This window comes from Coturnix japonica, chromosome 2 (assembly GCF_054131305.1).
Source record: "Coturnix japonica strain WE chromosome 2, WE-NBRP24, whole genome shotgun sequence".
Lineage (NCBI taxonomy): Eukaryota > Metazoa > Chordata > Aves > Galliformes > Phasianidae > Coturnix > Coturnix japonica.
In genome coordinates, this window is record NC_140664.1 from 18,969,565 (window position 1) to 19,523,461 (window position 553,897).

At 38.3% G+C, this 553,897-nt stretch overlaps 4 protein-coding genes across 18 annotated transcripts; 2 read left to right on the plus strand and 2 right to left on the minus strand.

Annotated features, from left to right (window-relative positions):
* Nucleotides 1-4,100: 4,100 nt before the first annotated feature.
* RGS22 (regulator of G protein signaling 22) lies at nucleotides 4,101-64,573 on the plus strand. Of its 4 annotated transcripts, XR_014942477.1 has the most exons (28): nucleotides 4,101-4,294; nucleotides 4,925-4,953; nucleotides 7,328-7,390; nucleotides 14,293-14,514; nucleotides 19,147-19,232; nucleotides 20,975-21,140; nucleotides 21,476-21,635; nucleotides 22,910-23,549; nucleotides 24,062-24,223; nucleotides 25,113-25,293; nucleotides 26,256-26,332; nucleotides 26,791-26,902; nucleotides 27,605-27,730; nucleotides 29,244-29,345; nucleotides 35,429-35,623; nucleotides 38,916-39,008; nucleotides 39,529-39,695; nucleotides 42,647-42,809; nucleotides 43,440-43,598; nucleotides 45,358-45,417; nucleotides 47,363-47,524; nucleotides 50,413-50,592; nucleotides 51,900-52,061; nucleotides 55,393-55,524; nucleotides 57,121-57,223; nucleotides 57,837-57,946; nucleotides 59,579-59,627; nucleotides 64,149-64,573. XR_014942477.1 is itself a non-coding variant. In XM_032442814.2 (27 exons), the coding sequence occupies exons 1-26, from the start codon at nucleotides 4,237-4,239 to the stop codon at nucleotides 57,923-57,925; spliced, it is 3,849 nt and encodes a 1,282-aa protein (XP_032298705.2). In that variant the 5' UTR covers nucleotides 4,101-4,236; the 3' UTR covers nucleotides 57,926-57,946; nucleotides 64,149-64,287. The 4 variants fall into 4 exon arrangements, 3 of the variants coding, with proteins under 3 accessions (XP_032298705.2, XP_032298704.2, XP_032298706.2); XM_032442814.2 differs by lacking the exon at nucleotides 59,579-59,627 and having other exon boundaries at nucleotides 64,149-64,287; XM_032442813.2 differs by lacking the exon at nucleotides 64,149-64,573 and having other exon boundaries at nucleotides 59,579-59,779.
* A 7,509-nt stretch (nucleotides 64,574-72,082) lies between these two features.
* COX6C (cytochrome c oxidase subunit 6C) lies at nucleotides 72,083-77,078 on the plus strand. The gene is made up of 4 exons (XM_015856133.3): nucleotides 72,083-72,133; nucleotides 72,426-72,553; nucleotides 74,019-74,157; nucleotides 76,944-77,078. The coding sequence occupies exons 2-3, from the start codon at nucleotides 72,440-72,442 to the stop codon at nucleotides 74,142-74,144; spliced, it is 240 nt and encodes a 79-aa protein (XP_015711619.1). The 5' UTR covers nucleotides 72,083-72,133; nucleotides 72,426-72,439; the 3' UTR covers nucleotides 74,145-74,157; nucleotides 76,944-77,078.
* A 2,738-nt stretch (nucleotides 77,079-79,816) lies between these two features.
* Nucleotides 79,817-474,656, minus strand: VPS13B (vacuolar protein sorting 13 homolog B). Of its 11 annotated transcripts, XM_085537178.1 has the most exons (63): nucleotides 474,554-474,656; nucleotides 473,767-473,944; nucleotides 469,059-469,152; nucleotides 467,972-468,115; nucleotides 444,665-444,788; nucleotides 441,215-441,382; nucleotides 440,130-440,311; nucleotides 436,982-437,156; nucleotides 427,071-427,339; nucleotides 424,536-424,631; nucleotides 424,108-424,230; nucleotides 421,966-422,103; nucleotides 420,916-421,003; nucleotides 415,077-415,268; nucleotides 414,317-414,486; nucleotides 412,419-412,613; nucleotides 410,891-411,015; nucleotides 394,824-395,008; nucleotides 353,505-353,639; nucleotides 352,492-352,665; nucleotides 299,901-300,010; nucleotides 287,475-287,622; nucleotides 277,701-277,828; nucleotides 270,302-270,536; nucleotides 266,046-266,266; nucleotides 261,226-261,432; nucleotides 252,632-252,803; nucleotides 251,524-251,638; nucleotides 249,815-249,956; nucleotides 247,935-248,343; nucleotides 243,911-244,022; nucleotides 221,588-221,791; nucleotides 213,721-213,847; nucleotides 211,968-212,111; nucleotides 192,549-193,251; nucleotides 185,020-185,157; nucleotides 173,438-173,845; nucleotides 161,794-161,993; nucleotides 158,951-159,158; nucleotides 158,440-158,624; nucleotides 141,728-141,924; nucleotides 135,966-136,147; nucleotides 133,849-134,198; nucleotides 127,757-127,918; nucleotides 118,593-118,748; nucleotides 117,121-117,384; nucleotides 116,883-116,966; nucleotides 116,550-116,725; nucleotides 115,862-116,032; nucleotides 114,251-114,452; nucleotides 113,349-113,537; nucleotides 112,815-112,961; nucleotides 111,445-111,719; nucleotides 109,857-109,984; nucleotides 108,571-108,770; nucleotides 105,633-105,751; nucleotides 103,602-104,425; nucleotides 98,844-99,020; nucleotides 97,729-97,899; nucleotides 90,973-91,149; nucleotides 88,461-88,563; nucleotides 87,582-87,831; nucleotides 79,817-81,838 (listed from the first exon to the last, which is right to left on the minus strand). In XM_085537178.1, exons 2-63 carry the CDS (start codon nucleotides 473,778-473,780, stop codon nucleotides 81,593-81,595), a joined length of 12,057 nt encoding a protein of 4,018 aa, XP_085393304.1. In that variant the 5' UTR covers nucleotides 473,781-473,944; nucleotides 474,554-474,656; the 3' UTR covers nucleotides 79,817-81,592. The 11 variants fall into 11 exon arrangements, 10 of the variants coding, with proteins under 10 accessions (XP_085393304.1, XP_015711513.2, XP_015711516.2 ...); XM_015856027.3 differs by lacking the exon at nucleotides 469,059-469,152 and having other exon boundaries at nucleotides 444,665-444,785; XM_015856030.3 differs by lacking the exons at nucleotides 249,815-249,956; nucleotides 469,059-469,152 and adding an exon at nucleotides 250,490-250,556 and having other exon boundaries at nucleotides 444,665-444,785.
* Nucleotides 474,657-530,371: 55,715 nt separating this feature from the next.
* Nucleotides 530,372-535,058, minus strand: OSR2 (odd-skipped related transciption factor 2). Of its 2 annotated transcripts, none has more exons than XM_015856168.3 (4): nucleotides 534,826-535,058; nucleotides 532,096-532,792; nucleotides 531,361-531,460; nucleotides 530,372-531,039 (listed from the first exon to the last, which is right to left on the minus strand). In XM_015856168.3, the coding sequence occupies exons 2-4, from the start codon at nucleotides 532,749-532,751 to the stop codon at nucleotides 530,965-530,967; spliced, it is 831 nt and encodes a 276-aa protein (XP_015711654.2). In that variant the 5' UTR covers nucleotides 532,752-532,792; nucleotides 534,826-535,058; the 3' UTR covers nucleotides 530,372-530,964. The 2 variants fall into 2 exon arrangements, with proteins under 2 accessions (XP_015711654.2, XP_015711652.2); XM_015856166.3 differs by having other exon boundaries at nucleotides 530,372-531,121; nucleotides 534,826-534,966.
* Nucleotides 535,059-553,897: the final 18,839 nt, after the last annotated feature.

A 553,897-nucleotide genomic window follows, 5' to 3' on the forward strand; every position in this document is an offset into this window, starting at 1 on the left:
TATAACCCCATGCTTTTCTGAAACACTGAAATACTAAGGAGCTCATACTGGTTAAAAATTATTGTACCATACTTAATATCTATTTTGTTGGCACTGGTCTGTTCTGGAAGCTGATGTATATGAAAACTTTCTTCCTTCCTCCTGAATTTTTCCTAGCTAGAAGTCTCTCATTCTACTTCCTTACTGAAATGTACAAGATATACAATTCAGAAAGGTTTGGATAAGTCATCAGTGGGAGGTGTTGTTATGAACCCACAGGCTGGATGCATCAGCAACAATATCCCTTGTGGAGAATTCAGCCGTCACCTGGAGATCCTGGCTCTAGGGGCTGTTTTTGATATCTGTTTGCTTGCAAAAGCAAGACTCAACAGAATGCATTTCTTGTGTCTTGCTGGGTATATGCTACCTGTTGCCAGGCAATGATTTTACCGAAGGGTATGTTTGGCATTATTGGCATGTGTTGTCACTATCTAATGAAGTTGCTTCTTATGTCTTCTGTATAAAACCTGTAGGTGACTAGGCCACCTGCTGAGTCAGGATCAAGGAACTGATCCAACTTCAACCAAACTACAAAGAACACCAGGGGAAAAAATGTCAAGACAATTACTTGTATAACTGGAATTGAGAAGTGGTGATAAACTTATGGAGCTTTAACTAGCACTGCGAAAGCCCAGTACAAACCATGACTCCAGTTTGTCTATATGAAAAATAGAGAATAGACAGGAACAATGCAATCTTTCATCTGTGGTACATCCCCTTATGGTAAAACCATTGAGGGAAATAACTGCAATAGTAGTTTTATTTTTCTAATATTTCTATCTTATGTTTCCTTTGAAAACAAAGGTACTGTAGCAGGGCTGCTAGTTGTAAGCTCTGCTTTATATTTATTCAGCATACAATTTATATAATCTATGTAGTTTATTAGCAATGGGTCTAGTAGTTCTTTCCCGGTTTTCATTTTGCCCTCACAGAACAACTCATTTCTATACTCATCTTCAAATTTCAAGAGTCTTGCTGAATAGGTTTTTTCAATCATGTATTATTTCTCTATCCAAAAATTAGAAAAGTTATTGCAATATTCTCCTGAAGTCCTAGCAGTTCTCTGAAGATGTGAATGCAGATTTCTGAAGTGATCAGATGATTGTAGACACAAGGTGGGTAGTTGTTGTGTACAAGATAGCAGGGGTACAGTTGCATCACAAGTTGCCAGGTGGTTCTACTAAACTTCATATTAATTTCCAGGTATGCCTCTATCTTTAGGATTGTTTGACTTTTTTTTTCCCCTCTTCAGAATTCTGTCTGTTCATCTCCCTAGTAAGCGTTTCTTCCTGTGTCTACACTTCTTCTGTCGGAACTGCATTAAACTGCAGTATGAACTCATGTTATCAGAGTCAATGCACAAAAGCCAGGCCAGTGCAACAGCTGGCTTCTGCCACTGTCTTAATAGAATCATTCAAGGCATTTAAAGAACAGCTTTCTGACAGTGAATTCATGTTTTATCCTCAGGATTTAACTCCCATTTTGGCAGTCCTGCAGTCAATATTTAAACAGGTTTCCTAGCACCTGTTTTCCGAACATGAGGTCGCTGCTTTCACACATACAAAACCTAAAACGTATGCGGCAATAAGAAGAAAATAATAAATTTAAGTAAGACTGGATTTTAGTAAAGGTGATTAAATGTTAATGATAATACATGTTGAAGTGTCCAGGTGCATCTGAGTTGGGAAGTTTCCATTGAAGTCAATGAGAATTTGTTCATAGCTGCCATTGGAGATCCATCTGGGTGGCCTATCTGCATTTCTCTTAGCAGTACTGTTAGTTTTGTATGCCATTAATTGTGGAGATGTTCATGACTTCACTGTGCTCATTGGTAGGAATCATGCATTAGTATTAGAACACCGAAGCAGGCATTTGTTTCAGATAGTAAAAATAAGAGGAGAAGAGTAGAAAAAGAAAAATGTGGAAGATGAGATGAATCTTTAAATCCAAATTTCACCACCCGATGAGCGTCTAACTGGTTTACTAGCAACATAAAATGAGGAAGGGAAGGTTCTCTTTCTTCAGACACACACAGGTTGATTTAAATGTGTGTTGGTAAGTAAGAGAATATGATAATGGCTGCTGACAGGTTCTTCGTGAGAGAGTACAGTCTGTGTTTCCTGATGAGCATCATCCAAAATCAATCTCTGCAGTATCCTACAAAGACAACAAAGACCTGAGGGTTTTCTACTGAAATATACCAGATGACAAGAGAGAAAAAGGACTTTTGTTTTTTACTGAATTGTTTCCAAACTTCATTTCTATCTAAGCTGACTTGTGGTTTCCACTTTGTATTTAAAAAAAAAAAAAGCATTCTTCATGCATCTATTGTTGTTTGTTCTTATAAATACACAAGCAAGTTTAGAAGTTTAGGAGAACACTAAAAACTAAAGCCTATATCTAAGCATCCATCAGAAAGAAAAACAGGCAAGGGGAAAAGGAAATGTCCACTGAACATTAATGTTTTAAATCCTACCAAATAGTCTGGTTATAAGACCATGCAGTTTCATTTGCATTGCAAGTCTGCTACCTGTTGAAAGACTTCTTAGCTTTTTGTGTTGTCTTGTTATGTATGTTGGGCAAACTGGTTTGATTTATTGTATAATCACAACAAAATATGCCCTGCTATATGGCAGTAAGAAATCATGCATCTAGATGCATTTCACTGAGTATCAACTTGCTGCTTATCACCTCTTGTAGTGACTAAAATAATCCTTTTCCTCTTCCCCACACCTGCAGAGTATGTCCACATGTAAATTTCTACATATATGAAAGCAGACACAAGTGATAGAGTTTGCTGTGAGTAGAAAGGTTGTGGTCCATTTTGGAGACTTCTTGAGCACAGGTGATAGATTACACTTCTCAGAGGAGACCTTTATGCAACTTACATATATGCCATACTGCTCCCAATGGTGTTTACACCAAGCTACTGGAATCAGTACTGTTCTGGACAGTAAAAACTCTGAGGGAACTTCTATGCCAAATGAACCTGTAGGTGCCATAAGAGTTCAAGCAGTTCTAGGATCAGATACTAAGTAGGAAGTCTCCAGATCCCAGCTACAGAACACCTAAAATCCACTGAAATCTTCATGTAGGAGCTTGAATTCCTTCCTAATCATAGAACTATCAAGGTTGGAAAAGACCTTGAAGGTCATCCAGTCCAACCATCACCAATACTTCCCAGTTAAATCATATATCTCAACACAACATCCAAATGGTTCTTGAACACTCCCATGGTCGGTGACTCCACCACTTCCCTGAACAGTGCACTCCAGTGCCTGACCACCCTTTCTGAGAAGTAATATTTCCTAATGTCCAGCCTGAATCTCCGCTGGTGCAGCTTGAAACCAATCCCTCTAGACCTATCACTGATTAGATGAGAGAAGAGGCTGAATGCACAGTTGTATTTAAGCAAACTAGAAATACAATTTTTTTCTTTTATTGAATCCTCCTTGAGCCCGCTAATAGGGGAGTAGGCTCTGCTTGGTGTCCTCTTAACTGAGCAATGTTTGTGTTTCTGCTAAACTGGGGCCGTGGAAGCAGTGGGGAAGGCTGTTTCCAGGGCTGCAGCTGAGGTATCCAGCACATCACAATGAGATGCATGTCAGGAACAGCCCAGGTTTCAGCTCAGCATGAGGAATACCAAGCTTCTCTCTATTTTTTTATGTGGCTGAAGTGGAAGCCCCCTGCCATAGGTGCAACTTCGTTACCTGTGATCAAGCCTCGCAGTCCGCCTAAGGATACAGACTTACTTGTTTCATGCATTTCCTCATTAGTTGCACAGTTTGGGATTTTCTTTAGAGGTAAATTATGCCTGGCTAAAGGATTCTGCTAACACACTAAAAGGATGAATACCATTTTGAACTAAAAACTGCATATATGCTGCTTGAGATAAGTGTTTAATCTCTTCCTTCTAATAACCTCAAATTCCTACATCACAGACACCTCTTTTGTGGCTGTATGGTCATCATATCCATTACGTGAACCTGCTTCAGGGAGCTCCACATCAGCAGTAGCAGTTCCTGCACCAGCTGAACTCATCGCGTGTTGTTTGCAGTGCCATAGCAACCCAGGCCTGCTGAGAGAGACACAGCAGAGACCAGGAGTTTGCAGCCAGGCCCTGCAGTTCTGTAGCTTCCATTTCTGGTCTGCAGGGAAGGATTTCACCTTTGTAAACGAGGTTGCCATCCTGCAGGGATGTGTGACGGCCCTTTGGTGCATAGCTCCAGTATGCAGTCCAAGAAGCTTACAACTGGTATGTAATGCTTTCTGAGCAGGGTAATGGGCTGGATCAGGGTTCCACAGGGAGCCCAGCCTTCATGTGACTGCCTCAGGTGCAGAGGCACTGATATAAAGGAGAAAGGTTTTCACTGTTAAAATTAAGCTTGACTAGCAAAACTCACCAGTCTGGAGACAGCTGTGATCCCTTAAGAGACATCACAAAAGATTTTTGAGATTTTTCTGTTTAAGAACAAACCAAGTTCTTTTTTTCCTTTAAATTTAACTTTTAATTCCCACTATTTGCTGTTCAAGATACCCAGAGCCTCATGCAAGTCTGTATTTTCATTAAAATCAGTAAGATTCTACTAATCAATTTTGCGGAGAAAAGCAGATGAACAGATAACATATACGTGAGAAATAATTACATGAAATGGTACTTTCATTGTATTTTAATGATTCTTGCAATAGTTGATGGTTTTGTGAATCAGTCAACATTACTGTATCATCTTAATATGTATTTTCTTTTCTTGGGTTATATTATTTTAATTCAGAATGTCCAGAAAGATAGTCGTGCCTCAATCCTTCCTTCTGCTCAGTAACTGAACTTAAACAAGCTTGATAGTATTGCTTGTACAATAAGCAATATCTCATTTTTGTGTTTCAGAGCCTCCGTGTATAACAGAAGAAGTGTTTGTAAGTATGTTTTATAAGGTTTGGTCATTCATTTTTTTTGTGCAATTGTAGAGCAAAAGAAAAGAAGAAAAGTTTTTGGAAGCTGCTTTCTTTCTGATTTCTCACTTCTTTCATCTTCTAAGTACGGAGTGACATTTACAATTTTCCCAGACAAGGAAAAAATCACAGAACACTTAGTTTGAAAATAATTGGGAAAACAACATCAACAACAAAAGGGAGAAACAGGAAAATGTGGAGAATAAAGATGAAAATGGCAAGAAAAGTGAAATAGAATGAAACAAAGAAAAAATCAATGGGAGTTTCTACATCAGAGTTTCAACCAATTCTCTCTTTCTTTTACTTTTCCTGTCCTTTTCTCACAGCTCATTGTAGGATCTCTCTTGTGTTTGTCTTCCCATCTGAAAGGTAGACACACTTAACAGTTCATGAGAAGTGAAAATGTGTATCTCACAGCGTAGTTAACATATATCTCTTCTTTACTGAGGATGCCTCTGTAACTGCATAAGTATATTTCAAAGTACCAGTTGATTGCTATTCATTCTGGGAGACTCCAGATACTAGGAAGATTGGAATCAGTCTGAATCCCGGCAGAGAAAATCTATATATATGTAATGGATATTTAGCATATGTAAATACTTCCCCTCAGATTTTAAACAATATCTCTGTGTATCTGTGCTTTTTTTCATGATGGCAGTAATAGAGAGGGCTAATTGGGTTTGTTTCTATGAAATTACTAGGAGGCAGTTGCACACCTTTGCAAAAAATGGTTTTAAAATTCCTTTCAATGTTAAAAGACTGAGGGAGAGCAGGCCCAGGCCATGTTTGTACACCAACTGCACGAAGGCAAATCTGTCAATCAAAATTGCAGTCGTGGAACATTATTTAACACACCTTGCCCTCCAGTTGCAATTATAAAGCTGCTTTTTCTAGTAATAACTTTGGCTGTGCAATAGGAAAGATGGAATGGGTAGAAATTAAGCAAAACACTTCCTGACACCAAAAGTCAAAGTTATAGCACAGTATATACAATCCTATAACCTATAATATTCAAATATGAAAGTGCAATTATGCTTTTAGATGAAAATAAGGCTGACCACCAAAAATATATATATGTATATATATATATATATATATATATATATATATGTATATATATATATATATACACACACATACCTGACGAAAGTATATTGTGTTTGTAGATAGAGGCAATTAAGTAGCAAAGCTTTCATTAGTAACATCATAAACTTTTTATTGATTAGTGATTCAGTGTGTTTATATCTCTTGCTGTTATATGGGACTACAGAGGATTATATTCCTGGCAAATTAAAAACACGTGTTACCTGCATATTCTTTATCAGCTTGTGCTGTTAATAAACATTTTGTTTTGAATAAGCCCTTTAAAACAGTGAGCTACTTACAAAGTGTATTATCATATCTAGCAATCTTCAGTCTCCTCTTTATCAGTTTGACATCTAGTTGTGCATTCCCAAACCAACATGAGGCAGACTGCAATGTGTTTCTAATGATTTTCTTTGTTTGTTCGTTGCTGAATTGAGATTTCTGGATCTGATTGACTGCCTAGTGGCACTAGTGGGAAAATTTTCTGTTGAATTCATATTGCTTTGGTTTAGCTGGTTGGTAAATTATCCAGTATAATTGGTACCCTACCATATCTAAGCCCATGGTACTACAACTGCACTAGAGCATGGATCTGTGATCCAAATCAAGTGTTTTCTGTAAGGCAGAAAGCCTTGCTTCCAGTGTCATCTTCTACCATTTAAATTCAAGAAAGGAAACAAAAATGTGCAGATGCAGCCTTGATTCTGATGAAGTCAGTAGGAAGCTTCCCAGTTCTGTCACATTGCAATTATGGCAGATACTGCTTGCTTGGTGAGCCAAATTATAGATCAGTAAACTCCCTCTTATTCCCTAAAGCATCTCTGAGCAGCAGTGTGGAGTGGAAGCAGGCTCTGCTGAGTGTCTCTACTCCCCTCATTCCCCAGTGGGAGAGAGAAAGGTATAATGTGAGGCATTTTTAGACCATTAGCTTATACACATATTTTCAAAAGTAAACATGCGGATGTCCAGCTTTCAGAAGCTTCTGGGTTTATGAAGGCTTTATCTGTGAATTTCTTGGCAAGGCATTTCCTTCCACGTGTCTTTTAAATTGCTGAGGACCTCAGCGGTGTGCAATGGCTAGAATCTAACAATGATGTAATGATTATATTTTCAAAAGTGAGAAATGACATTTTACAAAAGTTTACATGTCATATCTAATGGAAAAAAACAACAACATTGAGGCAACAATGTGTTCAAAACGTGTTAGCACAGATGATTATAAGCCTTGTTTTCTGGTTCTGTGTCTCTGCAGGAAGACTACTTAGCCACAGATGCTATGCTTGTGGACTACTTTAATGAATTTCTGACTCTCCCGGTAAGCACCTTACAGAAATTGCTTGCAAAACACAAGAAACGTCTTACTAACAGTAAGTTAATCCAGTTTAGAACATTTTGTTACTGGGAAGCTAAAAGGCTTTCACAATATGTCTGTAGTCCAATAGTAGCAGTTCTTACTGTTCAACTTTACTATCAGTGTTATGGAAAATCACACAGTATCTGGATTTATGGGGATGGATTTTCTCTTGCAAATATCTGTATTTAACTCACAGTGCACCAAAATATTATGGATATGAAATGAAAAAGACATGTAAATACATAAAAAACATGAAGAATCCACTTTTATTGCAGTATCATAACACACCAATAAAACCAGGGCTTCTCCTCTTAAGTTCTTCTGGCAATGTACTCAGAGATTAATGAATATTTTAGCTCAAGAACCAACTCTATGTGTCTTCATGACTGTGTAAGTCTCAAAATATCTCCAGAGAAGGAGACTCCACAACCCCCCTGGGCAGCCTGTTTCAGGGCTCTGTCACCCTCACCGTAAAGAAGTTCTTGTACACATTCATGCAGAACTTCCTATGCTCCAGTTTCAGGTCGTTTCCCCTTGTCCTGTCTCCACACACTGCTGAAAAGAGTCTGGCCTCCTCACTTTGCCCTCCACACCTCAGATACTGATAGATCTGGATCAGGTCCCCTCTCAGTCTTCTCAAGGCTAAACAGACCCAGTTCACTTAGCCTTTCTTCACAGGGAAGATGCTCCAGGCCCTTCACCATCTCTGTGGCCCTCCGCTGGACTCTTTCCAAGAGTCCAGCCCTTATACCTTTCCACCTCATTGCAAGGCTCTTGAAACTAAATTTTAAAAAGAGATAAAGACACAGCTCGAAGAAAATGTGTGGTGATGGGGTTCATTTTTTTCTCTCTCTTTCATTTTTTTTTTTTTTTTTACTTTATCCATCTGCTATGGGGTAATTGCATAAATCCAAGCCTAACTACATAGCCTTTAAACTCCTTCCATGTGCCAGGTTTTTCTTAGCACAGGAACACCATCTTCCATGCTCATTTGGAAACTATGCTTCAGGTTTTCCTCAAATCACAGAAAATCCCTAGTGGGAAAGAAGTTCAGCCCTCTTAGTCTCTGGATCTCCTTGGATATGTACAGGTTTCAGGACATCTTTTAGTAGCCAACATTCTCTTCGGCCTCACAGGGCTCCTCAACCCAGAGTCCTGGCTCAGCTCAGCAGCTCTGAAATGCAGCAGTTTGTCCCAGCCCTTCCGACTGCTCTGAAGCCCACAGCAAAGGGTTCACAGACAGTCCTGAGTAAACACTGCTTTATTCTGGTAATCTTGGTAGGTTTCTGAGATGACACATGGTCTCTATTTATTTATTGACATATGTTCATGAAAACAGAGGATGTATTAGCTGTGTTTATTTGTAATGTTCTCATAATTGGTTTTATTTTCTCTTTGATCTTTTCTTGAGGATTTACCCTCCACAGGATTAAGTTCCATTAATACCTTGGGTTCTGCGGTTTGAATATTCTGTACTCTGAATTTCCCTCCTCTTCTCAAACACTTTGACTAAAACACCACATTGAAAATTCCATTGCTTTATTCTTGTTGTGCTTATCCTCTGTTGCCTAGAAACAGTATTACCCAGGTGTGTTAGTTGTCAGGCAACAAGTTAAACTGAAAATGTTGTGTGACCTGATACAAGAAATCAGTGGCAGCATACGCTTATTTTAAGAGACTGTCGCTATTTTGATTTATAAAGCAACTCTGGCATATAGAACATCATAATAACCTTTAAGAAATAATGAAGTTACAATAGTATCTGGTACAATTTGACATGAGTAGTGGTGTACCCCAAAGGTCTGCACGCTGTAAAGAAAGACAGTTTGTAAGGAAAATACTTCAGAAAGATAAAATAAAAATCCCACGAGGTCTCTTGCTGCCAGTACTTTTGTAGTAAATAATCAGAAATGAAAAATTTATGAGAAGCATTGGTATATCTACATTTCCACTTGGAGCTGTTGGCAGAATATGTCAGAGAATATGCTTATCCAGGAATGAAAAGCTGTAAGTCAGAAGTCTCCATCCAACTCCATGTTGGAGGCCTCATTAGTATCAACTTGCTTCTCCCACGCCCAACAGGAGCTACCTGCTTAATGAAGGAAAAACAATTAAAGGAATAAAGGAATAAAGTTTGTGCCTGTTGCTCTTTCTGAAAAGAAAAACAGAATCAGCCTGGAAAACCTGATGCTGTCAAGAATGACATCAGGCTGGACCTATGAGTAGCAGGTGACAGAAAGGGAAGAAGGAAATCCACACTACTGCATGTTTCAAGTCCTTCTCTGCTTTGAAGATAGCTGTGGATCATTCTGTGAGGCTACATTGCATGCTCATCAATTTCCTCTTGTGTTTTCCGTGTCTGCGGAGGGAGGCTGCTGATGCCATTAAAACCTCACTTAAAAAAGCTTTTAAATCAGTTACGCCTCACATGCATGTTATGTTGAGTCTTATCCAGGACTAAAACATCTTTGACATTCAAGGAAGCAGAATAATCTATCCTAACTTCCTACTGAAGGTGGCTTTACTCGTAATTTGCCTTTCTTCTCTCTTCAGTGATGGTGTGTGATCATAACTTGTTTTTTACTCATCAACAGAAGGGAAATGCTGCATTCACTAACGTCAGTGGGAGATGTGGCACTGACCACATGACCATATGCAGTTTGAATTTTCCAGGCATTTCCTAAGGCTGCTCAGATTCTTTTCTGGTCTGGATTCTCACTGACTTTTATTTATGATCCATATATACCCGTCTTAAAGATGTTTTGGCAAAACTCCTGGATGAGATTTTGGTTCATTCCCACCCTTTCAGGGCCTTAACCTAAGAGGAAGCCAAGCTGTGGTCATCCCGTTTCTCTTGGGATCAAACTACATTAATTAGGGTGGGATGTGGTGAGCATACTTATGCAATTTGTTAGCTGTATCTGAAGTGTATCTGAAAAGTGTTAAGGCAGAGAACAGCAAGATTTATATGTCTGATATCCTGGCAACACAGTGATGGATGCTGTTTTGGTTTTGTTTTGGGATGACTGAGGGAAATTTCCCTTCCCTTCATTTAAGCGTATAACTTTAGGTTTCATAATCATATATTCTATTTATTCTTCAGCTGAAACCATATTCAATGTACATACGACATCTAGGAAATCTCTGTCAAAAATGTGCAGACAATAGTTTAGATTTTTAAAGTATTGCGGTACCACAATGTGAAAACAGTTTGTGTTGTTTGCTTGAAGGTTTTTATTTGAAGCTGAAATAAATGCACTGAGTAATCTCAGTTATACTGGGGCCAAAGGGAAAATTGCCCATGGATTATAGTTAGTAAAGTCTGTAGACTTACTTGTCGGTATTCTCAAATCCTTGTTGATCCTATTTATTGTTCCAAATTGATAATGTATGAATCCCAAGTTTCAAGGCTCCTGCCAAAACTAATTTTTTTCCTTTTCTTAAAACATCTTGCAGTATAATTTGGCTTGGGAGCTTTTCCTCTTTATCTTCAAAGGATCAAAAACTGGCCCAAATTGAAAAAAGACTGCAGGGAAGAATGCATTGATACTTCTAGTCTTTGGTTATTGTATTTTTCTTGTCTCTAAATTGCCAAATTTGGGGTAAGAGAGGCATTTCTTACAGTATTATATTGGCACAAACATTTATTTCATAGCGTAGGCTATTATCCAATCCTTAACACAACGTAGTCATCTCCACAGAAGAGATTTCTTGTTATTATGATGACCTGGAGTATGGTGATGCCATAAACTTTTCCCATTATTGTCCTGTGAAACATTGCATTTTATGGCACTTGGCTTCTGTGGGAAAGGTTTTAGGTTTGCTATTTTCTGTGTGTGTGTGTGTGGCTTGTAATGTGTGGGAATGGCTAGAGTGTGTGTTTTGTTCTAAAGCTTTTCACATACCAAGAGCACTGACTGATTCTCTCTGTCCGGTTCTGTAGCTGGGAAAACGTTTCCTACAAAACATCAGCTTAGGTTTTTTTTTGGCTGGTGTTCCTATTTGATTTTATTATAACATTATCGTTTTTATTTTTGTTGTGGGGATGAATTAAGAAGGTTATGACTTACCTCTTCTTTCATTACGCCAATATAAACTTTCTATTTATCATCCTAGTTTTCTCAAGTGAGCTGGTCAGATACACTTCCCCAGAAAGGCTTAAAAAGTTCTAAAATGCTTTCATATGATGCTTCGATGAACAGTTTTCTGTATCTGGACGAAACTGGGTGTTGCACAGAATTGTAGATCTCTCCATGCTGGAAAGGGCCTCATGGAGGTCTGTAGTCTTGCCTCCTGCTCAAAGCAGGTTCATCTCCTTAGTGCTCAGACCAGGTTGAACACCACTTTCCTCATTTGGACTTTGGAACCTCCAGCAATAGATTCCATAGTCTCTTTGGACAGTCTGTTCCCACTCCTATCATCCTGTTATTTTTTTTTCCTACATCCAGTTGAAACCTCCCCTGTTTCAGTGTATAAGTCTCAACTCTTGTCCTGGCTCTGTCAATAATCTCCTTGTAAATACTGTCAGACTGCTGTTAGGTCCCCACTGCACTCTTTTCAACTACACAAGCCATGGTCCCTCCCTCCCTACTCACAGGGCTGGTGCTCCAGCTTGTCAGTCTTTTGCTGGGCTTACTGAAACTTATGAACATTCTTCTTGTACTGGGGAACCAAATCTGGATACAGTATTTCAGATATGGTCTTACTAGTGTCAGGTAAAGGAGAATAATTGCCCCTGGGGACAGGTAACTCATACCTTGGTCCAAACCTCGATGTTCTTGCCCAGAACCACCTGTTTCAGTCAAGTATGTAATATCTGAAGTCTTAATCCTGTTAACCCATCACTCATGAACATTCTTTTGTTCCATTACTATGTGTCTTATAAATGATTTCTAGTTGGACACCCAAAACAACAATACCCTCTACATCTTAAAACTGGTCACTGGCATCTGTCTTGCTACATTAAAGTTGCCATATGTTTTCTGTTCATTTAATTAGAGTGTGTACTGACAAACCTAGATCTAGAGAAAGTTACAAGAGATAAAATACAAGTAGATAAGTGATAAACTACGGCATCTTTGCTTCGTTTTTAATTGGAATATCATGTAACTAACACAATCTGTTCCTATCTAGTTGTGTAGTTCTAGGCTATGGAATTTGGATTTTGTTTCCTTTTTTCTTCTGCAAGAAAGTGCACTTCAGATCCTGAGAGACTGAAGCACCTTGCCTTCTAGTGTATTTTCTTCTGTTTCCTCCTCAAAAACACATGCAAGCAACAACAACTATGTATACATACATACATACATACATACATATATAAACACACACACACTATGTATATACATATATACACATATACACATATACACATATACACATATACACATATACACATATACACATATACACATATATATAGTTGGAGGTTATTAAGGTAGAACCACTTAGAAGTTGATAGCTGTCCAAATTAGCTTTGCAATTAAGTGAAATGTACACACAGCAAATGAGGAGATCTGAATGGAGTACAGAGAACACATAAAACAACACATAAAAGCCTCTCCTAAATGCTGTTCAGTGCTTCTGGAGAAAGGCACTAAATCTTGCAGAGTACCCTAGAGAAAATTAATGCCAAAAGAGGCATGAGGTGTCGGAGAACAAAAACAAGCCTTGATTTCAACTACGTAGGTAACTAAACAGACTGATGCAATTCAGTGCATGACTCTGGCCAGTGACTCTCCGTCATAGGCCCTAATCGTATTCTTAAAGCTCTCACATGATATGCTCTTTGCCAGGCTGAGCCTCAGCAGTGAGATGTTATGGGATAAGCAGGGAATGTTGTAACCACATGTTGCAGCCACATGGTTTTATTTTGGACATTCCTTTATATGACATTAATCAACACGGGGACTTCAAACAGGAGCAACAAAATAGCTGACACTGACATGGTAACTTTGGACTTCCATAGGTGTAAAAGAAGAATGAAATTGGTTTATAATATACTTCTATATTATATGTAGTACATATTCAATATATGTAATATGTACGTGAATTATGTCTCTGGGTGTAGATATATATGCTTCTGTATGCATACTGTGATATATAAAGTTCAAGGAAATGAGAAATACAGTACCTGAAGTAGTATAATAATCTTAATAAGAGCAAGGAAATGACAACTGTACAAACACCAGGTGGGAGCCTGTTTGGAATAGTGCCCAGAAGGGTCTTGGCACTGGATCTGGATACGGCCAGGATTTCACATTCTTGTTTTCTTCAGTTCTTGACCAGTCCTCCATCTGAGTACTGGGAAATGCTCATATGCTCTGGTCGTATAGATCCTCAGACTCATAAATGTCTTGGGTATTCCTCAAGGTTTCTGTAAAATCAACCAATGCAGTTGTGTATGACCACTAGCTACAGGTCATCTATTTTGGTAGATGTTTGGCCTCCAAGTAATAACATAGGGAAAAGCCTTTTCTACGAATGGAAGTCTTCAGATTCATCCTCCTCAAATGCTCTAACATTTTAGAAATCAGATTCATTGTTGTTCTTTTCAAGCTCTGACTGTTTGAGGTTATAAATGTGAGAATGACACTGGAGATGTAAACTTGGAGGTAAGTAGTATCCTCCAGAACAGTTACTGAAGTCACTGTAAACTATATATTCTAGGAATTTGTGTAGTGAATCTATAATTCGCGTATGAAAATGAATGGTCTGTTATCTAGAATGAGTCAAAATCAAGAGAAAGAAGCCTCGTAATACCATCTTGCATTCTGTAGGATGATTCTGTTCTATAAAAAGTAACTTCTAAAAATGAGTTATTTCCCCTATTGCAGTGTTATAAACTTTCCAAACTTCTTTTGTAGACTTTTGCTCAGCCAGTTAAGTTTAACTCAGACTTTGGGGTTTTTGAAGTAGTTAATGACATCCCACAACGCCTGGAACACCAGCTGAAAAAAATTCTACATGATCAGAAACCTCCAAATCCCATTTATGATGTTATAAGAAAAGCAAAGAATGATGGGCAGCATTCCAAAAAGATCACTGATTCTTCGGCGTTCAATATTGATCCAAATTACAACACTATGGTAAGCATCTTATAGCCACTGGATTTATATTTAGATCTTACTGTAGAGATACTGGCAGTAGTTATTGTTGTGTTTGGCTTGGTAGCTTGGGAAAAATGTTGATTTATGTTAGGAAAACAGAATGATGGGCCAAACTATGCCCTGCAATGCACATGTGTCTCCCAGACAAGTGAATGGAATTACACATATACATCCTGTAGCACAGAATTGTGAAGATTCTATTGGGCAGGATTCAGTTGTGTGGTCTGAATACTTTTTAATATTAAAAGAAAAAATATTATGATAACTGTTACTTTACTAGTGATCCCTGGAATGTGCAAATTGACTGAAACTAATGCATCTCAGTCCTTCCTTATTAATTAATTTCCTTGTGCGGCTATGAGCTCATCTGTGGTCTGGCAACACATAAGTCTCTCCTCCATCAATTCCCCAAAGATTTTGATGGTTAGCATCAATCGAAATGGCCAGAAAAAATAACCTTTAGCAACAAGAAATGTTGGATTTTAGAACAAATATGTTCAAGACTTGTTCAAACAACTGTCAATTACCTGCTTGCTTTCAGGACTATCTTCAGCACCAGATTAGGCATGTTAAAATCAAAATCTTAAGAACTATATGCACCTCAGAGAATGCAAGGCAGTATAATTAGTTGTGTGAGTTTACCTTTAAGCAATTGATTTGGAGGAGAAAAAAGATATATATTTCTCTGGGATACTTGGTTTGTTCCTTTCTTGCTTACTTTGCATTGGTGTGACTGATGTGACTTCAGTTCATTTCATTCAAGGCCAGTGTAAGGTCTTGCTACATTTTTAGAGGCGGCTGCTCTAAATTATGTCATAGCTGGAAAGCTGAGAGAAAATCAGGGAGTTAAAGCAGACTGCTGCTTTGCTCAGTGGAAGCTTGATGATTTTCAGAAAAGAAAACAGTGTCGAGAGAGGTCAAAAGGCAATGATGTTTAACAAAACGATAGTTAAGTGAGATTGCAATTATCTGCAATAGAAACTGGACAAATGCTATGACAGGAAAAGGCTCACAGACATCTCTACCATGTTAAACCATTATTTTCATGAATACGTTGCTTGGGAGCACAAAAGCAGAAGAGCTATTGTTGATATCTTATTTGGACTCAGGAATTGACTGAGAAAAAGTTTTGTGCTTGTAAAAGAATGGCTAATACTGTTCTCTGGGATAACCTCACACCATTGCAACTTTGGTCAGCCTTTTTTGACGAATTGAAAGCCATCACATTGTCTTCTCTATTACTTAAATCTCTCATGGATTGGAGCAACAGGCTTCCTCTATTATTTAAGGATATCTTCCTTTTTCCATGGAATTTTCCAAGGATGGGAAGCACAACTTCCTGAAGGGAGGTTGTGATGAGGAGGCATTTGGCCTGTTCTCCCAGGTAACAAACAGGACCTGAGGAAATGGCTGCAAGCTGTACCAAATGAGGTTTAGATTAGACATAAGGAAAACCTTTTTCTCTTAGAGAGTGGTCAAGCACTGGAATGGCTGCCCAGGGAGATGGTGAAGTTGCAGTCCCTGGCAGTGTTCAAGAGGTGTCTGGATGAAGAGCTACGAGATATGGTTTAGTGGCTTGTGTTAGCAATGGTAATGGGAGTATGGTTGGACAAGATGATCTTGTAGGTTTTCTAACCTTGTGATTCTATGATTCTGTGGTATTTTGAGGAATAATATGCTTTTGCACTTTTTTCACCTTTTTTATGGTGTTTCTTCTTGTCTGTCACTTTCCTGTTGGTTAACATTAGTAGGCAGCTAAGCTCCATGCTATCATTTGCTCACTTTTCCCCAGCAGAATGGAGAACTAGGAAGGTAAAAGAGAGAAAACTCATGGGTTGAGCTGAAGGCATATCAATAGGTAAAGCAAAACCTGCATGTGCAAAGAAAGGGTAATGAGGAATTCATTCACTACTTTGTAACAGTGGGTTGATATTCAGCCATTTGCAGGACAGCTGGGCTCAACGCACATTGCAGCTGCTTGATGAGACAAACACCAACACTCTGAACATTCTCCCTCACCCCTCTTCTTTTCTTCAGCTTCATTGCTGAGAATGACGCCATATGGAAAGGAGCACTATTTTGGTCTGATGGGGTCAGCTGTCTTGGCTATGTCCCCTCACAGCTTCTTGTACACCTCCAGCTTCCTTGTTGGCATGGTGTGAAAAGGCTTTGGCACAGATTAAGCCCTGTCTAGCAATAGCTCTCAATATTGTTTTGGTCACAGATTGAAAATAGTATCATATGAGATAATATGAAGAAAATGAACTATCCCAGCCTAAAAATGTACAACAGGCAACTTAAGTCCCTCATCCTATTCAGCTCTGGCAGAGCCTGAGATAAACTGCCAGAAATCAGTATTGCAACTACTTAAGATGGGAGAAGTCAGCTTCATTCACTGTACCACCCTATGACTGAACTAGAAGAAGTATCTCAACACCAAGTGGTTCACTTCAGATCAAATAGGATTTGATCTTTCAGGAATAGAGCTTTGCTGATCCTTCACTCTATCTGCTTGTGTCTTCAGTTGCTTCACACTGTAAAGAGATTTACAGTTGATTCCTATGAAAAGTCATCTTGAGCAGCCATCACTGTCACAAAAGTGACAGAAATTATCTGTGACTGGAAAAATTATGTAGACCTTTCAGGCATACTGAATTCAAATGCACATAAACTAATAAATACATCAGTGCTGTTTTTTTCTCCACCTCCATTTTACACTGTCACAAATTTATATATAAGTAAAAGATCTTTCTGTATGTGTGCCCTCATGCTTGGGAGTTACTGATATGGAGCTAAATGTCTTATCAGTGATTGAAATCAACTAAGCCTGAAACACATGAAGAAAAAAACCTGCAAATTGGGTAGACCCAGGCATCACTATGGAAAGAAACTGGCTGGCATCCCACATACCTTACTTCAGAGAAACCCCAGTTCAGCAAAGCACTTAAGTATGTGTTTAACTTTAATCAAATGAAGTTAAACACATGCTTAAACTTTAACACGTGCTAAAAGCTTTACTGGATTGGGTCCCAAACATGGCCTAAGGCTGACTGGGTAAGGAAGCTAACCAAGGTAACAACCCTATTAGATTAAATGCCACATCTGTCTTTGGGGAAGGGAAAAGAATAGAGATTCTTTCCTTCTGATAGTATATATAATTTTGTGTACCAGCCATGTACAGACATGAACATGTTATGAATCATTCAGATAAAAACCTGGGCTGTGACTCAGTTAATACATAAATATTAAACACAGATTGATTGGCCAAAACAAAGAGACAACCTTCTGTATTTCCAAAAGGCTTGTTAGTTACCAAAAGGAGGTATACTCTGTGTGGTTGGGAGTAATTAGTCTCCATCTCCACAAGTTAGATTGTGTGAGCCACTGCCAACATAAGCTTTCCATATTTTGAAATAGTTTCTTCTCTCTAAATGAAACCACCCACTTTCTGAGTAATTTATATTTTTAATCCCCTACAGATATATATGAAGGAGAAATAAACCTAGTCCCAAATGAAATATTAGCTCATGGAAAGAAAATTTAAAGTGTAATCTACATGAACTGATTATTTGATCTAGCAAGTAGCAAAAAAATTGGTACTTCCATCCTTGTCCAAAATTCACCTGTTTCTTTGGACAAGAGGAGTTACTGCATTTTCCCTAACCACTAAATTCATGAAAAATGCACCTCAGAAAAATAAAACAGGTCACCTACTAAGAGCGCATGAAGTACACTTTGGGGAAAGAAGAGGAAAGAAGATGAGAGGAGAGAAAGGAAAAAAGAAAAGAATAAAAAAAAAGATTGTGAATAGTATAAATTCTAAGAGAAATGGTTCGCTGTGGCCCACTCCCAGTGGACTTACTCTCTGTGTAAGACTCTTAGGCAAGTTTTTCAATTTGCTGGTTCTGAGTAACTCCTTGCTTAAAACCTCCACATCATTCTTTGGTGGCACCTATAGCTGTCTGCTTCTGCCATGCACTGAGACTTGGATGACCTGAGCTAAGATCTATTATGGGCCTGAATCTATTTGCACTTAGATACACATTAGAACTGTTGCTGTGTCAGCTGAGTTATGCAATGCTCCAACATAAAACATAGAAATGGGAAAGATGATAACTGCTAGGCATTAAGAATGTTTGATCTTGTTTTTAATATCCAGAGTTCTCCCATTTTGGGATTATAATTTAAGCTAGGGCTTCCTTATTCCTCAAATTATTGAGGGAAAATGTAATAGTCACTGCTTATAGATGGTGTTAAAGTCAGAGAAATAAGCAGTTTCCTACTTGCAGACCATTTTCGAGCATCTAATCTGCACTGGAACTGTATAATAAAAGCACAATTCATACATATATAATTTTTGAAGAAGCCATGGTTTGTTTAAAAAGTCGTACTCTTATAGAAGATATAGATTTAGACATAATTACCTGTTAGCAACAAACTGAAGAAACTCAGCTGTCCTAGCACAAAGGTTATGCTGGATAGCAAAGGTGGTGTTCATTGGATATTAGTTTTCCTTAATGCCTTAGGAGAGAGCGGAGAGAACCACCTACACAGAAAGCAAAACAAATAAGCCATGACTGCAGCAAATGTTTGGTATTTCTTTTTTAATAGTGCCTTGATCGAGAACAAGCAGTACAGTGGATTAAGAAGGAAAGGCTTCCAGCATTTCTAGAGAGTGACTGCTACTTTGAGTACAGGTATTGCAGTCTTTTGTGCTGTCTCTCAGTTTAAAATCTGTACATTTGTATTTTCTGTTTAACTAATCTTGAAGAAACGTTTTAATTCGGTTTTGTTCCACCTTTTTTTCTGTTTAATTTTCGTGTTTTATTACTGTGAAGAAATTAAAAACAGTCACTTTTTCTGCTGGTCATTCTGTAACTTCCCATGACCACAGATTACGTACTATGTTACTACAGAGGGAGTAGGAATGGTCTTCACTGTATTCCCTGTGAGGAGCTGCAGCCGCCATCAGGCCTCCCTTCAGCTCCTCTGCTCTGGGCACTCCTCATAACATCTTGCGCTCCAGATCTCTCCACCCTCTTGACATACATGTTCCCAGTTCCTGTAGATACCAGTGCTTTAAATTGCTTTCCTGAATTAGGATCAAGATAAACCGAGGAGATAAAAATGCATGTTTAAAGATGAACATGAACATACCCATGAGGTTTATGTTGTGAGGTTTTAATTGCAAGATTGGCCTCTGTGAACAGAGCCCATCACTGCCCCGTGTCAGATCAGAGCCAGTTCCAGCTGCTCCAAAAGGTTTCTGCTGCTGCCAAGGCTGAGCCATGAGTGGTGCTGGTTGTGCCTCTGTGAGTGCAGATTTAAGAAAGGAGATACCTGCTGTACAACAGCAGTTGGGAGAGATGAGTGAGATGTGAGAGAACAGCCCTGCAGGCACCTGGGACAGTGCAGCAGGAAGGCAGGAGGTGCTCCAGGTGCAGAGCAGAAGATTCTCACTTGGGTTGAGAAGGTAGAAGAGTGTGGGTGGGGGAGAAGGTGGTTTTAGGTTGCGTTTAGTTTTTACTGCTCTAGTTTGTTATTGATAAATTATATTAATCTGAATCTGTTTTGCTATTGATGATAATTGGTGAGTGATCTCCCTGTCCTCATTGCAGTGAGTCTTTGTATTTTCCCCTCCTGTTCTTTTAAGGAAGGGTAGTGAGAGTATGGTGTGGTGGAGCATATCTGCACATCAGTGTGAAACCACCACAAAATACGCCAACTCTAGAATGGAACTCCTTTGCCCTCAAGATGTAGAGACAAACAAAACTGAGCATTCAGCTCACGGTCACAAGCTTCTCTTCCCTTCACATGCACCTTGGTTGACTTCATACTGCTATCTAACTCACGTAAGCTCTGCCGCGATTCTTGATCCCAAAGCACCCTCTCTAGCCACGTGTTTCTAGGTTCTCATAGTCAGCAGTAATGGAATGCTTTTCAGTACTGTAAAGTACTCTTATAGTAACTGACGTTATAGTAGCTATCTTGCTATCATCTGAAAGCTTAATTAGTATGAGCACCATGAGCATTGCTGCTGGAAGATTACTTGTGTCAGGAGCAGGAAATGTAGTGTCTGTTACCAACACAGAGCTTCTGCAATCTGGGAAAATGGTTCTGTTTTAGTAAACAATCCGTTTGAGTGTTTCTTGATACATACAAGACCATCCTGGCAGAAATCAGTTTTGCTGGTAAAGATTTATACTGTAAAACAGACTATCAACTATAAAGCTGGTGGACTATGGAGTGGCAATGCTGGTGTTTACCTATGTGACAGCAGCCACAGGGTGAAATAATAAAGTAGAACATGAAGCTCACAGTGGCAATTTATTTTCACAATGATTGTGTTTTTTATTGTCTAATCTAGGGAAAAAAATAAATTGTATCTCTGACCCAAAGCTAGGATTAACTATTTTCTTGTCTGAACATCTGATTTCAGGCTAGCTAAATTGATATCACAGGTAGAATGGAGCCAGACTGGCATTAATTTCATTATAGATAGCAAATACTATCCCTGGATAAGGAAGAAAGATGCAAGTCGCCCCTCCCCTGAGGAGGATGACACTTCATTGACTATGAAGAGGTTCTATGTATCACTTGGCCAGGTAAAGTAAATATTTAGTGGGTGTAGAAATGAGCTTGACTGAATTGGAATTAATTGCTGTAACTGAAATCCCATCCTAAGCAGACAACTGATTCTCTGGCTATTCCTTCAAAGCTCTTTGTACTACAGAAGGTTGATGTGCTGTAACACAGCTTAAACAGAAGCACTGCTATGTCATGAGTGTGCTATGTGTCATACAGCTATTTTCTCTGAGAACTATTGTAATAGAAATGTATATGAATAGACAACAAAACTGACTGCAGACAATAAGCCCTCTGCTCTCAGAAACACTAAAGTTAATAAAATTGAATTATTCTATTAAATTTCTTTTTGTAGGCTACAGTTTCCCAAACAATGGATTGGTTTACATTGGCAAAAGAAAGCGAATCCGTGAAAACTACAGATTCGTTTACGCATCCTGTAGCTTCTGTTCAAACTCAAGATACTCAGCATTTGCCTGGTCTGCCTGAAAGAGAAGGTTCATTGAGTGAAAAAGGTAGCCTTCAAGTTAAGCAACAAGGGCTCAGCCATAGTTTCTCACTATCACATTATATCACAGGCTTCAAGCAGGAAAAAACTAATTTGTTTCTTTCCATAAACAAATAATTTTGTAATCTGTCATAAACTTTTATTTATGTATTTATCTATTTACTGAAATTACTTTAAAGCCCTTCTCAGTCTGATGTGATACATGTACTCAGAAGTTTTAGTATCCTCATTGTTGACTATGTGACCAAATCTACCCATGTGTTTGCCTTAGTGACAGAATAGACTATGAAGGCCTGAATCTTAGCTTTAGGAAAAGAAAGATCAAACTAATCCTATGGTTTAAATGTGGGATTGATGTGTCAATATTGAAAGGCCACAGATGAATTACATCTTTTGGTTGCTTTGATTCTGTCAGTGTTCAAAATATTTGTGGTTATTCTGCTCAGTTTTACAGAACTGACCTACACAGTGATAGCAGCAGTAACCTGGTTAAATAGTACATATATTCAAGGTCACCTATATTAACATACTCCAGAAGTACTTTATTTGTTTAAAGATTTTAAGAATCAGAAAAGATACCTGAGCAAGTCAAAGCTGAAAGGTCTTTTGTCTCACCAGTCTGGGCAAGATTAATAACAAGGGCACATAGAGGAGTGAGGTGGTGTTGACAAAAACAAACAAACAGGACTGGTCACTGTTCTGAACTTGCTAGTTATGAGACATCTTAAATAAAAAGAAGCCAGGTCTGAGTGGCAGACTGGGCTGCAGGTCTCTTAAATGTTTTCAAAGCCCTTGTTACAATATGCTTTGTCATCCCCCTGTGTGTGTCAAAACTTTACCCAACTAGCCAAGGCCAGTTAAGGAATCAATATAAGCAGACTAAGATTTCTAACTTACTAGCTTTCTCACACCCAAAGAGAAAAAAATCCTGCTACAGGTAGTGACTTTCATCACATCATAAGCAAATACTTAAAAAACCAGAGCTTGCAGCACAACAAGGTGGTTTAATAAGTGTTGAGGAGCTTGGATATTCCGCTGAGTAACCATGATAGCTGGCTGCGGAGGAAGCTGCTCTGAGCTCCGCTGTTCTGCTGGACTTCAACAGAGAAATGAATTTGTGAGTCATAGTGTTGAGTTTTTAGCCAGACAACAACAGCAGAAGCACCTCTGCTTGTTACCTGTACTGCAACACAACACCACAAATATGTTGCTTTGGAAAATGTGCAAAATGACAGTCCTGTTCCAAATGGGTGTTCAATAATCTTTTCTGATTTAATGCAGAAGCAGGTTCCCTACCTAAGAAATATGAGCGCTGCAGATTCCTTTCCTCTCCAAGTACAGCATTCATGGAAGACAGTATTTTTATGGGGGAATCAAGTGAATCTGAGGAAGGTTCTTCTACAGCCACTGCTGAACCTCCTTCCTACTCACAGCAAAGAGTTTATCCAGACCAGGATTTGGAGAATGCAGCAAAAGAAGGAAGTGGATGGGAAAATGCAACTCCTCAGCTACTGGAGGAATCAACTCCATCACATACTCCATTTGAAACAAAGGAATCAATTTCAGAACTCATGCAACAGCCTAAAATGTTTACACATGAGTTATCAAATAATGAATTTGCCTGTGGTACTGAAGAACCACTCTTATCCCAAAGTTCTTCTCCATTTGCTGTCTTGGAGTCCATGGGAGATATAAGGGAACGAGATGCTGAAGAAGTGAGCATAAGATCAAGCTCTGAAAGCAATGGGTCAGACAGTAGGGCTGCTTGGTGTATTAACCACAGAACTTATGACACTGGCAACAGAAATGAGTTTGAAAGATTCAAGAAATTCGTTAAAGGAACACTTGGTGAGAGGTATTGGTGGCTCTGGATGGATATTGAAAGACTAAAGGTTCTTAAGGACGCTACAAGGCAGCAAAGGTATTTCTAGTTATTTAGCACTTATTGTTTCTTATACTTGTAACACTGATCAATGGAAGTTTTGAGATTTCAGGATAAATAATGGCAGTGTTTGAATACAATAAACACAATTAATAATGGGTATCCTGACAGGTAAGTCAGGGATGACTCCTCTGAAGCTGATAAAGATAACATGTCAGAATCACCTCAGTGCTGAAGCTTTGTTAGAAAGTAATTTGAAGAATGGGAAGCAATAAATAGAAAGAAAATAGAAGAAATTAAAATCACAAGTGGGGCATTCTACGTGACAAAATATTTCAGTGAAAGACTACTAGATTCAGATTGTCTATTCCAAGGCACCGTACATTTTTTGTTATACACAACCTGTCTCTAATTTGTGGAAACATTGTTTTGACTTCTGACACTTGCAATTAGAGACATTGCATTACAGCAGTTTAACCAGTAGAATGAGCTGTACTTAGTTCTGCGTAGCATCTGATACATGCTTATGTGACTATTTTTGTTGACTCAAGGCAACTTGATAAAATGAAAAAACTCTATCTACTGAGCAGTGGAGACTATTTCCTCACTTCTGAAGTGTTACTCAGACTTGGTTTACTAGATGGAGAGCGGTGGAATACAAGGCATTTAAGAAAGATTCAGCCTGAAGTGGTGAAACCTCTTCTTCTTTACTGGTATGGAAAAAAGAACATGAACTAAGATTCTACTTTTTAACAAATTTTCTTTTCTTTTCTAAGTCCACTATTTTTATTTCATCTCATTTCTCCTATTGCAGTCATGAGAAGTAATGCCACATAAATAATAGCAGATGTGGTCTTTCAGTTTTAGTTGAGATTAAACTAAACTGCAGTCTGCCCAGAAGACAGGTAGATCTGCTTTACTGAGCCCTTGTTATATTACTGCCAGAGCATCTGAGCTACTTTTTGTATAGCTACCCTGGATACCATTCTAATAAACTTTTGGCTGCAGGGTAGGGAAATCTCCCAAGGCAGAGGAGGTTAATTCTGCCCTAACCTACTCCCCAAAATGACTTCCTCAAGTTTCTCAGGATGCTCTGTGTATATATCTATGTGGAATTTGACCTTGAGACTTTACTGTTTAATGTCTGTTATACAAAATGCCTTTACATACTGACAGCTTAAGCAAGGATACAAATTCTAGCCTGCTTTGAAAACAGTAGCTCAATGTTTGAAGGTCTTCTCTCCCCCTCGAGAGGTACCAACAAATTACAGGCAGAAACAAATAACTGCAGTAGTGTACTTTGCTGTGGAGCCTCATGGGAGTTGTGCTTTCTGTCCCATAACCCAAAATTCTCTTATTCTTTGCTGTGCAATGAATGTGGCACATCCTAATGTAGACTCATGTAAAAACAACTTTGTGATGGTGCAATATTTGCACATTTTTTAGGTGTAACTTGTTTTTAGATTTGGAGGAATGCAGTGTCTAATCATATCTTTGTTTTTTTAATTCTACGTACTTGTAGGACTGTATATTGATAAAGTAAACACCAGTAAGCCAAATATCTCAGTATTTCATTTATTCATATATTCATTTTTTTTTAAGGGGTCCCAGATTTTGTGTCACTCATTCAACAGCGATAGAAACTGCCAGTGCAAAGCTGAAGTTCTGGCATACATGCCAGGAGAGACCAAGGGTGGACACTGATCCTTTTCCACAAATGACATCATTGCTGCCATTGACAACTAAGTCTGGTATGCCTGGAATACTACCTTCCCTTCCTCAGGTGGGTAGTGTCATGACATTGAGACCAAAACCTCATCCCATCAAAAACAGTTATAAAACTGTTTGAATTGAACATGACAAAAATATCATACTTGCTTGTTAGGAAGTCAAGATTTAGCAAGCTTGTCTCCAGCAGATGATTATATTAAAAACTGTAGTATCATTTTACTGTATTTTATGCATCAGATCTCTGTAAATTGAGCCATATTTTTCAGTTATCCTGGCTATTTCATAAGTCTTTTAAATATGTCTCGACATTCTCAGACTTGCAAGTTTAAGGATCTAGCGGCCCAGATTGCATCCTTCAACCAGACTTATCTTGAGAGTAACTTCTACAACTTCACTGCAGTTACCCCAAATCTACCTTCAAATTTGTGAAAAGAGCAGATTTTTGCCCAGATCTCACAGTCACCACAGTCCTTCAATCAGTGGCTACACATGCAGGTGGCCAGCTCAGTTTTGACTCTGCTCTTTCTTGAGAGACTTAATCTGAGAGGTGCATTGGCCTGCAGGTTTTCAGTAACACTGTGTTAAGTCTCAGGGCAGAAGATATTTGGAGAGTGTGAATCTACACTGTGGCTCCACTAACAACTGGAGGATTTGTGACATATGTTGTTTTAACAAGCCTCTGTTACTTTAAAGTGGATAGTTTTAGATTACAATTATCTAAAAATCTGAAAAATCTTGGAAGATGTTCAGAAAATTATTTTGCAGTTTCCAGAGTAACATAGTATGATTGTTAAGGAACAATGACACTGAAAAGCCTTTTAATGATTTCAAGTAGTCAATAAGAACATGTTAAGAAAACTCTAGGGTGAAAAAAATAACCTGAATTGCCCTATTTTCTTCTATGTCTTTTATTTTATAATTACTTTTTTATTTCTATATACTTTTATAATAAAAAGTAAGACTAGCGCACCAACAGCTTTATTGAAACTAGACACACTGGATTTATCTTTGAAGGTCTCATCAAGATTATCATCTGCCTTGTCATCAAGACAAAGCCCCCAGAGGGAAGACTTTCTTAGCAGTAGAAATCGGTAAGCACAAAAGTTTTTGTTTGCCTTTCTTGACACCAATATACATGAAACAGTTATCAGAGGCTGTTAGATTCTACAGTTGTCATGAAATATGTTTAATACAATTCTCTGCTTGGTGATGCAGATGGAGATTTTCTTCCTGGCTGATTGTCCTTTTGTTTATTCCATAATAGGTTTAATTTTTCTGCATATGAGATTTTTATTCTCTCTCTACATATGATTATATTCTTTTAATACACCTTAGCCTCAAAGATGCACCGTAGGTACTGGTTTCCACAGGGTTATATACAAAAGGCGTTCCTCTGCATGCTTTACATTCATTACAAATTGGAACTCATCTACTTTACCTCTTCTATTTGCTGTCATTCTACCCATCTGATGTCCCTTCTGAGTTATTTAATTCTCAGAAAGTCCTAGTTTTTTGGTAAATAAATACTGACATTTGTATTTGTTCATAGATTTAGGCCAGAGTCAGTGAGCAGGGACACAGTCCATTGCTTAACTTTGGATGAAACTACCGAAACGAAACAGTTGGCTCATAGAAGATACACCTATGCTGAGTTGCTCCCAGTAAGTAGTAACAAAATTTAAGTTGTCTTAAATTGTGAGTTAAAATATTTTATTCTGTAGTATTAAAGGGGAAGTAGGCAATGATGGGGGGGAAAATTAGTTTGATTATGTGAATGTCAATGCCCTTTGCAGAGGTGTAATTAGAATGTTAGTGTTTTGTGTGTGGCATCCGTCACATAGTTGATAGGAGATCATGGCACATACAGCAGTTTATTTTCACTAGAAAGTGTTGATCTTTTCCATGGAGACCATGTGTTCAGTAGGCTACTATGGAAAACTCACTGGATAAATGCTTCAGTGGAATAATTGCCTAGGAAAGTATACCAGACTTTCAGTTCCCTGAATTCGGTGCTAAATAGGTCACAACAGAATTATGGCCTAGTTTCTTTTCCTGTTTCAGGGAACTATCTAAAGGATACTATGATCATTTTGCTACTCAGCACACCTTAAGAAATCAGATTTACTCCATGAGACATAAATGTTTTTGGGGAAAAATATATGGAGAGCTATGATACATTGCATATACAGTACAAAATGGAGTCTGATTTCTTGGGATGAAGGTAATAATTGAATGTACTGCACAGCCCTCAATTGTATGTACTGACATATGCAATGTACTGACATTTGAAATAATGCAAGTCTGTTATTTCTTGTTGTATAATTATATACTTTTTTTTTTTTTTTTTTTTTTTTTTTGTCCAGGGGAAAAGTGCTGCTGGCAGTGTTATCTTAAAGGGATCAAGAATGGAAAACATGCTGCAGTCTCTTTATCTGGAGAACAGAGCAGGTTACTACTTCACACACTTCTGTGAGAAGTCAGGGAATAAGGTACGAGAGTTTTCCTGCCCTGTGATAATTTAGCCTGCAATTGACTGAATGCCAAGTTATAGAGGGCAGCCAGACCGAAAAAAAACCTAGAGAACGAAAGATTGATGACTGGGTGAATTATTACTTGTGAGACTACAATCCCTCAACAACAATAAACTGTTCATGTGTATATTCAAACTAATGACAGGTCTTAACCAAGCTGTCAGATCCTAACTGTTTCAAACCTATTGGAAATCTCAATGTACCATCAGGGATAAAAATCATTTTTAAAAACCGGCCTTTAACTTGGCAGAAGAAATGAGGTCTTAACCCACAAAAACATTTTTTATTAAAATGGAAAATCCACTGTGCTATTAGTCATGATAATCTGCTTCCTTACTTGTTGAGTTAGTAATGTCCAAAATCTTCAACGTTTTAAATACGTTCTTCTGCTTCCATGAAGCTTCTTGAATTTCTGAGAAACACAACACTATTTCTTGCCTGCAGTCATCAGTCATCATTCACTGTAAATAGTGGATTGGTTAGAACAATTGGATAGAACAATTTATCATTTTGAGTCAGTGCTCGGTGGCTTTTGAGACACACTGAATGTTTAAGGGGGGACTTGAACACAGCTAAGATGGACATCTGCTTCACCACTGTCATGACCCAGAATGCAGTAGCAGTAGCTAGAAATGCTACCAGAAAGGAAAAGCCAATGTTTCCTCAGCTATATACCTTAAGCTAAAAATGTTGAAGGTGTCTAGGTAGAAATCTAGATAAAAATGACTTATTTTTCACAGGAGATAGGCACCCACACTCATTCTCCCTAGTATTTGCAGGTGGCATACTCATTTGAAAATTATTTCCTATTTCCTATTTCATTCATATGCCAGGTTTGGTGGGCTGCAGTCTGTGGAGCAGTTCTCTGCCACTGATTAATTGTTGCCCAGTGGGGATTTTAGGGTATTTTTCTGATTCAAACCCCATAAGCATATAATAAAAGGAGCAGACTTCAGGGAGTATCTAGACTCCTTTTGCTGAAAGATAACTTGACATTTGTTTGAATTTGTGAACTAGGGCCAAGATTCTCTGCCTCAGAAATTCATATAATTAAAGTGCAATGATCGTCACAGTAACATATGTCAAGTATACAACATTTAATTGTTTTGGTTATTGCAACAAAATGCTATTTAGCCATGGCACAAATTTTGCACGTCCATTATCAGCATTTCTTCTTAAGTGCTGGCTTTATGCCACTGAAATGTGGTTACTCTTCAAATGTTAACTACAATGTTAACAATTTTAATGGCATAAATAAATGCATAAAGGATACAATAAAAGACATAGTATCGTAGTGATGATGCTATTAAACATATTGTCCTTTTGCCAACAAGCAACAGAAGATTAAATCCATCTTAAATTGAGCTTGATTTATTATGAGTTAAATAATTACTTGCATTGGAAACTCAACCTTTTTACAAAGACCTGATATTCGAGTAGCAATAACTTACAGTTTTTTTTTCATCCCTAGCTGTGGAAGAACAGTGCGTACTTTTGGTCTGACCTACAGGCTTATCATCAGCTTTTCTACCAAGAAACTCTTCATCCCCTTAAAATATGCAGGCAAGCTCAAGTAAGTTGTAAATAATGTGTTTTTCCCTCACAAATACACTTGTTCAGTGTAAAGATTGGAAAGGATAGAAAATAGAAATGTTTCCAAATCTTGACAACTCACACCAAAGTATATCTGGGTTGTAGACAGTAAAAGAGGCTCTCTGGCTTGCTTCCACAGGATTACTTGATTTAAATGTTAAACACGCATAGTTGGATTTCTGGGCTCTGTTGTCTGTTCCCAGTTTTATCTTTTCTACTCAGTTTACCTAATCTCCCCTTTGCTACTCTGCGTTGTATTTGGAAACTGCCTGGTTAGTGTTAACATCTGTGATAACATTTTTTATGAATCATCTAATTGTGCTTTACCTTTCTTTCCATCTCCTGTGTGGGTTAGAATTGCAAGTCTCATAGACCAGACTTCATATATTGACCTTAAGTCATGAAAGTGGACCTTCAAATTGCCAGTCCTGTTTTACCTTTTCTGACTGTCAGGTTGTAATTATACTCTTTACATAGGTTTCCTCCACATTCATAATTTGATCTTTAGACACTTATTTACTGCAGTAGAAACAATGTTTCTTATAAACAAGAATTCTTAATTGAATATGCACTTTAAGTCATGGAATGAAGTAAAAACAAACCAGTTCACTGCGGGCCGTAGGTGCTGATAGCTCACACTGACTGCAGAATAGTCTGATACTGCCAGAGAAGGAGCCTGCAGCAGTGTGATATTTTTAGAAGGATTCTAAGCAAATTTTAACATTATTTTGTGAAGCTTCAGTCTATTTTTCCTCTGTAAACCTTGTGTAGGAGTCTACTCTATCTGCATATTTGAGTATATGCTGTAACAGAGCAAAACTACTTCAGATGTCATTGGAATAAATATCTGTAGGGAGCAGTGGAGAATAATCTCATTGTATGTCTTATGTTACTGAGCATCTTGAATTTGTCTTCTCTTCCTATTTCAAAGTTTCACTGGAGGAAATGACAGAAATTTGTATATTTGTCCGAATTTTCACTTGAGTTAGTATGGAAACTGGAGGCTGAGGCTTGTACTCCCTCTTTCCTGTAACAAACTTGACAACCTGAAGTGCTACCTTGTTTATTTTTTCCGCTCTAGTACAGATTAAACCTAAGTGCAGCTAATGGTGTCTCTAAGGCAGACCATCCAGATGGCCCGAGCCTATGGCAAGGGGCCTCATTCACAACAGGAATGTAAACGTTCCTGGAGTCCTTCTCCAGAAGTGTCACCAAAGAAAATGGACAAGCACATTGGACAGCACGGTCGTATTGTCCCTGTCCTTATATATCTTCATAACTGAGTCTCTGCTTGCTGCATGCTTAACTAGATCATCTTTTGGGAAACCTGATAGGGAATTAACAGGGAAGTGTCAGGATATGGGAGATTGGATGAGTCCCATTTTCCATTAGAAAAATTATACTGCCCCAAATTTACTGTGGAATCTGTGGGCACAGTTAGTTTTCTTAATCAGAGAGTCAGGTGCAAAGCAGTGTCACTCTGTTAAAAGCATGAGAAATGCCTTCCAGTTCTTCTTTTTCTTTCTTTTCTTTTTATGAGTCTATTTTCACCTGCTGCATTTAGGCTGAATCCTGATTTTCCTGTATGTTTTGTTGTTGTTGGTAGTGGTCTTTTATTTTAGGAGAAATCTTAACTTATGTCTTATATTTTTTAATTAGTTTTAATTTTGCACTCGCTTCCACTCTTTTTGCAAAGGTTGCATGGCTGAAAATTAAGGACCAGGTCTCTTTCCTTTTCCTTATCTTATTTCCAGTGCTGGCCTGGTGGTGACAGCAGAACATCGTGCAATCTGTGTTACTAGGTAATTGCAAAGAACTACATGCACATAGCCATTAAAGTAAATAAACCGAAATATGCGAAACTGTTCCATTAGCATAACTAACAGCTGAAATGTAACATAACAAATCAACACATGTGCTGCAACATTTGGTATCATTCTCAAGCTTGCCTTTTAAGGCTGCACAAAAATTATTCTTGTTTTCATTGGAACACTATTAAGAGTCAAGCTGCATCCAATCTACAGGATCTGCTTATGGAAAAGATGCTTTCCCAAATTCTGTGCTCACCTTTGGCACAATAAGATAGTCATTCCAAATACTCCTAAGAGAATGTGAATCAAATTCTACGAACACATCATCATATATATTTTACTATTTATTACAGAAAGAGACATGCAAAGTATTCCGTATACGTTCTGCCTGCTTCCTGTTAGGAACAAGAGCAAACCTGTATTACTGTGTGTCTGCTACTCATTGTTTCATTTGTTAGGTATTTTTATCTCATCTTTATGATAGAGTAAGGAAACACATTCCAGGGTGCATATTCATTCATTCGGGGGTAAGCGGAGGGGGGGAAGCTACAGCGAGGATGAAATGTGATGCAGAAGAAGAATGGTGGGTACCAGTAATCATCTAGGAAAGTATGTGGTTATTCACTATAAAAATGCACATAGCAGTGTAAAATAAATTGGGAAAGAAAAACAATAAAGAAACAGATGTTGTAGTTTTTGACCAACAAAAATAATAAAAAAATAGTAACTTAGAGATAGAAACTTTAATATTGTTATGGGAAATACAATATTTTAGCACTAGAATGAATTTAAATAAAGGGAGTTTTCATTACTGTGAAGTTTTAGTGTCAGAAACAGATTTATGTTGGTGGGAAGTGATGACGGGGGTTAAGGCAGTTTAACCATTCCATTTAAGACCAGTCAGTGCATTGTATATTTCCCTTCATGTGATTCTGTCAAACAGCTGCACAAGCCCCTCATTTAGATCAGAGAAATATCCACACCTTTGGGCAGCAATATGAAGCACTTGGACTTTAAATCTTTTCTGTGTTTCTTGTTTCACTCTAGTCATTGCCTACCAAAGCCTTCTCATCTGGAGTGAATTCACACCAAAACCCAAAGCCTGAACATTCCATAATTTGGAAATTAATAAATGATGCCAAAATCTTAATTTGAATTTCCGAAGCGTTTCATATCTTCAGATCTGTGCCATCATGAGTAATGTCGAGATGCAAACTTTGATCAAATTTCCAGATCAGGGTTTTGGGTTAGATCCATCACTTCTTCTAAAACACTCATAGGAAAATGTATAGCTGGCAGGTAGGAAAATTCCTTTTTGTTTCACAGAAGAAACAAAACATTGAGCAAATGAAGCATAATGTGCACTTGATTTCACATGCCTAAGATTCTTCTATGAAATTCATAATCTTTAAGTTATGTTATATAAGTTATATATGTATATATATATATATATATTTGTTGTTGATTCTTTTAGAACAGTGGCCAAAAACAGTTTCACTGTTGTGCTGTGAACTGAGAAAACAAAAATATTTCCATGATGTAGAAATCAAAAAAGGCTACGAATATTAATTTTAAAGGGATACATTGCTTTTTTTCCTCTCTCTTCTCTTGCTAATGTCATTGCTCAGTGTCGAAGGCTCTGAACACAGAATTTTTTACTCTTTCTGACTTGTCTAAAACTCTTAGCAGCTGGTCTCCCTGTTGTCCTTGCACTGAAATCAGTGCAGGTCTACAGATGGGCCTGAAACCTCAGCAAGGGGCATAGGGTGAAAGATTCCTCTTGATTCCACCCTCATCTGCAAGTGCATACACTTAGTCACTTTGTCATGCTACGTGTTCACTTGCTGGGTCAAATCCCATAGTAATGGATTCCGACAAGGTAGAAGTTGGAAAGGACCTCTGGAGATCATCCAGTCCAACCCTATGCTATAGTGGGTTCCCTAGAATAGGTTGCACAGGAAAACATACAGACAGGTTTTGAATTTTTCCAGAGAAGTAGACTCCACAGCCTCTTTGGGCAGCCTGTTCCAGTGCTGTTACTCTCAGAGTAAAGTGCTTTCTCATGTTTGTGTGGAACTTGTTGTGTTTTTGTACATTTGATACACTGTCCTGTTGCTGGGCCCCATCCACTTGACTCTCACGCTTTAGATATTTATAAGTATTGATGGGACCCTGTCTCAGCCTTCCTTGCTACAGGCTGAATGGCCCAAGGGCACTCAGTCTTTCCTCATACGGGAGGCGCTCCAGGTCCCTTATCATTATTATGGCCTTTCTTACCCTTTAGGCTGATATTTGTTTGGTCAGTTCTAAAGAATAATAGTAAATAAGTTAAGCCATTTCATACAAAATCACGTGGGAAAGAAGAGCTCTGTCCATTAAACTGTATTCCTTTCCTTTCCTATCTGTGATACTTTACTAAGAATGACTAACCATTTTAGGAAGGAGGTTAAATGTGTGTTCAAGTGTTAAGGACCTATTTCAGCTCCTTTCACCAATTTACAAGTCCCTTGTGCGGACCAATGAAGTCATGACAGGTGGACCAGTGAAGCCCCAGTGACTTCTTTAAAAAGTCCACTTCTAAAGATATCACATTTTAAAATCACTGGACTGTTCCTTTCTAATTTGTCTGATTTATGTGTTAAATGTTTTAGAACAGACTTGGACATGATGTAACTGAAACTTTTTATTTTCAGGGTTCTTCAAAAGGACTTGCAAGGTTTGAAAACACCACGAATCTAATTCATATTGCATCTGTTACATTTCAATTAATTTTAAGATTTACTGAGAAGAGAATAAGCCAGGATAAATGTGGTCTATATACTATGTGGCTAATACTATACTTGGCAATGTCTTTATTCTTTGGCCTTACCCTTACACTTTCAAGCCCCTATTGCACTGATGAAGTTGACTTTGTTTTTAGTGATTACATCTACACAGAAAGAGAGTGGAATCCTACAGGGGCAGTGAATATACTATTATAACAAGTTCTAATTGGAGTATGTCAGCCATTGTGTCTTGGTATTCCTCAATGGCCTTGTACCACGAGAAGCTAGAGGGTATGTTTCAAATTGTTAAGGTACAAAATAACGGAGATGTAGTTTGATGATACTGCTTTTATTTGAATAGAGGAGTTTAATAAATCAGAAGTTGATGTTAAAAGATAAGTCATTATTTAATGTACTCAAATATCCAGACACTGTGCTAAAAATCTAAACACAACAGTGCTTTATTTCTGCTTGAAAACAGAATAGATGTACTATTTTCTTCTTTATATTGTTTTCCTCATTAGACTTTGACAAGAAGAGAAAAAAACCAAACCTGTCTGAATTTTATTATGGGAGTATCTCTTTCTGCTTGGTCTACTACCTGGAGTCAGAGTCATGATGTTTTAGAAAGATATGCTGGGATATATTATTTTAAGATATTACTGCAAGAAAATGTTTTTATCTGGCTTTCAAAGCAATTTATGAAACATTTAAAAGGAAATAAGAATGTGATTTAGTCATCTATTTGAAAGAAGAAGCCAAGAAACCTTTGGGAGAAAAAAATGGCTCTGTGCTTCAAGAAGATGAAGTTAGAGAAAAGGAAATGTTTTCCAGGTTTAGCTTTTCTCTGCTTTTACACATTGAATGGCAAATTCTGTGTTTCATAAAAACACCTGTTGTGAAAGCACCTGTTATAATCCTTACTTTGGTAATGATTTAGGCACCAGTTCAGCATTGGTATCTCCTGATACAGATTCTGTATCACAAAGGAGCCCTAGGAATGTCAAAGAAATGCGCAAGAGGAACTCAGCATATAATGAAATCCTATCACTCTTCTCTCAACCCTACAATTATGATTTCCCATCTATTCCTAGTAAAAACAGAAGAAGAAATTCTCTTTCACAAAGTGGCCCAGCACATATTTTGCAAAAAACTCGGTGCACTCAATTATAGTATTATAGTGGAAAGAAACTTTATACTTCATGAAATATGCTGTTGCTGTAATTATTGTGGATATCTGAATCTAGCTAAGAATCAGTCAAACATCTTCAAAATTACAGGTTCAAGTGAAAATGACAGGGAGGCCAGTTATGGAATAACTGAATGTTGGACAAAATAATAGCACAGGTAAAATATAATACAAGATGAGTATAATCAGGTGCACGTTCAGAATATACAGCAGGCCAGCAGGGGACACATATGCATTAAGACTGTGACCATTGGAAAAGAAGATGTCTAAGAAACAGATTTCTTCTGTTTCTTTGTAGTTCCTGTATGCAACATACATTGCCCCATCTGCCAGCATGGACATTGGCCTTCATCAGAGTAAGAGAAACATGATTTACCATAAAATGGACCCAGCTTTTGAGGATCTTTTTGACATAGCAGAAGAACATATCCTCCTTCTTCTACTAGAACCATGGATGAAGATGGTGGAAGCAGACAAGTACACGTATGGAAAGGTAACTGACTTGTATGGCATTGTGAAGAATTTTTATGTAATAGAAGAAAATCCTAGGAGTCTTCATAGATATCCCTTTCTTAGTCCTGCATTCTGACCTATTGCATTCCTGACTTTAAAGTCAGGAAAAGTGAAGTATTACAGGATGTTTCAGTCACCCACTCCCTTCCACATGGAATAGGCTGAGCTTCCTGTGAAGAGCAGGATTCCCCTTCAAAAGGATGGTGCAGGCTTCATAGACCCCACGCTCTGTGGAGTGGGAAGGAATGCACTTCGCTATGGAAAAATTTCTCTTTGCACTCTGGCAGTGTTACATTTTTTTTGTACATTTCTGTTGTTGACCAAAGTAATTTTATAGTACAGTGTATTTATTTATTTATTTATTTAACTACTGTCATTCTTGCATGTATGGAGAAATAGTAGAACAGAGTTTGATACCCAAACACAAATTTGAGAAGAGACTTCTATATCAACTTAGGTGGTGGCCAGTGCTGATGTTTAAGAATAGCGTGTAAGAACAAAAAAAACATACAGCATTATGTCCAGCTTCAGCACTTAGCGATCTAGGAGACACATAGAGCAGAAGCCTTGTCTACCTTTTTTTGTGTTTAATAGTCTTTGATGAGCCTTTTGCCCCATGACTTCACATGAATGTGTCTTGGGTCCATAAATCATCAGCCTCACTGTAGCAATAGGTTCAATCATGCAATAGAAGAAACTCAACAGTCTGTGACTATTCAACATCTTCTTTTAGAGAAGCTGTTTCATACTTTTCTTACGCTTATATATTCCATCTATATCTGTCACTTTATATTCTTTTTGTGAGATACAAGCAATGCTTAAGATCTAGATGCTCTAAGGAGTATCCAGCAGCAGAATGATGTTTTCTGTTTTGTTCTTTGTTGCTTTCCTAACTGTTTCTATCATTCTAATTGCCTTTTGACTCCTAGTGAACTCTGAGTGCTTGTGCAAAATGTAAGCTAATAGCCATCTGTAATGATTCCAAGATCTCCTTACCAAGTAACAGCAGCTAATGTAAAGCCCTAATTTGGAGATAATTTGAATGACTTAATGTTTATTGTCATCAAATCCAGCTTCTCCTTATCACACAGATGCTAAATATCCTGAAGTCCCGTAGCTCTTCACAGTCAATTTCATTTTCTGTTCTGTGGTATTATTACACGAATATTGTTGTCTTCTCACTCACCTCCTTTTCCAGATAATTTCTGAATACATTTAAAACAACCTCAGCACAGATCCCTATGAGACTGAATATGAACCACACCCCATTATGAAAGCCATGTATTTCTTTATTTTTTATTTTCTACCTTCAAATTAATTCACAAAAGGACCATTTTATCTCATCCTGTCATAACTTAATTCCCCTAAGAAACATAAAATAGTTTGAATGTATTTCATCTAAAATTGTTAATGACCTGCAGAATGCTATGTAATCAATTGGTGCTTTCATTAATCTGAAATTTTGTTTACTTTCCATCAGATTATTATTAAATTGTACTTCTTTTATAAATGTATAGTTATGTATGTATTACCATTACTAGTTGTCTAGTATCTAGAGCCAGTTCCTTACCAAGACACGGCATCGGCTTATCAGAGTATGATAATATACCATTTGTGTACAGAAAGGACTCTGCTTTTGAGAACACTCTGAATACAGCATTTTCGCTGCTTCTAATGATGGAAGAATTTCTCCAAAGTAGTAACTGAAAACTCTTACTTTATGTTAATTTAATGCGTATGTCGGGTGTTCTTGAGTTAACTCAGGGAGAGCCCTTTTGATTTAGGTGATGTTCTGCTTTGCAAATGTTCAGTTATGTGCAGACTTCTTAGTAAATACCCTAATAACACAAACATCTTAAGCAGAGCACGGCAAAATAGAACCAAATCCTTCTGAGTGCATTTGTGAAGAATTATTGCACACAGACATAAAATGACCTGTTCTAGGAGGCACTAGAGTCTCTTTGTACTAGGCGCAGGCTGATGCATTAGGCACACTCCTGAACACAAAGAAAAGGTCTGCTTTGTATTTTGTTCAGTCCCTGGCTCTACTCTCCTCCTTTGTTCTCCCAGACAGCAGGATATATTTGGCCCATAATGAAACAAGATATTTTATCAAGAATTAGGTGAGTTCAAAATTGTTTATTTGCAACATGGTTAGTATGAATCTACCTTTTTATATTATAAAACAAAACAAAAAAGAAAGAGAACAGGAAAAAGAGTTCTTTTTTATTATTGACTCTCATACTGCCTCTATCTGTTCTCTGTTTTAAGTGAAAAATGTTCTGAATTATTTTCCTATTTTCTTTCAAACTACCTTTCTTTTAAGGAAAAGAATACCTAAAAGCACTTTAGAACAGTGGAATAGAGTTACACGGAGCCTGAAGGTATTTAGGTAATGCGGTGACTAGCGTGGTATTCCCATTTAGATAAAAGTGTAATGAATAATAATCTAAAAGCTTTTATCTCTCTTACACATAAATTCTTGTATAATAAGACCACAGCTTTTAAATCTTTGTGATGGGAATACTAATCAATTTAACTCGTTGCCTAAATTTTACTCAGTGTCCTAAAATTGCACTTGAGTGGTTTAGTCAGTGGAGAGGGTCACCAAACTATTCTTTGCACTGTTACTGGTTGTTTGCAAATAACGTGGAGAACTACTGTAGTTATATGTACAGTGCTTCTAGTTAATTTGAAAAAATGCCAGCACTTAATGTGTTCCAATCATGCACAATTTGTTGTTTTAAGGCAGTAGCTATTATCAAAATGAAGAGACTGAAACTCTGAAAGCTTTCACCTTAATTGTTCAGATATTATCATAAGATGTCATCTTTGTCTCTAATTTCCACTTCTGGAAACATGTGAGACTCTATCTTTTTGTCATTTACCACTGAGAGTGATTGTTTTAAAGCCTGTCTTTCTGCTTCTCAGTGACACTTTGAAATGCAGTTTACTAGTAGAAGCAATCACATAAGTCTGGCTTGCTTTACACAGGGCAATTCGGCATGTTCTTTAATTTGAAGTTCTTATCTTAAAGATACAACTGGGTTATTTTGTAGTATTCTGTAAAAATCTGCATAGATCTGAAAATGTTGTGCCATCATATATTTTCTTTGTCACAAGGATGTGACTTCTAGGTTCTCCTAAACATTTGTCTCATTATTGGCAAACATATTCTTTTCTATCCACTGTCACTGGCAAGTTGCCTGTCCGGTTCTCCATCTTTCTATAATGTGTACTGTAGGGATGACATAAGATATTATTTTTATTAGGTGGAGTTGGTGGAAGAAACTCGACAGCTGGACTCTGTGTACTTTAGAAAACTCCAGGCTTTGCATCAAGAAAGTGTTTCCAAGAAGAATGAGGTAAGACAAGTACCTACTAACAAAAACAAACTCATTTTCTATCACAGAGGGTTAACACTTGAAGTATCAGCAATGAAATATTCCCTACATGCCAGTTTGGAAAAGCAAGTAGTCTGATTTTTGCCATCCGTGTACTGGGAAATGAATGATAGCCACTGTGTTAATTACAAATTCAGTTCATCTGTTAGTTCCACCAATATCACACAATCTTATGATTGGACTCAATGGGGCAGTCTCCACTGGTGGAGTATATTTTGTGCCCTTGGGCTTGAATACGTCGATTTCAAGTAAATTACAGATATGTATTAGTTTATTTGATTATGGAACCTGCACACATTAATATGTTTAAAACAAACATAAGAATAAAGCTGCTTAGGAGCTGGACGCTTAACTCAATTTATTTTCTTAGTGATCTTAAAGCTGTTCTATGGAGATAGAAATTTTCTAATGCAGGATTATTAGACTGAGCAAAATATAGATGAAAAAGTAGTTATGTAAGTGAAATAATTTCTTTCCTCAGAGAACTGTTGCTGACACTGGTCTGCCATCCTTCCCTGACGTTCTCAAAGAAGCTCAGAACTTGCATCAAGACTCCAAACAACTGGCAGGTTCTAATTTGTATGACCTGTTCCAAGACAAACAGAAGTTAGAACAGTTCTGGATTTTTCTTAATGAGAATTCTGCTGGGTATGTTTCTGCATTATATAATTAATTTACTTATTTATAAGTCCAGAAGAAATCTTTGTTAAGGATCTTGACTATCTAAATATTCAAGGATTTCAATTATTTATTATTTATTTGTTTGTTTAATGTTTGCATATTTGTGAAATATACATGCACACTGTCTGACAACTGAATTGTCTTAACTTCTTTGGAGGTAAAAATCCTTCTATCATAGCACATTTGCAGTCTGGTTTTACTTTCAGTTTATGCTCTGGCAAAATCCTGAGTACAGCAATTAGCCAATAATGAGTAAAAACTGATCTTTTTTTGTACAGATTCTATTTAGCACATTTACAAAATAAGGCAGAATGTTACAAAAATATACAAGTAGAATGTGACCATGTCATTCTCATCGTGTGAAAGCAACTGCAGTTTTGTGTTTGCACTGATCCAAACAGAATTAAGTACCAGCTCCTGGTAGATAATTTTTATGGAAAGCTTTTGAAAAATAGCCCACTTGTTTAAGAATGAATATCTGAACAGAAGTTCTATCAGAATTATATGTGAGTCTGCTACTTTTTGTTTGTTTGTTTTTCACCAAGCCTCTTTAATTTCTATTCTGCTTTAGGAGAAGTCAAATGTACTTCTTAATTGCTAGCATGTCCCTTAATTTTCACTTCCCACTAGCTGATGCATTGCATATTGTCTATTACTTACAGATAAGTGCTACCACAATTTTAAATTGGATATTGGCCACCTTTTTCGACAGTATATAGAGATGTTCGTCTAACACAGGATTCCTCTGGCCAAGACACAGTCATCAGGGGTTCCTTCTGTAGTCAGAGAGACAAATACACATTTATGGAGACAATTCCTCTAGTTCTGAAGGGGACATCTAAAATTAATAACTCCCAAATATAGATATTTTTCTTCATTGACTACAACAATCTCAGAGAGATAGAATTTTTCATAGTGTAGGTGTGCACGTTCCATTAAGCATAGTGCCACTCTTTTTCTAAATTAGTTGTCTAGATCAGCAGCTTCCAGACATTTTTGATTATGCACTAATAGCAGTAAAAAAACATTGAGTATTCATACTCAATATACTCATATTTATCTTTTCATGAATTATATGCAACTGCTACTGACATTCTGATTTTTCATTTCTCCCTGTCTCATGTACCTCTGAGATGTGCAAAACTCCATTTTGGAGACGATGAGTATAGACTTCCTCTCTAACTGGGGAGATGGTAGAGATCACCAGTAAAATGGCTACAGTGGTGTCTTTGATGTACATGCTGAGTCACCTCGGGAAGTTCCTGTCTCTCTATTGATCATGGACAAGTGTTAAATGATAGAGCCAGAGAAATATTTTGTTTATGTACAAATTGTCTTCTGTAAAAATTCCTAATGAAGAAAAATATGAAAGGGTCTCAGAAAGCAGTTTCAGAGATAGCCCTAGACCTACTAACTTAACTCTGTCATGGCTCAATTGTAAGTGAAGTTTTGGAAAGAACAGATTGGTTACTGACCGCATGAGCACAAATTCTATTGAGAAACAAAATCATATTCCTTTAATTAATATTAATTAAACATACAGGATTCATTTGTGCAATTGCAGGCTAATTTGTCTCACTTACTTTGGCTTCATGGCTTATTATTTGTTAGTTTTGCCAGAGCAACTGACTATGCAAATACTCCTGATCTGTTGGAAGTATAAAGTAGAGCATGCTTAGATAAGCCATAATTGTAAGTAGTTTTAAGCTAATATACTTTAAGAGGATATATTTCTTTTAGTGAGATGGACATTTTTGGTGAGTTGGCATGGGTAGGTGACAAGCAATAATTTCGTAAACCACAGCAACTTGGATCACTAGCCTTTGAGTGAACTTATTTCCCTTCTGACAAACTAACAGATGAAAGAATATCAATCTTGATAAAACCTATAAGCCTGGAAGGGTATCAAAAGACTTCTGAAAAGGAGATATCTGTTCTTAAATCATTTGGATGCTTTTGAAAGTTTTACTCAAAGAGTAATGCTTCAAAAAGCCAGCTAATAAACAAATGGAAAAGTGAAACAGATTTGTCTGAATTCAATGTTTCACATTTCCTGCTGCAAATAATGAATGTCCTCATTGAAACGCTCACCAAACTTTGGATAGAAGATATTGTCAGAAAGCAGTCACATGAATTAACCTGAAATTGTTGATATGTCAGTTCTCATGTCCTCTAGTTTAAAGAATAAAACCAATACATGTTCCATTAAAACAAATTCAAATAGACAGTATACACTCAAATGATTATGAACAAAACAAAGACCAAGAACTGCATATGGAGGTTGTCATTTATAAGTAATTAAATAAGGAGCAAAATTGGTAATTTATGAAAAGGCAGCCCTCAAAAAGCCCTAGAAATGAAATTTACCATAAATTGTTTTTGTCTGCTTGATTTACGGACTGACTCACGAGCTCCAGCACTCACATGGTATAGGAAGGGAAATGATTCCTGGGCAGCCATTCCTAGCTGTCATCCCTGCTCCTCTGTCACAAAGCGCTATGAAGAGGCAGAATGGGGATGCCAACTCATCTCCTGGTGGCTCACAGCCTGCAGTATCCATTCAAATATTCATGTGTTTCTTTTTGCCTTCACTTCGTGAGCTCTGCTCTGTGTCTCTGGTTCACAGTCCCTGCTGGATTCAGCAGCATCAAACTGAGGAGTTTGCTCCTTGCTGCTGTACTTCAGAAGGACCCTATATGAGATCCCCAAGATACGTTTTGATCTGTCTGTTCAGCATGTGCTTTGGTCACACCAGATGACACAACCAAAGGAAAAATTGACATAAAATTTCAGTCCAATGTAACCTGGTATTTAGGACTTAGCACTCTGGTGGTTTGTGGTTGAACTAATAACTCTCTAGAATGCTGATGAAATTAACTCTATATTGAAATAAACATTCTGTTTAAATTTGTTCATAGAATGGATCTCATGTGCTGGATAGATATTGAACAGTTCAAAAACATGCCTCACAAGGATCAAGAAAAAAGGGAGGAAAAATCCAAGGAAATTAAAAACAAGTACCTGAACAAAAAATATTTCTTTGGACCCAACAGCCCAGCTACCAGAGAGCAACAAGAACAGGTACCAGTTACATAACCATTCATTGAGAGCACTAATTGGTGGGACCGAGATTAGAGTCTGTAATCAGCATTACTTCTGTTTTTCCCCAAGCTATCTCCTCAAATATTATCTTCATTTTTGGCTCGTACTTTGTATTTTTGGAACAGAACTAGTCTGGTTCTATTGTGCTTATAGAGGTTCCTTGCTTCCTGCTCAGACTTGTCCTCCCAGATCCTTATAGAACATCTCTCTTTAAATCCCCATTTGAAACCACAGCCAGGGCACACACAGCACAGCTCAAAAGAAAGTGTTAAAATGGTTTTCAGACTGAGTGGCTTGTTCCAGCTTTCTATTTTGGTATGTCAGTAAAGTCACAGATGGTAAGTCTGAGCTGTGGTACTCTGAAATATCTTGATAGTTATGAAATTTACTTGGTCAAGATGGGGTACTTTTTGCCAGAGTCTGTGTTCTATTATAGGTAGGGACAAATATAATCTGTTCCCTTTTATGAAAAGTACATGTGAGCCTTGGGTAAGCATGCTTTGCTTACAGTTAAGCTCATGCTTTGCTAAATCAAGGATGTAGAGAGACAAAGGACTTTTGGTATACACAAAAGTTTATGTCATATGTTATTGTATTTGGATTGCTTAGCTAATGCGTTCAGGTGGAGGATGGGGACAAATCCTTCATGATCGGCTTCCTCCAGCGGTACTGCTTGAAATTCAGCGCTGGGTCCAGAAGAGATTAGAAGAACAATGGCTGCCATTGTTCCTGGAAGATGAACAACAAGGGGCAGAAGGACAAGCAAAGGTAATTTTTTAACACATGCAGGCATTGTTGTTTTGTTTGGCTCATAATTTACCATTGGGATTAAAAGGTTCAGAGGAAAAGCAGCCTATAATTTACATTCAGATCACATTTAAAAATACCACCTAACATGTACAGGTGGATGTATTTCACCTGATAATTGTGAAGGCTTAGTCTGGTTCACATCAGTTAGACCCTAAACCTGTAGAAGCTGGTGTTGGCTCTGCAGCCAGACTACTGGGGGGGAATGCTCATCTTTGCTGCAGTGTTGCTCTCTCCATAAGCCTTCTGGCCCAAGCCATACACTTGCACATGGAAGAAATGCTGCTTTGTGAAGGCTTTACCCAAGAGGACAACAAAACAAAGGAGTGGGCTCCCCACGCTGTGTGCTCTCTCTCATACACTGCCTGTATTTTCTCATCTGGAGTTGCAGTACCTGTAGAAATTACTCCAGATTTTGTGAAATTCTGCTGAATCAAGGAGATTAACTACTACAAGTCTTGCTTCCCATTGGTTACTTTAAAAAGTTGCCAGAAAACAAGTAATGAGGAACCTTTCACTCCTACTGGCTCATTAGAAAGAGTGCGGAACGAGCAGAGCTAATATCTGGCTTTTATGGCTGGGATCAGTGCAGGAATATCATCCTGCAGGTGACAGTTGCAAAAAGACTTGTTTCCTCTGTGCTGCCACAAGAGCTCTGAAAAGTGACTGTCAGGGCAGAAGGAAACTTGACGGTTCCACCACGTGGACACATGCGCACACTGCACTGACTGATAAAATCCTCGATCATCTTCATATCAAGAGGTTTATTAGAAGTGTTGTCAGAATTATACTGGATCCTTTTTAATCGATCCAGAGCCCTAAGCAATCAGAAAGTAGAGGCTGTCATAAGACAAATAGTACTTTTAATAATGATTCTATTAAAGCAAAATTTCCTAATCTTCTGCCCTTTTAATCTGAATTCTGCTTTTCTGATGAGCACAAGACCATGGGATAAGGCTAAGCTGCTTGCCATTCTGGAAGCTTGTTCATACCTCTTCTTGCACCTGCTGCACTGTACTGGCAGGGAGAGTAGCCCTCGTAGTTTGGAAAATGCTGAATTAAACTCTAATAAACAGTTTACAGGAAATACATAGTTTTAATCTGCTTTTAGTCTGTCCCTAACTCCATTTAAGTCTCACTGCTCCTTTCTCTTTCTTACTGTAAATTCAGAGGATGAAAAGGTCCTTTGAAGAATGTATTTTAGAAGAAATGAAACCAGATGACATTCTCCACTTGGCTTCATATTTCACAGTGACCAAACGCTGTGGGCATGCTATGTAGTCCTTATTCAGGAAATCTGCCCTTGATTTGAGGTGTATGTTTTGCTGCAAAGAAGCTGCGGGATCAATTCTCTATTTCTGATATATCGTCTGTCCAAAAGAGCAAAAACATTTCATTTACAAAACACCCTAATATCAGAACCTGAAATACAACATGAGTGGCTCCCCAGTACATTATGGCTAAGACAAACCAGTGGAAGAGCACAATTTATCTGCTGTTGCCTCTTGACTTCTTAATGCGTCAGTCTTAATGACCGTATGCTTTTTTATAGCTTAACAGAGGATGGTGCTCTTGTTGTGGGTCTGCAATAAGTTTCAAGCATTAAGAGCCAAATGAAGATATTTCAACTATTCTTCCACTGCAGTTTCAATCATCAGATGGCTGATCATCAAACAAGACGATTTAAAAAATGCAATGACAATCTTTTGTTTAACCATAGGTAAGGGACAAAACCGAAGATCTCCTAAGACAAAAACAGAAGACAACAAGGACGTGGAAGGCAAGTTAAGTTTATTATGTCTCTTGTGTCTGCAGTTTCATTGTCTTTTCTGTTTGGACCTTGCACATGATTGTATTGGCTACAGGAGGGTAATTACACACATTAGTGATGAATTTAGCTCCTTGCTGGACGCTCATGGTAAATTTCGCTCCCTTCCTGTCTGGAGAGGTCATACTTGGAAAAAAAAAGTCCCTTGTTCTGCACTGTAGATCACTCTTAACCGCCCTTAAACTGGTATTGTAACTTTAATTCACATTTATCTGTATTTTGCATGCAGTGGACTTATTGGGACAAGCTGTTCATTCCAGCATCTGGTAGTTTATTTATTATTGCGAGTGGATTACGTGCAGACACAAAAGGGAATGTGAAGTATGCAGTGGAGTGGGCAGGTTTAATCATATCTCACAGTATCTGTTTCATTTAGAATTGTATTTTAATCTTAAAGCACTGAGATAATATCAATCTTAAACATCTTAAACCTTTGTAATAATACATTTCATCAGTTGTTTGCCAGTGTTTTCTCTTGAAGAGCAGTGAACTCTTGGTGATTGCCAACATACAAGTTGCGTACATTTATTCAGTTGAACTTTTATTGTGTGTTGAAATCAAACTGGAGACCCGGTCACCAATTATCCATGCAAACCATTAGCTCGGAAGAGATCCAAAGTGCATGTGGGTTCTGTTAACTAAGTTTTCTTTTTGTCTGTTTGTCAGGAAGATAGTTATTTTCTGTATTCTGCTTTAAGGTTGCTGACCCAAAAGCTAAGCAGTACTAATGTAAGTGTAGAATTGGGAGCAGCGTTATGTTCTTCTTTTTATGAACATGCCCCAAGAATGATTTTTCCCAAAAGCTGTCTCATACTGGTCACAGTGGATGGCACATGTGTGGAGATGTGGAGGAGATCTGAGAAGATGCCATCTGACACACTGAGCTGACCTTATTTTAATCAAGGAACCCTCTGGGCAATCACCACACATCCTCCTGCAGGGGTAGGTGCCCATCCCTGGTGCCTCTGCAGCAGAATATGGAGCATAACCCTTGATTTTAAGTATAAATGTAGAATGACTTTCAGCTTAGAATCAGGTTAGGTTTCTGAGATTGTTTACAACTAAAAATGTTTCTTTCCCATCCAGACCATTGAACAACACTCCATCCCTCCAGGACTTTGAGAGTTTTGTCCCACTGCTAGAAGATAGATAGTTTTCATTCATCCATCTGATAACAGAGGGTGACTGCTTGGCTTGCTTTTCAGTGACAGCACAAGAACTGTTTGTTCAGGAAGGCAGGCCAGCCTGAACTTCATTTCAAACAAAATGTCCCTGCATAGGCCACCTTTCTTTCTCCACCCCTTCCTGGCTGCCTACTTGCTCTCTGTTTTGCAGCAAGAGGATTTCCAAAATGTCTCGATGACTTTAAATTCTATTTTACCATTGGTAGCTTTATTCCACAGAGAGCAAACTCTCCAGCTTCTGTTGGTGATCATGGCAACACTTTTCAAAACTCATTTTGTTAGTGAGATCCCTGTCAGAAGCATTTAACAACTTCTAGCTATGTGGTTTGTCTGTTCCCTTTTCTTTGTTGTTTGTTTGCACAAAACTCAAACTGTTCTCTAGAAAAGTAGCCTGTTGCCATAATCAATAACAATAGCTGTTTCCATACTTTATAGTATGTAGTCATATGGTCTAAATCATTGTCAGTCATTTCCTCTCCCATCACGTTTTCCAAAAAATGTTGCCCAAACCAAACTGGAAAAAAAAGAAAAGAAACAAAAAGAAAGAAACGAAACCTTGCCAAATTCTATTGTATCCATGTCATAAGCTCATAAACTACTGAAAGTTAGGGTCAGTGCAAAGATAAGAATCAGACAGTTTAAGCTAACTAATGCCTTTGTTATTGCTTTTTGAAACAAAGTTTATTTGGTGCATTTATTTCTTCTCTTGACAGCATGTGGACAACAAGAGGGTTTCTTCATCCAGTGAAATAATTGCTTTCCGCAAAGCGCTGTTGGATCCTGTGACAGCAAATCAGTTTCAACGCTTTGTGTCACTGAAAGGAGACCTACTGGGGAATGGAGTGCTCTTTTGGCAGGAGGTACAGAAGTACAAGGTACGGTAGTAAAGCGGCACAAGGGGACTACCATTCACTTTGTAAGCAAATGTCATCTGTTACTGCAAATTAGGAAAACTGTAACGAGAATATCTCTAAGTATTTTCTTGTTCATAGGAAAGCCTCATTCACTGTTTAGCTGGTTTTCTTCCCTCAGAGTAATTGTTTTTTAATGACTTGAATATATTTTGCCTGTATTTCTTTTACTTGTTTAAACTCTAACGTTCTCTTGGATCCCTAAGGGATACTATTAACCAGCTAATGCCCTGATTCTGGTATACATCTTCTGAGAACCAGAAAATATGAAAGCATTAAAATGTTCATTCTGTCTTTAGAGATGAATATTGTTAAACAGAGAGATTGTTGCTGAGTTTGGTAGTTCCTTAACAACCAGAGAGAAATTTTAAATGCAAGCAAGTGTACAACTGTAAAGATAGTATAAACCCTAAAAACTTGCATGTAAAATGCAGCCACCAGCTGCCTTGCACTCCACGCAGCGCAGTTGCAACTGACTGCAGCTGAGGAGGTGGCTGAGGTCAGCAGTGATTTCCTCTCTCCCATATATATACACGCCTCCTTGTGCAATTTTGGTAGTGTGAGGCAACACACCATCAGAATTTTCTGGAGTGAAACTTTAAATTACACAGCAGCCTCCTCAGTAGCACCCTGGACTGAATTCAAGTACACTGTGGATCTTTCCCTCTTTCCTCTTTTCTTTTACCTTTGGGACAGTGCAGAGACTCTCCTAGGCTCATAAACAGGGTGGTCTGAGAGCATGAGGTTAGCTAACATGCTCAGAAATTAGGAGGTAAACACTGGTGATGCTGCATTGGCACTTGAGAATCTTGATGCAGGCACATGCTGCATTTTCACTGGTTAGTTCTGGCATTTGAATTTGGGGTCTATTTTAGAAGCCAAAGCTCCTCCGCTTCCAGAGGGCAATTGTCCTGTACTCACAAAGGCTCTGACCTCTGTAGGCTGAAATGCTCTCTGGAGGTGCTGCTACCTCGCTCTTGGTTACCAGGAGATTAGCTTAGACTAGGAGCTTGGCATTAAGGCACCTGAAGGTAGATGACATGAATTCTTCTCAGAGTATCCAGTGTTTTTTCAGATTTGTTCCCCTTCATTACTATACTGTGGAGAAAACAAACTTGCAGCAAATGTGGAATGTAGTTTAAACTAGTGGGATTTTATTGTGGCGTTTTTTTTTTTTTTTTTTTTTTTTTTTTTTTTTTTTGGTGGTGGTGGATCTACTTCCTGAAGAAAGCCTTCATTGTTTTATTCCCCCTCCCCTCTCCTTCTTTTTTGTTAATTTTATTTGTCTTCTTATCAAGAAAAAAGTACAATCTGACCATATTTCTACACGCATGCGATTTGTCATGGTTGGCAGTTGATGCTCTTTATAGAAACAAAGGGCTGGAGTAGTAGGAGTGTTGTGGGTCAGGCTGAACTGGAGGAATATTGCCAAAGATGTGGGCAGTGCTCTGCATAGTGCATGCTTGTGTTGTCTGAGCCCTATCATGCCATCAGTTTAGATAGAACTCCCTTGGGGAGCCGCTGTCTGCATTGCTCCTTGTAACCCATTCGGGCTGGCGGCAAATCTTGGGACAAACAAAAAATATATTTTTTTATATAACTCTGTGGATCATTTCCATCTGTTCCTGTATGTTCATGTCTCATTCCTCTTCATATCTTACGGCTTGTTTTAGTTCCCACTTACTACTGCGCTCTGCTTTTTCTTCTATGCTAGATGAGCAAAGAAAGCCATAATATATTCTTAGGATATATTGAATATGTTTTTGTATTGCTGTATTTTCTTTGTTGTAGCTGTTATCATTCTTTTTTCCTTTACAAAACTAAGAAGTATCCATAATAAAACAAACCAGCTCTTCCACACACCACATTTCTGGTTAAAAACCCTGGTTTTAATTTCTGCATAAAGTAAATAGCCAGCCTTCTCTACCAAAACTAAATGCATATTCTTCATTTAGAGATCTCTCTTCCTGAACATTCTCCAGAGTGTTCATTTTGCCTCTAGTAGATACATGAAATTGTTATAGAAATGTCTTGATAGATGGAAAGCATGAGTTTCAAAGGGTTTCTAGGAAGCTGAATGATTTTTCTCTCCTGTCAAAGAACAGCGGTAGCATCACCCGAGTGTGAAAACACAGTTAAATCTGCCTTTACCAGAATTATAGGACCATATTAAAATGGTAGAAAACCCCATTGCCCCTTTGAGATCTCACCTTTGTAGGTTCAGGTCTGTTTTGTATTCTGTTTATCCTGCCAGGAATTATTTCAGACCCTGATGTTTTGGGAATGGGGAAATGAGAAGATTTCAGTGAATGGCAGACTGTACTTGTAGCTGAAATTATCATTCCTTGCACCAGCATTCCTGGTTGTAACATCTTGTACCCCTCTAAATAATTCCTCCGTATTCTTGGAGTTCGTATAATGTTGGTATGTCTTTTTTTTTTTCCCCCCCAGTTATTGTTGCAATGCTACTCATAGCAAGCTCATTGTGAAAATCAGTGCATTTCACACTCAGAGGTGTGTTTTTCTTTTCAGCAATGCCTCCTCTTTGTCTGTAATATATTCAGACTGAGAGCAGGATAAAAAATACAGTGGCCATCAGAAGACGCAATCAGAGACTATCACCTAAAATCAATGACTGCTGTATATCTGCATTTGCAAACCAGAAGTCTCACTCGTGTTTTAACTATGACTGTGACCATGCACATTTGCTATAAGAATTTCATCCTACACACTGAAGGAATCTGTCTGTATAATTATTTTTGTATGACTGCTACTCTTTGATCAGTGGGCCCCTGCAAAGGGTCTTGCATCTCTCTCTGCATTGACTGAAAGTGCTGGTTTTTGTCTGTCAGGACTTGTGCCATTCTCACTGTGATGATGCCACAGTCCAGAATAAGATCACGACTATTATCGATTGCTTTATCAATTCCGCCGTACCCCCAGCTTTGCAGATTGACATCCCGATTGAACAAGCACAGAAGATTTTGGAGCACAGGAAAGAACTAGGACCTTACATTTTTAGAGAGGCACAGGTAAGAAGCTGGGAGAACCTTGTAGCAGATATGGCTAGAGTTTGTGTGGCTGATTTTAAGGACAGTCTTCATTGCTTCTGTGATGGTTTTGACTCTGTATTTAAGCCTGGACATGAGGTAGCACACTAGAGTCACCATTTTCAGTGAAGAAAGTCTGGTGAATACGACAGACGGGATTCAGTTATTTGCTGCTATGTAAGCAGACAATTTGTGTCAGCTGGCTGATCCTAGAAAAGTGGTATCCAGGTATGCGTAGTCGCTCTGTCAGTATGAATGAACTCTGTTCATTTTTTGTGCCATGTGTTCTTTATCGTTTAGTTAATGCCAGAGAAGCAATTTATAGTTAGAGCTATTTGTTCACAGAAATATGAAAAAAATGCAGATGTGAGTAGAGCACAAAGCTTAACGTACCGAATCTTCCCCTTTATTACCAAAAGTCTGCAGACAATTTTCTGATCCGTGTACTAACCAGACTGAGCAGCAAGCTACGAACCCCTAGTGCAGACTTATTATTTTCCTATTTCTTGCTTCTAACTTTGACGATGTATCTTCTAAAAACATTGAAAGCTCAAGTGTAAGTCCATCAAATGTTTTGACTGAACTACAGTTTGTCAGAGAACGGGATGAGGTGCTGAGCGTGCTCAGCTCCATAGAAGCCAACTTTCTGAATGAGAAATAAAGATCTAAATAAAATGAAAACTGTGAGTCTTAGTATGTGCAGCAACAGAATTCGCTGAGCCCCTCTGCTTGCTCTGTAAAAATTGTTTTTCTTATTCTAGTTCAAAAAAGACCCTGTGAGAGATTATATCATTTAAAAATTATCCAAGATTTGCTCATAGATCTGTAATGTGGTTTAAGAGTCTTTCCAGAGGCAAAAAAAGTATTTCCTTTCTCTTAAGGAGGAAAAAACCTCTCTCCCTAATGAACTGAATATTTGAAATACTTGAGCAGTACAGTGGTGCAAAAGAAATTCTACTGGTGTATATTTTATCAAGAATACTTGTTAAAAAAAAATGATGAATGTTTTCATTAATGCAAACAATTGTTTAGGGAAATATAAAAAAAGAAAGTGCCTTTTAACTGTGTTTTAGGAAGATTTCTCACCAGTAATAAACATGCTGATGAAAAGCATGTGCCGAGCAAAGCTGGGTTGCAATGTCAGGACATAGTATGTAGGAGGAACAAGGCTGTGTATTCAAAAAGAAGTAGTTATTTCATTCTCATGGTAAACTGTATTTTATTTTACAGGAAACCTGACTTCCCAACACAGTCGAGGTTGACTTTCTTTTTTGTTTTGCCCTGCACAGATGACTATTTTTGCCCTGCTGTTCAAATTTTGGCCAAAATTTTGTGAGTTTCGAAGCCGATTGTCCAGTGACAAAATTTTATCTGCCTTGGAGAGAAAAAAAAGAAAACAGATGCAGACAAAGGAAGTGAAAACATCAGAGGAAAAGCTCGCCAAGTTTCAGGTGAGAGCCGACGGACTGAATCAAATCTGTTTCAAGGGCAAACGGATAGAAATACAAATATCTGTTTCTTACCCCGAACCAAAGCTACTGAAATCTTTTTGTTAGAATTCAAGCTTTACATGCGATATAGTCTCAGGATGGTTAGTTTCCAGTCCTGCCAGTGCATGTATATACATATGTTTAACTTGAAGCATATGAGTCATTGAAATCCTACTTCCATTAAGTAGGGGAGAAAATGTATTTTAGTGATCTTTTGTGCCAAGAGAAGAGCAGAAAAGAGGGCTGACTTAAAAATACATGCATGTGTACGATGGGTGACTTCAAACCTGCTTACACTTCCATGTGTACTGTCCTTTTCTAGAGCTTACAATCCTGCTGAGTCACTACTGAAAAAAACAAGCAATTAAGCAAAACGATTTCATATTTACTGTTGAGAAAGAGCATTTGAAAAGTCTGCCTGTTATTATTTAAAATATGTGCTAGTTGCTTTGTGCACTCTTTGGCTTTTCTTATTTCTCAGCTTTGACAGTGAAATTACAAGACTGTTCACAGTGAGTTTGCACAGTGTTTAAAGCATTAATAGAACTGTGATCCCTCCAGAAATATCACTTGTAAATTTGTTTTTCTTTGAACATTATTATTGTTATCTATATATTTTGCTATTGATCGTAGGCTTTGCAACAGCTTATTTTTTAGAAAATTTAATTGCTTGGCCAGCGTGGAGGGGAGAATATCATTTCAAAGGCAGAGAAATGATTGAATGCAATTAATTAAATGCAAATGTCATAAATAGCATTAAAAGACATTTACATATTTTAAATGCCTTGTATATGTGTGTTGAGACATTACTCATGGTGATATCCACGTACTTGGACAGGCTGACACGTATGCCTGTAGGAACAGGTACACATTGTTATCTTCTTTTTAGACATATGAAGACTGAGAGCCAGGGAAGTGTTATGCAGAGCGGCACAGCAAATGTCAAGGAAAGTCTAAAATTCAAGAATTCATGTTGCTTTCTCCAAAGCCCGCTGCCTTCATTCAGATATGTCTGGCAAGGCCACTGGCAACGCTTATAGTGCAAGAATGCAATATTTCAATGTAATACACGTTTGTGTTTTCCCAGACTTATTTTTTCCATCTGTTTGTTGCCTGTCTATAAGATTTCTGATTAAGATCAAGGAAGTAAAGAGCAAATCTTGGCCAAGAGGATAAAAACCTAGCTTTTATGGGGAACAAATGGGAAAGGTGAATTACTCTTGTAAGCTGGTAAAAAGGGTAAGAAACTTTAGAAACTGACAGGCAGGGAATGCAGCTCAGCAAACAGTTACAGACTATTCACCAAAACAAAACAAATAAAAAAAGAAAGAAAAAAAAGATCACTAGTTACTTTCTCTTGAAAGAATAGGTGGAGCAGATAAGCCTTTGAAACCCTTTCCCCCTTTGTCTTTAAAAACTTTGCTATTCTAAGTTCTCTTATGTGAGATTTCTGTCCCCTTGGTGACAACATAACTATTCAGATGGCTGATCCCACATCTCTGGCAGAGCACAACAGGAAGCTCCTAAAGCCACTTAGGTTCAGAACAGACACCTTTTCCACCAGTCCAGTTCCTGCTCCTCCCCACCAAGCTCATGTTGAAGGAGTGGGCACCTCTGGCAAGCATTAGAAATTATATATTTTCTTATAGCATTTTTTCCCCCCCCAGATATAATTTGCCATTTTTGGTGTCCTGCCAAACTGAACAAGTGTCATCCTGGGGGTGGAACTGTACTTTCTCCTTTCTCAAAAATGTGTCCCTGAGGTGGCTTACTTATTGTGAGTTTGCATCTTAAGGCCTCCTGGCTGTGGTTTCAGTGCAGGGCCATGGCTGACATTTAGGAAAACCATTCTCTGTACAGCAGAGACAACTTGCAGTTTGTGTCTGGAAGGCAGGAACGAGTAGGTATGGTGCAAGGTAAGCTGCAATACTTGGCACAGTGTCTTTGCTTCAGTATAGAGCTGAAATAGTTGCTTTAAAATATACTGCTTTGGGAGAGATTGGTTTACTTCTCCCTTTTCATGTTTGTACTTAATGTGTCACAGCTATATAGGCTCATCTTTGGCCCTTATGTGGATTTGTTCCTCTGGTAACTTCACATGCCACATACTTAAAAAAAATGCAATTAGTCCCTTTTTGCAGACTGCCTTTGCCAGTATTTGTAATTCATTGCATGCACAATTGCCCTTTACCTTCAAAACAGATTTTTTAGATTTTAGATGTCAAGCATACAAAATAGTGTGAACTTACACTGTAAGTTCTCTGCTTTTAACAGAGAAAGGTTAAAGACATCTACATTTATCTCACTTCACCATATTTACTCCTATCTCTTTTAAAGCATTTTAGTAATAAATTTATTTGTTAGTAAGTGGTGTAACATCATGGACAACATTGCCATAACGCTGATTTATTATGGAAGGCATTACTAAAGAACTGTTTTAATTCACCACTTACACTTAGAAACACAGCAAATATAAGTGGTGGTATATTAGTATACACAGTATTCAGTACTGGCTTTGGCCTCCCTGTTCCAATGACAATAGGTGCAAGGAAGTAGGATTCTGGTCCTTCTGCAGATCTTTTGGGGACTTCCTGAGTGATTTGCCTCTTGGAGACATTGTGGAGTTAATTATGTGATGTTAAATATGAACACTGAGTAACATCCATAAAGAGTTTTGGGATCATCAGAGAGAATATGCAAAAGTGCAGCCTTAATAAAAAATGAAACAACACTAAGGTGACAAATCCTTATTCACTAGAACAGATTACTAAGGGTTGGAATGCCTTGTCCTTCACTGTGTTTCAAACAAGATTGTGCTTTCCTAACATGATTACTGTAGTTCATTCACAAATTCTTGACCAAGGTGGAATTAATCATGGGAAGTCCAATGTTCTGCATTTATACCTAAGGGGCTAAATTAGGGTATCGCTATGCTCTCGCTGTCCTTAAAGTAAGTTCTGTTGCAGGTGCTCCCTCTCACTGAGTAACAGCTCAATCTTGAGACTGAGTATTAAATCTGAACCAAAGGCAGTCTGCAGGAAGATACTGGTCAGGAATCTTTGAAGGCAAAGAAAACTATTAACAAAATAGTACCTCCTGATGTTTTTCAGTATGCACAAGGTGATGAATTTAAAACTGAGCATTACAAAACTGTCCACAACATATTCATAGTAAAAAATTATACTGCTTATAGTACTGTCGTATTTTGAATGACAAATTTTGCTTCCTCAGGTTTGCTTCTTACTTTAACCCAGTAGCTTTAGGTCTAATTGGGAGTTCTTATTATTGTCAGGGTAAAGAAGTAGCAAGCAGTGTTTTGGGACATCAGACTGATCAGGAGAGAAGGTCGACATCAATTTCAGATGGATATGGAAATGAATATGGAGGATATGGAGGATATGGAGGATATGGATATGGGCGGCAGGTGAATAGCAAGCAAGTTGCTATAGATATCATCATATAAGACAGATTAAATGATCTTGGGAGAATGAGAAGGTGGACTTGGTTTAGAATATTATCACATAGTTCTTCTACTATTAAGTTTGCTATTATCTCTCCCTCCCTCCCTCCCTTCCCCCCTTCCTCCCTTCCTTCCTTTCTCCCTTCCTCCCTTCCTCCCTCCCTCCCTTCCTCCCTTCCTACCTCCCTCCCTCCCTCCATCTCTCCATCCCTCCCTCCATCCCTCCCTCTCTCCCTCCCTTTCTTCCTCCCTTCCTCCCTTCCCTTTCCCTCTTTCTTACCCTCTTTCTTTTATTTTCTTCCTTTTCTTTCTTTCTTTCTTTCTTTCTTTCTTTCTTTCTTTCTTTCTTTCTTTCTTTCTTTCTTTCTTTCTTTCTTTCTTTCTTTCTTTCTTTCTTTCTTTCTTTCTTTCTTTCTTTCTTTCTTTCTTTCTTTCTTTCTTTCTTTCTTTCTTTCTTTCTTTCTTTCTTTCTTTCTTTCTTTCTTTCTTTCTTTCTTTTTCTCCTTTCCCTCTCCTCCTTCCTAAATTTCTGGCTTGCTGACTTAGTTTCTGAGTAGTAATATTACATAAAACTTATTAAGATCTTTAGGTAAGGGGATTTAAAAAGAATTGAAAAAGTTGAAGGAATGGAAGTTTGAGTCTGGAACAAGAAATTTTTCATTACTTGACAAATCCATAGCTTGAAAAAAATTGGTTTAGGTTTGAGTCCTTTTCTACTCATGCATCAAAATATGAAGATGAACTCATTTATGAAATACAGGTATTTATACAGAAAATGAGACAGAAAATAGCCATGTAGTACTTGTTGCAGAATGTATTTAATGATGCATCAAATCTGTAGTGAAAAGGTAGAAGTTGTTTTATTGCAGAAACGTGAAGAATATGCACTCCAACTTGGACATACGAAGTAATTGTTCATAGCTGCACTGACACTGATGTAATATAATGGGGGCATATGTGCTACAAGTTCCTGCTAAGACACAAAATAACAGATGGACCCCAAACTTCTCATGTTGTAAGGAAATCACAGTACAGTTCCCATTCTGATTTGGAAGAGTGACCTGAAGTTTGCATGGAACCTGAACTGCGCTTGTTTCAATGTTAAAAGCAACATTTCTTCAAGAAAGACACGTCTGGACAGTTCTTTTCTAGGGGTAACATCATTTTGCTGGAGGGGGCATGCAGAATGAATGGTCAGGCTGATGGGTTTTGAAATGTGATTTAAAAAATGGCACACTGGAAGGGTGTGTCAAGGAGATAAAATGAAGTCCTCAAAAGTACTGAAAGCTGCAGCTTTGAAAGGAGAAAAGTCTGCTGTATTTAGTTTCTGAAGAAGAAAGTCAGAGTTGGTTAAATTGCTGTTTTGAAATTTGCTCATTTGTAGAGAGATTATTTTTCACATGATTCCGGTACTGTAATGATAAAAGTTCTCTTTTCAATAACTGAGATTATTCAACAAATGGGACATAGCGTAAACAAGTTCTTTATCTCACTGTTGAAATGGACCATGAACTACCAGTGATGTGGTCAGGATGCTGATTTTTCTGATGATTCTTGCAGGCTTCCTGGTCCTATTCCAAGTACATAGAAGCCTTGGAGCAGGAGAGAGTACTCCTTAAAATGCAAGAAGATCTGGAGAAAAGCTCATCATCATTATTTACAGGTTATAATGCAAGGGGAAATAACCATAAAGTGGAGCATAGGAACTTCTGCTCCAATATGCAAAAGAATTTCTTGGTGAGGGTGAGGGTGATGGAGCACTGGAACAGGCTGCCCAGGGAGGTTGTGGAGTCTCCTTCTCTGGAGATATTCAAGATGTGCCTGGATGCCTACCTGTGCAGCCTGCTGTAGGGAGCCTGCTTGCAGGGAGGCTGAACTCGATTCCAACCCTGGTCCCTTCCAACCCCTACAGTTGAGTGATTCTGTAATTTGAGGACATGCTTAGCTGAAATTCTATCAGTATATGGGCTTTGCTTGCTTTTTCTTTGGTGTATCTGCCTCTCATACATTTGCTTTCTGCACCACACTAGGTGATAAGTTTTCTACAAAAGGGAAAGGGAAAGTTGTGTGGTACCCACATTGCCTTTACTGCAAAGAGGAATATTGGCCATTGCCAATATTCTGCAGAGAGGAATATTGGCCATTGCTTCATTCTCCACTGTGACACAGCAGTTCTGTTTAAGTCACATATAATTTTCACACTCCTGGTTTCTTGTACTTTGGTACCCTATATACAATAGATATTTAACTTGTCTTTTTTTTCTTTTTCTGTACAGGTACCTCTTCTATGTCCTTTTCAAAACCTAGAAACTCTGTAAAGCCTGCAATTTCTCGTAAGAATAGTATGGCTTTGAAGAAACACTAAGATCTTCCCAAAAAATAGAAAGTGAGTACCAGACATTTAACAAGTGTGCTTTGAAATTTGGATTCTTAAAAGCTAGCTGTCCTGCGCTGTGCTAACATTCATTAGTCATAAGCTATTCCACTCCAAATCTTGTTCAGCTGAAAGCTGAAGCTGCACAGTCTCAACATGAAGGCAATATTATTTTTACTCCAACCATGGCAAGTGATCCTAATGTTGGCCAGATAGATTTTTTTTTTTCCCCTTCGAAATGGCAGTCTCTGAAGTGTTGTTTTCTTGGCTTCTCAGTTAAAATATTTTAAATAGGAGCAAAAGGTGATGCAGGCTGGCAAAGACTTGACATAGAACTAGCAATAGATCATCTCTGCTGAAGCATATTAAACATCAGAATGGGAGAAAGAAGTATGATAGCAAAGAGATCTGTTAGAAAAAGATCAAAGTTTCCCCTGGAGAGTTTTTTAAGCCTTTGCTGAAATCAGATAGACTTTAGAAAAATAATAGAACTTGATTCTGTTGCTCCTGTTCCCTCTCTGTTCCTCTTTGTCTATTTATGCACTTCATTTTTAAGCCAATTGGAATCCAGCATTGTGGTACAGAAAATATGGTTTAGTGGGTAATATTGGTGATAGGTGGATGGTTGGACTGGATGATCTCAGAGGTCTTTTCCAACCTTGGTGATTCTGTGATTCTGTAATCATGGAGGGGCAGCCTGATGAGAACACACAATGGAGCAGAGGAGAAGAGTGAGAATGGTGAAGAGGCAGAGAAACTGCCATGTCCATACCACAGCCACAGCTTCCCTCTTGCACTGCCCATTGCCTCACCAAAGGGGCTGTGTGTGACCTGTAATGGTAACAAGCAGGGAAAGAGAGGGGCTTGGGAAAAGAGGAGGAAAAGAGCTTTCCCTAAATATAGAAATACAGAAATGTTTCTTTCTTCTTCTTCTTCTTCTTCTTCTTCTTCTTCTTCTTTTTTTCTTTTCTTTTCTTTTCTTTTCTTTTCTTTTCTTTTCTTTTCTTTTCTTTTCTTTTCTTTTCTTTTCTTTTCTTTTCTTTTCTTTTCTTTTCTTTTCTTTTCTTTTCTTTTTCTTTTTTCTTCCCTTCCCTTCCCTTCCCTTCCCTTCCCTTCCCTTCCCTTCCCTTCCCTTCCCTTCCCTTCCCTTCCCTTCCCTTCCCTTCCCTTCCCTTCCCTTCCCTTCCCTTCCCTTCCCTTCCCTTCCCTTCCCTCTTTTCTCTTTCTCTTTCTCTTTCTTTTTCTTTTTCTTCTTCTTTTTCTTCTTCTTTTTCTTCTTCTTCTTCTTCTTCTTTTTCTTTTTCTTTTTTTCTTTTTCTTTCCCACTATCCAAATCACTAATAAATTAGTGATTTAATTAATTTTCCTACTTTGAGGTTAATCTGACTGCAGCGATAAACGATTTGTAGTCTCCTTGTCTTTATCTTGACCCACAACTTTTCTCTCTCTTGTTCTTTCTATTTTCTCCCCTTGTTGTTCAAAGTAAGTGGGCACCGGGTGGGAGACTGTCTGCTCCCCAGGTCCAACCCACCACGCCTTGTTTGTCAGATGTTTTCCACCAATTTTTGATGCATTTGTTGAATAGTTATTCTGACTATTTCAGCTGTCTGCTACCCAGCAATCACACTCTGATACCTTTTGCAGGCAGGTTAAAATCCCCCTGAAGAAGGAAATGCAGAGACATTCACCGCAGGTGGGCAAGATATAAAACTAATGTGTGCGCAAGTTTTGTACTTCTGGAGCAAAACCAACAACTTGAATTATTATTAAGAACCGTGAGGGTAGTCAAGGGTAGAAAAGAAACATCTTCCACTGTATTCCTCATCAACATGGTTGTGATACTGACTCGTGTGTCTTTTATTTGCTTAGTACTACACCTTGAGGCTCAAATCAATAAGATTCCATGAAGTATGTGGAGTAAAAACAATGATGTAGTCATGGTACTAAAGATCTTGAAATCAAGCCAAGTTTTTCAGTACTTAATCTAATGAAAAAATAAAAGACTGCATTAATTGACAGCTCTGAAGCAGTGTGGCTCAGCACGCTATTGTCTCAGTACTGTGATTCATACAACTTATGTTCATCAAGAATAATCCATGAGGCATCTGAACCATCCTAAAATCAAACCCTATTGTAGTTTTCTCGCAGTCCAGTCTGATTCCCGGTCCAAAGCAAACTTCGGCCTCATTTCAGACTCCTCATCCACATGAAAGAAGCACATCAGGACGCTGATCTGACTGGTAACTGTTATAGTGTCATTCCTCCCATGGTATGATACACTGGAAGATTTCAGGAATTCATAGAACTTTGGTAGCTCTCCCTTATTTTAAGTCTTTAAGAGCTATAAAAACACCGGGGAAGAGTTGATGTTGGGGAGTTAGAGAAGGGCAGAGGCAGAATTCACTGCTAGGCAGGGACGGGACTGTTCAGACCTTTTTAAATATCATTCACCAGCCACAAAGCCATTTGCTCTAGACTTCTCTACATGTTTCTAATGCATGTAAGAAAAAGTTAGATCAGTGAGCTCCAGCTTGCTGAGTTGCCAACAGCTTATCCCTTGGTTAGGGATGGGATTGTCTTCTGCTCCCCTTCCAGCCTCTTGGACAAGAAGAGGGAACCTATGTGAGTTGTCAGAAATCAAAGGCCTTCACTTGGATCTCTTAGATCATCCTGCTAAGGGTAACTTATGAGTGTTTTCCTCTTCAGTGTGGAGTGACGGCGTAAGTCCACTGATGGCCTTTTTCACTCTTCAAGCACAATGATCTGGTATTGTATGGACTGCCATCAGAAGTTTCTTTACAGAGGCTGTCAGGGAAGGACCATGTGCACTTTTACAGCTGTAGCTCCCCTGCCCACACAGCCTCAAAGAAGGAATAAGGGATATCATCATTTCAGTTCTTACTTCCACACAGAAACAGAAACCATTTGCTTCATGCTTATCTCTGTTCCTTGTGTGTTTGTGTTGTTTGCTCACATGTGAGAGTGAGAGTGAGTGTGCCTTTCTCACCTGAGAAAGACACATTGGGTGGGAGCTACAAGAAGGGAGTAAAATGCAAAATTCCTACTCCTGTTTTTCAAATTATCCCAAATTTCACAGATGCACTGAACTTTAACGCTCAGTGCATCTGAGGAGAGTGGAATGCAGCATCTTGCAGTGAGCAAAGCACATGTGGTGCTGTGTGGGCTACCACTCATTAATGTGAAAGGCAAAGAATCATCATGAAATGCCACAAATGCAGTGATGTATGTCAGTCTGAAAAACATGTGGACAGCCACCTTCTGCTTCTGTGGTCAGTAGAGTGCATGCAACCAAATGCTGGAGCATGGCAGTCAGTTTCTGTTTTGTTGTAACCTTGCCAACACAGCATTTTGAGACAGTTAAATAACACGCAGAAAATGCTGGTAGATTTTATTTGAATCATACTTATAAAATTCAAAATATAATCTGCATTGCCGAATCTAATCTCATGCAAAGGCGGATACCCCATTACTGTTATTTAGTGATACATCTGAAACAGAACGGTGCTTTTAGGATCTTCTCCGGGAGTCAAGTAAGGAGTGCTGCCACTTGCAGCACAGAGCCTGGAAACAGACCAGGTGTAGGGACAAACTAGATGGCTTTGGTCTATGGAATCATTTCATGTCACATCAGAAAGCTTGCTTACACAACTCTTGCCTTTTGGTCTTATTCTTGAGATACACTCCCTGTCAGGCTGCTGATCCACCACCAAAGTGAGCTCGGCAGTTTTAAAGATCTAGAAGAGCTTCCCTCAGTAAATCTAGCACCTCTCCCTTTAGAAAAATAAAAATGTATTCCTTATTTAGTTTAAGTATCCATACTATGGAATTTTAGAAATCTACAGCACTGCAGGAGAATAGTTCTGCGTGGGACAGGCAATAAAAACAGCTATATTTTTAGAAAGCTGCAAATGTAGAATTTTTTCTGGATGGTTTTGGTTTTATGCTTTAGTGGACTTCAAAATACGGGGCCTAATAACATACAGAGTCTAATCAGACTTTTGTTGTTTACTCCCAAGAAATGCAGCATATTGGAACTATTTTGCCATTTTTTAAACCATCGTTTGGATTCATAAATATTTACACTGAGATGCTCTTACTGTGTATTTCACTTCTCTCTCATCAAACCTGGCATGTTTATTAAAATATTTTACAGTCTTTGCATGCCAGACACAGCTTAGCATAAAGGGTGCAGCCTTGAAACTGATGACTGAAATACTTCTGATCTCAGCGTAAGTTACAACTACCCACTTAAGGGCCTCGATATGTTTTGCTTTGACTTCTGTCCTGCTATAGCATGACACAAAGCATCAGACTGTGAGATGAATTCCTGAAGACACGGATGATGTTATTGACATGCATTCTTACCGTAGCTTTCAAGCATGGTGGCAGTGGTGGTGACCTGAGCATTTAGAAAGGAGCAGAATGCTTTCTCATTTGTGTCTGTACAATGGTGCTGTGTGAGTGCCTCCATAGCCCTCATCATCTTTTTCGTGACTGTTTCTTAGGGTTCTATCAATGGGAGCAGTCTTAGACACTGAGCTCTGTTTGTGCCTTCAGTCTCATACAGTACTACAGACCTGGGGACATTTTCTGTCTGCTTTCTATCACTTGCACACTGTGAGATGGCCAGCCTCAGCCTTCTACTACTCTAATCAAAACTTGAGCTTTTTTTTCATGTGTGTGTATGTAAAAATGATTGAAAACAGATCAGGTGCGTCAAAGTTCTGCCCCCAATTTAGAAAATATAATCTCTGTTATTTAAAATGTTTCTCACGTTAAATACTATGCCTAACTGATCACCGCATGGTGCTAAAATAGCTTCAGCAGTCCCGTCTTGAATTGGACCTTTTTAAACCGACCCATTACATTCAACTGATGATTTCTGCTTCTGCCTCTTTACAGAAATACTTTTAGTCAGTCATTGCGAATCACACCTGAACACAGCCGAGGCGGGGCTATACGTTTCTTTTCTAAGCTTATGGAACATTGGTTTAAACACATTGAAGCAGTGGTTGTAAAAACATTTGGGAAAGGCAGGTTTGAACAAAAATTTTAGCTGTGGATCTGTACTCACAGCTCGAGCCTACCTTTAATGGCCTGATTTAGAACATTCCCAGGATTTCAGAGTTATAATTCACATCTGTGTTTCTAAGTCCTTCATGCATGATTGTTTGAATGTGCACTTTTGGAACAGATCCATGTCTAATAGGCTAAATTGTAGTTCCCAAATCAGAAGCCACATGGTATTGCTATATAGTTGTTTTTTTTTTTTTTCTTTTTTTTTTTTCCTCTTATTATGTGGTCTTCAAACAAGGTTCTGTCAGTCCTGCATGCTGGATTAATAGAAAACACTGAAATCTACACTTTCTATCTATCTTCTAATGAACCCCTACATTTTGATTTCTACTGGTGATTGAATAAAGCATTTACACAACGGCCACAACGGATACTTCTCCACCAAGTAATAATTTCTCAGAGTGCAAGGGCAGATTGGAATTATGCAGCACCCATTAAGCTGTCATAATATGTTAAAGGTAGTCAAGGAAATTAATGAGATTCTCTCATTTTTAATATTCATTTAGTCAAGCTGACTTATATCTCAAGTGTAGGCTGCATTTACTTGGATTTTCCTGTACCTCTGTAACTAAACAAACATATTTAAGTTTCATAGTAACATATGTGAAAGTGTTGACAACAACACTGCTTATTCCACATGTTAATTATGCATTTGTTCAGTGTGTTGATGAACTATGTGCACCTCTCATGTTAACTTTTCAAGTCAAAAGCAAATGTAGTAAGTGGATTTGTGCTTTTCATTTGAGATATTTCTTTTCCCTCTAAAACGACCTCGTACACCATTCCTCTGTACCATATGAACTTAAAAACTTCTGTTGGCAAGAAGTTTAAAAAGAAAGTAACGCTCCCTTCTCAGAAAAGGGATTTTAACAAAGCAAAGCAATTGTGCCATTAATGAGAAAGTTAAATGAAACAAATGACAAGACAAGAAAAAACATGCAGCATCACACTCAAGGAATGCACAGGCACACAATAGCTTGTGCAATATTCCTCATCTGTCAAAGCCAGTAAATACAGAGATTTCACTGGAAATGTTCATTAAAATAGTCTGTGGTGCCCGTGGCTCAGTAAATGCAACCAACCAGCTTTCAGCATACTTTGTATTTTTCACCTGTAGGCGTGATTTCATCCCAGCCGTAGACCCAGGTGATCAGTGTTGGTTTTGTAAGCCTCCAACCCTGACTGGTTTGAGCTGCACTCATCCCTGACAGAGCTATTTTGGGAATAATATCAGTCACAGCTCTGGAGTAATGTTCACCTTTACCATTTTGGATACGTATGCATGTGTGTAGGTATGTATATGTATCTAAAAAATCTCTACTTCACTGATTCATGTGTTTGTATGCATGTATTTACACTAGATACATATATGCATAAAATTACCATGCTTCAGTAGATTATTTCACTGTCATAACAACATGGGACTGAAGCTTGATGTACATCATCTTTTTCCTAATGAAGTTTTCCACTGTGTTGCTTCTGTATAATTTTTTGAAAATGAATGTCTTTTGTTTCATTAAAATGATTCATTTTGTACTCGCATTTCAGAGGATGGAGTCCTTATGGTTTCTTTGTTGAGGCATGTGGCTCTTCGCAGAGGTCTGCACGGCTGCTGGGAAGAGAAAATAAGTGCATTTTTCGGGAGTTCTTTGGGCTCTAGAAAGCATATGAAAGAAAAAATTAACTTTTCCTGTTTTTTCTTCTTTCAAATGAGAAAGTCATAATTAACAGCACATGTTGGGCCACTCACTAAAGACTGTGATAAATGATTAGTATTTTCAAGCTAATGAGCTGGATACTTGATCTGAAAACCGCGAGTATATAAGCGTTCATCTTCCAGCCATATCCTCCAGTTCAGAGATCATCCGAACTCCTGGCTGCTTCATCCTGAAATCTGCTTAATATCTTGAAAAATACACTCCCACTTTGTGTCTCCAGAGGTGCTCGGCACCTGGCACTTGCAGGCCTTCAGAATGCTCTCCAAATGACAAAACCAAAAAACCCCTTTCTTTTCCCCCCCTGAAAAAAAAACAAGGAAACGGCCCTTTTTGTGTGCGTGTGTGTCACTGCAGCTCTACATGAAAGCGTGTTCTAAAACAACGTGGAACACGATAAAAACACCAAAATACACAGGCGTGGTTGGGTTTGCCTAAAGTAGTACTAATCACGGACTGTATGCTGAGACACCAGTTAAGCGTTGGAACAAACTACCCAGAGAGCTCTTGGTATCCTTATTGTCATCAAAGGGGTACTAAAAACAGATAAGGTATGCACATCTGCCAGGAACAACTAAGTATTTTCAGATACGCTGGGGCAGAGGAATGAGTAGATGAACTCTTGAGGGACTTATTTTCTCCAAATCCATACTCAGGTTGTTCTGAACACAAACCCTCAGCCTCTGCTAAGGAATCTTACGACAGTCAAGGGCCATGACACTTCATTTGCTCTGCACCCGAAACTCCCACTGAAGCCAATTATTCAATCTAATTTAACAAAGACCACAGCTTCTCTGGCAGTGCGATTGTTGGTAACCATCAACAAACTGATTCATCTACAATTGGGCCAAATGTTACAAAATCTGTTTCTGAGTTCTTGTTTGTACCCCCTTCATAAGATTACACCAAAATTAAAGCATGCAGTACTTGAACTAACTTCAAAGGCTGAGCTTGCACTTCTAGCTAGTTCAGCCTTTTTATTGGTTCATGTTTTCCATTTGGCTTCAACATCCTGTTCTTTACTGATGCCCTTCTAGAGTTTCATTTACAAATATTACGTCCTTGGTTAGTGAGCCATGCTAATTAATACTGTGGTGGAGGCTATGGATTATAGTAATCTCATGCCTCCTGCTTGGAAAAATGCTGCAGTTTTTCCACCCATTTACACGTAAAGCCGTATTGAATATGGCCAATTGGTCTTAGGAAAATTTATCGTGATCTTATTTAATCAGAATATATTTAACTAAGCTCGTTCATGCTGTTATCTACTGTCAGTTTTGTTAATAACGAAGCTCAGAAATTTCAATGCAGTAGAAACCTGAGATCTGTTATTTCCTAATTAGATTATTTCAAAACAAAACAGTAAAGCTGAAACAGGCTGTTTTCAGCATGGGTATTTTTAAGAATGTATGTCAATAACACGTTTGTTAAAAAAACACCAACAGATGATTCAGCCACTTTCTGGATACTGTACACTTCTAACTGAGCCTCACCTTTCAAACCTGGGACAACAACCTGACCTGGATTTTAGCTCCACTGGGGATTTTGTAGCCAGAGACTTTCTGACAGCTGCCCTTCTCAAGGATAGCCAAGGTTATGACTGTAAAAAAGATCTGTTTTATTTACAGTACCATCTGATATCACATAAAAGCTATAGAACCTTTACACAACTTAGCAATCAATAGTTGACAGGTTCTTCCAAAACAAGGATAATCAAACACAATGCCGTTTTTTAGGAAGAGGTGGGATCTTTTATTAGACCAGGTGATGTAAGTGGAAACAACAGACAAGCTCTGAGGCTCACAGTTAGTTCATCAGGTCATAAATAGGTCAACAAATACATCATCTTTGGGGTGCTTGTGATTTTATTTTTGTTTTCAGTCACATTCACAAACTTTCTTTTCATAAATAGATGGTATTTTCTTGATATGACTGCAGTGTGGTGATACCAGGCATGCCATGAGGTGGACAACAGAGACGCACCCTCCTCCTTCTAGATCATAGAATCATAGAATTGCTCAGGTTGGAAAAGACCTTAAAGATCATTGAGTCCAACCATGACCCAACCACACTACCCTAACAACCCTCCGCTAAATCATGTCCCTGAATACCACATCCAAATGGTTTTTAGACACCTCCAGGGATGGTGACTCAACCACCTCCCTAAGGAGCCTATTCCAGTACTTAACAGACCTTTCTGTAAAGACGTTTTTCCTGATACCCAACCTGAATTTACCCTTGCACAACTTGAGGCCATTTCCCCTCATCCTGTCACCTGTCACCAGTGAGAAGAGACCAATCCCGCTCTCACTGTAAGCACCTTTCAGATATTGGAACAGAGCAATCAGGTCTCCCCTCAGCCTCCTATTCCCCAGACTAAACAGCTCTGGTTCCTTCAGTCTCTCCTCATAGAGCATATTCTCCAAGCCCTTCACAAGCCTTGTTGCCCTTCTTTGGACCTGCTGCAGCACCTCAATGTCTTTTCTGTACTGAGGTGCCCAAAACTGAACACAGTACTCGAGGTGAGGCCTCACCAATGCCGAGTACAGGGGCAGGATTTCTTCCCTAGTCCTGCTCACCACACCATTCCTGATACAAGCCAGGATGCCATTGGCCTTCTTGGCCACCTGGGCACACTGCTGGCTCATATTCAGCAGACTGTCCATCAGTACACCAAGGTTCCTTTCTGTCAGGCAGGTCCTTTCCAGCCACCCCTCCCCAAGCCTGTAGGGTTGCCTGGGGCTGTTGTGACCAAAATGCAAGACCAGCACTTGGCCCTATTGAAACTCATACAGTTAGCCTTGGCCAATTGATCCAGTCTATCCAGGTCCCTCTGTATTGCCTTTCTTCTCACTACATGGGGATGGCCACTGCAGGCCCCAGAAGGAGAATCTGACAACATCCTGTAACATTTACCATGCCATTACCTTAACAAGACTTAGAACAGACTTTAATGAGAAGTTTATAAGCCTATGAGAAAAAGATTTAAAAACTTGCTACAGGAAATGACTGCAGAAGTAGCACTTGAAGCATGACCATGGCCGCATCTTCAAGTCTTTTTTTGGTAGAACGAGCACATTTTGCAGTGTCCCCCTCTCAGGGTGCAGTCCCTAATCTGTGCCAGGTCTCCCCGTGGAAGCTCGCTTCTCTGCTGGCACACAGAGCAACAGCTGGCTGGGGTGAGCTCATGGGAAGCAAAGGTAGCTCCTGGTGGAGAGCAGGTGGTCTATATGAAGGCGGCTTTCCTACTTCACAGTCACTACACTACACCTGTCAATTAGTTGGTCTGTAGTTGTCTGTCAGGATAAATTCCTCAAACAGAACAACAGCTTCTCAAACAGCAGTAACTGGCAACTTTCTGCTCTCCTAGAGGTCTGATGATTGCTGTTCAGGATAAGGGAAAATAAAAGTTAACCAATGGTCCAGTCAAGCCCTATCAAGGTGTGAAGCACACTAATTGTTTCAGTAGCTTTGTGCTACTGAAAGTTATCTATGCATCTTCTGCTTGGACTTACTGCACAACATCTATAATGAAGGAGGGGAGTACTGGCACATGCACCATATGCTTGCATGTATGCCCTCACTGGGATTGCTAGGCAGGCCATGCAAGCAATGCTTTAGTAATAATGCTTCCATATTGTAGGTGATGTTGTGAAACAAAACCACGTTACAGCACATCAACCGAATTGAGCTTTGGAAAGGAGCGTGACAAGCTAAGTTTGCTCTTTGTCCTTGTGCTGTGATCCTTGCTTTCATTTCCATAAGGAGGAACTCCTCTCCCGTACTGCACTTACCTGGGATGCTTTCTGGAGCTGAACCCAGGCTTGGGATGCTCATAGCCTCCACATGAGGGGCTGCCGTTTGCTGGGATGGGGCTGCAGAAACTGCAGCAATAACATGCTACGATTTCAAACCGTCTCTGGTTAAACGGGAGACTGAAAATTTGACCACTAAGGTGGTTTAACTCTACATGTTCCTGTCTGGGAAAAGAAGGATAAGGAAAAACGACACCTTGGAACAATACATCTCTCAGAAAATACAGAGTAAACAGAATAAAGAAACAGAATAAAAGCACTGGTTTTGATGACTTTGTTTCCACTGTAGACAAGCTAAATAACATTTAAAACCCCAAAGGAAAAAAACAACACTTGCATCATTCAGAGGGATTGGAGCAAGAAACAGGGATTGGAAAGAGCTGTCTCTGTGGACGTGGGTTTTTTTTTTAATCTTTCTTAAGAAAGCAAATTATCACATAGCATGTTTTTGGCGAGTTAGTTTGTCCGAACTAAGCTTTTAGGTAAGAATGATACAAGAAAAAGAAATAGGAAAAGAAAGTGGAAGAAAGAGAATAAAAAAAGGGTGAAGGAAAAAAAGAGAAGAACTGTCACGTGAATTAACATTAATGTCTGTGCTGAGGAGCGTGGTGTGTTTTCTAGTTTTCAGGTGCGAATGCAGATGTTAACTGTGACTTGACGGCAGGTTGGGAACTGGGAAACAGAGTCTCTTATTATAGGGTAGAACTTGTGATGGTACCAAGTGCCCTTTGTGTAATTGTCTCACCATGTATCTACATTAAATTTCCTGAAGCGTATCCCTTTATGGCTTGGACTAAGCTTAAGAAACTTCTTATTTGAGATTTTTCTACTTCAGAAGCATGCATAAAATCAACACAGGCTTATGAAATCCCTGTCTGCTCTATTTATTCTGATCTGAACTTCTTTTCTCCTTTGTTTATAATGCCCTTTTGGAAGCCTGAAAATATTTTTTTCCCCTGCTAATTTTGAATGTTTCCATTTAGGAATAATTGATTCATCCTTAATTTTTGTACAGCTGCCATTCCAATTTTATTAAATATCTTCTTGTGCCACAGTATCTCTGTTTGTTTCAATACTGCTACTGACTGATGTCCACTCCGCTGTAGCGAAAGAGTATTTAAAAAGTTCATTTCTGGCACAGGAATGGGAGGAGGAGCACAAATGTGTGTATTTTCATATGTGGCACATAGCTACTAACCAGCATTATTTAGGTTTTCTTCTTTCTTTCGGGATAGAGAGGTAGATATTATAATAAACTCTTTAGGAATGTGGCTGGCTCAGGGAATTGCTGATGTCCCATGTGATCTTTTTCCAGCAGATTTTTGGTTCTAATTTGATCCAGATTATGAGTATCTAAAGACTCTGTGGCATATGCAAAATCACTTGACAGTCACAGTCCTGTTCCTAGTCGGCTCCAGGCCACACCACAGAAAGCACAATCTGAAGTATCACAGCTGGCACTCTTTGTGGAAAAGACAAGGATTCACTGCCTAAATCTCCCCTCAGCGGTAAACTTTCTTTAAGATTTCAATGTGTCATAAGCAAGAAATGATTAGCAATATTGCCTGCTTTCTTCAACGATTATCTTCAAGGACACCATGAGGAAGCACATGAAGATGCTGAAGGTCCTACAATACAGAAGTCTTGGGAGGAAACAGGGTTGTAGACTCTGTTTTGGGAACTGCAGCACTTTGGAAACAAACAGTCCTAATACTTATGAACAAAAATCCACTGCAACAGGTGCCAGAAGCCCCACGGACTGGGTGGACTGGGAAGGAGATGACTGCTGACCTCTTGTGTGGTGTATGCCTGTTTTTATGAGATATATTTGCTTTAATGCAGTTGGATGCATGGAGTTAGCACAGGCCTGGAAAGACACTCAGCCTTATAAAACCCCAGAGACTAGAGTGACTGGGAGTAACTATTGAGTGCTGACTTAATGGAGCTGGTTACCTCTGTCCCTTGTCCGTGGCTCTTCCTCCAATCATCCTATACCCATATTTGCACAGTCCTGAGCTGCCCTTTATACAGAACAATTAGGAGTTGGCTCTATATTCCACACTAATGACGTCAAAGAGTAATAACAATTAGCACTTCATTTAGCATCTCAGCTCTAACACAAAGATGTCTAGCCAGCACTATCTCAGGCACATGGGGAAACTGGTCACACAGAAAAGAATTTAATGACCTGGCCAGCCATGAAGTAAGCTTTCGCAGAGAGTCATCAGATTTCCTTATATGCAGACCTAGGTCCATCTACCCAAACATTGTCTCACGAAGACTGTCATTTAGAGGAAAATTCCTCATATGTAATTTATAACCATAACAGCTACAAAGCCTGCTATGCTTTTGTTCCAATTAAAGTTTTATCCTCTTTCTGCATTGTGTAATGCTGGGGGAGGGAGGGTGGAACTATCTGAGCAGAGCTCTGCAGAGCCCCCAGCCAGCTCTCCTGCTCACGCTGAATGACGGCACCTGCTTGCTCAGCAGCAGCAGTGCCCTTCTGGACGAGAGTGTACAGAGAGAGATGGAGATATACGATCAGTTCGTGTCTCTATCTTGTCATTCTTCCTGCATTATGTCAGTAATATTTGGCTTTCTGAGAAAATCCTCGACAGCCATCCTTCATTTCAGCATCAATTCATTTCAGTCTCAACGATGGCAACAAACTTTAATTCACCTTGAGAAATGATGCCCAGTTCAGAAATGCTGTTGCAAAGACTGTTCCCCTCTCTTGTTGCTGATGCTGTGTGATTTCTCCACCAACATCCTCCTTTTTCATCTCATTAAACAAAACTCCCTTTTCCCTTAGTTTTAAGGGCCCTATTCTCTGTCATTAGCAGCCAGGATCCCCTGCCTTTGGCAGAGGTAAGGCTTGAGCAAATTCCTCACTGCACAAGGGAGGCTTTGGGCTTTCATAGCATCTACTGCACTTGGTGTAAATCCCATAGAGGCTCCCAGGAACCAAACATGAGGAAAAACTTTGCTGTGAGGGTGCCAGAGCCCCGGGACAGGCTGCACACAGATGTTGTGGGTCTCCTTCTCAGGCCCTGCCAGGCAGGGGGGTTGGAACTACATGATCCTTGAGGTCCTTTCCAACCCGGGTCATTCTGTGATTCTGTGGAGATACTCAAAACACACATGGACACTTTCCTGTGTAATCTACTCTCGGGATCTGCAGTAGCAGCAGTCGGACTGGATGACCTTCAGAGCTCCATGACCTTCACAGATCCCTTCCAACTCCGTCATTACAAACAGCTCCATTTGTTTCTAGGTGCGGCTATTCCTTCATAGCACACCCTGTAAATATCATTTCATCTATTCTGGTAGTACGGCCACTTCTCTGAGGGAAAGAGGAGTGGGAAGGTCCCTTTAGCATAGCAGTATGACTGCAGGCGTCCTTCAGAACCGCCCCACAGAACCACCCCCCCCACATCCCGCCTCATGCAACACGGCGTGCTCTGAGCCCAACCGCTCGCCGTAGCGAGGCCGTACCCGCGCATGCGCAGTGCTGGAGCCGCAGAGGGTGCGCGGCCGGAGGGGCGGAAGGACGTTGTAGGGCTGGCGCTGAGGTGAGGCCGTGCTCGTACCCCCCGCTCCTCGCTCCGCCGGGCTCCCCTCCATCCCGCAGCCCCTCCCGTGCTGTCCCTCAGGGCCGCCAGCCGCCCCTCCGCCGCCATGAGCAGCCCGTGACCTCTAAGCGTCCCCACGGGCCCTGCGCCGTGTGTGAGAGAGGCGGCGGTGTTAGGCAGCACAGAAGGCTGTGACCTTCCTCAAGCCAAGTGACAGAAGGTTATTGAAGTAGAACTTAAATCTCACCGTTCTTTTCCCGTTTTTTTTTTTTTTTTTTTTTTGCTCATGTAGGGAATACGGTCATCATGTCCTCCGCGCTGTTGCCTAAGCCGCAGATGCGCCGCCTTTTGGCCAGGCGGATGAAGTTTCACCTCTTTGGGGCATTTGTTGTGTCTCTTGGATGTGCGGCGTTGTACAAGGTGAGATCACCGCTCATTCTGTTTCTAAGTGGAGCGTTTTTCACCAGCGAGCTTTAGTAATGCACTTCTGTAAGCATTAGTCTGTGTAATCTTCGTGATCTGAGTAACCTGCTGCCAACTGCAGCTGGTGACAGTTTAACCTGCATTCTCCTTAAGCTGCTTGTGGTGATTCACAGAAACGATGCTCCTCATGTTAACACTGAGACAGGGAGGTTTAAGTTAGATATTAGGGGGAAGTTTTTCACACAGAGGGTGGTGATGCACTAGAACAGGTTGCCCAAGGAGGTTGTGGATGCCCCATCCATGGAGGTATTAAAAGCCAGGCTGGATGTGGCTCTGGGCAGCCTGGTCTGGTGGTTGGTGACCCTGCACATAGCAGGGGGTTGAAACTAGATGATCTTTGAGGTCCTTTTAAGACCAGGCCATTCTGTAACCCAAAATTAACAGAGCACCATCAAACTCTGGAGGCCAACAAACGCCTGTCAGAAACAATAAGTTCGCACAGTTAAAGCTCAGCATCCACTTAACACATCTGATGAGAGGTAGGCAGGCTTGTTTGAGATGAAATCTGTAATGTCCTTCAACAGCCTGTGGTTTTATACTCATGTGGCAGCCTTACATTAACACTCTAGGAAGGCAGTGGACCATGTTTAGAACAAATAACTGATGTCAGTAGTAATTTACTGTTACTTGTTCTCTGCTGCTGGACAAACCCACTTTGACCTTTCCTTCTTACGTTTTTTTGGCTTTTTGAGCATATCCTCGTGCCTCAATTGAATGAGTACCCAAGGAGCATTTTATCAGACTTTTGTAGTTTATCCTGCAGTGTAGCTGAACTGTAGTCAATTATTTTGGGGTTCCTTTTGACCTGGAGTTGTGTAGCTGTCCACAGGCATACTCAGAATTTGCCATAACAGTTTGTGTTATGTGTACAGCTATAGAATCATAGCTATTACCCAGGTTGGAAAAGACCTTGAAGATCATCAAGTCCAACCGCAGCCTAACTAGTACCCTAACTCTAACAACCCTACACTAAATCATATCCCTGAGCACCACATCCAAACGGCTCTTAAACACATCCAGGGATGGCGATTCAACCACCTCCCTGGGGAGCCTATTCCAGTACCTAACTACCCTTTCTGTCTTACTACTACTTAACTACCCTTTTCTATCATGAGGCTGGCTGTCAATATAGACAGAGTGTTTCTGGATCTCAAAAACGTCATGTGCTATCTCTTTAAGGTTTCACTGTAGACATTATTTTCCAGACCAACAGTCAGGAAGCCTGAACTGTGGATTTGAACAGGAACACAGCAACTTTTTACTAGCTTCTGTCATTGAACTTGAGGCTGTTTAGAATGATGTCCACTGCTAAAATCATAGCAAGAAAGCAAAGCCAACCAAGCAAACCCACTGCCACCTGTAAAGCTTTGCAAGCTTTAATTTTCTGTGTGTTACTTTCCAGTTTGGAGTTGCTGAACCCAGAAAAAGAGCTTATGCAGAGTTCTATAAAAACTATGATCCCATGAAGGACTTTGAAGCCATGAGAGCAGCTGGTGTGTTTGAGTCTGCACCTCCCAAATGTCCATAATCTGCATTTCCAGGTAATAAACTATTCTGTATTAGAAGGGAAGTTTGGATTATTTTAGTGAAACATTGTGCTTCCATTTACACTTCTTCCTTTTCTGTTAAAAGTGAGAGGTGCTCTCAGAGAAAACAAAATACAAATTGTTCCTCACGAGAGCTGTGGGTAATAAAATCATTAAGAAGCATAGGAACTGAGAAGGGGGAGTAAGGGCAGAATGGGAATCTCCTGAATATCTTTTGGGTGACTGATAAAAATGTGTGAGCTATAGCAGACGTGCAGAGTGGTGCCAGGCCTTTCCCTCCTCATTCAGCAGTGTTCCAAACAGTTCTGTCCTTGCATGGAGAGGAAGCAAAGCTTTTGTATAAGACTTTCCTGATATCGCTATTATACTGATGTGTTTGCATCTTGAATTGCTTAACTCTGGGCTATCAAAACGTATCACTTGTGGTGCTTGTGATACAGTGAGGGAGAAAATGGAAAGGCTGTTTCTCTCTCACTGCATGGATCTCTTAGGTGAGAAGTAGAGACAGCTTCCACACGTCCCTTTGTCTTTTGGGGCTGGTTAGAGGGGAAAGATAACTACTTCTGAGGGGAAATACACGTACATGAATTTATTAAATACATGCATTTACATACATGTAAATACATGTATTCTTAAAAATCAAAGTAGCATGCGGTGTCTTGGGTAATAAGATTCAGACTTTTGCCTTGCTGCATTCAGCTGGAATAGAACTTTGTTCGGCGTACTCTTCTCACAGTGCTTACTGTGCTGCCTTTTGTGTGAACACTGCCGAACTCTAGTTCTCGTTCCTTCTTATTGTAACGCCAGGAAGAACGGTCTTGATTTCAACCTTGTCGTAGTTATTAATAAGCACGCAGCCAACTGCGCAGGCTCGTGATGTGACAATGAAGAATTCCTCCCCCCTTTTTCATTGGGATTTCTGACGCTGAGTTCTCTGCTTCTCTTAAAATGACTTCAGACTAATCTGGGACGATAGCTTTTTCATTCTTTTGGAATGTCTTCATATTGTGATCATTACGTGATAATCTGTGGCTCTAATTATCCTGTCCAGCTGGATTTTCTCAGCCTGTTTGCTTGAAGCAGCAAAATTGAATAAAACGTTTGTACTTAACACTATTAGCAAGAGATTTTGTTGTGTGACAATCTAGAACTATCTGCGTAAAAGAAGCAGAGCTCTGGCTTTCAAAGCCATCCTGCAGATCTTTGTTTCTTCCTTTTCCCTTGAGGAAAGAGTGTCTGTCCTCTCGTGGTAACGACTTCAGAAAAGGTAAATAACAAAATGACACGTTTACTTGGTTTTAATCTCGGTAATTCTGCCTCTGGTTTGGTCCTTGCTAACAGATAAGGACTTTCTAACTTTCTTAGGCTCTGGATTGCATTCTTTAGTCAGGTGGCCTTCATCAGAGTGTTCGGAAAGGCCATCTGGTGGTAAAACCATTTGAAACAAACACTGTCAACAGTGATCCATGTTAAATATTTAATTGGAATCATGAGCGGGATTTTTTTTCTATGGAAGTAGAGCTCCACTCTACTTATGTTCCCATTTGGGGCTTAAAAAAATCAAGTTACACATTGTGTGCACCTGTTGAAATTAAATGTTTCCTAAACATTTCTTCCATTCCTTAATTACACCGGCTCAAAAGAAAATGTGAAGGATAAATCTTCATCTGTCATTTTGTTTGTTTTAATTGCTGGTGCTTTTTATTCCTTGCTCTACTTAAGTAAGAATTAGTATTTTTCTACAGAATAGTAGGAGAAAGGAGCAAACAATGCTGCTGTTTCAAGTAGTCTAAAAAGAGTGTGAGAAGGACAAGTACACAAAACAGATGGAAGGCATTTTCATTTCCCTCCGAAATTTAAATGTTATTTATGGAAGCTGGGTGGAGGTTGAATTTGATGGGGTTTTTTTTTGGTACAGTTACCTAAAGGGTACAGTGGTCATGCATATTCTACGTCTGCTCTCATTTTATTGGGATATATTCTGTACGGGGCAGTAAATACAATGCTGTAACTTCATTTAGTGCTCACTCTGGAATCAGTACCTGAAACTGAGGAGATGGTACGTGGGGAGAGGAATTTGTTGGTAAAGGTGCTGGTTTGGAGTGCTGCATTGAGTTTGTTCCTTCTGGGACATGAAGAACTTGGTGTTTGTACTTAAAGTTTGTGCTTAAACTTTGACATGCTCTAACTTAAAGTTTGGAACTTAAAGTTTCAGCTACTGGCACAGGCCGTGTGAAGGTAGTGATAAAGGGAACTAAGTATAGGTCTGGGGAGTGTCTCACCTCTAGAGTGTGCTCCGTAATATAATAAAGGGGCAAGCTAAGAATTTGGTGCTAACCACTTGCATGACTTGTCCTGGAACACAGCTGGTCTTGGATTGTGTTCAATATAATGTGGAGAAGCAATTTGAATTTGGTTTTCTTCCTTCCTTGGTAGGTTGCCTACACCACTTGTTTCCTCTCTGGCTTCTCTCTGAAAGTTGCATTCCTTTCTCTTTCAGGCCCTTAGCAAGATTGATTCAGTTATCAGTGCTGCATGTATAGTGAATCTGACGTGCTGTGCAGGATTGTTCCAGCTCTTGATTTGTTCCATGTTTCACTTCTGTTTGCCACATGAAGGGTGTGTGAATCTTAAACTGTCAGGAAATAACAGAGGGAATTCCTCTAGACTAAACTACCACATAAACATTTCTCTCTATTGCTTTGCTTTCCTACCTACTAATGTCTTTACTGGGAGTATGAAGTTTGTCCGGCATAACTTAATTTCTTTTTATCTTGCAGATCCACAGATCCCCTTCAGCCGAAGGAGACTTAATGACTGAACCTTACGTGTTCGCGGAGTTATAAAGTGTAATGCACTTCAGTGTATGACGTGCTCTAATGTATCTCAATAAATAAAATACATACATCAGCGAAGCTTAATTGTCTTCATTAATGGTCAGAATGCTTACAGCTTACATGAGTGATGGAAAGTCTTCATAAATACTGCTAGAGGCCTGAGGTTAGCTTTGTGTCCACTGGGAGTTATTGCATCTTCATTCTGGCCAAATTTGATAAAGTATGTTCTTAAACAATGATGGCTAGGTTGTCTTTGCTGCTGATGGGAATATACAAGAGGAAAGTTGTTAGGGGAAGGGAGAGGCTGGATTTCTGGAAGGGTTTCTGCCTTCAGAAGTGAACTAACATTGAGATGAGAAAAATTATTGGGAATCTTGGAAATGCATCAACCAGCTTTCATAGGTTTACTGCCATTGCTTTGCCTTCCTTACAGCAGCCAAGTGTTACATCAGGACTTAGAAAGTATGCAAACGACCACTCTTGTATGTGGTATGTAACTGCAATTGGGAAATTACCTTAAACTGCAAGTGTATTCACATGTATTTGATGTACAAAGGGCTGTAGTCCACAACCTGATGATCCATCTTCTGCTTTGTTATCGGTCTTAGGGAACATGCTGTGTGCACTGCTGTAGCTGAGGTTGAAATATATAACTGTGTGGCTGAAGCTCTTGATTGCTGAATGTGGGTACTATGAGAGGAGTCAAAGCTGATCACGTGAAAGAAGGGAAGGCTTTGTATGAAGAAGCATGACAAATTAAGCCATCTGTGTTGTATTTGAAGGTCTTCAGTTCAAATCCTGTTTGGAGTAACTCTTATTCTAAATGGATCATTAACTACTTAACTTAATAGGTAACTGTGAGCAGCTTTTGGACTAATGAAAGCAAGTAAATAATGTATTTGATCCAGAACGCTCATATGGAGCAACATGGGATTTTCTTTTAAACTTGCAGTGTTTCCCTTGACCATAGAAAGAATTTGACATTAGTGGTGGAAGGGGAAACCATCTAGTAATCAAAATACCCCTACTCCTACAAATGTAAACCGAACTTTAACAATTGCAAATGATACCAATTTATCTTCCAAATGTACAGTATAAACATGGTATGCCATTATAGACTGACTACCATTTTCTCAGCCGTGTCTGCAGGTTCAAATAGCCAGGGGTCTTCAGTCATAATGACAGCTCCAGAGGCAAGGCAACTTGCTACTGCCAGGTGCGCGAGTGGAAAGAACCCAACTTCCCTCCCAGCTGTAGCGCATGCAGTCTTCCCAGTTGTTAGGAATGAATTTACTTTGAAATTCTAAGTAAGTTGTTTATTCTGAGCTGTTAGCTGCCAACTAGAGTGGTGTTTTCGTTCTGCTACCGGCACTGATTGATTCAAAGAAAGGAGAAAGAAGAGCTTTTAGTCTGTGCAGCAGAACTCCTCAGAGCTGTTCCTGTCTAAATGTGTTCAACAAGAAGGAAAGGCCAGTTCTGCTCTCTTTGCACTTCAGGAACCATCAGTGTGTAAGTTAAGTAAATGTTTTTTTTTGTTTTTTTGTTTTTTTTTTTAAATAATGCTATTGTGTTTTCACAAAACAGTGCACTTCCTTTCAGCCTGCAATGCCAGCCAAGCTATTCATTTCCTCTTGACTGGGACAGGAGGGCAAAGCTGGGGCCCACTATTATGAGGTAGGCAGAAGGGCTCACCTGCTCTGCTATCAGCACCAAGCTGTCAGTTTTTCTTGTGGTTCTTCTCTAAAGTTGAGTTAAGTAAGTTGCATCTTTCATAACAAACAGTTGGGACCTACTGTGGTACAAAGGCCTGTGTGAGCAAGGTTCTACTAAGCTGCCCGTGACAGCTCGCTGTTCACAGGAGATGCACAGCTTGTCTGCCCTGAGGCTACCTCCAACCATCTGTGAAGGGTGGTTGGCTTTTTAAAAGAATTTTTTGCTATATTTTTATGTGAAACAATATATTAAAAGGGATTGTTTGACCCAAACTACTTTGGGAGGGGTCTTACCATCTATAAGTAAGTGACTGTGCCTCTGAGTTTTTGGCTGGCTTGCTTTATTCTTGAGTGTTTGAGGAATGATTGATTGCTCTGGATGCAAACTAAAAAGATAGATTTGGAGTTGTGAGCTCTCCAGGTCTAAGGAGCATTATGAAAGTAGGTATGCTTTAAGGGTACACATTGGAGTGCTTTAGCAGCTAAGTACAGGCAGCTGCTCTTTGGACAACTTTGTTTTCATAGTTCACACAGCTCGTATGTAGGAGAGGCTGATTTATATGCCATCTCAGCACATGTTTCCACACATGCGGTCAGAAGGGGGAGAAGGAACCTGCCTAATGCAGTAAAGATGCTCACTTAGTTCACTGAAGAAGTGCGTAATTTAAACATGTTTATTCCAAGAGAACAGAATTCTGGAGGAACACAGATACAGCGTAAACAATGGCTGCAACCTACAACGTTTTAGGAATTGAGCTGCTGCCGTCCCTCATCCTTCACAGGTGTGGTTGTGTCCTCTCGGCTGGTTTCCGTGCCACACGTAAGATGAACAGATTGCTCTAATTCAAATGGTGACTGCAGTGCTGTTTTGATTCAGCTAGTCACAAAACCGTAAAACTTTTCAGCACATGTTTTGGCAAGGTAACGAGCAGCTCTTTACTTCCAAAGCATTGTCAGGATCTATTTTGTTTTTTGGTATATGACAAAGGCCAGTGACCAACAGGAATCCAAACACGAAGCTTGCGTATCTTTACCACTATTGTTCTATACAGTGACTGTAGTTCACTTGTAACGGAATGGCCAAGTAACTCACAGAAACAGCTATTACAGGAATAGCTTTATTTATCTTTAAACAATCTCTATATTACAATTTACGCATCAATATGCAAAATTAGAAGTATTAAACTATCTCCATAAAATATTCAGGAATGAAGTGTGTGTATATACATTTATTTTTTAAATAACAATATTAAAACAAAGACTAAATTATTAAAGCACTGTATGAAATGTTGATAAGGAACGGGCCTATTTCACATTCAGGAAGGACAACTCAGGCTTCTGTCTTTCAGTACACAGGAGACACGGCTTTCAGAAATCACATTCAACAAAACAGACCTCATGAGAAAAATACTGCCAATACTCCACTCGTAGGTACTGTGCATTTGGTCATATCTGGTATGCATAGAAGGTATGAAATAACAAAGGCGTATCTATTTGTGCTAAACGTTAATCAGATTTAAGTCCAGTTCTTGCCTCTAACTCTGGCCTTCAGGAATCCCAAGACAAAATGAATGTCTGTGAGTACATAGAGGAGTTAGAAGCACACTTGAAAGCCAAGTAAGCTCTTTAAAAAGAAATAACAAAACAGCTGCTCCAGACAGATTTGGTGTATAAAGTAATCTAACTGTGCCCAGAATGATTCCTTCTCTGCTACAAACTGCAAAATAGCTGAAAATAAAACAGTGAGAAAGCTCATTGGTCTTGATGTGTTTAGAAGTGCACTGTAGTGGCACCATTAACTACTCATTACTGTAACTGGAACCTGTGGGTCCTTACTTCTGGACCAAAATGAAATAAAAATAAATAAATAATCTCATTTTCCTTAGCACAGATAATATAGGAAAGGTTGTTATTTTGAAGTATCCCAAATTTTATCACTTTAAAGATGATTAGTTTAAAATAGGGCTTAAGTAAGCTGGTACTGTGCGTAGTGGTGGCAGATCAGCAGTAAGGAAGACCCACCAAGGCTGCATTTAGCACCTGCACATCCACGTTATGAGCTCATAGATTTTTAGTCGATTTCAAGGAGGCTAAGCTCTGGTTCGTAAATTTTTGACCTGCGTGTTACTGGCTTCCAGCAAATGACCAGACAACGCAGTGTCATACATACATTCAAAGTTCTGAAAATCTGATGGTGGATGAAATAAAGTTTCTGTATACAGACGGTTTTAAAAATAAATTCATGTTGTAGTTCATGTTTTGTTCTCCAAACCACACAAAGGCACTAGTTTACATTAAGGACTAATGTCCTGCAAAACTTCAGTCAAATAAAGGAAGCTATTCTAAGGTTAAAGTGGTGCTAAAACCCAGCTGTCACTAAGTAACTTAAAACAGCCACGCTGGGTTTTTCAGATTTAGTGGGGGAAAATGTTTTGCCTCAGGATGTGTGTGCTGGGGGCAGTGCATGTGTGGGGGGAATGGCTCAGCCTTGAGCAAGTTTTTACAGCTGAGTTATAAACCTGGTTTACAACAGAAACTGGCAGACCCTAAAATATGATATAGTATGTATTGATACATATGTTTTGTGTGGCAAAAATATCTCTATGCATGCAGTTTTTCCTTAGTCCCTGATTTTTTGGTTAATGAACAAGAAAGGATTTTGATCAAACTATATAGTGTAAGGCTTTTCCGTTTCACTTTAGAACACCTTCCTTCCAGCACCAGCATCTTGGCTACGGAGTAGGAATGCTGTCATGATTAGAAAAGCTTGACTTGGTTATTATACCTCCTACTTCCTCAAAAATTATATGCATCTTTCATTGATACAGGTTACTGCGTAGGAAGCGTTATGTTAAAACAGTAAGGTATTACAATTATTTATTAATAGAATCCTTTCCTCAAGGCTTTATTTTTTACCATTACAAATTTGCTAATGAATACTTGGGCAAAGTTTGGATCAACCACATAGTTATATGTTTTCGTTACAGTTGGAAGGTGTTCGGCAGCCACAGCTTGCGGTGCTGGCCCTGTGGCGGTGCTGGGGGCGAGGTGGTGAGATGTCTTTGTGACGTATTCCACGAGGCGGTTGTACTGCTGTTCTGATAGTCTCTCTCTAACTCCATCAGCCTGAAATTAGACAACAAAAGGATTATTGAGTAATTGATGGTGACTGAACTTAGTGGTGAAGACGGTAACTTCCATATCATTTTCTCTAGTTAAAAACCTTCCTCCCTGGGATCTCCCTTATAATAGTTTCATGGATGTATTAATCAGCAGATTCCTCCTGTCACTGGATGATGAATAGCTCTTTGCTATTTTGATTTGTTCTTGCCTGTGAAGCTCCAGTTCCACCATAGGAAAGTCTAAGCAGAATCTTTGGAGATTTCCAGGGATGGACCCAACACAACTTGCTCAAGAGAAGATCTTTACAACATACCAGCTCTTTGCAGACAGGAAAAAATACCTAAAGCCCCATTAGAAAAACGCCAGTAGCTCCCAAGAGTGTTTATCAGATAGCAGTTCTGATTGATCAGCAAAACTTTCACATACATCCACCTGTTTCTGGTAACCACAAAACCATCCACAGAACTACAGAGTTTTTTAAAGAAGATTTTCACTAAAGATGGTTTGGGCCTGCTACTTATCTGCTTAAGAACTCATGCAAAGTGTCTTCTCCAATGTGAGATGGAGAGACTACTCTGAAAAAATCCCTTTTTGTAGGCTGAAATATGTTGTGGTTCAAGGTTCTAGTAAGAAGGCCGTAATGATGCACCCCTAGCTAAAGCCAAGGTTGCTAACAGAAAGGTGGCATCTACCATGTGGTTTCAGTCATTTTAGATGAAAAGCCATGGGCAAATCTGGCCCTGGAAGAATCTGCTGTGTACTTTTTTTTTTTTTTTCTCTGAAGAGAAAGAAATTGACTGCAACTAAACTGAGAAGGGAGAACATGTATGCAGGCATCAGCTATTTCAGAAACATCGCCATGGATGCCGCAGTGTTGTCAATATCAACCGGGTTCGAATCCCCCCTGTGGTGCAAGTGGTAGAAGTGCCGCTTGCTACACAGAGGCTCGAATCACGGGGGTTGGACTCGATGATCTCTAAGGTCACTTCCAACCCGCACAAGACTGTGATACTGTGTGAATTCAGAATCAAACTTATTTCCAAAGTGTGAAAATAAAAGAAAGGCAGACGCTATCCTAGGGATAGAATTGCATCATAGAATCACAGGGATAGGTTTTGATGCTTCCTTAGTTAGAGTTAGAGAACTGCTGACCATTTGCATTTCTGCAGGGTTTAAAATGTCTTCCTTTGTTGGATGTCACGCCGAGGATTCAAAGACTGCTGCCTTCAGCCTTTCTTTCAGGAAGTTTTACACATGCCTCAATGGTATTTTCAAGCAGTGCCATTGGATTCTGTTTAACAGCCAGGATCAATATCTTGTCACATCTTTGGACTGCAAGGCTCATTTAAAACAAACCATTGCCTATTTGAAGAAATAATTAATATGATTCATAGATAGTGACAGCTGTCACGTTCAAATCAAAACAGTCCCTTGCCTTTTTTTTTATATGTATAAAAAAAAACCAAACTATGCCTTTGGAGAAGAATTTACTGCTCATCAAGCAGAAACCCTCCTGTTTTCAATCATCACCACAAAAATGCTAAAGGAAGCAGGCTCTTGAACAAACTCAGAAGCTCAAAGTTGGAGCCTGTGCTCAGAAACAATGGAAATGAAGAAATGGGCAGAGGAAAGTGTTGTTTCCTCTACTCTCTCCTTAAAGGGAGGGGGAAAAAATTGCAAGGCAGACTGCTGCTGCAGCAGCTAGATACATGGCAATGGAGAATGGAGAATGTCTGAATGATGGCTTCAGTCTGCTGAAAATGCGGACTGCAGAAGCAGCACCTCAGCAGTCCATCTGTTCTACCAGTTGAAAGGAGATGCATATGCTGAAGTAGCACCTATGTAAACTACACTAACAGTTCTGACTTCACAGTGCCCAAAAGACAAAAGGTGTCAAAACACATGGAAATGGTGTTGGCATTGAAGTCTCCTAATTGGGTGAACCCATTATTCGTGGGACCCTCAATGAATGTCAGTGGGTGCCATTTTTCTGCACAAAGGAATTCAATTCCACACCTTTGCTCTACAGGCACTTCCATATCAGGTGCCATTTTGTCAGACCACCCCTGTGCTTCCATACTACCAATATCTGCCTTTGATGTCATGGGCGAATATACTAAAAAATTGGAGGCATTACTTTCAGAGCAAACCTCATAAAAGAGGGTAGATTTAAATGAGACGTAAGGAAGAAATTCTTCACAGTGAAGGTGCTGAGGTGCTGGTGCAGGCTGCCCAGAGAAGCTGTGGATGCCCCATCCCTGGAGGTGTTCTAGGCTGGGTTGGATGGGGCCCTGGGCAGCCTGGTCTGGTGAGAAGTATTTCTGTGCCCATGGGTGGGAAGTAGCTCCCTTCCAACCCAAATTAGTCTGTGATTCTTTGATTCATTCAGACCTAGGCCATATCCCACAAATAAAGCATAATTATTCAGGAGGAAATATTAACTGTACTTGGACAGTCTTCCAAAGTATCTGGGATCCTACCTGCTTCCAGATGACCTCATTTGTAACTGTCTGCTTCCCCAGCCAGTTACAGTTTAGCTTATATTGTCAAGACAACAAGAAAAACTTGGAATTGCTGCTATTCAACTTTTTTTTTCTCCCCTAAATGGGACCTAGCACTCTCACTAGGTTCCTTAACCAGCTATTTTGAGAATCTGCAATGTTGACAGCCAAACCATTCAATCAATCAAAAATTGAACAAGGGTTGCTTAGAGCACCTGCTAGATGAATCTTAAACAACACGTGGCCTTTAAGTCACGTTGTCTGGGTTAGGAACTTTAATTTTTTTTCTAAAATTCCTCCAACTATGATTTATAAAGAATAATCCTTCAGCAGTTCTAACTAAATCTACAGTAGCTACGGCATATTTGTTGTAGCAGTCCAGATGTGTGTGTAGCAATTATGGTCTTCTTTGTGCACACGGAGTGAGTAAAAAGGTCTGTTATTCTGGGGGCTCTTTCCTCCTCACAACTTCTTTAACAATCCACGGAGTGGCTTTCAGCTCCAAGTACGATACAGGTAGCATGTGTGAAAACCCTGTTGCAGAACATCACATAGAAATCCTGGAATATCTGAAATTCCAGCGCCCTTCAATTTTTGCTGCCTGCGATGAACTATATCAAGAGCAGTTGGAATAGGAGGCTCTTAGAGAGCTTGATGCCTGCCTGGAAGCACGCAGTGTCTCAATTACTTTGGAAGACAATCCAAGCACAATTAATGCTTCCCTTTCAATAACAATGTTGTCAGTGCCAAAGTTTTCAAGATTCCATCCAGGTTATTCCTAGCCAGATGGATTAAGTTATATCTTGTGGAGGAGAACAAGCCATCAGGCACACCGACTGCTGAAAGAGTCAAAATATGCTCTATAACATCTCTGGTGATTACAGCTGTAGAACAACTCATGTTTTGTTTCCTAATAGTTCCAAGAAGCTGAGGAGAGGCAAAGGGAGAAACTGTTTTGGGCAGAGCTGAAACAAAACTTCTGGCAATTATTTTGGGTGGACAAGAAGACACACACACACACACACACACAAAGTATTTTTATAATGCTGAAATGATTTGTTTCAATTTGTCTTTGACTCAAATAATCAGCAAAATAGATATAATTTACATTTGGCAATAATACCTCACCATAATATTTTGGCAGACCTATATGGGCATTTTTTCAGCAAAAAATGTTGGTCTTCACCAAGGTCACCATGTACAGCTACAGCAAGACAGCCTACCAGTAAGAGCCGGGAGTCATGTCTATTCAGGTGTAGCTCTGCAGCTCTGAAGCTGCTTACCTGTAAGCCATAGCTTGCTGCTCCTAAGTTTGCTTTTCCTTATCATATTCACAGAGCCTTTTTACACACTCTTGTTGAACAGCTGAAAGGGAGGCCTTGGCTCCCATAAATACTGGTGCTCTACAGAACTTTGCTCCACCCCTGGGGCACATGCACTCTTCATTGCTTTTATCATGCCACGCATTTTCACTGTATTTCACTGCACTCTCAGTATGTGTCAGCAGAAGACACTGTACGCAGAGACTGGATGCCTCAAGGCTTATAGCTCCTGGCATTGCTATGCCTCTGGAGTAGGGGGTCCCATATTTTTATCCACAGTTAAAGAAAGAAACATGTATTTAGTCCTGTACCTCTCCAAGGCAGGTCACTTAATGGTGTGTACATAGGAATGTTGGATTCTGTGCACGTCACTTAGAATGGAGCATTTACATGAGCCACTTGGCCTAGTAGTCCCATATTGCCAGCTGCAGCAGCTATGGGGACTGGAATTACTCCCCATCCCTTGCCTTTCCTCCTCCTAGGCAGACATCACCATCTTGCAGCAACCTTTGGGCAAGCATCCCCCCAACAGAGCAGCAGCCTACTCTTCACCCCATGGATATAAAGAGTCACCACAGCTACTACAACCCAATCAAATAAATACAGCCTGCTGCTAAAATTAGGGTTAAATTGAGTGCATCAGTCGAATCTCAGGGAGAAGAAATCAACTTCCCTCCAGGACAGTAGTTCTGAACTGAGCAGGATGGGCTACATTCAGTAGAATGGGTGCCTCCAGCAACCACACTGTTCAGGGACAGAAAAGCTGAGCTTTGGCCACTTGCATCAAATTTAAGTAATGCCTCATGGAAAACAGCGATGCAAAAGGGCAAGTTCAGTCAACATCACTCTGTGAGACTGACATTACTGGAAAGACAATAAATATAAACAGAGAATTCAGAAATTCAAATGCCTTCCGTAAAAATTCCAAGTATTGTCATGATACAGATGAAGTCCTTGTTCTGCTGGAATTGATGGCAAAATTCTTTGGTGACCAGCAAAGTTTGGTTTTTCTGAGAACGCTGAAGCCTCCCCTACTTTTGGCACACCTCATACTTTCTGTTACTTTGCATTTATTCTTTTTGCATATTTGAAACAGGAATTTGTGGCACGGCAGTGCATTGACTACCTGACATACATTCAGAAAAAACAGGAATTAGGACATACATGTTCGTTTTTGAAATCATAGGGCCATTGATTCCACTTGAGAATTTAATACAATAAACATTGTTTCCCAAAAGTGTAAAAATATACCATTCTTCTACCATTAAAAGATGATAATTCATCCAAAACCTCAGCATTCAAATGGCCTAGAGATCTTTCAATAGGAAGATGAAGGATTTATGCTCTTCCTGGCAAACAATTGGTGCCTCCAATCTCAGCAAGAAAACTGGTCTTTTTTAAAGATAGCATTTGCAAAAGAAGGAACATCTAAATAACTAAACAGCAGCCAAGAAAAAGCACTTCCCTGAAAGTAGGGTGATAAGAAACACCTGAAGGAAGGATGCATCAGCATTACTGAGTTGTTAGAACAGAATTCACAGGATGATGAAAGGAACTGTTCTCACTGTGACTTTGTAGGCACAGCTCTAACTGGCAGACAAGCACCTCACATACCTGCAGCTAGGCATGAGAACTTCTTCAGAAACAAGGTGGTGCTTGCCAAGAACCTACACTTCCTCTAATTTTTCCCTTGGAAAATTGCTGTCACAGATAAAAAAATTTCATGATCAGAAAGAGGACAGAAGCAAAGAGACGAGTTCCTTTTATCCAAAGGGCAACAGTCAACAATGAGTTTGTGAGAACAATGGGTGCCCTGGTTTGGTACTTAAACCTCCGGTCTCTCAACCCAAAGGTGAGTGTGCCCAGTGCTAAAAGCATCACCACCACTGTGATCTTTGACTGAAAACATCACTCAGCCCTTACCTCCAAATCGCAAGGCACTCTCTGTTGTTTCAGTTGCACCTTCAGCAGATCTTTTTGCTGATCATCCTCCAGACAATCGATTTCAGTCACGGGGAAGGCCTGCTGCTGCGTGTCTTCGCTGATACTGACCACAAAAAGCACCTCCGAGGTGAGCAGCAAGCAGCCGTCGTGCTGCTGGCCTGACCCACTGACAATCATGACATCTAAGGCCATATGGACCTCTGGCTTCCCTAAAGATTGCAGCATTTTCCTGTGTTATCAAAGAACAAAAAAAAGAAGTAGTTAGTGTTAGGCACTGGATCCTCAAGGACTTCTTTTGATCACTAATGCTCTTAAGCCTGTAGCTATCGTCTACAAATAGAAAATAAGCCATGGAATACATTCCAAATCTCCGTTACTGAACAATGTAAGACTCAAGATTTAGTGGATAAATGTGAAAATGTTATTTATCAAAACTCCCTAATCATTCAATGCAAAGTTGGCCTAATAACCATGCTAGGTCAGCCTATTTCCCATCCTAATAGAAAAATTACCCTGAGAAGCGGCTTACAAATTCAGCACAGAAAATAAAGCTATCTTCACTAACAGCTGTTTCTGGAGATGTGCAGTATTTTTCTTGGGCTCAGTGCAATGATAAATAAGAGCTCACTGAATGCCATTAAATAAAGATCAGCTCTGTAGTTCCAAAGCTGGAAGCAGATCAGCAGCCCATCATTTGCAGATTGGGTTTCTATGCACTACCTTCGTGTTTAATGTTCCTAAACAAACTGCCATAACTCAGCCTTTCCTAGGGAAGCAGCCTGTTAACTTGACCACAGGCCAGAGCCTATTAATAAACAACGTGGATGTAAAAATGAGCAAGTGTCTAAATAATTTTACCAGACGTATTTGACGTGGCTATTTGGAGCCTGCTCAACTTGTTGATCATTTGGATGAGAGCGCTGCTTGGGAAGCTGAGAAAGTCCAGCTCCATGCAAAATACCTGCGGTAAGAGAATTTAAGGTTTTTAGTAGTTGTTTTCTAAAAAACAGTTACACGTTGTAGTGATGTCATCTGTTAAAAGCAGTTCATAAAGCAGTGCAGATCCAAAGTGATGTCACATCTCTGGAGGCTGTAGTCAAGATAATTCATTAAATATTACAACGCAAGAGTTGTGCACTTAACCCTAGTGATCTTGCATTAGCAAGAATCAAAGAAAAAACAACAATCCAAAATGTTCTAAAAATCTGCCATACATTTGCAATTAAGAGAAACATAATGCTCCTGAGAGCCATCATTTCAGAGAAGGATCGGACATATCTCTTACGGTTTTTGTATAAAAAATAAAGACTGTTGTTAATTCTCGTCGTTAATATTAAAACACTTCCATTCATGTACCACAATTGGTACAGATTTGAAGGAAAGTTTGCCTAGGCCCTGTATGTTCAGTCACTTAATCTCAGTCTGTTAAGCACAGATCCATAGGCATTCATGAGATCTCCCAGGGCATCTGGTTTACCATGAACACTTCTTAATGCCCACAGAATGGAGACTAGAAGAAGCAGTATAACATCGTTCAAAACAGGCTATCCAGAGCTGAAGATGATACAGTATGTTTGCTTTCAGAGGGCTTGTGGTCTTTTAAAAATGAGGCACGGTCACCAAAAAGAGAATGAGAAGGTTGCCAAACATTCACAAATTAACTAGTTTTAGAAACATTAGTAAGAAAGACAGGAAGTAGGCTAAGCAGTTAGCAGTAGTGTCATAAGGTTTAGTGCAAAGTTACTCTTTGAGTAAACAAAGATGGGGGTTTTTTTTTGGACTAATTAAGCATTCTATTGAAGGAAAAGGCATTTTTTGCATAAGGGTGTCAATAACTTAGATTCCTTTTTGCACAATGGATAATAATTTAAACAAAACATCAGCACTGAGAAAACCCTTTAATTTTTAACACACATGTTGATGGTAATACTTAAAAGCAGCATCCCAGTTGTAACAGTTGGCTTACTGACGTTCTCAGCATTATGTGAGTGAAAATGTTATTTACAGATGGAGAAAGAGAGAACATGTGTTTATTTCTGTGTGGTCCCCCACCCCTTGGTCCCCCCCAAGAGGCACGGTCCCACTTCCAATCCAGTTGTGGGTAAGAGTTACTTGAACTCCTGTGTTTTCCTCTCACGCACTGTCAGCTATTATTGATACAGTTTTGATGTTTTTTCCTGGCTAACTCCTTCTGTCACATGCTCATGGAAAACATGATGTGTTGTGTACCATATCTGCAATGAAAAGTGTCCTTCTACTGTTACAAGTTTCTTGATAAAGACTGCTCTGAATCTAAAAAGAATAATCCCACAGTCAACAAAAAGTTCGCAGTGTGAGATGACAACAGACACAAGTTTTGATTTTACTGATATGGGCTCTACATATCGGATGCATATTTCAGGACAGTGGATATTATTAACACTCCTACAAACCACATGAAGTCAAGGCAATTATTTTAAAGAATTACAGAAATTTAATATTTAATTATTTCTTTCAATGGATTACTTCAAGAAATGAGCTTTAAATGTAATGGGAATTGTGGAAAGAATGTCCTAAACTTTAGCTCTACTAAAATGTAGTACTTAGAATGTACTATGCACATTTATCCCATGTAGTGAAACAAAATTAATGACACATTGTCCTTGTATCAACAGATCTCCCTGTCTTTCTTCCCCAGTTGCCTCCCACAATCCACCTCTGTTTAAACATCCAGACCAGCAGCTTTCATTTCATGACACTGGAAGCAAAGAAATCAGTGTGTTTTGGTGTTTTCTTCTTATCTTTGACAGTTCTTGGTGGTCCAGAAGCATTTATTTCAATGTGAAAGGATTCAACGTGCCTGTCACTAAGTCTTACCTGACAGCCCACCGCAGGTAGTTCAAAGGTTACCCATGTACCTACAGACAGGGCTGTCTTCTCACAGCTGTCCAAAATAAAGGGGATATTCTCCCAAGAACATAACTCTCTCTGTATAGAGATAACCTAACTCTCGCCTTGCTGTATCAAAGCATTCACAAAATAAAGCTGTAACTGGACAAAGTGTTGCTCGATTACATTTACGTAAATAACTCTTTTGTAAGCACATATGTTTCTGTAACTAATTCCAGTGTATTCCAACAATTACTTCATGCTTTCTGCATTCTGTGTTTCTGTGGCTGTACAAGAACTGATCAGCAACACAAGAGAGAAGCACAACTTGATTTTTGAAGAAAATGAGTACAACATTTGTAACTATACAAATGTGGCACTTACAGCTCCTTCTCTAAGCTTCCAAGCTGAGTAATTTGACATAGCCGGTTGTATTTGAAGAGCATTTTAAAGATCTGGTCATGAAAAATGAAACAGAGATGCTGGAAACTGAGAAACTCACCATATCCTGTTTGGGAGACAAGTTCAGCCGCACCTCCAATTGGCTTTGTAAAGACTCCCATAATGCCTTTTCCCACACCAGAGATAACACCTTTGGCTTTATGCCCTGCTGATGCTTGGCTCTCAGACACTCTCTGAAAATTCCGCATGGGTTGATCTACAATGCCAGCAATTGCACCTGGAAAAACAAGAGTCCCCAGAAGTTAGTGGAGATTAATATCCCAGAAGAAATCGTGTCACTGCAACTGAACGCTGTTTGGATTTCAGATGGTACTCCGCCCACCTTGCATAGCTATTTAGAATGCAACCAATTATCTGAAAAACACTTCAGCTTCAGTTTAAGTTAAACAGTCACTTAATTTTTTGAGGTATTTTACTTTTTTCAACATTCACTTAATGTGAAAGTACATTTTCACCATCCAACTGCTTTCTCTACAGGCATAAGCTGAATTGGTATAATTTAGCTCATTCTGTGTAGTAATTCTGAAAATGCTGGGCTTGGAGTAAAATCCACCAGTTTTTTGAAGAGTTTAGCTCTTATGGAAATGAGATTTTCACATAAGCCTGAGATAGACTTCATGAGAATAAAAACTGCCTGTATTCAATACATCATTTTTATATCCTCTTCCACTGCCAGAAATGTTCATAAGCTAATGCAACTTTTGATATATTACTAAGATTAGCAGAATTAGACTTTGAGACTTTTTGTTACTTTTTTGAGAAAACGATCATATTTTACTTTAATGTGCATGGGTCAAACTTTTACAAGTGACATAGTGACCTTCCCAGCTTTTAGTATCAACAGAGAACTCCGACCTAAATCTTCCTAAATGTAAACAGGTATGCGAGGTGGTACATTTCTTTGATCTTTAGTTTACTCGAGCCACTTAACCACAGACATGACTCTTGTTATTGTAATTTTGATAGATAAGCTATTTGGATATCGCTAAGAATACAATGATTGGACAAAGTGACACCAGTTGGAAGATGGTTTGCCTGATTCAATGCTTTTTGCTCAGCAAAAAGCAAGTTTGGGGGCTCCTTGGACAGCTCTTAGTATCAAGCCAAATATTAAAGGAAAGGATGGCACCTCACCTCGGGAACCGGGCATTTCTACCGTGACAAAGGCATCTCTGAGGATACTGCTTTGTATGTGGAAGCAAATGCAGGCATGATTCCACAGACTCTGACAAGCACAGCAGAGGTATTTGGCCCCATATGTTTACCAGCATGATACACGCTAGTCAGCTAGCCGCTAACCAGTGCTCAGATGGTTTCAGTTACTGTTACTGGATAAACGAAGAAATTGCTGACTTCGAACAACATGAACTAATATCGTCCTTGTACACTGGTGTTCTGCCCAAATAAAGACAAGAAGGAGAAGCAGCACACATTTTCCCAGATCCTTGCCCCTGGAGCACTGTCCACCGGCAATTCATGCAACTTGCATCCTCCATAAAAGCCTCCCTTTCTTCTTAGAGAAATCGCTTCCAACTTCTGTTATGTGCATAATTTGCTGAGAAATGTATAACATTTCCCCAGAAAATACCGCTCTACTTTTAATACAATACTCCATTTTTATTGAGATCAGCATTCAGCTGATTTACTCTTCTTCATTTACAAAGGTCACGAAACCTCCTTAATTTTATGTCATGGAAATGATACGATTTTCAGTTCATTTCTGTTTTACTAGTACTTACCAGCTGCTCCTGCTGTTTGGCTAAAATAATATCCAACACCGCATTACACAATTGGGATCATTTGTCCAGTCTTTTCTTTTGTACAATTGGGTTGCGTTGGAAGAGATGAAACAATACTTGGTGTTCTGCTAAGTTGCAGTATTGCATTACCCTGTGACCTCCTTCACCCCATCTATCGAGGTCACCCACAGCAACTGTGCTTTCAGAACAGAAGTTATTGCCTTATTAAACGTAATCCACCTAAGTCCTAGCACTAGTAAATTATTTACTGCAATACACTTGAGCAATGTTATAAGGTAATAATAAATAAGAGCCTACTCCAAAGGACCTGTGGTATGCTCCAGGCACTTCTCAGCTGGAATTAGGCCCAGAGGACAAGGAAGCAGAATGGAAACTGCTGTGACTGTGTTATATAAGATTACTTATACAGTACCCGAAATAATATATGGCTTAATTAGCCCACTGTTTAGTACTTCCACACCTTCTGTTATTCAGCCATTTACACACATTCTGAGCTTGTCTGTGGTGCCACTGCACTCAAACTCTTTTGCAAGTTTTGTCTTCCAACCTACAGCCAACGGTGCTCTCCTCCCTCTCTGCTCACCCTTTGTAGTCTCTTACCTCAAACCACAACACACTGGCAACTCATTCACGCGCTGTGGTCACTCCCACAAATCATGTAATAAACTATAACTGTACTTCTTTAATATAAAGAGTGGCCCGTCCCACCATTTGTGTGTGGGGAAGTCAGGTCTGTGCAGCATCTTTCCTGTACACATCATGTGTGAGAAAAGGAAAAATGTATATAAATTGAAGGCTAAACAACCTCAAACCCCAACAGCAGTGAGACAACAGTAACACACACGTGCCTTTCCTTGCACCAGAAATGGTGTGAAGCAGATGTTCTGTGGTATCCATGGGGCTTCTGTTTTTCTAACGTGAAGTCAGTGGAAGAAGCACCGTGCTGGACAGATTTACATCAGAATGTCTCTCCCCATTTGCTGCTTGTCGGGTGTGAGGCAGGCAGAGCATGAGGTACACGCCATGGTTCCTCCCTTCCCAGTCTCACCCTCACGGTCTGGATGCAGCTCTATTGTCTGTCCTCCTGCAGTCCCTGCCCTTTCTCCATAATGTTTCTTACCCATTCTTTCTTTCTTTTTTTTTTTTTTTCCCCAGTTCTTATTTTTATTTTTATCTTTTATGAAACAGTTCCCCATTCTTCTTCCCTTCCTTACCCTAGGCATTCAATTTTATATGCATGTCCACATATGTACACACACATTATGCCTGTATAAAGAAAACCTCAATAAAATTAAACACCAAAGCAACAAAACAAAAACATATTCTTCCATTACTGGACCAAAGAATTTCCAGCAGCACCGTAACATCTGCTAAGCATCAGCTGGGGTGCACTCTAGTTAATACATGTTGCTCAGTAAGCATAAAAAAGATACTTCGATAACTACAAAATTCAGATAGTTCAGAGTATATCACTGCACTACTTCAAACAGAATTTGATTACTGACAGTAACTGGTTCCTGCTCAGACTGACAAACAATATTCGCTGCATGTAGAAAAAGCATGGCTCACAGAATTTAGCAGAGCTCAGTTTGCTTGCAGCAAGCCTTCAGAGGAATAAATGGAAATATTCCAGTCCTTCACCAGGAGAAACTGGCCATGCCCTGCCACGAGGCTGGAAGCTACCAAAACTGAAAGTGTTTCTGTTCCCTTTTGCTATTGTCCTCCTGGGTTGCCACAAGTCTATTATACTGAAAATAACACTGCATGAAAAAACAGCTAAAATAAAGTGCACCTGTTGGCTCATATTCACGTATTTGTACAACTGGGATGTGGAATAGCAAGACCTGCAGGATTAGCACTGGATCTCACAATTTAGTTTGTAAGTAGTCAAAAGTCAAGCAGCCTCAATTCAGTGATCGAGGCCCTGTAAAAGCAACAACATCCCTTCATAATAGAAATCTGAATTTCTGCAGTTCAGGCTTTACCTTCTCCACAGCACAATTATTACACTGTCAGTCAGCACTGCTATCAATACACCTCCCTAAAAACAATAGCATTCAACAGCACTTTTGAAATTATGAATAATGATTTTTTTTTTTTTTCCTTTAATATTTATTACCTTTTCAGTTATTCAGAAATGACTGACTTTCTCATGGAGCTGCTTCACCACGTTACTTTCAGTAGGACCAGTAGCTGAAAATAAGGCCCATCGTTTCAATATTCTCTTTTACACTTGGCTTATTATTTTGAGCTTGACCCTGTCAAGCAAAATACAAAAGATAATTCCTCGGTGGGGAGTGCCTGTCATCTAAACATTTTATGTACTATTTCACTGTATTTTTGTCTGACCGTATAGTAGGAAAAAACCCAACACGTGTCATGAGCTTTTGCTTCTTTTCATGTTCAGATGTGACTAAAATGACCCAGCAGTCTCCCCCAAACTAGCGAAGAAGACAGCCAGCCAAAGATAACAATCAAATCAAACAACACCCTGACAGTGCTTGAGTCATTTAAAACGAGACAGGACAAAGCACTTAAGAATGTACCACTGGGAACAACTTGCACTGAGGAGGAGACAAGAGTACATAATTTTGGCCCTGATTCAGCAAAGCTCTTAAGCATGCGCTTAAGAGCTTTGCAGAATTGGGGTCACCACGAGCCAGACTTTTGGAAAAATCTAAAAAGCAGCTCTTCGTTGTGTGCACATACCACAACGTATCAGTGAGCCGAGCGCTCTTACGTGCCGATGCCTATGCATGAAATCTGCGTTTGCAGTTCTTTAAGCTGCTCGCCCTAGTCAGATGGTTTCTGCAAATGCGGCAGCACTCTGACTGTCCTATAAATCTTTTTTACACTTCTCCATGTTACAATTATAATGTCAGAGAAATTATGGTTTACGGGGACTTGCTCTCTGCCATCCTGTACTGATCTGAACTCTTCATGCATGTGAAGGAATATAATAGAGCAGCTCCGGTTTGTTTCCTTATGCATGAAGAACCTGGATGTCTTTTTGCAGTGAGCATTTACATGTTTACTCGGAACATGGTGAAAGGAAGCAGCATAGCAGCAGCTCCTTTTGCCTACAACTGTTTTTGCAGGGAAAGCACAACATTTGTTAAATGAAACGGTCAGAAACAGCTTTCTGATGCGTTCACAAAAACTGAAACGTAGGTTTAAGTGTAACTGAGGTCTTGATGTCATTTGGCGGAGTGCTGCTGTGTACAGAGAGAAAAGAGCCTTCTAAAAAATCAAGTTTAAATTACAAATTCATTCAAATATTTCTGACTCCTCCCTCAGCAACAGGTCCCATAATTGCCGTCCTGTACTTATGCAGTAACCCTCGTTATTTATTTGAATGCTTAGCTGCCTGCATTGCTAAGAGAAGATGTATTTAGCAGTGAGGACTCTAAATAGGAACAGTGGGAGTAGGAGCAGGGTCCCAGCTTGCAAAGGAGCTTTCTTTAAATGTTGATGTGCAGTTCTAAGTTTCTAATAAGAAGTCTGATTTCTTAGGAAAATTCGGGATGCTGGAATTGTGAATCTTGATTTCCTAAACTCAGACATCCTCCTGCAAACAACCAAAGCCTTGTGCACAGGGACGTGTTATACCAGAACAGCACATTTGTGAATGTGTTTCACAGCTTCCTGGCTTTCCTGAACAGCAGAAACTTTTAAATTAATCCAGCCAAACTTTTGGGTTGTGCTCTGCAGTTTGGGCTTACAATTTTAGCTCTGAAGGGCTCTGGTGTGTCGTTGAAGGAGACAGTCACCGCGTTATCTTCCTGCCTTATTAAAACTGCGCCAGGATCACCAAACCATTTCACCAGCTCACATACACCAGGCTGACACGGTGCTTCTAAAAGTATAATCTTTCATCCAGCTTCTCAACCTGACTGCCCTTAGCCCAGTAAAACAAGCAGGTAAAATAAAACCTCCCCTGAACCGCCCTTGATTTGCAACACCAGTAACAGCTTACTACTAACTAGCTACTAACATAGGAAATTTCTCCTTCATGCAGAGTTCTCCCAGGACACTCGCTTTCTAGTTTACAGGCATTATAAAATGACAGTGCTTCACATCATCTAACCTTATTGCTTAAAATAATTTCCAGTAACTTAACCCAAACTTGTAACATTTTTACCACTTCCTCTTTGGGGCTTTCAGGGTTGCGGTTGCAAATTTAGGAGTTGTGTACACTACTGAAGATTAGGAAAGAGGACAAATCCTTTCAAGCTTCAGCTCTTCTAACCTTTTGCACTGGACTGTTTTTGGTCACTTTGATCTCTAAGGGATTCGTACTCTTTAAGACGCACTAGGGAAGTCTGCCAAACAATACAACACTGCATTCCTCTGCTGTGTGACAAGTAGAAGGAACCTAGAAAATCCAGCCCGTTACTGCAAAACCTGTGTCAGAGATTTTTCAAATATGGGTTAGTCTTCAAATTCTTAGGCACTGTTTGGAAATGGCCAGGGCAATCTTCACTTCTACTCAAATCACTTGGCTGCTCGATTAACACAGTTACACCGAATTGGGATGATCTCGGTCTCTCCGTAAAAGCAGAATTCCTCATCAAAGCTTACTTCACATTGGTGCTCAGTTCAAGTGGTTTACAAACAAGACCATGAATTCCCGATATCTACAGCGCATCAAAAACAATCAGCTTCAGGAGGCATTCCTATAACTCGCTGAAAAGTAAACACCAGCCCGATGACGTCTTTGTGCTGACTTAGTTACAAGTCACCCTGCCCAAGGCAGAATATTCTTTTCTTCTGTGATTTACATCAGGTTCAGATGCAAATATTTCACAAAGAAAGTGTGTGCAAATTTTTTTGGTATCTGCAATTATTTTATCAGCAAAAATCACACACTGAAGTCACTAAACCTTGATAAAAACAAATGATATCTCGTACACATGCAGTGCGACTATTTCACAGGAAAATAACAGACATTGCAGTTTTACACACACGTAGAAAAGGCTGATGAGCAAATCAGAAAACAGCATTATCACTCAACTTGATATTTAATGGTACGTTACCTAGAAGGCTAATGCCTAAACGAGAGAGCCCTTGTCTCAGTCCTTCTCCCAGATTCTCTGGAAGCTGCCTCCTCCATTCTTCCTGTCTGTTGTAATGCTCCTCATCCAGCGACAGCCTATCCATATTCCGAGCAAGACTTGTTGCCAGATTGGTAATTGACGTCAGTGTACCTAAATACGTGGAGATATACATTTGGGTCTGGATCAAAATGCTTTAATTTAAAACACGAAGTTGTTCACCGCCTCGCTGAAATACTGCGCTTAGGAGCAGAACAGCAAAGTCAATTGAAAAGTTGCCCATGTGTAACATTCTTTACTATTTGTGAAGCATCACCACGCTGCTTCTACGGTCCACATCACGCCTTTTACATTAGCCTTCACCAGGTTTGCCCAGCCAGTGGGAAAAGCAACTCATCCGAACATCCCTCCCTAGGTCCCACACTTCTGTAAGTCTAACCTAAACGGAGTGGGAGTGATGGGAAGGCAAACAAATATGTACAGAATGAGCCCGCAAGGACGTCTCCTGAGCGAGCCTGACTCACCAGCAAGCAGCTGCAGCCACCTCTGCCGGCCGCCTGAAGCCACGCGATGGCACTGTTTAGACAGACTTTGCAAAACAAAAGCTGCTTGTGTTTTAAATCCAGCTCTGCCCTTCTGTCAAAACCCATCCGCATACTAACACAGTTATGACAACTGTATCTACTTCTTTTTTTCCTTTTTTTTTTCTTCTTCTTCTTTTTTTTTTTTTTTTTCTTTTAAAGAAATAATAAATACGATGAGGCAACACAGTGTAGGATTTCTGATGGTTAGCAGAAGTGCAGAACACCTTCGATATTTCTGAAGTTATCACATGAAATACTGGCTGAGCCAAGCTGGGTTTCCCAGTGGGAGGTTTAAAATTCTGAAGTTTCTGAAACATTCTTACACACCGTAGTTAAGCAGCGATCTGTTTAATACATAAGATGTTATATATGAGCTTTGCTACCCTCCCAGCATTTCGCTGCAGCCTAGCAAGCCAAATAAAGCTGCAAGCAATACTGTTTAAAATTTTAACACATTCTTTAACAGTGCACGACAACAAAGCAGCAGTAGGAGCGCCAGAGTGAAAGAATTACCTTTGGAAATGTGTTTTACAAATGATGTTGTTCCTCTGGAAACACCACTGACAAATGCTCCCGGGCCTCTGGTCAGCCCTTCGTATGGGAGCCTAAAGAAATCAGCTATGCCGTTCCCAATGCTTCTCACCAGACTAGCCGGGCTCCCAAGGATTTCCAGAGATCCAACAACCCAGCCTGTGTGGAGAAACAAGACAAATGTTACGCCTGCAAAAACTGCAGAAGCAGCAGTTGTGAAAAGGTTATTCCTTAATTCTCTTTTTCACACTAGAATTCATCGCATTATGAACTTCCTTTGAGCAAAACACGGGAAATAACTCATCCACTATGTATTCAGAAATGGCAATCTTTCATACTTCGTAAATCAAAGAAATCCTTTTGGCATACTCGCAAATAGCTTTAGAATGACTTCCTTCCAGGAGCTTCCCGTAGTTCTGCTAAAAGTGTGTTAGGGAGGTGGGCGCTGGATTCCCACAGCTATGGAGGGACGGCACTGAAAGTTCAGATTGCTCGGTCGGTTCCATACGCTGTTAAGGCAGTGTCGTGATTTCACATCCCCGTGCGATAGAGTTGTGACAGCGAGTTTACGCTGATACAGTGTACTGCGTTATGGGAGTGTGGAGGTCAATTGCTTGATGGAGTGTTAGGAAAGGGGATGCAGATTTTTGACAAGTGCTTAAGAAGTTATTTTAAATCCACCCCAACTTTTCTAAGCTGATCATTTTCTTTCAAAGCGTAGTGAAAGCCAGACAAATGTCTTTTTCTCAGTACAGTTGTGTAAACAGCAATGACATCTACATGCTGATTAGGTTACTCATAGGGGAGTATTCCCTACGCATATCCCAAGAGAGGAATCTGGGGATCTGGTTTCCTATATAAATGCAAGGTTGCCAGCAGCTTGCTGGATGGCCAAGCGCACAGCAATCTGTGTGAGCCTTGCTGGAAAGCTGCTTGCAGGTCTTGTCTTTCTCAGGCTGGCTGGCAGCTGATTTATTAGGGAAACAGTGCTGCAAAACTTGTATTTTTTTGGCAGTCCAGAGAGAGCGATTCAAAGACGGCAATAAACATGAAACGGGAACTGCCCGCTCTTGGAGCCACAGCATCAAGAATTTCAGCTCTCGCTATCAGAGCTGCACAAGGCACGACAGGGACAGACGGCTGACGGATGGACAGAATCGCCTCCTGCTCTCCCGCCGAGGGCCCTTGATCTGCACTGCCCTCCTCATTCCCATCCCGTCACCGCATACTCCTGCTATCCAGATGCTTTCCTTGTTTGCTAGTAACCCCTCCCAGTCACTCCTGTGGAAGGCTGAATCATGAAACTCAACAGAAGAGAAAATGTTACTCATATGAAATGAATTAATCTCATACTATCATTCTAAGCTCCCGGAAAATCTATTATTCTTGTTGAATCTGTCCCACATTTCAGCCCTGGCAGGTTGAGAGCTCCGGTACAAGCAGTATAAAAAGTGGGAATCGCGCTGGACATAAGGGAGTGGGTGGGATGCGCTATGAAAACAAGAAACACGCACTGCTGGCAGCTGGACGAGTGGAGCAGTCCTGAGCGCTCAGCCCTGCCGGCCCGGCAGTGTCCCGTCCCACTGGCAGCCCGCGCCGCTGGGGACGCAGAGGAAGCCAGTGCTGCAGGCCGGGCCTGCTACTCCCTCCGTGTCATATTTTTAACAAATTATGCTTGCCACTGTGTGAAGTGATGAAAAGCTGGAGGGGCGGGGAGGCATGTACGGATGGAAAAGATGCTCTTTCTGCTTTTTCTGATCAATAATGTTGCAATAATCCCTTACAACCAGATGCGTCTCATTATTTTTAAATGCTTTTGGCATTCCTGAAGCAGTTGCTTCATTCTCTGAGGTGCCACTGTCTCAGTGTGGTCCCTCTGTCTGAGGGATGAGGACAGCAGTGCCTGACTGCTCGCTTGTGTACCCAAAGCAGTGACGGAAGGGTGTGAGGTGATGGGAGGGAAATGCAGGACACAGTGAGGCAGTGCCCCACAACACCCAGGCCAGCTCTGCACACCTGCTTGGCCAGTCAGAATTCCAGGAAATAAAACCATAATGAAACCAGGAGAGAAACTGTTTGAATGCATTGCTGAGGGGCTGCCTGGTATTGTGGGGATGGGCTGTTATGACTGGCTCTGGCCTGCAGGCTGTCAGTTTTGGGAAGAACTGGAAGCAGTGAGCAGGGGGAGCCATGTGGTCTGTGGCAGCACTCTTTGATCACTGGTGAGAACAAAAGTCATGGCTACCCATTGTAAGCATGCACAACTCAACCCAAGAAAAAGGTGTGGAGTAAGTTGGCAACAAAAAAAATTACTAACTTGGCGTAATTGCTCAATTCACAAGTTCTGTGCTGCTCTGCAAACATACAGTGTCATGTTAGGCTACAAATTCCCAAAATATGCTTAGCAATTATATCCACTAATATGAAAGGATCATGACTGCACTAGGAAAAAGTCACCACATTTCCTTTGTAGGCAACTATAGGGCTAGATGTGGTTGACAGCAGTAATATTTTCAAACAGATTTTTAATAACTTTTAAATATAAGCTAACTTAATAAGAGTTCCATTGCAAGTTGCACTAATTTAAGACAAGCAGTGCTTGTCAGTGGGGCAGGCAGGTTGGAACTAAATGATTTTTGAGGTCACTTCCAACCTAAGCCATTCCATGATTCTATGATTCTAATCAGCGTGTTTGAGTAGAGCTCTTCAGCTCCATTTGTTGCCTACCAGACCCTGAGCCTGGCTGGTCCTTTGTAGCATACAGCCTGATGCAACCCCATTAAGAAGTCATGAGGCCAGTCCTGCCCCTCCACAGGGTGGCAATGGTCTTGCACACGAATGGAGGCAAAACAGGACCGCATCCCACAGGGAGTAGGCACACATCTTTGTGGGAATGCTGTTTGTGCAGATGCCGCAACAATTCATGCATGAGACAGTGGTAAGCAGACAGATGCCAAACATCCACTCATTTTGCAGAAGATTAACATGGTTTAAATGCAGCAGAGAAAGCCCTTTTCCACAAGAAACCAATCCAAGAGCTGTAACTCACCTGACAGTGAGGAAAGGATTCAGTCTGCAGACCATATAATGCTTTCTACTGGAATTTTTCCTTCTTTTTAACTTTGTTGACACAATCAGCCTCTTGACAACTGTGACAAACCCTTTGTAAGAAAGCAGTGGCTTTGTCTCCTCAGACAGACACTTACAGACAAAAGCCACCATTCTAATCATGGCAACTCCTTTCAAAATACACATTAGTTTTAATGCTGAGAGGGATTTAATTAACAACTAAATATAAGCTTATGTGCTTTCCTGAACAGACATTCCCCTGTAGCAAACCTTATTTCTTAATATTTAAATCTGCTTGATTTCAGGCTGTTATGAGCCCAAAGCAAGGGGTGGCCTGTGCACTGTTGCACTCTGCAAGAGTAGCACAGGAGGAAACACCAAGACCAGGCTCAGGAATCTGTAACTAGCACATGTGCCTCACCTGGGATGTTGCAGATGAAAAGTCAATATAACCCCAATTTCCTGCTGCAGTCTATCACCACTTGCAGCACCACTCCCATTCAGTTGTGGGGAGGCAAACTCACACTAGGGACCACAACTGGCCACAGTTTCACCCTTAATTAGCAAGAAACTAGATCTCCCCTTTTGTACTATGGGATTTGACTGTAAAACAAATCCAAACAAGTAGCAAAAAGCAAAACCTGCAAATTTTGCAAGCAACTACATATGGAAGCACTGAATCCATGCACAATGTATGGTGTGCAATTGTGCAAACAGCTGCCACAACCAGCTGCATGAATTGGGTACAAACACAGTGAAATACCAGATCTGTAGCTCACTGTAACTGTTTATAGACACCTGAAATGCACACATACATTTATGATAACAGTGCACAGAAATCAGGTCACAGTTACACCTGTAGTACAAACGTATGCATCAGATTTTCAGAAAATCAATGCACAGGAAAATAAACCCAGCATTTCAGCGTGTGACTTGTTTGTGATCGTGGAGGAGCCTCTTTGTCTTACAGGTACAAAAGCTGCTGCACACCAGGAGAATTTACACGCTAAATAACTTCATTATTTATAGATTTATGTTTATAAACTAATATTCACAGGAAAGTGAATGTACCTGCAAACCTCCCAGACTAATTGCTCACTATTGATCCTATCTGGGAAAATGTTAGTAACAGCAAACTTCATAGTTCTTGGATCAAAGGACAGCAAACATCTGTGTGCCAGTTTAGCATGAAGGCTGTATGAAGAAAGACAGATTCCTAATCATAAACTGCAGCCAAAAGGAGTTTTAACAACAAAACAACATTCAGGGCTATAATTTACTCCTGAATGCAGAGCAACATGCTGAATAATTTGATTAAATGTAGTTTTGGGGAGTTTATGTGAGGAATGTGAGTTGATTCTGTCTAGGACTGTAATATAAAATGACAAAACCTAAGCCAGCTAGAATACATTTTTTATGCTGTGTTCAGGGTTTAGTAAAGCCTTCAGGCGGCTGGCTAATGTTTAGCACAGCTTTACAAATCTTCACTGGTGTCTGCTCAGCCATTTTATTTCCCTTCTGTCACATGGTGGGACATGAAATGCGTCTCAAAATATTGTATCATTACCAAACAGTAATTGCATGGCTAACATCTAGATTACTCAGCCTGAGAGACAATTACAGAATTCTGGCACCTAATAAAAATATTACAGGTTATGAAAAAGTACTGACCTGCTCTGAAAAGTGCTCCAGCAGCATAATGCATGGCCAAGGCATGGACAAGCTGCCTGGCAGTGGTGAAGATGGGTCCTCGCTCAAACACGGAGAAGGAGAGAGGGGTGTGATCTGAAGCTATGTACAGTTTTAATGAAGCATGAATGCTGACAAGCAGATTAACAGGCTGTATTGTTAATTTTCTTAACTTCAGTGGCTTGACTAAAGCTCTTGCATGCTCTCTCACTTGTTTGGGTAGTATCTGGGCAGTATCAGAACTATTCACAGACTGCCAAGTGCCTTTGTTTTCTGGAAGGTATGTATCAAACAGAGTCTTAATGTAGTAAACAAAGGTGTCTTCCACATAGAGCCTAGCTGGTTTGAGTTCAAAGCTGAGGTCATTCACATGAAACATGAAATTCTCTTCTTCAGAAAAAGCAATGCAAAGCTTTATAAAGCAGTTTTCCTTATAGTTTTCCAAATCTTTGTTGGAAACAATGAGGTTGTTCGCTCTCGACCACTGTACAGTCTCATTTTTCTCTCCTTGGCACAGCAAGACTGCAAAATGGAAATTGGATTTGCCGTACAACTGATTGTCCAGTTGCAAGTCTTCACAGTACACCTGGAGACTATAAAATGGTGGGAGGCCTTCCCCAGTGTCCTGTCGGAGCTCTTGTGACAGGGATCTCAGGTAGCTGGTTGTTGGAGCCATGTGGAGGAAAACGTTGTCTGCTGTGAGCCGCAGGAGTTCAGATGACACTTTGTGATTGGTAATATCATCAAACACAGCGAGGCTTAGCTGACTGATAAACACTTTCAAGAACAGGCTCTGCTCTTGACTTCTAGATGGGAGGGGAAAAAAGTTTGTTACTTTATATATACATTGAGTTCAGCAAGCATCTTGTTTAAAAAAGCCATCAGGAGAGACCTGCACTTAATATCATGGGAAACTCCTCATGCAATTCTTGTTAACGTGATCTGACAGCTTTGATCACCACAGTGGGTATCACCCAGGATATCTCCTAAGAAGTGGAATATTAAAGATATATGTCACATTTCTCTTTCTTTCTTACCAATCAACAGAACAGATTGGACAGGAATTCCCTATATATGCAGTACTGCCCTATCAGATTTGCAATACAGCTGCATATGAAAGTAGACAAATAACATTTTCTAATAATTCAAATACAGCCTCAGCTGTTACAGAATTTTCTTGGAGTCACAACTGAAGGCTACTATTCTGTATAATCCATTTCACATTATTGAAGCAGAATGCCCTCCAACTAAATTGTGATGGCATTTTTATACTGATGGCACTGAGGGCTTCCCCCCCTCCAGTGTTAAGTTCTCTTTGCCAAGTTTAACTAGCAAGTGAACTGTTATGTACTGCTGATGACCAATTTCTGAGGGATTAATACTTAATTATAGCTCAAATAAAAACAGTACAAGACATTCCACTCTAATTGTAGCAGCATTGCTGGAGGCCAGGCGTGGCATATGTTAGAAATAGGTAGTGTTGTAATCACACTGAGCCTGAGCACTAGGCTGTGGTCTGTTATGGAAGTGAGCGAAGCCTTCTAAGAAAGAGCATTATAATCAGGTGCAGTCAATTACCGGGTGTAAAAGTATTTCTACAGCCCATTCACATCAAGCTTCCCATCAGTTTTAGCAGGAGCTCATATGATTAAGGATGACAGGATCTGGTTAAATGCATGTTAAATCTATGAATGCACTCAAAATTAATTATGATTGGAAATGCTATATATATATATATATGTATATTTTTTAAATTAACAGCTCTGGACTTCTTTTTGTATCAGCCATGTAGCATTTACCCTAAAGCAACTTGCCTTCTGATGTTAGACTGTCTTTTTTTAACTGTGATACACAAAACATAACGTGTGGTCTAAACATACGCTGCAGAGTATGCAGCAGAATTAAATAAAACAGTTAAGCATAAGTCTGTAAGTCAGTTAACACTTAGAAAGCTGACTGTCTTCTTGGGGCTATCTTGCTATGCTTTTACCATCTTTTATTCACTTTGTGTACCTGTTGAGGCTGATCTCGATAGGTCCTGCTCTTCCCTCTGGAGCCAACGTTATAATTATTGTTCCACACTGATGGACAATGTCCACATAAACATAGCCAAATCCAGTCAAGAACACAACCTAGTGGAGAGAGTTAAAACACAGACAGAATGCTACCATAATTCCTGTTTGTAATTGGTCACAATGACAATAAATGCCATTAATGTATTCTAATTGAGGTCTTTTCTCAAGTCATGATACTATTTAGGAAAAAAGAGAAAAGTTTTTCAGTAGTTCAAAAAATAACAGCTCTGATACTGTATTTCAACTATACAGCTAGACAGAATCTGCACCTTGTCCTTTAATTGAATAGAGTTAATTAAGAATGTTCTTCTATAGGAATAAGCAGGACATGCTTGCAGGGAGGAAATTATATTAATAAAGAACAGAAAATTTTAATTTGCGATTTTGGACCAATGATGAAGGTGTATTCCTGAAGATCCCCCAGATCCCACCTTCTCCTCCAGAAGACAAACATTAAGCTAACATTATCTTACTATGCTGTAGCACAGAGCTGGTAATATGAATGGTTGATAACATGATGCAAAAAACGTAACAGCAAAATTTTAAGAAGTAAAACTGAGAAAGTAATGTGGATTCATGCCAACTTGCTTAATAACTCAACACTAAGCTCATTTTTAAGCCATCCACACTGTTTTTTTGAGAAACCTTCACATGCAAAGCGCTGTCACAAAGAAATGGCAAAAGTATACTGGAAAATGTGAAAGGTCTAAAAAATCAGGAAAATGGGAACTTGACAACAGGTTTGTGTCTTGCTTAAGCATATGCCAGCTTCCATTCTGAACATGTTGTCCTTAGGAATAAATACTCTTTAAAAGGGTAGATAATGGCAGGACAAGGTTTTAAGTTGAAGGAGGGAAGATTTAGGTTGGATATCGGGGGGAAGTTCTTTAAGTTCTTTACTACGAGAGTGGTGGCTGCCCAGAGTTGTGGATGCCCCGTCCCTGGAGGTGTTCAAGGCCAGGTTGGATGGGGCCCTGGGCAGCCTGGTCTAGTATTAAATGTGGAGGCTGGTGGTCCTGTCTGTGGAGGGAGTGTTGGAGTTTGATGATCCTTGAGATCCCTTCCAACCCAAGACATTCTATGATTCTATGATAAATAGCCTAGTTTAAAAATAAACCTTATTTTTGGAGCTTAATTACGCAGTATTTACATGCAGGTTTTGTGTTTTTCCAGAATATAAGAAAGTCCCTTCAGGTTTGGAAAACTTGCAGCAGTCCTTGTGAACACATGCTGGCTTCTGTTTTATTCTAGTCTGCTATCAACACAGTTATTTACAAGACTGTAATGACAGGAGCTATCATTTAAAAGAATGCAAAGTCAGGGAACAGCACAAAGATAATGGACAAACAGAAATGAAATAAGCAGTTGTTTGTCTTGAACAAACTTTACTGTTGTTAACAAGTCACCATAACAAAAAGCTCTCGGAAGTTCCTTAGGATCATCAGGACTTACACTGAATCTACCTTTGCTATTTATGGTACAGGTAATTAAGTCTCATTCATCAAATTACAGCTGATTCTTCTGAGAATTAGATATAAAAGAATTTAATTTATATACATCAAGTTTAATGCTTCACTTATCTGAAAGTAATTCTCTATCTTGCACTGGTGGAAAAAAGGACATATAACTTGCTGTTTTATAAATCCTCATGGATCTTAAAGACTGGCTATTTTAATTCCAATTTCAGATAATTCTGATGATGATGGACAGCAGAGATATACACCTTAAGTTCTAGTAAATTAATGCTTTCTTTTTTTTTTCTTTCTATGGGGATCAAGAATAAGAAGTACCCATCTGAGATACAAATAGTACAAATTACTTAAGATCCTTTAAAGTTCCAGTTATTTCAGTCTTAACCACGTTGTATGTGAAGTCAAGTCTAAGGCTATTAGCAGATTCATTATTTATATATATTTACAGTTTTCTAAGGGAAAGACTGATTAAGAAATCCTGGGAGACTCCCTACATGCAAACCCTAAAACTTCAATAACAGAAAACTACAATTTTTATTTGGAGAGTTCTTCAAGTAGACAATGATCCCCAAATGTTGTCTTAGCATCTAATTCCTTCTAGGAGCCAGATACTTATAAAGAACCCTGGTCTGGCATAACATTAATGACTGAAATTTGAGACCTTGCATTGCTTGAGTGGCTTGCTGAATGAAACCGAACTACTTGGTATATAACATAACACTCAATAATCAAGAGCATTTTGTGATTGGTCCCCAGGGAAAACATCTGAAACCAGTATTTCTTTCAAAGAGCCAAGCAGTTTATGTTGATTCCATGTAAACTAATGACTTCAAAGATGGAAAAAATTCCCATCAAAAAGAATTACTTCAGTCAAGGAAGTTTTCATTTACCTCAAAACAGGAGAAAAAAAAACAGAAGGAAAGAATTTTGTTGTTGTTGTTTTTGTTTTATAAAGACATGGTTGGCTTCTGTGAAGACAGTGAGGGAGAAGAACAAGGATGACTCCTACACGATGTAATGAAGTTACCAAATGGAAGAATTTTCCTGGATCTTCTGGGATTCTTTACTTCCAGGGGCCAGAAATTTTCAGGACTTATTTTTCCAGAGAATGTCGCGGACTTGCCAGATTGATCAAAAGTAAATGAAAAAGTTCAGCATTACCAAGTTGGAATTTTTGATCTAACTATTTTTAAAATCAGTCACTGCCAAGTATGTATCTGTATTCTAAAAATTCCACAGGAAGAGGCTTAGGAAGGAGAGGTCTCAAGAGTTTAAAAGAAAAAAACAAAGCGAACAACAAAGCCAACAAAAAGGATATGCACATCACAGAGGAGCACTATAATATGTAGGTCAAGAAGACAGAGATTTATGCTGTGAATTAGGAAATACTTTATAGTGATTTACTTGTGTTCCTTGATTGTTGATGTCCACAAAATCACTCCATTCATTTACTAAATCATCAGATGACATCACTTTTAGAAGAATGCTGGGTAACAAATCCCTTGTTTTGCAGTCTGGGTAGTTGGAGACTTGATGGTAAAGTTCATGATGAATTGAACTTTCAGCTGGAATCGTTCTACAATAAACTTCAAACTTTGGTGTATCTGAAATATTTATGTATAAAATATATAAGATTAGGGCTTTCTGAAATCCACATTAAATGACAATAAACCTTTGCGTACACAAACTAAGAAGGTTCTAAAATACTCTGCCTGAAATATTAGTAAGACATAAAAATGTTACTTTCCTATTTGTTGAAATTGTCTGTGTCATTTTTTCTCTTTTCTTTCTCTTATTAAGATTTATATAAATAGTTTTGCACTGATTGTTACATTAACATATTGTAGCTGGTAGGTTTGTTTTTGTAGTTGCATTTGCCAATCTGAGGAAATGTAAGCGTTCCATGGGACTGAACTGATGTCATGGTTTTGTAATTTTGTAATTTTGCTATCAGTATTCCACATCATAACATCATGTAAAGCATGGATGATTTTGCTGAATGTGCAGTTCACAGAAGACTACATATCCCAGAGAACATCACGGTCAGGGATAAGTCACGGGACCAGGACACTATATAATCTTGCTCCCAGGTTGGAGTTCTCTCTCTCGAGCTGCTCGGGGAGTGGGAAGCGTTCCAGCCGTGTCGCCTAGAGTTCACAGTAGGCCTCTCGGTTTTCGGGGACTCTCTCTCTCTGTTTTGTTCGATTTATTAGCCTCAATTATATTATATTATATTGTGTTATCTTGTATTCCGATATCATATTTAGTAAATAAGATTTCCTCCTTAGATTGCTGCTGTTTTTATCCCATTCCCCCTTTTTCTCTTCCTTTCCGGGCCCGGGGGCCCTACGGGGTGGCTCCGCCCTGTCACGGGCATAGGTAAATCTAGGTAACCCATGACAACTGATGTCAACAAAATTTCACTGTCTCCTAGCTTCCTACAGCCAGTTCACCTTGGTAGCTGGAACCACAGAGACTCAAAAGCCTGCAGGCTCATCACCTCCTGGTTAATTTAATTAGCGTCCAGGCTTTGGTGTGCTCCAGAGTCACTAGATTTGAGATTCACTTTCATGTGGGCATGAAGTTCTTGTTTTAACCAAAACACATACTGAATTCAATTTTGTCCTGAAGATAACGTGAAATCATTTATACTACAACAGTACACTTTTTAATTTTTGTATACAACATACCTTTGAAGTTCTCTTTTACAAGCAATGAAATGGAGCACCTGTTGTGGATAATTATATGAGGACTTGGATCTTCTGTAAGTGTTAGGTATGTCACACCAAGATGCTCTTGGTAAGTCAGTGTTATAGCTCTAAAACGGAAGAAAACACATTTTAATGTAGAAGTTTTGGATGAAAATTGTATGTGTAATTACTCTGGACAAACAACTACATTCAAAACTACTAACTAGAATTTTCTTTATGATCAAGTTACAATTCCACCAATACTGACATATATAGGCAAGTACCTGTCTTCATAAAGCATTACATTGAAACAGAAGAGCATGTGGAAATACCATGAAACACAACATCCGAGAAAAATATCACTTCACAGAGACTACTCATGAGTTAAACTGTGCAAGATGAGAGCCCTAGCCAGCACAGAGTCATGTAAAATTAAAAACATGAGATTGTAAGTGCAAATTTTTAACATAAATCTTAAAATTTTTCCAGAGGAATTTGCACGCATACTTCTCTGACACACGTGAAAGATATTTTAAACAAGTACATAAATCTGTGACTGTTTGCTTCCCTGAAATGATCCACAGTGCTATTGCCCCCTTCAAATGTTGATGTTATGGATCATCGCTACATCGGTGTTCAAAATGAAAAATCAATTAACTTGTACTACCCATTAACTACTTATACATTAAATGATTTTTAGCAAATTCTTTTTACCATGTGCTCATTCAACTATTTCTAAAAAAAACCCCTCCACCTCATGGTAATTTTCAAAATTCAAATACCCTCGAAATTTGCTCCAGATCCTCTCTGGCTGTCTCAGAATTATCAGGAATTCTTTCTGTGTTCTTCACATTTTGGTGGGAAGGTTTAGTACCCATAATGACACCCAGCAGTTTAGGCAAGAGAAAGATCATACAGCTAATAATTTATACTGATGTAGCTTCTCTGTTTCTTTCAGCAGATTATTTCTTGTTTATATCAGCAAAAGAATGAATACATTTATATATCAGGACTGAGAATTAAATCTGGGCATCTGACAAGCCATTGGACTTTTATTTTTAGCTAACTGGATGCATTTGTTTGGAAGCAGAATGCACGTTTGAATATTTCAAGCTTTCAAAACTTGGAAGCCTTTTCTTGCTTATAGTCTTAAAATAGTTTCTCACTTGTATCACTTTTCCTGTTTCTCCCTAACTAAAATACATTTTTACCTCCCGTAAACAAAACCTATATTTTTGTATGGTATCACTCCACACTGTCCTTCAAATCTTGTTATAAAAAAATTAAAACGGGCCATAACCACAAACGAAAGCTTTTAATTCGCTTCTTTTGCATGCATGTATAAATAGAAGCCCATACCTTATAAAAATCGTACAACTTGTACAAGATCATAACATTAAACCATTTACAATAAAACCATCAAAACCATCAAAAGATAACAATTTTTAAATTGAAGTAAGGCTTGCCTTTACATATGGGGGGCATGTGTTTCTTTGCCTTTCACATTAATCTCTTGCAATTTGTTACTGGCTGAGGCTTTATAGCAACAAGGAACGTTCATCACTCATGACCGTTCAGCATTTAGTACCTGGTATAAAACCCGCTTTCCCTGCAGGCCCCAATGGGCACTGCCACGCTCTGTCTGGGAAACTCCTGTTTAATCATGGCTGGTAGGCTCCACAACTCAGAGCTGCCATCTGGACTGAAACTCAGCAGCACGCGTTTTTGAGTAGGAGGTGTTCCTGAAGTTACGGGGCCGCTGTCTGCCAGCAGGTCCCAACATGGCACAGATGTCAGTGTTTCAGTGCTCCTTGTCCTGGATGGTTCGACACTGAACACGGTGCTGTCTGCTGAGTGGAAGTCCTGGAGAGAAAGCAGAGGGTTGTAGGGGACAAGCTGGCTTATAAGAGGATTTTATTCATGCTCATCTTGCATAGAACAGCTTCAAGTAACTGCTGGGCCACAGCTAACTAAAAACTGCATTGAGTCTCATTCTGTCAGAGCTATTTGGCCAAATTCTGTCTTCAATTATGCTTAAGCAGTTTAACTGAGCACAGTTATCCATAGTCCACTCTCAGCTGCACAAAATAACTCCACCAAAAGCAACAGTTACATCGCTGTAAAACAACTGTTAGAAGAAAATCCATTGATAGATTTAAAAGTAGTAGTATACTCTAGACTCAGCATTCTTTCAGTTCCCTTTCAGTTCCTTTAAGACTGCCACAAAATGCACAATGCACAAGCATAGACACTGAGGTAAAGAAAAACAACGCATAAATAAAACAATTCCTAAATAAGGAACATAAACAAGGAACAGATCAATATGTTGATCTGCTGTCTCCTCTCCAGTTTGACTCTTTCCGTACATTTTACTACAAATATAATATTCAGTAAATTTATATAAATTGTTGACTGTGCATATGTTTTGGTTTCTTTTAGCTAGTTCTTAAATTTACTGAGCAATTATCAGAAAGCTGATATTCACAATTTGATGCAGTTTGCTGAAATACACGAACCTTGAGCAAGTCCCTAGTTCTGTAGCCCAGTTCAGATAACTGGAATCTTCCCAACAGGATAAAGAGAACTTTTCAGTCTGCCAAGCCAATATACCTCTTATACTTACAAAAAATTCAGTAAAAATTCACACAACAATTTCAACAGCTACTACGGATTATGCTGCTTATTTTACAGAAATGGCAATTAGTGTCTGAACAGATGGAGGACAGGCAGAACTAATTGTCTAACGTGCAAGAATCTCCAGCTTTGCATAAAGTTCGATCACAGTTAATTACTGCAGTTGTATTTGTCCAGGTTTGTCTATTTTAAACTGAAGTAATACACGATAATCTATCATTACTACAGCTAATGACTTCTGTTCAAGTTATGCTGTAAGCAGTTAAGACTATACAAATCTAAACATGTCTGTAAAGTAGGTGATAAACAAAAACAGCAGTTTACCTCTTCTCCTGAGAATGGCTTGGAAATACAGAGCTGCGGTCTGTAATAGATTTGATATGGTGTATCATTGATGATTGTTGTCTTATCTTCAATTTGTAGAATTTGTATACCTTGTCGAACCATAGAAGAAATGCAGAACTGACACAACTGTAAGGTAATAATGATGATGATGATGATGAAGTCATACACAAAAGCAGGAAACACTGAAATACAATGACTGAACTGTCATTTCCTGAACTGCAGAAACTCTTTCTACTTTGACGTACTTTTAAAATGGAGCCATATTACATACTTCTGTCAATGAATTTCAAACAAGAATGATAGTTAATTAATTCCAGGAAGTCATGTATAAGCTCGATGAGCTGGGCAAATAATTTCTTACTAAGGCTTCAAATTATACTTCTCACATTGTTTACATTCTCGTTATGTTTTACATGTATTAACATAATTGGGGACAAGCTTTAATTCTACATACATTTGATGATTTTTTAAATTAAATGACAAAGTTATAAATTGTAGAAATTTTCTCCTAACCTTCTGATGACCTGGAAAAGCACCGAGTTTTATTTCAGCTTCAACAAAACCTTCTTCATCCAAGTTTACCACTTCCCCGTTCTCAGCATCCTTCCATTTTGGGGAGGTCACGTCATGAACCAGTTTGATTGCCACTGATTTGTGCACAGTATTAGTGTTTGCCCAGTATATTCCAACCTGAAAAGCCTCCTGTAGGTGAAAAAAGACCAGCTATCACTTGTTGATAATTCCATGCATTTCTTTTACACTTAAACATTGTTTCCAGTATGCAGCCAGTGTCATTCCCTGCCTTTTTCCAATTCTCTCTAAGTGGTACAAGGATAGATGAAACCACAAGGCGGATATGAGACTGACCCACCCAGTGAAATCAAGACTCTAGGCTACACTGAGATGTGTTAATCACCAGGCCTTTTGTTTCTGAACAGACATTTATGGGGAAAGAAGGATGGCAAAATATGCAGGAAGTATCAAATTGTCCTTCTGGAACTGACAAATTGGTCTGTTGAATTATCTTAATTCTTTCAAAAATAAACAATATTAGGACTGTAGTAAAAAAAAACCAAAACACTTGAATGACAGAGCTAAGATGTGAGAAGATCCACTACATAAAGCCCTATATTCAGGAAGGAAGATGTTCTGAATAATTGTTCTCATTTGTCATTCACTCTGCCTTGTTATCAAACCTCTCTTGGTACTACATGAGCTATGAAACACCACCCATTGATGAAATGTTCCCTAAAGGCTGCCAGCTGTGCTACCATGGTCAACATCCCCCCCGAGCTAATAATACAGGATGCAGTTAGGCCTGCAGAGCAGTGCCCAAAGTCTTTACTTTTGCTTTGGAGAAATTTACTTAGGCTGGTACATGGAGAACTATGTCTCCTGACTCAAATGGCAGTTACCTCGAAGTTGGGGGGAATCATTACTTTCCCGGTAGGCACCTGAAGCACTATCTTCTCTCCTTCAAACAGCCAGAGGTCCCACTTGGACTGATTGATAAGCAAGGCCCATGGCAGGAGTTCTATCAGCAGAGTTTTAACACATGGTTTCCACACTGACAGCTTTACCCGCATTGGGCTGTCCCATTGGGAGAGCTGTTCACTGCTGTTTGGAAACAAACAAAACAATGAAGCCAAAGGAACAAAGAATGACTTTAAGATATGTGCTTATTTTCATTTCATTTTCAAAACCTTACCTTTTTGAAATAGAGGAAGAGTCTCCTCTTACCTAATCATTCTGGAACATACTGTTATGCTGCTAGAGTGAGCCTCTTGCAGGCGATAAAGACATACTTGTAGCGGCATAACCTCAACTTAAGTTTTGTCAATTAATTGAATGCCCTAGAAACAGAATTACTGCTATTCTCTAAGGGTAAACCTGTGACTTCTGCAGACATAAAATCAAAATCTTTATTTATTTTCCCCTCAACTCTTTTTCTGCCATTTCTGAGCTGAAACACAGATGCCAAATAAATAACCTCTGCAGCTTTTCAATGTAATCAAGGGCAGCCCCTATGCTTACTGAAAGTTTTTCCTGCCTGCAACCACTTCTGCAGCTTACAAATAGGAATTCTGTAATTACTGAAAACAGACTCTTAAAGTTGATTTCACAGGGCTGACTAAGCAAACAAGCACCATGCAAAGCTCTTGATAACAAAGAAAATGTTACATTTAAATAGCATTTCAGGGGGCATCTTTTGGATGGGGTGCTGGAAGCACAATAATAACTTTTCAAAACTGATACATTCTATAGCTAGTTCAGAAAATTCTGTTGCCTAAAAATGCATTCAGAATAATCTAATGAAGGATAAGATACAGTAAGCTTGAACTTTTAAGAAACTTACACTAGAGAGTAAAAAGCAAAATGTACAAGCTTTCACTAACTGTGCAATACATGGCTAGACCAGATCATACACATCACATTTTAGATCACTGAGATTATTTTAAATTAACGAGGAATCCAGGACAAGCTATGATATTTTCACAGCTGACTTAACTTTGACAGGACACAGCTCGATCTATTAATGTGAGTACAAAGTTCACTGAGGGTCTTGGTGATCCTTATTTTGATTAAGTAGTTGAGCTCTATGGAGTCTATTCTTGGTCAAGACACAAAACACTTACTGAGTTCCACTGTTAGGTCAATTGATTTAAATATCATTAACAAAGTTATATAGTAAAAAGAGATGAAGATAATAGCCTACTTAGATAAGATCAAAGATCCCCAGGCTAGTATTCTGACTCTTATACTGGTTAGTAACAGACGTCTACAAAACCCTGAAAAGACATCTGGCAGATACCAATGTACTGCCAGTACATTTTCCTGGCCTCCAACAACCTGTGAATTAGGTAGTTATTTAGTAGTAAGCGATACCTTTGTATTTAATGATATGGATGTAAAAATTTTAGTTAGCTTCCTAGATGCTTTATTCCAATTAACAATTTTATCTTGTAAAAGACCTCTATTTGAAAAGTCAACGTAATGACCACGAAGTACATTTAGCAAAAAACTACCTGTCTGAATCCTTCTTGTTATATGGCCATGCAGGCTGACGAGGATTAGCAGTGCCATAAAACTCGGACAGGATCTGGCTGACGTTGCCACCTGGGTGGGATTTAGTTGCTATATGTTTAATAAGCGTAGTTGAGATAGGGACTGCGCACTCTGACGGATCATCTTCCTCCCTGTCATTGAATACAGATCTGGTCATTCACGGAACAAGCTCAAGTATTAATAGCACTAACATTTTCTATAATGAAGATTAACAAGTGGGTTCTGCAAGAGAAACACTCTCAAAGTAATTGTGGATGAATTAAACAATGATGTCCACCAAGTTACCGAGCATATACAGATATGCATGAATTTGTTACGACACTTTAATAACATTTGTGTCTGAGACCCCAGGAACTGAAGAGTATTCTCAATCAATAGTCCAAGGGAATTCAAGATGGTTTTTGTTTTCTTTTGTTTACTAATACACAAAAATGTGGACAGTTTAAGCAAACAAATGACATCACATTCAGTTCAGTGATACTAAATGTATTATTTCCTATCCTATCACTCCAGGTAACACACACTTGTTCTCTTGTATCTCCTTCGCATACTCTGTACTCTTTGAAACACCGCACTAGAAGTTAAAGTGTAAATCATTTCTTCTTTTCAATACAAATGAATCATTTTCAAGGAAAGTGAATATTTTACCTGGCTTGAAATGTCAGGTGATGTATAAGATCAGGTTCTATATTTTGCAGTGCTTTCTCCTGTCCTTTCCCTGGAACCACTTGTGTTTCATTCAATCCTAGACTCCTTTTCTCTAAATGTATGATAATTGGGTCTGGAAGATGGCTCCTTACAATGAAAAGAGGGCTGAAAACAATCTACAAATGAAAAAAAAACACAACACTTTTATTCTCATTTTATTTCAGAATGACATCTGTTGAAACAAGCAATTAATAAGTCTTTCCAGTGGGTCATTCTGCCCTTAATTAATGACAAATAAATTGTCAACACTTAGGCTATAGAAGCATTACTTACTATTCGTTGCTGCACATGAGAGCTGGGCTCTAAGGTCAGAATGGTGCACCACACGTATGTAATCAAACTCTTTGAGGATGGCACCTGTATGCAGATAGATCAACAGCATTCTATTAAAATTATTCTAAGCTGATGATAATGAACATTTCATCATATCAAACAGAACTTTACATTTAAAGTTCTCAGTTCTCACAGACATTTTCAAACTTATATCTCAAGCATTTAATTCCAGACTTACCTGAATGACAGTGCTGTGTTCTGTATGGTTAGAACTCAGACATACATCTTGGGACCAGTCTTCATCTCCCACGGCCTTCACACTCAGTTCGGTGAGCTCGTTGTCTTCTAGGACAAATGAAGGCAGCTTTTGCTTGGCTGCGAGGCAGTTGATGTGCTCTTTAACCACTGCCTGTCCATCCTGACTAATGTAATGCTGAACCACCTTCAGTTCAATACTTTCCGAAAGGTAACTACAGACTGTCTGTCTTCCACAGATTAGGATCTAAAACACACAAAAATATTCAGCCCGTGTATAAACAATTGAAATTAAGAAAGGTCAGGATTGAATTACAGATAGAAAACGTGTACAGAAATAATCTCTATTTTAGCATTTTCATTCTGTTACATTTTCCTGAGCAATACTGAAGGTAGTAAATGGTAAATATTGTTTTTATTGCCCAAATGTATGTGCAATTTCATAGAAATCAGACATGAAGAATCTCAAATCAGCAGTATTGATCATGGCTGACATAATTCTGGCTTTGATTTTAAAAGCACCATGATGGTCTCTGAATGCTACATCCCTTCTAAATAGACACAGTGATATACTTCAGACATAACGCTTCCACTAATTCAGGACACTGGAACATGCAGAGATCCAGATTGTTAATGGTTGCTATTTTAAAGTTCATAATTCCACTAAATGGCTATGCCATTTAGTTGTTGCTGTTTATAACACACAAATTATTTCTCATAGAACATATACCTGTCTTTTTCTAAGCTGTACAAAGGAAAAGCATTCCATGTATATCTCCATTACAACTACCATTGTATGCTTTTCACTAATAAGGCTGTGCACCACAGCTACAACCAAACAAACTCTCAGCACAACTTTCAGTGAAGTCAGGAACTGCTCTTGACTGATCAGTTGTATTCCTGTTGTGCAACATGAGGCACTCTGACATACTCATGTTGTGCCCACCTCATGCTCTCTCTCCTGCCAGTGCAGACAAAATAACTGTAGCACTATTACAAATCTCTATACAAAGATATGATGTGAAAAGTTACTGTGCAACAACCCATTTTTAAAGGTTAATTTGGTTCTTACTTCATTCTATTTTAAGAAAAAGGCCTGAATTACATCCTAGAATACAAGTTTCTTAACAAAGTGAATTTCTTCGACTCGAGACCTTAACAAATCCAAGAAATTGTAGAAGTCACCAATGTCAGAATTTTCAAACCACACAAAAGTAAGTTTACTGAAACATGTGAAATATGTGGTGCTAACAGTTTTTACATGCTCAGATCCATACCATAATGGGTTCTTACAGAAGAGCTGTAAAAACTCCTTAAGTGTACCCAGAATACTGTTATACTTGCTTTTTTTTCAGGTCTTGTTAGGAAGGGAATAATAAGGTTTATTCATGAATAAACAATGGTTTAAGTTACTCAGATTAAGTTATTTTTTTCCAAACAGGATCAAATACTCACTTGTTTTTGTACTCCACTGAGCTGCTGAACCTTGATAATAAGTGAAGCTGTGCGGCCCTTGTACTGAATGGTACGGATAAAGGTCCCTGCGTTGTCCACACTGAATGGCTCAGACCACCGCCAGTTTCCCCAGCCTTCAATACAGATGTGCAACAGCTGGAAAGAGAACAATTACTACTTCAACACTAGCCAGCCTTGCAGTAAGATAGGAATTCCCATGACAGGGAAATATCCTTGTTTTAAAACTCAGCCATGCTAAGCGCACCAGTTCACTGAATCATTCACTCAATCTGTGATTTTAGATAGGAACAGAAGAATGGACAACACGCATTTCTGTAAATTACCTGTTTTAACTGTATGTTTATGGATGGAAAAAATCGAGCACACAACAGTTCAACATATGTTAGATAGACTAGAGAGTATAAAACAGGAAATAAGAGATTTTCTATACTGTATTTGAAATTATTCTAGAAATTCAATCTCCGCATTAGCAGCAAGGCAATATGGAGTGCAGGTCCATTTCTTTTGGCCTTTAGGGCAACAGAGAAGATTGCAAGCACCGCTGACCTCAGTAGAAGCATACAAATCTTTTTGTATGTATATGTGTCGAGCTCAGACCTACATACGTGTTAAACATATAAGAATGTAGCATATCACTGAGAGATGGGAAACATTTCATTTCTTATACAAATGTGGTGGCAAGTTCAAGCTTGACTGCATGAGAAGAAATTTTACTGCGTAATTATACTCCCTGTGTGATTTATTCCGGAAAAGGAGTGGCTTTTTTCCAGTTTAACTTAAATCACTTCCAGAGCAATATAGTCTTTCATCATTTGAAGAGCCTTTCATCTACTTACCCACCATACGCACTTACCTCTATCCCATGGAGATTCTTTAAGCCATAGTAGTGAAAATTGGTACTGTTCCATGTAGGTCAATGAAGTTACACAAATTTACGCCAGCTGAAGATCTGGCTATTTAGCTTTGCATAGATCTTTTGTGGCTGTGCAAACTTAAGAATGTGAGCTATATATATGGGATCAAAGCAATAGGAATTCTGGGTAAAATTTAGTCTTTGCAGAGGGCCAGCATAGAGTCTAAGCATCACTTAAGTCCTTCAGAACGGTTATATAAAGGCCTTGTGGGAGTTCTTTCTTGAGGGTTGAATTTCAGAGTGATTTTGCCCATCTGTCATTAATTAATGTAAGTAATTGGGAACAGGATCAGGCCCAGGTTTGATTATTTACACTAGCAAAAAATGAGACTTGTAAATATTATGTTCTCCCATGACTTGTTTCCAAAGACAGATAGCACTGTCCGTAGATCTGGCCAGTCGGACTTTGTGAATGTCTGGATGTTGTTTTTTTTCATTGTTTTAAGAAACAACCACAGCAACAACTTTCAGAGACATTACAACTCAGTAGCCTGTTTGCAATTTGCGGTATCCTCTGCACAAGTTACACACGGAACAAAAACATCCATTCAGTGGGTGGCTTTTGAATTTGTTAGAGTGATGACTGTTGCATTTAGATTCAAATTAGCTTTATGCTGGAAGCACAAAGGCTCGTGTGTGCCAGTGTGTGCATGGGCACGCGCTTGGGTACGCACATGCGTGGGCACTTACTTATATTCCAGAAGATGCTGAGGGAATTGTGCACTAGGGCACTCCAACTCGTAAACAAACACATTGCTTTGATACTTAAGTATTAGTTACAGAAAAGGAAAAACAAAAATAAAGAAGTTCAACTGCAGTGGCTGGAATCAGTTCAGTTTCTTACAGAGGCAGCTGGGAATAAATCTCATCACATCTGAACACTAAGAGAAACAAGGAAACTGTTTGCTTTGGAGAGACTGGTAGCTGGAAATGACAGCCAAGTAATGAGAAGAGGTACTAAGGCGGCACGCAAAATATAGCCTGCTCCAAAGATAGATGTCACACAAACGCCATAACTGATGCTTAGTTATTGCATGTAGCTCCAACATTAGGATGTCTCCCACCCTGCATAAACAGCTTTGCTCATGAGCTGCACGTTCCCAAAGAACATCCTGTCAGCTTTCACTGAGCACTCATTAGCTCGCAGACGACACATTTACTCATTTTTTTCATAGCACAACAATTAGCATACGTTTACATTCATGGTTCAGAAGGAAAAATAAAATAGAGATACTACTTTATGTTGAGAATCTCACATTTTCTAAGTATTGAATAGTAGCAAATACTACACACAACAGGGAACAACCTCCGTAAGCTATTTAATGACATAATAATATAAGAATTGCTTAAGTTTCCTATCGAGCAAAGAAACTGCATTCCATGAAAACACAAAGGAGATCTCCTGGTCAACCAGTTACTCGAATGAGAGATTTCTGGAAAGCACGGCTAGAAGTGATTAGCAAATGACACTAAGTGATCTAGAGATATATGGCAGGAAACAAAAATTGAAGTAATTTTAGAAAATTAAGTAATCAAGTGCGAACATTATGTTAGCAGACGTCATATTAGATGGTATTAGATGGTGTTCTAATGTTATAAACCTGACCTAATATACAGATTCAAGGTGATTGCCGTATAACCCCTTTCATTTATCAACCTTTAAATGCCAAGTATTTCTTAGAGGCTGTGCTTAAAAAGAAGTCCAACAACTAACACTAAGTATGGTATATACATTAGGAGGAAAGAGAACTCATTGCAAAAAGGTACAGAAAATATTCAGTGAACTTCAAGGACATTCTAACAAACATAATCCAGTGACAAATGACAATCTGGCATTTAGAGAGAATTTAAAGCAGACTACCTTTTTTACACATACTCATTTGCACCCCCATTTGCTGTTGGGAAACATATCAACAGATACTGCAGAGTTTTTTGCTTTGACTGGACTTCGGTGTTCTGGAGATTTCTTTTAAAATCCAAGCCATTATGGATTTCTGCCTTGCAAGGGAAAGAAATTGCATTCAGGAAGGCAGACTAAGATGAAGCTGTTCCTACTGGAGCAAATGGTTTTTTATCATTGTTCCTCACAGAACGTTTCTATGCACCTCTCAAAATCTGCTTAGGTTTTCAGCTAGATGTGTGGGTGAAGGATATGACCTGAGTAAATAAAGCTAAGTGTCATATGACAGGGCACGGAGGCTAAAATGGGGGATTAAAAATGAGACTAAGAATGGAGCCTGTCCAGAAAAGGCAGCATTTTCCAGCTGTATAAGTACTTTAAATCTTGTGCCCTCAAAATGCTTAGATACAAATTTATTTCTATTTTGCTTGTAACTTAGGTTCACTTCAGTTAAATGGTATCTTTTTTCCATGTGAAACTAGTAAATGCCTTCTGGGGAGAAAAAGAGACATTGCTGTAAACTCTGAGGGGCTTGAAGGAATCAGGTGAGGACCTGGTTAGTGGCATGGAAGCAAGGGGTTATTTTAAGAGATATGAGACAGTAAAATGGGATGATGCATGGGCAAGGAGGCAAATAGAGACCTAGAAATGGGAGCTGAATGGCACTTCAATTAGATTTGAAGTTAAAAAGTTGAAAAACTAATAGTGAAGGATGACTTGTATTTTTTGTTTTTCTTTAGGACACTTAGTGCAATGTGGCTCTTGACAAGAATTCACAATAGTAGTATCAAATAATATTTGGGAAAACAGCAAATGCAACCTTCATTCTTCTTACTGTCAACTGCAGCAGTCACCAAAAGGCTGAATATCATTTTGGCTTGATTTTCTCATGGGACCTGGGAGATCTGACCTTCTCTACTCCACCAGGCCTTGAAAGGCAAAAGGACAGAACAGGAGATGGAGGTCGCACTCAGTGGATAAACTGACCATCAGGGCTTCCTGTGAATCTCAGAAACCTGCAAAGAAGGCCTGAATCCCATAGGAACCAGCCAGCTCTAAACACTGTGGAATCGTCTTTTGGTTAAGGAACAGTAACCAAATTATGAGGATTCATGTGTCTCATAGACAACATCAATCTCTATCTGCCCCAGATATCATCTAGAAAGTAAGTTACACATAATATATTCTAGCAACTGATTTTGAATGCAAAATCCCAAAGGAAAGCAACAACACATTTCTCACTACTGAAATAGTGTAAAATAACATAAACTTCTTTTCTTTTTTTTTCTTTTTTTTTTCTTTTTCTTTTTTTTTTCTTTTGCCTGATGTTGTTCTTCAAATAACCTGGGGAGGATTATGTTAAGTACAAAAGGTTGTGCACAGCATCTGTAACATCCCTAAACAATAAAACAGGAAAAAATCCTCATAATAACCGATGTGTAAGTCACAGCTTCTAAGCTGAACCCACAGAGTACTGTATATCATCTTACACTTTACAGGATATAGCCCAATACCTGGAAGAATGGTCACATGGAAATAAATAACGATGAATTATTATCTTCCTGGAGATGCAACAAATGAAAATTTGACTTTTTTTTTCTTTTTTTTTTCTTCATAGGAGAAAGAGGAGGAGGATCTTAAAGCTATTTCCCAGTCTACAACTGCCCTTAAGACTGTTCATAACATTCCAGCAGAAGTCATGCTTTGCAGGCCAGCTATTTAAAACAATGGAAGAAATATTTTAAATGGATTCTAGTGCTCCAGTGAGGGCATTACTAATGTAGCAATTCTTAATACCTTTTCAAGAGTTTCTAGGTGTACCTTCAGAAGAATAGAAAAGCAAACTACAGAGATCTTTTCTCTTAAATTCCACCTGAGTGTCAATTAAAGTAGCACAGATTTCTTTTGGGGATACTTACCGAACCTTGATAAAAAAATGAATGTATGCAGTTTATAATCAATAACCTGATCACATTCTCACAGAAGCCATTGCTCAAATCAAAATACAAAGTGACTTTTACCCACAGCATCTGTTGCTTCAAATTAAGGACAGAGTATACGGAAAATGGGCTGTTGTTACAATGCCAGGTGTGAGAAAGTGAGCAACTGAGCAGAATCAGCGTGTTACAGACATTTTTGCTGTTTATTTGCAAGCAAACAACCTCTGTAGAATACATTTGGGGTACTCTCATAAGAACGGTTGGTTTTTACATTTGCTGTGATCCCTGGTGGGACTCTGGGACTGCCTACTGTCTTGCAAGACAGAATTCCTTCACCCTGAGTAAATTGCTAGGAAGATCTGATCTCTCTTAACTTCAGAGTTTCACCCTATGTATCATGTGCTCCAGTTCTAAAAAACACAGCTGTCTTGGAGACAAACATGACTTTTGACACAACTGGGGCCCATCCCACAAAGCAACGTGAAGATCAAGATAAGGAGCACAGACTGGATCCAATAATAACGGAGAGGCCAGCGGTGTCTGTGGAGCACTGGAGTGATGTAGCTTCTCTTCCTTTTTAATGATATCTCACAGACCTCTAACTTTCATTAAAATCTGCAACAGGAACTCACGAGGTCTGGCAACTTTTGCTGGAACTGCTTAAAGCTTCAAATATCATCAGTTTTGGACTTACCCCAGCTCTGAAAAGGGCTATATACTGGGGGTGTCTTCTCCCCAAGGAGGGTCAAAAACTCATGAAATCTGAGGAAAACATGGGAGATAGAACAGAGCAAAAGGAAGAGCACCGGCCCTCAGACTTATTACTGAAATATTAGCCAAACTAGTGAGACTTGCAGGAATTGGAGCAAAAGTTAAAAGGGAAGGGTTAGGTTTGCTGAAATTCAGACAAACCGGGCTGGGAAAAACCAAATGGAAGAAGGAGCCTAAGCTTAAGCCAGACAACGAGAGGGACAGCACCAATAATTGATCAAGCCAAATCCTTGCTGTGCTATAACTGTTTTCTGGACATTAGAAAATGGAATGATTTTAAATTGTAGCCTACTGTAACTTCAATAATACTGATTTCAAATACAAGTGAAGCACTATAAAACTATCAGCTACTAGAAAAATAATGTATTGTAGGTAACACGTAATTATGTTAAATAATTCAAATGGGTAATTACTGCATCTCTCACTATGCTTAATTAGCAAAAGAAAAATTGAGAATTTTATTGATGTGAATGTAAAAGAAATACAATCCTTTTAAAACTATTTATTTTCATCTAACTGAACTGCCTTGCCATACTAAAAAAACATTTTGCAGAGGTTAAATAAAGTATTTCATGGCAACCGCTGCTTCTTAGTGCCTGTGTAACAAGAAACATGAGCCAGCCAAAGTTGTGCAAGTTGGTTTTCTTTCCCAGTAAGAGAATGTGGTATCTAAGACCTTGTCCTAACTCATTTTATCCCCAAGTGTAAGTCAAGTAAGTCAAGTATGAACTAATGCCTGGAGGGAAGTCCCTGACTCCAGAAGTATGGATTATTTCACATTTATCTTACAATCTGCTCTCAGAGTTCTTAAAATTCACTAACTTGGCAAGTTGGGAATTATCATGAGAAATGAAACAATTTCATAACTATGAAGTCATCTAGCATTCCATGAATATGACACTGGTAGGGTCTGTCCATGCTTGGGCATTATTCTGACCTTTGGGTAATAACACTGCTAGATGGAAACAATTAGAAAAGTGCCACAGCATAATGGGTACAATCTGATGTCTTAATTGAGGAGTTGTTTTCATTTCAAGGATTTGTATTAATCATTAAGAAATTTACACATGACAACATTTGTAATAATCTTTAAACAAACCTATTTCTTATGACCTAAAATGATTGTGCTGTTTAGGCTGTTTAGATGAACTGCCCCTTGGAAGCGTGCTATATTTACAGCAATTCACATTTAACATTAACCAAATGAACAAAGCTTACAGATGGATGCCAAGATTCTCTAACCTTTGTAAAGAAAATTTGCTCCTATCTCACAGTGTGTGGAAAGCATATGCTTCCATATATTTTCAGCGGGATTACCTCAGTGCTATTTTTTAGTCTCTAAATTTCCCAGCAAGTGATGGCTGTTGAAAAATGTGAAAAGAGCAGTAATACTCTTGAAACTATTCCAAGGGCTGGGACAAGCGGGGCAGAGCCCCCCTACTGGAAGAGTGTGCTGGCCAGCCACGAGGTTAAGTCAGGAATAGGCTGATAGCCTCAGCATCTCCTGGGACATGGGAATCCAACATGACATTCATGATTGTTTATCAGCCCAGTTCTTCAGAAAATCTGAATCTGACCAGAGCAAAATGGAATGGGAAAGCCCTATGGCAGTACTGTGTTCCAGATGAAAGAGTGAATATCTGAAAAATGAATCTTAGGTTCTTACTGTCACTTCATCCAGGCCCTAATGTATGACTTGGTTTTCTTCTAGACTTTTTACCTTTCATTTTATTTGATATAAACCTTTCATAGTACTCATGAAGACTCAGTGTTTTGCACAGTTCAAGCCTGTGCCCAAAATGATAAGCTGAACATCAGTATTTTATTGGCTGGCTAATAAAACATGTAGTGCTGTGGTCGTTGGCAGCTGGGCTGCAAGTGACATAAAGCATTAGTCACATGCTACAGTTTTACTCTCCCAATTTTCACTTTCCAAAAGTCTCCAAGTTGCACCATTATAACGAAGTACATCATTACTAGAATCCACTATCATCAGATGCACACAACTAGTGGAATGATTATCAAAGCCAGATTCCCCCAGGCTGAACAATCTTAATCAGAAAATGGATAAGAAAAAATAACTGGGAAGTCTTACTGAGTTCCGTTTTTATTTATAATTGCTTTAAGCATCTTCTTCTCTTTCCATGTGTTTATTAAAAGTTTAACTTTTTTTTTTTCTTTTCTTTTTTTTTTTTCTTCTAAAAAAGCAAGTGATTATTGGTTATGAAAAATGGGTCACATTTTGCTGGCTTTCTACGACAAGCCCTGCTGTTCTCCTTCACATGACTGGAAGCAGTTCTGTCAGTTGTAACCCAAATGCCAGTAAGTACTGTCAGCTGGTGGAGGGGGATCCTGCCTATCCCTCTGACCCAGGACTGAGAACAGTCACCCATCTGAGTTGACAAGAGATGTGCAGAGCTCCAGTGTCTCTGCAAATCTCTGAAGGCACATAGAGTTTATAGGAAATCCCCTGATGGTGGGGTTAAGATGGCCCATTATTAGCCTGCCTTCAGTTCCATGTCTGCCTTAAGTGTTAACTGCAACTGTTTACTCTGGCTGCGTTTCCTTTGCGCAGATTACAGCATTCATGTAAAATTCAGTAGTTCTGCATATCCACTGACATACGAACAAAAACCACAGTAAGTTTGTCATCTCTGTTTCCCAGTGAAACTTGAAACTCGTCGACAGTAGGAGTGGGCACAACTCCTGTTTAGAATTACCATCCAAGCTGCACCTTCTTTTTCATGTGTTAGGGCTGCTATTTCCCAAGGCTCTACAGGAGCTGGGAACCCACAGCCACTACACTTCTCCTAGATTCTGCAAAAGGATCAGCAACTCTTCAGTGCAGCACTGCTGCTCATCAGGAAGAAGTGGCACAGGTCTTCTGTGTGCCATTCAGCAGTAGACAAGAAAAGTATAAAGAGAGAAGAAATGGTTTTGCTGCCCCATGAGTATCTTCTTTCAGATTTGATTTCTTGCCCTAGCCTGAATCAAGAAGAAAGGTCCACCCTTCAACAACACTTAAGGAAACCAACAAGTCAGTTTCATAAAAATACTGATAATTTAAAATTATCTTGTTTTAGTTTCAGTGTTTATCCTTTAAAAAAAGAAAAAAAGAAAAAAGCAGATACTGCTTTATTTAAACTATTCTGGTGATTTCAAATCTTTTCTAATGCAAACACATGCTGAGCTGGGAGATCTGTCCAGTTTGACCCTGTTCTGCAAACAATTTCAGTGAACAGATGCTTCTGGTAAAAACAATTCATTAAAAAAATTCCCCAAATCTCTAATGTACATCACAGAAAACAGACACTGATCACTTAGTTATAAAAACCTGGCAAGCAATCTTCTTTTGCTTTTTTTCAGAAGCTCCAGCTTCCACAAGCGCTCAGTACTGCAGAAGGCTGTTGTGCACATGCAGATCCACCTCTGAATAACTTCTAAATACTTCTGTCTTTCCTCAGACTTTGTTTACCTTTTCCTTCTGATGCAGCCACAGTGTGTGGCTCCTGGAGGAACTGGAGCATTACGGGTAGTGCAGACCATGCAGAAAATCAATGCCTAAAGCCAGCATTCAGCTTTAGCAATCACTGCATTTGCAGGGCTGTTCATGACATACCTGTGGGGACTTGTGAGAGCGCCAGCTGTACTGGTGACTGTGGAGACTAGCCAACAAAATATTTTCATCAGTATCCACCTGGCCAAATCGCAGAGTCTCCTGTGTGTCATTACAGATCACAAAATGGCTGAAGACCAACTCCTCTGCCTCGGGGCATTGATTCTGAAAGGAAAAGAATTTGAAAGCCAATAAGCATCAGATTAATTGCAAGACATTTGGCAGCTGTCTGCCCAGCGGTGACTGCTACAACACAGAAATACTTCACGATCTCTTGCCGTTAGCTTCGGTCCCACAGTACTCTACCCTCAGCAAATTCAGTGCTCGGTTTGAAAAAATATATGGAAGAACACATTTAACTTCATTTGTCTGTAATGCAAATCTTTAACATTTAAAAATAACATTTCCTAACATGAATAAGATTTCTACAAAATTAATCTTGATGGCAAGTGGTGTGTCACAAAGCGCAGAGAGACACTACAGGTTAATGTGGAGACTATTGATAGATATGAAGAGGTTTCTCTATGTTTGGCAGTTCCTCCATCAGGCCAGGAGCTGCACTGCCTCTTCCCTAGCTGCTGTCTTTCCTTGAAATGTTGCTGTGGGTCTGAAGACTCTCCCTCCAAACATGGCAATGCTTAGAAAAATAAATAAATAGCAGGACCTATGGGGAGAGTATTTGCACAGCTCCACAAGGTTAGTTTGAAGATACACTCATAGTCCGAAATATTCAATAGTCCAATATGAAAAATCAAAATGTTTCACAAGTTTTAAAAGTATCTTAGGTTTTACAATAATGTTTCTCCCATCTACCGCATCCTTCCATTCCTCCCTTTCCGTTTTTCATCTGGATGCTTGTCAATCTGTTGAGGCAATCCATGTGGTAGTCATAAAAATTACCAGAGCTACAGGTCTCCAATCCCTGAAGGCACAAAATATAATCCCCTGTACAGGGAAGGTCAAAGTGTGCTGACAATTTGATTTGGAGATCATCTCTCATGTACTTCTGTCCTGGTCACTACTGTGCTGGCATGTCGCACTTACAAGCAACTATAAAGCAACCATAACAACTGCTGTAAGAAAGCAATATTCGGACAGTCTTCATGCAGTCTAATGGATGTAATATAAAAAATTCATCTTCTTGTGCTTTTCATTACCTCTCTTTGACTCATCTCTCCTAGCACACACTTTTGACAATGCTTTATTATTGGTTGGTTCCCTTCTCCCCACAATACAGCCCAGCTGTTCTTTCTCATCCTTACTTCCTGTGACGTTTACCCAAACTTATGGGATCTCTGTGGTCAATGAGAGCTGATTCTATTTCCCCCCTTGCCCTCTCAGTGGACCTTTTAAAAAGACATAATGAAGCTAGCACCTCCTCTGTCTACGATCATATGGGTCTCCAGTTCTTTGATAACAATGTGGCTGAAAGCCTGCAGAAATTCAGAGATCAAAATAGAAAGAGAAAAATATTTCCTGATAGGTCCCTGTGGATCCATAGTTATTCATGAAAAACAGTTTGGTACGTTGAAGAGTTTTTCCAAAACGTGAACGTGTAAAGGATGTCTAATTTAACATCCTTGAATGCACACTCAGTGCTGTTACTAGTGTCAGAAGAACCTAATGTGCACATCTATGGACAGGTAGCGATTCCTTTTGTGACCAAATATCCAAACAGTCAGCTGTGGGCATCTGCATGGAAAAATATTCACTCTGGAGTATCTGATCATGAGAATATTCAGATTAAAGCTTTTCTCCAAACCTCAAGAATTCTGCATAAGATCAGGTAACTCCCGTGGAAAAAAATATTAGCAGAGCATATCCCAATTTTTCAAAGCAGTAAAACTCATTACAGGGTTTACGTCCGTATCACATGCAGTAGCAGACTGGAGAATGCTAAAGGCTGACATTTACAGTGCCACTTCAGAACACACAGTTTATTTTGGCATTTTCTAGTGGTGGATCTATGTCTTTTTACTGTCAAGCTGCCATACCCACATACCCATAAGTCTACCACAAATATATTTTCCTGTTACAGCTTTGCAAAATGTTCATTTAAAACGGGAGGATTTACCATCCATTGGGCTCAGCATGTTGTTATAGTCAAACCTAGATGCAAACCCCAGGGAATTTAAGAAAATTGCTTTACTCTAATGGATTTTTCTCACTGATTATGCAAAGAAAAAAAAAAATAAGATGACAACATTTCTTTTACCTGAATGTAACTGTGAAACCAGGTTAACACACACAGTAGGTTCTGGTATTTTTTAAAGTGAATAGGGAATATGTAGTAAGCTTAATGTTCTGTCTTGAGCTTTTGGCACACATAGAACTCCTCACTTGTACTGGGGGCATGTGGTCACACCAGGAATTATTAGTGGATTTGTGTACTTGTTGGTGCTGATGAATGACTGCATCATTATCCTTAAATGTGACACTTGCTACTGGAATCCAGGGTTTTTAACAGCAACACGTCTCAGAATCAGCAACAGAGATATTTTAAGCTCCATTTTGTAACAATCCCAGAGTTTTAACCAAGGAAACAGCAAGATTTGCAGAACAGGGAGCTGCTCTGTGCTAGAAGGCTTAAGAGGCAGCTGATGATGCTTCAAGTCTTGATAGTAACAGCTGACTAAAGGATTAGCAAGGAAACTTGGGGATCCTTTAGCTCAGTGCAACAGCAATTTGTTATGCAGGCTGGGCTCTAGGTAACTCTTATTTTCCTTGCAGTAAATAAGCGAGATTTTCCTCTGGTAGAGTACCACCCATGCTTTTCAGTCCCTATTGCATCCGTCATAGGAAACTGCACCCCAAATTTGCTGCTGAAATCTGGCAGTAGAAACTTCTGGGGTGGGCAGAAAAGGACAAGCAAAATAAAAATCAGAAGAAGAATGGAGTGAAGGAATACTGACTGATAAAAGGGAATGTAAAGAAACCAGACGTAATAAAAATAAACAGAACCGAGCCATTCTCGTGGCAGTGATGGTGAAGGGTGGAATGACGACTCCAGAAGCTGAAAACACCTAAGTCTGAATGAAGGGGAAAAAAAAAGTAAGAAAAAGCCCTCCCTGAATTAAAACTGCAAATCAAAAGAATCAGCTAAAGATCTCCAGCCTGAATCAGAGATTAGAGTCAGTTCCTAGGGGATAATTTCCTGCCCCTCTTTAGATCATTTTTCAGCTGTTCTTTGCTCTCTGAGAGGCCTGGAAAGCGTCTCTCATTTATTGGGCTTTCAAATATTTTGTGAATTCTATTTGGTGAGAGGAAAAACACCCCCCATAATACGAGTCACCAGGCTTTGCCTGTCTCGGGGCTTTCTGCTCACGTCTCAGCTCACAGCTATTTCAAAGCATTTCTGGATCTGGAAACAAACCATAAAAGCGTAGGCCTCTTTATGTGCACCAAGTTATTTTCTCTATGTGCTTCACAAGCTACCGAAGACTTGCACAAGCACACAAGGTCTCTCTCTGCTGTATTTTCTAGTGTTTTTTAAGGGACACAAGGCCTCCAGCAATTTGTTTTTATCTCAGAGTTCCTCTAAGAGAAAGAACATTCTTCTTCCTGTTGTTTAAACTTTAGCACAACTTCATTCTAATCTACAACTGTACTCTGAAACTACATGCAAATTTTTCTGTACCGGTTTCCTTTGCTCTTTGTGCTTGTGGTGGAAAGACAGGGAAACTCCTGTGATCACAGGTGTCATTTTGATGGATCCCAGCTTGTTAAGAAAACTTATGCAACTGCTAACAGAAAGGTTAAGGACCAAGCAGACCTCAAGGAAAAGAAGTCCTAGTGGTTGAAAGCAGCAGGTTTAAAACAGGAGCTTTTACAACTTCGGAGGGGTTTAGGAAAACATTTACACTGGGAGACCACAAAGGAATAGTTTTTCCTCAGGAATACTCGCTTCAAGCCGTACCTGGGGAGCTGTTTTCTCAGCTGACCCCACAGAGATATCAAAAAGCACTAACACCATAAAACCATTTGTGAAGGCTTAAAGTCCCAAACAAGGGGAGTGAATAAAAAAAAAACCCAAACAAACCCCGCACTGTACGTTGACAGAGAGAAGCATTTTCTATTTCACTTGGTTATTTAAATAATAAAGCCAATCAATAACAATCCTCAATTTCTCCACACAATTGCTTGATTGATAAAACTTGGCTATTGCTTTTGGCATGCATTAGCCTGGTAAGGCTTGTATTTAAACAGAGATTCCATATTAGACAGTGAAGTATATCAAAAGGGGAAATCATTTTTAAAAAGTGCTAATCCTCTCAGATTTTCAGCATGTGACTTAGAAGTATAAGTGAGTTTAATGCCTGGTGTTTTTTAGGCTTAATCTACTTTCAAAATATTCATTACTTAAAGAAAAATTAGTCCATATCTACTAAAAAAGACACGGACAGAGGCTTCTGTTAATCTCGAGCTATTGACCTAGAGGTGCAGGGCCAAATTGTTTCATACTTCATCTGCCTGTCCACTGACTACAGCATCACTTGTTTCTGATATTAATCCAGTAAAAAAAATATGCGGAGAATTCAAATAACCCTTCCTGCTGATTAAAATCCTGTTTCTAGTTGGCAGCATTTGTATCGTATTTTGTGCGAACAGCAGACATGAAACTATGCTTATCGTTGCAAAATTCCTTCCTTCCCCGTGCAGTGCTCCCCTCTGCACCGACCTGGAGGCTGAGCTGTATACAAAACATCTTGGTAACAATTAATTTAATAAGCTATTTTGAACCCACTTGTGTGTTAACTGTTCCCTAATTTCAAAGCGGTGCGAGTTTTCAATCTCAAATACTCAGGGCTCAATACCCACCACATCAGAACATGGTGGCAAGTACCCTTGACATGAGAGGAAACGAGAAAATTACAGCAACAATTACAGAAGTATATCCTCCTGTGGCTCATGTTAACATTGCCAAATCCGTGTATAAATCAGTACCAACTATTCATAGAATGTACCTGTCAGCAATATACTATGCGACATATGGCTCTACTTAATCAAATATACAATTCCATTTTTTCAACTCTGAATATTCCTTCAAGGCACAGAGTAGTCAGTCACTCATTCACACTGTGATGTGGTTTAAAACATTTAAATATTTATGCACCATATTTTATTTATATGTATAACTATGTCTCAGAGACCCTTTTTTTCCCCATCCAAAGAGGAAACTGACCTTTCTGAAGGCCATTTTGCAGTAGTTGCCACACATGTCTTAGATGAGGGACTAGTTCTAAGTCAGATATATTTTGGCTTTAAATAGCCTACCAAGGACTCTTTTCTACTTTCTATGTTTGTTTTTTATTAAAAGCATTGTTCAAAATATGACAAAAAACAGAAATTGGAGCTACAAAGATTTTTGTTCACATTGATATTTGAGCCAGCTGTAAAGATTTAAATCACACTAGATCTTGTTTTATGAATGTCCTTTTGCAACAAGAAAACCATGGAATGCCCTTAAAAAGAATTTTTTGATATAAAACAGATGTTTTATCCTTTTTTGGAGGCTTTGTTATTGTAGTGCCATGATAGGTAATTAATTCCCAGGCTCCACATAGGTCTTCAAGCAGATGAAGAGAATGATTTGATTTCAAGGCTATAGTGAAATAAGGGAATTACAGGCCTTCGAGGGGTCATTGCAGAAGCAAGGTTCTTTACGCTGCGACTGGCTTCAGCCATTAATGCTGTTTGTAGAGAATGTAACGTGAAACTAGTGCTGAACTTCAGTATGGATAGAAGTAGTAGCTGGAAACAATATGCTCTACAACTTAAAGTGAGCTGTGCTTACATATCATGCACCACTCACCTTTTCATACATTAACAGAAGGTTACACATTTCAAGACCAAGATTCTGTTTAGTTTGATACAAATCCATGTAATTTCACCAAAACTCAAGCTGTCCAGGCTACATTTAGCAATCAGCGCCGACTAATTTTCACTGCTACCATGAAACACTTTGAGTATAAACTAAAGATTTTATATCTCGGACTTCTTCAAATGAATTTAATTGGTTTCCCCATTTGCAATTAAATCAATCACCTTTGCTAATATACATCTCTACATATTTTTGCGCTATTGGATTTGCATACCTGCTGCCAAGCTTGAATTGCTGTATTTAGAGAGTGAATTGCATATTGGCCAAAAAGGATTAAAATGGGGTCCACCATTATTGTGCAGTCCAACAGCCTTCCTCCTGTGCCACCGGAAATAGCAATCTGCCCCCAGATTTTGAAAGGCTTCACAACACTCTGCATAGTCACATTTCGGCACTCCAGAAGTTTACAGTCAGCTTGCGTGGAAAACTGGAGCTCCTGGAACACTGACTCATCACTCCACTGACGAAGATAAACATGGGGCTCATCAAAGGAAATTATCATGTATTCTAGTTCAGATGGCATATTCTTATCAGATAAAAACGGCTGAAGAAACTTTGGTGGTGCTGAAAGGCAAAAGAACAAACAAGACTTTAGTAGAACATCAGTACTGCCATATCATGTATGGTTTTGCAAATTATTTTTAACGGCGTGTACTTATGATGAAAACAAGTGAAGAGTGCAAGCATTTCTGAAATCTGAAACTAATCCTGTTCACACCATTTATTAGACTTTAAATAGTACTACAACAAATCGTAGCTGTGAAAAATGGAATTGTAAATTAAAATTGTCTCATGCAAGAGATCCGCCAGCCAAACTCTTTTACCTGCAAACCACACAATACACTGATTTGCACCTATTCGGAGCAAAGATAACATTAGCTATGGCAGATGCACATGAAGTTCCACATATAGCTCATTATAAATACAATAAAAATCGGCAATATAATATTTGTTGCAATGTGATTGTGCAGGCTAACAGGCTCCACAGTGAAAAATGTCTTCACAGCAGTAATAGAGTAATTCGGAGCACAAACATATTGAGATGCAGCATATTAACTCATAATACTGAAAGTTAAACAAAAGTGCCCTGAGACCAAAGTATGAGAAATATATCATTAGAAAGATTTCATTGTGTTCACTGAAGTCTCAGTCCGGCAAAGTGCTGAGCGTTGTGGCAGCAGACACTGCAAAGCACGTACAGTGCTTTGTAACATTAAGTGTGCAAGTATTTCCATTGATGCTATTATTTATATTGCTAGAACAACTCATATGCTTAAAATTAGCATATGCTCAAACGCTCTACAGATTTGGAACCAAAACACTCATCACTTTCCAGGATCAAGCCCAATTATACTATAAAAGTGTAATGGATACAATAAGTGTTGTGCTCCCTTCGTGTATAACACAGCATAGCAGAGCCTCAAATCTCAAGGTCTTTAGGTGCTATAACAGCAACAGCAGCATCAGCATAAATTCAGTTGCTGTTGAAAAAAAAAAAAAAAAAAGAAAAAAGAAGAAGAAACAGCTGGGTTTGATTTTAATCCGATTTTTTTGCTTTTTCCAGCATATGCAATTTTAAAGATTGGACATCTGGAAACAGAGTGTAACAGTGAGGAAGATTATGTACTGATAGAGGTAGCTGATAGACAAGTAATTACTTGCTAGATGTTGAGTGTCAGGCTTGGTATGATTTGATAATGGTTCTTGCAAAAAACCAAAAATTATTCCCGCACAAAGCTGGTCCTGTCAAAATTATCTAAGATATTTGCTCATCTTCCACGGAAAGCATTCCTGGCATTTGAAAATCGGACAATAATCTAAAGAGCTCTTGGAATGTATCTGCCATTAATGCAATGACAGAGAGCACTGAACAAAAACAGATGCAGCTCCAAAAGTGATCGTAATTGAAATAACAGTTAAATCTGCAGTTCTCAGAGCTCTTCCAAGGAATTCTTACTAAGGGGGTTGCAAAGTCTTCGGTTATTTTAATAGTACTGTTAATATACTGGAAAATTTAGAAGATCAAATTCATCCACTAAGATGGCTCAAAAATGAAGTGGCACCTGCTGCTACTAATCAGACTAAGAAAACTGGACTGCTTCTACAGTTACCCATTCCTGAGGGAGGAAGGGGGCTGACCAGCCAGCCGCACTGCTTATGACATGTATTTGCTCAGTGCACAGAACAGAAATTAAGAGTTCTACCCTGAAGTCCGGTAGCCGTTGGTGACTTATTTCAAGAATGGGAAATGGGGCAACAGAGAGCAAACTGACAATTAAGCAGTAAATATGAACTATATGCTTTAATTATTCTGCATGAAGGAGTACATACCTGTGCCTAGTTGATCAAGATGATGGCAGAGGTGGACTTCCAAGAAAGAAAACTGGACCAACACACTAAGTGATGGCACAAACCAAGGAGTAAAACAGGAGTCAACTCTGGTACAGGCAGCTAATGCTGTAGGAGTTACAAGCTGATCGCATGCACTTTGTGAGCCAGATTCACTTTCCGAGCTGTGGAAGGCAGATAACAAAGAGGTATTTCAGCAGATGCAGGATTTGATCACTTTACAGTAGGACTTGCACATGTGCCATGCTGGTTTTCTGACATAGCCTATGTCATCATTCTGTTTCATAATTAACTGCTACTGTCAGTATATGTATTTATTTTTCCCTAGCAGATCATGGTAAGCAAGACCGCAATCCAACAGCACTTCCTACATCACAGCAAACTTCCAATTTACTGGCTTAAAACATGGATCACTGAAATGAAGCATATTTATAGAAAAGAGAAATAAAATAAGTTTAACAAAGTATAATACCATTATTAGTGCTATGAAAATGATCTTAAAGTTGATCTGGCCAAGATAACAATTTTTTACATTTGATTTTAAGGAAACCTACTCACAGCCTCATAGCAATCTTTATGTTTAAGCCCTTTCCCTGTAAACTTTCTTCCCATTATCCTTCTACAGTCATCATTTAAAAAGAATCTCTGACTGTTATATGCTCATCCCAGAGCCTTTTACTAACACCTATTACAACATATTTACTATACATTTAAATGCCATCTTATTGATTTTTTTTTCCTTGTAGTGTTCCTGACCCCATGAATATTTCCAAGCATTATCTTTCAGCCCCTTGAGGAACTAAAACTACATTACAATTCTACAGGTTGCTAAGACACCACTGAAGTACAAATAAACTTTCTAATTTAAGCCAAATCCATCCTTAATGTTTCTCATTCCCATTCCCTATGCAGTTTAGCATTGGAGTTTTCATTTAAAAGCACAGAATTGATTTAAGATCTGAAAATAAAATAAATTGAACAAAGGATTAACTAAGGCCTGTTTATTATTTTTTTTCAGAAAATAATTAGCTTTTATAATGCACCATGAATAGATTACCATTAACATATTAAAGATATTATAAATTCAGAGGGCAGTTTTCAAATCAACACGTTTTATGGTTTTAGGACCAAATTATTCATAATTCCTTTGTGTCTGCAATATCATTCATAAATATGTGGGGACTCAAAACGCTCATCTGTAAATGGGTGGAAATCCATGGGTAAGTTGGTCAGTACTTATTTTGTGTTACAATAATTAGCTTGTATGGTTTTTAACATCATAAATGAGATTCAACACAGCATTATATTTGTGTACATAACACATATAGCAGTAAACTCAAATAAAGATCAGCTATTTATCAAAGCATCATGACAGGACATAAATTATGGCCAAAGTCGCAGAATGCTTTGTGTTGGAAGAGACGTAAAAGACCATCTCACACCAACTCTCCTGCCCAAAGCCCCATCCAGCCTAATGTTGAGGAGTTCTGGAGATGGGGCACCTGCAGCTTCTCTGGTGTGGGTGAACTATGGTAGAAGCACTAATATTGTAAAGGCAGATCTGATCATGCAGCCAAAATACATGCCTCAAATGATATAACAACAAAGACAATCTCACATTCTCATGGCTGTTGTAGAGCTACAAAATGCACTGTGGACAGTCCATCATTTTTCAGTTGGGAAAAAAAGATGTGTTGCATTTGGCACAGCATGCTGTAGGAGGGGTGCACTAAAGTAGAGGAAATTCTAAATAAAACGGACCTGGCTTTAATAACATCATTTTATTTTTATTATCCTTAAGCATCACAATTTAAAAAATGGAAAATAGCTGTGTTTAAAGTCATGAGATATTATAAAGTATGGTAATTTTACATCACGCAAAGCAGTTCAAGCTAACTCTATGGCAACTGGGAACAATGACTTAACAGTGACTTGCTATATTCTTGCTGTTTTAAGAGTACAGTTTTTAAACCAAAACTGTCATTTGTGATGAAACCACAACATGGGAAAATATCCACTGTGAAGAAGAAGGGAAGGAGATTATACAAATGTATAGAACATTTTGTAACATAACCCACTTACACAAAGAATGATAAACTATTCTCAGCCAAACTGGGAAGTGGCTTTAGCATCTCAACAACCAAACAGAGCCTTAAATATAAGCCATTATGATTATAACTTGCTAGCTCTGCAAAATGGCAACACAATCTATAAAAACAATTTATTCCATGATAATTTCCTTTTAATTCTCTATTTTAAGGATTTCCATGAATCATCATTTATGCCATAATTGATTCTTTCCATAGACACTACACTAAATCCCAAGGGGGATGGTAGATTATTTCACTTATGTTTTCAAATGTATTCAGTCACTGAATAAGCATTCATGAATGTTCATTTAACTCTTTTTCATTCATTGAATAATGAATGGTCACCATATTCTTAAAAATAAACAACATATACATATATATTACATCCTTAGCCACATAGCTCCTTGATTTTTATACTTCTAATTACTTCCTGATCAATCTGAGAAAGAGCTTGCATACCACAGCGTTTGCATCATGACATTGTTGCACATTCCCATATTCATTGTGGTTGATATTTCTTAGGCTGTCAGCTACTATTCAACATATCAGTTGGATTCACATCTTCTCACAAACCTTATTTTCCTGTCACGCAAGCCACATAAATTTCATATTTTATGACTGATGTTAGGAACCAGCAATGAAGTACTTAAAACACAACGCTCTGCTCTCGAGTAGTAATAATTAGCATATCATAAAGGTTAAAACAAAAAAATCCTGCAGAATTTGAGGGAAAAATATTGTCATTGTGCAGCAGCTGTGTGCATATGGCAGATGTTAGGGTCTGACCCAAAATTGAGGATCAAACTAACAAAATAAACTTCAACAACAACTAAGCATTTTTATACTTCATTAATAGCAATTAAATTTGCTAATCAGTCATACAGCTGTAGCATGTAATTAACATCAAATCATCATGAGTACACAGGCAAGCTGAGATTCAACTTCTATACAGACTTTGCTTCTTGCTCGCAGTTGCAGACCTCCCTGCCCTGAAGCTTCCTGGTCTAACAGTTGGCACTTTGTGGCTGTTCTCACAAGTATATAAGATCTCATATTAAACATACTTGCTTGCTTTAGGAAGAAGCCTAACACTGGATGTATACTGTGGCACGGGGCAGTCTCTCTCAAAAAGAAAAAGGTTAGGGATTTTTTTGTGAAGTTGAATAAATTGATAATTTGATAAATTGATAAATTTTAGGATTCTTGATCACAAGAAAATATTCATCCTAGTAACAGTATGTTCATATAATGAAGACAGAGCCATAGCTTCAGCAGAGCTGCTGCCAACATGGACTTCTTATCCTTCTAGGGGTCTAGAAAGACTGGCAAATCTGTGATATATAAATTATCTCACAACCCATATTTCTCTTCACTGGACTTGGTTCTTTGAGGCTTAACTCTTCCATAAATTTATTCCTTTGTTTAGCTGTAACTTCATGTATTTCAGTGGTTGTGAATGGTCTCGAAACATCCAGGTCAGTGATGTGAAACTGGAGTTATTGACTCTAATGTGCCTCTAACACCATGGGTCAAAATCTCATCTCTGAGAAACAATTGCTCTTTTCCTCACTCGTTAAGTTACTCTGAGAAGGCTCATTTAGATTTATCAGGATTACTTCTTACATCAGTCCATCCTTAAGGAAGCCTGCAGTGCAGCCCTGTTTGAAGTTCATATATTGAGAGATTGAATTTCTATCCAAAACTGCTGCTGAAGCTGTGCATACAACCTTTTCACTTTTTCTGACTGAAACTTGCTTCATGCTTGCTTCATGCATCCCTCAGGTTCCTGGCTTCCAAAAGCAGTTCATCTGATCCATATGAATCCTTAGATTCCTAGTCTACTGTTAGTATATTTAGCTGTTAGCATGTTTATAATCATCAGATGACTATAAATTCATCAGGCCACCAAAAATGTCCAAGCTAGTGACCGCTGTGTCTGTACATGTGCCTAAGGAGCTGGTATTTGAAGGCACCTTCCCACAAATTCCCTCTTTCTCTTCTGCTTATTGACATTCAAATGCTCCAGTGGTGTGCCTAATGCTTTTTTCAGCCTTCTTACCTTCCTGCTTTCCCTATTCAGTGAGCTGCTTTTGCTTCAGTTTAAATCCTGTTCTGTCAAATGTGGTTTATGCTTAAGTTCTTTGTGCACACACAGAGTCTGGAGCACATAGAGCTTCTAGTGTCACTGCTGTGGAAAGAGAAATTGTCCCCCTGGGAGCCCTGGTACTTCAAGGTCATTCAGTATTTTTACTCAATTTTATTGCGAAACTCAGATAGCACTGAGGATGTTCACTATTCTGCAGCAGGCCTGCAGCCTCCCCATTGAAAACTCCCTTCTGAGTTTAGGCCTTCTGGGCAGGTGAGTTCATATTGTGCTCTAAAATGTTACTGATGTTAATCACAGTCTAAACTGCTGTTGTAATTTTTTAATATATATATATATGTATTTATGTATTTCATTTGAACCCAATAACCTTTCTTAATAATTACTACTTATTAGCTTATCAGAGCTCCCTGAATAGAACATCACACAGGTAATAGGGTGACGAACCCTATTTGGGCAGAAAACAATAAGCATGATTACAGTGTCAAATGCCCCGGTGAAAAAAAATCTTCTAAATTTCACTACTTAATTTTCAGTTCCCACTGAGTTCAAGTTTCTGTGGTGTTAAGCTGACCAGGAAGGCAATTTTGCCAAGGTCCCACATTCAGAGGAATTAACCTTGTCTAAAACACTTAACTTCTCAATGATGAAAATGCATTCTTTCACAATTAACATCAAGAAATCATTTCAAACCTGATACTATTAACAGAAACCAGATGTTTAATTTTCTTCATCGATTTTGTTAGCAATATTAGTATTTCTTGATTTCTCTGCATTCTCTAGCTTCACATACATGTATATGAACACAACACATGCACTCAAGCACGTGTCCATACACAGACAACAGCAGCTGGCAAATACCAATGATTCAAAAAGGTCAGTCTGGGATTTCCACTCTGACTACCCATGTTAAGAAGGTCTTTAACAGCAATTCCACTGCTTTTATGAAGGACCTTGTACTCATTTATTCTAACTTTACTTATTAATCAAAAAAGAATGAATGCAAATAGTGAATTGCTGTCACTGTATGCTCCCAAAACCTCCAGCTGTAAATATAATGAAATATCAATCCCCAGAGTTTTAAAACTCTGATTATTTTCTTTTTCTGTTAGCACAGTCAGCAAGCTGCATAAATAAACATGTAAGTAAAAATGTACTCTTGAAGTACTACGATTTTGTTTCAAAAATATATGTAATAGAAACGTGACTTGTCTTAGTCATTGGCTTGCACTGAGGACATTAAAGTTTACACATGGAAGTGTGTACAGACGATGATCATTACTATGTTACATACTGGATTGTGGCTCAGTCTCCCTCTGTTAATTACCTGAAATGATAATGCTTTTAGACTGTTTATAAATCTAAGAGAGAGCTCTTTTAATATGTACTCCCTGCCACGTGTGAAGGCAAACTATGGTTTGAAGCTCTTTTAAGAGTCGCTCAAATATGTAAGCATATATGCTTCTCTCCCAAACCCCTTTATGAAGATCTCCTCAGAATGCAGTGTTAGATTTCTGTTTTTCTTTTAAATTTGCCTCCTTAAAAATTACCTTTGGTCATCAGCCACATTCTGATTGCTGTTCAGGACGATCCTCCAAAGATCGGAGGCTATGAGCTCCTTCTGGTCATTCACAAGGCTGACGTTGGGCAGCTGCAGTTCACAGACCTTGCTTTCCGATAGACTGAATTCCCGGAATGCAATGAATGATTTCTGAAGCTCATCCCAGTACTCCAAGCTGCAGGGAATCTGCAATAAAAAGGAGATGTGGTAATTTCCTTGTACTTCATCACAAATATAATAAAGGGATTTACTATTCACACCACAAATGAAAAGCTAACTAAAATAAATAGGAATTGCCACATGGAAAACCACAACTGTAGCTGTTACTCAGATTCAGTGTTGTCTTGAATAAAAATGGTTTTCAAATTTTACTGTAGCGTAATAGTTCAATCTTTCTCTTACAGAAACAGCTATTTGCTCCATAGTATCCAAGCACAACAAAGCCAGTGCAGTAAATCATTACTTGTATTATGCAATCACAAAATCAATCAGGTGTCATTACAGTGCACTAACCGAGCTCACTTTAATTCTTGTTAAAGATCATTTTATTTTAATTCTCACTTTTGTTTTATTAAAAATATTAACTTGCTAATTACTCATTTAATCAGATATAATAAAATAATCAAAGATGCAGAGGAACAATAACGATGGGCAGCATGATGCCATGTGAAAGGTCAGCACATGAATAAAAACCTTGTGACAAATCACAGTGTTATTTGTAATCCCATCATCTTCTCTGTCACTAGAATATGGAATTTAGATGACTTTTGAAAACTCAGGCCCAGCAAATACAAAGCAGATTTAGTTTAATCACATTTTTTATTTTAAGTCTGTAAATAATCCAAACTCAATTACTCCTGGATGCTTCACTGTAAAGGAGGGAATGTCACTAGGGACATTTTTAAGCAAAACAGAAAAAAAAAAACCAACGTAGATTTTAAAGGTGTCTTATACATTTTTCCCCTTCTTTTTGATAATATAATGAAAATGAATGAGAATATGAATTTAAAATAAGAGTGAATTCAATACAACAGGAAGACTTCGCAATTAAGATACAAAAATCCACAATTACAAATGAGAAATAAAAGTCAAGTTGTCTGAAAACAAATAGTAAAAAAAAGTCTGTGTTCTTATATTTTCTTTTCATATCTTAGTATGTGTGCTTATAGACACACAAAAAGAACCAGGGAAAAAGTAGGAATGTGTCAGAGATTGCAGTAAATCTAAACACAGTCACAAAATAAGCCTCCATGAGTGCTTTCCCTGTTACTTAGTAAGGACTATAATGCATACAGAGGTGACAGCAGGCTGATAAATTAATGGGAATGAAGGTTAAGGAGGAAAATTCAGGGAGCTCAGTGGTTTAAGCTGGAGAGGGCAAAGGAACATAAATAATCTCCTCCAAAGAACCTTACAAGAATTAATGTGTGGAACCACAAAGCTTGAAACACAGATTTGTACTGCATCTGTCAAGTCACAGTGATACCTGATGACAGGAAAAAAGCAACCGTGGACACTGGTGGTTTTTTTAGGTCAAGATAAAAAGAAATAAACCTGATAACTGCTACAAAGCTCTGATGACACTATGTAAAATAGGGCAGTGTAGGGCAGTCCATTAGGAATGCTGACATCATTTCAAAGACTAGAGACTGAGAAAAGGGGATTGATACAATGGCAACATATCCTTTATAAGCTGCATCTCCAGCAGAAAATGGTGGATACCTGTAAGAGACAGTGGGAAATTATGAGACAACCAGACGATGCCTGGAAAAAGCAAACACCATCCTAAGAAATAACAGGTGAGATATTTCCAAAAGAGTGGGACAAATTTTAACTGACTTGTATATGACACCTGTGTGGTCTCATCTGGACTAGGGAATGCATTCCAAACTATCCATGCTAAAAGTGCTCCATCCATGCTCACACTGGAACCTGTGCAGAATCAACAATCAAGTCAAATGGGAGTCACCATCCCCAGAGGTGTTCAAGAAATGTGTAGGTGTGGCACTGAGGGGCATGGCTGAGTGGGCATGGTGGGGGTAGGCTGGCAGTTGGAATAGATGATCTTAGTTGTTTTTTCCAACCTTTATGATTCTGAGAAATACCATTGCTCTCCAGACACTACAGGAGCTAAACGCTTAATAGAGGAACAAGTCTAAAGAAACTGGGGGTCAAAACTGAGTTGCACTACCAATAAAGAATATGACTAGGAATGGAACATAAGAGAAAAAGAAAGAGGTCTGAGGACAGCCTTTGTGTTCATCTCAGTTGCTTTTAAGTTCTATTAACTCTATTAATATTCTATTATATAATTATATAATAATTATTATAATAAAATATAATAATTCTATCATATATAATTCTATTATGTATTCTAACATTCTATTAATTACAATATTTCTTTCTTTAGATTTCATCTCACAACAAAGTATTTTTTCCAGCAAGGAAAATAATCTCTCTCTAATAACAGCCTCACAAAACTGGAACAGAATGGCAGGTAGCAGGCATTTTAAAAGAGGCTAAGCAAGGCGATAAATTCTGCTCCCACTACAATTAATGAGCTGGAAAAAGTTGTTAAAAAGCACAATAAAGGAATTTCACAAGTTGCACTACAGTATGAAAACTATCAGTAGGGTGAGAGGAAAGTAAAATAGAAATTGAGAGCAAAGGCAGAATGAAAGCTGGAGAAAAGCCCAACCAAACAGATTTCATATATAATGTTTTAAAAAAAATGCTATTACTCAGTAGGTGGTGGAAATAGAGAACCTTATCTTGAGGAAAAGATGGCAGAGTAAAATGATGAAAATAACTATTAAGGCATAAAGTAACAAACTCATTTTCAGGCTCCAGCATAAGCTCACACAGCATTCTTTTTCAGGAACTTCATGGTAACCACCTAAGTGAATTCTTAAGAATTTGGAAAGGCAAATTAATCAGCATGGGACTCATCCGTATGAGCAGCCAGATAGAACAATGTATCACCTACCAATTCAAGCAGGCTGGTAGGCGTGAAGAAAAGATTACTCACATTTACTTTTGCACAGGAAGATGTTCATAACTGTTGCAACACGTCAAGAAATCTATCAGAACAAGATGCCGTGCATTTCTAGATATTATCAATATATTAGAAGTAAAAAGTTAACGGAGATTTTAAGTGATTACCTATACAAAATATGGCTCATGCTTTGGCACTATCCAAATTGTAAGCTTTCTAGTTTGAAGCTTTCAAAAGACATTGTTGACTCAGAATCTCTGATTCCTACATATCTAGCTTTAATTGTTCTAGGGGGTTTATTGCTTTTGCCTGGTCTGGATAAATTTAAGGAAAGATGGTAGCTCTGGGCAATATCAGTTGCCAAAAATAATAGTTGTGAAAGCCTGGAAATGGGCTACAACTCCAGAACTGAGTCATAGGCAGTGGGAATAAATGAATTAGCTACAACAAAAAATCCCACATGTAGAATTGAATACCATACTTCTATCTTCAGTATTTGAATAAAACCTAAGCTATAATTTGGATAATTGTTACCTCTTACCAAATTTGACCACTTGTGCTGCCTCTCCAAAACGAAACACTGAAGAAGTGCATCCAACTGCAAAAGCTTTTTGTTTCTTTCCTAGCTCTCAATTTTTTTTTCCTTATAGTGAAAATTCCTATCTACAATGACTCCATTCCCATGTAAAATGTAAAAAGAGCAACTACTGTACAGCATATATGACCGATATGTGTATAGAACTATCTAACTCTAGTCTTGGATTTAACCAGGAATCTCCAAGATGTATTTTGAAAGAAAAACTACTGCACACTCATTCAGACTCCATAGCAGTGGAGGGTACAACATCAGTTAAATGTTTTTTTTCAGTAGCAGTAACAACAGAGAACAGAAGCAGAAGTGAAAAGGTACATGATGTCAGCCTCAACTCCACAGCTGAAAGAAATTTTAAACAAATCAGTTAGAAAATTTGAATGTTTCCCCTTTTTCTTGTTACCTGTGGACTACAAACATGGGAGACTGTGGGACACAGTCTGGATTAAGAATGAAAATGGTGTATTAATAATTGTAATAGAAAGGAATGCAGCTGTGTTTGAATGACAGTTCCAGTTCTGTCCAATGCAAGGAAAGAAAACAAAGAAACAGTTTTGCTGAAATAGCTGCCTTGGAGCAGAAATCTTTAGATTTAACATCATTTCCTATTCTCTGTGAATCTCTCATTTCAATCTACTTTAAGAAAAAATCATCATGCTTATTACCCCAGCACAGACATTACTAAAATCACCTCTGTGAACACCTACCAGTTCTCTACTTGATTTGAATCATTCACACTTTGCAAAAAAAAAATCCCAAACACAACAGAAAAAGCAACCTCACCCCAAATCCCCCTTGCAAAAACAACCACCAAAATAGAACCAACAGAAAAACCCAAACAAAACAAAGAACAAGAAAACACCAAAAAAACCAATCAAACAAGAAAAAGAAACTTGAAAGCCCCTCTTAAAACTCTCATCATTCAACTCATTTCCTGAATGCTTGTTAATCAATCAGCAAGACAGTATTGATAACCAACATAAATATTCCTACTTATGCACTACAATGTGACAGACCATGTTTTTTCTTTTTCATCATACATTATGTCACACATTATGTGTTCCCGGATAATTTAATTCCTACCTTGAAAGTGAAGGTTGGAAACTGCTATAGAATCTGTTAACACTATGTCACTTATTAATCTTTTCATCCATGTGTTGTACACCCCACTGACCACATGTGTATTCTGTATCTCTATGTAAATTTTTGTGCAAAAAGAGGATAGAATGGAAAAGAAAGCACTGTTGATCCATATGCTCTTTCTAAAGGCTTTTATGATGACAACATAATTCTAGATCTCCCTATGACCTGATGTTATCCTTCCAGTTATAGACCACGTCATTAGTTTGGGTTTTAAAAGGTTTGGGTGAACATCATTTTCTGTGGGATATTTCAATAGCTGAGCTCTGCAGCTGAGCAAAGGGCCACCACCACACTTCTACAAGCTTTCAGGTGATAAATGATCACATCTATTACTCACCATACACGCTGCCCTGATATTGACAGACCTCAGAGACAAACTTCATTGTTGTTTAGGACAGAAGTAATTTAAAGATCTCATTCTTTTAGTAAATAACATATTTTTCAGAAACTTTATTTTTTTGTTTGTTTGTCTAGGAAAAAACTACAGCCTTCTGCATAGTTCTGTGAGGTTAATGAATTAAGAGGATATAAAGGCTTGGTTGTTTTATTACTTAGATACTGAAAAATATCATTCTTTAAATAAGTATTAAAATACATCAGAAATTATGAAATCAGTATTAAAAGTAGATTTTAAAATATATACATCCAGATATTTAAAGAGAAAGATATCAGTGGTTTGGTTACAAGAAAACCTGTTCAAGGCAATTTTTGGTGATGCGTCCTTTTCATTTCTGTTGTTTTAGTTTTTGCTAGAAAATAAGTGAATTACAGAATAAATGCTTGTTTCTTTACTCTCAGTCCCTCAGATGGTGGGTGTTTCCTCTAGGAAATGAAGTTCTTCTTGTTCCAGAAAACAAGAAAACTGAAGACAGGAAGCATGTGTGTGTTTTATCTTCTCAGAGTACGGCCACCTCAGTGAAAGAGAGGCAGAATACAATACAAACTTGTACTTTGTGTCAGACGCCAACCCATGCTGAGATTATAACTCAAGCTTCCTGAGTAGGAATAAACTGATTGCACTGTAATAAAGCTACCCTGTTTTTAGGATATTTTCCCATTCCAGGGCCAACTGCCCTAAAGATACAGTTCTGACTTCAGGTGAACAGAAGCAGCAGCAGCAGAAAATAATTTACACAGGGAAAATGCTTGGCTGTGATCACACAGAACTTAACTACTAAGTTTGATTTCAAATTATGAGTTACATAAAAACAGAGAAAAAACCACCTGCAGAAAAATATATAATGTATAAAACATGCTTAAAAGAGATATTATGAAATAGAAAAATATAACAGTATTTATCTCTACAATATTAAACATTAAATGTTATTCTGTATGATATTAAATAGATCGATAGCTCCTTACTATGCCTATTTGCACTACACATCCAATCCAGAATGAGCAGCAGACCACCACCTGCTGTAGGATCCTTCAACATTCACAAGGCCCCTTATCTTCCCCTGTGACTGACAGAAATCACACTGCCTGCAGCAGAACACTTTTGTAGCCTTACAGCTGTTGCTGTGTCCTGTCAGTGCAGAAAACCTCTGCTGGCACAGCCAGAGATCACCACTTTTCCCTTTCCATGAAAACCCAGATGAAAAAAAATAAAATAAGGCCGTTTGCAGTGAGCTAGACATTTAATCTGTGGGTAGTACTACTAGTTTTGGTACCAGCACTAAATACATTTTAGCTGTACGAAGTATTTTCTTGCCCCACCACAATCCCTTCTGTATTTTCGGTAGGATTTTCTATTACTTTGACACTGCCTTTTCCCTTTAAACACCCCTTGTGTTTTGGGCTGTAACAGTTATTCCACTGTGGCACAATCTCAATTTTCAGCAGTCAGTAATAATCAGATACCACAAACTATGACATTTAAAAACAAAACCAGCAATGTAACATTTCTTCATGGAGTTTGCTTTATTTCTCTTTGAGGTGTTGTAGCTTTGGGACTGATTTGATTAAACCACATTAGATTTTGAATATTTGCTACAAAATGGAATATCTGCCCTATTTCATTTTTTTTCCCTATGCATATCGAGGCAACTTATTTTGTTTACTGGGTAATGACATACACCTCAGCTCTTTCAGCTTCATTTAACAAATTAACCGATGGCACTATTCACGTACTTATTTAATTTTGCTTACGTTTACATTTGTACCGCAGCTTATGAAGTAAATTAAATACTGAACTAGAATAAAGAGATGTGAAAGAAAAGTCACGTCTTCCGAGAGAAATTGCTCTTTAGAAACACATAGCTGTCTTTTAGCTGACTTTGGAAAAAAAAGCTTCTATACATCTTCAACTAATAGAAGCTATAAAAAACCCTTTGTAATATTGGAACCAGTTGAGAAACCACAAGCATTCAAATGCAGGAAATCATGATTTTATAACATTTTAATGTGATCTACTCTTGGGAAACAAAGTTAACCAAGCCCTATTTCTGTACAGGAAATATTCCACTGTACAGTTGTAATACATTGTGGTGAGGGGTACAGCTGCAAATTTTTCACCTGTAATGCCCCACTGGTATTGTGGCTTACTGAATTGCATCAAGATTGCCTTCCTGTCCGGAAAGCCCTCTAAGTACAAACAAGACTCTAAGCCCAGGTTTTATTTTCCCTTGGTATCAGAATATGGTAATTTAAGAGCCCTGAGAAATGCTTTTTAACCTTTTAGAAGAAATATGTAGCATTCTTTTATTAGGAACTCTGTTCCTTGCCTTTTTAAAACAACATGTGACCAACTTATCTTATCAATTTATCAGGCTAGCAGGTTCAGAACGAATGCAGGTGTGTATAGTAATGTAATCTGTCACAGATACTGACTTTTCCATTAGAGAAAAATTACTTTAAACACACTAATGGCTTTGTTACGAGAGCGTAGAGCAGTGCTACGCTATAATTAAGAAGAGTTCCGCAGGATTTTTTTTTAAACAGGAAAATGCATGTACTCTTATATGTTTCTACCCCCTTTTTTTTAATACTAGATGTCATCCGTCTTGACACTAAGTTCATATGAAGATCGCTCACTTGTCCAAAAGCAAAAGCAACAGCATTTCATTTAATCTCCTGAGCCCTTGCTTATTTTCTTAATTTATTGTTGTAAATATTGATAAACAAATTTATATTGATAGGAGATCTTATGTTGAAGACTTAGCTACTTATTGCACTATTTTTCTATTCTCTTTCCCTGATATAGGAACAATCCTTCACATTCAATTCAAGGCTTTTATTTTCTGGGTTTCAGTATTTGTTAACAACGTAAGCACTATACTGTTGAAATGCAGTCACCTCTGGGATTGAGGGCAGCAAGCTATTAATACACGAAGCACTGTGTAATTTTAAGTAAATGGGATATTTTGACCACATATTCTCACCACAGTAAAGCCCTACTCCTACAAAAAGTGCCACAAAATCTCTGTGCAGCAGAAAGGACGTCGGTTTGCAAAATTTCATAAATCAGACTTACAAACTCTGAAAAGTACAAAACACAATGAGAATGTAAATCTGTCATTAGGATAATCTGATGGTTTCGTCAGTTTTCTGGCACCCAGCAGAATTTTCACTAGCTCAATAACCCCAAAGGGTAAATTTCAGTGCGATGCACAGGCAAATTATGCACAACTTCCATTAACATTCCCAACAAGTTACGCTTAACTCCCTGCAGACTGCACCGAAACCACACTCCAAGCGATACAGTCTCATCTTGATGCAGCGAACACTAAGATCACACAGCAAAATAATTAAGATTATACACACAAAATACAGTAACAAAATAGTAAAGTCTGAGCTAATCCTACTCCCAGGCAAGGAAGTTCACAAATAATGTTTAAAGCTGGAATTCCTAAAGAGAACAGGCTCTGTTTCAACATCTGCTTAAGACTCAATGTACAACGCTGCGACTTCTTTAGCCCCTACTTCCTCCCTGGAAAGAGAATGAAGACAATGCAGATCATTAATAGCAAGAGTTTTATCGTTCAAAAACATCCAAAAATGTGCAAAATTTTGCCAGTATCACAATACTTACATGCAGATCATCTGAAGGGTAATTGGTTCAGGCTAAAAGCCAGTCTTCAGCCCTCTTAAATAGATTGAATGTTTACATAACGACCTGCATTCATTTTGGTATGCGTGTATGCGTATAAACATCGAGTTTAGTGATGGGAAAAGAATTTCCTACATTATAATGAAAGGCAAGTTCTACTTCACAGTCAGATATGCTCAATAATTCTACTGCATTGTTTTGTTTCAGTTTGCTGCAATTCTTTACATAGCAGCAGTATCATAAAAACACTGTACACTAATACACTCATTTCAAAATGCAGAATTATGTGAAACGCTTTAAAAAGCAGAATCCCACATGAAGTCCTGCACTGATTTCCAAGCAGTTCCCAACAGTCAGAAAAACTATTTCAGCATTCATTTTAAAAGTCTGATTGTTTAAAGATGATACAACTGCATGACAGTAGATTCAAACAACGAAGTACATCGATAAGCACAGCTGAACTTTACAACTTTCTTCTGCAATAACTCTGTGAACTTCAGTCACAAACCTGTAACAAACAAATTATCTGGATTTCCAAAATAGACGTTGCTTTGGAAATGTAAGAAATGAATCAAAGATAAATAAAAGTTGTGGTTTTCCAAAAAGCTCCTTTCCCAGATACTCAAATGCCCAGCTGAATATTGTAGCTCCAACTGGGAATGAAATGCAAAAAGGAAGCAGCGCCAGCCAAAAATGAGGTATTCTCTGTCAAAAGGGAAAATGAATGTCTTTGACGTTGATCATAATTCTTTTCCTGTTGACTGTCATGTCAAATCTTTCCCGGAATAATGACTTACAGTAGGTCTAATGTCAGTCATTCTTAAGCTCTTGCTTCCTTAAGCCACTGTTTAAACAACCACGAGGTGTTAGAAAATGACTGTTTATTGGCTGACAATGTTGAAAAAATCAGACTCCAGACCGTAGAGTTTGCAAATGTTTTACTAAAATACCGTAAGCGCGTAATGCAGAGCAACAGTTTAGAGCAATAATTTAAGACAGTTTAGAGCAATAATAATAATAACAGTTATTAATAATAACAATAATTATTAATAATATTAATAACAGTTTAGAGCAATAATTTAAAGGTGTATGTTTGGTGGCCCTGCTAGGCAGGGGGGTTGGAACTACATGATCCTTGAGGTCCCTTCCAACCCGGGTAATTCTGTGATTCTGTGATTCTGTAACAGACAATTTTTTGAATCCTCACCTTTCAGAGGTGGAAATATTTTATGTTCTCTTTACCATCCCAGCAAGAGAATACCAGAGAGTGTTTATTTACCTAGTCCTTCTTTATTAAACCTCAGTTAAGCCCTTGCAACCCCAGAACGAGACTCACTTCTCTACTTTCCTCCTGCAGGCCGTAAGATCCCGTTAACGTAATCACCACTTTACTAATTCAGGAGTAAGTGCTCTGTTTATTAGGACACTATATAAAGAAGAAAGGCCAAAAAAGGAACCTTTGGGACATAACCATCTTTTTATCTGCTCTTACAATGCTTACGATAGCACTGCATGCAGTTGCATGCAACAGGAATCCTGGCAGGTACAAATATAAAAGCCTGTCAGGGTTATAGCTCGGTAGATACTTTGACTTCACATGGAGAAAAGAACACCATAGATTATCTTCCTTTTGTCTTGTGAGCATTAATAGCTTGTATCTTTTGCAGGACAGCCATTCAGGAGGAAGAATTTTAAGTCAGTGTTGGTGATGCAGCCTAAATAAATCACAGAGCTCAGAATTCAGAACATTACATACGATGTGATCACTTCCATTAAATAAATTTCTAATTCTCCACATGGCCACTTGTGTAAATGCAGTTGACACAATACAGAGCTTTTTGTTTGAGCTATGAGGTAATGCCAATAATATTGTTTACTGGAGAGAGAACTACTACACTGAAATGGAAAATATTTGAGCAACTCCGTAAAACTTCACTTGCTAGAAGAGTCCCCAAGCTGTAGTGAAAATAATTTGCACATCTTCTTCACCCGCTTGCAAAGAGAAGCCAAATACTGCCTTGTTATTAGACAAATTGTTTTCCTATCTTGGTGAACCCAACCAACTTCAATTTTTGCTCCCTCTCCTGTTAATGCAAACTTGTCTAAGTTGTTTCTGGTAGAGATAAATAATATAAAAATGCTGTTCAGAGGAAATCAGAGTAGATTATTATTTAAGTATTGTACTGTAAGAACTCCTCTTCAGCCTTCTGAGTACATGTAGTCCACTTGGAGGCAAAGAGAAAACTAAATCTGAGATTTTCAGTAGGTAGATTCTCTTGTGGGTAGATACTAGAAGACTTTAGAAAACCAGAAGCATAGTGGAAGCATAGCTTTAAGCCTCAAAGTACAGACATGCATCACCACTTTCTTTGGGCTTAGATCCCTAACTGTAGCTAACTCCATATTCTATCTCTACAATTCAAAATCACTATTGAATCACTAGCAGAATTTTGTCCAGCAGCTCCCTCCAAACTACCCAAAACACAACTAAATGAGGAAGGTAACTTTCCTCAGCTATTGCAGCCTGGTGGATTCAGGGAACAGTGCAGGTGTGGTTACATTTAGCACTACATCGCATCCCTGGAATGCACATTAGAATACCTTGGTATGGTGAAGAATACAGTCTTTTTTCATTATCCTTTATGTTCTGGGACTGTGGTATTACCTGCATAACAGGTATAACCTTGAACTATCATCTGGAACTAGAAATGTTCACTTCTTCCGCACCTCAGATTTATTTATAAAAGGTATTCTGCCTGGTGGCTATTACTGTGTCCTAACTTCAGTGGAAAACATTTTATGGACAGATTAGCAAGTCTGAAAATAATCACCACCAGCAAATTCCAACCTTCAGTGCCACAGAAGAAGGTGACAGTGCAAAAAAAAAAAGACCTGCTGCCCTATAATGGTGAGCTGGTTGACTTAAAAATATGGTTTTGAGTTAAAGTGGAAAACTGACCTACACCTTAATTAAGCCTTCACACATGAATACTTGCTGAACCAAATGCATAAATATATGCATAATTCCAAAGAATTTTAACTGAAGAATTTATACACAAGCTAATATCCTAAATGTAACCATGCTTCTAAAGTTACTCATTGATTTACCTTCAACCATCACACTTCCTCCAGCCATCAATCTATTTGAAGGTTTTAAAAATCTCTTCTGCTACAACTGAGAAAATCTCAGAGGGCGCTCCTTTTGACACAGCAGTAACAATTTGCAATATTTTAAAGTACTGGCATTTCTACATCTTTCCTTCATTGTGCTTTTTACCTTGTGAATTCATTCTGTGAAAGTTTTCCAAACTGGACTTTGCTCCTGATCTGTGAATATGATCCTCACATCAACACTATTGTACCCCTTGCCCTTTCTGATTTGGGCAGTAAAGGATTACCCTGGCTTAAGTAATATTAGATGGAGTCAGCACTAGGATTAACTTCACCCCTCAGAAATTTGTGTTGTCCTAAGTGAAGCTACCAGTGCAAAATGCTTTTTCTTTTCCATAGCTTTAAAAATAATCTTAGCAATGGTCAAGATCAAAAGGGTATGCCTTTACCAATATCTGAGCCTCCTGTTGCTTGAGAGCCTTTCCTGTAGATCTCCATTACACAAATGGTACATTAGTGGTGGTTTAGAGGCAGTATTTATCACATTAATTGCATAAGACACAGCCTATTTGTTTTTTCTTCTTATGAGAACATTAAACTGCTTCTCCTGTGTATACTTCTTTCTCCCACATTGACCTTTACTTAGATGTTCAGCTATATCTAGAGCTTTCTAAACACAAATAAAAAAATTCTCCAGTATTGGATAATGAGCAGCTATCAGCGGAATGAAAACAGAAGCTGAAGTAACAGTCAAGAGTTAATACTTTTAATCAAAGAACTAGACAGACTAAAATAATGTAATTAAAATAATTCAGAGAGTAAGGAATACTCTGCATCCATGGCACACCTTTTTCTTGATAGAGCCCAATGTTACTTTAATGCAGTTAGCTATACAAGGTTGCAACCAAGCACTTGTAAGCCCAGCAATAAATTGAATTTTGCTTCACTTCACTGATTTCATTTTCCTAAAACAATACCATTATACTTACTTCTTTAGTAAGAAGTTACAATTATATGTGTCCTTTAATTTGAATCTCAATTACTACGTAAGCAGTCTTGATAAGTTATATCCAGAAAATATTTTGGCAATGGGAGTAGCAAGAAATATGATAGAGATATTTCACCAAACTTCTGCTCCTCTCACAATTACAAAAGTTATTTTGGAAGAAACAGGTTTCCCCTAAAAACAATTATAAATGACATTTCTTTACATTGATTTGGATACTTCTACATTTATTGATTTATTTTAATTACTAGCCATTCAGCAATAGTTTTTTGTCATAATGTTTTACAAGACACTAAACTGCAAAACTAGAATGGTTCTTATATGTCTTCTCTGGTACAGACGATACTTCAATCTGAAATCATCATGATTTAGTAATCACTTTACTTTGATAGGACACTTACAGAGTTTTTTCTGTTTCTTCTGAACAATTGAGTTTTGGAATTGTGTTGACCCACTCTACCAAAGAATAACAAAGTACAAGAGAAATTCATGCTCTCCAGATAAAAAAGTGTTAGAATGGTTGTAGTATCTGAGAATTAGAGACACTTCAGAAATGTCACTGACGAGGAAATCCTTAAAACATTAAAAACTGTTCAGCAGGGAAACTCAAAGTGCTTAATTAAACAGCAGCTATCTGAAAGAATGATACATCATACAGAGCCAAATAACACTTGTAGCATGTGAAAACGGGACAGTGAGGGATTAGTAATTAAATGGAAAGGGGTTGCAATCTCCAGTAAACAGGAAGAAATTCAAATCCTCTCAATCTCACAAAATAAATATAATCCTGATGCAGTTTTTTTGCAAGTGCATCTGGGATTCTCTCTCTCTGCCTTCACATGAAAAGATCAAACTATTTGAAATCTCTAAAGAAAATGCAACATGCTACTCTTGTGTCAGAAACATACATTCTTTCTCTTCCCTCTACAAACAAAAGCAACAAAGTTGGGATTGTAAGCAGTAATAGAAATTTGATGAGTGAAACTGCTTACCCTTGCAACAACATGAGTAAAAGAATAAGAAAATAAGCTCATGGGGTAATCTAGAAGAAGCAGTTAAGGTAGAGTTAGAAACAACAGAAACAATACTGTCTGTTTCAACTCCTATAATCTGAAGCTGTTGGCCTACCCCTTTCTCCAGAGCAGATGACGAGCAGCTTCTACATAAAAATTTCTCTTTATGGCAAAGCTTTTCTAAGTTCCAAGAAGTGAAAGAATAGTTATAGAAACAGAGAGACTTCTAAAATCTATTCATGATTTAAAAGCCTTGCCAAAAGAAGTATAGCAAAGACAGAAAGCTAGAGACAACACGCCTACAGAAATCTACCTTTGCCTGGATTTATGTGAAGCAAAGGGTTTAGGGAGACTGGAAACACACCTGGTGACATGATGGGTCCTCCTAGCATTTGACTGTAAATACAATTTTGGGGAAGTTTTAAAATATATTTTTAATATGCTTTGATATCATAATTGTCTTTAAATTTAGTTTCTTTTTTCAAAACAGCTGAAAATATTTAGTTTGCAGATGTTCCACTACTGTTTCATGTCAAGAGGTGTATGAAGGCACTGCTTTCTATTTTTCCTGTTTACATTTTGTGAATTTCTCACACACACTAAATATGCTGTATATTAAAAAAAACAGAGATATATTCATCCAGGGAAAAAAATGGAGCTGACGAAAAACCTCCAGATTCACTTAAAACCACACCTTAAGTTTGAGATGTGTGATCAGTAAATGCAGTTTACTTAAGGAATTTGAAAACTGATTCTATCACTTATTTCCCCATCTATTTTTTTTTAACCAAAAATGCATCCTGTATGTCTTTTAAAAAGCCGTTCCTTGACCTTGTGCAGAGCTGTTCTGCCTATGCGTGTTTGTCATTTCTCAAAATGTGATAAAACACCTGGCAACAGTTGTCCTAATTAATAGCCCACTACCAAAATGTAGGCATTGCTACACTCCATCTACCCAGAAGCACATTTTTTGAGTAAATGTGTTAGTCAAGATCACAGATGTGACACTGTGCTTTAACTTGGCTGATACCTTTTATCTCTTTCCCTGCAATTGAAAACCCAAGGTGTTAACATAAGACTCTACTATAATTAATTCATCATAAAACAAACAACTCTTAAGAAGAGAGTGTGCCACAGCAAAAAGCACAATACAGGGAAGCTACATAGGGATGCTTGACTGAAAATTTGAAAAAATGGTGGTGGAATCAGTTTGCTGTAGTTAATGTACATGATTAAATGCAACGTTGAAGAATTACTGGTGAAGACCAGTAGAAGTTTACTCAACCCAAATTGGCAGCAGAGCACTGTATGAGACAATTATAGAAGAAATGACAGAAAACTACAACTATGTCCTTTTCACTCAGCACAAAGGGGCTAAACGTGATTGCAACCCTTAAGTACAGTTGTATATACAGTAGAGTCCCCACCAATACCCACATGAAGATCTGATACTTCCCTTATACAGGGACATATTACAAATCACATACATTATGCTTATGATGTCTGTAATCTATAACAGGAGCTTAAAGCAATTACACCAAAAACTTGGTGCACTACGCTCTGAAAATACCATCCTGAAATAAGGTAAATTGCTGGCTTTCATAGCAACCTAATGGGGTCACCAGGAAAGCATACCATAACAATTTTGATCTTTGATTCAAACCTCATGCCATGTAGAGCTGATCTTTACTTCCATTGAATTTTAATTTTCATATAACTGAAAGGACATTTGGTTGTCTAGAGGGCAAAGAAATTGGCAGGACACATACATGATCTCACTAGCAGTATGTGAACTGTAACAATGTAATACCACTTATGCAAGGAAGATAATACTTCTTATCCATAACTCAAAGCATATTGGCACATAATTCAATTTTAAATGCAATTTTGGAAGTCATAGCAACAGTAAAATATAATTCAACATTTCTGAACAAATAGAAGGAACTGGGAGATACTTAATTTCCTTGACTCACAACACCTTTCTGACCAACAAGCAGATTCAAGTGAAAAGAAAAGAAAAGAAAAAAAAAATAAATCCAATTTAGAATACAAGAAGAAAACCAAGATTAACAGAATTAAAATTAAGCAAAAAGTAAATAAGGCATGCAAGGAATAAATGAATTAGTAAACATGAATTTCACTAGAGAATATGTAATGGTGTAATAACTATTTTGGAAAGCAAAAATTCTCAGAGGTAAGGATAAGGCCTATCTTTGAGGCACAGAATCACCAGTTTGCAGTACTCAGATCTTTATAGGACATTTCTGTTGTCTCACACAGTCAAATGGGACTGCCCAATTTAACTCCCTCAAAGCAACATATGAGTAATTAGGACCTTTCTCTGACACTTGAGCATCTTACTAGAAGTACACCCATCATCACAGAGAGAAGAGAATGGCAGTAGTAGAGACCATAGTTCAGTGATTCCACACATCCTGGTAATTTAAGACCAAGTCTTTCTTTGTATATGTTGCACCTTCAAATTAAACAAGGTCTTTAAATAAAGACTGATGGATGAAAGCATCCAAAGCCAGAATAAAAACTTGGTATTCCTGGCAAACCAGACTGATAAAGCTTACTAGGTCATGGACAAGATTTGCAGATAAGTGGTTGAAATGTTTGCATGAGTCATTTTAAAAGAGATGTGCACAAGCTGTAGAATTTACCTCCTATTGATTTTATAGAGCTCCTGACATTTGTTTTGGGCTTATTTTTAATGAACACAATCTTGAAAACATTCACTTTGCAGCAGTAACATTTTCTGTTGTTAACAATAAAAGTCTCATTACTCACCTGAAGAACATCTCCAAGGTCAGCAGTGCTGATATCAGGGTCTTCAGTGGTATTAAAAGGAACAGGATTAATTCTTACGAGAGTGAGCACTCTGGGTTCAGGATATCTCCATAACATCATTCCTGGACTATCCTCAGTTTCGTTGTAAAATACAACTTCATAGGCACCAGGCAGTTTCTGTGCTTCTGTCAAATGAAATAAAGGTATAATCTGTCATATAATTTCTTAAAAGAAACACGTTCTTTCACAAGAGCAAAGCAGTTAAATATAAACCCCTCAGGATCGAAAGGAGAGAATGTAAAAATGCAATTTTTCTGACTTTTAAAAGATTACAGTTTAAATGGAAAGAAATCAACAAACAGTTTTTGGTTTTTTTGATCGTTCTAGCAGATGGCTTTTCAACTGCTTAAAAAGAAAAAAAAAAGAATTCTTTGCAAGAGGTGAGATATCTTTAATAGGATACTCCTGTATTTATTATGTAATTTAAAAAGGAGAGTAATAATATTCTTACCTGCATCTTGTATATACTGGAACAGGCCTGTTCTCAGATCATCTGAGGAATGCTCCGTTTTTGAGGCCTGATTCCTTTCCATAGCGAAAGTAGTGTGATGCCTCTGTTCAGACATAAATGCCTCTGCACTGCCAGTTTTAGTAAGGTATTCCCAAACAAGCTCCTGGAGAAGAACTAAACAGTTCAAATGCTCCTGACCCCAGAAAACCTTTACAGGAAAACAACAACAACAACAACAAAAAAAGACAGAAAATGATTACTTGCAGTTTTTTCTGAAGGAAAAAGAAAAGAAAGAGAAAAAAAGAACATTATATTGCTTTCAGCCTACTCTGGTCTTAATTGCTCACATGTATCCTAAATAAATGTGAAAATAAAGAAGAGGAACAACCAGAAACCTGTACGAAATAATTTTGGCAAATTTCTTCTCATCATTCTGAAAGAAGTATTAATTCCTGACCCCTACAACTGAGACAGTTGCTGGAGAGGGGCACAGATCTGCAAAGCAATACACAAACACACACAGCCGAGTGCAGTGCATACTGCGAGAACTACTCACCACTCTTCCAATTTAAAATAGGACCAAAAAAAGTTAAAGATTTGGAGTTTAAATTGACCAAAGAGCAGAGTGGAATTCTGGAACATGTTAGAAACTGAAGAAGCAACACAGCAAAATGAACAGAAAGACACATCCGAGATCATCTCAAGCAAACGCTGACTACATGCGGAATGTAAATAGGATGTGCTGCAAGTTCTGAGAGTGCAGCCTGAAGTTTAATAAAACCCACAGAAATTAAAAAATATATACATCTATGCAAAGCCAAAATTCAAAATGAAGAAGATTCATATGCTGTGTAGCAAAAGGCAAGGAGACATTCCTTTCTCAGCACTGCAAATCAGCGCTGCTTTTCTTAAATCCACCTCCAGTCTGGAAGGATCACGCTATGTCCTTTAGTCATCATGCAGAAGCAGGCCCAGGAGAAACAGGGAAATGGGGGAGCAACTTTAAATGGCAATTAATAAAAAAATTTAGAATCAATGTGGGAGCACCAGACAGCAACTTAGAAGACAATAGTAAGGTCAGGAGGAGAGCAAACAAGTCAAGCCTGCACATAACGAGCAGTGCAAATGTTGCCGGTAGGGAACAGCCATTATCGAACACGAAAAAAACAAAATGAGAAGACTCTTAAAGTTACTGCAATACAGCTGTCAAGAAGGATGCATTTTCTTCCTCTGCGCCTATGTGTAAGACCATGCAACAAACCAAGACCACCTGCAAACAGCTGCAGCCATACGAGAGTGGAACAGGCAGAGCCCCACGGGTATGCCTGAGCCCAGCGCACCTCTGCTGCAATGCTCAGAGCTGCTTTGAGTTCAGGTGCCACCTCAGAGGAGCTTCGTCACCCCCTGTGGGAGCCCAGTGGCCTCAGGTCTCTGCAGATGGTGGGGAGAGGAATGCTTTTTTCCCCTCAGCTTTATTCATGTTATTTTTAAGGCAGCTGGAACTTCAGAGCAGAGAAGTCCTAATACAGGAGCAGTAATACTAATAACTAATACCCCTAATTTGCTACTAAGGCACCAAATTCACATCAGCTCTCTCTGCTCTAATGCAAATTAACAGGAGTAGAATATATGTAGATCAGGTAAAATTCATTCAAAACAGAGCAGCTGATGCTTTTGTCAGCAATCTCCAATCTATTCTGCTACACTAAATGTTTTCCTTTTTTTTTTCTAGAAAACCTAAATACTTCAGAACACAGCCTAATAATAACTGGCCTTCTCAGATTGATAGATATTTTTAAGGTCTTTGTCAAAAAGCAAGCAAGCAAACAAACAAACAAACAAACAAAAAACCACCAAATTTTGAAAAAGAAAAACAAAAACCCACAAACACCACAACATCCTTCCAGTAACAACACGCAGAGGTGGTCACCCAACCTGTGAACAACATATCAAAAAGAAGCAGAAAAACAAACTCACTTTATTCATTATACTATTTATACTAAATTTGTATTACTCAATTATCCCCATTCCATCTGCTGTGGTTTTACAAACTTCTGATGTTGACTCTGGGAAAAGGTCTAATTATACAACTAAATGTCAAGATTTCCTTTTTGTGTTTTATATGCTCGATTTATACATTTATTTTAAAACATTTGGTGTGTATAGATACTACAATAAAAATAATTAAAACAAGACATGACTTAAAGCCCACTTGTTTAAGTCCCACAGAATCTATGTTTCCTTTCAAGAACTCCCATGCTTCTTGGACTGGTTTCAAGTTATGGGCACTTCCAAAAGAGAGAGGACAGCATGGAAAACTGAGTCTTAATTACTACAAACAACGGTTTATAATTGCTCCCCTGAGAAATCTGTGTCAGTTTAAAAAGAAAGGATATGCATTTCATAAGATTACCCCGAGGCATTACAGACACATAGCTCACGGACGGACAAACACATACATCAGAACAGGGTCCTTAATATTAAGTGTTAGTAATTTGATCCAGTACTTTAGAGGAACACACACATACAGCCACAATGCATAGCTTAAGCAGTATATGAAAAAAAACAAAAGAAAAAAAAACAAGACAAGAACATAAAACACTGTACACAATTTTACAATCCTCAGTTTTACATGAAAGAAGACTTATTTTAAAGGGTAAAAATTAAAAAAAACAAAAACAAAAACAAATCAACAACTCAAACCAACCAATCAGAAACACCCAACGAAACGAGCTCCTGTTATCTGCAAAGCTTTACGGGCTCCTATGCAATTTATTTGTAAAATCTCTATCACTCAAAGCCAGTAAAGTTCAATATCAGATGCGTAAACATCTCATACAGACCTGCAGCAGTCCTCCTCTCAAATCAATGTACATTTTTGGAATAGATTGCTCTGGGCCAGGATCACCGCTGTGCTTACACCACTTGGCTTCCACTGTAACCGAGCAGCAAAAAGGGCCGACCAGAGACCTGGTTCTTTCCTTGAGACTTGTTTTGAGCAGGAAGTCTTTTATGTCCAGGACAAAACTCGATCCGTGGATTCCTGAAAAGAGACACAGAGACTTCATCCTGCTGGTAGTTAAGTCTCCCCAAATTTTTGTGATCGTTGTCTGGATTCGCTTTAGGTTGAGACTGTGAGTGTGCACCAGTTAGAAGCTTCTCACACAAGCAGGCCCACTGCATCCATGGAATTATTTGTGTGGACAACTGCTCCCCGGTCCAAGGAAGAGAATTGCAGTTGGACAAGAAAATGTGGGACTTTTTTTTTTCAGCTTGTTCTTCCAGCATTATTGCATATACTTTATGCATTGTTGCAGTTATGGAGCAGGTATGTTTCAAGCACATTCCTTACAAAGGACTATTCGCCAAAACATTATGACTTGTTACATGTGTGAGTATTTTAAGTTTTATGAGAAGAGACATTTTTTTCATTAAACTATGACATTTTTTTCAAAAGAGTGTCCTAAGAACAAGAACAGCTGCTTCACTTGATTATATTTTAACCCGATAGGAAATACCTATTTTGAATGATTCTCTTTGCTTTAGTTCAGGTTACTTATAAAGTATTGCTTTGGTAGACTTTGGAGTTCTTAGCGGGAGAATAAAGGTAATGTTTGAATTCAAATAATTCAAAGCAATTACCGTAACTCAAAATATATAACATGTGTTTACCTAAAAACAATCTAAACTTTTCACATCATAACCATCTGCAGTTTACACAGCTTTATACAACATAAAAAAAAGACAATGGCAGGTTAGATTTGTGATAGACCTTATGTCCTCACATTAAAGACAAACATTTTCAGGAAAGAAACACCCAGAATTTTCACATTTTTTCTTGTGAATTTAAATTACTGCAATCACAATTTAATAAAACAAACCATACTTAGTAACTCTTTAATACTTAAATACATTTGCATGAGAAGTACTGCTAAGGTTGGGTTAATTTTTTTCTTCTGGTGCTTGGAGGTGAATATTGAATACTGCCATACTTCATAGTGCCCATGGCTTGCTTTTCTAAAGAAACTCAATACTTACAAAAGGCCAATGATTGAAAAACACCTAATGCTTACATACAGTTATGTCACAGGACAGTTCCATTTAATATTTTCATACATTTGCTGGTAGAAAAGACCCCCAAAATAATTCAAAACTCTTTTTTGAATACATACAGTAAAATCTCTCCAATGAATCTTTGAGAATCCAGAGGAAAACATCTGTATCCTGGCTGATATGATTCCATAATACCAAGACATGCTTTATACAATGGAAGGAAATACACTATGTTTCTTATTTTTTTCCTATTTCTCCAGCATCCACTAAGAACGTGGTTCACGTTCCCAATAGCTCAATGGCACTGAATTGTACTCAACTTGGGTAGACATCACTAGTGACAAGAGTAAGTGCTGAGTTGTCTGAGGTTTAGTAAGAGTGAACACTTGCCTCATGCCAATCAAACAAGACTGTTGTCATGAACTGTAAATGGGTGACACCAATGGGTTTTTCAGGCAGGCTTCTGAGTGCCTGGGCCTTATCTGTAACAGGCTTACATGTCAGAAACTGTTCAGAGGGTTTTTTATTGTAGCAAACTCCAGTGATAATCAAGAACGCAAACATCAGAACTCCATGATGCCTCTCCTTTTCATCTGACTTTGGACTTTATTCTGCAAAACTGCTGAACCTATCAGCCTCACATACTGTCTTACACCAAGGTAAAGGTGTTTTTATGGAACTGCTGTGCTCAGTCTGATTATTTTTAGAGGCATTACAGTATGAAGCTTTGGTTTTAAAAAAGAATTAATTCTCAGCAACTATTGCACAATTCTGCAATATATAGAAATGTTCTATACTTTTACTGGAGTACATGCCAAGTTGCAGAAATAATAAAAGGGAAAAAGGAATGCCAGAATACAAGAGGTTTTATTTATGTTTTCTTTCACTGGGATTACACTTGGAAGGATTATGTTTTGCAGGCTTCTGCAGTCATCTCCATGAAGTACAAAGAAAACACAATACTCAACAGCTTAACTAAAAAACTGAGCATTCAGCACATAATCCTGCTGCTTCAGAGCATTTCTCAAACACTATATAAACCACTGAGAAATGAAGATGCGATTAAGAAGTTAGTAAATTCTAATACAATAATAACTAATACTCATCACAAATACCTCCACAGCCTGAGTTCTACAAATTTCAGGTAAAGCTCACAGACCCAGTGAAAGATTTCTTTTCTCACTTGGATAGTGTTGTTCTTCACAGCAGTTTTACCTACCTGGACTGTGGAGAACAAAGTGAATCTTACTATAGAATTTTCTGGGCTCTTATTGAAAAAAAATAATAAATAAATAGAATCACAAAATCACCAAGGTTGGAAAAGACCTCCAAGATCATCCAGTCCAAATGTCCAGCAATCAACAATATCTCCCCACTAAACCATGTCCCTTAGTACAACATCTAAATAGTTCTTGAACACTTCCAGTGAAAGTGACTGAAGCACCACCCTGGGCAGCCCGTTCCAGTGCTTGACCACTCTTTCAGAGAAGAGCATTTATTTTCCTAATAAATAAAATAAATAAATGAACGCAAAAAGCATTGAGATGAGTTTGCACAAAGTAACGTCCTGATGAAGTTTAAAGAATACAGATGAAGACTGATGTGGATACACAACCCTTAAGAAGCAATAGCAAACAAAGAAATCTTTGGGTGTAGGGAAAGCTTCCATGGTGTACCACCAACCAGGACAGAAATCTGAGAAGGATGATGTAAGAAAAGAAATAATCTCACATCCTAGGGGAAGGGAGTGAAGAAATATCAGTATGTGCTGGAACGAAGCTTATTTTAGCATTGCTAAATGTCATTCTGAAACTCAAAGTATAGGCTCAGTGAGTGAAGTTGCTTTCCTAAGACTGAAACAATCATCTCAAAAAGGCAAAGATGCAAAATATTTCTCCTGCTTTTTCCCTCCCAAGCACTGTTTACAGTCAGACCTTCTATGTGTCTCTCACAAACTTCTATTGTAGAACTGTAACTTCAGTTTAAACAGATTAAATCAAAGACTCCATTTGAAGTGAACTTGCGATGGCATCACACAGAAGTCATATATCTTCATAAACGATTGTTGTGATATGTAGAAGTTAACTTGCTCTGTTTGGATTATTGCTCATGAACACCAACATACTTTTCAGTACGTGCAATAATTTACTTCTAGAAACAAATAGTTTCATGACTCTTAATATACTCCTACAAGAGACTAATAAATATGAAGCACTTGCTTTAGACACTGTTTAAAGAATGCTGCAAACCCTCCATTGTCAGGCCCCACCCTGACCCACAGCAGCACCTCAAGATGCTGCCATTCTAACTGAGCAAAGCACAGCTTCTGTTGGGCTTCTCTCTGATTCAGTACAGCTTACTTTGTAATGACATGCACTCAAAAGGTATATCCAGATATTTTTATATAGCTGGAAATTATGCAGAAGGGTCTGAAAAAAAACCTGTCACTTGCTAGAAATCACCTTGCACAGAAATTAAGGTCATCAGAGGAGAATAATGAAGAAAATTTACTAAACGATAAAATTTGGTTTGATATTGACAGCCTTCTTTGTCAGTCAGTAAAGACTTAATTTATGCTAATATAAAGATTCTGCATAGAATTTGAGTGCCGCAATATAAACACATTGGAGTTACCATCAGCGAGAGGCACCACGTTAAACTGCCCTCTGTGTAAATCTCTTTGGATGCACGCACAGAAACCCAGAGCAGCCCGTTTAAATGGATACACCGAATACACTGAAACAACCACGGCTTACAGTAACAATCTCACAGCCCTTGGGCAACAAAAAGTGCTTAGAATGTACTCTATTATTTTTCCCGGTTCACAGACAAAGGCAGAGAAGGTGTTTAGATATTAACTACGAGCATTTAATTTTACATTTTGAATTGCTGATATTTGAATCGACTCCAAATAAAACAAGCATAAATGCAGGAGGACTTTTTTTCTTTTGTAATGCACTGCACTGCTCTTCCTTGGGTAGCTGTAAATCCTGTTTGGTTCACAGCACTGCCACCTAATACAACACAGAGCATTATTTTAATTGGAAATTTCTACATGGGAAAAGAGTTTTAAGAAAAAGGAATCACGTGTAATAAATAGAACAAACTGCACTGGACTGTGGACAAGCGATATTTTGAAAAGCCTTTTGGAAAACAAAATCTCATGACTGGGAAGAAAATTGCTTGTCCTGATTCGAGTCAGCTCAGGAGTAACACCATGACTGAGTCTGATCCAGTGGTGCGGATTCAGACCAGGAGAGGTGCATGTGTCCCATGGGGTCTGCACCAACACGGAACCATGGTACTCTCCATGGCTGGCAGAGACAGCATCCGGCTCCTGAAGGGTAATGAGCAAGCAGCTCTCCGTAGTACCTTCTACTTTAATGTCACACATTACAAAGGTAATGATCTGTGATATTTGCTTTGGGACATTCATTCTTCACATTTGCAATTAGTAGCTATTTTGCAATTTCTGCAGATACTAAGGCAGCTATGATTACATAAGCAGATGTCTATTAGATATGATTACCCCCATGAATTATTTTCCTCTTTAGAAAACTTGAGATACTCCACCTATTGAGTAGTTGTGCTACAGTTCCATTGCTTTGCTGATAGGTACCCTCTAAGAAGTGTCTGCTGACAAAAAATAGGCTAACAAAGCTATGAAAACAATTACAAGGGGAATACTGCAGTCAATTTAAGAAACAGCTAATTCAGTTAATCCTGGAAACAGTAGTAGCAAACAAACAGTGAGACATGTAGTAAAGGACAATTTTCCAGGAGAGATTTAGTTAATAATCCACTGACCGCACTGGATTTCTCATTAGTGTCGAGCTGAATCTTATGATAGTTCACTCTCCCCATGAGAACAGTATTTACACATTACTAATTAACTATTCTTTAGTGAAAAGAGAGTTGTCCAGCGTTACATATGGACACATATGGGCTCTGTAAAAACACGAGATGTGTAACACACGGTAAACAGAAAGTAATGATCTTAAACAGGCCAAACCCTTGAATTCGTCACTAATAAATGTCCCCCTGCATTCAGCAGTCCTGGCTGCTGGGAGCCTGTTTTCTTCAAATACTTCAAACACTAAAATCCAGGAACATTTATTATTTTAATCCATTACAGGCAGTGCTTGATTTAACTTTATTGGTTGTGGTGGTGGTGGTGGTTATAGTGGGGGTAAAGCTATGTTCTTTTACACATCATTTCAAAAGGGCTTAATTATATTTTATAGCTCAAGCCAGGAATCCTGCTTGTTTTGTGTCTAACAAGGTTCAAATGGAGTTCAGGTCAGTGATGAATCAGAAGAGAAGTCAAAGATGGTTATCTATCTGAAATGAGCTCATCTCCCTTAAAGAATAACTGGGCAGGTACATCATGCTCATTACACTACTGAATACTAAATAGCTGAAAAATCTCAATTCACTTGTTGATCTGGTAGTTTTGGATTATGTGATATCTGGTCAGAGAGGGTGTGCTAATCTAAAGGGACTTTCAGTTTTGTTCAAGGCTGCTTTTGGTATACAATAATTTTAATATACGTGTAAAGCGCTGCACTGTCCTATCTTACTCCAATTAAGTGAAGAAAAATGAATAATGGTGACAATGAAAACAGTGTTCATTTCATATTTGTTGAGCCAGCTTTCAGAAATGAAAGCTATACCAGCATGAGCAATGCTTAGTTCTTGTCTCGTGAATATTTTATCTTTAGATATAATTAGTTCTTAGAAAAGTGACTAAACATTCTTACTACTGCTTTACAGATGGACATAGAGAGGTTTTTCAATTAAAAAATGTGCCAGCACAGCCACTAAAACGACCTCACCAGTATGTCAGATGAAGGTGATCTTGCCGGACACTACTTTCCTCTTGCATCGGTTTTCAGACACATCAGTGCCCTGACTCAACTCATAACAGCTGCAGGAATAACTGAGCCAGCACGAGGCCAAGTGTGGAAATGCACAGCCAGTCACCTGGAGTTCCTATGGAACTGCTCCCTTTCTCTGGGTCAGAAGCTGGTGATCTCATCCCATTAAAAATACTCTTGTCACAGAAAAAGAAGAAACGTGCTGCCAGCATGCCTGCAATTCGAACAACCTCATGAGCTGGCCCTTAAGACCAAACAGTAACGACTGACTGCTGCTTTCTGTACCGCACACTGCAAAACGTCCCACAAAAAGTCCTCTGGATTGAGCTGAAGTAATGGCACAAAGTACCAAAAGTAAAAATAAAAACCTCACTATTTATGATCTGTATTTCTTAGAGAATTCTGCAGAACTAAGTACTGCGAAAATAACCTACTGCTGCTACAGAAAGCACTGGGATCCATGTAACAAAAGAAATCCCTGCCTCAAAAATATGCAATCACTTTCACAATAAAAGCAGAAGAGAGCACAGGATCAATCACGTATGTTCTAAATTGATTTTCAGTTGGAGTTTACCATGTAAAGATATTTCAACCATAAATGCAGTTCCACAACAGCAGCACTTCAATCAACAACCCACAACTAATTTTCTTGGTTTTTTCCTCCTCCTTTTCCCCAAGTGAACATGCTGGTTCCTCAGTAGCAATTCTGAACCCTGTTATGAAGTACCAGTAGGGAATCTGACCAGGATTAATAGTGGTACTCAGTCCTGGGATTAGGTGGTGTCTTGTTTCATGGATTTTAGGCCATCTGTTCTTCCCTCCTACATTATACTTCTGCAGAACTATAAATGCACCTCCACCTCAGGGACTATAGAAAGGAATTAGAATTCTTCTGCTTTTCATTATCACAAGATTCAGTAACTCATTTCATTGTCAAGATAATCCCCTTTTACTCTTTCTTTTGCGCTTGCAGGCTATGCCAAAATGACAAATAAAATCCCAGATGTTAGAGACCTGATGAGGTCTCCACCTTTTCTTGAGTGTTGGGTTTAAGCTACTTGGGACACGGTGTCAAATCTGACAGGACCCTGATGCCCACACCCAATATTCATTAAGGTTTGTTAGTGATTTGTATAGCTGTCTACAAGCCGCACTTCCACCTCAATCCTCAGTGGCCATTTAAATATTTAGTTTGTCCTCTGACTTTTACTGACAAAGAATTAATTTCCTATTGTTCAAGTGTTGGAAAGAGTTTATATTTCTTTCTAAAAGTAACAAAGGTCTTCTGGGTGTTGTAAATGGCTTGTTACTGCTGCATATTATTTTAGGTAGTCATATCTAATTTAATGTTTTATTTCCCCATGGGCTAACTTGCATATCTGCAGCATCCAAAGGCTATGACAACGCCTTAGCAGAGTTTTCTCAAGAGGGCCAGTTAACCCCAAAATGAAGTCTGGTCTTTGTTCTCCACCAATTAATAGCACCTATTATTTTTTAATATTTCAGAAAAATATCTTAAGTATGTAATTTCTTCTATGCTTAGCAAAAAAAAAAAAAAAAATAAATACTTGTAATTATCATATGTTCAACTTGCATTTACTTTTCCTCCTTCTTTATATGCTAAAGTAAATATATCTGCACATGGGACAAAGGGCTGGGGAACTCTACGATCTTTGGAGCTCTTAATGTACACAGCTCCCTAACTTCAGGCACTGCACAGCAAGGCTTCACTCTGTGTCCAGACTGAGCGTATTTAGGCTCCTCCGAGAGCTGCAGCTTCTTGCTGTCTGGGGAGAGTACAGTTATTCAGTTCTCTCATTTATCTGCTCTGCTAGCAGGTAGGTAGTGCTAATTTCAACACCAAACCTAAACTAACAGGAAGTCATATGTGTACAATTGCTTTGTTTACTAGTTTTTATTACTAAAAGTGATTTGGACTTAAACAGTGTGTGACTTTCTATAGTGAGCTACAGAGCTCGAGCGAGATCCCAAGCAATTGCAAAGCTGCAACCCTTCAGAACTGCAGCCACTTTCCAGAAGAAGCCACATCCCTCAGAGGACAAAAATCACTGAACCAGGTCTAACAACAGTTTTCAAACTTTAGGTTTTCATAAGCAGTACAAACAAGCTGTCAAAAGCAAACTAAATGTTTGTTACTTGCTTGTATGTAATGGGCACAAGTTTTAACTTGCAACTCTAAGCCACAAAACCTAAAATGACTACAATTAATTATGTTACTTAACACCGATATGACTTAAGCTCTTGCCCTTAATGGTACCAGAAAAAAACTTATACCTTTCGGCTTTTCCAAAGTAAAATTAATAACGTTTTTTGGGGAAAGGGATTTTTTCCCCCCAGTACACTGCATGACATTGTACAATAGTAATACTTTGCTAAAACCTAAATATTCAGGATAATAACAGAGGTAAGCATAAGTATTCTAGCAGAAATACTTACTACATTGTTATAAGTAACTGCTGCATTAAAACATGAAAAAAGTCCAAAAAAATGAAGTCCCTTGAAACACTAAAGGTTTGGGGTTGTAATAACAGTGCAGCAGGATAAGTAGAAATGAAGGTGTTTCAATTTGATCCAACTGTAATGTGAGGGTTCAATACGTCAATTTGTTAGAAGTAAAAGACATAATTCAACTAATTAGCCACTCTGGTTTTTAGAAAGTACAACATTCTAACATTCATAAAGAAGAAAAAACAGAAAAGAAGAATTAAAAGAGAAGGCCTTTATCTTCAGTGAGTATGCCAGGAAAGTCTAGGGGGAAAACCGACACTTAAAATACCCCTATATAGCACGCTTTTTTCTTAATTTCAGCTAGAATCCAAGCATTACACGGGGTCATGCACTTTTGTTTTCCTCTTACAAGGGAGAAGAAATGCTGACGATACGTTCGTATGAGTTTTGGGTTTTTTTTTTTTCCCTTTCTAAATAATTCCTAGCAAATAGGATTCCTTACAAAACAGCTTCACCTCCTGCATTAAAACTCATCTGGAAAAGGGGTCGTTTACACTGTTTATTAAACACTGCCACATAAAATGTGTAAAAAAACATATTTCACTAAAAATAGCTTGCGTAAGTAAGGGATTAGAGTAGTTTCTACTGCTGTAATTGTTCCTTTGTAGTTTTTTCCATGATGTTTTTGAACAGTGTTTTTAACTATGTTTATTAAAGTCAGCACATCAAAAAGGATCAAAGAGAAAGCTAGTGAGAACCAAAGAAACCCCAAGCGTATTGTGTTGTCTCACTGGGGAGTTATGCAGATTCAAGTAAACAAGTGCAAATTGTTGAGGTTTTAATGAAAATTTTCTACAATTATGGTATCTGAAGTCATTCTATATAATAACATCTGTACAGCAGATGGCCATACTGTACTAAAGGCAAGCAACGCTCCTTTTTCTTCCTCTGTTTTAACAGTACATCTGAGATGACTACTTTTTGTCATTGCGCTTAGTTTGGTTCAGCAAATAATTCGTAAAATGCAGCTGCTGCAGATGGTCACAATAGTTATTTGACAGTAAAATCAAAGACACAGTGAAGCATTTGTGTATTAGTTTCGTTCCGTAAAAAAGTCTGACACGAAGCCCATTCAGCTCAAAAGGTGCATCTATAAAATGTTCTGTAAGAGGAAAAGTAGTGAAGAATTGACATACTTTAATGCTCCCTGCTCCCAAGACACTGCTACTACACACTGTGTTTTTTTTAAAAACGAGTTAACTTGCATGATTTCTTTGCAATAATAACGCAAATCCAGTTTGTAACTCTGGCATTCTTTTAATTAATTCAACATAAGATCATAATGCTGTTTCCCCCATGTAAGATAATTTAACACTGTTTCCTGCAACTGTATTTGTTCACTTTGATTCCTATCAGAACTTTAACTGCAAACTGATAATTTTATATAAAAATCCAAATGATTAATTATTAAAAGGTTTTGGATGGTTTCTATCAGCTTTGCCAAAGTGTATCTTTTGTACACTGTATTTTTTGTAAGAGAACCACTGCTAACACAGCCACACCTGCACGCAAAGTATCATGCATATGCACTTATATTTTTGTAAAGTAAAGATACATCAATTTTAGTTGCATAAAATGTGAAGAGAGTCTTTTGAGGTCTCACTGCTGTCTGGTTATAGCTGTTCTTTATATAGAAGACCTGATTTCCATTTTCATTCATTCAGCATCAATACTGCTGTATTTAAGACTGCATGCTAAGACAAACATGCTGAGGATTGCGACATGAAAGATAAAGATTTGTTTCCTCAGGCTATCAGCAAAATTAAGGCAGAGAGCTTTGCAGCAGAGTGTTTCTGAGGCCTTAACGCACACGGAAAGGTAAGTCCTCCTTCTGGGAGGATGAAGAATTCCAGGGTAAGTGACACATCTGCTGAGTCTGCCAAATTGCTTTACAGTGCAGTGACAGAACAGGCTCAGCTTTGATATATTGAAGCTTGCTGCGGACACCATAATGTACCATGGGATGGATAATGTATAAATGATAGAGGGGAAGTGATGGAAAGAAAGAGGATTATAACACAAAAAGAAAACGAGAACTATTTAAAGGATATTAAAAAGACCCCTTACTCTGTTGCTGTGCTTTCTATGCCAGGATTGTGATATGATTGGAAAAGCGTGGGAATGCAGTCACCACTCCTGCCTGCGCTGCTGTTTATTTATGGATAAATCAGGAGTTTCAGGCTCCAGCACTTTCACAGGCTTTCATGTCCTCTGAACCTTAAATTTTTCATTTTTAACTTTTAAAACAATAAAGAAGCACTGAAACTTGCTGGCCTGAGGAGAAATATTTCTGATGAAAAAGAAATAAATCACCACCTAGCTTGGCCTACAACTCGCTGCTCTCAGCTACGGACCGTTTTATCGCCTGAGCAGCTCCGCCAAATACCAACACCTGGCTCACCTCCAGATCATGCAAATGCACCGTCTTGTTAATTATACTAAAAGACTAATAAAACAATTTATGAAGATATTCAAAATGTCTTCATTTTAAACGAGTATCTGGCATTCACATTATTGGAACAATGAAAACAGCCATTGGGACTGGCACCTTCATTTTCTTTGTAAGCCTCTCAGCTGTGCAGAGGAAATATGTAACAATATAAAACTTTATAAGCCTGGAACAGAATAATTGTAGGACCAAGTATTTACATAGTAGCATATGTCAGGACTCTGAACTATTGGGTCCTAACAAGAAAAAGTAGTTATTGAGTGAAAACTGTCAAAACGTTGCTCTTTGAAGTGTGTGCTGCATTACCAGAATCCCAGAATCCCAGCTCTTGCAACTGTTATTCCATCCAGAATTCTGTCAATGAATTCGTTATTAAAATTGAGGGCATATAAACTACAAAATTACGCACTCTTGGGTGCTACCTCACTGCAAGGAGAACTCCAGTAATAGACCCCATTGTGGATTTGCTATTTTCTGCCGTGGCCTCACTAGGCTAGCTAGAGGAGTTCCACTAACAAATGGGTGCTGGACTATCACTCAAGCAAATCAGCAGCACTACTAATGATCAAAACCTCTTACCTGCAGTTTTATGGCCACCTTTAATATTCAGGCTTCCGCTGAGGCTTGACAAAGAGGCTAACAAACACGGTTTACTTGGATGTGGGACCGTTTCCATAGAGACAACCATTTGGACGGTGTGAATGGAAATTTTCTGGAAGCACGAAAGAGCTTGCCACAGGTTTTCTTGTACTGAAACTTTCTGTGCAGCACTGGTGTACACTGCAGGTTGTGAGTCCCTTATACTGGAGTGTTTGGCTCCTGAAGTGACAGCCTCATCTGGATAAGTATCAGTTGATGGAGCAGTCTCCTTCCCAGGCTTGTTATCATCTGTGGTCGTAACTTTCTTCAAAAACTCTTTTAGTTGATCAAGTTTGACAAAACTCAGATTTGCTTTCAAAGGTTTGCATATATCCACATTGATGTCAGCTGTAGGACAGAATTGGAGACAGAAACATCAGAAGTTACAGTGCAATTATTCAAGCAATGCAAAAACGTAAGCATTTAGTGGAGATATTCATATTGTGGTTCATTAAAGGAAATGAATCATTGATAAAACATAATGAAGCAAAACCTCCATGAATAAATCTGAATAAAAGCATCAGTAGAAGGACTACAAGCAATCTTCACTATTTACAGTTCAAAAGGAAGAATCGTGTCTCAATCTACACCTTATTTTCTTGTTTCTTTCCAAGGACCACCACAACTATCTGAAAGGCAAACACTTCATTTGAATGTGTAGGAAGGTAAATATGTAGCCCTTTTGTGTCAAAACGTAAATATACTTCACATTCTCTTGGGTTTTCCATACAGTAGAAATATTTGACTAAATTCCAAAGGCAACAGTGAACATTTTCAACACATTCGAAATGACTGAATAACGTGTATATTCTTTCCTACATGGCTTATAAGTGTTTTTCTTTGGTGCATTTCTATTCTGAATTGAAAAATCAAGTCAGATGTAAAACAGGTATTTTTAGATTTCTTTGTTTTTCAGAGGAATTGAAATACATGATATTTTAAAACAGACACACTTTTTCATCTTCTTAGTAAAGGATTTTGCCACCTCCCAGTATGCTAAAATATTCACTGAAATTTTAGAAACCAGTAACAACATGAACACCTCTGATAACAGTTGTATTTCTCATAGCTGAGACGCTGCAGTTACCAAGATTATTTCACAGGTGGAAAGCAGGATTTTACGAAGTTGAAATTCACTCCTGTGCTGCAGTCTGCCCCCTTATCAGCACATTACACTACGGTACAGGAATCCAACTTTGTTTTTCAAATTAAACTTCCATTCGGTATTGAGGCAACCACCTGGTAAGTGGGAAAAGCACGCTTTCACCTTGCTATTTCATTCCTGCCCCCTTTCCCCTCAAGAGCAAAAGAGGATTAAAATTCTCTTCAGATACCTAAGCTATATTAAATGTTCAGAGAAAACAGTGCTACTTAGTTCCAAATTATACTATCAACACATAGTGGAAACTGTGTTTTTTGAAGGTTTTACACAGATTAAGGAACATTCAAACAAAATTAGGACTTATTTTCAAGTTGTCCAGTATCACATTCTACACTCAGTACCAATGCAAACTGATAAACTTGATTCTCCCACACACTAGTAAATCAGAAACTTTTGCCACAAGGGTAAAGTGTTGCAGGAGCAGAGATTTGAATCTGTTCTTAAGCTCACACTTGTAACTAAGAGTCCCAGGCACACGGCAAAGCCACACTCTGACTCCCCAGAATATCTGTATGTGCAGTTAGAGGATTTGGCATCTCAAGAGTTTGTGAATTTGAAACAGGCACTTTTTCTACAAAGATATGATAAACTTGCCATGAAATATCTGTTACATCTGAATGAAAGCACAAACATAATCTTCTTAGAAAAACATCTAAAAACTTCACAAACCAAAGCTAATCGAAATCTAAGACTGAAAATTATTTTAAATCTAACTCCCAATTTTAATCATTGGTTTTCTGAAAATGCTTTCTTTTACGTCAAAATCTTCCACACTGAGCCAAAACCCCATAGTAAACACCAGCAAACACATGAGCCTAATAGAAAGGCAAGCATCAAAGCTAGGGAAGCTGGACGTTAGAAAAGGGAAAGATTTTTAGGTATCCAAAGCCATATGCAATCAACATGAAAGATTTTTCAGAATATTTATGTTCCACTCTTTTTAAAAAATTAAAACCAAGAGAAGAGATGCCGTAACACTTGAAAATCTCTCTACCTTTCTTGATACTAAAAATACTCCATCTCTGCACAAAGCATTGGTTCTCTCTTTGCTCTGAATGAGGGAAAGGAGTGCTATAAAAAAAAGCATGGACACATGGGATGTTACGATGTTCGCTTATTTATGACAGGAAAGAAGATTAATGTTTTTAAAAATGACGCAAGATTTGGGTCCCTGAGTCTCTTCTAAAAGCCTCTTGTGAACTTAGTTTTCTTTGTTAGCTAAGTAGTAGCAGGATACTGAAATAAGATAGACTTTTTGGTATTGCTACGTAATTAAGTACATAGGATAGTACATAAAAGCAAAGCATCCATCTGTCTTTGGTGTGATGGCTTTCAAACTGCACTTCTTGACCAAAGGTGTATTTTAGTGCTAATATTTTCCTATGGTAGTGAAGCCTGGGAGACAAAAAAAAAGCACAACACCCTAACACCTGAAAACTACTTAGACCTAAGTTGGTAGGACAGGTGTCAACCTAATGCTGGATAATAAAGGAGATGAATGTGAGAGCCTCTGTTCCCTATGCGTTTTGTCAGGGCAGGGCAGAGAAGCCATGGGGCAGGCAGAGCTCTGTGCTGGGATGTACCTATGTTTAATCAGAGCTGTTACTCATTTTTTCCAAACACAGCACTCCTCCAAAAAAGCAGTAAAAAAAGTGATACCAGAACACCATAGAAATGCAAATGGCTTCCCTGCTTTCTGCTTGGAAACCACAAGTGTCATGCAGCAAAAACATTGTCATGACTGATAACTTGACAAGGGTTTGTATTAAGTTATTATTTTACAGTGAATCAGCCCTGACAGAAAGTGGTGGCAGCCAGGAGCATAACTGCAGAAAATGTAACTTTGGAACCTTCACTGCAAATATTTTAACTATCTCATAATGACATAGGTTATTTTTACAACTGGGGAAAGATTATGTAAGGAGATTCTTTGGCATTTTAAGTAAAACATTAAAAAAAATAGAAATGCAATTGAGCAATCAACATGTTTTTGGTCTTTGTCCTGTTCTACAATTTATACTTAGCACTTTACAAGAAACTTTAACATTCCCTCTAAGAAAAACATATCCAAGTGATGGACAGCAACAGTGAAAACTGATGAAATACGAAGAGCTATCTATAGCAGTTGATGAAGATGGATGTTCAGCAGTTTTTCCAGCTATTCAAAATGGGCTAAAAAGAGATGTTACAATGTACAAGGTCACCTTCCATGCAGCTGGAAAAAAAAATCCCAGGGGGGAAATGTGGCGATAACAGTATTTTTAGATGATGTTAAACACCTTGGGAAACACACCACACGTTCCATACCAGTAGGAAAACACGTCTTCTCATAATTCAAACAGCTCTTTCAATCGCCCCAAATTACATCAGAATCTGAGTAGAGAATAAAGTAGCTGAAAGCCTCCTTCAGCTCCTCAGTTACACTGCTACAGTTCTCTGCCTACCAGTGACTATCTACCATAATGACAGATAGCTTTAGATTTAAGGCATAGTATCAAGATGGCTGTTATCTATTTCAAATAGGTAAACATAATGGATTAAATAATAAATAATATAAATAATAATGGAATTACTGAATTTATAAAGACATTGTATTAAAGTGTTTTTCGGATTGCATTTTAATAAAGCTGATCCAGATGATCTCAAAGTAAAGTATTTATTAGAGTGTAGCATTTGAGTGCAGCATTAGAATTTTTCTTCCATGCTTGCAATTTCTTCACTACATCTCTTTAGATTACGAAGTAAATCCATGTCTGTCAATTATTAGTTTCTAATTACCCTTCACAACTTTCTGAACAGCTACTAGGAAACAGAATGATGAAATAACTAGTGAGTTAAAAGGAGATTAGATAAATATAAATAAATTACACTTATTATATGCTCCCACCACACCAGGAGATGACTTAACAGCAAAAGGAAAAGAATCACATTGCAATAATGAAATCAGAGAGGGAATTCAGGTCCCAGAGGCGATTCTACGGAGTTTATGTTAATGTACACCTTGTGGGGGACCCAAAATCAACTGGAATAGTTTCCTGAAAACGGTTTCCAGCTATTTTCTCATTTAAAAAGTTCCAACTTCACTTGACCCATTAGTCATCATATTACTTACATTTATTATGTATTTTGAAATCTATTACAAAAAACCCAATGGATTCAATATGGCCTGTTTGAACAAAATCATAACATCTATAAAAGAAAACTTATAAGCAGTACACTGAAATTCCTGTCTGAAACAATTTCTTTCTCTGTCATTTTATTACTTATAGCTTCAGATAAAAAATAAAAACAAAAATCTGGGTTAGGAGTATTTTACCCTTGTTCTCTGTAGCATTCAGATTTGTATTGTGAAGATAAAATTTTATTCTGTGAACTTGGGATAATGATATTACTCAAAAGGACTTTTTATTTGGTGAGCTAAAGATGAATAAGCAATACAAAAATAGCAGAGCTCCCAGTAAGATGCTTTAGGTCAGTAACAGCTCTTATTGAAGTCAGCAGGCTTATTCTAATATATACGAGAACCTAGTGTTCACCAGGCTACTATTTCTATGACTAATAAACTACCATAGGACTATTTCTATGACTAATAAACTACCATAGAATTCTCCTAGTCTGAAAAAACAGAAAGTAAACTTTATGAAAATTATTTATAAGCCCTATTTATATGAGTAGTATCTATTCACAGACTATGAGAGATGTCGAACTATGAGAGAAAAATAAGGCATTTCTCAAGAATTTTCTATTTTTTGTGCACCTCATTCTGCAATGGAGCTTTCATTTCTCATAGCTAGTATGGAAAGGACCAGATCTTTCCCTCTCTCGATGGACACATTTCTCTCTGTCCTTTAACACACGAAGGCTGTAAAACTCAAAATAATGTAAAACACAGAATAAACTATTTGCCCTAATGCCAGGATAATCAAATTCCTAGTTCTAAACAGGACAGGAGCACACATCAAGCATGAAATATTTTACCACCCATAATATCCTTTTCTCTAGGAGCCACCAATCATGTAAGAAGTCTAATAGAAGTAATCTGAGGAAGGTAAAGGTAGTCTTGAGTCCTGATTCTGATTTGGAGTCAGGGTGGCCCTTCAATAACAGGGAAATGGATGAATTGCAAGTATTAAATTTATTTAAAGGAAAAATGGAAAAAGAGAGACTTGTAAAGAAAAGCCTAGTTGTATTATTCTCAATTGTCCCTGGTTAGGCATCAAACGATAGACAAATTAAAAGAAATTGAAAAGCAAGCAGAATCCAAAAGAATTGTTTTTATCTTTTAATGTATCACTCCCAATTTGGATCAAGGAAAATGAAGAAAGAAACTTGAGACAAGGCTTCAGAGGCCATCTGCAGTCCATCTTGTGTTCTGCTTCTGTGAGACAGATGCCAATTAGTCCGGAAGAAGCTGGTAGTTATTCCTCAGCACTCATATCTACTGCAGTTTTCATGCTGCAGCCCTGCAAAAGAAGCTCTCTAAGGCCAATACAGCAAACAGAAACCATCAGGGAGCTTAATAAACTCAAGCCAAGTGTTCGCCTGCGGCAGCAATTCCTGCTGCCATGACTCAGTGCACCTCTGACATTATGCAAAGGTGGCATTAACAGCTCTAACCATTGCCTGGGTTTGAGATCTCAGACAATGCTCAGAATGCTGTATTATTACTATTTTTAAGAAACTGTCACAATTAAACAGAAGTAAATTGTCGTAGATCTTAAAGACCAAAGATAACACTAATAAAGGATGGAATGTTACTGCTTTTTACAGGACGTTGACTGAAATGAAGCAACCATGTCACAGAAGCATGTCAGGGGTTGTGTGGTGAGACCAGCACATACAGTGGGCACTTGAAGGCACTACTACGAAAAGAAAACCATAGCTAAGAGAAACATTAGCTCTCTCAGCAGAGAGTCAGGGAAGCTGAAGCACAGAAAGAAGAAATAAATTGTTCGAGGCCATGGACCACATTTGTGGTAAAGAATCCATAAATACTGAATATTATCTAATTTAGCTGCTGAACAATACTTTCGTATGATGATGTATGTGAAGAAAAAAATGAAAGGCCAAATGTTTGAAATAAGTTTTAAAAGGCTGCCAGTTTACTGTAACAGCTACCAAGAAAATATTTTCAAACTTATCCATGTGGCTTTGGTGTGTAGTTTCCATTTCAGTACTTAGAAATTTAAGAAAGTAAACTTCATTGAAAATAAATGTTGCAGACACTACTGTTAGAAAGGCACTTGGGTAATTTTACGCATTATTACACTGATATTACAGACAAGAGATGTGTTACAAACAAGGCAATACCTACAGGCTGGTACACCTGTTTGGAATATTTCTGCTTGCCCCCTTAATCAAATAAATATCATTTCATGGCTACAGTGTCAGTGCTTTAAAAACTTGTTTGTAAAAGAGAAAAAGGAAAAAAATCTACTAGAAAGCTAAAAAGTTTTGCAAATGACCCAGAGTTAATTAGAAAAGTCTGCACCCTGGCCAGTTCCCCTTCTCACGTGTCAGCTCTCATTAAATCAAAAAATTCTCATTTCAAAGTTAACAAACACCGTGGTTAACAAAACTGTTAAACTGGGATCAAGTGGGCACATTCCTAGGTTTATATATGATGTCATGTTAAGCAGCCCACAGCTGAACTTGCAAGCAGTATGAATGATTTTTCAATATATTAAGTATCTGATCTAATGCTAATTTTCTCTCTATAGGCTAACTGTGCTGGGAACAGGTGGCCCTGCTTTCAATTACGGAGGGCTAACATGCCAGTGTGAGGCCTGGATTAGTTCACCTTCTCACAGGGAATTTGCCTCGGTTGGGAATGGATTTATTATGGCTTCACACATGGAACAGGGCTCATGTCAGCTGAGGGTAGTGATACATCATATGATTCAAATTAACCTGCTGTGGACTGCTCCGCGGGGCTGATATTGTGTATTAAAATGACGACATTTTTAAAACAGCTTGAAAGAAACCAGGATTGCTGAAGCGCAATGGTTCCAATTTGTTCCAACTAATCTATCACCTGCTGGAGATATTGTTCTAGTGGGTTTCTGGTAGCTGCTATTTTCCAGGTTTCTCCAAACCACTGACCTTACTAATGGATACAACTGTTGCCTTTGGAAAGCAGGGAAAAGCTGGAGGGAGTGGGACATGCAGTTTGTTTGGTGCTCCCATGCTTCCCACAGCTCAGTGCTGGGGAGATGGGCAGGGACAGCCCCCACCCTGCTCTGATTTTAACACTGAATAGGAAAGTGCTTAATTTTACCAGTTTGTTCTGTAGAAATGATTTCCAAAGGCAAAACATCAAGGATCTTTGCAATTCCACGTTCACCTTAGATTCTTCCCAAGAAAATACTGGGGGAAGACTCTGGCATAAAACTTGCATTTTGCATGTGTAAGTGTTTTAGGGCACTTTGTACAAAGCTGCACTTCACAAATTACTGAGATGCTTTCTATCCTTTACATGCAGAAAGAATACATCATAAAGACAGCTTTTGCAGCTAAGAAGGCATAGTTCACTGAAAAAAAAAAAAAGCTACAGAAAGGATTAGTGGGTAAACATAATAAATTTTTAAAAACTATTAAAACAAGATGGTTGTATGTGTTCCCCACCTAATGACTAATACCTAATGCTAAAGCAACAAATTGTTCACTTTCATGTATTAGACAAGAATTAAGTGCACAATCCAGTAACAGATCGAATATAAAAGAAGGTCATGTAAACTGATGTAGATGGTATTTAAAAAATTCTAAATAATTAGTTACTGTAGAAAAAGAAAGAATAGTCCTTTAATACATCCTGGGGTTAGGGTTGAGGTCTGTTCCCACAGGCCTGATGATGAATGCTTATTTCTCCTAGGATCCTATTACCTTAAATCTGGAAGAAATATCATTTTTCTTTAGTTGCCAAAAATGTACAAAATAATCAACTCATGTGGCAAGAAGTGCATTAACGTGTCTTGTTATTCTCATTTAATTAGTGGTTTCCAAGTTTAGCTACTTGTAGTTTTTTGATCTCCGACTTAATACGGGCTGACAACCTGGTTTCCTGTGTGGTGAAAGTATACAATTTTTCTGGGGAACACTATCTACTTATCTACTTCAACTGACAAACTATTTACAAGAAGAACAATTTTTACCCAGCACAGCAAACACTGGGAACCAGTTGCAGCTTTTTTTCCCCTTTTTATTTTAACTACTTGTATGCGAGATTCTTGCCATCATTAAACACTGACGTGTTTTACTGCTCTACCTGAAATACAACTTCAGCATGCCAACAAAGTATTTCTTAAGAAATACGGCAATGCAACTGAGCAGCTGAACTCTGAACACTTAAAAGCTGTACCAAAAGCTGCTACATCCAGACTTCTGGCTGCAAAGACACAGCTTTCAAAAACATACTCAAAAGCCTATCAGTGGTGCCTAACTAACTGCTAGCACCTTACCAGCACATACTGCCTCCACATATTGCCTTCAAATTGCATTTTCAAGATTTCCTCACTGGATTTATTAAATGCACCTACCTAAATGAACATGCAAATACACAATCTGTCCTTAACAAATAATCTGACTAGTACCATTATTTGCCAAATGCTAAAAAAATTAAAATGAATCTGTCAGCAGAGACCAACATAAGCATAATTCAGCAGTGGATTTATGTAATCAGTTTAGCTATTTGTGACAGGAGACATCATAATAAAGTTCATCCAGAGACGCCAGGAGTTCTGCTGAGGCTCCTGTCTTTAACAAACAACTACAGGCTTACTTAGGACCAGGTGATGTAGATACCTTCTCAGATTCATGCTTTTGCTGGGTAGGCCAAGCTTCCTCATCCTAGCAGAAGCTGTGGTTAGAATACGTGTTCCCACAGAAGAGTTAGCAACTTGTTTTCCAGTAGCCTGCTGTGGAGCTGTCAAGCTTTCCTAATTACTTTTCATTTGCTATTCTGATGCAATTACATGCAGAAGGTGTCTTTCACTACTAATAATGGAACAGTTCTTGGTAAAGGTTACCTTATTTGAGGAGTTGTGGCAACAAGAGAAAAAGAAAAACCTGCTGATGAATGCAGAGCTGTTTCACTACATTACCCGGATAAAACACATTATTAAAATGCAGTGTAATTGCTGTTGAGTCATGCTTAATGATAGTTCCAATTAGCAGGAAACAGATGATAAAAAGAGTGTCTTTTGGCTAAGGAGAGACCCTGGATGAAAGCTCTGAGATTTTATTTGCTTTGCAATAATAAATAGTCTGGATTTTAAGATGCATTAATTTATGTGGGCTTTTTTTTCTTCTTTTTCTTTCTCTTTTCACTTCCCTGCTTAGCCAAATAACATGGAAGGGAGAGATTAACACTGATTCAGGATCTGGCTGAATTATTGAGAATGGGGTACGAACAAATTATGAATGCATAATTTGCAAGCTGATACCAGCTTCCTGACTTTCCAACTTAGCTGTCCTACTAACAGGAGTGTGACAGGGAAACAACTTAAGGTGTATAAGGGTTACAATATAAAATACAAACCTGATCCAGGCAACTAAAATGAGAACATAAAGAGTTTAGTGGAAAGACAATGGACCTGGGAATATAGGAATCTGCCAGATGTGGGGAGAGATGAATACTACACCAAAAAACTGGAAAATCAAGGAGGATAAAAGAAAACCCACCTGGCAACAGTAACCAAAAGATTACAGTGTCAAGAGAGAGTACATTTTCCTTTTGTCTTTCCAGTGGAGCTCAGAAAATTTGATTTCTAACATTCCTCTGATCTCATCAGAGTTCTACAAAGCCCACTGACAGTAGGTGTCTCTACCCTTCTTATGCTGGACGTAAGATCTACTATTATTATCATTAGTCCCTTAGTTCACCTGGCAGTAAAACATTCAGTAGCCCTGAAGGTTTAAAATACTATTAATGAACCACAAAACGGATTCATGTAACAACAGCACTGCATTTTCAGGTGCTTTTAAAATGCAGTCTTAAATGAATGCTTTTAAGACATCACAGAAAATAAGAAAAGGGGCAATGATGAGGTTGTTCATGAACTTTACTCTTTCATTGAGACTTCTGCCTGCATGCATACAAAAAATAGATTTTCACATTACTTAACAACAGTATTCATAATCACCTGGTAAATATGAATAGTCTTTCACTCTCTGGTTGTTCAGTTTGGTATCTTAGGGTCTGATATGCAGATGTGACTACTGTTCCACCCAAAGACAATAGGAACTATAGTTCCAAGACCTAAATTCCTGTATTTTTTAGGTACCTTGGAAAAACAAAATTCTCCATTTTAAATTGGTAACTCTAGTGTGCAATGAAAAAAACTTGAATTTCCCTGCATCTCAGTTACCTTTGGTAAAACGGTAAGAGCATCCTGCTCCATCACTCATAGGAGAGATATGCAGGTAAATGAATATTTCTGTAGCACTCAGATCCTACAGCAGTAAGCAACATAGAGGTAATCCTGATGCAGAGTTATATTCAAATAGTGTAAACAACGTGGTAGACTGTATGAGTGTCATCTGAATGAACAGAAAAAACCCTTTGCTTAAGGGTGATATAAAAACTCATTGTGAGGGCTGAGTAAGCTGAGGATATTTGGAAAAAAAGTTACACAATTCAGTAAATAACAGTAAGTATGCGCAAAAGAGGTTAATTATGATGGTACAGGTAAACATAAGTATATTTTCTAACACTTAATATAACCTTAATAGTATTCTATATAGTAATGTTGTTATAAATACAACTCACAAAGTAGCTAGCACATAAAATACATGAATTTGCAGGAGTTTTTGATTCCTCAGGAGCAAGACTTCATGTTAGGACTTTTAAAGTAAATTCTAATAAACTGTAATACTATGCCCACTATATTCTGTATTAGATAAACATAATGTAACTTCTTTTTTTTAACTTTACATTGTTAATATTGTAGATGATATGAATTTGTAAGGCCAGGTATCCAGATTCCAAAGAACAGCCAAGAGGAGGCAGAAGCAGGAACAATTTAAAAGTCAGCTTTTATAAACACACTTCAATAAATCTTAAAATCTCAGTTTTTCTAGGGCTGGAAGCAGTTTGCTTTCATTTAATGGGAAATTTGCCAAACTCAGGCTTCCAGAAGAGCAAAATTCCTGCAGTTACCTTGGAAAGAAAATAATCAGGCCTTAAATCTACAACTGGCCAAGGACTGACCATTCCTCACCTTTAGCTTCAGGGTGATTGCTGACAGAAAATTACATATTCATCAACAAGGAATACAACATTTTTCTGATCTAATCTGTGTCTACATGTGCATATCTATAAAGGGATTATATTAGAAAACAGAGATTAAAGTTCAATGCTTACCTGGCCCGTTAAGGAAGTCTTTAATTTGTACTGTGATAAGAGAAGGTGGAATACCACTTTTAGCATCAACCTCTCCTGCTACTGTCTGCAACCAAATCTTGCAATAATCCAGAGCTTCCGGTAGAGTCTTTCCAGGATCTGCAGGTGATAATGATCATACTCATTAATGACATTCCAGGAATATCACATGTGACAAAATGCTACATGCAAAGTTAAGTGAAACTAAAAAGTTTGAAGTATATTTACGGTAGATAAAATTCCTAATGCTATATCCAAAGTACTTGTGCCTACAGATAACTAGTGCAGGTATATAACATATGCAAGAAAGCAAATTCAATATCACACAAAATGTAGAAAATCTGAAAAAGTATAAAGTAAAAGATATCACTCAGTGCAAGACATCTTTTAATAAAACTCAGTTATAGCTTTTGTTAGCAGTAGTATGTAGAAGAGAATTGATAATCAAAGATCACTGCTTCTAGACTGTACTATCATTATCTCAAAGAGAATTTAGTAACAGAAAGACAAATTTTAAAGGTCAAAAGACCAGAATGCTACTACATCTGTATGACAGAGCACAGTAACAAAGAAGTTATAGCATTCACTTCCAAGATTCACTGACTCGGTAAGTTTAGCTTTTAAAATCAGCAGATATTCCTGTATACCACATTGAATGGAAGTCCTATGATCAGCCTATAATGTCACAAAAGTACATGAAAATTAATTTCCTCCAAATACTATTCCTTTACTTTCTGCATATCACATACAGCAATAACAGTGCAGTAGGTAGCCTTTTTAATCTTTAGCAACTTGTGACCGTTGTTAGTATAGTCTTGAATTCTGACATTATGTGCTTTAAGTACTCAATTACTCTTTAGTTTCAAGATTGCTACTTAGATTGTCAAATGCCTCTCTCACTCATAAAGATTTAAGGGGCATCTTGATGAAAATTCATCTTTACAATTTTCAGGCAATTAAAAATTGTTAGAATCGTTTTATTTAACTGAGTTTTACCAAATGCATTCCTTTTAAGAACAGCGTTTACATACCCAGTACTAGAGTCAACATCTGGTATGGTGGTATCACAGTCATATGTGGACTGGGTATATAAAGTCAGCTTTGGAATTTGTATTTCTTGACCTTATCATGTGATTCATATAAAACTTGGCACATATGAACCCTTATGTGATTTCAAAGAACCTACTGAAACCAATTGATCACGACTTTAGATCTATATGGAAAAGATCAAAAGTTAGCACATTCTTCTGTTTTTATTTTATCAATTTTCAGGCAATGACTTTACAGTAATATTTGTACTGCATGGCATATACATTACAGCCTTTCCCTTCCCTCTATTCCCACTATACGTTTATGAAGTCAGCTCTCAACAGTTATTTAAGAGCTGTCACTGCATACAACAGAATTGTATATTTTCCATGTGAATTTCTACATTTTTTATGGTTCTTAGTCCCTTTCTTTAATTACACTAACCAGAATGGTGAGGCACACTCTTTTCTACAGTAACTGCTTTAGGGAATATCTCTTTTCCTGTCTAGTGTTTGCCTAAGACACTGAAAATAGTAATAAAAGAAATCTTTGCCACCGAGGTACACTTTTAAAATATTTTTTCCTGAGTTATGTTGTAAATCATCGCAAAAATTACACTGTGAAATGCCCATCAACCACTAAGTCACTTTAATTGTTCCTTCAGAAACGTTTGTAGAAACATTTAGGTGTACTAGTATGGGGGAAAATATTAAAATACATCATTTCTTTCTCTCATTTCTAAAGATATCGTCTTATAGTTCCTATAGCAACCTGGATTAACCACTGATTTTCAAGAAATTCCATCAAATTTACTCAAACATTGCTTTTACTGTATACACTGACAGATATCCCTATTATCTATCCTAAGGCATGTTATAGAAGAGTTAATAATCATTTTGCAGTTCTAGCTGTTTAAAGATGAAAATATTTTTAATGAAAAGAACTTAAATAGCAGAAAATCCTTGCATGACACAATACATTAACTATACAAACACAACCCACAGGGTGCTGGGAACTGCATCAAATAAGCAGAGAATGAAAAAATAGAGGAGCCTTGGGACCCTCCAAATATAGTAATATTTTTTTTTTGCACTGTCATGCTCCAAGGAGAGAAGCACCATCACCTCTTCAGTTCCTGGAGTACATCAGGCCTGTGGCCCGTGGGTCTATTTTGACCTACAGTATTTACACAGCACAAAGACACCTCAACACGCAGAATTAGTCCAAGTTCAGTTTTGCTTAGTTCAAGTGGAACCATCTTATGCTGACATTGAGGTAATTATAAAAGCAGGATAATGGCAAAGTTGGACTAGATGACCTTAGCGGTCTATTCCAACCCTAACGATTCTACAGATCTATGGTTTGGCATCTGAGCCAATGATCCTGAGGGGCCAGTAAAAAAAAAGCTGGCTTGAGTGTTTCCAAACCCATGACATGGTTAATTTGGACCAGGTCCAGACTTGACTACTTCTCCAGGTATATCAGAAATGAATCAATAAACAAGTTTTTTTTTTTAGCATGAGGAGAAATCTAAATTCCAGAGGTTTCGAATCCAACTATGCAAGTGCTTATCTCAAAAACATGAAGGGAGTTACAAAGATGAGCTACCCAATGTATCTGAGCAGGAAAATTCATTTACGCTTGTCATGGAGTTATCTAGATCAATCTATGTCCGTGACGAGGTGGGGCAGTAGGCCCATGGACCCCCTGACACTGGATATCAACAGAATAAAATATATGTACATTGATTTAAAAAGATCTTCTAAGAAAACAGCATATAATTTTTCACAGGATTAAGGATCAGGAAAAGAATAAACCAATTTAAATAAATTACCATGCCACAGGTCAGAGGAATTGCCAGAAAAGCAACAAAATGAAAAAAAAGGAGAAAATTTAGGCTGAAAAGTAAGGCATTCCTGTTCTGAGAGAAAAAGGACTCTTCTCCCTCAAGGAAATGATGGAAATGTTCAAAACATTTAAAAATACACTTGACAGAACACTATGAAATATACAATAGGGAACAATTATGCATCAGCAGGGAACTGGTCTGAATAATGTATTATAATAGGTCATTTCCATTTCCATTTTCTATGATTCTCCCAAAAATCAACACTTAAATTTGCAGTTATTTGTATGAAGAAAATGCTGGAGAAAACCCAAGGGATGCATACATAAGCAAAAGGAGAGGCTAGAATTACTCCATAGCAAGCCAAGGGAGAGAAAAGAAAGGCTTGAAAAGTGAGGAGTGGTGAAGACGGCCAGAAATTCTATCCTCCGGGCGATGTGAAAAATTTGTCTGTGGCAGCAAAAGAAAAATGCTGAGACAAATATCACAGATTGACAACCAAGTCTGTAATTTAAAATCTGTAAGACTGAGAAGCTGTGAGGCCTTGAATACTTCCACATTGTCTTCCTTTTTTTTTGTTTGAAAACATGAAAAAAAAATCTCTGGTTATTTTTGAATCCCCCAAGCATTCCAAGTCACTTTTAGTCCTGCTAAGTTCCAGATCTCACCTCTGAAATTAACAGTCAATGAAGTACCTAGACTTGCTTTGAATTTACAACTTTTGCTACATCCTCCTCATGTTAGCAGCAGACAACAAAACCCAAACTTCTGAAGAGATGGGAGATTAAGGAGGAAAGATGGGAGACAGGAGAAATTTCAGATCTTGAAGATTTTTATATTACAAAATGTGGTTCCTGGCAGCCAAGACATCAGGGGGGTAAAGCCTGGGGCCTCTGCAATTCCTAGCAGGGGATTGGGCTACTGAGCTGTGTGCCGGATGGCTACTTGGCTCCTCCAGCTGGAACCTCACCCAATCCAAAGGAAGTCAGCAATGGGTTTTTATTTCAGTGGATGAATCATAGTTTGGTCTGCTATCAATTCTGCAAGCCAGTATGATGCGGCAATCTCCTCTGCATTTCCTACTCCAAACTGGGATGCTTGGTCTTATTTTTAAAATGGTTTCCATTGGAATTTAGAAAACACAATGGGAAAACATTTCTGTTAGCATACTCACAAATGCTGTGTCAGGGAGTTCAAAAATGAGCATTTACAGTATTACAAGGAATGCACACTCCAAAGCCAGCTCAACTTTACTGCTAGGGTCTGCACTCCCGTACAGCCAAGGATGCAGATGTACTGGTCACTAAATATACTTGGAGGGGAACAGGTGACATTCCAGCAGAACTCCCTCAGTGCTGGGCTCAGGAACAGTCTTAAATCCTCGTCTGCCTCATAGGAAGCACAAGCTGACAGAGAGGCGGTGAATCAGACTTCCTGTCAGACCCAGCCTGCGCTTCTCTCCATTCAGCCTGAGCTTTCCATTAGATCAGAGGTTACATGTGGTCTTAGCTACTGCATCTGCTCTTCATGGACCCCCTGCCATCAAAGGCGTGGGTGCTAAAAAAAAATGAAATAAAAATTAAAAAAAGAATATTTTTGGATGGCCTCACAATGGCTGTTTCTTTGCAAACGCTTCACTGGAGGAAGCTAAAGAAATTCCATGCATAACACATCTATTTGGAAATCTCCCTCCATTAAAACGAGTAAGAAGCACAATCTCCTCTTTGAAAATAAACAAACAAACAAATAGAAAAAAGATTTTTCAAGAATGCCCAGAGCACAATGCTCAGGAAATGAGGCAATTTTGTATCTGGATTACATTACCTGAAACAAAGCAAATAAAAGTTTAAGAAAATATTTGTAAAAGCAGCTTATGAGGTTACATTAAAAACAATTGCACCCATTTTTCTTTAAGTGGAAATGGCCAACTCTCTGTAAGCAAAAGCTAACAGTTAGCAGATGCCATTTTTTTAAACGTAGGATGAGCAATGAATAAAAAATGCTGTTTTATAGTATCTTTTAGGCTGCTTCTATAGGATCTTAGAAGACATCTCGGGGAACAACTGGTCATTTTAGTAACATCTATTAAGGGTTTAATATTTATCCCATTAATTTATTTACTTTGATTTGAAGCTCCTATATGAGGCACTAAGTAATATAATTGCAATCGAGCTGTGCAAGAACAGGAATAATTTGAAACATAAATGAAGCAGCTTAGCACGTCCATTCTAAAACTGAACTAACATTATAATAACCTAATAAGTTTTCTCCTCCTGTAAACTGCCTTGCAAGTGGACATGGTTTGAGGCAAAAACTGAGGAAATTGAAAGCACAGCCACTGGTCTTTAGCTCCAAGGCAGGCAAACTGTCCCAAATCCAGACACTGGCCTGCTGGAAATGTGTTATTGCTAACTGCAAATTGACACTCTAACAGTGCTTAACTTTTAAATATTCTACTTCCTCCTGTTTTCTTAATACGTTCTAATTTCTTTAATCTTTCAGAATGTGCTAAAAAATTACCAGTTAGCCAACAAGGGAGCCAAGCTCTTTGGATGTGGCTCAGTGTTACAGCCACTGTGCAATACTTTTTCACACCTAAGAGTGACAATAACATAAAAGTCCTCAAGTTTAAGCTTTATTAACTCGAATTCTTCCTAAAACAAGAACAAAACCCTTATCCCAGGTAAAACTTATGTGGCTTCATAACAGTATTAAAAACTTAATTTCTGCATGTGTTCAAAGTTTCAAATTATCACAAAATTCTCTTTGTCACTAGGCCAGGATTAACTGTTATTGGTGCCATTTTACAGGATAATTTCCTACTTTATTCAAAAACTCCCATAAAATAGCTGCAAGGAACATATTCTCTGTTGACTTACAGGTGAACAATGAATTTTTAAAAAATACACTAATGTGAGGGATAAAGAACCATAACATGGTCTAAACTGTGATCACAGTATCACAGTCTTGTGCGGGTAGGAAGGGACCTTAGAGATCATCGAGTCCAACCCCCATCAGCTTATCTTTACCACAGAGTTTCCTTTGGGGCCATCAAAAAGCAACACCTTCCCTATTTCACAATACTATCTTGTATGAGGATTGCTCTGAAAGTAATGTCTCCTATTTTATATAGGCCCACACTGTCAGAAGCGGATGTTGGTATGGCAGTAGAGGCTGAACCTTCCCACCAATATTATATTACAAGTTGTTGCCGTGTGACAGATGGCAGCAGAAGGGCAGTCTGGCAGAACGGCATCTGACATGGAAGTGTGTATGGAGCAAAGGTGTGTCACTGAATTCCTCCAAGGAGAAAACTGGCACCCACTGATATTCACTGATGCTCGATGAATGTTTATGGAGTTTAGGTATGCTGAGAATACGATTCAAAACATCACAGTTTTTAGTAGCATATTTTGGATATAATCTACATAGGTCTACTAATGTTTAGCTATGTAATTTAAACTGTATTGGTATAAGTAATGAGAAACCACCCCCACTGATTACCAGTACAATTTATAACAAACAACATATACTTTTTCTTCAACCCAGAGTCGTCTTGATTTATAGAATACACTCCATTGCATTCTTCATCATATCTCTTTCAGATACAACAGTCAGCAAATAGCCATAATGCCATTAAAAACTGGAGCAACTGATGAAATTTACTACAGTGACTTAGAAAAATGCAGTGAAAGGCTCCTGATGCTGCATTGTATGCTATGCAATATATAGGGTACATCAAGGTACATACATACACACATATATAAAGACAGCTAACTGCCACTTTCCCTCTAATATGAATACTAAAAATTAAAAATAGAAAATTCCAAAAATTCATGTTACAACAATGGAATGCCAACATTAAATCCTGAATGACGCAACCACAAACACAGCAGGTCTTCCTAAACCAGAGACAATAAAAACTTTATACTACCTGTTTGGTTGTGTTTAAGTGTGGATTAGTTTTATTCACTTATTAATAAATTTAGGATGGCGTTTTTAGGCACTGGAATTTTGGCACCCACCTTCTCAAAGTCTTTTGAAAAAGCCATAATATTTTGGCAGAAAGCACAGGATTCTGCCTGGTACACAAGTGAGGTATTTATTACTGCCCACAAAAGCAACAGGATGAGAACAGAACGCCTCCACATAATGCCTGATTTCCACCTCCACACAATTTTACCTTTGCCTGACACACAAAACGATTTTCATCAGGTACTCCTCTAATGCTTTTCTTTAAGTTTTATCAGTATATTTATATGGGCAAATACTGTGATACTCAGCCATAGGAAATACTATTTATGAAATCTCCTTGGCTTACAATTCTTCTGCCCTTAAAATAAGACAAGGAGTTAGAGTAATGTGGCAATCCCTATGACAATCCAGTGCTTAGAAATTAATACTGAAGAGCAGGAAGAGCTGGCTGCTAAAAGGTCAGATCTTAATTAATTTCAAATGTTTTTTACATTTAATGTGATTCAGCCATGCTGAATAATCCTTAAAACACAACTGCTTACTGTTTAATTTGTAAAGATGTCCTAAAAGTCTGTCAGTTGCTTTCCCTTCCAGCACTCCAGTAATATGGAGTGCCGTTCTTTGACATTTATAACCAGTAATGACTGTTCAATGACCTTACCTGTACACTTGTAGTCTGAGGCTACTCCCTTAAGCCCAGCATCAAACACTGACACTTCTATCTTCTGCTTTCTGTGGTGGCAGCTGAGGAGCACGGAGGGCTGGGATACAACCAGGTAGAGAAACGGCTGCAGCTCTATGTCACCCGTGCCCCTGCGACCAGGCTGCCGAACGATAGTTATACCAAGGGCTTGTCGAGCAGAGGACCTTGTGGAAGCATGCAGGGTTTCCAGCGACAGAAGACCTGTTTTTTTTCCAGAAGACAGGGGAACATTGCTGTTCAAAAGGTCATCTGCTGTGACAGACGAAATGGATGGCTGACTGGGCCTGTTGGTGTCATGGCTGCTACCTGAGCCTGCTTCTGGAAGGTTCAAGGAGCTTTTGCTTATTTTCTCACCGTCTTTCTGATCTTGTGGTGATTTCAATTTAGGTAAAGCAGTGCATGAGTAAGTCATCAAGGAGATCCGACTTGCTGTAACAAAAATGTCAAAAGGGATGAAATTGAGGTTCTTCACAATGGACGACTGGCGGGAGGGCTGGGCAATGCGGTGCTGGCTGGTGCCACTATGCTGCTCAATCTGAACGATTCTGATCTTAACGCTGTCACTGCCAATTCCACTGTCCTGTGCCCCACTGTACCGGGAAGAAGTCTCTACTGTTCCTCCATCTGACACATCCATTTTTTTTTGCTCTTGTTTGGAAACCTTCAAACGAAAATAGTATATTAGCTTATGATACCTGTATCCCAACTGCTTCTATTTCAGTGGCAGCAAACAATCACTATATAAACATGATGTCGAAGAAGAGAATTATAAAAAATATCTGCCAAGTTAACCTAAACACAGTAATTGCTCAAGAAAACACAGCAGGTGTCTGTTCCAATGAAATTATGACTCACACAATGGATGAAGTGCCAAAAGAATATGTGAAGGAAAAATAAAAGAAATAATGATTTCTAGGCTAAGACTTCATTCTTCAAAAAACTCATTTGTTATACTCTAAAGATTCTACAAGAAATTTATGGCTTAATGTGGAACCATATCTCTATAAAAGAATACACTGTAAATAAAAAGCCTCGTCATAATTGCTTTCTAGTTTTGAGTACTACCATACTTTTCTGTGATTGTAAGAAACAGTGTGCAATATAAATCTAATACAAGATCACAAAATGACAAAACGGAAATTGTAAGCTGAAAAGTGTAAATATTATGTTGTAGAAAGAATATTTTTCTTAGAGAAATGGAAATGACAGCTGCCTTATATAAAATTCCAAAGTTGAAGTATCTATAGACTGCCCCTGTGACAGGGTGTGATTCTTAGCCTACCAGGGCCCACCCAGTGTACATGATCTCATCTGTGACAACCACAGGGTATCAGATGAGAAATCACTGCATATCAACGTATTTCAAAAAGAAAACACACATCATGGAAGAGACAGTAAAAAGAACTTCTGTTGTAGGAAATACTGCAGCGAAACAAAACAAATCTGCAGGGTTTACTATACAGGGACAGGGTTGACAGAGAGACCCAAGACAAGGAGGTGCTTCAAGTAACAAACACTTTACTTCAAATACTGCTGCTGAAATAAGCAGAAATCCTACAGACAACTTGAGGACAAGGTAGGAAGTCTATAAGCAAAACTATTTGGGAAAAAACAGACTGCATAAATTCAATAGTAGCAATAACAACAACAATGTAAAGCCAACTCCTGTGATTCATACAGAGTTTGCAGCTGTATATCAACCATCATAGCTTGCGCAGCATAACCAGCACTTCCATCTGTGTTGCCCAGAAGAAATGTTTCTGCTCCATATAGTACAAGTTAACACAAGAAATGCCTTAATCAATCAGATTCACAACCCATCCAACCCAGTGCACTGTTTTAGACAGCAACAGGAGGACACAATACTGGGAGAGATGTGGAACGCGGTGCTCCCTGCAATTTGCTCCCTCTGTGGAAATTAGGTGATTGGAGGTGTTAAGAAAAAGCTGCTTTTTAAAAACATTTCTTTAAATTGTTCTTTCTGAAACAAAGGGTAAAAAAAACCCCTCCCCCTCTTTCTTTAAAGGCATGGCCATACTGGGGAAAAGTATTACAGAGGAAATCCTCAAACAGAACCCTTAACTAGCTGAGATTTTCTTTGAAAACTTTTTTGCCAGCTCTGGTTACAGTCTTTTCAGATTCACTTATGTACATATTTTTCAAATAACCAATAAACTTCCTTGCGGCTGATTTGTATGACAGACTCATATCACTGACTTGTAAAAGTGGTATCACTTTTAATGCAGCCTCAGTAAAAATATCTGGAGATCATTCTAACGAATTACTTACATTATAAGCAAAGAAACCACGACTCCTCCTGATAAGCTAGCAAAGTTATATTTACGTCTCAGCCTCTGTCTGGTAAACTATGAAGCATTTTGTCCACATCCTGTACTGATAGTACCTTCAAAATGACACACATGGTTTCATTACTCATGCATTCAGGGCCAGCAAAAGACATAAGGTATGGAACTATAGAATGATGTTGCTACATCATTCGATGGAAATACTGACTGAAAAGAAGGCAAGTGCTACTACACCCAGCACTTAATTGATGCATAGACTTTCCATTCAGAACTATAAAAAATCTTAGAGCGCAGAGTTCTGCAGAGAATTGTTTCCCGTTTTGTGAACTCATTTTCTCAATTCTTTACGTCAAATATATTTGACTAAAAACCTAGTTCTTTTTTTCTGTGTTGTTTTATGTCAATATGTATTAAATATGCTCATCTATGTGAAGCACCTCAAAGAAGGCAGAAAAGCAGCTCTGCCTCCACCCCCATTTACATCTTAGCATCTCTGCTAAGACTACTGCATGAGTGTTAATTGGTCCCAACTGCTGTGTTTCCTGCTGTGTGGACACTCAACTAAAAGAATTACTGAGGCCCCTGAGTCAATTCATGCAGGTCACTGAACAGCAGTCAGATGGCAACTTCTGCTCAGTATTAAGCAGCTTGAGACACGAACCACCGCCCAAAATGCAAAAAGCACCACATACTATTGCAATTTTCCATGCCCCCCAGTTCCACAATTAAACTTTGACTTATGTATTCTCTTACCATAATAGAAAGGTTCGAACAAGGGAAGAATGATTTGCATGACGGCCTTTAATAACATCACTGTTTACACAATAAAGTTGCAGAAGTACCACTGGAACTTTTTGCATCTATTTCTGCTCAGTAAGCATTGAGTCCTCTTCCAAGTCACACAGTTAACCCAAAAATATGCCTAGGAATAAACCTGGGCATCATTTAGCTATTCCTCTAATGGGATAGCAGACGAGAGGGAAGGACCCTCAGGATAACTCCTCCGAAAAGATTTCTGCTTTATTATAGAATAAATGGGCCGATACTTTAAAGATGTCAGGAACAGCAATATGGGCTTGCTGCTATGAAATGCAATGGTAACATTTATCATTGGGCTGTATTATATCAGTTCTCTTACTCTTTACATAACCCATTTAAAATGAACAATAAAAGTTTTCTTTAATTAGCTACTGGTGTGCATTAACATGATTATGACTAAACCATAAAAACCAACTGTACATTACTCTGGTCCCCTATCCCATGTGTTTTAAATTATTTTAGTTGAAAATGTACTTTGAGTCCCTTTTAAAAGTTCGACCTTCTGCTTTCAGAGAATTAAATGCATATTACTGTAGTGGAGAAGATAATGTTTCAGACCTCCAGGCATATATTAAACACACTGGCAGCACATTAGACAAAATGCTTTACTTATTAGATACTTCCTATTCTAAACAGTGTCATCAAAGGCTAAAAACAAAATCCATATAAAAGCTGCACAATGCTTCCACACAGAACCTGTGCCAAAATCCCTGTACTTTCCAACTAATGAGGAAAGGATGTGTACTCTTAACATATGAATGTAAGATTTTCCAAGCATTCACTTTAGGAAACAGGACTATTGATTCCACATGGCTTATGTTAAATGAAACTGTATTGGTAAAATAACCTTTAAGATATTTGGCATGATAACTGTAATTAAACAGTATTCAAAGGAGTAAAACAAAAGGGAATTTCGTTCCACAATGGCTAATTAAAATAAAATGAAAAAACACAGCATGTCATCTATCAAGATAAATTGTTATTGTTTAAGAACTATTTAAATACTGTTAAAATATACTTTTAGATAAAATCTGAAAGGACTGGAAAAATATTTGTGGCTTAAAAATGGATAGTTTGGCGAAGAAAAAAGTATAGGATGCTGAAATTTTATGCTGAGATAATAGCTTTAAAGCTTTGAGCATAACCAGATGGTACTTAAATCAGAGGAATTCTACAGTTTCACTGTCAGAATGAGTTGCAATATGGAAAGGTTTTCAATGGCTAGAAAAAACATGTCAAGATGATAGTTTACTTAGATCACTTCAGTGCATTTTCTCGTCTTTTCACAGTTATATATCCTATCAATACTAGACACCATAGGAAAGGTGTTGAAAGCTACACGAGTAGCTAGGGAACAACCGCTAATTCTTCCTTTTCATGTGTTGAGATAGGTAACTTTTCTAGCTTAACCCCTTGAGTTCAATAGGGCATATGACATATATATTTATCTAGTGAAAGGCCATGGAAATAGCACATCCTGCACACTGAGTACACACTGAGAAGTACATCATAAAAACAAGGGTAAATAAATAGATTTGCTTTGTAAAATTGGCAAGCACTCCCACCTGAGGTCAGTGCAGCTGTAGCCAGGTAACTCTTATTTTATTTTCTATTTTCTATTTCTGATAAAAACTTTCAGATGGTAGAGACCTACCTTCAAAGTTTTCACTTCATAAAGAGAGGCAATAAAACTATCAAGGTAAATACACAAATAGACTTTAGGCTATTAACATGTTTTCTAAATCAGAGAATGGTGTTGTACAGCTGACAACGTTTTTCATTACATCTTCACTTTCTTAGTCTCAAGAGTTTTCAACAATAATAAATGTAAACATGTGCAAAGGTTTACTATAAACCTTTCTATCAGTTTTATTTTCTTTTACTGGTACTTTACAGACTAATTCTCTAATTAATAGATCCACTGTAGGCAATATAATCTTTGGAAGTGCAACTGCTCAACATCAAAAACATCTACATCTGCATAATTTTTCCAGCTTCTCAGATTAATTATGGTTATATAATGGCTCTATTGAAGTAAAATTTCCAGCCTCCAGCATAGCCATTCCTTAACTCTGATCAAAAACCTTCAGCCAATCATGAGATCATTCTTTACATCACATAAATTATGGAAAGAGTCACAAGTGTGAAACCACAGAATCAAAGTGCCAATCACATCTGGTACATCACTGTGACATGTGACCTAGTTCTATTTCTCTTGCTAAAGTAGTTGTATTTTCATGGAAATAAAAACTGCTTACCACAGAAACTGAGCTACAGTAAAGGAACGTCTTTCATTTTTTTCCCCGTTGTGCTTAAACTGGAATCAAAAAGAAAACATTATGTATTTTCTTTCTGGATTTATTCTAGATACTTGATCTATTTCATCAAAGATTCTCTAACTGTCTTTGATGCACAACTGTTTTCTAAAGATACAATTTTTGTAAACCTGTTTACTACATTGTTCTACAAAATGGTTTTATTTTGATTTGTATATAAATTATATGAATTACTAAAATTCTGGTAATTATTTTTTACACTGACACATTATTCCCACATGGAAAATATAATGAAACACATACACAAATATTTCAGAGTACTAAATTACTTCCTTCAGTCTAATACAATTACCCCTAAGTTTTAAAGTAAAACTTCAGTCCTGCAGCTTACTATACATATTCAGGTGTTTGTATTGATGCAACAATGCAGAAAGAGTTCTTTATCCAAAACTTCCTACAAAAAGGGAACTATTAAATCAAGTAAAACTGAGGAAGCAAAAATATCAGAAATTATTGAAACATTTTACCTTATATAAATACTGAATGTATTTTTTTTTTTCACTAACAGATTTTCTTTTAAATCAGAATTTGCTGTAAAATGACATGCCTATGGTGCATATAGGCTCACAGACCGACAGGATTCACTTTTAGTTTTCACAATACTGCAGGAATTATGTGAAAGACGGGATGGAGAGGAGAAGTACCAACTCAGCTTTTTCCTGTAATGTTCTTCAAGCTCCTCAAATCTGGGTTAAGAGACCACATTCTACTAAACATTGATCCAAATATGCATAAATCAAAGCCATGCTAAATGTTCCAATTGTAACACGGTTATATGCAAATGCTAAATCCTAACTCCAGCAGAATTATTGTTTTTTAATCTTAATATAAACAGTATGTTTATTATGCTATACTACTAAAGGCCAGTAAGGCTCTGTGTTCTTTTCTTTTTTAAGGATGTATTTACAAGTTGGAAGAAAAACAGGTTGAAATCTGGCAGAATTCTTTGTCCAACAGCAAATGTTCCATAATATATATATGTACTTGAAAAATATCGGCTTTTTGTGCTACTTTATTAAATTTAATTTCAGATATTTTAAGTTTACTTTTTTTTTTTTTAACATAAAAAAACATCTGCATTAAAAGAAACATACATTTTTACTTTAAAGATGATGAGGATTTGCTCATTTTAGCACATTTGTTTTTAGGTTAGTGCCAAGAAACAATCTTTTCCCATGAGAGACTTGCCTATATACTTCACTTGGACATACTAAAAAATATTTAATCTTGATTTTGCATGATATTCTCTAAAATTTCAGCATTAAAATTTCAGTACTAGACTGCTGTTGTACTTGTCTCAGATTTAAATCCTATTTTCATGCAGAAGGATTACTCCACCAAATTGTGCAGCACTGGTCAGATCTTACAGAAATAACTTTGTCTTACCAAGCTAACTGAATGTGTCATAGAATCATAAAATCACCAAGGTTGGAAAAGACCTAAAACTCATCCAGTCCAACCGTCCACGTACTAGCAATAGCTCCCACTAAACCATTTCCCTCAACACAACATCCAGTCGTTCCTTGAACACCCCTAGGGTCGGTGACTCCCCCACCTCCCTGGGCAGTCCATTCCAGTGCCTGGCCACCCTTTCTGAGAAGTACTATTTCCTAATGTCCAGCCTGAATCTCCCCTGTCGTAGCTTGAAACCATTCCCTCTGGTTCTATCACTAATGACACGAGAGAAGAGGCCAACCCCCAGCTCACTACAACCTCCCTTTAGGAAGCTATAGAGAGCAATGAGGCTGAGTTAACTCACACACACTGATGTGCCCAAGTATGCCGAAAACAATAACAACAAAACAAGCAACAACAATCACACAAATACTTGCAAATTAAAATACTTAAGGCTGTAGTTTCACAACAGCGAGATTGCTCTCAAACTCTAGAGGAAGACCAATGGTCATATTTCAGAGCCTGGTATGGTAACATAAATAGGTCTGTCATCGCGCAGCCTGCAGTGGGATTACGAAGGGGTATTGCCACTGACCAGCCCTGGGAAATCACAGTGCTATTGGGATTAGGTACAAAAAAATCTGGGTGTAACACACTACGTTATCTTGACTAGGTGATCAATCATGCATCAGAAACTCTCTTAAGTTATGAGAATTTTTAAAGTGAGAACTCAACAATTTTTAGATGAGTAAAGAATACCAAATACAGAAATATAAGATGATTCAGTGCTATGACATCTGGAGATGAGAAGTTGAACTAAGTTGTTTACTCCCATTGGAGTAAGTTAGAATATTCTGCCATTGACTAACATTCAATATTCTGTAAAATAACTGAAAAGATGCAGAACCAGATGCCAAATACCACGGCAGTGATTCAAAGCCGGATTCAACAAAGCCTTGGAATGCTAATTTAGGCATTGTTTTCTAGGAAAGGATGAATGAATGTCTGAACAACAAAATTAGTCATTATTCTAACACTAAATTTTTACCTGACTATGAGATTGTATAATCTACCTGCAGCCCCTTAATCAAACAAGTGTAAAGCTATGTGAACCACGTACCAAATGAAATGTTCATTTTCCTTCAGATATACAACAGAGCATTAAATGCTTTCAACATCTTAAAGACAATTAAAATAACTAAAACCACAGCAGATAAGGAGATGTTATACACAAATATTGCCCAAATCAAACAACTTCCTCTACACTATTTCCAGTAATGTCAGACTGAGTCACACTACATACCAGAAAAATCCACAGTGCAGCAACCTCCAGTGAGAAATATCGAACTGCTGGCACATGACTGCTCACTGAAATATATGCTGGATGTTGAGTGCCTAAGGTTTTAAAGCTTCCAGATGTCTGGAAAATTAGCTCTTCTGCCTTAATTTTTTTTTTTTTTTTTTTTAAAGGTTGTTACATCTCATGTATATAGAGCCAGATACACTTCTACCTTGTTCAGAGTTTGACTAAAGCGTCTTTAAATTTCTGTAGAGCACCTTACAAAAAGACATCACGGGGAAGTAAAGCCCATGAAGTACCATAATAACTAAAGACCAGGAAATCAAGAGTTTCAGAATACAGTTAGTTTCGTGTAGGCCATCACAAAATATTCACATATTTAATCTGCAGAAAAATAAGAACTAGAAAAACTATAAAATTAACGAATGGAACAAAAGAGCCAACAGCATATAAGCAACCAATGTTCTGCTTGAATTACTACTGAATTACTACATAAACACTAACAAATTTTAAGTGCTTACAGAGATAATCTTTACTATGTGCTTTTATTTATATTCTGTATACAAACGCATATCACAAAAATGTATATCCTTTATTTAAAAATTAGTTTTCAGTTTTACTTTACCTAATGGAAAATTCTCTATCAGACTGCAGCACAAACAGCAGCACTCCTGAAATACTTGCAATTGAGTTCAGGATCTGCTTGCTTAGAAATACATGAACACTAGTTTCAGCTGCCAGAAAGGGCAATTCACTCAGACTAACATCCTGACATTTATTAATGGATTTTATCATCATAATCAAAGCCACAGGGCCTACAGGACTTCCTTTTTGGGCCTTGTAACTACAGGCAGCAAGGAGAAAGCCTGGCCCTGCTATTGAAGATTAATTGCTCTCAATCTTAAAATGTAGTTCACTGCAATTTTACACTATTGGCTTTTCTGGTAGATGGCAGAATACATCAAACACACACACAGGTAAACTCTTAATTGCACTTCTAGTCTGAACTGCATGTCTGTATCTGGGAAGGAACAATATTACATTCTTGGCCTTGTTCAACAAATACCTAGTACCACATTCAAATGTTCAACACTATTGGGAATTACTGCTGTTGAGATAAATAAACCCTGCAAGACAGCATAGCACAAAAATAAATTGTTGGGATTCAGATGGACTCAAAAAGACTAACAAATTAGATACTGTCTTTATAGTTACAGATTAAAGCATACCAACATTTAAAAAAACAAACAAAATAATAAAAATCTTTGCTAGTTTCAGAGTTGCTCATTTTCCCAGAATTCCTCCTTTGAGTCCTATCAGGCAGTTAACCAACACTATCGTCTTTTCCCACTGAGCTCGGTACAAAGGAAGAAACAGCAGCACACACCAAAATTTTCATGACAATCAAATTATCTTTTCTGCACCAAAGGACTGCTATGACAGATGAATCTTAAAAGTTATGAACTAAATGGATGCCTCATTGACAATGGAAATAATATGCGTGCACATACACAAAAAAACCCAACAAAACAACCCAAGATAGGTGATGGTAATTAATTAGGATATGTAGAAAATGTGGGACCTGTAAATGGTATGGAATAAGGGGTGAATATTTCTTAGTTTCAGCTGGGATGGATTTAACTTCAGTGTCTCGTATAATGCTGTGTTTTGGTTCTAGGAGGAAAACAATGCTGATAACATACCCATGTTTATAGTTGCTGCTAAGCAATGTTGCACAGAGCCAAGGCTGTTCTCAGTGAAGGGTGCAAGGGGCTGGAAGGGAACAGAATGAGGACAGCTGACTGGCCGAAGGGATATTCCATGCCACACAACATCAGTTTTGGAGTGGATGGGAGATCATCTCACTTGCTTCTGCTGCTTGTTGACTAATTGGGCATGGGTTGAGGGATGGTAAGCAATTGCTTGTGCATCACCTGTTAGACATTCATATATATATGTTTATATATAGTCATAACTATTATACTTTTCCTTTTCTCTACCTCAATAAATAGTTTTATCTCAACCCATGGGTTCTACTTTTTTTTTTTTTTTTCCCCAGTTTTCTCCTCCATCCCACTAGGAAGTGGGGAGTGAACAAATGAGCGTACAGTGGAAGAGCAGTGTGTCCCACATCTCTGTTGTTCTAAGTGTCTCACAAACAAAAGTTAACAATTAGGGTAAGGGTCAAACTATATTCTTCCATCCAAAATACCTACTTTGAATACAGTCATCTCAAAATTTCATGGTGGACTGTAAATGCAATCTCTGCAGCACTGTAGGGGCACAAATTAAACTCTACAGTAATTTCAAATACGTTAAAAACAATCTGCTTAGATTGGAAGTATAAGCCTAAGTTATGCATGCTTGCAAATTCCAGGCTAACATACAACTCAAACCATTTGTTCATGAGAAATGTTCAGATATTCACTGTGTATGTATGCATATCCATATCCATAGGCATGCATACATTCTTCTGAGTCATGCTGATGTGCTTTGCAAAATGGACCCTTTCTCTTAAACCTTACTACTTTAGGATTATTTACTTTAGTTCCTCACCTCTTTATTTTTCTATGCAGAAAAGAAGCATTGAAGAGTCTTAGTAACCAAGTAAATTTACAGCCATGTTCCCAATACACGAAAGGGTTTCTACTGGAATAAAAGCATCTACTTATAGGAAGTATCAAAAAAGTACTGCACAGCCCTTCAAAAGAATCTTTCTGCTGTTTTTGGCAATAAAATCAAATGATGAGACAAAGCTTCCTATCAATGGAAACCGGGTATGGTGATGACTCAAGATACTGGCAAGGACATTATTTTGATAGCATCCTCGAACAAACCAAAGACCACTTTATTTTCAGGAAAACATCCGACAAGTGGCTGTGTGGGATTCCAAGTACTGGTAGTGCTACCAGGAAAATGATGCAAGTATTATTCAGCTATTCCAGCTAAGGGTTTTTATTGGCATTCTCAGCAAGTTACATTTTTAGCACTCCCTCTGACACTGTCAAGTTGCAAGTTTACTTTTAAAGCTTTGTGAACAGAACAGCCCACTGACAAAAAAAGATCAGACGATGACCTCCTGTCATTAATGTTTCAAAACATTTAGCTATTCCTGAATTTTAAATGTTGCATTAAAAGAAAGATGTCGCAAACAAAACATCCATATATAAACAAATAGGCGCAAAAGTTTGTCTTCATCTGAACTCCTTATACCATTCTACCAAAGAAGATAACTTTCTTCAACAGAAATTGTAAAGCAAGACTCTAATGCATAAACTTCCACCTGATTTTAAAAGAGGTGAGAAAATGCTTTTTTATTTTAAAACATCATAAAAATTTTTAGAGTAAAATGACTATAGCTAATCCTGCTCATAGTAAAACTGGTTGCTAATGGCACAAGGGGATTACTGCAGCAAATTCACCAAGTGGAACCTTTAGTATTTTATTCTAAACAATGCAATAATTTGGATCTATTGAATAACTTAACAGCCATTACATCTCCTTCATGTTTAAACTCACTACCGCTAAAGAAGAAAATTTATTCATACAAGTATTATTGTCACTCTTCAACTAATATGAAACTCTTTTGAACTTCTACTAGAACAGGTAAACAAGTTTTTGAGAAAATATATTTGTTTCTCCTGCCAAAGTCTCTGGCGTGAGTTACAGAACGTCACATACTATTAGGCAGTTTCTGATGTTGCAGCATTACCTGAGTACAAAAGCCAACTACCACTGGCCACAAAAACTGAAGAAGCAGGAAGGCAGCTATTAACAGCACTACACTCTGAAAAATTATGCCTACTTGAAGACATTTATAATAACGATAAAATATTCCTTAAGAAAGAGTACAGTAGTGTAATTCTGGCCTTATGAAAAACCATGTGAGATTAAGCAGCATATTTTATTCCAAACTGATCAACCAGATCACAAGTGGATAAACAGTGTCTCCTGCCAACTACTAAACAACATATTTCCCTCACTGGTAATACTTGGTTTAGTTTCTCTCCATCTATTTCCTGATTTTCATGAACAAGAAAAACTAACATCAAGGTTTCCAGTCTGCTTTGAAATTTGGCTGAGAACATGAAATAATATATACTATTTGGGAAGACTGGCATACGGAGAGGTTATATTAGCTTTATTTACCTCTAAAAGTGTGTTAAAATGAATGAAAAAGACTGTTTGAATTGCCCTTTCTGGCAGATGAAACTAGTATCCATGTATTTCTAAGCAAGCAGGAAAGTCAGAGAAAAGTGAGGATTCTTCTTGCAAAGAAAACACAGTATTCCAGAAGTTAAGATTGCTCACTATCCACTGACAATCACTTCAGTTACATTTCCACTGGCTTCCACTGTCCTTTCTGTTCTTATTCCTCAGCTTTCCCTTCAAGAAATAAAATAACATTTTCACTTGCAAATCAAGGGAATTAGATCATCCATGTGCTTATAATTAGTGTCAAGAATAAAGTCTTCCACAGTAACAAGCAGGTGATGTTCTATATAAGGAAGAAACTGTACCCATTGGTGTCTGAAGGTAATGTTGCCTCAGAACAAAACTCTAATGTAAGCCAGCATTAGATGAATCGAAGGAGAAGATTAGTAAGGATCAAAGAATGCAAAGCCCTCAGTCATTCTTTGTGTGACCTACCACTCAAACTTTCGTCTCCTCGTCAGATGATTAAGCAAATCATCACCATGACACATTCAATATCCATAGTGTGAGAAAGTCCAAGCACGCGCTCTCTCACACTTCTGCATATGATGTTTTTGAGCCTCTGTGCTGTCCAGTCTTTTTTGAGATTCTGAAAATCACCTCACTCAACCTATTATTTTGTTCAACTATATTCGTGATTTAGGGAAAAACGATCATAATTCTCATACAGTTTTCTTTACTATTATTATTTTTTACTAATTTACACAATTAGAGATTTTTCCACATGTTCTATAATTGAAGGAACAGTTTGAATTTTGGACCTATTTTATAACAATATTTTTATAATCCCTTTAAGGAATACTTCTGATTTTTTGATTAATACATTAAATAATCTGGAAATCCAAAGTTTTAAATTAACTTCACATACTCTTATTAGAAAACATCTTTATTTTAAAATACAATAACATATAAGTCCCTGATAATGGAATAATAACCACAACTTACATTCAAAATATTGCCAGGCAAGGTATTTAATAAGGAGACTGTTCAAAATTTTTCTCTCTTTTGGACTATCCCATTAAGTCTAGGGTCGGAGAAAAGTAGTGTATTCCATACAGCAGACAAGAATGTCTGTAATAAAGTAGCACAGACTAAGAAAATAAAACACACACAAAACCCAGTCAGTGCAGGCCCTGGCAGAAAGCCTTTCTCCGTCACAATCACCTCCCTCACTCTGCTGTCTACCCATCTTTTAATGCAGCCCAGGTACAGTTGGCAGTGGGGACTGCCTCAGCACATCAGAGATATAGGACTATGTGCTGCACTATCCCCCATTCCCTGAAATGAAAATTCACAGCTTAAAAACTGAAACAAAATTGAGCAGATACACAAGATCTGACAAAAAAATGTGCACACTGTGAAAGATAATTTTATCTGAGAAGTTTTTTTATGGATTCACATTTCAATACCCATTGTTTCCGTGACATTCCTGTTAACCATTCACCAAGTTTGCTCTGCTTCTGGTCATTGCAACAATTTTCAAATGTATAATGAAAAAAAGTCCATAAACCCCTCAGGAAGCTACTTTCATACTACATTACCTTTTTTTTTAATGTACAAGCACACTTCCGAATACCAAGACATACCTAAATTTATGTGACCCATACAATATACAGAAACTGAGACTGTTCTGGCTCTCTACCACTGATTACCTTAAATTTCAGGAATCAAAAGGGAAAAGATAAACAGATTCTTCAAAAGAAACTTGTAAATGAGGATGCCAGCTTCTCAAAGTTTCAGCATACTAAAAATAATTCCAATTACACAAGCTTTCCATAAGGATACTAACCAGCTGACATAACATCTGTGTAACATGTGCATCTGCCACTTCACACTTTGGCTGTCTGACTTCTTAAGTAGTATTATCTGGAACTTGTTTTACCAGTTTTCTGATTTTTATTATTTTTAAACAAAATACAAATGGAAAACAAAGTTATGTTTGTTTTCAATTAAAAAAGGGACACTATTTGATGTTTTTTTCTTTCTCCACAGTAGTAATACAACAATAAGCTCATGTAAATTTTCATTTAATTGCTCTTTGCTCAAGAGAGCTCACTTTATTAAAGTATCATTTGCAAAAAAAGATAGCTATGAACTCCATTAGCTATTCTGCCGCCAAATCTTATGTGAAATGCAATTGTAATTGCACTTTTGCACATATCTGCCAACAATCACTTTCTTTACCATATCATGAAGCAATAACAGGAGATTGGTGAGAGTGCCATAAACTGAAGTTATCTGCTAGAAGAAGACATATGAATGGCCCCACTGGTCAGACCAAGGGACTTTTTAGACTACTGTTCTGTGGCAGCAGACATGCATATTAAAAATAAGTGTAAGTAAAAAAGCATAGAGGAATACTCTTCCAAACTTCTAGAGCCAGGATTTTGCAGCATATCACAACTTAAGAGATGTTTTCCTAAGCTTAATCTGCAATGACAGAGAATGACATATCTTCTGCAGATACTCCTGCATTGTATCTAATGTGATGAATCAATAGAGATTGATTCAGCCAGTCTATAGAGAAACTGGCTGCTATAGATTATATCTGTCTGGCTTTCCCATCTTGGACAACTCAGTTGACAGTTAATTTGCTGCAGTCGGTGTGTTCCCTATCACTTGCTGAGGTGTTTGGTAGTATTGTTTGGGTTCTAAGCAGATAAGAGCTCTGCATCCCCCAGTCTTTCCTATTCTTGTGATGATTACAGGTAACATCCTGACTATTACAAAACATATAATCTTTAAATTAGTTAGACACCAAAAATTTCTATTGTAAAAGAACAAAAAACGAAAGTTGAAATAACTTTTGCTTTTTTTCCCCCTCATATTAATATCATTTATTCAGGAAGCTGGTGGGTTGTCTTTGCAATTTACCCGAGTGTGGGCTAAGCCTTATGGAACATGTCACATCTGCTGGCGGGGTTCACTCGAAGTGACTGGCCAACAGCCAGGTCTAGAAGCAAAACATCATCTGGCAGGCTGATGAACGCTGCTGAGGTCTGTGCTTGGAAAGACTAGACACAGCACTCAGAAGTCAAATACCTAGAAACAGATACTATAAAAGCGGAAAACATCAACAGGCCATGCCTTGAATTTCTATATGAAAACAAAGACCTTCTTGCACCAGCTTTCCATTCTTCTTGCTCAACACTGCTCCCAGATGAATGACAATATGTGTCCACTGGATACTGGCAATTAATGCAAATTATGCTTGGAATGCATACCTGTTATAATTAAAAATCCCACCCAGACCTTTCAATCCCCTGTCAAATTGTGTGTGACCAATTGACCAGTACAGTAGCATCTACCTGTCACCACCTCAACAGCTAAATTTGCTTTCTCCTAAAGTTGAACAGGAAAAATTTTCTTTTTTTTTTTAACCATCATACTTGTGCAGGATCTATTGTATTCTAATTACAAACAATACATATTACATACAGTGACAGCAAGTAAACTGAAGAATTCTGGAAACTTTTTTCACTGCTCAGTTGGCAGAAATAAACAACAGAATGTCAGAGATCTTAGAGGGATCCAAAACAGAGACAGTTTTTCAGTCTCTGCTTCTACTGTGTGCAAATATTTCCATACATGCAACAGTTGATTGTTGAGTGCTATGTTTATCAATGCAATTAAAAATTTGTGAATATGAAAGGAATGATGGGTTGAAAAGATGGCATACAGTTGTACTTGTTTCAAAAAATATGTTATACTTGTTTCTATTACTGTATCACTATATTAGATACCTGTGTGACATTCAAATTCTGTGAAATAGGTATGAACTTAAAACCCAAAAACAAAACAACCCCACCCCAAAAACAGATTAATGACCTGAATGACAATATTTACATTCAGGAGTAGAAGATGTACTGAGTTGCAGTAAGATAAGTTATCCATGCATGGCTATATTAAAAGCAGTAGACCACGAAGAGTGTTGTTTTGTATTTCATTTCTTTTTCAAAGAGGAGTTCTTGTCGTTTCCATTTCTAAATGCTTGTATGACAAATAGATGCTCTATTGCCAAAAATTTCCACTTAAGTGATGGACATCAGGAAATGGTTTTGCCAGACTAAGCAATAAACTCCTTGGGAACTCACCTGTTCTATCACTAATCAGTATAAAAAGCAATCATCATTTGTCCTGAGAGACTTTTAGTAGAATATTAAGCTTTTAAGGCTGTTTAAGAAACTTTTAAAGAAAGCCTTTTTTCTTCAAGAGAATAGTCCTTTTATTAAAATTTCACCTCTGATCTTAGGTGCATCACTGAAGAAATATAGCACATTAAACACACACTTCACTCTCATATTTCTTTTCCTAGCACTTCTGTTTCTGCTCTCCATGTGCAAGTATTATATCTTCTTCATGTAAGATTTTGGCATATATTAATTCTAAAATAGTGAATAATTATGAAAAGGCAGCAACATTCTTTACCCCTCAAGTAATTTATCATACACCACATATGTGTCCATCCTTTAAAACTGCCAAGCAGATCAAAGCAATATTCTTTGCAACAACAGACTACACTCTGTGAAGAAGTCAGTATAATAGGTATACTGTACATCAAAGATGAATTTATAAGAGAGTATAAAATTAGGGCTTACTGTAAGTAAAAACACCACACTGGAGACCTGGCATGAAATTCTTCACAGAATATTAAAGCACTTAAGAAAAAGATTTACACATAAATCATCACTTCTTTATTATTTTTTGTCTACACTATACCTTACAGCGTTGCTCTATAAACGACCAAATGCAGACCATTTGGAAATCACACATTTAAAGATTAAACTCAGAGTTCCAATTTGATAACTACCTGTTTATACGTAACCAAAACACACAAGAGAGCAACACATTGTATATTATTTTTGAGGCAAGAGATAATTACTTAATCCTTCTATTTACCACAAACTTCAAGTTAAATCAAGTTTCATAACTGAGATTAATGATGTTTATATTTGCTCAACAATCCTCAGGATTTGATCTAGTAATGTATTTGGGAAAATGTAAGGTTTTTTCACAGCTTTAGTGCTGCTTCCCTCTTCCTCACACACACCCTTTTTTCCTATTTTTCTCCTCCAATTCAGATGAGAAACACTCTTCCAATGGTAATCAAAGCCAGTATGTATCCAGTGTATTTTCTCTTTATTCTTCCAGCTTTAAAATACAGTTAGCTACTTCAAATGTTGTTTCCAGTTAACACTTCTAGCTTCATTTTGGAAATGTACAAGATTTCATTAAAGTTTGCTAAATCTTCTAATTCACCGAAGTTCATAAATCACTAAGAATTTCACTCTTTAGTTCTGCTTTAAATAGTGACTAAAATGCAAAAAGTCCTGTATCAGTGTAAATCCATCAAAGCACAACTATTGCCTCCAACAAAACCATGTGTAGATAAGCCATTAATGAAATCCCATTGTTTTTGGATTCTGAAATGAAACACTGAGAAGCAATGATTAACACCTTTATCAAGCAAAATAGATACGAAGATTTGCCAGAGTGAGAGTTAATCACAGAAAAGTTACCCAAAGAGGTAATGTAACCTCTGACCCGGAAGATACAGAAAGAATTGCTAGAAGGTACACTGGAAAGCTTGACATTAATAGTCTTGCTTCAAGGAAAAGAATCCTAAACTATGTTTTGATTCCTGTAAAGAAATAATAAGCAGGTGTAAAGTATGAATAGTTCTGTGTGGACTCCTTACTTGATTCACTGAAATGAAAAGAACTGCATACAGTGTACTATGTTTCACTCTGCTGACTAAAGAAACAATATGAAGATTAAATTGAGTGCCTTCCATATAGGCACATTTGGCTGCAGAATAGTAAAGAGAGAAATGGACGGAGGAGTAAACAAGCACAGCACAATGCTGCATTTAAATTATCAGTAGAGTGAGTCAAGATAAGAATTTTAGACTTATTAATGAGAAGGCAAACAGTGCCTTGAAAGAGAAATATTCCATTACTCATTACAAGGACCTAAAAAATGCAAGGGAGATAATAATGAAGAACAAATAAATATCTTGGGACGTAGTCAACAAAAAGCCTTACAGAAATAGCTCAGTAAACTGCTTATAAATTTATATGGTCTACATCAGTTGTGCAGGACTTCAGCGCCAACTCAAAATTAAAGTTCTTGGCACCTATACAAATGTAGGGCTAATCTGATTCCATCCATTCTGCTGACAATGGGAAAATACTGCATCACAAATTATTAAAGATATTCCCATACATACTTATTCATAATATTCATATCCAAAAGAGGCCGTGTCTGTAAAGTATCCAGGGAAGACAAAGATAGATAGCATTTCATTACTCTATCTTTCATATTTCAACAATTGTGAAAAAAACATCCTTTATTTCCTCCATGATTTGGAAGGGATAAAGAAGGAGTTTGATGTGATACAAAGATTAGAAGGCTACAAACAACTTCTGGGATTTGACAGGATGAGGAGAGAGGAATATAAGCAGTTTGGCTGCTCTAAATTATTTCCCACTTCCATCCAGACACACATTCATGCAGAATCTGTGTGGGCAGGAAGAAGGAAAAGTTTCTTCAGCTGTCTCATTAGCTAGATTTTTGGAAAGGAAGAGTTGTGTCTTGCCTTGCAAATTCAAGAGATGATGAACACTACAAGGAGATATTAATAATTCTGAAGATAAAGTACCCCTTGTCTACCATTATCTCACTTACTGAATAAATACAAGAAGATTCAGAGAAGGATTGAATTCTACAAACTAGAGAGAAAAAATTTAATTTAAGTAGTGGTTATCATCATTGTAAAGAGCTGTTGCAAAATAACCTCAGTCTAATTTACTGAATGATATTCCTACTAGAATATCTTTCTACTCTTTCTACTGTTAAGAGCATTACAATGCATTTTAAGACTGACCAAAAAACATCAATAAAGCACGTATTTCAGTCACCTGTATGATTTTTGTCACTGTAGATGATGTAAACATCTGCTGCAATATTGTAAAAAGAAATCACCTGCAACTAGGGAAAAACCTACCTCATTAATAGTTCTGGAAGGTTCCAGTCCAATCATATTGGCTTCTACCAGCTGCTGGAGAAGTTGTACTTGAGCCACACTGAGGAAGAAATCCAGATTTGTTGTCACATTGACCTCCAAAGAATGACCACATACCAAAATTTCCTATGGGGAAATGAAGGGAAAATATTAGATAACAGCTACTGAGCAAATGATTTGCAGCTTCTTTGTAACTGTATTATTATCCACTGTTTTAATCTGTTTCAGCACTGACATATAGTACTGATGTTTAGTAGAGTATGGTATTTGAGCATTCTAAACTAGGATGTGGAATATCCTTTGCTTTGCTTTCAACAGTGTATGTAACTATAAAGACATATTTTGCAAGGAAAGCATCTCGTGTGAGGTCTTGTTTCCATTTCTTGGTAGTATCAAACACTGGACTATCAGATTTTGGGTTTTATTTCTTTGGCAAGGAATACATACAGAAACATTTTATTTTTGTTGGAACATAAACTCTACTTGTTTTACAATGAAGTCATGTAAATCAGGAACTGGAACTCAGTGCTAACCAACCTGGTTTCTCTGTGACTGTAAACCAGACAAACCTTGGCAAAGTTAGCTGTGTGGTCACTATTCTATTTATGCTATCTAGCACAAGAAAACCTCTTCCCTACTGATAACAAGCAACAAAGAGAAGAAATAGAGGATCAGTCCAGAAGGGCTGATTAATCTCTTCCCATGAGAATTAAGTGTACAGTGTTCAAGCTCTAGGCAATCTAAACTAGACCTCTCCATCAGAGAATGTCATCCAGTGAATAGATAACAAGAATTTAAATAGCAAACACATTGGAATTCATGAATAAAAGGATGAGTAAAGCTCAGATATTTATTTATTCTTTATTTTTGTTTTACATTTATCATCTGCATTTGTGATGATCCTTTGCATAAAACATTAAGTTGTCAATTTCTTCTTTCCATACATTAAGTTGTCAATTTTTTCTTTCCATAGGCATTATCTGTTTTCCAACTGCATACATCTACTACATTGTTGTAACACACACCTAATACACTTTATATTTCTGCACTAGATCTGTTCTTTCCAGGAGGTAGCTATCACGAGAAAGATTCCTTTTGAGCTAACAAAAACTTATTGGCACCTCCCTTACATAAAACGTTTTACATTTTTGAACTCTATACCAAAAAGAGAGCCAACACCTTATTTGTGCAAAATGCCTCACAGACTACTCATGAACAAGTTGACCCATAGACTGGTAAAGGAGATTGTTAAATCTGGAATAACTTGAAGTCCTGACAATAATGACTAGGGAGATGATGATTTGTGGAAATTTGTGGGCTTCAAAGCCTGGCTAAAAAGAACACAGATCAAATTGTGTTTTACAGACAATGTATAGATTGTATTTTCAGGGTTTTTTTTGTTGCTTTTTTTTTTTTTTTTTTTTTTTTTTTTTTTTAATATGAGAAGCTTGTGAATACCATGTTTTGTAATGCACCTCTTCTCAACACCTTTCCATCACAAGTCTTCTAAGGATGAGCATTTTCTGAATTGCAAACAGGCTTATTGGGACAGGCTGTCTTTAATATCAAATGCCTTACTCAAATTCTTCATCCAGCAGAGAGAAGATGTTACTGTTAACAATTAAGATTTTTTTTTCCTTGGAGCTTGTGATGCCTGTGTTTGAAAACTTATCTCACCTGATAACTGAAACAGCATAACTGTAAAGTATTAAGATCATCCAAATTTTATACCAACCTCGGGGTGTAAATTCTCTGGAGCATCAATTTTTGTAAAAATAATTGCAGGAGCAGCAGTTACTCGAACTGTGAAATCTGTTAAAATTGGAGTCAAAATGGCTCTCCTTTCCTGATGCCGTCTTATGCTAAAAAGAAGGGGGAAAAAAGATTGGATTAAATCACATTAGAAATTTTGTGCGGCAAAACTTCTTGTATTTATAATTACATCCAGCATGTAGCACAAAACTGCTTTACTAGTAGTTTGGGTTTTTTTTTTTTTTTGGTATCTACCTCAGTGAGCATTTAATATTTTCATTGTGATGAAATAATGCCCTTCATTTCATGAAAAAAACAACCTGAATCATATTTGAGTTCATAAATTCTTTTCCTTGAGCCAAATAACTAAGCCTAGAAGCACATGCCCATTATGTTCAGACCACTAATAGTTTATGACAACACATGCCAAATGGCCAGAATCTTCTGGGTCAGGTCAAAATCTATTGCCATAAAGTGCCAAGTAAGAGGCTCTGATCAAGAAATAATAAAAAAAAAAAAAAAAAGATGTAATGAGATCAAGATGGTGCTCAGCCCTTAAAAGAGGACACACTTCAAACTGGCAGAGTCCTTCCATGAACGCAGACTTTTAGTAATTTTTTCTACCTATCATAACTTATAGAAATACCAGATACCCCAAGGAGAACACTAGAAATGATCAAAAAGCTACTGTTCAGTCTCAGCTGTATGTTCTGGATTCTGTTGAAATGCATGCAATCTCAAATGCTGATGGTTTGTAAGCCGAGAGTTAGGCAGAAATAAGGTAAAATAGATACGACATGACTGAAAGCCAGGCTTAGATATATTTTCAGCAACAAACACGTCCACAGATGACAGTTTAATGTCTTTGTTATTTTGATAACTCAAATTTCCCTAACAATTTACTTAAGTATCCTTAAAACATGTAGTAGGCTTTGAAATTAACTTAGGACAACAGTATATAGAAGTGGCTTGCTACAAACATCTTTTGCTTCAAATGACTTTCCCAGTCCCTGTCAGGTAGAGCGTATACTACTTAAGGCACTTATGGCAGTATACTTAAAACTAACCTGATTTGTAACCAAAAAAATTACCATCCTCCAGTAAAACTTTGAATGTTTTAGGTCACCTGTTGCTCTGCCAGCCTGCAATGACAGTTTCTGAAGCCAAACTGTTCTTAATTAGATCCTCAAATTAGAAAGCAGAGCAGCTGTTGGTTAGTATACATCTTCAACTGAGAAATTGGTCTTAGATTTTGCCAGGTCAACAAATGTTTCTCTCCCTGCCATCACCTTCCTTCTAAATTTAAACCAGATGACTTTCTTCCCAGTTCCTATTTCCCCTTCACAGAAAGATGAGAAAGAAATGCCTTTGTTTCTGAAGTAAATGAAAGAGCTAAGTAGTAGAACTATTCTATGAAAAACTTCCATGTGATGGGACAAAAAACTGCAACTAAGTATGATTGTAATAGCATGTTATTTTTTTAATGCCCAAACCTACAACTGGCTCCTCTCAATCATTGTTCAAATTACTTTTCAGCTTATAAAGATACCCATTTCTTAATTTTCAAATGTTACCTGAGCAGGTACCTGCAATACACTACGTTCTTTGGGTAATACAGATCAACTGCTGATTTTTATACCATTATTTTAAATCACCCTTACGTGGTATTCCTGTCCTGCTCTACTTACTAGTTTCCACATTTCTAGTTGGTGAACTTGAAGCTCAGGCAAGCATTAGCAAAATAATAGTAAGTACAAACAGAAGGCAAACTGAGCACACTAAATAACAAGGGGAAAAGAATATGAGAAAGTGCACAAAAGGAACAAAGAAACAAATTCCACTTTGAATTATTAAGTCTTCCACACTGCACCTAAGTGCACCGTTAACTTAACACAGGTGTACGCCACATGAGCTTATGAAAAAACTTGATTGTGAAGACTGTAATGATGGCTCTGTGTCTGCAGCACATTCATTCCATGGTTCATTTGTGCATCTGTTATATATTTGTCTTGGAGAGGAGGGGGAAAAAAAAGGAAAAAGCTAGTACTTTTAGAGATGTCAAGGCAGTTGATCTTCTACACTTAGAAGTCCTGCACATTTCAAAGTCCATATGTTAATGCAGAACAACAAGGCAGCAAAACAGTTATGAAATGATCTGGAAGTGCCTTATGCTTAGTTCTAAAATTAGGCTATATCAGAATAATTATGTGGACACAGAATATCAACCACAGGTGAAAACACTGGACAAAAATGTCCTCAAAGGCTTACAGTTCAGATTGGAGAGGAAAAAGGAACAGCTAACAGCACTGCAGGTAAAAGCACGAGTACAGTGGCAATCTAACCACTGTTTTATGATTGTTTCTATTACACACTAATACAGCAGATTTTTTTTAAACAATTGGAAAGAAGATATAGCAGTAATTTTGTGAGTGTTCACAGGAAATTAAACCTGTAAGATAACATAGGAATGAGCAAAGTGCTTTTTTGAAAATTCATTGTGGCAGCCCTGGTTACTGGTGTGAGGAGGCTGAATGAGCAGTGGGTGCAGATGAACTGAAGCAAACGAAGGAAGATGTGAAAGGGGAAATTGACAGATACAGAAGTCTGGAAGTACCTCGAAAGCAAAGATGTATCTAACTAATGATTAATATGACAGAAAATATTGTGAAGATGAGAAAAAGAAATTTGAAGAACAATTTCATTATCAAAGCATCAACATTAGACTGCATCAGATCAAGTCATCAGCATTTGATTACAGCCACCTAGAAGCACTTTGAATTTACATGAGGAGTAAGGATTGCTGAAGAGATGATGCGGCAATGATCAGAGGTATAGTGGTGTCGTGGAAATGCACAATATGGAATATAACTTGGTCTTTTTAAGTGGAAAAGAAATAATTCTAACGAGCAGCAAGTATAAGCCAGTAAGAAATAAACATGGCCTAGGTATGAAACTTGGAAATATGTGCCTTATTCTTAACTATCTTCTTCTTTTTTTTTTTTTTTTTTTAATGATACTTAAACTAGAGTTTAAAGCACATCACTGAGGAAGTAACCAACAGAATCATTTAAGCTGGGAGGGACTTCTAAAGATCATCTAGTCCAACTCCTCTGCAATGAACAGAGGCGTCTACATCAGACACATGAATGATATTTCATTCTACAATCATTCATCCCTACAATTCTGTGATTCTGTGATATCAAAGAGCTCTTTTATGCCATGTAAGTTTACTATCTACAGAAAGAAGAATTCTCACACAGAATTCCATAACTTGGAAACCAAAATTAAAGTGGTAGCATGGAATATCCCACATAATCAGATAGTCTTCCTCAGAAGCATGAGGAATGCAAACTGAAGGTGTCATAATTAACATGCTAACTTAGGACTTAAAAACAGTTTTCTCTCTATTCTCTCTATATTCTCTATAAGTCAGTTTATTACTGATCCACAAATGCACTGGGATATCTAACAATTAATGAAACTTATCAAAATGAACACCATCCTGCCTCCAAACTCCATCTCACAATAGGTACAACAATTCACATCCTTACAGCTCTGTGATGTGTTGCAAAGACTCATCACAAGGCAGAGAAATACTATTACAACACTTTGAGGAATATCTACTGACCAAAATTAGACAATGAACAAACAAACACCATCTGGCCTTTTAGAATAACTATTGTTATGCAATTATATCTCAGTAAAACTAATTTTCATCTCATTAAGTATGATGTACAACATTTCTATGCTGTGGATTAAAAGGAAATAATGTATTCTGTCACTGAGTGACGCTTTGTACAACATGAATACAAACATTATTTCAGGTACAGTAAAAACAGCAACTGAGATACAAGCCTGAATGCAAATGTATTTTAATTCAAAAGAATTATTTTATTCACAGGGAACTGTTTCTATTCCTCCACACATAGATCTACTGATGATCACTTCTTCTTGGTCTTCCTTATTAGGATTTGGCAAGCTGCACTTCAGCTTTCCAAAAAAGCATGAAAATGAGAACTATTCAAGGAAAAATCTGCAGGAAACATTTCTGAGGATCCTTGCAAAGCAGGAGTGGTATTTTGTTCAGTTTCATACAACAGATCATTGGCTCCCTGACATACTCAATGAGAGCTGCAGAGAGCTGTTCCAGATGGTCAAATGCCAAGGACAGAACTGTAATGCAGTATATTGCCACACTCAATTCATTACCACACAAAGAAGTAATGCTTTTAAGCTCAATTAATTTTTTTTTTCTTTTTATGTTTTTTTTTTTTTTTTAAAAGAGTTTATTCAGGCTACAGGAAGCAGAAGTTGCTGCTGGGAGCTGTGGAAGGATTGCACAGGGATGGGGGCGAGGCCTCAGGAGAGGATATATTTCTTTATTTCCTTCAGGGCTGTTGTTTTTTCCATTGAGAGGAGGGAGAGGGAGGAGGAGATCTGCAAGCTGAAAAAGCAGTTTTCAATCAAGAAAACTTCTTTTGGTTAAGTATTCCCAGTTCCCCACATGCTGTTTGGTAAAGGGAATAAACGTGGACAGGTTTCATTTGTACATAACCTTATTAGAACTGTCTGACTGTTTCTAGTGTTCTTTTTATATATTGCACCATTAGGGAGCTTTTTATAACATCTACGGTGAAGGATAAACATGTCATAATGGGAAGAGTTATGGTTGCTGATCCTCCATACTGCATGGTATTTGGACAGGTTTTTCTGAGCAAGGGCACCCACAGCTCCTCCCCCCAGTGCTCAAGGCTCCCCCTTTTCTCCTGCATTGCCCTTCAGAAGCACCAGAGGCAGCACCTGGGCACTCCAGAATAACCCCTCTTGAACACTTTAACACTAATCTCCATGGAACATCCAACACTAGTCTCAAAGCAACATTAATTTCTTTCCAAATCACATTGTAAGAGTTAAATATAATTACAATAATAATTCAAAACCATGAGATATTACTAGAGATATTAAACTCCCGGAGAAGTGGTGGGAAAATCTGAAGGATTTACTTTCTGTGTAAACTCTGCTAAAGCATTTACATGATAAAGTATCTCAAAAGCTTTCAAATATTTGTTTGTATTATACACATCAATTTTGTATTTTGAATAGTTTGGTTTTCTTTTAAGTCTTTAAAAATGAGATCAGATTTCAATTCAGAAAACTGAATTACAGAATAATATAATCTAGATTTTTAAATAAGTATATTTTTAGAACAAATATATAGTAGTACCTCTAGAAATGGGAATGCAAATAAAAGGCTATTGCCTTTGCTGGAGTTATTTGTGAAGTAAAAGATTCTATGTTAAATGCTTGGATATAGATTGGATTTTGCATCACATATCATTTAAGCATTAATAAATTAGCCAACTAAGAGAGAAATACATCTCAAAAAATAATTTTAAACCCAGTTAAGCTAATGAGTCATAATATTGGATCTAAATGATCAGTAAAAACAAAGAGAAGTGCATTCAAACTATATGATGAAACTAACAATAAAATATCTCGGTAAAAATCATTATGTTCCAGGTTAAACATGTTAATGAAAATAAAGAATTAAAAAAGAAAACAGTATTGCAAGTAGGTCAAAGAATAAAACTCCCATAATAATTACAGCGAATCTTGAGTTAAATGTCACCCTGACAACACCAAGCACCATGTAAAACACCACACAGCCACCCTCTTGGTTCATGCTGGAAACAACTCAAAGGATGGCAAAGTTCAATATGGGTTCTTCCAGTTCTCAGCACAACATCTCCGCAGATCATAAAATAGACCCAGATGCAGCAAAGCTGACTGCCAATTAAAAAGCAAAAATGTGAACGTTCTGAAAAAGGACTGTAGTAAATGTGTAAAAATTTAAGCCAAAAGGACAAGACAACACTCATACCAGCTTTTGCTTGAAATAAATTCAAGCTGGAATTAAAATACAATACTGCGTGCCAGAAAGAAAGAGCTAATGTATTTAATTACAACTGATCTAAATTAAGAAAAGTAGAAAATTCATTTAAAAGCAATTTCAAAAACCTACTTACTTGTCAAATATATTGTAATAAACTTTTATTTAAGAAGACTGCTGAGAAAAGGGATATCCAAGCAGTTATACAAAAAGGTGAACTCTGACTATTTGGAACAGCTGCTTCCCATATTCTTATCTCTATAACTTTTTAGCAATCCCACTAAATTCCCTATCAAAATCCTATAACCATAGAGCTCAGACCAAAGACTTCTGGCAACGTGATTCCAGTCACCAATGGAAAGGGAAAGGAAAGCCAGTACCAAGCTGGTTAACAGACTGGCCAGAAGACCTCTGGAGATTAATGCCATCTTTTGAAAGTGCCAGCAGCCCTATGTTGTTTAGTGAGAAAGAACTTAGTGGGCACTTGCCAAACACTTAGGGGTCGTGCATATATTTTCAAAAATTTAAACATTAAGTTCTCTATGCAATTGCTTTAGTAACAAGTATTGAAATAAGTCATCAGATGTCAGGAAAGAACCAGGTGAACATATAAATGAAGAACCAATAATAGCACTTTGTTTAAATTGTTATCTGTATTCAGTCACTTCCTTGTGGTTTCTACCATTGCTTTGGTTAGATTTACTTGTACTGCCCTCTGTATTTCAGTGATAAGCTGAAATTTATTATTGGTCACATCCTCTTCCTGCACATACTCTTCCAGAGGGGCCTTATATGCTCTTTCAGTCTTTCGTCAAGTCATCACTTAGAAACCTTAGGCTGCATGCCATCCTCATGGAGCTTCTTTTGCTACAGCTTGCCTCACTTTCAGGAAAATCTCTCCGATTCCTGTCATCTCCCCTCTTCTTGAAAATTAAACCAGCAATAACTCAATTTTTTTCCTTCCTAATGATCCCTCCTGCTTTCCTACATTTCTTTCAGGAACATACCCCTAATTCACTGTGTCTTGGGAGCCACAAAGTAGTGCATACATTTCATAAAGACTGGGTTGTTTTTTCAAGACAAAGGGCTTCTAAATCAAGGGAAAAAAAAGTGTAGGCCAACAGGCTTCTTCTGGCAGAACTCAAAATGACCTCTGAAAACTTGCCTTTAGCTATCAAACCTTATTCCTGTCTGTCTGAAAAGACAACTCTATGACTGCTACATAACCTATAAAATTTCAGTTTTAAATTCATATGAAGTTATTGAGTATAAAAAGCATATTAAAGCTAGAGTCAAAAATTCAGAAACTTCCAAGTTAGAAAAAATAAACTCCCCTTTAATAATTTTAAATTTAAAAACATAGAATACCAAGCAGGTTTTATCTTTCAGTTCTGTTTAACTAGAGGGCAGCATTTTGCTTGTGTAACACACTAAATACAACAACAAAATTCACTTGAAGTATCTCCTTCTAAAAATTTGTCTGGTTTTAGTTACAGAAGTGAAAAAAAAAAAGCCAGTTGAGAACCAATAGGAAATGTTCTACTTCATCCTCCTCTAACTTAAAAGTGTCTAAGCTGGTTTTACTCAAGTTTTGTAAAAAATACAAACAAAAGAACTTAAAAAACAAAAACAAAACCTCCTGTTGCTTGTAGACCAAGAAGCTGAATGCCAAGTCTCAGCCCTGGAGTTATTTTTATGGACATAACAGTAAGCCACTAAGGAATGAGCTTATAATAGAAAAAAAAAAAAGACACAATAACTAGACAGCAATTACAGCATAACAATAATGGCAATATAAACTTTAAATGCATAATCCAAAACTCCATGCAAATGTGCTAGCAGTGCAAAAAGACAATACAGAACTAGCTGATTCAGATATAGTGTAAATGGTATCTGCAATGTCTGTGCTACGTATCTGTAGTAGAGAGTAAGTTTAAAAAAAAACAACAAAGGTTCCCACCTACTGGCCATGTTCCATTCAAGTGCTGGATTTTGAGAATTCCTTTCACTCTCTGGCAAAACCCCTCCTTTTCCATTTTCTTTCTCTGGTTTCAGCTGATTCCAGTGAGCAGTACCGATGTTTATAGACTGAAGGTCTATTTGATATTGTCTGTCTTCAACCTCAGATCCAGGGTCTCGAAGTATTCCAAGATTCAGTGCTCTCCTGTAATGCCAACAAAAAAAGTGGCATTTCAGAACAAGCTGCAACGTATAATGCAATCAGGAATTAAGGTCAGAATTGGATTTGAAAAATGTTATGGACAACTTCTGCTTAAAAAGAAAATTAAGAAAATATACAAGGCCATGAAAAGTTACGTATCAGTTTTGGCACTCTCACTTACATCTAAGCATTAGTTTAAGTCTTCAGAAGTATTCAGCTGTATTTACCCTATGGATTGAAATGAGAGGTATACAGACAAATACATTTCAAAGTTTAGCCAGGTCCACCAAAGTTGATATGAGAGCAACCCATTGACTTCAGTGGACTTTCAATCAGGTCCATATGAGCAGCCCTACGGGAAAGCAGGTACTTCTACTGAGCAGACGAAGGATGTCTTATTCAAGTCTTCAAAAAGAATAGCTGCATAGCAGTATAACAAACAACTTTCCTGCAAGATAATTGTTCAAACTTATCTGAAACGACAAAAATTAATAACAACACTTCAAGACAAAGGAAAATACATTTTTAAAATAGAATTTCAGCACAGTGTTGTGCTACAAAAATTCTTCTCACAAGGAGAAAAAAACGTATTTGAGTGAACTACATTACTTATGGATTCTGCCAAAGTCTACTCCATTAGATTTAATAGAATATTTCTGTTTCCAGCTGAGCTTGGGGAATAGTCACACCAAGATTCAGCAAAAACACCCAAGACTGCAGATACTTTTGCTCTAACTAGTAACCAGTACCAGAAGAGAGATCTGGAGTGGTCTACTGTTTCAATTTGCCTTGTCCTAATACAAGTAAACCTTCAGTAAATGATCATGTCCTTCCTTCACTGGCAACAAGAGAGCTTTATCCACAACACTGATTTTATAATAAAAAAAGCAAAACTGGACTTTTTTTTTTTTTTTTTTAAATTATTTTTTAAGAAGGTAGGACATGATGATATCTAATTATGTTTGCTTTGCATTTATAATCCTGTCACACTGTAGTCTATTTGTCTATTTTTAATGAGTTGAAGTTTCAGCTTCTAGCTTGCATATGCCACCCAGTGTACTATTCCATTCTAAGTTATGGTCTTATATCAGAATTGTCATCTTGTAAGTAAGTGCTGTCTCCACAGAGAACTTAATAATTTTGTTATTTGTATAAACATTGAAATTAACAATCTAAAAATAAGCAAAGATTAAAGTGCCACATCACAAACTGTGATGCACTGATGCAAGCTGTAGGTATATAGCTGTGTGATCAAATTCAAAATGAAGTGCCATTGCTGTGCAAACCCAAACACAGTTGAAACTGCTGATAGAATATGGTAGCAATTAGGATAATTTATTATTTAATATGGTGGATGTTAATAGAGGCATCCAAATTGCAGGAAAGCCAACAGTTTTGCCAAGTTGCTCTTTTTGAGGATGTGTGATCGTACTGTTCAGTAGCCCTAATCCTGTCTAAAATGCTCAGCAGAAATACACTGAAAATATGTTACGTCAGTAGTGGTATTTCAAAATTAAATGTGTTTTCTTAAAAGTTAGGAATGTGTTCGTCAGCTTTCCACACAGAGATATCTAACCACAACAACTGCATATTTTATTACTCTTTTAAGGCGTTATTACATTAACTTGTATATAGTTCTGTTTTTGTAGATTATTGTATGATGCAGCATCTATTTGTATATTTTCTTAATGGAAATAAATACGGGAATATAAGTTTTGTGAAACATTACTGAAGGTAAAGCACCAAATTACATATTTTATTAAAAATGCATAAGTATACAAAATATAGAACACGATAATTTCACCTGCATAATGAATCATTCTCTCCTATACTTAACTTAAAGAGTATTTTCCATCCAATCTTTTATGAGGAGCTTGAGAACTTGCATTAAGCTGCACATAGAACTGCATTCTTTAGCCTTGTTCAGCACAACCATGACCTGGTGTACTGAATTCCTAGAATGAAATTTGGCTGCATGCATCAATTTGAAATTCCACATTGTGACAACAGCTTTCTTCCCCTCATAAATTACTTATTTAAATATAAAAAACAATGAAATCACTCTTTGGCAAACACACTTAGCTACAGCAAAATACTTAGTGCTACTATTCAGACACAGGGTACTGGAGCACTGCAAGGCCAGTATAAGATATGTTCATTGGATCTTTTCTTTTACTTCATCCAATTAATTTTGTAAAATCTAAAGGACTGGACAATGTCTGTAGTGCTTTGGGATAGCACTGCCTAACACTTTCATGCTCATATAAAAACTGCATTTTACTTCTCTATTAACAGTGTAATACAACCCTTTTGATGCACCTTTGCAATCCAAGAAAATGAATTGTTTTCAACAGGCTACCCATTTAAAGACATATGTATGATACAAATATGTAATCTATAAGGAGTAGTTATCAATGACTTAACATTTTGATTAAACTCATTGTTGTTTTCAGAAAGTACATCCTGCCAAATTCATGCAAGGATCAAAGCACAGCTTTCTTTTTTTCTCCACCCAAACATACACAGAGACATTCCCATGGCCACATACTTGTGGCCACATACTTTACCAGCCATTTTTGTAAGCGCACCCCCAGCTTAATTATGGATGTACTTTTTTAGAAGGATGAAAGTAAGTTAAATTGGAATAAGTTTAAACACAGACACTACGAGTGAGCTCTGCAGTCTTTCTCATTCTGTAGCTTTCAAAATCCCTACAGCAATTAATTCAGGGAAAAGAGTAAACTAAGATTAATGACTTCTCTACCTCTAGAATAAAAGCTGTATTACCAGCTGAAAGGTGCTGGAGGAGTTACAGTTTTACTTGCTTCTCTCTTCTGAATATAATCTTACTATCCCACCTAAACTTTTCAGCAGATCGTGTAGAAAGCAACAGTTGATCAATAATACAGTAAGATCATGAGCAAACAAAGAAGAGCATAAACATGCAACAGGAAACACAGCTTCAACACTTTTCTTTTTAAATTGATTTAATCTGGGTTAGATTTAATCTTTTTGTATGTTTATAAAAGAAACAGCTCATGGTGAACCAGTTTACACACTGCTGAACAGGCAAAATTCTGGGACTCACTGTATAGAGTTATTTCTATTCAGTTATAATTCATCTGAGACCTACAAAAAGGTAAATACGCCATGAAAATGGCTTTTAAAGTCTGTTCATTATATCATAATTAAGAAGTATTCACAGAGTTCACACATAACAGGTAATTTCTGTCAGCACTTACTAGATCTCTGTGTACTCACTTCCCTTTCCAGGTGCAGAGACGACAAACAAATTTACCCACACAAATGAAAGGTTCTGCCCTCATGGTAAAATGTGTTTCCTATTCTAATAGCAAATGAAACAGACAGTAAGCTTGGATCAAAAAGCATGCTCAACTTTATAGGGGCAAAACCAGTGGCACCTTGTACTGTGCAGGGTGACTGAACAGGTGTTGAGATCACCGACATTGTGCTCCTCAGCTGCCTTTCTCCCATCCCATTCAATACAATTTCTTTACTTATTCTCCCCAACAATGCCACTGAATATTTAACAATAGGGGAAATGTGAAACAACTTTTTCTTAGGGAAGCAGTGGGAAGCTCCATTTAAAGTGAGATTTCGCAGGGCATGATATTAAAGGCAGAGAGAAAAACATAAACCTAGGGCATCTTTGATGACAACAGCTGGCATCCAAAGTGCTGAGCTTTCATTAGTAAAACCCCTGACAGAAATCAGCTTTCTGATTAGCTGCAACATCCCTTTTAGTTCCCCACCCCCTCCCCTCTTACAGCAAGTAGATGACATTGCCACAAAGGATCTAAAGCTTGAGATGCTGGGAGAAAAACTGAAACTCTCCAGAATCATAGAAAAGGTGCTACATACACCTGATGTTAAAGCATAAATAAAATAAACTGTGAATTGCAGCAGTTCTTGATGGACGACTTGGATCTGTCTGAGTTTGGAGAGATTAAAAATGTATTTGTGAGAATGAGAAGAAAAAAGAAAGACAGCACAGAACAGGGCAGTAGGGAGAAGGAAGATGCTATCAGGGCACTAAAACTGAAGAAAAGCTGTAGCTAATAAAACTTTTTTTATTGCAAGAAAGGAGAAGAATGTATCCTTAGGCCAGAAGGGAAGGTCCTGGCAAATTTCTAAAATGCTGTACATAATTCTACTATATAGTCTGAGTTCCATACACTTCTTAAAAGTAACTTCGGCTTTGTTTTCCCACCCTGCCATCTGTCTCTACAGAGACTCATTTGTAGTCTCTATAGCACAGTGTTTTATGATTTCTGGGATGATGAAAACAGTTTAATCTGGGTCAGCAGAGCAGGCTCTCAAACACTGCCAGCAGCAAACCCCTTTTCTCACTATCTCTGCTTTTTCCCCTCAGAACTATGCCACATGTGGCTGGCTCAGACACAGAAGAACTCAATACACTTGCTGGCAGCATAATTTGGATTGGATGCCATCAGATTTCTATCTAGATCATTTTTCTATCAAGTGAATCTAATCTATCTTATACATAATTCTCATCTCAGAAATACAACGATCAATTGCAAATATAAGCTCAGTACACTACGACTCCTGCTTCACACCTTACTGATTAGTAAGTGATGTTACCTTGTTCACTTTCATTTTAACATTACAGTTAGTCATCAAAGACATCTGTTTCATAAGAATGAAACTTACATTCTCCCTTATCAGCTTTCCTTATTAGCCCATTACTGTCATGCTCTGTACAGCCAGATGCACCAGCCTTCCCTACAGAATTCCCTACATGGCGGGTGTCCTCTTAGTAAAAAGTGGTTAAAATATCTGGGATTTAGCTTCAGTTTTGGAGGACCCCTGTAAATGAAACCATTAGTACTGGCTCTGGGAGCAAAATAAAAATGACTGAATACTTACACAGTGGACAAATACATCACATTATATTAAAGCTGGGGAAGAAGCTGGAATTAATTGAATTCCAACTGAATACTTACTGTAATCACCAACAGCCATACTTTAGAACTAAATAACATATATATGCTTATTACTTTCCTAACTAGACATAAATCACCTTAAGAAGTGGATTACTTGTGCAATTACCATGTTGAAAAAAGAAGTTTAGCAGTGACTGAAACACAAAGAAAAAATTTTTGTGAACATGCTAGGCAGTTTCAAACAATTGATACAGTTAAGCAATGGTCAAAGGAATAACTTGGATAATTATCTTCTGTTTTAATCTAATGCTGGTTAAATGCCTTACTTGTGTCTCTTAGGGACTTCCGTTTCTTTCGCTTTCTCTGTAACTGCAGTTGAATACCACGGCGAAGAGAGGAATGGTACAAGTGTTAAAATGCTAAAGATCTCTGGATAACTTAAAAGTAAGCAAATTAGAAAAACCATGGAACTGAGGGCTTTCAAATAAACAAAATGGATGTCAGAGTGCCCGGGTATTTTGCACAGGTGGCTGACATCCTGCCCCACTTTCCCTCACCCCTCCTGCCCCCAGGAAAAGAGAGAGGAAGATGTGGGCCCACGAAAACCTAATGAGGTTCAATAAGGCCAATTGCAATCTGCTGCACTTGGGTTAAGGCAATCCCAGGTATTTATACAAACTGTGGAAAGATCTCCTTGCGAGCAGCCCTGCAGAGAAGGGCCTGTGGGTCCTGGTAGATGAGAAGCTGGATATGAGTCAGTAGTGTGTGCTTGCAGCCTGGAAGGCCAACTGTGTTCTGGGCTGCATTAAAAAAGGGGTGGCCAGCAGGGAGAGGGAGGTGATTGTTCCCCTCTACTCAGCACTTGTGAGGCCCCGTCTGCAGTACTAAGTCCAGGCCTGGAGCCCGCAGTACAAGAAAGACATGGAACTCTTGGAGCGGGTACAGAGGAGAGCCACTAGGATGATCAGAGGACTGGAGCACTTCTGCTATGAGGAAAGGTTGAAGGAACTGGGCTTGTTTTACTTGGAGAAGAGAAAGCTATGGGGAGACCTCGCTGCAGGCTTCCAGTACTTGAAGGGCGTACATAAACAGGAGGGGAAATGGCTGTTTACAAGGGTGGATAGAGATAGGACAAGGGGGAATGGTCTTAAACAGACAGGGGTGGTTTAGGTTAGATATTAGGAAGAAGTTTTTCACTCAGAGGGTGGTGACACACTGGAACAGGTTGCCCAAGGAGTTTGTGGATGCCCCATCCCTGGAGGCATTCAAGGCCAGGCTGAATGTGGTTCTAGGCAGCCTGGTCTGGTGGTTGACGACCCTGCACATAGCAGAGAGCTGAAACTGGATGATTAATGTGGTCCTTTTCAGTCCCTTCCATTCTATGATCCTATGATAGGATGATAAGATGCTATTTTGGTTAGAGCAGAGGAGACATACGAAACTGATGTGTAAAAGAACTAAGTAAGTCAGACAGGTGATGTGCACAAGAACTGGGATAAGGGAGACTGCTTGGGCAGACAGATTTCATTTCTATTCTCTTGAAGCTTATTATGCAAACTAAGCTTCAAAATTAACATCTTCAGCCACCAGTGCACACAAATAGGTCCAAAATAACAGCATTCTTCCATACCCACTAAGTAACATGGTAGTGCCAGGTGAGTTCTACTCTAATTCTCCTTTCTAACCATTTAGGGAGGTCAAATTTTAGTGAAATGGACCACTACATGGCTAGCAGTGTATTTGATCATAAAAAGTCACAGAACATCTAAGAGGAATTCCAGTAGATCAGACATCAAATACTTTGGCCTGGTGATTCCTTCCTCTAGTCCTATAGGCAAGAAACGTTCTACAACTATAGTGAGGTGACCAGACACTTAAAAGTAGTCCCTGGCTCCAAGGGCTCTCATGCTGTCATTTCTGCAAATAAACCAAAGAAGTTCTGCAGTGCAGTTCTCTTCTTGTGTTGTATGTGGAACACAGAATGAATGATCCTGTGATGATAAGGTATAGTATGATAAACTATAAAGTAATTTTTTGCCTGTCAGAAAAGCATAAAATGAAACAAAGCTGAAATTTGCAGCTGTGCATTTAGATGCCATCTGGTTTAATGACTTTTGTAACTTTATTGTTTAAATTCCACAGCAAAAATAACAGCCTGAGCAAGCCTAAACTTTAAAAGATCACTTTTTCATTTTTATACTGTTTAATGTTTAGACACTTTGAGGAATCTCATTATATTTTTTAAGCATTCACTCAAATTCAGGGAGCGTAGTATAAATATACAGTTGACAGACTGTATAAATGATAAGTATGCACAATTCCAAGGGAAGGTCTGCAGGGTATTTTTGGATACCAAATGTTTCTAGGAAAAACAAGTGGAAAAGAGTTTCTCTAAATAAGAGGCAGCAAGAACAGAGCTTGTAGAGTTTAACTGGGTGGGGGGAAGTCTGAGAGGGATTAGCAAAAAGAAGTCAAAATACAACAGCACCCAAACACTTCTGTGCTTTTTGATTCATGGTAGACATAATTTTACCTCAAAACTCAAGGCCGTTTGGCTGTAAGAGCAATCTTTAATTTTAATTTCGTAGATATTTCATGAGCAATTGGTTTACCACAAAACAGGGTAGACAATCTTGTGCTTTTGCCATTGCTTTTATCCTGCACTGTATTGTGTTTTAGTTGGCTGTTTCACCTACTTTAGTGATACAGTAACTCAGTATTTTCTGCTAGACTAGAAATTCACCTGGAAATACCAAGGTTGAGTTGCACTGAACAGTCTAATTTCTTTCTGCAGTTTCTTTAAGTCATAAGGTCTGTTATAATGGTAAAATCAACAAGACATACTGACTATAGTTTGACAAACTGACTTGAGGCGGAATATTCTTGCACTGTTGTATCAATATATTGAAATCATACCTAAAATTCAGCCAGTTTCTGTAAGAATTATTATAGAACATTAGGAACAAATAAATACCGATTTTTCCTTTATATTAAACAATACCTACCTATGCATATTTTCAGCATGCATATATTACAATATATGTTGGCAGCTCATACAGCACAAGGGGAAATGACTTTAAATCATGAATGTTTAACTGTTTAACTGTTTAGCTTTCAAAGTCATAATTCACATTAACTTTGACATAGATCAGCCTTGCATGATGCCATGTATATTTCTTCTTATTGAAGAACAACTGTATTAGCATTGCCAGTTTAAAAAAATACTGAATATTGTACTGTAAGATACGCCAATAATAGTGGGATACCAGTAACAGCTTAACACGTTTACAGCATAAAATGAGTTTAACAAGATGAAACACTTGTCTTTCTTCAAAAGTTATCACCTTTCTACTACTACTTCCGTGCAGTCTCTGCAGTGCTTTTATTTCTTATTTATAGTATCAATGGGAAACTGTCCTGGTAGAATTATATGAAATACATTACCTTTCATGTTCAAAAACACTATTTTGTCATCCTTAAAGCATCATTAAACTACTGTTAAAAGCACTTCCAAATACAGTGTGAACTCAAGATATAATGAAAGGGAGTTTAATCCTAAAAATGGTTTCAGAGGGGAAGAAAAAGAAAGAAGACATGTATTTTCCTCATTCATTATCAGTCATTCTTTGACTGATCAAAAGGCAGCACTAACTCTTGAATGTATAGAGATTAGAGATATATTGAATAATGTATATTTAATTTTCCCCAAAGAATGTGTGCCCCGGTGGCGCAAGTGGTAGGAATGCCACATGGCAACACCGGAGGCCCTGGGTTTGAATCCCCCCTGTGGCGCAAGTGGTAGAAGCGCTGCTCTGCTACACAGGAGGCTCAAATCCCGGGGGGTTGGACTTGATGATCTCTAAGGTCCCTTCCAACCTGCACAAGATTATGATACTATGATAATTATGGATTCATCATATACATACTAAAAAAAACCAAAAGCATCTTGTTTTAACTCTTCCCAGCCCTTCCTCCTTCTCAAAGATGTCATACCTTAAATTTACATCCCAAATATTTGTATTGGGAAGTCTTACTTTTCCCCTTCAACTTATTTTCTTCAGTTATGTTATCTATAACAAATAAATCTTGAGTTCAGAGAAGTAAATGCAAATTTGTATGTGCTTGTAAAAGGTTCTAGCACTTTCAGTTCCCTGAGAGAATTACAACTTGGAGTTCACATGCCTGTGGGCAGAAATTCTTACAACACAGTCAGAAGCTACAGGCAAGACCTCTCCTTTAAAAGAACTAATTCTTTTATTTCTGCACATAGCTCTTTCTATTCCATATTTAGTATCAACTAATTGCTAATAAACATTTGCTTAGTATAAATGCAAGCAGCCTCATTGCAATTCTTAAAGGAATTAAGAGTCTGAAAGGCAATTGTTTGAATGAGAGTTTCTTCTATCTTCTTTTCCTAAAATATTAGGATTTGAACATTGAAGACAGTGTTATCAAAGTACATGAAAAAACACAATCGACTATATTAGTTTTCTCCATTTTTGAACATCAAGTACAGAGTGCACTGAGGCTCCCTGCTTTTCTATAATAATGTTGGATTTTCACAGGTTTCTTGTCAAATGATTGACATCTAGAAAAGTAGTTCCCAAAACCTTAAGCTTCACTAAAGCATTGAGGTGGGTACTTTTACTCCTCTGTTAGGAAGTAATTTCTCCACTAACATTTTCCAGGTTTTTTTTTTTTCTTTCTTTTTTTTTTTTTTTTCCTGATTTTAAGGGAGGGCTAAAACAGAGGAAATGTGTGCTCAACTACGGTATAGTTTGGTTTTGGAAATTATGATATACCTCTTGAAAGTTTCACACCAGTTCTTTCAGGAACTTAAGGTAAAGCTTTTAGGTACATTACTACTGGTGACCTCATTTCCTCTTTTGTAGATTGCTTCTTGTCTTTCTCTTAAGATAACTAATTGAACCACTCCTAAAACTCAAGCATATTCTCCTGGACTAACTTAATCTAGATAACGGTTTTGAAGGATTTTGACAAGAAGTGTAAAATTCTATAAGGAGATCTACACATAAATGATGATGGTTATGAGAACATTCAGTGTTTTACTTTCTCTCTGGAGCCAAAAAAAAAAAAAAGCCAAAACATAATTAAAAGAATTTAAGTAAGGTATGCACATACGAGTGCCCAGGTTCACTACAGGGCCCATTTGAGAAACAGCAAATTATGTCATCTGTATTTAGTTTATGTCTGCTTTAGTAAATACTTGCTTAGTTGCTTTTTTTTATAAGCTGCAATGCAAGAAAAATGCAATAGATTCGTTAAAATTATTTTTAGAAAGAAACTTTTACAACTGTCCCAGTTGCATAATATAGCGGGCTTTTTTCTTTAATTATGCCAAGAAAACCATTACAAGCTGTCTGAAGAATAAAGTGTACAGAAAGATGTTTTGAAACAACACATAGCAAAATATTGTTTTCATATCCATTTTTGTTGACCACGTACACATACACTGGAAAACAGCACCTTCAGATTAGTAGCCAGACTGGCTAGTCTGCAAGTTTCTTCTTGTTCTCTGAAAAATGATCTCACAAAGATCAAATGGTACTATTCAATAATCTTTGATTATCAGGAAGAGTTCAAATATGTTCTGCTCCAATTCCGTGAAGAAAGGATATATCTGTATACGTTTCTACAATATCACCTCCAGACTGGTTTGTATTTTATTGCTGGATAGCACAGACTAAATGAAGTACTTGTGATTTATGTCAATCACTGACAGTGTGCACAATGGAGATGGCTAATACTATCTCTGTATTTTATTACTTGCACTTGTGTTAGCCATTAACATACCAGTGTTAGCCATCCCTTATGATAGGAAAAAAACAACCAACCACCAAAAGCATCAGAGGGCATGAAAAATGTTTTGAGAGGCTAAAGAATGTTACATTTATCTTTGTATCCCGCAACTAATAAACCCCATAAGAATACATGAAACAGCCCTTAATAAATAAAGAAAAGCATCTGAAACACAACAAAAGCTCTGTACCCTACTTTTTAATCTGTATTCTACTGCGCCATCATGTTTAACAACAATAGAGATTAAGCAGTAATACTGCACAGAATAAGCTTAAGCATCAGAAGAAACATTAAGCATGACTTTTGTCTATACTTAACACATATGACCACTCAGCTCACGCAGAAAATCAATAAGGGCTGGGAACTGTGCTCACTTAAACAATAATGTTTGAGTTATTTAGGATGACTGCAGTTTGAATTTCATTTTGCCACGAGAGTTTTGTATTGTATCCCTCCAAGTAACATGTTCAAAGTTCTTTCCTGAACTGAAGTAATATGTCATTAGTCTATATATTTCTGATAATCCTTTTTGTAAAGTAATCCAAAACCTTACCAGGAAAACTTGAAAACATTAAATAGAAATTACTTCGGCAAACTGCTTTGAAAATGAAAAAAAATCTTCTGTCCCAAAAGTAGTTCAAGAACTGTGGTATGAATTTGTCATAGATAAAACCCTGTGAGGGACATCAGAGAACCCACAAATATCTATGGAATGAACCACAATCTGTATACAGAAGTTAACAAATGTCTCATTACAAATGGGATATGGTTTTCCCAGTAACAGAAGCACAGAACTTGCATTATATTTAATTTGAGATCCTGTTATAATTAAAAATACTACAAAGAATATAAGTCTGCTTAATATATTACTGGAAAATACTTTCCAACAAACAAAACATTTGTTGAGCCAAATGTGATGGAAGTTATATTTACTCACAGACAGTAGGAAAGAAAACTGCTATAGAAAAATAAAATTTTTAAAGCGTTCTGGGCTTATTTTAGAATAAATTATTTACCACAGCCAAGACCTTTTAATGTTAACTTTCACTATGGAAAACAGAAAAGTGACCCAGAAATGGTCATTCAATAGAGTCTCAAAGGAAACCTAAGGAAGAAACGAAGGCGCTTGAGTAAAGTAAATGAACTTTACTGTATTTAAGTAACCTGCATACGAGGGCCACTCCATCTCATAAAATGGCATTAATTTCCATGGACCAAGTTATTATTTCTTCCCACACTAATAGGAAACCAGACACTTCCTTCTCTTCCTTCCCAGTATTTCAGAGTAACAGGCAAAATACTAAAGCTACTTGGTTAGAGAAAAAAAAATTAAAGGGAGGGAACTTGAAAGAGGGAAAGAAATGTGAAAACTGCAATAATGTTGCCTTCTAACATAAACCATACAGACCAATTCACATAAATAACCCGTTTTCAGTTCTTTTTATTTTCTAGTTGTACAGTTTATCTGCAAAAATTTTCATTGCATTCAAGTTGCTGAGTATCTAAAATGTGAAAAGTATCCTGGGATTTTTAAATGATATTTTATGTCTGTTTTCTTTGCCTCTCTGCCTTTTTTGTTTACCTCTTAAAAACGTTACATTATGTTTAATAATGCCAATGCTGAATCTGAGAATTTTATTAAAATTTCTAGTTCAGTGTCAGATTCTGTGCTGTGTTTCAAAAGACATGAGCGTGGTGGTGGATTAAGCTGCTGTGAGTCCAGGCTGCTGCAATCCTGCTTTTTTACCAGGGTTACTCCTTGTGCAACTGTGAAAAATATGTTCAGGGCAATGACTTGACTGGAAAAAAAATTGGCTGATGCCTCCAAAACATCCTGAGTTCCTTTAGCTATCCCAGTCAGCTTGCTACACACAAGCATAACCAGCAGCACCATGGATCTCTGAAGACGAGCTTGAGTTTAGGTCTGCAGCCTTGGTGGGCATAAAACTCAATTGTCCAAAGTCTATGGCTAAAGTAATATTAAAAGTCAAAGCTACTAAGGGCAATATCCAGTCTCCCCAGGGAAGCTCAGGGCTGTGCTTTCATTCCTTCTGCAACTTCACTGGGCATAGCCAGAATGTGTGTTGCTCTGGTGGGAAGGTGGGAAGAATGTTAATCACAGAGCTCTCCAAATACTGACAGACTTTTTCAAAGCATTTTCCCTCCACTGGGTTCAGTCAAGAATTTATATGTGGCAGAACTAAGAGTTCGAAAAATACTTTCAAATGGGAGGAAAGGCCATTGAATGGGGTGAAGAGAAGGAAATTATTACACAACCCATTTTCAGCAAAGCAGGTGTCTTTCAGTGCATGTTAAGAAGAAACAGACATGATACTTCCGAGGGGCTCATTTAAAATGTTTAAAAACATGAAAAGAAATTACTGGAAGAAGAAAATAAGTGAAAGAAAGAAAAAGATCTCTAAAAAAAAACCAGCCCTATCCATGACAATATCTACAACAGTCATTTAAAGATTACAAAGCATCAGGGTAAGTAATTCAAAACAATGAGCGATTAGTTATGGGTAACAGTAATAAGGTGCTACAATAATCTTAAATGGGTACAAATCAACTACACCTCAAACAACTGAGTTTATTTTGATCACTGTCACTACAATGGGCTTCCTCGCAGAATAATTTAAGCTCTTTGGGAAGGAAATGGAAAAAAAAAAAAAACACAACAAAAGCCATTAAACAGCACCTCAAACCTGTACATAAGAAGGAAACTATAATCTCTCCACTACTTAATCACCATAAATATATTACAGATTTTTTAACTGAAGTTATATGAATTTAATGTGGCAAGCTTCATACATGCTGCATGGCAAACACTAAATAACTGCGTGAAAATAGTATTTGAGACAGTAAGAAGTATCAGAACACAAAAGAAGCTCTGGCTTCAGGCTGCTTAATTAAGTTTCAACTTTGCAACAGTTAAGATCACCCATAACCAACAGCCCTTTTTACTGAACAAAGTGTTGTTCACTGGAACAACAGAGAAAGCAACACCGTCCTGAAAGTTCTGTTTTTATAACTGCTATTTACTTCTTACCTTCAGCTGTCAAGAAACAGCAACATTAGTAGTCACAGAAATGGAATAAACCCAAGAAAAGTCACACTAGATACGATACTGAACACTTTGCAGACTCCTGTATTTTGAAGAGATTCTTCTTCTGTACCTGCCTCCCTGCATGGCCTGGCAATTTCACAACACAAACTCGCAGGTCAGTTTAAAGGCAGTCTGAAACAGTTGATGGAGAGCATGAACTATACCTAAATAAAGAAACAATCCACACTGAAAATTCAAAAGCTTAAGCAGAAAAACTAAATGCAATTGCTGTAAGCACTGAGATCTTCACTCTACCGCAACTCCTTCACGACAGCAAATAGACAGGCCTGAGGCAAACAGCCAAAGCAAATCTTGTGTGTGGAGTAGGAGGTTGTTATCATCTTATTTACCCTGTGAAGTGCATGTGCAAGTCAGTTACAGCCTGTCAGTCACTGACATGGAACTGGTATATGAGGCCATGAAGCACCACTGCACTGCCCTGAGCTGCCACAATTAACAGCACATGGACGCCCAAATGGCGTAGTAACAGCCATGATCTCTTACAGCAGTGTTTCCATAAAATGCGTTTCAATTTGATTTCCACCAAGAACCACACAAAGAAATTCAAAATCATTGTAAGAATCTGAGGCAAAACTCCAGCGCCACTCAAGAGAAACAGGAAATATAAAGTGGGTATATCCCTTGAACACATGGTGATTAATCTGGTGAATTTTAAGAGAAAAATTAAGTTGTTAGAATGCTTTTCTGATTGTGAAATTTATTTTATTTTGACCATCAGAGTAAAAACGTAAAAAAACCTCGTATTTAAAAATATGTATGTTTTGCCAAATTAGCCACGTATTATTGCAGTTTCCAGTAAAACTCAAAACTGAGGAAATTTCAAGTAAAAATAAGATTGATAGTTTGAGCTGAACATTTTAAAATCTGAATTCCAAATATAAATTAAGCTTTGAATAGCTCTTGGTATTAGATAATTAACAAGCTACGTTTCTGAAATTAAACGGGCAGCTCCAGCTGTTATTTTACAATTAGTTTCCACTGAGGTTTTTAAATTAATAACTGCTGTAATAGCCTCAAACATGCCAGTGTTAATTAGGAATGGTGTTTCCATGTAATGCTATCCATATATGAGAGTATTTTACTGGGGGAAAGGTCTAGGTAGACTTTTTCCCCCAGACTACTAAAAATAGATGAAGAAAGAAATGTAAAGCAGGAAAAGACTTCACTCCCAAGCCCACTTCCACAAAAATGTTTGAGTTGTATATGGAGAATAAGGAACACTTTCCTAAGCTCCTTAATGCTAAAAACAACTGTAAGGTTCAGCTACAGTGGCAAAAGGCAATATTCAGAACCTGATATTTAATGGGAATAATTTAATTTGAAACCCAACTCAATAATTAATAAAGTTAAAAGTTAAATTAATAAAGTTAAATTATTAAAAAGAAGTAAAAAAACCACAAAAGATCACAACAACTCCCCAAAAAAAACCCAACTACTGTGTATCCAAATTAAATGTAGAGACAAACATCTTGAAGAAAGAAACAAAACCAAACTGAATTTCAAAGAATTAGAAAATAAAATACAGGCATAATTTTAAAACATGAACTGTTAAGGCATGAATATAAATATGAATATAAATGTATATTTGCCTTAATTCAGGATGAGAAGAACTGAAAATGATGCCACTGTAACACTGTGTTAACGTCCCTATGCAATACGCAAAATACCTCTCCTTAAAACACAGAGAATCTTTTGCTGAAAGTTTTTACATAATTTTACCTCTGCAGTTTGAAATATTTTTAAAATGAAAGAAAAACTGTGAAACAGAGTTTATGATACTTTGTAACTTCTACCCTTTGTAATCCCGCTGCTCACATTTCCATCAAAATATCTGTATGCAGACATTAGTCTTTTAACTGATCTTCTCTGTTGCCTTTATGCAAAGAAAAATACAGAAACTCAAGTCAGTATCAGCTAATGCCCTGTTTGCCTACTGCAAAAGCTTTCAATGACATATTAACAAAAAATAAAAGTATAATGGAATATAAGTTTTGTTAGACCCTTTATTCACTAATCAACTCTTAAAAGGTAATGATTCCTAACAGGCACATATTCTCAGAACCATCTACTTCTCTGAATACGAAGCTTCTATTAAAAAACAGAAGATTTCTCTAAATTACTTTGGTTTGAAAGATAAAGCAAAGAATTAACCTTATTACTCATACTGCAGTTGTAGTAAATCCAAGCTTTTTAGAATAATTTAAAGGTATGGTTTTACAAATATAAATATGGCTCGTGGTAATTTAATACTGAACAAAAAAACGTTTCTGAAGAGAAGATGCTTATAGATGTGGGTGCTGTTGAAAAGTTTTGGAAAACATTTGATTTTCCAAACCACATTTGAAAGAAAAAACAGATTTCCACACAGACTGCGGGCTATGTATGCATTTCTTGCATAAACTCCTTCCATCGTTCTATCCTTCCTCCCACTCCAGCACCATTAGCACAAACACACAAAATTTTTTACTAGTCATTTTCTCACTAAAAGACTTTTGTTAACCGACTACGTGCATTAGTAGAATAAGAGAGGTACGTTCTAGATATAGCTCCTTGAAATAAAGATAGACAGCAGATACAGGAGAAACAACATTGCTACTTATTTGTAAATGTTTGAGACTGATAAAGCAGCGGAAGATGGTGAAGTACAAAAATGAAAAACAGGAGACAAGATACATTTACAACAAAAAAAGACTTGCACTAATAAAAAGTTTTAAGAAGAAAAGGCTAAGTAATTTACAGCTACATTTCCAAGTTTATACTCTTCACATGTAATTTTTTGGGGGTGGGAGGCACTAAAGAATTTCCATTTTCCATTCACAAATTGAAAACAGTCTAAGAACAGCATTATGCTTTGATCTATGAAAGATCTACACATGAAAATGACCATGGAACACTCAGACCTGGACTATTAAGCTTTGATGTATGACATGAATGAAATCCTTGGATCTCAAAAATGATGAATCCAGAAAGTGGATAACAATTAGATTCTTTATTGTCCAAGCTGAGTAACGTCTGTAATTCTGTCACCTTAATCTGCCATACTTTATAGTTAAGTAATACTTATTCAGCAATTTATAAGTGAGACTTTCAACATCTCCAGTCTGTATTATCTGTACTCTGCCAGCCATTTCATTTTTTTTTTTTCCTTAAAAACTCATTTAATGGGACTTTATGTAATATAGAGTGAAATTCATTTCAAACATTTTGTCCACAGGTATTCTCTAAAACTCTATTATTTAATATTTCATGTCAGTTAGCAAAACCAAATCATTCTGGGGATGACTATACATTACCTATACTGAACAGATAATTTGCATGATACTTGTTTTGAATGAGGCTTTTATTCTGACACAGAATTAGATGTCATCTCAATTTTACCTCCACACTCCCTCATTTTTAAGCAAACTATGGCTGTATTTCCTCTTCTTTTTAGTCAGAGTAACAAAATTACTGAGTCCCATTATGGAGTATTTGGCTGGGGGTGAGGGACAGGGACTGAACCAGAGGGCGGTGGGCATGGAACAGGCTGCACAGGGCAGTGGGCATGGCCCCCAGTGCCGGAGTTCAGGGAGCGTTTGGACACAGCTCAGACACTGGGTTAGAATGTGGGGTGATCCTGTGTGGAGGCAGGAGTTGGACTCAGTTGCATTTGTGGGTATCTTCCAACTCATGATATCCTGTAAGTCCATGACTTTCCTATTTATACTGCCCAGTCCTGCTGCTATCATAGCACACCACTTGAAGTGTTATTCCCTGTTAGAAATCCCAACATGAGTGGATTTTCTTAATACTCAGTCCTGTTTATGTCAGTTTTCTACTGATTACACTAAGCTAATGTAATTACACTGTCGTAAGCTAAAAAAGGTGACAAAAGAAAGAATGTGAGATAATTGAGTAGAAAACTACTTAAGATGACTACGGACACATTTGATTAGTTCCACTTCCTTAAAGCATTATAATTTATTCACGCTGATATTGCACATTAGTCATTTTTATTAAAGGAGAAAGAACTGAGGAAACGACAAAGGGAAAATACATGAAGAATGCAAAGAAGATGGAAATGTGGCTCTCTGGAGCTACCTCAGGAGATGCTACTTTGTTTTCTGCAACCATCTCCACACACGGAAAAGGACCTTCTATCCTGAATTACTGGGAGAGTGGGACAAGTGATTAGCAAACAGGTCAAAATAATCTGCTAGGCTTGTTATCTGGATAAAGACATGAGCTTCCCTTTGATATTACTTCAGCAGACTCATACACACACAGTTGCATTCATACCCTTTCCACATAAATATTTAAGCACATGAGTTTTAAAATAAAGCCATACTGCTACTAAGAAACTTTCTCTGTTCTGTCAGATCTCTTAAAAATTGGCCATTTCCTGCAGTTCCAAGTTTAACATGGTCAGGTAGCTGAAACTGGCAAATAAATGTTTGCCTACTTCACCGGCTCTGAAGGAATTCCATTTACTCTACCTGACTTCTCCACAGCTCCAATTCACAACTCCACTCTCTCTTTGGCCAGGTTAGGCAACTGCCTCTTCTGCATGCTCTGTCTCCTTTACTCCATTCCCCATTCCTGACTCAAGACCCCTTGGTTGCTGCTGCACAAAAACTGGCAGACTCTCAACAAGAACATTCAATTCTGGTCATGATTGTTGAAGACAAACATGCCTTAGTTTGGGATTAAGAATCATAAATTCAGGATGAATCATTGAAAACCCACAAGCTTCCAGGATTTAGGAGAAAAAAAAAAAAAGAAAAGAAAAAAGATTGAAAAGGACCAGTACAGTGTAGCTGTATTTCTTTTCCGAATCCTCTGTCTACTGTTATGGTACATGTATCTTTGTTTACTATGTCTATTAGCAGGTCTAAAAAATTAGACAATTTTCTGATAGTGGAAATAGTTATTTTAAAACTAATTTTTATAGACTAAAAGAACTCTGAATTTACTATGTTAATAAATTTCTAACTTGCAATAATCACCTGAAAAAATATTTGTGCCCAAATTATGGGACACATGATTTTTCCAACATTCCATTTTCTATTTAGTTCTCTCTCCAAGTCAAGCAAGCGGGCTATTTTTTCTATGACACAAATGGAGACATTCAGTTCACAGGGCCTGGTTTCATTTAATATGACCATACTAGATTTACCTTTCATTCTCTGATACTTCACTAATGCTAAATGAGTACTTTTGGTTTTTCATGTACAAATTTATGGGACAGATTCAAACTATATTTTTAAGTTCTATCCAGTCTTTAGCTATTAAGAAATTTCTTTCCTAAAAGAATAGTTTACAAATGAGACATAAAAATTCTTCTTTCTCATGAAACACCACTAAAGTGTCATTAATTGCATGTGGTGTAGTTCAGCCATAAACATAAGACTGTTTAAACCAAAGGGACAGTGCAAATTAAGCTTGTATCCCAACTCCAGAAACACTGTAAAGACAGTGGTTCAGAAAACAATGTATTTTCTTTTATTCTTTTAAAAGCAGCAGTAGTAAATTAGAGGAGAGGAGAGGTTGGAAAAAGAGAGAAGATGACACATTGGGTTTATTAGACTTCTGTAGCAGCTTGTTCTTCAGTCATCATCAGGTTGCTGTAAGGAGTTTTTAAGAGCCTCTTAAGATGAGAACTGTACCTCGATATTTATTATGAAATATTTCACTAAAATTTAGGACTTACACATTGTTTGGATTTCTTTCTTTAACTAAGTGACTTTTAAGTATGTATTTATACTAAAAGTCTCCAGTTACGCATTTCTGCTCTCCAGTATTATGTCCTGTGAGCAGGTTAAAAATATAACATAGAAAATCTAGTATTTGGAAAACGGAATACGGACACAAGGCTCATACAATAAAAATATCACACTGCTTTATTCCCTTCTCTTGGATATAGATTGTATGACCTGTCCTAACAATAGAAGAAGATTTGCATTACCTAGTTCTCCAAAGAAAAGATGTCAGAATGTTAAATGAACTTTTCTCTACTCAATACCATTGCTCAAAAAGCTGTGATTATCACATAAGAAAATGAAACGGCAACTTCAACCATGCTTCTGTAAATATAGTGTGCTCTGCATCAAGGAATATGCAATTATAAAAACTTTTTTTCAACAACGAATTGAAATCTTACTATTTCATAATACAAAATATTCACTGATATTGCTAGAAAGTGCTGAATCTCACCTAAACAAATCAAAATAGTAACCCTCTTCCCAAAAACAAAAGACCACCCACTACCAACTTCAACACTGTCTCATAAAATCCTGCAAAGTAACTTGACACTCTTTACCAATGTATACTAAAAACACCAAAGCTAGTATAATTGGATAATTAAAGGAACAAAGATAAGACTTAGTCATTTGGCAGCTGCTCAGAATAGAGAGAAACACAGAACGACTAGGGGACATTTCTGAAAATGGTAGACATTTCTCAGGGAAAGACACAAGAAGCATGGCATGAGGCTGGTCATCGATAAAACAGTAACTACTATATGAGAGAAGTCTGTGGCCCAGTGCTTACTTCAGCTTTGCCAATTCAGTGCCTTCATTTCTAATAGCGGACTACACTGTAATTTTAAAAAATGAAACACTGTAATTGTATATAAGTATGAAAAACAAATATACACTTAACAAATCTAATCCAGAATATCCATATATACGTAAGACCCCCAAGACCCATAATGCAAAAGGGGAGCAGAACCTTAAGGAGTTTGAGGTTTCTAGTTTGAAAAGCAGAGAATGTCAGCACTTCAGGTAAAGTCAGAGCAGCAAAGGTATCAGACTCAAAAACATTAACTGGCAGAGCCCCATCGACCTTGATGTAAATGGCATCCGTCCCGCTGCTTTCTCATTGACTTCTAATACCTACAGAAGGATCAATACAGTTCCCCTAGGTGACAGAAACTACCTTAGTATAGCTGGAGCTTGCAGATTCCACTTTATGACAAGATTTTGCTGACAAATTTTTAGTTGTAATGATAAGAGTAGAATCTACATTTAGTTTTGCAGCTCTCAAAGCAGAAATCAGGTGTGAGTTTATTCATAGAGGAGCACGGCAAAAGCAAGGAGAGCCTATAGAAATGTTGGGAAGATCTGATTTCTATGGGCACACTGATAGTTGGAATTGGATTGGGCTTTACCACCCAGAACCCATTGTTGGTACCACGTTCTAACATTTTCTCATGAAAGCTCAATAACACAATAGATATAAGGCTAATTAGAAAAAAAAAGAAAAAGTATACTATTAAGCTACTATAAGTAAACATACAAGCAAATACAACATTTTAAACATGTCCAAATGGAAATATGAACAAAATGACTACTTTACAACTTCTAAGGCAGCTGAAAAGAAACTGGAAATACTTCATGGTCTCCTATAAAATATCCTGGTCTTGACAAAAGGAAAACTTGCTGTCATTTTTGAGGCAGTAAATGTTTTATTGCTGAGAAATAATTTTGATGTTTGTAATTTCCATTGAAGAGCACTATGAAGTAGTTAAAAATATTGCCACATCTGAAAAACAGACCAACGGGAAGTATAAGACACTTGTTCATCTGTATTTCTGTGACTTTTCTCACTTGGTATTATTTGCAACCATACTTTCATGTCTGGCAACAGTGCCAACTCTACGGAGGATCATATATTACTTTTATCATGTTGATTACATATGTTCGCCAGTTTTGCTGCCTATATGTGATTAGTGTGGTTTGCACATACTTAGTGACACAATCCAGAGCATGACATTTTCACAGAAAGTATGTTTACTGGGAAAGAGCGCCTTAGAAGTTTGCTTTCCTTTACAGCTTTGATCTACGTGACGTTCAGAATCTTACAGTTTGAATGCACGTTTACCATTTATATTATTAAGATCTATCTCCTTCAAACTCTGTAGCTACTGAGCTTTTTGGTAGTCATAAAAAATCCTTCTCTCTTAGGTGAACTTGGTAGCTGAATAAAAGAAAGCCTCTGAAAATGTTCTCATCTGTGAGCATAAGCTTCGCAACGACTTGACATTTAAATTCTGTTATTCATCAGCACTTCACAGAAGAACTCGATTTGTCTAAATGGATTTGAAAGCCCACAAGTGAAGAAAATCAGAAAAACCTGGTTTTGAATATCAAAAGATTGTATGTGAAAAGTATTTTTACAGGCTGCACGTACCCATTTTATTGATCAATTAACTTCCTCCAAAATGAATTTTTTTAAGACTACGAAAATCCAGACCCTTCCCCCAACACTTACTGATAAATGTCCTTTCTGAGCACAGCTCTACCGAGAGGGTTGTCAGCCTGGGGAGCCATAGAGACAGATCCGATCTTGAGAACCAGAGTGTCTTCTTTAATAGCTGTATTAGCTGTAGTAAGGAGAGGAGAAAATACGTGCTTGATTAAATGTCAAGAGCAGATAGTAAGGAAAAATTATTGAAAAATAAATATTAAAAACATATAAGAATGTTTTGCTAAAGATTTTGTTCTGCTTGGGAGCAACAACTACTACAATAAATAAATAAAAGACCAACAAAAAACCAAACAAATAAATAACATAAAGCATCCCTGCCCCCAGAAAAAAACCACCTGTAAAATAAGCAGTATTGCTGTGATACATAAAGGATAGAAATACTGTCACTTAAACAAAGTTTTATCAAATTGAATCCTGGTCTGTGATTTTCTTTTTTCTCTCATAGCTTTTTTATTTTCTATTTCTTTTTTTTTTCCCCCAAAAATATAATTGATCCCAGAGACTTCTATGTGATCTGTTTCTCTAATAATTACCTGCTGATTTAAAGTGCATGCTACGCACTTCAAATCATCCACCATTTTTAAAATGGTTCTAGGTCCTTTACAGGTTAAAAAAAATCATCCTGCAGGATATTATAGTGTAACCATCCCAGTAGCCTTTGGTATGAGTTGCAGCATGCAAGCTCTGAAACAACAGAATCTGAAACAGGCCACATGCAGAATGAAGTAGATTTTAGAATACAACAGTAAATTCCACGTCCATAGCCAATCTACTTCAAGAAGAAAGATCTCCGCATTCCACTTCTTCATGTTCAAATTCCAGCCACATCCATCCATATAAATTGATCACTGGTAATGTTATACAGAAATTATATTTTCAACTGATATTTAATGAGTGGTGATCTAAGCCACCGAATCATAGAATCACCAAGGTTGGAAAAGACCTCTAAGATCAGCCAGTGCAACCATCCACCTGTCACCAATATTTCCCACTAAAACGTGTCCATCAGTACAACATCTAAATGTTTTGTGAACACCTCTGGGGACCGGGGCTCCACCACCTCCCTGGGCAGGTGATGAATCCATATGTCCATTGATTAATTCATGTGTTCTCTCATTAGCTTTTCAAAATATGAGAATAATGCAGTAAACACAATCTCCGTCATTATGAATATTTAAAACTTAGAGGGTAAAAAATGCCCACACTACCCAGTACAAATACAGTCTAGGAAAACCTTACAGACCCAAGTATGAGAATGTCTATTAAAATCTCACTTGTTTTTACACACTCATCTCAGTCTTATGTTGGCTAAGCTAAAATATGTTCTTTTAACCCTTCATTGTAGGGCTTTACTTTCAACACTTGAATAACATTTTTGGATCTTCTCAGATCTCCACTTTTACTAATACTCATTTTTATTACAGAAAGCAAATTGGATATATTCCATCATCTGCCACATACAGAAGTACAACCATCTCCCTCATTTTGGTTTCAGTAAGTTCACTGTGTCCCGTTAGTTGTTCATCCACCACTTTCCAGGAGTTCCCATCTTGAAGACAGAGTCTGCATAACCTTTTACATAACTTAAATATTTTATATTTATATTTTCAACATATACTTTCTACATAGCATATTTTCTACAAGCAGTGCTATACATTCAATTATTGTGATACATTGGCTATGGAGTCATCAACGTTATATCTCCTGGGAAATTCTTACAGCATTTACTTTCAATAATTACTTACAGTATTTACTTTCATATTAAATACAACTTTCACTTACTTGTTCTGATATTTTTATTGAGATCTTTAACTGTTTTTAATACATTTAATATTTCCACAGACATTGTACTGGGATATATAAAATACCACCAGACAATGTTAAACTCCTTAGGAAAGTCTAAGCATATCAAATCTTTGTGAACACTTTACCAACTAGAATAGTAACCAATATAAAAAGGAAATGTGCTTAAGAAGAATAATTTTCCATAAAACTACTATCATGTAATAAATATAATGTAATTCTTTATTAAATGAATGTGTGTTAGATTTTCCTTTATGTTCTCCAAGGAGAGCAATAAAACTACATTATTTTTATTTGGACATCACACATCTCATGCTAATAGGTAACCTTCAGCTGTCTAAAACCTGCTCTGCCAACGCATGTTAGAAATTAACCTCAGAAGGCCAAGATTCTTGAGCACAAGTTATCCAGTCTGACCGATTTGAAACTCTTTAATAGTAAGCAAGGAGGATGTTACACACCACATGTTATGGCAGACTTCAAAGCAGAGAGTCATGCTCATGTGACAAGGATATATCACATCTACAAATGCAGGACATACGTTTATTTGGTATGCTGCCTTTTCTTTATCACTATCAACAAATTTATCACGTCCTTTCTAGTGATTTCTGATATTTTACTCCCAGTACATTTTCAAATAAAGTTCCTATTCTCCCCAAACCAGCCAGATGTGGGGTTTCCCAGCCTTTACTGCTTCTCATCAGTTTTTTTGCCGTTTAAATTTTTTTTTATTTATAGTGGCTGCCATGCAGTATTTCTTATTTCTTATTGAAATACCACTTGCTGTATTAAATCAAGCTGATGGAAAGCAGCATTGCGTATTGCTGAGGACAGACTGTTGCCCTCAAGTCTACCACAAAAAGAAGATAAGCTGGTGCTGCTGCAATAAGCATGGATCTAAAGTGTTACAAAACTGTGCATTCATGCATGTTTGTGCACATACTGCTGAGGAACAAAATCAACCAATAATTTTTAACATTTCACAGTGTTTGGATACTGCAGGTCATGGTGCAAACTGGGATTCCAACTGCACAAATAAAGAAGTTCTCTTTTCCCATGCATAAATCACAATTATTTGTGGGTTGTTTTTTTTTTTTTTTTTTGAGGGGGAGGGGATAGTTTTGTTAACTATCTGGTTAACTAACTGGATATAAGATATGAATGGCAGACAATGGGATAAAAAGACAAAGTGAGGTCAGTGCTTCCCAACAATCTTGGATTGGGCAACTTTTCTTGGCTAAGAAGCTCTCTTAATCAATAGATGATGAACAAGGTCTTACAGCAGCATATATCCATGGTACGTAACAATTGTTCTGACATGGGTCACAGTCAACCCTTACGTCTCGTTACTGTTCCTAAAATCACACCCATAGGATGTAGGTGAACATACCATGATTTTTTTAGAATTTGTTTTTAAAATCTCTAGAAGAATTGTTACTAATGGAAGTGACTGCATTCCTTCTACCTGTTACCAGGTGTACTTTTAGCCTCAGCATCTGTTTATTCATACACAAAGCCAGTGACACAAATATATTTTATGAATGATGAGTAAAAACTTTTTGAAAGAATTAATATAGTATACATGGATCAAAAGACTAATGTTGTTGGAACATTACAGTAGTTTTGTTTACACCATCCACAATTTTGCAAATAACCGAAAGCTCCTTACATATGAGAATCTCAGTACCTTGAAGTAAAACTTCCTAAGCAAATGATAAACTGGATCATTTGCTGGTCAACAATCATAGAGTTCACTGTGGAGAAAATTAATAAAATGAAATAGAATACCAAACCTGCTTCACTACTGAATGTTTTTCAAGGTGCCAGCTTACATAAGACCTACAGTTTTCTGCTTGCTGGAACAGGAGATCTATAGAAGATTGCACTTGCACCAGAATAGTTAAAACTGACAAAAGAATCACTGCAGCAGAACTGCATTCTCTTCTCTTTTCACTTTTTTTTTTTTTGTTGTTGTTGTTGTTAATAATCACAATTTAAATGCAAATTATCAAACTACAAAATGCAAGGAAAGCAAAGATCGCACAAATACATAAATGCTTTTCAGCAGCACCGAAATAGGATGAATGACTATTTTCCTACCTCTGCCCCTTAAAATTCTGAAGACCCAAGAAAACATGCTAAATGTCAACACAGTGCAGTCAGTAAGGTAAAGCTTTTCCTTACAAGACCAAGTAATAAAACTATCTAAGATAAAATACTGTACCTTTTGCATTTTGTTGATCTTCCTCATTTTTGGGAAAGAAGACTCTTATTACACCAGTGTTGATATAGATCAGAGGCAAGTTGCGGGAAGTTAAAGTATGAGTCCTCATAGGCTGGCCTGGGGATTTTCTTTTCTCCTTTTGACTCTTTGGCAGCCTGGCTTGAAAAATGCTTGCAATTGCATTAAGCAAAGGAAAACAGAGGACCACATCAAAAGCCTGAGCAGACAGAAGGATCTCATGAAGAAAGTGAGGAGAACCATCAGTGTGACCTTCGGATAGCTTATGGAATGTCCTTCGTTCATTTCTTGAGATCAGTTTGTGACGGACATTTTTTGTCACAGCTTTTGTATAAGTTAGAGAAAGAAATCCATGTTGTTGGTGTGAGCCGTCTAAAAGTTTTGCAGTTGCCTATTTCACAGGAAAAAAAAATTAAATAAAATACCAACCTGCTGCAAAAATGTACACGTACAACATCAATTAATTGCAATGTTGAAGGCCCTGTGTTTTCTATTTTCCACCCTCTCTGAATCCCGTAAGAAAATTCATCCCACAGTATGTTCATAGTTCACAACGCTGTCAGCTATAAGTAATCATGTTCTTATTTTCTGACAATTAATGTTGTGAGCAACTCAAATTCAGTCAAAAAAAGCTCAGTCAGAATAGTTTTAATTTTACAACCGTTTTCTAATAATTATTCACAATTACATATTCATTTGTTTTTCACTTTAGACATTTCAGAAGTAAATCTTACTCCCTTTCATTATCCTTTCTGTACGAGCGAACACCATAGGTGCTAAAGCAACCTTCTGATGTTGAAATACCTTCATCAACTTTGAATACAGAAGACATCCATAGTCAACTACTCTATGAATGCAGCTGGTTTTTCCCTCACTGATTTTGACTATTTGAAAAGAATACCTCTAACATGTGCCAAAGCATATCACTTAGGTAATACAAACACCATACAAATACCAGATTTCTTCACATAGAAAGAAAGGTTTCCTAGATAAACATGACAATTAGAGATTTAGCTCCCAGCAGATGTATATTACAGGTTTCATTATTACTTGTGAAAGTCTTTTGGATTTCAGCTTTACGTCTAGTGAGTGCAAAATAAAATGACAATTAACAATAGACTAGGAAATGTACTATTTTATTAACATAAAAAATATTTGATAGAATCAGAATCACAAGGTTGGAAAGGACCTACAAGATCATCTTGTCCAACCATCAGATCATCTGGTCCAACTGTCAATAGAACTCTATGCAATTGTTCAAATGTTAGCCATAATCACAGGCATTTACATTTTGCAAGCAGCTGTTTTTTCCAGCAACTTCAAATTTGATTAAAAATAATTGAATGCAATTTAAGCCTCATTAGTAAAACACCCCTTTTAGATAAATAGAATACATAGCTTAAATGTTGAAAAGCTGGATTTTTTTAAGACTAAGTCAATTGAAACAAATTATTAAGTCAGATTTGCTATAAGATCTGAAACAAAGAGAGTAAGAAAATATTGCCAACCAAAATTCATGAAGAAAATAAATCAGACCACACAGAACTTCCACTAACATAAAAAAAACGTTCTCAGTAGTCACTCATTTGTCAATATAAAGGGGCCAATTCCAGTATAAAGTCTTTCAAGGATAAACCAACAAGAAAAATGGGTTTTAATATCTCACACTGATATATTCATAACAATTATTATAAAATATGAAGGTTAAGAAGGAAATAACACAGCTAACGTAATCAGTACATGCAATAATTATACTGAGTTTTAAACCAATGTAGATTTCATTGAGATTTTTATTTATCTTTAACCCAACTAGCACTTATTAGTGGAAGTCCTGTAGAAAAAAACAATAAGAAAAATCTTACAGAAGGAAAGAAGCCAGAAAAATTGCTGAAAGGGTCCTGCTTGCTGATGGGTCGAACCAACAAGGTACGTCTGTTCAGCTTGTCAGTACAGGAAAGGAATACACCTCCATATTGCCCCAGAGACCAGGAATCTTCCCCAAGGCTTAAGGAACGAGGCATGGAAGAGTGGAAGACAAAAATATATATTTTTTTTAATTTGCCATAAGCAAAAAAAAGTTTATGTAATATCTATGTAATGGCAAGACACAGTCTATTCCATACCTTTTCCTGAAAGGCCCAAATTCAATTAGGTGACATAAAAAATTGATACAAAACTTCGTAACATGTGAAAAAAAAAAACCAAAAAAAAACCAACAACAAGCTATTGCGGGATGCGAAGACACAGGAAAATAAAACAGAATCCTGCAAAAAGGAACATAGACTTACCCCTTTGTGTTCAATAGGCAATTTTATTAGAATCAGTATAAGAATGATTACAAGAATCAAACTGCTCTGTTAAAATACATTATAAATTCACAGTATTGTTCAGAAAAAAAATAATTATTGAGAATTAAAATGTTGCTTTGTACTATAATTCTTGTAATCACACTTTGACACAAAGAAGAATAAAGAAAACTATGTCGCTTCAGAAGAATTTTTCAGGTAAGCACCTTAGTTTTACTAAAGAAATCTCACCCAAATCTTTTCTCTGCATTGTAGAAAGATCCTTTGAAAATGTGCTGACTGCCAGCCTTCCCCTGGCCTGGAAGACAGAACATTACCTTATCTATTTTCTGCTTTTGGCTTTAGTCCAAAGAAATTTAATGACGGAAACAGGTATTCTGAAGAGATTATGAAACGTAACTGAAAACAGTAAAAATTTTTGTAAAGCAAAATGAAAAATGGAAATAAAAAAGCTTATATCAAGATAATTTTAATGATAAAGGACAACACCAAGCTGAAAAGTTTTCATAGGGAGCATTAGGCAATGAAATATCCTCTCCCAAGGTTATCCTCGGAGTCTGTGCAAAAAGCAGCTTGCTTATTTTTTATCTCTCATAAACTAAGTTTAAAAATGGCAAACAGAAACAAAGCTGATGAAAGATTACATTGGTAACTCTTAGGCTACAGACTCATAGGCATCATGCACAAGGTGGAATGTGTAATATCTCTACCAAAATGCATTTGGATGCTCCTTGAAAACATTTCCAGTGGTACAGAAAAAAGAAAACTTGCTGAGTGGCAAAACATTTGGTAGTTCTAACTACTTCGCCTAGACGTACATTCATGACACACTGGTTAGTGCTGATGACACACATACAACCAGCTTAGTTCCCTGCATTATATTGTTACTGAACCACAGTCAAAATGTAGCTTCATTTGTATAAAATGCTTTTTAAAATCCGAGAATACAGCATCATAAAACACTCAACAGTGGCAATTTGCAAAAGCTAATGTGCCATCAAACAGCATTTAAGGGATTTTGATTCAGAACTTTAGTAAAATTAACATTTTTATCATGAGGATCAATAGAGTAGGAAATGTGTACACTAACATGTAATGATTTGCATGGATTTCTTTGGAATTGGCTATAATTCTAAGAAAATGTATTTTACATTTCAACATTTCACGTAATCAAAATCAATCTCATTTAAAAGAAATTCAACAACAATCTTAAATTGAAGTTAACAAACAAGAGAAAAAAAACACAACCAACTCCAAGAAATTACCTGTTTCTGTAATGGTCAACATTGAAGCTTTCTATCTTGCACTTGATTTTGGTATATACATCCTGCATATCCACTGATGCGCTGAGATCTTCTAACTCACTGACAACACAAACCTCTGCAACAGCCAAAGGAAATTAAAACTATCAATAGTTACAAGTTCATAAGCAAGGAATAAACACGGGACACCAGAGTTCATGTATAGTATAACGCTCTTTCTACTCAGTGATTTGGCATAAAGCCCGATTTCACTCACTGCCATGTTGAGAAGAATCAGAAAAAAACTAACTGTAATGAAAACATTTCTTTGAACAAATGTGTAGAGACTTAAATATGATTTTTGTTGTTGTTCAGATATTCATAACTCCTGTAAAAAATAAAAACATGTAACACTGGAGATTTCTTTGCCTCATTTGATTATTTTTTAATCAAATATTATTGTTCATCTCTTAGAAAATTAACTTAATCACTAGTCTGCTTATTTTTTCAGTTATGTGATTAATGAAGTTAACTGTTATAGGAAGTGTTCCCTACCAAAAACAGCCCTGCCATACATTTCTAAGATACAAATTTCCTTCAATTACTGTCCAGATGATAATCAAACTGTAATCTAAAAATAAAAACAAACCCAAGCCTAATTGTGTACCACATATTTCTCTTTTTAATATGAAGGTAAAACCTCTAATGACCTCAAGGATTGTACTATGATGATTATGCGCAATTTCAATTGAAAGTATCAGTGCAAAATTACATTTCTATAGATGGACATGCACAAAACATCCTACTAAATAATGTAAAAATGGAGTATAATTACTACCGAGACAATAAATGCAGTCTTCTATTAAGTAAAATATCCGACTCATTACCAATTTAATATAATAATCTTTTGATATGGAAGAGGAAGTCCATGCCAAAGAACAGACATGAATTCTGATTACATGCACTAACCTGACTACACCTTGTGACTCTGGTTTAAAATATAGATCCAAATAATTATTTTTGTATTAAATACCACCTAATATTACTAATAGGTGTGCTGAATAGCTAATATTGCCTTGTGCCATAATGTACAGAATTAAAAATAATAAATAAGGAAAAAAATGTTGAATACCTGTGCCATTATTTCTAGGATCAGGAGCAAACAATTTTATAGTAATTTTTGGCAACATCCACTGCATCCACAGGCTGACACGTCCACTTGAGACTCCAATATTGCTTGTTGTTTGTTCCAGTGTAATTGAGTCTGAGAAAGGAGAGTCATCACCACCCTGAAGAGAATCACCCTATAAAAGAGAAATAATGGCTGAGAAAAAAAATAAGTCAATAAAAAAGGTATTTGCTTTCCATCACTGCCTACTTTTCTTCCATTAAAATTGATGTAGACTTCACAAGCCACATAAATGTACTTATAAATACAAGCAGATTCACTGATATAGTATTACAATTAAGCCATTTTTGAATGTCAGGGGAAGAAAAAACAGGAGGAGATAATTAATTTGGCCAAGATTATATGATAAAACCGTGACATTGCATGCCTTTATTCCACTTGGTCTAGAGAAATTTCCTCATTAGTTTACATTATTGACATACCAGCAGCATTAATGAAAAGAAAGGTTGATAGGAACATTATGAAATCCAACAGGAAAAGGGCTAAGGGTGAAGCAAATAAGTTTATTTTCTTAGAAAAAGAGCATGACATTTGAAAGACACACTGAAAAACTTGTTAGAAAGGCCTATCAGAGGCCAGTACGTAACTTCCGATAATTCTTCATGGGACAATTAAAAAATTCACCAACAAATGACTTCACTAGATTTTTCCTTTGCCAGAAATTAATGCAATCAGAGAGCAAGAAAAGATGCAAATATATAATTGCTCCTTAGTTCTTAGCATTTACAACCTATTGAGCTCAATGCAATGGACATATACATCACTAATGTCAACCAGAAGCTGCTAAAGCCATTAGCATCTGCTCTTTTAAACCCACAAAATGTTGCAAGTTTCCTTTGTTATTCAAGCACAAATGGACAAGAGAAACCTATTGCCACCCTGATCAAGTTGTTTCTAAGAATTACAGATCAATAAACACCCAAACTTTTAATGAAGGTTTTGAGGATTGTGAATTACAATGAACCACGTGCTCAGGAATTTCTCAGATATACCTAATGAGTAACCATGATGATTTCTACAGAAGACAACCTGCTCTCAAGGCCTACACAGAAGGCATTGCACAGTTTGACTGAATTAACTTTAACTATACAGGCAAAAAAACTCCCAATAATGCACTCACATCAGCTCTGGGAAAAAAACTATTTTCGGTGTCAAAGTTTTAGATCTGACATTACTCGACTCATTCTGCAGTCTGTGAATATAGAAATTCTGTTGGCAATCTGTTTTGTGGATGTATACAACTCAACCCAAAACAAAAAGCTCCTATGGGAGCATTTATATTGATAGATGTCATTTCCAATCAACTCAGGCCTATGATTTCTATAATGTTAACATGTTTTCTTATCACCATACTAACCATAAGAAAGGACAAAAAGATAGGTCAAAATCTCAAACATTGCACACGATGACTTTGGGCTGTTTGACAGACATCAAACACAGATCTCCAAAAGCTTCCACACCTTTGTAACCAGTCTTGAATTACAGCCCTAAAAGACGATGAATCTGCAGTGGGAGTTTCATTGTGCATGGAATCAGCAGAACTTTGGAACAGGGGATCCCATAAACAGGGCACCTGTGAAGGCAGCAGCCAGTCAAAGACAAGCTGCTGAGATCCTCAGATGGCTTTCACAGGGTATCAAGCAATGAAGCACAATCAGAGGGGGGTTGTTTTTTGTTTGTTTGTTTGTTTTAATTTGGAGCATTTCTTTACATTTTATGATTTTTTTTCTTCTATTTGCACAATAGTGCTCAGTCATTTCATATATTTTCTTAACGTTTTTTTTTTTTTTTCCACAAGGGGCTGTTTTTGTTTAGTGGTTTGACAATATAGATAACTCCTCCGTAGAAAACTGAAGCAATCATTTTCCCACACTTTCTTTTAGCTTATTTTTCAGTAGATATTAATGGATGTACTACAGTTCATGAAGTATCAGCCAGCTGATAATTTTGGCACAAGGTTACTTTTAACCGTATTTGTGAGATTCTTGAAGAACCACATCCACAATAGCATAAACCAGACACATATAAGAATCAAATTAACTCAAGAACATGCAAGCAAATTTAAAAGTAGCAAGCAGAGTTTTAGGGGATGCATTCCCTACTAATGTCCAAATCCATGACAACTATTAAGTTTATAAACAAAAACAGAGGTAGAGCTACAGGCCCAGATGCACCACTGCAAACTGCTTCTTTCTTTTGTACATACATAAAGGTTTGGAAGACGCTTTATGTCCGATATCTATCAAAAAATGCAGAGATGAGGACAATGTGTTTGCAGCTTCCATTACTGCAGCTGGAGCTGCACTTGTGCTGGCACAAATCCAGTCATGTTTGTGCTTATGACTGTCTGACCTGCAAATATTTCTGACACGAATGTCTGTAGCATGTGAGGTATTAAAAGCAATTCAAATGCTGTAGCACATAGTTGCATAGATGTAGAACAAATTTTGCTATGCAGGCATGTATTTCTGGAAGTGAACTTGAAAAAGTAAATCAGGCTTTGCATGTCTTAAGAGTCAGGTAGGCTGCTGTGGATGCCTTGTCCCCGCAGGTGTTAAAGGCCAGGCTGCATGTGCCACTGGGCAGCCTGATCTAGTACTTGATGTAGCAGTTGGCAACCCTGTCTGTGACAGGGTGTTGGACACTAATGATCCTTGAGATCCAACCCAATCTATTCCATCATTCTATAAAACCTGAGCACAGTAAAAAATAAGCATAATGATCTGCAAAGCAAGCAATATTATCAGAAGTAAAGTAACCTCTGGCCAGAGTCAAAGCACCAAGGAACTGTTTTCACAGCAGAGTAAGTGGGAGGTCTGACACCTGGACCTTCAGTTGTTCAGTTTTACAGCTTGTTTGACCACAGGGCCTGCAGGAATCGAGCAGGGCCTCAACTCAATTGTATTTAGTTTTGTACCCCAATTCTGTACTTGGGTTACTGCATGCCCATCTGGCATTCCATCTCACTTGTGTGTTCTGCTGCTTGCACTAGCCAGCTTGATGACAGAGCTAAAACTGCATTAAGCTGAGGCCGGCAGAGATAACCTCTTCTGTTTGCAGCTGTGCCAGCTGAAGAGCTTATCGACAGACAGCCCCAGCTGCTCATCACCGTGTCTCTGTCAAAGGTTACCAGCTCCTATCTCCTCCTTCAACAGTTCAATATCAATGTGTTATCCACATGTTTTTCTACCATTCAAACATACCTAGAGAGTTGAATTGGCCCATTCTCTCTCTCAGTAGCAGAAGCAATACAGATGGCTCCTCGGGAGGCAGAAGCTGCTACATAGTTATCCTTTGAGAAGTGGAAAAAGGATTCATTTCTTCTGAAATTTATGTTAACGGTACTGCGTCCAAAACCATCAGGCAGAGTCACAGGGAAAAAGCAATGGGCCACGCTAACTTGTTTTTGGTTTTTATTTACTTAATAAGCTTAAATTCTTGGAGTTTTTTTATTTATTTCACTGAAAACTAAAACCGAATTGAAAAGCCAGAGCTCTTGTTTCTCATGCAGTTTCAAATTTCTTTTCGGATTTTCAGCACCCAGCGTGGTATTGTTAAATATGTTTATGCATTAATTTTCCGCTCTGTTTCCAGATCTACAGAAAAATCAAGCCAGAGTCAGAAACACTGAGTTATTTTCCCACAACTTCTCATGCCAAGTCCTAAAATATACAATTTAATTCTTTCGCCAATTGTTGCAAATTGACCAATATACCAAGTTTATTTTCTTAGCAGAATTTATCTTTGTTCATCAGGAAGAACCAAACATGTGAGGCCTTCATCCTTGGCCTGCCTAAAGCTCAGGGATGATCACAGTTTGGCCACACTACTGCTATGCCTTATCAAAATAACTCCTGCGTTCTTGCTCAATCACTGAGTTTCCCCAAGGACTAAACACTTCTACCACTGTTTGTACTTAAGTAAACAGTAACAAGTGGCCTGCTGTAGTCTGTACTACCTTTGCTCTTGCTGTTCCAAAGGAGGGACGGTAAAAATGATTAACTGTTTCCATCCCTCCAGTACTTAAGCCTCGATGATGCTTCTCTTCCCTACCACCACCCAGAGAAAAATTCAGTAAGCTACGTAGCTTTATCCATGTAGGAGCGTGCTATTCACTATCAACCTGTCAGCATGGAAAGCATTACATGCAGCTTGAAATATAAATCATCCACAGACCATATAAACAAATGACTTGTTTTGCTGTTTAATACAAAGGGCTGTGAGAGTTAATTTTCTTCTTACTCATTTATGGCAAGTCTGGTGCAGTTGAAAGAAATTCAATAAATAATAACTTGTCACCCAAAGAACAAAGTAACATTAATCATAAAATCTCCAAGGTTTTTTAAAAAATAATACTTATTGCAGCAAAGTATTCTTGTTAGATACGGAGATTTTAAAGTTAACAAAGTGCAGGGGTATAAAAACAACGAATAAGCTCTGATAAATGAAACATGAAAAAGATTTCCCTGACTCTTGGAAAATGTCCCTAAACCAAACCTGTTAAATACATATTATTAATTACTCCGTATGCTTCACTGCTGCTATATGGCTTTAAAGTCTCATAGCTGCAAGCTGCAGCTGTGGGTGATGCACTCCATTTTTGTATTTTACCCCCTCCATTTTTTCTATGAAAAATACTTTTGTTACGGTAGTCTGAAAACAAGTTGTCATTTACAAATATAGGGTGCCGTCTATCAATTGAAACAACACGGATGTAACTTCCTTCCCACACTGCTAGTAAGTGCAAGCCAAAATCAAGTGCCTTCAAACTTCTAACAACCAAAATATGCCTCTATCAGTAAGTGATGATGGAATTTCAAAGCATACAAAGACAGCAGATCCTACTTTCCATACTGGTCTGCATAGTACTTCAAGTACTGAAGAGTACTCCACAATATATGGACAAGGTTAAGGTTACTCTGACATTCCTCAGTCTCCTTTTATATATTAAAATTATATATATATAATTTTTTAAATTATTTTTTTATTTTCCAGAAGGTACACGGAAAAATCTCAGCCCTACTTTGTTACAAGATGATGCAACTGAATTCTAACATATTTGTTCAGATTTCACTAGATAGCCTCTTACGACCAAACAGCATATCCAGACATATTTAAGATAGACACCACGTACAATGATCCATATGTGGATAGACAATGAAAAGCTATGTTTTTGTATCAGACCCAGAAAAAAAACTTGGCCTCACTGGAAATTGTACAGTAAAGCAGGCTGACATCTGCAGCCCGTTAGGCAATCTGACAGGTAGAACTTGCTGCTGTACTTCACAGGAGACAAAAGAATGAAAAGAACCGTGCACATTTCTTGCCTACAAGACTTGACTTACTTCAACAACTTCTGTGGCAAAGGAATAGTTGGACAGCATTTTTTCCTCTGTACACAGATACCCCTGAGATGCACGTGGCAGACTTTGTATATTTGAAAATAGATTCACATAAAGTCTATTCGGACTATGACGAAGGCTTTCAGCAAAAAAAGCATTCCAACCGAAGACAGCAGAAGTTACCAGACTGTCATCTTTTTATTCTACTCCCTCTGAAGAAAGAACTCGTATTTCCTGATTACACCACATAAAAAATGGTACGGTGATTGTAAGTTTGCAAAAGGGAAGAAGGAAACTAAGTGATTACATTCTCTCAAAACAAAATAAAGAAACACACACAGCAAGGGAGAACATTAGCTAATTTTCAAATTACACGTTTCTCACTTCTCAGCAATCCTTACCTCATGGAACCAAACGGGAACAGTGGCACTAATTAAAATCTTAATGGTACTTTTATACTAGGAAATAAGTTTAATAGGTTCAGAAACAGCCACCAGACACACCAAAAAATGTACAGTATTAATACTGCCAATCATTAGGTTACCCATTACTTAATTTACGGTCTAAAGGACTCCTTTATGTCTAAAGGAGTGCATTAGAAGAGTGAGAAGATAGTGTGGTTCCTTACATTATTTCTATGTATGTTTCTCCTTCCACTGGGGCTGCCTTCCTGTCCCAGTCATAGACAGAGCACTTTGGGCTGAGGGCTCTGAATGGAGATGATGGACATGAGCTCCTACGTCAATCCTTCAGCCATATGAACAATGTGGATTCAAGGAATGTTTTTCTCCTGTTTGTGTCTTTTTTTTTTTTTCTTTTGTGTCTTAAATAACATCCTTTTTAATTTACTTATACCGCCTAGTGTTATGATACATTCCTTTCAAAGCAATTTTCAAATCTTGGTTGTAAAGCACTTTGTCAACTCTAAGTTCCTTATTCCAAAAAAAATATAAATAAATAAATAAATAGATAGATAGATAGACAGATAGATAGATAAATAAATAAATAAATATTAATTCCATGTGTTTTAATACAAGTTCCTATTCTAACATGACAGAGATGGTGATAGCTTCAGAGTAGAAAAGACTGAATACCAATCTTCATTTGTTGCCTAACTAATTTATTTAGCTAGAATTTAATATTTGTTGAGAAAAGGAAGAAAATGAAATGTATGATGAACAATATTTTGCAAGCAGAAGAATACGAATGCTGAACTCAGACTCATACTGCCAATATAATCTTGGTGACATACGGATTAAAACAATTACTAAATCAGTATCAACTAATGCTCAAAGTACAGCATGTACTCTAAATACCACTCTCTATAGAGAGTCAAAACCAAATCGTTATTTATGAAGCTGGTGGTTTCTGATTTTAATGAGAAAGGAATTTAGTGGTTAAAAAGAATACTAACTTTGCAGCCATATTTTTTCCTACTAATGCTCTTTACCTTCAATTTTTATCTGTGATATTTTTCACTTTAGAGATGACCCGCACATAGAAATACACCAAAACACAGGCAAGCCAAATAATTCATAAATGAGTATTTTAGTGAAATGTCACTAGAACTGAAGCTCCAGCTTTAACACCTTTTAGTGAATTACTTGTGTGTGCACATCATACTTATGTTAAAGTCAGCACTAGAAATCATCATTTTATTTGCTCCAAAACCTGTAATTACAAAAAGTCACTCAGAGAGTTAAAGAAATCCTGGCCAAGTGTTGTTGAACTATAATTGCAGAGAGCATTCAAATTGCCAAGCATCTGCCTGTGTCCTGGAACTACAAGGAATTCCCAAATCACCGTGTCTATTCCTAAGAACGAAACTAGTCTCAGAAATCTACCCGCCTTCAGAAGTTTCCCAGCAATTCAAGGTCAGGCTGGAGGGGCTCTGAGCAACCTGATCTAGCTGTAGGTGTCCCTGCTCACTGCAGGGAGTCAGACCAGATGACCTTTAGTGGTCCCTTCCAACTCAAACAATTCTGATTCTTTGAGCTTTATGTTAAGAATTAAGCATTGCATACACTTAATGAACTGTTGGTATACCTTCAACTCATCTTATGCATTTACAGGTCTGTGCCAGAGCACAAACAAAGCCACTTAAGACTGACAGAAGGCACTAAGAAAATCACAAATATTTGGCCTGTTCAGTTACACAGCCTCCTATGACCACCCATTCTAATGTATTCTCATGACTCAAAATAACATTTTATGGTCTTAAACACTCACAGAGATTAAGATCAGGTACCAGCTAGCTCCAGGAAGTTACAGAGTACTGCAAATTAAGGAAGCAGAAAGACAGAAAGGAACGGCCAATCTTTCTTATGTTTGAAGTTGAATACCAAAATCCTCATATGAAAGAGTTCCAAATACGACCCTGAGACAAGGGACAGCTGGGACAAGTGAAGCAGTAGAGCTCCAGAACAGCTCACATGTAGAAGATACCAATGCCTGGGTGGATCTGGTGTGAGTGGACTACTGGGTAACTGGCAGAGCCAGCCCTGGGAACCTTGTCATCCCCAGTGCCTCTCCTGGCTTGCCAAGACAGCTCTGCACCATCTCAGGCTTTGTTCCAACTGGCTTCAACACAACAGGATGACTGTTACTGGGAATGATACACGAGCAGTACAGGTACCAAAGGTACTTCAAAAGCACCAGTTACTGTTCTAAACATTCTGGACTTGAAAAATAGCCTAAGCTTCTTGCCTGAAAACACTAACTGCAATTTTTCTTCTAAGAGTTAATATTCCTTTTTTTCCCAAGAGAAACAATTTAGACAAATAAAAAACATAGGTGTCTTAGTTTCAGCTGGGATGGAATTGCTTTCTTCATAGTGTCTGGTATGACATTGTGTTTTTGTTGATAACAATGTTGATAACACATCGATGTCTATAGTTGCTGCTAAGCAGTTTTGTACACAGCTAGGGCCATTCTCAGTGAATTGCCCAAAGAGCAGGGAGGGAATGGAATTAGGACAGCAACTGTGTGGTGTTCAGTCACCTTCCAGGTTAAACAGTAACGACAGGAGAAACACTGCAATCCTTCTCCACCAAACTGAGTTCACGAAGTGATCAGGGCAAAGCTATTTTCCATAGGGACAGCACTGCTCAATCTTGATCCTTGTCACTTGTATGTGGCTGCACTTCACACCTTGTAAATCAGTATTCATGCGACACATTTTTTAAGAAAAGTTACCTCTGTAGTGGTGCCAATGTCAGCTGATGGGCTGTATGTGCTGGTATCAGGTGGAACAGTACCGACACTGCTTTTAACTGGAGAGCTAGGAGGAGCAGGTCCCGTCATGGTTTCAGTGTAGATGGAAGACTGGTAGAGAATTCCTCTCCTCTGAATCTTATTCCAAACTTTGCTCGTGATCTCAGCCAGCTCATAAAGAAGCTGCACCTGAAAGAAAAAAAATAAAGGAAGCATTTTGTAATGAGATGAAGGAAGATGATCGAAATCAAAGCTCTCTAACTGAGTCTTAAAATGTAGTGGAATTTAAATGCTCAGAACTGCCCCGATAAGCAACTACACTGCAAGTAAAATAATCAGCAGCATTCACAATATGGTGATTTTGATTAAAAAAATTCAGCTCTTTGTTAAATATTCCAGCGTGAAGTCCATAAAAACATAACCAATAATCTGGTCTTGTAAAACCTTTACTAACAAATTAACAATTAAACACAAGCAATTCCTGGCATATTTCTTATGTGCAAAAAATATCCACTTAACTGGTATTAAAATGATGATCCTATGCATCATATGAAACTGTTCTTTGTTTTAGGAAGAACATCCGCTATTAAACTTAACAGTCTCTCGGCATATGTCCTTCCAATATTCAGAAAACATACTGTTTAACTTGTATATTGTTTGACTCTGTTCTAAGATATTTGTACGAGATTTTGTAAATAAGAATTAATCATGGAATTTCTATGACAACATACTGCAATATACTGTATAAAACAAGCTCAGAGAAAACTGCAAACAACATACAAGCAGACCCACAGCTGGATACCATACTCAACTTGCCATTGTAAAAAATGGAAATTGTCATATTTTTAAGAACTTTAAGCCTCAGGACACATCTACTCTATGAAGCTGGCTTCTTATGTGGGCAGAACAGATGCAGAAAAACACTGCTGTCAATCTCCATTTGATATAAAACAGCACTTGATTTTGTGCGTGAGAGTGTGTGATGAAGTCCCAAAGAACATGCTGCAGTCCTTTTCTAGGAGGTTAAGTGCTGGAATTTTATAAAAACCTTCTTAGTTCATCTTGGATTTTCTTTTGAAGTTTCAAGGCTTACACTGAGCAGGTCATAGACTCTTTTGATGGAATTTTTTTCCCTAAAGAGACAAACTTCTCAGTACTTATTCTGGTCTTTGTGTATGGTGCAATCTACAGACAATGAAGCTGCTGTTTCACCAACAGGAAAAACTTCATTTAGTTTTTCTTTAAAGGGCTTGATGTCGCTAATGCTCTGATATGCAGTGGTAGCCTTTAAATTATTAATTCAAATTTTCCAAGTTTTCTTGAGGGTCTTCTATGTACCTCAGGAAGATTAACTAATAATGTCCATTTGATTGATTCAGGATCATAACACAAACTGGTGTTGACACTTTGCTGGCAAAACAATCTGTAGAAAATTAATAGGATACAGGCACAAATACAAATCACACATGTTTGCAGCCTCCTCTCCCTCACAATATTTATTGGTCAAGAGACCAAAGGATAATTTAAACTGCGCTTCTCCAGAGGAAGCAGGGCTTTGAGAAATTTAATTATGCTACTGTTGCTAAAGTCCCAAAATAAAACAAAGGAAGAAATAATGCAACTTCTGTGTTTATATCCATGCTTGTTTACAGCCTGAAGAGGTTTGTCATCAGCTAATCCAACACTGAATAGTTTAGACCTTACTGGGACTGCAACAGCTATAGTTACTAAAGCTAACCATTACTTAGGTTGTCAAAGAGATCCATTTCTCTAATTTTTGAGGCTGGGGTCCTTACAGCCACTCTGAAATAGCAGCTATTTCAGATAGCTAAGACTATGTCTCAGAACAGTGAGAGCATAAGAGTGAGCAGTGAGAGGTAAGTGAACAGTGAGAGATAAGCCTATTAGTTTGAACCTAATGAACTTTATCACCTGAAATCATACACAAAGTGACCAGTTCACAAAGAAAAAAGGCACAATTTAACGAAGAGAGGTGTTTTTAATAGAAGAAACTACAAAAACACCACTGAAATGTATTTCTGCATATCCTGTTGGTTAAATTTTGTCAAGCGAGTGTTGAGGTTTTGAAAATCCATTCATCATTATATGAGATCTAATGTAAGTGGAAGGACTTTCCTTTTTAGAAGGATTTTGGAGCACAGCATTAAGTATATGAGTATGTTTAGAAATCTTTGTTCAGGAGAAGAAAAACTGTATGATAAAAGTAGGAATAACTACGTAAATATTTGCTATGAAAAGTTTCCTTCTCTCATTGCATCCAATCCCTTTGCAGCAAAACCACACATAACTCAATAAGACCCCACCGGCTACTTGGCAAAATCTGTGAAGTTTGGTATGTTACAGCATTTTATTCTTAAAACATGTTACTATAAAATGGAGAGCAGTACAGCAAAAGGCAACATCTTTACAATTTTGCACACTGGAAATACTGACTTTGCAGCAATGAGACCATCAGAACGTGGTTTCACATCAGATCATAGTAGTCGTAAAGTAAAATACTTCACCTTTGCTACTGCTTAACAAATTCACCAAATGTCACCTCATTTAAAGCTGCCATTTGTATAGAAAAAAGAGCTTGTCATTCTAAAGAATCAAATTTCTTAGTTCCTTGAAGGTAAAGCTATAAATATAAAATGATGTTTATGTGATTATATTTTCCATTTTCTGTTCTTGGATATCTGCTTAAAAAAGATTGATTTTCTTTCTCCTTTTGCATAAGTAAAACAAGGATAAAAGGACTGTTCAAAGATCTTCACCAAACTCAATGTGCCCACATGTTTCTGGTCATTATAAAACTTTAGATAATGAATAACATTCTAGTGTACAAGAACATCATTTAAGACAACAGTATTTGGTCTTTTTGGTCTGATACTCTGGTATACAACATTTTCACACGTCACTAAACGCATGATCTTATTATTTACATGGAACTTACGATTTATGTTTTTGTTCCTACAGTTTACAAAACAAACTATTTGATCACACTCTAGAATATCTGAAAATCTAATGAACAACCCAAATTCAGATAAAGCCTCCATTTAGAACAATGTAATTTCACTCCTAAGTTTAATACAAATCATGTATTCTGCATATTCACTATGTATAAGAATTTTGGAGGATTAAAAGAAATCAGGGTTGATCAGACAGTTTGCTGGAATTCCACTGAGAGCACGCCAATAGCAAACCATTCTGCTTTATAAACACCTCAAAATATTTACAAATCTGAATAGCTGCAATATCCCAATGAGATCTGCAGAGTTTGATTAGTATAGAATGAGGCAGATTTTCATAGTATATGAAATTCTTGCATTTAAATTCATTAAACATTATGGAAACACCGCAAAGTTACAAAGTAAAGCTTCAATAAGTCATGGAATATAAAAGATATAATTGTGAGCAAAATCATAATTCTGTCCTTTGTTTCCAAATTTAAAACACAGTGAGAACCTTGAATATGTGCACACACACCTGTCAAACAGATTTACCAGCTTAAGTAGACCTTCTTCAGGCTGGTCAGTTTCAAAATTTAACTTGTCATGTCCAGCGAGCAATCTCACTCTATCTGACCCTTTTACTAATGAATATGAGCTCATCTATTAGAGAAGACAATGGCATATAGCAAGTGAGTCAGAAGTAAGTTGGATGGAAGTCAGTGAATGGAGCAGGAGACCACACATTAAGGATAAAATTAATGTGTACTTTAAAACACTTGCTTCATTCATAGAACACTGAAGGAGGAAAAGGAAAAATAGCATGTGACTGCGGAGCATGTTGTAATAAGTATACCCAAGAGACAACATTAAAAATACACCAGCCATCAGAGTTTCATCACTCTCATACTTAGGCCATAGGGCCATGAATCTTAATTCAGATGAATCTTAATCTAGATGATCTTGTAGGTCCTTTCCAACCTTGTGATTCTATGATTCTATGATTAATAAACATGATGTGTTTTGCATCGCATAAAAACGATGCTTTGCACTCTTCTCCCTTGTTCTATTAAATAAAGCAATAAACTGACCATTCTGTCCATTATGTCCTTTGAAAAATCTAATGGGTAACACTTCAGGACAGACAGCATGTGAATGTAGAGCTCTACTCAGACCTAAGCATACTCGCCATTTCCATGAACAAGATAATTATTTCCAACACCGCTGTTGTTCAAATATTGCAGCTATCACAAAAGTGTTATTCAATCCACTGTAAAGAACATTCAACATTTAGCATAGGTAATCCATTCATCTTTGATTACAGTACACTTGATCCAACTCAGTAAAACACAGGGTGCACTTTCTGAAAACATAACAATCTCTTCTAATAAGCATATCAGGTCATAACTTATTTTCACATGTTCGTATTTTTTCCATACCAAAGAAAAAAAACTGCTTCCCTAAAAATATTTTATGTTCAAAGAAGTGCTCGCTATATGAGAATATGGTGAAAAAAATTACATTAAACCATTTCAATATAAGAATCCACAGTGACAGCACAAAAGCACTGTAGCATTTAATGGTACATCTGCAATTCATTTCATTCCATCAGCCAAAAGATGCATTTATACTGTAGCCATTACATTTTGGGAAGAGTTTGAATTACAAAACTTGAGAGAGCTTCAAAGCGAATCTTAATCTAAGCACCTTGATTTGATGGCCCAGTTAAAAAATATAAAAAAAGAAAAAAAGAAAAAAAAAAAAGAGAATCTCTTCACGAAAACGCAGAAGAATTGTACTTAAATCAAGTTATTCTAAATTTCCCTTCGTAAATCAATTAGATGTACCAACCTGGGGGTTTGAGCATTTTATTTCAAGGGACTCCAGGTCAACATGAAGGCAGACAACAAATGAGTGCCTGGATTCTGGCCCCGAAGCAAGCAGTTTCTGTGATGTAACAGCTAAAGTAGAAGTACAGCCCATTGGTTCCACTAAATTAAGCGTCATCTGTTGTCCAAGAAGAGTATACATACTGAAATGATGCAGACTTATAGTCCATGGGAAAGCATCACCTAATGATGACAAAGAAAGGACAGTTAAAATTTTCATCATAAATACTAGAAAGCTTTTCTTAAAACCTGGTAAAGGCTTTATCCTTAACCTACTTAGAAGTCAGCAATTACTGTCAAAGAACATTAAAGTAATCCTGAACTCTCAACAGCTCAAATCAATTCCTGGAAATCTAACAAGAACCATATATTTATAACTTCTTAGAAAATTAAATGGGGGGGGGGGGGGGGGGGGGTTGCCCCAAGCTGTGAACAAGTGCGTACAGCACAGTCTTTAAAGAATGTACATTGTTTTACTTTTCCTTAAACTGAGGAGCCTTCTGAAACCACTCTTCACTTATTTCAGCATACACGGAAGCAGAGGCAGTTCCTTACATTACGTATTCTTTAGCTTATACATTTTAATTCTGAAAACTCACAGCTCTCATCTCAGCAGAGAGATGCCATAGGACTGTGCTTACCTCAGCACACAGCTTGGCACATGAGACTTGGATCATATCTGTCCAGATCTGAATAGACTAATCCAGTATGGATGGAAAACAAAGCAGCAACAGATGATCCTTGTTGTTATAATCACTGTTGCCTTCACCTTTCAGTAATACCTTTGGGGTGACAACTTCTAATTTGCATTAGACGCAAAGGAAATCAGTAGGATAGTGTGGGGCTATGTGACTCCCTAGGCCATGAGGCAAGAAAAGATGTGGTTAATCCTCATTTTACGTGAAACCACGGATACGGGTTTTTGCTCTTTAGAAATATGAGCATGACAATTAGATTTTTTTTCCCCTATAGAAACTTTCTTATTTCCATTCATCAGACTTTCTACTGAGGAAGTTGGGCTTTTTTGACACCACCTGAATGACAGAGTTGATGCCCAGCTTGTGAACCTTCAATATAACATGAAGAAATGTCTGACCCAAATCAAAGGAATGTATGAGTAGCTGGATGTGGTCTCAAATACAAACACAGTAGGCTCAGAAGCATCCAGAAATCTCAGCCACAGCAGATTTTCATCTTTGTACATTTGTTCATTTGAAGGAAGCAAAGGATAGACACCCTCCTCCTTGTAACAGAATTCAGAAGATTATTTGGTAGGATTTGGTATTTTTCACAAATTTGGGCCTGGAACATACATATGAAAGACTCCTGGCATGGTTAGAGATTCTAGTTAGTTCCTTACCTACAGCTCAAAAGCACCCCTATGCTGGAGAATACAACTGAAGTGTGAAAGCTAACTTTGGAAAGTCATTACCTGTAAGAGATAACTTGTTTGTTTGTTTAAGATGTTGACATTGAGTATAAGCTGAAATGACATTATTTGAATGTTAAAAAGTTTTATATTAAAAACAGGCCAAATTATAAAAAAAATGAAGCAAGGTGAACAAACCAACATTTACTAGTTTGAAAATCATGAGTCTTCTGTCTTGCTCTTAAAACTAAGCTTTTAACTACTTGATTTCTCCTTTCTGGCCATCTTAATTTCTTCAGTGATACTACCTCACAGATGATAATTGGAACAAACATTTCCTCATCACGTTGACTTGAACTATAAAGGTAATACTTAACAAAAATTAAAACTTTTTGAAGTTATAAGTAGCATTAATTCTACAAAAAATCCACAGAATATCTCATTCTTTACACTTCTAATCATAAACTACTTATTACTACTAGCTAAGGTAGGTTTCCAAATCTATTCTTAAAATGTTCTTCCATTAATTATCATTACAAACTGCAATTACTTGAAAATTCTGAAAACAAATGGAAAGACCTGATTGTGGGATCTTGGATAAGCTATTTTTACAAGTTGACATCTTGAGGTCAGTAAGTCTTTGTGAGTAGGCTGTAACATCCCCAAATGACAGCATAAATATGCTCTCTTTTCCTCTTTTAGCTTTTCATGTGAAAAGAAAAATGAACAAGTGAGCACACTGCTTTCTCACAATTAACAATGCATTGTTGCAAACAAGTCTTTCATACTCACTTTACAAGAGAATGAAAGATTCAAAAGTATCATTCAGGAAAAGCAAGGTTGAATAAATACTTCAGAGAGGTGGTAACACGTTTTAGCAATGACACTACATCTCTTAAGACCCATTCAAAAACAGATTAGAAATTAAAGTCTTTCCCAACACAAGTCCATAAAAATTATTTACCTCTGCATTGCAAGAAAGAAAAAAGGTGACTTAAAAAAAACCAAAAATTTGCAACAGTCTCTTTAAGGGGAAGTTCTGGCACAGGAAAGTCAACAGATCCATTAGAGAGTCAAAAATATCAAGATTGTGAGAACTTCTGTTTGGCACTGTTCCCAGGGCAGAAAGCCACACACAAATAAATTCCTTACCATAAGCTTTATCCCAACCAGGGGGATTCTTTTCTCTCACTAGGATCTTTCCCTCAAATCTGAGTTTGACAAAATTCAAGTGACTTCTCACTTTTATGAAAGTTTTAAATTACATCATCAGCTTGAAACAAACAAAAGACTTTGGTTAAATTTATGTATCTTTATCTGTCACTATTATCAGCAAATTAGATCATCCCCACTGAAAGTAAGTGATTAGGAAGAAAGACATTTTACCCTTCTCCTTCTCTTTTTTTCCCCAGCTGGCATGATTTTGCACACCTCTGATATGAATTTCAGTATTATAAAAGCTGAAGTTTTGTTGCTGACTTAAGATAAAACACAGGATAGAGGGGAAGAGTCCATTGAAAGTGGTAGAACAAAAGGAAGGGGAAAACACCTATAAATCCAAATAAATTTCAGATGCAGAAGCAGAGTAGATCTTGAATATACTTCTGAATCTATTTTTTACAGCATATCCTTTACCGCTATTTCTGTTTCAGCAACATGCATGCAGAAAGCAGTAATTTTTACCAAAAAAAGCTGTCACAAAAAGTGCAACTGCTGCATCTCCCTCTTCATCTTTTAACAAATACACAAAAGAACAACTATTCCTTCAGAAAAATATATTACATGAAAACAATAACAAATTAATTGTGCGGTGATATGTTCATGACTTTTTAGACTTGGTTATGAGACTAGGTATCATGGATGCCAATAAAATAAACCAAACACCAAGACTCAGGACTGTTATGGATATTTGTTTTGCCTATTTCCAACATACCATTTTTTTATACAACTAGAGGGAGAACAAGATTCATATTAGTGTTCTTTCAGAATATTACTGCAAACCCATATGCCTTTACTTCAATCATACCTGAGAACTCAATTTCTTATACAACCATATTAGTATAAGAACATAACCATCTTGTTGTCACTTCCTAAGTCATTTAAAGCTCATCCCACACATTTCTCAATCAATTGCACAATATTAGAAGTTGATTCTACCCTTACATAAGTGCACAATGCAAACCTCTAACAAATACTATTTTTGCAAAAAAAAAAAACCCAAAATATTACCAAACTTATTCTCACCTTCACCCTATGCACAAGAGCAACCATCCATGAACATTCATACAAACCTCTTGATTCTTTTCTTAAATCCCTACAAAATCCTCGCTACAATGCTTAAAAACACAACCCACTACAAGACAAGTTTATTGTGATGACCAGTGAAGTCTAATCAATCTCATAGACTGCTTTAAGTATGCATTTATTTTCTTGTCTCAGTCTGAATATTAGATTCAAGACACTTTTTTTTTTCCCAGTAAAAAATGATAAGAGATATTTTTCCCAACCTGCCTCCATTCTGTCATTGGTTTTCACAATGCACTTCCCCCACCTTGTGCAAAACCAAGTGTTTGTGACTATGCAATAACCTGAATGACAAAATCAACATAGGTAAAAATTGCTTTTCTGATATTTTTCTTGCTTCACCAGACATACAAAACATATCACAGAGCAGCTGTTAACTCATAGATGAAGGATTTCACTTTTATCTTCATGTGGTGAAGACTGTCATTAGTCTTATATATATATAACACACTGCTTTAAAAACCCACAACATTACAGGTTTTGAAAACAAATGAAGATAAAATTACTAAGTAAGTTTTTGGTTTTTTTTTAATTTATCACATTACCTTCTTCAAGGATGGGTCTCAGCACAACAAATGGGATTTCCTGCAGTGGTTCCATATGCTTGTGGCCAGCACTCATAATCTTTATCTGGGGCAAGCAGACAACAAGTGTGCCAGGCATACTGGCCTGCCCATGGTACCAGCTTCGGACAGTCCCAGGAATGTCACCTGATACAATGGTACTTGGAGAAGGCAGGCTGTCATTCGGAAGGAACACACAACACGACTGCACTTCAAGCTGAAAAAACAAAGTCAAGAAAGATTTCTCAGAAAGCAATTATCATTCATTTTGGCACAAAATCTCAAGCTACTCTTCTATCACCGATGATTTTAAGTGTTCTTTGTTCATAGTAAAATTAAGAGGAAAGATGATGCAAAAGGTTTGAAAATACTATGTAATAATGCAAAAATTAACAATTACTCGGTGGCTTATGGAATGAGTGAGAAGAAAAGAGTCAGTCTGGCCTGTAAATTTCATCAGAAATGTGTGGCCATGCAAATTAAATGTACCTATCTATCTTTTTATGGAAGCATGACTGAACTAGAAAGTCCCCCTCTTCTGGCAGAACATTATCTTTAGTTAGCAAGAGTGGATAATTCTGTTCCTAATCTGCAGCCAAGAGTAAGGAGTAGGTACAAAAAGTTTAATCAGGCAAACTAGACAAAAATATTAACAGTAGCATAAAGCTAATTTTAAAATAAATAAATAGGCATATAAAGAAAAAGCTAAAAGAATAAAGTTCAGCTTTTCAGTGCAATCAGAAGTAGCACGCTTGATTTCATATGAACTTATTGTACTTTATTTTCAAACAATGTTGTTACTCTGAAAAAATTCTGACCATTTTCTGCCATCTCTTTATGATCTCCCATCAAGTCCAAATGAGTACAAATGTAGAACTGAGCTCACCCTGATTTGTTAATTCAGAGGAAGTATAAGCTGCAGAATGTTACAGTCTTGGCTCTTAGAAGCAGCATTCTGCACCTGGATATCAAATAGCCCTAACAGCCTGCACACTTGAATGCTTTGTTAAGCAAGCACAAACTATGATTCAATTCACTTCTTCACAATAGTTTGGAAAAGTCCAGTGTACAAAATACTGGATACAAGATGTTATTTGTAATTGTGATAAAAGAACACTTGTTTGTGGTAAACTTATGTAACAGTTTTCCAATTTGACATCATACATTAAAACTGTTAACCAAGGTTTGTACACCATACCCGCTTTCCTTAAGGCTATTAATCCTTTGAGACTGCAATAGTGATTTGTAATAGAACTGAAATTTCTCAGCACCGTTAAGTACTTTGCCAGCCTTGTGAGAACACAGATATTCATCTTTATTTCAGCATATTCATGCCCTTTTGCTTACATGAACTGACAAGAATTCACTGCAGAAAAATATAAGTAGAATTTTGCAAAAATAAATACATTGTTACATGAAGGCTGTGTTTGTTTCTCATTTTAGAGCTGTTTGAGTTGTAAAATGAAGTTAATTACATCTTTGATAAGTAGTTTATTGATCCTAGGTTACAGAGCATACTTTATTTATACCGGATAAAAAGCAACAGTGTATTCTTACAGATGTAATAGATTTGGATTTTCTTTTTTTTTAACTGGTAAATTAGTCATGTCAATTTGCAAAGATTTTTACAGTGACACATTAGATCACTCTCTGGCCTATTAGTAATTAGTTGCAGGTCAAACCATTGTGGGCTAATGATAAATAGATGACTAAATAAGTTATGATCAGTATAATTTTTTGTTTTATCAGTGCACTTATTGAGCAAACAGTTTATAATAGATCATCTACATATATATATTTTTTCATGATGACTAAGATCAAATGCTGCCTGCATAAACAAACCATGTGGTTATAATTCAAAAATTCCACCAGCTTGGAGGGAAGCAATACTTTACTGCAGGACCAGCAGCAGGACCTACAGGAGATGTTTTACAGAGTACTCTTGAGAAAAGATCTCACTACTCAGAGGTTTTACACTCATTTTCAGTTCAGTAGAGCTTTGTATCATTGACAAGTTCTTCAGACCACTTATGTCTTCTTTTACTTCGCTACATCAAGAAAACTGAAGTGAAATCACGATAGTTCCACTCCTTTCAGATGCTTGAAGGAAATTTGCATATACACAAATGGGTATTTTGGGATTCATTTTCAGATGATTGCATGGGAGGTGTAAACTATATCAAAATTCATGGCCTACGATAGCATCACACGCCGACCTCTAATACTACAGATTTACTTACAGACATGGTTTGCAGATTTATGTTTCATTTGTAGTTTTATATGAATAAATGTGATTTGCAAAACATTACTACAGCATTTCAGAAGCTGGCATAATGAATATATGACAAAATTCCACATTTTAGGGCAGGTCATGCAATTATTATAACTATATAAGAAATTAACAACTTGAATGCTCAAGGGCCCATTAAGTACAAATTTGAGCATTTGAATTGCACCTGCTGAACTTCTCACAGGCAGGTTCTGCTTACACACCACTACCAACATCAATGGCTTTTCTTTTTCGTCTGACAGAGTCTGGACATCCGGTTAATAAGAAATTATTCCAAGAAGGAATGGAAGAGTGCACCTAAAGGGTGGAATTAAACATCACACAGAAAAGGGAGAATGTGTGCTACAGCTTGCTACACCAATCAGAAAGTGCTTTAAAATATATGTTGTTTAAATATCTTAAAATTAAACGACATCAATAGCATATATTAAAGCTATCATATAAATCTTTTTACACTTTTAAAATAACTGTTAAACTGTGTGTCTAAAATTGTGAATTTAATGTAAAATGTGACTGATTTATGTAGCTGAATATAAATCTGCAACAGTAAATCTTGCATTAATGTAAGGATCTGACAATCCAAGGGAAAGAAAATGAAGTAATCTGCCAGTAAGAAGTCCTGAAGCTGGGGGTCAGATCCTGTTCATGGAAACCATCTGGTTGGGACCCTCCAAGCCACACCAAACACAAATGATCTTTTAAAAAAATATCCTATTCATTAATGCTTCGCAGCTGTGCTGAGTGTTACTTCATTTTTCCATGGCAACATCCTTTCTGTTTCAAGGATCTTATTTCAGTTTTGGTAGCAACGTGTTCTTTTGCCAGTACTGAACACATTCATGTGTTAAAGAGAAGGAATTATTACAAATTCTTGAAACAGTATCACCCTCTATTTTCATTTCTATTATGTCAAGGCCTACACATGCTAAGTAACGTACGCTAATGATAAACCTATGAAGCAAGCAGTATTTTCTCTCCTACTTTCAAAAAGTTAACCAAAGCATATTGCTCTAACCTTTCACTAATATATAAACCCAGAAGAGCATAATGACTTTAAGATCTCAGTTATATAAAAAGGAAAATATTTAGTTACTGGAATAAATCGAGTATTTTAGTTCATATTTTAAAAGAAGAAAACATTGCTCTATCGAGATTACTACGAAATACATACCCTGCAAAAGAATTAGGCTTTCATAACTGAGAAGTAGATGGAAGAAGGGCAGACCAAACAAGTGACAGTCCAGAGTTATGCATAAGCTCAACTAAGAGGGAAAGGTTAAGCAAGAGATTCTACAGCCTTTCACGATAGCTACACAACGAGACTCATTTCCTTAACCCACATTTTATAGCCATTTAAACCAACTAGAGGTGTTGAAGATGACCTATTTTGTGACACTCTTAAAGCTGTCTCCTGGAAAATGGCCCCTCTCCACACTAATCATCATTCATCATATTCTCTCGTCAGAAAGGCTGATGTGTTTTTAATAAAACTGAATCTCATAATTATTCCCAAAACTGTGAAGATCTATTGTTAGACATCTCAGGTAGATGTTACGCGTAGCCCCCAACATCCAAATTTGTCCAATCCAACTTGACCATTTGCAGCTGAATCAGACAGCACTGTCTGCTGGAATTTAAAAAGGTCATAAATTAATGTTTTCAAGTTCAACAAAAAATAGAAGTGATGCAAAAGTAAATTTGAGCACCAGTATGAGAACTGAATGAGCAGCCTACCTGTACACAGAAATGAATACAATAAGGATCAGCTGCATTTTTCTTGGATCCCTTGAAACACTGTCTTAGCATTATGCATTATTCCTTCTTTTTCCCTAAGCAAGATTTATTTAAATAAGCCTCTATTTAGTAATGAAAAATTTTATTTTTGTCAGTTCTTTATAAGTAACCATCTGAAGAAATCACCTCATCTCCTAACTGCTGAATATATATGGAACTGCTCATAGCTGCAACTGTTATAAGTCACAAAGACTCTACTGAACCCAAGAATAAAAAGAATGCTGCTCATAGAGCTCAACGAAATCTCATCCTTACAGTTATTACAGTCAATGTTTCACTTTGACTGAAATTTGTGTAAGTTATATGCCTCAAAGAAAATATTATTTTCAATAATTTCAGGAAACAGACTCATTTTTCAAATAATTTCAGGGATATTTTAAGGCATGTGGAATAGCTGGCTATGTTTTATATGCAATAATTACACTCTTACTTAGCTGGCATTCATTACAAGATTAGTCATTAATTCATTTGCTTTTAATACAGATCCTTCATTTTTCTCACTGGAATCCAGTATTGGCAACCAATTAAAAATAATTGTGTTTATACGACCTCACAATTCTAGCAACTATTAGTTTGAAGAATACATGAAAAGTGAGTATTATCCTCCTACACAGTATAACTGCCAAGATGACTTCAAGGACACATATAAAATCCTACAACAACTAAATAATAAAAGCAACTTTCTACAGTTAAGTATGAAAGTCTTTTCACTCAAATACTAATAGCTTACCACATCTCCAATGCACAAAATTGTCATGCAATATTCTATCATTAGCAAGCCAGAATTAGGGCTAAGCAAGTACCAGCTCTGGATCCAAAATAAACTTTCCACTTATTTTGGTTCCAAGCACTTTTACTTGCTCAAACTTCCACTAAAAGAATAATCCTTTGATGATTTTAAGTTATGAAGTTCTGCTTTATCTGATGACAACTATAGACTTTTCTGTTCTGCAGTCACATTAATAGAAGATCCAGGAACATGAAAATAGCTGCAGAAATAAAGGTGCACAAGTACTTAAACAACAACAAAAAAAAATATTACAGAAATTTGGCTTTTTCCTGTCCACAGAAAATTTAAACACATGTTCTATTTTATTAAAAGTATAAAAATATTATACTATAGTTTAACTGAAAAACAGTAAACCCTAATTTTGTTATCATCCACACATTGCTTTTCACAGATTCAGCTTTCCCACTTTGGTTAATGCTAAAAGAAAAAACTGTGTACATGTATTCATGTCTTCATAAATATATTCAAAGGAAATGGATAGACAGACTGCTAAGCAATAATAAGACAGACAGCAAGCACATGTACCAGTCAATGGCATTTTGCTAAGAAGGTCTACCATGTGTCTGTTTGGAACGTTCTTGGATATTGCGGCATTCCTTGGAGTTTGCAGCTACTTCTACCAGTAACACATACTGTCCTCTGCCAAGAGACTGGCATCTGCTTTAGCAAGTATGACTGAAGCAGTGCGGTGAAACACCAGAAGTGTATAAACTCTGTGTGATTTCACATGGCAATTGAATTTCATCACTGATAAAAGCTAAAAACATGGTTACATACTCATAATGATGAAAATTGAAGGCATTCAAATGCCACACCAAAAAACCCGGACCAAAATAAAACCCACTGTATGTATATAAAGACCTAGGAACTGAAACACAAATAATTAGTACCTAATAGGAAAAGTACCACCCCAAAACTTATACCACCAATAGCTCTAGTTCACTCACGTGTTATGTAAAAGTAAAGATATATTTACTAATTATTCTTTGAGAAAATACATGCCTACCACTGCAACCAATTTTCATGCCCACAGAAGAACCTTATTTTGAGCACCAACCTTTTTTTTTTTCTTGGTAACTCACAGACTTATTAAACTTATTAAATGCTGAGTTATCCATTCTTCAAACCAAATTCACTTTGTTGGTGCCTAATGCAACTAAGCTTGCCATGACAAATATCAGCAGATGATATCTTTGTCCTAATTAATCTTTTGCCATTTAGAATGGATTTAGTACTTCATCATCATTCCAATTATTATTTTTATGACTTACAGTGTAGGTATTGTTTATATAATGAGTTTCATTGTGTTAGGTACCACACAGGCACATAACAAAAACACACCGCTTCCTTCAAACAACTTAGAAACAATCTCCCCTGACTCCCCTCATCTAGTCATTCTCATCTGCAGCAAAACAACATTAAGAAAGAATAGAAAACAGGCAAAATATTCTTAAAACAATGATGAAATAGCTATCTGAAAGCTAAATTGGGTCATCTCCTTAAGTGCCTCCTCAACTTTACTGTGCATTTAAGCCACAAATCTGAAGTTTTTGCTCAGGAAATATTAAATTTTCAGTTTTTCAAATATTTTAATTCTCAATTATGTTCTGCAATGAAAAAGAGAAGATTCTGGGAGCAGGAGGTTGTGTACAAATATTTTTCTTGGTAGGGGAAAAAAAAAAAAAGTATTCATTTCTGCCAATAAATTTTATTTTATTTTACTTTAATATGGAAATAGTTCTGCTACTAAATGCTGGTGTTGTAAAGGATGAGACTTTATAGTGGGCCACAAAATTTCACATAATACTACTAAATTAGTGTAATTTCCAAGCATGCACTTGATACATATGTGGAAGAACAGAGTCCTAATGCTAGCACCTCTAAATTATCTAGTATTAGAAATGTAATCAAAACACTCTATTTCTAACATTGCCTTTTTTGTCCATAGCACACATATGTTTGGATACATGAAATATCTGCTTTTACTAATCTCAGATCACAATCTAAAGCAGTGTAGGATAAAAGAATTTAATCTGACTGATCATCTGATTGTCCTCGATAAAAAGGTACATACATAAGCATCTGACCCACCACAGCATAACGTTGTATCATATCACACAACCACTCAAAAATTATGCATCGCACACATTTTGCTCAAACATGTTGGTATTCAGCAAAATCTAACTATGGATAAAAAGGTAGCCAACTACTGTTATAACTAAGGAGTATGTCAAGCATTTTCCCCTTGATGTAACTTTTAAAACAATCTTCCCCTTAAATATAGAAAAGTATTTGGAAAACTAATAATTGAAAATGAAAGGATTCTTAGCTTAATTTACCCAAACTCTCTACTTTATTTTTCAGCCTCTAGGACTTTGAAACCACTGAAATAAAACAATAAAACCTTAGAGCTCCTTTAAACACCCTTCATGAAAAGCACTAGGATACATAAAAAATATCATAAAGTTTGGAAAGACATAGTTTTCCTCACTTCCTTTTCATCTTACCTGAAGTGTAAGGCGCTTAACTGCATTCCATACTATTCCAATAAATTCTTTCATTCTTTCTTCAGGACTTCTGCAGCCTTCAGATGAGTTCAGCATGGTTTTCACAGGAAGTGATAAAGGGCGAGATTCTAATGCAAACAACAAAGTTCAGCTATATCAATAACATATAAAGTAACATAGTGGTAGCACAGAGAAGATTACTTATTTTAAATTATAGAAGTGACCTCTCGCTACATAACTCACTATGTCACCATCTATGTGATAACAGTGTACAGCAGAAGTTTCTATTACTAGTTTCAAACTTGGCAATACAACTGCATCAGTTAAGACTGCTGAGAAATGCAATGTGTCAAAAGCACTTGGAGAAATTCTTAATTTTTTCACATAAATTGTTAAGTAAATATTATGAAGAAAGCATGACCTAAGCAAATTAAGTCAGTTTCCAAAGCGTGATAACCTATTTGATGATGGAATAGCAGCAGGAGATGTTTCCACAAACAGTGCTGCCAGGGTTATCTGAAAAATGTTTCAGTTTTTTAGAGCTGTAAAAAATAAGTCCATATTAAATTACAGCCATGAAGTAATTTTCTGTAAAATAAATAAATAAATAAACCATTTAGCATAAACTACACGTGTGCATTAAACAAACAAAAAAAAAAAAAAAGATCTGAAAATGAAACAATTTGTCAAATTTCAATGGTACAGAAGTAACTGAAATATTTCAGCTAAATTCAATTATTTATACTAAAGAGATAAGCTTCCTTTAATCTTTAGGAATTTAGTAATATGAATATGAAAAGATTTTAGATAATACTAGCATTAAATTTAATACAAGGAAAATAGCAATACAGAAAGTACCAAGTAGTAATTTCAAAATCACTTCAAAATGTATGAGGAGTACGTAATTCCTCCTGTGTTCTCCTTGTACGCTTTGGGATATGCACCAAGTTACTGTCAGCCTCCTTAATATTTCCACTATTGGTGGAATATTCACTTGTTGAGCTGAAATTGCAGAAGTGAATTACAAATTCTTAATGACTTCATTTTAAATTAAATAAAAATCTCCACAGGTGTGACTATTTATGTTTCCAAATTATACAGCTAGGAGAAATCTGTAGCATAATAACTACAAAGAAATTCTTAGAATGAAACCATGCTATCAGTGCAGCTCAGGCGGGCAAAATCATATGTCCATTTATATGTGTCACTTGTCTCCATTCAATTTTGAACATGCAAGTAAACATCCAAAGAATTAAAAATGAAACATCTGAAAGGTGAATTTCTGCTAACAGTATGCAACGTTCATGCCACTTGAGGAATAATTCTGGTATTTTTTCAATCAAGGCTAAAAATGATAAGTTGATTAATAGACACAACCCTTCAATGATTAATATTTGAATGATCTGAAAGGAAAGAGAAACATTACACCAAACGGAGGAGGAATCAAATGATTCTAAGAGGTATGGTTAAAACCAGATCAATAGAATGCAGAAATCGTGACATTTCAGGATTGTTTGTTGTCAGACATGCTGGAAAGACAAAATATAAAATTTCCATATGGAAAGGTACCATGGAGTAACTATTTCATAATGCTGTTTTGTTTTGTTTTTGACTTTTATAACACGCAGTGAATATTCAATCCATATTACAAACGTATGATGTTAAAATTAAGACATTTAATGAGGAATAGGCACTGCCTTTTAAAATTCTTATTAGACCCCAGTTCACAATACATTCTTTGTTTAGGCAGGCCCTTTGCTGCACGCCTTAATACAAGGTAAGAATCAGGAACAGCCTGAGTAAGATTAAAACAACAGAGTGGAACAGAGAACTCAATACAAGGGTAGGTAAAGCGGAGAACATTATGTAAAGTCACTCTGAGTCTTCAAAAATATCAGAAAGATGAATTCCTCACGTTAGGATGAGAAGACAAATACAACATAAAACTGTATTCCTCAGCACAGTCAGCAAAGAATATCAACAACTTATGCCACTGGACAAGTGTGTTCTTCATGAATGGGATCTAAAACCAGGTTTTGCTCCAGTCTGCCATGTTTTCTTGGCTGGAACCACACTTTATTTAGGGGAACCAAAATTCTAATGCCAGAAAACGATAGCTCTGAACTAAAACTAAAATTAGATAGCTGAATCTTCACTTGTTTTTCTCCATGTATGCACAAATTGGGATATGCACAAAGATCTGCAAAGCTGTTTCTAATTCCAGGAGTATATACGATAGACAACAGCTTCACTCTAATACCCCATACTCAACAAAAGATGAAAAAGCACACAAAAGAAAGCCTCTGAAATGCAAACAACATAAAGACCCATTCAATCACAAATCCCCAAAAATAGAGAAGTAATAAGAGATGCTTCGGGGTGGAAAGAAACTAGTTCAGAAATAACTCCTCTAACTCCTGAAAAGAAGAAGTCACCTCTTTTCTTGCTTCCCTTCTTACTTTTTTTTTTTTTTTTTTTTTCCTTTTTCTTTTTCTTTTTTCCCCTTTTTTGCCATGTACTGGTAAGAACCACAGCTTTGTCTGAGGGGACGCTGAGGCAGAACAATGTCATAATTTCCCATCAGGCAAGGCTATCAGGAGATGACAGTTGCTAAGAATCTGTAGTCCAGTATGGCTATCCAGCGTGTTTGGCTACTCCTCTATAGTAGATACTTAGACTGGATGAGCTCCATCTGTCTCAGTATGAAGGTTAATCTACTAAAATAATTATGCTACTCAGCTACTACTGAACTGAAAAATCCAGGAACATTTCCTGGCACAGTAATAAGCCCTGTGCTGAAGCCAGGAGCCAGTCAGCAATAGCTGGATAGAAAATAGGATTTGTCTGAAACATTTACAAAACTGTTGGGAAAGGAAAAAGGAGAGGGGGGTTGCCGTGAGTCGCACAAAGCTGAATTTGAAAGAAAACCAATGTATTGATTCCTACTTTGTCCTCAACTCCCACAGTGCCTAAGTGCTATTTTAGTAAAAATATACACTGCATCTTTTTCAAAGCAGTCACTCAGAAGCTGCCACGTTCCCAAGACTCAAAAGACGCACTGTAATGTCTGTAATGAACAGGCTTATTTGGAAATGACTGATGAGCTTCAACCAGGATTGAGCTACCAAAAGCAGTAATTTCCACAATTCCTTTCAGAATTCATTGTTAAAGTTACAGCCTTTCAAAATTAATTGTAAGTGTCCTCTCTTTGTAGCTGACACTAAACAAGACTTACAGACATAAATTCTAGATATAGATGTGTTTGTTTTTTTATAAAGAGCTCTCTCGTTGTTTTTTTTTTGTTTGTTTGTTTTCCTGGCTTACCAGGAACTGTTTGCTTTAGAAATTTGATCAACAAAACAGATGTTCTAAAAATAAAAATAACTTTAGGAAAATTAGTGCTATATTTAGTGACTTTAGAATGCAAAAGGGAAAATAAATTCTTTGAAGTGAGTTCATTTGGGGGTAAATGGACATTCCATCTAGTAAATAAAAGCAAAGACCACAGATCAGAGGTTTTCTACTACTGGTTTGAGGACCACCAGTAATCTGTACTCACCAGCGGCCTCATGCTTTTGGTTTTGCCTTCCTTACAACTGGTGATTGAATTCAAAGCCGGTAAATTACAACGCTAATATCTTTCTCCTAATTTGTATGTGGTGCAGTCATATCTCATATCTCACCCTTCTGACACAAGACTTTTTTCTCCTTGCTCACCATGTGCCTTGGGCATGTTTATACATATAGAGAGTAGAGCAGCTTTTTCTTGGTTGGAAAAGGCTACCTTGCTGCAGGCAAACCCATACTGTCAGTGATCTCCAGATGATCTGGAGAAAAGAGATCTCCTAATGAAAGTCAAGGTTCATACACAGATGCCCATGCCACAGTCAGAGGCAGGATAGCCTCTCCCAGTGCATGACTCTACTCAAAATGTACATCATATGACCTCAGCACGCTAGACAAGCTTTGCTTCCCACCTCACATCAGCTATCATATAATTCTCACACATCAGAAATGAGCTAAGCTGAAAAAAATGCTCCTTCAAGTTAATCATAGATATTAAGAGGCCATGGCAGCAAAACACACAAACAGAAAATGGAATTCAAGGCAAAGCTCTTTCTGGAAAGTTTTACCTAATAAAATTAAAAATTGTCTCTGTGGTGTCAAAGTATTCATTGGGGTTTCTTAATAAATAGACATATTTTCGTGCATTAGATACAGCTTTTTTAATCAGAAATGGAAAAAAAACCACCAAAGTGTTTGCTACTAATGAGAACCATTGAAGAACTGATCAAGGAGTCTGAGAGATTAGAAACGAGATTAAAAAGCAGTGGAGGAGAAAATTCGAACTTCAAACAACTCTGAAAGATTGAAAACCTAAATGGCCAACAGATTTTTTCTTATTTTTTAAAAATTTTTTGTTTCAGATTAAACAGTTTCTTCACATGTTAAAGAAAAACCATAGCACACTACTTAAAATTTCCTTGTTAAACCAGCAGTTTTCAGCTTCCATGTATAATATGAACTAAAACAAAAATCATTGAAACTATTTTGCGGTTGGACTTGATGATCTTTGAGGTCTTTTCCAACCTGAGTAACTCTATGATTCTATTACATAAAAGCTTGTTTGTACTTTGGTTGTCATTCCAGTTTTCTTCCTACATTTCTATATTTTTTTTTATTTGCAGAACATACACGCCTATATAAAGAGAGATACATTAAAGTATTACAAATGAATCATGCTTTTATATATATTATGCCAGAGGAACAAAGTTTGTTCTCAATATAATTAATTTCTATGCAGTAATTTTGCTCCGTGATTTAGTATTAAAACTGCTTATATATAAGCATACATACATATACATACATAAAAGAAATCACAGAAACGGAGGATTGACTTGCTGAAGATGTTCTCTAACTTTGTGCACCAATATTTCCTACAATCCAATTCAAAAATGGAAAGTTCATCTAAGTAGCATGCTCATTAGGTGAGGCTGATGCATGTTTCGATATTTCTGAACTACCAGAACCCATCAAAGCATTTCATAAGTATTCACAAATTAATTTTTGTGGTTGTGTGTCAAAAACATTAAAATATGGAATCTCTGGGCTTCTTAGCAAATGTTTTTTTGTAGAGCAAATGTATGCCAGTAACTCGAATTGAATGTGATATGGATGAGGCTATGCAAACAAAAACGCTTTCTGTGTTAAAGTGGAAGTTAGCTACAGAACGGCTTTTTCTCCCATCAAATCCAATTACTGCTGCATGATTTTTGGAAAAAAAAAAAAAAAATCTACTTAGTACTCAGAAAATAAATAAAGAAGGACAGACACTCTTGTAGAAATCAATATTGGTTTTTCACAGGCAATACTGAGCTGCTATACTAGTCACTATCAAAACATGTTATATGTGGATTCATAACTACAGCCCATGCCTGAATTTGTTTTAACATTGCCTTCAATTCCAAATAACTTAGTGCATTATGAAGTAAGAATGTCAGCCTTTAGGTTTGCAAGAACTTTCCTGGTAAATACAGGAGAAATTCTGCTTGCTTGACTGTCCTACTTCTTAAAAAGACACTGACCGTTCCTTAGTTTTTAAAATAATATAAAACAAAACCCCACATCTTTTTCTTTCAACTTTTAATTTTTCCATACAGAAAGCATATTTGACATACTACATTGGATTTGTGTTCCTTAAGTCCACACATGGAACTGAAGAAATCATGCCATCACACAACTGAAGTAAAACATTTTACTACCTAAGAAAACCAACAATAATAATTTCTTGGTATAGGCAAGTGACTGTCTTGCCATTTAGAAGTTACTGTAAGTTATCTGAGCCCAGAGACCTTCTATTTACATAATCCTTCCATGAACTACAATCCAGTTATAAAAATATAAGGCCCTTGTACTTTCAGGCACGCTAGGTAAATGTGTGTCAGATTTAAATTCCTATATTTTACTTAGCCTACTTAGCATCTGTTTAATTTCATTCATCTTCCCAAATAAATCATCAGTAGTACATTCCAAGACAGGCATGAATAAACGATAATCATTCAGTTCATTGAGCAGAAATAGCAATGTACTAATTCAAATGCTTTGTATAATCCATTGATTTTTCAGCAGCTAGACTTCTCTGACGTTTGCCAAAGTTTCTTCTGCATTCCAGCAGCTCAATTTAGCAGGAACCTAGTTCAGCTATCTAGTTGTGATACACTTAGATATTACGTCCATCTTGCTTCAGCAAGTTCCACTGTGTGGTTCATGTTTGGATGGACTCCATTGTGGGCATCAATGAGCTCCCAGCTGAGCAGTGTCCCACAGGCAATGCTGTGTCTACTCAGCAACTCATATTACCTTCCTTCACGGCCACACTACACACATATTACAAATCTATATACACATATTAAACATTCTGCCACTACCCAGTCATAAGAGCTACACCTCCAGTAAAAACCTGGAAATTACTTTACATTGAACTAACAGGGAACAACTGAATTGCTGGAAATGGAAGAAGTGGGTAGGTGAAGGAAATCAGGAAAATCTTTTTCTTTTCTTTTTTTTTTTTTTTTTTTTTTTTAATATTCTTTCTTTATTATCACGCATGTTAATGGTCACATCATACAAAATTTAAACCATATATTCTGTTATCTTACTCTGTTTTTGAGGCCTCTGTGGTTAAGGAGATTTATAAATAACTTCCATTTGAGACTTAAGAACAGAAAACTTGGATTTTCACAGACACACCATATAAATAGCAGTTTTGCTCTTTTCCCATGCTTCACTTTTGGCAATGTCTCAGCAGCCATTAGCTAATAAACTGAACTTAAGATCAATGTTTTAAATCATTTTACAGCTGTGATTACAAACTGCTTTCATTTAATACATTGACTTGGTTTCTAAATATTCTCAAGGGAGTCACTGCTAAGATTATGCTAGACCTGAACAGTGTAAATTCCAACTCATCACCTGAATAGCACGATTTTAAGATATAACCTCTTTCAGTCTGTGAAGACTATGCATATGTGCTTGCTATCCATGTAGCAGTCTCAAGTTTCTGATACCTTAAGGCATCTGCAGCTACAGCTTTAATTATTAAGAGATATAGGGCATACGAGGATTGTTGTTCCTCTTACCTGAAAAGCTGTTACAGCATAGGTAGTCATAGGCCTGCCATCAGTGTATTTTTTATTCCTAATTTCAAAAAGGTGAGACAAACAAAGAAAACACAGACAGAAAGTAGGTGAAAATTAAAGGAAATTAAGTGAAAAATAGAAGGGATCAATAAAAGGGATCCATTCTAAAAACAAACAAACAAAAAAAAAAAAAACAAAAAAAAAACCCAACAAGCAAAACAAAAAATAAAACAGAAAGGAAAAAAATCTAAAAAAAAAACAACAAAACAGAAAGAAAAAGAATTGCGGGCACTCTATTTCCAGTTTAACGTCTTTCATTCACCCTATTTCAGTACATCATGCATCTGTAAAGAAATAAATTATGAGAGATACCACACACTGAAATTTCTCTCAGTATGAGATTTCATCTTTTGCACTTGAATTCACTCTACCTCTTCCAACCATTTACACTGGGAAGTTCATAACGAGAGAAACTATTTTGTGATGGAACATGCATGCTAGTTTTTGTCTGTCCCCTGAACCTTCCAGTGCAATTCCAGTTCTGACAAAGAGATGGAAAAGCTTCTAACATCACCTGAAATGCCATGAGGGAATGTGGAAGACAAGTCTGCATGGCACTGCAGTATGACATGGCTCACCTTTCTAAAAGGAAATTTCAATGTTCTTCTGAAGAAGACAGAGCATCTCCTTTAAATTATTTCCTCAGTAAACAATCTTTTTGCTCTTTGGCATTCATTTTATATTTGAACTCCCCTGTTTGGCAGGTAAATCTCAAATACTTCAGGTGTTTTATACCTGGCATTTTATCTCCAGAGTTCAACAGACAGATACACATTTCAGAACATTGGCTAGTCTTCAAACAAGCATATCCATCATGCATGGCACATGTTAAAAACAAACAAAATGTAATGTCCACCTTATTTTTAAATGGACACCATTTCCCATTCTGCAAGAAGTGAGAAAAAGTCAATATTCTTACAGGCTGATTCCTATGAACATAGTAGTAGAAAAAGCACGTAAGAAAAACTCAAAGGAAAAGATATGGGTAACTTGATTTTATCACCTCTATTTTTCCACAACCTCTTTTCATAAACTTCACATTGTAAGTCCTGCCTCTAATAGACTCCGACATTTTGACGAGTTAAAAAGCAAAGTTCAGTTTAATAAGTGAAAGCACCAATATACGTTATTAGAATGATTACATAACTCCAAAACACAAGCAAGTCCCTGATTCTCCAAGTCAAAGAACAATTCTGGTAACCAAACTTTTCAAAGCTTCACCACAACTAGGTTTTGTTCTGACAAAAAGGGATGCTGAGTGCATCATTCTTTCAGACTACACCAGACACTAAACAAACCAATAAGAATTCCTCATGAGTTTCCTTCCTGGGTTACGCATGTCTCTGCAAATAAAGGTTTTACAAAGGACATTTTAAATCCTATTTCTTAATATCAGACCTAAAAGTCACACGAGTTTCTCTTGTGATTTACAGCCTCATGCTGCATTGACAGGAAATGTTTGGACACAACACAGATTACTTATGAGATTGGTACAGCAGAACTATAGAAGCTAAAATAGTAAAATAAATATACTTAATACATTCATTTTATTATAAATAAAAACAAAGGATATTCGTTAAAGAATGGTAAAATAAAAAGACGTTAAAAATAAAAACTATGTATAAATGAAATCAGTAAAATCTTCTAAGTTTCCTATTATTCTACCAATAATAACATGGCAACTCTTGCAATCCTCAGAAAACAGATATTCTGGTTTTAGTACTTTTTTTCTCAAATTAAACTCTACCACTAATGGACAAGATCATAACCTCATTTTCTGCAGACAACATCTTGAAGTACTTCATGATTATCTGGAAATAAACATCAGTGCAACAGAAAAGAGAATTTGTTCATTATATTTCAGAAGGATTATCAAAAGTCTCAGCTGGATAGTTACTTCTGCTGGATGATGTCCTATTTTACAACTTGCAGACAGTACTGTATGATTAAATAGCCTACAAAATCCCAGAATGCCATATCATCTTGATTAGCAATAACAAAACGCAACTTTAGCACTCCCAATGTGCCAAGGAAAGTTCCTGAATTGAATAATTTCTTAAACACTGGAAACAGAAGTGGCAACAAATATATTTTCTGTGGGATGGTAATTTTGAAAACTGTGAATTTTACTGTGTTTAGGCACAAATCTTAGTTCTGCTGAGACTTGCATACATGCCAGGTTGGAAACAATGTGAACAGTTTGACTGAAAACAAAGATTAATGTGAACACATAAAGTCTGACAAAATTATGGACTAAAATACTAAATATAAAGCCATACAGCACTCTTCTATTGAAAGCTCACATTCTTTATCTTGCCTTAGTAAACAGCAATTAGTATCAGAAGCCCAGACGTAGTATCTAAACTAAAAATTAGATATAAATTAAACATGTATTTCAAAATCACAAGTTTGATGATTTCTTATTAAGGAAGTTGTAATTTTCTGCAACAAAATTTCTTTAAATCTTAAAGTTGTTCCACACTGCTCTCACAATTTATGCTGCTGAGTTGCGTGCACAATTTATTGAGCGAGTCTAAAAAACTACTGGCTAGTTTCGACTAAGATGTGATCATACCTGTTATTGTTTTTGTTTTGACAGGACTGCTGGCATACTCAGAAGCTTGATTCGATTGCTGCCTTGCCAGAGGTGCACTTCCAACTGATGCTTCATCCTCTTTTTTTCGAGTTACTGACACACCAAGTGGAACAGCTCCTACAGACTGCTGGAAAAAGAAATGCCTTGAGACCCACTCGAAACCAAAAACCATTAATCACAAATCATGGCATTATCATGAGAAGCATGTCTTAAACTTTGATACTCATAGAAGACAACTTGAAATGATGATTGCAGAACATATGTTATGAAAACAAATATTCACAGTTTCACTGAACAGTGGAAACACTACATTTAGGCTTGCACTTGCAATTCTTTATTTTAACGCTATTTTTCTGAAGAGCAACAGAAAAGATTTTATTAACCTTAAATATCACGCTGAAGAATCAAAGAAAATTCATTGTTTACATGTTTAGTAGAAACTGAATTCAGCCAGATTTGAAAAGTCTTAAGGGTTTGTAAACAAATGTATTGATCCTAATTAACTCTTTTTCTAATGAAATGACACACAATTTAAAAGAAAAAGAAAAAGAAACGTGTAGCCTGACTAGTAATTACTAATATTGAATGTTTTGTTTTGTTTTTTAAGTGAATCAATGAAATTAAAAACTGATCAAACCATGATACTGATGAACAAAATTGAAGGTGTTCAAGTCTAGGTTGAAAGGCTACATTCTTATTTCAAAGACTAAAAGACAACTAAGTATAATAACCCACATAAAGTAATAGCTCTTGAACTGGAGGTCCACGAATTAATACAACCCTCTGTGTTTGCTGTCAGTATTTTTCCTCGTGAGATTCTTCTTTAATTAACATGAACAAGAGAAGCAAAAATTAGTTAAAAACTGAATTTTCCATTTTGCACACAGCTGACTGTTAGCATTTTGCTGTACTACTAGCTGCTAGGTCAATTGTAAGCACATCCAAGTTGAGAATTGCAGAGTGTTTCTACTGTTGATTTTGCAGAGGGTTATCATTTAAAGATGGCAAAAGTTTTTTTCTAAAGATCAGACATTAGGATTACATGTATCTTAATCAATTTTTGTGTAATTTAATTTTGCTGGTATTGGAGTGAAAATGTAATCCATATAGCTGAGTAATGAGAAACCTCACACGTTGCATTAGGAATCTCTGTGGGAAACAAATTCGTGTGAGGCGGGCAATGTGCTTGTAAATTTTCTCCAATGGAAAACAGATCGCTGAATCGAGCAGTGTGCAACACGTGCACACATACAAAACCCCAAAACAAACAGAAAAATCATTTAATTGAACGAGAATGTCTTCCAAACGCCTTTACCATTTTCCACTATAAAAGTAAATTAAAATAAGACAGACAATCAACTATTTAATCCTATTCCAGCAAAAACAACCAACTTACATATCCAATGGTATGCAAAGTTAATAAGAAAATAATAATGCCAATGACAAACAGAACTCTCATCCCTCCTCCTCTCTCTGAATGTATCATCAGCTTTGTCTCCAAAAGCACTAAAAAGCCATTCCAGAAGACAGTAACATGGCACTTTGGCTTTTGTTGTTGTTATGGCTAGAGAACACCAATGTGCTTTGAAAAGACAAGTTTTACACCACAGAAATACTTCCCACATGTCTGTGCATATGTAGAGAGCGAGAGTCTCAAGTTTTATACACTTCAATCAGACATGTTACATCACTTATTTTCAAAATTCATCACTTTATCTGATACAGCCTTACAAATGGCAAAGCCACTTGTAGCTTAGCCAAGACAGTCACCATTGAGCCATGTTTTGCCATTTCTGGATGTAACATCTTAAGATTCCTGACTTAACAAAATGAAGCAAGAGTTTTGAAGAACAAATGTGGATAATACAAGACAGTACAAAAGACAAGAGGATGGAAAACGTTGTCTGAAGAAGCTGTATGTTTCTGAACAACTGAAGAAATGGATCACCAACACACAATAATAAGTTACACCACTAAGTCATACAAGGAAAAACATCAAGGCCATCACAGCCAGGAAAAGCTGGAAAAAATTAAGACCTAATATTAAGTGTTTGAGTGCTGATCTGGACAATGAAACAGCTGTTTCATCTTTGCTCACTGAAATCAAGCCTGATGTTACTGTTGATGATGCCCAGTACAATCTTGTCAGATTTTTGGCAAAGGATTTCTGGTTAAAATAATGAAGAAGATGAAAGATCAGCACTGAACTAGATGGAAAAAGATCATCAAGATTTGGGTTTTAGCCACAGACTGATGAGGAAATTGTGGCTTGGGAAATAGCAGATGACAAGAGCACCACAGCTGTATGAGAAGATGAATCTAATGAGAAAGGAGACATTGCAGTCAAGTGTTTTCACAGGCATTTCATCACAACAGTCCAAAAAGCTGGCAGTGAAGTTGCATGAGTAAAGGTGCATCTACTTGGGATGTAAGTTTTATGGTTATCAATTGGTAGCCTTATAAAGAATATAAGCAACAAAATAAAGTTGAGGAACTACAGGAACATTTATTTGGAGATGTTTTATGCTGTGGAATACTGTACACAGAGCACAACTCAAGATAATCAGAAATATACTTTTTACAAGAAAAAAATAATTAATTTCCATACAAGTCATGAACAAATGAATGACTGTCAGTCCCACAATGAATAACTGATGGGTAACTTTTTGAAATTCTGAAATACTTTTAAATATCACCCCAAATGGTGCAAATTTAAACTTCTGTTTAAATAAAAATCTATTACTATATATAAGATAATTGTTTGCACTTAAAAATGTCAGACAAAAGTCAATATCACGAGCTATAAGGGTACTGATTTAGGGTTACTGTTCTAAACAATTTTGTTTTCAGAGTTAAAATCAAAATCATATTCTATTCTGGGAGACTTACCACGGATTTATGAATGTGACAATATTTTGTGATTATTATATAATGATTTTACAATTTTCCACTGTAACTATGATGATTGATTGCCTAAGGTTAAAAAAACTACAGGATTTTTTTTTTCAAAATTTAAATTTTATTAACATAAATAATCTAAAAAATTACCCACAATGTTAAGTATATGTATTCAAAATATATTTTATACATTCATACAAAAGGATTGGATATATGTTTTATATTTTACTTCATAATGTGCAGTCAATATGGCTGTGCAATTAATAAAGATCGTCTAAAATCAGGAAATGGCATAGAACAATAAAAGAGAGCACGCAAAAAATAATGTGCCAAAAATACCAAGGCCCAACTATTTCCTGATTTAGGGGGTTATATGCCAAATAAAGCTAAAATATTCTGTAAAAAGGGCTATTGGAAATCCGTCCCAGGTAGAATTAATATTTATTTTATTTTTACTTGTTTTTTTCTGTCATTAAATATTTTCTTTCTGAATTATAATTTCATGCATGTGAGTCTGAAGAGGACAAAAGGTAGATCAGGGAACATAGGAGTGTTTTCTAAAGGAAACCCAACAAATTGAGCAGACAAGTAACTTATATTTGAGGGATGTTTATATAGAATCACAGAATTGCTCAGGTTGGAAAAGACCTTAAAGATCATTGAGTCCAACCATGACACAACCATACTACCCTACCTAACAACCCTCTGCTAAATCATGTCCCTGAGCACCACATCCAAATGGTTTTTAAACACATCCAGGGATGGTGACTCAACCACCTCCTTGGGGAGCCTATGCCAGTGCTTAACAGCCCTTTATGTAAAGAAGTGATTCCTGATACCCAGTCTACCTGGCACAACTTGAGGCCATTTCCCCTCGTCCTGTCACCTGTCACCAGTGAGAAGAGACCAGCCCCGCTCTCACTGTAAGTACCTTTCAGGTATTGGAAGAGAGCAATCAGGTCTCCCCTCAAGCCTCCTTTTCCCCAGACTACACTGCCCCAGTTCCTTCAATCTTTCTTCATAGGTCATGTTCTCCAAGCCCTTCACAAGCCTTGTTGCCCTTCTTTGGACCTGCTCCAGCATCTCAATGTCCTTTCTCTACTGAGGTGCCCAAAACTGAACACAGTACTTGAGTTGAGGCCTCACCAATGCCGAGTACAGGGGCAGGATTTCTTCCCTAGTCCTGCTCACCACACCATTCCTGATACAAGCCAGGATGCCATTGGCCTTCTTGGCCACCTGGGCACATTGTTGGATCATATTCAGCTGACTGTCCATATAGTCACATCCCTGGTAATAAATCAAAGGCAAAAGAACATTCGAAGATAGGAACTAAAGCATTATAAGAAAGTAAAAAATGAAGCATGAGTCTATGAAATGTTGGACTCAATTCAGAAGCCTCACTCCCAGACACAATCTGCCACCTGTGAAGCCAAACCCAGCTATCACAGCAGGGGCTGCTGTGGTCACACAGAGTGATCTGGATATGTGCAATAACTTACTGGCAGAAAGTTAAGTTAATTAAGTCATCTGTCTAAAGATGCCTTTTGTAATATTGCGAAACATTGTGTCCTAAAGAGCAAAACACCTCTGATAATGAATGACAGTGAATGACACAATATAAGGGTATTGGCGCTCAAACTTAAGTTTTTTCCCTACTGTAGCACAATTGGCTAAGGCAGATTACATCTAAGGAATTACTTGTTCTGTGTGAGTCTTCTGACCAAGTCATGATGATAAAACTATTTCTTCTTAGGCAAACATCCCAGAGAGACCTCTGGTGTGACAACTGCACCAGTGAGCTCGGTATGATCTACAAGCTTGCTAAGGGTACACTCAATCCCACTGTCTATGCTACTGATAAACATGTTGAAGAACACTGTGTCCCAAGATGGACCCCTGGGGGACTCCACCTGGACACAGTGCTATTGACAACAACACTTCTGGCTACAACCATCCAAACAATTCTTTATCTACCCAATAATCCAGTCATCAAATCCATGTATCTCCAATGTAATGATACGGTGCAAGAGTACAACAAAAGCCCTTCCTGACTGATCAGGCATGATCTGCCCTTGGTGAATCTATGCGGGCTTCACTGATAAAATTATTAATTTTAGTGAAATGATTAACATGAGAGAAATACAGAGAAATAGCAGAGGCTTTGCAGTTATGTGTATTCAAGAAAAACAAGCCTACATTTATATTTTCACTGCAAAGAGTATCATATAACTGACAGTTTCATCTGAAAGTATAATTAATGCATTTGTTGCCAAGGCAAACAAATTAAATATTTATCAGTACAAAGCCAAGTTAGGGATTTAGAAGAGTGTAAATATATGATAGAAACGTCAATGCTTTACCAAAATAAAGAATGCCTGATTTCAAGAAAACATTCAAATAATAGTCAGAATTTAATATTGTGTTACTAGAAGGAAAGACTCAAAATACAGCTCTGTTTTGTTTTTTAATAGAAACGCAATGTTAACACGCTGTAAGCAATGCATGTACAACAAGTTACTCTATATAATTGTGTCTTTACTGAAATCTGTAAAAATTAACCTTTCATAAATCATGAAAGATCATATCTATTCAACAGGGCTTTCAAACTGAAGAAACACAACGGTTTTAGCTAAACATATTACTGAGTAAGAACTGCAAAAGAGCAGCAAATAAGCATGCGGTGCACATACTACACAAACACATCTACTGCTGCTACACATATAGCTCAACTTCACCAAAACAATCTATAGAGACAAAAGTATTATAAAAAACCAAACCAAACCAAACCCAAAACATTTTGGCTGACACATAAAAGAACATTTCAAAGAAAAATCACCTTCTGAAATTTCTGTGCCAATTTAAACCCCGTTTAAAATGTAGCATAGGTTCATCAATCATCAAGCAGGGTATGTAAGATGGCTTTTGAATTTACTGCTTGAGCTTCATGGATTATTACCAGTTACTGAAAAAAAAATAATGGTGGTAACAAAAACATATTTCAGAAAAGACTAACAAATTCAAGGAACCAGAAATGTGATTATTTTTAACACTCAAATAATGTAAAATATGTGTTTTTTATACAGAACATATGGATGGACTGCAGTGCAATCTGGAATATACTAATTTTCCTTTGAGCAGTCATGCAGACTGCATAAAAAGCAGAATAATTGCCTTTTTATCAGATTTCTTCCTAATGCATTACTTCTGACAATGTGGATCCTAAGAGCACATTACAGAGTGTATTTCCAAAGCCAGTGGCTTTTCTGGTTAAAGTTGAAGTGAATCATGCAGTAAAAAGATCAGAGGCTTTGGCTTTATTTGAAAATTTACCAATGTGTCTTTACCAATGTGTCCAATACAATATTCTTTAGAAGCTCTGATATCTTTAAGTCTTTCTTAGTCCTTCCATATCATACAAACAGTGAAGTACAACATAATATACCAGATTATCAGTACATAAAATGTATCAATGAATAAACTTCTACAGAATGTTCCTTATTTGTTCTTCAGGTTTTGGACTTAAGGAGAGCAAACTCCAAAAGGCTCTTTTTAAATTCATTGTTACAATATTAATTACTAAAAATTTTAAAACCTTTGAAGTTGGGAATCAATTCATTAAGCATTAGAACAGTTACATAATGGACTGTTATCGTGATAAGACAAATCCACTCTGAAAGTTCTGTCTGCAGTGTTTTTGGTGTGTTTTTTTTTTTTTTGTTTGCTTTTCTCTCAGATGCTTCTAGCTGACAAGTCCAAAAGTCAGAGTTCTGAAAATCAATTTTGAACAGTACTTTAGTACAGTTTCAGTATTTGAATCTATTAACTTTATTTCAAGTTGTTATTTTGTATTACTGAGAAATAAATTAAACTAATGTAACTAAATGAACTCCAACAGTCGCTGTCACTTTCATCTATATTGTGTCTTAGGTGTCCTAGGGTTCTTATATTTTAGCATATTAGACTGAAAAGCCTTACTGCATGCTGTACAAATAGTATAGTGCTCCAAACAGAAAAGGTAATCTATCAATAGTCTTTTTCTAGACAAAGCAGCACGTAATGCTTGCTGCACTGAGTTTCTGAAAGACCATCGTCTGACGGTGAGGTGTAAAGACTTCTCCTTACTTCATCCTATCTCCATTACCAATTTGTTGGGTTTTTTTTCTTCTGTCTCAAAATGATTGTTTTCTTCTGTTTGTACATTAATTAATGTAAAATAGTTTTGAAAAATGCACATAAATATTACACAGTCTTACTAATATTAACTTCCTTTGTTCAGTCAAGATTAGAAAAGGAGTAGGAAGCTGAAAGTCCTACAGTAGGCTAAAATATTTCCTTGCCTACTAGAATATACACTTATTAGAAAGCCTATGAACAAAAAAGGCTGAAGTACGAAGAATATTCTTCAGCTCAGCCTTTACTAGCAAGAGCAACTCTCAGGAATCTCAGATCCTAGAGGGAAACTCCAGGTGCAAGAAAGATGCACCATCCTTGGTGAAAGATAATCAAGTCACAGAATACTTAATCAAATTTGACACATGCAAGTCCATGGGCCCTGATAGGATGCACCCAGGTGTACTGAAAGAGCTGGCAGAAGCCATTACGAGGCTATTCAGAATGTTCTTTGAAGGAATATGGTGATTGGGTGAGCCACTCAAGGACTAGAAAAAAGCAAATTTGAGTCACATATTCAAGACGGGCATGAAGAAGGGACTGAGGGATTGACCAGGCCAGACAGTCTCAACTTCATCCTTTGGAAGGTGATGAACAGGTCATCCAAACACTTGACAAGAAAGTAATGAGAAGTAGTCAGCATTGATTCTCCAAAGGGAAATTATGTTTAACTAACCTGACAAGCTACAGTTAAATGACTAGTACGAGGTGAGAGAAATGAATATTGTCATTGTGGTCCTCAGTAAGGCTTTTGTCAACATTTCCCATAAGATCCTCATACAGAAGCTGATAACATATAGGATGGATGAATAGACAGTGAGGTGGACTGAAAACTGAATGATCAGGACCAGAGGTTGGTGAGTGATGGCACAAAATCTAGTTGGAGACCAGTAACTACTCATGCAATCCCAAGGTCAATACTGAGTCCAATCCTATTCAATATATTTTTAATATTTTGGATGATGGGTCAGAGTATAATCACAGCAAGCTTGGCAGTAGTGGATGATTCACTGAAGGGTGATACTGAGATCAGCAGAGGGACCTTGACAGTCTGGAGAAATGGGCTGACAGGAACCTCAGTAAGTTCAACAAGAAGTGCAGAGTCCTGCACCTGGGGAGGAACTGCTACAGGCACCAGTACATGCTGGGGACAGCCAGCTGGAAAGCAGATCTGCAGAAGAGGACATAGGGTCCTGGTGAACACCAAGATTTATATTAGTCAGCAGTGTGATCCTGCCACTAAGTAGCCTAATGATATTCTTGGCTGCATTTGGCAAAGCATCACTAGCAGGTCAAGGGAGGAGATTCGTCCCTTCCACTAAGCACCAGTGATGCCGCAGCTGGAGTACTGGGTCCAGTTCTGGGCTTCCCAGTACTGGAGAAACCTGGACATACCAGAGAGAGTCCAGAGCAGGGCCAAGGTTCAAGGACCTGGAACACCAGTCTTGAGAAGAAGGGCTGAGAGAGCTGGAAATGCTCAGCCAAAAGACAAGGGGATTCAAGGGAAATCTTAACGTTGTATATAACTATCAGAAGGGAGATTTCAAAGGAATGGAGACAGGCTCTTTTCAGTGGTGGCCAGCACCACAACTCACAGTGGGCACAAAGTGGTTTTCCTTTGAACGTAAGGATGTACTTCCATTTTTATTTTTTATTTCTTATTTTTTTTTAATCAGAAGTGTGACAAGAGTTGGAATAGGCTCTGCATGACAACAGGATCTTTTTATCAAGAAAGACCTTGCACAGCTTATTGTATTAAGGACTTTATGGACTTCACACATTGGAATTTGCCTCAAGTTCTGTTAAAAGAGATGCTAATTCTATTCTTGATCAAAATAAACTTAAGAGGCATCGACTTTGCTGTATCACCTCCTAAAGAAAACATGCTGCATGTTATACTAGGCAGCGTACAAATAGACAGTTGAATATATTTCAGTAAATTGTTTAAGTGGACATACATTACTGACTTACAGAAAACATTACAAAATCTAAGCTTGCAACAAAAACTATGCACATCAAAACCAGGGAACAACTGCTTTCTGCTTGTTGTTTTTTTTCAACATAAACATTTCATTTCTGTCAAACTGAGTATTGTAAGCATTACTATTGGAGAATAAAAATCCAGTTATGCCCCTCTGAATTGCATAATGTTGACCTATTTTCAATATTCTCAATAAGATGTGATAATGGACAAGTCTGCAATGTGTAAGGAAAGAGACTTGGTTTACAGAAGGCTTTAACTTCAGTAAAGAAACACATGGTATTGTTCTTATACTACTAGTCGCCATGGGAGAAATTCAAAAGCATTTCATTCAAGCTCTAAGAAAGAGTCTCACAGATTTTTACACTGCAATGTTCTCATTGTTTTTGTTCCTGAGGAGGGACAATGGAAAACTTATAGATGCATGCTGAAATTCAGAATGAATATATAAAAATAAGTTACATTTACATCCTTTTACCCTAGAGCATTGACCATATAGTCACAACAGTAACCACACGGATTATTATTCAAATGCGTAACAGCAGCCACATTTTGGCACGCATAGTCACTTTATAACAAAAAGGTAATACACTACAATGCAATTCATTGAAAGCATCTGGCTCCAAATATTCCATTGTATTTCAAAAACTATGCAGCAGCTTTAAAAAAGGCTAGCTCTTTCCCAAATTTTCTTTTTACCAAGTTTTAAATAAATATAATAATGATCTATGCAAATTGCATGCCGTACAGAAAACTAATTTATGTAGAAGCAATGCACGTTGTCCTGGATTCAGCTGTGATACAGTTGATTTTATTCATAGTGTCTGGTACGATGCCATGTTTTGGTCTTAAGAGAACAGGAATGCTGATAAAACACCAACGTTTCAGTTGTTGCTGACCAGTGTTGTAAAGAGCCAGGGCTGTTTCCGTTTTTCAGCTTTTTGTACTGTTCTGCCAGCAAGAGGGCTGGGGGGAAGGGCATAAGGAGCTGGGAGGGGACAGAACCAGAATAGTTGACCTAAACTGGCCAAAAGGATGTTTAATACCATATATGATATTGTGTAAAAAAAACCTATAGAACTGCAGGGAGTTGGTCAGGAGAGCTGGGGCTGCTACTGCTTAGGCGTCAGTCAGTGGGAGGTAAACAACTACTTTGTGCAACACTTGTTTTAGTGTGTGCATATATGTAATTACTGTTACTGTTACCTCTCTCTTTTCTTTCTTACTAATCACAGAATCACCAAGGTTGGAAAAGACCTACAAAACCCAGTGCAACCACCCACCCATCACCAATAGTTCTCACTAGACCATGTCCCTCAACACAACATCCAATAGTAAATAGTTTTTATCTCAACCTACAAGTTCTACTATTTTTGAGATCCCCAACCCATCACACTGACACTGGAAGGCAGGGAACTGAGAGAAAGGCTGTGTGGTATTCAGCTGCTTACCAGGTTAAACCACAACATACTTTAAATAAATTTCCAAATCCTAACTTCCTTACTTAAACACTAAACTCAGTTTTCTTGTGCTACATGATACATATTGTTCCTAAATAAAGAAAATTCCATATTAGAACATGGAAATAGAACATATCCACTAACAAGACAAAAAGAGAACTTTACTGCAGTCTTAAGCAATGACTTAGAAAAATTTAATTCTAGCTTAAAAATATCAAGAATATTTTCAGCAATTACAGAATCACATCATTGTACCGATTAACTTTCCTTTTAGATAGCTTCTCTTCCCTTCTGGAGTTTACCCTTAGCCAGAGATTAAAAAGTATATATATTTATATATATTTTTCAGACGTCATTTAAGAGCATATCAGGATATGTGACCTATTGCAATAGCTATTACAAAGCTGAAGACAAGGTGCAAACAAGTCGGTTGAATAAGAAACTAACAACAATAAATAAAAAGGGGCAGTCCCCACTGGGCTCAATTTGCCCCACACATCATTTTTCCATTGCTCGGTTCCAGTTGAATAAAAGAACAGTTAGGCCAATGACAACTACATTTCTTCATGGTTTTGTTACATTATTCTTAGAGAAAAAATGGCATGGCTTCTTTTCAAAGGAAATTTCTCATGACTACCACAGACATCATCGTTTCTGATTTACATAGGCAGTCTGTTATTACATTAGTATTGGAACAAGTATCACATTCTGATCACTTGACAGAAAAAGGCAACTGAAAGTGAATACATCAATTAACAGCAGGTTGTATAAATTAATGGCAATGTAGGACTTTTATATGAATGAACGATTGGAAAGATAAGCTCAATTAAATTTTGAAAAGACTAATAACAATACTGCAAAAATGCATTAATGGTCTAAAAAGTATAACAGAAGACATCTCCCTGCTCCAGTTATGATGTGAGAATGAAGAAAAATTCAACACAGTTAAAAACACTGTAAAGTTATAATAATGATAAAATAGTAAGCAATTCACACACCAAGCATTTTCAGATGCTGTTGGTGCTGAATGAGTTTAATGGGACTCGAATATTTGACAATTACTACATTAACAAGGTCACTAACATAAAAGGAAAAGAAATGTTTGCAGACCACGTTAATCCTCCCACTTCAAATCTTTTTTATGTGCTCAGTGTGTATATATACATAAATACACACACACCATGAGATCAGTATCAAAAGATTCTTATATTGGTCACTTAACAGTTGGTGATTTATAACTGAGACAAAACACAGAACATTAAGCTACAGAGTCCATTCAGTCGAACAACTATAAACAATTCAGTGCTCAACATTAACGTGACAAACAACAGAAAAGAAGAAGAAAAAAAAACAAAACAAAAGGAAGTTTGAAACCTGGCAAAAACATTCCATGTTCTTTCTGGATGTGAAGTCCATGGCTTGGAAGTTACAGTTGAGTATGCCTCAAAGAAAATGCTGTGCTACACATACACACAGCCTTACCCACCTGCATCTCCTCCAAGGACGTTGAATACAAATAAGTATCTTGACATTATGTATAGAATCCATTACAGCATTCACTTATATTAAGTTATGAACTGCATGGTTCGTCCCCTACCAAATTGATTTTTAATTAGAGTACTGATTGTTTAAAAACAGTGTAACTATTTGATAACCCAACCTGAATGACTAAAATCTGAAAAAATGCCCTCTTTTAATTTAAAAATGTAAATAGAAATGTTATGAAATGAAAACTTCAGTATGCAAAATATGACATTATAAATAAATCAAAATCAGACCAAAGCATTATGTACCGCAAACTGAAATGACAAAAAAATGCACAGAACTAAAACGCCCTACTGGTATAAAATGCAACAGAAAGTATTTTCTTATTCCTTTTCCAAGAATACATACCTGTTGAATATGTCTACTAGCACGTTTCTGAGGTTGGTAGGTAAGCCAAGTATACAGCACTGGATCAACGTTAATAGCTAATCCTTGTATGCTGGACAAAAGTACTGCGCCTATATGCACAGAAAATAAAGAAGAATAGTTACTGTCAATTTCTATTCATTTTTCTTGCACACAGATCTTTGATGCAGATTTTGGTTTGGATTATATTTAAATGTATTTCTCTTATAATTCTTATTAAGTGTAACAATCGCCACCTAAATTTCATTATCCTATTGAAAATTAAAAACTTGCCAGCACTGTCAGTCTTACGGACACACACACATACACAAAAGACACAGAGAACTGCATTTTGATTTTGCTTCTTGCATCTTTTTGCCAAGAAAAATGGTTGCTTTCACAAAATTGAGCATGTAACTAAATATACACAACACCTTTCCTCAGATTCTAAGCCAAAAACAACATAATACAAGAAACGAGTCAAATGATACTTGACACAAAAGTACATAATGTGTGACTCCCTGCACCTCCAATAAAGAGAAGCGTGGCTCATTCTTTTTCATCTTTTTTAACAAAGCCAGCATCCCACTCAAGACTCACAATGTAAATGTGGTTCAAAATATTCTTTAGCAAACTTTTTAAGAAAAAGAAAAGGCAAATTTTTCAACTCTGCTTATGTTGTACTCTGTGCTTTTCTTAAACTTTACAGTTGAAGAACTACAAGATAAGGCTACTGAATTGTCTTTTAGAAAATAAATTTATAAAGTTTTCATACACAGGTGAAGAAAAACCTACATGGGAAACAGAGAAACTCAAAACAGAAGAAAAGCTGTTCCCATTATCTAGAAATCTTAACATCCTTCAAAAACCAGGCACTCCAAAACCCTATTTATGGGTTTCAATTTCTTTTCTACCTGCATTAAAAATCTGACCATGAATTTCGTGAGGCTACTGTTTAAGTAATGCAGATCAATTGTTAGTCAATGTAGTTTTTTACAGCATGGAGGTGCAAGATTCAGAAGCAAATGGATTAACATAAAACAAAGTTATTATATTAAAAAAGTACTGCAAACATACATATATATAAGCAGCTGCCCATTCGTGCAATTTTTTCAATTTTATAATAAGTAAATGAAATAAGGAAATAAATAATGAAATACATTCAAAGAAAGAAATCCTGGTTACTGGGAGGTCCAGCATCAAGTTCTAGGGAATTATGGTAGCTTTATAACTCAAAGAATCATGAGTTATTTCCTAAAGAAATAACTAGTACTATATTTACTCTATAGTATACAAGTGCTGCAATCTGAATTCAATAATAAATTTAAATTAATTTGAAAAGTACATAACAAAATTCAATATACTTTGCAAAAAAACTTAAGAAATCACATGCCTGAAACAACATAATACATCTCAGAACTGTGAAAACAAAATCAAAGGAGTTCTGCATTTATTATATATAACAATTTTAAAAGCCGTTGAATTCCAAGTAGCAGAAATACCATCGGTACAGGGCCATGCAAATAAAGGCTGATGATTACAATGGGAAAAAGGCAGTCAAGAAATACACAAAGATAAATCATCAGCCCAGCACAGGCATGGAGTTGGAACACACACTGTGAGGAACTCCTATACATAGACTTGTCTTTGTGATCTGATGGTTTTAAATGTCAGTAATAAACCTTAGAAATAAATCTGCAACTTAAGGCAAAGCTGATGTGGAGCATACAGTAAAAGGATAATGTGCAAGTAAGTAAGAACAGCGGTGAATGTGTCTTGCAGCAGGATCTGGAGGAAACTAACAACTGGAAGCAGAAGGTAATGGAAGATTGATAAAGTAGACGCTACAATTGTTCGCTGTTACAATATAGTTCAATGCCAAAAAGAGAGAATTCCGCATCTTTAAGAGATAATGCCCTTTGTCAGCAATGCGTAATGAAAGGTTTAATGCATTAGCGATACAAGTGGGAATCAGAGACCTCCCAATGAGAGAAGAATAAAATCAGCCTACAGGCAAAATCAACAAAGATCTCATATTTACAACAGACCTTGAAAAGAAAATAACTGTTAGTGTAGCACATGCTGCTAGTTACACAATTTAGTTTTGTGTTTACTGCAAAAAAATCAGCTAAGAGTAAGATGTTCAAAACAATTAAGCTGTGCTTTGAACTGAAACTACCTTTAAACTTCAGTGAAGTCACTATCACAACCCAATAAAGCCTTAAAGTAAGGTAGAGCAGAGAGCAAGATAGTTTATTTTTCCAGTTGTCTTCTGACATTGATAGCTTATGTCTGAGGGGGAAAAAGAAAACAAAACAGTCTCACATACAAGTAGCCAGATAAGAAATTGCACTGGCTTTCAACTGGAATGACAGAGGCCTCCTACCCACTTCCACCACTCTGAATTACTGAAATTTACTTCTCTATTTGCTACTCAGCTGCTATATTCGCTGGGCAACATAATCACCTATATAAAGCCGTTTTTTGTGTAAGAGCTCTCTTCAAAATAACTAACTAAATAATAAAAGCAAATACTCTCTTGCCCCTTGCCATCCCAAGACACTTAAACTTGAGCTCTCATGCTAAGAAATAAGAAGCACCCCAGCTTTCAGGGCAGACCTCTGTGGGAGAGCCAAGCCATCAGCTGCCAGCAGGCCCCTGTCTTAAGAAAAAAAATAATTTGTTATTTCTCTCTGTCAAGATGCAACACTCCATTTTCCTGGATTTCATTAAGACTGCAGTGAACTTTCTTTTCTTCCCTCCCATTTTTCTCCTCTTAATTTAATTTACATTTCAGGGGAAAAAAAAAACCACACACACACACAAAAAAACAGACCTTAGATCCATACTGTACTGGGTTTCATTTTCAGATCCCAGCTCTTGCCCATGTTCTCTCTTACATCTCTCCAGAAAATGATTTAAAAATAAGATCAAACCCAACACCGTGTAATCTTTAAAAGTTTGAGAAGAATTTCCTCAAAGCTGTGGCATTACATGCAAAGTGCAGTTAGGCAAATAATTTCTTTCCTCCCCAATATTCAGTGTATCTGGAGGTAAAAATCAGGGAGGCAGCAGGCTGGAGCAGGAGGCCTTACTGATGAGCTTCCGTGGAGGACACCAGCTGCGATAGCAGCACTCAGTCCCCTGAAGGTCTGGGGGCCAAGGAGGTTAATTATAGGGCCTTCTGCTGCCAGGCAGGCTCTGTCACCTGCTCTTCCTGTCCTACATCAGGGAAGAGAGGGGCAGTTGGTCAGGGGTTCTAAGCTCCCTTCTTCACAAGGAGAAACTGAAGCATATAGGAAGTGGGACACAGAGTGTGGCACGCTTCTTGTGAAGCACGTGGGGCAGAGAGGGACACATGGGGGATGTGGATCTGTGGTCAAGGAGCTGAGTGCTGGTGCTGAGGGATGCTCAGCAGTGATGGAAGAATGGAAAAGGGCTTCAAAAATCACAGAGCCAGAATAGAAAAGTGACAGCAGCAGGATGGTGCTTTGGGATTAAAAAGGAGGTGGCAATGCCTGGAAAAAACAGCTGCTGGTTTTGAGGTGTAGAACCTCATGAAAGAGTAAACCTTGCCTTACTGAGTCACTCTCACCATTCTGGTGAAAAAAAATTTACTAGGAATAGTAAAGGACCACCCTGGCAAAAGTCTTTGTAAGTTCCGCTCTGTGTGTACAGTGTCCAAACACATCTATACACTATGAAGAGTAAAAACTTCCAGTAAAACATTTCAGATATTCCCCTATAAAATGAACCTAAAATCTTAGCAGGAAACTAAAGTTTAAGTTAATGCACAATTTATATTGGGGATGGATCACAAATATGAACAAAGGGAATGATCTACAATAAAAACTAATTCTGACAAGTTTTGTTTATTTTTGGTAACTAAGTAACTAAAGAAAACATTACACCATCTTGCTACATAAACTACACCATGATTTATTTTAGCATGGAGCTCGTCACTCCTGTGTCTCAGGACATGTGAACGATAAGCAGGTGCTGATACAGGTTAAATTAGCAGAATGACATAGTAAATAATCTCATAGCTATATGTTTCAAATATAAGTGTTTTCAAGGGCATTTTTGCTAAAGCACACTGTAAAAACAGAGTTATGTGTCACACAGAAATGAAGAGGTTTCTTAATAAAACTATATAGTAATTAGCTCTCATTGCCAGCTGAAACAGAACAGATGAACTGTAAACCACTAAATGTGGAAATATCTAACTCTTTTTAATTTTAGCCTGGAAGTCAACTAAGGGAAAAAGAGCACACTTCACTACTCTGCTCACTGCCAGAATGGCTCACTTATCCACATTCCAAACGGGCTTTACTAATTAGCTATCCCATGGCACCACAGTCATTTTCAGTTACATCCCAGTCTGAAGAATGAGAGCTGAAGAGGGAGTTATAGATTGCAGTTACACAGTGTAGAAAAGTAACACGCATGCTGTGTCAGCTCTGTAGAATCTGTGACCAGCCAATGTAATCGTCTTGCAAAAGCTAATCTAATATTAGGTAGTAGATGGAGAACTGTGTTTCATTTTGACTTGATGACTCAGGCAATGAAAACATACATCAAAGTTCATTATTTTGGAAAACACTTTTACATCAGCTACAGAAACTTGACAATTTTCTGTTTGTTCAAGGTTGACTTGAGTGATTATAAACTGTCTTTTATTAAAACATTATCGAAACTTCATTTCAGAGAAAAAGATCTCCCAGTCAACTTCACTTTCACAGAGTTTCGTGGTCACCAAATACTTAAAATAACCTGAGGATCATTTAAGTTAGTTCCCTACACGAACATTGGAATATTTCATTAAAAAAGCAGTTTTAACACCTTCCCATGAACAAAGCATTTTGCTCTGTAATGTAAATCAGTTTCTTCACAGAACAGCAATGCTCTGTTCAAACATGTACATGCCACAATATATTAATACTAGGTATTTTTTAAAAAATAATAGCTTTTGATCCCGGGAAACATTTAATGAGATCATACTTCTACCACTACCTTGTAACCCTGCTAACTATGGTTTATAGTTGAAAAGCTCTAAGTGCTGAACCAAGAAGTCAGCATTGTTACCTTTACTTAAAAAACAGAAAGTAAGGCATAGAGGCAAACTTATTAAATTACACAGCAGAACAGCAGGACACTGGGATAGAATTCAGATGTTAAAGCTGTGGGCCACAGCTAAGTATTTACTGAAACTAGTAACAAAAATAGAAAAATAAATAAGCTGGGGTTCTGACCTTGTTAAAAATAGGTCTAAATCATGTGGGCCTAATTTCAGCTGACTGTTCTGATAAGCCATTATAAGGGTTAAAGAAATTAAATATCCCATCATTCTCTGAAAGCACCCAAATACATACAAAAGCTAAATTCTGTAATTAGAACATATGGAATTATAACCAAAACATAGCACAATAAGGCAAAACACAAAACTGCTCAATACACTGGTTAACATGAAGCTCTATATGTCAAGCATCATACTTCTGCGGAACAAGCAGCCACATTTATGTAAATCCATCTGGAGTGACACATACCAAGAGAAGCTATGGGGATCCTCCCTCAGGTAGTTCATACAATCAATCCTTTGACATTAAGAATGAAAATGAGTTCACTGAGTATTTAGCCTTTCTTATATATATATATTACAATGTCCTGAGATGCAAGTTTTCACAAAAATGCCGTATGATGTGCATTTAGCATGGTTGCTGTAGGTTTCTGAAGAAGAGCATCTTGAAAGGCTACTTGTTTTCCAGTATTCACTGGAGCAAAACTTTAATTTCCTTTAGAGAATATGATGATGTGGGTTAAGGGATGCAGCTTAACTGGCAATAACGAGCCGGAAAAACGGGAAATGTGTAGGCAGCTCTAGTATACAGAAATGTCAGCTTTATTTGGGTGACTGCTGAATTGCCTCCATTCCACTTCAAAAATATATTATCAGTGAGTGAATAAAATGATGCCAACAGCATGAAAGCAATTTGTGCCATTCTTAAGAAAAGGGGGAGAAATATGATGGTCCTACTTACATTTTCCTACAGATACAAAGTGTTTAATCCAAGGCTCTTAATGTAATTACTCTACCTGCTATGGACAAGAGAAGAACTTCAATAGTGGATAAATTTTTTAAGAGAAGAGAAACAGTGATAAGAAATTATGGTAATTTTCTCTCCAGAAGAAGGCAGAGTCCTGCCGGGATCTGCACTGCCCAAGACATTGTGGGAGATGAAGTTGGTCAAACAGATCTGAGTGACCCAGAGCAATAAGCAGCAGGGCTGGCTGCAGAACTCCTGAAGCCATCTGACCTTATTCTACACAGGTAAAATATTTTTCCTATTCATATCACTGCAATATAACTTTACACGCAAAGCAATGACTGAGCTGATTGCTCTGATGCAGAAAACAAGATCTCCGTTATTAAAATAGATCTAGAAAAGCGTTAGCAGCAGTAGGGAATGAAAAGGCAATAAAAAAGAATATCATCTATACCACTGCATAAATCCATTGTGTACACAGATATTAAAAACACTGCATGCAGCTCTGGTCAGTTGAAAGGTCACTAGGTTAGTTTTAAGCATTCAAACCTGGAAACTTCTGTTTCACAATACCATTCATTCAGTATTTATGCTCCCTAATTCACACTACACTCCATGCCAAAAGCATTATGCATCGTCCAAATCCCAGCACAGAGAGCAAAGAAATAAAAATGCATACACACATGTGTCTTGAACTTCACTTACTGGTTAAGTAATTTTCTTTTCTTCATTTCTAAATGATTACTGTAAAGCAAATGGGTTTTGAGCTACTCAAGGTCCAAGCCACCTGGATGTGGACCTCAGAGCCTTAGGCAAACTACAACTGCAAAAGCTCTTTTCCAAATGCAGTAATATTTACAGATTTTTATGGTTGCATTGTTCTTGGGAAGTACAAATACAAATCTATATGTAAAACCAGTAGCTATTCACGTGCTGTGAAGTTATGGATATTATTTAATGAAGACACCAAAGTCTCCAAATATGTAGAAGCTGTTGCCTTAACAATCCTGCAGCAGTTAGATTAAAAAGACAAAAAATACACACTCCAAATTCTATACAGAAACTGCTGCAGCTGAAAGGACAAAGGGCCATAGAGAGCTAAGCCACAGAGAAAGCATATGTCAGTGGACAAAGACTTCTTGCAAGAGAGCAAGGAAAATAATATTTTGACAGAGTGATTGCTGAATAATTTACTGAGAGCTGCCCACGCAAGAGCTTCATCCAAAAAAACTCTATCCACATGAGTGATCTCAACCCTTTTTGAGGAAATGATGGTTATCAAGGAAACTTCTTGGAACGGGAAAGCTCAAACAGGCAATTTTATTATATGAACATTTTCTTCCTCATGGAATGACAGGATTGCAAGAACCGTGAGAACCGAATGTCTCTGCACCAGCCATTTAGTGGACTGATACTGAAGATATAGAATTCTGACAGAAACAGGACTCATCTTCTAGGTCTAAAAGGCATCTTGATTGCTCCAGGTTGAAGCTTGAATAACAGCAAGTTGAGGACTGTACCTGACTTGGATAAACAGTCTCTTTAGTGATCTGTACTGCTGTGAACAAGGTTGCTTTCAATAGGCTTTCAGCCTTGACTATCCCTGCCTGATCTACTGTTGATGAGATGAGTTACTGCAAGGCTGATTGAACCTCCAGGTTAAGAGTTTACTGGAGAAGTTGGCAGCAGAAGTCCCAAAAAGATTTTAAATCTAGATCTGCTTCCAAACCTGCAGAACACCAGAAAAGTGAGAGACAACTTCCTCTTTGTCATAACAAAGAGATCTATGTAATAGTAATGTCCCATCACGCTTTCTATACTGGGACATGGCTTAGTGATGGGACTTGGTTGGCCTCTGTGACCTTTAAGGTCTTTTCCAAATGAAATGATAATGTAATTCTATGATATTCAGTCCAAAAACTGAGCCAGGAAGATGAAGTTAGATAGATCAATATTTAATTCTGCTTAGAAAATTAGAAAATGGCCAAGGTTTGCTCCAAGACTCTGAGATCATGGGAAACAGAAGAGTGTTGCTGGAACACTTTATTCCACATGTGTCTCAGCAGGGTAGAGAGGACCACATGTCAACATCTCTCTTAATGTAGAAGATACTATCAGTCACGAGCCAAACATTATTTCTAACTAAGCTAACAGAATGCTTAACAAGCTCTCTCAACTTTTCTATTAAAAAAAACCAAACCATCAAGAATTTAGTCCCTACTATCTGAGAAGTTCACAAACCTCAAATTGTATGATCTGTAGGTTACTTAACTGTGCATCACAATATATGTAAGCAGACTGATACCACGATTGCTTTCTCCCTTTCCTTATGACTGGATTGGAAGAGTGCTTCCATACCATTCCTTTCACAAGACTCTACAGGAAGATCTTGGACTACTGATATAGTTAAAATGAACAATGCCTCAACATATTCCTAAGTGATTTTCAATACATTCTTCACGCTGTTACTTCTTATAATACGGGTCTCAAAATGACACTAGCAAATATTTGAGAACCGCCAGGAAGTTTCTTAATACATTTCAGCTTCTGTATTTACAAACACCTCAGCATCATCTGCCAAAACGCTCTTTTGCATTTTCTTGCAGCAGCATTCCTCAGTGAATTGCAACAGGATTCTTCCCCTATGGCAACAGGGCATCAAGGGAACTATTTCATTCCTTTTTTAGCAGTTGAACATTTGTAGCAGTGTGACCATGGATACCAATTGGTCTTGCATTTGAAGTTGTAAAACTGAAATCTTTTTAGCAGTAGATGCTTTGCGTACCTTTTCTTAAAAGTAATTTGAATACTGTAAAGCTGGGATAACTTTTTCCCTTTAAAAATTATAGCTCCTCAGAAGCGACAGAGAACATGCAGAAGAGTTTGTATACTTTCTTAGGTGCACAATTGAATGAATAAACCCCAAAACTCCAAGCTACGCGATTAAGAAAATAAACTTAGGAAGGCATATAAGCTTTACAGTAGAAATTACAAAAAAATATATACTTTTCTATAAAAGATCTGTTAAGTAGAGAATGAACAGAAAACTACAGATATTCTTAACAGAAAATTCTACTTAATTCACACATTTTTATATCACTCAAGAAGCTTTAGTTCTCTGCACTATGATACAAGACTGCAAGTAGTATATAAATGTAGTGCCAAACAATGACCCAGAATAAAAATAGCCACAGTGCATAACACTATCAAAGCTGCGACACCATAAGGTACTTAAAATGACAGGAGTGGCTTTATCAGACTTTTTGTCTTCTCTCTCCAATGTGCATTTGATACATAAAGGGTTCAAAACATGTTTTCTTTAAAATAAATAAATAAATTAATTAATTAAAAATATTAATTTTTTAGAGTTTGCTTATTGAACAAGGAAAAAAAATATATCAGATTTTATACTTTCAGATACTACAAATATAAAATGGGCAGGTTTTCTAATGTGGATACAATCCCGATCATTTTGATAGCTGTTTAGGCAATAATCTTAAAAGGGGCTTGTATTTGTGAGTGATACTACATGCATGCTTTATTAAAAAAAACTTTTAACTGAATTTGTGGTCAGTTTACTTACAAAGGGAATATTACATTTTAAATGCAAACTTAATTCAAATTAATTTGATGTTATAATTAACTGCAACTTTGAATGAAATTACACAAGCCCATCAAAGATAACTGGATTTTGAGATTTTCAGTACCATTTTGATAAATATTCATGTCAAATATAAAGCTAAAAAGTCTTCCTTAACCTATGAAATGTACAAGTAAGAGGGAGGGAGAAGAGAGAAGTGAAGGTAGCAGTCCTCCAATCTCCACTTACACTGGTTGTACCAAGACACAAACAGGCATGGAGTTCAAGTGACATTTCATATGCTGAAACATCCCTGCTCACAGCTACTAGAGGTGAACTGGCTTCAGAAAGCTGAGAAGGAGCTATAGTTTCAATAGATTCCAGAAAGAAGAATAAAAATTATCCACATTATACAGTGGAGGAATTCTTCAAGACAAACAGCATATTTCTAACCAGAAAACGTCTGTGCTGCATAGAGGAAAAAAGTCCTGTTGCAGTACATTGTGATATGGTCTAATATTCTAATTTACACATCAGCACATTGAATGCACAGGTTGTAAGCTGGATTCTTTACCAGCAGTTTTGCGTGTTATTGCCCTTTCATCTAGGATGCCAGTAAACTCGGAATCAACAGCGGTCTTTGTATATTCTTTCATAAAAAAACACAAAACCTATAAACAAACAATGACTGCATTCATAATGGACAGATTCAGTTGTGTAAAGCTGCATCTTTACTGGTTTCAGTCTCATCCCCTTCTGGAAGAGCTTTATATACACTAGGTACAAAGAGTAACTGATTTGACCTGTTCTCTAATTACATGTTAGCTTCCCAACCCAGCACTTACAATGCTAGAAATGAGCAATAATACCGACCCTGTAGGCAACGGTGATGGTCTCTGTGTATGTTACAGCTTAGATGAAACAATAATCTTAGATAAGCAAGGGAAAGCCAATCACTGAGGTGGAGCAATTAACACTTAAATGCCTGAAAAAGATCCAAAACAAAGCACCAACTTAAAGAATGAGACTGTTGATCACACTGCCTTCATTACTGATGGCAATTACAAATATTTAAAACATATTTTTAAAATGAGATAATCTTTAAAAGTTCCCAGATAAATTTAACAAAAGTCTGGAATAACTGAAACAACTTCTCATTAATATTATCAATGCTATCATGACCATCAAATAATGGACAAATAATACAGCATTATATAGTAAACAATAAGGTTCTATAAAAACAACAAAAAAAAAAACAGCCTTCAGAGTATCTTTAGATATATTCAGATCGCAAAACTGTTTTACTATAAAAGTTGTTTCATTCTTCTGCCTAAAATACAAAGCTGTGGGTTTCAAATGCAGCAGGTAGAAAATGTAATTGTTGGCATTTTCAGGTCAGAAATGTGGAAATTTATGTCCAATTAAGGTCAGTTGTTAAACTGAAGGGTCTACTAAACTAAATCAAATGATTCAAAACAGCCAGACATGATGCATCCAAAAATCTGAAACACTCCACACAGTAAATCCCTTTTCTTGTAGATGCATGCGCTCTTGAATGGCACTGAGACTGATGATTATTATCTTCTCACTAACAGTAATCTATCCAGGAGAACATCAGGGGCAACTTGCAAAACCTCATAATTAATATAGTCTAAATAACTGTTCTAAATTCCAGGAAATCTTCAGTATGGTGATTAATAAGCTTAATTTATATTAAAGCGCAATTATATTACTATGTAATCACACGCATTTTTGTAAATGGGACATTGATCTTTTTTGGTTGGTTGTTCTTTTTGGTTTGCTTTTTTAACTTCTTTCATCGCTGCTGAATATTTTTAAGGCAAGGTAAAAATGAATCAATTGCACCTACTTCGTTTATTAAATCGCAAATATTGCTTAGATCGGCCAGGATTTTAAATCACTTCCTAGCTAAAACAACAGGAGGAATTTTACCTTCATCTTTCGGCTTGAGTGGCTGTTTATCTTCGTTAAAAAATATCAACAATATTATCTAGACAGCTATTATTTACACTGACAAAAAAAACCACAAGAACTTCTGCAGTTCATGGACTGCAAAATCACAGGTAAGCTCAACAATTAAACTCCATCTCTCAACCCGTAATGCAGAAAGCTGCTGTCATGCATTTGGACCACATTGGGAGTGTTTAAATACACTGCATTGAAAAACTGATTTTTAAGTGAAACCAGCTTTCACGTTTTTACAGTGTCTTCTGAGACAAATGTTACAAATAAACAGAAACGTGTAACCTTTAGTATTATTTTGGCATTAAGCTGAACACTGCAGCCTTATGATTTTACAAACCTCATTAAGTTTTTTAGCAGAGAAGTGTTAAGTAAATTGTATAAAACATCTGCAAGAGCTCTATTAGAACGCTGAGTTTATTTACAAAGCAAATATTCTTGCAGATGGCTAACAATATATCACGATGTCTGCAGAATACTAAGTTTTCTGGGCAGATCTTTAGGGGATGTGCTCCACAAGAGCGCTATGTGTTCTTGCGTCATATTTTACAGATCAGCAAAAAACTGTACGTGCTACAAACCACTTGGATGAGGTTTGCTTGCACTGTTAGTGCTCACTTCAGACTGCTAAAATTACAGTAATGAAAAGAAAAGGAAACCCAATCACGTAAAAATGCTATAAAAATCTGACTGGAATGTAAGCACTAAAATGTCTAAAGGAATGTTTATTTCTAACCCTCGTTTTGATGCTCAATGGAATTTAAAATTTTCTGCTGGACAGCCCATGTTGTGGGTCCTACAGTGTAACCATAGCACTGAGTGGACAAGTTGTTTGCTTTCTAATCCAGATAGCTCAGAGCTGCATTTTACACACTGGGAATGGAGAACTTCCAGTTTAGAAACCAGGAGTGAACATAACAGTAAGGGTGCTGTGTAATTTTGGTACCCCTATGAGGAAAAAGCTGAAGGATTTCTCATCTTCCTTTTCTTGATATTAAGGACAAGGACTCTGACTAGATGCTTCTAACTCAGCTCATTAACCCCATAGTCCTTTATTATGACTATAACGCTCTGTGTAGAAAATACATCTGTAATACAGTGCAGATGTTATGAAGCTGTTTTTAGCTTTATGTTTTATGATACTAAGGAGAAATGAGGCTTTTGTGTGAGGTTTCTTTTCTTGTTTGCTTTTTTGTTTGTTTGATTTGTTTTTTAACTGATAAGAACATTCCAAAGCTGCTTAAGAAGTGATGGATGGCTGTATAGCACTTTCAAGCACACAGTTATCACTCTAACAAAACTCCACCTCGGATCACAGACCAAGTCATTTTAAAGCTTCACTGAATCACAAACCTAAGGCAAAAGTGGTTCATACGTATTGTTAGCAAAAGCATCACACATGCTGTGCTTCAGGTTCCCTCTGCCTACCAACACCATTAATTTTACATGGAATAAGTTTAATCAGCTTTGTTACTGCACCTCCATAGCTGATTTCTCCTTTTATGCAAATTTATGCCAAGTCCAAAGTGGACTAAAATCATATATTTCCTCTTCAAATACTCATCTTTGTTTAGATATCACTGCACAAGAGTGACAAACTATATGCTAAAACAGTATTTGGTTGAAAAATGTGACATTTCATAATAACTGTTTACTTAGCTGTTTTCAGCCCAAGGCAAAATCACATGAATAGCAAATGTGACTACTTTGGAAATTAATTCTGGAAAATAACTTCCCATCAAATCAGCGTGGTTGTGTCTGTGGTGTGCCTCAGTGAAAGAAACAGCACAGCTAACAAGAGCAGTCTGCTATCATTACAGCCATGCAAAAATATTATTGATTAGAATCTGCTGTAAATTATTGTACCCTTATAAGAAAAATCCTGACAGACTTTTTTTTTTATAAAAATGGCAAAGCAAGAAACTCTCAGAAGAAGACCAGACAGAAACCTAAATAAATATTATATATATGCAACTTTCCCCAGCATAATCCTATGTTAAATTTTAACAAAACTCCCAGCCACTATGAAAAAGATAGTTCAAATTTGCAATAATTCTAATCATGACTGGAAGAAATTCCATGATACCTGCACTCCAATCATAGTAGAACAGTAAAAATGAGAAGAAAAACGCGAAAGAATATTTAAACATAAGTGAAACACAGTGGTGGCCAATATGACAAAAGATACTTCAAAAATACGAAGTAAACCTTACTTAAAATTTGACTGTGACATATCTGTCTTAGCTTGCATGTTCACAGAATACATTCAGATCACATGTTCTTTAGATAAATCATGTGATAACTCTCCTCTCAGTAGTATGGTATCAAGACAGAAACATCACTTCTCTTAAATATACATTTTGTATACTGCTAATATGTAGTACTATATATAAAATACAGTAATAAAATACCCATCCTAGTGTATAGTAATTGTGCTTAAAAAATGAGGGGGGGGGGGGGGGGGGGAAAGGATTATTGGGCATGAAAAATGTGCGTTTTTAACATCAAAGAATTTATTGCATACTTCTTTATTAGACATGACTTTTTCACTAAAGTGGAATAAAGCAAATTAATGAACAGATCATCTGTGGATATAAACTGAATTTTTGTGGTTGTGCTCATATCTTCTATTTTCCAGCTGTAGTTGTCAAGTGAAATAGTTAAGGACACTGAAAATACACGAGGTTTTAAAAATCACAACTGATGTAAAAAATTTTATAATAATATTTCAGAGCATAAGGAGAATATTATGGGGGTAGTCTAAGCAATATCTGTAATTAAAATAAACCTTTCATTAATTAAAAAAACATCACAAATTCAGTCTTTCTATTCTAACTACAAACATCATGGCGCTCACTCTTGAGCACAGTATGTCAAATAATAAGCTCAAATATAACATAAACCATTATTACATAAATGTTTATTTTCCTGCAACTACTGTCATAATCAGAGGCAACCTACAGGTCAGAATATATTTTAAGTATTTCCTATATAAAATGTTTATAATTCTTCTTGAAGCTGAAGACTTAAGTAAACAGGTCTTCTGTGAAGAATTTCTCACATTATTCTTTTACTATGAAGTATATGTAAACTTTACAATAGTATTTAGGGAATGCAACTTTCACACTGTCCAATGGAAGCACTAGGTTGCAGATCATTGCATATGCACACAAGAGCATATCTCCATTAATTATGAGGAAACCATGGATCCTTAATATCAGCCCATAAATCACACCACAGATGCCTGACCTCATGAGTCAGGCTTCCACAGAACAACAGAGTGGTTGGACAGGGGAAGAAACGTAACTTCCACCATCCTCTTTCCAGATCTCTTATTGGATCAAGAACAACAACAAAATAAATACTATCAGAGAATAAGTTCTGACAAAATAAAACTACTAAGTCTTTGACAATCTCCCAGTAATAGAACTGGTGCTGCAGAAGAATCAGTTAACTTGGAGCAAGTGGATCACAGTTTTTCCTTGTCAGAAGGATGAGGCACTAGACAAGCGATGTGCCTCCCATCTCCTCTTCACCAGATGTTCCTTCATTACATCAGCTAATTTTTCTCTGAAGTTATTTTACTGCTATGTCCTGTGCAACTGGCTTTTGTGACCGCCAAATAAAATGGCACAGAAGAGCAGTAGATTCAACACCACTCAACATTACTTTAATTCTTATTGGGCTATTCATTCGGTTTACAATTAAGCGCCCTTCTAAGAGAAATTATTTCCCAAAATGCCGTAACCCCTTCCAATGCATACAGTATCTCGACTCTTAATAGCTAAGTAGAGAAATGAATATTACCTTGCAGATCTACAGTTTCACTTGCCCTTGCTCAAAAACTTGTTTGAATCCTGTTCACGGCATAAAAAAAGCATTTATTACTAGATACACAGTTTGCTGACCTGAGCCACTTAGCTGCACAGATTGCTAAGAAGGAAAACTGCAAAGCATTGCAACACTTTTGTGGCTAACAGATAATCACACAAAGCTTTCCATCCCTAAAATAAGGGTGCATTTGAAATTTCTCTTTTGCTTCTTTTTTTGGTCTTCATGAAGCTCTTTTTGTTTTAAATTTCATTTCTGAGATAAATCAGAAAAATATACATGAGTTATTAAAAAGACAGCTTACTAATGCTTAGAAAGATATACTGCAGATACAAGAGTTATTGCTGTAAGAGTCAACATGCCTTCCCCTACAGACAATTAAGCAAACACCTCCAAAATAAGTTCACATTTTAGAGGCAAGATAATGTGTTTTAATTGAAAAATGGGTTTTATCAAATTAAACATCAGATGAGCACAAAATAAAAGTACTCAACAGAACTAGAGAATGAAAGATTACCTCGGTATCACAGAGAAGAAAAAAAAATATTGTTGCATGCAGGAAAAAAAATATATATATCTGTTTGGTAGAATTGTGTCAGTATCAAAACACAGGAGAAACTAAAAAAGACGCTGACAGTAAAAAAAAAGGTTTCTTAAACATTTTCATCCTGTCCGAATTATTGACTGCATTTAATAGGCACATATCACTGTCCTTCTAGAGAGAAGAAAAAAAATAATAAAGTTGCAAAACGTAACATATATCAGCGTGTTTTAAACAAACTGGAGTTAAGCAACCATATAGTGTAAGTATAACACTGACTTTGTACTTGTAAACATCCTTTCCACACAGAGCCCTTTGGGACGCTCAAAGAATTTACTGAATGAGCTACTTGGAATAAGTAAAGAACACTCAGCTTGGCCTGTAAGAACATTCAACTTGGCCTGTAACACTTTAACTGATTTTTAGAAAGTTTTAACTGTTCCCCTAGTTGCCTGGAAATGGTCATTTAAAAAAATGCTGCTGTGGCAATAGTAAATCTTTATTAATTCCTCATTTTGGGATTTTCCTCCATGGAGCCTGTTAAAAATAACCTTTCAGTCCAACCGGCTCAAGACTTAAAATTAAGTACTACACAGTGCACCACACAAAAAAGTACTGGGAAAAAAGAAAAAGGTTGTTTCTTGTTTTGCTGTTTATAAACTAATTCACAGAAGCCTGTTAACTCTGGCAGAAGGGTCAGCTGAAGCGACTGCTGCTCACTCTCCTTGGGAAGACGGGGCTCTTCAGCCCCAACTAAAATAAGTCTCCTTAAGAAGCCATATGCACCAGTTTTAGGACTATTCAAAAGATGTTAGAGACAACCTGTCAAGTTTTATTTAAAAACCTTGAATTATTTTTTTTTCTTGCTTCTGACTACACGCATGCAACATTCATTTACAATTAAAGTTTTTAAGTCACTGAATCTCTATTTGGTAGTCAGGTGCTTTTCAGAAAAACAACTGTTGGTCTACAGGTGCATGGGCAAAATACTGCTAAATTACTAGCATTTTACTTCAAATGCATGTTTCCAGTTATCTGTTAGAGAACATCAGTGCCCACCTTACCATACATTTATTTTGATTACCAAGCAAATAAAAGCAAGTTGAAATCTAAGAGCTCAGATTTGACAAAAATACTGATTTTTGTAACAACTGCGTACACAAAATGCCTTCCCTACAGGCATGGTATGTTCTGAATATATCCATATGGGGGCAGTAATGTTAAAGAAAATAATAGCCAACAGCCATCACCTTGATTAGTTCATAGACCCTGTTCTTATATTCCAAGTTCTCAATACAATACTCAAAAGGAATTTAAAGTACAGTGAAGTGGGAAGGCTACTGCTTGTCAGAACTGTACTGAGAGTGCTACCACAGAATAAGCACTTGTCATCACTCAGAGCCCAGATCTACTTCTCAGTGTATTTAATTGTCCCTATGAAGAATTTGTTATTATTTTTGCATTGTACTTAATAAATCTACAGCAGTACTCACAATGCAGCCTCTGTACTAGCACAGGAAAGGCTGATGCAAAGCAGCAGATGGGAAGAAACTTGTTTGTCCGTAGTGCCCTCTGAAGTAACAAGGTGCTGAAACACAGCCGTTATGGATTGTCACCAGAATAACACCTCCTCAATAAGAAGGATTTTATCTCAATTTACATGATTCTATCAGGTCTTCTGCTTTTTCTCCCCTAACCCCCACCCTTCATGGAGTAGCTGAAATCCTGGTGGGACTGTCTCCATCTGGGCATTCAGAGCTGCTGCTTCTCCCTTCAGCTGAAGCAGCCCTGCACCAACAGATCTATCAGATTCATTAAAGAATTTTATTTTCAACCTTTGTACTGCATCTCTCACGCACACTTTCTCAAATTAGCTGCAAAACCACCGTCACATCCTCAGCTGCATCTCTGTGGAAAAACCACAGTTCTTTCAAAACCTTCCCCCAAAACCAGATCAAGTCACCACGTGCCATCTGCTGACTTCCTGAATGGAGTGGTTATCTACAGTGACGAAGTCATTTCTTAGTAGGTGAAAGGCCGGAGGAACACAGCAACCAGCATTACAATTTATCAGAAGAGGCAGACCTGGGTTACGTGCTATGGAAGCATAAATGTTAGCAATGTTCCACAGAAAATCCCCCAACAAAAATCAAAGTCAGGAAGCATGCAGAACAGTGATCATTAACCTGATCCCTTCACTAACATTTACTATTGCATGCCCCAAAACTGCCTTCCAAGTTTCCTAAAATGACAGTTTTCTGGGGTTGTTTTTATTTATTTTTTTGGCAAAAGGGCTGGGGTCAGGGAGTGGCTGTGGGAAAACAGACCCTCTAAAATCCAGTCTTCATAAAATACAGCAGTCTGAAAACCCATTAGCTTAGTATAAACCACAAACTACTGCAATGCAATAAGCAAAAGATTTTAAAGCACTTTTGTGCTTAAGATTCAGTTATAACTACTTAATTTATGAAGGAAAACATCATTCCAAGTAGAGCAGAACTCCTGAGCACTATTGTAGCTGTGCACTTTGGAGACGGAAATAATCTAACAAGGTTATCTTCTAAAATGATAGTAAGCTAAGCACACTCTAAATTCCATCAATTAAGGTGGGAAAAGATCTTGGGTCTGTTCAGGATGAAACACATCACTATATTTAAAAGTTAAATGATGTAGGTTTTGGGATATTTGAACATGTAAAGGGAACTGCACTTGCAAACAGTACTGAAAAACAGAGTTGGAAGCCTCCTTCCTTCCACCTGCATATAAACATTTTGGGATGAAAAAACAGGAACTGCCATTATCCTTTCATGAAGGTAACCCTGTTTCTCCCTCACTCTGCATTTCCCAGCTCATCTCTTCACATCATAATGTCCTTCAGCTCCTGCTGCTCATTGGGCTGGCATTCATAACATTCATAATAATCATTCAACTGTTCATTCAATTATTCACAGGTTTTTCTTTGTTTATTCTCACAGAATTACAGAACAGAAGGAAATAGGAAAGTAACTGGAAATCAGACTACTTTGAACTGTGGAAAAAGTCAAACTTCATGAATGAACAAAATCATAGTTACCCGTAAATACTTGTTTCACCTCAGGACTCAAAATCCGAAACAGTTCTTAAGTCCCGCTAGGCTGGGAAATATGCAGACACGTTCTACAAAGCAATATAGTAGTTGATACAAATCTGGAACAATTTCACAAAACCTTTTGATGTCAACAAGATGTGCTGAACTCCCAGACACTTTGAAAGAAGGAAAAAATACACAGCTACACAGGCTGATGTTTAAGACTCAGATTCTAAAAACTCTTAATAAGGTCTCCAAAATGACATGAGGTGGCCACAATTTATTTATCACGTGTAATTCAACCCCTATGTAAAGTGAATTAATATTTGATGAGAATAGCTTGCATTTATTTACTTCTATTTTTTGCTAACAAGCTATCAGAACAAGGAAATAAATAGTGAAATTCCAATTGCTTCACGTACTACACAAATAACTATGACAAGCAAATGTTATTCAAAGACTGTGATGTATAACAGTTATGGGAGTAAGAACAAATGAAAATGGATCATAGGATGGGAAAAGACTTTGAACACAGTTTTAAATTAATGGGAACCATCTAGTCTTTTTGAAGATGCAACAGCCTGATGTCACTTCTGAAGTAACTCATGGATCTCAAAGCCTGACTTGCAATTTTCAAAGGAGCAGTGGCGAGCTCTGTTACTTCTGAGGTAAGCAGGGAATGCATTATGACTAAACTTAGAAGAGAATGACAAGTTTGAAGTAGATTTCCGGGGCAAGGGAAGGAAAGCCTTATTATCTGTGTCTGATCATTAGCTCACAAACAGACACTTTCCTATACAAAGGGCAGAAAAGGGTCAAAGCCACAGAGCATGTCTAGCGATTATGTTGATAGCTATCATGCCAGCCGACAGCTGGGGGAATTGTGGGGTGCATTACACATGAAGTTGACTTTATGGCTGCAAAGATATCAGCTTTCTTCATAATTTGGAACTAACAGGGAGTTTCCTCTTAAGACAGATGGATTTTCTCTGGCCATTTGAGAAGGATCTTGGTTGTTAATGCTAAGAACCTGTACAAAGAGTGAGAATGCTAACAACTGTCTTTATTGCACTTCTGACCAGAATACCCACAGAGATCTACACCAGGAGCGCTACTGTATCAGATAGAAGTCTTTCCCAAGACATTTGTTTGTCCTGTTCAATCAGGATTTCCCAGATAAACATTTTGGATTTGACGCTAGCAGATTCTAACTTTGTTCATGAAAGGATGTGCTGAAAGACTGGAGTTTGGAAAAACAAACATGAAACATACCTGGTGCACAAGCTCAGAGTGAATGACAGAAATCTTGCTGTATGTTAATCATGGTGCATTTATAGTTACAGTGTTCCTGCTAGAAACTCACAAGGGCACTAACATGCTCACCTTCAGATCTCTAAATCAATACAGGATAGTGTTCTCCCTGAGTAATATAACAACGTTGCAACAGGTTCCAGTTCTGTGAGTTCTATCAGTTTGTTATTAACTGCTGATTTAAAAAATAAAAATAATAAGATTTTGGCATATGTGCTTTTTAAGACCTTGACTCCAGTTCCCTAATCAGAAGGATCCAAAAACAGAGCATCCAGTTTTACCTACTGGGTTGAAAAGTTTGCTGTTACCTAAAAACATATTCACAGTTTAAAAATTACTGTTAAGTGTACTGCAGTAAAAAAAAAAAAAAATAAAAAAAAAAAAATCCTGAAAACCAGCAGCTGAAAGTTGGGCTTTTGTAAAATCTACTGCCCCAAACTGAGTGGAATGTGGAGTAATTTTTTTTTCCTCTGATCTTTGTCAGACATTCCCATTTATTCCAGAAGACATGAAGGCTTTTTACTCTCTCAGAGGGATAGGATCAAAATATCAGGTATCCTTAATTTCAGTTAATTATCCAATGAGATCATATAAGCATTTAAGCCAACCTATGACTTCTCTGACACCAACTGTGGGATGTAACCAACCTGTGTACTCCTAACCGCAGCACCTGCAATATTTAAGGAGTAATTAATGCATCACTCCTTACACTGGCAGCTAACAACAGCAGCAGCCCAACAACAAAATATGGGTCTAGATACTAACTGACCTGCCTGTTCAGTTACAATGAGATGTCCATTAAAGTTAGGGACAGCAAGAGGAACGAATGTGTAAACATTCATAATCTCTCTTTACACACGCGCACACATAGGAGTACCTCGTAAAATGTTTTGTTTTTCCTAATAAATATGGTATTATTAGAAACCATTTCCTACTCATTCCCCCTTCTATCAATGTAAAATCCACCTGATTTTTATTACACAGCTCAGCAGTTACATACATTTTAAAAAACATGAAAATATTTCTCTTGCATCAATCGACTACCAATTCAGATCGTATCACCTTTGTCTGTAGTAAAGACAAACGTAAAGACATTTCTCTACAGGATGATGGAAGGATGAAATCCATGATTCTTGCAAAATAGCTGTGTACCATGTCACTTACATATTTCAAGCTTGATTTTCTTTCTAGGCATCTCAGATCACATTTCTGCAATCAGAGTTGCTACTACTAACTTAAATCTCAAGCAGCTGAAAGATACTTTTCCATCCTCTTCAGATACCGTGTATGAACTAGAAGCTTTCCCCTTTTACAAAAAGGGAGGTTGGAAAGGAGCAAGGGGGTCATTAAACATTGTATATACGTGCACCTGCACTCTCCACATTCAGACACTTGCTTCTTAGTGTCAGGGTTTCATTTCATTTACTGATCTTGGATTCAGCATTACAAACCACATCTTTAGCCATAAGCCTGGAAGATATGCTATGGTTACATGTACCGGGCCCATTAGAACTCAACAGAAAACACAGACATCCAAAGTAAGGCCAGAAGTTAAATCAGTACTTGAAAACAACTCAGAAGAATCTCAGAAACATTCCTTCTCTCTTTGCTGACCTCCCCTCACTCCACTGACAGCAAGGCTGATGAGGTGACCTAAAGTGTCTTTACTATCTCCTATGCTGAGAGGCTCACAGACGTACAGTTTTTGAGGATGAATTTTAACACAGATGGGAAAGTGCAATGCAAGACATTCCAAGTGCAAAAGACAGTGAAAGAAAAGTAAAGAAATGAGTGAAAACAAAAACACTTGAGATTCTGGAAACTTTTACCACTTCAAAGTAAACTCACTCTCTTGTCATTTAAGCATCTCATCAGCAACCAACAAAACTCACTTTCACCTTATGTTTCTTCCATACTACAAAAAAGCAAACTTCATATAAACAATATTATTGTTTTAGGAAATATTCACTGTTAGCAATCTCATGAAACACTTACTGACTGAAAGACAAGTATGAATTTACAAATACAATACATGTTAATAATTACTGAGATTTCTATCACAGTAAATTAACATTCAGAACAATAAAATACAGCCAGGGATCTATTCCACAAAATTATAGATAGCCAGGGAGAAATCCGTTTACAGGTTTTAGTAGTGCTTTCAACCAAAACTATTATAATTAAGAATCTGTCATCATTGCTACTTAAGATGAAGCGCTGCGGGTTTATACTTTCAGTCATAAAAATCAAAGCCATTTTCCAGGAAGTAAGTTGTGTTCAGCATTTCTATTCTATTCCAATAAAAACTGCGGTCAGCAGAAGGAGCCTATTGCAATGCTGTAATCAGCTTTTGTATCTCTTCTTGTAATCGGGAGCATATAAACAATCATGCTAGTATTGTTATTTCCTGGTATGGCAGGAACTTTAATTGTATACAGCAGGGAATGCTACTCAGTAGTTGGAAAGCTATGGAAAATGTCTCACTTGTGACAAAAGCACACTCACGTGACAGTAATTTAAAGCACTAATCATCCTCATGCTATCACTACAGCTACCAGTTACGCAACACTGCAAAAGAAAGTCTATTTACTTTCTCCTTAGCAGACCGCACAAATAGAGGAAACCAATAAATAGGCAGCAAAGGAAAAGAAAAATGGGTTCAGAAGGTGTTAACAGTGGAATTTGCTGTCACCAAAGAGTTGCTCTTCAGACAAATCTATAAATTAGCAGCATAATCCAGTGAGACTACAGAGACAGCTTCAATGTCCAAATGCCTGCTCTTTATCAGGCGAAGACAGATCTGGGTCTTTGACATTTTAATGAAGTAGAGTTACTACTGATTTGGGTTATCAAACGAATAAGCCAGAAAGAAGGAGCCAACCAACAATGAGCTGATCTTTTTAGTATCCGTCACTTACTATTAAGAGATAAAGGCTTTAAAGAATCCAACTATTTCTACTTGAATTATGAGATTGTGATAAGAAAGTACTCTTTATCTTAAGAGACATTTAGGCTCCTTCCAATAAATACAAGATAAAAAAAGAACCTACAAATTGGTACCTTAGGTCTATGGTATAACTCAAATTTCATCAAATCTGAAGTACCTTAGAAGTGTCCCTGAGTTCTGACAATCTAAAACAAAGAATTTTTACAGTTCAGTTTCTTGTATCCTTCCTTTTGCAGCGTGTGAAAAAATAGTAAAGGAAAGAAACAAAATAAATTTTATGGGCTCTCAGCTTCCACAAAAAGGATAAAATGTAGTTAACTGAGCAATTTTAATCCACATTCTAAGATTAAGTACTTATGGTAGAATTATAACTTTGCTCCTATAATATAATGTGATTAAGTATCAAACGATCTCCTGAAATTCATGCTCCCAAATAAAACTCCGAACCAGACCTCTGTAAATAACTCAGACACTTCTTTAAACATCAGTCAGTACAAAAAAACATTTGTCAAAACCATTCTAACTCTCAAAGCCTAAGGAATCAGATGATTGATTTCATGTGCTTGCTTTCTGCATTTAAGAAGTAATACAATTTTTGCACATTTCTTGCTAGTTCCCAGCTTCTCTTTTTAAGATTTCGTGATGCGTTTATTTTCATTTTAAAAGGTATGCAATGCTCACGAGGTAAAAATATTGCAATTACTGAGCTGAAAGGAGCAGAAGGAGACAGCACAGTAGAAAGGTAGAAGAAAAATACTGGAAAAATGCCTTTTATGAGTGTTTTGTTTTGGTTTTTTTTGCATTACATGCAGTCTAATCTGGCTTTTGTTGGGCTAGCTTTCCAGCCCCCACTATCATTAGGAGACTTCCTATGTTCTCTTCTGGCCCCAAATCTTACTAAGTTCATAACCTTTTCAGCAAACAAATATAAGCTTTACTAGTATTGGCATAAAACAAGCCTGTTGAAAAGTTAAAAAGGATTAAAGAAAGGCTCTTGGTATGAACAGCTGAAGAATCATCTTTAGTTTCTCAGGAAATAACTCATTTCTAAGCCTTCAGAGTACGTATGCAGGGACCCTCTGCTTATTCCCCAAATTTGCTAGTGCTCAGAAGAGTGATGAGCTGTGAGACTTCCAAAAGCTCCTCAAGGTTTTGGTGTGGGCCAAATACATTCAGAGATGCCAATGGGGATTATGAATTTAAGAACCCTACATTTGCTGGATGGAGCAGAGGCATTAAGAATTATGAATACTTTGTTTTTTTTCCAGTGCAACAGATGTACATGTTGCTTTTTCACAAGTGATGCAATATTAGGGTATTCAGATCACCTATAAAATTCCATGTGTGGGAAAACTTTTCCACAAGTCATTGAAGATTTGCCAACAAAGCATTTTTAATAGTTAATATCACACACTCTCAAGTGATTTAAATGTGGCTACTGATTGAGCATTTATCACTGACTTTGTTTTCAGGCTTCTACCCTAACAATAAGCTCCCTCTCATGCTTTTAAACCAGATGACAAAAACACCAATCCGCGACAGTCTTTAAAAAGTCAAATTAGCTGAAGCTTTATGTGTTTTAACAGAACAAAACAAAACTGAGTTTACTGTAGTGAAATGGGAGTAAAACTGCTCATTTGCAGTTTTATTATCCATGTGGGAACTTACATCCTAAGGTTCTGTCTTGAAACAACAAGTTCATAAACCAAAATAATGCTGATCTTTTGCTAAAATTTTTTTTTAACATATTCAACTTCAACATATTCAACTTGACGGAGCACTGGAACAGGCTGCCCAGGGAGGTGGTGGAGTCTCCTTCTCTGGAGATATTTAAGACCCGCCTGGACGCCTTCCTGTGTGACATGGTGTAGGGAGCCTGCTTTGGCAGGGGGGTTGGACTCAATGATCTCTAGAGGTCCCTTCCAACCCCTACAATTCTGTGATTCTGTGATTCTGTGAACTTTAGTTTTATGTTTTCTGGTCATCCAAGAAACAGAAATACCTTTCTAAAATAAATTTGAAGCAAACCCTCTAAAATTTCCAGCTGTAATCATAATTCTTCTCCTGAAGAGTCATATGGAAGAGCTGCATCAAAATCTGACAGAATACATTACCAAAACTTTCCTCATGCATTCTTTGTTGTCATTTAAGAGCAACTTGCTACCATTTTACACTTTAAAGTACACTAAAAGCAAGTTAAACAGATAATTGTGCTTTGATAATAAAAAGCATGAAGATCTTGCAAATTGAGAATCTCAGAAAAAACTTGACTGGAAGTTAAAAATTACAGCACCCCAAATTTCACCATCATGATGTACGAGTGAATACAGTTTAAATGATGGAGAATTCATGAGTATATTTAAAACTTAATTATAAACATCACTAGGAAACAAACAAAAACCTGAAAACTCATAAAAAAGAACACTATGACTTTTACTTTATGATCCTAATACCTGATTGTGCAATCCTTGGAGCTGCCATCACATGCTCTATTACAGTAGCAAGTGCCAACAGAAATTTCTCTGTATAGCTCTTCAGCTTCTCTTGGTAAAGGAAAACCAAGACTAACCAAATTGGACATTATGAGAATCTAGTCAGCACACTTGCTGTGCTCTAAGAATTAACACTGGATTAATTCCCCCAGAGAATAAGATGACCTTTAAAAGGGTTCCTACACAGCTGCTTCTCTCAAACCATTGCCATCACCTCACCTTCATCTGGCTTTCAGACAGCTTGCTCTCATCCAGATTGTGTGTTTTCATTCGATACCAACAAAGACACTATCCAAAACAGACCCATACAGCTGGGTGCCATCAGTGCTATGCAATGCGTGTTGCACTCGACAACATATTATAAGTTTCTTAAAAAAGAAATATATAACCCTGTATTTTGAGCTGTCAAAACAAAACAGTACAACAACAACAACAAAAAAAAAAAAACAACAAAAAGGCAGTTTTTGAAGTAATCTGACAGAAATGAAGGCCAAGAGGGTTGAAACACTTCACTGCATTTTATGAAGACACACTTTAATGCCACCTGAAATCTGTTTCTATCACATATCTTCCTTGTATTAAATGCCAAACACCATGTCCATGACCATTATTGACATTAAGCTGCACATTACTTTCATTGAGCTTTTTCATCATAAATTTTTTATTTCTAAAATTCAAGAGGAAGAGCAAACAGTGCATAATTCCATGCCTTGATAGTTCTTTAAACAAGTTTCTCACCATCTTGTATCAAACATTGTCACAAAGAGAGCACAAAGCTCTCCAAGTGAGCCACTGTAGGGCTGGAACACCATTGAGCAGTGAGCAGATGAAGTCACAGGGTCATTAAGGAACGGGTTTCTGACCAAAATCCTCCATCTAACATGTTTTTTATACCAGGATAGGAACACCTGCTTCACCAGACCTGATCTGGCCCTGTCTGATAATCACTTTCACAGAACAAGGTGCATACCACTCTTATATTTTTCTTCATGCCTAACTCAAGATCATGTCCCACCAATTCACTGCTTGCTACTCTGGGAACTACAAAGGAAAGTACTGAATGCATTTTCCCCACAAAAGTAGTTATGAAGTTTGGGGAATTTGAATTAGTTTAGTTGAATGTTTCCCCAAAGCAGCAGGAAAAAGGTAATGATAAGGCACAAGCAACCTTTTTCCTCTCAACAGAAAAAGTCACTGAATAAATGCATGACTATGCATCTAAGAAAGATCATAATCTATAAGAACACTCCAATACAGGAACCTTCTTAAGAATTGTGTTAAAATTAGGAGAAAGAATGACTCTCAGGCAGTCAAATCAAATAAGAAGAAATGTACATATGTAGTTTCATTCTTAATTACTTTTTTTTTTTTACATTTGAACCATCACTAAACTTCAAAGCCGATTTTCCAGCTAAGATCCAACCATTAATTTGAAAAAAATATATATCCCACTGCTTTTATCTTTTAGCTACTGTCTGCATGGATGTCCTGCAAAAGCCCCAAGTAAGGACTTCATGCATGCTCAAATCTTACATCCCATCCTGCATTCATTACTTCACCCCATTAACATTCCATGCAGAGAGCCCTTTGCTAGTTTTATGAGGCGAAACCACATAATGTCAGGTTAACAAAGCATTGTCAAGAAATTTCCCTTTAGTAAAACTGTTCGTCAGAAGCCTGTTTACATAGATTTGAAATGAATTACTAGTGAAGAGTGAGCAAAGCCTCAAAATGGTGGTAAGGTAACATTTTGCTATAGAAAGGGAAAGGGGAACTTCACAGAAACCAAGACAAAGGGTAACTGTACATTTAAAAGTGCAGGGAAAGGGGATTACAGACACTTAGTCAAAATAAAGCCAGAGAAGAGGGCAATAAAGATAAGAAGAAACTGTCCGGAGACCTCTGACAAGGATTAGATTCCCCCCGGGCAAGATGATGCCAACATGGGAGAACAATAACAGCAGATAACACCAAGAAGAAAACAGAAGAAGAATTTCACCCCAAAACATCGGCAAGGGTCGCGGGGAATGGGGTCAGGGGGAATGAGGGAATGGGGTTGCGAGGAACGGGGCCATAGGGAATGTAATGAATATGTAATCAAACTGAGGAGGAGACTATTGATTATGTATTAGCTTAACCTATATCTGTAACACACTTTTCTCTTTACGGTGTGCAAGTTTGGAGGAGCTATCCCCCTTGCACCCGGCGCTGCGCAACGCTGGAATAAACATACCTGCTTTATAACCCATCTCTGGATTATAGAGTTTGATTCCGCAAGTCAATTTGGCACCCCAGATGGGACCCTCTCTGTTCGGCTGCAGGACCAGCTGAGAAGGGGGACGCCTTTGGCGCGCCCCGAGATTTCTCGGAAGGACTCCCCTCCCTCATCTGATCACTGCAGGAGCAGACAAGAACCATCTATCGGCGGACCAGGTATGTGAAATGGGGGACCCGTAAGTCGTGAGGAGACGTCCTACGCAGGGCACAGTGGAGTCGGCGTGCTCCCCCCCAGGGATGTGAGCTCACGGGTTAGGTTAGGTTGCCGGCTGGGTTAGGACTCCCTAGGGAGTGCCTACAAAGGGGCCAGTAAGTCGTACGCATGGTAAAAGAGCTATTGCTCACATTCAGGTGATTGCTAATTGGGCAGAGCTTGTCTGCTCTCTGGTACAGGGTGATTTGGGTAATCCTGGGATAATTGGTATTGTACAGTGCTGTTTATATAGGTGACCTAAGTCAACAACTAGCACCGGTGTTCTTAACATCTTTGGTTAAGCTTAACAAATGATATAATGTAATTGTGCTTGAATTGTCGTGTGAGTGTGGTGTGAGTGAGACGCAGCACAGCTGCGGGGCGAGTGCGGAGTCCCGACCCGCGGTTCCGTCCTCCCGCGAGGGAAACGGCCGGGGACGGACGAAGCGAAAGTTGTCTCCAATACTTGTTTGTCTTTGTTTTAATACATGTTTATTTTGTATTATTAATTACTGGTTGTTGTAAAGTATGTGGTCATAAGTCATAACAATGCTGTTGTGTCAGAAGTGGTTTTACTTATAAAAGAATACAGTGGTTTATATTAAGTTACGATGGGAAAATCACAGAGCAAAGAGGTCCCTGCGCGCTCACCCCTGGGGTGTATACTGGCACATTGGCGAGATATCGCTGGGGAACCAGGAGGAACCCTGAGCCGAAAAAAAAAAAAATCCTGATTAAATATTGTAATCAGTGGTGGTTGATGTATAAGCTAGAGGACAGGGACAATGAACATATAGAGGGATGTCTGTGTGGAATGAGTATCAAGCCATTTATGTGATACTGTGTTCTGCCTGCGAAGAGGTGTAAGGGAGGTGGGTCAGTCAGTGCTGGCTCTGTGGCGAGAGGTGTATAACTGAACGATATGGATTGCTAAGGGAAAGTTATAAGGTAGTAAGAGTGTTTATGGAAACTGAAGAACTGTGTTGTTTGATTTGTGGGTTTTGAAGGGAATGGGACAAACTGTTTGGCTGGTATAAGAAAGTGTAGTTGTTAATGTCATACGGAAGTATTGTTGAGGGTACGTGGAAGTGTAAATGAGGGTACAAATAGTGGAATAGTGTACAGAGGAAAAAGGGTTAAAGAGAAAGTGAGTTTATCTGTGCTGGCATGAGAACAACCCCCCCGCACCGTTCCCCTGCAATCAGAACTCTCAGAGTGGGAGAGGGAGCCAGGGTCAGAGACTGCTGCTGTAAACTGCAAAGGGGAAGGTGGAGAGGACAGGGCACTGGAAGTGAGAATAGCCTTCATGTGCAGAGATCTGGGAAATCTGAAATCTGGGCAGCACTGGATGGTTCTGGAGAGGAGGTGAAATGTAATGATTAGAGTTTGGAAAGTGAGAAAGTTTGGGAAGGACACAGGTTGAGGAAGGCAAAGATAAAAACAGGGATGTCAGGTCTGAAGAGAGGTGTACAATAAGAAGAAAACAAAACAAACACCTGATTGAGAATCAGAGATGTTCAGGAAACTGAAAATAATAACAGCTGTTACTGTTGTGGTGCTAGAGTAGGGCCATAGGACCCAGAGATCCCCCACGAGGAAAGGGGGGGAGGGAGGCTTGAAGAGCCCAGGGAGGGCTCTGCCCCGCGGGAATGAAAGCAGTGTGCAAACTGCAATGGGACACTGGTAGAGAAATCCGACCAAGCTGAGTGAGAAGGAATTGTCTCTGACTGCAGAACTGAACAATGAGAACTTGGGAAGTTAACCCTAGCAGATACACTGATGAAACTGCAGCTAAGGAAGCAGGATAAAGTAGTTCATTTTCTGATGGATATGGGAGCTTCTTACTACCCATAGTTGGTTTTGTAACATTAGTAGGTGCTACTGCCCAACAAGAAAAGGCTTACCTTTGGAATTAATTAAATATAAGCTAAGGAAACAAGTAGGAATACAGGAATTCTTGTACCTGTCAGGTTACCCTGGCAAGAAATTTAATAAAACTGGAGCTAAGGGTCAAACAATATTGGCTGATTAAGAATTGTAAGTCTGACTATTAACACAAACTGGGAAAAACAATGTTATACCCTCAGGAGCCACAGCAATCTCAAATAAGACACACTTAGGGGTGTGGGCATCAGGGCCAAAAATTAAGCCCTAAATACAAGTTAAAAGCAAGAGCTCACCCACTCAGGGTAAAGTGGTGCCCTTTGAGGATATGTGACTGTAGAAGGACAAAAGAAATAATAGATAATTTTTTGAGTTTGAATTACTAATTGAATGGGAATCCAAGTACAAAACTCCAATTTTGCCAATTTGCTAAATTTTCGGATAGCAAGTGCTTTAGTTTGGTAGAAGACATGAGGACAAGTAATGGAATTGTTGAATGGATACACTCAGTGATGGAAAATCCATGCACTTTATCAACCAAGTTAAGGAATGAATAGGTGGAGTTTACCTTCTGGATTTGAGGGATGTCTCTTCTGCCTGGTTTGGCTAAAGGAAGCCTAAGGTTATTTGCCTTTGAATAGGAAAACCCTAATAGAGGGAGAAGAGACTCAGTTAACCTGGACAGTGTTACCCAGGGTTGTGAGAACAGCTTAATGATTTTTGAGAACTGGTCAACTCATGAGCCTGAGACCTGGGATCCTCCATCCTAGGGTGGAACTTTACTGGAGCGTGTGGATGCCACAGCAACAAAAGGACTGTGTACAATAGACTGAGAGTTTGCTGAGTTTCTTGGTTTACAGAAAGCACAAATAACTCAGAAATTACAGCTGGACTTTGAACCTTAAGGACTGCCTAGAAAGAAGCCATCTGCTAAGCCCCTGAGCTGCAAACTGCCAAGGAACTCCATACGTTCCCAGGAATGACAGGAGGGTGCTGACCATGGATACACAGCTACGGACTGATGGTAAACCTCAAACAGCTTGAAGTGAGTAAGGGATGGCCAGAGTGCCTGAGGGCAGTGGCTGCACTACTGCTCAATATTCAAGAAGCCTATAAATCTACACTGGGCCAAAGGATACCAGTTTTAATATCTCATACAGTGTTTACTGTATTGGAGGCAAAAGGGGGACATTAGTTCATTGGCTCTCACCCCAAAGATTCCTGAAATACCAGGCCATCCTGGTAGAGCAGGGTGATGTAGAAATAATTGTGACTAATATTGTCAACCCAGTATCTTTCCTTAGCGGAACTCCCGGAGAACCAGTATTACATGACTGCTTTAAATCAACTGAAGCTGCACATTCCAGCCAGTCAGTCGAACCTGAAGGACGAACCCTTAGAAGATGCAGAAGACACCTGGTTTACCAGAAGCTGCAGTTTTATGAGACAAGGAGACTGTAAGGCAGGACATGCAGTAACTGCTACTGACCAGGTAACCGAAGCACAACCACCAGCTGTGGGGACTTCCCCTCAGAAGACTGAAATAACTGCCTTGACAAGAGCTTTAATCATATGGGCAGATGCTAAATATGTGCCACACGCTCATAGTACTATCTGAAAAGAGCAAGGATTACTCACACACAAGCAAAACTGCCTGATTTAAATCTACCAATGGTTATTATATGTTGTAAAAGACATCAGAAATGTAACACTGTACAGGAAACAGAAAATAAGATGATAGATCAGGTGGCAGAACAGGCAGTTGAAGAGGGCTTCAATTCCAGACGGTAAACTTAAAATCTCTGAAGCCAAGTCAAAACCTGTAAAATATTCTAAAGAGAACAGGAGTCCAATTAATAATTTAGAAAGGAAGAGAGCAAGCTGACAGATGTGTGCATGCCCAAATGGACACATTATTATGTCCTTTAGTATTTTATGGAAATTGGTTATAAGGGAAGATAAGAGAATATATTGAGCAAACCAACACTACAAAGTACAGTCCCAGTACCAGGAACAGGGCACAAGTGGGCCTCACAGGAGAGGGCCTTCCAGGGCAACAACGGCAAACTGAGTTCACAGAACTCCCAAGAAAAGGGGGGTACCACTGTATGAAAATTTCTGTAACCTTAGAAACAATTGAGGATGCTGCTGCAGATGCTTGATGGACAATCCAAAAGGAGATATCCTGTTTATCCAAAGATGCATTGCAACATGGAGTAGGCAGGGATAACACCGATTGGGGAATAGTTTTCTCTGGATCATGGGATAAACTTACTAGTTGCCAAATTTAGGATGACTAAAACAGCTTTTCTTAGTCTGCATCACCTTGCTACTCTTGGTGTGTTTTACTTGTGTTGTTATAAGGTGCTTTTTGTGTCTGTGCCAGGATACCAGAAGGGAATATGGGGTTTGGAAAAGACATGAGCTGAGACAATAGGTAGAGAGCGGAGCCTATTTTGAGACCCATTAAGAATCTAGCAGGTAAAAGCCTGCTAGATTAAAGAAAAGGGGGGAATTGAAGAGTGAGCAAAGCCTCAAAATGGTGGTAAGGTAACATTTTGCTATAGAAAGGGAAAGGGGAACTTCACAGAAACCAAGACAAAGGGTAACTGTACATTTAAAAGTGCAGGGAAAGGGGATTACAGACACTTAGTCAAAATAAAGCCAGAGAAGAGGGCAATAAAGATAAGAAGAAACTGTCCGGAGACCTCTGACAAGGATTAGATTCCCCCCGGGCAAGATGATGCCAACATGGGAGAACAATAACAGCAGATAACACCAAGAAGAAAACAGAAGAAGAATTTCACCCCAAAACATCGGCAAGGGTCGCGGGGAATGGGGTCAGGGGGAATGAGGGAATGGGGTTGCGAGGAACGGGGCCATAGGGAATGTAATGAATATGTAATCAAACTGAGGAGGAGACTATTGATTATGTATTAGCTTAACCTATATCTGTAACACACTTTTCTCTTTACGGTGTGCAAGTTTGGAGGAGCTATCCCCCTTGCACCCGGCGCTGCGCAACGCTGGAATAAACATACCTGCTTTATAACCCATCTCTGGATTATAGAGTTTGATTCCGCAAGTCACTAGAATTATGGAACAGGAGGAAAATTATAAATGTTGGTAATCAAATACACACACAGCATATCTTTATACCTACAAATAATGCTGACTGCTTCCATCATTGACACTATTCCATCATATAAATATTTTTTACAAGCAGTTAAAAATATAATTAGTATAGCTTTTTTGAGGGTCTTTTTACCTTAGTTTTGAGAAAAAAAGTAAAGTCTTAATGTCATTTAGGGCATTTGAACTGGCTGCTATGTGAACTTTTCTGAATTAAAAATATTACTGCCATGGTACCTGCAAGGCATTTGATGATTAGGACAACTCAACCAGACATATTTACATTCCACATACATATATAATAAAATGAACAAACACACAACAACAAAAAGTATTGCACATCACTGGCTATGTGATGCTGGGCTCTGCCTTACAAGTATTTCACATTAAATTAGAAAGCAGTAGTTGCAAAATTATGTATAATATTAATTCTAATTATAATTTAAACTAGTACTAATGTTGAGATCAACATTAGCGTATACACCTTTATCCACAATATTCAGGCTTTTACACAGCTTCCCTTTACACCAGCCACCACCCATTTGACCTACCATCCCTGCATCATGCTGCTCCAGAAGCCCACCTGGTCTTACACATCATCTTACAATTGAACAAATGAACTAAATGGCAAAACGCCTTGGAATGACAGCTGCCAGAGGAAAAACTTCAATTCAAGGCAATTTCCCAGCATTATCTATTTTCAATATGGGAAATATTGCTATCCTTCACATACATAATTTTACTGTGATTTTAAGGACAATAGCTGTGACTTGCAATAATTTCCAAATGAAGAATTTTTTTAGCTCTTTTTGTTACCATTTTCTAAACACTACTTAACTTCAGGGACTCAGTAATTGCAGCTAGCTTCATATTGCACCATTTCCTGCATCTAGAAGCACAGTTAAGGCATTTCCAGTAAGAGTTATTTAACATAGCGTCCAACCTGAATCATACTGCAAAACCTAAAACTGGCCTTGATCAAGTATCTTCTGTTCATACATGGCACTGGACAAACTCTGGAATACCTTAATATCTCTCTGCACAACAGCAGCTCATTGCTAATCTTCTAATTTTACTTTTGACCTATAAAAAGCCAACTGTAAGGCTAAGGTCACAAGGAAATATGGAGAGCCATTTCCACAGGGACACTGCTAGCACAGTGGGAACTTACAGTAAGGATCGCCTCCAGCAGGCAGCCAACTACTTTCAAAAATCATTACAGAATATTTCCAAGATGTGTGATACAACTTGTTTGACCTCTAGTGAAAGGCCACCTCTTCAGGCGACCGCTTGTTTCTGGTCCCTTGGGTGGTCCAGGTCCTGGGTGGTCCAATGATCGTAGCTTGGACAGCTTCTTTCAGCTTTTACCATACTTAACTCTCTTACATGACATTCTATTCTTCTAGAGAAACAATTCAAAGACTAAAACAAGAAACAGTCTCTTCTTTAAATCTCACTTCCTGAACATTATTGAGCCGTGTGAGAAAACTGTATCACAAAAACAAACAAAAATCTATATCACGCTAAAAGAAGACAGAGGCACAGTAAACACCCAAAACAATCATGATCATATATGGCATATGCACAGTACTTTGACACAATTAACTGTGAGGGTACTATTAATCTTCTCATAGCAGAGTTTCCAGAAGATCCACCAGACTGATCTGTTTTGAGCATTATTAGTTTCTTATTAGTGTGGGATGTAAGAAGGAAGAGTCCATCAGTTCGAGGGAGGTTTCTACTCCCATAGGTGGCTGCAGTGCTTCTGGCACCTGTTTTCTGCTTTGATTTCCAGCAAATACCCCTAACACACAATCGGCTGTGAGGTGAAGTTGTTCAAACAGCGATGACATGGGGAAATGCTCCTTGTAAAACTGATTTTTAAGACACGTTACTATTCAGCAAAACAGTGGCAGAAACAAATTACTGACTAAGAAATGAAGAGTGATAACACTGTGCATGAATGGAGTTCATCACACCACAGCCCTTCAGCATCTCTTGAGAAATATCATCCAATACCTGGCCAATGCCTGTTGCTGGGTCATTATGCAAATTCTAGTTTATCCTTTAAGTTTCCATTCATAAGGCGTTACATTCGCTTGCTACATCTTTGTTCATTAAATATGAAGGTCACAGCATTTGAGAAAAAAAAGCTTATAACTTAAGATACATATATTTAAAACTTACATTAATTAGTAATGTTTAATAATTAAATACATTTCTAATACTTATTAAAATATTTAAAACTAATCAACTTATTAAATAAAATTAGGATTTAATAAACTTTTGGATTCTCCCCTATCAGTATTAATGCTGGTAAATGAGGCGCTGCCCAGAGGTTAACACAGCAGCAGTCAGGCACGGCCAGTCAGCATTCCCCACTCTTTGGAGCCTTTTCACGGGCTCATTCTGTGCTTTGGTAACAGTGAAAGAAAAAAAAAAAAAGATTTTATTACCTATTATTCTAAGTCATCATACTAAACATAGTAAGTATTATTTTATTATCATTCTTTCTGTTTCTTCTCTAGATCAAATATTCTCTGGCATATAGGGAAGGAAAAAAACCCTAAAAACAAGCCTGCATTCGTTTTGATTAAAGGTGTATTAATCTTGACTAGGCAAAAGTAACCTATATGCTGAAAAGCAAAGTAGCACCACACAGACAAAAATCCTTCTCCGACTGAAGGACAAGCTCTATTTATCTCATACCTCAGGTATGAGATCTCACTGAAGGAGAGAAGTAGAATATGAAACACCATGAAAAAATATTGTCACATATACCTACGCACTATGCAGTAAACACTTTCAAAAACCTGAACTCACAGGATTCTGCAGCGTTATCACTTTTCATATGGAAAGTGTATGAGCAGCATATGTAAAACTGCTCAAATCGCTTTGCTGTCAAGCAAACAAGCAAATGCCTGGAGGGGTCAGAATAAAGTAACTGGTCTCATTATGATGAATAGCATTAACTTGTTCTCTCTTGCCAAGTCAGTAAGTGGTGTGAATTTAATGGCAATTAGCTGAGATCAAAGTTGAAATGTCATGAACAAAGTAGGTAAAACTGACCATATCAAAGAAGGAAAGCGTATCATGGGTGACTGAGAAAAAATTACTTAGATTTATTCAGAATGTTTTGAGTTGTTAATAGAAAAGGACAGATCCTTATACAATGTTTATTTTCAAAACAGTATTACTGATTAAGCAGATTTCTAGGAGACTGCTTTCACGGGTAAATTGACCAAAAAAACTGATAGTGAAGTAAACTTTTCTGTAATAGCTCCCACTGTGAACACACTGCTCTGAATATTTTCCCAAGAAATTCAGTTCTCAGTTGAAGTCATGCACTTTCCCTCCTACCTGGCAAACAAATGGGAATAGTAATTTAGCAGCCATTCAAAGCAACAGAAAAAGTCCACAGGCATCAGAAAACGGCAGAAGGGGAAAGAGTTCATGTGTTTTACACCCAGTAGACTTCAGGAATTGTAATAGGAAAAATATTCCTCTCATTAAATCTATATATCTTAATCAAGACTGACACGAAAATAACCCTATAAATTTAAATTATATGCAATTAATCTGGGAAAATGAGCTTTAGGTTGTTGGTTGTTGGTTTTTTTTGCTGTTGTTTCGGGGTTTTTTAGTGTTTTAAAAGGAATGAAATGCCTCTCAAAAAACCTACAGCATGCTCTCAAATATTTATATATTCTCAATTACTATCAACATAAAATTCCACGCCCGGTGCACTAACTTCCAAGTGAGAGTCTGAAAATAGTCTATGATAATTTCTGTCGTATTTTGCACAGATAGTAAATACATATTTTACTGACGAGCTGAAATACAGAGAAGTTGAATAATTAGACAAGGGCAGCAAGTTGATGGAAGAATAAAATCATTAATACGAGACAGCTTTTTTTTGCCTGTAATCCCTAGCTAAGTCATTCAGCATAGGTAAAATAATAAACAATGAAAACAAGTTGCAATGCTGTTTGAATTAAAGCCATTAAACCTGGACACAAAGAAACTGTCCAGTATAATAAATGGCAGTATATTTTTGACCTTAACCTGAAGGGTAAAGACCCAGAAGTTCTTAGGCAATTAGTCAGCAAGGTCAATGAGAGATTTGCTCGAGCAAGAACTATGTTTCTCAGAAGATCAAAGATAACCAGCGTTATACTCTGCCCTAACCAGACCCAGATTCACACTTTCCCTTACTTATTTACATTGATCTTATGACTATTTTTATAGATCCATCAGAATAAATGTGCTTTTACTCTTTTACTAATATTTGTTTAATTAAGTTAATTAATTACAGATTAACTCAAATATCGTACAGAAGACCTCACGCAGCTTTCAAAGTGTAGGCTGAACGCTAATCCCCTTTTTTTTCCTCTTTTAACTAGCAGTGGGGATGAAGTCAATAAATTGTCAATAACATACTTGCTTTGATGGATCTTCAGTAATTTACTCTCATACCACTTCATAAATTTCTTAGGAAAACTTCTGGGATCTCTGATACAGTACCTCTACCATGGGAAAATTTGGTTTAAATCTGCTCTGCTGCCAATAAACCAATAAGAGTAACTGGCTGATAATCCTCCCACACTACACTGTTTAGGTATATGCATTCAACCAGCGAAAGTTTAATTTGTTCCGCTAATGGCACAGAAAACTACTCAAACTTATTCACCATATAAATTTGAACTTCAGTCTGCTACTTTTTGTTATTCCTTTGGCAGAAAATTCAAACTATTGAATGCTTTGTAATTCAAACTATTTTATCTTTTCTTTGATCTAAAGCATAACAATAACACTGGACACTATCGGTAACTAAATATTAAACTGTACTTTGCAGAAGAAGCACATTAAAAAGCCTTCCAAAAATCTGACTATTATTTGTATTGGCACACTGACATGCAAGGCACTTTCTACTGTTCTAGCATGTGTAACATTATTCCTCAAGTAATGCACTAACACCAGTGATGTCAGCTACCTTCAACATATTTTAAGCTGCAGTGCTTTCCTTTAGGATTTCTACTGGGATGACACATGTCTTAACGAGGAACGGCCTATTTGGCTGAAAGAGAATTTAATTTAGAACGACGCACCAAAAATTTCATATAGAAGCCACACGAACTCAAAACAGCGGCATAGAAGCTTCTTTTAAAAGTGTTGCAGGAGTTGTATGCTTGTAATGGTCTGAGGACAGATGGAGTAGAGTAAAAATTCTTGAAATCTATGAGGAAAATACCATGTTATAATGCATTTTAGCACTACCCCATCTCAGGAAAAAAAATTACAGAGAGCACTAAAAAAACCTCAATCAACTACTCTTCTAGATATCAGTTTGCAAATAAGATGGACTTTGTCTAAGTGTCCTTAAAGATGTCAACAACACTGCACAGCTACTGACAAACTAGTTAGAATTTGTAAAGGAACAACAAAAAAAAAAAGTCTCCAAGTGTTCTGCTGGCGTTCTTCCTGGGGTATGAGGAAACAACCGGAGTCTTGCTAAAGGAACTGAGTTTTCCTCATTTTCCACTGCCAATCCTCTGGGAAACAAGAGAATCCAGAGTTAGCAAGATTTGTATGTTGTCTCTGTATGTGACACTCTGATACACTGATACAAGTAGATCAAACAACATGCTGTGGATTAGAACAATTTTTTTTACAGCTTTCCAACCTCAGATATGTTTTCAGAACAGCCTATTCAGACACAATTAGAATAGTCATCTTTTCACCTTACACTAATATACATCATAGATATACAGATACAGTAAAACAGCAAAATATTTAGGAAAATTATGAGAGCTTTTCTGTAATTTGGTAATCCTAATTTTTTTCAGTTCTCACTAAGAAATGAACTCTTGCCACTTTAAATTCTTAATTCAGTGTTTTATTTGAAGAAAATGATGGTAAAATGGAAGATTTTCTAGCATTTTTAGGAAAACATTCAGAAATTCTCAGAAGGAATAAAAAGAAGCAGGAGTGCAAGCTGGGTTAGATTCACATTTGATTTAGTTAAGCATAATACTTTATCCTGTTACACTAGTTTTACTTCCTGCAGAATCTGAAGCAGGAAGGCTTCAGTAATATTGGTCATCAGCCCTGTGAGGTGTGAAGCCCAGATGACTACCCACAAAGGACAAGTTATGTTTGGCACTCATAAGCCCGTAAGTCCTACATACTGGGTGCTACACAGTAAGGCAGTGGCCACCCCTAGAAAGATCATTAAGATAAAACAACAAAAAATCTGTGACAGAAGAGGCAGAACTTAACTTGCCCCATGCCTGAATGCTTGGTGGGAATGCAGAAGTTGCTCTATTTTCTCAAAGCCAGGACATAAATGCTGTTGGTTTCTGTCCTTGACTTCAAGTAGTTCTCAATATAACAGCATTTGCTGGCAAGTGTTTTGCTGTAGGACCTCACAGAAAATGATGGAAGAACATTTTGTTCCCTCGGTATTACCTCATGCTATTTTTGTACAAATATGCCTTAATTTGTAATTTCTCTGCTCTTAAAATGTTCTGGAGTCACTTGTTCAAGTCTACTCACACCTCAATACACAGAAATCATGTCAGAGCTAGCTGAGCTGCTGTAATTAGAGCAGAGGTGACCAGTTGTTGCAGCTAAAAGCAAAGCCAAGATGCAGGCAAGGCTATAAGACTCAGTACGTCCTTACTGCAAATATTCCCTCAGTGGAGAAGAGTGATGGCAAAATATTCCACTATGAACAATGGCAACGCTGCCTTCTTCAGCTACATCTCCAGTACCTTTATCATTCACGCCTTGGACTAATGCCTGTGAAGATTTAAATTACCATATTTCTACCTTTCAGGTGGATTGTTCTTGCCTTGCATTTTTATCATTAACAGGAAGGCACAATCTTCAAATCTGGGGCCTGATCTGCTGCCATCACATTAACAGGCAGCCATTCATTCCATCATGATTCTCAGAGTGATTTTCCAGAGGGAAAAAAACAAGTTTGCCTGTTAAAGACGCCCAGTTCCAGGCAAAAAGACTGAAAAAGAAAGTATACATAATAATATATATACTGTTAGTAACAAAGATGATTTGACAATTTCCTGAATGGTCTTTAAGTAAGCACTTCTACAGTCTTGCTGGCTGCAGTAAAACCATTATTATCTTAACAAGTATCATGGGATAGATACAGCATGGACATAACTGTCAGTCTCCAAAGTAACACACAAAGGTCCACACTGGCCTTATAGACACACAACAAGCAGAAGTGGGCATTTCTGCTCTCACTCATCCCATGCCACAGCAGCTCCTACAATTCCTGCAGTGAAAGAAATTCCTGGTTGCTTCTGAACTGTTTACTTGGGAAGTATGAGGATATTTGAGACACAACATCTGGCACTTCTGATCAAAAATCTCTCATTCAAGTGTAATGGGATGCATACTCTTTGGTACTGTGCAAGCATTTGAAGAAAAATTAAAGTTGAACAGTTAATTTCCTACATGTCTATCTTTTCAAAGGAAACATGGTATCAAGCTGTGAAGACAAGGGACCCGGCAATGGAAATTCAGTGTAGTCATCTGCAAAAGATTGTGCAAGCTGCAACATCCCAACAGTACAAGGAGACAGACTGACTTTTAATGCACATATTTTACCCGCTATTACACTCTGATGTTTTTAGTGAGCATGCAGGTAGCATATTTTGAAACTGCTACTGATACACTTGCTTTATTTTGATATTTTACAAACCTATCCCTTATCAAAAGCGTTAACAGAAGCTACAGCAAAGTCTTTACCAAGTATCGTAACAGAACAAATAGATTATAACGCTGAGTTGGAAAATCTTGCACCTTGAAAGTGTGCAAAAAGAAAAAAATATTCTGAATCCTAGCTCTTAAATGTTCAAGCAACTCAATAAAATGGAAAGACTTCAATTGAGAACGCAGTGAATAAAACACTGATTTTGGCTAACAAATAATCAAATCTCCCTTCGGACTAAAAGCGCAGACAACAGCTAGTAGCCGACATCTCACTTCAACATTTTACAGCTGCTCCACAGCAAAGACTTCAGACATTTGAATGCATGCATGCATCTTATTTTCCCAGGATTTCAAAGTCCACATCCAGGCTGCTGCTCAGCCATTATAAATGAGTAATTCAAGTAGGGCATGACTGCTTCTTGTATTAACTTGATAAAGATGTTTCACTCAAAGTACATCAACAGTTGTGTTAAGTCATCCCTTTCACAGGCTCATTCTGTGCTATGTTAAGAGTATAAAAGAAGAAAAAAAAAAAAAAAAAAGGATTTTATTGCCTATTAGTCTTCAAACTAAACATACTAAGTATTATGAAGGTTACAGTGTTATTGCCACACTTATTTCTAAACTCTAAAATACAAATATACCCCGTTTTCTGATTTTTAAATTAAAAAATTTAATCAAGTAATTGCACTTTGCAATGGTCTTATTTAATTAATTTAAGCATGAAACTACTTAAAAGACCAATACACACATTTTCAGCTACACAACATCACTTCTTGTCTGACTCCAAACCGTGGTTTCAAAACACAACTTTAATCCAACAGATTAATTTTAAGCTTATTCTTTATTAATGACTCTATTATCAAATATGTGCTAAATATTTGCTATAATTTTAACGACATTTTGAAAACTCTAATGACATACTGAACATCTTACATTTTCTTCTATGAATTTCCAGTTCACAACCTTGAGAGAAGGTTTGCCCAGTAGCAGATTCCTTCTATTTTTAACGCAGAGGGAACAAAATCATAAAGCACAAAATAAGAGGGAGAATTCATATTCTCCTTTCACGAATTTACTTCCATTGAACAGACAACTGTGGCAGCCTGGCCAATGCAGGGGATTGGAACTAAATAATCTTTCAGGTTCTTTACAACCCAAACCACTCTGTGATTCTATAGCTGGGAATATAACTGGGAAAATACTGCATATATAATTATTGCAAATGCCAATGAGAGCATTGGCATTTGCATCAAAGGAGATGACCTGCTGGAGAGGAGCTCAGCTGAGAGGGACCTGGGCGTCCTGGTGGACAACAGGCTGGCTATGAGCCAGCAGTGTGCCCTTGTAGTCAAAAAGGCCAATGGCATACTGCGGTGTATTAAAAAGAGTGTGGCCAGCAGGTCAAGGGAGGTGATTCTCCCCCTCCACTTTGTCCTGGTAAGGCCTCATCTGGAATTCTGTGTCCAGTTCTGGGCTCCCCAGTACAAAAAAGACAGGGATCTCCTGGAAAGAGTCCAGTGGAGGGCCACGAAGATGGTGAAGGGCCTGGAGCATCGCCTCTATGAAGAAAGGCTAAGTCAACAGAGTCTGTTTAGCCTTGAGGAAAGAAGACTGAGAGGGGACCTAATCTAAGTCTATACATATCTGAGGTATGGGGGGCAAAGTGGGGAGGCCAGACTCTTTTCAGCAGTGTGTGGAGACAAGACAGGAGTCTCCTTCTCCGGAGATATTCAAGACCCGCCTGGATGCCTACCTGTGAGACCTTTTGTAGGGAACCTGCTTTGGCAGGGGGGTTGGACTCCATGATCTCTGGAGATCCCTTCAAACCCCTACGATTCTGTGACAAAAGGTCCAGTTTATTTAAGAGATAATTATGGCTGTCAGAATTACCCTCTACATCATGGGCAAACACAGAACAGAAAAATATTATCCAGAGGTGATTTTATTCATCACTTCCACTCCGCTAACGCTAAGCCAGGAACTTGAATGTTTCATCAGACCACTTCTCCATTCTTCCAGTGAAAGTGTTCCTCTTTACTAAATCTTCGTTATTTTCCCATTTTACAAAACAAACAAACAAACAAACAAACTCAGAACAAAAACTCTTCTATGAAAGTCAATTTTTGATTTACACTTTTCACTGTACCGAAGCTTCATTACCATTTAAGTGGCTTTATCCCATCATAAAAAACAAACCCCAAACAAACAAATGGGTACTGGTAACGCACCAGGAAATGGGAAGAGGCAGTCAGTCTCTGATTCATTCTGATCATTATCCTAACATGAATGTTCAGGATTATTCTTTATTTTCATCTAGGGTTTGAGTTATATAATTGGAACACTGTCATTTCTTTTCCCCTCCGGTGCAAGAGTTCTCAGCGCTGACATTCAAAAAGCTGCAGCTCACATCAATTGGTGCTTTCCTGCCCACCCTCCCACATGCAGCAGGCTGCTATTCCAGCCCTTCTGGACACAAAGCAGCACAGTCCCAGCTACTACTCCAGCTTGGCATCAGTCCCAGGCAAATGGCCCCAGAAGCTGTACAATGACAGATGATGTACAGAGGCTAAAAGTGGAAGAACTGACAGATGCAGGCAGACGCTTACTGCATTGACAAAGAACTGACACATTTGTTCGGGACTCTCCGACCTTTCTGTTCCCATTGACAGTGCACCCATTCCTCCAGCATTGCTTTGTGGTACATAACCATGCAATAATCTCATTCAGTTAAGATAGTACAACCCCAGAATGATTGCCTACTCTGTTTTAGGTAACAAGACCTAATTTTCTAAATCTCTAGGGGAAAATCACCTTTGCTTTTTTGAGATCTATCCGTCACATATTGAAAATAGATCAGCAATTAGGATAACACTTAGGAAAAGCAGACTTTGTGTTGATTTGCTGTGCTGTAAGTGGAGCTCAAAAGCAACAATTAGTAGCGGAAGGGTGAACAGGAACACAGAACTCATCAAATTACTGTTCTCTGGCAAATGTTTCTGCCATAACCAAACCAGCTGCAAGATTAGGGCAACACCTAGGATTTTCTCCTTCAGACATGGTTGCAGGAAAACAAACTGTTCTCCTTTCTGTACTCATTTCTGTGTGGGTTGCAGGCTTTTTATAAAAATAGATGGTGATTTGCAGAAGCTTCATAGCACCTGAATGAATTAAGCTTATTTAGCATTTCTGAAGCCGAATACCTTAAAGCTAATCTATTCAAAATCATTTGCATTTCGTTAAACTATAGGAATACGTCTTAGTTCAGGGCTCATCACTGGAGTTACTCAGTTGAAAACAATCAATTTAATGCTGGTTCAGCCGTTCCTAGGGATGTGAACTGCTTCTTTTTATGAGGGCTAGCCCGAAATAAATGCCTCCTATTATATTATGTATTATATTATGTCAGCTTATGACATCAGAGGTGGATGTTGGTAGTATGACAGTAGAGCACCAAATTCCCAGCAACATTCCGTTACGTGTTGTTGCCATGTGACAGATGGCAGCAGAGGGGCGGGATGACTAAACGGTGTCTGACGTGGAAGTGCATACGAAGCAAAGGCGTGGAACCGAATTCCTCTGTGGGGAAAAAATGCACCCAGTGACATTTATCAACACCTGCTGAACATTCGTGGAGCTCAAACAGTGGATGTGAGAGCAGTGAGGTGGTGGGTGGTGCACTTCAGGTCGCCTCCAGTGGTGCAGATTGTTACAAGTGTGACTACACTGCAAATGCAAATGTGTATTGTCAGCATCACAGAAATGTGTAGCATCATAGAAATGTGTGGAAAAGGAATACACAGCCAAATACTTCAGACTATATCTCACATAATACAAGTGAGGCTGCTAATACGTCTGAGTGTATTATAACTGGAATATCTGAATATTTTGAGTGAGTGATCTGTAGGTTTTTAGTTTTGTTTGTTTGTTTAATCTACTACAGAGTTGAAAAATACTAACAGAAAAAAAAATCAGCCACACAGTAATCATAATCAGAGTTTAACTGTACCTAAAGAGTCATGACAATTTCTGCAGTTTAAATAATGAGAACACTTACTTAATACTGTTTTTCATAAATGTGCTAAGTTTCTTTTCAGTAATATGTTATTTAATCAATTGTTATTAAAATCTGAAAAACAGGAGTTGACCTGGTCAAAATGCATTTATATTTCATCTACTGCTTTTCAGTTATATCTATTTAGCATTTCATTACAAAAAATTGCCATGTTATATGAACCATTTACATCACAAAAGTGGTAGTGAGAGCAATATAATTCAATTATAAAAGCTGGAAACGGTTTAAACACCATTTGAAAGTAAACAGTTACAGTCCCTTATGCCCATGTCTGGGAAACATCCAAATGGAAGTTAAAGATCCCATGGCATTTTTTCAGAATGAGTAGGAGCTATCCCAACATGTCGGCCAACATATATTTTCTCAATTAAAAACAGATTTCAGTGTCCAAAGCTATGTGTCAGCAATTGCAGAGAGCATATGCCTGTCACATTTCCAAAAATCTCTGCACCATCAGTAAGTGTCTAGTCGCCTTGCTGAATAATGCTTTTCCAGATGCCACAAGTAGAAAAGGTGAATGCATTTTCACAAAACCTCAGGAACTTTATCCTTTTTTATTCTGGAAATAGACGTTATCATTTGAATCCCCATTCTTGGGTGCTTTTTTCCACAAATGAAGCACTAGGTATGACTGCGGTGACCTATGAAACGCTTTGATACCCTACGTAAATAGATTCTGTCAAGACTCTGAAAAAAAATCCTATGAAATACACGCGCATAGAAACAAATAAAGGCTGCAGGAATAGCCTTGCATCTGCCATTCCTAACTTTTTTTCCTAACTTTTAGAAATGTGATGATTTACAAGGTTAAGGAAGCTTAGCACTTAGTTTTTGTGTTAGTTTCACAGTACTTTCTAGGTTATTTTCTGTTTAAAGAGTAGGTAGAAAGATTTCCTTTATGTGCTTTAAGTGTGCAGAGCATACGCTGCACTCACAGCTAAGATCAAATCAACAGTTGTCAATATTGGAGCATGAACTCCTTCCTATTCAAGGAGCTACAAGATGAACTACATTATCTATGGGCAGAGACAAAAGAAAAACTCAAGCAATGCATTCCTAAAGAAAAAGACATAAGTACAGAAAAGAATCCCTTGCTCAGCAGATTTCATCATGTAGCATCTCAGATTCCTGCTATTTGGGGTTGAGTCCACAACTTTGTTGTTTGCATTTGAATTTTTTTTTACATATTTTAATTTTTTGCCATATTACCAAATACTTGGCTGCTGCTATTAAGAAAATTACACAACAACACCTCTTTGGCTAGAGATTTTGCTCTGTTGTCTGTCACAGAGTAGCAAAATAGCAGAACCTGAAGTCAGTCACTCATGCTTGGAAATAAAACAGCAATTTTCAAGGAACTGAACTAGGCAGGTTTGCTACCTAGCGACTGATAGGACAGAGTGCAGTTTGTATTTGTTGGTGGTGTTTTTTTCCTTTAAAAAAGATCATTTTTCCACTACCATTTTACAAACTTCTGAATCCTATTCACTCACAATTTCAGAATTCTAGTTTGCCTACACTGCTGAAGGATTTATGGCAGACAGAGAAAGAGAACTCAGGCAGAGATGAAAGCAGCACTTAGACCGCATGGATTTGCAGAATTCCTTGAAGGAAAGGCAAACGAGCTGCCTTACTTCTGCAGTGAACAATTACCTTTCTATAACCAAAATTTACTACCAGTTGCAAAAAGCAATGCAACCCTCTGGAAATGATGTTAATCTAGATAGTACGGAATAGTGCGTCCCTCCCTAATGCTACCTGCTCTAATGGACGTGACATCTTTAACTGGAGCGACAGACTGTGCTTGAGGATAAGCTTACTTCTCCCTTAGACAGCAGTAAGTGTTAGACTTTCATAAGACAGTAGTTACAGAGGGGATTTATGTTCAGAAAATATTTGATACTTAACCTGTGCTGCAGTACACAACATATTGGGTTGCAAGGTTAAAGAATGAGGACAAAGCTTACACAAAGAGGTAAATGTATGAAAGAACATGAATTCATGAGCTTCTTCTTTAACTCTACCTCTAAAAAGCACTCTAAACTATCTTTAAATCACATTAATTTCCAAAACAAAAGCCATAATTCCTAATTTAAAAAGAACATGGAAAATCTTGTTTTTTGTCAACAAACCATCTGATGTTTTGTTTTCTACGATCATCTAATCTCAAAATCTAGAGGGAGAAACTGCACTGTCACAAAATTTTTCCGCCCACAAGTTTTGCAACTCAGAACCCTTCCAAATTTAGCTTCTCGCTTCAGGCAGTTGAACCACTATTCTTAATTGCATTTTGAAAACTACATGACAATAACAACCAAGTTCTTCTCAAAACATACACTTATCTGAATTTAAATTCACCTTATTCCAACAAAAGTAAGACACGAATAGTGCTTTCAGTATCATACACTATTAACATTTTTCAAATGCAAAGTATGAAAGCAAGCCAGATTTTTCAAGTAATTAAGAGGATATAAATGTTGTTTGCTGCAAGAGAGCAGTTCTCAAAAGAGCAGAGTCCTGGCAACTATCATAATCCTTTTGAAATTGCTCATATTAAGATTAAAGATCACTTTGTTCCTCTATTCCCACAACTAGTTGGTATGGTAAAAACATCAGTCCCCTCATTTTATATGTAACATCTTTAACATTTGCTCTCCTTTCTGTGCATGTGATTAAATGTAACATTTTGAAATCCCAAAGTTCTGAGAAAAACATAAATCCTTGTCCACAGCTGCTGTTTGACTCTGGAAACACATGCATTTTCTTTTCAAGCATCTACCATCAAAAAATCCCAAAGGATTTGAACTGGAGAACACCTGCATCTCTTCATTTAGTTCCAATAACAGAGTCTAAACTTCAAAATTACAAAAATAGATGCTATGTTCAGCTGCAGTTACATTCTGCCCCTAATTCCCGTGAACAAAAATGCTAAGAGCATGAAATCATTCAGGCAAGCTCTGTCATCGAGAGGATAAGATTTTTTGCACCAGAAGCCCAGTGGGAACTTGATAGAAAACTGGCAACAATTACAGATAAAGTACATAGTGAAATCCTCAGGGAGAGAAAAGGAAATGTAACAAGATAGATGGGTATAATTTTTACACATTTATGCCCAAACCACAAATGTGAATTGTCTTTAATTACTACAATATATTCGGCATTTGTACTCATTCATTGTGTCAAATTGTTCCCAAATACTTCAAATTACTTTAGGAATTCTCTTTTACAAGTTTGCTTTATTTACAAGTTCAAGCATTCCTTTCAACTAGAACTGAAAACCTTAAAATTCTAATAGTTCTAGCTTTAAAATCCAGACTTTTTGTTGTCCCCCATCTAAGAGGTCAGTGTCAGTTTTGTTTTGAAGTCTGAGAAATGTGAAGTTGGGGGGCATACATAGTACTTTATGCAGAAAAAGAAATGAATATAAAATCTGTCCTCTCCTTTCAGATACACTTAAACGGATACCAGCAGGTTTTTGAGGGGAAAAACATATAATATTCCCAGTGCAACTTAACAACATTTATTTAATTATTTATTTTTAATTTATGTTTGTATCTATGATACCTTCAAACATTTAATTATATTTTCCCCTCATAAATACATTTTTCCTTTGTTTGGAGGGGAGAGATCTTCTCTAAGCTGAGAAAAAAATTACAGTGGAAAAAAAAGTCCAAAAATGCTTGGAAACTTAATATATCACTTAAACGAGCAGTTACCAACATCTCCAGGGTTGAGAATTTGCTCTTCACTCTGTGCAGCTTTCACATGAAATACAGCAGACTCTTTGCACTCTCATTTTGATCAACGGGGTCTATCAATTTACCATACACAAGCATGACATTCATACAGATACTTTCATCTCCTTGCTAATTTCATTTCTGTGTTGCTGACTATTTAAATGGATCTCAAAGAAAATTTGATTCTTTTAATTTTAATACTTATTTCCTCTTGATTTACACATAGCAAAACTCTCCATACGCTGGCTATGCATGCACTCCTATTAATTCAGCCTGGCAAACTGAACAGAGCTTAATCAGCTCACCTCATCTATTCAACAGCTGCCCATAATTAAATACTAACACCCACATTCATTTTGAAATCTCCCTAGTTCTCTCAAAGGCCAGGTGAAACAAACAAGGTCTGCTGCTCGCTCCGAGGGTTAATAAATCCAGGGTTAGTTCAGAGAAGCCATTAAGACGTTCCCCAGCCTCTTTATCCTACATTGTATATGCTTCAGTTTAGATAAAGATAGGCCAGTGCATTCCCTGATTCTTACAACTATGCAAAGAGATTCCTGAGGAAATTTTTATACAACAAAGGTACCCAAAATTAAAAGCACCGGCATACAGACGTATAATTAAGGATTAAACAAAATCCCTAAATATTTCTAACATGGGTTTATCCATTTTTCATTGTGCTAATGATACCAAACAATAAGACACCATTCCTAAATTATCACCTGCAGGTGCCCTTGTAACAAGTGATTTTTACTTCGCATGCAGATACTCCACATAGTGCACTTCAATGTTGCCCTTTTTGGGATAAAGTTTCATGAAAATACTTTCTCTCTTTGCTGCACAGTGCAGCACGTTACTACTAGAAACAATTCTTTTCCGCTCACTAGCAAATAAGAAATAAGATACTTGTGCAAAACGCTTTATCATTCTAATTGTAAGCACACGCACAACCACTGCAGGGCCACCTGCAGCCGAGCAACGAAAGGAAGCTGCACAGCAGCCTGGGTCACCATGGATCACAGGATTTCACAGGCACGATGCAGCAGCCGACACAAGGGGAGAAAAGGGTTCCTACCTGTTCTCCAGCTGAACTAACCCAAATAATTCAAGAAATGCACACCATTGGCACAAACTCCTCCCTGGCACTTCATACACAAATAACTGCTTTCATTTTGGACCCAGTTGTTTTCCATTTGACCTTGCAGATGCATAAGGAATTCATTAGTTACACCTCCTTCATTCATGTTTATGTAAGCAAAATTCAAAAAAGAAACCCCTCGGATAGCCGTTGTGTTGTGTTCCAAGATTCTTCCACATAAACTCTTTTAGGATGTGGTCCCATTGTTTGCTGGAGTACCAGAAACTCCCCTCCATTGCTTCTCTGGGCTTTAACCACAAAATCACTCCCACCAAACTGGAACTGCAGTTCCCCTTAACTTTCAGAAACCACATCTATGTCTCAAAAGCATCAGTTACGTAGCTATTTTTACAAGGCTGGCTCCAGTCTTATCTCAAGCAATCAAAAGTACAGAACAACACCAGATATTTTTTTCTCATCTGTCATGGGTAGATTCATTCTTTCAACAAGCAGGTTGCACTATTCCTTCTTCTTTCTTGCAGTATTAATTCCTACTGCAGACCACAACATCTAACATTATTAGGAGAAATGACTCCAATAGTACAACTCCAGTACTGCCAAATCATCTCCAGTAATACAGCTTTAAACAGCACTTTTATTCCCCCATGGCATAAGCTGAATTTGCTGTTGAATTATCCAGTAGAGCTTTAATTCCCAGAAGTGACTGCAACTGACAGCAAAAGCATTTTTATGCTTTCAAATCACTTCATGTAGTTTCCACATTTGTGATGAAAAGGCTAATCGTATCTCCTGTATTACACTGCCTCATTTCCTTCAGCAAGTATGTGAAGGCTTTAATTCCCTCGTCCTTTGGATAGACCCTGAGAGAGATAAAACACTGCTCCCTCACTTTACACACAAACCAAAACTAACAAAAGAAAATCCACACTTACTCTCATTTGTAGTACACTACTCTGCGCACTTACTGGGATCAAAGCTTGAACAAATCTGTCAACTTTTCCCTCTCGTTTGTATTCCACCCTATCTGCCACCTTACAGACAGACCTAGAGCTGTCAGATGGTGCACAGATCATCAAACCATCACGGACCTGTTGCCTACAACACGGACCACATAAAATCAACACCGCTTTCCTGAGGAACAGGGCAGGTGGCCCAGGAAAATTCCAAATCTTTAACATTTTAAATGTATCTCCATTCATCTAGAAGACAGGTACCACGGATACTTGCCTGTTATGAATCAATTTTTTGCTACACTATTAGTCAACCTCCAGGTCCCCGCATACATGTCTGAACCACACTTCATCTGTTCTTTTCTTAATTCTCTAAGGCATCATCTGTCACAGGCTACCAAATACAGTCTGCTATCTAACTGGATTATCCATTATACTTATGAGCTAAACTATACGTGACCACTGTGACCAGTAACAACTACAATTATTCTATAACATGGTTTTGGTATTTGGCTTTTTCTTTTTCTTTTTTTAAATATTCTAAGTGTTCCCTTAAGAGTTAGAGAATATTCTAAGACAAATCAGAAAGTTAAACTTCAAAAAAGGCACAAAAAGCAATAATCAATAATAGTAATTAATATTGTTAGCATAATGAACATTTAAAGTTACTTAAGTGAGACAGAAGGTCCAACAGATTTTCACCACTTCTTTTTTTTAGAAAAGGGATCTGAGCAATCTGAATCATGAACTGGTCTGAGGCAATGTTTTAGTGGCAGGAACTTGATTTAATTGTTAAAAAAACAGCATCAGACATTTCAGTATGATACCAATTCACCAAGAAACACATAAGTACCATTGCTGAGATAATATCCTAAAATCCGCTGGAGTGGCTACTTCTTACAAATAATTTACTTTGCATATGTAAGAGATTATTCTGCTACACCTTTGACTCAAAGCTTGCTGAAGGACACAGATGTAGAAGTTCAAGCAGGCCTATCAAAGAACCATACCTCCCTCCTATAAATTGGAGCAAGATAGCATAAAGTAAAATTAAAGCCCACCAAAATCATATATTAAAATATATAGAATATTAGATTAGTGCACACAAAGTCAACATCTTTAAATTTACCTGAGCAAATATCTGAAAAATATTAACTTGTTTCTCATTTAAATCCATCACAACATCAAATTCAATAAAGACAAATGTATTCCCATGAAGAAATAAAAATACATGCTCCAAGACAAATGTGCACTCGTATGCATCCTAAAAATCATCTATTTAAGTATTAAGGATTCATTTATTAATACATGCATTAATTGCATTATAAACTATCCTGTAAATTTATGTGAACCACTTCAAACCTAACACATCAACTTCCACACTAGAAGCTCAAGTTATTAGAGGAAAGAAAGAACAAAAGTCACATTTTCAACAAGGCCCTGGCAAAAAATAAAAATGCTTACAAAAGGCTCTGTATATTTTATTCATAAGGCAACCAAAGTCAATGGAGCATTTCTTACTGAAGAGGACATATATCAAAATGCTACTTCGAGTTTTTTTTTCTCATAGTGGGCTGAAGTTATTACGTGTGCAGCATGTGAAAAAGATACGTTGGCATTTGGCACATTTTATATCAGGCCCCTCTTTTGAAAATTACATTGGATAGGAAAATGTAACGTGATGCCAGCTTAACAAGAGTTTTGCACTTACCGGAATTATGGCAGTAGTCCATACACTGTGGAATCTGGATTGTAAAGGCCACCAAATCTGGAGCTAAGAGAGATTCTGGCTTTCTGCTCTCATTGAGCCATTTACTGCTGTGTAAGTCTCTGGTGTCAGAAGGTCCTTGAATTAAAGGAATCAGCTTCTCTTTTCCACCATCACCTAAGATAAAGATTAGACTTCTTAGACCTCCTATTGTAATAAGACCATTTTTTGTCTTAGAAACATTCACTAGTCCACCTATTAACACTGAATTTTTAAATTCAGAATTAAAATAGGAAACAGAAAGAGGAAGCACTTATAAAAACTATTAACCAACTTCCTTAATGTCATATTGTAAATGTCTTGACATCTAGGAAGATTTCAAATGAAGTAACTGAGTCTCTTAATAATTGTAACTTCCATCCTGAATTTATAATATAATCTCTTAAAGTATCACCCTGAATTCAATTTACAGTTAAATACACTCAGTTTTAATGCTCTTAACACAAGCTACCAGGTAGCTATAAAAAGACGGTAGGTAGAGATTCAAAAAGTTACTGTAATCTTTTCAAAAGAAGTCTGCTAAACAAAATTTATAATTATTTATCACCAGGTCCTCAAAACCTTCTCAAGTGAAATACTTGCACTGCTGATGGAAAATGAGACATGGAAAAGTAAACAATAAAATATAATACTACAAATAAAGCAATAAAAATAAAGATGCATAATATGAAAATGTAGTTTATTCCAGCTTCTTTAGTGCTTTTAGATTCATTTTTTATCTCAGGAAACAAAAACTAAATATCGTGTTCTTTTTCGGTGTCAAAATTGACTATACTGGGGCCAGACTGGATCATCCTGGCACACAACAATAACAAAACACAAACAGAATACAAAAAAATCTTTTCTGATTCATAGGAACAATGAGTAAATTCTTGTTTCAGTAACTCTCCTTGTAAAAAGCAAGGCCAATTCTCCTACACAGGCAATAAAGTTTTACATGGTCCAGCTGCACATACCTGGGGCTTTGGCACAAATTTTTATTGATCCCACGGTCCCAGAGGCACATTTGACCAATGATGTGCTGCAGTACTTCAATTCAACATTCTGGATTGAGCCCTCAAGAGTTGGCAGGGGATTCTTAGATTTCACACCTAATAAAAGAAAACTGCAAATGTACTAGCCTGTTGAATTTAAATATTTTTATATTCCTTTACCAAGGCATTTAAACTTAATTATACTTTAATTATCTACCTTAGATGTTCTTATAGCATTTTCGTTGTGATTCACAGTTTTTAATGGGAAGTGAGAGCATATTCTTCAGACTTTGTAATACAGTTACACATAAAATATAGGCAGATATGAGAGAAAAACACACAAGGCCACTTAGATACTGCAACAATAAATATGTATATATGCACATACATACACTTTTTTTTTCAGTTTATATGTGCCACCCCAACCGTACTCTTTCACATTATTACTGTGACCCTTCCATTTCAGGATATTAAAATGACTCAGTTTTTTTTTGAGTTTTTTGAGTCATGTTTTGAGCCCATGTTTAGGCTACAACACTTGCCTCAGTAGCAATGTAAAGGCACTAATTCCACATGGCTGAAGAGCACAGAGGGCCTGCTCACCTGCTCTTGTTCAACAGAACCTAGAGCTCAAACCTTGCCTTAGGTCACAAGTAGAACCAAGTTTAGGTGGTCTTTTCTCAGCCCCATTTATGCACCCAGCAAAGCATTGCAGTGCCCAGAACAACACGGGACAGTGGCACCCCTGAGCCACAGCCCTGAGCTGTGGCACTGGGGGATGTATGGGACAGGACCAAGCAGCCCACAGAGCCCTGTAGTGCAGGTGGGAGCAGCCAGCCCTCCCCTCCAGTGCTGTGCACAGCTACCTACTGGAGAACAGGCACGTAAATTCAGTCACAAATGAGAAAGAAACCGTTTCAGCACCTGTAAATATTATGAAGGGAAAAACCAACAGAAGTTACCATTTTTAAAGTTTTTTCCTCCTCTACGCAACAGTGACTTCGAATTTGTCAGTAAGTTGGCAAGCACCTTCTTAATTATGCAAGCATTAGTATAATTATGGAACCATTTCCTTACATACGTAATGTAGAATTTGCTCCAAAATCTATAATTATGCAAGAAAAGTATTACGGAATAGTAGATAAAAAAAATGAAAAAGCATTTTGATTTGTGCTTCAAGATAGTTACACTTATTAAATAAACTTAATATATTCTCTAAAGAATTAATTTTCTGCACAATCTCTCAAAGAGTCTCTAAAGATTGACTTCAACCTTTCCTACTGAGGAAAAATGGTTATTTCTCCAATTGATAGGAACGAGAAAATTCACAGTCTGGTGACTGGGCTTAGTTCACTGTGCCTATTTCAGTTCCCAGGTATTAAAAAGCATTTGGTAATCCATACAAAATGATTTGGTAAGCAGTCTTCTTGCTCTGGAATGGTGTTATAGTAGTTTCTGAATAAAAAGCACAGTAGGAAGAGAAACAGCATAGGAAGGGACACATAGCATCAAGCAAACCAGGAAATAGGTTCTACATTCTACACATACTGTCTTATCACATTTTAACCTGCCTGCTGAGGTTAAGGTACACCCAGCTTTCTCTTGAGTCGGGATTCAGGAAGGCCTCAGGCTCAGGGAATGCTCACTGTGCAACCTGTCTGCACGTCTGGCACTACAAGACTTCCTTGGCTTTCAGTCTACAGGATCAGCTACTGGTGTTAGTCTCACCCTCACACACAACCCTGCCTGGGGCGAGTCTCTTAAAGCTGAAAATCCCCTTTCACCTACAGTTTTATATCAGAAATGATGCATGAATTTGCCAAAAGCAGATAGGGTATCTCTAGGCATTTCCTTATCCTGGCTCTACCTCTTCTACACTTCTGCACAGTTCACTGTGTTGCAAAAATCTAGGATTTGTTTTCTGCTGGTTTTTTTTACCCCCTATTCCAAAACAGATAATAAAATAGTTAATAGCATCCAAAATTATGCCTGAAGCATAACGATGTTTCTATATCCACCTCCCAGCAACACTTATATTGCTCAAAGCACAAGCTGTAATGCCTCATACATTTCTCTTGCTTCCCTATGGAAAATTAAGTACTTTAAAAATTACGTATTTTCCATCATTAAGTCCACTTCTTGATCTATGTGTTAAGGTATTCTATTTTAGTATCACATGCGATAACAAGGAAACAAGTTGCATGGGACTGCAACTATTTGTCTCTGCTCTCTCCTGTTCCCTCACCAAATAACATATGGATTTACCAAATTTTAGCAAAAGAAAGCAGAGTAATTAGAGACACTTATCTTCTGTGATCTTCATGAAAATCTGAGTATAGCTGCCCTGTAACCCAAACCTTCAGCATATGCACAACAGTCAGCAAAGCACAGCTCAAAGTAGCCAGAGCATTTGCACCCAGCCAGCAGCTGAGGATCACAATGGGACGTTAGGAAGACTGAATGACGTAACACAAGCTCTCAATATGTACTCGTAATTAATATTACATGATTAACAACTGTATTTTAATGAATATGGCGAGGATGTTTATTTTTGGAAGACCTACTAGAGGATGAATACTTCCATGGAGGGTTTCCATTATTTGAAAAGGGCATCAAAAACTACTGGAAAAATACAGCACAGACATGCCTTGCCTTTTATGCATTCTTTTGACATCAAATGGCATCACCATTCTGCTCTCATTTTTAATACCTGATAACCACAGCAAAACACGCTGAAGTAATCAAAGAAAACTTTAAAAAAAAAATGAATTCAGCTCAGCTTTCACAGCTTGGGACTGGAAGATACTTGGAAAACCCACTTGCTGAACATTAAAACCCTGTATGCAAAGCATACAGTAAGAGATATGGAACTTAGGATGGCTACCTAGATTTTTATCACAAAGGAAAAAAAATACATGACCCCAATGTGACACCCCTTGCCAAGTTTCACATTTTTTCAAAGCAGAGATAAATTAGATATTTCAGTGAACCATTTACAGTGAATAAATTTAATATGGGAAACACCACATTTTCCTCAATCTCCAAATTTTTTGGAAGGAATGAACCATGCCTCACCCAACTTGTCAAATTAGCAAATCATCCTATACAGAAGCAGCCCTGCCCATCCGAAGTTTCTAACTCTATATCTACAGTTCTCCCCAAATACCCTCCTTTTTCTCTTCCATAATGACATCACTTTAAACTCAAAGTCTCTATGGTTACACACAGCCAAAATTTTCCTCAGACACCTATTTCAGGACATCTGTAAATTACCTGGCAGCTCTATCTTCTCAGACAATTGTTTCAGCAGGAAGATGTAATGCTCATAGATAAGAAACGTTCCATGTATCCAACTACAAACTCAAATTTGGTATGTGGATAAATTTTAAAGAAGACTTTTTTTCAGCAAAGACATGAAACATGAACTCAAAGCGGAACAAGGTGAACCAGTTCTCTCATTGCAAGCAAGCAACAGTTTCCAAATTTCAGCTTCTGCAAAGTTACTGAAAATGAAGCATGAAAAAGGCTTATATTCAAGGTACAAAAATAGCCGCGCAAGTAGAATTTGTGCTGTACTCACTCTTATGGAATGATACTTTAGAAAGTATCACCATGATTTACTTGGCTTTTCTACTCTATGGAGTCAAAAAACAGAACAGTTTCTTTCTCAGTATACCTCACATTTTCCTTAGTTCATTCATTTTCATTAGGATCATGATAAACAAAGACAGAAAGATCCGTGTACAGGTCTCTATAAATTACAACCTAGTGCAGCTTTCAAAGAACATCTTCCCCACTGTAAAACTACTTGCAATAAAAATCATATTTCCTTCCCAGTATGTAATAAAGTTGAAACAAGCTTTAGCCAAATTTGAATTTCACACACACAATACAACATACAGAAGATTTTCCCCTTGTTTTTTTGGTAATAGATTTGGTCCTCGTTTCCCCAAATCAACACACTGCTAAGTCAGTGACATTGTGTGCAAGTGGGTGTAAACAAAAAGACAGGTCACAGTAGATGATAGATTAGGCTAGGATTTCTGTTGACGAATTATCAATTCTGAGCGACAATTTAAGATCCATTTGAAAGAGTTCACTAATTTTACCAGTGGCCTATATGTCTTAGAATCACAGAATTCTTCAAATTGGAAGGGACCTTTAAAGGTCACCTAGTCCAACTCACAACAATAAGCAGGGACACCTACAGCTAGAGCAGGTTGCTCTGAGCCCTTCCAACCTGACTTTGAAAGTCTCCAGAACAAACACCACCTCTCTAGGCAACCTGTTCCAGTGCCTCATCATTCTTAGTGTACAAAATCTCTTCCTCACATCCAAGCTAAATCTCCCCTCCTTTAGTTTGAAGCCATTTCTCCTTGTCCTATCATAGCAGATCCTGTTAAGAAAGAGTCTGTCCCCTCCTTCTTTAAGAAAAGGCTATAAGCCCCCCTTTAAACACTGACAGGCTGCTCTCAGGTCTCCCTAAAGCCTTCTCTTCTCCAGGCTGAACAGACCCAGCTCTCTCAGCCTGTCCTCATAGGAGAAGCGTTCCATCCCTTGGATCATTTTTGTGGCCCTCCTCTACATGCATTAACAGGTTGTCATGGAGTTATCTAGATCAATCTATGTCCATGACAGGGGGACAATAGGCCCACAGGCCCCCAAAAATGGGAAGGGAAAAAGGGGTAGGGAGATGGGAGCTGAGCTCAAAGAAACAAACAGAGCAGCGGCAACAATCTAAGGAGGAAAACTTATTTTGCTAACTAGTATATTGGAATGCAAGATAACACAATATAACACAATCTAATTGAAATTGAGGCAAATAAATCAAGTAAAATAAGAGAGAGTTTTCCAAAGACCGAGAAGCCTACTTTGAAATTGAAGCCGCCACGGCTTGGAAGTACACCCACACCCACTGCCAGGCAGTGAGAGAGAGAGCCAGCATCACTTCCATGACGTATTTCCTTCTCTGACCATGAGGTCCTCTAGGACATGTAGTTCTTCTCTGTGCTCCCCATGATGTCATGATGTGGAATACCAATTGCAAAATTACAAAACCAAAACATGGGTCCACATCTCTCCTGTACCAAGGACTCCACATCTGGATGCAGTACTCTAGATGAGGTCTCAAAGTGCAGAATAAAGGAGGAGGATCAGCTCCTTTGCCCAGCTCACCACAGTTCTTTTAATGCAGCCCAGGGTATAGCTGGTTTTGTGGGCCGCAAGGTCGTTTACCAATCCATTTGCAATAAGAGGAATTTGCAATGATCAAAGGGAAACCAAGAGAGAAAATCTGAACTGATCAACAGAAAAGGCAGGAAATCAGCAGAAGAGGTGCATTATTGATTCTTAAGACAAAAGTATGTGTGCTGCCAAATCCTTGATATACAATAAATAACTCTTCAGAAAGGCAGTAAAGAACTGAAAAATATGAAATAGGAAATGAATACGGCATGACTAAAACTCCTAGAAGCAGCTCCAAATGAATTCTCTCCATATTTAGGTTATGGCCTTGGAGGAAAAATTTCAATCTTTAAAGCATTAAGTATCACTAAACTATGGTTTGACGATATAGTAAAACAGTGACACATGTCACAACAACTTGAAACTCAGTAAAAAATATCAATCCATAAATAAAGCAAACAATTATTAACTGAATTAAACTAAATTTTAAACCTAGAGTCTTCCTGGAAACAAAAAAGAAAATCCAATTATTTTCATATAATCATATACAGTCTTACATGACTAATACAGAAAAGCTAGTAAATAAATTAAAACATAAAAGAAATTTTGTTTCCATAAGAGAAGATACTCACTTGTGTTCAGTCTCTGCTTAAACAGTCCCTTTTACTGAGGACTTCACAAATCTGCACTGATCTAAGCTAGAGATTGCTTTGAGCACCAAATTCCCCAAAAAAGAGAGCACTGTGGGACCACGGGCTTCTGGGTTCATCAATGCAGCAAGACAGAGACAGCATGGGATTTAAAAACTGTTTGTAACTACACTTCCTCACACAGAATACCAGATAACACCGAGTGCGGAGTCCCTTCTGTTGATCCTGTTGCTTTAAATTGCAAAAGCAGATTTCCTAAAACGCAGAAGTCAGGTTATTAATACTTTCTCATAATCTTCTATACTATAACAATAATCTGTGATGATGTTTCCCAAAAGACAATACTCACAATTCCACATTCTTAAGATTTGTCACCATAATCTGCTCATTATGTTTTACAGCCCTAATGTAGGCACCATAAAACTATTTTGTCTCTTCAAAACTCAGCAATTAAAGCAGCTCATTTTAAGGAAGTGTCAATGTGCAGATATATTTTGTACTAATTAAGCCTAACATAGAATAATTAATGCTATTCTGATTCTGATTATTAATTATATTCTCACAATGGCATCAATTAGTTTCCAGTATACATACCACTATTAGAAATTTCTATCTTTTCTCCACCTTTTCCTTACACTTAACAGGGCAACAAGAGCTGACAGACTTGTCTCACTTCTTACGTTTGATGATCAGGACAACTTTTCTACTGAGTGAACTGCTTGTCCCATAGTTCCGCATCAGAAAAAGATAGAAACAGTGACATTAGATATCTACCACAACCTACAGTAAGGAAGGACAAGGAAAATCCTGAAGTATTCACAGTCTCAGGTACAGAAATCCAATTCGTACAAAGTCTGACTGTTGCTCTTTTTGACATAAACAGAGAATGAATGCTCCCCACTAAATTTAAACGTATACTATGGAAAGCAATACTAAGTCCCTGCTGTGAAAAGATTTATTTTGGGCAAATATCTCCTTAATCTTCTTATTCCTAACATTCACACAATTCGGGCATTGACAATTATAAGCATATCCAATTGAAGCTAAGATTTTAGATTTGGCAACACAACACTGGGCAGGACATAGGATTAATGTGGTTTTAGTAGCACTGTTTCTGCTATTGTAAGAAGAGGTTAAAAAAGGTTTTTTTTCCTTTCTGCAGGATTCAACAGCTGTATTTCAGATATCAACACATCTTATGACACAAGCAGTAGGAGCAAAGTTTAACCACATTAAAATAACATATTTTTTTTTAAGAAAACAGAAAAACTATTCAGAATCTGAATATCTAACTCAAAAAGTGTGTACTATCAACACTCAAATTTACATACAGACAGTAGAAAAATGCTGAAATCACACACAGAATCACAGGGGTTGGAAGGGACCTCAAGAGATCATTCACTCCAACCCTCCCCTAAAGCAGGTACTCTACAATAGGTCACACAGGTAGGTATCTAGATGTGTCCTGAATATCTCCACAGAAGGAGACTCCAGGACCTCTGCAGGCAAATTGTTCCAATGACAAATGATACTGACTGAAATGCTGACAGGATGCAGTAAGAACCTGAGAAATGTTCATCAAAAAGTAATTGAAGTAAGATCCCAAAGACAATAAAGGCAGTTTGGTAGACTTGGTAGACTAAACTCATGACTTCCATCCCTGGTGTCACATCCTTTGGATGGAAGCATTCACCATCAATTGTTTCCATTTTAGTTGTATGTATCTTCTATTCCTTTCTGAAAGGATAGTTTTATTCTATCTTTAGTCAAGTCCAGCAGGTTATCCAAGATCCACATTTGCACAAAATGCATGTTGTCATTAATACACGTTGATTTGATCATACAAAACCAGAACTGCATTTTATATTCTAATTTGCATTAAAGATCAGTTAAATATGAATGCAGTACTAGTTAAAACACCTTATCTTCAAATATGCTAAGTTTAAGTTGCCACTTATCTTTGGCTCTGGAACAAAGTCTGCATTTTATTCCCTAGTTACAATGGACCTTCTTGCTATTAAAAAATATATATATATATTACATATACGGTTTTCTAGGACAACATTTAGAGTGAAAGAACAGTCTCAGAAAAAACACAGCTTATGTCAGATTTCTTCACCTTTCATTTTAACTGTAGAGCTCATTTCTCTAACACACACATCTTTAAATATTTACTTTAAATATTTGGTAACTACAAAACTCATAAAGCCTGGTTTCCTGTGAGTTTGTACTTTTTGTCCTCTACAAGCCTCATTCACCAGAGCAGGTCTGACCCTCCAAGTGCTATGTAACATACCAACTAGGCAGGAGAGAAGAAATGCTAAATCCCACCTCAACCTACACAAAGCTGTGAGATTATCACTAATCACACATGACACCTGGTATCCCGCTCTTTGTCAGGCAGAATATTTAATGTCTGAAATTGGCCCCAGGCTCCACCTGAGATAATTGCATACTGCACAGAACAGTTACGGAGCAGCAGAAAGACAAAAAAAAATCACCTGAGCATTCTGAGGATGAATATGGTTATTGAGAAATGAATACGGCTTTGAGAAATGGAAGAACAAAGGTTTCTAAAAATTCAAAGGAATACAGGTATTTAGTGATGCTATAAAAAAACTAATATATCTGACATCTAATGTATCATAGTTAACTGATTTCTTGCATTGCTGGGGGTACAGGAAGAAATCAACAAGATACGTTTCAGTTAGATAAAAGTGGAGGAAAGCTGAGGAGGAAAGCTGGCACTGAGATGGTTAAAAGATGGGCAACATCTCCTGGGACACTCACTGTAGAGAGAGTAAGAAAGGTTAGCAAGAAAGTAATTCAGGCAGAATAAGAAAGTAAAACAAGATGCAGAACACATGTAAAAGATACTGAAATTGTTACTAACTACAGCAGCATCCCCATTCTTACACAGTGTGGACTACTTTAAAAAATAAAATACAGGAAACTGTCCCTTTACATGTAGTTTTTCACTTCAAATAAAGTGAAGTTTCGTTCCTAAGTATAATATCCTTCTTTTCAAGTTTCCTGTATTTTGCTGCATTTCTTCATATCACTGTGCTCCTCCCAGCAATTTAAATTCACATTATTTATACAGGATAAAAACTCAAAAAACAGAATGCTCCATGTTTAGCAGAAATGTTTATATTTTCTTTTAAATATTCTATGCCACTATTGAGGGCTTAAAAAGAAACAGCACATTTAATGTCTGGAATGGCAGTTTCTTACACCAGGAGGATATTAACCTTTAATCCTTGAAATCATTAAAGAAATGTTTGTAGAAATATTTTTAGCCTCTTTATCTGGTCAAAGTACTGGAAGTTAAGTCGTGTCTGTACAAACCAATCATTTCACCAGCAGTTTTATATTTCTTTAAAGCCTCATATAAAAAGCACCTGCTTAAAGTGAGTAATGGAGTTTTATATTCATTGCACTTAGGAACAGCGTATGTAACCTATTCCGTTTTCCTCCCTTGTGGAATATATTTCAGCTTATATTGCACAGCACATTACCGATGTGTATAAAGACTCTCTGATCAGCAATTTGGACTGCAGACAGCAACCTGCATGAGTACACTTTTTTCCCTTCCTTAAATACAGTATCCACTTGATTCAGCAACACAAATTAAAACCATCCTTTAAAGATGATGATCTCACCTTCACAGCAAATGCATGAAACACATGCATGCTAACACTGTAACGTCAGGCTACAGTCTGTGGCATACACCCTGCACACAACCAACAACAATTGGCATTCTGACAGTATTACAGAAAGAACTTTATACACGAACTTCCTCATCCGAAGAACAGAAAATCTCCACCAGTGTTGTTAATTTATGAGAGGTTAAATAAAACCTTACTGCCTATCCAGACATACACTTTGAAAAATCCAATTGCAAGAAAAGTCTGCAATAGGATATATTTTAAAGATGCAATTTAATCTTGGAGTTTGCTCTTAGTCAACACAAAGCACTAAAAGAAACCATTTTCATACTACAGCGTATTCAAGCACATGCTGTGACACTCTTTGTAGTTGAGAAATGTAAGGAATTCTTCACTACAATCTCAGCTAAGTTTTGCCTGCAGAATTGCTTAGCATATCCTTTTGAGAAAAAGACAAACTTGCAGTATGGTGTTCTTCTGCAGTATGGTGTTCAGCAGCCAATGGTGTTCTTCAATTGTAAGAAGATTAATACTAGACTCATTTAGGTAATACAGGCACAACCATGAAATAAAAAGGAGGTAGTTTGGTTTTTTTTCCCCAATCAGCTGTTCTTTCATTTGAAATACAACAGTCTGAGAGAATAATTGTAATAATTTCCATTTAAACACTTGGTGTAAGATTACCCAGAATCATACAACTGTACTCATGAATTTACTGTAGTTAAGTACTGCTGTATTACACACAGAAAACACATTGATTCCAAGCCCTTTCTAAGAGTGTGCTTAGCAGAATGATTTATTTTCTGTGCACAGAATCATATCTTCACAAAACCAGACGTTGGTTCTAAATAGACAGTTACTCTTTGCATCTTCTGCCATCCACCTACCTCTATGGTGGTAAGTTTTAAACAACGTGGAAAATAAATTTGCCAGAACAACTTAAACCAAGCATAGAATTACCCGTCAATATTATTGCACGTAAGTACTTACTCACTGATCTAAACAGGAAGAAGGGCTATATTACATTAGCTTGATTAGTACCTCATGGAACACTGCTGAAGAAGTTTTGGGGTCAAAGCAAGTTTACGTAGCCCTTGAGAAGTGGAAGGATTAGCTATTCTATATCCAAGCATATGAAGAAGTAATATCTGTGACTTGGGACCTGCATGTTTTCTAACTTACTGTAATTAAGTTAGCACTACAGTTAGCTTATTTGTAAAACATTCTAATTCTGAAATATTTAGCAGGATAAAACTTGATACATCAATGCTGAATTATAATATCGAAGGAAATAGAGGACTTAAAATGAAATCCTGATAAATCTTCACAGTATCTTAGAATGAGATCCAAATCTAGTTTGAATTTTTTACACAACAAACGCAAGAACAACAAAACTGAAAATGCAGGCAACTAAGAAGCTTTTTCACCACTGGAAACAAAAGTCAGCTTTTAAAAACAGAGGAACGTTGCTCCAAACTTGCTTATTTTTTTATTGTTTTGCTCCTTCCCCTCCTCCCCCACCCAAAACAACACTGTTGCCAATTAGTTGTCCTTAACATAATTTCAAACACATACTGAATGTCTGTATGGGTATTGCGGCTTTGCTTGGTTTACAAAGACGAGTGAGGCCTCTAAGAATGCCAGTTGCATGCTTTTCAACAGAAGGATGTAAACTTATTTAGCAATCTCTTTTTCTCTTTCATCTTATCTCTAGTTTCTGTGTAGATTTATAATGCTCATTGTTTCCAATTTTAACAAATCACCTAATGGCAGAAAGGAAAATATGTTAACCTTGGAATTATTTGCAGTTGTAGAAATCCCTTTTGTCTGGCTCATGCAAGGCCTGCAATCTGTTTTAAACACAGATTGTCTGTCTTTTGTCTGACAGCCACCAAGCTGCACAAATTACTTTCTGCCTGTTCACCTGTTTGCAGCTGTGTCTGTAAGCTAAGGATTCTGTAGTTTGACTTGAGCAACCACTGAGGATTGATGACATGTGCTGCTGATAAAGTGAGCAATTTGAAGAAATTACTGGCTAAACTTATTGAAAGACATCTGTGCATGAGCTGAGAACTAGAAGCCTTCAATTGTGAGTTTGCAACCTGCAGTGGCGGCAGTCTGTTTGAAGTGATATCCTATAAGGGAGTTGGCCCTGACACAAAATAACTACACCATCTTTGCAACATATTTCTGCACAACCTACAGAATTGTGTTCTTTTGGTCTTAGACATACTTCCTAACCAGAGGATATAACAACAATTAAGACTTCCTATCCTCATCTAGCAGAAGTGACTTCTTTTGAAGCCCGGTTTTTACTCAGGTTGGGCACTCTGCATTATTTCTCAGCCCTCACTACGGCACTCTCAGCAGTTACAATTTTATGCTTATTTTCCCTTAGCCAACAAAACACGACCTTGCAATATTACGGAGTACATCTCAACTCTTCCTAACTAGCTGTAACACCTGAAAGTCTGCTTCATACTAAGCAGTCAAGACATTTTATCTATGATCTTTGTTAGTCTGGATAATATTTGAACTTTAGGTATATTTGCAGATATTAATTTTAAGCTCAGGGAGACAAAAACTTAGGGTGTGAGTGTGCATGTGAAAATACATGAAGCTTTTGGTTTAAACACATGTAGTCAATTCTGAGGTGTACATAGCATTATGCAAAAAGAAATTTCTAAGTCGCTGGAGACACATTCTATAGTGATATGCTTTAACTTTGCTCCCATTACATTTGCTCTTAAGCGTTTAGCATAAATTTGTTTCAAGTATATATTGCGTTAGAATAGGCCTAAGCAGAAATCAGTTCATAAACAAATTTCAGAGGAGGCCAAAACAACAAAGCCAAAAACACACTAAAACAGTTTCAACAACCATGGCATACATATGTGCTACACTTGATTTTTCAAGAGAAATTAGGGCTGCTGTTTGCATTTCCTGAGTATTTGAAGGAAAATACTACCTCAAAATTATACCTCCAGAACAAAGTCAACTAACAACAATAACAATTTTCAAAATCCTTGTTGTATTTGCTGAAAAACTGTCACTGTGTTATAAATTAAGCACGTTTGAAAATAGGAAAGCAAAGCTTTCAAGTTAACTAGCTATATAAATTGGGCTTTCACATTTCAGAACCCATAAACCAGATTCAATGCAGAGATGAAGTGACCTCCTGAAAAAAAGAAAGGATATATAGTACGTTGTATAGGCATACAATAAATCAAGTCCTGATTATGTGCAGTTAATAACTAGACAACACTAAAAATAAAACCCTTAAGATATTCCGGTACAGCAGATATCTAAATAAATACAGTACATTTTTACCTTTAGCCTCTATGCATATTGCAAGTTCAAGTATTTCTAGTGTCAGCTTTTATTTTAAAAGACCTAAGTCGTGAGAACATTCTTACGTACCACTTCATAACTCTGACACCAAGTATGTATAAAAAGATTAGCCTTTATTTGGTATAAAATCAGTTGGCAGTTTTACATCTGTGCAATGCAACATAAATACCCCAGCTGGCATCTCAAGCTCACACACATATGGACTTCAAAACAGAAACTTCCTTATTTGCAGCACTGCCAGGGTAATTTTGTATACTCTGCATACTACAGCTATTTGTCAGGCCTCTGCAGGTGTGCAGCGCACATAAACACACAGCTGTAGCCTAGCAAGCCAAGTGTTCCATCAAACACATAAAGGGAGACCTCAGCAGCTGGATTAGTCATCCCTGCAACAGGTCCAGGGAGAACAATATGGGTTAGTATTTTTGGAAAAGCATGGATGGTAAATTTATGATTATGCTGGCCTTACCAAATAACTGCTGGATTGTGTCATTTTTATGCAATGACTACTTATTAAAGTTTTTGTTAGAATGGCTGGAACAGACTGAATATTTTTTAGTTTTTAATATAAACAATAAGGTAGTTTATGTATAAAATAGTTTATTAAGTGCAAAATGTTAAAAGGTTTTCATGCTAGTGGTTGGTTCTTGACAGATGTTACAATTATTTGCATTGGCTTTAACAGACAAATCACTGGAATCAATTATAGTTAGTATATCATAAAACTTCTTACTAGTTATATATTATCCTTTGTCACATTTACTCTAACTACACAGCATTTTTCTATGTATTTGACTCTAATTGCTCAGTTCACAGGTGATAATGTAAAAACACTTGATAGAAGTGCAGGAGAGTTTTCTGTAATTACATTGCTTGTTTCTTTAAATCACAATGTTAACGTAAACAACAGGAAAACCAATCTTTCTCATAATTGCTTAGAAGACACCAGCATTCATACAATTTCATGGCGGTCATAGATGTTAAAAACATTTTAATGAACCAGAAACAGCAGTAATCCTAATCTGATGCAACTTTAAGAAACTTTTCATATGTCAAAAGCAAGAATATAATAAATCGATTAAGACAATTAATCGGACCTTTAAATCAACTTGTACGTATCTATCCAGAATACTCAATATAAATAGGGATTTTAAAATTTCAAAATTGTATCAAAAGCGTTATGAGAAAAAATGGACACCATCAGGATACCTCTTTGATGCATTTCATGCATTACATTTCAACTTAAAACACCATGCATGTGTTTGCTTCTCTTTTATATTTATCAATCACACCATTTGACCAATCTTGCCTATAAATACTCTGTTTTGAAGATGACATCTGTCAATATTGATTTTAATAATAGCTCTCCTTGGTTTCACCACTCAGAGGAAAGTGCCAATTCAAAACATCATTAAGGCAGGTATTTGTAGAATCAGAGAATCACTCAGGTTGGAAAAGACCTTAAAGATCATTGAGTCCAACCATGATCCAACCATACTACTCTAAGTAACAACCCTCCACTAAATCACGTCACTGAGCACCACATCCAAATGGTTTTTAAACACATCCAGGGATGGTGACTCAACCACATCCCTGGGGAGCCTATGCCAGTGCTTAACCCTTTCTGTAAAGATGTTTTTCCTGATATCCAATGTAAACTTACCCTGGCGCAACTTGAGGCCATTTCCCCTCATCTTGTCGCCTGTCACCAGTGAGAAGAGACCAACCCCGCTCTCACTGTAAGAACCTTTCAGGTATTGAAAGAGAACAACAAGGTCACCTTTCATCCTCCTTTTCCCCACACTAAAAAGCCCCAGTTCCTTCAGTCTCTCCTCACAAGGCATATTCTCCAAGCCCATCACAAGCCTTGTTGCCCTTCTTTGGATCTGCTGCGGCACCTCAATGTCCATTCTGTACTGAGGTGCCCAAAACTGAACACAGTACTCAAAGTGAGGCTTCACCCATGCTGAATACAGGGGCAGGATTTCTTCCCTAGTGCTGCTCACCACATCATTTCTCTTGCACTGAGAACATTTTATATTTTTCCCAGGGTGCAGCAACATTTGACAGCACTTGGGAACACAGAGCAGGAATCCATGCCCAACTGCCCCTTCTCATTATGTAACTGCAAGATTTCAGGAAGGAAGAGGAGGTTCCCAGTGGCCGATTTCTCAAACTTGACCTGAATGACATTTCAAGACCATCCACCAGGAACATCACTATTGGTGGCTCAGTAACATACATAAAGGTTATAGTAATGCTGGGATATCAAAAATCTAATCACCAGAACCACTGTTGGGCAATGAACAATCACGTAGTGATTTCTTCATGGGGTATAAAGGTAGCCGTTCTTTTAAGCACAATAGCTTGCAGTAAATGCTGAAAAAGCACCAGAGATGGAAAGAACAATACTGAGCCATATTCAGAATGAGAATTACTCAAACATATGCTAAAAATGAAAAGGCACTTCAAAACAAAAATCATCATTTAGAAAAAAGGAAAAACAGCAATGACAAACCTAAGCATTCCTTTTATGCAGACATGTCTGTCCCTCAGAATCAAAACAGAAAAACTACAATGTCAGAGATGCAACATATGCCTCTTGAATCTACAGTCTATAAAAAAAACACAGAAATGACTAATTGCTCTTTTCTGGTAAACTGAAGACAGAGTCTATAACATAGATGCAAGAAACAATGGAATAAAGTAGAATTGAGTGATGGCTTGATAGCAAAGTTATCAAGATGTAATGGCATATTATACTGTTGAGGAACTAGTCACAGTCAAAGAAAAAATGGCTTATATTATTAAAATATGACAAACCCATAGACTGTACTTCAGAAGAAAAACTAAAATATGTTTCTTAAAAGCAAGTGACTGAAATTATAGAGCAAAATAATACAATATCTGTAAGTTATCAGCATCTATTTCCCTGAACTGCCTAGATACATAGCTTGGCTCGTCCTTGTTTTAAGTATAGATCTGAGTCTGGCCCAAGCTCTCCGAGACAGCCCTTTGCAATGTAATCATAATCTAGGTACATCATGACAACAGTTTCCCTTAGCTCCTTCCCATATCTTGTGGAACTGCATTCCAGCACAAATAAATCAAGATGATTATTCTTCCTTTCACAAGAATACTGATTAACAGGAGAGGAGCATTTCATGCCTCACAGTTTTCTGATTTTTCATTAAAGCCTAATACTTCAGGCATTCCTGTAAATATAAAATCAGAATGCCTTGTTATTTCAGTGGAAAAAAAATATGGAGGAGTATGTATATATATTTATATCTTGCCTAACGCAGGAAAACTAAGTTATTGCTCAAAAAGAAAAAAAAAACAGCCTAAGTTTATCCAATGTGACAAAATTTTTAAGAGAACCCATACACAATTAATTACTGGAAGCATGCAGTATTTTTCTAAGTTGAAGTTGGAGTTTCTGCCAGTGCCTTTACATTTCAAAATACACAATTGGTACTATATATCTAATGTTGTATAAGAAAAAAATATACTGCTCCTATTGAAAGAGCTTTCAAACTGAAAAAGGAAGAAAAAAGCAAGATAGGATATCTATCTATATGTATAATCCTTCAATTGGATATGAATGCAGAAATAGTAAGAATAAGATTTTGCAGTATGGAGGAGGGTAGAGAAGAACTGTCAAGTATTCTCTGATTATGGTCTTTGTTAAATCTTAATCTGGTAAGCATTACAATTAAACCCCAACATCATAAAATGCTTCAGAAATGCATACTGACAACATCTCCACAATATTTTTAAAACCCGATAAAACCTAAATTGATAAAGAACTCCTTATTTTGAAATCCACACTGTTACGAAAGCAGCTGAAGCAACACTATCAAACAGTAACCTATTCCAGATCCCCTTGGGCATCACATAGACCATGCTTACTTCTCTCCATTCCTACCCCCACTTTTTTCCCATTTTTCTTAAAATACAAGCTATTTTATAGGGTGATTGTAATATGATACTATGATCATTGCTGATTGCAGTTAGAAACAGACCCTTCTAATCCAGCTGCTCTCCACTTCAACAAATGCCATTTAAAAGCTACTTCATAAAAACATTATTGCTTCATACTTAAAAGACATTAAGTCAAGATTTTGGAAATTCCATTCGCTTGATTATATCAGCAAGTGCACTATACGTTAGATTTATCATTAAAGCAAAATCCATGAGAACTGTTTTCCAGACTTTAGTTAATGCTCTTATGACACATTTGGCCAATGAAAATGGATGAAAAACAGTAGTGCTTTGAAGCAATAGCCAGTAAATGCCATTGTGGTTTACCAAGAGTGGGATGCACAACATATTAGACCACAGTTAATGAAATTAAACCATTTCTTATGTTTCTGAAATGTGTCCTGTATTACTTGCTTGGAAACTACACAACTGATTCATCTTTGAGATTTTACTTCTTTCTGTAGTAAATTGTATCTCTTACATCTACTGGTAATTAAATCAGTAAGCAACAACCACTGTTATGTATTTTATAATACTATTTAAGGCAAAATAACTCAATAAATAAATGCATGTTCTTTTTCTTTTTCCACATAAAAACGGAATTGTAAAGTTACGTCCCTTATTCAAAGATCTGGGGAAAAGATTACCAGGAGAAAAAATAGGATAAAGCATATGCATACTACCTACTTGTGTAAGATGTGAGCTGATAAGTAGTTTCCTTTCATAATATGCCCATGAAATGTGGATTTAATGTAATGCTTTCTTTACACTATATTACAGGGGGGGGGGGAAATCTCCTGGCAAATCTGGTGATTCTGAAGTTTTACCTACTGCTTCCATGCACAATTTATCCAACAAAGCACTGAGGTGCACACTATTTGCCAAATTCAAATGCTGTTGTTCCTCTGTTCTTCTGATGCCTTGGAAAAGAAAACATAACTGATCTTCAAAATCCATGTATTTCTCTACTATTTTTAATTATTAACCTGTTAATTATACAGCTATGGCTACAGCTCAGCTAAATCAAATCCTTAGAAAGAAGACATGATGTCTCCTCACTTACATCAAAGAAGCTATGAAAACCTATTCTTACTTCAGAATTTAAAGGAGAAAGCTCAAAGGTTAAAATGAACTGCTTTCTCGCAGTCCAACCAGCTGCTGTCTCAGGCTAATAACCCAATTCTCACAAGTCCTTCAAGCTTTCCAAATGAAGACGCTCACACACTTTATTTCAACTAGTTAATTTGTAACTAGGGAATGTTAACTAATAAACTTTTCCAATTATCTCAATTAGTTAACAGTAAAACTGAGGGATGGTCATTAGTTCAGGTCGTTTTTATGCAGTGTCACTGTAAGAAGCCACCAGGATTCCTCTCCAGGGATTATCAAGCCACAGTTTCATCAGAGAGTCAGTAGAAGCAAAAAGGTGAGAGACCAGTCATGCAAGAGCTTCAACTACATACAAAGAGAGAAAAGGTAAACAGCAGTGGTCCTTCTACTGTCTAAACCAGAAGAGATGACAGTTTATACTGGTTTTGCCAGCTATTTTCCAGTTTGCACCTTAAAACACAATCAAAACATCTTTCAAGTATTTGGACAGCAACTCATAAGAATCAGAGCTCTTCTCCACTGATAAGAGGGAATGAAGATACTGATCTTTTCAACTAAGAGAGCAAAATGCTTTCAAATGAATCATTTTCACTAGATTTAAAAAAAAAAAAAAAGGCAACAAAAATAATTTACAGTGGACTGTAATTTATAAAATTTAAATTAAATTTATTTAATTTATGTAAATTAATTTATTTAATTTACATAACTTCCACTATTGAGAATGTAATTTCTGCATGTATTAAAACTGAAGTCTTCCTTAAGAAAAATGAGGTACTTACTGTGTTCAACAGCAAACTGTCCTTATTAACAGAAGTGATGAATAATATGGTCTTTTACACAAGTTAGGCTGCACACCAAAGTGGCAGAGAAGCTCAGATCACATTGCCTCATTTCCATAATCACTTTCACATGTGTACAATGCATTAAATACAGTACCATCTTAAAAATGAAAAGCAGACATTCCTTTGGAAATTAATTCAATATTTATCGTGTCACACTCAAATAAAAGACCTTTTATACTGGAATACAATAAATAACAATAGGATGTGTATTATTTTATTTGCCTTAATTTTGTCATTTAGGCACAAGCATACTGTACAGTTGTGGGAAGATGACACACATCTAGAGCACTATATTCTAAAGATGTAAGCAATAAGTCTTTCTGTGAAAATAGATACATAAAGAGAACCTACAAAATCAATATGGAAACTTCTTTACCATGCATTTCCACATACTTCACATTAACTACTCCTGCTGACAGACTTTGATCTCAATAGTCTCCAATCACTTCTCACGAAGAAACATACACACGTCATAGAACATCACCTCCTACCAGATTCTTTCCCCACAAGCAAAGATTCAGGCCTACATCTAAATACATACATGCATCTTGAATGTGAATATGGTAAAATTGCAGAGGTTGCAATTAAAGTTCCATGCAGGTAATTAAGAATCAGTGAACATTGCTTCTCTGTACACTGACTTTTGAAGATGAGTAAATCCTTCACTATCATCTGTATTTCAGTTATTCACATTCAAGCTAATTTTCATGTTAAGCTCCTCTCAGAGAACAGTTTCTCATGCAACAAAACTAAAATCACTGCATCTGTATCATTGATACTCTCACTTGTAATTAATTCTACAGGCAAGCCTGTGGTTCTCACCACAGCAAACTAAGCACAGCTATTAGACCTTTCACTGTGAAGAATGATTAGCTCTTGTGGATAAAGGGCATAAATTGTGAGAAGTCACTGAAGAATCAGTAATGTGTTAGTACAAAGTAACATTCTTCCTGAAAATCACTCAATGAGGAATGGTACAGGAAGCTTTACCCTGCATTATCTTTCGGGACTTTTTATTGCACTACCACAACAAATTCAGCAGCTTTGTGTATGTGAATGGATTAATCAATTTTGAGAGAAGCCATAAGCAAGCAAGTTTATAATAAAACACAATAATATAACTTCCCAAATTACATCTGCACTTTGAAGAACCTGTATATAAACAGCAAAGCAAGAGAGAACTCCACTTCAAGTTCAATTACAGGATACAGTAAAAAATAAAAATAAATCAATATACTCTAACACCAAGTTTCTTCATTTACACCTTAATACGTTAGCTACATCCTGTAGTGGTTACACAACATATCATGTATAGCTCTCAAGTTTTCAGACAATGTCATTAAATACAGGAAATAAACATTTCAACATACCAAACAGATTGCATAATTAATAATCAAGTCATTTCAAATTAATTTGCAGAGGAAATAGTTAAATAGTATCCTTCTTATGGATTATACAGAAGCAATATTTTGAATAACTATATGAAATAATAACTTAGGTTTAAACTTATCAACTTTAAATAGGCTCATCTGATCATGAGAAACTACGCAGATGTCAATACATTCACAGGTGAAAAGGTCTGTGTTATCTTGCCAACCAAAAGAATATAATGGCAACAGGAGACAATACATCAAAGACTGATCATAGGAAGATACGAAATAGTTAATGGAAAAAAAAAATCAAGGAAAAAAAAATAGAATCATAGAATTAATAAGGTTAGAAGAGATCTCCAAGATCATCCAGTCCATCTGTTCACCTATCACAAATATGTCCCCTCTAAACCATGTCCCTCAGTACATCTAAACATTTCAGGAATGCCTCCATGGCTGGTGACTCAACCACCTCCATAGGCAGCCAGTTCATGTGCCAAGATGTTAATATGATTTGTGAAAGTCAATTTATCCCATAATAGTAACTGAAATTTAAAAAAAAAATTAAAAATTAAAAATTAAAAAAAAAAGATTTTTAATGTTGGTGGTGGAATTCTGATAGATACACTACTTGAAAGGCACAATTCAAATGCCTTTTCAAAATGTAAATAAGTCTATACTGCTATGGATAGATATATACATAATTTGTAAAATAAAGAAACAAGTCAGAGATATCTTTCTGCTTAAAACAAGAAATGCATATTTTTCATCTCCTCCTCTAAGTTTGTTGTCAGTGTAGGATAGAGCCAAAAATGTTTCAATAAGACAAAAGTTTTTATAGGACAGAACAAAAATAATCTTGTTGATTATTAGATTTCATTTGACGTTAATGTTAAAAATGTAGGCTGCTGCCCGTTTTAGAAGCCCATGCCCTTAGACTTATTCCAGCAACTTCCACACATAATTAATTTGTAATATTTAAAAAAGGAACACAACAGCTTTCCAGTTCATTAAACTGCTTTTCAAATGCATATAAGCTGACAGTTCTCAGTTATGTTCCCCAAAGATCCTCAATAGTCTAAAAGAATTTCTTGCTATTGCACAGAATTATAGAATCACTCAGGTTGGAAAAGACCTTAAAGATCATTGAGTCCAACCATGACACAACCATACTACCCTAACTAACAACCCTCTGCTAAATCATGTCCCTGAATACCACATCCAAATGGTTTTTAAACACATTCAGGGATGGTGACTCAACCACCTCCCTGGGGAGCCTATGCCAGTGCTTAACAACCCTTTACGTAAAGATGTTTTTCCTGATATCCAACCTAAACTTACCCTGGCACAACTTGAGGCCATTTCCCTTCGTCCTGTCACCTGTTACCGGTGACAGTAGTTAACATAAACATAGTAGTGACATAAACTGAGTAGTTTGAAGACAAAAAAAGTTACAAGTTTCGTAGAAAAATGCCACCTATAGAAATGTCATTGGTGCTGCAGCTCTGATAGCAGTATAAAGAAAAGCACACCTATACAAGCACACAATATATTAAAGGAAAATAAAGTGGAGACTGAAACAAGGGAAAACACTTTTTCTTGGTCCTATCGCACCCAAAGATCACACAATAGTAGACCATCCAAATACTAAAGCAATTTAAGGAAAAGTTAAACTTCCATAGGAAATGAAAATCCCAAAAGAAATGAAAGTGGAAATGAAACCAAGGGGAAAAGGTATTTGGCTGTACACCCAAAGAACTGCCTACAGCAGCATGAAACAGCCTTCCCTGGGGACTGGCTGAGCTTCCCCAGGAGCAGCATTACCCAGTAAGTGCTGGGTCATCAGTGGCACAGTTGGCTGACTGAGAGATGAGGTCACATATTTACTTACTTTAGCAAGAAACCACAGAAAATACTGCCTCATGTACAGAGAGTTTTTGTACAGATATCAAACACTCCAGAACACTGAAATCATTTATTTAATTAGAAGGAAATAGCAAACTGGAAGGCTTCAAGGAGATTGTATCTCACCTATTTACATAAAGGACAGAGCAAAACAAACAATCCTCTCTCCCTGTCCAGAAAAACAGATCACAAACTGAATACATTCATATTTAATACAATATTACCACACGTGAAAGATCTTTTAATAGAGAACTATCTACAGGCCAGGTTGCTTAAAAAAAAACACAAAAGACACTCTTATAGTAATGCTTAAGAAATTTCTGGATACAAATAGTAGTTTTCTTCGCACAGTACATATGCACAGCTTGAATGAAACTTGCTTTACAACCCTTAACAACTGCAGGATCCCTTCACAAGTGCAAGCTTCACATGTGCCTTTCTACTCTCTTGGTTCCTACATTTAATTTTTCATTTTACATCTCCAAAACAGTCTTTCAATTTAATTTATTTTAATTCTTTTAAGAGTCATACCTAGGAAAAAAAACCAAAAACAGCTGGATTTTTTTATGTCAGTATACATAAAGACCAGAACAGGAGACCAGCTAAGCAGTGACAATATATGAAAAGACTACCCAATAGCAGTGGCATACGAGGGAAACAGAAGCTTTGTTTTGCAGAAACTTACTTTTCATTTTGAGGGTTAACACAACAACTACAGGAATCTTCCCCATGAACCTACTGTGGAGGGCTATTAATACAAGAAATTTCAGCTGCTTTACCTCTTAGCAGTAAGGTACAAAGCATTTTTGCACCATACCACAAAGACCTTACAATGTAGAGTATAATCATCCTTTAGACTGACATCCTTTAGACTGAGGCAGTAATAACTCCTACATTAGTGCAGAAGGCACAGATAATCCCATGCAATTTACAAAATTCCAGTGTAAATAATCAGTATTAATGATATTGATGATTATTTAAAAGACACAAATACAGACAGTTTAACCTGAAAGATCACGTGTCTTTCAGAAAGCGAGAGACAAAAGAAGCCAACGTATTCAAATAAGACCCTGCGATTCCTGCAGTGTGGTACCAAGCCCACCAGCTGAACTAGCTGCTCACATATCTGCCTGATCATTAAGAGGTGAGGGAAAGCTGCAGTTATGAGCAGAAGGTAGGACCACCCCTTCTCACAGTAGCATGATCCTAAATCAGCTGAAACATGCAATGTGCGCTCACAGCCCAAAAGGCCAACTGTGTTCTGGGCTGCATTAAATAAGGAGTGGCCAGCAGGGAGAGGGAGGAGATTGTCCCCCTCTACTAAGCTCTTGTGAGGCCCCATCTGCAGCACTGCATCGAGGTCTGGGAACAACAGTACAGGAAGGATGTGGGGCTCTTAGAGAAAGTCAAGAGAGAGGCCACTAAGATGATCAGAGGGCTGGAGCACCTCTGCTATGAGGAAAGGTTGAGGGAACTGGGCTTGTTTAGCCTGGAGAAGAGAAGGCTCCAGGGAGACCTTGTTGCAACCTTCCAGTACTAGAAGGGAGCATTTAAACAGGAGAGGGGACAGCTGTTTACAAGGGTGGATAGTGACAGGACAAAGGCGAATGGTCTTAAACTGAGACGGGGAGGTTTAGGTTAGATATTAGGAGGAAGTTTTTCACTCAGAGGGTGGTGACGCACTGGAACAGGTTGCCCAAGGAGGTTGTGGGTGCCCCATCCCTGGAGACATTCAAGGCCAGGCTGGATGTGGCTCTGGGCAGCCTGGTCTGGTGGTTGGTCACCCTGCCCACAGCAGGAGGGTTGAAACTACATGATCATTATGGTCCTTTTCAACCCTGGCCATTCTATGATCCTATGAAAATAAAATGAAGCCACATCACAAAAGGAAGACAGTGAAACTGAGGTTTTAAAATCCTCTCATCCATACAAATACGCTCACAATCAAAATCTGGCAGTAAAACTCCTGAATAGTTTATATTACAATAAACAGGAACCAAAAGTTTCAAAAAGTGTTTAGAAGAACTAGACTCAAATTTTGTGTTTATTACTTGAACCCTTAAAGACTTCCATTAGGAATACAGAGATAAGACTGAAACAGTTGAAAAAAGATCTGGCTCAAATACACTTTAGTCATGGGACTGGAGGGAAACAAGCAGAACTTTGAAACTATTATAATTAAGATATGATAATTGCTGGGAAAGAACATAAAACATTTCTTTATTTCTGTTTAATGTACTTCACATCCCTCTATGCAAAGACAGCTAGTGCCTACAGACCTCAAGCATCAGGGCCCTGTCAAGCTAGATGAACAATTCATAGAGCAGCAATGAATGGCACCACCACATCAATTCCTGAAATTTAAGCGTTAAAACTCATGACAGATTTGCCACTATAGTAAAATAAATTATTTTTCTTTATGGTCCGTGCTACTATAAACATATTGTTAAAGAATGTTCTGTTTTCAAGCATTTGAGCCTAACTACGGATCTGGAATCATGGAAATAAGCAGATAGACATGCAAAAGACTGAGAAACTCAGGATTTACTCCTCCCCCCTCAAATCCTTGCAAATAAATTCAGAAAAAAAATCACCAATGTGTGCGCCAAAATAAAATGGGATATAATTTGATCCTGTTTTTTTCCACAAAATAAATAATGTGCATTTCTTCCAAAAGTTCATGAAAGAGTAGTTACAGATTACACACATTCAGATGCTTTGGATTCCTAATGGTAGCAACTGTCAAGCATTAAAGAAGAGAAAGATAAGACGGAAGTTTAAGACAACCAAAAAACAAGTCCCTGCAGGCTGAGTAAAGGCAGAAGACAACAGTGAAAATAACAGAACTGCACATGAAGTCTCCATGCACATATAGAAAGAAAAAAGAGAGCTAATATCATCAGTAATAGAGCCTTCTGTAAAAATATACAAACAACATTTGAACATGCTCTTCATCCTCCCAGAACAAATCCAAAAATCTCAACCACTGCTGGTAATGTAAATCACTTCATTTATATATATAGCATGCATACAAGATAGGCAGCAAGAGGTCACTTCTTCCTATAACGTGATCCAGCAGAACTATCTGCAGCATCGAGTAACTCAGCCCAGTCACCTGCCTCAGTGGTGAGTTACATGAAATAAGATGTGCAATACTTATCACCTACTGAAAATAATAACTTCCTGTGAGGAGCCACTACATTGCCCAAAGTTACTCCTAATTGCCTTTGTTAGGCTTTAGGGAGGATACAAAATGCACATTAAGAAAGAAATAAGTTCTTTGTACAGAGTAAATTCAGTTTGCATTAGAGGGATTATACAACATATATGAACAAGAGTTCTTACTCAAAACACTGTCTAAGAACTAGAATTTAAATGAAAATTCTACCTAAGCCAACGTCCCACTTGGAGCCAATGCTGGATCCTCAGGAAAAAGAACACAATGGGAAAACTACATTACATTTCTCAGGCTACACTCCAAGCATCAAGAACACAACACACCTGAAACAGAAAGGCCTTCGCCTTAAAAAATCATCTCCTGTTTTATATTCTCCATATTTAGTTTTTAAAAAGTGAACTTGAAGCAACCACAGTATCTTGCAACAGGCACTTTTACAGTGTGACTGCTTCCTGCATGGAAATGACTCCTTTGCGGCGTCCTTTGGAACCCGGTTATCTACGGAGTTGGTTTTCTAACACCTAGCTCAATAAATGACTGTTTCTTCCAGTATAAGTCACAACAAAATTCCAAAAGCTTTTACACTTCCAAAAGGTTGAATGATCCAAAAGTTAACATTCTTACTATTGGAAACGTGTCTTTTATTTTAAATATATCCATTTCTATAGGTTTATTTGGAGGCTTCTGTCAAAGAAAAATGAAAATAAGTTGAATCCTCTGCTACCCAAATTACTATTCCTTTCAAAGTACATAGATTTGGAAGATTATTCCAATTCAAGGGAGAAAGAGATGCAATTTTTCTTGTCTCAGTAAAAAGCCTCTTCAATTCTCATGTGAGCTTCACGAACATTTTCTTTGTACTCTCTAGTTATTCATTTTCTTTTTAGTCTACAAAAAGCTGGACAGTTACATCATCTTCAACCTCATAAAGACTATATTTTAAATATGTTTATAAATTCATATTTTTACTCACCATTCCATTATATCACACACACTTGTCATTAGCACCTATTTATATAGCAAAACATAGGAAGTCCCTGCTGAGCTGTGGGATTCTATGATCCCTGCATATTTTCAGCATCCATGCTTTTGAAGACTGAAATACTCTTCATAAACATTTGGCATAAATTTCTTCTTTAACTGTACATAATCCCGTATTTCATTTTAATGGACCTCAAAAACCATCTAAGTCAAATCATGCAGAGCAACTGCCTTATTACTATCATTTGACATTCCTCCTAATCCTAAATTCTATATTTTGCAATGCATAAAGGTGAGAGCTTTTTTAATGGTTCCATATACATGAATATTTTACCTTTAAAAGGCTGAAAGACTGGAATAACTACACAGGAAAGTACATTTTGTGTATTTTAAAATAAAATATTCAAAGCATTATACAAGTGTAACTTAACTATACAAATGCATAGCAAACTTCGCTTCAGGTAAATGACATATTAGCATGAACTATCATTAAAAGTGCTTAAGGAGTAAAAAATCTATTTAATGAAAAAACATAGAAATGTTTCCATATGTTTTTATGAAGTATTCTTTACCCTTTAAATGAACACATTCAGATTTAGTCGCTGGCTTTGTTTCAGAGAAACCCCATCTGTACACTGCATCGCTTACAGGCACATCTCAGTCATGCAATAGCTATGTCACAGCTCATATATCAAATAAAAATCACATTCAAGGCCACACAACCTTATATACCCAAAGTCTTCCATTCTATTTAAAGTAATCCTAAGAGAGCTCTTATTGCACCTCACTGCTGACGTCACACGACTTTTGTTGGGAAACAGAGTACTACAACTTAAATATCAAACAGTTCTTAACACAGATGAGAGTGATCTAAAGGACGACTCTGTTGTACTTATGTATTCTGTAAGGTTTTTGTTGTTTTTTCTTCTTTCTTTTTTAAACAAAGAAACAGTCATGGAACTAAGTACAGTAGCACTGCACTTTACATTGCAGAGTGAAAAGCTGGATAAAATACAGGCAGTTCATAGTCGGCTTGGGGAATTCAGCTGATGAATTTAGATTCCAAGGCAAATAAAGTTGACTGCACATACAAAGGACAGAAAGCTAGAAAATTTTACCTTTCTGACAACAATGGGGTCAGTGACAGAACAATCTCAAGATCAAACCCAACGACAAATGTAACTGGCTTCTATTAATGACAATTCACCAACCCTTTAACTTAATATAAAGAATGTTTTCAGTAGTATATGAAATAACAGCGTAAGTACAAAGCAGAGCGTTGCTTTCTTTTCATTTTTTAAATAATTTGAAATGGACAGTTTAATGGAGTTTACCTGAATATTATTTAATAGCTTGTATGTAAAATAATTAGTAAAGAAAAAGAAAGATGCTTCACCTTTTATAACATGTCACAGTCAACATGCTTTGTAAACTTATCTTATGATTTGTTATTCCAGACCCGTATTCTTGTCATACAGATTAAATGTTTCATTTTTCAATTAACACTCAGGAATAATTGATGAATAAACTAACTAGGATAATATGCAACAGAAGCCTCATGAAAGAAAAAGTAAACATAGTGAGATGCAAATTACATATAAAAACAATAGCGGAACACGCATCTGCAGCTAGCACCAAAAGCGAGCAGGAGTCAACTGCACTAAACAGACTCATTCTGATTAAGAGGACAGTTCAGAGATCAGCTGGCTCCAGTTAGAGATGTGGGAGAAATAGCATTTCAAACAAAGTAATTTGTGAAGCATCAAGTAACACAAGATGAAAAGGGGGAAGCCTGGTGATGATTCAGCCTCAATTCTTATAAAAGGCCATAGGATTAGTCTTTTGTACCTAAACAGCATCATGAATATATCAAAACAAAACAAACAAAAAAAAAAAAATAGAAAACCTGGCAGTCACAATAAGTTGTTTCAGTCATTGACAATTGTAAACATAAAAAAGTGTTTTCTAACTGGAATTTGTTTTGGCTGCTGGAATTTCATACACCTTAATTTGCTAGACAAGTGAGTTTCACTTCATACACAATGCAACTTCCCTGAATACCAGTAGATTTGCCTCACACAAAACATCCCTTCCTGTCTTGATCATTTCTATTAAGAGTTCCATCTTCCACTCCAAATTCCACATCAGTCAAGGTCATCAAGCTTTTGAGGATTACCTGGTAAGCTCTGTCCAAAGTGGTCTTTAAGCATCCATAAGCTTATGATAGTTCTGAACTAAGATTTGCAACTGCATTAGGAAGACTTCTACTGAACTAAAGCAAAGAAAGCTCTGTACTACTTCAGTGAAATACAATATGATTGTGAAGTGCAGAAGAAAACTGAAATGGGTTTTACAGAAACTGAGGGAGGTATCTTTTTCCTTTAGAGGGAACTGCTAGAAAGACTTCAACTCACTACAGTAACAATGTATTAACATAAAAAAGTTTCAAAGAAAGTACAATGCAAAATCAGAGATTCTTAAAAAAATTACACAGTAGTTGCAGGCCATATTTTACTTATTGTATCTACTCCGTTTTTGTTACCATTCTTTTGGGTGGCAATTCCTGCCACACTGCAGGAAAGAAAAGGAGGAAAGCAAGCCTTAGAGAAGAGCTGTTTGAAGGACTACTTCCCAAAATTCAAAAAGATGGAAGAACAAACTGCAAATCTGAGCTTTTTTGATACAACATACCAAATCACATTGTGAAATCATCTAACAGTATCACTCTTTCATCACGGCTTCAAAGAGGACTTCAGCTTGGGAAAACCAGTCAGCAGACACCCCAAATTCATTTCTTAGCTCGTTATCTCCTACAATAATCAAATTCAAGATTCTTTGCTCTAAGAAGCTGAGGAGACTACCACAAATACAGTTCTGCCCACTGATACAGAGAACATTCATCTATCAGAGCATCCCTTGTTTTTTCTTCTGTGTACTTCTTGCTACTAAATCATAAAATGGTCTCCTCTCTTCACTAGGGTTCTTTCAATACCCTGCTACCATGTTTTAGTTGGTTTTTTGTTTGTTTGCCATTCTTTGTACAATTTTCAAACTGACTTCTGCAACATTTCTGTGATGTCATAAGGATAATATTCTCAAAAATGACACACAGACTCAAGTTCCAAAGCACTAATATTCAGGATGGCATATTAAAGCTTCAAGTCTCACAGATCTAAGGGTAGAAGCTTCTACAAATACTGTAAATGCCCAGGAACCAAACACATTATCAGCTCCTTACTAACATAATTAGAAATTAAAAGTTTATATTCAAACTCAGACAAATCATATACAAACTGAAGCTGCAAAGGAATTGGAAGGGCATGAGATGAGCAAAAAAAAAAGCACAATTTCCACCTATTTATTTTTCCTTCCTATATTTAAGTAGTATGTAGGAGTTTCTGAAGCCTGTGTGCAAATTTACAGAAGGGAAAATTTATGAATTAAAAAAGTAGTTTTCCTAACATTGAATAAGGTAGAGGTACTACCTTGGTGATCAGCACAAATCTGCTGGCAAGCTGTGTTTCATTGATAACATATGGGATACAGCAACATATGAATGGATAGCAGCATAAAAGCGATCCCACTGGGAAAGTAGCCTGGACAAGAAGTACACATCAAAGAAAGTTTTATAAAAAGCTCTCTTGAAAGACAGAAGATCAAGTGCTTAGCACTTTGGTGATCACAGTCACCTAATCTAAGTCCCCTGAACGGAATACTGAGTTAACTGGTGAAACCAGGAGCGCCATACTAAGATGCAATCGTGAGCTTTCAACAGAACTGCAAATGCTGCTATGCCAGTGCCTCAAAGGTTTATTTTAAGGCTTAGTCAGTTTAAAAAGAAAAAGACAAATATCTATAGATTCCTAATGTCTCTGAAGTGACCTGCATTTGCTGGCGCACACAGTGTACTTTTAGATGCAATTTCCTAAGACTATGTCTAGAATAGCACAGATCCCCCCTCCAAACTATACATGATGACAGTTTCACAGTGTTTGTAAAGCTGCTGAATACATGAAAAAGTATTATTCTTTAGAAGCTAATTGGGACTAAAAGAATTTGAAAAAATGATTAAGTATAATGGATACATAGCAGGTGTTTTACACTGTGTGCCCTACAGTTCTAAACTTGCAAGTCAGATACTTACTGCCAACGATGCACTAATTACAAAGGAAATAAAATAGGACCTTATTACTTACAACAGCAAATACTCACTGTCAAGAACTTTCCAAAAGTCCCAGGAAGCACGAAAGAGTGCAACTGGTTAAAGAAAAACATTATCTCTGTTCCTGATTGTTTGATTTGTAACAAACCATAATAAAGAACTTCTTTTCCTTTGTTATACTCAGTTTGGAGGGCAATGAGAAGATTTTGTTCCCTCCTGGCAAGCAGGAATGCTACTCATCAGCATTCCACTAGGCAAAAAAGGACTGAGAGTAAATCACAATTGATTCACGTAATAACCAAAAATGTCTGAAAAATATTTATTTTATTCCTAACTTCAGTCATCCTTTAGAAATCTGCTTTCCCACCAAGCAAATAATAGAATCAGGTTCCTCTAATTTAACTCCTCCTGTCATCAATGCCTGCTGGAGATGGATGGATTAGATAATCACTGAAGGATCCTTCCAACTGAACTATTCTAAGATTCCTACATAAGCTATTTTCTGAGAGCAGAATTGGGAACAGGCGTGAGAAGATCATAAGGTGCAGAAAAAAAAGGTATTAATTTTATTTTTAATATACCAAATAGCCACCAAACACAGCCAACAAGGATTCTTAGTTCCAGTTGTTCCACTGCTGAACACAGTTCTGCACCATTTCTTCCCACCTTTCTGCTTCTTAGACAGAACAGGAGATTTTTAAAAGACCACTATTTGAAAACTGACTGTTACACAACATTGTCTTGATATCAATTAAAATATACTAACAATAGATTCAACTTTTCAGTACAGTTTATATTGATTTGAGATATGTGACTGTGCATCTTAATTCAACTTTCCCTTAGTAAATGGCAAATTAAATTTGCTATATCAAGAGAGATAAAGTAGAAGTGTAAACAAGGTTGCTGTTGTTAATGAGAAAAAGAGGCAAAGCAAAAGAGAAAAGGAAGAAGATGAGAACAAAGATGTCCCATAAAGAAGAAAATGGCTGAATGAGATCAGACATAAAAGAAGAAAAAGATCAAGAATGAGGCGCAGCAACAAATTTGGGTGTAAATGATAGGAGAAACAAATGTAAGGAGGTATTATCTCTGGATTTGTTTAATACGTTGCTCTCAAAACAAAATAAAAATTGCCAAAAGATGATGGTGAAAAAGTAAAAAACAAAAAAACAAAAAAACAAAAAACAAACAAACAAGAAAGTGAAAAATAATACACTTTTGATCTTTATCCATACCAGCCTCATGACATACTCACAATAGAATGAAACTAAGTTCAGGCAGAGAACCATGCTTATTTAGATAACCTCCAACTAAAACAAAGGTGTTTCTGGAAATAGCGCTGATTACTTGCTCTGAGTGCATGTCTGCCTTGGCTCCAAAATATGGAACCAAGGAGGACAGTAAGCAGATATAGGAGCTCTTACATTGCTTAAGCCAAAGCTCCAAAAACTCAGAAGCTGAAACTGTGGTCATACACAGAACTCTGGCACTTCCTCAGATTCTGTACTTCTCAAAATATATTATTTTCATTATATCATACAGCATGATATGCATCTTTATTCATGAGAAAAAATGCACAACAGTAAAAAAACAAGGAATGTTTTCCCATGCTTCTGTAACACATCAAACTGGGATCAAAGTAACATCTTTAATTTTGCTATTATACTTCACTCAGATTTTCACATTACAAACTGAGAAGGTGCTTTCACTGTTTAGTGTTTAATAGCACAGTAACAGGACAGTCTTTTTTCTTTATTCCTCTCTAATTCTCCTCCAAATACAAAATCAAAACTACCAAATGTTCACCTTAAAGTTCTTTTGCTTGCAGTAGTTTCTGAGATTTGCTTCTATAATCTCTAGGCTTAAAAATAATCACTAAACAATCACACACAGCTTTTTAAAAGGGCTGATTTAATATAATACATCTCCTGAGGCTTCAGACCAACAACTAATATTGCAACATGTAATACTCTGATATCTCATTTTAGAGACAAGATCACTACTTTCCTTTTTGTAACTTGAATTCTCATCAGAATTTCTTTAGTTCTGTACTTTCTGCTCCCCCCACCCCAAACCCCCCTTTCACATTCTGTAATAATACAGCCCACTCAAAATCATCCTTGCTGACATTTGGGTTTGTTCAGCTTTGCAGGCCTGTTTAGCTTGGAGAAGAGAAGGCTCCAGGGAGACTTCATTGAGGCCTTCAAGTACTGGAAGGGAGCTTATAACCAGGAGGGGCACTGACTTTTTACATGGTCTGATAGTGATAGGACAAGGGGGAATGACTTTAAACTAAAAGAGGGGTGATTTAGATTAAACGTCAGGAAGAATTTTTACTCAGAGGGTGGTGAGGTGCTGGAATAGGTCATCCAGAAAAGCAGTGAATGCCCAATCTCTGAAGGTGTTTAAGGGCAGCCTGGATAGGGCCCTGGGCAGTATAGTCCGGTGGGTAGTAACCCTGCCCACTGTGGGAAAGGGGGGTTGGAACTAGATAACTTTAAGCCATTTTATGTTTGTACGATATTTTTTCCATCAACAAGATCAAAACTCCAATCAGTCATTACTATCCATGCTGCAAAATTTCTCTATAATAATAATGAAGTTATGCTACAAGATGTTCAAACTTCTTTTAATGCTATGCAAGAATCAAAGTATTTTTACTAATGGTGTGTTTTAATGGTAAAAAATAATAATCATCTTATGCAAACAAGTCTATAACATCCCTTGTGACCTCAATTTTCTGATGTACATTTGTTGGGGTTTTTTTTCCCCCCAGGGGAAAAGAAATTTGCTTTTGCTTTTCAGAACAGCAATGCTCATCACTGCAAACTGTAGTATGAGCCAGGTCATCCGCTTTTTAAAAGGTGGGCACCAAAAATATGCCACGGCACCATTCTCCTTCAATGCAGTAACAGCCACTGATGGCTCTGATGGCTTCCTAACCAACCCTAATTTTGACACAAACTTCTTTGGGTCCTCCTTCAAAAAAGAATCCTTCCTCCTGTTAACTCTGAAGCTTTGGCACACATTTGCTCTGTTCTCTTCTCAGATATTTTCCAGTTCCTACAATGCAGCGCATTCATGAGCCATTACGCTCTTCTCATTCTTCTTCTAACAGGCCGTGCTGCAGGATCTTTCTCAGCACATTAAATTGCTCTTATAAAAGAAACCACCTCACGCTCCTTGTAGGGGAGAGTTAGAGTTTTTCAACTGATGTACACAGCAGCTAGAACAAGGTAAAAGAGCAGCCTTACATCCCTGCTGTCCAAACACACCTTTCTTAATAAAACATGAAATAACAAAGTTAACAGCTGAGCAAACAAAACAGGTGCTCGCTGTTGCAGCTTCAATTACTATTTGTGCAAATAAACTACAGACTCCAGTGGAAGGGCGCTATTTATAGTTGTGGGTTTAGGTGTCTTGTTTTTGGTAGCCCACCAACAAACCCAGCAAGAATTTGCTCTTAATTCCAAAAAAACACTATGCTCTACTGCAATTCGGAAACATAATTCAACTTAGAAAGTTTATATATGCTTACATGCACATAGATTTTATGTATGTATGTATTCCTTCTATAACGTATTGATTTTTTTTCCTCCTTGATTGGGCTATTGACATTTCACATATGTTCACTTTTACTACAACAGACTTTTTAAAAGCTTCAAGTGGATTTTTGTGTTAGATTCTTTAGCACGATATTACAGATAAAAGTTAGGCATGAATGCCTTAAGTATTCATATCAGTATGCGATATCAAATCAGAGCACTGTGAGCTTTTGTTTTCATAACAAAGAAGTGTACACAAAACTCAAAAGGTAATTATAATTATACATCTATGTGCTTACTTCATATGGGAGTTCTTAGACCGCTACAGGATCTTTATTTCAAGCAGCTTTTTTATTAAGAAGATACTTACACTAAAGACCACTGATTACACACTGAAGTGATGTCATGTCCCATCTACCCCATTTACAGGTTAAGTCAGTCTTAAGAATATTACTGAAAATGTCTACTGTAAGAAGAAAGAAAAGTTGCATACAACTGTATCACATTCTCTGTATTAAGATAAAGGATTGTGCTTGGTTTGGTTATCCACATCGTATGTATATCTGAAATTAGAGCTGGTAATTTCCAGACTTTCACAGCAATGTAAAATGCATAAAAATAACACTATTAACATACAGCAGGCATAAGCCTACATGAAAGATAAGGACAGGTAGGTACGATCACCCATGCGAGACAGAAAACAGTTTATACCATGCACATTTCATACAGTTGTGTCCTGCCACACTCAATATACTACTTAAGAGAAGGCACTCTTTCATTTTAAACAGAAAGTTGAAGACATACAGTCCACAAAATGAGTGCCCAAACATTGTGTTCCACATTATGTGGAACAAACAAAGATTAAATACCACTGCGTTGCAAGGAAGCAAATAGAGCTTAACAGCCTACATTAGGTCTTATTCTAAGCTTTTGTTGGGTTTTGGGGTTTGGTGGTAAGGGAGTGGGGGGAAGAGGAAAAATGCAGTTTTAAAATCAGGGGGTATTAGAAAAGCAAGTCACTTATTTGAGTCTTTTTCCTAAGTGGTTAAAAGAACTATGCAGCAGCTCCACAACCCCTTTTTATATGTACACCTGGGAAGAATACTGAATCCTGTTACTTTCCTCAGTGTTACCCTGATGTGGTTTAGACCAGATGTTTAAATGTTACAGTACGTACATTTTCTTCTCTTCTTCCAAGGCAAAAGCAAAATAAGAGGAATATTTGACTTCACTCCACAAGAGACCTATTTAATAGTTTGGCGGTTATGTAAGTAAAGGTAGCTTGGCTAAGTCAATGTTGACGACATACAGAACGACATGATCCTAATGAGTTGGAAAATATTGGCTCTCATGAGATTCAACCAGATGCTACTGCGCTGAGAAAGCTACTGTATTATTGAATTTCATTTTTATGAGGTAAAATTTATTATTCAACCATTAAGGTATCCCACATGAAATCTTGCATAAAATAGTTTTACAGTTACTTTCTGGAAAGTAGATTTTATTTTAACTTTAAGACATCATTTACATGAGGGATTCAAATGCCTATTTGATCACCTTCAATAGAGAAATGTAAGGTCTGCAAGCAATTTTCCCAAAAATACCAGATTAATGGAACCGAACTGTCAACAAAATAATGAACTACCTGAACAGGACAAGGAAAAAGTGGTAGCAAGTTCCAGTTTTCCAGAGTAAACTAAAGCCATGTGTGACTGTGTATATGTTTTTCTGGCAGGCTGAAATGGTTAGAAACTGAGTGCTTCGGGTACACCTACTAACAAATGAGAAAATCCACAATGAAATTACTCCAAAGGATTAATTATTCTCAAGTTCTAAACAATTGTGACAATATTTACCAAAGTTGTAGTATTTTGTATAATTATTCTTGTAAAAAATATATTAGTAAAAAAAAAAAATTAGTAGCATCGTTAATATGTCCACTTGTAAAAAACTTAGAAAGTACAATGTATTTCAGATTCATGTTTCTTTTTACATGTATAGTGGACAAAACGGAAAATAGGGATTCTTCTCAATCATGTATAATAAGTAATGTGATATTCAACTACCACATAAACATTCTGTTGTGCTTATAGTGAGAATGAATTATAAAAAAAAAGCTTGGGTAAACAAAATAAACTAATCCTCAATGAGTTCTGTCCAAACTGAAGACAAAAATTCATTGCTTTCAAAATTTGATCAAAGAGCTAGTGATATCCGTACATTCCAAGTCAGTTGTAATTACAGGTCTGCATGCAGCAGAATTAAATTGTTTCAAGGTAAGTATGGCACAACACTTACACGCAGGGTAGCATCACAATAATTACTAACATAAAGAACACACACCTCTCTTTATGTACTTGTATTAATTTATTCCCCACACATTCTCAGCTCAGCCAGACGGTTTACAGCCTGTGACCTTTTAGTGGTAGTTTTAAGATAAGCCTTATTAATGTAAGAAACCAAAACACACACAACTTGCTTTTAAGACTTCAAAACTCATTTTTTCAGTCTCTTCTCCTATGGATAAGTTAATCAAAAGAAACTGATGTACTCCTATGTCAAAAGTCTATTTGATGAATGCATAATATCTAACAATCAACAACTTCAAACTACTTGAGGAAAGTGGTTTTTTTTCCTGATTGTCAAAGGTTTCTGGAAATCAGAGGCAAGTAGAAAGGTGGGGGAGATAAGAGGGTTCACATGCAAACAATTTTCTCTTATTGTATTCCTTGAATCTACTCACATGAAGAATAGTATACTGAAGTTAGGCGGTTTGTTCCGAATCACTACCTCACCTTCAGCCTGAGCTAGTTTGGAGGAAGTTGTGGAGCCAAAACATGAACTAAAGTAATCACAGCACCAAATGCCATATACCAGCTTTAACTTCTGTCTTCTGTGTTTCTGGGAATAGACAGTGCAGACGTACCTTTTGAAGTTGCATCCAGAGTATCTTTCAACAGTTATCCCAGATGACAGATTCCCAGAGCATGTCTCTAAAGCATGTCTGAGACTCTCAAGAGCATGTCAAAGGGCAACAGACACATGCTCTTCTGTGATATATTTGCCCCTTCCTACAACTCATGCATCTATACTTGTCTATTAATTTTTTAATTCTTTGACTTTTAGTTGTTTTCCACTTTAACTCTTCAATCAACAGATATCGTAAATACAGATATATGCAGTCACAAAAAAAACCCACTATGTAAACAAATGGCAAACATTTGAGACTAGCCACGTGAAAGAAAGAAAGAAAACAGAAAAAATATGAAGCCTCATCTCTTCAAAACTGGTAGATCAGACTGGAAGGATAAAACACACCATTTCTCTTGGAAGACACAATCTGCTTATAAAGGATAAAAAAGCAAAGTGGTGTACTTCACATCAGTGAGTAAAATCTGGTTGCCCAGATGATAAGGCAGGCTTGTTGATAGTCTCTGGATCATCAATAACAGGACAACAAACTAAGAATGTCCTTTCTTTTTGAGAGTAAGGTCATGTCTGGTTGCTTTTTCTTTCTATTTACTTTTAACAGGGGAATAAGAACATTGAAATAGACAAAGCTGTTTGTCCTGCTACCTTTGACTGAAAATAATGGATGGCTTTTGAAATTGGAAAATGTAAAGGTAGGATATAATTTGCGCAACACTAATCATGAAACACAAAGATTATGATTCTTGTAGCAGTAGAATAAAAGCAATGAAGTCCAAGAAAGAGATCCCCTGGGAAATAGAAGACAGTGAAGATTCCCAGTTTTCCTGCAGGAAAAAAAATTAATAAAGTATCCAACCAGTACACTGAAACAAAATCAGGAAAAGCCACGGAAGAAATAAGAAAAAGCTATAAAAGAAAACAGAGCAAAGATGCTTATATTTTGTATAAATTTGGTTTAAAAAAAAAACAAAAAACCAACATCAACTGATCCACAACATCGCAAGAATGGAAAGCCATTAACTTCAAGTACGTTTCTACTACTGTGCACAGCTGAAAAATGAATTATGAACAGATGGAAAACAGTTAATACCATTGATGAAAAGGCCATCTCTGTGAGACATTAAGGCACGTGAAAGAAGCTCATTCTCACACTGACAAAAAAACTCAAAATGACAGTGGCAGAATGGAGATCCCCAAATAATCCACTGCCCAGCTACTCCTAGGCCCACCACAGAAGCCATTAGTCCTTTAAAAGCCCATCTGCACAAGTCTAGAGGAGCTCAGGGGCAAACAACAGCAGGTGGAAACAAGGGCTCCTGAAAAAGAATCAAAGAATCAGCATTAGAGCAGACTCCAGGGCTCATACGCCCATATATCTGTATCTGAGAAGACAGTCACTGGGCAGATAGTTTCTTGGCAGATCTGCCAAGTATCTGCATGCCACTGTGAAATTCTGCCTTAGCCTCCTCTCAGCACACTATCCAAACTTTGTTCCTTCAATCACTTTCAATGGAAATACATGTAAAGACCCAGACGTAGGTCTCAATAGCCTACCAACCCTCTCCAATTTCTCTAAAATTAGGAGCCACAAAACCAGGTGCTCACTGCAGGTTCAGCCACACCACAAAAGAAAATATCAGTAAACCTTGAGATGGATTTCTGATGTCCAAAAATGAGAAAAGCCTAAATCTCACCTCTGAAAGGAAGACACAGAGAAATAAAAATCAGTCAGCTTATTTAACATCAATTTAAGATTAGAATGCTGAGAGAATGTGATGAGTAACAGAATACTACAGAAAGACTGACTGCCTAGTCAAAGGCTTTAACTACAGTGCAAATAAGAAATAAGTTGAACTTTCAACCACTATTTTGTGTTGGAGAAGCTAAGGTGAATGTTAGTGTATCAGTATCAGTGATTAACAGCTGTGCCTTCTTTAATAATTAAAAAATTACAAATATTCTTTTTCGCTATGCTACTTTCCTAGTTATACATAATTCCACACACATATAGATGCTGCCATTAAAGTATATGCAATCCACCTCTAAGTATAAGCACAATTTACAAAGCATGATCTTAAATTTTATCCAAATGTATTCCAACAAAATGTTGCAGACTTACAGAATGAAACAAGCCAAACGTTAGAGCAAATTTGCAGACAGAAATAATTTCGTAGCTTTGAATTCAAAACTCTCTTCATCTACTTAATGTGAATTAGAACTACAGAAGCATATAATTTATTAGGACAAGCACTAAGCCATAATAAGAGATCAAAACAAACATAGCATGCTGTTCGTTCACTTTAAGTACTTAAAATTTGTGCTCCATATTTCTAATAAATGAATTTGCAGAATACAATGATTGTGTAGTCTAATCTACCATTCTGCCTCTAATCACGATTTACCATATCTGATACATTCTCTTTACACATTCTCCAAAGTTGGAAATGATGGAGATTTCAGAGGATCTAAATTATTTGCATTGTGTTTATACACAGTAATATATGTAATTTATATATGTATGTGTGTGTGTGTGCATGTGTGTGTGTATATATATATATGTATGTACACACACACACACACATATTATCTTCTGGATGACCTTTATGATGTGGTCCTCCCAGCAAACTGGCCAAAATCTCCCAATATTGTTCTGTATTTTTAGGAAACCACGTAATGAATTAAAGGATGTCACACACTATTCAAGTCCATGGTTTAAAACAGAATATATACATGAACATCACAGTCTTTTTGACAAAACCTATACAGATCAAGAAAGATGTTCAAACAAGCATTTGATAGATTTGACAAAGGCGAATGGTCCAACATCCATGTAGCAGTAGAGTTGTGCACAGAAAAAGCTGAATTATCAGGAATAATCTCAGAAACCTATCATACTTTGTAGTCAGATTATTACAGAATTCTTAATTGAAAATTAAGATTTTCCCACACAGTCTTCAGCTTTGGAGTTCCTTTTCTTAAATATAAGAAATAAAGAAAGCTGGAGCACAGTGCAATATCAAATGCAAGAGTTGACTCAACTCTATTAAAACCTTGGTGGTATCAGAAACAACAGAAAATGGCATTTTGGAATCAAACTGTTCCTACAGAGAGCAAGAAAATCTGTCAGACATCCTTCATCTAAGAATTTCTTCACAATTCTAAGTCTACACAACATTCTATCCTGAATACACAAGGAATTCAGCAAACGACTTAATGTCTACATGCAGATGCTGAAAAAGGCACTGTCCTGGAATGTCAGACTGCCAAAGTCAGAAGGATTTCCCTAGAATGAAAGGCTTCACATTCTTTTATCACTCTCATTTGTACCACTCTCACCATTTTTTCCCCCCAAGATTTGGGCAATGTTTTAACAGTAGTGACATCTAAATACAAGAACCTTTCCCACTTTTCAAAGATGAAACTCAGTCTCTTTATCAGCATCCCCCAGCTCCGTTTTTAAATCCTTTAATTCCAGTACCAGCAGACAATCTTGGATAAATCCTTAAAAAACAGTATTTAAATTAACACACCAACATTAATGAAATAGCTTTGCACACAGGAAAGAGAAGGAAGGACAGGAAAAGCAAATCTTTTGTTTTCCTAACTTTAGCCATAACAAATAAATTCACTCAGGGAAACAAGTGAGAAGGGAGAAGTATATGCCAATATTCAATATGCTGAGAAAATACCAATACTAAAGTGACCTCAATTAGCAAAATGCCAAATGCAAACATCTGAAGAAGTCCCAGTTTATTTATGAGCTAGCTAATGCAGACCCAGATTCATTAAAATAGTTATGCATAGACAACACATGCAGGTGATAGTCTCAGCATTTTATCAGTAAGGAGTTATTTAGCAAGCATAATTTCTTCCCGAAATCCCTGGATGTTTTCCAAAAGAATGACAGGTAGCGAATTTCATTATTTACATCATCACCTCTGAGACTTGTATGTCTTCAGCTGTTTCACAACAGAAACCATTTATTTGTGGAACCAGATGAAAAACATATGCAGACCTTTAAAAAAGATCTACTTCTATTCGCCATTGATTAATAAAGCCCTTAATAATCCAGTATTTTTTATTTTATCCAAAAGCTTCACCTCAGAATGATCTTAAGTTAGAACATTATACCATATAAGGTAGAAAGGGTGGATGTTTTAGATGAGGGAATTATGGAAAAATTATCGTGTATGGGAAAATTAAATGTATCCAGAATTTGGTGCCAAGGAGTGAAGCTCAGTGGCTTAACTTACATCCTGGATTCTAAGCATAAGCTATAAATACTCATATACACACAAAAAACATTCTGTCTGTTAACTACTTTACGTAAAAACAGGGATTTAAAGGATATAGTTGCATGCACATTTGCTAACAGTTCTCCATATTATTATAATCAAGGTATTAATCTACCATACTTAACCAAAAGTATCACATATTTACCCGAAGACTGGAAGACTTCATTCAATAAAGCTTCATTTACCACCACAGAACTGACACTTCCAGCAGGATGACACCAGCTCTGATAAATAGTTTGGAGCAGAAGGGTTTGAGCTCTGGTTGCTTGAACTGTCAAATTTGGAAGTTCAAATATGCATTCTGTTAGTGGGACATGAGCTCGCTTGGTCCTGTTTAAAATATTGAGAGAGAAAAAAAAAAAATCATTAGTTTGATGCAGAAGAATAACAATTCAAAAGCTGAATTATAGAATAGCAGACCATAAGCAATTAAGCCTGTAAAGACAATCATGTGCCTATTAAAATTCCATCCCAAAAGAGCTTATGCTAAAATTCACTCAAAATAAGAGTTCTGTTAAATACTTTAACTTCGCATCTTCCTGTAAAACATGAGATAAAATAACTATTTTTAATCTAACTCTTGGTTTTAACATATTGAAATAAAAGCACATCAGCAAATCAAATTCTGTTCAAAACTTTAATGGAAAAATGTTTATTTGAAATCTTACTGTGAATCAGTAAAGAAAATGAAATATTTCTAGTGATACAAAAGTCTATATATGCAATAACCATACAATTAAGTACAAAACAAAAATCCACATTTTCCGTATTTACCTCCATATTCCATATTTGGCTGACATACTCAATTCACTAAATGTTTCTAAATAGGTAATAATATTTTTCATTCCTTTTAAATTTATAATCTAGTGAGGGGCTTCATGGCACTTGGAGAGCAGGACAAGGTAAAGGACATCCAGTTAGGAAATAAACTCTTCTGTGACAGCGTAGCCCAGTACCAACAGGAGAGCTCTTCAATAACTGCATAGAAATGAATTACCTTTTCTTCTTGTACTTACATTATTACCAGAAATTATGTAATGGATTCCCTAAGCACATGAAGGGAATGTGCCAAGAGGGCTCACCCAGGCTCCTTCCAGTGGTGCCCAGTGTCAGGACAAGAAGCCGTGGGCACAAACTGGAACACGGGGGCTTCCTCTGAGCACCAGGCAGCACTGCTGTGCAGCGCGGTGCCAGAGCACTGGCACAGGTTGCCCACAGGCTGTGGGGTCTCCTCCTTGGGGATGTTCAGAAGCCTCCTGGCTGTGGGCCTGGGGCCACTGCTCTGGGTGTCCCTGCTGGAGCAGGGGTAGGACAGAGGGGCACAGAGGGCCTTGCCAGCCTCAGCCATTCTGGGGTTCTGTGTTCATCTCCACCATCAACTAAGTAATTTAGACACTAAATATTGAAAGCAGGAGAAACATGCTAGGAGAGCAGTGACGATGTGATTGTGATCTGTTTAGTTTTGGTGGTTTTTCCACATTAGCTTTAATATGCCTTATGAATTCACATTTGCCATGTAATCTTTCAGCCCTCCAAGACGTTCTCAATGCATCACATAATCACACATTTTAAGCCCATGCTAATCAGACAAAACAATGGAACCCACAAACATTTGTGTAAAATAAGAATTGGAAACAGTGTGAAGTTGAGTTTGTTTGGTCTTTTCTTGCAGATAAGACCTGCTAATAAGCAGACCTAGAATCTCTCCAGGTCTCATACCTAACAAGATGGAGACTGCAGGATGCTCCTTGAACTCAGAAGCCAGCTAGTGAAAATATTGTTCCTTCTGCTCAAACTCTAAAATCTCTAGCAGAATGAAGGGCCAAAAATTCTGGCAATAAAGAGATTTCCTTGCACATTCTACCCTCAGTCAGGAGAGCGGCACTCCACCAAGTGAAGGAAACTCTGGGGACTCTATATAAACCTTTGGAGCCAGCTGTTCTATCTATCTACAGATTACTGAGAAAAAAAAAAGGAAGAAGCACAGCAGCAGAACTGCCTCTGAGTTACAACTCATTTGAAGCTGAAGATGACTGTGCTGTCAGCTTCAAGTGCCATCTCCAGAAAAAAAATGATGGATGAAAAAACTCTTGTGATTGTATGGGAGATGCCAGATGTGTGTGGTATTAGGAATTTCACTTAGAAAGAAAAGTTTGGTAAAACTGTTTGAAATGAACCAACAATCTTTGAAATTTAGAACTCCCATATTTTGTATCTGCTTTTTAATTTGAAAGCCGTAAGGATTTATCTAGAGGATCCAAACAGATCACATGCTGCGTGAGATTACTGCTCTAAGTGCAGCACAGTACATCAAAGGAGTACACAACATCTATATAGAACTCCTGAAGCTCATTCTGTGCCTAAGTGTGTAGTTCAAACACACTGTGCAGATTCCCAGAAAGCATTTCTCCTGAAAGGTACAAATACCCCATATGGCCATTTGAGACAAAAAATGCATCCAAATACATTTGAAAAAAAGAAAACCATTCAAAAATACAAACAAACAAACCTTAAGAGAAATACTCTAATTAGAAAACTATTATTACTTAACAAGATTTAATAAGAGACAAAACCTGAAAATAATATGAGTAAAGTCAGTAAATACGTAAATATGGAAAGATGCTGCCTGGTTTAAAAAATAATTATAAAATAATCTATACAGAACCACTGATCCAGACAGCCGAAGGAAACTTACAACATAATGTACTCTGAAACACTGAGATCAGCTTCCATGGAACACAACTGGCCAAAAATCACCACCTACTTTACTTGCTCAGATACATGCATAACCCCCCACTATAAATATACTGAAGCTTTTTAGTCACTAGAAGAAAAGCCCTGGGCGCCATGAAGAACATGCTGCTGTCTTGCAACACTGCAGCCTTTTCTAACGCTGGTTGAAGTGAGAACCTAAATTTACTTACGTAAATCTATTCCCATGAAAATGAGACGTCTTTTAGCAAAGCTTTTGCAAACATAAAAAGAAATGTAATGTATGGTGACACCAATTTAAACAAAATCTAACACTCCTATTATGAAGCCACTTACTGTAATCTTGTACTATTAATTCTATTGCAGAAGTGCAGTTTAACTGTCATTAGTTTATATTTTCTATTTCTTCCTTTCATTATTCAATATCATTATGAGGGGCTAAAATTATCCCTCCCAAAAAAATATACATCTGAAGATTCCAAAAGATGGGTTCCCAATGTAAAATCGGGAATGAAGAGGACAGGAAATCTCCCTCAACAAAATTCAGGACATACACAACAAGTATTACTAAACTTGCAGGCTTCGGAGAGCTATGACAGTAGCTGCATACAATGCAACAGTGGAACAGGTCTTACTTTAGAAGTCTGACTATTCATTTAACAGCCACCGTACTGAGCCATATGAAATATAGAAGTTTCAAATAAAACGTTCCCTTTAGGATAACCACAGTGTATGAAATTTCTTTTAAACAATATGCAAAATTCTAAGCTTTTTGTACTTTAACAGTCCCAGAGGAATGAAGTGCACCGTTCCTTTTCAGATAACTTGGGAGGAATAGGAAGCTGAAGAAAATAAATCCTTTTTTATAGAAAAAATAAAGGCCATAAAGGTGCAGGGAAGGGAAATGTATTGTACCATATGTGCAGCAAATGTTACTTAAAGGAAATTTTAACTAGTCCTGGCTAGTGATGAAAGTGCATTTATAATTCAGGATTTATTATGATAGTTTTGAAACACAAATAATGCATTTAAAAAGAACCTAACATACAAGGCTGCTACCAAACTGCACCTGTTAATACAGAAAATCCATCATTAATAAGGTACTGAACTACATTTAACCATAGTTTATGACTCAAGAGATACATTCAAGCAACGGGTGAAAATAAATCTGTAATTTTTTTTAGTAAGCCAAACCAGCATATCAATACTCTATCATTAAATATGTAATAAGCAACTGAACACAACTTCTTATCAAAACTCATTGCCATATTAAAAGAGTTCTGACACGATTGGTTTCTAAAGCCACTGCTTAAAACGCAGTGTAAAATTGTAACAACAATAGAAATAACTATTTCTCAAATCTTTACACTCAAGAGTTAAGACGCAGTTCTGAACATATGTTCATTTAACTGAACAGGTTAAAAAACTACCAATTCTAACACCCTTCTCCAGGGGAAAATAAATCCTAATGTAACTAGCGGGATAGACTACTCATTAAAGCTAAACTTGGACAAATTCCAGAATAAATTTAAGGAAATATGAACAAGCAAGTCTTGCTATGTAGTGGTATGGAGTGAAAATGAATCTATCCTAATTAAACGATTTTTAAATACACTTTGGTTGTACCCAGTCTGCTGACAAACTGTAATACACACTTGCTGAAATATTTGGATGAATCTGGCATACCATTAAAGAAAAGTTTTCTTCCTCGTTTTTGAATGAAAACACAAATTGGTCCTTATTATCTGCCATAGACAGACATCGCTATAACCAATCCATGTTAAATTCACAGGCCTGCTATGAAATATTTTCAGTTTGTAGACTTCAGGAACAGCAACTCATTCTTTTAAAATCAACACCTCCAAATGATTGAAAGAATATAGTGGTGAACAGCTGGCTCCAAAGGTTTATATAGAGTCCCCAACTGCAGTGCTGGAACCTGCAAAATGTTTCCAAAAATTTAATTTTTCTTATTACTCATATCCTGTATGGTAAAAAACTATTAGTTCATTTTTTCCAAAATAACAAAACCAGTAACCTGCTACTAGAACCCAGCAAATGGGCCTCAAAAGAACTTGAATGTAATTTAAACACCTTAATAATTTCAGTCAGCATTCATACACCTTTCCTCTTAGGCAAACAGAAAATGTATGTTAGTCCTATATTTGACTGGAACCTACACACATGCGTCAAATCCATGTTTCTACTTATTCTGATCCTTCATATCAAGAAAATGACCACTTTGATCCTTTTACTTAACAAAACTAAAGCAACTCAGTGAGGAAAGCAAACAGCATCAAATCTTTTAACACAGCACTAAGGTAGAAGAACGGGAAAGGAATATAACCACTACAGTTTGAACTAATTCTTTTTTCAATGCAGAACTACTGTCACTGTTACAAAAAAAACAACGCAGCAATATGACAAAACCACATATGCTACCACAACTTTTAGTCTTAAGACCCTATATAGTTAATAGTGCAAGAGAACCACACCTTATTATCACCAAATGATTAAATCTACTTTGAAAGTCTTGATTTCAAACACAACTCCAGAATTCATGCCTACTAAACTTCTTGGGCTCTGTAGGCATCACTAAGGAAGTCAGACCTTTTAGGTCACCTCGTAAGCAGGTGAGACAGCTGCTGTTGTCTTTTGCATCTTATTTGTAGAAAGCACTGCTAATAGTACAATTCACTACAAGGAAGAGAACAACTACATCGGAAATTTTGCAACCTTTCTTTAAAAAAATGAATTAACACCTTTCTGCAAATTTCAAATACAGCACTGGAAGGGAACAATTGTCATTTCTAAGCTGACTGTTGTCTACATTCTGGAAGTTTGGTTGTTTTTTTTTTAGCATCATTTTTGGAATTGAAATAGAGAGTGATGAAAACACCTTTGCCAGCATTAATTCATACATGAAATTCAGAAAGGCAGGGATTTCCTTGAAACAATTGGGAAAATAAAGCAAAGCAGGCCAAGTGCAAACTTTTTATCTTAGAAAGTGGTGAGGGAATTTGCATTCTCGGTTCTCATTACCACGAGAGTATGAATAGAACAATAAAGTTCAGCCCTGTACAGCACAGTAAAAACAAATGCACTATTACAGGAACCAAAAAAAAGATTACTAATATTATTAACATCTAAGAAGGAAGAAATCTTAGGGGAAAAAAACAAAAAACAAAAAACACAAGAATCTGGACACACATATTAGGAACTCGAAACTTTGGTCCCCAAAAAGGGACTACATGTTCAGTCTTATTTATGCACTCGATATAAAGCTCCAAGTCTAAGAAATGGCATCTTCTTAATTCCCAGGGATGTGTGAGGAAAAAACAGAAAACAAGGGATAAGAAACACCTCATAGAATGCGATCAATGACTGCTTTGAACTTCTTTTTTTTTCTTTTACATTTCATGTATCTATTTTTCCTTCACTTCTCCAAGAAGTCTGGCAATTTTCTTTACTAGAATCAAGGAATTTTGCTGTCATTTATGGAAATCGAAAGGATTTGGGGAAGAAGGAGAAGGGACGGAATAAATACTGCATAATTTAGCTGCATTATGTCTAAAGAGATCCAAATAAAAGAACTTGGTACTTATAACTGAGATTTAAAAAATACAACAAGAAAAGAAACACCAAAAAAAAAAAAAAAAAAAGGAAAGAAGCAAGAACACTTCCTATGTGGAACAAGTGGCTTTACGAAGGTGGTACAGAGGGGATTGTACTAGAAGCAGTGCATTTTACATCAACTATTTGAGCCACACCTGGCCTCTTCTCAGGAAAACCACTTGCTGGTAAATTATAGAAAATGTGGATATGGAAATATGCAGGAACTTAAAGATGCTTTGGCTGGAGATGTAATTAATCAAGACCAATGGAACCACCAAGGGAAATCAGGTAGAAGTTAGAATTGCAGTTCTGAATAAACCTCTGAACAGCAGAGTTATGTAACTGCTAAGAGAAAGAACATAGCATTACTTTTTTTTTTTTTTTTTTTTTTTTCAGCTTCTGTAAAGCAAGCATCATTGCTTTAGATAACACAATATAATCAAATCTCAGAACCCACCGGGGTGGAACAGAGCCTTAGAAACTGCTTTCCAATAAAGTAGTGCGCTGTCCAGACACACCACCTCTACCCCCTTCCTCTCCCCTTTTCCTCCCATTTCCCCCTCCACACACTCCCAGAAGCAGCAGCAACAGCCATTAAATCAATCCTCTAAATCTGCCACATAGAGCCATTTGGTTGTCATTAGCAGGTAAAACAGGGAGCCAGGAGGGCTCAGAAACACGTTGGGTGCTCAGTGAAGAAAGCTGCCACAACAGTCGCTTGCAGAACATGATGGCATAAACCAAGAGCTGGACATGAAAGCTGCTGCCGTATGACAAGGAGACATGTCTAAACTGCTGTTATCAGGAAAGCAAGAACCACAATGGGCAGCCCTCAGAACAGCAAAGACTTCCATCTTGCTTTCATGCTGCCAGAAGAAAAAGCAGTAACTCTCACAGAAACCAACTGTTCCAATGTGAGGGAAATTCACTCAACCACTTCAGCACCTAATAACATAGATGCTTACAGGTATTTTTGTAGTACTGAATTTCCAGGGGCACAAAGATTTTTTTTTAATAGAGATTTCTATCCAATACAATCATTTAAAATTGCATTCATCCTTTTTTTTCCTGTAAGTTACTGTCAAATTATCCTTCCTATTTGTAGGTAAGCTGCAAAAGGAGGGAGCTCAAATACAAATCAGTTATCTCTAATAAATTCATTTCAAAATGTACAGATATTTCATCTTGGCCCATTCCAGCAAGTTAATGATTTCAAATCTCAACTCAGAAATCAGCATTCAACTGTTGTCTTACTACTCTTCGTAAATTATAGTACATTTGAATATTACAGATATATTATTTAATAGAAACAGCCCCGTATACTCCCCAGTTCATAGGCCCTATGTATGGTGAGGACTGCTCCACACGCCAGAGCACAGCTACTCAGAGATGACCCTACCCTGCAGAATTAAAACTTAATTATTCCTGTAAAAATCTTTTTACTTATACCCAGTCAGAATCTCCCCACTTTTAGTTTGAAACCATTTCCTTTCATCCTAACACAACAGACTCTACTGAGGAGTTTCTCCCCTTCCTCCTTACAGTCCCACTTTAGAAACTGTGAAAGGCTGCTATCAGGTCTCCCCAGAGCTTTCTCTTCTCAATGCTGAACAGCCCCAGCTCTCTCAATCTATTCAAGCAGGGGAAGCCTGATTTTAGTTCTTCTTTGGTTCTTCCTTTTTTGTTCAAACTGCCCTCCAAAATTCTTAAAAAGAAAAAACAAACAAACAAACCTGTTTCAGGAACCAGAAGCTCAAGATGCTAGTAATATCAAAAGCTAATGAAAATCAGACAATGCATACCAAACATACAGGTTCAGTGGAGATCCAAACATTAGTATGTGCTCGACACAGTACCTGTTCCTCAGTATGTACAGACAGATTAATTCTGTATACTTTCAAAGGTGTTGCTGAACATGCACATAAATATGACTTTATATTTGGCTCATGTGTTGCTTTGACTGAAGATACATAAAGTTTTTTGGTCCACGGTTACTTGGTCACCACTTGTGATGATTATCCAATTAATCTCATCTTGTCACATTGTCATGCTTACAAAAATAGGTGTATGAAGACCAGAGAGTTTCTGGTACTGCACTCCTAGTGGAAACAAAGGCTATCAATCTGAGGCCAGATCTACAGAGGCTAAGGATATGTTATGGTATACAATTCCATACTATTTCAACAACATAATTCTATAGGGAACTATAAGCCTTAATGCCTGTAAAGTCAACCTATTTTCTCGCAGTTACAGAATTGAACAGCTAAAAAATTTTACAGCAATGCTTTTATTCCTATCAATTCCCAGGACATTTTCATTAAAAATAAATAAATAAATAAATAAATAAAATGAAGGGAAAAGAACAACTGTAAAACAAAGGTACACTTCTTCCAAAACAGACACAACTATGACAACAACTGTTCTATGTACTCTTAATTTCAGGATGCAAGTTTTGAGCAGGCTACATCTCAACTAGACAGCTAAACAAGGCCAAGTGCAGGCATCAGTAACAGACTGTGACTGTACATACCAACTATGCTTTCTCAAACAATGTTTAAGCAATGTTGAACAGACCGAGCATGCCAAAAGTTCTCTTGAAGGATGGTTACTGGCATGTTTTATTTAGTAGTGTAGATTCAACTTCATGACATTTCTCTTCAAGATTCAATCACACAATTTAAGGAGAAAAATAATACAAAGCACCAATTGCAGGCAAAATTCTGGAGAGAGAAAGAACAAACACTGTGCAAAGAATCACCACCAGTGGATCTCCAGAGGCCAGAGTTTACACGGGTAAAGACTCAAAGTAAGAATCACTGTAAATCCTAACCAGTTTTCTACAGTTGTTGATAATACTAAGAGAAAGGGAATTTTCAGATGCAACTAGCAAAAAAGATGCATGTCTTTGCAATCCCAGTTTTTTTTAGCATTAATTCAAAATGACAGCACTTCAGCATTACAACAAAATTTTACACATCTCTTGCCAGCCTCAAGTAAAGCAAGAAACAGCTTTAAACCTGAAAATCCTACACATTTTGAATGGTGTTCCATTTACTTTTCCTTAGCAAACGTCTGCAAATACTAATGGCAACAGTTACTAAAACCAGGATAATGTATTCACCATGTGCAACCACTTTCCCTGAGCAGATACTAGTTAATAGGTTTAATTTATTTTCACTGAAGAGCCTTGACGATTAATTAACCTAAGTAATTACACTAGAAACAGTACAGATGACCACCCCTTGCAGTCAACTTCGCTGGTTTTCCTCCTCATAGAGAATACTGAAAAATACAACTGCTTCCAATTTACATTGATTAAAAAGTGAACTTTTAACAGATTTGCTGAATGCTGCCTGCCACATCTGCTGAGAAGCAGTAACATTAGATCTGGACTTAATTAAAAAAAACTATACTAGAAGTTTCCAACTGAAGTTAATTTGTAATCATAGTAATCAAGCTACAAGTCATGTACGCAGAACGCAAAACCCCTCATGGGCAGAGGGTCCTTCTTGGTAACTGACAACAGTTCCTTCCAAAAGACCACAGCTGAAAGTGTCACAAAACATTCTTGCTGAACCTTGATGTATTAATATCAACACAAACTAAAAAAATACTCTGTAAGGAAGTTCCTTACACGCATTCATTCTTACATGCAAGCACTGCCTACTCAATTTTTATTATAAAGATCACTTAAACTGCTTTCAGTGAAAGATCATTCTCATGTTAAAGCTGTTAAATCACCCTGTAGCGGTGTTCACAACTTAACTGTGATACACTGACATACCTGCTCCTCCAACAACGATGTGCGGCCACAATGAAAATCCCAACTAAAATAAAGTTCGATTTGGCATTTTGATGTGACACATTTTCTAAGCAACGGCATAGAAGTAACAATGCTGAAGTAATCCAGTATACTCCCTAGACTGTTCACATCTGAGGGAATTATACCTCTTCAGAAGCCACAACTGTTTTTGGCAGTTCCTGCACAGTCCATATCACTGACATTATCTCAACAGTTCAAGCAGGTTTTCACACATGCTAACTCTAACTCACATTACACTGATGTGGATGAAACACTCTGCTGTCCCATATGCTGATGTTCAGTTGTGCAATCTCAGATACTTTCTGTTTCGAAGGATACCCTGAATTTTCATCTGGCAGTTATATCCAATTACTGACATAACTAATAGTCACAACTGAATGCTACGAAATGAGTTTCATGTGTTTTCAACCTGTTTCTGCTTCTGACTCAGGAACCAAGCATACCCCTCAACTGCCCATGTGAAACACAATCCACATTCAACCAAAACTGACATTACTTTTGATTTACTGTGACTAGCCAATATACCAGGCTGCCAAATTCAAGACTCAAGTGTCAATTTATTGGAGAACTTCCTTGATTTATGATCTAACACAGTCTTTGGATATGTCTGTGCTTCTTGCCACTTGTCTCATACTAGTGCACCACTGTGCTTAACTGCATGACAGCTGCATCTCTCAGCTCACAAGCTCACAAATCAACCACCATTTTTAGCTGTAAGCAACACTACTTCATGGAACTACCCAACTACCCTGAAAGTATGTTTCAGTTGCAGTAGGGACAGAATTCACTCAATTCCCCCATTACCTGCTTTTAATCCTCCCCCTTCAGCATGCAGCAAATCCTAAAATGTCCCATTGTTATCACAGTAGCACCTTGCTGGTAAGACAATTTCCTTGCTAACCAACAACCTCTAATTGTTCAGCAAACTGGATCTTCAAAAGCCATATTGTTTGTGAATCAACATGAATTGGTCTCAATTGTGCTCCAGCACACAGGATTATCAGGACAGCCCAGATGAGTGGGTACACACCAAACATTCTTATTGGATAGGAGCATGAGTAAAATGATGAATTGTGCCAAAGTGTGGCATATCATTACATGGCTTTGATTAAGCTAGGGATGTTTAACTTGTAAGGGATGATGGAGTAAAATAGAACTAAGGCTGTAAAAGGACGAAAAGATATATATACATAATTTTTTTTTTACACTGTTCCTTTTACAATAACTAAAGTTTTAACAGAAATCCAAAAAGTAGAAGTGCAAAGTTGTCAGAACCCTCACCAATTTTCTAATGTTAAAGTTATAAATGAAAAATTTAGGATGTAATTATGTGTACAAAGCATCCATCTGGCATTTACGTGGCCACCAAGTTGAAACAAAAGCTTGTCAGGTAAGAAAACTAAAAATGCCACAGGCTGCTGGCAATGCATGTTTCTCAATATTGTTGTATAATAGTTAGCCAAAAGGAGGTTGTGACCCAGCATGCCAATCTAATATACGTGTAACAGATTGTAGAGACATAGTAAATATTTACCTTTATAGTTATTTCCCCACTCTAACATGCCCCTTAGAACAAGTTCTAAACATTCTTTGAACACCGCCAGATAGAGTGACTCCAGCTTCCTGGGCAGCCCATTCCAGCACCTGATCACTCTTTCAGAGAAGAAATTGTACTTAATATCCAACCTGAATTTCTCCTGGTTCAACTTGAGGCTCTTCCCTCTAGTCCTATTACCAGCTGCACAGAAGAACAGGCTGACTACAACCCCGCCACAACCTCCTTTCAGGCAATTATAAAGATCAAGGTCCCCCCCTCAAGCTTCTCTTCTTCAGACTGAACAATCCCAGCTCACTCAGCCACTCCTCATAAGACTAGTACTCCAGACCCCTGACCAGCTTTCTTGCCCTTCTCTGGACATGTTCCAAGGCCTCAATGTCTTTCTTTTAATGAAAAGCCCAAAACTAAACACAGTACTCAAGACACAGCCTCAGCAGCACTGAGTACAGAGGCAGGATTGCTATCTTGCTCCTGTTGGCAACACTACTTCTGATACAAAGCCAGGATGCCATTGGCCTTCTTGGCCACCTGCGCACATTGGTGGCTCATGTTTGACTCAGCATCAACCAACACCCCCAGATCCATTTCCTCCACACAACCTTTCAGCCACTCTGCCCCAAACCTGTAGCATTGCCTGGGGTTGTTGTGGCCAAAATGCCGATCCTGGCAGTTGGTCCTTTTGAACTTCATCCCATTGGCCTCAGCCCAGTAACCCATCCTGTGCAGATCTCTCTGTAGGGCTTTCCAATTCCCAGGCAGAGTGGCACTCCCTCCCAGCTCACTGTCATCTGCAAGCTCACTGAGGGTGCACTTAATGCACTCATCGAGGTCATCAATAAAGATACTGAACCACACAGGCCCCACTACCGACCACCGTGGAACACCGTTGATGTCTGCTCACCAGCTGGATTTAACTCCATCTACCATCACTTTCTAGGCCCAGCCCTCCAGCCAGTTCCTTACCCAGCAAAGGGTATACTTGTCTAAGCCACGGGTTGCCAGCTTCTCCAAAAGAACACTGTGGGAGACAGTGTCAAAGGCTTTGACAAAGTCCAGGTAGACTACATCAACAGCCATCCAGTAGGTCACTCAGTCATGTAAGGAGATCGGGTTGATCAAGTACAATATGACTTTTATGAACCCATGCTGGCTAGGCTTGATCCTGTAGTTGTCCCACACATTCCACGTGATCTCACTCAGCATCATCTGAATGGTTACTTATAGGATGTTGAGGTATCAAGAATATTCAATAACTACTCTGTATTCTGTGATCACTGAAGTACAGACTGTGAAATCCCAGTCACTAATTTACCCAGCACCAACTCGTTTATGAAAAGTTCATTCAGATATTTAACATTACCAAATATCACACAAGTCCATGCTGGTGCTCCCTGTAGAAAGCAAGCCAGCAGCTATTGCTCTGGTCTCAATATAAGGAAGAAACTCACTATCAAACCTTGAAAATGAATTACTGCAATAATTAACCAAACAGAAAGGATGCAGAGATAGATAATATCAAGGCTAATCATGTCCATATTCCACTAGGTTTCAGAAAATCAAAAACCGTCACGGGTGGAGACAGTGAGCTTTCCCAGAAATTTATAATGGAAGACAACAGTCTAGAGTACCTGTCAAAGGAAGGGAGTCAAGATAGACAAGAAAAGAAGGGGGAAAAAAAAAAAAAATTGATAAAAAGGACACAATCAGACTAATTTCAGGCTTATAAAACATAGTTGACAGTTCTAAAAATCAAGATATCAGAAAAAACAAAGGAAGATAACTCAGAATCTACACTTTTTAACTCTTTAATATTCTGCAGAAGTGACATGGAATTTTATAAATAATAGAGGGTTCTTAACTCAGGATAGGCAGTTCAGCTTTACCTCATCTGTTACCACAGCAATTGCAATTGCAGCCAAAAGAAAAAAAATTATTTAACTCCCCTCAAGATTTCTGTTTGCCCATAAACATTCTTGTCATCCATTCTGGGCTTTAAACTATATTCTGCTAATTCTCAGTTGTTTTTAGACATCCTCCTGAAAGCTTTGAAAGCTGCTTTACAGTCTGGCATGCAACACTACATAAAGGAGCTGTAAAATATTGACATTAACATAGTATTATGCATCTTGTTATACTTGACAAAAATAAAATACCAGATGTTTTTATTTAAATATAAACATGAGTATACAACAATTTAAAAGATGTCAAAGACTTAGTTAACTAAGTTTAAATTAAGTTTAAAGTAAGTTTAAATCAATTTCATTTACCAGAAGAATGTGTATTAACTGAAATTAAAGCAGACATCAATCTAGTAAGTAAAATGAAACAGCACTTTTGCTACCTTAACAGTAATTTACAGGAATTTATTGGACTGTTGCTGAAATTTTGTTAGAATATGCTACTGATGTTTATCAGTTGAAGTTTTCAAAATACATATTACAACAATATTTAATATAAAGTATATTTTGAGATTATTACATTGAAACTAGAAAATAAAGCTATTCTACTGATTTATGTCAGAAATAAAGTTGAGATTTTCACTGCTAACTCAAAACATACTACCTGAGGGATTCCATAACAGTTCATAAAATGTCTTTGTTTTTAAAAGTATGTCTGTGGTATATATTTTCTACCACGAAATAGAAGAACACATGTAGCATCAGATGTGTGTACTTTAAGAAACTCTGGAATGTGAAATCTAAAAATCCAAATAAAACAGGTGGTATAATTTGGTGGAGGGTGGGGGGGAAGGAAAATGAATTTAAGTTTAATGACATTACCAGGTTATCCTACCAGACTAATTCTCACTCACTGCATGACTTCAATGAAGCTCTCAGTCCTCGTGCTGATTTCGATTTAGTTCAAGTGCTATTTGATGTATTTCATCTGGAGTTTTATTCACTTCAAACTACACTTCATTTAACCTGGCTGCTGCTGTACTCATTTGTTTTTCTACTTTATTACCCGCAAATTGGTGTTGCTTAGTTTAGATAAATTGTTGGAATAAGTTACTTTTATTTAATTTTTTCACACTGCTAATAAATAAATAACCCTTAGAAAGATATCATGTCACACAAAGTGCTAATGTTACTATTAAAATTCTTTAAAGTACACCCCTCCTGGTCTCACAAAAATCTTAATAAATTTTGAGTTGCTATTTTTAAGGCAACACCATTCCCCCCACTCTTGTTTTTATTTTTCCACATTATTAGTCTACCTGTTATTAGTCTACCATACTTTATTTTCCAGTTGGGCACACATCATAATACAAGGGGGAGGGGGAGGCAGCGAAAGACAGACAAAGCACATGAAAGGGAATGTGATAACCAGCACACAGCAGCACATGTGTGAGAGTGCAAGAAACCAACCACAAATGACCAAACACAGCGACAGCAGGCAAATGCAAAAGAAAGCACAAAAGCACTCATGAGAAAACACTAAGATTCAAATACCACTAGCTCAACAGATTTTTCAACTATTTTTAAGCTCTAAAATCATCATGTAGATCCGTGAGCAATTACAATATACTGAATAAATCTAAATTTGTGGTTAAATGGTAGCGTATTTCCACCATTAAGTATCACAGACCTGAGCTCAATATTAAATGTCAGGTTACGTCAGGAAAGGCTGTCAATCCTAACAGAGTCCTAATGTACTCTAATTAGTAAGTGTTGATTATTGGTTATCCTGTTGTTGTTGTTTGTTTTTTTTTTTTTAAGCAATATATCACAACAAAACAGCAGTTCATTTGAAATGCTTAGCATTGTTATGGACTGCTGATGGAAAATATTAGAAAGTCAATTAAGCTGCTACCACCTGGTGGTGTTCAGATTATGCTAAAAATGTCTTTTATTTAAGATGTTACCACAGCTTGTAAGAGAAAACCTAGTGTACCCTGTATGTAGAACTAAGAATGAATCCGGTACATTATTTTTCCCCCTTTCAAATAACCTAATAAACCTTCACAAACAACAAATTAACTACAGAACACAATCTATGACGTCAAAATATTTGACACGTTATCCTGTTTACTTGTTATTATACGCAGAATTCCTTACAAGGATTTAATCATTAAAAAACATATTAGAGGCTTAGAAAACTTAGTCCAATGAATAGCCAAAATGTATTTATAAAACTATTTTCAAGAAAATGCAAATCTTAAAAAAATATATTATACGTTGACATTCATGATCATAAGTTCATTTACTACAGAGCTTGCATAGCATCTTCTTTCATCCAATCAAACAAAGATCTGAAATTCTGACACACAACCTTACAAAGAGATCTGTTAACAATAACAGACTTCACAGTAGAATATGACAGACAGAAGAGACAAAGAGACAAAGACTTTAAGGAAATATACATAGAGCCTCTAATAAATAAATAAATATATATATATATATATATGTATGTATGTATGTATGTATGAAGCTTGGCATTTTTAAACTATTCATTACAAACATGAGTATGTTACTTAAATACACTGTACATCCTTCATGCTCACCAATATTTGGGAAACTTGATCAGTTTGCCATAAAGAGCAGTACTGAACGAGGGAATAACAGGAACAGGGAAGCTGTACAGTCCTCTACCGTCCAAAGAGGTCAGTGCTGCTTGAAAGCCAAATACCTGAAAACAAATACAGCTGGTCATACTGTATATCATTATGATTAGATCATTTTCAGATTACTTCAATATACTCTTTTCAATATAATTTTTTTGCAATTCATGATTCTATGAATATTTTGTATTATAATTACATGCATTGCATTGATTCTATGAATATTTTATATTATAATTACGTGCATTGCAAAAAAAAAATAGTTTTTACATATTTCCTTTTTGCCAAAGCATAAGAATTATTCATAAAACAGTTAAAATACATTATTCTGTACCTTTTAAATCTGCCAACTGCACATTGACTTTGACTCAAACTTCATTTTTCCTAATTGTAACATTAGCTTGAAAAGTGGTATTTAAGGAAACGAGATGATGCATTCAAAGTTTTTCTCTTGAGGAGACAACCTATAAGTTTCATCTCCATTACACTCTATGATTTTCCCCTGTTCTGTATGGAAAAGGGGCAGTTGTAACTTTCAGAATTATACTCTTTCTCTTGAAAAAGCTGATCAAACAGCTGCTAAAACTCTTGAACAGAAAAAGTCCTCCAACAAAAACCAAACAGATGACTTGCATATTGCTGTCCCAATCACTTCATATGTGACAGGAGAAAACATATCAGACAGAAAACTGAAACCTTATCATGCAATTTTGGGACGGTGTTTTTCATGCAGGCAGTAAGAATTTCAAATGAATGGATAACTGGAAATTTTAGCAATCAATAATAAATATTAAGATTTTAGTAGTATTCAAAAGTCTTTCAGATTGCCTGAGAGGAAAGTTCGTCCTAAAAGTATGCAAGATTACCTTAAAACTTGTTCTGAGATTTCAGCTTTCAATTGCATTAAAATCTGAGCAGATGGCAACTGAATAATTTCACAACTTCTTAGATTTCACTCAGCCTAGCAATAAGAACTTTTATAATGGATCTTTAATTGAGAACATTTGAAGTGTTTTCCTCTTATAATGAAAATATCTGAAATTGTTTGGCAAGAGTCTTTGCATACCTCATTGTGAAGATTTTGCTGTAATAATACAGGGAAAAGGCAATGCTTCTTCCTAATAATGTAACGGCAAGTTGCTACTTGTAATTAAGTGTAATCTACACACTCTGCAACTGTTATCTTTAAATAAAGGAAATGTTTCCTCAAATTATTTTAACTCAATACCACCACAAGAACCTTGGAATTAGTTTGCAGTGTTGCTTCAGATGAAGTTCTGTGTTTGTGCTACAGAACATTTGGCTCCACTCAGTAGTGATCCCAAATAATGTTCTGCAAAATGCATTTATTTGGCACATCCAGAAAACACTCTCCCTGGAAACTTAATGTTACCGTGAAGGATTATCTACACTTATTTTAACCTTTTTTCAGCATCCTGCAATAAGGAACAGAGCTCAAGACTTCTTTTACCTTCATATAGCAGTGTGAATAACAGTAATGAAGAAGGTTATCGGACGGCTGGCTGAGGCTGCTGACCGTATTTACCAGTTGCTCAGCATACATAGGTACAGAGTGTTCCAGGTTGATTTTATCCACCAATATTCTGATAGAAGGTAAAGGCCGCAGGGGCTGGAAGCTTGTAGCATTCAGCAATCCACTGAAGTTCTATGGGGGGGGAAAAAACATGTAACTATTATGCTTGCATTGTATTGTTTACACACTCTTAACATCTCTTTCTCTCAAACCAGACACACACAAAAGAAACGTATCCGCATGTAATAAGATGTACTGATTACCACAGCCTTACAGGTTGATATAAAAATAATTCTGTTAATCAAATCATGTTGAATACTGATTACTGAATGCTTAGCATAGCAAAACTCTCCACAACTCCCATTGCTGTAAATGGAACAAAAGATACTGACAACTGCTGTAAAATACAACCCACTGGAAAAAATAAATTAATTAAAAATAATAATGATGATGATGAAAAAAAAAAAACAAAAAACATTACCCTCAAGTACAAAGAATATGTAGTTAGGAGTCACTTGTGAAAAAACTCATTGGAACTATTAAGTATCAGACAAGAATTCCTAGAAATTGAATTCAATTGAGAATACATTTTTTTCTCTTCTAGTCATTTCTTATTAATAAAATACATTCTCATTTCTGCAGTAGGAGATAAACATAACTAAATCTTCACTACAAAACACTGCTTTATCCCTACTATACGTCAACTTTTTGCACAAGGGAAGGACGTCCTGTGGGAATAAAAATAGTATGGGATTCTTTTGCTGAAATTACGCTACATGTCCCCAAAAGATAAAAACAAATCCCCACTGTTAGCTAACAGAATTTCTGGCTCGTTCTGAGCTAATTACTTCACAAAAAATTTTATTTTATTTTTTTTTCTTGTGAGAATGTTTTCTTACTGTTGTTGCTTTAGTACATTTATGTGCTTTAAAGTAGTTCAGTGGGAAGGGACTTTCCAAGATCATGCAGTCCAACTTCCTGACCATGTCAGGGTCATTTCTTAAATTTTATTTATTATTAAGTTTCGTTCTCCCTGCAGTTGGTTCATTCTCAACATTTCCAAGTACCACAGACCACTCTGATCAACACTGCATGCAGATCAGTTCCCCTGAAAATCTTGAACATTTAAGACAAAGGAGGAATCATTAAGGTTCAGGAGAAAAAAAACTGATTCACTACTAAGTAATCAGATCAAACACAGTATGATCTACAGCAGTTGCATGTCCAAGAACTGCCTAAGTTTTGCTAATATCAGGGCTGGGACTAGAATAAACGGAGCTGCCTGTTAGGCCTCTACTGAGTATATGTGTTCAAACATTTCCAGTATGACTGAGTATGGGAAGACCTTCAAAATGGCAACAAGTTTGCTTTTGATCCAAAGGTTTCTCTAAAAAACATCAAGTCACAGCTATTTCTTTTCATGTGTGTTTAATGACTAACATGAACCCAAACCATTCTATGATTTAAAATCTTTTTCCTCCAAATGTTATTTTCATATCAGTACATACCTTCAGTTTTAAAAATTCTAGCTAGTTAATGCATGCTCTGCTGACCTTAGTTATCTGCATGGAAAGTTCATGTGTACCAAACTCATTTGGGAATCAGTAATGCATCTGGCACAAAGCATAATAGTCCAATGAGAGAATTCAGTTCCACCCTAGGTATAGTTTCAATTTTCAGTATTTCCCATGAAGACAAATGAAAAGCAGAGGTGTAACCAGGCCTGTATTAAGGTACTACGTGTTCAACAGGCTTCATATATTTTAGCTTTAATCATTTCTAAGGAATAATATGCACTAATACGAAGACACAAGTAAGCATTGCTGCAAACATACCTTCTCACCCATGATGACAGGCATCAAGTGGTCCAGTAAATTGAATTCTGCCACAGGGATTATAACTGTGCATTTAAGAATGGTGAACGTTGTAAGCCGAGTGGGAATGTATTCTTCCAATGATGCTACTTCTTCTGAGGTTGGCATAGTTCTATTTCCATCTACAACATCTAAAATAAACCAAGAGTACATAAATTTGAATAAAATATATAAAAGAAAACTGTGGCTTTTTCAGAAACAGTTAGTAGAAAGCAGATTTCTGTCCTCCTTCACATTTAATACACTTAATCTTTTATTTTAATCATATATCAAAATAGAAAATCCAAGTTTTAGATGTGAGAAATCCGTAAAGCGCTTTTAGTTTTAGACAAGAAAATCAATCTGTTTTACAACAACTTATTACCATTCACTTTTTGTCCAGTTTAACTATTACTTGGAACAAGCAAATGTCAACAGGCATTATTTCTCCTTTAAGATCACAAAGAGAACTTCAAGTTGTCAGTGAAATAAGCTCTTTACTCAACAAGAAACTAATCATTGAATCAAATGGTTTCTGATTATCTGAAGGTCAAAACGCCTGGAATTATTGTAAGAGCTAGCACTGATGGGGACATATCAATGTTTCATTTTTACTTTAAATTTTTCTTCTTTGGAATGGTAATATTCCCTGGCAGATTTTAACTACATGGAATTTGCAGCTTCAGAATCACTGAAGTTCTGGTTTAATTCTGTATATTTTGTAAAGGAAATGGGCACAAACCTGGCTTAGTTCTGCAATACGGCTCATATTCATGTTCTAGAGCACAAACTATCATTTTCATTATCCGGTGCACTGCACTGCTATCCAGCCGAAGATTGAGTGGCCCCACAATGAGGCTTTTTGTAGACATTTCCTGAACATTTCCAAGCTCTTCATTCTTTACTGAAGAAGGATCTTGCTGATTCCCAGAAACTACAAGAAATTTTACAAATAGCAACAAGTTAAACCAAACAACAGGACATAAAATTGTTGTCAGTCACTTTTGTATCAAATACAGCAATCAAAGATTTACAAGAAGAATACAGCACAAGTTGAATACATGAATATACTATAAGAGTTTTAATGTATTTGGACAGGAATAACTCTTGTTTAATGTTTAGTAAACAGGGCAAGACTCTGACTCACCACCATGCACAGCCTAACCCAGTCAGCAAGGGACTTTTTAACTATCTTTGTAACTCTCAAGTTTTTGATTCTTTAACAACAGCCAAACTTCTGCAGAACTTTAAACGAGGATGCTAAAACAGCTTTGCTTTTCAACACCTTCTAAATCAGATTGACAATTGAAGATAAGCCCTCACTTCCATTCAATGATGAGGTAAAGCAGGGGCAGTGAGAAAACTTCTTTAATCACTGTGTCTCAAACAACTTTTCAAGGACTACCACAGGAATAAAAGGATTAAGTCTCTGTATCCAAAAGATCAATAAACTTGTGTTCATAATGTACTGTGCCAATTGAAGTATAACAATCATTATCTCCTAATGAGGTACAGGCATTCAATGTATACTAGTCACCTACAAGCTATAAAACAGTATGCCTACATTTCTCTAAAGATACTTATGGAAAACACTTCAGTTAAAGACATTTCAGACACTTAAATATTCATCTTACATACATATGGCTTATAAAAAAAAAAAAAAATCTTCACAGTAGTAACACTTAGTTCACAAACTTTCATTTTCCCCCCTCAGTAACTCATTATTTTGACAATGCCTTCATTCTTTTGGTACAAGCACAGAACATTATATACCTCACAAACCAGTATGCAAAATCAACAGTCTGACAAAATAAGAATCAAGATTAAATAGATTAAATAGAAAAAAATGTTATAGCATTGAAGATGACAGCTTAATTCATTCACTGAATCTGGATAGTGCCTACTTTTGAGATAGCACAGTTTTTCATAACCCTATGGTCAGAGCTCTGACAAATAGGAAATAAACACACAAGGCAGTCATTGCAGTTCTTTTCAAGATGGTTTTCACAGTTTCACACTTGCACAAGTAGAAACCCATCCATTTGACAAACTCTCCTTGCACTCTTTCAATGAGGATAAGCCACAGAAACCAAAGGCTATGTACATGCCACACCTACTTTTCCGCACCTACTTTTCCCATTAAGTTTTTTATCATTAGTATTTTCAAGTAATTACCAAACTCTTAACCTTCCCTCACCCAATCCAAATCTTGTACACCAACTCACTCTGCAACATAGATCCCATCCCTACTGCTTTCCAGCTGGATGCAAATAAACTTGATTTCCTTGAATTAGTCTAAGGAATTCCTGACTTTGTTACATTAAGAAACAATACACACTTCTAAGAGAACTACAACACAAAACCTGGAAAATCACTGCATCTCCAAATTCTAGTTCTGCCAGCTTCCTCACCAAGATAATCTGCCTGCACTAACATAAAGGGCAAGACAAGAACAGCTGGTCAGACTGGGCAGCAAGAACTGCAGCTGCTGCAGACAGCTGACCTACCATTATGTCAAGGAGGATTGGTGAACTTCAAGCCATGGTTGAATAGCAAGGATTCACAGTGGAATAGCAGGGCACAGTGCACTTCACAACATTAAGGCAAATCTTATTTTTCTTTAAGAAAGAATGTTTTGTTTCTGGTTTCCTGAGAATAACTTAATCTTCTATCAGCTATAGGAAACCAGTCCCTCTTCTGGGTGAAGAGAGCTCAGCAGAAGAGGAAGGGAGGTTGCTTTGAATGTTCTTTTTCCCCTTGCGCTTAAATTATTTGCTAACAAAAGTGCTTCTAAGCACTGGCAAGAAAGGCTGCCCAGTAAACTGAGACTATGTCTAACATGCCACAGAGTTGGCCTAATGGTCTGCAGGCATCCCCAGGCCTGGCTACTGTGGGAATATTAGCTTTGTCCCTAAAAGCCTAATAGAAATGGATAGTGAAAGAACTTAGTCCAGAAATGTCCAACCCCTGGCCTGCAGGCCACATGCTGCCCTGCCCAGCCCATCCTGCAGCCACCCTGTGCCATCAGGGTGGCAGATCTATCCCACTGAACAGCCCAGCCCCAGGCCTGCACCCATCATTCAGCAACAACCAAACATTGCTGTGTGATGGGCAGTCTGGGCTGAAACCAGGGCTCAAGGACAGTGCAGTGTGGTGCTGACTCAAGTTACAGCAAAGAATTTAATCTATTTTGATGCAATGGTTAAACACAGTTCTGTGAACAGAGAAATATATGCAGCCCTAATTTCCATCCCGATTAAGGAATTTGAAAACACGTTTCAAGATTACCAAAAAAATGATCCTTTTTTATTTGTATATATGCAATTCTATTTTCAGAAGACATTAATAGATAACTTCCAAATTTTCGAATCGAACACATGGAGTCACAATCAAATATTCAACTCAAATAGAAATCTGATCATGTCTCTTTACCAGACATAAGACTTATCTTACCAGGGAAATATATCCCTTGCTTCACAATCACACCTTTTTCCTGTCATCATATAAGGTGTACACATAATTGTGAGCAACTGTTGTCAAGAATGAAGCATAGGAAGAATAAAATTCCATCAAAAATCTGAAGAACGCCTTCAGAATTCACAGAGAAACACAACCATTTCCATCAAACCAGCCAGCGATACATTAATTTCTTAAAAACAAGGTCAAAGATACCACTTGATTTGTGTTTTTGTTGCCCTCATTATTTAAATAAAAAATATTAAAGATTAAAATAAGTTTTGTTACTTGCTTGGTAAGGTAGAAGGCGGTGTGTTTCACGATTCAGCAGTGGTAACAGTGATCACGTCTGCTGGTGTAGATTTGTTTTGTTGTTTTTTTTAATTAAAAAAAAGTGCAGCATAAAGGTACTTGTTCATTGCTAGTGAAAATGCACAGCTAATGGTGGTGACTACGGTGAAAAACAGCATTGTGTTATTGGTTGTTTTTTCCATGGACATAAGGCACTACTTTTGGTGCAATCTACATAGATATGGCCCAAGAAAACTCCTTTTCACTCAGTACAGCACAAGGAAGCCTAAAGGCTGCACATGCATGACTTTGCCTCTATATTTCTGAAGGAGGATGTGGACAGAATGTACCTACCATACAAAAACTATTCAACCCTGCAGATGGAAATACTGTGGAATGCAAAATTGTTCAAAAGCAACTAAAAATAAACCTTGAAACTAATACTTAGAACCTATTTAATGAACAATGGAAAGGACTTTTTCTAAAAAGTCAACATACAGTCTGTTATCAGGGTACGCTTTACTTAACAAGCAACTAACACATTTTTGTCAGCACTTCTCCTGATTCTATCCTGGGTTCAGTTCAGACAAACACTATGAGGAAGTGCAAAAAAAATCACAATCTCAGAAAAAATATCACAGCCAAAAGCCTCTAGAAGGCTTAATAATGGCTTAATAACAGTCCACTTTTTTATTGTGAAGAAAAACAAACTCACTTGAACATATTTCAGGTATAAGGATAATATACTGAAGTGACAATATTTATATTAACAAGTTTGTGAAAAAATTACGCTTCATTATGTATTTAAATTCTATAGAACTCAGTGCTTACAGGTTACTTTTTAAACTGCACAGATGCATAAAGGAAAACCAGGTTACTGATCACTGAGTACCCAGCCCTTCACAAAACCTTTACCTAATTCTGCCTGACAAAAGCTTCAGAGAGTGCTGCAAAAGAAACATGTCATCAAAATAGACAGATATATATTATAAACAAAACAACTTCAAAATTACACTTCATCAGATCTGCTGGTCATGTGGCCATTTATCAGTGCAACAAACCTCACAACGTTTCAAGGAATTCACTGTGTTGCATTACAATGCAAAGCAAAAAAAAAAAATAATAAAATACAAAACAGAAAAAGAAAGTAGAATTCTCGAAAAAAAAAGAAAAACTTCTGTGCATGACTCACTATCTTGTTTTTATTCAAAATACTAGAAGTGATTAATGCATTTCTTTAAGTGACAGATGAAACTCCTGAGGTTAATGTTATCCAGGAGGTACTTGTGGTTTAATCAGTAATCGTATGCTTCAGAAAAGGTTAAAGGGGCAAAGAAGGTGTCAAACCAAAATTGCCTTTGTTAGATAAAAATCTTACAATCACAGTAACTACCTCCTATAATTTAAACTGTGTTAGCTTTTTTTATAATTATTTTTTATTTATTTTTAGGGAAAGGTAGTGAGCACTGATTGCAATTAAAACATTGTAAGTGTCAAAACAAGGGAGTAAAATACATACAAAGATTAAATACCACATATTAACCATAGAAATCTCACATTTTTATCAGAAAACTGAAATAATTACACATCTGTTTTAAATATATTTTAATCTCATTTGTTCATATTCTACTAACTACATTCATGACTTTTAACATAGAAAATTACCTAGAAAACAACACAAAATGCCATGTCTACTTTTCACAAAAAATAATCTATTTTAAAGTGTACGGTTTAAAACTATTGGTTCTAGAAAAACAATCATGCATTTGAAATTAACTACACTGTTCTCTTGTGCACTCAGGTAGTTGAATTATAGGAGTAATACTGAACCAAATGCACACTGAAAAGCTCAATACAAAGTCATTACATTTGGTTAGGTAATTTTAAGTTAGGTTTTGTGACAGGCACAAAAAATAGAAGGAAAGATCCTGAGAAAGAAAACTGAAAGAAACAGAAGAGAAACAGAAGAGAGGAAAATAGCAGGACCTTGAGCTAAAAAAATGAGTATTTTCAAACTGAGCAATTTCTGAAAAGGGTTAGTCAACAATAGATACACTGTTGACAATAATCACACTGCAATTAATTATAAGAATGAATGTATAGTAAGTATTTAGAGTGAATTTTGATACAGTAACTACTTTTTCCAGGGTTGATTTTTTTTAACACTCAAAGTAGACATACTTGATCAAATCTACTCTGCCTCAGAATTAGAAGAGAATTGATGGGAATCTAAGAAACAACCTAGAATTAGCTAATACCTTAGTGTGCATGCTTTAGATTAGCATTCACTCACAAAATCATTGAGATGTATATTTTTAAAGATTAATTCCCCACCATCTTCTCTGCAACCACATAAGTCACCTTCACATATACTTTCAGTTGAGTTATTCTGAAGGTATATTACTGTCATCCTTGTATTTTCTTCAAAGGAGAAAATGAGTCCTTATCTTCTGCATCACGTAGACTGTCAACAAAGTTCCAAGATATCTCAAAACATTTGCTTTCCAAAGTCAATAACAACAGTAATTTTGAAAAAGAATATCATACTTTGTGAACCTCACCCCTGCTAAAAGAAAATTATTTTCAGTCTATCCACTGACTAAAAGTGGTATCATCTGAATAACTTATGCAGGAAAAAAATAAATAAATAAATAAATAAATGAACACCAACAACAGAATGAACAACCAAACACACCAGTGCAGATGGAATCACTTTTAACTACAAACATGGTGGTAAATCTAAGGTAAGTTAGAGGACAACTGGTCAAGGACCAGTTTGGTCTGAAGAGTCTTTGTTTCAATTATTTAACAGCGTAAACAAAGAAGAAAGGTACCTTTTCCACTGGTGCTTTCCATTGTGTACAAGTAATCCATGTAAAAAGCCCCAAACCTCTGCATTCCAGCTATCTCTGTGTACGTCTCCTACCAACAAAGCAAAGCAAACAAAGAAAATGTTGTATAAGGAAATAATCTTGAGATTACCAACTGATAGGCCGGTATGAGAGAGATATATTCGTGTTTGGATTTGAGCATCAACACACAGAAAGGCTTATCAAAACAAAGGACAGAGGTTATCCCAAAGAATTCACCTTTCTGGTAGGTGATATAACTTCTGTTTGAGGCCACACAAAGGCACATCCATAATTCCAGTGGACACGCTGACCAATTCATCAATAGCTTTTAGTTAATTAGTACCTTTAATGGAGTAAATATTCTTCACTTGACCCCTTGCATCCAACAAATCTGTCTAATTAACAACATTCAAAACTAAAGTTAATTTAATGATATTATCTTTAAATAGTAATAGCTTAGCAAGACTTTATGCCACCACTAGGAATTCTGTATATATGTATACATATACACACACTCGTGAATATAACAAAAGTAAAACGTAAAAGAAATTAGATATATTCAAAACTGTAAGTGGCTTACTAGTACACAAACAACACAGGGCATCACAGCTGGAAGTGACCATCTTGATCAATGTATCCAGCTTTTAGTAGGTGAGGACAGTCAGATAATTAACTTTTAATGTACAACAGACAGACTAATAGTGACTGAAAAATTGCCTCTGCTAAGGTGGAATTAGCAAAACTTCCTCTAAGTAGAGGAACAGAGCACACACAGACAAAAGAATTAATGAGTCCTCAGCTCTGATTTCCAAGATAGTCTCAGCTTGAAGACCATGAACAAGCTATTCCCTCAGTGTAAAGAAGTATATGTTAGGCCTTCAGCTAGGATTCTTTCACATACCTAATTTTCCCTGCAGTTGCTCTGTAGTTAGCTTTTTTCAAAATCTCTAACAGTACACAGATCTAAAAAAAATACCATTCATTGGCAAGCATTAGAAAATGTTCTTTGTAAGACAAAGTTAATTGTCTGACCTTATGATGAGCTGCATCCAATATAAATTCTGCACGAATACTATTATTTTCTGGACTTCTGTAATCAAACAGTGAATTGGTAAGATATGTCTTCCCTTTTGCACTTGTATTTTCTCCACAGCTAAAGAAGTAGGCCTCCTTTGTAAAGCAGTCGAGCATAATATAATAGAGCAAGGGAAGAAAAAGAAAAAGAGTTAGTTGCAATCATGATTGTTTTAACACACAATGACATTAACTCCAGTCACATGCTTTATCACGAATGAAAATAAGATATCATTTTAAGTAAAGCTGAAGTTCCTGTCCACTCCCTCCCCATGAGCCTAAACTAATACTACACAACTAATAAAGCAGAACACATACCAGTTTTAAGAGAAAATAACTTTAGACCATTATTATTCTGAAATCTGCTCCACTGTCTTACCAATACACCATCTTGTCACTACCTACTCCACTTCTTTGACTGGCCAGTATCTTTCAGATGCTTCATTTAGCCTATTCTATTCATAACAATTAGTTATCTCATTTAAAAACCTGCCTTAACATTCTTCTTTCTTCATGGTGTTACACATTCTTTCTTCTCCATATCCCAAATCCTCTTTCCTAATCTTAAAAAACTTTATTACCAAGAGTTATTCCTTCAAAAAGGCAACCTATGTGATACTAATTTTTGTCAGCCATTCATTCTTAACCACATGTATCAAAGCTAGAGCCTGTATGAAAAGCAAGAAGTCCCAAGTGTAGCAAAAAATGGAAAAGGAACAATTGCCAAAAGTTCTTTATCAACTAATCTTCAGGATAGTCATTCACTCCATGCAATCCAAAATTCAAGTAATGAACCTTAAACCAGATACGCCAGCTGGTGACTCAGTGGATCAGCTATCTGGCAATACAAGCTCATGCTGCAAATCTGCTCGAGTAGTCTTACTCCCCCTGTTTAACCAATATGAGGGGATAACAGGAAAAGAAGATAAGGGAATCAACTCAAGGAGTCATCAGACCGAATGAAAGAATAATGTCCCCGGCACTGACAACAAGGGAAGGGTACAAAGAGTGTGAGAGTGACTCCTGAAGAATACAAGCAAAGTGCTACCAGTTGACTTGATACCTCTGAAAGCATCTTTTTGAGCACAGTGACCCAAACGCTTTTCTACCCAACTTATCCCCCGCTATCTAATCAATATCTCACTGTTCTGGCATAAAGTACTGTGTGGCAAACTGTATTAAAAGGCCTTGATAAAATCAATGTATTCTGCATATCACTCCTAGTTTTTCCACAGGCATCTATCTAATCTGCCAAGTAAGCACAGTCCACTAACTGGAAATGAGTTTATCTCCAGCAATTTTTCCACTATGCAAAGATATGTTTCGTATATTTCAGTGCAATCAGGAGCTGTTGTTTGTCTATATTGCAATTCTGCCATAATTATGTTTTTGCACATTAGAACAAGTCTCCTGGCCTTAGAGAAAGCTGTTTTTGAAGCTCAACCAGGTTTAAGGATCTTATCTTGTTAGAAACAGCATTCCACACAATCCTGCCAAAATCTGCTCTTCTGAAGCCAAGGGATACCATTCTACTATTTAACTTGCTCACTTTTCTCAGTTTTAAACTTCGGTCTCACATTTCCTGCATGCAAAGCTGCCATCCACCCTCAAATCCCCAAACAGTTCTTCCTTATCTGTAACAATGCCAGCAGAGCATCTTACTCCAATTCACTCAACAACTGAAAAATGAGGCAATGTACTTTACTATTTTTGCTATTATCTCTATTACTTAGTGCACATCATTTCCACTACTTCTCCACTGAACTCCTACTGAATTGTGTACTTCCAAAAAAATTTTAACTGTGTTGCAATTTGCTATAAATGATCTAACATGCAAATATACATCATGTCTTGGGGGAAGGGTGGGGGAGTGGGATTCTCAAAACAAAGTCTTATGCTCTGCAACCTCACACGCTTAGCTTCTAGTCTTTTCAACCAAAAGGAAAACACACTGATCTCTATATTGTAGAGACATATCCAAAAAACTTAAATGTCAATTGATAACACCAGCTTTTCCAATTCTTACCATCAAATACTTTAATAAAGCATAGCAGCACTGCTTTGTTCAGTAAGTCAACTAATACTTCACAATATACTCACTTCATCATTCCTGTTCATGTTCTCTTCAAAGTCTTTAATCCCCATAATTCCTTTAAGGCACATTGCTTGGCAGCCAACAAAACCTATTTGGCAATCAAAGAAAAGTTCACCTTTCATAAGGACCTAGTGGGGGAAAAAGTGTGATATTTTGAAGAATTCCTGTCCACAACAAATAGAAAAAGAATAAAATGAATGGGTATATGTTTCACTTTCCTATCTTTAGAGTTCAAATGAACAGTAAGTTAGACAAATATGGTATAATTTCTCTAAAATTCTGATATCAGATTAATTCCTTCCTCTTTCATATATGATTATTACACAAACACGAGAACAGAGAATGAGTCACAAAGTAATTTCAAAATATTTTATGCCTTATAAACTATTTACTACATTATTTAGAATGAATAAAAAATTCAGTGGAATATTACCTCAATTGTGGTTCCTTCTTGTTCCCAGCATAAAACTTCTTTGGATTTTACTTTCTGAGGGCTATAATAACTACTTTCAGCTTGCATTTCAGTGAGCTATGAAACAATAAGATAAACATCAAATATAAGTCAATATTAGTATTAAACAGTCAATGTCATTAATACACAGAACTGATGAAGACAAATTCAACTACAGCCAAAATTTATTAACAAGCAGGAAACAGGTGCAGTTCAACAGCTGTGACACATTATCCATATTAGAACTTCTCATATTCAACTTCTAGTTGAAGTATGTGGTAACAAAGTTTTACATCCACTAGATGGATGTAAACTACAACCTCTGTAAACATAAACTATGCGAAAGATGAAATAGATACACAGCTACATCATTAATGTGGTTTCAAATCAGTTTGTAAATTGCTGCAAAAATCCATAAATATGAATTACTTAATCTTCCCAGCAAAAAATAAAAAATAAAAAATAAAAATTAAACAATGATAACATTAAGGAAACGCTTTGAAGTGCAATCTTATTTATTTTATTATTTTTATGGCAATTCAGAGAAACATGCATTCATATTTCTTGAACGATTTGATATACACATTTAAGATGTTAGTTCATATACACTCTGTTTCAAAAGCATATAATCTGGAGCTAAGGCAAAAGGAGAAGAGATGGAAAGCATTTAAGACAGTTTTGCACTTAAAGAAAATAAGCTGAGCATCTTAGTTATAATTCCAATTTTTTATACTAGATATCTGCAAGCTCTCATTATAATAGTCAGGACTGGACACACGTGGTTGCTGTTTCAAAGTAAAATGTTGTAATCCAAATGTTCAAGAAAATTGGATTTTAAAAGTCACTAATCACCCCTTCAGCTGTGTGCAATTATTGTAGAGGAAAAGCAATTAATTGATTAAAAGAATTCAGACATTACAAGAATCATTTTCACTGTTATTAGAAAATGCAACATTTAATTTAGCATGATTTTTAGCTGAAATGATATCAACTGTTCAGAATGCTAATGCAGAAACTTGACCTTATTTTTTAACCAAAATATGAACCACAAATTAATTCCATACATTCTTTGGATGTAAGCAGAACAATGAATTCTGTTTTCCTCCTAAATGTCACCATATTAGTCTTATACTTCACATTTAAAATTTATAGTTTAAGATGTTATATGCTAAGTGGTTTTTATCACTTCCTAATATAAAATGCACAATCTTGCCAAAGAAACCCTAGGAAAGCTAGTGGTTGGCAACCTTGCACATAGCAGAAGGGTTGAAACTAAATGATCATTGTGGTCCTTTTCAACCCAGGCCATTCTATGATTCTATGAAAGCTTCATCCAGTGAATTCTGTTCAAGTAAAGTTATTATTATTTTAACAAGCTTTCTCACATGCGGAAAAGGTGCAGCAAATTAATACTGCATGACAAAGCACAAAAGAAAGAACATCCTGAACCACGATAATGAGAATGTAAATATTTTCTACTGGTGTCCCAGAGATTTAATTAAAGGCAGAAGAAAAGTCTCCATACTTTCTTGATGGCTGAAACAGACTGACAAAAGAATTTAATGCTTGTTGATGCTTCATGCCTCTAAATTTTGCAATCAAGTTTGGCAAGAGACTGAAGTTATGGACATCCCCTATGGAATGCCCACAGCTCTCAAAATCATTTGTCTCATTCTCTATGCCAACTACTGAGATGCTAAATGCTCTGCTATGACACCAAGCAAAAACAGTTAAGAGAAAGAGAGACATGCAACCACAGAAACCACTGTCGCCGGCACAAATGGCAAGCCAAACAGGCAGAGGGAGAGAGAGGTGCTGTTGGTACTGAAGGCATAATCAGGCACTTTAACATTATATAAGGGTTACTGAAGTACTGCACTTCATCCAAACACCTCAAAGGCATAATAATGAACCTTAAATTCCTCTGCTCGTATAAGCAGTATTATTTCCCATTTAAAAGAGTTCTGGCCTTTACTTTACACAATTCACTGTTAAAGCAAGAGTCACTTTCTACTACACTTGTACATCTAGAACAGTTTACATACACTTTGGCATGCTTTAGAAGTATTTTGTTAAATCAGAACCTTAAACTTTAATTTCTATCAGTTCATTTCAGCACTTTGTTCCAATGCTGACTATTCCCTTCTGCAAACTCAAGAACTTTTCTTTTTAATTCAGGGGGAAAAAACAACATTCTCAATTTAAATTCATATTTGCACACAAACTCCTTTAACACTAATTCTCATGCATTATCAAGTTAAAGCCCTTCCATAATAAATAAATACAAGCATTAGACAGGTAGAATACCACCATAAACTTTCACAAAAAGTCGTTTAAGACTTTCTTCATAAAGCATTCATCCAAGTGTATTAACAGGCTTCCCTTTCTCTTTAAGTGTTTCCACTTAAATTCTACTTCAAATAGCAAAACCACTTCCCGCAGAAATTAACATGTTATTACGTGAAACTAACTTAGAACACAGCCTTTTTTCTTAAAATCCTAAACAAAAATCCTCACCTTAAAAGTCACTGTTGCTTTTGAACAGTAAAATCCAATTGAAATAACAGGATCCTTGAGAGACTGAGATTTCTGCTGACGCAGTGTCGTTCCATCATCAGTTCCACTAGATTCATTCTCCTCATCATCATAGCTCACAATAGCAGGAACAAAAGACCAGGCCCAAGAAACCCATCCTTGTTGCTGGTCATCGTCTTGATGCAGATAAGGATCTTGAGTAACATACTGTGTAGGATACTGCATTACTGAGCCTGTTTCATCTTCTGCACCTTTTAATACAAGAGCCAAGTTAAATTTCAAATCACCCATGCTGGATAGTTCACTTATTGTACTCAAAACTACAGCAGGCGAAGTGTATCTAGCACAAGACACTCCTCATATCATTCAAAAATATTTGGTGTATAGCCATAGAATACACCCTTAGTAATTAAAAATTTCTACTTAAGCTTTCAAATATTTGTTTGCTTCATAAAGATTTTCTTCTTCAAAATATTCATAGAATCACAAGGTTGCACAGGACCTACAAGATCATCCAGTCCAACCATCCTCCCGTTACTGTAGCTACAACAAACCACTAAACCATATCTCGTAGCTCCTCATCCAGATGCCTCTTGAACACTGCCATTGATGGCAACTCCACCACCTCCCTGGGCAGCCATTCCAGTGCCTGACCACTCTGAGAGAAAAAGTTCTTTCATATGTCTAATCTTCTGGTCCAACTTGCGGCCATTTTCTTGGGTCCAGTTTGTTTCCTGGGAGAAGAGGCCAAGCCCCTCCTCATCACAACCTCCCTTCAGGAAGGTTGTAGAGTATAATGAGGTCTCTCCTGAGCCTCCTCTTCTCCAGGCTAAACAGTCCCAGCTCCCTCAGCTGCTCATCATAAGACTTGTGCTCCAGACCCGTTAATTTTTGCAAAGACCCATTAAGGTCTTTATTACGGTACATTTGCAGCTACACCGGAAATTGTCTCAAAAGCATACAGTATTAAAGACTTCTACCGAGGGACCTTCTGAAGCTGTAAATTAAATGCTACTGAATACTGACATACCACTATCTTATAGATTTCAATTTAAAAATGAAAATTTAAAAATGAATTAATTTGCAAAAGCTATAGCAAGGAAGATGTAGACACATCACAGCAACAAAAAATTAAGGCTGAAAACATCTTATGTTTCAAGTATTGTAAGATACTGATCTATCTAAATTTTGCAAAAAGCACACATCATCTGTAAACCAGTGTCAAACACTGGGTTTCTGGGAAAAGGATAACATACAGAACAGAGGTCTTTTTCCAATGATTCCTGATCCAAACGTGCACTGTACAAATAACTTAGCCTGGCCAGTTTCATCATCATTCTTATGGAAGTCTAGAATAGTATTAACTATTTCACAGTTCTACACACTGTGTATGATGCTGCACAGTTCCCCCAGAGAAACAGATATTGAGTATGCTACCACTAAACGGACATAGGGATATTCAATTTCTATTTACTTATTTTCAAACTCAGAGGACCCACACTTAAGCTTCAGCTCTATTAGTCTTCACACTAGAATGAGGATGAACAAGTGTCCAAATTATGTAAACACTGACAGTACAGGAGAAAGTATAAAAAAAAAATCAGAATCCTCTGTACATGCTTGAATATACCTCATGATGGCAAAGCAAGCTTCCCTCCAAAAAAGAACTAGTATCAAGCATGGCTCAAGTAGCTTAGCCTAAACAAAAGAAATGGTGGAATATGTGCCAAAAGAGAAAAAGGCTGGAAGTAGAGTATGTGGGCTATATATAGCAATTGGTCCACGTACTCCACATCAGCTACACGCAGTCCTGTTAAGCCTTGACTTAAAGTAAATCTTGCTGCAGTGTGTACACACAAAAGACAATAGTAAAAAATGCCAAATAAGAGTTTTTAGTAATATTTAATAGTTTTTAGTAATATTTTAGAAGTCATTAAGGCAGAACAGCAGATAAACTAAAATTATTATATGTATATACTGTAAGACAGAAGATGAAGATGCAGATAGACCTATCACAAACTTAAAATCATTTGCTGGATGAGCAACATGGCCAGGCACGGGTGGTTCAGACAGTTCTTGCAGTGTCTCAAAGACAACTTTCTGATGCAGGTGGTGGCAGAACCAACAAGGGGAGGGGTGTTACAGGACCTTATTCTCACTAACACGGAATAACTTGTTAAGGAAGTAAAGGTCAACGGCAGCTTGGGTTGTAGTGATCACAAGATGGTGGAGTGCAAGATCCTGAGAGGAAGAAGCAAAAGCAAAAAGTAGGATTGCTACCCTGGACTTTAGGAGATCCAACTTTGATCTCTTCCGGGACCTACTTGGAGCTATCCAGTGGGCTAAGGTGTTAGAAGGTAAGGGGGCCTGTGAGTGTGTGGACCCCTGTTCCACAGGGATCGGTGCTGGGTCTGGTCTTGTTCAACATCCTCGTCAAGGATCTTGATGAGGGGATAGTGGCCACCCTCAACAAGTTTGCTGATGATACGAGGTTGGGAGGATTGGCTGACACGCCTGAAGGCTCTGCTGCCATTCAGTGAGACCTGGACAGGCTGAAGAGCTGAGCAGTAAGAAACCAGAGGAGGTTTAACAAAAGCATGTGTAGAGTCTTGCACCTAGGGAGGATAATTACATGCACCAGTACAGGTTGGAGGAGACCTGCTGGAGAGGGACCTGGGTGTCCTGGTGGACAACAGGTTGGCCATGAGCCAGCAGTGTGCCCTCATGGCCAAAAAGGCCAATGGCATACTGGGGTGCATTAAAAAAAGTGTGTCCAGCAGGTCGAGGGAGGTGATCCTCCCCCTCTACTCTGTCCTGGTAAGGCCTCATCTGGAGTACTGTGTCCAGTTAGTCGAGATGTAGATAAGAACAATTCTGCTTCATAGTTTTATCTAAATTTGATATAAATTGACTGCATCTGTTTCCATGTTCAAATCAAATTTAATCTTCAGAAATTCACTACCCTTTCTTTTAAAGGGTTTGGTATACTTATCTCTGACTAAGTCTGGAAATAAATAGAAAGTCAGTCTCATGTTCTTTTTCTGCCTGCATTAGTTTTCAGTCAGGTGAGGTCCCTGATTCAATGCTGTCTACATAAATACATGTGGTGTAACTAAGAGGAGGGGGAAGGAATGCATCACCATCCCTTCTGGCAGTGCTATGAATTTTCATCTGGTTGAATCAACCATGAAAATGCACAAATCAAACTTAATAAGTAATTCAAGAACACAGCTGCAGACATTCATTCTTGTATTCTTAAATAACATTAAAATTCATTTCCTCATCCATATTCTACCTGCTATAAACTAAAGAAGCCACTGCAAACTCACAGCTATGATGACAATACCATTAATTATGAACACAGAACTTCTGGAATTAATAATGTAAGAAGAAAAAAAGAAGCTTGCAGGAAATTGAGTTATCTGGCTAGTATCAACAGCTTCAGTGCTGACTCAGAGAACGCAACAACCTTTAAAAACAATCCTGCTGTCCTTGCATCAGGAGCCGTCCTTAAGGAAAGTCAAATACAGTGACACGTATGCTCTCAAGTAACAAACATTTTCTGTGCAACTTTACTTTACATACTACTGTATAAAAACGTGTAGAAACAACTAAAGTTGCTCCCAATGTGTTTATATAGCTTATTCAGTGGCTGCATTGTCAAGCTGAATTATTTTCAAGAGAAGATAACGGCCTGTACCACAGAAAGGCAATAAACTAACTCCCACAAAATCCATTTGTAATATTCACTATGTTAATAGCTGGAAATGTTGACACTGAAATAGTTACACTCGACAGTACATATTTAAAAGAAGTGGCTCATGATCTGCTACACATATATTACACTAAGAAAGAAGTATGCAGAAAAACTTGCATGTAGCTGGAAGTGGTATTGACATCTGCAGAAACTAAAATCCTGCGTACTAAATTCTAGTCTGAAAGGTATCCCACATCTCCTTTTAAAAGTAAACTGTACCTAATCCCAGCATTTTCTAGTTGAAAATCTAATGCCATCATAGCTATACCACAGATACAGTACTAAAACATTCAGGCAAGGACAATATTTTCATACTTTAAAGTGATACTACTTATTACACACAAGATAACCCAGTGCAGAACTCCAAGTAGCCAGAAGTGATAATGGCAAGAGCCATCTCTTTAGAGAACACATTTGTTCAAGGCATTCATCTCCATCTACCAGACAAACTTTCCAACCTCTATTCTATGTCCAGCTGTCTTGTCTTACTCTAAAATGAAACAATGCTAGTGGGAAACTAATGGACAAGAGAACATGGCGGAAGGGAGAAAAACAATCATCTTCTACATTTACTAAGAAAAGTACTTGGGGGTAACGAACAAGATAACTTAAGATTGATAATCAATTATACAGTAATATCAATCCCTTAAAGACTATCTCTATTCCAATAAAATTACAAGCAGATGCATAAGAATTACCTAAAGGTGAGCTACAAACTAGTGGTAGTAATTTTAAAACACCAGAACCAGGGCAAGAGGTAAGAGATAGCTTCACTGTAATGACAAGGGAGATAAAATAATTTGAAATATCACGGATGAAGTAACACAGGAAAAGGGCAAGAGCCTCTGGGTACAAATTACAGAACAGTTAAGCTTGAAGTGTTACCTAAGTGATGATATCCAACAGGAAGATGAAGATTCTAGTTGTCCAACAATGACAGACTGTGAAACATTTTCATTTCATATTCTTATTTTTTAATCACTCCTAAAAACAGCAGTAGAAGGCATCTGATATTTACACATTTATGCATAAGCCAAAATAAAAGGTCAATGTGCGACTCATGCCAATACATTTCAGAAATTTAACTGGATTTGTAGGTCTGAAGTCAAACAGGAATATGAATGTTTTTCAAGACAAAAATAAAAGGACAAGAAAACATAAAAAAAAATTTAAAATGCACAGAGATCTAGTTCTCCACTGAAAATAATAATTTATTTCAGATAAACAAAGTTGGTCTCTCTGATTTACACTGTTTTATAATTATTTAATTTTCACTTTTCTTTGCTGCTCATTTTAACTGCAGCTCACATAAATGGTGTTGACATACGCAAGAAATTCTGTGTCTGAACACATATTCCAAATGAACAAAACCTCTTCTCCATACAACAAACTTGATACTCATCTTCGGCATATGGCTTTCAGGAACCAGTTGCAATATATCATTACAGATGCCTACAATGCAGTTATTCATCATTACACTGTCTGTTAAAACAGCTGCACAATGGAATGATCCCACAAGCCCTATTCCACAGGTGTTCATGTCGCATCTTTACAGCCTGTTAAAATATGAATTTCAAGTACACCTAGTTTCCTTGGCAGAATATGAAAGGGTATCAGCAAGGAAAACACCCTAATAATGGGGCTAGGCTGGAGGACAAAACAGAATGCTCATCCCACATGCACAAGATGAAGAGCTGCAATAGCACAGGTTATACCTATGTCTTGCAAAGATAACGAGCACCTCCATCTCTTTAATACTCAAGAGGAGATGCACAAAAAGAGCAGAGATTCTATCAGTCAGCCAGTTCTCAACCCACCTCACTGTCCACTCGTCTATCCCACACTTCCTCAGCTTTGCTCTAAGGATGTCGTGGGAGACAGTATCAAATACATTACTGAAATCAAGGTAGACTACATCTACCGCTCTACCCCCATTCATGCAGGACATGACAACATCATAGAAGGCCACAAGATTGGTCGAGCACAACCTCCCCTTGGTGAACTCATGTTGACTACTCCTGATAACCTCCTTTTCTCCCAGAAAAGATGTACACAGGACAGAGCCAGGCTCTCTTCAGTGGTGCTAGGGCAAGAGACAACAGGCACAAAGTGGAGCGTAAGAGGCTCTCTTGAATTCCCTGCTGTGTGGAGTCAGAGAACTGGCATGGGTTGCCAAGAGGCTGTGGAGTCTTCTCCTTGTAGATTTTCAGGCGCCTGGATGTGAATCTGGGCATCCTGTTCTAGGTATCTCTGCTTCAGTAGTGGTTGGACCAGTCGGCTCCAGAGACCCCTGCCAACTTCAGCTACTCTCCAATTCCTTTGTACAACAAGAGCCAGAATTCTCTGCCTTGTTTTTTTATATTTCAAATCACTATGCTTCAAATTTTATTTAAAATGTTGCAGTATTTCTGCTTTAGATCATCAACCTTGGCAATTCCATCCAATTAAATTTCAGTTTTCCGCTACACCCTGTCTTCTTATTCTTTTTCATTCCATATTTGTTTTCATTCCTATTTACACTAGCCCTTCTTTTCCCCTTACAAACCAAAAGCTTATTTTCAAGCCCCAGTCCCCATAACCATCACTGACATACTACTATTCACATCCTTCTTTTGTATGGATCTGCAGTAAAATACGTTTCCTCCTTTCTGCTACCAGTACAATGACATTCAAGACCATAAGACAACCCTCAAATGATCAGAAGAAAATGTCCTGAGCTTGAACATGGTTCAGTACCCATGCAGCATTAACTGAATTAATCTACAGTATTAAAGCGAGTTTCCACATGTACTCCTGACCCATTATTATCAATGTATTTCAAATGCTTTCAGTGCAAAAGAATTTGAGCAGATTTTCCTTAGAAACAGCACAATATACATCCATAACACAGGCTACCTCTGCTGGCACATTTCAAGGTCCTGTTCTAATGTTTGGGTATACAAGAACACTTCAAACGAACTGCTGCTGGAATGCTCTTAAAAATGGGTCGTTGATTAATTCAGTTGACAACAACATACAAAGTTCTATTCAAAAGACTAAGTTTTAGTGACAAGTGGGCCTGATAAATTCTTTAAACTGAAAAAGATAAAAACTGTTTACTGATCAATACTGGGTTAAACTGCTTAATGAATCTTCAAAAGCCTTTCAAAGGCTTACAGAAATGTACCTTATAAAGTAGGTCTGGACATTATTAAACTGTAAAGAATTTAGGCACAATTCCTGTGGAATTAGTCTTGGACTTCACCAAGCAGTGCTCTTGGAAAAAAACATGGTTAATACAGCTAAGAAGATAATACATGTCATTTATTATTTGTCTTGATTACATATTTTTTCTCCTTAAAAAAGTAGCATATTCAAAGTTTCCTCAGAAAAGTTCAAATCTGTGGTTGGAAATTTGGACAAGAAAAGCATCACAAAATTCTAAGTAGTATTTCCTTCCCGATCAGAGACAGAACACAAAGTTAGGGAAAAAAAAAATAGGTACCTCACAAACTGATGGTATGAATAACCTGGTAATATCTATTTGGTATTCTTGTTTAACTGCACTAAATTAGAGGGGAAAAAACCACAAACATTAGGTATCTAAAAGTTTTGCTTGTATGTGTACACACTACTATGCACGTGTTTGTGCATGTATGCCTACATAGATATACTGAACATATACAGCAAACAAGCATAATTGGCGTAAAGGAAAAGAGTTGGTAATGGCTTTAGGGTATAGGCCGCAAAACAGTTTGCAGTGAAGATAGAAATGAACATGTAAAACAGTTTCTGCAGCTCTGGCCTGGCTACATACAACAATTGCCACCTTTTTATGTTCTGAAGTAGATCATTGTGTCAAAAGCATATGATCACATAATTAAGTTCAATGACAATGTTTCAGCATAGCACAGTCGAGCAAAGATTACATAGGAAATTACAGATTTGCTCCTTGGTATGTCTTGTCATCACAACCACAATAATTTCTTACTGTTCTGACTGCAACTGTGTACATCAGTGTGAAACAGCATATTATACCTTTTTAAAGTGACTGTTTAATGAAAAATTAAGAAAACATATTCATCATTGTTTAAAAAAATAAAAAATAAAAAATGAAAAAAGAAAGAAAGAAAGAAAAAAGAAATAGCCAAAGATCTACAGACAGCAATTGCAAGTTAACCTTCCTGAGGGCATTCATTACAAAGGATGACAACAAGAGACATTTTGACAAAGGGTTTACTCATCTAAAAATGTTAAAATCCATTCCAGATGCAGAAAAGCTTATATGTTTCCAGGCAGATGCCTTTTGCTTTAATCTCAATCCTTCCCTAAGCTATATTTCTGTTTCACCATCATAGCCTAAACAGAAAAGAAATAAGAAAACCTCTTTATCTCTCTGTCTCTCTCCCATTCACAGACATCCCCTTCCATACGTATCTGTTCATCTTAGTCATCACATTACTCAGCACCCTCTGTCTCCAATACTTGGATCTTTTCATCTGAAACTTGCTGCCTACCAGTCCCTGCTGTTCTCATATTGATCCACAGGACTTCTGTATTCCCTTCCTTATATTCAAACGGTCCTACTCATATCTTTAACTCCAGGAATCCAGATACCAAGTTCAAACAAGTCTAAATGCATCATAACTAGCTGTGGCCCAAAAGGCCAGATTTACTTGAGCTTCAATAGGAATGAATGAAAAATATCCAAAGTACAAAGAAAAACCTCTGCCTGAAAGCAAGAGCAACGCAACCCTACAGTTGCAGAAGTTTACCTTTTCCCCTGCCAACATCCAGTTAAAAAATTGCTTAAATACAAGGAGTTCTTACAATGCATGTTAGAGATTCTTTTAAAAACCAAATGCTGCTTAAAGGTCCAGGAGAAAATTAAGTCAGTATTTTCAGAATATTAATAATTAAGTACTTCTAATCATATGGTGCAACAAACTCCGTATTTCTTGTAAGGCAAACAGTTTATAGTACAGAAAACTATTTGATCTTTGAAGAAAATACAGGGGAACTATTTACAGACATCCTATTTATTTGCTCAATTCCACACAGCAGCAGCCTGATAGAAAATCATACATCTGGCATTAGAGCAACATAGTTATCTCTGCCAACCAACATTAAAGGCTACTTTTTGGCATAAAATAAAATAAAATAAAATAAAATAAAATAAAATAAAATAAAATAAAATAAAATAAAATAAAATAAAATAAATCCTCTGCTGCGGTCTTTCCAATAATGCCTAATTTTTCTGAAGCCAAAGAAGGCAGTAATATGGGATTAAAAAAAATACACAGACTTAAATTAATTGAAATTATATATTTCTGAAAGAGAACAAATTAAAAAAAAAAAACCACAATATTTTATACCAACTACTAACAATAACTACTGTAACAGTCAAAAGTCAAACATAGCTTAATATTGCTGCATTACTTTCACATACAACTTCAAGAATTTTCTAGCAGTAATCATGCCGTACTCTTGCGTTCTACTCCCGCAGACAAATCCAACCGTGGATTGTTACGCTAAGTGCCTCAAGAGACTAATAGCAAAGACAAAAAAAATTCACCTTTCAGTGTCATAACCTTAAGAAGTTCAATCTCATTAAGTGACCATGCAATACCACAAAGATAAAAGATAAATTTTATACAAAAATAAAACCTATAGAGATGACAACATAAAAGGATACTTAAACTACTGAGAACACACTGAGAAGTAATACCTTGCTGTTTAGATCAAACATTAATCTATTTTCAGTAGCAAGTTTCACAGAAAGATGAAAAAGAGCATTCTGAAACTGGCTGCAGCCCCATCTAAACTACATAACAGACCAAACAACAAACAAACAAAATCTAAGTTGCCTAAAGATAGTTATCTCGTTGCATAATAGTGATAAATCAAATTACTTCACTGTGTCACAGCTCCTAAAGTGCCTTTATATAAGCTTAATCTTAGTTCTGAGAAGATCACCAGAATACTTTTCAGAACATAACATGAAAAAGATGTTAATGCATTACATACTTACCCAGCACAATGAACTGGCTGTATCAAATTACAGACTGACAAAACTATTTGCTGGGGCTATCCTTGGTCATTTATATTTGTAAAAAGCAAATAAATTAGTGTTTCAACATAGAAAAATTGTATTTACCTGTGATGTTCCCCAACATATCCTTTGTGTGGCAAATTGAATCTTCACTTTCTCCATCTTTAAAGTTGCCTATTTCCCCATAATAAAGAGCAATCCCGAGTTGCATTATGCGTATAAACATAGGAAGCTGCTGATCAGAGATTGAAAGTTTCAAACTTTCAACAAATGTATGAATCTACATCAAAGAAAACAAAAGAAATTAAAATCAAAGCACCGTCCTCATTGAGGGCTCTTTTAAACTATATGGCTCATACTAATTTTCTAAGTGCACTCTAATTTCTAAAAATAAAACCTGTAATACAACACAAGGCAAAGGGCTGCAAACAATGACTGTTGGGTTGCTACACAATAAAGTTTTATGTTTAAAGTCAAACATAAATTAGTATGCTTGGTTGGGTGGTTTTTTTGTTGTTGTTTGTTTGTTTTAGTTTGGAGTTTTTGTTTTGCTTGTTGGGAATTTTTTGTTTGGATGGGTTTGGAGGTTTTTTGTATGCATTTCCAAACCGTTCCTGTCTGCATATTCCAGTTGAAAACACATCATTAAGTAAACCTCTCTAAATGAAAGAGAGCTCCAAGAAAATCGCAATTTCTAAGGTGAAACATTACCAACAGCATTTAATTATTATATCCAATATTTCAAAATAGTTTTGAGTGCTTTCTTATTATAATGTAAAAATTAAGACTTGATAAGAAAGTTACCTTTCATTAACATAGGAGCTCCATGAAACATAATGACAAAAATTAAACATTAAATATATTTTTTAGTTCCAGATACAATTTATATTTAATTTTTTTTGCATGAAAATAATGGAAATGAAAAGTAGCTGCATATCGTCACTACTCTTACTGCATTTCAATTCATGAAACACGATAAGTTACTTCATAAACAATACTGCATGTCCATAGGCAGGTAACATAATATAGTAATACAATACCTGCATGAAAATGTGCTAGTATACCAGTAAGATAATGTGAATAAATCTACATGAGTACAATTATTAATAAGTCAGAGCTCTAGTTATACAGAATAAATAACAAAGTAGTATTAGTCATTCTACATAGTCATGCAAAAATGATTTTAGGTATCAGACTTCTGCTGATACTTAAAATCCTCTGAAAGAAGTGAGCATTCATAATCCTAAAATACATTTTGGAAATCGGAAACCAACTCTTCAATACCTGTTTCAACATCAGCTGATTTAAAGCATATCTGTAATCTTTCTTTGTGCAAAAAAAACAACATTAAGTGTAAGGCAAACAGCTTTTAAAATTTGGAAGACAAAAGATTATTTTGTCAGAAGTCAGAACTTTCTTAAAAGTTGCACCTAAGGCCTGTAACATAACGAGAGACAGGAACTATAGATAAAAGACAATTTCTATTGAACTATTACATAATTCTGTTACATTCCTAGGTCTTCATGGTATTGCCTTCCCATCTGCCTGCTCTTACATTGCATCACCAGACAAAACCACTTGCCCCTCAGCGTGTTCATTCATCTCACTAAAATTTATGAAACCAGAAGAAAATGACTTTAGTACTCTTTTCCTTAGAGGAGTCTCAGCTTTAACTCAATAAGATTAATTTGGCCCAAACTCTGCAGCAATATGCAGATGGTAAAATCATTCTAGCCTCCACAGCAATAATAAAGAAGTTCATGCTATTAGGAACATGCAAGGCTTGGAAACCTTCACTCCAGACGGAAAAGCAGATACGCTTTACCAAGTAAACAATACAAAACTCATCACACAGTCCTCCACAGAATGGGAGAAAAATAGAGGGTTACGGTGTCTTTTGTTCTCAGCTGGTAAAGAGCATGAGCTGCTGGTACTGCACTAGCATCACCTGTCATGCTGTAGCACAGAACCTGCAGTAACATCACATGCAACAGAGACTTCATAAGCTTTAAGTGCCCTGGAATTAATACCATTAATGTAGTAGATATTTACTGGTAGCAGCTTACTAACTTTTCTAAGAGATACAGTTGTGTCCATTTAATACTTAAATATTTCAAAGATAACGTTTTTAAAATAACTACATACCGATGAACCGTAGCAAACAACTTCCATGCATACAACAAATTAAGTTATCAAATATGAAATGTGTTAGGGTAAATAGATTTACAGAGCTGATTAGAGCATAATGCTCAAGCAGTGAAATACAGTGAAATACTTAAGTCAAAAATCATTACCCTCGTACCAACATTCCTTGGAACATATGTTATTAATTCACTTCAATATTGATCTTTTATCATAAAACCAAATATTCAGATTTCATTGAGCACATCTATGAATATTTTTTAAAATTTATATAAAAGAATATATACACATATATAAAAATTTATATATTTAGATATTTATATTTAGATATTCAAGGAAAAAAAGAAAGACAATCAAGGAAAAAGGTAAAATAGACAAAATTAAGCAAGTGACGCACAATAAAACCAAAAATTACTGTGAGCAGACAAAAAGGCAAAAGATTTTCAAAAAACTGAAATGTGTCTTAAGAAGAGGCAGGAGTAATAAACGACCAAAGGTAATTAAAAATGCATGGAAGAGTTTAAATTGCTACCACCCCAGTGCACACTAGTATGTTTATTTTGTCTGGTATCCTATTTAAAAAAAAAAAAAAATTAATATATCCTAACAATCATCATTTTTACAACATCAATACCATTTTATACTCTGTAAGGATATCATTCACCATCAGACATTCATAAGCTGCCTTGCACTCTTGCCCATTATGAATTGGGCTTGGCCTGCTACTTCTTTTCATGTACTTCACTAAGTACTGTTAGCCGCTGAACATGAGAGCGGCGCCTAGATACTATTTTCACATCAGTACAGGCAGCATAAAACACACTATTTCCCTAACTGTCTCCAAGAGATCGTCGTAGGCACATATTTTTTCCTTAAAAATATGGTTACATTTGCTTTTTTAAAGCCATAGGAAAAGTACAAAAGATTAAACATACACGCTGCAAAATATTTTCTGCATCATATGAGTAGAAGACAACTACTATCATTCCCATCAGCAAAACAACATCAGTGATATTTCACCTTACTTTAAATTTCAAAGTATATTTTGCTAAATCTCAAAGCTGTAATACAAAGACTCAGTAAAACAAAGAAAAGATTCTTTTATACCTACTTTAATAATAGATGGCATTTTGGAGTTGAGGTTATCGTAAGTAAAATGCAGGCGAGTCTTGAAGGAACATTTGTACAGCAGAGGCTCCTGATAAAATTCAATTTTACCACTAGCATTTCTTTTATCGAGACACACTGTGCAGTCAGAAAAATTGATCATCTTTCTCAGCACCAGATCAGTGGCTTTAAAAAGAAGTATGTGTAAGTGTTAAAAAATATACTGAGTAAGAAAAACAATTTATGCACACACAATCTTAACCAAAAGCAAACAACACAAGATGGTTGCATTAGTTTAGATCGTCAACAAAGCATTTGCTTATGTGATTAAAGTGAATAAATTAACATGCATCACAAGGATTGCTGTTCAGATGAATACTTCAGTAGATATAATTAATGTGTCCTCACTTCCTAAAATTTACAAACTGTTATCCATTCCCTGTATCTTTTCTTTATTACTACTCTCCCCAAAACAATCTTGTGTCCTTTCCCCTTAGAAAACTATTACTGGAATTACCCACTCTACCAGGGATATTCTGTGTGATCTTGAAATGCTTTGTGCCTGAATTCTACCTCTATCAAACGTCAGTAAGAACACTGAGAATTACAGAACTACTGAGGAGACTTCTCCTGAAAGCGTGAGGTGTAACATTTCACAATTATTATGCCAAACTCACTATAATAAGGCAAGTTTTACAACATCTCTACTCAGCTTAGCTGCAGATTTTAATACGATCACAAACAATCGCAACAGAAATCTTAACACACCACTGATCATCTACAGAAATAGAAACAGATTGCATAAGCACTCACCACCAGTGGCAAGTGCAAAATGAAATGAAATCACAGAAGGACAGCAAATATGAACAGAGGGAGCTTTAGAACACGTTGTATAATCATTTCAGTTTGCCTTAATAATCATTATAACTGACTCTGTAAAATTAATGATGGAAAAAACTGAACACTACTGAAAGTAGGCAGAAAGTTATCTTATTTCTGACATAAAATGCCATTATTGTTAGACTTAAGAATTACTGTATGAATTTGAGTACCACCTTTAATATACAAAGCCAGAAGATATCTACTCACCAGAGATGTCCATAAATGCTCGATCCCAAAACTCATCTACTGTATAGCATTCTGCAGAAGTGATATTGACTGAGAGAACAATATCATCCTCCACATACTTTAGAATTAGATTGTTGATCACAATATTGACGTTGTTCACAACACGCCTAATCAGACTCTGGACATAGCCTATAAAATAAAACAAATTCTTATAAATAAGGAAGACATTATGCCAAATCCAGCTATTATTGAAATGATTATATTTCTTTTTAATTCAGAACTAAAACATCAAATACCATCTTTTGTTCACCAAAAAAACCACAAGCCTTGAAACTTTTTGTAAGGACATTCAGCACAACTAAGTCAGACTTCTGGAAACACAGCAGATGAGTTAAGAAGGCAAAACTGTAAATATTAACAACTTAATACAATACAAGAGATTAACTGTTCTTCCTGCCAGCAAGAACTAGCTTTGAAAATAATGTGAAATTGAATTAAAGATTAAAAAAAAAGACCAACAGTAAATTATTAAATTGAAATTTATTTAGAAATAGGATTAAGAAAATGGCACAGTTGCTATAGTTAAGTATGCATACGTTCTATCCCCACTCTTGTCTCGTTTTTAAAAGTTAACTACTTTTTAATATTCCTAATATTTTTTCATTCTAAAAGCTAATATATCCACATCATGCTCGGTAAGACTCCCGTGAGATATAACAAAATCAATTTCTGTCAACAACTAAAGAGTAAGCACCTGCACTGAAACCTGCTGGCATGAAATCCATTTAGATTTTTTCAGATATAATGTGATTGGAAAAATAATCTGTACTGTGAATTCCCAGTATGCAGTAAACACTCCTATTTTACCAATATGGTAAAGAAATTAAATACTACACATATTCATGTATTCTCTGTATAACGAATGTAACTATGGAGATAACTACCTTGTGCTGGAAAAAAAACAAGTCTTAAAACTCTTATGTATTAAAAGGTTATTACATTACTCACATGCTTTTCCTAAAAATACATTTAATATATGGTTAAAAAGCAGTTAAAATTGTGCAGGTATAAACCCACAGATTTGAAGAATAGTTTTGAAACTAATTTATTTGAAGAATTTTAATCCAAATAAATCTTAAATTTAACACCAAAACATAGCTTGATCAGTAGGAGCAGGCTAAGGCTGCTACTTCTCTTCTGCTCTGCTTGTTCTAGCTATTCATAGTTTCACGTTCAAATACTGATATTCGTCATAGAGTATATCAAATACTTCACCCACAGTGATTTTCTTCAGCTGACGACTGCAGATTTACACACTTGACATTCAAACCTTTTCTTTTATTAAATGCAAGACATGTTTTCAGATGCCACCAGTGGAATATTCGGATTCTGACTAAGACTTGTATGCTTGAAAAAGTATTTCACTGTTGAAATCTTAACTGAATGCAAAGGCATCACCTTTCTTATCACAACTCACTGTGCCTTATTTTATGTGATTTTTGAGCACATGTTATTCTGAGTATGGCTAAAAGAACAAAAATAACATTTTAACTTCTGTCATCTTATAAGCATTATAATTGTATTAAAACAAACAAGCAAAAAATCTCAAAATATTTTAGAGCACTTTTTAGAGCAAAGGTCTACACACACAGGAAAAGCACAAACCCAGTAAAAGTTATATGTCCAGCAGATTAAGTTACTTAATTAAGTAACTTAAATTGAATTAAGCTTTTTTTTGTGTATCGGTGTAAAAAGTTACAAAATACACACAGAATAACTTTGTTCTTGAGAGCTTTCTCACAGACATCTTGAAAAAGTAATGCGTAATTCTCAATTGTATGAATTCAGAAGAGTGAGTTATTTCAGAACTTAAAAATTTAAACCATGTCTCTGAAGTATGAATAAAATGCATAAGAGAACTTCTTTCAACATTGGCGTGGTGCAAACTGGTCTATTAATAAAAGCTGGCACACAAAAAGCTTCACTAATGCTCTCAGAATCATTAGGCTTCCCTCTATGCAGCTGATGAAGGAGTGTGATAATTAAAGAAGTGAAAGCACCCTGCAGGTTCAAAGAAGCAAAAAAATATACCTACAGAAACTATCAAATAGTATCAAAAGCTGTCACTTGGTTTTCTAATCAGCTACAGTACTGAAAGTAACTTGCATGGCATTTCTATGAAAACAGCTATTACTGAGAAGTACAGCATGCTTGTAAAAGAAGACATACAAATCAGTTTTCAATATTCATGTTGCATTTTGACATGTGGAAACATCTTTTGGAATTTTCAATTTGACCAGATGTCAATATTCTGGTACACACGCCTACAATACCTGTCTTTTTCTAGAGACTACACCTTTCTTGGAAACCTGCAGGTAAAACTTCTGGAAAACAGCATGAACCAAATGCTAAAAACATCCTAGAGGTCAATACAATCCTCCATTCTTTATCAAGCCTTTGACTCCTGCTGTTCTCAGATGAAACCCCAAGAGTCTAACACCAAGTTACCAGAGCCAAGGTGCTGTCCATGGTAGAATGTGCCTCAAGTCCTGCCGTTCCCAGCCACTGGAACTTATTGGATTTGGTGATGCAAGAGCCTCCAAGTCTGGCTCCACAAGTGCCCTTTCTAAAGCAAACTGATACTACTCATTACTACATGATACTTCAAATGCGGGACAATATCCTCTTTCAATTCAACTTAAGGCAAGTAAAAAATTGAGCTGTCAAAATGGAGAAAAAACACGAAACTGCCGTATCTATAACCCACCTAAAATTATGTGCCTGAAAAGGCAAACTGCATTCAAGTACTGTCAAGTTTCATATTTCTGCACATAGCTATACCTCATACACAAAGTCACTGTACAAACTCAGAAGGAAAAACAATCAGATAACATTTGTCTCCGTTGAACTTGGAAATATTTGTATCATAAAAATGTTATGTCAGGAAAAACAAGTTAACATTTCTCCTAGCAGAGGAATAAATAAGAAACATTCATCAGAACTACTACTCAAAGAGAAATCCCTAACTTTAAAACCATTTAAGAATCCGAAAACTGAAGGTCTGAAAACATACAGGAATTTAATGTGAACCACTGAGCAATTATTGAGCAACAGGAAATAGTGATCCAAAACAGAAGAACTAGAGCAGTAAAGGGTAAAAATCTAACACACTACTGAATGATTCTCACATTAACCCATCTAGCTCTACAAATGGGTTCTGTTATAGTTAAGAATACAATAAAACTGTAGGAAAAACATTAAGGATTAAGTTTTACTGTACACAAGTTCTATTTTATAATAATTTAGTATTCTATTCTCTGTTGCATAATTTGTAAATGGACAGAATTTCTAAAATGTAACACTAATTGACAGAGATATAAAAGCAACTTAGACATTCTGGTCACTAGAATAAAATTCAATGGTTTTCTATTATCACTCAAGTACAATCCAGCTTCTGAAAACATAGTCTACCTGGTGGTAAATCAGGGTCAGGAGAAGCAGACTGCTGAACTCGTCGTGGTTTTACCGCTGATTTCATACTTTCCGTGGTACTGCGGTTCGTTGAACTTGAACCACAACTTTCATGTTCCTCCTGCTAAAGGAAAAGGATACAATTGAGTCAATCAAACAAATAAGGAAAATAAATGCAGGAAAAACAACTCAGAAAATATTTAGTATTCTAAGCTTCCGGGACTGCTTTTTCCTTCAGTATAATCTTTTATTTCCATCTAAATACAGAAATGATTACAGAGCTGGATCGAAAACAAATATTTCACAATTAAAATTGAAATTACCTTTAAAATTTACTGTTAACTATTAATAAAAAAATGAAAAAAATAGATCTTTCTGTTGAAACATTTCATTCCGATGAAGTTAGCTTCCTGCAGAAAAAGACCAAAATGTTCTCTGGATGCTACAAAGATCACAGATAGAGTTCAGGAAAGAAAACAATAAAGGAACAAATGTAAAGCTTTACAGCATCAAGCTGTAATATTCCTAAGTCCTCTGTTCACTAAAAAGCACACTGCTTAAGATATGTTTTTGTTTTGTAGGGAACAAATGATGCATTTCCTTGCATGCAATGTGGCATTTTAATAATCTTGGGGCAATAGAAGCTTCACCTGAAAAACTGAAGACTAAACTTACTTAGGAAAAAAAATGCAGAAAACAGACCCATTAATACACTGGAATGGATATAAATCATCCTTGTAAGAGAAAGATGAGCACCGTAAATAACTTGAAGTTTTACAGTGTCCAATACAGAATTAAAACAAGGTGCACTTTTTAAGGAGAAGTTTTGTTGGTTACTTGTGTTCTTTTCTTTTCTTTGTTTTAATTATCATTACTTGGCCACTTTAGCATCTTACATTTTGATTGATGAAAAATAAAGGAGGTGTTCAGTTACATAGGAGTTTTCCATTCCGACACATAAAAAAATATATATATAAATGAAATGTTTACTATCAACTACATTTGGAAGACACCTCTTCACCAACACAAATATTTTGTAACCAGAAAAGCTTACCTCTCCTTCACATCTCCAGCTTACTGAGAAAAACTAATTTGACTTTAACCTAAAATTTTTAACTAACTTTAAATCAAACCCTTTTTCTTGGAAACCAGTTCATACATAGCAAGAAAATATCTTTTGGGATGAGTCACCATGCTGCTACTTACTTGCAAAGAAGTCAGGCTGTCCTTACTGAACAGCATAATTAGTACACTCCCTTCTTTTCTGTATCAAGTCTAGTTACATTCTACCCACGTACTGCAACAAGCGTGTCCAATGAATTACTTCCTAACTTTAAGTAAAACCTATGCAGCACATCCATCACGCATATTACTGGCACTTAAAGATGAAGTAAAACGGGTTTAACCTTTTAGCACTTTCAGAGAGTTGGGAATACACATCAGTGTGCTGACTGGGGGATACATTTATATCTATTTTTTCAAGAAATGAGGGAGAAGTCACAAGTCCTGTTAATGTTAAAAGAAAATCTCAAATCTTAGCATGTAACTGAATTCAATACATTTTTCTTCTAAATCCTGGACAACAGCTTACACTACCTTATATTACACAATTATCAAAATGGTTAAGAGTTGTATTAAGAGTTGTGTAGCCTTGAGGTTGTGAACACAGCAGGTTCAGGTGAGCTACTGATACTTTTTAAAACAAATGTTGCGTTGTTTTAATTATCAACAGGTCACAGAGACTGCGACCCTCGGAACTACATTTCTATTTAAATTCAAAACCTTTCTGTACCTGTGCATTTCTGCAGACAGTTAACTTTAAGAGCATACTATTAATTTCTCAAACATGTGGCTGTCTCATAAGAGCAGAAGTAAAACATGTTCATTAAAGAAATGTGGAAAAAGTTCCAAGTGAACTGCCAAAACCAGCATAATTATGAAAATATTTAACACTGGAAACAACTGAAATCACATACCGTATATAGATTACGGTGATGTCATCATAAACACACTGCCAAAATGTACTAAAACTACTGCACTCAAATAAATCTAGCTCACACCAGATGACAAACATTTTAAAATAAAAATTATATAGGGGATGGGAAGGGAATTTTATTCTGTAAGTGCTAATAACTTGAGTTATAGTATGATATTTGATAAAGTGTCCATCCATTTTAGCATTAACAAGAGTTGATTCCAAATAACAGTCACAACACTAGAGAAGGAAAAACATGCATGATGCAGCTGAAGCGCTGATTTTTAAATAAGTAATCAATTTACTAAGATTTATTTTCCTGCTGCTTATGTCATAACCAAAGCTGAGAAAATTGAAAAATTTAATATAAGCTTCTGTGTATGGATGTTACGGCACAAATGTACCTTAGTAACTTTTAACATATCAGGATGAATGGAAGTTTGCACAGTCAGACTTTTCCCCTTTTGGAAAATGCCTCGGACCAGATACTTTGACCAGGTGTTTTTATAGAGCACTATGATTACATCTTAAACCATGCAAGTCACACACAGCATGCTAATGAAATCTAGGCTAATAAATTTACACGCAAGTTACTGACAATTTACTACTGCACTACACTACATAAAGCAATTATCCCAAGGTCTAGAGCAAATTAAAATTGACAGCACCTGAAAACATACTAGATAAGGTTACTGTCTTTCCTAACAGACCAAAGTTACTAACTTTGTTCATCATTCTGTTTTCCATGTTAAATTATGTCCTTTTTTTGGCTTTTAAAAAACATGTTCTCTCATTTTAAAGTATTTAAAACTTAGTTAATGTCTATTTATGCAAATACGATCCCTCTCCTTTCACAAAACTAAGTAAAAACAGGTGAAGAAAAGCTCCTTTTAAAGGTGAACAGGAACATGTGTAAAAGCAATCACCATTATGAATTAAAATATTTTTTAAAAAATCTTTAAAAACTTCCAAAACAATAAAGTCATTCTAAGTAAACACTACACAAAATTGCAGTTTTCCTGTCAGTGCTTCATCTTTCTATTTAAAAAAAAAAAAACAAAAAAACAAAAAACTCTTTTTTTTTCCTAATCCCTTTGTTTCTAAAGCAATAAGCTTAGCAAGCTTTACCAGCCAATAACACATGTATACTCCTATTTATATGAAGCCTACCTTAAACTGCAGCATTCAATAACTGCAGAGGAATATCTCATTCCCTACTTGTGGATCATCCTTACATGGCTTATACTGACTGGACAGGAAAAGGTAGGCTGAGTGGAAAAGCACCTGGTCTACAACACCCAAAGGCACAAAGTCCAACCAGTGGCAGCTTGTTTCTGGTATCCTCCAGTCACCAGTACTAATAAGCTCAAGTGCTTAACATCCCTATTGAAGACCTGGAACACAGGGTAGTTACCACGCAAGGCTATTGCTGCTACCAGGCCAGGGAGAGGAACTGATGCACTGGTGAACACAACTGCTACTGATAGGGATCTGGAGCACCCGAGGAAACGGGCTGACAGGAACTCAGAGAGGTCAAACAGAGGACAAATACTAAGCCTCAGCCCTGGGATGGAGCCACCTTCTGCAACAGTACAGACTAGAAGCAAAACGGCTTAAGAGCGGCTTTGAAGAAAAAGACCCAAGGGTCCCAGTGGACAGTGGGTAGAACATGAGAGAGCAATGTGCCTCTACCACAAAGGAGGACAACTGTGTGTATTAACAAGAGCCAGCAAGGTGAGGGATGCAACTCTTCTTCTCTTTGGCCCTTGTGAGACTTCATGAGGAAAACTTTGTCCCATCAGCGGGCTCTGCAGTACAAGAAGGACATGGGCATATCACAAGAAGTCCAAAGGAGGACTACCAAAGTGGTAAGGAGATCTGAAGGACACAAGTTTTTCCTGTTAAGCCAGAGGAAAGACGAATTCATCTGCTGGGAGTGCACAAAGAAGCTGGAGGTAGACTCTTGAACATGTACCTTGAGAGGAAAACCAACAGACAAGCTGAAAACATATGTAATTCCAAGCACTGAAAAAGGCCACCCAGGGAAGCCATGGAATCTCTATCCTCAGACTGGCCAAGACTGGAGCAATTGGGCTTGCTGTGAGCACGTCGTTGAGCTTGATGATCTCCAAAGCTCACCCCAGATCGCTCTGGGACTTGTTTATGTGAAATAAGGAAACAAGTAGCAATACCAATCTTCTAAAGGATTGTCTTAAAAATATTTCATCAAAATGGAAGATCCTGCTTTCAAAAAATTTCAACTGTTTCACTGCTTTATAATTGTCAATAAATATGCACATATATAAATATTATATGCATATATATATATAAATTATTGAAACAACATTGCCATGTAACCTTGCAGCTATTCTGCTGACTAGCATAGGTCAAGCATTAATTACAAATAAATCAGCAAATGTAATATAGCCTCAATGATTTTGTTGTAAAATTATCCTGCTAGAAATATTTCATTAAGAGTAGTCAGAAAGCACATAGTTAAGTAGATAAAGAGTAAACTTATTTAATGTTTGTTCTAATGGATAATAAGCTAGGAATGGAACGATGCTGAAACAGAAAGAATCGGTGACATAAGCATGACAACTGTAAATCTTTTGGAAGTTGTGGGTTAACAGTCTAATGCATATTAACATCAATCTGTATTTCTTGATTATATGATAGGACAAATATACATACATTTTAAAGTTTTGACACTATAAAACAGCAAAAAAGAAGACTAAAATCAATGAGATAGGGATAGTATTTTGCAGAAGGAGTCCACTATTACATATATAAAATACTTTATATACACATTTTCTGTACATATAAGTACCCTTCACTATTACAAAATACAATTGTAAGCCTCTTCAAATAGGCAGATCACATACCTAAGAGGAAGTACGCTGATTAATCATTGTCATTCTTTAAGGTAGACAAGATGGTGGAAGGTCTGTATTTTTTCTACTTTTTTCTCCCCTCCAATATCATTTCATGTAGATATGTGGCAAATAAATAAGTAGAAAAATCAGCTCTTTGGACTACACACCAGATTCTTAAGGAGAAATACCAAGGAATCGAGGAAGGCGTGAAGTCCATAGCCAGCTGACAAAGCATGCTGAAGAGCAAAAGAATAAGCAAGCGTAACCTGGTTAGGAATAATGGATAGAAACAGTCAAGCACAGATTTTACAACATTTGTATTTGCTCTCCTTGATGCATCTGGTCTCAGCTAACATTAAATTCAGATAATAAGTAGTGCACTAGCAAGTGACCAACAAGGCACACTGTGTTGCCTGCACTAGGTCAGCAGATCACACTCATCTCTCAGTCTGTTACCAGAATCTGTGTTAAGTTATTCTCCATTAAAAAGGCACAACATGCTCTGAAATGCAGGTATGAGTTAAACTATGCAAAAGCCAGAAATATGTTAACATGCTACACTAGTCACCCCAGCTGAAAGCCAAGAAGCTTGTATTAAGTCTGTTACACAGACACTGCAGAATCTGTCTATTGATTTCTGGGGAATAACATCTCCCTGTGATGTTGCTACTGTTTTGATTAGCTGATTATCAGACATATTAAAAGGAACATTCTTTGGTTTACAAGAAAGGATGTTGTCAGTCTGAAAGACTGTGGTGATAAGGCCATATAGGCAAAGATAAATAAAACAGACTGTTCTCACTAAGTGCTTCTCAGCCTATTCAGAAATACACCCCAGTATCTCAACACCCAAGACAGAATACTAATAAAATGACTTTGCAAGCCTTTTTGAGGGAAGAAAGTTGTACAAATATCTTCCTTCTGTTTATAGAAGAATGTTATATTATAAGCTGTTAACGGATCATCTAGTAAAGTATTTATTTTGCTTTAAAAATATATTAGGCCACCTACCATGATGTAAGTGCTTCTTAATAGAAATAAACATCTCAAAATGGCTATTCTGCCATTTCTCCTAGGATAGGCTTTTTAAAGCTTTCACTCTTCCTCATATTACAGGAAGTTTGCCCAATGCTTTGGTCTGCAGAGCAGAGGTGAGGGACATCTTAATTCTGTGAGATTATTCTGCATTTATTTAATACCTATAACAGTGTAATCCTGATCCTTGACTATAAAGAAGTTACAAAGAAGAAAACAAACAGTAGAAATATTACAGTAGTGGTAATTGGCAGCTACAGTCAGGATTTGGCATTACTACAGTAGGATGTATGAGAAGAAAGAAAAAGGCAGTTCTAAAATTTTTGTTCCATAAAGCTCACATTACACAGAGCTCTGTAACTCAATAATCCTGAAACTGGGACAACCTGACAAGAGAATGACCAGAGAAACAGGCATTAGGTGAGCTCTTTCAGCAAAACCTATGGATGCATTGCACACTTGGTGTAGGTTGGATATAGGGTAAAGTCAGCCACCTGACCCACTTGTAGTCTCCACACCTTGGACCAAGAAGAAAGATTAGCCACAACTCTGGCCATTCTGAATGACCAGAAGGACTGACGGGAAACACGTTCATGATTGCAAATGTGAGAAGAGACCAGAAGTGACCTACATTATTTGTATTGTGTTTTCCAACTTCTACTTGGAAACAAGTCTTGTGTAGCTGTGCTACAAGTCCACTGAAACACGAGTTAAGAATAGCTGAGCACAGTATTTCTATAGCAGTCATCAAATATGTTCTTCTGAACACTGCAGGAAGATAGGAAAACCATTGAGAGCATGGTTTGATCACACTGCTGATTTATTAAACAACATCTGGAAATCATGAACACGATCTTGGCCCATTCAGCTTACTCTTCCTATTGTAATCTGTTTCACCTGCTGGAGGGCTAGCACCACTCCCCAACCCTACTTAAACTGGCCCCAGACTCTCAGTCAAGATGTCACTTGCCTTCATGGTGGAAGTCCATTAAGGGTGCTCTTTCCTCTCCCCCCAGTACTGCACTAGAGGATTGCAGTAACAGCTTCGTTTCACACTTTCTTGAGTGGGAACTTTTCCCTAACACACTTCCTATTTCAGTTTATTAGACAGAAAGCCAGAACCATGGTGCAAGAATTCCCCTCCACCAAGCACCTGCCAAGGATGTAGTAATAATTTTTATTACAATATAACCTTGCCACCCACTTCCCTCAGAGGACAGTATAATACTGTCCAGACCAAGTTTTCTCTTAATGCCAAACAGTTCGAGCAGGATATCTAGGAGCAGGTCCCAGCAATAATGCAGCCAACTGAGTAATCTCCAGTTCTCAAGCTTTTAACAACATGATAAACCTCTGCCATGTGATAGAGGCAGGCACAAAGCTTTACCTGGAGAATTTGTTATCCATAAGAGCTCTTCTCATTGCTGAGAATCATTTGGGCAGCAGTTGACTTTCAGCAGCTTTGGTGGTGGGAAGAACAGAGCGGGGACAAAAATATGGCCATGAGTGAAGACTATACCTACTACAGCCTCCCCAACTGATGCTGATTTTAACAAATTCATGTATCCTTTGAATTCTACTTCCACAATAAAAGTGTTTGAAATTAGTCAATAAGCTCAGAATTGGAAGATGAAAAATATAACAATGAATGGCTGACAACACAATCAACAACTTCTTGTTTCCATACGATACCAGACTTAAAACTAACACAACTCAAATACACTGGCATCTTAGATTTCATCTTAACAGTCCTTTATTCCCAAGATACTGCCTGAGATGGACCCAACCAAATTTGAGCTTGTGGCCATTCCCCAGAGGACTTGCACCAGGGGAATTTCCTCAGCTGGAAACAGCACTTTGGAGATCTTTCTGCCAGTGTAATAGTAGGAATGAGGTAGGTTCAAGTAGGAGTGAAATTTCACAGCTATAGGCATAAAGTGAATTCCTTTACAGTTTTTACTGCCTTCTGCAAATTAAGAAGTGTGGGAGTGATCACTAAAATAAGGTCTCAGAGTACAGCACACTTTACAGAAGTGAACCAGTACCTTTTAAACCAAAAGAGAAAGTACTTTTAATCACAGTAAGAATTAAGCACAATCTTCACAAAGAGAATGCTAATAGATTTTTAGTGCTTTGTTAAGATAAAACCTTATTTCCTAACTTATCCCCACTATTTTCATACACTATACTTCTTATGCATTCCATACACATAGATGTAATAATGCATAATGCTACATAGTAGTATTAGTTACATATATAGTAATTATATTATAACAGCTTTAACACAAATCTGTAGGGTTAACATAATTGCACAGTAAATTTTAGAGTACTACATGCCTAGCAAAAATGCTATTTGTCCTAATTTAAGTAGTTTCTAAACTACTTTTCTAAGTAGTTTTCTAACCTTCCAGTTATACACATTCTACACACAGAAGCCAAATGGCAGGCTTCAGTTATCTCCTCTTACCTAGTCTTCTCAAAGCAAAATTTACATTGAAAGAGTATTACTTCAGTTCAAGTATTTACATTTAAACTTTCAACTACAAATTAACAGCACTGTGAGATTTCTAACAATGACATTTAAAATTCTGTATTCTATTTTTACCCTGTGTTTTTAAGTTAACTTCACCATACCACTACAGGGAAGAACAGATTTTCACCAAGTGTAATTTTATCTATTACATCTTACCTAAAAAGCACCATTTAACAAAACTAATGAGCTAAACTACAAAGCTAAGTGAATTGTTGCACAAACTTCATGGTTAACAAATGTAAAAGAGTACACATAGGTGCTCCTTATTCAAAATGCACATTAGGGAGTTCTTATAATCAGTTAGTTCTTTTGCAATTGCTAGTCTATGATGTGAGTACCATTTCAAGGAATTTATTGCTATTTATAACACACTTCTTTTTAAATAAGAAAGATTAGAAATCTTACCTTAGATCTAAACAAACTGTAATTTATCTTCTATAATAGTCAGCAATAGTGATACAAAATCACCAGAACGCTCTATGTCAAAGGAAGCATATCTGTCAACAGTGTATTATAACTGTTGCAAAGTTTCACAAAAGACCTCTCTGATTATAGCATCACAACACATAAACGTTTATCACATTGGTTAGCTTGAAATACAATGTGTACTCATAGCTGAAATGAAGAGGAATGTGAGTGTCAGCAAGAAAAGAAGCTGAGTGCCCAAGGAAGCAAAGATAAAAACGTTCTGAAAGTAGCTGTGGCAGTGTTACGGGGCTGTTACTGTTAGTTGTTCAACTGCGTATTGCAGACATATGCATAAGCGAGAGATTAAGAACTGGACAATTGGATGGAGGAAAAGAAGATTCAAAAGAAACCTGGGAAAAATAACCATCCTCTTAAATGCCCGATTTATCAGGTTATGATCTATTAATTAAAAAAAAAAATAAAAATCTTAGACATTTGACAAACAAATCACAGGCAACACCATAAAGCAGTCAATTCGTTCACTAACATTTCACAGAATCACAGAATTGTAGGGGTTGGAAGGGACCTCTAGAGATCATGGAGTCCAACCCCCCTGCCAAAGCAGGCTCCCTACACCACGTCACACAGGTAGGCGTCCAGGCGGGTCTTGAATATCTCCAGAGAAGGAGACTCCACCACCTCCCTGGGCAGCCTGTTCCAGTGCTCCGTCACCCTCACTGTAAAGAAGTTCTTCCGCACATTTGTGTGGAACTTCCTATGGTGTACTTTCATCCCATTACCCCTAGTCCTATCCCCACGCACTACTGAAAAGAGACCAGCCTCACCACTATGGCTCCCACACCTCAGGTATTTATAAACCTGGATCAAGTCCCCTCTCAGCCTTCTTTTCTCAAGGCTAAACAGACCCAGTTCCCTAAGTCTCTCCTCATAGGGGAGATGCTCCAGGCCCTTCACCATCTTAGTGGCCCTCCGCTGGACTCTTTCCAAGAGATCCCTGTCTTTTTTGTACTGGGGAGCCCAGAACTGGACACAATATTCCAGATGAGGCTTCACCAGGGCAGAGTAGAGGGGGAGAATCACCTCCTTCGACCTGCTGGACACGCTCTTTTTAATACACCCCAGTATGCCATTGGCTTTTTTGGCTACAAGGGCACACATTTATCACTTTACATGGTATGTATTTGTAGGGATGGAGGGTAGTTTGAGGTTCTTCAGACACTAATCTGAAACACACCACTCTAGATACCACTGTGCATTTGTTTCAATACAGCTGCATTCAAATCAATGGAAAGAAGTCTGCTTGATATATTATGGTGGTTTTACACTGATGGACAGCTAGACTCCACCACACTGCTCCCTCATTCCCCTCACTTTAAAGGAACAGAGGGAGAAAATGCAATAAAAATGGGATCAAGTGATCAGATAAGGACACAGAGAACACCACCAACTACTGCAATAGGCAAATCAAACTATATTGAATACTACTACTGAGCTTATAACCTTTACTGTTAAAGTAGAGCAGTGACAATTATAGTCAAGCTACAAATAGCTCTCTGACCAGCAGAAAAACCAGCTGGCACAAAAATAATAATAATTCCATAGCCAGCCCACAGCAATACTTCAACTACAATTGAGGAAACCAAACTACACACAAAGCAGTAAATATCAGCTCTGGCATTTCTAAATGGGAGAAAAGCAAAAAATCCTCCAGTTCACATAATAGTAAACTTTATTTTTTGTCTCTAAAAGTACATCCATTAATAATTATGATCTTGTATATTCAGTTTACATACACAAATATTACTAGGTATAAATTAAATACTGCAATATCTTTAAAAAGTCATAGAAACAGGTTTCTCTCTTACTAACGTGCAGCTGTTTAGATGGCTACCTTTAAAGCTGTCTACAGTGTATAGAAGCTAAATGTTCAAATACATCCAGCTGTACTTGATATACCACATAAGGACAGGTCTACATATGACAATAAAGTTAAAAGTCAACAATATGGAGTTCAATCATCTCAGATAAGCATTAAAGTTATGCTTATTAACTCCATATACCCAGGAAAGTCGGACTTTTTTCCCCTTTGGGAAGAAAGAATTATGTTATCTAGAAAGTACCTGAATTTCTGAATCACCTTGCCACAGTTCCACCCTTCAAGCAGCTGGGGACAGACCACAGAAAGGGAAGATTTACCTGGGTTATTGTAAGTATTTTAGAAAATGCCACCATGACTGTATAAAAGCAGCTCATTAGGAGATACTCAGTAAAATGTTTTATTTAATAAGAGTACAGTGAAACCAGCTGCAGCAAACCACACACTCCAGAGAATCATGAACCTACGCACTACACATATACTTTGTGCCACTGCTACGTTGGAAACTTTAAAGTTGCAAAATCAGCCTCTTTACAACCAAGCTATTAGTTCCTAATGAACTCAATTAAAAAACAGTACATGTAGTAGCAACAAGACACACAGGGCACATGGACACGGCACTACTTTGCAGCAAGAAAATTAGAAAAGCCAAAGCCCAGCTGAACTTGGCTACTAAGGTAAAGGAAAACAATAAATATTTCTATAAATACATCAACAGCAAAAGGAGAGCTAGGGGGAATCTCCATCCCTTGCTGGACACCAAGGGCAACTTGGTGACCAAGAATCAGGATAAGGTACTTAATGCCTCAGTCTTTAATAGTAAGACTTGTTACGCCCTGGGAACACAGCCCCCTACACTGGTAGACAGGGATGGGGAACAGAATAGGCCCTGCATGATCCACAATGAAATTGTTCTGGACCTGCTCCCAAAGCTGGATCCTTAAAAGTTCTTGGGGCCAGATGTATTACACCCTAGAATGCCGAGGGAGTTAGCAGATGTGGTTGCCACGCCAGTCTCCATCATTTTTATGAAGTCCTGGCTAAGTGGGGATATTTCGGTGAACTGAAATCCAGCAAACGTGATGCCCATCCTCAACAAGGGCCAGAAAGATAATCCTGGTAACTACAGACCTATCAGTCTCACCACAGTGCCAGGGAATGTCATGGAACAGATAATGTCAGGAGCCATCATGGACCAGTTAAAGGTCAACCAGCGGATCTGACCCAGTCAGCATGGATTTATGAACAGTAGATCCCATTTGACAAACCTGATTTAATTCTATGATAAGGTGACCCACTTAGTAGATGAAGGTAAGGCTGTCAACGTGGCCTACCTCAAATTCAGCATTTGACACTGTCCCCCACAACATTCATGTGGAGAAGCTGGCTGCCCACAGTTTGGATGGGCATACACTCTGCTGGGTGAAATAGTGGCTGGATGGCCGGGCACAAAGAGTTGTAGTCAATGGAGTTAAATCCAGTTGGCAGCAAGTCATAAGCGATGTCCCCCAGGACTAAGTACTGGGGCCACTTCTATTTAATGTCTTTATTAACAAACTTGATGAAGGGAGAAAGGCACAACAGAGGGACCTGGATAGACTGGATCAATAAGCCAAGGCTAACTGTACGAGTTTCAACAGGGACAAGTGTCAGGTCCTGCATTTTGGTCACAGCAACCCAGGCAACCCCACAGGCTTGGGGAGGAGTAGCTGGAAAGCTGCCTGATGGAAAGGGACCTTGGTGTGCTGATGGACAGTCAGCTGAATATGAGCCAGCAGTGTGCCCAGGTGGCCAAGAAGGCCAATGGCATCCTGGCTTGTATCGGGAATGGTGTGGTGAGCAGACTAGAGAAGTAATCCTGTTCCTGCACATGACATTGGTGAGGCCTCACCTTGAATACTGTGTTCAGTTTTGGGGGCCTCAGTACAGAGACGACACTGAGGTGCTGGGAGCAGGTCCAAAGAAGGGCAACAAGGCTCATGAAGGGCTTGGAGAATATTATCAGTGAGCAAGGGTGTATCTACTCTGTTCCTTTCACCCATGCAAAAACTAATTTCAGGCAGGTTCCTGCAGTCCCATTATCTTGATACTTCCCTACAGTAGTAGACCACAAGAAAAACTAGTGCAAAAAAATGATTTAATTGGAAGTACTGAAAAAGTTTACTTCAAACATATGAAATATTGCAATTTGGTATTTCCATTTAAAATGAAGTATTCCAACATTCTCAAAAGCAACATAACTTATTTTGTATATCTTCCCCCCCCCTCCCCACTTCCACATACACAAAAAAAAAGAAGCCATCCACCTAAACTGAAGTGGAGTTGATGAGATGCTGACTCTGGCTGAGTACAGTACATGAATGATTCCCTGTTCCTAAAGAACATCCTCATTGTGGTGTCCTGAAGTCACAAAACTCCTGAACATTACTGGGCATGTCTGTTAAAAAACAAAAAACCACAAAACAGGACAGAAACACTTCCAAGCAAACAGCCAGAAAGGAAGAATGGTTCTCCAGAATGGAGAATCCAACATACACTCTATAATCCACACGCAACAGAGAAGTAGATTAGATATAGCTCTATACTGAATAGTCTCAAATAACTGTCTTTTAACAGGCAGGGAAATAGAGCTCTGTCTTCTTCCAAAAATCAGCGTCTTGTTTCATTTTGTTCAAGAAAAAATAAAATAATTTTAACAATAACCAAAGAGGAATTTCACAACAAAGTAAGGATTATTTTGCCCAATGCCAGAAGGAAAATACAGAAGAAAAGTGCCCAAGGAGCTGTATATAGTATGGACTTCTTTTTTAAGTTAACGTGTATTATACGTTCACCAGTAGAAGGCAATCTCAACTTTTCCAACAGCCACATGCACAGTACACTTCTATTGTTTAAGTACTTCTGTCCTCAATAAAGCAATCAGTATATGATAACAAACTACAGTTTTATAAGCCACATTTATGAGTAGAATACTCTTAGATATGTAATAAAGGAAGAAAAGATAAGAGTACCATGACCTTTAAATAGATGTCATGAGGAAGGAAACTTCACTGCAGAAGATCTAACACTACCAAAAACTGGAGTATTTCAGGTGAAAATAATTGTTGTACTCTTAAGTAGATAAGAGAGAGAGAGAGAGATGTCTGTTGTTAACACCACGCAACCCAATTTCTTTCAACTTTTATATAGATACAACCATAGTTCACTTTTGAACAAGTTAAGCAAAGTAAAACATCCTTAACAGAGCAGGAAATGAAGTTTTATTCACTGCACAAAATAAATCAATGAAATTGTAATGTCTGTTGATGACAATGAAACCACCAGCACATGCACTTGGGACTCTGATCTATTCTGTCCACCAGATGCTCCCTTCTTATGGCAGGCTGGTTAAAGGAATTATAGAGTTCATTGCGGCTTAAACAGATTTTTCTCATGCTGTTAAGTATTTTTTCTGAAGTTTTACTGCAAAATCTTAATGTTCATTATGATTGTAAGCAAATATCAAGAATGAACAACCTATAGCCCACAGGCCACATGCAGCGTGGCAGGACAATTCAGCTTGCCTGTTCCTTTTGGCCTCCTCTGCTATAAACCTCAGCTGTGCACCAGATGACTGCAGTGCAGCCTGCTCCCCGGGACCAATTCATCTCACAGGCTTGTAGCCTCTCTCCTATAGTATAATGAGCCCATATTTAAATGAATGCTGGGAAAAGCATCCTGATGAGCTTTCAGGAAAGACGGCCACTTCCCACTGCCAGAACAATGCACTTACCCCACAACCCTGCCACCATCCGCATCTGAGGAGCACATGGAAAAGAGGATAGCCAGGAACAGGCCGAATGAACCATTTGGGATCAGCAGCACACTCTTGCCTACCCCTCCTTCACAGGTCTCCACCAGACCCTGCTTGGGAAGAAACTCTGGAGCAGAAAGCTACACAGGAAGGCAGAGGTTTCCAGAAAGCAACAGAATCACAGAATGACCCGGGTTGGAAGGGACCTCAAGGATCATGTAGTTCCAACCCCCCTGCCTGGCAGGGCCACCAAACATACACCTTTACTAGATCAGGTTGCCCAGGGCCCCGTCCAACCTGGCCTTGAACACCTCCAAGGATGGGGCATCCACAACCTCACTGGGCAGCCTGTTCCAGGACCCAACCACTCTCCTAGTAAAGAACTTCCCCCTAACATCCAACCTAAATCTTCCCTCCTTCAACTTAAAACCATTTCCCCTAGTCCTGCTATTATCAGCCCTTTCGAAGAGTTCACTCCCTTCCTGGGAGTAAGTTCCCTTCAGGTACTGAAAGGCTGCAATGAGGTCACCCCGCAACCTTCTCTTCTCCAGGCTGAACAAACCCAATTCCCTCAGCCTGTCCAACAGTGGGACAACAGTCCCACAGTGCAGTCTGGGTGACATTCACACGCAGCAAGTGCCCCAGAGGCCATAAAACATGACATTCTTCTGCCAGAAGGAATGATTTTTAGAAAATAAGGGAAAAAAAAAAAAAGAGCACCTGACCATCCAAAGCACCTGACAATTGCATCTTCCCCCGGTGAACCATAGAGCAGCACTGATTGCACTGCACTGATCACGAGACTGCTCTGCCCACAGAACTGAGTAGAAAATTACAGAGCTTCTTTGAAAAGTAATTCATAATTATCCCCACAATTTTAAAATATCAACACTAACAAGCTTTGGGCCTAATGCTAAGTAATTACATATGACCACTACTGCAGCAGCTGTTAGCATATTTCAGGGAATCCTACTCTAACCTAAAGTACTGAGTAACGCTGACAGGCTAACAATAAATAAATAAATAACACACGCCAGGAGCTTGGCTATGTAACAAAACCAAAAAAACAAAATGAATGTTCAGCTTTAATTGAAAATATTTGCAAACCAAACAGCTCCAATCAATAATTTTTTTCCAAAAGAATGATTCATGCATCTACAATAAAAAAATGGTAATTTTGTGTTACTCAGCCTCCAATAAGAGACAATGTATTAGCAAGTATACTAATGAAGGACAGCAATTTCAAGTACTACAAGGGCTCTCCAGACCTCTAGACAGACAGCCTGTTGGATATCAATTAGTCATCAGCAGATCGGTGCCTGAGCAAAGGAGCATTCAAGTTTGTTCTCGGATCTCCTGAGGGAAAATGTATTTGTTTAACAGATGCATTCAAATTAAGATGACTGTGATAACTTAGTTATCGCTGGCTGTGTAATACACCTTCCCTGAGGTTCTGCAGAATGTAGAAAGTGGGATTTTCATATACAAGAAAAGGTGCACAACTACAATGGAACATTTCCATGCTCTACTGGCAAAAATAGCTGTTCACTGGTACCGAGTACATCACTGACCATAAGTGCTCAAAATAAAACACAATGTGTCATTTGTGCATCAAAATTATTTGGCAAAAACCACCGCCTAAGTGCAGGTATTCTAAAGTAATTCACAAGTCATAAATGAATAAAGTGAACTTTTTCTGCTTAAGTTCAATAACTGCATTTAATACATTATAATTGAGTTGCACCCTTCCTGAGAAAACACCACTCTTTCCAAAGGGAACAAGCTGTAATTTCAGTGTACGCTGTACTTCACAGCATTAAGAGCATTTTTTGTCTTTCAGAATTTTAAGAAGCCTTTACACCAAAGGTGGGTAACTTACAGGTTTTTTCCACTACAAAATCTGTAATCATGCCTATTCTGAAATAGGTTTGCTATAATGAGGAGCTAAAATACATTCCAACAAATTTAACAACGCTTTAATCTATCAACCAATGAGGAAAGACTACTTCCTCTCTAAGGAAATATTTTTAAACACATTACCTCACCTCATTCCCTGTTAAACCATACACCAATCCAAACTCTTCACTCAACTACACGGAACAAAGCTGGATTGTAGGGTTCTAATTTTGATGTCAGCTGGATGGGGACAAATCTGGAAATACTGCAAAGTAAATCACCTGAAGTATTCCAGATCTATGCCAGGGAAAGTGGAGTCCAGCCCTGGTCTTCCAGGAATTATGCCAAACATGATAAATAAATTCCTTCACCCTCTACCTTGCGACACAGACATTGACTATTGGCATTACATTCCCTTGCTGTTGTAGGTCACTGAAAAAAGCTAACTAAGATAAGTAAAGGCAGAAGGATAACTCATCTTTCTATTTTGTATTTTTATATCTACACAGCAGAACAGTTTATCATTACTTTACAAACACATATTAGTATTAGCCTTAGTAAACCTATTTTCTGGAATACAAATCAGTGAGGCTCTGGTACCAAAGTTTCAACTCTGTTACTTACTTATTCTTGCAGAATTAATATAAATATTTAGAAAAACTTTCAGGAGCCAAGCATATCAGATCAATACTCTGTTCTTTTTCTAACACTTGGAATAACGAAAGTCTGCTCTGAAATGCGATTCCACAGTAATGGCACAATTGCTCATCTTCTTGTGCAAATGGAGTCCACATCAATATTCAACAACTTACACTGTGACGTCAATAATTACCAGTCCCCCAAATTAACCACAGCAATGAAGAAACCAGATAGCTTCTGCTAGCTCATAAATTGCCATCAACAGTAGGCTTATCCTGCAACAACCTTGTTCTGAAAGCAGTTGGGGATAAGTTTGAAAGCTGAGCTAAGTAACGATGAATGCAACTTGGCCTCCAACTTGCAATTCAGCTGCATCAGTCACATATCAGCCAGCTTCCATTCTCAGAGCTCTCAGAACAGGGCAGAACACAGACCATGACAGGGAGCAATTGCAGTGTCTGCTGGCTAACATATGCCAACTGGAGCAGCTACCTGCCTGGGTCAATCCTAGAAAGCAGTTTCTCAAATAGATGATAATTCTCATTATCACCTTCGCTTTCTCAGTATATAGTCTCCCATTACATGAAATTACAGACACAGCATCTATACCCTGGTTCCAAGTGTAGGCAGTCAGAATACTTACATGTTTCCAAAATCATTACTTGTTAATGCAAAAAATCTCCCTATCAGTTTTAATGTACTATACTTGCACTTCCATGTCAGGCAGAATCACAGGGACTTATTAACCTCAGAAACATGTTATTTGATTCCAAACAATCACAAGCAAATCTTAAGTTGTGCAACTACTCATTTTCTTAAGTGTGGGTATGTATATACATAGACACTTCCCTTTGTGCTTATAATTTTCTGTCCCTGGCATATTTAACACAACTAATATCACCTGAAGTATATCAGCATATGCTAATCACTATTGTTAGTGGGCGGAATTAATAGTTCCCATCTGACAATGGTTTTTATTTTCACTTTTAGAAACAGACAGCATTAACCTGTGAATTTATTGGAATTTTCCTGGGCTCCCACTTGTTCTACCACAACACCAAGATCCATAGACTTCTAATAAGTGAGATACAATAATCACCCTTGCATCAGCTCTGATGAACAGCCTACTGCAACACCCATGACCATACTAAGATTCTGGCTTACTACATGCAGTTCCTTCAATTCCCTGGCAGCACAGCTATTTCAAAGGAAAAAAATAAAATAGTCAGATGAGAGACTGTCTTTAATATACACACACATATATACACAATGGCACACAAAAAAACCTCACTCATACAAATGCAGTGCAACAGAGTAGTACATGGAACTACAGATGAGAAAAGCAAAGCAAGGTTACACGCAGAAAAGGGAAGAAAACAAATATACAAGGGCTGCTCTGCAAATAATTCCTCCAATTTTATTAAGTTGGCCCATGACATCAGAGGAGTATGTTGATGATGCACAGGCTCTTGTTAATCACTGGTGAAGATGCAAAGCTAATGGTAGAGACTGCTGAAAAACAGCATTTTGTAGCTGAGAACTGCACTATCAAACAGTATTATTGTGTTCTTTATACCTGCTACAGTTCCCATGGAAATAAGAGGCCTTGCTTTTAGAGCAACCTACATAATACTGTTATTAACACCAGCATTTGACATAGGCTTATAAATTTTCATATTTGTGACTAATGAGAGATGCGTGTATTTGGCATCAAATGCTTTTACTGGCTATTCCTGCATACTATTTTATTTTACATAGAACATGACATGCTACTGCCAAAGTTAGTCAAATGCTATGTCCAATTTTAGAGAATGGTTTGGAAGCAAAAATAAAAGCTAGAAGTAGAGACAAATGGGGAGAAAAAATACAGTTTCTTGTGACTTAACTGCAAACAACACAGTACCATAAAAGCGCAGGTTCCCACAACTGAAAGATGGTTAAACGCTTCTGCCAAGACATATGCCCAGTTTGGCTTGCAGCTTCTACAACAAAACCTCCAAACACACTCTTGTTCGAAGAAAAGTTTTACAGGTTAACTTCTATTTTCATACTTGCCTATGTGCAAGAAGTTCCTGATGTTTCAATTGTCAGCAAATGAAAGAAATTATTTTCCATCAACACTGATACTGAACATGTATGAATATCACATGAACATACTTAATCACCTGCTGATCTAACTTAACATTCTGAGATTCTGAATTGCCAGCACGCTGTTTCCTTATCCAATCATTTCAGTTTCGAAAAATGGATCTTGCAGTATCAATTAGCTCAGAATTTCATACCTGTTATTAACCTTGAGATTATGCCTCAGATAACACTACATGACAGTTTGCTTCCTGTGGGGCAGTTCTCCATATACTCTTCATCTTATACTTTGTATACAACATAAAAAGCCACTATCAGTCTTGCTCATCTAAAAATGTCAGTTATTAAGAAAGATTTCCTCTCCATGAGAGTGGTGAGGCATTGGAACGGGCTGCCCAGGGAGATGGCCAAGTCACTGTCCCTGGAGGTGTTCAAGGAAAGAGTAGATATGGCACTGAGGGTATGGCTGAGTGGGCATGGCAGCAATGGGTTGATCATTGGACTAGATGATCTTAGTGGTCTTTTCCAACCTTAATTACCCTATGAAGAAGTCATCGCTATGAAAACAATCAAGTCCAAAATGAAAATATTTCAGAAACAGAGAGCTTCAGCAGAAAGGTAAACTACTAAAGACTGTGAGTTAGTCTTCCAATTTCAGGTTTTAACATACTTTTGCTATCACTGAACAGCACATGCATATGCTCTAACAGAAAAAGTACACCATCCATACAGCCACATTCAACTGTTAATACGACTGAGAAGAGAAAGGGAAAAAAATAAATAAACCACAAAGAACACGAAAAAAGCTACAACACCTAGGCAAACATATTATATAACTGTACCCTCGTCACCAAATACAAGCCTTCTGTCTTCACTTTCAGAGTCTTTCTTAACCTTTCTGCACACCATATCTACCATCTTGATCATTTCCTAGTCAAGATTAATTTCTGCTTTCAGCATTCTTTGATGACAGTCTCTACTGATTTCCAGATAAATATGAAAATCATGCCTGCTATTCTGACAAGCACACTTACGAACTGGTCTCCACTGTTTACAAAGTTACAATATTCCTTCAAAACCTTCTTTGTAATACCTCAAAAAAAGGAATAGTGGTTAACAGTCCACATGCTGATCCAAAACATTCCTGGGTTTTTTTGTGCTTCTGGAACCGTTTGTATTTAACAGTCTTCCCTGACTGAGAAATTTGTTACAGAATCATAGAAGATGGAAGGCATTGCAAGGATTACTGAATTCAACACTAGACCTTGTTACAGAGACAACTTTCATCAAGCACTCTAGTTTCTCCTGCTGTGTCCTAACTAAAGACAAGGACCCAAAACTGAAGCACTAATACAGACAATGCATTTCTCCTTGACTCTCTCCACTTGCGTCATTTCCAAGACTAAAAAGCACAGTATTCAAGGTTGAACAGCTAGATTAGTACTGTAGTTAGCTATGATGCCAGTAAGGTGAAGGATATAGATGCAGACTTGTCCTTTCTAATTAGCACAGAACTTAAGGCCTCCTGTTTGAGCGAGGAGATATCGTGACAGGAAAGAAGGAAGAAGAGTGAGCAAATAATTTCATATAGCTTCTAAATAAGGAGAGAAAAAAAATAAAAATAACACAATTGGATAGGAAAGAAAAAATGTTATTAAGGTCCAGCAGGACAAAAAAGGTAACTGAAGCTCTGTGGTGGGAATCTGTCTCTGAACAATGGGATTTCAGGTCTGTGTAATACTGGAAACTCAACTATTCCATGAAAGTACACTTAATGTTCATGAAGAACAATACCAGAGTAATTTACCAGAACTGAACAAATAAAAGTCCAAAAGCAAGTTCAAAACCACGTGTAAGTGCATAAGAACACATTTCCACCATACTTAATCAACATCTCATAGATTTGATAACATAAGGGGTCACACTTCAGCCTCAGCACTGCAGAAGTCCACATTCAAAAGCAATAAAACAAGCACAATTGAACTAAGGAGACAGATATCAAAATAAAATGCAAAAGGCTACATGCTAAATTACAGTGGTAACAGCACTAACCTAATTTATAACCAAGACTACATACATAGCATGTCCTACAGAACACCACCTTAATCACTGCAAAGTTCTGTTCCTGATGCACTGAAGTTTTATTTTCTTACAAAGGAGACATGCTTATTCAGCACTTTCACCAATTACAGAAGTGGTAGTATTACCTGCAAAGAAGGAAAGAGGAAGCAAGGAAAAAAGAAAACTAATTACCATCATCAACGCACAAACCTCCCAATGTGCTAAAAACACCACTAGTTCCACACTGTGGTTTTTGTTGAGTTCTCTCAGTGATATACAGGTACAAAGTATTTCTGCTTAGAATATTAGCATATTATATTAGCATAAAACCAGAAGTTGAGCCATTACTGCCTACTTCAAACTCTCCTCTCAATCAAGGAGATAATGCAATTAGTTAACAGCAAAAAAAAAAAAAAAAAAAAAAAAACTAGTAACACAGCAGCAATACAGCACGGGCATACAGAAGCATTGCCAAGGAACAAGCAGTCCTCAAAAAAACTACACAGAGGGAGAGCTTTCTTTGTTCGTAACAACTTGTAGGGTCCACTGCCAAGTAACTTCAAATGATACCGTGTACTTCAATCTCCACACATAGCCAAAATAAACATGTTTTGAAGTAGGCTCTTTCCAAGGAAGAAAGACATCACTCAATAGGGAGGTCAGGGAAGGAATTTTTTGCTCAGGTGAAATCATATATACACGCATTGGGGATTTGGCCTGAGGAAGGAAATGCAAGATTATGGCAGCAAACTTTTGAGAACTAAACAACTTCCTTGCTAGTTGTATTCTTCATTGATACAAAATTCTATGCGGAGGAGTTTTAGCTGGAGACAAATTAACTGGGAAGATGTTTTACTACGATCTGTTTTACTACAATCTTCCACAGAGAGATCCTATTTTTTCAGGTTTTTTTCCCAATCATTAATTACTAACTTCTACAATAACGCCTTTGCCATCTGCACAGTCACACTACAAGTTAGAACAAGAATTTAGTTTAGAAAATTACTATTCAAAGATGTTTAATAAAATCCTAACTGTTGACTTTTTAAATCAGATCCTCAGAAAACACTGTGTTATCATTTACACTTATTAGTCAAAGATAATTCTCTCATGGCACTGATTCATATGTTACTCTCCTGACTGTACATAGTACTGAATAAGTTGTCCAAATGTCAGTTGTAGCATTCAGAAATCCCGTACTGCTCCTGAATCTTAAACATCTGTAACAAATACTTGTTTTGAGAGTGCTTTACACTCATGACATTTGACCTTCTGCTTTATGCACCACAAAACTTAAGTTTCAAATACCACGCAAGCAGGAAATCTGATCATTCCAGCAGTAGCTATCTACATGGTCCAATATTAAATATTAGTTCTGGGTTGCACAAAGTCATGGGGTACAAATCTTCTTCTGCAGCTTCTGTAATTAGTTGTGATTCACTGCTTCTAAAATACATTTCTCAAAGAGCATCTGGCCTCACAATCTTACCTCCGGATTGGAAAAGTACTTAGTATTTAGCCATTGGTGTGTGCACATATGTGTACATGGACATGCACACATGCAACATATATTAAATATAACCACAGAATAAGAGCATTTACTTTCTAGCTGGTATACCTAGGCCCAGATATTTCTATTCCAGCAACAAAAGCCTTTTTAGCCCCGGAACTGTAGAAGAAATTTACAAGTATAAAACATAATTGAAAGCATACTCTAATGTTATTGCTGGCTGATAACTAATTAGTGGAATTAAATATTAACAGCTCATCGAACTTCCTACAGAACACCTGAGAGCTTTGCACAAACTGGAAGTTTCTTTTACAGGATTTCTAATACCACTGAGGGACACTATATTGAAATTAAAATGAAAAGGACTGAAAAGAAAGACACAAAGCTTTCCTGGAGTTAAAGCATGAAACTGCTTTAGACAAGTTTAACATTAACAAGCCAGAGTACATTCTTTTGACAAGATTAGAAATACAACAATGTTGAACCATTGCGTATCTGCTGTGCCTGATTCTTCAGACGGCTTTAAATAAGGTTACCTATACATGCTATTATTCTCACCAGTCTCCCTAGCATTGAGGGACATTTGTTGTATTTCTTACCTGAGCTCCGTCCTTTAGTTTCAAGATGCATTCCATTGTATTGATAGTGATGACAACTGGTTCTGATCCCAATTTTGTCCATGGCACATGAATCCGAAGCTCATGAATATGCCCACTTAAAAAAGTAAATGGTAGTTTCAGCTCCTAAGAACAAAAGAAACAGTGATGAATTAACTAACTGCTAAAATATGTCAAAACAGGGCACTTGTAACTTAAAATAATAAGGTTTTAGCAAAAACATAGATCAAAGGTTCTTCCCCCTCCTCAAATCATCAGTGTGCTACTGGGCTTAGCAACTAGCCCACTAGTTGCTTGCACACATCCATTACAATTGTTCTCTTAGAAAGATAATAACAGGTTAAAAACCAACTCTTGCATGAAGGTACCACAAAATCTCTCGCTATTACAGAGACAAATAAAAATGAAAAAGATGAAAGAAAATACTTAAAATGATGCATGACCTGCATTAGAAAAGGAATTTGGAATTAAGCATTAAACATCAAAAAATCCAGAGAAAGGCTATTTCTTCCAAAATATTTTAATTCTTTGACTTCTAAGAGTTTGGATGTTTTGAAATACAAAAGGTATAATTTCAACTGCTAGTTTTATTAGGACTCTTATGCTTGCATTTTATAATGCTCTTTTTAATAACACGTTTTTATTTATTCTTCTGAATTCCCAAATAATGACAGATGCACTCATTAGAGAAGCAGTCATTTATTCTCTTTTGATTCACAGCATTCAAGGTGTTTTCCTCCCCACACTAAATTACTCAGTAAATGAGAAGTTATAAAGCTCTTCACTGGTAAAATCCAGACTCCTCACCAAAGCTCTACCAAACTCTACCAAAACGTAGAGTTCACACAGCCTTAAGAATTGGTGCTTAGCTCTACCAAGTCAGTCCTCAACCCCTAACAAGGGCCTGGTACTACCCAGCCCATGCAGCAAGCACATCCCTGCAGGACAGCCCTGGAGAGCCAGATGTCCCATACAACTTGTCAACAGACAGCACAAGGTGCAGAGGTTTAGATACACTTTGTAGCTCAGGTACATATCACAGGGCAGCACACAAGGTACTTTCACGTACTTCAGATCCAAAGTGCTGGAATTTCCATTGTAAGCTCAGGGGTTCTCTGAGAAGCCTAATCTTAACACTCACCAGACAGAACAGCCACCTGCAGCTGGAGACCAGAAATTAGATTTAAAATAACAAAACTTTAGTGCAAAATGAACAGCATTTGATAATGCATTGGAATTTTCAGTCACCATTTGCAAATACTAACCACTCAACCATTTTAACGGTGAAGGGACTAACAGAGTATTCTGAGGGAACTGGAGCTGCTCTGTCTGGAGATGAGAAGAGACCTCATCACTCTGTACAATCTGAAACAATGGCATCAGTCTCTCTTCTGAGGTGAAAAGTGACAGGACATGAGAAAATATTCTCAAGTTGCACCATGACAGGTTTAGATTGAACATGAGACAGAAGGTCTTCATGGCCAGGGTAATCAAGCATTGGAAACGGCTGACCAGGGAGGTAGGTGGTGGAGTCCTTACCCCAGGGAGACATTTAAGAGATGTGTGGATGTGGCACTGAGGGATGTGGTATAGCAATGGGACTCCAGAGGTCAGGTGGACCATCAGACTTGGTCATCTTGAAGGTCTTTCCCAACCTGAATGATTCTATGAGCTAAGAGTAAACTAAGTATTTTCACTGCTGAGCATATCATTGGAGAAAACAGACACAGCAAACTGTAAAAATTGCTTTCTCTTTTTTTTTTTTTTTTTTAAATAAACTACAGCTATCATCTTGTAGAGGTCTTCAGGTTCTGAAGAGAAGAAACCAGCCATCTCTCATGTCAGAGACTCTCAGCTCCTTCCTCGACTGTTTGCTCCAAACCACATCTAATTTCAAGCCTTCATTCTCAGAGGACAGTCACAGACCTTCTCATGTAAACAGACTGAAATGTGTTGTTTTTACAAAGTGTTTTTCTTCACCTCATTCACAAACACTGAAAATTTTAGCTAAAAGACTCTCAAAAAAAAATCAGCCTCAGGCAAACAATCAACATCAAAATAAAACTATATTTTAATCCCAATAGTTTCATTTAGTCACCAAAAAGCAAGTCCAGGACAGTTCAGTTATGGATATCACTATATGGATAATACAGTTTCCTTGGGGCAATGCAGAGAAATCTTACTTCAGCAGACAACACAAAGCAAACACATACCATATTTAGTAACTTGTTTATAATGCAGCGTAACAAAGATCATTTTTATTTGTCCTTTCCTGTGCCACGTTTCCCCTCTCATTAAGTATGACATGAAATTCTGAATGTATTTTTGTATTACGACAAGTTAGGCCTTACATTTTAGGTTTTATATCTGCATTATATAAATTCTTAAAAAGTTATCATAGGGTTAAAAAAAAAAACCAAAAAAAAAAAACCACTCATGCAATTGGCACATGGAATGGCCTGGGTTGAAAAGGACCTCAAAAATCATCCAGTTTCAACCCTCCTACCATGGGCAGGGTCGCCAACCACAAACCAGGCTGCCCAGAGCAACATGCAGCCTGGCCTTGAATGCCTCGAGGGATGGGGCATCCACAACACCACAGAAGACAACAGACCAGATGATCTTAATCTCCTGTGCCCTAAAATTCAAGACTCTCCCAAGCTTTGGGGTAACGAGAAAGAACAGTTACTCAACAATAGTATTAACTGAAAAACTTTTTCTTCAACATTTGGCATTGTATGTAGCTCACAAGAAACACAGCAGCACATAACACAAACATAACAAGGCTATATAAATGCTCTCATTTTCTTTATTTAAGTACATTATCTTTCTATATATATTTCTCCTCACAACTTCTGAATGCTTTAAGATTAGAAGTTTCAGTCATTATAACATTGTAAGGTTTCCTGGATTTTTCTACTGCACATGCATTTAAACAAATACATTGTTACTGCAACACAGTTTGCACTTTATGCATCATTACATGTTCAGCCTTAATCTTAAAAGAAGCACACACACACAGTTTGTATTTAAAAAGCTAACATAGTAAACCATGATGTTACAGAAATATATACAAATTGTAAGAAGAGCTCACTGTGTATCTTATCTGTTTGGCACCACAGTGTCAACAGAAACATCCCACACAAGTTAGCTATCAAGCTCACAGCTTGCTCTGCTATTCTGATACTGTAGGGAAATAATATTTAAAGTTTAATTATAAATTACTTTCTGTGATCTTTGGGATGACAGACAACCTTTTGCACCCCATTCTCATCTATTCTTTGGGATTCGGTTTCAGGCCTGTAAGAGAACACAATGCGACACTGCAACGCAAACATCAGCAGATATGCAAGAAGTGAGAGAAGAAAGCAACACATTTATTCGCAGAACCACTTGTAAGGTGCAAGTCTAGCACTTCAGGTATTATACCCAAATCATCACCTACAGTTCCACAGAAGTTGGAATCCTCTAAAAATGTTCAAGGTTGCCAAATAAACTAACATATATTGGTAACTTCTAGAGACTCTGACTTTTTAAAGGGAGTCTCCAGCCAGCTGCAGAGGTTATTATTTATATTCACAAACACTCAAAAAGAGTTTTATCAAGCAGGCACCAAGCAGCATTTCTATGGGGGAAGGGGGGAAGATATCCTAAATACAATCTCTACAGGACCAGGCAAGGTCTAGAGTGTAAGAGCCAAACTAAGATCTTCATTCTTCACATAAACACATAGCCAAATAATGCTAAAGAAAAAAGACTAGTAAAGGCAAGGGGTGCTTCCTATTTCTTCGCACAATAGCAAAGATACTAATAGATCACATACAATATTTACAGACCCTGCTGATACACAGGCAGGCAAAGGTGAGGCCAGGGATTACCTACAAGCAAGTACCTGAAAGGGAATGATATAGAAAAGGTGATGGCAGTATCCTAGCAGTGTCAGGTAATACATACAGTTTGATACTATCCCAAGTCACCATTTGTTATGAGGACAAGTCTCCCTGCAGGAGCAGCATAGCTCCTGGAGAAGAGAAGGCTGTAAGGTAACACACCTTGCAACCTTTCAGTATCCAAAGGGAGCTTAAAAACAGGAAGGAAACCAACTTTTTACATAGTCTGAAAGTAAAAAGACAAAGGGGAACAGTTTTAAACTAAGAGGATATTTAGATTAGATGTTAGGAAGAAATACTTGATTCAAAGGGTGGTGAAGAGTTTACACAGGCTGCCCAGAGAAGCTGTGGATGTCCCATCCATGGAGGTATTCAAGACAATGTTGGATGAGGCCCTGGACAGCCTGACAGTGCATGGCAGCCGTGCCAATGGTATGGAGATGTTAACTGGACGGGCTTTAAGATTCCTCCCAACCTAAACCATTCCGTGATTCTATAGAACCAAGACAGTTTACCTGAAGCTTTCACAACCAAGACTGAAGATTTCAAGACATCTACACAAAGACCACCTGATATAATGCTTGCAGCAGTGCTCAGAGCAGGTGGCTGGACTGAAACCTCCAGAACTTTCTTCTAGTCAGCTCTTGTATGATTCCATGATATTCACACTAAAAAAGGCTTTGAATACTCATTCACAAGTATAACACATCCTACCAATTGCAGTCCAGTGTTCACACTACCTGTATAGGCAAGCTGCAGGAAGGAACTAACTAAAAGGCAGTTACCACAGAGACAATAGGGGCTACTGAATACTGGAAAGAAGATAAATCAGAATCTTTACATAAAGACAGAATATTTCACAGAATCTCTTAAAAGACTTGATCCTATTCTGGAGGTGGATCAAAGATATTTTCCATAAATACTTATTTCCTATTTCCACAGGTCCCCCCAGTTAAGACCACACCATCTCCTGTCCACTCCAATGTCTTCATCTGATAAAAATGAGGAAAATTTTCCCTAATACTCAGTTTAAGTATCCCTAAGCACAGTTTATTCCATTCTTTCTTTTTCACCCACGGAAGCTGACCATAATTTTAGATAAAATGAGGCAAGGGCTAAGACTCAGTCCTTATCTTTTTTATTTCTCTTCCATTGGCCGTATTATCTAAACCATCTTTTTTCCTTTGCCGCAATATTCTCAGCTCCTTCTTCAGTTGAACACAGGGCCCTAAGTCAGACTTGTTACACCAAACAAAGCAGCTTTATCTACGTGACACACTTAAAACTGTCAACAAAGATAAGCACAGAAGGAAGCAGTTTCTCAGCAAAGGCTTTTCCTGCTCATATTAACTACAGGCTCCAAATCCTATATCACCTGTTTTAACTAGTAAGCAGTTTCTTTTTAATTAAAAGTGCTGTGGAGTCTCAGATCTAGTCCACACAAACTAGCTGAATAAACCCATCCCTCAATCACTCTTTAGCTTAAATGTAACTAGAACAATAAAAACCAGAGCTATAAAACAATACAGAGAACATAAATCTGTGTTTAGTTTGCATAATTAGAAAAAGAAGCCCCACTTGGTGAAATTTTGAACTAGTTGCTATATGCAGTTAGTAAATATGACTGGAAAAGTAGTATAGCTAGATGTAAAACAGTCATCACTGAAAGAATGGATAAACACACAAAAAGCTTCTCTTCACACCCCGTAACTTGTAGGCTACACAAAGAATTATCATTCATCACTAAACAAATGGCATGGGATAATGTAAGAATAACTAAAAGCAGAAAAAAAGATTTGCATAGTAGTAAAGTAGTGAACAGTTACCTATGCAGACTCATGCAAACTATTAGGTCAAGATGTTTTAACTCAAAGACACAGAGCATACCTGTTCAAGCACATCCAACTTTAACTCAAGTTTACTGAGTACAACATCTCCTCCCCAGAGCGACAGCTGCAGATCCGAAGGCTTCAAGTTCTTGATGTAGCGATTCACATAACTCATCAAAATGGGAGTTACATAGGACTCCAGCATTCTGGGGGACTTCTAAACTGCAGGGCAAGGACTAGGAACAAACACAAGACAGAATGTTATTTACAGACTTGTCAGCACAATCACCAATAAAGCAACAGAATCACAGAATTGTAGGGGTTGGAAGGGACCTCTAGAGATCATTGAGTCCAACCCCCCTGCCAAAGCAGGCTCCCTACACCACATCACACAGGTAATAGCCCTGCTATTAGGACATATGAACAAAACACACTTCAAAGCCTAAGCAGAGGCATGCTTAGTATGTACAGATGTGCATAAAGATGTAAAAGACACCAAGTTGATGGTCCAGCTGCCTAAATTTGTGAACCTGCATCCTCCACACATAGAGATGGGCAGTAAGTGATGTGTTCACTATGCAAAAGCAGAGCTCAAGTTGCCTAATACACTTTTAAATAAGCGTTAAAAGAGTAACCACAACTCAATCTATACAACCACCCCCTGTGGTGGCTGACACATTCGTATTCAAGTGTCACCTGAGGAGCAGCTCGCCGAACTCACTGCCTCAGCTCCCAGCTACATTAACGCCGGGCACAGCTCAACACGCCTCCTCACCCCACCCCTCCCAACACCCCCGCGCTCCCCTCAACAGCTCGGTCCCCTCCTGTCACTCTCAGCCCCTTACCGGCCGCTCAGAGCCCCGGGGAAGCTCCGTGCGCTCCCGGCCGGGACAAGAGATCCCGGCGCAGGCAGCAACCGCCCGCCGCACGGCCGCTTCCGGGTTCTCTGCTGAGTGCTTCTCCTAAAGCGTCCGGCTGGAACCGCGAGTCTTTTATATGAGCGCTGCAGGTCCAGCCGGAAGGATTTCATGATGCAAAAAGACGGAAGTTGGGTTTGAAGAGGGATGGGGTTCAATGCTGGAGCCTGCTTTGATCAGCAGGGTGGGTCCTTCCTAACGTGAGTCCCTGCGATACGTTGCCGTGTGACTGTGGGCCTCATCCTGCTCCAGCCCCGATGGACATGGCAGTGTTGGGCCTGTGGTGAATTAACGTGACCCCCACAGGGGTGACTTGGAAAAGAGCAGGTTCAGGCAGGACCTGCAAGGCGTTGCTTTGCTGTGGGTGAGGCAGTTTTCCTGACACAAACTGTGTTAGCAGTTTGGACTGCATTCGTGATGAAATTCACCACATCCACCGTTCATAGCAGAGCGTATTATTTGGCCATTCTTCAGCATCTGTGGCAGGTTAACCTGCTGGAAATGGCAGCAGGAAGGTGAGAGACAGGAAAATCACTAATAAATAAATCACAGAATCACAAAATCACAGAATGACCCTGGTTGGAAGGGACCTCAAGGATCATGTAGTTCCAACCCCCCTGCCTGGCAGGGCCACCAAACATACACCTTCACTAGATCAGGTTGCCCAGGGCCCCGTCCAACCTGGCCTTGAACACCTCCAAGGACGGGGCATCCACAACCTCCCTGGGCAGCCTGTTCCAGGGCCTAACCACTCTCCTAGTGAAGAACTTCCCCCTAACATCCAACCTAAATGTATAAAGTGACCTCTTTTTGAAGGATATTCTTCCAACTTGTAGTTGCTCATGTTCTTGGATGGTTACTTCCCATAACTTCCACGCACTTCTGTCCCTGGGCTATTGCTGTGGGAGTGGTGTGTTGAATCTCACTGATAAAACTTCTTGAGAGTCCACACTGTGAGCCAGCTCAGTGAAATAATCTATGTTAACGGAAGCAACCTTGTTTATAGCACAGCCTCCCCATAGGATTGCATTGACAAACCAGAGGGATATGCCAAGAGATAAGCAGAATGTTGAAGCACACCCTAAGCGTACATCAAAAGGCTACGTTTTCAACAGAAAAACATTCCTCTGTTTCTTTGTCCGTTATGTGATTGCTTTTGAATGACACATCCAATCAACATTGGAATGTTTTCTGAAGGTTTGGGATGGAAGAACAACGCCCTGTTTTGGTGAAAGTCAGTAAACTGGATGAGTAGGGGATACATACACGTAGTATTCCTGGCAGCTGCTTGGCAGATCGAGCAGCTCTGAACAACGCTGTAATTTTCCTGGCAGTTATTACCATTTCATGTAACTACCTCCATCTCAATTCCAGTTCAAGTACGTTGACGCCCTGAATAATTCCTACAGAAAAAAAAAAAAAGAAAGAAAGAAGAAAAAAAAAGAAAAAAAAAGACACTGCATGGGAATCAGTCTTTAACACAAAGGAAATGGTTGGCAGGAAAGTAGTCAGAGAGAGTTACATGAGGTTCCTGAATTGCAGAGGATGAGAGCTCAGTATGCAGAGAAATCACAGGTAACAGGCAGAGGAACAGGCCCACTGCAGCAACAAGGGCATGTTTACTGGGACTGTCAGCATTGGGCTGCTGCCTGAGCTAGTCTGATTTGTTCAGTATTTCAGCAATCCAGTGAAACGTGTAGGACAGGTAGAACCAAAAAGTGCAGATCTAGTGACGTGCACATCTCCATTCGTATGGTAGCTGATCTGAGTAATTCTGAATCCATTAAAAGCTGGCAAAACTGTGTATATTTTAACCTGGAGAGAGGGAAGGTATGTACAGTATTGTGTAACATTTTGCCAGAAATGTGAAGGTGACACAACTTAAAGGAGGTGATATATCAGTGAAACACAAAATGGAAAGGAAAAACAGAGTTCATGAAGTCAGGAAAGACAAGACAAGATACAGTAAGTGGCTGTTCTGCTACCGGAGGCTGCAGTCAAGGGGAGAATCAAGGCAATTAAGCATTTAATTAGATATAAACAAGCATAATAAAAGCCTGAGCAGCAAATCAATAGAATCATAGAATGGCTTAGTTTGGAAGGGACCTCAAAGATCATCTAGTTCCATCCACCTGCCATGGGCAGTGTTACCAATGACAAAATCAGACACTAGAACAGGTTGCCCAGGGCCTCAATTATTTCACTTCTACCTCTTTTGTTCACAAACTTAAACTAGCCTTTTCTTCAGAGCACTGTTTTGGAAAGCCCCCTGCAACGATGTTGAGTTTGACAGCTGTTACACTTCTCATGTCAGATGTCGAGTCTCCCATCCCTTGTATATCAGACAGCCTGGGGCTGTAACATTAACAGAGGTTTTTGGAGTTAACTTGGTCCAGGCTGTCTGCAGGAATCTGAGGTTACTGACAAGGAGTGTTGGGATACGACCTGTGAAGAACTCTTTCAATGGGAAAAAATAAATATCCCTCCTCTAAACTTCTTTGCCATGTCCCTTAACTGGATACTTTAACAGGATTGACTCGCCAGGCAAACTGCTGTCCATAACTGCCTTGTGGGAGTATCCTGCCCATCCTGCTCCAAAGCCTACAAATGTAGTAGCACAAATGCAAGCAGGTGGTCCTAGAAGCCATCAATCTACTCCTGTAGGGGAAGGTATTGTTTCGTGATAGATTCAAAGCTGCAGACAGTTGTCTATCGTAAGCTTCATTTGTTCCTCTTTTCCCTAAATTTTTACTGAAAATTAAACTGAAAAAGCTTTCAGATATAGTTTTGAGGTAGCAATTTTTTTAGAGTGTTTCTTCAAAAAGAAAATGGCTATTTGTAAAATAATTACTGTACAGAAATATATGATTATGAGCACAGTAGAAGGGCATGTAAGGAACCAAAACCACCTTAACCAGAGACAGCAGCATAGGTATGGAGAGGGGCTGGTCCAAATAGGTGGGGACATGCTGGTTAACTTTGATAATTGGTGCTTTTAAAAGTATACTACATGTGTAAATTCTTTGACATACATTCAGATTACGTTTGGAATTATTATTTCTCTGTATAGATGTTATATTATTTCTCCAGGATACCTGTGGTACTGAACTTTTATTCACATACCAGAATGAATGGAAAACTTGATAGGAAACGTGAGCTGAAGAGAGCAGGAATGTATGAGCAATGTAGTTTTGGTCTTCTGGGAGTATCATTTCTGGACACATTCTGAGACATGCAGGAACATCCAGACCAGGAAAGTAAAAACCTCCAAGTCTTTTCAAGGGTTTTGCTGAATTGGTAACAGTGGAGAACGGTTATCTGTGTTTCAGAAGTGAAATATTAGAGTATGTAAAGCTGTTTGACCTGTTCTGATATGCTTAAAGAGTTTACATATCCTTTGGGTATAAAGAGATATCTTTGTCTTCTACACCTAATTATGGAGTACATAAAAAAAAAAAAGTCAACCAGGAATGTTTTATTTCTGGTTCCATTACATGAAATGTATGATTGACAATTTTAAAATGTATTTGTAAAGAAACATGTAATTGATTGCTGCCTCCAGGCATGAGGAGATTCATGCGCTAAAAGTTTCACACAGGTTTTTGCTTGACTGTTGCTGTACCATTCATGCAAAACATATGTACCTATAATGATAACTTCTAGTGTACATTCTTCTAAAATAGCCCTGCTTCTCAAGGGTTAATTGGTCACTGTTTTCTGATGTTAATAGCCTTACATCCACAAAATTACAGTAATTTAATTTTATATTGTATATTTGCATTTATAAATAATTATAAACAAATAGAAGTAAGTATAAATAATTATAAATACATCTAAAATATTATAGATAAATATATGATTTTTATAATAAATATATATAATATATTACATATGAATGTATTATAAATACATTTAAGCTAATATTTATAAACAACCTCCTGCTGTTGTATCTTTTCTTTCAAAACTATTCCGTATTATAAGAAGATAAATGCATGCGACAGCTTCATTTTATGTCAGCAGGTAGTTCTTTAGAGGATGAAGATAGAAATGGCAATGCTTGGGAATAGGGTTTTTTGCCTGAATTATGCTAAAATCTCGTTGCTTTCATTATTTTTTGGCAAAATGAGTTTCTCAGTGAAGCTTTGTGTGCAGTGCTCTTTGTCCTGCAGCTGGAGCCAGGAGCGTTTCTGCTGACATATGCTCTGAAGTTCTTAATGTAAATGAAAGTGTACTTTGATTGGATTTGCATACTGCAAAGCTGATATTAATGGATATCAGACGTTGCACAGCTACAAGAACTGCAAAACCAAGAGAATGTGTCAGCTCCAAAAATCCACCCTTGGGATGCGATTGGCTGCCACGGCTCTGTGTGAATAAAATGTTTGTTATTTCTGCAATGATCTCCTGGGTTTCCTGGACTTTGTTGGTAAGTATGGGTCCTAACACTGAAGTCTGACTATATGAATTGAAATCAGGCGATAAAAAAGCTCAAAGGACTAAAGAGAGAATATGGGAAAGCACGCCATCAGAATATTTGGAACTTTTATTTCAAGGAGAGTGTTTGTAATTTCCACAATATTTGGTAGTTTTTTAACTGCTTATACAAGCTTATCCTAAAACTTAAGGGTCTTTTTATCTGCAAAAATTTATGTAATCATAAAGTTAATTAGCTATTCCGCCCCTCTTCAAAAATCAATGGATGTAAAAGAGTTGCAAGGATCCCACTTTCAATGGAACATCTCAGTACTCCCTCTACCCCTGGAAAAAAACAGTTGTACACAGTAGGAGATTGAGAAGAAGCGTATGACAGCCTGAAAGGATGGGCAATGGGTGACCAAACTCTGACACTAGAAATGGGACTGCACTAATGCTTGAAGCAGGAAGCTTAATGATCTGATGGAATTTTAAACTGAGGTGAAGATAGGACAAGTGAATGCAGCAAAGAAGTAGAGGTGACTTGGAGAAGGTGATTGGAGTTATGTGCACCATCTGTTGATAATTCTGCAGTTCTGAGACACTTTTGTTTTGAGAAGAGGCTTTGAGACACTGTGAATTTGTTATTGCTTTAAACCAAGTGTTTCTCACTACCTGAGTGGCTATTATCAATTATTTGCTTCCCTGATTTATTTCTTTTCATTCATGTCATTTTCTGTTCACTTTTTGGGTTCAGTGTTTCTATGATTAATTTCATATGAAAAATAAGCTGGAGAAAGTGGAAACATTTCTATTCGGTTTCAAGCTCACTGAGTAAGCAGCACTCACATAGTGTGTTTTGTTCCAAGGACATACATTGTTTTTAGTCCATATGTTTACTTAACCTACTATCTAGCAACTGGTATAGACTTCCACTGTGCCATATCCAACATGCATTAGTATGATGCACAAAATTTGCTTTTTATATTATCCTCTCACAGTATATTGAACTGTTCTTTACGTACAAATAAACACGAATCATTAGTCTAAAGAACAATTATACATTTGACACTTCTTTGAGTTTGGATTCAAATCAATATTCTTCATGCAGTTTTAATTACATGCTATACATCTAGTGTTTTATTTATGTAATGTAAATCTGGAGGGATGAGAAGTATGGAAGGACCATTGAACTAACCTCAGCCTACTAAAGGTAGCTGATATATCTGATATATCTCATATACCATTTTATAGAGCATGCAAGCCTTTATAACACAATTTAAGTGAGAGATCGTGATGATGTACGACATATTGCAGAGGATCTTAGAAAACGTATTATCACTTTTTTCTTAATCTTGCTCCCTAATGGAAACTCTTAAGATTTATGTGAGAAAACATGACTAACTGTAACATTTGTGATGCAGACTGCTGAAATATAACAATTGTTGACATCTGAACACTGGTTTTCTGATAGCTTGCTCAAGCTTTATGTAGGTCATGCAGGATCACCTGGCTATGGCTCTTCATGGTTCACCCTAATATACCACTGGAATTCTTGTCCACAAAGGCACACTACTGGCTCATGGACAGCCTGTTGTCCACCAGGACCCCCAGGTCCTCTCTGCGGAGCTCCTTTCCAGCAGGTCAGCCCCTGATCAGTACTGATGCATGTGGTTATTCCTCCCCAGATGCAAAATTCTGCACTTGCCCTTGTTGAACTTCTTAAGATCTCCACCCTTCAGCCTGTCCAAGTCACTGAATGGCAGCACAGCCTTCCTGTATGTCAGACATTCCTTCCAACTTTGTATCACCAGCAAACTTGCTGAGGGTGGATTGTGTCCCTTCACCCAGATAACTGAAGAAGCTGGTCAAGACAAGATCCAGTACTGACCACTGGAGAACAATGCTAACTAAGGCCTCCAGCTAGAATCCATACCACCTATCACAACTTTCTGAGCTCTGCCAGTCAGCCAGTTCTCAGTGCACTTCACTGGTCACTCAGCTATCCCGCACTTCCTAGCCTTACCTACGAGGATGTTATGGGAGACAATGTCAAAAGCCTTGCTAAACTCAAAGTATGCAACATCCACTGTTTTCTCCTCATCTACCCAGCCAGCTACATCAGCACTCATTGGTGCATCCCACTGGAGCCCATGGATCTGTGTGTCAGGTTTGCCTAGATGCTCTCTGACCAGATCCTACTTGACCAAGGATAAGTCTTCCTTTCTCCATACTCTCTCTCTTCTTATCATCTCCTTCTCAACTGCTGCAACATCCTTCTCTGCAACACTTGACAATTACAGTTCTACACCATTTTTCTTCTCTACAACATAACAACGTCCTTTTTGTATCCAGCAATTGACTGAGTTGTCACAATAAACAGAAAAGATTTTATTTTTTAGTGTTTTTCATTACTTTAAGAGATATTACCCTTTCTCTCTCTCTTCTACACTTTCAGCGGATCCCTACTCGCTTCCACTCTCTCAGTGACGTAAATCACAATCCACTGATTTTTTTATACACATTTTCTGTTTTCTCCTAATCAATCTTTCATGCTTGGAGACAGCATGTTTAAAACACCTATGAAGGCCCTTGCTCTATTTTGTCATCTCCTTCTGTCACCAGGACATCTACCGAAATGACAACAGCTAGGAGCAATTGGACTGATACACTCCCCTTCTGGTGGATCACTGTCTTAAAATTATGGCCTTAGGCTCTTCATCCATCAGTCACATTCCCACATTTTCTCTTATTTTAGGATGCAATTAGCTACAGCATTTCTTCCTGTTGCACCCGAGGAAACATAAAGCCATATGACAACTTCATACTGCGTGTTGTTCAGGCAGAGACCATCTTTTTGTTCTGCATTGGTGAAGTGTTACATCAGTTTGTGAGTACCACTGCTAGCTGCTACTGCAATGTGGATCATTTTGGTAGCAAAATCTTCTCAATTAGATCCAACTCATTGGACTTGAATAATGCAAACTGGGTTTGCACTACTTGGACAACCTTTAAAACTACTGGAGTTAAAAGCAATGGGCACTGGCTCATAAAGAATTATGCAGTTTCTAAAGCTCTGTATGAATCTTTCCCAGCTCAGAAGCTTCCCAGCAGTAGCAAATGTGAACTGGCAAGAGAACCAAAGGTCTTCCTGTGCAGCAGTTCTAAGAATTTTACACTAGATAGAAGGGGATGGTGACCGCAGAGAAATGCAGCCAGGGAAAGGCAGTGTGTTAATACAAGTGGAAAAGTAGAGGAAGACGAGGCTGAGTAGAACAGGAGTTCAAACCAAAACATCCTACAGACTTCAAGGAGCTGGAAGCACCTCCAGTTGTTCTGTCTTTGTCCAGACGCAACAAGAAATGAAGCACTTCTTTCCAGACAGTGAGGCAAAAAAAAAAAAAGAATGGACAACAGATGTGTCTTTTTTCCCAGCTAAACAAACTTCTGATGGACTGTTTCACTTTGACTTTACATAGAGAAAGGAACCAAACAGGATGCGTTTAACCAGGTTGTAACAGACAGATTGACCCTGTCTGTCCTGCTCTCTGGGAGTGCGCTCGCTTGGTGCTCCTTCATAGATGGTTAGCGCTAAAACCACTGAAACATTGCCATCTCCAGCTGGGTGAGAAACCGGGGCCATATCACAGTAGTACTTTGCTTCTGAATCAGTGAATCAGTGCTCAGTCCATTACAAGAAGACAAAAATATAGAATAAATATTTTTATTAGACCGCATATCCTGGTCGTATTGTTTCAGCCTGTTTGGCTGTGCAGCCTGTGAGACAGTGCACCGGTTAATATTGTAAAGGCTCCTTTCAGAACCTGGAAAGTTAGAACATATATTATTTTAATGAAAGCATAGATTGTGGAGGCTACAACGAAATCCACAGGAAGATCCTAAATCCTCCAACACTTTGGATTTTTCAACAGCCTGGATTTGGATTGACCCTAATAATGTGTATACTTAGCGCTTAGAATCACATGTATAAGGTCCACAGAAAATACAATTTACCAGCTGTGCAAGTATTTTTCTAATGACTCAGACTCTCTGCTTTTTTGTTATTGCATAAAAATGTGATGCTTTAAAACTAAGCAGCATAAATTACATTGTTGCTTCTCTGCTGTAATATAAGGTAACCTTTTCCCTTGGTTATACCTTTTTAAAGGGTGGTATGGATTGTTTCGTGTATCCACTGCACCTCCTGGAGTCTGCTTATTCCCTGTCCCCAAGCAGAGCACTTTTGATATCATCTTCCTAATTATGTAAGATATAGAACCTCCCTGTTGACAGTTTCTGCCGTGGGAGGAGGGAGATGCTCTGCATTTGGCTCTCTTTCTCTGGTTGAGGGAATTAAGTACTTAATTGCTTGTGGCATCTTTGTGACTGTCACAAAACAAACTTTTTGCTGACTGATGCTAATTTGTATAAGTAATAAGTAATTGATTTATGCCTCCTGTGAGAGGAAACTTTGTCAAACTCTCCTGCACTTAAGGAAATTTCTCCACGGGGAAGAGTTCCAGAGAATAAATGCATTGTTTCTGAGCATGGAAGACAACAGTTTTGTATTCTCATCATTAGGATCCTCAGGATAAGCATATGATGTAGCAATTCTGATCAAAACTAAGTCAAAAGTATTGCATTATAAAATCATCAATCTTTCTCATTTATTATTATTATTATTATTATTATTATTATTATTATTATTATTATTATTATTATTATTATTATTACTATTGTTTTTCTTCTTTTTCTTTTATTTATAAGTTATTGTTCTTGCTGTTAAGATTTGACATAAAGATTGCACCATGCCATAAATCATTAAAACAGCATGTGCAAAATATAGCAAGTGTCTCAAATAGGAGAAAAGATTCCCTGGTTTACATGCTCGTTCAAGGGACAAAGATAAGACAATACAGTAAATCAAAACATGAATCCAGAAGCAGTTTGGCTCTGATTTCTGTGCAGGAGACACCTGACCCATGACTTGCTTGAGTGTCCTACAGGATATAAAACAACCTCCCTTGCAGTGGGGCTTCCACATGAGCGAATGAGCCTGCAGAAGGACTGTAGCATCTTGTTGTATGCTTGCCTATGTTTATGACCAAAGCATCAGCAGTAGGTTTGAGCATGCTTTAATAGGTATCCAGCACATGCAGCACAACCTTAAGTAAGTGCTGATGACTGCCAAGTTGATGCAATGTGTATTTCAAGAAGTGATTTGATGTAAATTTTGGCTACAGTATATCAGACTGTGTTGTAACAGCACATCAGATCTTCCCGTGTCATTTACATCTTCCTCAGTTTCAGCTGCCCATTGTGTACATCTACCCACATTTCACTATAGAAGAAGCTATCGAAGTAGCTTCAAAAGGCTACCAAATAGTTGCAGTGATTTCAAATGCAACATAAAACAGTGGACGTTGTTTCTTATATTAATGAAATAAACATGTTTTGCTTTCCTAGAAAGTATAACAAAAAAGATTGGTAATTGATGCAAAAAAGTAAATGTATAAACACAATTATGAAACCAGGAACAAAGATCATTCCCGTTATTTCAGATAACTCTATTTGTAAAACATTCTTTCTCTAGATACAACGGTGCAAAATGATTTATATTCATTTAATTGCTTGCACTTTTATCTCACTTAAGTACCATATACATGCACGGAAATCTAGCTCTCAATAGCAACGAAGTATGTACATAATTAGTAATGAGGCCTTCAATCATTCTCCCTCTCATGTTCCACTGTTTTCCCGTATTCCGGCACAGTTATGTGCCCTTTAAGCTATTTTTATCAAGTGTGACAACTTTGAACTTGTTCCAAGACCATATTGCCTTAGATGTGACCTTCTGGTGTGGAAGTTAAATGTTCTCTGAAAATCTTGCATATAACATGTACTTCTCTATATTTACTCTTAATGTAATATCTTCAAAGAATACCAAAAAGTCAGTGAAACATGAACTTTTTCTATAACAGCCTTGGAGCCCGATCCTTTATACATGACTTCAGTAGGATTTACACATGTGTAAGGGCTGTGGACCATGTGTGCAAATATGGACACATGTTGTATCATATTAAGGTTCAATAATAGGGCTGGCCAGGAAACAAGGATTCTGTTTCGTGAAAAATTCTGAGGTTTTGGCATTTGGTTTCATTCTGATGAAGACTTTTCAGAATGTTTTGGAAACAAGACAGTCCGAGAAACAGACACATCAACCACGGCTCTGGGCAGTTACCTGTCACAGTGCAGTCCTTCTTCACACACGGCTTCAGACCTCACTGTGCCTGTGTGATCCTGCACATGCCCTGGGAAGGCAGATTTCCTCACTCCACACGATTTGGTGTCCACAAGCAAAAGAAGTGAGCATCTTTCTTCTAACTGAAAGCCCACTCTCATTTTGAATTGGGCAGCCTCTGTCCAGGTGTGAGCAAGAATCAGTGTTGTGCTGGCTCACAGAGCATCACAGAGCACTGGAGGGGGTGTGCTTTGTCATAGTGTGGGTGACAGCCGCAGCACTGTGCTCTGCTGTGTGCCAGGGCACTATTCCCCAAACAGCCACCATCTGCTCAGACTGCTCTCATGCAGCAGCATTTGGGGCTGTGATGTAGGGAAAAGAGCCAGGGGTGAGAGTTTTGTATCTCAGGTGTTTACAATGTGCAGCACGAATTCCTGTCACTTGAGGTGTTTGTGTGTTGCATCTGCAAAATGTTTCTCCAAGATATGTGACTCCACAGTGCCAGCTTTTCTCCAGGTTCACAAAGAATCACATACCCAAGGGAGCAAATCTTCTGGTTGGTCAATGGTGTCTGGTTAGAAAAGAAATGCTGAATGAGTATGAACCCCATTGCCTCCATCTGTTTCCCTCTTAAAATAAAAGTTAACATTATTTGGTTTATCCCTTCAGAACAGTGTTGTTACAAAGAATTTCACATATATATGCATGTAAGAGAGGGAGATATATCGTGGCAATAGCAATATCAGTAAACTTTTAAGTGTGCCTTGAGTAGTTCGTGTCTTATAACACCACAACACTGAGCTGAGTTTTCTCACAGTGATGCAGATAATAATATCAGAGCAGTTCTTACAAAAACCATATTTCCATTTGGGTTATGTATATATGTATACAAAGACTTTCTGACTTTCTGAGGTCAGGTATAAGCACTAGCCAATGCTGTGTAATTATTTAATTCAATTTAATTTAATACATATTTTAATCTTTAGTGCAATTAAAATGCAAAAAGAAATCTCCACAACCTTGACTGAAATTCTTGCAGACAAATGGAATATAGCTTTGCCTGTGGGCTCGAAAAGACTTGGAGATATTAGTGGATGCCTATTTTCTTCAGCTGTTTTACTGTCTGCAACCACTGAACTGTGATAATGATAGGAAACAGTTAAAACGAGTAAAGAAAACTTTCAAGAAGGGAAAATAGCAATTGACTGATACTGCTTATTTTAAATGTGAACAGCTAGGAAATTAATGAGCAGGAACAAAATCCAAATTTTCTGAGTTTATTTCCAAGACAATTGTCTAAATTTAGTCTGTGTGCTTGAAAAAGTTCACAGTCTATATTTAAAATAAAGAATGTTTGCTTTCTTCATCATTTGTTGCTAGCATGACCCGAGACAAGTTTCTGGAACATTTTACCTAAGGGCCAGAGTAATAATTTCAGCCTGAATGTAAAATGCTCTCCAGCAATCTGTCCTGGATCTTGACATAAGGATTGGCCAAGTAGACTTCTTTTTTTTTCTGTTCTTTTTTATTAAAACAGTATTTCAAAGGGTAGTTTTCCAAAAAAGGCACAGAATTGGATCCGTTCTGCTCAGAGATGAGATGATGGTAAGTTTTAGCATTTATGTGGTAGCACCAAAGAGGCATGACCTAGTCAAGCAGAGGCAGCTTAGCAGATGATATGAAGTGTAAATGCTGAAGATCTGTTTCGGCGTGCCTGGTAACTATTATAAGTACACATTATTCCCACTTTGTAGATGTGGAAGCAAATCAGGAAGACCATGACCAGATTTAGACCAGGACAGGGCTGGAATTCCAGAGCCAGCTGCCCTTGGGCTGGGCTGAGAGGTGCTGACACATCTGTGGCTGCTGTCGCACCAGAGCTGAGCAGCCCTGACACTCACATATCTGGAGGCAATGCGTTTCATCTTTGTCTGCCTACGTCTCAGATCCCCACAAGGCCAGCAGAGCAGCAGTGCTAGTTAATGCTGGCAATGGCCTTGTGAGGGTGACTGTCAGTGCAGGGAGGGAAATGGTAACACGAATGCATACTCCTATCAGTAAAACAACAGAAATACCATTTTATCAGACAAAGCCATGAATGGGCTTCGTGGACTGTAAAAGAGAAGGGGGTCAGCCCTTGTGCTCCATTGACCCACTAGAGGTGGAACAACTAGCAGCAATATCAAAAATACGTACAATACAATAAACAGAATGTTGTAAGGCACCTTCTTTTAGAAACCTGGAGGAGCCAAATTTGTCTTTGGCGTAGTAGGGTAGAGGCAAATGCCAGCCAGGAGAGGGAGCACACGTCAACTGGAAGACTGCTCCCAGCGCTCCCTGCCCAACTCACAGTTACGCTGCCGAATACTGCCATGTTGGCAGAATAAATATAGCGGGTAAATCATGGCTTGTCTACTGCTGAAGGCCAAAGCCATCCAGAATCAGGTAGCTGCATACCCCACTGAGCTGCCCTAGCAGAAGTGTGGCCACATTTAAGAGTGACTGGATTTGGGACAGAAACATGTCATTCTTATGCTTTCCTGAGCAACTTGCTGGTCATAAGAGAATGGTGGATAGGTAGCTTTTGTTGTGTCATCCTACTTACAGCAGTTAGGAATCACATATACATAGTGTGAGTCATTCCTTTCCCCAGACAGGCCAGAGCCATCAATTGCTATTCACAGTTCTTTCTTGCCATTGCTCTATTTTCTACTCTCTTCCTGTCACCCACTTTGGGGACAAGTTTTGCTTTGCTTTACTTCTCTTGTTGCCCCTTCCTCCAGCTTTCCATCCACCCTCACCTCATTAGGCACCAGCATGTAATGATGATGGAGGCTGCAGAGGTCACTCCGAGCCCAGGCTGGTGACCTGGTGCCTTGAGCCGCTGCTGGCTCTGTGGCAGCTCAGCTCCACGTGGCAGAGGTGGGATTTCCACACATCACAGAACTTTCTGCTTTCTTTTTCCACTGGACAACAGCCCCAGATACTTACCCTGACATCAGGACCATTCAGCTCTGACTGCAGAATGCCTTGGTGGGCTTTCACTTGTGTAATTAGGAAGCACTAATTTGTCCAAGAGGGTCTTACCACCACTATTCCTTCAGTTTAGCACCCACCATTGTGTTTTTCTCTTTTCCTTCCTTTTTAGCCTTTTTGCTATGTCCGTACTTCATTTATTTCCCTTTTATTCCCTTTCACCTCCCTGCTTCTTATGCTCCTTCTCCTTCCCCACCAGCCCACACTTTTGGCTCTTCTCTGTTACATTCTTTAACCTCTTTTTTATCATACAGTTCCTGCCCCCCTCTCCCATGTTCTTTATTTTACTTTCCTTTTCTTTCTTCTCATCTCCATTTCTTTTGCCCCTGATCCTATCTCCAAAGTGGTATCTCAAACCTCCATCTTATCTGATAATAACCCTGTTTACAAAACTCAAAGCTGCTTTTCCTTCTCCTGCTGCTCATGACAGTTGCTACACACACCTTTCCCTGTTTGGAGGTAATCGGGTCTGATCAGAGTTGCAAACATCTATTTTTTTAAAATGTTTAGTATTAAGAAAGGATTTTAGGAATATTAATTAAACAAATCAAATCTGTGAAATTATTTTATCATTCACATACTGTGTGCTCAATTCTCCTGAAACAATAATTGCATTATTTTATAGTATATTTCACTCCTAACAGCAATCTATGTGCATATAAATAACAAAACTAAAGTGACTAAAACTCAGTTGTTAACAGGCTGGAGATAGTTTGGAAAGGTGCAGTTTGGAGTACAGAAAATTCAGATGCATTTGCAGATCTCACTTTTGTTCGCTGTTTTTCTGATCACATATGTCGGTCATACATCCGCACACATAAATAATAATGTAGGTATAAGATTTCATTCTTATTTTTAGAAATCTGCCTTGTAATGTGGATTTTTTGATATGTTTTTTCAAACCAAACCAAAATGAATAAAACAGTCTTTTCTTTGCTATAACACTAAGACCAACAAAAGAGATGTAAGTGACAGTTTTGTTTACATGCTATAATGGGACAAGGGGTCATTAGACTCAGCATAGCACAGAGTCACCAGTATTATTCTTCTTGGTTTCTTTTTCTTTCTGAGCCATTGAGCCCTTGATCTTTTTAAACAGTGCCAGGTCAATTCACCTATGCAAGGAGCAGTTTGTTAGAGAAAACAAAAACGCAGTGGTGTCTGACAGCCTTCAGATGCACTTTGCACCGTGTTGTTTTAGTGTCAGCTATTGACAGATCTCACTGGGGAAATTTCTGGTCCTCTCGGCAGCAACAGTTCAGTCCTATACAGCACTTTTCACATCAGAGCATGTTACAGACAGTGTTATCATCCCTCCACTGCCAGCACAGGACACTGAAGGTAGGGCTCTCTGATAGCCCATTGGTAGGGCAAAGCTTTGACAGAGAGGAATAAAATTCCAGGAAAAAACAAAACCAAAATTACCTATTTCCAGCTATTCTTTTCCCCAGACATGCCAAATGAAGAGCGTTTCAAATCCCACTGCAGTTCACCACCCCTTGATCTGCCTTTAGATGTAGCTGAAAAAATAGCATAAATAGGGTAAATTTAATTACGTCACTTAGGATTAGGCCAGCCTTCCCCCTCCCCTCATTTCTTTCTTTCTTTCCTTTTTCTCTTTTCTCTTTTCTAAAGCACGAGTTTGGTCTCTGAGGAAACATACCCTCTTTACCACACAAGTGGTAAATAAAATCTACAAATAAATCTACCATTTCCCCAAATGCATAGGATACAAAAAAATGTATTCATTAGTGTGAGATATAAAAATGTACGCTCACACTTCTGAAATCCCGGACTGTTCATTTCACACTTGTGCCAAAGGCAAACAAACATAATTCTAACTGGCAGCTGGACGACATTCCAGGCAGCCACCACATTAATCCACTCACCTCCACCAGGCTCTGCTTGCAACCTGCACAGCTTGCTGCCAGGAAGCCTGGCCATAAATTCGGAGTCTAAATACCAAACAAGGTAGAAAATGCCATGCAATGCATTACTCTGAAGGACAAAATGGGCTCGCTCAGTAGGAATACCAAAGAAGGGGCTTTTCTACTGGCTTTTGGTGTTTCTATTATTGCACCTGTGGAAGTCGAGAGCTGCTCACATAAAGCGTGGCTTTGCCTTTGTGCTTGAAGTCGTCATTTTTTTACTCAAAACTGGAGTCTGTGAAATCTGTAGCTGGTTTGATTAAAACTAGGACTGGATGTTGATGGTTTGATAGCACCTGATGTGATTACAGGGGATCTACCTGCAGTGTCTGTGAATTCAGCTGCTCTGGAATCAGCTGTTGGCAATCCCATCACAGCTCCGCACCTTGGTCACTGCAGTGCTGCTTATTCCTTCTCCAGTAAAATGCACGTGCAAACTGAAGGCAACTACTAAATAATAACACCATCTATGTGTATAGGTCATGTTTATTTACTTACATGCATTCATACGTACACAAAATCATTCCATTCTTCTGTCAGTCCTTACATTGTTTTTATTTTAAATTAAAGATGAAAAACAGGAATTAAATAACAATGTTGTTCTTGGAGAAATCATCATGCACTGCTCCTGCCTCATGATGAGTGCAAAGAAAACATCTGCATCTCAGGAGAAGGAGAACTTCTCATCAAGTACACAAGAGAGGCACCACAGATCCAAAGATGTGCAATATGGGCTATTTTGTTGTTTTGTTCAGTTCACCTTTTGGGATGAAGTTGTGTATTCTGAAACCAAATGACTGCAATATGCTAATTTTGATTTCCCCACGACAGTTTTCAGGACTTCAGCCTGGAAGAACACCCAGCAATCCAAAAGGTTTCCAACTTCTCGGGTTCCTGTGAGCCTGAAGACGTGGGCTGGAAGACCCCAGGGATCAGCTGTCAAAGAGGCTCTGACTGTTCTGGCTTTGTGCGCTCTGCACACGGAGAAGGCAGCAACTCTACATTCAGGCCCCAGCCAAAAGAAAGTGGAGCAAATGGGAGAGAAAAGGAATAAAACTGTTCTTGAGCTGCAGCAGTCACTTTAAGTCTCAGAAAAGTTTCATTCTGCATTTTGAGCAGAGTTGCTGACAATAATTTCATGCAAGCTGCTTCCACCCACGTTAGCTTTACTGGCTTTGGATTAGTTCAGTGCCTGTAGGTATGGCAAGAAAGCCTCGCTCTGTTTGATTAGCCTTCTATCTCAACTTTATCTTCTTAGAGTTTTGCAAAGCTGATAAAAATACAGAAGTTCACACAGAACAATTTATTTGGATTTCGGCCAAGCCTTTGATAAATTTGTGTATCATGAGCTTCTGTATCAGCTAAAGTAGCTCATTTTTGAACAATAGGATAAGAAGTTCTCCAAATGTATTTTACACCTTGGAGAAGGGCTGCAGTAAGTTAAACCTTATACCCTGCAGATCTATAAATTTCTCAGCCTTTCTTTGAACGAACACCTTCTCTGCATTACACAATGACTTATTTTCCGTGCTTTTGATCCTACATATGATCTCCACTGTTCTTGTTTTGCTGAAGCTGTACTCAGATCCCCACCTGTAGGCTGTTTATTACACTGAGCGGCTGTAGTTTCTGTAATGCAAGAGCTAGAATGAACTTCCTAATATGAATTGAATTCAACCCCTGTTTATTCCTCCTTCCAAATTCTAATTGCAGCACATTTCCTGTCATTGGAGCCTTGTCTTGGACAGAATTTTGTACTGCAGTGTATGAACTATGCAAATGTCTTTTTTTTTTTTCCTGCTTTTTTTTTTTCTTGACAGCATAGTTGAACACTTTCCCCGTGTAAGTTTGAGTTACTGCACTCTCCATGAGGACTGACGCTCTCCAGTCATGTGCTTTTCCTTCATTTTTGTTTTCTGAATCTCTGAAGAGTTTAAACTACCTTGAGCAACAACCAGAACCGTACATCCATTTGCATTCGCAAGTCTTTCCCTGAGGTTTTTTTCCTACCAGCTGACAAGCATTAAATGGCTTTACTTGTAGGTAATTTTAAAAGTTAATTTGTTTTTTAGAGAAATTACACTATCCCGCTTTTTTGCTCTCCTTTCTTGCTAGAGATTTGCTATCTGAATACCCAAATAAAAGCTGCATTTGGTTTTGGGGGGGAGAAGAGGGGGTTCAGTTTTTAGATGTCTCAAGATTTTATCTGAAGTTTCAGTACTTGTTTCTTCCGCTGCTCTTCTTAGACACGGATGAACTTGTGACTGTTTTAAGCTTTTGTTTTTTCTTATTTTTTCTTATTTTTTCTTTCTTTCTTTCTTTCTTTCTTTCTTTCTTTCTTTCTTTCTTTCTTTCTTTCTTTCTTTCTTTCTTTCTTTCTTTCTTTCTTTTTTTTTTTTTGTTTGTTTCTACCTTTCACGTTTGTAACATCTGCAAATACCAAATAGATAAAGGATTAGAAGTTTAAATATTTCAGCAACTTTTTCTTTCAGGAAAGTAAGATTTTTAAGCCAGTTATTTTGGGAACCTGTAGGACACCAGTCTTAGGGTCAGCAGAACAACATGCTTTGACATGGGCTTGAAACCAGGATAATGAAAAAAGAAAAAAAGAGGAGAGAAGAAGGGAAGGGAAGGGAAGGGAAGGGAAGGGAAGGGAAGGGAAGGGAAGGGAAGGGAAGGGAAGGGAAGGGAAGGGAAGGGAAGGGAAGGGAAGGGAAGGGAAGGGAAGGGAAGGGAAGGGAAGGGAAGGGAAGGGAAGGGAAGGGAAGGGAAGGGAAGGGAAGGGAAGGGAAGGGAAGGGAAGGGAAGGGAAGGGAAGGGAAGGGAAGGGAAGGGAAGGGAAGGGAAGGGAAGGGAAGGGAAGGGAAGGGAAAATCTTGTAATTGAATTACTCTCTTTCTTTCTGAGTTTATTTCCTTTCCTCTTGCCCCCAGAAAAGAATTTGCAGTCAGCTCCTAAATGAACCTCACACAGAACATCCTCCTCATCTTCTGGGTGTTGCAGGTGGTCGTAGCTCTTCCTTCTGCCCACAGAAGAGAAAAAGCCTGGAACAAACCAGGGCTGCACTCTGCACTGCCTGTTCCTTGGGAAGAGCCGCTGTGTGCGTGAGCAGCTTGCAACTCCTCACAAGGTTAAAATCTTGCCTGCAGCAAGGATTAGATCAGTGAAAATGCATAAATAACATGGGTTTGTCTGCAATGATACATTCTGGTGCCTGACTCAGTACTATTACCAAGAATAATTAACTTGGCAACAGGGAAAACACACACATACACAAATGAGGTACTGATATTCATGAGATAAATTTCATTTATCGTGAACTGTCTCACCTGCTTTCTGCTCCGAGGGCCTCTAGGACTGATGTGAAGAAGCCTGAAATACATTAGGAACAAATAACCAAAAATACAAATTGCCTGATAAAGGTTTCCTTTCCTCTTCAGCAATCGCAGGCCCTGGACAAAGAGATATAAACATCTACAGACACAGTGTTGCATCTGGGATAGATTCAATGGGGGGAACTGCGCAGAAGAGCTCCAGAGAGAACGAGATGCCAAGTTGTGTCAATATTAAATACAGAGTAGCTCTTTTGGGGGCATTTTAGACTATTAAACTGTAAAATGTTCTCTTCTGGGTCATCTTGTTGGACCCCTGTAAAATCAGTAGCCTGATTTTAGAAGACAGATTTGAAAATATATTCAGAGTAAAAATCATAGTTAAAAATTTGAAGTTAAATAGAAGGGACTTGAGAAAGATACAGGATTTATAGGAGAAGGGATTTGCTGAGCTCGGCTTAGTATGAGTGTACTGCTGTGAGTACACCTCTGTGCTGCCTCAGGTAACGGGCTGCATCCCTTGCACAGGGGGCTTCTGCAGGGTGTTATCATTACCCCCAGCATTTTGGAGCTAATTTTGTTTCTTCCCACAAGCACAGACAACCATATTGTTCCTTCTGAACATCTGCCCAACCCTTCTGGATAATCAGATAGAGATGCCAAGGGCTTGTGAACAGTTGCAGTTCTGCTGTGAGCCTACAGTACCTTTTCTATTTCTTTTCCACTGTGAACCTTACATGAGGAGTGATATGAGGAATGAAAGCTCTGTGGGCTTTATCTTCCCCTTCCAGGCAGGGTTACTGACACTGTGCTGACTTGTAGTGTGGTGAAGCTGTAGGAAGTGACATTACTGGCCCCAAGAGGATGGCTGGGGAGGTCACACGGATATCTCTACTTTCATCCAGGGAAACAAGGGCTTTGCTGAAAGTACTGATGGAAGGGAATAAAATCAGCCCTCGTGAACATGCACTTCCTGCTGCTGAGTCCTAAGTCAGGCAACAGCTCCTTCAGTGTCCAATGACAAGGTTGGGGATTCTGCTCTGGTAAGGCTGAGAAACTCGGCCTGTTAAAAATGATGAGATGATCTTTCAATTTTCAATCAGCATTTCCAAGCCAAATTCTTCTCCTTGTTTACATTCATGTAAATCCATAGAGGAAGTAAGATGAAGTCATTAGTCCCTAGGTTACCCCATCGTAAAGATTTGTTTTCCTAAATTCCATGACTCAGCTTTGAGGGGTTTGGTTTGTTATCATTTCAGCAAACATTCTCAATCCCAGGAAAGTTCATCACCTGGCAAAGCTCCTCTTTCTGAAGGGGTTTGACACTGAGAAGGAATCAAAAACCACTTAGGAGGTTTTACTTGTGAGTACAAATATTATGGAGGCACAAGCATTGCCAAGTGGTGAGCAGGAGGCCAAGTTCTGCAAATCCTAAAATCACACGAGTATTGCCTTTTGCTTGGAAAAAACCTTGCAGTTTGAAGGAGTGCTCGTGTGACCAGGGAGCTGCAGATGAGGCCTTCCTGGCAAGGGCAACACCATGTCTCTGCTGCACGCAGTTAACCTGCATTTGGTTTAAAGGTATCCCATCAGAAAAGTGGAAACAGATTTTTCTTAAGTAAGTGCTTACAGTTAAATTTAAAAATGCTGCCCTTGTCGGAGGTTAAACTGTTCCCTGCCTCGCTCTTAGAAGCATTTTAAACTATCTGAATTAAATACTGTAAATAGGAAATAGAAGGAATGAGGGTACAGCCTAAGCAAAGTAAAACAAAAGGGAGGTTTTGTTGTCCTTCTTAAAATGCATGAGAAGTCGAGCCAGCTGCTTGTGTTTAACCAATAAAAAGTACGGTTTCACACTAAAGGAACTATTTATTCTGTGAATTAAGGCATTTAGAAGGCCTTATTAGGAATGCTCAGCCCTTGCACACATAGGCAAGTCAGTGGGCATACACTTACTTATACTGAGTTTTAAGTGCTTGTTATTACCAATAACGATGAAAAACTGGGGTCAAAAATGTATGGAACATCTAGACAGTGTTGTGATTAAATGTGAACCCCAGCAGACCCCAAAGATCTTCACTGCTGCAGTAAAATAAATGAGAGTGAGTACACCTACAAGTGGGGTCCAAGAAACTGAGCCCAATTCCTGATTTTCATGGCATCCCCTTTGATCGTGTTGCAGGATTGACTTCTCACTGCATAGGCCCATCTCTGTTGCTAGCTTTCTCTGGGGCCTTGCCTTGTGCTCTGAGGGAAGAGAGCTGGAACTTACTCCTGAGTGGGTGCAGCTGGAAACACTTCCCCACACCTCACTGAGCCCATTGTGCTCCTGTCCACTCCTCAGTGTCAATACACCCTGCATAGCTTGTTTGGTAATGAGCTACAGAAGACTAACTCTGTGTTAATAAAAGGCCCTATCTTCCAACAGGAGTGCCTGTCTAAACATTTCTTTCCAACCTCAGAGGCTTTACGTAAAGATACAAAGCATCTCTTCCCTAATAACACCTAGAAATAAATAAACACTGGCTTCAGTGAATGGTTACTCCTTAGAAAGCTATTCAGTGGCTTACTGTCTGGCTTTTCATCTTACTTTTTATTGTTTCTACTTCCCTCTGCCTTGCTCTGCAGTTCCCTTCAGTTCCTCCTCACCATTCTAGATTTCCCAGGTAAATTTTCTTTGTATTTCCATTTACCTACCATTTTTCTCCCTTTAAATCCTGGTTTTACGTCACTTCTAGTTTGCATGTCACTTCATTTCCTCTTCCTCACTCTTTCCCTTCTTTATCCTGTTTTTCCTCGTTTAAAATTTGCAGCCCCTCTCCTTTCTGTCTTCACTGTGTGTCATTCACCTTCACGCCCTTCCCAGCTCCCCAGTCCCTTTCAGTCCAGCTCTACCCTTCCCCTCACCTGTGCTGGTTAGAGCTCCTCTGCTTGAGGGGGTGCAGTAGAAACTTCTACATTTCTCATATTTTCCCAAAGTGATCATGAAATCAATCAACTGCACACGGAAGGGCACAGATTTTCCCTTTCATGTGGTTAAGTTCCTAAAGGTGGGACTTTTCAAACATAGAAGCTTTTTGGTAAGTCAATGGGCCAGTCTGAAAACCTACCAACAGCAGCAACGATGCATAGGTACAGCTACAAAAATGCCCTGTTTCAGAAAGATTGTCAACACAAGCCATCTCCAGCCCTTGAGGCATCAAGGCCACACTGGATGGAGCCCTGAGCAACCTGGCCTGGTGGCAGCCTTACAGCTGGGGGTTGGAGCTGAGTGGGCTTTAGGGTCATTCCAACCCAAGCCATTCTGTGATTCTACGATAATGAAGAAAGATGTTGTCCAGATTACAATAAAATCATGAGAGAGGTAAGAATCAACCCAAACTAGCTGTGAGGATGTTTTTGTTTCCATAGCACATTTCAGTTTCTTCTCTTTTTCTCTTTTGAGGTGCTTTCTCTTGCACCATGCAGGGGTTGTTTCCCTGCTATTCTCTGCTCTCACCCTTTCTCTCCAGATCTCTCCTACTGCTCCTCCTCTTCCCTATGTTCCTCAGTCTGACTCTTTGTGGGCTTTCTTTGTGTTCATCTTTTAACCCAGATGTTCCATCATACTTTCATCACCATAGAAGTCTTCTATGTGAGCTCCTTCCCACGCCACAAATTATGCATATATACTCTGCTGGCATGTTCACAGAACCAGGCTCTCTCCCTCTCTCCTCTTTCACTTGCACGCACTCCAGTTATTTCCTATGAGCGTGCATTACACCAGTGCTTCAAAACTAAAATGAGTTTGTGGATACACGAAGGTTTCCCCAATATGTGTTCATACATGCAGTCTCCACAAATCTCTGCAAACCCCGCTCACAGGCTCCTTGCCAGAGCCAGTTTATGTGGGAATTGTAATGCAGCCTCCCACTGCAACACATGTTCAATCTTTCTTCAGCACATGCACCCCTTTTTCTTCTAGACCATCTTTCCACATCTGCATGGAGCATCCTTCTCATGTGTTTTCTCCTTTCCTGGATGTTCTAACCTCAGATCCTTTCAAGTGAAGAGATTCAGGTTTGGAGAGATGAGCTGTCAGCAGGGCTGAAAGCAGTTGGGACCATCACAGGGGAGCGAGTTTGCTCCTCCTCTTTGGAAAATCTTTCCCTTTTTTTTGTCAGGAGACAGGCTTACAGTGTTTTCGTTTATATATCTGTATGTATGTATATATGAAAAGGGACAGCAGGTTTTTTATAGCAGCCTGCTGAGCAACCAGTGTGGATCAGAATCTTTACTTGATCTTAGGGGAAAGCTGTGCAAACTGTCAGAGAACTTTTAGATTTACAGCATGCTTTTGTCACCCTGGATTTTATGCTGTTGTGCCTGTCCTCAGGCATGTCCAAGGAGCTAAAAACTCAAAGTACTGGAAAAAGAATATTCTCAGGATAAGAGCAGTTTGGTGGCTGGTTCCCTATGCAGTGCAAGGAAGGAGAAATGTAACTATTGATTCGTGTTTGATTGTTTATTGTCTACGCGGTACAATGATATCAACGCCTCTCAGGGCTGACTGTGTGGCACAAACGCACTCACAAATTCTCAATGAACCTAATTCTGTCAGGACTTGGGGAACCTATTTCACAGCATTTATCTAGGTAACCTCTCTTCCTCTTGCACGTGCAGAGGACAGCAGGAGATGCGGCTTCCAGCCATGAGCTGGGCTTTTCTAGCCCACCTATGTAAGGCACTGACGGTAGCACAGCCCTCATGGCAGTGCAGATCCATGAATACACTGCAGATACATCTTTCCATCTGCACTGCATGGAAGGGAGAGCACCCGCAGAGAGCACTGTCAGCCCAGCCAGTTCCTCAGCCTACATGGCCGTGGGCCTGAGCCTCAGCACATGGTACATACCAGCCACACAGCAAAGATGTGAAGGGAGTGTTTCAGTGCACACTGTGCCAAGAGCCTGTCAGAGCTGCGGCTCTTGGCCTTTGTAATGTGCCTGTTGCCAACACCCTCTGAGCTCCCATGAGACTTTTCCTCACCAATCATTTAAGCAAGGATCTGGCTGAAGTCAGACAGAGCTGTGGCCCCGTGCTGTCTCCTTTCAGAGTCCCACCACACAGGTGGAAATGCAGGATGGCCCAACATTTTAGTGGTAACACTGGCTCATCATGACAGCCATGGAAGCAACCAAAGCCCATCAGCAAGCTTTGAAAGATTTGCACCTTCTTTGGGCCCCAGTATTCTTGTGTCTTCTGTCTTATAAATAAAGCAAGACAAGAAAGTGGGATAGCAAGACAAGAGAGTGGGCCCCAGCTCTGGGACCCGGTGTCTAACAGCCAGCTACAGCTGGTCATTGACAGTGATTGTGTTGGACAAGACCATCAATTACCTGTGTCATTTCAGACAGAAATATCAGCCACCGTCTAAACATCTGGTTATTATTTGCATTGAATGATGCCACATCCTTTTTATAGTCAACTAATTTCTCCTGTGGCAAACAGCTCCCAGGCTGCCTCACCTGTTTGCCAGGTATGCCTCAGGACAGACCCTTCCATCCCTATAGGTATTCAAGAAACCTGAAGATGTGGCACATGGCTTAGTGGTACGGTGGTGATGGGTTGAGCTGATGATCTTAATGGTCTTTTCCAACCTTAACAATTGTAGGATTCCATGATTCTCCAATGGTTTTCCCTGAGAGCTTGATTCAGATGTTCAGAATCTGCATGGTATCTGCTTCCCCTGTTATACTGTGTGGAAAGCTGATAAACATGATGCCCCTAAAGCCTGAATTCACAGAAAGCCCCTTAAAAGTAATGCTTAGTGTCAGGCACCAAAAAATGTCAAGGAGCCAAGGACATGCCCACATGAAGAAACTTCTGCCTGAGCCAGCGTGGGCTGACAAGCAGGAGACATGTGCCTGAACGGACGGGTTATGCCTTGCGCCATCCTGCTGTCAGGCCCTGTCTGGCTCATTTGCACGGCCAGGAGCTGCAGCATGCCAGCTGTCTGACGTGGTTCACTGCTGGTTGGGCACCGCAGATGCCCTCAGTGTGAGGACAAGGAGCATCAGCCTCCCAGGGGGGTGGTGGTGGGCATGCAGAAGAGATAAAGAGGAGGCAAGGAAGGCTGACTGATGCCACTTTTCATCCCTGCATTCTCATTATCTACTTGGGCCAACTTATTTATTTGTGGTTTTATTACTTTTATTTGTGTTTTTCCAAGTAATTTTCCCTCTTTTCCAGTACTAGATTATGATAAATGTCAACTGACAATTCTTCCAAGACTTTTGGATGTGTGGAAAACCCTTGATCCACTTACAAGAAGATACTTCTTTTTAGAATCATAGAATGGTTGGAAGGGACATTAAAGATCATCCAGTCCCAGCCCCCTGCCACAGGCAGGGTTGTCACCCACCAGCTCAGGCTGCCCAGGGTCCCTGGCCTTGAGCACCTCCAGGGGTGGAGCACCCACCGCTTCTCTGGGTAGATGTGCCAGTGCCTCGCTACTCTCTGAATAAAAGATTTCCTCCTAAAATTTATCCTTTCAGAAGAAAGCAACTCTGACATGATGCTGCCATTACATTTATCAGGGAACACGGCTCACAACTCCAAATGTAATGGCTCTAACCCATATGCAAACATATAATATGTCACTGAAACGGGATTGAGGTGCTGATGACAGAAACATCCCTTTGTGTCAAGGTCAACCTTACCAACTGGATACAAGCATGCACTGGAAAGAGTGTCTTGCGATGCTGTGTATACTTAAGGGCAGAAAGCCATAAACAATTTTCAGTACAAACCTCTGGCACTGCAAAAATTAAGCTGCCTCTTTATACCCTTAATTTTTAGCCAGAGCAGTACTGAAGCATGAAAATACAGAAAATGGGAAGCAGTGCTCTGACAGAGAGAAAATCCAACCATCCCTCATTTCTGACTAGAGGGTTAAAAAAAAAAAAAAAAAAAAAAAAAAAAGTGGTCCTTTCACAAATGTGTGCATGAAGTGCCTATTTTTCTTTTATTTCTATACAGCTGGTTTCAAGGTAAGGATTTGGAAAATATCTGACAACAAATTTTGCAAGATAAAGATTTACAAGTGCCGCATCTATCTTTCTGATTGAGTAGCTTGGCATTAGGGAAAAACTTTGCTTGCCTCTCAAGGATGTTGGGGCAATGAAGATGAATTGGGCATAGAGGTTACAGTATGTAAGGGCAGCTGGATGACCAAAAATAGAAATTATTGAGTATAAAGCAGAACTGTGCTGGAATGGAAGCCTGTGTCTGGAGAGGCAGCAGATTGGCCAAGCTACATCAAGGATATCCAGGAACCTGGTGAGCAGATGTGAGCAAGTGGGGAAATGCGGTCCAAGTGGCAAGAGAGGCTGTGAAAAGCTGTGGCATCCCCAGCAGACCTTGGAGCACCGTAGGGATGGAGCTCTTGAGCAAATGTACCACAAAAAGTCACAATTTTGAGTTAGCATTATCTTACTGAGTATGTATTCAGGCATGTCTTGCATAGGCAAAGTTAAGGTGCTGTCACAGATGAGTGTAATCGTAGTCTGAATGTCTGTTTTTGTGCTCCATGCTGGGAGCTGAGATTCACAGCTGAGAGGCAGTGCCTTAACCAGAGATCTGATAGCTGGGGTGGATGCAGTCACCTGCACACAGCATGGGACTGTGCGTCTGCAAAAAGCAAGGAGAGTAAGTATCAGCCCTTCCCAAATAAAGCACTGCATGTACCCAGACCCTGGCCCTGCATCCTGAGGCTGCACACTGTGCTGTCTGCATACTTCTGCATCCACAGCCCCAGCTGTGTTGTAATCAGGTATCTCCCGAGGACAAACTGTGATCTTGAAAAATCTCTGGGTATTGAAGGAGTAAATTCTTGTTGATATAACACAGCAGTGGACAAGCATGTATTTCTGTGAGCCATTATTATTACAACACCAGCATATTTGCATCAGCACTGCATTGAGAAACTGCAGCCACCGGAAGGCCCGGGCGCGAGACAGCCTCTTGGCACTATCAGCAGATAAACACTCATTAAACTCCTACAGGGAACATCCAGGACCCTGTGCTGCAGCACAGTGTGGAGCAAGAGCTCACCCAGCCCTGAGGAAAAGATCTGAGATCCCATGCACAGTTAAGGGAAGAAAAAGAGATAGATGTTGTTAAAAGTGTTAAAACATGTGTGGTGCTACAGGCGTTCAGAATCTGAGGGTGTGTAACACATGAAGTGGCTGTGCTATTGCACTTCAGTTTGCTATGTCAAACAAATGCAGTAAAGGGGACATTAGTATATATGTATTTGCTGTGAGGATATTATCAGGGAGTAATTTCCTGTAAAAATTGTTGGCTGATGCCAATGATATCTGTGAAAGCCCATCTATGCTGACACAGTAAATACAATGACAGCATGAGGAGCGATACCTGTGTCAGCTTTAATCTAAATAGCTCCTGCAACAGCAGTGACTCTGCACAGGAGCAAGGTTCAGCACAAGCTTCACTACTCTTCTGGGGATGAGTGACTGCTCTACACAGGTGCCCATGCAAATCACAAATTATTGGTGACACTGCCTGGAGAGATGTGAGAGTTCTTGCTTGTGCTCCAAAATGACTGGGGAAGCTCTTGGTCAGAACAGACAGCACACAGGGCAGAAGGAACAATGCCAGGCTACTGAGTTGTCTTGACTCTCCCAGTGTCCTGCTTGAATTCTGAGTGAGAAAAATTCTTGCTGCCATGTGGACTTGGAGCAACCCATTCCAGGCGCCCCTCTGCCTCCTGCTGTACTCCCTACAACCTCCTGGGGCCAATGGTGCTCAGTCTGAACATAATCTTGTCCTACATAAAAGAGGTAAAATCTCTCACAATATAAGCTTTTTACTTTTATGTTAGTCCTGACATTTAAGCATTGACTTAATGTTACCTTTTTACTTTAATATGCAATGCCAAGAGAGAGCCTTCCATTTTCTTTTGCCAGCACCATATTGCTGAAAATAAAGCTCATTCACGTGGATGACCCCAAATGCTGGTTAAAAAGAAAAAAACAACAAAACAAAACAAACAAATAAATAAATAAATAAACCACAAACCAAAAGCAACCAAACGAAACTTCAAGGAATATAGACTCTTTCCTCTTGCATGAGAATTACATGGCCAAGAATTAAAATGTCACTTATGAGATGGAGAGTTTATGCTATTAAAAAAGTGACATAAAAAATGAGTTTGGGAATGAGGGTCAAGAATTAGCTGATTACAACCTCTCCATGGGCACTGCAGCTGAAAGGAATCCTAAGGGACCATCCAGGAACACTTATGAAGAGTGAGGAAGATGATGTGCCTGCTAGATTTAGCACTGGTAGGACTTATGATGGACTGAGTCCATTCCTGATGTTCACCATCCATAAAGGATGCTGATAGACTACTCAAATCATGGAGAAGAGCCAGGGGACTCACTATAGCATCCGAAAATATGTTTTATTGCAATAGGCTCAAGGAGTTGAATCCGTTATTTTAAGAAAGAGGGGGCTAAGAGATGAGATGATCACAGTCCTTAAGGTTCTATGTCAGGGATACGGTTTTGACAAACGAGAAAGAGTCCAGCAAACAAAGGCATTACAAGATTTAATTGCTGGAAGCTCAATTGAGGCAAATTCAAAATGAAAATAAGGCACAAAAATGTAAGGGCAAGAATAGTTGTTCCTTGAAACAATTCACTAAGGGTTGCTGTGGGCTCTTCATCACTGGAAATATTTTAATTGAGATTGGCTGCTTCTCTAAACTTTGTGTTCCAGTTCAAACAGGAATTAATTCAGGGAAGTCCCATGGCTTGCATTGTACAAGAGGCCAAGTCAGACGATCACAGTGGTCCCTTCTGACTTTCTAATTTACGAGCTCTGATATAATCAGACCCTAGCACAACATAGCCATAGGCAAAAACACTTCCTATTCATCACAGATTGTTCTGAGAAATGTTAACATCTTCTCATTTTTTCATCAGGGCAAATCAGGCATTTTGGTTCATGGCTGTATTAAGCTGGTAAAACATAACTGCAGTTTCATGTGTCTTTAACTAATTACCTGAAAAAACCTCAAAACGTTTACCCAGCTCATCCTACCTATTCAGTGAAAAAGCATTTAAATATCCAGAACAATGAGTTCAGGCTCCAATACCGCTGAGCTGTCCTTAAGTAAGAACACACAAAATGTATCCTAATAAATGAGCAACCCTAAAGTAAACCCTACATCACTATCACCTGGATGTAACTACACCTCATGTCCCCTTGATCTTTGCACAGAACTCTCATTGCGTACACAGCGAGAGCAGTAAATGGCTCTAAGGAGGTAGATACTGTTTCACAGAAAGGTATAAGACAAACACAGACAGCGGAGAAGTGCTGATTTAGTAACAGAATATTTTACAGCAGAGAAGGTCACAAATTGGCAGCATTAAAGGTTTTATTTTGGTTAGCTGACAAGTGCGAATAAATGCTGTACAGAACAGGTAGTCAAGTGCCAGCAATATTTTTCTTTTGAAAATGTTATCTTCACTCAGATCTTCTTCAGCAGAATATCACCAGTCAATCATAAAGCTGGCTGTTCCAGACAAATTCTTTTACCATTACACAATCCTGTGTGAATACTGGGTTCACGCCGTGGAGACAGAAGCCTGCAAACCCCAAAGAAGATACAGTTCTCTAATCCAAAAAGAAGTCGTTTCCCTGTTATGGAGCAGGAGATGAACCTTTTCAGAAAGTGTCTTTTTAAACAACCCTTACATTCCTATTCTGGATAGATCAGCTCAATTACAATCAGAGTCGCGCCTTTCATTATGAGGCAGAAAGGCAGACAAACAGCTCATCTCCAGCGTGTTCCCAACGCCCCATCAGGTCAGTACCTTGTGACCTGCTCCACAGAACACATCAGACTTTTTAGTTAGCGTACAGTTTTCAGAAAGCAGGTAACTAAAACAAGAAATGGACTTCACCATTCGCCATGACTTTAAGCAGGAAAGATGGAGACATTTGCTACAATACACTGCAGCTTGCTGCGTCATATCTTAACTGCATCTCAGCTGTCCAGAGCAGATTGCTTTGGGGCTTTATTTTAAACAAAACTTCATGAGAAGTTATCACCTTTTTTTTTTCTTTTTTTTTCTTTTTTCTTTTTTTTTTTTTCATGAAATTATACTTCTGTTTTCACAATCACCAAAAAGAAATTTCAGAAGAGCTATGGAGTCTCATTAATCTCCCCACAGCTCGGTCATACATTGAATGATGCTTCACAGATTGCCCAAAATGTTTCCATGCTTATCGTCACCAAAAAAAAAAAACAAAAAAAAAACAAAAAAAAAAACCAAATGGATTGACTTAATGAGCCGGCAGGCAGGAACTTGTGGATGGAGTCAAAGTGTGCTACAGAATTACCAGCAGGGCTCACAGTGGGTAACATCTTTGGGTTTTGTTGTTTTCAAGTAGTCCCAACTGCTTCTCTGCAGACATCCTCCAAACCTTACCCTTCTGGCTGCCTATGACACCATCCCACCGCTGATCCCTCTGAACAATTTTCTTCCATTCTCAGCATTCTCTCTTCTGTGTTATGAGTTTTTCCTTTTACTTGAAGTACTTACTCCTCTCACTGGGTGTTTTCCTGACTTACACTGCTTGAATTCAGCACAAAAGTACTGAAAGCAAGGTCAAGATTTCATGCAATTCTTCATAACATGCAGATGTGATGTCCTGAGCTGCACCTCCTTGCTTTTATCTCCCTTGCTTCTGTTTAGAAAGGAATATGTTCAGTAAATATACAGTAAATGCATTGCCAATAGAAGTACCATAATAATATGAGCACATGAAAATTGTATTAATGATTTTGATAAGAGCATTGCCTTTTGGCAAAGGAGCTGTCGTTACGATATTGCTTTGTAATGCCAGAGATGCATGGGTTGACCTGTATACACCAACAACTAACAGCCACGCTGCCGTGCGCTATCAGGAGGAAAGAAGATACTGGCCGAGAATGGAAAGGAAAACTGTTTATTTCAGTCCACAGGAGGAAGTAGCAAAGCAACCAAAGTGAAAGCAAAAACCTTGCAAAGAGCACTGCATCTCTGAGAAGATGAAAGGGGGGTGTCAGTGATATCTTATGATTTATAGTAGCTTTGCAGTTGCAGGCTCTGATGTGTGAATGTAATGTGTTTTCCTAATAAGATGAATAAGTGCTCTGAGTTGATCCTTAAATAAATGTATAAAGTGCTGAAAAGCATGAGCACAGAGTATGGCTTAAGAAAGGTAAATACAGATATGAAATGACTGCTCTTGAGTGCAAGATGAGAATGAAAGAATGTAGTGTTCCTAAAGCGTTTACTGTTTGGTGAGAAGAAAATGAGCACACTGTCTTCAGTGCTACACTCCCTTTTTCTTTCTTCCTTTTATCATCTTGCCAAAATTGTTTGCTTTTGAAAAATAATGAAGTTTTTCTTAAATAACAACCCTACTTATAACTTAATACTTTGCTTCATTTCTTCAAAGTGCTCAGCAAACATTGCCAAGTCATCCTAACAATATAGTTCTAAAACACAATGATGAGATAGAGAAACTGAACCCTAAAGAAGAAGGGATTCAGCTGGGGTCCCATGTTTAAAGCTTCAAAGTGGTGCTGTTGGAAAAACTGTGAGGATAAGAATAAACAGTGCTGTTAAATAGCTGATAGTGGAATCAAGAGTGGAGCACTGGACTTCCTGCTTCCTCTGTTAATGCTGGAGACCACACAGCCTACCTGCAGAAATCTGTTTAATACATTCTTCTTTGGTATTTTCTTACTTTGCTCTATGAGCTTCTTGCCAATGAGTAATCAATTCCTGAGCTATCAGTTTAATAAGTTACACATTATGCCTCACTTGCACATTTTATCAAATGGGATCTATGATCCATTCTAAACACCTTGTGGGTTTAGAACGTGGTGGGAACCCAGTGTGACCTGGAGATATCCAAATGCTGCTGGATGCTCAATGGCCTCCAGCCGATGGATGTTTGTCTCCACAACTTTCTGATTAGGAAGATGTCCTTGTCTCAGAAAACTCGTTCCACTGTTGGCAAATGAAACTAAAAGAAAGAAGACTGCTTGTTCACTCTGGTAGGACTTCACCAGTTACTTCTGTGAACAAACTGAAGCACGCTTAAAGGACAATGTGAGTGCATTTCACTCTTAGTACCTATGCTTTACATTTCTTTAAGGAGAGCTTTCAACCAAAAAGCAACTTACAGAAAAATTGCATTTACAACACACCCCAACTAAATGTCTAAGATTCAGGTTTGACATATCAGGTTTGACATGCCATCAATATTAAAAAACAAGAGTGTGTCAGAATAGGACAATTGCTATAAAGCATACACAAGGTACAACAGAATACACACTCATCCTACAGTGTGGGGTAGCACTGTTGTCTGAAAATACGTCCTTCAGCTGTGTCGTCCCTCTGCAGATTATCCCTTCATTTGCATTTTGAAGATGTCAGAGAGCAATCGATTATTCATCAAAAATGTCTGAGAGGAATAGTTTTACCTGTGGTTGCTCTTCACCTTTGATGAGTTCACCAGATAGTGCTGGACATACAGTGAATAGGAAGCGACGTCTTTCTGCTAACTCACTGAAATAGAAAATCCAGCGTTCTGGATTTAGAACACTCCCTTGAGGACTTTGTGACCATAAACCAATAAATGGATTACATTCATTCACATGTGTTTTTCCCATCTGTGACAGATAATGTGGCATGCCACAACTAAGGTAAAAAGTGGAATGGGCAAAATACAGTTTCTTTCATGTCTTACAATTCATCAAGTAGCACCAGGGTAGACGCCAAGACTTTCAGGACCTTGAATCAGATGCAGAGACTGAGCCTCAGAGGTTTAAATAAGGACATCAACATCACTGTCACAGAGCAGCAATACTCACAGCACAGCTGCAAGTGGGTAAAAATTGCACTGAAAGCACCAACTTGGGAGTATGAGGCAAGAATTCCCACAGTTTTTTTTCCTCCTCCCCCAGCCTGCAATAAAAATCTCACAGAACAGAAGAAGTTCTCTTTGGTTTGGATTTTAGATGTTAAAAAGCAGGTATGTCACTTTTACACAGAGTCTGATGTATTAAGTCTCAAATAACACAAGAATTCTTATATAACTCAGTAATCAGTGGACTCAATTGTTTAGAATATGCCAACAGTAAATGCAGGAGGAATTTATAATCATATTTTCATGGGGAGTAAGCCAAAACCCCTTCTACAAGTCAAACAAACTGCTTCACTTTTTCATTTTGGAGAGGTTCAAAACACAAAGAGATATGACAACACGTCTGATAAATTTCTCCTCTGGCATTTTCCCCATGAAGGTGACGCAAAGAAAAGTAGGAAGATTTGGTTGTTATGTCCACTGTGTGTGTTATCGTTACGGTACAGGTGGGTGGCTACACTACTCCAATGATAAAAACTCTGTCGGGGAAAAAAAAATACAAAGAATTATTAGCGTCCAATTTTTCTGTTCTTCACTTCAATCTCCTCCACTTTTTCCTCCTCTCAGAATGTTCTTTTATTTCCAAGCATATCTTTCCAGTTGACTCCTTTTCTTTCTTGCCTAACTCTTTCAGATTCCCTCAACAATGGAAATTAAGTTGGGTTGACTGAATTGGTTTAAACACAATAGAAATACAGTTCCAGTGACTGGAATTTAAAGGCAGATTTCCCCTGACTGATGTCTGCTAGTCATAGCTGTTTTGAGTCAGTATTTCAAATTTGTTTTGTCCTTATAAATCCATTTCTCAGGTGCTCCTTTTTCAAATGAGCAGTCCCACTTTCAGCAAAAGGAAGGGCAATACCTTTCTCATCTCCTCATGACTGACTCATGACAGCTGCTTTCTGTCCTCAGATTCCCTCCTCCCAGCTTTTTTCCCAGGTGCAGCACATTAGCTAAGGAATTGTAATGGACTGAAGAGCGACCCACGCTCTTGCAGCATGGTGGCCATCTTCAAGGGTCTTCTGCACACTGTGGACCCAGTTCTACTTGTGAGCCCTCAGCCTCGTGCTCCTGCCCTTTTTTTCTTTTTGCCTTTTTTTTTTTTTTCCTTTTTTTTTTTTTTTTCTTTTTTTGCCTTTGCTCACATTTTTTTCCACTTGCCCTTTTTCCTCCAGGGAGGTCCTAACACTCTGGTTTGCCCACCAGTGCCCCAGCCCAGTCCCAAGCTGAGGCAAACAAAAGCTTCACTGCTCCCCATTCATTTCAGCACAGAAGGAAGGGAGGGCAGACACCCCAGGGAGGTGGGATGGAAACAGCATCCATCCCAGGGAACAGCTGTGATTTTGTCTCCAAATGTGGACTGTTGTAGAGTGAATTAAGAAGCACTTTCCCAAGCCCTGAAGACAGGATGGTCTGGGCTCACACTGCTCTCTTCACCTGGAAATATCTCAGAGATTCCTACTGACACTGATTCCACTCCCAAAGTCCAAACACTACTTTGTTTTAACACTTTGGTTCACTTTACTATAGCCTTAAAAGCCAGGATCAGAGCCTATAGTTGTGCAAAACTGCCATTTTTTCCCCTTGTATTTAGGGCAAAGCAAGCCTTTCTATACTTGGGCAAACATTCTTTTCTTTGGTGATGAGGCTGAGATTTGTGCTTGAAACATACTTGGTAATACAGCTTCAAGATGCTTGGCAAGGCTGAACTCCTGCAAAAGAATCTGATGTAAGAGAACAGATGAAAGCCGCAGCATAGTTGAAGAGAGTTGCAGAGATTTGATTGAGGACAGGATTTGGCCTCTACTTGCTGAACATTCGTGAGGCCAAACATGATATAGAAACTGTTTCAGTAAAATGTTCTCCGCTGAATCTACATGCCAGGGAGCTGAGCAGCTCCATTTATCACTGCTCCACCGACAGTGTTTGTCTTCATATGAGATTATAACTTTTTTCCATTGAACCCTCTGTCTGACTAGAAGTCCCTATTGATTTCTAAGGATGCAAAAAGATGTTTATAACTAAATCCATGTTATTTTTAAAAGGATCTACATGCTTCATATCCTTCTGCCCAAGTACAAGTTTGAATATTACTCTGAAGCCAATGGCACTAAATCAACAATTAATTGCTACAGATAGGTGAGGCAAACAGGATTATTAAATGCTAAAAGCACTGCCTTTGGAATAGGGGAGCATCTGTGGCAGAATCCAAGCTTTACAAATAAGGAGGAAACTATGGAAAAAACGAGGCTTTGTGATATCACTGAGCAAAATTAGTCAAGGGTGTAGCTGAATCACTCTCCATCTGATTCATGTATTTTAGTTCTCGCATGGTGTGTCCTGAAGCAGCGCAAATGCCAATAGAAGGAAAAGCTTTCCACTATGTTTTCTCTTTGTTATTAAAAAAGATTCTAAACAATTTTTGCTTGTTTTCATATGGAAATTTTTCAACTCCTGAAATGAAGAGAACTCTCAGTCTCCTATCTGATACTTATTCTAGCTACACTCTTTTCTTCAAGAGATGATACTGATTTATACCACCAAACTAAGAGCACGTTAGCATTGCAAGCAGTCATTTTCCATCCAGCTATGCTTTTTTTGGAATGTAGCTGTCAATTTATCCTTTTTCAGACCCTGAAGGAAGTATCCACATTTATTCAAAATAAAGAATCCAAACTCTTGGACTCCTCAGAGCAAAATAAGCCAGAAGGTGGAGTTGCAACTGTAATTATGATCTCTTCAGTGCCTGAGGACAATGTCTTTAGTTAACTAGATGCATTCCACTGCTACTAATGCAGTCTGTTCATGTTTTAAAATGTTTATTTTCCCCTATCTAGTCATAGCTTTGAATGCTATTGACAAACATAAGCAATGTGAGCATCCAATAAGCATGAAATGAATCACTGAAAACATCAGGTTCAAAGAATGGGTTTCATAAACTACTAGCTGTTCTGTTATTTGATGTAAATGTGATAAACATAATGTTTGTTGCACCCCACTAATACTTGATGAGTTGTTTTAGAGTAGTGTATATGTACCTAAAATTGAAGCAGTCAATCTTTTTTCCATAGAAAAACACTTAAATTAAAGAGATCGGGGAATTATAGAGCTCAGAGAAAAAGTGAGCGTTTGTGCACATGAGGACTCAATTTGTCCTGAGAAGGTATGGGAACACTGCAGGCATGCAGCTCCAGAAGGACACCCTGCTGCCATCTGCTCTCCCATTTCTACACTGTGGGTTTGATGTGGGTTACACCTGCAATTAGCATTACTCTGATGTTCTTTGCCACAAGTAAGTATTACTTGAGGTAGAAAAGAGTGTTACAACAGTGAGATAAAATACATGATGCAGAGCAACCGTGCTGCCCTTATTCTTCACTTTTTTGTTTGAAATGTGGTGGGAATTTTTTCTCGCTGGGAGAAGAATCTCCTTCTGACATGATATGCTGCACCTCCCTATTGGGATGTGATGAGCAGAGCGAGGGAAGGACTGGCTCAATGCTGCAAACGTCTGCACTCATTTGAAATTTGAGAACATCGGCTTGTTGCAAGTGTTTGGGAACGATTCTCAACTGTCAAGTTCATATGCTGTTATTTATTTCTTTTCCCTTGACAAAAGTTCCTGCCACAGATCTGAGATAAGCTGTGGTGCTACAGAACTAGTGTGAAAGTCTGCCTGCATTAAAGGAACTGAGAACAGTTCATTATTTAGCTACCTCTGAGACCATGCAGAAGTTCTGCTGTGCTACAAGGAGCTCAGCTCTGCCATAGGTTCAGGGACTCTCATAGGTGCAAAAGTGGTGGTAGGCTGAGTATATAGAATTTACACCATAGTGGGCTTTTTAATCTACATCCACATCTTCAGCAAAGCTGATGCTGTTATCTACTTTTAAAGCTAAAATAGAAGAGCAGCTTAGTGCTTACATGCACAGGAGCCTGAAGACTTCAGAAGATGCCACCCAAATCACAGCCAAACTCAGGCTGAAGCAGGCTGCACTGGAGCACACAGAGGCTGGGAGGCAGCTAGCTGGGTGTTTCATGTGTCTGCCTGTCTGTCTGTCCTAAGGAACCATCACTGGAGAAGCTGTCCTGCAAGGCGACATATCAGAGCAGTGCGGCTCTGCAGCAAACATGCTTCGCACCAGAAACAGGCTCGGAAACTCTGAGTAAGAGAAGTGCCTGCTGTTTGTTTCTACTGCATTCAGAGAAACAAGATTCTGAGTACACGCTTTGTAAATAAACCAAAGGCATTCCTGACTCCTATCATCAATTTCTCCTCCTGATGGAAATAATCCAGTGAGTTTCCACTCAGTGATCGGGGGCAACTGTATAGCACAAACACAGGGATCAAGTCCAGCTCTACCCACGCTCGTACTGGTACAACTGGGCTCAGATCAGTGCAGAAAGCTCATCCCTCGGTGTGTCAGAGTTGTGCTTTCTCTCACATTTGAATTTTCAGAACCAAAACACAGAATGTAAAGGAACCAGCAGCTCTCACCCCTTTGGCTAGAATGAAAATTGCGCTTCCAGCAAAGTGAAAGCAAAATCGTATTTCTCTTACGGACCGGCATTTCTCTAACATTGGTTGTACAGAATTAGCCTGGTCAAATCCCTTCCTTGTGAATTTTTCCAAGTGCAAAACAATTCCCTTGTCACAGCAGCAGCCTGCCTCGCAAGGAACTGCTGGACCTCCCTTTTGGACACAAATGCTGTGAGACTCGTTGGATAACAGGTCGTGAGCACTATATAACTAAAAACACTTGTCCATCAGTTCAGGTCTTTGCAAAATACCCCAACTGGAAAAAAAAGCCCTCAGAATAACTGTAAGAGCCACACACAGCCCCTAGGACTGGAGTTAATTTCCATGTGAAGTGCATCCATATTAATATTATATTGAAGGCAAACACTAGCAGCCCTGAAATTTTCTATCTGTCTTTTATTTAAAAATCCCCTTTGAAAATTCACCTTTATTCCCATAAAAATGTTCTTTGAAGACACCTTACTCTTAGTCCTGGGATACCACAATAAAAAGACTGCGTAACACGCAGGCAGGGAAGTACCAGGTGCATTCCTGCAAACAGACTCGTGCCCCTTCATCTCATGCAGGATGACAGAGAATAGGTAATACAGATGAGATCTGGGGCTGAACTAGTTTCTCTATAACTTTCATTACTGTAACCCTTTCTCATACAACTGCAGCGCCAATGCAAGTGTAGGGCTCCTGACCACAGCCATGTTGTAAATAAATTAAGTAATTAATGTAATGATAACCAGCCCATGCAATGAAAGACAGTCCTACCAGTCTTAGCGCATTCTTTCCGGAGGACCCACCTCTCAACCAGCTCTCTTGCTCAAGGAGCAGAAATGAATGTCACTGTTTTTTGGACAGGAAAATAGATGACAGCTGTAAGGACAAAGGAATTGCAAGATCTGTAGTTTTAGATGAGAGAGGAGAGAAATAAGACTAAATTTAATTTAAAAACAAAACAAAACAGTGAGAGAGAGAGAATATAGGAGAAGTTAACTTAAAAGTCCAGAGAAACAACTGGACTAAAAGAGAAAGAGTGGCTGTCCTACTGGCCCTGGAAGCTCCACATTCCCAGTTATGTTTTGGCCCAAATTTAAGAAATAATCCTTTTCTGTTTGAAAATGATCACTGAAAATAAATAGGTCTATGAGTTATTAGCACATTAATGACTTCTACATTTCTATTTCTGGATGAGATGGTCCAGAGAAGCATAAGAAGTGTTTCCAAAGGACGTGTTGCTGGAGTGATTACAGAGCTGAGGGAACCGCTAGAAGGCAGAGAGAAGAAAATAAATGAGAGGACAAAATTGTGGGAGGAGGCTTTAATTGTGGAGGAGAAGAGAGGAAGAAGGCATGAAGCTGGAAGGGTAGTTCAAGAGAAGTGAGACTATCTGAGGAGACAGGGATGAGAGGGCTAGGAGCACTTCCCAGAAACAGACCTCGCTTACTCATGGGGAGTTTGTGCAACTGCCATCAAGTGAGAGTGCAGCCACATCCCAACCTCAACACCTCCCAGCCAGCCAAAGGCTTGGCTGCCCTGAGCTGGATAACCTCTGAGCTGGACAACCCCCATTTGGATGACCACTCACCCAGTGCCGTCAGCCCACTGCCTGCTGGCTGCTCTGCTCCCTCTTCCTCCCACCCAGCTCCTGTGCCCAGTGCTTACCCAACCTCACATTAAGCCAGAGCAGAACTAACCCAAGAAAGCAAATAGTTTTCCACCAGCTTAGTGTGCTATTAAGCACTACTTTAAATAGCAAAGAAAATACATGGGATGACATACGGAGACACTTTCCCACAGAAGCATTAAGGGGAGTTTAGCGCAGCGCTTAGTTTCAAGATGTATGATATCTTTGATGTCTGAAGCCCCACCTTTACTGCTGCTTTCACTCTCAGAACACTGGACAGAGAGAAGGATGGATATACAAAGGCCAATGTTTACTCTGCACAACAAACAAAAAAGACTACAGTATTTTAAAAACAAGATAATTGTGCTGAGATAATGCCACAGATAAGTGTGGAGACAGGATGTGGGAAGGTAGTTCCTTGCAGAAGTAGGTGTGCAAGAAATAAGCCAAGGAACAACCCAGGAGTATCGATATTGTAACACAAAGGACATCACTAGAATGTAATGATGTATTGCTACAGGGCTGCCTGGCAGTCCATGAGACATTTAGCTACTGTGGGATCTGTGTTAAATTTTGTACAATGTATTGAATGAAAAAAAAAAAAAAAAAAGTTCATAGAATCTTAGAAAATGCCTCATGTCTATTGTACACTGTATTTATGATTACATTTCATGGGAGTATAACAAACTTTACGATAACATCGCAAACAATCAGTAGTATTAACATTGCAATATAGCTATTCCCAGAAGAAAAATGAAAGGAATGTAATGATGAAAGTGTGTGTGTATGGAGGCAGCACCACTGTGTCAGTACATTTACACACAGAGCACGGCCATGAGGTACCGGGACTCTGTTTTCAGAAAGTGTTTGGTGAGCGAGGACATGATACGTGGACGATGAAATAAAAACCAAACATTTCACTATCTTGGCTCTGTTTCCTTGTTTGTCACAGAGCAACCACTGACTTCAGCCAAGTCCAACATTGCTCAGCCTCTTCTCAGCTATGTCTGTCAGCATGTTCTGAGCCTTTGTGGTCTTGTCTGTTCTTCACTAGCACATTGGGATGGAGTCTAGATCTCAGAAGGCCATGGTGCCTAACGGAACTTGCCATTTATTCAGACAGCTGACACTTCTCACTCAGTTTTCTGCTGAGCCACAGACAGGAATGGCATATCCATGCCTGGAACAGGAGGACACAGTAGTGTAATGGCTGTGACCCTGTTTGTAGAGATCTGAAGCATTATGGGGAGCAAGGCCATGTCTAAAAGTCCAGATCTGTCAAGTTTGTGCTCCTGTGGTTTGTGGGAGCTTCCTTCAGTGCAGAAACTGCACAGTGCACAGGCAATGGGAAGAAAGGTCCAGAAAAATCTATGAGCTAGGAGAGAAAGGAGCTGGGATGAAGCTGGCAAAGTGCTTGTTGCAGAGCCTAGCTAGGAAACCAGAAAGTAGAGTTGCCTTGAAGCACAAAAACTTTCTGGAAAGACTGAGTAAAGAAGTCGCATGATGCTGTTGATTCTTCCTCTGGTTTAGGAAAGCAGAGTCTCTGTTTATTCTTTGTAAATAAATAGCACTGCACCAGAGAATTATCTTCAAACTTGCATCCAAAGGAAACACCCAAAAACAGCCTTACATACTGTCTCACCTCTCAGACCAGAATGTGACCGTATGCCTTGCCTGGTTTCTAACATCCTGAGATGCTTGCTTTGTATGGGTACGAGCAGGCAGACCTGGGCACTGCCCCACTCTGCAGATGTGGGAAAGGAGCCGCAGCTCCCACAGCCACCTTGCTCTTCCCAAAGGTAACATGTATGGGGCAAAACCCATAGTGAAAGAAGCATCGATGATCAGGTGGTCTGAGGTAGGGAGATTATGGCAGACTGGGTTGAACCACCTGTCCCGTGTACAGAAATAGTATAATTTGCCTCTGATAATACAGTATCACAAATAGGTCGACGGAACTGGAGCTGGAAATTCCAGGTTTGTTTGACAATTAGCCTCCTTTGAAGAGATCTATCTGGGAGGTAAAGGGCCAGCTCCTGGGTCCCATTCTGCAGGTGATGGCTGTGTGCCTCATCTGTGTCATCTCAAATAACCTTTCTGGGAGTCAGGTTTTGCCCTTTGATTAAGGCCAGCAGGATTTTGCCAACAATAACCCAATGCTTTTGTGAAAGAAACAAGTTAATTAAGTTCATGCATCCCTCCCGATCTGGCTGGAGGTGTAGGGTATGAAATGTACCAAATGCACAGCAATACTGGGTAGCAGCTGTGGGCAGGAAAAGCAAAACTATGACCTCAGATCAAAACTTCAGCTGATGAGTGCATGGGCAGAATACAGTCACCCACGCTAATCCACTTGAGATGGCATGCCGAACTCTTAGGAAAAATTATGTGGGATCTTTGTCATGAATGACAACGGCTGATTTCTCATCTTATCCCAAGAGACTCCACTAAAGATCTTTAGGAATTTCTTAAGTAACCACATATGTTGAACTGTTACTTATCTTAATGAGAAAAAGATAGTAACTTAACAAAAAGATATCCAGGGATGAGTTCACGCTGTGGATTATATACAATATGTACCCTCCCCTCCCCAAAAATAAGACAATTTCCATTTATACAAGTGCAATTTTTCCATCTGAAAATACTAAATGTAATTGTTCTCTGCCGTTTGAAGGAAATCCTGGCTCCATTGAAGTTAATGGCAAAACTCCCATTGACTTCAAATGGATCAGGATTTAAACCTTTGCTGTTAAGAACATGCCGACCGATTTTAAAATTTTCTTTAAAAAAAATAATAAAATCAAAAGAAACATAAATGTGCTTGCATTTAAAAGTTCTGATTCCAAGTTTCATCCCAGGGTGAATTACTTCAGCCTTGATATAAATCTATCAGAAAAGGTTTTAAAAATGTAAAGATGAACACACCCTCAAAGAACAGCCCTGCTTTCCTCTTCTTCTTCTCAGGTCCGTACCAGAGAATTTTGCACAGAATATAATAGAAATTAAGGATAAAAGATGAAACAACAAATCAAATAGTGTGCAACACTGCAGCTACGCTATGCAACTTGGAAGTAGGCAACACACTTTAGTCTTGAGTATGTAAAAGAGAAATAGGCATTTTCCCTGCTTTGATTTTATTGAGATGCCCAGAATCCAAGAAAATAAACGTAAGTAAATTTACATCAAGTAAAAATGAATTCATTATAGATAACTAATCTGAATTTTAAAAAGAGACTGTTTCCATTGAATTTAATGTCTCACACAATACAAGACAGTTGATGGACCAAAGGTCAGTCTGTCACTGCGTGCTGTCTTTCTCTGGCAAATTTTCAGTTTGCATAAGGACAAATTATAAAACCGGGTCAAGAATAGAAGCATCAGGTCAACATCTCCTAAAATACAGCTGATCAAAAGCATGTTAAAAGATTTTATCCTTGATAAAATTTCGTGTGAGGTTTTCCAAATCTGCTGTGTGTCTGACAGCGCTGTCCTGCAGAGATCAGTGAAATAACTCTGCAGTTCGCTGTTCGCACACTGCAGCGAGATCACACTGAGATTTCTGCTTAAGGAAAATGCTTGCATGTGCTGTGTTGTAATCTTGATTCATTTCTAGTAATGCTAATCAAGAAAAATTTCTCCCGTACTTTCACATTTAAGCAGAAAAACAGCTGGTGTCTTTCGACTCTGTCTGAAAATTAAGCAAGCTCCTAAACTCAAAATAGTACCCAAACCAAACAACTGATGCAGTTCTCCCAGATGCATTAGCATAGCTCATCGATCATTGCAATGATGGTATGACACAACAGCAGTACGAGTTTGCACTACTAGTTACTGCGATAACAAAGCAAGAGAAAGAAAAAAGAAAAAGGAAAGAAAAAAAGAGAAAAGAAAAAAAGAAGATACGCTACATAATGTTGTAGAAACAATTTCCCTACACTCTGATTATGATTAAATCTTGGTGTGCTTTGAAATCCCTAATGTGTAATGCAAACCAGGATTTGGGGTGTTAGGAATGCATCCCCACCCTTCTTCCACAACGCTCTGCAAATTATCATCTGCAGACCCCAAATCCGTGAGCGGAGGGGGAAGGAAGGAGAGAGAGGCAGAGAGCAGAGGAGGGGGAGAAAGGAGAGATTAGAAGCACTTTTCACCTCTTGGTCCCGTCAGTGCGCTCAACGCCGAGAACCGCGCTTCAAATCCCGTGTTATCGTTAGGCCCGATTCAAAGGAAATCAAATAGTCTACTGAGAAAACAGTGGAAAAAGTAAGGTCCTAAAGAAGTAAGTGCTGCATGTTGAAACGTATGCATGTCACACCCCATTTGTCTTTCATATTGAAGAATAAAGCAGCCTGTCCCGCAGCAGTTATTATACACCATATTCTTTATTTTAAAAATGCAAGAAATTTGGCACAAAGAACAAAAAATCAACTGATGAAAAGCATTTATGTCATGGTTTAAATTAAGACCTTTGTAATGCAAGAATTACATCAGCAGTGGGCTTAGCTTAATGAAAATAAGACTGTGTTTTTAAAAACCATGAACGAACAAATCCTCTCTGCATTCTGAAAGAGAGAAAAGCAGAAAGAGATAAACAGATAACTTAATCTGAAATCAGAGCAAATCACACTCTGCTGCCTTCAGGAGATACTGAGCTTTTTATTCCAGTGACAGTTCCATGTCAAAGAAGGAAAGCAAGAGGCTCTCTCATGCCCACACGTGGATTTTAAATATTTACAGGGAATACTGGGTAACATGAAGTTTCTACAGCATTCTCACTGCTTAAACTTCTGGTTAAGATTAATTGAATTTTTAGAGTTTCCTTTCTCTTGATGTGTTTTTGTTTTCTGGTTAATGTAAGGACTAAAAGTTCAAATGGGCTGCTTGATCGGATCTTAGAAATGTTTGTTGGTGTATTATTTTCATATAGTGATAGTGAAGGATATAGGAACAAAAAATGTTTTGAATGAGAAGAAGCGAATGTGAGCCATTTGGCTGGTAGCAATCAAGTAGTAATGATTTGATTAACATGAGATGTACGGGTGGAGGTAGCAAAAGGGAAGCGTGCTCTCTTCTCTTTGATATCTGTTGTTTGATATAAACATTTGCCATCTATTCCTCGTGCACGTTTTTATCTTTATATGGTTCTGTTGAATGAGAATATAAGGGGCAATTATCTGAAGGAGAAGAAATGTGTATAAGTGAGACAAAACAGCTTACATTTCTAGTGGAAATGAGCACAGAGTTGGAAAGCTAGAATGAAAACTTTCTTCTGTAGCATGGTGAGTACAAATGTATACAGTGTTAATATCTCTTTACTGCATTTATGTGACAGAAAAGTGTACTGTGGTTGGACAGAGCCTGAGTTTTGTTATTGATGATGATTTAATCATTATTAAAAACTGTTTTAATTATTATGCAACGTATTTGGGAAGGAGATTCAAAGTATATGTATCCAAATATATGTGTATTATTTACTCTGTATAAAAATACATAGATAGAAAACAGAAGTTGATTTTAATGGTATCAGATTTCCAGGAAGAAAAAAAAAAATAGCAATACTTGATTTCCTTTAAAATATGAACTAATTCTGAATAAACCTTCTACATGTAACAAAATGAATTTAAATATTTAAGGGTAGGAGCTGGGTGTGCATATCATAGAATGAACTCCAGTACTCACGTTTCTAAGTCCTTTGGTTTTGAACAATCTGATCAAACTGCTGCCAGTATCTGAGACGGTGATATATGTTACATCTTGCTGATCTGAAGATTCTCCAAATTATTTATGTGGAAGATCTGATAGAGGTAAAACGAGCTACCCAAATCCTGGAAGACCCTTAATCCAAACAAGAATTTACTGATTGAGATTTCCAGGAGGACAGCACGTTCACTGTTACTGCTCCTTTTCACAGTAGATGACAAAGTGAACCTCGTCCTCTGTTTCTGCGCATTCCCAACAATGAAAGGATGAGCAACAGAGGTTTTCTAAAAACATAAAATAAATAACAATGTCACTGCCTTAAAAAATAATTATTATCTTTCACTTTCAAGGGACTTCTAGCATCTGTTTCAGTTTTATTTTAAACAAGTGCAGAAAGCAATTGACTTTCATTTTTTTGCTTCCTTTGGGCTGTAGGGATGAAAGGGTGAAATGAAAGGATTTGGAAAGATAGGGCCCGGTCCTGTGCCTGGAGCAGGTCAGCAGCCACGGCTGTGACAGTGGGATCTGCTGCAAAGTGGTAGCTGCAGGACTGGGGCTGATGCTGAAAGCGCTCTGGTGTGCATGAAGTAAGGGAGAGAAGGCAGCTGTACGTGCTGCTTTCTTTGTTTGCACGCTCACAGAAAATGCTCCTTATGAATCAAATACCACCATTCCTCATAATTGGTGTCTCTTTGAGAGGGCTCTGGAGGTTTGTTCAGAGCCTGTCCCATCCTTGACAAGCAGCAGACAACACACAGTGTTTACCAAGAATGTCCTTCTCTCTGTTTTCAAGGAATTTAGTTGGGAGTTAAAAATAAAATTAAAAAAAAACAAAAAAAACCAAAAAAAAAACAAAAAAACAAAAAAAAAAGCAAAGCACAAAAAAAAATTTAAAAAATAAAAAATAAAAATAAAAAACACCACTATTTCAAACTGCCTAAATGGAGAATAAATTTTCTTTTTTAAGAATTTCTTCCAAAAATTCTCTGCCTCCTTGATTTGTGTCCTGTTCTCTGAAATACCTCATGCCTCCACCATGTGAAATATCCACAGCCCTCAAAAAATGAAGGGCGGGCCTACCCTCCTGTAGGCAAAATGGGAAAAATGCACCAGGCTTTCTTCAAATGCAATGAAAGAGAAACCCAGGCACAGACAGCACACCACCAGCTGCTAATCAGCTCTGCCTTTACCAAGAGCTGAAAGCCATCAGGGCACTATGTGCCTAATGGCCACATTACACTCTTCGCTGTGACAGAGTGCTTCTTAAAAGAGTGATGAACAAGTGGGCAGCCTGTCTTATTGGAATAACTGCTGCTTCTATTTTGCCAGAGGATTTGACAGATGCCACTAACAAAAAGATCATACGTCTTTCCACCCTGTCACTTGTACGTGGGACAGAGAAGGAATATGCTCCTCCGCCAGGCTGCGACTTGTGAGCTTAGAAAACACTTCCACAGAGAGAAAGGGCATCGACGTGAAAAGCTCTCATGCCAAATGGCTTTTAATGTGGGCAAGGTTCTGACAGCTGAGATTGTGGGGCTGATCTGGAGTGAGGCTTTCCAGGCTGTCATTTGCAAAGCAGGGATTCCTCCCCATGTTCTAGGACAAAGCAGTAAGCCTTCAGCATGATCAGCCTGGCATGGTTTCTGGAGAGCTGACTGCTCACCTGGTACTAAATTTCTTCCTTCTGCTAACCGCTAAATCGAGTTAGATGCAGACAAAAACCCATTAGAGATTTTCCCTACATTAATTTTCCTAATATTAATTTTCCATGTCGGCAAGAGTTCTCATTACCGCAAGTATGTTTTGCAACTGTGGGCTGCACGGATAGATCTGCATCGCAACTGCTATCTATTAAGGTATGAGCCACATCATGAAATTATTAGAGGATGTCTGTGTTAAAAAATGACTATCTCCTGTTTAAAGCAGATTTACATTAATAGGGATCCTAAGCCCAAAGTGTTTTGGGAAAACAATCCCTTAGAAGCTTGATGCGGAGCTCATGTTCGCAGGGCCTGATCTTTGCAAATGTGTGCGCTCATAAATAGTTTTATTTGTGACAGAAGCTTTGCAGAGTTTAACAGCTCGCTCTGTCAGATGACACGCATACGTGTCTGCAAAATGGCCGCACAGACAGCTGTACGAACCTTAAAAGCCGCGCTTTGGTGTGAGGCAGTGGAAGAATCTCACCAGCTGACGCTATTTGAAAACGTTTACTTTTTTCTGCAATACGGTAAAAGGTGATGAAGCTTTAGACATGCAAGTTCTGAAGATTATTTTCTGCTAATCCAACACTGTTACAAGCTACAACGAGCTCTTGCCCATGCTATAAGAAAGCACAGTAAGGACTGCCTTGACTCAAAGCCTGGCAGCTGCCCACCTTGGGAATGAAGGACTGGCACCCACCTCGCCCAGAGGTGATAACAAACTAATGATAAACAGTAATTAGCAAAACACATTTGTAATATTTTTCCTGCTTGCTCAAGAGGGGAAAATCTGTTATAAATACTTTTTCCTAATGATAACCCGAATTTTATTGCCTCAAAAGTTTATCGCTAGATGTGTGATTTTTTAATTTTTTTTTTAATTATTTTTTTGACCGTAGGAAAAAATAAAAGTCTCTGTCTTCCTCAGCATTTAAAGCTGAACTCAACGCACGGATAAATATTTACACACAGATGGTTTTTTGCCCTTCCAGCTCCACTGATTTCAATCTTTTCATTTGTAATTGTCTTGACACATTCCTGCTTCCATTTATTTCAATCATCTCAGATTGCATCTCTTATTTGGAAACTGGAGCGCCTGGGCTAATTCAAAAGCTGTTCCTGAAAGAAATATTCTTTCATACAGTATCCCGCAACACTGCTTTTGTAACACTGCACGTTGGTGGTGGTGTTGGGCCACTGTGAGAGAGTACTACCACTTAACTCAGTGAAATATCTGCTTTATGCTAAAAAAAAAAACCCTCCATCTAATTAAGCTTCCTGATCGTCCTCATTACCCGAATATGTGTTAGATTCCCTGGGCTGCTTTCAGGGATACTGAGACACAGATGGGTTAAATGAGTTGTTAAAAGCCACACAGTAGCCGCATTTTTATTATAAGGGTTAGCTGGAAGGGTAGCTTCACTGATTTAAAATATGAACAAAGGAAAGAGTATCCATATGAAAAACAAATGAAAAAACTTCACCCTCTGTGGACAAATTTCTGCTGAAAAGGATATGCGCAGTGATCAAAGCAAAGTTTAAAGAATGAGCGTCTGGAAAAAAAAAAAAAAAAAAGAAAAAAAAACTTTAAAAGATGTTTTAGTTATAATAACGCAGTTATCCAAATGTCAGTGAATTTGATCAAAGCTGATCTGCAGAGCTCAGGTTTAGCATTAGGTGAGTCATTTTCTTTTATTAGTGATGCTTTTTCATTCAAATGGGTAAAAAGGTGAGAGTTTGGATATGTTGAAGGTTTCATTGGCTTACAGTAGGGACAGACAAATGAGGCCCACCTAGTTTTACAATCTGGCCCACAGCTACTTTGTTTTTAATAAAATGCAGCATATTGAAAGGGCATGTCTCAACATGTCTTGACCCATCCAAACTGGATCAAGATGGAAAGCCCCATATTGGAACCAGTCCGCTCCCAGGACAAGGTTTGTTGTCTCTGGGGAGCAGCAAGGGTCAAGGCACACAAAGAGATCCCTGCTCCTCCACCCCTCACCTGTGGGTTAGGTCAGCATCTCAACCAGTCCGTGTTGATTGACATAGGCTGTCCAGGTTGTGGAAATGGGAATACTGTCAAGTCTCCACAGAATCAAGGAGTGCTTTAGGTTGAAAGGGACCTAGGGAGGCCCTCTGGTCCAATGTCAGGGTCAGGGCAGTAGAAAGCCCGTCTAGTTTTGGGGTGGGAACCTTCTCTCCGCATCTGCTCCAATCACACATGTATGAACTCCTTCTCTGGGGCTCTCCAAAAATATACTGCACTGGCCAAAAACCCAACTTCTCCTCCTATGGACTCTGATCAACATCTATCAGTGCCAGTGAGGATCGTTCCAGGGCACTTCATCTGCCGTCTGGCAGAGAATGCTCCTGAAAAGCAGATTCTAAAACAAACTTTTCTCACCCCCTTTTTTTATACCACATTGTGCTTGTGGACTTGCTAGGATGCTTGGCTACAAACTGTGCTGAGGTAGGACGGAGGGTTGTTGGTAGGGCATCTACTACAACAAGGCCCTGATCCTCCATCGATCTTGATGCGATTAGAAAAATATAGTATTAATAGCGGTGTTAAGGTTGAGAGCTTGGGGAGCTGCTACTTTTCACAGCTTGCGACTGAAACCATATAACTGCACTTTACAGCGCTTTCTCTCATCTGCAATTTCCTGTTGCTGAAACCTGAAGAATTTCAGTCAGACCGGGTTGCTGTGCACAAGTGGCTGAGGGGCAAAGGCCGGGGAGCCAGGAAGCACCCGCTGCTCTCTCACCTGAATCGGGACATCACTGCGGGACTTTGGGGGAAGTTAACTGGTTGTGCCCCAGAGTATGGAGCAACCAACAGCCTATTTCAGGGCAAGATAGCATCTGCCCATGGTTGGGTTGCTCTTGTACTGAGAGTTCCCAGACACTTTCTCTTACCCAGCAGGGCCTGCTAGAGAAAGCCAGGCATCTCATCCTTTGGGTGGGATAGGGGAAGCTAGTTTGTATTTATGAGGGGGTTAAAGAATACATGAGAGCAGTTTCTTGGCAGTAGCTGAGCTGCTGAACTTTCACACTCCCAGTTTTCCCTGCAGTAACTTGTTTGTGTGCCCGTATCCTCACTTCCCTGTTAGAAAACTCTCTTTAAGTAAAACAAGCAAATGTTGCATCTCAAGAACCACACTTTGACAAAAGCAGCAAGGTCTTCAGCTACATCCCAAGCTTCTGTATCATAATTGCAACTCATTTGTCATTTATTGTTTGATTTCATGGAAACGAGCCCATTGTGCCCCATGAAAGAACAGGAACATGCGACTGCAGTGCTATGCAATTTTCCATTTAAAATGTTGTGTGTCTGGAGTTTGTTTGTTTGTTTGTTTTTATTTAACTAGATGAATGAGATTCACTCAGAAACATTGGAGTTGCCCATAGCTGAACTATTGAAGAGCTGTTCAGTTAGAAAGTTTTTCATTTTTAAAATGGCAGTTAAAAAATAAAAAGCGTGACAAAGACATGGTTGTAGCTTAGCGAGATCATGACATGTGATGGGATGAGCTGCCACATGCCTCTTTCCGCAGCATTAATTTCAAGACCCACTTCTCTGTAAAAGAGAATTAGGGGATAATGGGCACACGGTGAAAGAAGATGGAAAGGATCTGACTCATCCACCCGGATTCATTTTGCCATATTTGTCACTGAAATCTCCTTGAAAGCGTTCTTGTTTCCCTGGGGTTGCTGTGCAGCAGTCCATGCCCTTGCTGTCCAGCACAGGACCAGGCCCCTCAGCTGCCACCACTTCCACAGCGCAGTGGGAGCAGGAGGCCACAGCCTGGGAGCAGGAGGCAGAGACACTGAGCGCTTGTACAGAGGCATGATTCAGCCCAGCAGAACCAGCTCTGGATCCAGTGCTGTTTACCTTGTACCCCAGCCAGGCGGTTTTGAAATCAAGCTGAAAACCAGGGGCAGCCTGCAGGTAAGCCGCCTCGCATTGCCCCATGGGCAGCCTGAGCAGATCCTGAATCCAGATCAGTCTCTGAATCCCATCTAACATCACAGCCAGGCTTTAGGGCTTTCTAGAAGTGCCCCTGAGAGTTTGTTTTCCTGATGCCCTTCTCGCTGGCCTGGCATAGAGGAAGACAGGCCTGCACAGCACAGTGCCTCAGGGTTGTGCTGGGGGTGCTCATCACAGCCATCCCAAGTCCGGCTGCAGGGAAGGCAGCAGGCAGCCTGTGGCTGAGGTGGTGCTGAGTGTGCAGGTGATGTGGCCCTGTTCCCACTCACACACTGAGCACTGGGCATTGCCACACACGCCAGGCCCCAGCAGCAGGGTTCCCGCTGGCCTGGGAGCACTTGCTCTGCTTGCTGGTTGCTGAACCTCCGATGAGTCCCACATTAACGTAAGCCAGCTGTCTGTCTCTGTTTATCAAATCAAAGCATTTACAAGGGTTAAATAAAAAGCTCTGAACGCATGTAACTTGTGCTGGCAATACCAAACCTGGAGCGACTATGCTGGTTTTGCACAGAGATTCGAGCACAAGCTCTCCCCATGTGTGCAGCGTGGCACGTGCCTGCTCTGAACACGGGTGAACTTGCATTAACACGATGGGAAGGAACAGCTACATTCTAGCACACCAGTGATCCATGCAAAATGGGTCACCGGGAGATTTAGAAACTGTACCTTTCAATCGCAGCCAAGGAGGTGCAGATAGGTACGCTGACGTGAAGTGCGACTGACACACCTCGAGGCATCTTCAGAGGTGGTGACGCCAAAGGATGTCAGCTGGCAGTGTCAGAGACAGTGCCTCGTAAATAACCTCAGAGGAAAAAAAGGGGGGAAAAAAGATCTTACTTCCTCTTGAGCTTGAAAAACAGACAATTGATCAGTCAATCAATCAGCCTCCGATGAAGGAACAGGTCTCCAAAATGCCCCAACGTGTAGGACAGCCCTCACAAGGGAGCTGTGGTGCCACAAACTACCAAAGAGCAGGAGTTGGAACGCTGCTGAGGGTGACACACAGTGCAGAGCGCTGGGTGCCTCAGCTCTACCCAAGGTGACTTGGCTCCTTCACAAGACCGGGGCACTTCTGCACAGAGGGGAAGCACAAGGAGTGGGGTTTGAAACCTTCTCCCAGATCAGCCTGCAGCCCTGTGAGGCGATGGAGCCACTCTCTGGATCCGAGGAGAATTTCAGGGAAGCAGAAATCATTCTATTGCCTGGTCCTGCCCAGAGCACAGCAGTGACAGATGGGCCACCAAGGCCTGGAGACTGGCTTAGATGCTCCTGCATGGCTGGGGCACTGCCCAGAGCCTTCCTCACTGTCTCAAGTCCATCTGCATTCAGTTTCATCCCTGTGCTGACAAAAGGAGAGGCAGCATTCCACCGACAGCACTGCGCTTTCACCAGGACAGGCAGCTGTGCATGCCCCAAACTTAGCCACGTGTGGATGGAGGTGTGAGGCCACTGTGCTGGGATCTTCAGGCCATGCTCCACTCATCAGAAAACCCCACTTGGCTGCAAGCAGTAACTGAACACTGCACCCTGCTAGCAGTGCTCAGCATCCTGAGGGAGCTGAAGGGAGGAGGGAAACCTACACCTCCCATTTCCTTGATTCCCTCAGAGTAAGGATTTTTTTAATTTCTTGTTCCATAGGCTTAAAGCTTTCATGCAAAGTTTCACAAATAAACAGCTACATCTAGGTTTGTAAAAACTGATATTAAATCGAATGCTTTATGCAAGTGCCATGCCCTTGTTTTTAATATAAACAAATGTTTTTTTAGCCTAAGTGCTTAATAACTTCAACAAAATAGCTGCTTGGCTAATAGCTACCCCTTGTTTGTCTTAATTATACTTTTATAAATAGGAAAGGAAGCTGTAAGAGCTCCTGTAAAGCAGGGAGGAAAAGAGATGCTGCAGGAGGGGACTGCAAGCTGGAAACATAGCACGGCCTTAATATAAAAGCTACATAAGCCTGAACATTGTGAAACATAGCTGGCAAACAAAGTCACCCTTCAATGCATGAAAACATGTATATGGCTGTAAAACTGTGAGCACAGAGCTGCTGGGAGTTCTGCCCCACCAGTGAAGCCTGGTTGCCTGACTCCATTCAGACACTCCAGGATGGCACTCTGTTTCTTCTTCACCTCAGAGCCTTCTCTCTTCTTGACCTGCAGGATCCCAGGACCATGTTTGTGGCTTTGGGCCAGACCTGGTGTCACTGTAGTGGCCTGGATTTGCCTGAGGTACCTGCACTCACACCTTCCAAGCTCCACAGGGATGTGGCATCCACTGGAGAAGGCAGGAAGGAGGAAGAGTGTGTGAGATGTGGGCAAGGGAAGAGAGGGGAGCTCGTGGGAGCTCGGATCTGGAGGAGGTAACAAGGCTTGAAAGGGCGGGTTCACAAATGGAAGGGGATGGGAGGGAGTTCGATAAGTTGCAGATTGGGACATGATCTTCTCACATGATATGGAGATTCAAATATTGCTGTGCATGTGGCAATACGAGCTGTCCCCATTTAGATCTGGGCAGTGTTTGGTTGTGGGGTCTCTTCCCCAGAGATATTCAAACGTTGCCTGGATGTGGGCCTGCTCCCCCTGCTCTAGATGCCCTTGTTGGAGCAGGGGCTGGGCCGAGTTGACCCAGAGAGATCTGCCAGCCTCAGCCATCCTGGGGTTCAGTGTGATACTGTATTGCTAAGGTGGGACGGACACAGTAGATGGTGCCACCAGCAAAGTCTGTGCTGCAATCAGGAGGGTGGGTGTGGAGCAATGTGGGCAGTGGGTGCTGTGTGGGAGAAGCCCATGCAAAAAAGAGAACTCTCCACACATTGATGAACTGAGCCACTCTGCTGTCAGCTGCAACAGCATTCATCCCAGCATCTAATGCACAGAGAGCTCTGCTAGCAGATGTAACTCTGAGGACTGTAAGTGTTTTGTTTGATATTTCCTCCAAAATAGAGCTTATGACCGCAGTATCTTATTACCTGCTGTGTTCTCTCCCCTCCTGTTTGCTGCCCAGCACAGCTGCCTGCTGTCCATAATGTGGCCAAAGGGGCAGAGGGAGCAGTGCCAGAACGGGGGCAAAATGACAGAAGAGGAAATAAAAGGGCAGTGAGAGGCAGAGGTAGAGGAGAGGGGCAGGTGCCTGGGGAGAAGTGGCAGTGTGCTGGAACAGAGCTCCAGAGCTACACGGCAGTAACAGGGCTGTTATTGCAGTTAGTGTTTGCATTGGGAAATGCAGGATGGCACTTTATGGCTGTAGGAAAACCAGCCCTGCCCCAGAGATAGCTGTACAGAACCTGTTTCTCTTCCCAACAGCTCTAAAAACAATGAAGCGTATATACATTGTAACAACCTTTTATAGCTGTCTTTGAAATTTCCCAACGAGAGATAATCTTTTAAAAGCGAATGGGGCATGTCAGTACCATAAGAAAATATATGGATGTTAAAGAGAAACCCTAAATCATCCTCTGATGTTTTAAGATCATTGCTACTGGTTGCAATGTAAAACACAGCCCAGGGACCGACCGGCTGCTGGAGATCGCTGTCACAGCCCCTGCTCAGCACTTCGCTCTTTGTTCTGCCCGCTGAACTTCGTAATCCCAAGGAGATAAACGTTCAGCCCACATCTGCTCTGGGGAGAGACTGCTAGACGAGAGACCCCAATTAAATAGAACCTTAGCTGGATGCAAGCGTTTTATTTTAGTCCTTTGATATTGTTCAGCTGATTAAGTTCTTCCTAAACAAACTGCGCACAGAGCCCGGCCAGGGAGCAGTGTGAGCCCACACGTACCCTGACAGCGGTGTTTGTGCAAGCAGAGTGATCCCAGCCCCACTGTGTGCTCGGTGCTGAGAGCTGGGGATGCGAGAGGCCTGGGGACAGGAACTTGGAGAACAATGAGGGAAGAGCGGCTCGGAGGAAATAACCTACTGGGTGAGGGGGAATGCACTGGGAATGGAAAAATCAGTCCAGTGGGAAGAGCTGTGTGTGATGGCTGCATTGCAGGGGCAGGGGATGCCCATGGAGGAGTAGGGTGCTGGGAGAGCGGGGGGCAAAGGCCACTAGCACTGAGTGTTCCAGGGGTGCAATGGCCCAGCAATACCCCCAATCTGGGGTGTGAAGAGGAAGGGAGAAGATGGCCTTTAAATTCACTTTAACAAGAGCTACTGTCCTCCAGCCAGCAGGACAGTATTTCTGGATTGCAGGGGCTGTTTTTCCCCTCCCCGTTTTGTTGGACAGGAGCAGATGCAGTGCCAGCCCATGCCCACCACAGGACATTCAGCTGAGCTTGGAGCTGCCGCTGGATGGGAGCTTCCCTGACTGCCCCCGGCTGGGGCAGTGTGGATCTGATCACGGGCCATAGGGCCTTCTGTAGGGCCGCAGACAGAGGAATCAAGCACCGTAAATGACAACGCAACATTTACAGCTCCCTTTGCCCAACTGCAGCTCAAGTGCTGATGGGTTTGATTCCATTCACAGGGTTCTCTACTGCAGGAGCTGGGAGAGATAGAAATGAGGACACCCTGTGGGCATCCACTCCGCTCTGGTCTGCTTTGTATCTGGGGGGACCAGGCTGTGGATGCCTGGTACGGCGGGGCTTGGGAGCAGAGCCCACCCTTGAGGAAGGGTAATCCCCCCTTGGGTCACAGCTCACTGGGGACGGTTTCTCCTGCTTGTCCTCACATGGATCAGTCTGGGCGAGGAGTAGGGCAGGACAGGTGCCCTCAGCCTGGCTCCGGCGGACACAACAAGGTCACCGCCCCCGGGGGAAGGAGGCAGCGGGAGGTCACAGCGCCGGGCCGGAGGGGGCTCCCCGGGGAGCTGCAGACCCTGTGCCGGGATCCGCGGCCCTGAGTCCCCCCCCGGGCCGTGCGGGCGGCGTTCGAGCAGCGCTGTTTGTTCGCGGGCAGCCCGCGGTGAATCGTCTTCTGCGGGATAAAGTCCCTGTCTGCGAGGGTGAATTGCCCGTGGCCAAAGTCTAATGGCAGGGGACCGTCTCCTGCAATCGCCACGACGGGATGACTTTTACGACACGTGGGCTGATCGCGAATAAGTTACTAATAAGCCGCTTCGGTGTAAGAACGGCTTTATGCGTTATTTCCTCAGATCTGTTTATTTGCGAAGATTTCTTTCTCTTCTTTCTTTTTTTCTTTTTTTTTTTTAGAAAAAAAATAAAAGTATTTCGTTCGGGGAAAATAATAGAAGTACAGAAGTTAATATTTAGACATTCGTAGTATTAAGTAATAGAGCTATAAACTCTGAAATCCGGCACTTTCATTTTACTTAACAATAGATAACACAAAAGCAACAGCGAAACGGCCAAACAAAAGCGATCACCAAAATTGTTGTGACAGTACAATGACCCGACGGGGAAATTTATTCAATATGCTTCGCCATTGCATCGACACAGCGGGGGAAAAAAAAGCCCAAATGCTCCGAGAATAATACAACCAGGCGGGAGGGATTTGGGGGGGGAAATAAAAATAGAAATAAAGGGGAAATAAAAGGGGAGGAAGGGGGGAAGAATGAGGGATTTATTTGGAAATACATTTTGAAGAGATACTTCACCTCCCAGATCCGTTATCAATGTGCATCGGACACGAGGATACGAAACGAAACGAACAAACTCAAACCACGTTCTGTACAGAGCTCTAAAATGAGCCGCGATATCTACAGGAGCGGCGAGGCCGAGAGGGGCCCGATCCTGCAGCTCCCCCCAACCCCAAACCCGACCCAACCCCAACAACCCCGGCTCGGGGAGGAACCGCGCGGTGCCAACGAGCCGCCCCGTTGCCCCGCGCACGGCCGGCTCGGCTGCGGCTCCGCGGCGCTCAGAAGTCCTGCCGCGGGGTGTGCGTCAGGCTGTGCCGCCGTAGATCACAGTTTCGCCTGAACACTTTGCCGCACCGCTCACAGTTGTAGGGCTTGATGTCTGTATGGGTAAGAAGGTGAGTTTTCAGGTTACTTCTCTGATTAAAGGTTCTTCCACATGTGGGGCATTTGTGTGGAGATTCCTGTTCAGATTTGAAGCAAGCAAAGGATTAATCCTTTACAAACTACCTGACTTCGCGCGGCACTGAAGCTTCTCGCTATCACACAACGTCGGGAACGGATCCCGGCCCCGCGCCGCGCTCCCCACAACGAAACCCACCCACCCCGACGCCGGTGCTCGGCTCCGTCCCCCTCCTCCCGCCCGGCTCTCGCTGAGCCCCTCATCCCGTCCCCGAGGCAGGGCGGGCGGCGCGGGGCTCACCTGCATGTGCAGCGTTTTGTGGACCGCCAGGGTCCTGGACTGGCAGAAGCCCTTCCCGCACTCCTGGCACTTGAAGGGTTTCTCTTTGGAATGGATGTACCTGCAAGGCAAGCGCGGGCTGAGCGCCGGGCCGTGCTCCACGGACCTTCTCTCCCGCCCGACGTGCGGCACCCGCACGCCGCCCCGCTTCCCCACCCGGGGCCGTACGGAGCCGTGAGGACGGCGGGAGCACGACCTGCTGCCCAAGAGGGCTCTGAGGGGAACTGGGGCTCCCACACGATCCACATCGGGGCTATGAGGAGAAATGGGGCTCCCGACCGATCCACATCGGGGCTATGAGGAGAAATGGGGCTCCCGACCGATAAACATCGGTGCTCTGAGGGGAACTGGGGCTCCCGACAGATCCACATCGGGGCTCTGAGGAGAAATGGGGCTCCCGACCGATCCCTCCCGCAGACACGGGGCTCTGAAGAGAACCCGGGCTCCTGCCCGCCCCGCTCCGCGGCCACGGCGCTCTGAGGAGATCCGGGTCTCTTGCCCGCCGGGGTTACACGGCTCTGAGGAGGACTGGGGCTCCCGACCGATGTTCCCCCTTGGCCGCGGGGCTCTGAGGAGAAGCGGAGCTCCCGCCCGCCCAGCCCTGAGGAGAGCGGAGGCTCCCGCCGCCCGCCCCGCGGGGCTCCGAGCGGAGCCGCCCCCTCCGCCCCTCAGCCCCCCGACCGCCCGCCCACCCACCGGTGGTCCCGCAGGTGGTCCTGCCGCCGGAACGCTTTGTGGCAGATGTCGCAGGTGTAGGGCCGCTCGTCCGTGTGGGTCCGCTCGTGGATGAGCAGGTTGTAGGACTTGGTGAAGTGGCGGCCGCAGAACTTGCAGATGAACTCCTTTTTCGTCTTGGAGGGCAGGCGGCCCCTCGAGGGCTTCCTGTCCGGGGACAGCTTGCTGAGCCCCGACAGAGGCGACGGCAGTCCGGGGCCCAGCTTGCCCAGCTCCCCCGCCTTCGGGGGGTCTTCCTGCGTGGCGGCGGCCGCCAGGTTGGCGAAGTCGAAGCGGGGCCGCTCCTTGTGCAGCGCCGGGAGGACGTGGGCCGCGGCGCCCTGCTTGGGGTGGAAGAGGTGAGCGGCGAAGGGCAGCGCGGGGAAGGGGAAGCGCGAGTCCACCAGGCCCTGAGCCGCCGCCATCTCCGTGAGGGCGGAGCGGGCGATCTCGTGCACGCCGGGGTAGCCCAACGTCCAGTGGTTCATGTGCATGGTTTGCACGGCGCTCAGCCCGTACAGCCCCTGCAGCTGGTCCACGGCCGCGGGAAAGGTGTTGACGGCCTGGAGGAAGGAGTAGTTGGTGAGCTGCAGGGACGGGTGCAGCGGGATGGGCGCCGGCAGCGCCTTGCTGCCCATCGTGGCGGGGCTCCGCGGGGCCGTCGGCGCGGGGCGAGGTCCTGAGGGAGAGCAGAGAGCGGCAGAGTCAGCGCGGGCAGCGCGAAACGAAAGCGGGACGGGGAGAGAGGAAAAACGAAAAGATCGCCCTTAGAGTCGGCCCTCCCTCCAGCCAAAAGAAAAACAAGCCCTTCTTTTTTTTCCTTCCCTTTTAAATCCTATAATTTTCGGGCAAAACGATTTGAAAATAGATAACCCCTTCAGGTGCGCGACTCGCGGTCGGGGCCGCTCGGCTCCCGTTGGCCGCAGCGCGCTGCCCCGCTCCGAGCAGCCCCGGCCCGGCCGCAGCCCCAGGGCCGACCCCGGCGCGGGGCGGGGGGCGGCGGGCGCTCGTCTTCGCGCGGTGCTTATTTTTCTTCCCTCGGCACCAGGTCATTTGTCAAGATAATCGAGGGGGAGAAAAGCAGCTCCTGCCCCACACGAACGCACACCTCCCACCCCCGCCCTCCAACCCCCCCCCCCATCCCCCTCCCCTCCCGCCCGCGAGTCCTAAATAAATCCACTTTGCGCTCAGATCCCTTCCAGATGGCCGCGGCCGCCCCACACAGCCCGGCCCGAGGCCTCCCTGCAGCCCCGCGGCGGGCAGCGCGCTCAGCCCTCGGGCGGCCCCAGCGGGGTCCGGGGCCGTGAGTGCGGAGGGGCTCCTGGCCGCCCCGAGCCGGGGAGCGACGTTCCCGTCCGCAGGGAGCGGAGAGCGGTGACGGGGCCTGTGAGCTGCGGGGCCGAGGGCTCCTCCTGGGAGCAGGGCGGAAGGCAACGTGTGGCTTCCGAAAATAAAACGTAAAAAAAAAGTAATAATAATAAAAATCGTTATAAAAATCATCATTGCTACGATTATAAAAATTAATATTTTTTAAAAATATATATAAAAATAATTATAAGGAATAAAAACTAAATTTAAAAATAGAAAACCAGCGCTCAGAGTTAGCAGCACATACAGGAAGCGCTCCCAGCGCGCAGCCCGACCTCGCGCACACACGGCCCGGGGCTGCGATATCGTTCTGTCCTTTCTCTGTCCCTTCTCTGTCCTTTCTCTGTCCCTTCTCTGGCCCGGCTGCCCCCGCCGTTCCCTCTCGGCCCCTCTCCCACCGCTCCCCGCTCCGTTTTCGTTCCCTTCGGGCCGCGGTTCGACGCTGCCGCCCGGTTCCCATATCGTTTGCTCCTGTATCGGGACAGCGGGCGGTGATATCGGAACGGCCGCTCTACGGAGCAGCTCCGTTTTCTGTGTTATTTTTTGTTTTTTACGTTTGGAAGCGTTCTAAACGGAATTCATTTTTAAGGATGTCTTTTAAAGATGTGTTTTAGAGATATCGCAGCGTTGGCTCCTATTCTCCATCTGCCGCACAACTCAAAGCGGAGAGGAGAAAACCCTCACAGCTGCGGCGGCTCCGGGCCCGATGCGAAGTCTCAGGGGCCGCACTCCGGGCCCGGCTCGGTCACAGCGCTGCGGGGGGGTCCGACCCGGTGCTCCTCGACCCCGCTCGTTGGGTGCCAAGGGGTCGGAGCCCGCCGCCGGCCCGCAGCACGTCTAACCCCATTCCTATCGTAACGCCCAAAGCTTTCGATCCGCACCCTTCGCCTGAACCACGGTCCGCTCACCGCAGTTTGTTCCCGGAGGGACCTTTATTAAACCCGATCGAGACGGCCCGCAAACGAGATTTTAAGGTTACTTTCAAAGAAGCGAGGAGGGAAAAGCCAACCCCAAACGGATGTTCCTTAAACCTTGGCACTTCCTTTTCCCTTTCCCGCACGGCGCTCACCGGCCGAGTCCCTCCGCCCCACGCCCGCTCCCACCTGCCCGCACGGCCCTTCCGACCGGCTCCCTCCATGCCCAGACCCCGCTCCCCGTCACCACCCGCAGAGCTCGGCCCTCCACCGCCGGGCTCAGCGCGGAGCGGGGCCCCGTCCCGTCCCGTGGAAAACTCACGGGCAAAGCCTTCCTCGGGCGCTGCGAGACCCGGGGACGGAAAGAAGGGAACCCGCGCCGAGCCGCGAACTGAAAACGACCCCGCTCCGACGGGCAGCGCTCACGTACCGCAGCGGGCAGCTCCTGCCGGGCCTCCGGCACCTTCACGGGGACATTAGATCCACAGCGGGGTCGTTCGGCGGACCCGGGGCATGGCGGGGAGGGCCGGGCAGGGCCGGGCCGGGCAGGGCAGAACGGGGGGGGCTGTGGCCGCGGCGCTCCCGGGGCGCCGGGCGCTGACGGCCGCCTCCCGCCCGCAGCCCCGCTGCTGTCTTCGAGCCCGGCGAGGCTCGGCGCGCTCTGAGCCGCCCCCTGCCCGGTCCATCACATTTACAGCGCTGAGTGGCGGGGAGAGCTGTCCCCGCCCGCCCGCCCGCCGCAGGCCCACCCCGCGGCGCGCCCCGACGGCCCGCCCCCGGCCCGCCCCGCCGCGCCGGCCCCGCTGTTTACTTGTGTTTGGGTAGCAACTGGGCTTTAAAGGGGCAGCTCACCTCCCCCCCCCGCCACCCCCCGCGTTACCTGAGGTGACATTTCCCCCCCGCGGCCCCCGTCGCTCCCCGCCGCCCCTCTCCCCCTGCCGAACCCCGTGGCGCGGACCCCCAACCCTCCCCGCCGTGCCCCTCGCAGCCCAGAGCGGGCACCGCGGCGAAGGAGAAAACCCCCAAAAACGGGAACGCGGAGCCCCAGGAGCAGCCGCGCCCGCAGGTAACGCTCCCTACCGAGGGCCCGCGGCCGCAAATCGGGGTCACCCCACGGCCGCCCCGTCCAGTCCCAGATCCGCTTTTTAACCGACAATCAGCAGCCAAAAGACGCGTTCGGCGCGGAGGTACCGGGCCGCGACGTGCTCCGCACCCAGCGCGCACCTGGGCAGGCGGAGGGCTGCGGGGGTCGGGGTCTGTGCGGGGAATTCGCCGCCGGACCGGGCTTCCCCGCCGCCCCGAGCGTGCCGGGCCGAGGAGCGTCGCGTTCGTTGTACTCGATAGCGGCGGTGAGCGGGTTTCGGCCGAGTTTTTAGGAATAACGTTATCTCGGTTTGTGCGCCGCTTCGGTCCCGTGAGGGGGGAATTCGTGGTGTGTTGTGGGGGGAGAAGAGAGAGAGAGGCTCTGCAGGGTATGGAAAGGTGTACGGAGGAACGGTGTAGGCGAACAGCTCCGAGAATGTCTCCAGGTGCGGTGCGTGGCGCTTAATGAAGTGAAGGGGACACCCGCGACGGCCGCACTGGGAACTTTTTCTTATTTCACCGCATAAACGGGAACCAAACGGGGCAACGGAGCCGACGGCGGCGGCTTTGGACGCGCACCCGCGGAGTGACGGCCTCTCGGGCCGGGATTCGTTCCCATTCCTAAAGAACCGCCGCGAAAACGCACAGCTGCTGCCCCGCCGCGCCGTAGCGGCAGCGCTTCGTGCTGTGGGCAGAGGGGCGACGATCCCCGGAGCCGGCTACTCGGGGCGGCCGAGAAGAGGCCGCTGTCACTGCCACCGTCGCGGGGTCCACGGGTCCCTTGGGTCCCTTCCCGCGGCTCTTTCGGGCCGCTGCGGCGAGGGGACTTGGCGTTTTCCTCGATTTACAGCGCTTTTACGGCGGGTTAAAATGAGCCACTCCGATTGGGAAAAAACACAAAACACACAACGAACCCAAGCGAAGCAAGTCAACCAAACCGAACCTCCAAGTTCCAAAGAAACAGAACGAAAAATCCTCAAAACAAACGGAACGGCAGAGCAGAACGAGGTGGATCAGCGAGGCTGCCCGGGCCGCATCTCGTCCGGCCACTGCCGGCCCGGGGCAGGCACCGAGCGCGGGGTCACACTCTGCCCCGAGAGCTCCCTGCCTCCGGACAGCCCCGGCCTGGGATACGGCGGCCGCGGGCTGCAGGTGCGGGGCCGGGCACCGCCGAGCCATCGGAGCCCGAGGGGACCCGCGGCTCCCGGCAGCGGGGAGGTACCGTCGGGGTCGCCCCAGCGGGGTCCGGTTGCGGTCCGCAGGCGCCCGGGAACGGCGGACGTCGAGGATGTCCGCAACCTCCGCCTCTCCGCCCCGCAGCACCCCGGGCGGCCCCTCCCGCCCCGCTCTTTCCCTCGTCCGGAGCTCGGGACCGGCCCCGACGGCAGCGCGTTCTGCGGGGGCCGCCCTGAGCTCCGCGCCCGGCGGCGGCCCGCGGTGCTGCAGCTCCCCCTGGAGGTACCGAGCAATACGGAACCCCAGCGCTGGGTTCCTCGCTAGGCAGCAGGGAGCGGCGCGGTGCTGCTCCCGCGGCGAGGAGCGGATTAACCGTTGCCGTCGTTCAGATTATTATTATACGTTCAATGATTCATTTGGCGGTATAACCCTGGGGCAAAGCTTCACCGCTCCCCACGCTCCGGGCGCTGCGGGAATCTTCTCGCCGAGATCCGGGAGCTGCCCCGCCGCTTCCCCTCCGGCTCCCGGCCCCGTGCAGAGCCGCCGGGGGCTGCCTCAGGGCTGCAGCGGGGCGGCGGGGCCGGGACAATCCGAGAACGGCGGCTCTTACGGGAGGGATTGCCCCGATAGTCGGGCCGCTGCCTGCAGGTTCTTGAGCTGCGAGCCGAGCGCTTTCTATTACTATCATTACTTTATTTTGTTATTTAAGGAAAAAGTGACCGTCCGTCGATCTGCCATCCGATTTCGCTGGTGCCTTTTTGTGTCTCAGCCACCCCCTACTTCATTCCGGTTGATTTTTGTTGTTATTTTTAACGCCCCTCTCACAGCGAGCGGGGATTCACGACCGCCCGTAGAGACAGGAGCTTAGGAGCAACGCGGGCTCCTGCAGCACCCGCTCGGTGTCACCAGCCCCAGCCCCGCACAACATCGCCGCGATTCATCGCAATTCTGAGGAGACATCGGGCTGCAGCCCGACGGGCACCAGGCCGGGGCTCCCCGGACTCTACCGGGACCTCACGGACTGCGGAGCCCCGGGCGGTTCTGTGCCCTTCGCTGCCGGGAATGAGGAGCTGGACACCGGTGAAGTTCGGCAGCTGCCCGCGGCTGGGGGGCTCATGATGCTGGCAGCCTCAGAGCCAATTCTGAATTCTGAAGGGAATACTGCACAGAAGCCATACATTGGTTTAAGAAATGCCGCTGTGCGTTTGTTCTCCTGCCTCGTAACTCACTCAGGACGTGAGAACTCCAAGGCAAGCTGAGAATGGGGCCCGTGCATCTTGTTCTGTTGCTTACATCAAATAACTCTGCATCCTTCTGAGGACTTTTTGTAGCCCAGTGAACAGCTCAGTTTGTACAGACGGGGCCGCAGGGTGAAGGTCAGCAAACAACAGCAAAACCCAGAAGGGTGTTTGCAGCTTCGAGTGAGCAGAATGCATATGGTCAATGATACAGCTGCAGGCTGAGCACTCATTTGTTTATGCTAGCACGATGCTCTGAAACCAGGGCTGTTCTGTTCAACTCTTGTGTGCTGTAATCCCCTTTACCCGCCCTCCACATGTGTGTTTCCTGCTTTCAGCATGCATTCTCTCTGTGCCTAAACTGCAGCAGGCTGTTATAAACCAGGGCAATACAGAGCACTTCAGGGGTTTTCGGAGTACTGCCACCACGGTACAAGCATATGCAAATCATCACATACAGCTGTGCACAATGCATGTATTAATCCCTGCATGCTCTCTCAATTGTTTGTGGCATCAGATTGAAAGAAAAACACAATAATGGATATTCTGAACAAGCACCAATTGTTCCTGGGCATATTCACCCCTGGGATGCCCAGACAGACCTTGCTGATGGAACACTGCATTTCTGAGCAAAATTGGGGTCTTCTAAAAAGGGAACTGAAAGTTCTCAAACACGAGGAAATTGAGGAAAAATGCGCCATAATGTGGCAGTTGAAAGCTCTGCAAGAGGGCATGTATCTATGGGATACGATCCAGAGAAGTACTACAGTGCATGAGCTCATCACTACCCAAACATGATGCTGCTCAAGCTATTGCCCCACCTTCTCCACATGCTGACATCACACACTCAGCACTCATTTGACCACTGTTTTAAAGATCTCCTGAATCGAGGTCATTACTGTTAAGATGTCTCATGAGCAGTAGTTTATTAAAACAAACAAACAAACAACAACATAAAACCCCACAAAATCAAGAGCAGCTACTGCTCCAAGCAAGGTTGTCTTCAGTGCTGGTGTCCCTTGGCTGTCCCACTGCCATCATTTAGCAGCCCAGAAGCCAGGAGGACACTGCTACAACCCAGGCTTGGGGATGTGATTGCAGTGTGTGCCTTGGAGGGGTTTCAGAGCAGAGTAGTTTGGATCTACTGTGTTGAAAGGGAAAAAGATGAATTTTCCGATGGGAAATTCTGTCTGAACCCTCCATGGCCACTGAGGAGATGGACAAGAGCACCAGAGGGGAAAGGTTGCATAGTCAGAGAAAGACTGGGAAGGGAATGGGTTGGATGGAAGACAGCAGAGAGTAGGAGAACCCAGAGTTAACCCGAGCAGAGAGCAGGCAGTGGGCTTCTCCCCCCTCTACTCACAAACCTTGTGTTCTCCTCCTACGGTGGCTGATCCTTGCTCAGAGGACAGCATCCAGCTCACTCTCCTTTGTTTGCTTCACAAATCCCTCAAAAGTAACTGAGGGCTGGAAAAGTAGGGGATGGAATCCGGTGGAAAGGTGTTTCCCATTCCCCCTGTGCAAGGCAGCACGGTACGTCCAGTAAAGGCTACTGGTGATTGCTGCAGCTCTGCCCTGTTTGCGCTGCCTGCTCCATCCGTTTGACCTGCTCACCCTCCATAGGCTGGGGAAGCCTATTAGTGGGTTATATCGCTCGTCCAAACACCCCTCTGGGAACGGTTTCCAAGAAAAATACAAAGCTCATTCATTTCAACAGCAGAACTCATTTTAGCCGCAAGAGAAGTGCTGAAAGCCCAGGCTGTTGCACTGCAGCAGAACCAGAAGTGCCTCCAGGCTGCTATTTTGAGCTTCACAGATGGATGGAGAAGGGAAAAAGATACCTCAGCCTTACTGTGGACTTCCAAGTGCAGTATGAATTCCCCTTTTCCACTTCATTTGTCCTGATGATTGCTGGTTGTTCTAATGCAACCAGGACCGTCTGAACCTCCCCGCTGTGCTTGTCTGGAGGCTGCTCACATAGGTACAGCTGTGCCAGCTGTTGAGGAAGGCTGCATCTACATGGAGGGGAGCAGCAGAGACCCTGGGACAAGAAACAGTTTGGGGTAAGCATCCCTGGATGTGGGTGAAGCTGGGGTTCAAGGAACTAATGACAGAAATCAAAGCTCACCATGATAAGTGAAAAAAGATTTTCTGAATCTCAGGAAGTCTCTTGATGCCACCTACAAGGATTCTTGGACAAAAGGAATTTCATGTAGAACCTGCAGGTGGAGAAGTCTCTGTGACTTTGGCCAGAGGGCTCTGCCCGATGAGGCACAGTGAGAACTTCTGCTGGGAAGGAAAGGCAGGCAAATACACTGTGGTGTGTTACCGTCAGTGGGGGGTTTGGTGTGAGGCAGTGTGGGGTCAAAGCAGCAGTGCCAGCACTGCTGGGATCTGCAGATGAGACGGCCCAGAAGGTCACCAGTGGCTCAGCAGGGTAACCCTGACCCATCTCCAGCCTCCAAGCAGACAGCACTTGAGCAAATACAAACACAGCTATTAAAGAACACTTCAACAACAACAAGAACAAAATAGAGTGAAGCAAAGCCAAAACTGCAGGTCTGTTTTATTCAAAGCATAATATTTATAGATGACAGATACTGGAAGGCAGCGCAATTGGCTTCAGGACCATCCCTATACTTAGATAGTGGCAGCACACTTGAACGTGTCTGCCTTCTGAAACACAGAGAGGTAGGAATTCTAGTCTTTCAGAAAGAGTGTTTTCATTCTTAGAGCAGTAATGTGTGCCTGGTAAACAAGAATAATAGAAACAGTTTACTGGCAGAATTACAGGTGGAGCCTGAAAAACTAAAAGCCTGTTCAAAGCATCACTTAGGTCTGACCAAGTCCAGCATTAGTCTCATGTTATCTTTCTCCCCCCACAATGGCTTCAAGAAGATATATAAAAGCAGAGCGGAGCTGATGTTTACTTTAGCAGCTAATGGTTCCTCAAATCTACCACGACTTCTAAGGAGCAGATAAAAGCAGCTGCAAGAGTGATCTAGAAATAAACATCCAGAAGAAAACATAACTGCAATCAAAGTTCCAGCTGTTCTCTTCCCAATTCTTATCAGGATTCTTTTTAATCAGACATTTTGAAGTCGTAGGCTTACTTCCAACAGCTTTTGCCCATACATATATACATATATGTAAGTCCCTTGAAATATTACAGAAGTTCTGTTTCACATCAAAATAGTGTATATTGTCACTGAAATTATTAATTTTCTTCATCCCCCATGTTCTCTCTGGGCCCCTCTTTTGCATCTGGCATGTGTACTGATACTCGAGATGACAAATACTGATAACTGCGAAGCTGCAGCGCTGCATACTTCCACAGCACGCGGCTCAGCCAACGCTAGGCATTGATTTATGTGCTGTACTCTGTTCCACAGCACAAGGTTGGTTTTTTTTCCCCCCTAATTCCATACCTTTAATCCTCGCCACCTTCAACCAAGCGTGTGTCAGATTTCCATCTTATTGTTGCAGCTGTGGTTTCTTAAAACTAAAGTACATTTCTTGAAGGCAGTGGCACATTCTTAAGTTTAATCACAGATTTAAATGTTCAACTGCTCAAAGAATGCCTGGGCTCATTAAAATGTGATGGTAGTTAGAGGGTTTATTCTTTTCCCCCCTATTAAATGGTTTATAGCAAGGTTTTAATACACAAATTAGGGATGTTTGGGATGACTCTTTATTGAATCCCAATCTGTAGAAAGTGTAGTAATTTATGGAGAGGTAGAGACTCTAATCTCAGGGTTCTCATCAGTAAAGAGGTTGTTTACAAAATACACGGGACAGAAGAAAGCTCTTCTTCACATAAAAAGTCTTCCATGGGTGCACAGATGAACAGACACAAACTCTGCTGTCTAGGTACCATGTTACATAGGGTGGCGACTCCATGGCCCCACAGAACAAGACAGCCTGAGAAGCTGGCATTGCCCAGGGATATATATGCTTAAGAGGAGCTGCAAAAGTGAGGGATTTTGGCTGAGATCTTCACTGCTTGCGGAGAATACCCAGATTTCCCGTGCTCTCCTATGGAAAAAGAAACAGGCTGGATGCTATAAATATTCCCCCAAGAACTTGGAGTGAGTGTTCCATACTACTGTTGCATCTGCTCAGGGCAGCTGTCTGTCTGTGCAGTGGCTCTTCCTGCAGGTGAGCTGCTGGAGAAGTCTCTGCCTGTATGTCAGCCATTTCAGTCTGGCACGGTAACTAAAGCCCACTTTTATCATCCTTAAAAGCAAAGACATCAGTGTTCTCCATCAGAGCAGCTGAGATATGTCCTATTCCAGGAAAAGGCCAAGAAAATAGCCAAAAGCAGTAAGAACTTAAACTGCTGCAAAAAAATCTGCCGGAGGACATCTGTCAAAGCCCAGAGAGTTCCAGTTCTGTATGATTTCATTTGATCCCAGAGGCTAAATAATGTACAGGAAAGATTTAATAATGTTATGCAGATTATGTGTGGAAATGTAAAAGGAACCAGATACAATGCCAGTTTGAAAAATGTTAATGTGCTCATAGCACCATTATTGCCACAAAGTCAGAAAGCACAGCTTGAGCAACAGGCTGTGATAATAAAATTAAGACATTGGAATTGCTGGAATATTTACTCAGGTGAGACTATTCGATTAAATAAAAAAGATGACTTAATTTTTCTCCCTGCCAGGAAAGAATCTGTAGAGAGAGCCCCATTACTGCTGCCACATCAGTTCCATTTCCGTGTGAAACCTTGATAGTGAGAACATGGTAACCAAAGATCACGGTACACCAGTATTTCCAAAGGAGATGTCAGCTATTAAAAGAACAGAAAATGAATGGCCCTCAGCTATATCTGCTTGCAAGCTCAAGTTATGGCACGTGACTGAACTGCAGGTGTGGTCCCTTTTGCCACACTGCTTCCAGAAGCAGGAATTTCACAGTTAGGGGGGATGGATGATAACTGCCACTTGCCAAAGGGCATCTGTCATGTCCTCTACTGCCACAATGCTCCCGTGCCATGTGACAGTATTTAAATTCTAGCAAAGAAGGGATTATGAAACAGAACTCACAGCCAGGATAGCCACAGGCTTCATCATTATACAACACACTGAAAGCAGAAGAAAATGGATCCTACCTGGTGACACCTGATAATTTAATACAGCCTCACACAAGGAAACAAGAGCAATACTTCCTAGGTTTCCCGAGGCTGGCACCTGCAGTGGTCCTTCTTTGACTGGTGCTTTCATCTCCCTTGAGATTGTGGTTGTAATTTTAACAGATAAAAACTTATACTTACCAGTTGTTGGTTTTTTTCCAGTGGAAGGATCTGAGACTTTTACCTTCCAAGGCTGGATCTTTATTTGAAGGGAATTCCAGCAGGTCTCTTCAGTTTCTCATTTCCTCTTGCTATTTCTGCTCTCATCTGTTTTACAAATGGCCACCATAATATTAAGCTTATCTAATGGCCAGGCCTCCTGCTGGAAGACTGCCAGCTGCAGCCCAAAAATGAGTCATCTGAAAGCATTCAGAAGAGATGGCCATCACCTTCTCCCTGAACCTCAAACATAAAACTTCCCTGATAAGCACATACTCCAATGTCACAAAAAGCAAGAAGTTACTCTTAAATAAAGATGTCACTTCAAACAGCTTTCCTGCTGAACTCATCTCACTCTAAAAATAATAAGTTCTGTTTTTTAGTGTTTGGAAAAGATGCTACTTGTACGTACATAAAAAGGAAATGTCCCAGTGACAGCTTCACTGTGAACACAAGTTTAATCCTACAGTTTCTTCTTATTTTCATAGAATTATAGAACACCTTGGGTTGGAAGGGACCTTTAAGATCACCTAGTCTCACTCTCCAGCTGTGGGTGAGTGTGCCAGCCACTAAATCAGGTTGCCCAGGCTTCCATCTGACCTGGACCATCTCAATCCATCCTCCAATTTTGTTCACTGATTTTTCTCTGTTCCCCGTGGCAAATCCCAAGCCACATAATGGTTGAGTCTGGAAGGGATCTCAGGAGGACACCTGGTCCACTCCCTGGTCCATCTTCCCCCGGCTTTGACTTTAGGGCAAAGCAAACAGAGGTAAGGCAGTGGCTGTCGCCTTCTACAGACAGTGAGGCCTGAAGGCTTTGGAACAATTCCTGATGAGAAAGGTTGTAAAGAATGGACCTTGGTGAGACTTGGATTTTATTCTAAAGGAGGAATTCGGTAGGAGTGTTAGGTTGCCAACTTAGAAACTTGAGAGGGAGCCTAAAAAAACTGCCCAAGGTCTGTATAAGACTCTAAGGACACTATGTGTAGCAAGAAAAACTGATACAAGAGCTAACCTGATGAACCTTATAATAAAGAAAATCAGAGGTTTGCCATCATATCTTCTATTTGGGTAACACCTGAGAGGAAGAGCCAAAAGCCACATCTTAAGGAAGAACCAGCTCAGCAGGAATGAGGGACTGGGGGCTATGCACATAAATCCCTCACTCAGGCTTCTGCTTCCCAAAGAGAAGGGATTTTGACCTTGTGGGAGAGAGAAAGAACAGGCCCTAAGCTGGAAACTGAAGCGTGAAGACACCTACACACCATGAGAGAACCCCCTGGAGCACCTGTATTTTGGAAAGAGGGCTGACACCAGGAAGAGGAAGATCTGCTGGTTGCTGCGATGTCTGCCTAAAGCCTGGTTCTTCCAGCACAGATACAGAGAGTTCCGCAGATCCTGTGCTGCCCAGCTCCCAGTCATCCTGCAGCCTTGGCACTATGGCGCCTACTCTTGACCTGCCCAAAGTCCACCAAGGCAGCCAGCTTCAGCCACAGCCTTCCCAGCTGAGGGAGCAGGGGAAGCCAGGCCCAATGAAACTGAAGGTGAGGCATCTTTATGGAAAAGAAAATCTCATTACCTAATTCTGTTTTGTTGGATTAAACTTCACGTTAGTTTAGTTTCTTTATTTTAGAGCAAATAATAATTGATTTAGAAGGACGCTTAAGTATCTTTAGACAACATCAATAGGCCCAGCTCTGGGGTTGCATGCTGCTGGGTGACAGCAGCTGTGGGTCTGCCCAGTACAACCCTTAGCTGGCTCAACAAACCCCCCTGAGGAACCCTGAGGCTCCTTCAGCCTCTGGCTTGCTGACAAGGCCTTGTGCTGATCGTCTCGTTCTGCAACTGGGACAAACAAACAAAACAGAATTTCTGGAATCCGTTGCCTTTCTTCAAGGTGTTATTTAAAACTTACACTGCAAGAGATTATTGCTGCAGGCACAACACTTTAGAGCAGACTTCCTAGAAGCGCAGCAAGTTTGAGGAAAACCCTTCAAACAATCCCCCTTACTGTAAGACACCTGTTCTCCTTAAAACACTTTTGTTTTTAGTGGAAGTCACCCCAGCTGAATTAAATTTGTTTCCCTTGGGCTTGCATTTTCTTTAGCCAACACAACAGCTGCACCATGTGGAGATGAGCCACAAGAAGTGTAACAACACATGTTTGTGATTGCTGTATCAGCTTTGGCAGATTTAAGTGCAGAGGTCTTTAGCTGCCTTCTATTAGAGAGCCAGCTTTACAATATATACAACATCTTGCAAAGTAGTAGCAATAATAGATGTAGTTTTACGTATTTCTTGTACATGCTGGTACAGTAAAACCAGGGAGGAACTGGCTAATACTTATGGCTATAAATATTGTCTTAAGCATAAACATTTTATCTTTCATGCAAAAGTAGGAACAGAACCAGAGGATGGCTAAAGCAGTGATAAATCCCCTGCGACCCTCTGTGCTAGCTGTTACCTGTCCTGCAAGAGACACTCAACCAGTCAGGATTTGTAGAAACCCTTTGATTTCAAAGACGTGGTAGATATAATCACTCCAAGAAATTACTGAATTCCTGGAAAATAATGTGGAGTCTTGGTTGTAGTGTGCTTATTTTTTTTTCTTTCTTATTTCAAGAACAGGTGCCAGAAAGTGGTCTTGCAGAGCCTTGTTTCATGTATTTTGGAGCACCACTTTGAAGTCTACTTTTGGAGCACTGAGTGAAGAGCTGCTGAGTGTTATGCATCCATCAAAACGAGGTACATGTTTTTGAAAGACCATTTTGAAACTTCAAGATAAATGCTAATAGTGGAGTACCAAACCAACCATTTGTGTTTATAGCGTGGTGTTCCTGTTACTTTAAGTGTAACCAGTGCTGTGCATTTTTGTGGGTGGCCTTTTTAATTCAGTTATGTGATTTTAATCTTCCTACACACGTTCTCACCTAAAAACACTGTACCATATAAGGAGCCAGCACAGCATTGTGTGAAGGTCCCTGTCACTCTGAACAGCAATCTTTCCCACTGTCTAAAATTTCAAATACTTAGCATCTATTCCATGATAAGAAGACTGCTTCTACACTGTTAATCTTCTCAATCTGCATCATTTCTAATTGGATGAACTTCTGACGTGTTATTAAGAGGTTATGTCCGACTTTAACCTTTCTTCTGTCCTCCTGAGAGATGAATTGGGCTGAGGATGGAAACAGCAGGCAAGGAAAAGTCTGCATTTATACTTGCACACACATGAATGAATGAGACAGGGTTCTCCTTTGAGAGCTGATCTCCAAAGCAGCATATTTGAAATAAAAATGCCATTGATGCTAATAGATTTTGGATCAGGTCCTAGAGATATTTTGCCTAGTCTGAGCTGTGCGAAGCAGGGATTTACTACCTATAAATCTCACTGAAAGGAGACACAATGCATACTAATACGCAAAGTTCTGCTTTTTACTTCTGGTTTTGTTATTTTTTTCACTGTATTGTCTAGTATTCAAATTAGCACATTTGCTTTAAACTTAGCTTTAAGGAATTTAAAATGTGCCTTGCCAAGGGAAGAGCAGCTTCATGCCACCGGTGTCATGAATTAGATCATGGAACTACAGAGGAGCTCAAGGATGAAGCAATAAAAGTGGCGTATCGTCCAGTTCAAGGTTACACAAAACATGAAACTCTCTCTTGTTTAGAAGACATTGAAACGTGATATATGAACACAAAAGAAGCAATGTCTTCAAATCTTAAAACGATTAGCAGCTTTGCTCTGTAGGGATTTAGGGGAGGAGATGGACTCCACCCTGAGGAAGATAAAAGGCCTCAGTTTTCTCAGCTGGAAGGAGTGATTCATTTTAGGTGGAAGTGGTATGCATGCGATATTCCTCATGTGGTAAATTAACTGTTTCCATTAGAAGGTTCCTAGCATATGGAATTGCTCTATTTTTTTATGCTCCGCGGGGAAAATTATGCCACAAGGATAGTGCTTTTTTGCTAATTCCAGTCTACTTGAAAATGGGCAGCGCTGATGGCTGTTGACAAACTCTTTTTGGCTACTCAGTAATTCCACCCGTGTTTCATTGGTTCCCTGCTTTTTAAGAGAAGGAAAAATGGGAAAAACTTAGGCCTGAAATTTAATGTGGCTCATAAGCTCTCTAGATAGCAACTGGTTTGATGTTCTGCTGTGTTTTTACAGTTTGACCTACGTAAACTCAGTCGTTTCCAGTTTTGTCTTTAGCAAGAAGTACCCTTGCTGTGCAGCAATGGTATTTTAAGCCCACGTCTTTAGCAGCCAGGCTGTCATAAACCCTCCTGATACAGACTGAGCCTCATTAGTGGAGGCTCAAATCAGCATACTGCATAAAACAAGTCCGACAAAACTGTATTATTTGTGGCTTTGCTGTTTCTTTAGTATCTGGGCTGCTATGGAGAAAGCTTCCTGCTGTTTTTAAGAGCAGAATGGGAATGTAAGTGCAAATCCTGATCTTTTTCTTGCTCTAAAATTATTCTTGTATTTCCATGGCATCTTATCTTGTAATCAGACCCGTCGCTTCAGAGTCAGTTGTGAAATGGCTATTATGCCACTGAATGTTTTTTGTAGGACATTAGACTAGAAATGTATTCGGATATTTTTGTTTCAGTGTGACTGTACGTGTTACATGAGTAGCTCATTTGGACTTGAGTTATGATCTTCTGACTTGCTTTGATTGGGAAATATTGGAAAAAAGCAGGAAACAGAAATTTGGTGATTGTGAAGCCATAAGAATAAGTGATTCTTTCACATACAGAACACCTGGTTTGCTGTAGCCCTGAAATAAAGCTGGGAATGAACTGTAGAAATAAACAAGCCATTTTATTTATTTATTTTTTTTTCTGTAAAAAACAAAACAATAACTGAAATCCCTGTATGTAGAATAAGCTGTGAGCATTTTGGAACATAGTGTTTAGTGCTCACAGTGTGCTTCCCAGTAGTACTGGGTTCTCCTTTTTTGTCCCTTGTTACTTTGTACTTGTGCTTTTTATGCTTTTCTTCAAGCACTTCTGTGAAAGGCCTGCAACGGAAAGGACATCTTCCTTCTTTAAAGCTGAAAGGATGGGCATTGTTAGCTTCTTGAGAAACGTTCACCCCGAAAATAAACAATATCCTGATCTTCTCTGAACTTCTGGGGAAGAATTCCGTTGTGTCTTCTCCAAACTCTCTGTGCAGGAGCTATAAAGGACGATAGCAGAGGCTGCAGCCTTCACAGTGAGGAAAGCCTTGAGTACAAAGCTGCTCATGGTCAGACAGCTGAAGCTTGCATTTATTTCATCAAGTAATGATGATTTCATTAGTCTTCAGTTATTGATCTCAATTTCTGCCCTAATTCAGACATCAAGCTGTGCTAGTTAAGTGGCATTTATTCTGCAGGATCCAAGCATGTGTCTCTGCAGATTGCTGCCTCCATAACGAATCATAGTTTCTATGGGGGGGCAGTGATGTTCATGAACACTTTCATGAAGATGGGAATCTGGAGTCATTTGGAGTATTACCACAGCAGCAGTAACTCTTCTACAAACCAAAAGGCAGTTTCTTTTTCAAGTGGATGCTAATCCTTAGATCCCATGAGCACAATCAATGCAGCTGTAGTACACACTGGGATATCTTTTGTGGTTAACTGTAAATAGCGACTCTGTATCCATGGTTTATTTTTACCACAGTGTACTATATTAAGAAAAATAGCAAATGTAAGTCTATATATAGCCTGTTACTAAGACTGTGAGCTGAACAGTCAGTCAACAGGAAAACCCGAGCCTAATCAACAAGTGTCTACAGGTCTAGTAAGAATATTTCAGATGCTAATATGATACATTATAGGTAGTGGGAAGAACTGCAGCAGTACAACTAATACTTATTACAGATCTTAGGAACTTTGTGAATCGCACTGGTTTTGACAGAGCGGATCTGGGTGACATAATCTGTACCTCTGTGTCCTGGCTGTTTATCTTCTACCTTTCTTTTTGCCTCCTTTTATACAGCATTAATTAACTATTAAGTTGTGAGGAGTTCAGGAAAAGAGAACACACACAGTTGTTCACTCCTAACCTTCAAAAAAACTTGTTTAAAAAAAAAAAAAAAGGAAATTTTAGTACAAACTTGAGAATGTACTGTTCTTTTATATTTTATTTTTACTATTTTATGACTGACAGGGTTAGGAAAGTATAGGACAAATTCTTAGATAAGCCTTCAAGGTTACCTCTCATTATGCATGATAGGTGGGGGGAAAAAAAAACAACGAACAGGCAGAAGTCAGTTTTTCTTATCATCTGTATAAACAAGCTGGTATTTCATTCAAGGCCTTTTCCTTAACTTCCAGCATACCAGATTACTATCAGGCAATCACCCTGAGAGACATGCAAACGTGTTGTTGTTGACTGTTTGTCTACTGAATTTATGAATCTGTTTCCTAAGGAAACAAGGCTCCTGTATCCATTCTGTCTATGTGCTTGCCTGCCAAACCTTCCCTTTATTATTCCTTTTTTCCTTTATTATGCCTTTGCAGTAATTTGTGACTTAGGAATCATATTAATCACACTGAAAGGAAAGCTGGAGGTCTGCAATGAATTGAGTTCCTATCTGTATCAAACCCAGGGGTGATGGGCGAAGGAGGAAGTGTCCTATTTGCAGCGCTGTATGCCCCTCAGCAGGGGGAATGTTGTGCTTGGCTGTAGGAATTGTCACAGAGCTGTGGTGCAGTCTGCCAGCCTTTGGATGCGAGCTGAACACAGAGCTGTGATCCAGCCTCATAATAGTGTGGTAAGGCCAGCACGGGCTAATGGAGATGTGAAGTGCTTGGAGGGAGCTTCAAGCTGGTGCATGCATCAGTGGCACTACAGGTACCATGAGTTTTGGTGCGCAAAGGTGACTAAAGTCAGTGCAGAATGCCAGGTGGGAGCACTGCTGGGCTCCTGTGGTGAAAAGGCAGAAAGCATATGGAGAAAGAAGCTGGGCTGTGAATGGCACTGTGGATGCCAGGAAGGGATAGGGGTATGTGGCTTAAAGAGCTGAAGGTATTTATGAGACAAATCAGTAGGACAACATGCACTATTCATTCTGTGGTGTTTTTTTTCTTTTCTTTCCTGGGAGTACTGTTTATTAGCTAAAATGCATATTGTTAAATGAGCCTGATCTAATACCTTCTGAAGCGAATGTTTCTTTTATTTGCAATCAAAGAAACTAGATAAGGTCCCTACTGTAACATACAGAATTTATTTGCATGATATTTATGAGTATGACTTTGAAGTATACATTTGGAATTTAAATGTTACTGTTAGTAGTACCTGTTAGATACTCAGATGTGAGCTTGTCAGGTAACTTTTTGTCCTTCTCAGATGTATTATGAATTCTGCACAACTGAGGCAGGACTGAAATCTTGCAGTGTGTTGGGTCATATTCTTAAGGGCTTGGACGTTATCTTAGTTTGTGATTACATGGACTTAATACTTGTCAGTGCCATCACAGAATGACCTGGGTTGGAAGGGACCTCAAGGATCATGTAGTTCCAACCCCCCTGCCTGGCAGGGCCCCCAAGCATACACCTTTACTAGATCAGGTTGCCCAGGGTCCCGTCCAACCTGGTCTTGAACACCTCCAAGGACGGGGCATCCACAGCCTCCCTGGGCAGCCTGTTCCAGGGCCTAACCACTCTCCTAGTGAAGAACTTCCCCCTAACAGCCAACCTAAATCTTCCCTCTTTCAACTTAAAACCATTTCCCCTTGTCCTGCTATTGTCAGCCCATCAAGATTCCTGATTCTATTGCAGCATAAGTAATTATAATATAAACTATTTTATTTGTTTACAAAATTACATTTCAATATAAAATAGTCTTAGTACTTGAAAACTAAGTATTGTCTTCATTCATTCTTTGGTCTGTGGAACTAATGTTGATGCCAGTTTCACGGAGAATGGAGTCCTAATGCATGTAGATTGTGGAAGTGAATGAAATACTTTAGAAAAACCTCACTTTTCTCCTGTGTTCTTAAGACTGGGTTATATTAAGTATTTTCTTACTCACCTACTTTCTCAGGAGCGTCATATAGTTCCACTCTTGGAAGAAATCATGGGAATGCTCCCGTAGATTGCCTGTAACTTCCTCATCTCCATGTTGTCTAGACACCATCAACCTCATCATATATTCATGCCTCCAGAACATCTAGACTTCCCTTTACTGGAAAGCCTGAATTAGGCAGTAGGAACAGAGGGAGTCTGTTTTCCCTTTCAAAATTCCTTCTTTGCTGGTGGCGAGGTACAACGTTGTAATAAATACCAAGTCAGTGTCATGTTTCACTGCAAGGTTCCCAAATTCGTCTTGCAGCGAAGAGGTGAGATGATGTTATTTATTCTAGTCTTATAGGCATAAGAAGACTACTTGAAAGGAGAAGAGATTAAGAAAGTGATGCTGAAGAACTCTATGGCATATATACTATCTTCCTCCTGACATTTTATTTTCAGCAAAAACGTACTTAAAAAGCATTCTGGCATTTAAGTAAAGCACAACTGAAACTTCTGTGAGTGAAGAAGGCATGGAGTTAGTCTGTATTTCTTGGCATTGCTCATCTCACTAGGATATAACGCTGGCTTACCTAACTTTTTCTGTTTTGGACACCTTGGGTTACTTTAGACTCCTCATTCTTCATTGGTAGAACTGAAGGATTCTCTGTACCCCTCTTCCTCAATTACCTAATGATATTTTGGAGGTGAGGAGTTTGTGTTATTAAATCACTCTGAATGAGGGCAGCTAACACCTAAATTGTAGATTCAGTTTTCTTTAGCCTTGATCTTTCCAACTGTTTTAACGGGGGATGAAGGAGTGGCAGATTATACTGTCTTCAGGACCTGCATTAATGGATGTGGATGGACTGCCTTTGCAATCCAGCAGTGTCAGAGCCAAATAGGGATATCAGGCTGCCCTTTGCTCAATGAAATCAGTGAAGTGTAACTAACAATAATTGGTCAGCACATCAGCCGAAATGAAGTTGGAAAACAGCCACATGGCATCTTCTACCTGGTTCACTTCGCCATTCCTAGGACAGGGATGCTGGGAGTATTGCAGGGTTCCCCTCCATTACTATCTAACGCGCAGTGCTTGAGGTATTTGGCTCCTTCTCATGGCTGTGGGTTTTATTTTTATTTATTTATTGCACCTCCTACAAACAGTTTTCTGTGGTATGGAGAAGTCTGGCAGTATCGTTGGTGAGCCACTCTGGCTTGAGCAATGATACTTGAAGAGCTCTGTGTTGATCTGTTGTGCAAAGGAAGATGTCCTACCCCATTTTTCCATGATTCAGAAGAAGAAAGAAAACCCAAAGGTCATATGTTAGTGTGTGATTTGTTAAACAGGTTCATTCAATATTGCCGTTGTGCGTTTAGTCTGACCACAGTGAGTCAACTCGTCTGGAACTGACTCAGGCAGAGTAGACAACTTCCATGAGAGTGGGGCTTCATTCATTCAGAATTTCCTTGCTAATCCCCACCAGGGATATCAAATTAAGTGTGGAGTGTGGATTTTTTGTGTGTTTTGAGTGCCGTTGTGCATCTAAAACCAGCTTAAAGTGGAACATGGTCATGTTTATGGATCTTACCCAAGTGTTTTACTACCTCTAACTTTCAGTAGTTAGGCAAATAAACCTGATTTCAGGAAAGGAGATGGATGTTGGCTGTAACATTTAGCTTTTCTTGTGCTGAGTCGGCTGACTGCCTGGATGCACTGTCAGTTCAGCATCGATCATTTCTGCACGAAGCGGGGAGCTGTAAGGTGGAGGAATGGCAGATAACTGTCACACAGTACTCAGCAACCTAAAAGCTGCTATTTGAGTAATTACGTGCCGGCTTCCTCTGGCTTCGCAGGGTAACTTGTGTGCTTTGGCACCGAGAACAGCCTCCTGCCAACTGTCAGCGCCTTCACCTCGGGCCGGCTGAGGGGAGTGCTGCCATCCTGCAGCCAGGATTCACCGCGGGCTTCCTCGCAGGGGAAGCTCTGCCTTTCACAGAATCACAGAATGACCCGGGTTGGAAGGGACCTCAAGGATCATGTAGTTCCAACCCCCCTGCCTGGCAGGGCCACCAAACATACACATTTACTAGATCAGGTTGCCCAGGGCCCCGTCCAACCTGGTCTTGAACACCTCCAAGGACGGGGCATCCACAACCTCCCTGGGCAGCCTGTTCCAGGGCCTAACCACTAAGTGAAGAACTTCCCCCTAACATCCAACCTAAATCTTCCCTCTTTTAACTTAAAACCATTTCCCCATGTCCTGCTATTGTCAGCCCTTTCGAAGAGTTTACTCCCCTCCTGGGAGTAAGTTCCCTTCAGGTATTGAAGGGCTGCAGTGAGGTTCTTTGCAAGGAGAGCTGCCCGGTGCTTTGAGCTGCGGGCCCGAGGGCGAGGCCAAGCGCCTGGGGAAGGAGCGGCCGGCAGCCTCCGCCGCAGGCCCAGCTCTTCGAGACGGGGTATGACGCGAGCGTGTGGCACACGGACGGCTGGCTGCCCTTCGCCCGGCAGCGCCTCCGGGCCCCGCCGCCCTTCCCGGCGGGACTACAGCTCCCGGCAGCACTACTCCTGGTGGCGCAGTGGTAGCAATGCCGCCTTGCAACACCAGGGCCCTGGGTTCGAATCCCCCCTGTGGCGCAAGTGGTAGAAGTGCCGCTCTGCTACACAGGAGGCTCGAATCCCGGGGGTTGGACTCAATGATCTCT

Coding starts and splice junctions, on each gene's coding strand:
- RGS22 (XM_032442814.2), top strand. CDS start 4,237: ATGTGTGACGGCCCTTTGGTGCATAGCTCCAGTATGCAGTCCAAGAAG. Junction 21,636..22,909: donor AGGTTCATTGAGTGAAAAAG/GTAGCCTTCAAG, acceptor GATTTAATGCAG/AAGCAGGTTCCCTACCTAAG. Junction 45,418..47,362: donor AGACAACAAGGACGTGGAAG/GCAAGTTAAGTT, acceptor TTCTCTTGACAG/CATGTGGACAACAAGAGGGT.
- COX6C (XM_015856133.3), top strand. CDS start 72,440: ATGTCCTCCGCGCTGTTGCCTAAGCCGCAGATGCGCCGCCTTTTGGCC. Junction 72,554..74,018: donor GATGTGCGGCGTTGTACAAG/GTGAGATCACCG, acceptor GTTACTTTCCAG/TTTGGAGTTGCTGAACCCAG.
- VPS13B (XM_015856025.3), bottom strand. CDS start 473,913: ATGCTGGAGTCCTATGTAACTCCCATTTTGATGAGTTATGTGAATCGC. Junction 251,639..252,631: donor TCCTAGAAATAATGGCACAG/GTATTCAACATT, acceptor TGGCTGTTGCAG/AGGTTTGTGTTGTCAGTGAG. Junction 118,749..127,756: donor GCTCTCACAAGTCCCCACAG/GTATGTCATGAA, acceptor TTCTCTTTCCAG/CTGTTGCACATCTGTATTGA.
- OSR2 (XM_015856166.3), bottom strand. CDS start 532,751: ATGGGCAGCAAGGCGCTGCCGGCGCCCATCCCGCTGCACCCGTCCCTG. Junction 531,461..532,095: donor GACCACCTGCGGGACCACCG/GTGGGTGGGCGG, acceptor CTTGCCTTGCAG/GTACATCCATTCCAAAGAGA. Junction 531,122..531,360: donor ACAAAACGCTGCACATGCAG/GTGAGCCCCGCG, acceptor AAATCTGAACAG/GAATCTCCACACAAATGCCC.